This window comes from Bos mutus, chromosome 6, assembly GCF_027580195.1.
Source record: "Bos mutus isolate GX-2022 chromosome 6, NWIPB_WYAK_1.1, whole genome shotgun sequence".
In the NCBI taxonomy this organism is placed as follows: domain Eukaryota; kingdom Metazoa; phylum Chordata; class Mammalia; order Artiodactyla; family Bovidae; genus Bos; species Bos mutus.
In genome coordinates, this window is record NC_091622.1 from 15,460,648 (window position 1) to 16,037,363 (window position 576,716).

General features: G+C 40.2%; 11 protein-coding genes, 1 non-coding gene and 3 pseudogenes across 17 annotated transcripts in view; 8 read left to right on the plus strand and 7 right to left on the minus strand.

The window, feature by feature from the left end:
• The window catches only part of EGF (epidermal growth factor), a 101,468-nt gene extending 48,641 nt beyond the window's left edge, over positions 1 to 52,827 (minus strand). The window contains 10 exon segments of the mRNA XM_070372916.1: positions 485 to 610; positions 1,581 to 1,703; positions 8,208 to 8,330; positions 10,002 to 10,127; positions 20,990 to 21,192; positions 25,457 to 25,655; positions 25,658 to 25,683; positions 26,087 to 26,268; positions 28,533 to 28,732; positions 52,701 to 52,827. Of these exon segments, the coding sequence (XP_070229017.1) occupies positions 485 to 610; positions 1,581 to 1,703; positions 8,208 to 8,330; positions 10,002 to 10,127; positions 20,990 to 21,192; positions 25,457 to 25,655; positions 25,658 to 25,683; positions 26,087 to 26,268; positions 28,533 to 28,732; positions 52,701 to 52,827 (1,435 nt within the window).
• On the plus strand, positions 6,476 to 7,555 carry LOC102270106 (large ribosomal subunit protein eL30 pseudogene; annotated as a pseudogene).
• A 7,239-nt stretch (positions 52,828 to 60,066) lies between the features above and the next one.
• Positions 60,067 to 60,411, plus strand: LOC102286191 (small ribosomal subunit protein eS26-like). Its single transcript, XM_070372917.1, has one exon. It carries the CDS (start codon positions 60,067 to 60,069, stop codon positions 60,409 to 60,411), a length of 345 nt encoding a protein of 114 aa, XP_070229018.1.
• A 24,297-nt stretch (positions 60,412 to 84,708) lies between these two features.
• Positions 84,709 to 100,475, minus strand: LRIT3 (leucine rich repeat, Ig-like and transmembrane domains 3). The gene is made up of 3 exons (XM_005896226.3): positions 100,028 to 100,475; positions 88,252 to 88,557; positions 84,709 to 87,347 (listed from the first exon to the last, which is right to left on the minus strand). The coding sequence occupies exons 1-3, from the start codon at positions 100,473 to 100,475 to the stop codon at positions 86,242 to 86,244; spliced, it is 1,860 nt and encodes a 619-aa protein (XP_005896288.3). The 3' UTR covers positions 84,709 to 86,241.
• Positions 100,476 to 107,804: 7,329 nt separating this feature from the next.
• Positions 107,805 to 125,858, minus strand: RRH (retinal pigment epithelium-derived rhodopsin homolog). The gene is made up of 7 exons (XM_005896227.2): positions 123,602 to 125,858; positions 118,254 to 118,444; positions 116,377 to 116,476; positions 115,704 to 115,857; positions 114,651 to 114,819; positions 112,493 to 112,671; positions 107,805 to 111,056 (listed from the first exon to the last, which is right to left on the minus strand). The coding sequence occupies exons 1-7, from the start codon at positions 123,729 to 123,731 to the stop codon at positions 110,942 to 110,944; spliced, it is 1,038 nt and encodes a 345-aa protein (XP_005896289.2). The 5' UTR covers positions 123,732 to 125,858; the 3' UTR covers positions 107,805 to 110,941.
• Positions 125,859 to 130,249: 4,391 nt separating this feature from the next.
• Positions 130,250 to 138,538, minus strand: GAR1 (GAR1 ribonucleoprotein). 4 transcript variants are annotated; one of them, XM_014478372.2, is made up of 7 exons: positions 138,413 to 138,538; positions 137,616 to 137,826; positions 135,987 to 136,141; positions 135,473 to 135,532; positions 135,115 to 135,253; positions 131,419 to 131,484; positions 130,250 to 131,055 (listed from the first exon to the last, which is right to left on the minus strand). In XM_014478372.2, the coding sequence occupies exons 2-7, from the start codon at positions 137,812 to 137,814 to the stop codon at positions 131,042 to 131,044; spliced, it is 633 nt and encodes a 210-aa protein (XP_014333858.2). In that variant the 5' UTR covers positions 137,815 to 137,826; positions 138,413 to 138,538; the 3' UTR covers positions 130,250 to 131,041. The 4 variants fall into 4 exon arrangements, with proteins under 4 accessions (XP_014333858.2, XP_070228120.1, XP_070228119.1 ...); XM_070372019.1 differs by having other exon boundaries at positions 138,304 to 138,442; XM_070372018.1 differs by lacking the exon at positions 138,413 to 138,538 and adding an exon at positions 138,143 to 138,406 and having other exon boundaries at positions 137,616 to 137,822.
• A 9,029-nt stretch (positions 138,539 to 147,567) lies between these two features.
• On the plus strand, positions 147,568 to 197,880 carry CFI (complement factor I). The gene is made up of 16 exons (XM_070372918.1): positions 147,568 to 147,686; positions 148,026 to 148,162; positions 155,695 to 155,742; positions 161,862 to 161,921; positions 165,158 to 165,437; positions 167,264 to 167,417; positions 173,299 to 173,462; positions 174,298 to 174,411; positions 174,551 to 174,661; positions 180,256 to 180,279; positions 182,888 to 182,923; positions 184,782 to 184,885; positions 185,063 to 185,166; positions 188,636 to 188,913; positions 194,873 to 194,977; positions 197,475 to 197,880. Exons 2-16 carry the CDS (start codon positions 148,106 to 148,108, stop codon positions 197,690 to 197,692), a joined length of 1,857 nt encoding a protein of 618 aa, XP_070229019.1. The 5' UTR covers positions 147,568 to 147,686; positions 148,026 to 148,105; the 3' UTR covers positions 197,693 to 197,880.
• A 12,597-nt stretch (positions 197,881 to 210,477) lies between these two features.
• Positions 210,478 to 222,234, plus strand: PLA2G12A (phospholipase A2 group XIIA). Its single transcript, XM_005896230.3, has 4 exons — positions 210,478 to 210,893; positions 217,740 to 217,816; positions 218,975 to 219,140; positions 221,700 to 222,234. The coding sequence occupies exons 1-4, from the start codon at positions 210,698 to 210,700 to the stop codon at positions 221,816 to 221,818; spliced, it is 558 nt and encodes a 185-aa protein (XP_005896292.1). The 5' UTR covers positions 210,478 to 210,697; the 3' UTR covers positions 221,819 to 222,234.
• A 6,508-nt stretch (positions 222,235 to 228,742) lies between these two features.
• On the plus strand, positions 228,743 to 249,886 carry CASP6 (caspase 6). Its single transcript, XM_005896232.3, has 7 exons — positions 228,743 to 229,087; positions 241,977 to 242,019; positions 242,543 to 242,689; positions 243,112 to 243,188; positions 245,227 to 245,402; positions 248,395 to 248,554; positions 249,261 to 249,886. Exons 1-7 carry the CDS (start codon positions 229,048 to 229,050, stop codon positions 249,497 to 249,499), a joined length of 882 nt encoding a protein of 293 aa, XP_005896294.1. The 5' UTR covers positions 228,743 to 229,047; the 3' UTR covers positions 249,500 to 249,886.
• Positions 249,887 to 252,735: 2,849 nt separating this feature from the next.
• On the minus strand, positions 252,736 to 348,082 carry MCUB (mitochondrial calcium uniporter dominant negative subunit beta). Its single transcript, XM_070372021.1, has 8 exons — positions 347,766 to 348,082; positions 272,939 to 273,014; positions 272,252 to 272,422; positions 268,296 to 268,400; positions 260,185 to 260,345; positions 255,058 to 255,261; positions 254,345 to 254,461; positions 252,736 to 252,963 (listed from the first exon to the last, which is right to left on the minus strand). Exons 1-8 carry the CDS (start codon positions 347,859 to 347,861, stop codon positions 252,886 to 252,888), a joined length of 1,008 nt encoding a protein of 335 aa, XP_070228122.1. The 5' UTR covers positions 347,862 to 348,082; the 3' UTR covers positions 252,736 to 252,885.
• Positions 348,083 to 360,021: 11,939 nt separating this feature from the next.
• Positions 360,022 to 440,929, minus strand: SEC24B (SEC24 homolog B, COPII coat complex component). Of its 3 annotated transcripts, XM_070372022.1 has the most exons (24): positions 440,173 to 440,929; positions 424,710 to 425,453; positions 414,777 to 414,950; positions 406,127 to 406,231; positions 393,051 to 393,131; positions 390,025 to 390,242; positions 383,167 to 383,348; positions 379,501 to 379,603; positions 377,759 to 377,885; positions 376,263 to 376,372; positions 375,309 to 375,421; positions 372,418 to 372,536; positions 372,010 to 372,065; positions 371,574 to 371,780; positions 369,371 to 369,494; positions 368,782 to 368,940; positions 368,111 to 368,284; positions 367,397 to 367,507; positions 366,582 to 366,757; positions 365,846 to 365,983; positions 365,052 to 365,156; positions 364,206 to 364,298; positions 361,160 to 361,263; positions 360,022 to 360,919 (listed from the first exon to the last, which is right to left on the minus strand). In XM_070372022.1, exons 1-24 carry the CDS (start codon positions 440,912 to 440,914, stop codon positions 360,805 to 360,807), a joined length of 4,380 nt encoding a protein of 1,459 aa, XP_070228123.1. In that variant the 5' UTR covers positions 440,915 to 440,929; the 3' UTR covers positions 360,022 to 360,804. The 3 variants fall into 3 exon arrangements, 2 of the variants coding, with proteins under 2 accessions (XP_070228123.1, XP_070228124.1); XM_070372023.1 differs by lacking the exon at positions 406,127 to 406,231; XR_011464461.1 differs by lacking the exon at positions 360,022 to 360,919 and having other exon boundaries at positions 364,206 to 364,297; positions 365,050 to 365,156.
• A 5,248-nt stretch (positions 440,930 to 446,177) lies between these two features.
• LOC102264862 (elongin-C pseudogene) lies at positions 446,178 to 446,505 on the plus strand (annotated as a pseudogene).
• A 96,868-nt stretch (positions 446,506 to 543,373) lies between these two features.
• Positions 543,374 to 551,002, plus strand: COL25A1 (collagen type XXV alpha 1 chain). The gene is made up of 3 exons (XM_070372899.1): positions 543,374 to 544,299; positions 545,383 to 545,452; positions 550,983 to 551,002. Exons 1-3 carry the CDS (start codon positions 544,003 to 544,005, stop codon positions 551,000 to 551,002), a joined length of 387 nt encoding a protein of 128 aa, XP_070229000.1. The 5' UTR covers positions 543,374 to 544,002.
• A 16,932-nt stretch (positions 551,003 to 567,934) lies between these two features.
• On the minus strand, positions 567,935 to 568,400 carry LOC138988278 (small ribosomal subunit protein eS1-like; annotated as a pseudogene).
• A 658-nt stretch (positions 568,401 to 569,058) lies between these two features.
• On the plus strand, positions 569,059 to 569,130 carry TRNAS-GGA (transfer RNA serine (anticodon GGA)). The gene has a single exon. It is a non-coding gene; the product is annotated as a tRNA-Ser (tRNA).
• Positions 569,131 to 576,716: the final 7,586 nt, after the last annotated feature.

The window sequence follows — 576,716 nt, forward strand, 5'->3', positions numbered from 1 at the left end:
TATTGAAGGACATGAGGGATGTAATATTAGAAGATGAAAACATAGCTGGAGCACACAACTTTAATTTTGTCATGGAAAGGACAGAACTTGTCAAAGTATTATGATTATTACATTTACTGGAGAGATGAAAATCATATCAATCAACAAATATTTATTAAATGCCTCTTAACTATAAAGCATTTTAAGACTGTTCTTATTCTGGTTATGACTTTCATATATACTGAAATGCCATACTTGACATTATAGCAAATCTTTGCTTAATGTTAACTAACTTTAAAATGTTTCTCAAACACACAATTATTATTTATACAATGATAACTTATGTTATTTATACTTATGTGATCTGTTTTCAATTTCCAAAAAAAAAAAAAAAAATCAACTGCCTATGCAGAAGCCAAAAGCAATTTAATACTTTCTAAATTAAATGGTGTTTTTCACATAACCTTTTCCCAGAGACGCACTTTTGAATGTTCACAGCACTAGCCTGAAGATCTATGGCTCTTTTTGTCCAGTTGTAGGTCATACCCAGGAAGGCAGCCACATTTCCAGGATACGGGGCTGAGAGGGGTGCAGGGCTGGCTACATCCCCCATTATCAGGTGATGAACAGCCTACAAAAAGCAGCTCCTTGGTAATGATGCTATGCCACTCAAGAGTACACCAATTTTTCCTCAAAATATTGAGGTGAACCAAATATACATTGATTTTTAAGACCATTTCCATTGTAACTGTCATTCATACTGTTACAATCAAGTTTATTTTTCAGAGATTAGGAGGAAAATGTCACTGTACTCTATATTTCCCTATAACCTGACATCATGAATGTTAAACCTTCCCAGTGCCCCTTGCCTTCTTGATCTATCACTGAGTTTGTGAACAAGTGCTCTGGTAGCTGGCTGGAATAAGTAGCATGTTTTGATGAGTTTGACAGCTGGTCTAAATCTGGCATGTATGCTAAGTCGCTTCAGTCATGTCCAACTCTTTGAGACTATCTGGACGGTAGCCTGCCAGACTCCACTGTCCATAGGGTTCTCCAGGCAAGAATACTGATTAACATATTTTTTTCTCCCTCACATTTTCGGACTCTTGACTTCTTTTGCCCTTTTTGTTTAAAAAAAAATTACACGTAACTCATCTGCTAACTTTGAGTTATAACCTTCGCTCTACATACTAAAGTCTCTATGAAGATGAAAGTAGGGAGACAGTCATAGGTACACAGAACAGGCCAAGCGCTCCATATCCAGTATCTTGTTTAATGCTGGAGGCAGGTATCATTAACCTCTACAGAGGAGCAAGCTGAGACAAAAGAAGGCAAGTAACTAGTCCAAAACAATACTGCTAGGAACTGATACTACTACCTCAGAGCTGTCTAGCTTCAAAGCTCTGGCTTATAGCTACTACACTATGCTCTCTAAAAACAAGAAACAAACAGAAATCTTAGTTAAATTCATATGTTAATCCATCATGTAAATATATTTCAATGTATAATGTTGGGAAATCTGTTTTCCTTTGTCAGTAGTTGTGATTTTTAGGTGTCAGTTAGAAAATAAATGCTTTCAAACAATAGGTAAACAAGCTTACCACTGCATGTCTTTCCATCTGTGTCAAGCACTGAGCCTTCAGGACAGGAACATATGGGACCGTCTGATGTCAGAACACAGTCATGACTGCATTCAGACACATTGCTTGGGCAGGAAATTAACTCTAATGAATGAAAAATAAGGTCAAAATTAATGTTAAATCAGATTTATGGAAATTTGGTAAAATCGGTTGCTAACAAAAAAATGATCTCCTGAAAAGAGTAACTTAAATAAAGACTGAACATGTATGAAATGCTATGGTAATGGAGATATAAAAATAAAGAAATAATTCCAAACCTAAAGCAAATTAATGAACGACTTCTGATTTTGGAAAAATGATTCGTTTCCTCAAAGCTTCTTTTCTGTCAAATATTATTTTTAAGTTATTAGTCATCAAAATTCCAAAATATTTTAGATAGAATTTGGGCAAATGATTCTCAAGTTCACCTAGAAAACAAATTATATGGGTATGAAAAATCAAAACATCGTGTGACTATCTTTAGATGAAAGAAGAGAATGAGAGGCAGTAAATAAATATCAAAATGTATCATAAAGGTACAATAATTAAAACAGTTGGTAGTGTGTAAGAATAGATCATGAGGATAATAGAATCAGATAGAAAGTTCATTTTAGAAAAGACTCAAGTACAGATAAGAATACGGTATGTGATAAAGCTATTTTAAGTCACTGAGCATGTGGGATATCATCCAGTAAATGTAAATAAATGAGGAAAGATTTGGGGCAAAAATTAAATCCCTGTATTATACCACACATCAACATAAATTCTAAGTAAATCAAACATTAAAATGTAAAATATATACCATAGAAGTTCTAGAAGTTTGGACAATCAAGTGAGATTATATGTGTCCTGTGTAACGTATTAACATCACGCATCTAAGTACAGCTGCTCACGAGTAAACCATATGGCGTTAGAAGGGCAAGTTCCACAAACAAGCACAAAGGTGGTGGGTAATTTCCAAGAAATTCATTGCCATTCATCCTTTATTCTGTGCCTCATTTGATAAGACATATGACACTTTATCGTCTGTGAAGCAGTACTAGGCCATATATACATTTGGCCACACTGTGACTTTTAGGACCTTAGTTGCCAGCCCAGGGCCAAACCAGGCCCTGTGGCAATAGAAGCACCAAGTCCCTTACCATGGGACCACCGGGGAATTCCCACATCATTTTAAACCTTTGTTTCTACTTACCTATGTTAGTAGATTCAACAAGAAACCTATAAGAAGTTATGTGAGCATGTAGTCCTAAACTTGAATTGAGAATATCCATATAAACCCATATTCCTCTTTTTAAAAAGTGCTTTCCTAATTTTGATGCCCCAGAAGCCCTCAAAACAATAACTAACTTTGTAGAGAATTATGTTATCTAAATACAATTTGTCATTAAAAGGAAGCAGTAGCCCTGAGAGATTGCTGATTCTAGGTCTAGAACATAATACATACAAGACAAGACAGGAAAACATGTCCTGCCAGGTAGAGAAAACTATCGAAGACTGCTGGGATCTGGAATCCATTTGGAGAGCCTCCCATCAGCCAAACAGGAAACAATTTGCTCATTGGTAAGCATAACAGCTGCAATGGATTGAAACATATAAAAAATGTTAAAAATTCAGGAGTTCATAATGATACTTACAAAAAAATTCCCAAAGTCCTTCTATGAAGACACTATCACCCTGATGCCAAAACCAGACAAAGACACTACCAAAAAAGAGTTACAGGCCAGTATCTTTGATGGATATAGATGCAAAACTCTTCAAGAAAATATTAGCAAACTGAGTCCCACAACACACACAAAGGATCATGCACCATGATCAAGGTGGATTCATTTCAGGGTCACAAGGATGGTTCACTGTATGCGAATCAATTGATGTGATACACCGCATCATCAAAAGAAAGGACTAAAATCACATGATGCAGAAAAAGCATTGGATAAAATTCAGTATCCATTCATGATAAAAACTCTTGCAAAAAGTGGATATAGAAGGAACATATCTCAATAGATATGACAAACCACAGCCAGTACAGTGGTGAGAAGCTGAAAACCTTCCCATTAAAATATGGAACAAGAGGATGCTCTCTCTCACCACTTTTAGTCAACACAGTATTGAAAGTCCTAGCCACAACAATCAGACAAGAAATAAAAGGTATCTGAATTGGGAGGATAGAGGTAAAACTGTCAATATATGCAGATAGCATGATACTTTATATAGAAAACCCTAAAGACACCACACAAAAAATATTAGAATTGATAAATAAATTTGTTACAAGACTAATATACAGAAATCTCTTGCATTTGTTTATACTAATGATGAAATATCAGAAAGAGAAAGTGAAAAAAAATCAATCCCATTTATAATTACATCAGGGAAAAAAAATAGGTAGGAATAAATCTAACCAAGGAGGTGAAAGACTTATTCGCCAAGACCTATGAAACATTAATAAAGAAGATCAAAGGTGATTCAAGGAAATGGAAAGATACCCCATGATCTTAGATTGGAAGAATTTTAACAATATTGTTAAAATGGCCAATCTACTGAAAGTAATCTACAGACTTACTGTGATCTCTATCAAATTACCCATGGTGGTTTTCATAGAACTAGAACAAATAATCCTAAAATTTACTTGGCAACACAGAAGACCCAGAATTGACAAAGCAGTCTTGAAGGAAAAGAACAAAGCAGAAGGCATAATCCCTCCAGATTTTCGACAAAATGCTACAAAGCCACAGTAATCAAAACAATATGGTATTAGCACGAAAACAGACATGGATCAATGGAACAGAAATAAACCCACACACCCAAGGTCAATTAGTCTTTCACAAAGGAAACAAGAATGTACAATGGGGAAAAGACAGTTTTTTCAGCAAGTGGTGTTCACGTGTAAATCGATGAAGTTAGAACACTCCCTCACACCATACACAAAAATAAAAACAGCATAAAGACTTAAATATAAGACACGACATTATAAAACTCCTAGAAGGGAACACAGGAAAAACATTCTCTGACATAAATTGCACCAATGTTTTCTTAGGTCCATCTCCTAAGGCAAAAGAAATAAAGACAAAAATAAACAAATTGGGCCTAATTAAACTTACAAACTTTTGCACAGCAAAGGATACCATAAACAAAACAAAAAGACAACAAGCATTGGTGGGGAGGATATAAATTGATGCAGCCTGTATGGAGGTTCCTTAAGAAATTAAAGCTAGAGTTACCATGTGTGTGCTTAGTCGTTCAGTCATGTCCAACTCTTTACATGGCTCAGATGGTAGAGTTACCATATGATTCAACAACTCCACTACTTGGCATATATCCAGAAAAAACAAAAGCTCTAATTCAAAAAGATACATGCACTCCAATGTTCATAGCAGCACTATTTACAATAGCCGAGAAATGGAAGCAATCTAAGTGTCCAGCAACCGATGAATGAATAAAGATGTGAGATGTATATACAATCGAATATTACTCAACCATAAACAAGAATGAAATAATGCTATTTTTAGCAACATGGATGGACCTAGCGATTATCATACTAAGTAATTCAGACGAAGACAAACATATGATATCACTTCCTGTGGTCATGTATGGATGTGAGAGTTGGACTGTGAAGAAGGCTGAGCACAGAAGAATTGATGCTTTGAACTGTGGTGTTGGAGAAGACTCTTGAGAGTCCCTTGGACTGCAAGGAGATCCAACCAGTCCATTCTGAAGGAGATCAGCCCTGGGATTTCTTTGGAAGGAATGATGCTAAAGCTGAAACTCCAATACTTTGGCCACCTTATGCGAAGAGTTGACTCGTTGGAAAAGACTCTGATGCTGGGAGAATTGGGGGCAGGAGGAGAAGGGGATGACAGAGGATGAGATGGCTGGATGGCATCACTGACTTGATGGACGTGAGTCTGAGTGAACTCCGGGAGTTGGTGATGGACAGGGAGGCCTGGCGTGCTGCGATTCATGGGGTCGCAAAGAGTTGGACACGACTGAGCGACTGATCTGATCTGATCTGATATATGGAATCTAAAAAATAGTACAAATGATTTTATTTGAAAAACAGAAACAGACTCACAGACATAGAAAACAACTTAGGGTTACCAAAGGGGGAGGGTGGGTAGGGATAAACTGGGAACATGGGCTTAACAGATGCATACCACCATATATGAAATAGATAAACAGAAAATTTAGAGAGTTGTATTTCATATCTCAATACCCAAAAAACTATAATAGAAGAGCATTCTTAGTCACTCAGTCATATCCAACTCTTTGGGATCCCATGGACTGTAGCCCACCAGGCTCCTCTGCCCATGGGATTCTCCATGCAAGAATACTGGAGTGGGCTGCCACGCCCTCCTCCAGGGGGTTGTCCCAACTCAGGGATCGAACCCAGGTCTCCTACATTGTAAGCAGATTCTTTACTGTCTGAGCCACCAGGGAAGCCCATATACATATATAAGAGAATCACTTAGTTGAACACCTGAAACAAAATAATATTGCAAACCAACTATACTTCAATAAAAAATAAAATTAAAAAATCCATCAGGCACCTTTGAAAGGTGTTAAAGAACCAAGCCATTATTCTAAATAAAGAAAAAAAAATCCAAGATTTATACTGCCTTATCTGTAAGAATCGTAACTTGAAGTAACCAAATAGTTAATGAGAGTACATTTTCTTTATAAAAGTATTATAATTAATAATTTAAAAGAAATATAAGAACTAGATATCACCATTCAAATCCCTTGATAAAATAGTGGAACCAGGAAATGAGTGTTCACGGCTACTACAACCATTCCCTGAAAGATGACTAGGCTCTTTCTTGCTCCCAGTCATTGTGGCAGCTGCTCTTGGTTAGGGGCAGTCCCGCACCTATGGCAGAAAGATGGTGATCCAAAAGAAGACAAAAAAGTTGCTGAAGTAGATCAGTTCTAGGCTCCAACCTGTTATAACAAGTGGAAAGTCGGTGCTGCAGGTACAAGCAGACTCTGAAAATGTTCAGATAAGGTAAGAAGAAACCAGTCATCCTTACCAACAAATGCCAAATGCCCGAAACAAATGGAAATCTGAAATAGAGTACTATACCATGTTGGTCAAAACTGGTGGCCACCACTGCAGTGGCAGTGATAGTGAATTGGGAGCAGCATGTTGAAAATCCACAGCATGTATGTCACTGGCAAAGCCCACAGGGGTCCTTGGAGGTACTGGGGGAGATAAGATAGAATCTAGGTAATAAGGTCTAACCTCTTCTTTGGGTTTACCAGATGGAACAGTGGTAAAGAATCCACCTGCCAAGCAAGAGATGTGGGTTTGATCCCTGGGTTGGGAAGATCTCCTGGAGAAGGCAATGGCAACACACTCCAGTTTTCTTGCCTGGAAAATCCCATGGACAGAGGAACCTGGTGCACCACAGTCCATGGGGTTGCAAAGAGCCAGGCATGACTTAGCAACTGAGCACATACACAACCTCTTCTTTGAGCTATTTTTTTTTTCAGTTGCCCACAGAGGGCCTTGTGCATGCCTGACACTGCAGCTCCCTGGACTGCAGGGGACCTCACGCAGAAGCACTGTGTTCAGTAGCTCAATTCAACATGGTAGAGACAGGCCATGTACACAAACCCTAAGACCAGCAGAGAGAGCTGGAGTGTGAGCACTACCGCAGCCAGGAGGCCCAGTGGAAACTCTACCCCCTACCCTGCTATTGAGAACCCTATAAAGCAGCCCTGCCTATTGGGGGAGCCAGAACTACGCAGGTCAGCTCACATTTCTCCAATCTCTGATCAATAAGGCTTTCCTTTGCTGCTGAACCAAACTAGGTCTCTTTCTATTGGCATTAGTGATGCTGGGCAGGAGGACTTTGGTGGGGACTGACTGAAAAGGGTTGGCAACATGCACGCTGGCTATTATTGACCCAGGTGATTCTGATATCACTTGAAGAATGCCAGAACGGACTGGTGAAAAGTAAATCGTGCATATTTTTTCTTCAGTAAAACTGCCCACAGTTTAGAACAAATGTCAAAAAGTGAAACAACCAGATGTTATGTGTCTCCTGATGGGAGTATAAACATACCAATGAAGCATTATTGTCAAAATTTCAAAGTCTAATCTGATTAAGACTGCAGATCTGGCTACAAGTGTTCAGAAGACAGGGACATCATAGAAGTATGTTCAATAAAATCCAGAGTATGAGAAATTCTGCAGGAAAAAAAATATAGTTTCTTCAGTAAATACTTGCTAACACAACACAAGGAACCTGTTTGCATATTTAGTCAAATAAATCAACTACTTAAAAATATTTTTAAGATAACTTGAAAACAGTTTTTTAGATGTAATAGTGTACTATGATTATATTTTTATATGCTTATCTTTTAGCTATATATAATGAAATATAATAAAATAGATAAACAGTAAAATATATAAGTACATGCTTAATGGAGGTTTTGATTTAACAAGTCTTGGGTAGCGTCTAGTCACTTATGTTTTTAAAAAACAAACCAAGATAAAACTCCAAGTTAATTCTGATATATACTACTGATCAAAGGCCACCAAGCCAGACCATAGACACATTATAAACCCTGAAAATGGAGGGAATAAAGTAGTTAACACTTGTGACTTACGGTGACACCATTTCCCATCAGGAAGCAGGACATATCCCTCAGGGCATGTGCAGTAATAGGATCCAGGGATATTTTCACAGTCATCTGTGTAGCCATGATTCCGAAAAGCACACTCACTGACATCTACACCATGGCAACAGCAAAACAGTCAGAAGGTAATTTTTGGAAATAAATTGTAGTATCATTAATACATGAGCAATAAGTAGGGTATCTCACACCTCTGCCTGCTATAACTGACTGCAGCAAGACAGTTTTTGCTACTCTGACAAGGGGTGAAAGTACCCCAATGTTCATCGCAGCACTGTTTATAATAGCCAGGACATGGAAGCAACCTAGATGTCCATCAGCAGATGAATGGATAAGAAAGCTGTGGTACATATACACAATGGAGTAGTACTCAGCCATTAAAAAGAATACATTTGAATCAGTTCTAATGAGGTGGATGAAACTGGAGCCTATTATACAGAGTGAAGTAAGCCAGAAAGAAAAACACCAATACAGTATACTAACGCATATATATGGAATTTAGAAAGATGGTAACAATAACCCTGTGTACGAGACAGCAAAAGAGACACTGATGTATAGAACAGTCTTATGGACTCTATGGGAGAGGGAGAGGGTGGGAAGATTTGGGAGAATGGCATTGAAACATGTATAATATCATGTATGAAACAAGTCGCCAGTCCAGGTTCAATGCACGATACTGGATGCTTGGGGCTGGTGCACTGGGACGACCCAGAGGGATGGTATGGGGAGGGAGGAGGGAGGAGGGTTCAGGATGGGGAACACATGTATACCTGTGGTGGATTCATTTCAATATTTGGCAAAACCAATACAATATTGTAAAGTTTAAAAATAAAATTTTAAAAAAATATAGAAAGAAAAAAAAAAAAAGAAAGTTCAATTATCCCGAAAGCCATCATTTAAACTGTCACAGTTTATTCTTTCAAATATAGATTTTCATATCAAAATTACTCTTGGGATAAAGTAGCACTATTTCCCCTGAAAAGATATAGCCATTTAAGGAAAGCCCATGGAAAGTTCTTGACAAGGACAAGATATCCCACGCTCTGCTCTTCAGCCTTCTCAATGCTGACAGGGGTCCTTTACCTAAACTTGGGAACATTCCCCAGCAGTTTTACTCTGGCTGAAACCCAGCCTTCCAGATCACCGTTCTATGCAATGGCTCTCATCTACTGGTCCCATGTAAGCAGGGGGCCACAATTAACAGGAAGAACCCAGGTTTACCTAAAGTCTCATCCCAACTAATTCCACTGAATTCTTTTTGTCAGTACTTCACTGGCCCTCCCAGGAGAAGGGACACAGCATTTCTCCCTAGGTTCATTACATTGAGTCTGGAGTCTCAAAATAGGAAAAGCCTAATATAACCGGCCCTGGCACAGTCTTTCAAGATCCTGAACAAACGGTTACATGATGAGATGTGGGAATCACATACTCTTTGAGGATCTCTTAAGAGAGCTAAAAAACTTGACAATACTGACATTTTGCACACCATCAAACCAAACCCATGGAGGTCCATGGAGTCCACTCAGAGAATTCCTGCCTTATATTCATCCCTGCGTAGCCTCTGAAAGTATTTTATCTAGGAACAGAAGATATAAAGGAGAGCTGAAAGTGCTACAAAGGCTTTAAAATTGGGGGGGGGGGGAATAACATTCCTTTTCTGGGGGAAAAATATGAGGAAATTTGAATTTGGTTTCATACTGAAGTTCTTGATGACCCACTGAAGACCAGCCACTGGCTAAGCTGAGCTGAGCTTGCTCACCAGATTACCTTTACAGTTCTTTCCATCTTGGCTTAAAGTGTATCCCTCTGCACACGTGCACACTTGGGACTTAGGCTATTGCTCACATATGCTGCTGCTGCAGTTACCTTTCTTCAGTTTGCAGAGTTTCTGATCTAAAAGAGAAGACAGTTAATTTGGTGCAGAGGTGTGTTTTGACAGGGATGGTGCATGATCCCTGCCTGGTTCTTAAGAACTCCAGTCTTCCTGCGACATCAGCAGGAGTGTGGTTTCACAGTGGTGGCACTGCTCTAGGGTCAAACCATAGCCCAGATTACTCAGCATTCCAAAGCCCATTTATTTCTCTAATTGTACTCCTCCTACAGTAGCTCTCAGGATGAACAAAGTGTGTATGTTAGTAGCTCAGGCGTGTCCAGCTCTTGGCGACCCCATAGACTGTAGCCTGCCAGGCTGCTCTGTCCGTGAGATTCTCTGGGCAAGAATACTGGAGTGGGTTGCCATGCCCTTCTCGAGGGGATCTTCCTGACCCAAGGATTGAACCCGGGTATCCTGCATTGCAGACAGATTCTCTACTGTCTGAGCAAACAGAGAAGTCCTAGTTCTTAGGTTAGGACATACAATTAAATGGAAATGTCACTCCTTGGGTTATAAATACTAAGTACAACTTAATAGCTTTATCTTTTTGACCTGCTTTTATGAAAATATGTGTTTATTTTAAAAAACAAGGCACAAATGTTTGTTTTTTTTTTTCTGATGCTGTTTCTTGTTGAAAATGCTGAAAATGAAGTATGTTTAAGAAGCAAAAAAGGTACAAAATTAAGAACACAATTTCTTAAGTATAATATTTACAGGTCAGATCTATATATTTATCTATTTTTAGGGTCATTATGTAAAGAAGAGCATCTTTCAGACAATATATTCCATTGCCATATGTCGTATCCTCAAATTTCTGAGTTTATTGCTGCCAGCATTCCTTGTTTCATAAAATAGCCAGAGTGAGTAGTAAAATCTGCTCAGTGAGGTAGGTGCTTGGGTTAAATTAGCCAAATACACTGAACAACAAATGGCCAACCTGGTACCTTTGGTTATCGGAGTCCTGGGCTAAACTGGCAACACATATATCCCTATCACAATTTGCTCCTCATTTTTTTTTCTGCCAATTTTAATGACTTTATGAAATACTATGGGATAAGCCTGAGTTTGAGGGCAGCTGTCAAGGTGCATTTTGGAGGCCAGAGCTCTGGCAATGGGAGATGGCAGGGGAAGAGAGTTGGGGCCGTGGACCAAGAGTCCTGGCATAAGTGAGATCAGTGACAGCCTGAATAATGTGAGGAGCCAAGGACCTACGGAAAGGACCACTGAAAACCCAGCCTTCTGTGAAAGAAACAAGCACAAGCAACCAATCATCGAGAGCCTAAGCACGGAGTATGTGAGGGGCCTAAGCTGTCCTCCATGTAGGTTTGTTTCCCTGGCCTCTGTTCATCTATTAGTACCTAGAATGATGGCACCTAACTCTGGCTCTGCCCCTTTCCTTCTACTTCAAGTCACTAAACACATTCCTTGACCAACAAACCATCACACGTGCATACGTCACTAAGCTGTGTCCGACTCCTTGCAACCCCATGGACTGTAGCATGCCAGGCTCCTCTGTCCATGGGATTCTTCAGGCAAGAATACCGGAGTGGGTTGTCATTTCCTTCTCCAGAGGATCTTGCCAACCCATGGATGGAACTCAGGTCTCCTGCATTGACAGGCAGGTTCTTTACCCCTGAGCCACTTGAGAAGCCCAAAGCATCACTATGTTGAAAACATAGTCTTGTCCCCTTGAAAATGTTTCTAATGTACATTGAGGTCTCGTGGGGGGCATGTCAACTTCTAGAGATTCTGACCTGATAAATGAAGGGAAAGGCTCATCTTCACCAGAATCTAGAACAACTCTCATGGTAGGAGTCTTCACAGCACACTTTAAGAAACGCTGGCCTAATATGCTAAGGGAACACCCCACTTTCACCTAAGTTACCAACACCTCCTTTTAGCTAATCTGTGTTATTTCTCTGGTTATTTTAAACTTGTTTACTCAGATCTCTTGATAGAGTTACATACACAATATTTCTGATTATTTAATACTACTGCAGTACTACCAAGTCAGGTAAGATTTACACGGAATAGTTTTAGATATTGATTCCAAAATTTTTGTTTCTTGTCCAGAGTTTTTATGCCAATTACACATTTAGTTACATTGTTCATGTTCCTACATGCTTCACATATCAACATTTTAATTAAGAAAGTTAAGAACCAAATGACCCCAGTTTTTAAAGTAAGTGATTAAAGTCAGAAACTCAAAGACATATTGGAGACAAAATGTACCTACTTCAATTTCTAAAAAGGAGCATGTGATTGTCTTAACTGTACTTTTTATAATATTTACAAGTGAAAATCAACAAAAATCCAGCAAGGTCTGATTCAGCCTTTTAATAGCACCAAAGTGCTACCACTTTCTTGAGGTAACAAAAAATTGAGGGATCATGCTTCCTATAAATATCTTTTATAAAAATCTTTCCAAACCAAGCATGATAGATGACCACTGCACTTAAGAGTTGGGAAAACTGAGTTCTGTCTCAGTTCTGCTTTTATATAAAATCACTTTATCTCTTTGACTTCAGTTTCCATGAAATAAAAGTGTTGAAGTAGATAGCCCCTGAAATCTCTCACTGAAAAAAACATTATGGTTCTATACAGAATCAGATGTTTGTTGTAAATTCCTCTAAGTTTACATGTTTAAAGATTCTCAAACCTTAATTACTGCTTATAAATGTTAAGGGATATTCAAACTGATTTCTGAGGAAAACAGTGAGTGTCTAGGGTACAGGAAATTGCTCTTTCATCTATATCCGTTGTTATTTATCTCCTTTCTTCTTGTACTTTTCTATTACCTCTTACTTGCTCTTCTGTGTGTTCTTATCATTAACATTGCCATTATCATCACAGTTATATATGTATATGCATGTGCATATATGTATCTCTTTTTCATTAATCAATAAGCTTTTGAAGATATGGCATGTATCCCATTCACATTTATAGTCCAGGTAGTACCTAACCTGGTGCCTTTTTACCACACAGGGGTGCTACAAACATCTGGAAAACATGCACAAAAGTCTGTGCTAGTGAAACCTGCAACTTAACTCCGTTCCTTGGTTTTTCCTTGAATATCCAGTCAACCTCAGAGTTAGAACTCAAACAGATGGTCAGTACTCTTTTTACTATACCACAATGCTGATGGTTTTACTGATACTTATTAACAATATACAATATTATTCAATGGTGAACATACGAGAAAAGCAATCACTATTGTACTCTGAATGGTTGTGTTAATGATGTGACCTGAATTCACTCAACACCTAAAAGCCATTTTAGGAAGTGGCAAAACAGAGGATTGAGAGCTGTATTTTGCTTAATCTCCTTAATCTTCTGCTGTGCTTTAGCCTCAAATTAGGTTGAAGCCAGCACTCAGAATGCTGCTGCTGACCTCAGATAACACCCCTCCCGGAGCTCAGCAAGTGCAGCCTGATTACCTTTGAGATCAAATTAAAGCTCCTTAATCATGGAATTTAATGTCCACCCCCACCTGCGCCTTCAATAACTATCCAGCACACCCTCATGAGCTTTGCTACAGCCAAGCAAACTATAGATTTTTACCTTGGGCCGGTTTTGAAACAACACATGTGGGATTCCCGAGCCTGCTTCTTTCCACTGATCACACCTTTTTCTCAACCTCAAATTCAGTGTCAGATTCACGTCATCAACAAAGCCTTTCCAGTCTCTTCCATTTGAAACCATTCACTTGAGTCATTCTTGTAACTAAATATTTAGCAGCCCCAATGGTCACAAAATTTGACTAATGTTTTATAAAGCGTTTATATTATCACATGTATATTTTCATAACAAGCCCTTGAGCTGTGTAGAGCAATTATTGTCTTCATTTTATAGATTATGAAATAGTATCTTAAGGATCACATATAGATAATAAGGGGTAGGACTCGGACTCAAATTCCAGTCTTCAGTGATACACCCCATCTCCTTAATACAGATAACATGTGTGTATGTACATGTATGTATGTATACTTATGTGTGTATATAGAACAATGGGTTTTATAGAAAAACACATTTATACTAGTGATATTATATATTAATATATACCATCTACTGATATATATCAGTTATTAACATATTAACAGATGTTATACTATATTTTTATATAATATATAAATTATATGTACATAGTATATTTTTCTATAAATGTCCATGATTTTTGTTTTATTTATTTATTGTCTATTTCATTAGTGAGTTTCCTGAATCAATGGTTCACTCACCTTGCTCAAAAAACTTCCCAAACAGTATAATATAGGAGTTCTTTGTTAATAGAAAAGAAAGAGGAAGAAACAAGAAAAGTTAATCTGTGCTATTGCAATTCCTAATTGTAGTAGAAAATCACTTAGCCAGAATTTAGCTACTTGGTATCATTATCCATCTAAACCTAAGAATCAGAAAGTAAACAAATCAACAGCCTCTGAGCAGTTAAAAAATGAATGCCTCTCACTCACAGAAGAGCCTTAACTAAAGGCCCACTCAGTGTTTGTGTATTTTAGACCTGTTTCTGAGGAGCTTGGCCCGCCCACAACATGATAATGGTATGCAGCCCTCCACCCATCTCCTCACTGCCACCCCTCACTCCTCTCCACCCAAGGCAGGGTGGTTACCTGATTCCAGAGTTCTTTCTTGCTGAGCCCAGACACAGCCTCGGCCCAGCACTGCAGACCACTAAGGGTTAGTTACTGGTCACTTTTCCCACCACTAGATGCCTCATGTCATGACTCTTCTTGAAGAAAGATGGCATAATTTAGAGTGTGAAAATGATAACTGCAATGAATAAAAACATGTCAAATATTTTTTACATCCTTGAATTTATGAAGATGCTTTACAAAAAAAATAAAAAGTTCACCTCTGGAGGATACACTAACCCTTTATTCTGAAAACAGATAAAGTAAGGGAAAGATTAAATCAAGCATTTAATTTACCTTTTTTAATAAAAGATGCTCCTCAGGGAAATCATATACCTGATTGGAAATGTTCTTCAACTAATAAAGCAGTAATAGAATTAGAATGTCATTACTTCAAGCTTCTAATGAAAAAATGGCTCTAGACAATGATAATCAATAGCTTGTAAAGCCATTATATGAAAGGCTGAGAGGAAACTCTACAATGGACTGACCAGGCTGGTAACACCTAAATCCTTGACCTATCTTTGAGCATCACAAGGAGAATGGAGACCCAGCCGCTACATGCCCTCTGGCCCGGTCACTAGCAGCACACAGTACTACCTGCAGTACCACTTATAGAGTACTCTCGCAAAAAATCTGAATCTGATCAGGCTTCTAGGCCAAAGCCACCAGGTTATACACAATCATGTTAAATGATACCACAGGATAGAATCTGCAAAGTCTAGAATGTGGGGAATTCTAAGGGTCAAGATCTGGATTCTTCAACAAACAAATGGCAGGGAAAAGCCTCAGAGAATAAACAGAGGCCACAGCGAGGCATATGGAAACCACCAAGAAGAGACAACGGCAAGAAAGATAGAAAAATGATAGAGAGCTATTCAAAGTATTTAAAAGGCAGCTGTTTGGTGTCAAGGCAAACTTGCATTAAAAAACCCAGCTTTGCCTGAAGTCAGTCCTATTCTTGCCCCAGTGGTGTGTAATCTTTGCAAATGTGATCCTTATCATTAAGAAAATATCTATAACTATCTATAAATGTTAGGAAGCTATAGAAATCCATAATTTGCTAAGATTTCTAGAAGAAATAAGAGATCTATAACAGATCTGGGTACTCAAATTGATCATTTAGACTATATGAAAGCAGAGAATGTAAGTGTAGGCGAGGACATGGAGAAACTGGAAACCCCGCGCTCCATCAGCAGGAATGTAAAATGATGCAGCCACTGTGGAAAGCGGTGTCATGTGCCTTCAGAAAACTGAAAACAGGATTACCACGTGATCCAATAATTCACTACTGACTATAATTCATAAGAATTAAAAGCAGGGTCTCCAAAAGAAATTTGTATACCCACATTTTTAGCACCATTATTCACCATAGCTAAAAGGTGGAAGAAACCCAATTATTCATCAATGAATAAATGGGTGAGTAAAATGGAAGATATACATGCAATGGGGTATTATTCGGGCTTAAAAAGGAAAAAAATATCTAACACATGCTACAAAACAGATGCATCTTAAGGACATCGTGCTGAGTAAAATAAACTAGTCACAAAAAGAGAAATACTGCATGATTACACTTATAGGAGGTACTTAGAGTAGGAGTCAAAATCCTTGAAACAGAAAGAACAATAGAATGGTGGGATCCAGGGACTGAGGAGAGGCAGAAATGGGAGTTGTTATTTAATGGGTGGAGAGTTTCAATTTTACAAGATGATAACATTTACAGAGATGAATGGTGGTGATGGTTGCATACACACACACACACACACACACACAAACCATAAATGAACTTAATGCTACTGAACTGTACACTAAAAATGGTTAAGATGAGGGACTTCGCTTGTGACCCAGTGGTTAAGACTCTGTACTTCCACTGCAGACGGCATGGGTTCAATCCCTGGTTAGGGAACCAAGATCCTGCATGCCACACGGCACAGTAAAAAAAAAAAAAAAAACCTAAGATAATAAATTGTATATGTATTTTACCACAATTTTTAAATTTCAGAAAAACTACATGAACGAAATACTTATATATCTAGGATGATTCTTTTCTAGAAGTTTCACAAAACCCCCAAGGTTTTATAGTAGAAACCCTAGCAATCACATAATCGAAATGAATCAGTTGCACCTGGACAGCTTTAGCTACTCTAGCTACTTTCATAAACAGGTACATTTTTAGGCAGAAGCAAGTCTTCTCTCAGAATTAATGACATTCAGCAATATTTCTGTGCATGAAATGAATGCAAAGTATTTTAATAGTGTTGATGACAGATGTCCTATATTTTCTAAAGAATATGCTCTTGAAATTCTCTTATGAATTTTAAACTGGAAACAGCATTTTAAAGAATTACAGAAGAATGCAGAATTATTTGCACCTTTTACAAAAGAACATCTGTGAGCAGCAAAACTATAGTTGCAAATTCCCCGAATGTTGAACTTGAAATAATGTCATTAACATTATATACAAAGTTCCCACACTGGCTCTGAGATTCATATAAAATCTGCCTTTCATATTTGTGCATTCCACATCTGCAGATTCAACCAACCATGGATTGAAAATATTCTTTAAAAAAATTCTGTGAAGTTTCAAAAAGCAAAATTTGAATTTGCCGTGCACCTGCGATGGTTTGCATAGTATTTACATTGCATTTACAGCTATTTACACAGTATTTACTTTGTATTACATATGATAAGTAGTCTTGAGATAATTTAAAGTATAAGGATGTTAGATAATATGCAAGTACTATTCTGTTTTATATAAGGGACCATTGCAGCCTTGGATTTAACATTGGCGAGAATCCTGGAACAAATCCGCATGGGTACAGAGGGATGGTTGTAATTGTACAGCTGTCAAGGCAGCCACAAGAGCACTGTTGCCTCATGGGTTTAATCATGACAACAAAAACGTGAGATCAAGTCAGTCTCTTTTCAGAGAGCCAGAGAAGAAAGAGAGAGACTCTGTGTATGTGTGTGAGAGAGAGGGAGGGAGAGAGAGATTGATTCCTGAGTTCCTGAATAGAAAACATTTTTAAAAGAAAAAATAAGATCTGGGTCCCATTGATCTGTGCAAACTGAAGCTTTTAACCACAAGCATGCCATGGATAGACAAGAATATGCCAAATTACAGATTTTCCCAGAACAAGTTAGGCAAATCTAAGATATGAAATTATAGACAATAGCGAGGGTGAGTTGAGGCGGCAGCATGGTGTCAGTCTGCCTGGGTTCAACTCCCAGGTCTACCCCAGTGTGACCTTAAACAAGCATTTGTGACATTGCTGAACCTCAGCTTTTAACCCATAAAATGTACTAATAATCACATGATTTGTGGGGTGGTTAAGATTAAATATATTAGAGAACCATTGGAGGCAGAAAACTAGGAAGCGTTGCTTTTTAGAAATGACTATGAAAGCTTTTATCACTGCTATACTCGTAAGAGCCTAAGCTCTACACTTTTTGAAATTTTAGGGAGAGTGAGCCTATAATTTCAAGATAGCTTAAATAGCAAAATTTGAGCCACGTCTTCCAAGTGCCATTCTTCATAAATCTATTTAGAATCAAGCTTAAAAATCACAACCAGCAAATCATTTTCATAGCCTATATGGCAACTGCACACTCTTCTATTTAATTTTTCAGCACTGCTTTATTATAAGACATAGCTTGCAAAAAAATAATAAACTATTTGTATTGTAAGCTGAAAAGAATGAGACTCATAGAGTAGATCTGCAGCAGTCTCTTCTGAGGATGGCATGAAAAATAGACGTTTCAACTGTGCCTTTAGATTCACAATCAGGTTGATGGAAACAAATAGCCCCAGATCATTCAGCTTAAAACCTAGATAAAGAAACAAACAATCGGCCAACCAGAAGTATAGAATTGGTATAGAATTTAAAGACTCAAGAGACAGTTTTCTATAACAGGTTAACCTGGGGTATCCTCTAATGCACATTAATGAAGTCTCCTTTATATACAGTTGGGAAGGTCCCCTGGAGGAGGAAATGGCAACCCACTCCAGTATTTTTGCCTAGAGAATCCCATGGACAGAGGAGCCTAATAGGCTATACAGTCCATGAAGTCGCAAAGAGTCAGACACGACTGAGTGACTAAAGCACAGCACAGAGCTGAGCTGCAAAGATCTGTTGCAGGGAAAATTGATTTAAAACACTGGGATTCATTCATAATATACAAAAGGGAGCAGCCCCCTGAAGACTATCTGGTAAAGAGTTGGGGTAGGGGTTATAACATGTAAGGAAGGCAGCATGTACTCAGATATTAAATATCTTTAGAACTTGTTCCTTGTGGTATTATTTAGGGGAGAAGGTGTCAAAGGGTGTTTTTTTAATTCTTTTTTTTACCTACTACAGTTTATTAAATGTTCTCTAGGCTGCAGTCCATGGGGTCGCAAAGAGCTGGACATGACTGAGCGACTTCACTTTCACTTTTCACTTTCATGCATTGGAGAAGGAAATGGCAACCCACTCCAGTGTTCTTGCCTGGAGAATCGCAGGGACGGGAGAGCCTGGTGGGCTGCCATCTATGGGGTGGCACAGAGTTGGACACGACTGAAGTGACTTAGCAGCAGCAGCAGCAGCAGCAGGCACTGGAAATATAATGGAGAGTTGTATTCTCTGTCTTCATAGGAGGAAGCTGAGGAAGTCAGACAATTACAGCAAACCATGATAAGTGCTCTGTGATGGGAAATCTGTTATTTTCTGAAAAGAGCTACTGAGGCTCCAGTGAGCTGGTCAGGGAAGGGGTTCCTGAAAGAAGAGATTTTGGAGCTATTACTATTTCTTAGAGGATGAAGAGTAAGTCACTGCTGTGAATTAGAAAGAGTGTTCCCAGGGAGTTCCCTGGTAGTCTGAAAGAAAGTGAAATAAATTGTTCATTGCTCAGTCATGTCCAACTCTTTGTGACCCCATGGACTATAGCCTTCCAGGCTCTCTCTCCATGGGATTCCCCAGGCAAGAACACAGGAATGGGTTGCCATTTCCTACTCCAGGGGATCTTCCTGACCCAGGGATTGAACCTAGGTCTCCCACACTGCAGGCGGATTCTTTACTGTCTGAACCACCAAGGAATAGTGATTAGGATTCATGGCTTTTACTGTCTCAGCCTGGGTTCAATCTCTGGTCAAGAAATGGAGATCCTGCAAGCCATGCAGTCAAAAAAAAGGAGAAACCGTGTTCCCAATCATGCTGAAAGGCTGGAGAAGAGAGCAAGCATGCCTCCTAGGGTAAGAGAAAAATAAAAACTTTGAAGATGGCTGCAGCCCTGACGATAAATGAAACTGAGAAACAGGGGCCCTGTGAACCAGTTCAATAAAAAAGAGACTGGATTTTATTACTGGCAATTGAGTGTTTTAACCCAGGAATGACAAGATTGGGTTCTCCTTTTTGAAGGGTGATGCCCCCTGCAGCATGGCAGAAGGAGTCAGGGACACTAATGAAGTGGCCCCCAGGGATGGAGAGCTGCTGAGAGGGGCACAAGCCGGTAGGTGGTGGAATTGCTAGGCGTTGGAGAGTGATCTCACAGGGATGGATCTATGCCTAGGGATATGGAGATTAAATGCCACTCATCAAGGCCTACACCTGGAGGTCTTCAACCAGATACTGGAGGGAAAAGAGCTTGGCAAAAGGGAAGGGAAAGTAAGTGAGTCAGTCATTCCTTCTGTGCCTGAAGCACTTGCAAGAAATCCAAGTAGAAATGCTCAGAAGGCAGATAAATGTGGGCCTTGAGAGGCAAAGGGGAGCTGAGCCTGAATATGTACATCCACTGTGCCCCTTTGCTTGGCGTGTCTGAGCAACTACATGAAGCTTTGTGTTAGAGTCCAATGAGGGGAGAGGGAAAGAATGCTAAATCAAATTGGCCAAATAGTGATAGGCCTGGTTACACGTTAAATTACAATCTAACTGCAAAGGAGAGCTTTTGAAGGAATTTAAGTAGAGGAGTTAACCCATCAGATTTACCATTTATAAGCAAGAGGAGAAAATGAAAAGATTAAGTGGCTGCTCCAACAGGCCGGATAAGACAAGCCGGCTGTTTGGACTATGGTGGTGGCAGTGGAAGAGAGAAGTGGACATTTGAGATAAATTAGAATGTAAAATGGAAAGGATTTGGCAGTAGGCTGAAAATTGGGGTGAGGTAGTAGGAGAAATCAGGGATGATTCCTAAATGTCTGTCTTGAGTAAGTGGAGAAGTGGGGAGTACGTGCCGGACCTTGTTTGAGGTCAAAGATGACTCACCAGATGCCCAAGCATCACCCTCTGCCTTGGGCTATACGAGTGGACGAACCACTTTAATTCCACTGGGTGGCACGAATGACGAGTTGAGGGTGATTTTAACCATATCCTTCCCTGTGTGCTTGTTAGCTATCCAAATTGTGTTCTTTTTCCATGTTGAATAGAAGATACAGTCTCCAAAGAAGGACTCTGCAAGCAGATTGTGCCTAAAACAACAGGAGAAAAGCATAAAGAATGGCAGAATATTTCCTCCTGGATTTATTAAAGTTTCACTTCAACTTATGGTCTGAATTTTAATCACCTACATTTTTAATCGTTTCTCATTTATGGTTAGAAACAAACATTAAGTTTAAATTTGTATTTGTGTAGCCATAATCTGAATTAATAAGATACATTTTTAGCTTCAGATCCATTATCTCATTTTTCCTTTTTCTTTTTTTTTGCTACTCAGCATGTAATTGTGGTGAAAATAAAATACAGAAGAAAACAGACATAGGAAAAGAGTGGATTGCTGGTTTCGTCACTTTCACATGCCAAATTTCTGCTCTTGCTAAAGACAGCTAGATTAGTTGCTGGCAGGATAGGAAATCAAATGAAACATAGATGTTTTACAAACCACAGGACATAACAATTCAAAAAAAACTAACCAGCATGTGAAAACTATAAGCCAAATACTCTTCAGTTCAGTTCAGTTCAGTTGCTCAGTCGTGTCCAACTCTTTGTGACCCCATGAATCGCAGCACGCCAGGCCTCCCTGTCCAACACCAACTCCCAGAGTTCACCCAAACTCACATCCATCGAGTTGGTGATGCCATCCAGCCATCTCATCCTCTGTCATCCCCTTCTCCTCCTGCCCCCAATGCCTCCCAGCATCAGAGTCTTTTCCAATGAGTCCACTCTTCGCATGAGGTGGCCAAAGTACTGGAGTTTCAGCTTCAGCATCATTCCTTCCAAAGAAATCCCAGGGCTGATCTCCTTCAGAATGGACTGGTTGGATCTCCTTGCAGTCCAAGGGACTCTCAAGAGTCTTCTCCAACACCACAGTTCAAAAGCATCAATTTTTCGGTGCTCAGCCTTCTTCACAGTCCAACTCTCACATCCATACATGACCACAGGAAAAACCATAGCCTTGACTAGACGAAACTTTGTTGGCAAAGTAATGTCTCTGCTTTTGAATATGCTATCTAGGTTGGTCATAACTTTCCTTCCAAGGAGTAAGCGTCTTTTAATTTCATGGCTGCAGTCACCATCTGCAGTGATTTTGGAGCCCCCAAAAATAAAGTCTGACACTGTTTCCACTGTTTCCCCATCTATTTCCCATGAAATGATGGGACTGGATGCCATGATCTTCATTTTCTGAATGTTGAGCTTTAAGCCAACTTTTTCACTCTCCTCTTTCACTTTCATCAAGAGGCTTTTTAGTTCCTCTTCACTTTCTGCCATAAGGGTGGTGTCATCTGCATATCTGAGGTTATTGATATTTCTCCCGGCAATCTTGATTCCAGCTTGTCCTTCTTCCAGTCCAGCGTTTCTCATGATGTATTCTGCATATAAGTTAAATAAACAGGGTGACAATATACAGCCTTGACGTACTCCTTTTCCTATTTGGAACCAGTCTGTTGTTCCATGTCCAGTTCGAACTGTTGCTTCCTGACCTGCATACAGATTTCTCAAGAGGCAGATCAGGTGGTCTGGTATTCCCATCTCTTTCAGAATTTTCCACAGTTTATTGTGATCCACACAGTCAAAGGCTTTGGCATAGTTAATAAAGCAGAAATAGATGTTTTTCTGGAACTCTCTTGCTTTTTCCATGATCCAACGGATGTTGGCAATTTGATCTCTGGTTCCTCTGCCTTTTCTAAAATCAGCTTGAACATCTGGAAGTTCATGGTTCACGTCTTGCTGAAGCCTGCCTTGGAGAATTTTGAGCATTACTTTACTAGCGTGTGAGATGAGTACAATTGTGCAGTAGTTTGAGCATTCTTTGGCATTGCCTTTCTTTGGGATTGGAATGAAAACTGACCTTTTCCAGTCCTGTGGCCACTGCTGAGTTTTCCAAATTTGCTGGCATATTGCGTGCAACACTTTCACAGCATCATCTTTCAGGATTTGAAATAGCTCAACTGGAATTCCATCACCTCCACTAGCTTTGTTCATAGTGATGCTTTCTAAGGCCCACTTGACTTCACATTCCAGGATGTCTGGCTCTAGGTCAGTGATCACACCATCGTGATTATCTGGGTCATGAAGATCTTTTTTGTACAGTTACTTTTATTTATTTCTTTACTTAATCATCACAATAATCTCAAGAAATAGATGCTACTATTATTCCCACTGAAAAACTTCTGCTTCATTGACTATGGTAAAGCCTTTGACTGAATGAATCACAAAAAACTGGAAAATTCTTAAAGAGATGGGAATGCCAGACCACCTTACCTGTTTCCCGTGAAACCTGTACGTGGGTCAAGAAGCAACAGTTAGAACTAGGCATAGAACAATTGATTGGTTCAAAATTGGGAAAAAAGTACATCAAGGCTGTATATTGTCACTCTGCCTATTTAACTTATATGCAGAGTACATCATGTGAAATGCCAGGCTGGATGAATCACAAGCTAGAATCAAGATTGCTGGGAGAAATATCAACAACCTCAGATATGCAGATACTACTCTAAAGGCAGAAAATGAAGAGGAACTAAACAGTCTCTTAATAAGGGTGAAGGATGAGAGTGAAAAAGTTGGCTTGAAACTCAGCATTCAAAGAACTAAGATCATAGCTTCTGGTCTCATCACTTTGTGGCAAATAGAAGGGGAAAAAGTGAACGCAGTGACAGCCTTTATTCTATTGGGCTCCAAAATCACTGCAGATGGTGACTGCAGCCATGAAATTAAATTAAAAGTGACCCAGAGGGATAGGATGGGGAGGGAGGTGCGAGAGGGGTTCAGGATGGGAACCACATGAAGACCCATGGATGATTCATATCAATGTATGGCAAAAACCACTACAATATTGTAAAGTAATTAGCCTCCAACTAAAATAAATAAATTGAAAAAAAAAAAAGTCAATTGCTCCTTGGAAGGAAAGCTATGACAAACTTAGATAGCATTAAAGATATTACTTTGCCCACAAATGTCTGTATAGTCAAAGCCATGGTTTTCCCAGGAATCATGTGCGAATATGCGAGTTGGACCATAAAGAAGGCTGAATGCTGAAGAATTGATGCTTTTCAAACTGTGGTGCTGGAGAAGACTCTTGAGAATCCCTTGGACTGCAAGGAGATTAAACCAGTCAGTCCTAAAGGAAATCAACACTAAATATTCACTGGAAGGACTGATGCTGAAGCTTCAATACCTTGGCAACCTGATGTGAAGAGCTGACTCATTGGAGAAGACCCTGATGCTGGGAAAGAATACAGGCAAAAGGAGAAGGGGGCAGTAGAGGATAAGATGGTTAGATAGCATCACCAACTCAATGAACATGAATTTGAGCAAACTCTAGGAGATAGTGGGAACAGAGGAGCCTGGGTACTACAGTCCAGGGGTCACAAAGAGTTGGATATGACCTAGCAACTGGGCAAGAACAAATTATCCCCACTGTATGGCTGTCAGCATAATTGATAACATATCAGGACTGTATAGTTTCTCCTGTCTTTCCACTGACCCTACCCTACTCAGGACTGTACTGTGCAGCAAATAACTTCTGTTGTCAAGGGCTTTGCAATTAATTGTTGTTGTTTTTCAGTTGCTAAGTCATGTCTAACTCTTTGCAACCCCATGGGTCATAGCCCGTCAGGCTCCTCCTCCTCAGTCAATGGGATTTCCCAGGCAAGAATATTAGAGTGCGTTGCCATTTCCTTCTCCACTGCATCTTGTAATCAACAGATACGGTTTAATACTCATTAGGATCGAGTAGTCTCTATGCTCTGTTAGTCACCAAAAAGTGATGAGGACCTTCATTGTTGTATTTCCAACACCCACAAGGCTAAGTTATTCCTTCATGACTCTTGACTTAGGAATGCACTTCCTGTTTCCAAGTATGTACTCCTAGACCCTAGGTTAACTATATACTTGTCTCAGTGGCCCCTTCACAGTGTGGAGTGCAGCTACAAATGCTTTCGGATCATTGTCCACCTGATCCCACCCTGTAAGTTACCCAAAAATATACTGATCCACTGATTGTATGGAGTGGCCTGCCTTCTTTTTCAATCTCAAGATACTTTTTCAATTCAGTGGACACTTCTGTTCTCTCCATCCTCCAATACCTGCATTAAAGGAAGCAGGATGAGAGAAGTCATGCAACCTATCAAAGTCACTCGCCTAATACATAGTATATCTGGGACTTGAACTCAAGTCTTTTGGACCCCCAAATCTGTGCTAAACCACTACACCAGTTTAGCTGACAAAAATAAAATTCATTTATCACACAAACTCCAAATGGCAAGTGTTTTATTTTATACCAAAAGCAAAACTTACCGCAGGGAATATTTGCTAAAAAGGACAGAACCCCCGTCATAATCACAGGAACAAATATGAGGATCACCTCCTCCTCTATGGTACTGAATCCAAAAGAGCCGTTTATCAAGCATATCCAATGATAGAGCTGCTATTTTCTCTGATGTCTCTAACAGAAGCTTCACTTCCATACCACCAAGATCTGCTCTGTGAAGGCTGCAGCCACCTCTGAAGACCAAAACATAAAACTGAGGGCCAACATATCACAGAGACACTTCAGTGAGTGTCAGGCCACTTAAATGGTTGACTCTCTCAGTGTTTCAGTAGTCCCCAGATGTCTGCACAGGACGAGTTTGACTATTTGAATGAAAATTCAGTTCAACAAATACTTATTGCAATTCCATGTTATTTCAAGTTAGAAGGAGAATTTGCTTCTCTAGTGGGAAACCTTGGTAGTCAAGATGCTATTGGTAGAGGGAGCCTGCTTCAGTTCCAAATCCAGGCAAATGCCTATTGAAAATGGGGTTTGTGCACCGTAAAAGAGGCTGTTTGTCTCAATCAGGAGGCCCCGTTGAGTCAAAATGTTATGATTCCTTGACTTTTCATCAGATTTTGAAATATATTTCAATGTCCAAAGCCAACAGAATTTACCTTGCTACTGGATCAACTGCTATATTTGCAGGATATTTTAAGGCACTTAAGAGAACCCAGGAATTGTTTCCTTTCATATCAGTTACTATAATGATTCCTTCCTGTTGATTAGACCAAATAAGTTCTTCATTGATCCAATTTATTGCCATTCCTGAAACATTTTTATCTATATTGTATACTTCCTGTAAAACCAAAATTTTAAATTGTTATTAGTATTTCTCCATTCACAACAAAATTGTTTATTTTTATATAACTAGGTTTATTGTTTTAAGTAATTGTCATTTTTATACTTTCCCAAAATTATTTAAATGATAAACTATTCGTAGATACTGTGCCATTATTCAGATGCAGCTATATTCATTCTCCCATATGAATATTTCTGGGCATAGTATTTATATCAGTTTTGAAACGAAAATTAATTCTCTAAAATGAAAATTATCTCTCTAAATGAAAATTTATTCACAGTCAGTCAGAGTTGTGAACAATTTTAACTACAGTAATGGCAGAATTTCAATTTTATCTTACTACTACTACTACTACTACTAAGTCACTTCAGTCGTGTCCAACTCTGTGCGACCCCATAGACGACAGCCCACCAGGCCCCGCCATCCCTGGGATTCTCCAGGCAAGAACACTGGAGTGAGTTGCCATTTCCTCCTCCAATGCGTGAAAGTGAAAAGTGAAACTGAAGTCGCCCAGTCGTATCCAACTCTTAGCGACCCCATGGACTGCAGCCTACCAGGCTGCAGAATCCATGGGATTCTCCAGTTTATTCAATTCCATTTGCCAGTGGAATTTCCCAGATTCTCACCTGAATCCAATTTCAAGCTTTGCTAAATTCTAGCAAGACTGCCTTGGAGGTTGTGCATAGGGTCATGAAGTGGATTTCACGTTGGGGCCCCCACTTTTCTTCTAGCACCTCCTCCACCAGGTCCTGCTCTTTCTACAGGTCCTCACCCTTCCAGCTATGACCCCAGGATCCTCATAGCAGGGCTTTTCTTTATGCTTTCTCATGATAAAAACAACTTAACTAAACCTCTTCTAATTTCAGGCTGTGCAAGTAAACCAGTCCTTTAACAGGGTGGAGGGTGAGAGATGGGAGGAAGCCCTGGTTTGCACCACAGCAAATTTCCGTGGTGGAAATAGTCCCACAATCTGTGGTTTTCAGCTACCAATGTGAAGTCACTGAACACAGAGTTGGGCAGAAATCAGTCTCCAGAATCTGTGCTATTCCTACATCTCATACAAAGTAATCTAGCCAATCCATTTAATCAATTGCTAATATATTAATTCACGCAGGTAAACTGTTTGCTTTTTAATGGTTATCTTCTATAAGCAATGTTTTAACCCAAAGGAGGGACTGATACGAGTGGATTTTAGGCTTCAGGCCAATCTGTTCCTAATGATTTGCCACAAATTCCCAACTATCTAATGCTTTTTTCCAGTTCTCTGACAGTAAACCCTCCAGATTCTTAAACTCAAGATTTTGAAGCTAGTCTACAGATGGCTGGAGAGTAATGAGTAGCCATTTTTGTTAAAAGTGAGATTAGCAAGTATTAGAGATGTGATAAAACAAATTATCACCTAATTGAAGGCTTTAGGAGGGTGAAAATTTTGCTTAAAAACAAAAATTAAACAAAAGCACAAAAGCAAAAGTGGGTACTTTGTGTTGGGTATAAATACTGAACGTGAAGCTACCTGCTCTCTATAATTCACTTTCCAGGAGAAAACATTTCTATTAGGACTCATTTAAGGGTTTTACTAATTAAGAAGAAAGATTAAAGAAAAGTGCTTGAACCAAAATATTTTGCTATATCACCTGCTTTATTTTTTTTTTTTCCAGCATGCAAACACCTTGAGAAGAAAAAAAATTTCTTCCTAAATTTCAGGTGCAAAAACCCATGACAGATTTTAAACAGATAAAACAGGGCTTCTCAACCTCAACAGAACTGATGTTTAGGGCCTGATAATTCTCGGTTTGGGGGACTGTCCTATATATTGTAGGATGGTTGGCAGTGCCCCTGGCCTCTAACACATTCTCTCTTCTCCCCATTCTAGTTGTGACAACCAAAATGTTTCTAGACATTGCCAAAGGTCCCCTGGAGGCAAAATTGCCACCACCTGAAGACCACTAGAATAGAAAATGATGAGAAAATAAATAATCTGTCTTAATCATAAAAAGGTGATCTGGCTTATTAAACTTACATCTTTCCGAAATTACATTGACATCCTCACTTTCTCCTTTGGGGACTTCTGAATATCAATGCCACATTCATGGGCATGTTCAATAATGTGACAGCACAGATGCAGATTAAATACCTACATGTGCTGGATGCATATCTACATTGTAATAATTTTCATTTATATGAATGCTACAAATTTTGCTTTATCATTTTTGACAGTCCATTCAAAAATCCCTCAAATGACACAGGAAATGGCACTTTACCTCTTGCCTTCTCCCATTCAAATGAACTCTTTGCAAGAGTTGTCTTTGTAGATCAACCCAATAGATTCTTTCTTCATTGTAATGAAAATCCATGATCACTGAGATGCCAGCATCTGCCACCAATTGTTCATAATTCATTCCTTCCAAATCAATCCTACAGATACTATTTCCATGGGAAAAAATTAAAAAGGGCACAAGACCTGCATAGGAAAAAAACAGTGTATTTTCAATGCTTTTTTGTCCAATTTAGACAAAATACTTCCCCATGACAAATAACACAAGAAGAATTAATTTTTAAGTCCTGATTTTATACTTTAAATAAATATCATTGTTTAGAGGATAAAGAATTCCTGTAGATGTTCACAATTCCTGTAATTCTGTAAATCATTTCCACAAATTGATTGTAAGAAATGAATGTTGCCAAATTATGAAAAGAAAAACGACTGTTTGAAGAGAAAGACACTTCATGGCTTAGGAATATTATATGTTCAAAAAGAAACCACCTACTGTATTCTATTATACAGAGGGTCTGTATGAGTGTCAAATATAGTTATGTAAATTAGAAATAAAATTGCAGATATTACTGTTTGGGAATGGATCTCTCCCTCCTCTGCAAAGTCACTTCAGTCGTGTCCGACTCTGTGCGACTCCATAGATGGCAGCCCACCAGGCTCCCCCGTCCCTGGGATTCTCCAGGCAAGAACACTGGAGTGGGTTGTCATTTCCTTCTCCAATGCATGAAAGTGAAAAGTGAAGGTGAAGTCGCTCAGTCATGTCCGACTCTTAGCGACCCCATGGACTGCAGCCCACTAGGCTCCTCCATCCATTGGATTTTGCAGGCAAGAGTACTGGAGTGGGGTGCCATTGCCTTCTCCCTCCCTCCTCTAGTCTTACCTTATGAATAGAGCCTCCGGGTTACAGACAGAGAAGAAGATGGTGAAACCTAGAAGTCTTAGGTAGAAGCAGGAAAAACTGAAATGCCATCCATGAAAGCTCTGAAATAGTTTGTTCCTGTTAACATTGCCACATAAAATTTAGGACTCCCAATTAAATTCAAATTGCATATATACTGCATGGGACATCCTTTACCTTTAATAATTGTTCCCTGCTTACCTGAAATTCAAAACTCAAGTAACTGAGTAGCCTATATTTTTATTTGCCAAATCTGAGTAGTGGACCTCCCTGGACACCTTGATTTCTACAAGGCCTTGCCCTGTATCCTAACCCCATACCTGAGACCCTGTTCTGTTCTAGGTGATGACCATCTACCCATTCTGACTCCCAAGTACTCAATACCTGCTTGGGAATCTGATACCTTTCTCTGGAAATTTCAGCAGAAATTCTAGCTGACTTCACACAGAGCTTACCTGTGATGCTCTAAGACAGGGGACAATTTCAATCCCTGCAGCCAGGGTTAGAAAAGGTTGGTTTTCTTGATCTTTCCTGACTGAGGTTGGGGAGGCTTCTTCCACTCTGACTTTAGATAACAATACCAGGTAACCACAAAGATGAGTAGGGAATTAGGAAAGAATTCCAACATATTCTCACTGCCCTGCCAGGGTGACTCCATTCTGTTTTAATATTTCCACCAATAGGAACAAAGTCAAAGAAACTAGCAGACCAATCAAATTAATAAAAGCATAATCTATCCTATGGTAGTTATTTTACTAGCAATAATAATAATGAACTTTTACATCCTGATCTCCTTTGCCCTTAATATAACAACATGGGCTATATAGGCCATACACTACATTTGATGAATCAAAGAGAAAAAAAGAAATCTGAAAAACATTGAAATCCATAAAACAAACCATAGCATTAACTTTAACAGCTTTTAAAAAAATTTATAAAAATACTAAATACAACAAATATTATCTTAAGATTTTTCTCATTCATGGGTGAATTCTAGCATCCAGGGCTTCATCCTAGCTCTCAGAACTAGAAGACCTAGACATGACCTAGCTCGGTGTTTCCCAAAATCGTTCAAAAGAATCACACAGGGTGTTGTGTGATCACTTCCCTGGAGATTCCAATTCAGTAAGTTTGGGCTGAGGACTAGGAATCTGTTTTTTGAACAGATAATCCAGGTGATTCTTTTATCCTACTGAATGTGGAAATCATAGATCTAGTTCAGATGAGAAATTCGATGATGCTTCCCAAAGTCCCACCAACAGTTGGTGGCAGAGTTAGATTTAGAACTCAGGTACTATCTTCCCAATCCAGCACTCTGTCCTGCCTCGCTCTGGGCTGTCATGAGTCAAGACATCACAAGCTTCATTTTACTCAAGTAGCTGATTTTAATTCTGGTCCCCTCCAAATGCCGCTCCTATACTGTCAGCATCGTTGTGTGTAAACCAGAGCCTAGGCTGAGTATTGTACAAATGAATTATAATATGATTTAAAAGAAAGTTAAAAGATTAGTCCTGGTGAAATAGTCATTAGTCTGTACTATGCTGGAAATGATAAATACATTAGTGGTTTTTAAGACTGTGTGGTACAATCTGTGGATGTGTCAGCAGGGTGTGCATGTTTGAACAAGTAAATTCTCCCATGTCAAAGCCTACAGCGTTTATTTTGGGTGCAGTTCAGTGAGAACAAAGTGCATAGGAAATCACTTCTAAGCAACACAAACCCAAAGACAGCAAACAGGTCCCAGCAAATCAAATGGAAACTCTGACTTCTCAACCTGGGGATTAGTAGGGGATCGTCAGGAATTAGAAAGGATCCAGGATGTTTGGAGCACATCGACGATCTGGGGCTTCCATAGCACAGAGGTTAAACACAAAAAGCGGGCTTTTGATTGAAAGGGTTGGGGTGGGTGGGTGGGCAGCAATATTGCACAACCAGCACCTCTTCATCTGCTCCGAGTTTGGGAGAGTGGCCCCACCCAGGTAAATGAGAAGAGGAATCAACTGTCTACTTTGGGCCTTGGGGGCAAAAGCTCATGGGACCAAGTGAACACATCAAGGATACTGGCAAGCATACTAGCAAGACACCTTAGTCTTCTCAGGCCCACACGGTCACCTGCCCTCAACACCACAGGTTTCCTGATCTCTGGAGACAGATTGAAGAAGGCTCACAGGACAAAAGAGAAAATAGAGCTCTGGATCTGCAGGATTCAATGACACCCTGAGAAAAGAATGTAGATTTAAACTGCTGCTGCTGCTGCTAAGTCGATTCAGTTGTGTCCGACTCTGTGCCACCCCAGAGACAGCAGCCCACCAGGCTCCCCCGTCCCTGGGATTCTCCAGGCAAGAACACTGGAGTGGGTTGCCATTTCCTTCTCCAATGCATGAAAGTAAAAAGTGAAAGTGAAGTCACTCAGTCGTGTCCGACTCTTAACGACCCCATGGACTGCAACCTACCAGGCTCCTCTGTCCATGGGATTTTTCCAGGCAAGAGTACTGGAGTGGGGTGCCATTGCCTTCTCCAGTTAAACTGATGGGTCTGGTGCAAAAAAGCCTGATGCCTCCTCACCTGCTCCTGCCTAAGCTCCCGATAGGAGTGATTTGTTTCTCCCCAGCAAGGAGCTGACTTGAATATTATCTGTGTCTTATGAAGTGCAAAAGTTTTACTTCACTCTAAAAGTCTATCCTCATCTTTTTTCAATTACAGGACTTAAAAGGTATACATTTACTTTTTGGGAAATCACAGCTTACTTTTCAACTTATTCATTAGGGTCAAAACTCAGGACAGGTGAGAGAGAAGCTGGCTGACTCAGAAGTAATACATTGAATAAAAACAGCTCATACAACTCAATAACAAAAAATACCCAGACAACCCAATCAAAAAATGGGCAAAAAACCTGAATAGACATTTCTCCAAAGAAGAAATACAGATGGCCAATAGGCACAAGAAAAGATGCTCATCATCGCTAATTATTAGAGAAAAGCAAAGTAAGTAGGAAAGAAAAAGATGTCACTTCATACCGGTCAGAATGGCCATCATTAAAAAGTCTACAGATAACAAATACTGGAGAGAGTATAGAAAAAAGGGAACCCTCCTACACTGTTAGTGGGAATGTAAATTGATGCTGCCACTATGGCAAGAGTATGGAGGGCCCTCAGAAAACTAAACATAAAATTATCATATGATCCTGAAATCCCACTCTTGGGCATATACGCAGAGAAAACCATAATTCAAGAAGATTCATGTACCCATATATTCATAGCAGCAGTATTCACAATAGCCAAGATGTGGAATGTCCGTTAACAGATGAATGAATAAAGATGTGGTACACACATACAATGGGATATACTCAGCCGTAAAAAGAGTGAACTAATGCCATCTGCAGCAACACGGTGGGACCTAGAGATTAGCATAGTAAGCAAAGTAAGAAGGAGAGAAAGGTATCACTTATATGTGAAATCTAAAATCCAGTACAAATGAACATAACTACAAAACAGACCCTCAGACCCAGAGAACAGACTTGTTGCCAAGGCGAGGTGTGGAGGGAGGGGTGGAGAGGGAAGGATTGGGAGTTTAGGATTAGCAGACGCAAACTATTATATATAGGATGGATAAACAACAAGGTCAAACTACACAGCATGGGGAATTATCCTGTGATAAACCATAATGGAAGAGACTATAAATATATATGTATAATTGAATCACTGTTGTACAGCAGAAATTAACACAACACTGAAAATCAGCTGTACTTCAATAAAATTTTTTAGAAAATAATAACACATCTAGGAAGGTGAGAGATGTGAACTTAAGTTGTTACCAAACCAAACTTGGGTCTGCTCATGTGCAGTAAGGCCCAGCTGCTGATACCAGGTTGTGGTGAAGGACAGCACAGTGTTTATTGTAGGAAGCCATACAAAGCCTGGAACAGCTAGTGCTCAAAAGCCCTGTACTCCCGATGGCTTTCTGCAAAGCATTTATAATAGAAGGGGGGGGGGGCGTCCCAGACTGTGAGATAAGCTCACACACAATTCTCTGATTGGTGAGGTAACCGGGCAGTGCCCCAGGGGTTAACAATATCAGTCCTTTAGGCACCAATAGGTGTGTGTTGGGAGGGCTATGTGCTCATGGTCATCAAATAGTTAATTACTTCCATTTGGTGGGGGGGATTAATACCTGTAAAACAACTCAGGAAAAGTGCATCAAATCTGTTATGTAGGTACTTCAGAGAGGAGCTGAAGCAGTGGGTAAGGGGGAGGAGGGGTCTGTTGCAGGAAGGTCCCATTGGGTCCTGCTCAGTTACAAAACCTTAAGTCTGTAAGAAAAGCTCTGAAAAATGTGAAGATTGCCACTCTAGACCCTGAATGGTGGTAAAAATCACCTGAAGCAAAAAATAGGCCCTTCCTGACCCTCAACCACTTGCTAATTATCAGCTAAAGAGAACCCATCGCCAGGTCCTCAAGACAGTAACTGAGGCTAGTAAGTTCCACAAAATTAAATTTGTTCAACAGAGTTGCTCAGTCTTTCCTGTGCTATCATACACTTTGATTCTCCAAGAGGGTGGGTGGTGCCTATTACCATAATAGTAAGAGCCAATCTCTTGAGTGTTACCTCTGGGTAGCACATTAAGCACAGTATTTGGTTTCACTGTGTAATGTTAGGAAGTAGGTGCTCTTGGCATCTTCATTTTACAAAAGAAGAAACTGAAGTTTAGAGCCATTAACTTGCTACAAGTCACATGTCCAATCAATAACAACTGGAGATTTAAAGCCATGTCTTTCTGACCACAGAGTTTAACTTTTAAATATCATGCTTATCCTGAACTGAATTCATCAGGAATTCATTGTTGAGTGTCTTGTAGTTCGTATCTGTCCAGACACCCACTTTGGGTCACATGTTCTAGGCATCTCACCAAAAGGCTGGGACCTCTGCATCCATCTGTGTTCTAAGAACTAATTAGAAAGTGGGTCCTTTCAGTGGATTCTATATCATCTGGATATTTTTATACCTAATTCTATAATATATTGCAACCCATATATAATGTAATCCGTGCATTCATGGCCCCTTTCTCCATCTTCAATTCCACTGGCGTATCATCTTTGAATGTTTCTCTCTTTCTATCTGGAGAAGGCGATGGCACCCCACTCCAGTACTCTTGCCTGAAAAATCCCATGGACAGAGGAGCCTGGTAGGCTGCAGTCCATGGGGTTGCTAAGAGTCGGGCAAGACTGAGCGACTTCCCTTTCACTTTTCACTTCCATGCATTGGAGAAGGAAATGGCAACCCACTCCAGTGTTCTTGCCTGGAGAATCCCAGGGACGGGGGAGCTTGGTGGGCTGCTGTCCCAAGTGACTTAGCAGCAGCAGCAGCTGTTTCTATCATCTTCCTCCTCCTCTGACATTCTGGCCTCCCTCTCATAAGGATGCTGGTGAGTACATTTGGGATCCACCTAAAAGTCCAGAATAATTACCCTATCTCAAGATCACGTTTGTGACGTCCCTTTTGGGATTCACATTCACAAGTTCCAGGAATTAAAACATAGATATATTTGGGGTCCCTATTCAGCCTGAAATAATTAACAATGGTGAATATCTTTTCACGGACTTATTTATCATCCTTATATCCTTTTGGTGAATATATCTGTTTAAATCTTTTGCTCATTTTTAATTATATTATTTATTATTATTGAATTTGAAAGGTTTTTTTTTTTATATATATGTTAAATACAAGCCCTTTGTCAGATGTGTGTGTGTATGCTCAGTCACTCAGTCATGTCCAGCCCACCAGGTTCCTCTGTCCATGGAATTTTCCATGCAAGAATACTGGAGTGGGTTGCCATTTCCTGCTCCAGGGGATCTTCCTGACTAAGGAATCAAACCTGAGTTTCTTGTGTCTCCTGCATTGGCAGGCAGATTCTTTACCAAGCCACCTGGGAACCCCCCTCTGTCAGACACATGCTTTGCAACTGTTTTCTCCCAGCACATGACATGTGTTTTCATCCTCTGGACATTGCCTTTTGTAGAGCAGAAGTTTTCGTTTTGATGAGATACAATTTGACAAAATTTTTCCTTTGTATATTATGCCTTTGGTGTGTCATTTCTAAGACCTCTCAATTCCAGGACATAAAGATTTCTGTTTTCTTCTAAAAGCTTTAAACTTTTACATCTTAAATTTAGAGCTATGATCCATTTTGAGTTAACCTTTGTATAAGGTGTGCAGTTTAGGTTGAGGTTAATTATTTTGCTTGTAGATGTCTAATAAATTCAACTTTGTGTTGAAAAGACTATCCTTTTTCTGTTGAATTGCTTTGGCATCTTTGTCAAAGATCAAGTTACTATTTTTATGTAAGTCTCTCTCTGGACTTTCTAGTCTGTTCCATTATCACTCTGCTAATACCACAGCTCAGTATAACTTTTTACAAAAACTAATGATAATGCAGTTTGAGGGACTTTCCTTCTGGTCCAGTGGTTAAGACTCTGCTTGTAATGCAGGGGGTCCAGGTTCAGTCTCTGGTCAGAGAAGTTGATCCCACATGCTGCAATTAAAGACCCTATATGCCGCAGCAAAGACTGAAGATCCCATGTGCTGCAACTAAGACCTGGCAAGGCCAAATAAATAGATAAATATTTTTAAAAATAATGCCGTTTTGAAGAACAGTGAACACTGTTAGAAGGTTCTTATGCTATAGGTAATTGTTCATCTTAAGTAAGCAGGCTTATCCCTCAGCTCATCAGCATAAACTATGCTCAATTTTATTTAAAGATTGATGCTACCAGACTAAAATGCATTCCCTTAACATTAAAGCATCAGAAGTTTTTCCAGATGTTACACACACACACAGCACGACTTAGAAGTCACCACCTTGACCTGTTCTCTGAGTTTTCCCCTTATATTTTCTATTTTCTGCTGGACATTTCCAACTGGGGATGTTGCACAGTCCCAAAAGTCCTTCTGCATGTTGTAAATTGAGAGTATGCATCACTTTCTGATTCATTTGCATCTACTGAAAAAAATTAAATATGATATGTATTTAGTCACTCGGTTGTGTCCAACTCTTTGTGACTCCATGGACTGTAGCCCACCAGGCTACTCTGTCCATGGGGATTCTCCAGGCAAGAATACTGGAGTGGGCTGCCATGCCCTCCTCCAGGGTAAATATGATATAGGAATTCAAAATTTTGGTTAAAAGTTCATTGTGTTTTGCTATTTAGTCTTTGATAACTGTAATAGACAAAAAGGATATTTCACAATTATATCTATATCAAATACAAGAAAATGCTTCACTGGCTGTATTTATAAAATTGTAGAATAGGCCTTTTTAATTATATCTATCAGCTATTCACAAATTTTATTGAATTAGACTAGCAAATTTCTTCCTTCCTGTAATTTTAATCAGTAAATATAAACTAACCAGGTGTTGCATTTTATATTTTAAGCAAGTGGAATTGAAGGGAGAAAAATCCTTTATTTAGAAGTTTTTAAAAACAGTTTGGAAAATTCTGCATACAGGAGTAATTTTAAGAATGCAGACATGAGTGTCTTTAATAAATGACATATTGACATTGATTCAACAACCAAATCACATGGAAAAAAACATTTCCAACGTCAGTTTTCAAACCACTTTCTTCATCAATCAGCAAATTGCTTTTTCACCAATTAGACTGTCATCTTTAACGTGGAGGGATAAATTTCTGTTGTTTTAGTTATTTTTTGAGTAGCACACCTGTGACATCAACTTATCACAGAAAACGTACAAAAAATTTTTTTAATACTTGTCTCTTTTTTAAAGAAAAATATGCAATATTTGATTGTTGTCATAAGTGCTTTACTTCCAGATACTCTGCAGAAAGCATGTAGGGCAAATATTAACATTTTCATGGTTACTCTCTGTTCACTACAAAGTATTATAAAGAATCTAGTTTAGCCTTGTTTTTATAGGAGTAATGACATCAGTGACATCCCACTGCAGTTTGTGCAATTCCAGTTTCAGTGTTTTTGCTGCCCTGTTTCCCTGCAAAACTGTGGAGACTCTACTGTAGGGTCTGCCGGGGTCCAGCCCCGGCTGATCCAGGGAATTCGAAGCAGGGACGGCGTCGGCGAGGATCAGGAAACAACTGCTTAATTAAACGTTAATTAAGGATATAGAGTGGTTAAATAAGGATAGCTCAGTGAGGAAATTCAGTGGAGAAAAGAGGCTGAAATAAGGATAGCTCAGTGAGGAAATTCAGTGGAGAAAAGAGGCTGAATAATTCAGCCAGAAGGTGAGAGAAAGAACGACATGGGGAGACCAAGTTTCGGTGAACAAGGCCCGCACTTTATTTTCCAAAGTAGTTTTTATACCTGAAGTTATGCATAGAGGATAATGGGGGAAGGGGTAGAGTCATGCAGTAAGGCAGGCTTTCTTCCTGCAAACTTATCATATGCAAAAGTTTAGGTGATTAGCATCATCTTCTGGCCCGGAGGCCTGTTAACATTTTAAGAAACTTATTTTTCTCTAAAGGTGATTATTCTAAAGTCAGGTGCCACCCTCCAAAAGCATTAGATAAAGTTGCATTCCTATAGGGCAAAAGTATGGTGGGCTATAACAAGAATTAACTCAAGGGTCCAAGGTTACAAACATTAAAGCTACTACTTACACCAATCATATTAATCAATACACTGCCAGGGACACAGCAGGTAAAGGATATGGAGACTTAGCAGCAAACATTGGCCCAACAAGTGAAAAACCCTTCACCAATACAATTTCTAATCAATCTTTTAACAGTTCAAAGGACTCTGTATTTAGACAGTTTAGAACATCTCCTGCCTCTCACAGTTGGGAGGCTCTGAACAATCACATGTGGCCGGAAAAACCTATTCAGGCAGGCTAGAGGATTTCCAAAGGAGTTTGTAGGTTGGAACACTATCACACCCAGGAACTTTATTAACTGGAGCTGTAAGTTAAATCTTTTTTTCAGAGAGAGGTAGTGGGGGACAGCCACCCGTAAAGTCAGAGGTGTAGGTGAGAGCACAAAGCAGAAAGTAGGCAGACTCTGGTTTTGGGGGTAGATGCTCGAGAATTTCCAGGGGGACTCCTGAGGCTCGATCCCACCTTTGCGTATGCCGAGCCTCCTTCCTCATGACCTTTGTCATGGGTGGAGCTCCGGCTCCCGGCAAGGGTCCACTATTATCTCACCCAAGAATTTTTGTTGATGCTCCAGTGAATGCAGCGGCTCTACTGCCCCTGGGTACAGGTGAACTATTTTTTTCATAATATATTTGTTAATATATAAAGAAGTCAAGAAGTCCTTGACTACTGAAAACAATTTCTTCTCTGATGCGTGTTTCTTTTACTGGCTTATGAAAAGGTATCTCAGTTCTTTGTACACTTCATTGCTGAAGTAGAGAGGTGACACAAATGTGGCTAAGATCACTGGCACTGGAGACACCCATGTGGACTCGTTACTGGCTCTGCTATTAGCTATAACGGCCGTGTGACTTTCAGTTCATTGCTTAACCTCTCTGTGCATAGGTTCCTTCATCCTGGAAATGGAAATGATAATCGTATTTACTTCATTATTATGAAGACTAAATAAATTCATGCCAAGTCCTTAGAATTTTCCCCTACATATAGTGCTGCTGTTGCTGCTGCTAAGTCGCTTCAGTCGTGCCCGACTCTTAGTGACCCCATGGACTGCAGCCTACCGGCTCCTCCATCCATGGGATTCTCCAGGCAAGAGTACTGGAGTGGGGTACCATTGCCTTCTCCACCTACATGTAGTGAGTTCTCAGTAAATGCTCACTAGTAGTCCCTAGAAAACACCATAACCTGAGATATATCAGAAACACGTTTACTCTCAAACTGTATTATTTTTCTTAAAATTTTAGTAATGCTTTCTGTGAAGCTCTCAGTAGTAGTTGCTGACAAAAGAACACATTTAATCTGTTGTTATGTGGTTTTCCATGTATTATTTTAGGCATGTTTTACCGTGGTGGAAAGCAGGAAGAACAAGTACCATTTTTGCTATAAAGTCAAGAACCTCAAGGAAGCCTTGTAACATTTTATCAGTAAGTTTAGTAAATGTAGTCTTACATATTGTAATTTTGAACATAATTGTGAAAATCACAAAAAGTTAATTTTTACCTTCTGGATTCTCATTACTAAATATCTTGCTTGTCTTGATGGCTTTATTAGCTAATGTTTTGAGGCAAATTTTCACTTGTTTCAAGATTTATCACTAATAATAACGATAATAAGTGTAAATCCAAGACTTCCTTCTTGTTAGTTTCTCTTTTTTTGGTCAAATCTAAACATTGTTATCCCTTATGCAGTCAACAAGGAATAAGGGGTCAGTGCTATTCTTCCCTCATTATCCTCTTGGGTTTATTAGCATTACCTGCCATATTTACTTCCTTTGCAGGAGGGTTTTGAAGGCACTTGTCAGATTTTGTAAGAGTTAGTTTTGATAAAAGCCCTTAAGTCATGAGGTAAACTGTAGCCTACCCTGCAGCTCACCTTCTACGCTGGGAACCTCACTGTCCCCTCAGGATAGTGGGCATAGTCAGTGATGTCATCACTGTCAGTCCAAACATACAACTGATGTTTAATACATGTTTGTTGAGTTGATTTAAATTAATTCATTGGTGTATTGGTGTATTTATGAGGACATAGTCCTACTTTCCAAGTGCTTTCAATGTAGAGACCTAATAAGGGACTTTCCCTAAGCCAAATTAACACTATTAATACTTTTCAGTAGAAAGAAGTAATGAAATCATTACATTGGTGGGCTTTCAACAATCAGTTGTGGGGGGCAGCATGTTCTTGGTAAATTCTGTACAATGAGTTGAGGGTCCTGAGTTCTAGTTCTCTTAGGATCCTGATGCGTTACCTCATCTCTCTGGATTTCAACCTCTCATCTGTCACATGAGGCAGTTGAGTTAGATGATTTTGAAGATCCTTTCTAATCTAACATATCAATTCCCATCCTGCCTGTCTTATAGAACTCAATAGTTTCCCTGTTTGCCTCATTTTTGTAAAGAAGTCTAAGCTTGTGGTAAACCGTAAATAGATATTTTCCATCTTAACCCCTATTTTCTGTGAAAGGTTTCCGCTCTCTGCTTCTCTAAACTTCAAATACCAAATCAATAATGTGTCATTATGAGCTTTGATAAGGAAAATAAAATAATAACCTAAAACAAACAACCTCTCCCAAAAGACAAAAAAAAGCTCAACTCTTTTAAAGAAGTCCTCAAAATTAACTAATTGATTAAATCTGTAAAAATTTATTAAAGGTAAAAAGTTTGATATTGGTCTTATTTATAACTAACACAATTATCTTCTCCTACCTTTACAACAATATTCCCTACATCGAAAAGTTGAACAATTATTTGCCTATAGGTACTACATTCTGAGTGTTTCTAGACAGACAGAAACAAAAAGAAAATAAGTATTGGAATTTAGTTATTTCCTAAGTTAACATTTCCATTGTTCATATTCTACCAGAGAACACCCAGGATAAGATGATTGCTAGGACCTGGCTCATGCCAAGAAGCAAACTTCACATTTCTCTAAGAATTGTTGAAAATCTGAAGGAATAGGTATTAGAAAACTTACAAAGCAAAGGTGTTTCTAATATGCCTTATCTTACTGTGTTTGGTAGCATAATAGGTAATATTTAATGGGAACACACTGTGTGTCAGGCAAGATTCTAAGCACCTTACGCAAATTCATTCAGTCTTCACAACAATCCTGTGAGCTAAGTATTAGCATCTCATATCAACTACATAATTGGACCTTGTCCATTTCAGGAGTTGAGGCCTAACAGGACCTGCCAGGCAGGGTGCACTGACCAGGCATGAGAGGATTCCTTCACACAATGCAAAGCGATAAGCGAGTGGGGCACGGGAACCACCACCTGTCTGAAACAGCTCCAGGTTTTCCTGGGACAAAATCAATCCACTTGTGTAAAGCACCAACCAAAATTCACTCTGTCTAAAATATATCCTCTGTTTGAAAATGGCACTTTATCCTGTCTCTTTAGTAGCAAAAAACCTGGTCATTTCACATGTGTCAACATAATCTGCATTAAAGAGGAATATCCATGCAGAAGGTGCTTCTGTTTAGCTTTCTGTTGCAGAAGATAACACCTTAATGTTGGAAGACAATCCCCTATTATCCTTACATGAACCTTGGTGGGTGCTTTTTAAATGCGCTGAGGCTCACAATGGAAAGTTTTCTTCACATACCTTATTCTTTCCCGTCTTACATGAAATTTTTGCCATGATTCATTAGAATAGCCAAGAAATATTAAAATTTCAGAATTTGTTTCAAATGTGTTTTCCAAAACATAATGACTTTTAATCCACTTAGCGCTTTTAAAATTCTCAACAACGTTGGTTGAATCTTAAAAGACATACATTTCCACACACTGGGTAAAGCACCATTAATGATAGTAACCTTTGTAATTTCCTTGTAAACCAAGAAAAATTTAAGTTCCTATAGTAAACAGAATAATTGTAAGCTTCAGAGAGAAGGAAAGAAACACCAAAAGATCCCTAGTAGGTTCTACCTCTGGGCATGTTTTGAAACCTCATTAGGGAAGGACCCAAAATGCAGAGGATTGGTGTCAGCAGTCACATATTATGACAGCGTTGAGATTCAAGAACCTTCCATCTTTGACCTATTTATTCAAGGATAGTTTAAAGATGATCAATCAAGATGATTCTTCAAATTCTTCAAATTTTAACTAGAAAAGCATTGAAACGAATGAAATAAAATACTATTTCTCAACTGACAAGCCAGGTGCTAAAGAATAAGACAGCTGCTCTGAGGTTGTTAGGGCTGTCTGTATCCTAGCTACCAAGCGTCCACATAAAGAACCACCTCATGAATGAGATCTACTTACTACACACAAAGCTGATCCATAGCACCCTGACAGGCAGCCCTGAAGTGAGGAGGCAGGTAATGTGTTCCTCTGAAAGCCTTCATCTAGTCTACACTGGATGGGGCTTAGCAAATAAATCAGTGCACACCATGAATCACTGTCACACTCACACAAACTCCAGGGAGTATCCTGGAAAATCCAGACACTGAGTGACATTAGCATGGCTAGGCTTGGGAGAATCCAGTGAAGACAGGTGCGTACAACCAATTCAAACTCCAGACTCAGAAAGGTGATGAGAACAGACATTCCCGCCTTGTATTCAGCTAAAGAGACTGAAATTTCTACACATTAACTAATTTCCAGCATCAAAGGAAAGCTTTGAATGAAGATGTTAAGGAAAAAGATCTCCTAAAGAAAAACATACTTCTATGTTTTAGTCTACAACTGCCCGCAGAGGTTAGTAACATTGGCCATATAAAATAAAATATTTTCTGATACAGCAAGACCTTTCAAGAAATATAAAGGTCACTTCTATTTAAAGTAATTTTTTCTTCTTCTCACCTGACAAAAACATCACTCATCCTTCCAGGCCCAGATCTCAGTCATCTTCTTATCATGGATCCCAACAACTGGGACAGCTGGGGACATGCCTGGAGTGATAATATACAAAGCCAATATTTATTAACATTATTGTTAAAAAAGAATGTCTACAAAATAAATCTTCATTCCTGGTTCACCTAATATCCAGATAATACTGTCTTCATGGTGAGTAGTATTAGCATTCTGGATGAAAGTACTGACCTAGAGGCAAGAAGTAAACAGTGGGGACAATTACACTCTGATGGTCAAGGTTTTGTTGTTGCTGTTATTTTTGTTCCTGGTTCTTTCTTAAAGTTAATTTTAACATTAGAAACTACAACATAATGAAGCTCACATTTTGTTCCTTAGCTCTGCTGCTGCTGAGTCACTTCAGTCGTGTCCGACTCTCTGCGACCCCATAGACGGCAGCCCACCAGGCTCCCCTGTCCCTGTGATTCTCCAGGCAAGAACACTGGAGTGGGTTGCCATTTCCTTCTCCAATGTGTGAGAGTAAAGTCGCTCAGCCGTGTCTGACTCTTCGCAACCCCATGGACTGCAGCTTACCAGGCTCCTCCGTCCATGGGATTTTCCAGGCAAGAGTATTAGAGTGGGTTGCCATTGCCTTCTCTGGTTCCTTAGCTCTAGGATTGCTCAAATTTGGAGTTATTACTACAACTTAACACTAAGCTGTTTTATGGAATTTGAAAGTGTCTTGAAAAATATTGAGAAATTCCTTGAAGAAAAGTACATTCTTTAAAACTGGCCTGGACGTTCTGAAAAAGTTCTCTAGCTATTCAGGCTAGTTGTTGAATCTTTTTTTGTTCAGAACAAACAAAACTGCTTCATTAAAATAACTGCTGAAATAGATTAGGTAATTTACATATATTGGAAAGTTACTAATTTCTTCTCCAATTTTTCTCCACTATAATCAAAGTGACTAAAATATTAAGAATGTTGAACAGATTTTAGAAGATGTATTTTCCAGTTAAGGAATTTTTGTTTCCTTTCATCTGAGGTGTTATGTTTGATTTTTTAACTGTCTGGATTGAGAGACAATATGTAAGTTCAGTTCAGTTCAGTCGCTCAGTCGTGTCCGACTCTTTGTGACTCCATGAATCACAGCACGCCAGGCCTCCCTGTCCATCACCAACTCCCAGAGTTCACTCAAATTCACATCCATCGAGTCAGTAATGCCATCCAGCCATCTCATCTTCTGTCGTCCCTTTCTCCTCCTGCCCCCAATCCCTCCCAGCATCAGAGTCTTTTCCAATGAGTCAACTCTTCACATGAGGTGGCCAAAGTACTGGAGTTTCAGCTTTAGCATCATTCCTTCCAAAGAAATCCCAGGACTGATCCCCTTCAGAATGGACTGGTTGGATCTCCTTGCCGTCCAAGGGACTCTCAAGAGTCTTCTCCAACACCACACTTCAAAAGCATCAATTCTTTGGCGCTCAGCTTTCTTCACAGTCCAACTCTCCCATCCATACATGACCAATGGAAAAACCATAGCCTTGACTTGATGGACCTTTGTTGGCAAAGTAATGTCTCTGCTTTTGAATATGCTATCTAGGTTGGTCATAACTTTCCTTCCAAGGAGTAGTGTCTTTCTATGTAAAGTTAATCTAAGTAAATTAATACAATAGAACTTACAAGTCAATGATAAAAATAAGAGAGGAGACATAGTAATCGCTTTGTAATCCCAACTGTTTGATTCTCCTAATAGTAGACCACTGACTGGGCAATACTCTGCCTCTCTCAGCTTTACCCATTGGCACTCTCATCCATTCTCCTCCCACTCTGCCCACAACACTGTGAGGCCACAGAGCTTATGGAAGACAGTCCCTCCTACCTGCACTCATTCTCCCATTTCATCTGAAATGTGCGACTGGCCTTTTTCTTGTTTTCCTCAGTGCAAGTGAGATCAATCTCTGACTTTTAATAACCTCTTCTTTAAAAACTAGTGACTAATAGTCACTAGTCACTAATAGAAAGGGGCTCCCCTGAGGGCTCAGGGGTAAAGAATCTGCCTGCAAAGCAGGGGACTCAGGTTCGACACCTGGGTCAGGAATATCCCCTAGAGGAGGAAATGGCAATTCACTCTGGCATTCTTCCCTGGAAAATCCCATGGGTAGAGGGGCGTGGAGGGCTACAGTCCATAGAGTCACAAAGTCAGACACGACTGATCACACATGCACACTGGTTTAATAGAAAATAAGAACAAGCCACCTTAAAATGGCTGGCTAAGGCCAGACCTCTGAAGGTCTCCTCCATGGCAGTGCCCTGTCTCATTTCTGACCTGTGTCCACCAGGCCAGAGAAAGGGCTCCTCCAACCCCAGAACTCCACAGCCCCTTCCTAGCCCAAGAGTTCAGGAAAGGTCTCCTCTTCAGATGGTATTCCCAACACCTGGGTCCTGCCTCCAAGATCTCCTCTTCTGTCTCAAACTTAACCTTCTCCCATTGTGGAAAGAAAATTGTAAAGACCGGTTTAATCTGTGGCCAGAACTTCTGAAAAACATCTATTTTGTTTTTACTACAACACTTCAGTGTACTATGTAGTAATTTAAGGTTTTAAAATGATTATTTATAAACAGAGGCCTAGGATATGATTTTTTAAAAAAACAGAATTGGGGGAAGAAGATATCTACAATGTTCTACATAAGGATGTAAGTCATCTGAAATAGATGAAGGAGGCCAAGATAAGAGAAACAGATGTAGATCAAGGGTCACTGAGAGCGAAAGAGGGGTGGCTATCATGGCAGGAGGGTCACACTTAAGAGAGATAACTGGTAACTAAGTATTTTCCACATAAAACAATGACGACTTTTAAGTAGAAGAATGAAAAACATTTTGTTCTAGTTGTTTGATGTGCTGGATCAGGATGTGACCGTGACTTTGTTTTTGTTTTGCCCTTAGTTTTTAGTTAAAGTCTGTACCCTCACACCCAAAGCTCTTTTAAGAAAGGAAACAGGGTGACAGGGGCGTGAGGTGCTGGAGTGGGAAAGGGACACGAGGGAAGCAAGCCACAGAGGCATCAATGATTCAGTGGAAGGACCAAGTGGACGCAGAACCTTTCCTTGCACATCACCATCCCTGCCCAGCAATTCTCCAAGACAGAGGAGGGGAGATGGGCTGGAGATGAGACGGTTTTTATTTTAAAATTCTAAGATACTATGACCCCAGCAGGCCATAGAGCTTTGGAACTTACGAAATGCCAGTCCATTCGTAGGGATGTAGTCTGCTCTTCTGACCCTTAAGGTAGAATTTCAGTGCAACCCTACCATATGCAAGAGGGATCCTGGGGCATGAAGTTAGCCAACTGGGGAGATCAATTTTAATTGCTACAACTACACACCATGAGAAAAGGTATTCACTATAAATAACCCCCCTTTACTTGAAAAATAATTAGCAGTCCTTTTGCTTTTCTCTTCATGCTTAAGTGAAAGGAGCTGAGCTAATAAAGAAGGATGTAACATTTATTCCATCATTCTACTACTTCTCTAAAACAGTCTCTCCCAAGTAGGATGTGTACCACTTAGAGACTGTAAGATGGTTCATTATTGTGTGGAAAGAAAATGTTAGAAATGTTTTCTAACGTGTTTCATAATGTTCATAATAATAGTGTATATAACTAACGTAAGTGATAATTAAAACTGTATTGGGAGCATATGTCCACATTTTAACTTTTTTAAAGTGGAAGGGAGTTTGGAGGTTAAGGAAGGTAAAACAAACAAAAAAACTCAGCCATTTATACTATATAAGGAAATATGTTACTAGATTTTCATGAAGGCAAATTTGTAGATGATAAAGTAAGATTTTGAATTTAAAGCCAAATTACGGATCTATTTACCTTTGATGGGAAACACTTGCTCTATTCAAATAAGCAAATATTTCTCACCTTCCAACTTCTAAATTGAATGTCAAATAAAAGGGACAGCCCACGACAAGCCCCCAAATGTAAATTCACTTAAAGAACTAATTTATCATTTCTTTCTATGCCCTCAACAATTTTACAAATCTTAAAAAAGTGGTTCCAAACATAGGAAAATTCTTATGAATTCACATAAGAGATTTAAATGCATACTGGCTTGGTTTTGCTGCTGTTTAAGTGACTGCTGGCAAGAAGCCTAACAAGCAGACTTACTTTGCACTCAGTAAAATTTTTTATCAGTTGATGTCACAGAAAGACAATCGCTGGAGCCGCAGTTCCACGGGGGCACTCACTCAAACCAGTTTGATATGGTTTTGTATTTTTAATAAACTTTTCTTCTGAGCACAAAAATACAAGCTATGTATGTTGAAATTATTTTGAATACAAATTGTAATGCTATAAAACTATTAGCAAGTTTTTCAACATGGCATTTTTCCATGTGTAAAAGAAATTTAATTATTATAGAAGAAACTAAGTCATATCTATAAAAAATTGTTGTCATTGTTCAGTTGCTCAGTCATGTCTGATGCTTTGCGATCCCATGGATTGCAGCATGCCAGGCTTCCCTGTCCTTCGCTATCTCCCAGAATTTGCTAAAACTCATGTCCATTGAGTCGGTGATGTCATCCAACCATCTCATCCTCTGTCATCGCCTTTTCCTTCTGCCCTCAATCTTACCCAGCATCAGGATCTTTACCAATGAGTTGGTTCTTCATATCAGGTGGCCAAAGTATTGGAGCTTTAGAGAATACTACTACTATTACCACCAATAAAATAACGTTAACTGCAATAAAAATATTAATACAAGCTAAGATTTATGGAGGGGCTTCCTAGGTAGCACTGGTGGTAAAGAACATGCCTGCCAATGCAGGAGACCCAAGAGACACGGGTTTGATCCCTGGGTGGGGAAGATACCCTGAAGGAGGGCATGGCAACCCACTCTAGTATTCTTGCCTGGAGAATCCCATGGACAGAGGAGCCTGGTGGGCTGCAGTGCCTATGGTCGCAAAGAGTTGAACACAACTGAAGTGACTTGGCATGCATGCACACAAGACTTATTGAGAGCTCATTACATGCCAGGCTCCATTTTATGCACTTTACTCAGTTATGTGACAACTGAGCGGTCCTGAACCCAGACTGCCCATTATTCCTGTTAGAAGCACCAAGGGAGGGTAATAAAAAAAAAAAAAATGCCCAGATTCCACCACCAGAGGAGACTCTGACTCACATTGCCCAGGTGCTAACCCTATTAGTGGTTCTAACATGCAGCCAGAACTGAAAACAAATGTTTTAACACAATCCTGACAATAGTCCTGGGAAGAAAGGGTAATTATCTTTATTTTACAGTGAGGACAATGAGACACACAATTCACAAGCAGCAGAACTGGGATCTGAACTCAGGCCGGCAGACTCCAAAACTGAAGCTCTTTACCACTAAGCTCCCTGGTGGCTCAGATGGTAAAGCATCTGCCCGAAATGCAGGAGACCCGGGTTCCATCGCTGGGTTGAGAAGAGCCCCTAGAGAAGGAAATGGCACCCCACTCCAGTATTCTTTCCTGGAAAATTCCATGGACGGAGGAGCCTGGTGGGCTATAGTCCATGGGGTCGCAAAGAGTCGGACACGACTGAGTGACTTCACCACTAAGCTCTACTACCCCTCCAAAGACCGGGAACCACTGAGGACTTCAATTCAGTTCAGTCGCTCAGTCGTGTCCAACTCTTTGCGACCCCATGAATCGCAGCACGCCAGGCCTCCCTGGCCATCACCAACTCCCAGAGTTCACTCAAACTTATGTCCATCGAGTTGATGATGCCATCCAGCCATCTCATCCTCTGTCATCCCCTTCTCCTCCTGCCCCCAATCCCTCCTAGCATCAGAGTCTTTTCCAATGAGTCAACTCTTCACATGAGGTGGCCAAAGTACTGGAGTTTCAGCTTTAGCATCATTCCCTCCAAAGAACACCCAGGGCTGATCTCCTTCAGAATGGACTGGTTGGATCTCCTTGTAGTCCAAGGGACTCTCAAGAGTCTTCTCCAACACCACAGTTCAAAAGCATCAATTCTTCGGCACTCAGCTTTCTTTATACTCCAACTCTCACATCCATACATGACCACTGGAAAAACCATAGCCTTGACTAGACGGACCTTTGTTGGGAAAGTAATGTCTCTTCTTTTCAATATGCTATCTAGGTTGGTCATAACATTCCTTTCAAAGAGTAAGCATCTTTTAATTTCATGGCTGCAATCACCATCTGCAGTGATTTTGGAGCCCCCCAAAAATGAAGTCTGCCTCTGTTTCCACTGTTTCCCCATCTATTTCCCATGAAGTGCTGGGACCAGATGCCATGATCTTCATTTTCTGAATGTTGAGCTTTAAGTCAACTTTTTCACTCTCCTCTTTCACTTTCATCAAGAGGCTTTTTAGTTCCTCTTCACTTTCTGCCATAAGGACTTAGGGGATGGTTTTATTCATGTGGTATTCATAAAAGATCATTCCTGTAATTTCTGAGCAGTTAGTTTTTTTTTTTTTTTTGAAAAAGCTTTTGCATAACTCTAGCTGAAAAAATAAACCAGATTTTGATCATGGAACTACTCTGGTTTGCACGTAACAGGGAAGCTGACCAAACCCTAGCCAGTGCTGAAATCAGTGATTTCACTGTTTACTGCTAAAGGTGACCTCCCCAGATGGCTGACTAGTGCTGAGGTTTGGCCTGCGTTTCTTCGTCACTCTATTTACCAGGAAAGTGAAAGTGAAACTCAAGTCACTCAGTCGTGTCCGACTCTGCGACCCCGTGGACTGTAGCCCACCAGGCTCCTCCATCCATGGGATTCTTCAGGCAAGAATACTGGAGTGGGTTGCCATTTCCTTCTCCAGAGGATCTTCCCCACCCAGGGATCGAGCCCAGGTCTCCCGAACTGCAGGCAGACACTTTAACCTCTGAGCCAGGAAAGTTCATATAAATAATGCAGGCAGAGACATGAAACAGGAAAAGTTCCTTTTCAATTGCTATTTCTCCTCCAAGGAAAATTTTTATTTTATTTTTATTTTAATAAAATAAAATTTTATTCTCCAAGGAAAATAGGCTTGAAAGTTCAAAAGCCACTTGACAGCACTTTTTCTTATTGCTCTCCTTTTGTAGTGTAGCCCAAACAGAAGTTAACAGAATACTCAGTGATTAGAAAAAACAAAAAGAAGCAATAGCAGCAGGAGGCATGGGGGAGGGGAGAAATGAAAAGAAAACCCACGTCTCTGTTACCACTTGGTTTATCAGGCTCATAGTCACATTCAAGACAACATGGCATAAAGTTACCTGAATCAGAACCAGGAAGGATTCTTCCTCCTGGGTCAGGCTGGCCACACGTGGTCTGTCTCAATGCCAAGGGTGAGGAATAAGGCAAGTAAAATTTAATTAGAGGAAAAATAGATGATGGCACCATATCTATTTAGAAAGGAGAAATAATATCCTCTGAAATGCATGGGCATAGGGTGCGACCTGGGCAGTTATTGGCTAACGTAAGACATGGAGTGTCAAGTAGAGGCTTTAAGCCTTTGACTTGCAAGGAATGAAGGAGCAAAGAGTCAGAGTCACAAAGTGGCATCCAGACATTCCTCCCTCCATGGGGTCTGGGCCATGTCACTGCAGTGCTCAAATAAGGCATCTTGTGACATGATTTGATCAAAGAAATTTAGCCAAGATATGGAGCCAAGAGAATATTTATTAAGCACAATCTGCCAGCCTCTGTGGTAAGTGCATTTCCCATATTATCCCATGGGATCCCCACAACAATTCCGAAAGGGGGTATTATAATTTTTCAGCAATATTCCACTATGTAGTTGTGGTTTAGTCATTAAGTCATTTCTGACTGTTGCGATCCCATGGACTGCAGCCCACAGGCTCCTCTGTCCATGGGATTTTCCAGGCAGGAATACTGCAGTGGGTTGCCATTTCCTTCTCCAGGGGATCTTCCAGACCCAGGGATTGAACCTTGGTCACCTGTGCTGCAGGAGGCCTCCTGCATTGCAGATGGATCCTTTACTTGACTGAGTCACCAAGGAATTACAATATATTCCACTATAGCTCCAGTATTAACTAGGTAGCATAGATTTGAAATGAGGTATGTTTGCCTCTAAAACCTCGGTTCCTTCCATTTTGTGACACGGTCCTCCTAACTCATTGTCTCTATCCTGGGCTTCAGGTTTATTTCTTCAACCAGCCTCAGTGAAGGCACTTTTGAGCCACCAGCAGGGACTAGTGAGAAGCACGAGGTGTAGGTCCCTTGTTAGCAGCGAGTTCCTTGAGACTCTAAAGCCATGTACAGAGGTTCATTTGCATCTTATTTTTTCTCTCTGAAGTTTCTGCTTCTTGACTGGTTCCCACTCTTTTTGCATCCCATGCAGATGCCTGGCTGTAGTCACTTGCCAATTACTTTCTCCCAACCCAAAGAGGGTCCAGGCCGCTCGACAAAAACTGTGCTCAAAAGCTCTGCCTCCAACAGCTGAGTCACCAGCTCATGGGGTAATTTTTGCTTTTTGTCATTTTTTTTTTTTTGCTGCACTGCACAACATGTGGAATTTTAGTTCCCCAATGAGACTAGGGATGGAACCTGAGCCCCCTGCAGTAGAAGCTTAGAGAATAACCACTGGACCTCCAGGAAAGTCCCTGTCATTCCTTTTTTGTTTTTATTGTTTAGGACTTGCATTATCAAGTCAGGGATACTCATTCATTCAGCAAGAATTTACTGAGTATAAACCATGAATTTACTGAGTATAAACTATGACAGTTTCAGGTGCTGGGGACCCAGAGATAATTAGAACTCAGTCCTGCCTTCTAATACCCTAGGGTTCTGCTCACCCATTCCAGTGAGTGCTCCCTGGTGACAGAGACTTGACCTCCTCATCCATGTAATTTCCTTTACAGGAGAGCCAGGACAGGAGCCCAATGTCAGCAGTTTGGTTCAGAACTGTTCCCTTTATTCCCATTATTTTGTGCTAATTTCCAGAGGCTTCTCTTTCTCTTCTGGGAAATTTACTGTTTCCCTCAATCTACCTCTTCTGGGGAGCCAGACCTCTTCTCAAAAGGGTAAAATGACAAGAAAGGAATATTAAGGCAGTTTATGCCCTTTAGTGAGTGGAAATGACTGCCCTATTTCAGCAACAGGTTGGAGAGCCACCAAGGATTAAAATAAATTCTTACTCAGGATTGCTGTTTTGCATTCAGTAGAATTCCCACTTCCTCTTAATTAAGAACTCATTTAATATGAGAGGGGCTGTGGCATATTATCATTTCTTAGCAGTTCCCAAAGTTACAATGCACCTGTTACTAAAACTGGCACTGCATCAGAGCCTCAGAAACAGCTGTCGGGGAGAATGCAAGGAGGTTTAATTTGAAATTTAGCTTAACTTTCACAATGAAGGAATTACATCTGTTCCCAATTCCCTCCCCATTTTTCACTGGTTTTTAGCAACCTCTTAGTTCCTACACAAAGTTATTCAAAGGATGATGTTTTTTATTTATGGCTTAGAGACAGTTTCAAAATTTTTAAAAAGTCATCTGTTTCCCCAATTTCCCATATAAAGCTGATCAACTAAGTAATCACTCCTCACATCAGAATCAAGACAGAGGTTTATGTTCAACTAGTTAAAAATGAGACCTATTCACTCACACACAGAAGAATAGTTTGAATTATTATAGTCAGTCCTAATAGCCAATAGGATGTTTATAGTCCTAACAGCCAATAAGGAAATAAACATGCATTGAAAACAAAAAGGAAGCAAATATACACATCCAAAGACAAATTGGAAACAAATGCCAAGTATACAAGATGGAACGAACAGGTATCAGAAGGTAGTTTCTGGGAAGATGTGAACTCCTTTTGGTTAGATTACTTACCTGCACAAGTAGAATTCCCATTTCCAGAGGGAGAGCCTTCAGGACAGTTCAAGTGCGGCAGGGCTGAGAGGCTAACAAAACTAAATTTGAAAACTACCAGCAACACAATGACAAGGAAATGCAGCATGATATTAATGGGCTTGAACTCTCAATAGCAAAGAAGCTGACTTTGCTTGAGCACAGCCTGGGCAAGGTAGGCACATCTGACTCTCAGTGTGTCCACTCAGGTTGGCCTGCAGCTCTGGGGTATCTTTTCCTCTGTTGCTCTGCTGTTGCCCTCCTACTCCTTCTCCTTCAACTCAAGACAGCATCTAAATGCTGCCTGAGGGGAAACTCTAAGTTTTTGGGAAGCTGGTAAGAAATATCTGACACATTTATGACAAATTTCACAGAGTTGAACAGCCATGCACTGGAGGCCTGCCGCTGTCTTCACTGTGACAAGGCAGAGTTGTAGGGCCAAGGATAGAAAAAGGAAAATAGGGAAGAATTGGTGGAAAGTTCCAAACACAATCCTTGATGAAATAAGGACATACGATTCCTCCCCAAACATGGTTTCTGATTTTGAAAAGTAGAATGATTCCTCTTTCCTTTTTAGAGCCTCTTTGGCGTCACCCCTCTCCTTTAGTAACACTTGAGCGAGCCTCTGTTTGCAAATAATTCCATGCTCCAGGAAAGCGGTACCACTGCCAAGGAGACAGCCCGACTGTTCACCATGAGCATCTCGGGCAAAACTAGGTGAAGAGCCATGAGGGGGGCTATGGAGTTGCTTTTGGTGGCTTGGAGGTACCTGCTGAATATTGGCTATGTTTTAAACATCTGGCAGGAGGGAGACAACATTAAATCATGTCGTATAAATTAGTGGTGAATAGCACTGCTGATAATGCAAACTTAGAGCAATTGATCATTCATCTGAGCAATACTAAAGAAAATTGACCTTCAGTTCATTATGTGAGTGAATGTCAACACCAGTGCACATTCCTGGAGCTTTATCTTTCTCCCTCCCGTATATTTTATAGCGGAATTTGAAAGAGTATTCTTTCCAAATCAAAGGGAAATCCCTGATGCCAGATGAAGAGTTACAGTATGCATAGTCACCCTTTCCTGCAGCAGGACCATAATAAAACATCATGAGGGGTCAGGAGCGCAGGGAAAGGAGGGGACTGTTATAGAGCAGTGTTGGAAAAAAAACAAGCTAATAGCACTGTTCTGCTGGAAGTTTTACTTTTGTTACCTTACGGTAGGCAGAGAGGAGGATCCAGCCTCTTCAACCCAGCGCAGTACATTCTTATCCTTTCTCGGGTGGCCCAAGCTGCAAACATTCAATAACTTCTAAAAGTTTGGCCCGCTTTAATTTGGGGTCCCAGTTCTCACACAATCCAGTGGATATGCCCTATTCAGTAGCTAGCGAGCAGTAAGGCAAATCTTCCTACCTGGGAATAAAAACTTGAATAGTCTTAACCTCTTTCTTTTTAAAGCGTGGCATTTTGTTTCACAAATCCTGCTCACAGTGCCAGTTTATGTTTTGCCAAAATTCTTATTTTGTTTTAGGTTCAAAGGATTCGTTAACAAAAGAAATCACTTGTTACACCCAAATATACAATTTCAATATATAATAGAGGATTATTTGACTTAATTTCAACATACAGTCATTTAAAGAAGAGAAATAGAAACAACAGAGAAAAGTAACAGCACATTCATCACCAAATTGGGATGACGAACATCCAGACTTAGACAGCACTGGGAAGTCTCTTGTTAACAGCAATCTGGAGTTCCAGTTGGGAAAGAGTCCCAGGGTGTATCCACCCCATGGATGAGACTTCAAATTACAGTTTCAGGGACTCCCCATTTATAATTCCAAGCTGCAATCTGATATCGTTATCAGTTTGCGTACAAAAATGCAGCTCTGTTTTTTTTTTCAACTTTTATAATGCCATATATTTCACTTTGTGAATCACAAAACTTCTGAGTCCCCAGGGGTTGGCCAGACTCTTAGGGGCTCAAGAATTCCAAGATCCACTCCCTTGCTTGTTATCTAAAGTGCCGCCTGACTTGCTATGCATGTAGGCAGGCACAGAATCCAGGCAATGTCCAGGCAGGTCCAAGGCAGGTCAGAGTCCTGCTCTCCTGCCTCTGAAGCCTGAACAAGACTTCCTCCATTTTAATTTCCCTAACAGCTGGCCTTAGGATAATTTAAGCTAAATAACATAGGAATAAGGCAAAATAAAACGGGCAGTCTTCTTAATTCTGTAAGTCAAATAACAATTCCAGATAGTCAAAAGAAATAAAGCGATCAAAGAAATAAGAAATGAATTATGCAATGCAGAAAACAGTTTTTGAGCAGTAGGGCATTTAGTAAAGAAAAAATCCCACCATGAATGAGAAGTATGCTTTTGTACATCAACTTCTACATCCATTAACTTATTGGCAGCAATGGTAGTAACAACAGAATGTTCTATCAAGGTACGATTATGTTTACCTATGAAATTTTGTAACTCTTTGGTTCCTTGCAAAATCTTACATAACAGTTCTAAGAAGAAGCTAATATTAGGGACAGACAAAGTAGGGAATAATATTTGGGTCCATAATACCTAAGTTCTCATGGGGGGAAAGTAATAAATGGTCCCCCTCCAATATAAATGATCAACATATGTTAGATATGTGTTTGTGCAGCGTTGGTGGTATAGTGGTGAGCATAGCTGCCTTCCAAGCAGCTGACCCTGGTTCATTTCCTGGCCAAAGCAGTGGGCCAACCTTTGGGCTTCCCCGATAGCTCAGTTGATAAAGAATCCACCTGCAGTGCAGGAGACCCCAGTTTGATTCCTGCTCAGGAAGATCTGCAGGAGAAGGGATAGGCTACCCACTCCAGTATTCTTGGGCTTCCCTTGTGGCTCAGCTGGTAAAGAATCTGCCTGCCTGCAATATGGGACACCTGCGTTCGATCCCTGGGTTGGAAAGATCCCCTGGAGAAGGGAAAGGCTACCCACTCCAGTATTCTGGCCTGGAGAATTCCATGGACTATATAGTTCATGGGGTGACAAAGAGTCAGAAATGACTGAGCAACTTTTAAAAAAATGTGCTAGACATCTGGAAAAAGGAGTTACTAATTGATATATAGAAGTTGTGTTTGTATCATCAGTTACAATACATACTAATTGAGGGGCTATTTTAAAAAATTCTTACAGGATTTAGGGAAGATAGTTCATTCACAATGGTTGGTTGGTTTCCCCAAAGGCAAGAAGTTGGTCCACATAGCAGTTCCTCAGTAGTCTTGTCACAGTCTATCAATGGGTGGATACAACTATTAAAGTAAATCAGCACATAATATTTGTGTTCAGGGCTTGAGCTATATCTGTATCTGTGCTGTGTAATCTAGCAGACACACAAATTTTGTCCATAGAAAGTCAAAGTTAAGAAAGGACAGACCTTGTCTGCCAGGAAGGCAAAATTATCCTGAGTCTAGGTCTGGCTCATGTTTCAAAGACAGAATTGGACACAACTTAGTGACTAAACAACAACAAAACAACAACTCTTGTGACAGATTATTCTTGGAAGCCTGACTATAATGTGGATTGTCACTCACACCTCAGCCTTCAAGGATATGCTACAAGTAAAAGATAAATGTGAAGAAACCTATTTGGGACACTTCTCTTCATATTTTTCTTTTAATTGTAGCATATCTCTGAAGACTGAGGTGTGAATGACAATCCACATTATAGTCAGGCTTCCAAGAATAATCTGTTCACAAGAGTTGTTGTTGTGTTGTTTTGTATAGTCACTAAGTCATATCCAACTCTAAGTCTTTGACTCTTTGCGACCACATGGACTATATAGCCTGCCAAGCTCCTATCTCCTTGGGATTTCCTAGGCAAGAATACTGGAGTGGGTTGCCATTTCCTTCTCTAAGGGATCTTCCTGACCCAGGGATCAAACCTGAATCTCTTGTGTCTCTTGCTTGACAGGCAGATTCTTCACCACTGTGCCACCTGGGAAGCCCCATTCTTTACCCATAGGGGAAGCCAAGTGGCAAATCCATTGGCTACTCACCAAGAATCTATGTATACATATCAGTCAAATTTTCTTCTTTTAAAGCCTACTGTTGACAGGGTTTCCCAGGTGGCACTAGTGGTAAAGAACCTGCCTGCCAATGCAGGAGATGTGAGACATGGGTTCAATTCCCGGGTAGAGAGGATCTCCTGGAGAAAGGCATGGCAACCCACTCCAGTATTCTTGTTTGGAGGATCCCATGGACAGAGTAGCCTGGCAGACTACGATCCATATAGTCGCACAGAGTTGGACATGGCTGAAGTGACTTAGCACACATGCATGCATATACTGCTGACACTTTCGGATTGTGGTGCTGGAGAAGACTCTTGGGAGTCCCTTGGACAGCAAGGAGGTCAAACCAGTAAATCCCAAAGGAAATCAACCCTGAATATTCACTGGAAGGACTGATGTTGAAGCTGAAGATCCAATACTTGATATGTGAAGAGCCAACTCATTGGAAAAGACCCTGATGCTGGGAAAGATTGAGGGCGGAAGGAGAAGAGGCCAAAGAGGATGTGATGGTTGGATGGCATCATCAACTCAGTGGACATGAGTTTGAGCAAATTCAAGGAGATGGGAAGTGCAGGGAAGCCTGGCCTGCTGCAGCTCATGGGCTTGCAAAGAATCAGGCACCACTTAGCAACTGAACAACAACAGCTTACTGTGTATAATTCAACAAATTGACTACTCTTGGTATACTTCTTTCCAGCTTCTGGAAATTTCATATTCCAGAAATCCAAGGATATTCTTTTGTCTTATTTTTTCCATAAGCTCTAATTAGCACATAGTTCATTGATAGATACATGTAATTTTATAATCCCTGGGTATAGCTCATGGGGTGGTGGTGGTTTAGTCGCTAAGTTGTATCCTACTCTTGCAACCCCATGAACTGTAGCCTGCCAGGCTTCTCTGACTATGGCATTTCCCAGGCAAGAATATTGGAGTGGGTAGCCTTTTCCTTCTCCAGGGCATCTTGCCAACCCAGGGATAGAACCTGGGTCTCCTGAATTGCAGGTGGATTCTTTACCAACTGAGCCACCAGGGAAGCTAATCTCTATCCAAAGATAGATTACTGAGATGAGCTTTAGAATAATTTAATTAAACTTTTTAGTAATCAAACATAACAGAAAGGAACTATGTGGGAAGTGAGTCTTCCCAATATAGACCTCAATTAACAAAACTAGAATTTACTATTCAGTGAAACAGAAATTTTTTGTGAGGACATTAACCCTGCAGCCAGGGAAGGCTTTATCCCATCAAATAAAAAATGATGTTTGTCAGGGAACCAGGAAAAACCAAGCAGTCTTGGATTTCCTATAGCCCTGGCTGCTTGATTTACAGCTGTTGTCTACCCATTTTAAATTCCTTGATTTAGTAGTAGAGTCTTGCCATGTCCTAAGGGCATCAGGATAGCAAAAGTCTGATGATGAAGGTTAATTTTTTGTAGACACACAAGGAGCTTTATCTTGTGTGTCACAAACTTCACAGATCATTGTGAAATAATATTTATTTACCAAAAGATTTTAAAAACAAATATAAATCACTTAAAGGCAAAGAAATTCATATATACTGTTATCAAAAGCCACATGTAAGAAAAGGTTTTTTTCTCTTAACAGAGAGAGAAAACCAAATCCAGTCCAATACCAGTTTACTTTTAATAACAAAATTTGCTTATCTAGTTAATTTTAATTTAATCTTAAGAAATCCTTTCTATAAAATCTTGAAGAGGTAGTATTTTTGCAAAGGCATCAGAGTGAAACCCATAGCTCTATAATGACAAAAAAGGCTTTAAAAAGCATGTTTAAAATCTGACTACAGGGGTTTCCCCGGTGGCTCAGTGGTAAAGAATCCACCCACCAATGCAGGAGACTCAGAGTTCGATCCCTCATCCAGGAAGATCTCACACACCTTAGAGCAACTAAGAGCAAGCCCGTGTGCTGCAACTATTGAGCCTGCGCTCTAGAGCCTAGGAAGCCCAACAATTGAGCCCATGTGCCACAGCTACTGAAGCTCAGTGCCCTTGGTCGTATGCTCCACAACCGAAGAAACCACTGCAATAAGAAGCCTGTGCAACGCAAAGAAGAGTCGCCCCTACTCACTCCAACTAGAGAAAAGTCCAAGCAGCAACAAAGACCCAGTACAGCCAAAAATAAGTAAATTTTTAAAATTATTTTTTAAAAAGTCTGATTACAATGCAATTGACAAAGTAACTTGGTTACTATAGTGACATGTAACATTTTAAGATAGGAATTGGAATTATGACTGATAATGTTTTACCAGGACATGTCAGATCTTTATGAAATCTATATAATTTCTAGAATACCTATATTAATAACATATTCCATACAACATAACCTGAGAAGATTTATTGCTCATTTGACAATTTGTTACTATTCAGTCACTAAGTCATGTTCAACTCTTTTCAATTCCATGAACTGAAGCACACCAGACTCCTCTGTCCTTCACCATCTCCCCAAGATTGCTCAAATTCATGTCCATTGAATCAGTGATGCTACCCAACCATCTCATCCTCTTTGGTTCCCTTCTCTTCCTGCCTTCAATCTTTCCCAGCATCAGGGTCTTTTCCAATGAGTCAGCTCTTCACATCAGTTGGCCAAAGTATTGGAGCTTCAGCTTCAACATCAGTCTTTCCAGTGAATATTCAGGGCTGATTTCCTTTAGAATTGACTGAGCTGATCTCCTTGCAGTTCAAGGGACTCTCAAGAGTCTCCCCAGCACCACAATTTGAAAGCACTAGTTCTTTGACACTCAGCTTTCTTTATGGTCTAAACTCTCACATCTGTATATAACTACTGGAAAGACCATAGCTTAGACTATAAGCACATTTGTTGGTAAAGTAATGTCTCTGCTTTTTAATACACTATCTAGGTCTGTCATTGCTTTCCTTTCAAGGAGCATTTAACAATATTTCCCATGAACCTAACTAGTTTAATATCTCTCTTTGGGATGTCCTACAGGCTCTTTGAGGGCTTCCCTGTTGGCTCAAATGGTAAAGAATCTGCCTGCAATGCGGGAGACCTGGGTTCAATCTCTGAGTCAGGAAGATCCCTTGGAGAAGGGAATGGCAACTCACTCCAGTATTCTTGCCTGGAGAATTCCATGGGTAGAGGAGCCTGGCAGGCTACAGTCCATGGGGAAAGAATCAGACATGACTGAGCGACTAACACACACACACACACACACACACACAAGGGCTCTTTGAAGCATCCCAAAGTTAGCTAGAGGTCAAAAGGGCTTCATTAGAATTTGATTTAAGTTATGTCAATAAATATCAAAGGGTTCTTGTCTCTGCACTTCCAAGATGACCAAGAAAAGCAGGAACAATGGTGCCAAAAAGGGCCAGGGCCTCATGCAGCCTATTCGCTGCACCAGCTGTGCCTGCTGCGTGCCCAAGGATAAGGCCATTAAGAAGTTCACTATTTGGAATATGGTAGAGGCCGCAGCCATCAGGGACATTTCTGAAGCAAGTGTTTTTGATGCCCACTTGCTTCCCAAGCTGTATGTGAAACTACATTACCATGGGAGTTGTGCCATTCACAGCAAGGTAGTCAGTACTCACTCTCCGGAAGCCTGGGAAAACAGGACACCTGCACCCCGGTTTAGACCTGTGGGTGCTGCTTCACATCCTCCACCAAAGCCCATGTAAGAATCCAAGTCCTTAAAGACTGAAGAAATACTGGTTTTTCTGAAAAGACAATAAAATGAAAATTATACTTAAAAAATATATCAAAAGGGTTTAGAACACTCAAGATCAAAGGTCACAATTTGTTATCATTATCAGTTTGTGTGCAAAAATGCAGCTCTGATTTTATCTTAGCCTTTTTACAATGTTGTTTGTTTCACCCTGTGAGTCAGACTTCTTAGACCCCAGGGGTTGGCCTGACCCTCAGGGGTTTAGTACTTCCAAGACCCACTCCCTCCCTTACCTGAGGTATTTCCTGACTCGCTGTGCATGCAGGAAGGTGTCCAGGCAGGTCAGAGTCCTGCTCTCCTGCTTCTGAATCCTGAACGAGACTTCCTCCATTTTAACTTCCCAAAAAGCACACAATCTGGGAAGCATTGGGAATCCAGCATTTCTAAATGCTGTTCCTTCTCAAACAAATTTGGCTATGTTTTCACAGATTAGTGATAGAAAATAAAAGCTTCAAGTTTCCTGGACACTTTCTACTTGGAACAACAGCAGTTATTTCTTCCAGAGTGAACCCAGGACCCAGAAATATCTGGCTCAGTCAAATCATCTACAACAGATTTGATGAATAATGGAAAATTTCTGCCAATTTGCTTCAGGCTATAAAACAAGCTTTCATTTAAGTTGCCCAGAGGCAGTGTTCCAAGTGCTAGTCAATTCACAGATGAAGCAATAGCCAGAAAAATAACAGTCACAGTAGTGAACACCACTTATAGAGAATGGGAATGACTCCAAGTCTTTCTACTCATGTTTAATTATGTCCTCCTCATTTCTCACATACTAGGTCACTTTTCTGAAAGTCAGGATTCTTCTGATTTCAGCTAGCCTCCACCAGGTAGCTCTGACCTTTTATATGAGAAATAGACCCCAGGGGCAGCAGGAGTTGTGTGTGGGGGGATACATGGAATATTCCATTGCTTTCTGGACTCACAGACTCAAGACTCAGAATGAACATCCTACAAATACGCTGCATCAGAGTTACTAACCTTGATAATAAGCTTTCCATCCAGCAAACACATTGTTGTCGTCACAGGTAACAGCAGCGGTAGAAGGAACTTAGAAGACAGGGAGTGTTAGTGGAGAAGAGAGAGGAGAATAACATGAACACAAGTATAACCTAATCCATAACTACATTCTGTTTGGATTTTGAATCTCTCATATTACTTTTGATTGTAAAAAGCCTTGCTTTCCAAATTACGTGGCACTTGGGCTAGTGTTGCCATTCATGTTGAGCGTAAGCTCCTTAGGAGATAATGGAGTCAACATGGATAGAGCAGATGTGAAGGCTGGTGACTCATGTTAAAGGTCAACCCCAGCTCATCCACAGACAGCCAAGGGTTGCCCAGATGGCAAACACATAGGACAGAGCAATCCACCTAGAAAGGACATCCAGAGATATTTGATAAATCCACATTCTTCCTTCTAAGTAAAACTGAATCTCTCCTGGACAAATGAATGTCCTTTCACAGTTGCCTAGAAAGCTATACAAGCTTTATGGTTTGAGGCTGCCTAACACCTTTTAGTTTCTGCAATTGAATCAAATTAACTAATTCAGTGATCATTAAAGAGCTCTACGTGACAGGGTGCTGCATGGAACACAAGAAATGGAGGTCATATTCCCTAAGTTCAAGACTTTGCTGAGATTGATTAACCACTGCAAAAGGAAGAGTGTATGAGTAACGAGCTAATGAATGGCCAATCACTAAGTATTCTGGGGGAGTCAGGAAAGAAGGGGAACTTCACAAATTCTGTGGACCAGAACATGCAGCAAAGGTTCCTGGAGTAATTAAAAGCCTCAGACAGGCATGGAAAAGGAGGAAGGCCATGCTAACAGGACTGGGACAGGACAAGGTCAATAATGGCTTATTTACTAGATCCATACATCCTGAGGTGACACAGCTGGATAAGAGGAAACTCTGCTGGCAGGTCCTGAGAGAATCAGATGTTCATGACAAGTGGACAGTTCTGAATATTTTGAAATGTGAGTGGACATCAGTAGGTGAAAGGAGGCTATGAGAGACATGTTTACGTGTGCCGGTCATCATTCTAACTCTTCAGATGAAATTTCTCTATTGACGCTCAAAGCACTTAATTCTCCTGGAATATATATTGGCCACACACACAACTGTTATTAATCATTGCCATCACCACCCCACCAACAGACTGCTTCCAGTGTGTCAGGCATAGAGGAAGCGCAGATGCTTTATTCACATCACTTCCATTCCTCAGCACCACCTTGCAAGGTGGATGTTATTGCCCCATTTCACAAGTGAGGACACTGAAGACCAGAAAGGCTGAGAACTTTCCTTCATAAATTACACATTTATGAAGAATGTGAATTCTGAAACCATGATTCTCTCCTCATTAGAGGGTGTTTTTGATCAACATGATCAGTCTAGGACCTCATCAAAAGAAATATGTATATGACTGTCAGAACCAGAAGTGACAAGACAATGTGTTTTGTTAGGCATGACTATTAAATATCCACCCACAGAAAGAGTACACAGGCTATTTCTATTAATAAGGGTCAATTGCATCTGGACAGTTCCTACAAGATTTGAAAACATTCCCTTATTTTTCAGAAAGAAAACTGTTGACATGTGTTGCATTCTTAGCAATACATACATGCCAGAAACTGAAATAGTATTAAGGGAAAGAAATTAGGACCTCAGGCACAGGAGTTAGCTATGAAAAGTTGTTTAATCACTAAATGTCCAATTCTTGCAACCCCATGGACTGTAGCCCACCAGGCTCCTTTGTCCATGGGATCTTCTAAACAAGAATACTGGAGTGGGTTGCCATTTCCTTCTCTGGGGATCTTCTGAACCCAGGAATCAAACCCAGGTCTTCTGTATTGCAGGCGGATTCTTTACTCACTGAGCTATGTGGGGACAAATTACAATTTGTCAAGATATAAATAACAGATATAAAAATTGTGCTGAAAAAGGAGGTCAGTTGTGCTCCTGGGTTTTTACCAAAATGAGTTGAAAACTTATATTTACTACAGCTTTATTCATAATTTCCAAAATTTGGAAGATGACCTTCAATAGATGCATGGATAAAAAAAATTGTGGTACATGTATACAATGAAATATCATTCAGGAATAACATGAAATGAACATTAAGCCACTAAAGGCATGAGGGAATCATAAATGCATTTGCTAAGTGACAGAAGCCAATCTGAAAAGTCTAAATATTGTATGAATTTAACTATATGGCATTCTGGAAAAGGCAGTGCCTGAGGAAGCATTACAATGAACAAAGTTAGTGGAGGTGATGGAATTTCAGTGAGCTATTTCAAATCCTAAAAGATGATGCAGCTAAAGTGCTGCACTCAATATCCAGCAAATTTGAAAAACAGCTGTGACCACAGGACTGGAAAAGGTCAGTTTTCATTCCAATCCCAAAGAAGGGCAATGCCAAAGAAGGTTCAAACTACCATACAATTTTACTCATTTCACACACTAGCAACGTTGTGTTCAAAATCCTCAAGCTAGCCTTCAATAGTATGTGAACTGAGAATTTCCAGATATCCAAGCTAGATTTTAAAAAGACAGAGGAACCAGAGATCAAATTGCCAACATCCATTGGATCATAGGAAAAGCAAGGGAATTCCCAGAAAACATCCACTTCTACTTCACTGACTACACTATAGTCTTTGACTGTGTGGATCACGACAAACTGTGGAAAATTCTTAAAGATATGGGAATACCAGACCACTTTACCTGACTCCTGAGAAACCTGTATGCAGGTCAAGAAGTAACAGTTAGAACTGGACATGGAACAATGGATTGGTTCCAAATTGGGAAAGGAGTATATCCAAGCTGTATATTGTCACCCTGCTTATTTAACTTCTATGCAGAGTACATTATGCAAAATGCCACCCTGGATGACCTACAAGCTGGAATCAAGATTGCCAGGAGAAATATCAATAACCTGAGATATGCAGATATCACTCTAATGACAGAAAGTGAAGAGGAACTAAAAAGTCTCTAGATGAGGGTGAAAGAAGAGAGTGAAAAAGTTGGCTTAAAACTTGACTTTCAAAAAACTAAGATCATGGCATCTGGCCCCATCACTTCATGGAAACAGTGACAGACTTTATTTCTTGGGCTTTAAAATCACTGCAGACTGACTGCAGCCATGAAGAGGCTTGCTCCTTAGAAGGAAAGCTATGACAAACCTAGGCAGCATATTAAAAAACAGAGACATTACTTTGCCAACAAATGTATAGTCAAAGATATGGTATTTTCAGTAGTCATGAGTGGATGTGAGAGCTGGACCATAAAGAAGGCTAAGAACTAAAGAAATGATGCTTTCAAATTGTGGCGCTGGAGAAAACTCTTGAGAATCCCTTGAACTGCAAGAAGTTCAAGCCAGTCAATCCGAAAGGAAATCAACCCTGAATACTCATTGCAACGACTGATGCCGAAGCTGAAGCTCCAATACTTTGGCCACCTGATGCAAAGTGCCAATTCACTGGAAAAGACCCTGATGCTGGGAAAGACTGAAGGCAAAAGGAGAAGGGGTGGCAGAGGATGAGAAGGTTAGATAGCATCACTGACTCAGTGAACATGAATTTCAGCAAATTTGGGGAGATATTGAAGGACAGAGGAACATTGACTGCATGCTGCAGTCCATGGGGTCGCAAAGAGTCGGACTTGACTTAGTGATTGAACAAAAACAACATTGAGATAATAAAAGGATCAGTGGTTTCCAGGGTTTGGGATGAAGGAGAGATGAATGGGGGAGCACAAAGGATTTTTAGGGCAGTGAAACTATTCTGTATGATATGATAATATTGGATACGTGTCATTACACCTTTACTGCAACCCAGAAAATGTACAACAACAAGAGCTGTAAAGTGAGGACTTTAGTTGATAATAATAATGCATCAATATTGGCTCATTAATTGTAGCAAATGGACCACATTAATGCAAAGTATTAATAATAAGGGAAACTTGAGGGAAGAGGAGGGAAGTCAATATGTGGACATTCTCTGTACTATGCACAACTTTTTTATAAACCTTAATCTGCTTTTAAGAAAATGTCTATTAATTTTTTTTTTTAAAAAAAGAAGGGGACTCACTATCCAATTAAGTAAACCTATGCTTAATGCACAGGTTAAGTAGTTCCATGCTTCAAACAAATGAAATCAGATTTTTAAAAGTACTTGGTAAACAAGACGTAAAAGGTTAAGTCCTACCCATGTTCCGTCTTTCAGCTAAGATGCCTCCAGTCATCTAGAATGGTTCCTCTGACCAAGAGGAAGAAATGAGCCCCCAGAAACTGGGTGGTTGTTGTTGTTCAGTCGCTCACTCATATCCGACTTTTTGCAACCCCATGGACTGCAGCACTCCAGGCCTCCCTGTTCCTCATTATCTCCTGGAGTTTGCCCAAGTCTATGTTCATTGAGTACATCATGAGAAATGCTGGACTGGAAGAAGCACAAGCTGGAATCAAGATTGCCGGGAGAAATATCAATAACCTCAGATATGCAGATGACACCACCCTTATGGCAGAAAGTGAAGACGAACTAAAAAGCCTCTTGATGAAAGTGGAGAGTGAAAAAGTTGGCTTAAAGCTCAACATTCAGAAAACGAAGATCATGGCATCTGGTCCCATCACTTAATGGGAAATAGATGTGGAAACAGTGGAAACAGTGTCAGACTTTATTTTTTTGGGCTCCAAAATCACTGCAGATGGTGACTGCAGCCATGAAATTAAAAGACGCTTACTCCTTGGAAGGAAAGTTATGACCAACCTAGATAGCATATTCAAAAGCAGAGACATTACTTTGCCAACAAAGGTTCGTCTAGTCAAGGCTATGGTTTTTCCTGGGGTCATGTATGGATGTGAGGGTTGGACTGTGAAGAAGGCTGAGCGCCAAAGAATTGATGCTTTTGAACTGTGGTGTTGGAGAAGACTCTTGAGAGTCCCTTGGACTGCAAGGAGATCCAACCAGTCCATTCTGAAGGAGATCAGCCCTGGGATTTCTTTGGAAGGAATGAGGCTAAAGCTGAAACTCCAGTACTTTGGCCACCTCATGTGAAGAGTTGACTCACTGGAAAAGACTCTGATGCTGGGAGGGAATGGGGACAGGAGAAGGGGACGACAGAGGATGAGATGGCTGGATGGCATCACTGACTCGATGGACGTGAGTCTGGGTGAACTCCGGGAGTTGGTGATGGACAGGGAGGCCTGGTGTGCTGCGATTCATGGGGTTGCAGAGTCGGACACGACTGAGCAACTGAACTGAACTGAATGTTCATTGAGTCAGTGATGCTATCCAACCATGTCATCCTCTGCCACCTTGAGTTGGCTGTTCAAAACTGGGTATTTATTTTTAAAACAGCGTTAACAATCCACAATATATAATTCCTAATTCTATGAAGCTGCAACAAAATTTAAATTAAAAAAAGAAATATCCTTTTAGATTGCATAATTACATAATCTCAGAACGCTTATTGATTTGCAGCCTTGGAATTTCCCTGGGAGAAACTTGAAAACTGGCCTCTGAACACGGAGGGCAGGAAGAAGCCAAAGAAAGAGGCAGACCACTCCTAACTGGTAGGTGGCAGGTTTAATAAGGGAACTTAGTTATGAGGTTTGTCTTGGATGTCCACAAAATGAGTAAATCTTCACACCTACCCCATAGAATCTTAAAATTTTATATAGAGGCCTTAACTGAGTTCAGTCACATATTCCATCCAAATGATCTAAATAGCAGATTGTTTTCTCAAGGCTGTGTCCTTGAAACGGCTCCAGCTGTGAGAACGGTGGGCCGAACATAACATTCCAAGGGCAGGGGAGGGGTTGAAGAGCCTCTGGTCAACTGGTGGTCACAACCTCCTGATGACCTCCTTCAACAATCCCTCCTTCATTGCTCTCAGGTATTTTAACTTCTAAGAATGTCAAAGGATAATGGAAAGAACTCTTCTATCACCCACAGGTCTGCCGTCCTTAGGTATCTGAAAGGGATTGGTTCTAGGACCCCCTGAGATACCAAAAGCCAAGGATGCTCCCCAGTCCCTTATATAAAATGGCATCATATTTGCATATAACCTACACACCTTCTCCCCTATACTTTAAATCATATCTAGATTGCTTATAATACCTAATACAATGTAAACAGTTGCCTTCATGAGGCAAGTTCAAGTTTGGCTTTTTGGAACTTTCTGAAATTTTTTTCAAAATATTTTCCATGCAGGATTGGTTGAATATGCAAATGTGGAATCCACAGATATGAGGGGTCAACTGTAGAATTTTCCCCCTGACCTTCAGTTCTGCTGAATCTATAGAAAGCACCATTGCATTTGATGGCTTGACAACATTACTAGAGAAGCTATAAATTACATATAATTTCACATAATTAAAACTACTTTCTGAGAACTATTGAAAATGCAAACCATAGTTTGCGGCTCTTCCTATGTTTTTATCTATTCAGTTCAGTTCAGTTCAGTCGCTCAGTTGTGTCCAACTCTTTGTGACCCCATGGACTGCAGCAAGCCAGGCCTCCCTGTCCATCACCAACTCCCAGAGTTTACTCAAACTCATATCCGTTGAGTGGGTGATGCCATCCAACCATCTCATCCTCTGTCGTCCCCTTCTCCTCCTGCCTTCAACCTTTCCCAGCATCAGGGTCTTTTCAAATGAGTCAGCTCTTCGCATCAGGTGGCCAAAATATGACATAAATAAATATAAGTATTACATAAATAAAAATACAAATAAATATATATATGTATTATATAAATTATGTATTATATTATCTATATATAATAAATATATCTTATTATATAAATAAATATAAATTATATAATAAATATAAATGTTTATATTTATTAAAATGTGAAATAATTCTTTGATCCTTTCCTTTTTATCTTCAGACAGAAATTATTAGTACAAAAATCATCATGGTTTACAACATAAAATTGGAAAGATGTACAAAATGGATGGTGAAGAGAAAATATTTAAGTAAATGATATATTTTTAAATTTTCAGATACCAGAGAAGCAAAATAAAGTTGCTTTCATTTGGTTTACCCAGCCTGACTCCCCACAGAGATGTATTCACTTTTTATTTTTATTGAAGTAAAATTTTATAAAAAGTGAACAGATTTTAAGTATAAACTCTTATGAGTTTTGGTAAATATATATACACAGTAAACCAACACCTCAACCAAGATAAAATGTTTCCGCTACTGCCAAAATTTCCCTTGTGCTCTCTCCAGTCAATCCCACCCAGATCCACAGGCAACCATTGTTCTGATTTCTATCATCATTTTGTCTGTTCATGGACTTAGGTTTGCTTTTATGTCTGACTTCTTTTGTTCACCACAATGCTTTTGGTATTCATCCATGTTGTTGTGTGTTCATTCTTTTTTTGTTTAAATCTCCAGGAACTATTCTTTTGTATGAATAGATCAAAATTTGTTTATCCATTCTCCTGTTGATGGATATTTGGATTGTTTCCAGCTTTGGCTGAATGAATATTTTCTTTTCAGTTAATACCTAATTATTGGTTCATAGGAGAAGGCAATGGCACCCCACTCCAGTACTCTTGCCTGGAAAATCCCATGGATGGAGGAGCCTGGAAGGCTGCAGTCCATGGGGTCGCTGAGGGTCGGACATGACTAAGCGACTTCACTTTCACTTTTCACTTTCATGCATTGGAGAAGGCAATGGCAACCCACTCCAGTGTTCTTGGCTGGAGAATCCCAGGGACAGGGCATCCTGGTGGGCTGCTGTCTATGGCGTTGCACAGAGTCGGACACGACTGAAGCGACTCGGCAGCAGCAGCATTGGTTCATAGGGTAATTATACTGGGGCTTCCCAGGTGGTGCTAATGGTAAAGAACCTGCCTGCCAATGCAGGTGATGTAAGAAACTCAGGTTTAATCCCTGGATCGGGAAGATCCCCTGCAGAAGGGATTGGCAACCCACTCCAGTATTCTTGCCTGGAGAATCCAATGGACAGAGGAGCCTGGCAGGCTACAGTTCATGGGGTCGCACAGAATCGGACAGGACTGAAGTGACTGAGCACAGCACAGGTTAAGTATATGTTTAACTTCATAAGAAGCTGCCAAACATGTTTTCAAAGTGACTACTCCGTTTTATATTCTCGTAAACAATGCATGTGAGTTCCAGTTGTTCTCCAGCCTCACTCGCACTTGGTGTTGGCAGTCTTTTTAATATTAAACATTTTAGTAGGTGTAACATAGTATCACATTGCAATTTTAATTTGGCTTTCCCTGATGTTGACCAGATTTTCAGATGTCAATTGATGATCATGTATCTTCTTTTGTGAGAAGATGTGTAAATTTAAAGATATTTAAGTATCTTTAAATTTAAAGATATTTCTATTTAAATCTTTTGCCCATCGTTATTGTATTTTAAATTTCTTATTGATTTGTAGAAGTTCTTTACACATATCCTGGATGCAAATCTGATCTATGTATCACATAGATGTAAATATGTATGTCAGACCTTTGAATTACAGATATTTCCTCCCAGTCCATGTCTTATCTGTGCATTTTCTTAACAGTATCTTTTTTTTAATCTTAAAACATTCATCTTTCCATAACCCAGATCAAACACCTTCAATCATGCTTGTGTTTACATAATTACATCACTAATCTGCTAAGTCTTTTTAAAATAAGGCCCAATCACATCTCCGACTGTATTTCATAAGACTGTTACTCTGTTCAACATTATAAGCAAATAACAGCTGAAAATATAATACAATTCAGTGCAATAAAAAGAAGAATGAGGCAAATGTATCCCTGGTGATATAGAAAGTTCTCCAAAATAAGAATGAAAAGGCAATTTTAGGAGTGTGTGTTTGTGTATAGTATTGTACAGTTAAGCATCTCTCACTTTAAAAAATTTTGGAAGATTACACACCAAGCTGACAATTTGTTGTTATTCGTTGTTGTTTAGTCACTAAGTTGTGTCTGTTTTTCTTTAATTAACAGTAATTTTTCTGATGGTCTGACTATCTGGTTTTTGTTACAAGAACTAGACATCCCAACCCACTCCCGCATTCTTACCTGGAGAATCCCATGGATAGAGGAGCCTGGTGGGCTATAATCCATGGGGTCACAGAAGAGTTGGACACAACTTAGTGATTAACAGTATCTTTTGATGAGCAAAAAATTTTACTTTTGATGAAGTCCAGTTCATCATTTTTTCCTCTATGGTTATATTTTTGTCTGTGTTATCAATTATTGCCTACTCCAAGCTCTCAATATAGTCTCCTATTTTCTTCTAGGCACTTGCAGAGTTTTAGCTTTTATGTTGGGGTTTGTGATTCATTTTTATTATTGTTTGTATATTATATTAGGTTGAAGTTTATTTTTCTCTACATCTATATTCACTGCATAGATATCAACTGGGAACAGATTGACATTTTAACAATATTAAGCCTCCCAATCTAAGAATATTACATATTTCTCCATTTATTTAGGTTTTCTTTAATTTCTCTTATCAATGTTTTTGACTTTTCAATGTAATGTTTTACAAATCTTTTGTTAAATTTATTTGTATTATATGTTTTTGAATGCTTTTAAAAATGAATAGCTTTTTCATTTTATTTTCTAGTTGTTTGTTGCTCCTTTATATTTATAGAGATAAAACTGAATTTTATATATGGACTTGGTCCTATTACCATACTAAACATTTCATACATGAGTAGTTTTTCCATTGCGTCCAAACCCTAATGTTTTACTCATAATGCTGCTAAGTCACTTCAGTCATGTCCGACTCTTTGCGACCCCATAGACGCCAGCCCACCAGGCTCCCGCATCCCTGGGATTCTCCAGGCAAGAACACTGGAGTGGGTTGCCATTTCCTTCTCCAACACATGAAAGTGAAAAGTGAAAGTGAAGTCGCTCAGTCATGTCCGACTCTTAGCGACCCCATGGACTGCAGCCCACCAGGCTCCTCTGTCCATGGGATTTTCCAGGCTCTTAAGAGTACTGGAGTGGGGTGCCATTGCCTTTTCCATTTATTCATAATACTGGAGGTAAAATTTAAAATGTGAACAAAATCATGTGTTTCTTTTTTCCTTCGAACATTAGCTATGTTTACTTGCCATCAGTTAGGAGCAACCATCAGAAAGTTACCACTAGTGCCACCTGGGAAGTCTCACATGGAGATCACAGTGAGTCTTATTTTTCAAGGCTAAATAAATCTCAGCATACAGGGTACCCTGGCATAGGTGGATTCGCAAACACCACGTGGACTCAAGCCAAAAAGAGGCTTTATGCTTCCCCTCTTCTAGCCTTGGAAGCCACCCAGACAAAGAACTGGATCCACAAAGAGAATGAGCTAGAGGGAGACCACAGCTACCTCAGCAGCCACCCAGGCACCTAGAGCACAGACGAGGAGACCTGTCTTCTGTCCCAGCCTGGATATGACCACCACAGGAGACCAGATAGCATGCTTGATGTTTGGTCCCGACCAATCCACAAGGTTGGCTATACAGGAGGAAGGATGAGGGGGGCTCAGGTGGCAATGGCACCCCACTCCAGTACTCTTGCCTGGAAAATCCCATGGACAGAGGAGCCTGGTGGGCTGCAGTCCATGGGGTCGCTAAGAGTCGGACACAACTGAGCAACTTCACTTTCACTTTTCACTTTCATGCATTGGAGGAGGAAATGGCAACCCATTCCAGTGTTCTTGCCTGGAGAATCCCAGGGACCGGGGAGCCTGGTGGGCTGCCGTCTATGGGGTCGCACAGAGTCGGACACGACTGAATCGACTTAGTAGCAGCAGCAGCAGCAGGTTTGTAAAGCTGCTGCTGGAGACCAGGACCAGTTGATGTTTGACTTTCACCAGTCATATTAGCAGCCCCTCTTCCTTTGAAGAAAAGGCTTAGAGGGAAATAAAAAATACAAAGGAAAAAAGAACAAAATAACTCATTTTTATAACTCTTTGCATGAAAATATCAACACGGAAAAATATATTTTCTCCACTTGAGAGACCATTATTAACTTGTGAAGAATTTAAATCAAATAAAGTGTTTAAAATAAAATCCTTTTTAATAGAATACTACTTAAATGGCCATATTGGCTTTACAAAATGAAAGTTATTAAGAATAATTGGCTGATTTACAGAGGTCCATTATGAATTTTTAGTTTATATATTATTTTCCCCCTATAGAAGTAATACATGATTATGCTAGAAAACTTGGAAATAGAAAAAAAACAGCAAGAAGGAAAAAATTAGTTGCCTAAGGTCCTAACCATCTGGAGACAACAACTTATAGCAAATGCATTCTTTCTGAATATTTTTTTAGAGTTGTAATTGTATGATATAAATGCAAATTTTAACTTAAAAATAAAATGTATATTTTTGATGATGAAAGTAATATGTATTCATTAGAAAAAAAACTTCTTGACAAATATAGAAAATAAAAATCACTCTGCGTGTGCGCTGTATCACTTCAGTTGTGTCCGACTCTTTGCAACCCCATGTACTGTAGCCCTCCAGGCTCCTCTGTCCACAGATTCTGCGAGCAAGAATACGGAAGTGGGTTGCCATGCCCTTCTCCAGGGGATCTTCCTGACCCAGGAATGGAACCTGTGTCTGCTGTGTCTCCTGCAATGTGGATGGATTCTTTACCACTGAGCTACCAAATCAATCTAAAATCCACAATTAGCATAGTACTTTATAAAAAGGAAAATGAAAAATGACCACATCTGTGCCAAAGTTTTACTTAACAAAGTTCTCACAAATGTCTCTGATTTTGAATCTGAAAAGAAAGTAGTAGTAGAAGGTTATAGTTCTAAGACGAGCTTCTATAGTTATACTTCTAAGGTAAATTTATAGCTTCTAAATTCTCTTTTGTGGGAAATTATTCTGAAAACTTTTTAGCACATGTACATTCAAGGTTGGGAACACTGCTGAAGGTAAAAAAACATTGCACCTTTATCCCCAGTAGTGTTTAGAAATGTATAGAATGTCTTTCATCTAAATGGCAAAATATGTTGCACACTTGTCCCACGGGGTAGATTAAACAGAGATGAAGTGCATTTTTTGGTTTTCCAATTATATTTTTTCTCCTAATTTTTATTATAAATGTATTATATTTCAAACATATATAGTCTGATTCTCTTATTATAAACTTACAAGGAGTATTTTTAAAATTTCAAAACTAGTTCAGTTCAGTTCAGTCACTCAGTCGTGTCCGACTCTTTGCGACCCCATGAATCGCAGCACACCAGGCCTCCCTGTCCATCACCAACTCCCAGAGTTTACCCAAACTCATGTCCATTGAGTCGGTGATGCCATCTAACCATCTCATCCTCTGTCGTCCCCTTCTCCTCCTGCGTTCAATCTTTCCCAACATCAAGGTCTTTCAAATGAGTCAGTTCTTCGCATCAGGTGGCCAAAGTATTGGAGTTTCAGCTTCAACATCAGTCCTTCCAATGAACACCCAGGACTGATTTCCTTTAGGATGGACTGGTTGGATCTCCTTGCAGTCAAAACTAAATTAATATTAATTCACTGATAATTTGTATTATATCTGTTCTCTACTTCATATCATACATACATTAAAATTGTCTAGAAATTAAAAACTCAAAGTTGGGGGAGGAAGTAGAGGGTAGGAGGTATGGAGAGGGTAACATGGAAACCTACATTACCATATGTAAAATAGATAGCCAATGGGAGTTTGCTGTATGACTCAGGGAACACAAACTGGGGCTCTGTAACAACCAAGAGGGGTGGATGGGGAGAGTGGTGAGAGGGAGGTTAAAGAGAGGGGACATGTGTATAGCTAAGGCTGATTCACGTTGATGTTTGGCAGAAACCAACATAACACTGTAAAGCAATTATCCTTCAATTACAAATAAATAAATTTTAAAAACCTCAAAGTAAAATATAGCTATAATAAGTGCAGGAGAGCATTTTGAAAATATATATGCAATTTGGGGATGGGGGTGCTTTTTAATCACAATAATAAGGCCAGAAATTAAAAAAAAAAAAAGTATGAATGTGACTGATTTAACTATGTGACAAACCTCTGTGCAAAACACCATAAATAAAGCTAAAAGATATATATAAAAAGCCAGGTAAGAATTTTTCTGATATATATATATATATATGATATACAGTTAATATCCTTAATATTTAACTATTCTTGGGCAAATTAAAAAGGCAAAGACCACCAATCCCCAGTAGAAAAATGTAAAAGTCAAAAAATAAGCTATTCACAAAAGAAATATAGACAACCAAAATATATAGATATTCAATCTCAGTGAGGAAAAAATTACTTCAAATTGAAATTATAAAGAAATGTTTGGCCATTTACAGGACTGTAAGGAGACCTTGGTTCTCTTGGCAGGGTAATAACTCCCAAAAATGGTCTTTATTCACCTTCACCAGTTGTTAACATTTTGCCACATGTGCATCATTAACCTCTTGCTCTTCTGAAATATATATTGAAGAATAGATTGCATACATCATAATACATCACACCCCTCCACTCCTCAGTATTACATGTACATCTTCTATCATCCTTTGTAAGGATTTTGTTTACTGCCATTGAGAAAAAGATAATAATATAGCTCATACTTAGTAAATATATTAGTGGATATCAGAATCACAAAACTATTCTCCAGAAGAATTTCGCTGGTCATCATAACACTCATTAAACACCTGGCAAACGGACAGACATGGTTGTTTCCTTCTGAGAGTTTGACCTCTAAAACTTGACCACAATGAAGAAACTTGTAGCCATACATCAAGAACTTTATTTGAATTCCAAGAGAGCAGCGCAGGGCCAGTTTATCTAGGAGCAGACTGTCATGTATGCACATAAGCATGAACACACAGATGCACACGCATATTTAAAGAAGTCAAGAAGCTGGGATACACCCCTTGAGCAAGGTTTTGAACAATAAAACCCTAGGTATCCAACTTTACAAATGTGCAGATTGCTAAAGTGAAATAAGATTCTGCTAAAAGTAAAAGGATATCAGGCTTGGCAGGGCTTCACGGGAAGGGAGGTGAAGGAGTCCTAAGGAAAGAGAATTCAATGAATGTTGAATTTGTAAGTATTTCCTTGGGATAAGGAAACTACTCCATTTGTCCAGAAGAAAGAGAATCAGTTGCTGTGTTTGGACCCTAACATATGGCAAAGATCATATTAAAACAAATACCAAAAATGCCTGCCTAAAGCAGTCATATTCTAATAATATATATGCACCATTGAATTCTATCTGAAGATTCACCTAAATTGCACTAATATCAGAGTCAATTTTCACTGCTGCTGCTGCTGCTGCTAAGTCACTTCAGTCGTGTCCGACTGTGTGTGACCCCATAGACGGCAGCCCACCAGGCTTCCCCGTCTCTGGGGTTCTCCAGGCAAGAACACTGGAGTGGGTTGCCATTTCCTTCTCCAATGCATGAAAGTAAAAAGTGAAAGTGAAGTCCCTTAGTCGTGTCCGACTCTTAGCGACCCCATGAACTGCAGCCTACCAGGCTCCTGCTTCCATGGGATTTTTCAGGCAAGAGTGCTGGAGTGGGATGCCATTGCCAATTTTCACTACTTTTCCTTAAATGTTCATCTTTCCTTAAGCTTAGGAACCTGATCTAATCGCCTACGTTCACTTAAGCTCTGGTGTATTTTCTAGTTCAGATTGAACATGTGAAAAATGATAATCATAAGCTCTGTCAAGCTGAAAAAATAGTTTCATAACAGATTTCTGTCTGTAATTCAGAGGTGAAGCTTTAGCTGGGTTTCTCTTCCCTATTTCATTCTAATCTTTGATCAACTATCCTGTATTTCTTTTTTTCCTTTTTAAAAAAATAATTTTTCTTATTTTTGGAAACAATTTCAAACTCACAATAAGGTTGCAAATGAACTCCAAAAGATCCTTTATCCACACTCACCAGTTGCTGGCATTTTGCCACATTTGCTCTACCAATCTCTTGTTTCCTCCAAACATATGTTGAAGTTTGGGTTGCATAAATCATAACACAGCACACTCCTTTACTTTTCAATAGTATATATGCATCTCCTAAAAACACAAATGGGCTTCCTAGGTAGGTCAGTGGTAAAGATATGCCTGCCAATGCAGGAGACCCAAGTTCAATCCCTGGGTTGGGAAGATCCCCTAGAGAAGGTAAAGGCAATCCACTCTAGTATTCTTGCCTGGAAAATCCCATGGACAGAGGAGCCTGGTGGGCTACAGTCCATGGGGTCTCCAAAAGAGTCAGACATGACTTAGTTACTAAACAAGGAACACAAATATTGACTTTTTTCTCTTTTATAACCTTAGTATAGCTATTAAATTCAGAGAATTTAATATTAATATATTGCTTTTACCTAATCAGTCATCCTTATCCCAGTTTCATCAATTATCTCAATAATGTCCTATATACTTTTACTCTTCAGAGTCCAGGATCCAGTCCAGGATAATATATTGCATTTAGTTGTTATTCAGTCTTTGTTCTCCTTTAATCTGGAATAATTCTTATTATTTCTGAGAATGTTCTTCAATTGGGGTTTATCTGCTATTTTCTCATGATTAGATTCAGTCTATTGGATCCCCATCTAGAAACACTACATAAGTGATATTGTATCCTTCTCATGAAATGGTATATAGGGGCAGGTTATGTCTGGTGTCTCCCATCAGTGACATTCATTTTGCTATCCAGTCAAAGGATTCTGCTCATCCACTGCATAGTAACTATTTTTTCCCATTGCAGTAGTGAGCAAGCTGTGGGGAGGCATTTAGAGACCATGAAAATATCCTAATTCTCCTCAAAAATTTCCCCTGGATTTATGACCCATTGATGATTCTCACCCAAACCAATCTTTACCATAATGATTAGAAAATGGTGACTCCTGATTTATCAGTCAGCTTTCTGCTATAAGGAAGAGCTTTCACTTCCCATCTCTGTCTACCTATCTATCTATCTACCTTCTGTCTACTATAAACTATAAGTAAAGACTCATGGATTTCTATTGGTTTATAAACTATTACTGTCTTTATTTGTGTTTATGCTTAAATTTTTCCAGTTTTAGCCAGGAGAGCCTTCAAGCTTGATTTATTTTTCCTATCATTTGAGTACCTCCTTATGCAACCCACTCCAGTATCCTTGCCTGGAAAATCTCATGGACAGAGGAGCCTGGTGGGCTGCAGTCCATGGGGTCGCAAAGAGTCGGGCACGACTGAGTGACTAACACTTTTACTTATATTCCGGCACAAAAAGATGTTATCTTCCCCATCACAGTCTTGAATCAGCTATTTCTCCACGGAAACGCGGGTTTCTCTTAGTGCGGCATAATATTAGAAGACAAGAGTTTGGTGCTGGGTGTGCTCATTATTGCTGGAGTGTAATTGCTTCTAGCTGTTGCAAAGACAGTGCTAAGAGAGGAAAAACATAAGTACATAGATAGATGATATTGATAGATAGACGTGAAATAATCAGCTCATACCTCCAATTTCAAATTTCAATCCACCTCACAAGGTTGTTTCTTGCCTTTCCCTATCTTGTATTTGTATCTTCCTGCACAGAAAAAACCTTGGTTTCCAAGAATATGAATCCATTCACTCATTTACTTATTCCTACAGCTCATAAGAAATAATTTTAGAATTGCTGCTCCTATAATACTCTGAAAAGCAAATCTGAAAAGAAAAAAAAAAGAATTCAAGATTCATTTGCAGGTCATTTTCTCCCCCTAGACAGAGTATACATAAAGGGCTATATTCAAAAGATATTTGAGGGGAAATTTCACTTCTAGAAAGATAGGATAAACAGGCTTATCTTTATTTCTTCTGTTCAGTAGAATTAAAAACCCTGGACTTTATATATAAATCAAACATAAGAAAACTGAAAGGTGGAGAGAAGACCCAAGGAATAAAATGATGGTGAGTTCCATGGGTTTTCTTTTTGCCTCTGTATCCCACACTTGGAACTGAAGAAGCTGGCAATCCAGAAATTTCAATAGGCATAGATAAACACAGTAAGAACAAAAACTGACTCTCTTAGCCAAAGAACTAGAAATCATAGCCTAGCAAGACGGAAATCATTTGGATAATAAGTGCCCTCCTCCAACAAAATATCACAGAAAAACCTGGGTCCCACCCCCACCCCATGCCAGCAAAGACCAACTGGGGACCCTGGATTTTCACCCTTCCTGGGCTGAAAAGAGATATCCCCACACTTTCCCAATTACAACTACTTGTAAATCTATAATTATCTCAAAATGAGAAGGGTTTATAAATAAATGCAAAGATGATTCAATGTTAGAAAATTTATTAATACAAATATATTAATGCATTGATTGTTCTGAAAAGGCCTCTGAAAAATTTCAACATTCATTTCTAATAAAAACATTGAGGAAAATAAAAATTGGTGAACACTGCCTTTATGTACAATATTCTGATATCACAGATCACAGATTTGGACATGTCAAATACCATTGACATGACATCCCACCACACAGGAGTCTGACCACAACAGACCGTGTGCAGAGCCCTGAAACCACAGAGAAGGGAAGGGACTCAGCCTTCCATGCCTCATTCCCACCAAGGCACTGGACATGCTTGGAGAAGCCATCTTTGAAGTGTATCATCCAACCAAGCTATCCCAGCTGACACCATAGGATCAGAAATGAACCAACCAGTAGAGCTTTTTCCAAATTCCTCACCCACAAAATCATGTGCAAAATATAATGTTTTAAATCACTAAATTTTGAGTCACAAAGTTTAAACCTCTTAGGAAATAGAGAAAACAGTTTTTTATCTCTTCTAGTCTTAAAAGCCAGCATAGCTGTATAGAAGTGTTTTGGCTTTCATTTTCTCTGGTCTAAGTACTAACCAGGCTCGACCCTGCTTAGCATTTGAGATTAGATGAGATTGGGCACATTCAGGATGGTATAGTAGTAGACGGTATCTTCTTTCCTTGAATTTTCTGAAAACACAGCTCTGCTGTAGTTTGCTTTATATTTGGCTTTTTAGAAGTCCAATGGCAGCCTAATTTCCTTAACCTTATAACTAATTTGATTTTTTTTTTTTTTTTTTGCTTGGAGGCCCTGAGGATGTTTTTCATTGTCTTTAAAGAGTAATGGTTTTAATCTTTCTGCATTTGGTGGCTTGCCTGCCTTTTTTGTTTGTTTGTCTTAATTTCCCTTGTTTTTTAAGGAAGGCATGCAATTTGTTTTTGTTGCTTTAAAGAGTCTTTTTAAATACCTTTAAATCTCTGCTCCCCCCACCCCACTTAACATTTTACTATGTGATCTATAGGCTTTCCAAGTGGTGTTAGTGGTAAAGAACCCACCTGCCAATGCAGGAGACAAGAGACATTTGATCCCTGGGTCAGGAAGGTCCCCTGGAGAACCCTTCCAGTATTCTTCCTGGAGAATCCCACGCACGGCGGAGCCTGGAGGGCTACAGTCTGTAGGGTCGCAAAGAGTCAGACACAACTGAAGCAACTGAGCAAACACACATCTGATCTATAATTCTTAAAAGGTGTCCTTTGACGCTCACCTTCCTTCTCTTCCTTCTCTTGCTCTCCAGGCTTGCAGCAACGGCAAGACATCTTTGGAATTTGATGTTTATTTCTCTTACAAGCACTGCAAAGTTCATGGTATTCTCTATCTCCTATTAATGCTAAAAATGTGGTCATATGAAGGGGTTTTGAGTTTTTAGTTAAACTAATAGATTCTTTTGAGGGGCGAATGCATGAAAATAAGAGGATTCAGGTGGCTACCATTATCCTCAGATTGCTATCTTGTTTTTGAGATACTTTCTTTCAAAATTCTTCTGTACTTTTACCCTTTTTGCTTAGTTCCTAGGAATCACAGAGAATATGATAAGAAACCCAGCATCAATGCTTATCTATGTAATTACTTCAAGAATTTAACTCCTTACTATTGTCACAGTGTTAAATACTTTGGAAATTCCTTAAGATAAAAACAACTAGCGCACTTAATAAATGGTATATTAAAATAATGCCAATGATCAGAAAATTGCTGCTTTGATGTAAAGACTTAACTGTGTTTATAAATTATATCAAATTAATTCATAAAAACATTGGGCTTTTTTTCTGAATAGTTAAGGAATGAGTCATCTGTGTTATAACCTGTATCAAGGAAAAGAAAAATTACAGTGACTCTCATCCAACCACTTTGGAGAAGGCAATGGCACCCCACTCCAGTCCTCTTGCCTGGAGAATACCATGGACAGAGGAGCCTGGTGAGCTGCAGTCCATGGGGTCATGAAGAGTCGGAAATGACTGAGCGACTTCACTTTCACTTTTCACTTTCATGCATTGGAGAAGGAGATGGCAACCCACTCCAGTGTTCTTGCCTGGAGAATCCCAGGGATGGGGGAGCCTGTGGGGCAGCCCACAGGCTGCCATCTGTGGGGTTGCACAGAGTCGGACATGACTGAAGCGACTAGCTGCTGCTGCTGCTGCTGCATCCAACCACTTAGTTGAAATTAATTGCATAAAAAGAGGACAACACAAACCTACCTGATAGTTTGTAGCCTAATTTTTCCACTATTTAAACAAATTAAGACTCAGATGTTTACACATGAAATAAATTTTATTATAATTAAACAAAAGAAGCTACTTAATATAAATATTAGCATTCTCTTCCACTGAAACCAAAGGATACAATTTTATTGATATTCCTTTCTTTCTGCTACAGCCCAAATGACTGAACTTTTTAGTCCACAATGTCCTTTAGGGTATCTTTCATCATTCCTGACTTCTGGAATATCTATGAAAGTCCTGAGTAATATTATGACAATATGACTTACTCCACTGTTTTCTAATTCTGATTGTTAGAAAAAAAAAATTTGTTTTTAATGTGGAGTAGTTCTGCTTCTTTGTCATCCCAATATTGCTTCTATATCCATTGCACAAAACAGTGTTTCTCAAAGTCATTACATCACCTTCATCACTCCCCTGGGTTGAGTATCAAAGTGCAGTTTCCAAGACCCCAGGCTGCGGAATTCATATTTCTACTTGTAGAACCTAGTAGCCTCCATTTTAACAACCCAAGCAGATGGCCCTAAACATAGTCCTCCAGGGAAGAGTTAGCACCTTGTGCTGCACTAAGTTAGTCTGGTCTCCCCACAGTCTGTGCTCCAGATCCTGAACCCTTTCATGCATGATAAAGTTTCCAAATGCTTGGTGATCTTGTTGCTGCTGCTAAGTCGCTTCAGTCATGTCCAACCCTGTGCGACCCCATAGACAGCAGCCCACCAGGCTCCTCCGTCCATGGGATTCTCCAGGCAAGAACACTGGAGTGGGTGATCTTAGTTGCTTTCTAATGGACAGCCCATAGTTGTGATCAAGGTTCATAATTATTTAAATTTGGCACCCCAAATTAAACGTGATCGTGTAGAAATGTTCTATTAATGCAGAGGATAACAGACCACTTGCCTTCTTTGATCTGTTACCTACACTGCTGCTGCTACGTCGCTTCAGTCGTGTCCAACTCTGTGCAACCCCACAGACGGCAGCCCACCAGGGTCCGCCATCCCTGGGATTCTCCAGGCAAGAACACTGGAGTGGGTTGCCATTTCCTTCTCCAATGCATGAAAGTGAAAGTGAAAGTGAAGTCGCTCAGTTGTGTCTGACTCTTAGCTACCCCACGGACTGCAGCCTTCCAGGCTCCTCTATCCATGGGATTTTCCAGTCAACAGTACTGGAATGGGGTGCCATTGCCTTCTCCAGTTACCTATGCTAGAGTAACCTAATGCTAGCATTTTTAGCAGTTACCATACATAACTTGGGGAAGCCCAGGCAGTGCAGTGGTAAAGAATCCACCTGCCAGAGCAGGAGACGTGGGTTCCATCCCTGGATCAGGAAGATTCCCTGGAGCAGGAAATGCCAACCAGCTCCAGTGTTCTTGAGCTTCCCTGATAGCTCAGTTGGTAAAGAATCCACCTGCAATGCAGAAGACCCCAGTTCGATTTACAGGTCAAGAAGATACCCTGGAGAAGGGAAAGGCTACCCACTCCAGTACTCTGGGGCCTGGAGAATTCCACGAACTGTCCATGGGGTCACAAAGAGTCAGACACGACTGAGTGACTTTCACTTTCACTTTTCCAGTGTTCTTGCCTGGAAACTTCCAAGGACAGAGAAGCCTGGCAGGCCACAATCCATGGGGTCTCAAAAGAGTCACACAGGACTCACACACATATGCATACATAACTGTATCAGTTCATTGAATGATTGTAATCAACTGAAGTCATGAATTTTGCTTTTTACTTGAACATCCATATTTATGCTAATCAAAACATAAAAATTTACATTTAGCTTCAATATGCCATCTTATTAAGATACTTTTCAAGATTTGGTTTCTTCACCTGTTATATAAGTGTGTTCACAAATGCCTTCAACAGCATGAAATGGTCTCTAACAGAAAGTCACAAGTCTCTGTCCCTTAACCTTAGGGCCTTAATTTACAACATTTTTATAATAGATTTCCTAATTTCTACAGTTATCTTAGCTACTCTTTCTTCTTTATATCTTTTATACATACAGTTTGAAATTTGAGATTACTAAACAACCATTCAACTTTCCTAAGCTTTCTCTCACTTTATTAAAATTATTTCATAATTATTCAGCAGAAGTGTGTGTGGGTGGGTATGTGTGTTTGTGTTTAAAATCTCTCTTTGTTAGCCATAATCCCTTTTTGGATTCAAGTCCCTGGCTCAAAAGTTTCTTCTTTGAACTTTTTGCAAAAGTTTCCCAAGACACCTCTCTCTCTTCAGGGTTTGCTTTTCCAGACACTGTGAACAGTTTGCTTGGTGCTCTCAATGTTCTGTATGTCACAGCACATCACTGATGACAGCCTCATATGTGACACTCCCTCACCATGTATCCCGAGTTTTACAACTTCAAATATATTTTGTCTGAAAGTAACATATTGTAATCATATTTAATTACCAGATATATTACTATTTATCATTTATGACTGCTCTTCACAATGCATATATGTCAGTTGCTCAGTTGTATCTGACTTTGCAACCCCATGGGCTGTAGCCTGCCAGGCTCCTCTGTCAATGGAATTTTCCAGGCAAGAATACTGGAGTGGGCTGCCATGCTCTTCTCCAGGGGATTTTCCCGACCCAGGGCTCAAACCCTGGTCTCCTGCATTGCAGGCACTCTTTACCATCTGAGCCACCAGCATATAGTGATAGTGAAAAACGGGCTGCTGCTTGTGTGGAATTCCATGCTGCTTGCTATATCAGCCTTCCCCTCCCACTCAAGGAAGCACATACTTGTAAGAACATAAGAGCAATGATATCATCAGGATAACCCTACATTCAAACGTATGTATTTTTAGAAACTAGATGATTTACAATTTGCTCTCACTATGAGTAACAAGTTGCTTGTGACTCACCTGCTGTGCCAAGTCCAAGTTGAGGATGACCTGGGTGCTTTCTCCTGCCATTCCTATCCCCTCTCCACCACCAATTAGCTTTTCCTTGCTGGCCAAAATGAAGTCCAGGCTGCACTTGATTTTAATTATGAGAGCAGTCAGTAATTCATTTCAGCAGGATGATCCAAGTGAAGAAAGCTGAGTGCTGAAGAATCGATGCTTTTGAACTGTGGTGTTGGAGAAGACTCTTGAGAGTCCTCTGGACTGCAAGGAGATCCAACCAGTCCATCCTAAAAGAGACCAGTCCTGGGTGTTCATTGGAAGGACTGATGTTGAAGCTGAAACTCCAATACTTTGGCCACCTCATGCGAAGAGCTGACTCATTGGAAAAGACCCTGATGCTGGGACGGATTGGGGGCGGGAGGAGAAGGGGACGACAGAGGATGAGATGGTTGGATGGCATCACCGACTTGATGCACATGAGTTTGGGTGAATCCGGGAGTTGGTGATGGACAGGGAGGCCTGGCGTGCTGTGATTCATGGGGTCGCAAAGAGTCAGACATGACTGAGTGACTGAACTGAACTGATCCTTGTATCTTTTCTTGACGAATAGCCTGCCTTTGTACACTTTGGGTGTCTTTTGGCTCAACAGTCTGTAACATTCGCCCACAGCTATATTATTTCTAAGGTGGTAGTATTTTGGCAGTCTGTTTATATGAACTTTTTAAATATGGCAATGAAATTCCATGATGCTTTTAGAGTAAAGAAATGCACGTTTTTGCTATCATCAAATTTAAAATAAATCATGTAACATAAGTTGAACACAAAACTGTCTTTAAAAGGTATTTTATTTTTAAAAAAATCCAAAAAATGAATACTGAATTTAAAACTGTTAGATCATTAGACAATGCACATAGTGATGAAAGCACCAAGGTCAAACAGGTTGGAAAGGACAGAAAAGAAGATGAGAAGGCGAGGTTTGGGAGTTCTGAGCGGGACATCCATCCATGCCAATCTTCTAATACAGATAACAGTGAAACTAGATTTCTCTTTTTCTTTTTAACTAAAAGCCATTTGGAATGAGAAGGTTTTCATCCTCTGGCTGCTTTTATTATGATTTCCACAATGTGTTACATTAAAGCCTATTTGTTTCTTATGTAAAATATAATATTTTCTTAGAACTTGCTTCTCAGTATATTTCATGACACCTTTATAAATCTGCTCTATACTCCAAAATCTTCAATGTAGAGAATATAATATTTAGTAAATATGGTTAAAAAATTTCTTTAGAAAAGCTAAATTTTATCAATTCCCTTTCCTATCTAATCATGTGGCCCACTCCAATCAAATTTCCCTGATGTTTTTAACCTTGAGTTTGACTAAATCAATCCACTGAATTTGCTCTTTTAAAATCCTAAGACATCCTTTTTGGATCTAAAAGACTTTCAAAGATCATTCCTTTATCCAGGTATTCAAAATATAACATGGCAAAAGACAAACTCTTTAGCCACGGTCCTTTGGCTGCATGAATATTTTCTGACAAAGCAGAAGAAAAAAAAAAAGTGAAGGAAGTAGGGGGAGGGGAGGGAGAGAAGAAAAGAGGGAAGGGGAAAAGAAGTGTAAATATAAAACTATTAAAGAGATTGTTTTAAAATGAGTGCATTTTTTAAAAAGACCCCACACAGTCTGTTAGCAGATGTATTAGAATGCAACAGTTACTGTCTTTTCAAAATGGTCTTACTATTTGCCATGATCTTCTTTTTAACTTATTTTTGCTAGTACCCATATTTCTAAGGACAAGAGAAATTTTTTTTCATACTTTCAATACGAATACCACTATACTATATTATAATGCATAATGGTACTAAGAGCTGGAGCCCTCCCCGTCCACTGGGTTGCATTTAACCATAGCGAAAGCAAAATTATGTACTGTTCCACACTACCAGGCAATGGCAGCAAACGGGCACAGCAAATGCCATAGAGCACTTTGAACAAGAAGGAACATCAAGGCTTAACTGGTTGTACTAATCTTTCTTCACTGCCCCAAAAAGCTATCTTTTTAAAATTCAGAGTTTACTTTTTATGACTCTTTTCACATGAATTTATTTTTAAGAACTAAAGCATTATCCTAAAATATATTATTAACTGACTTAGCACTACCCTAAAAATGATTTCTATGGACATTTTCTACAGAAAAAAAATCAAAATTATTTGTCTTTTCAGTTCAGCAGTCTCATGATTTTTTTAAACACACTTAAAAGCACTCCATCTGTGATTTTTTTCATAAAGGATGTGAAAAGCGTCCAAAAGTCATCCAAACAGAGGGTCAATGATACCCCTAGATCCTTACTTTTGTGAAAGAAATTCTGTGGAGCTCACATGTGCCTGAGCTGTAAAACCTTAGCAATAATACTCTGATCCAGAACCCTCACTTTTAGTAGTCAGGAGACTCCACACTTGACCTAGAGCAAAGCGGCAGTTTCTCTGATTCGGCTCTGGGCCTTCGCGTCCACAGTTCCCCTACACTTTGAGACCTGGGGGACAGCGTCTCAAACTGGATATAAGTTTCTTTTGCCAAATCCTCTTCCCAGAGGGAGTCTGGCTTACACTGAAGTTTGCAAACTTTGTACAACAGGAAAAAAATCAACGGCAAGACAGCAACACAGGCAGCACCACTCAGCACCATCAGGAAAAACTCTTGAGAATCTCCTTCTGCAGCTCTGTCAGTAGAAAAGGTGACACACTGGTCTTTCTGGGGAGGCATTCCCTTTGGACAGACACATGCTATATACTGCCAACCAGGCAGCAAGCCGTTTATGGTGACTTGGTTCTTGCTGGAGTTCACATTAAGCAGCAGCAGGTCCTTCTCACCATATTTGGAATAAAACACGGTCACTTCCGAGTTCTGGGTGGTGTTAATGGTGTCCCATGTCAAAATCACGCTTTCTTCTGTTTCGCTGACCACCTGGAGGTTTTCTATTGTGGCATTCGCTTCCATCCACAGGGCTCGATCCAACAGTGCTAACTCTTCTCCTCTACTTGCACTAGCTGGGGGAAGCTTCCCACCACCCATCTCTGCTTTAGCACTTCTTTTCCCATCTGGGCTGAGCGACTGTCGGTTAGCCATGGTGGTGCTTGCGGATATTCTAGTGCTTGGAGTTGTAGCTGGAGAAACAGTGGGGGAGAAGAAAGGAGACAAGGAGCAGGAAGCAGTGGAGGGAGGAGATGAAGGTGAAGTAGGAGGAAAAGTGGAAGAAGACGAGGAATAAGGCCAGGGAGACGGTGACGAGCCAGGCAGAGATGCAGGGCTTCTGGATCCCGGCTGGACCTCTTGTCCAGGGTGATCCCCAGTTCTTCTTTCAGAAGTATCTGATGAGATGGCGGCTGTGACAACACCGGCCACTGTCACAGTGACCACAGCTTCTGACATCCCAGCCAAATTTTTGGCCTTACATTTGTAATCCCCAGCATCCATGTAAGAAATGCCCGTCAAGCTTATTATGGACCATCTGACTCCCTCCCCTGGAGATTCCTGAATTACTGGAATAAAGAAAAATGCATACTCTGTGAGAAAAAAAGAAAGGAAGGACTCAAGCAACATGCCAACTGAAGAGTAAACAACTTCTGGTCCTACACGTATATCTCTCACATAAGCGAAGAGAGAAGTGGCACACTGCAAGTCTCTGAAGGCAGGCGATGGTTCTGTAAATGGTTTATACGGAAATCCAGGGCATGCCAGGTGACATGAGGTTTGTATGGGAAATAGTATTTTAAAAATACATGCGGCTGAGAATTAAGAAACTTGGGCCTGAGTAAACTTTCGTCACTAGTATGTGATTCTAGACAAGCTATCAGTTTTTAGACCTCTGTTTCCACATTTTTTAAATAAGGGGATAAGACAAAGTGATCTCAGATATCCCTTCCGATTTTAACCCAATGTGATTCTATAAAATGTTTATCACAAGATATTATTTAAATACTTCTCAAAATATTTTTTCATTGTAATAAAATGCCAACCATCCACACAGTCAGAAGGCATCATGGATTGTTTTCTAGCATGGAGGAGTCATAATTTCTGTTCCTTTCTTTCACAGTATATTTCATTTAGATAACCTGGTAAACCATGAGTTTCTTTTTTTTTAATTTTCCTCTGATAGAGGAAAGTTAAAGACAGAGGCCTATGTGCAACCACCCAAATGCTGAATCATGTTGTTTTCCATCTAAGAAAAAAAAAGTCAGATTGTCTAATTTCATCTATGTAGTTAATCAGACAAACGGAGGAAAATATTGATCAGTAAAGAGTACCTTTCAAAATTTTTCCATTCAACACTCTTAGCAATATTTTACTTGAAATAGCCAGACAATCTCAAACCATACAAAAACACAAGATTAAGGTCACACATTTGTAAACACCTTATTTCAAAGGCCTGCATTAAGAAGATACCTGTATAATTGACTGGCGAGTTATCTGGTCTGGTCCACGTGAGCTGCGGGGTGGGGTAGCCAGTGGCGTCACACCGCAGCAGGACGTTGCTGCCCAGAGCTGATGTGATCTGGGTAGCCGAGGTCATCACTGATGGCTTCACACACTGCTCCAGTTCAGCCCGCTGAAACAAAATCCCTGTGAGGCGTTCCGGTTCACTACACACCATCATCGGATCGAGAAGTACTATTGCAGGGTCAGCGACTTTTGACAATGATATTATTTTGGAAATGTGGCAGTCACAGAACCATGGGTTGTCCTGCAGACCTAGACCAGAAGGGAGGAAAAGGTGGATAAAGTTTTTCCTGATGACATCCGTCTACTCACAGCCTCGTGGGATGGCATTTCTGCACTCTGGCCCTAAAAACATAAGTACTTTGAGAGGTCAGAGTTACCTGTCAGTTTTACCCTGCACTCCAGCCACCAAATTCAACGTGTCCTGTCAGTTCAGATCATCAATGATCATGTGTGTGTGCGTGTGTACTCAGTTGTGTCTGCCTCTGTGACCCCACGGACCTGTAGCCCGCCAGCTTCCTCTGTCCATTGGACTTTCCTGGCAAGAATACTGGCGTGGGTTGCCATTTCCTTCTCCAGGGGATCTTCCCAACCCAGGGATCAAACTTGGGTTTCCTGCATTGCAGGCAGACTCTTTACCATTGAGCTACCTGGGAATCCTTTAATGATCATAGCTAATAGTTATTGAACATTTATTACAGACTAGGCTCTGTTCTAAGCACTTACCTGTTATTATTTGATTTAATCCCTACAGTTCTATGAAAAGAATATTATTTCCCCCATTTTAAAAATGAAGAAGCTGAGACACAGAGAAACCAAATAACTTGACCAAGGTCATGTAGCTGATTAGTGTCAAAGTCAAGATCTGAATCCAAGTATCACAGAATGTCATAAATATGGTGACAGATTCTAGAGTGCCAGAAAGTATTTATATTATTATCAATATTATTATAGGGTGCTGAGAGGCACCTAACTCAACCTGAAATATGTCAATATTTTGTGTGACTTTGAGGTAGTACAATTTCTGTGTAACCAAATCATACAGTGAGACATAGGCAAAGTTAGGTGACAAGATTGGAAAAAAGTGGTAGAACATGGCTTGGCATGAATGTCACATGTGGTGGCCATGGAGGTACACTGCTCAAATCCCCCTTCAGGAGAGAATCAGCAGCAGGAAATACAGTTAGCTGACAGCCTCCAGTTGCAAGCGCCTTCAGGATCTGCCTTGGCTTTCAGGACTGTTAGCCAAAGTGTTGTACCCTTCAAAAGGCTGTCAGTGAAAGCTTAAAGAAAAGTGAGAAAAATATTATTGGAAAGTAGACAAAAGGGCACACCCTTGTTATGAAGCAGCAGAAAGCTTAGCAACACTATCACTGGTGGTTAACACGGAAAGTAGAAAATGTACTCAGTGAAATGAATGTTCTGGCTAAGGATATTTCCACATGGTGTTGACACTGCTGCTTGGGGTCTCCTTGCCGCTCATAGTAAAATATAAAGGAGAGACAACAGCTAAAGGAAGAATCGTTAAATGTAAAGGAGCTAAACCCAATAAAACTGCTTCTTACACCACCCTCTCCAAAATTCTCAAATTAACAAAGGGTCTCAGAGCAAAAGTCAAATTCCGGTGGGTGGTTCTATACAATTAGTTGCTGCTACTGCTGCTGTTGCTAAGTCGCTTCAGTCGTGTCCGACTCTGTGCGACCCCATAGACGGCAGCCCACCAGGCTCCCCCATCCCTGGGATTCTCCAGGCAAGAACACTGGAGTGGGTTGCCATTTCCTTCTCCAATGCATGAAAGTGGAAAGTGAAAGTGAAATCGCTCATCGTGTCCGACTCTTAGCGACCCCACGGGCTGCAGCCTACCAGGCTCCTCTGTCCATGGGATTTTCCAGGCAAGAGTGCTGGAGTGGGGTGCCATTGCCTTCTCCAATTAGTTGCTAGGATCTCAGAAAGATCTAAGATGGTGCCTTCAGATCATTCAATCAGACAGAAATCTTGAGGATTTTAAGGGTGATGTCCCATACCAGCCTTACAAAAAAAGCCCAAGGCTAGCAAAGATTTATCTCAAAGAGATTTGTGGTTGTGGAGTGGATTTGTATTGATTTTTAAGAAGAAAAAACAGAACCACAAGTTTAAAAAAGTCTAACCATTGCAGAAGACTTAACCATTCATAAATTCCAGATTTCTATCTATGCCTATTTTTATTATAACAGCACTTTGTGAGTGGTTCATATTTCTCTGCCAGTGTTGGTAAAACTTACTATTTCTACTATCTTCTATATTAGAAATTTATTTTCTTTCATGGATGAATTACCTTAACCTTCTTCTCACATTTAGTCCCATGAATCTATAATCAGTTCTCTAATACTGATTTAAATTCTACTCAGCCTGCCAATAAATATCAAATTCATTCTGTCATATAATATAATACGTGTAGAATACTCATAGTTTCAAAAGACTTTGACTTTGTATGCCAGATATTTTTCTTTATAAAATAATAACGAAAACAGACTTACAGATGTAGAGAACAGGCTTGTGGTTGTCAAGGGGGGAGTGGAGGAGGCGAGGGAAAGACTGGGAGTTTGGGCTTAGCAGGTACAAACTATCACATACAGGATGGGGAGACAACAAGGGCCTACTGTGCAGCACAGGAAGCTACGTTCAATATCCTGTGATAAAGCATATGGAAGAGAACAGATGCATGTATAACTGAGTCACTTTGCTATGCAGCCGAAATTAAACACATTGTAAGTCAATCATACTTTAATAAAAGTTAAAATAATAACACAAAACAGCAGTTGTTGGTTGCTTCCTATGAGACAAATACTGCACTTGTCAAAAATTGTAAAGCGTCTACGTTTTACCCTGCTTTAGGGTGACCTGGTAGCTCAGCTGGTAAAGAATCCACCTGCAACGCAGGAGACCCCGGTTTGATTCCTGGGTCGGGAAGATCCACTGGAGAAGGGATAGGCTACCCACTCCAGTATTCTTGAGCTTCCCTGGTGGCTCAGCTGGTAAAGAATCTGCCTGCAATGCAGGAGACCTGCGTTGGATCCCTGGGTTGGGAAAATCTCCTGGAGGAGGGTATAGCTACCCACTCCAGTATTCTGGCTTGGAGAATTCCATGGACTGTATAGTCCATGGGGTCGCAAAAAGTCAGACACAACTGAACAATTTTCACTTTCACTACCCTGATCTTAAAGCTTTCATTCTTAACAACTGTATATATGTCTTATACTGACCTCAGGAAGTAGTATGATTCTTCCAATTTCATACCAGAAGACATTAAGGCACAAAGAAATTACTGCCTTGACACAGTAAGTAGCTTAGAGTCCCAAGTCCTAGGTGTTTGAGCCTCCTAGTCTAATGCTTCTTTCACCATAACTCACTTATCTCTTTGCCACCTAAAAGCATCTAGAGTATGGGTGGCAGCTGTAAGTGCTGTCATCTACAAATAACAAGTGTTAAAACAGCAATGTCTGCAGCATAAGTGTCTATATAGGGAAAGATTAAGAGCTATAAAATTAAGAGTTTCATTTATACTTTGAAACTGTTAAAAAGTGTTAATGGTAAAACAAAATTCTTTAAAAATTAATCCAAAGGATTACATCTAAAAGTGACGTGTTTATTTTTAAATCCCTCAAAAATAAAATATTTATTCGTGCTATGAACATCTAAAGTTAAGGGTACAACTTTTAAAGCCTTAATAGTAATCTAGAGCTGAACACATTCAAGTGTTTTTTTTCTTCTGGGGACAAAGATACAAGAACTCTCTGAAAGTTAAACTATTACTTGTACTGCATTCCTTGGCAAAGCACCAACCACAACCAGCAATTTGCATTAATTAATTTTAAACTACTCTTGGATAGGGGTCAATGAACTTTGCCTTGTTCCATTTCTCAAAGGATAATGGTTTTTGTGCATCACAGTAGTCGGATATGCTATTCTTTATGAAAAGTCAGCAATAAATTCCAGTACAAAAGCTATTCTGTAGACTATAAGCTCTTGAAGGCAAAACCATGCTTTAGTCAACTTTGTGGAGGCAGTTTTACTTAACAATTCAAAATGTAAAGTAAAGCCTTTTTAACAAATGGTGCTAGAACTACTGGACATCTATTTGGGAACAAATAGACCTTAACCCTACCTCACACTACACTCAAAAACTGTTTTCAGCTGGGTCATAGTCATAAGCATAAAAGCCAAGAATATAAAGCTAAAAACTGAATATAAAAGTTAAAACTACAAAGAAAGACTATCTCTGTGACCTGTGAAAGTGAAAGTGAAGTCACTCAGTCGTGTCCGACTCTTTGTGACCCCATGGACTGTACCTGCCAGGCTCCTCTATCCATGGGATTTTCCAGGCAAGATTACTGGAGTGGGTTGCCATTTCCCTCTCCAGGGGATCTTCCCAACCCAGGGATCGAACCTGGGTCTCCTGCATTGCAAGCAGACTCTTTACCCTCTGAGCCACAAGGGGGCTTCCTGTGACCTGTAGGTATGCAAATATTTCTTAGATGGTACACAGACATCACTAACAATAAAACGAAAAACTGATAAATCAGATGTCATCAAAATTTTAAGCTTTCTTACAAAAGACATCATGAAGAAAATTAAAAAAGAAAGACATCATGAAGATAATCAATAGACAAGTCACAGACTTGAGAAAATATTCATAATACATATAATTAATTAAGACATACTCAGTAATAAAAATATGAACAACATTAAAAATTATAAATATATCAATGGTCAATAAATAAATGTATATGGTCAATACCATTACTTATCAGGGAAATGCAAACTAAAATGATAATATAATACCACTCGCCTGACATGACCACTCCCAAGAATAACAAAAATAATAAAGAAATGTCACGTGCTGCTGAGGATGTGGAACAAACAGACTGTGCTAATGGAAGTGTAGAACAGTACAACCTCTGGAAAACTGGCAGTTTCTTTCTTAAAAAGTTATATATCTAGCCACCCTATGACTTAACAATTTCAATCCTAGGAATTTATCCTGCAGAAATGAGAACATAGCCACAAAAACTTTGCACAAAAATGTTAATAGCAGCTTAATTCATAATAAAGCTAAAAACTGGAAACAGCCCATCTGTCCAACAACAGGACAAAAGATGAATAACTGGTACACTTATACAATTGAATAGACTGAGCAATAAGAAACTACCAAGATGTGCAATGACATGGTTGCATCTCAAAAAAATATATAATGTTGAGTGAAAGAAGGCAAGCACAAAAGCACCTCAAATGAAATTATAGAATAGGCAAAATTAACTTATGGTCGTAGAAATAAAAGTAGTAGTTCTCTGGGGTGGGGGAAGACTGATGAGACAGGGCACAGGGAAACTTTCTAGGGTGATGAAAATACTGTGTATCTTGATGAGGGTGTGTGTTTTGTGCAGGTATAGGTTTACCATCATTTGCTAAATTGTACACAAGATTCACGGTATGCATATGATATCTCAATTCCTCAAATTAAAAAATAGTTTAAGGAGTTCCCTGATTGCCTAGTGGTTAGGATTCCCAGCTTTCACTGCCATGACCTGAGCTCAATCGCTGGTCAGGGAACTGAGATCCCATAAGCCATACAGTGCAGCCAAAAAAAAATTTTTAATTAAATTTTTAAAAATAATTTTTTTTAAGTTTAAAAAATAAAAGTGATGTCTCTGGAGATGGACTGTGAAGTTGAAACTTGACTCTGCCTCTTTACCAGCTGGAAAAAGAAGGTGATGACAATTACAGACCCACCTCATGGGGTTGTCCTAGAGGCTGAGATACTGCCAGGCAGTCCTCAGATGAATGTCTGGCAAAGGGTAAGCCTTAATTGTATGGATTTGTCTCCTCTGTGCCAAGGAAAGAGCAGGTAAGCCAATAGAGCATCAGAAGTATTTGTAGAACTAAATTAATGCCATTTTACAGAATTCTGTGGGAATACTCAGGGCCACCACTGCCCTTTGGCAAACTCCATTCTGAATTTTTTGTTGTTTAGTTGCTAAATCGTGTCTGACTCTTTTATGACTGCATAGATTGTATCCCACCAGACTCCTCTGTCCATGGGGTTTCCCAGGCAAAAACACTGGAGTGGGTTGCCATGTCCTTCTGCAGGGGATTTTCCCAACCCAGGGATCAAAACCATCTCCTGCATTGGCAGGCGGCTTCTTTACTCCCGAGCCACCAAGGAAGCCATTCTGAATAGAAGAGCCCTTTACAACTAAGCAACTTTAGGTTCCCGTAAGAAGGACACAAAAAAGCAATTTATACTCTTCTACTACAGAGTTTTTCCTCCAAGATAAACAGTGTTAGGCCTTACAGACTTTGCCTGTGTAAATATTTGCTTATTCTTGAGAAAGAGGTCATGGAAATTTACCTGTACTGCAAATCAATCTAGTTTCATAGTTAATTTAAATGCTTATTTGCAGGACACTACTTTACATTTTTATAACTATATTAAAGGACAATTTTATTAGGTTGATATTTTTATTCACACAGAAGAGAAGTGGAGTAACTGAAAAGCCTCTCCCTAAATTCTTTTTTATTAAATAAATATTTGACTTAAATAGATCAGTAAAATAATATATATAAGGAAAATAACTCTGGTATTACTACATACCTTGCATTACAAAGCAGTGGGGAAGAGCAAGGGTTCTACAACCAAATGGTTTATATTCAAACCCTACCTCCATCACTATGGAATAAATGAATCTGGGCAAGTGTTTTAACTTGCGCCTCATTTCTTCATCTATAAAATAGGGATGAAACAGTACTTATCATGGGGTTAATGTGAGACTATAAGGAGTTATATCCATAAATTATAAGAACTAGGCTTGGACTAGCATCCATCAGTACTAGCTACTATTACTATTATAAATAGAATCTGTTAACAACAATAAACATAGGGTAATAAAAAAGAAATGAAAAGAGAACGTATCCCATTATAATAGTACAAAAGTAAATTCTACAGGGCACCTGGAAAGATATAATTGCTACAGTTAAGCACTTGAGTTCTAAATAGAGCTGCTTCTCACTACCATATTTAAACAATGAAATTGGAAGACTTAGGTACATTCTAGTTAAACTAACAAAAAAGTCAAACTAGAAAAGTCCTTCTTTTCAAGATACTCACATCTCAGTCACAATTGCTATGGATTGTTGATCTAAAATCATAGCCTCAGAAACTGTCCAATTTATTTTCTAAAGGACTGTCACATAAACTGCATTCTCATTACATTTCTATTAGCAAGATGGAGTAAATCCTGTTATCTCCATTTTCCAGATGTGAAAACTGAGTTTTCTATGTGTGATGTACACACATGAACAAGTCTTCTTTGCAGAGGGTAGCACTTCTTTCCCCATTTTGTTACACAGCAGTCATGACTTTGCTTTGGTCAGCTGCCACACGTGGCTGGACATGTTTCAAAATATCTTTTGTTGCTTATTATTATGATTATAAAAAGTACTGCATGATAATTGCAGAACATTTTGAAAATACAGAAAAGCAGAAAGATGTCAAAGAGAACAGTTAATCAATTAGTATAACTTTTAGTCTTTTTCTTTGCAAATTGTAAAATACTCATGATCATGCATTATTGCATGATCATGTAAAATTACATAAATTTAATGTTATATTAAAAGTATTCTTGTGTAAGTTTTTAAATAATCTGAACTGTTCCTCAATAAAATATTAGCAAACCAAATCCCAGAATACAGTAAAAGGATCATATACCATAATCAAGTGGGATTTACTCCAAGGATGCAAAGATGGTTTAACATCCACAATTTAATCAGTGTAATGTATCATTTAGCAAATTGAAGGATGAAACACATGATCCTCTCAATAGATACAGAAAAAGCATCTGACAAAATTCAAAATCCATTTATGATTTAAAAAAAAAAAAAAAAAAACCTCTCAACAAAATGGGTATAGAGGGAATGTACCTCAACATGGTAAAAGCCATATATGACAAACTCATAGTGAACACCATACTCAAGGATGGAAAGCTGAAAGCTTTTCCACTAAGATTAGAAACAAGATAAGGATGCTTAGTCTCACCACTTTGATTCAACACTATATTGGAAGTACTAGCCAAAGAAAAAGGAAAGAAATAAAAGGCACTTGTATCTAAAAAGGAAGAAGCAAAACTGTCACTATTTGCAGATGACATGAAACTATATATAGAAAACACTAAACCACGAGCCATTTCCCCAGAAAAAAAAAAAAAAGAAAACACTAAAAAACCACCAAAAAAAAGAACCATGAATTCAATAAACTCACATGATACTAAATCAATATACAGAAATCTGTGGCATTTCTATACACTAACAACAAGCAATCAGAAAGAAAAATTAGAAAAACAATCCCATTTATAATTACAACAAAAATAATAAAATACCTGGCAATAAATTTAACTAAGAAAATGAAAATCTGTACACTAAAAACTATAAGACACTAATGAAAGAAATTGAGGATGATGAAAATAAGTGGAATGATATACTGTGCTTATAGATTGAAAGAATTAATATTTTTAAAATAACTATATTACCCAAAGTGATCTATATATTCAATGCTATCTAATCAAAATTTCAATGGCATAGTTCACAGAACTACAACAAATAATTCTAAAATTTGTATTGGACCACAGAGGATCCCAAATAGCCAGAATAATCTTGAGAAAGAAAAAAGCTGGAGATATTATGGTTTCTTACTTCAAATTATACTACAAAGCTGTAAAAATCAAAGAGTAGAGTACTAGCACAAAAACAGGCACACAGATCAGTGGAATAGAACCGAGAGCCTAGAAACAAATCCACACAGGTGTGGACAATTTACAACAAAGGAATAAAGAACATGAAAAGGAGAAAGGGCAGTCTTCAATAAGTGGTGTGAGGAAAGCTGGACAGCCACATGAAAAAGAATGAAACTAAACCACTACCTCGGAGAAGGCAATAGCACCCCACTCCAGTACTCTTGCCTGGAAAATCTCATGGACGGAGGAGCCTGGTAGGTTGCAGTCCACAGGGTCACTAGGAGTTGGACACGACTGAACGACTTCACTTTCACTTTTCACTTTCAAGCATTGGAGAAGGAAATGGCAACCCACTCCAGTGTTCTTGCCTGGAGAATCCCAGGGACGGGGGAGCCTGGTGGGCTGGCGTCTATGGGGTCGCACAGAGTCGGACAGGACTGAAGCGACTTAGCAGCAGCAGCAGCAGCACCAGACCACTACCTTACACTATACACAAAAATTAACTCAAAATGGATTCAAGACTTGAATATAAGACTTCAAACCATAAAATTTCTAGAAGAAAATGTAGGTGATAACCTCACTGACTTTGGTCTAAGTGATGTTTTGTAGATCTGACTCCAAAGGCAAGGAAAGCAAAAAGGAAAATATTAATGTCCTATAAAATTATTTCTTCATATTAATATTAGCAACTAATCATTAGAGAGCTATTAGTAGCCATTTAGTAATTTGATTTTATTTTCTAGTCTGTATCTCCATTGAGTAATATTATTAGAATTAGGAATTGCATTCAAAGAAACTTTTAAAAATACATAGCAAAATAAAATTCCAATGTTATGGAATTTTAAGTTATGAAAATTTCTAGCCATTAGTGTTACTCATAAGAATCAAATTAGTCACTAGAATAAAGTAATTAAGTACTACAGTATGGTTTTGCATGGCTCCTATCACAGTATACTTATTAACATTTAAGGACTCCACAACTATTGCTAAATTAAACTAATTTTTTTCTCTAACCCACCCTAAAATGTTTCTCCTATTATATAAACAAAAATGTCTGAAGGATAGATAGTGGTCAAAACAGGAAACAGCTGGGCAAGAAAAATTTTGTGATTTTTTTTCTCTATTTGGTTCTTATCGAGAAAATATTTTTAGTTTCATAAGCACTAAAATGCATATACATTTCAACAAAAGTAATGCTAAAGCCATTTAAGTGCTGTCACAGTATTTCATTTTTTTTTCCCAAATAAAACACTTCTTACTGAAATGTAGTTAAGATACAATATATGATATAGGTGTACGATATAGTGATTCAAAATTTTTAAAGGTTAAACTCCATTTACAATTATTATAAAATACATAGTAATTTCCTTTCTATAAAAAATATCAAAATTATCTTTCATTTATACTTTATTTCAGAAAATATTTAGCAAGTGATATTGGTCAGTAGAAATTTCTGGCACAATTTCTTAGCATCCAGTTGCTTCTCATTCCAAAGTCTTATAAGTCGTTTCACTGACCAAACACTCAAAATTTCTTTCATTTTTCTGAGAATTACAACTTCTTCTGCAGCCATGATGAACATATCTTGTGCAATTCAAAAAAGCCTTATGGCATGAACAAAACGTGTGTCATTGCTCAGTCATGTTGGACTCTTTGTGACCCCATGGACTGTAGCCTATGAGGCTCCTCCGACCATGGGATTTTCCAGGCAAGAGTACTGGAGTGGGTTGCCATTTCCTTCTCCAGGGGATCTTCCCAACCCAGGGACTGAACCCGGGTCTCCTGCATTGCAGGCAGATGCTTTAGCAAATCAAATTACTTTGTCAAAGCTTCAGGTCTGTGTCTCATACAAAAGTGGGAAAAGGCCTCACTGCCCACAGATACTGTCGAGAAGGGTCTCAGTTCACTGACTTCAACTGGGCAGTCACGTTTACTGGGCATTCACCAGAGCAGTGTGCAAAGCACTGTAGGAAGACAAAAAGAAGAGAAGGGCTTGCTAGAAGGAGCTTACGTGTTAAGAATCCAAGATAAATATCCATAGAATCTAAACAAATTCAGGACCAAAATACACAAAATTAAACACAGCTAAACTAAGAGATTAAATCCATTAGGAGACCCATCTAGGGTCAGTAAAATAACTGGTGTTTAGACTAGTTTGTTCATTTGTTTGTTTTTTAAATTAAGAATGTATGGAGGCTACAGGGCTTTCCTGTTGGCTCAGATGGTAAAGAACCTGCCTGCAATACAGGAGACCTGGGTTCGAACCCTGGGTCAGGAAGATCCCCTGGGAAGGGAATGGATACCCACTCAGTATTCTTGCCCTGAAAATCCCATGGACAAAGCAGCCTGGTGGGCTACAGTCCATGGGGTTGCAACAATTTGGACACAACCGAGTGACTCACATATATACACACACATCTGGAAGCTATGCTTCCTAACCAACTAAACCACTGCTACTTAATAAAGATGCAGATGCCCTTCCCTCACTCCTGAAGACCCTGATAAAGGGCTGAAAAGAGACCAGAGCAAAACGTCAGTTGTGGCAGAGTATGGAGCACTGATGTGCTCATGAGAATCAGAGCAGGTTGATAGGTTTTGTCATTCTTCTCCAGGTTCTCTAAGAGCAGCATTCGTCTCTCAGTCTATGAGGCAAGTTTCCTTCCCTCCCCTCACATGCACACACAAACACCTGTTGCCCTCATTCCACAAACATGGATGCATTCATGCTCATACACTACACACATGGTGTGCACGCATACAGACACAAAAGAGTCATTATACCTTACACAGGGCAGACCGGTAAACTGACCTCGGTCAAATGATAAAGTACTACTCCATCAAAAGTGCAAGTACAGAGTAAAACACCAAATTCGAGAGATGCGAAAATACTGGACAACTGAAGAAGGTACACAGAGCAAACTGTCTGGACCTGAAAAGCCCAGAGGCTGTGAGCTTACCGAGAATAATTCTTCTTGGTGGAAGGTCCAGGCTTCTGGATGACGCTGTCACTAAGTGGGACCAGCTTTCCAGGAAATCTGGTGGCAGTGTGGTTAATCTGTTGCTTGATAAATCCAAGTAGGTGAGGTTCTTCAGATACCTGACTGCCTCCTTTGGCACACTGGTTATTCTGTTATTGTGCAAATCCAGGGTCCTCAGACGGGGCATGTCCCTCAGAGATGTCCAAGGGAAAGCCGTCAGAGAATTTCCATCCAAGCGCAACTCATGTAGATGCTTTAGGTTGTAAAAGCTGCTGACGTCAAGGCTGGCCACAGAATTGTAAGTCAGCCAGAGGTACTGGAGCTCCACCAGGTAGTAGAAGGCCTCGGCAGGGATCCTACGGACAACGGTCCTTTCTATGCGAAGCTTCACAGTGTCCATGGGAAAGTTTGTAGGTACCTCATTCATATCAAGGTCATTACATAGCACCGCCCTAGTGTCACAAAGCAACGGAAGGAAATCTGTTTCCTGAGGCTCATTTGAAAAAAGTAATACTTATTTGAACTATGCATTGAATTTTTCATTCCCTACTGGTTTGCACTAAGTATCCATTCAGGCTAGCTGAATGCTCAGTAACAATTTGTCATACTCATCATCTTCTTCTAGACTGAACCATATGAAATGGCCATTTTAAAAACCATGGCCAAGTTAAAAACCATCAAATATCATTATTTTCATGTGACCCAACCTGAGCTTTTTATGTGTCAGGCATGTGCAATATGCATCACATTCCACCCCTTTTTAATCATCACAACAGCCCAATGAACTGATATTAGGGAATAGGTAAAGGTACCAGCCCTAGAGTCAGTCTGGTCTTGGTTTGACTCTAAGCTCTATCATCGTTGTGGCCATGGAAAGCCACTTCACCAGTCTCAACTCATTTTCCCACATGGTACCCACATGAGTAATTGAAATGGATGGAAAAGTTTACACCTTCTTGGCACTCAGTAGGTGTATGCTATTATTATCATCAATCTCATTTTTATAGATAAAATAACTGAGGCCCATCAACATTAGGTAACTTCCCAGAGTCACAGAGCTAGTGGTTATACAACCATCTTTCAAAGCCACATCTGTCCAGCTCTAAAGTGGACACTCTAAACTTCTTTAGGAAATGCCCCATTTTAAAAGAATCCCCTATTGAAGTTATAAATTGATCCTTATGAAGACGAGCACAAGAGAAAGGAAGAAGGAAAGGAGGGAAGGAAGGAAAGAAATGGCAAGTATTCATATTGGATGACTAAAATTAAGCTCTGTTTTGATAATGTGACCAATGCATTACTTTCAGCCTAAGAAATAAACCAATTAACTGCAAGTTTTGTTGTGTTTTTTTTTTTTTTAAACTGCTCACAATTTAAGCGACCTTGAGCAAATGACATCATGATCTTGTTTGTGGCATGTAGAAAAACGGGCATAGGAAAACAAGTCTGCCTGTGTGTGGGTGTAAAGTATGAAAAATCAGAAAATTTAGATTTACTTAAACCTGAAAAAAAAAGACCTATTTATCTCCCATTGTATATTCAGCTCCACCAGATTGCTGAAAATGATTAATATAAAGCATCATCTGAATTATGATACATTACACATGTAGTAAACAGTCAATAAAACAGTCATTCAGTAAAACACATCACATTAAAACAATGAATTTTTAAAGCCAGGCCATGATGTAAAGAGAAGGAAGCAGCATAAGCAATGTGCTAGTTGCCTCGTCTCCTCTCTTCAGGGAAGTGCCTATGCATCACTGGAATTCTCTAGCATACCTCTTCATCTCTATTCTGAATCACAAATTTCAGTGTACTTTATACCAGAATGATCCAGCCTCTCCTCATTAAGTCAGCATTCCAGTGCACTGTATTGGAGAAAGCCTGAATAGGAAGCTAAAAGACCCAGTCTCTTTGTCAGCCAGTCACTGCAACAACTCAACACTGTGATCTCGGGCAAGCCATTTCGGCTCTATATGATTTATTCATTTAAAAAATTACAGTGGCCAAACTAGATTATTTCTGGAGTTCTTGTCAGGCATAACATGCTATGGTTTTTATAAAATGCATCAATAATGGGGCCACCATGAAGAAGGAAACACTTCTGTGACTGTTTTCTGAAAGGTAGTCTGATCTGAGTCATTAACTGCAGTATATCTTTTGCCAAGTAGGTCTTAAATTGCTACATTCTTCTCAGTGTCTGTAACCACCTTGAGTGGATATCTCAAACAGATACCAGGAGTTAGTAAATTTTATACAATAACATGAAAAATGATACAAAAATATGTTATTTATTAGTTATTTGTATAAATTTGTAAGACATAAATAGAGTGATTCTTTTAACAAGTTACTTTGAGGCTTACTGTTCACGTCAACTGAGTCACACAAAAAAATCTGACTTTGTTGTTAAAAATTCTCTCTCAAAAAAAAACGTTTACTATGTTTAGCCAATAAGAGTTCTGTTTTGTATTTAACTTCTATCTGAAAGGACTCATGCATATTATAACTAAACACTTGTTGTTCTCACTTCACAAGCATATATTAAAGAAACACAGAGGTTAAGTAACTTCTGCAAGGTCCCACAGTGTCCAACACAAAAGGCTGACCCATTTCTTTCAAACTCTAACATCTTAAAATGAAAAATTCTGATTATGAACGTCTCTAATTTCACTCATGTGATCGTCCTTCCTACTGCCTAAAGTCTATTCAGTTGGCATAAATAATCCTCTAAATGAAAGGGAAAACCCTGGAAGCAAATGATCTGGGCTTGTCACACACATTCTGATCAGCCCTGCCCACTTTTGCTTTCTATAAACAGGTTGAACTGGCCACACAAATTTCAGTGGTTTGACCTCCTGCCAGGTTCATTGTGTGAATACAAGTGCAATGAATATTTTAGTAACACAATGTGTTTGAGAGTCTCAAACAATTTGAGGGGCTTTGAAGGAGTTAAACTGCTCGAAGTGAAAACAACGGAGTAGGCAACCAGGATTAACACAGGTACCTTAAAGCTTATCTAAATTAAGCCTCCTCTCTGATTTCTGTTTTCAAAACAAAGCCATCTGGTTTGAGTCCTTTTCCTCCGAATCATTAGAACACTGAGAAGCAAGGAGAGAAGCATACCTTGATCCCAGGCCATCATTTCTGCCGTGATAATCACAGGTGCACTGAGAAGGACATAAACAGCTCACTCTCTCCAATAGGCTCAGTGCAATGCACAGACTTGCAAAGAGATGCATGGCTCCTTTTAGAGGTTATTTGGACAAAAGGTAAAAACCAAATCCTAAGCATTCAGAAACTGGTGCGCCAGGCATACAAATGGCCATTTAGTAACAGCAGATTACACAGGATTAGCTGAGATCTGTAGTTACTTAACCTTCAAGTGTAGCTTGCAGGGGATCAATCCGCCTAGACTTTGAAACTGTTTTCAGCAAAGTAACACATTCTAAGAGAAGTAAAAATCAAACAAGTGATTGGGTCGTTTATTTTTCTGGAATTGAGCTGCAGGAGTTGCTTGTATATTTTTGAGATTAGTTGTTTGTCACTTCATTTGCTATTATTTTCTCCCATTCTGAAGGCTGTCTTTTCACCTTGCTTGTAGTTTCCTTTGTTGTGCAGAAGCTTTTAATTTTAATTAGGTCCCATTTGTTTATTTTTGCTTTTATTTCCAGTATTCTGGGACGTGGGTCATAGAGGATCCTGCTGTGATGTATGTAGGACAGTGTTTTGCCTATGTTCTCCTCTAGGAGTTTTATAGTTTCTGGTCTTACGTTTAGATCTTTAATCCATTTTGAGTTTATGTTTGTGTATGGCGTTAGAAAGTGTTCTAGTTTCATTCTTTTACAAGTGGTTTTCCCAGCACCACTTATTAAAGAGATTGTCTTTAATCCATTGTATATTCTTGCCTCCTTTGTCAAAGATAGGGTGTCCATAGGTGCATGGATTTATCTCTGGGCTTCCAGAAAAATAAACGATCCAATCAAAAAATGGGCCAAAGAACTAAATAGACATTTCTCCAAAGAAGACATACAGATGGCTAACAAACACATGAAAAGATGCTCAACATCACTCATTATCAGAGAAATGAAAATCAAAACCACAATGAGATACCATTTCATGCCAGTCAGAATGGCTGTGATCCAAAAGTCTACAAGCAATAAATGCTGGAGAGGGTGTGGAGAAAAGGGAACTCTCTTACACTGTTGGTGGGAATGCAAACTAATACAGCCGCTATAGAGAACAGTGTGGAGAATCCTTAAAAAACTGGAAATAGAAGTGCCTTATGACCCAGCAATCCCACTGCTGGGCATACACACCGAGGAAACCAGAATTGAAAGAGACACGTGTACCCCAATGTTCATCACAGCACTGTCTATAATAGCCAGGACATGGAAGCAACCTAGATGTCCATCAACAGATGAATGGATAAGAAAGCTATGGTATATATACACAATGGAGTATTACTAAGCCATTGAAAAGAATACATTGAATCAGTTCTAATGAGGTGGATGAAACTGGAGCCTATTATACAGAGTGAAGTAAGCCAGAAAAAAAACACCAATACAGTATAGTAACACATATATATGGAATTTAGAAAGATGGTAACAATAACCCTGTATGTGAGACAGCAAAAGAGACACTGATGTATAGAACAGTCTTTTGGACTCTGTGGGAGAGGGAGAGGGTGGGATGATTTGGGAGAATGGCATTGAAACATGTATAATATCATATATGAAATGAATTGCCAGTCCAGGTTCAATGCAGGATACAGGATGCTTGGGGCTGGCGCACTGGGATGGCCCAAAGGGATGGTACAGGGAGGGACGTGGGAGGGGGGTTCAGGATGGGGAACACGTGTACACCCATGGCGGATTCATGTTGATGTATGGCAAAACCAATACAATATTGTAAAGTAATTAGCCTCCACTTAAAATAAATAAATTTAAATTTAAAAAAATCAAACAAGTGTCAAGAAAATTTCAATAGTTTCTCATATCTAAATTTGCCAGGAAATGCCCATCAAATCCCTTTTCCTTAGATGTATTGCTACTATATCTTGAAGAAACACATAATGTTCAAAATACTTCAGTGTCTTATCAGATGTTAGAAAACACTGTAGATTACTTGCATGTTAAACATTACAAATTTTACTTTTTGCTTTCTACCAGCATGCATAATTGGAGAAGCAATGGCACCCCACTCCAGTACTCTTGCCTGGGAAATCCCAGGGACGGGGGAGCCTGGTGGGCTGCCGTCTATGGGGTCGCACAGAGTCAGACACGACTGAAGTGACTTAGCAGTAGCATCATGCATAATATTCAGTTTTATAAAATTTAGCTTTAAAGATAGAAGTGCATGACAAAATTAATTTAATCAATATTGCCACGTTCTGCTTAGCCCCCAAAAACAAACTAAATAAAGTCCAGTACCTAGAGTGTTTTAGACAAAATGCTTGAATTCACCACAGTCACAGCAGCACTGAGACTATGGTAAGAAAGCATCCTGCGATGCTCCCAGGTCCTCACTATGCAGTGCAGGCTCATGATCAACACATTTATTTTTCAGTAAAGGTTAGTATCTTCGTTCTAGAACCTATTTTGCTCCAAGCTAACTTCCTAAGTTATGAGCAATCAAACCTTATCTGAAGCTCAATTCTCCTGTCTGCTAGCATATATTAGGCTCTGTCCAAAAATAAAAATTAAATCTTTAAAAAACTACTTCCATACACATAACATGGAATGAAATAGTCAGTCAAGGATTTAGGTAATAAATATATAAGGCACTTAATTTTCTTTTGACATGGTTCTATTCATCATCTTTTAATCAAAAAACTTTTTAAAAGAAAATTAATTTCATAAAAATAAGATTATGGAAAACACTATTTAAAATGAATAATACACATACAAAAACAGCAGCATCAAATGAATTTACTCAAAATAAAATACTGGAAAGTTGCAGAATCCTCACAATTCATTTGCTCATTCAGTATTTACTGAGCATTTAAAGAATTCAGTGCTTTGTACTATGTACGAAGCAATAAACTAAGTCCTAAGGGTAGAATTGATGCTTTTGAACTGTGGTGTTAGAGAAGATTCTTGAGAGTCCCTTGGACTGCAAGGAGATCCAACCAGTCCATCCTAAAGGATATCAGTCCTGAATATTCATTGGAAGGACTGATGCTGAACCTGAAACTCCAATACTTTGGCCACCTGATGCAAAAAACCAACTCATTTGAAAAGACCCTGATGCTGGGAAAGATTGAAAGTGAGAGGAGAAGGGGATGACAGAGGATGAGATGGTTGGATGGCATCACCGACTCAATGGACATGGGTTTGAGTAAACTCCGGGAGTTGGTGATGGAAAGGGAGGCCTGGCCTGCTGCGGTTCATGGGGTTGCAAAGAGTCAGATACAACTGAGTGACTGAACCAAACTGAGGGGTAGAAAAATGGATAAGACACGATCACTACACAAAAGGAATCACGTGATAGAGAGAGGCACAGAATACACTTGGAAGAAGCACAAGAGATCATCAGACCCAACAGTATTGGTGGGGAAAGGCTTCCTAGAGCAAGTGGTACCTGAGATGCCCCTTTGAGGCACACCAATGTATTAAGTGGAAAATCTGAAAGTGGCAAGCAGAGGGACAGCAGGAACCAAGGGAGGAAGCAAGAAAGAGCATGTGGTTCTTAGAGAAATATAAGCATTTCAGGTTGTATGTACAAAACACACATACAAGAGCAAGACAAAAAGCTGAAGAGTCCTTGTGGGACCGTGTTGAAGAGGCTCATGAGGGTCCAACTGACAGAGTTATAGTTACTTGGCAGATGATTGATTTTTTTGGTTTAAGATGTGCATTTTTTTTTAAAAAAAAGGAGAAATTACCTTTATTTCTTTGTTTCAAATATTTATTTTTTTGGCAGTGCTGGGTCTCCGCCGAAGCACTGGGACCCTCCGTCTTTGTTGTGGCGTGCAGGACCTTTCGTTGTGGCAGTGGATCTTTTTGGCTGCAGCACGAGAACTCCTAGTTGTGGCGCGTGGGATCTAGTTTCCTGACCAGGGACTAAACCCAGGCCTCCTGCCCTGGGGGCTCGGAGTCTTAGACATTGGACTACCAGGGACGTACTGACTGAAGGTTTTCTGAGCTGAAGATTTGGGGGATGGGAGTTTTATTTTTAAAAGAAGAGTATTGCAGTTATAAAGCTGATACATTGATTACAGTGGAGAAAGGCAGAGGATGGAGAAATAAATTAGCAGATTATTATAGCAGTTTACCAATACAAACATATGGACAGTTGTATATATTTGGATTAGTGCCCTGGTTTTCCTTTATTTGCAGTCAAAGGTGCTAAAGAAACAGCCTACAAAAATAAATACATAAGAAAACACAATATGCAAAGATACACAGCCTCACTAGCAGTTAAAAAAATGTGAAATGAAATGAATTTGTTAAAGTATATAGCTTTTAGTTTTAAAGAACTGATACAGCACTATTAGCAGGACTATAATGGGAAAAGTGAACTTCTTCACTGCCAGTGGCCATGTAAATTAGTTCAGTCTTTTCAGAGTGCAAGCTCACAATAATACTGTTTCTATACTTTTATCCAGTAATTCTACTCTGAGGAAACACTCAGATAGAGTAATTTCTCCTTGCCTTCCCCACACAAAAAGTATTTGTACTAAAATATTCCCAGTGGTTCATCCACAATTTGTGGATGAACCACTGGGAATATTTCAGCAATTTAAATATCCATTATTGGTCCACAATTAGTACAGAACAGACTGGGTCAGACGATCTGGGGATATACTGGGCCACACGTAATGGAAATTCTTAGCTTAAATGCTTGCTTATGACCTTATTAATGTTACTAGCTATATTATTTGTATTCAGTCTGTTTTACCAGATTATTGTTTCCTGCATTACCAGATGTATGACTGAGCCTCAGATAAAAGTAATAATGACTAGAGAACTTAAAACAATTGACCAAATATATAGTTCTATAATAAGATCAAGGATTGTAACAGTGGAAGTCTATATACAGGGATAATCAACAAGAGGGAACAGTTCTTGGACCATAACAGACTGGTAAGACAGGTAGCCCAGAGGCTTTTGGTTGCTGTTAACGGGGCCTAGTCCAGGAACAGCAAATGGAGTGGCCTATCAACAAAATCCCCACCTGACCTGGCAATGAGCATTCCTAGCACGGAGGGACACATGAGTCGCAAAATCCTTCTCTCACCTTGGCCGAAATTATTACCCAAAGGAGGGGATTATAAAATAAACAATGGTGCCGACTGTCCAGTTCAAGAATCAAGTCATTAGCCACAGTAGGCATTGACCTACAATTCAGGGAATTGTAGGAATTCAGGGTGAAGGTCAGGATGAAGCACTTTTTGCTCTGGGGAAACCGGCAGAACTGACCCTCAGATGGTTATGTATTTTAAGGAGAAAATTTTATGAACCCAGTTTCTTGCATTTTTCCATACTTAAAAGAGCACTAAAAACATTAGCTAAGATACCTGTCCCTTGAAAAAGCAGTAACTTTTTACCAAGATATGTTCTTCATTGCACATATATACCGGCCTCCCCATTCACCTTTCTGGAACAGTCCTCAGAGCTTTCTGAAAGACTGTCTCTTGGGTTATAAACATGAGGCTAGCTCGAATAAAATTTCCTATTCCTTTCTTACACTGACTATTGATTAATTTTTTCATCAACAAAACAAGATACGAAAAAGAGAACAAACATACAGAAACCCCCACTCCACTCTGATTAAACTTTATTCTCATGTCAAATATATGGAAATACATACACATAAAAATAGTACTTAAAAAAGTAGAACACATATTAATATGCACAGGTTATACTGTTACATAAAATATATATGGCATTGACTGACGTGTGATTTAAAAACAATAGTGCTTAATATTCATTTGATCATTTTTGTTAAATAGTTAAGTGAATAATTGCATTAAAATTTGAAAATTGTGAAATCCTGACAGTTTCCCATTTTAGCTAGAAATAAATTCCAACAACTTATTTCAGTAATTATTTATTAAAGACTATTAACCGTATTTGTTGTTGTGTCTTTTAGTTGATAAGTCGTCTCCAACTCTTTGGTGACCCCATGGACTATACCCTGAGGCTCCTCTGTCTGCAGAATTTCCTACAATACTGGAGTGAGTTGCCATTTCTTTTTCCAGGGGATCTTCCTGACCCAGGGATTGAACCCATAATTCCTGCATTGGCAAGCAGATTCTTTACCATTGAGCCACTAGGGAAGCCCATTAACTATTATTCAGTTCAGTTCAGTTCAGTTGCTCAGTTGTGTCCAATTCCTTGCAACCCCGTGAACCGCAGCACGCCAGGCCTCCCTGTCCATCATCAACTCCCAGAGTTTACCCAAACTCATCTCCATTGAGTCGGTGATGCCATCCAACCATATCATCCTCTGTCGTCCCCTTCTCCTCCTGCCCCCAATCCCTCCCAGCATCAGGGTCTTTTCCAGTGAGTCAGCTCTTTGTATCAGGTGGCCAAAGTATTGGAGTTCCAGCTTCAACATCAGTCCTTCCAATGAACACCCAGGACTGGTCTCCTTTAGGATGGACTGGTTGGATCTCCTTGCAGTCCAAGGGACTCTCAAAGAGTCTTCTCTAACACCACAGTTCAAAAGCATCAATTATTTGGTGCTCAACTTTCTTGATAGTCCAACTCTCACATCCATACATGACCACAGGAAAAGCCATAGCCTTGACTAGACGGACCTTTGTTGACAAAGTAATGTCTCTGCTTTTTAATATTCTGTCTAGGTTGGTCATAACTTTCCTTCCAAGGAGTAAGCATCTTTTAATTTCATGGCTTCAATCACCATCTGCAGTGATTTTGGAGCCCAAAAAAATGAAGTCAGCTACAGTTTCCCCACCTATTTGCCATGAAGTGATGGGATCAGATGCCATGATCTTCGTTTTCTGAAGTTAAGCCAACTTTTTCACTCTCCTCTTTCACTTTGATCAAGAGGGTCTTTAGTTCTTCTTCACTTTCTGCCATAAGGGTGGTGCCATCTGCATATCTGAGGTTATTGATATTTCTCCCGGCAATCTTGATTCCAGCTTGTACTTCTTCCAGACCAGCCTTTCTCATGATGTACTCTGCATATAAGTTAAATAAGCAGGGTGACAATATATAGCCTTGACGTACCCCTTTTCCTATTTGGAACCAGTCTGTTGTTCCATGTCCAATTCTAACTGTTGCTTCCTGATCTACATACAGGTTTCTCAAGAGGCAGGTCAGGTGGCCTGGTATTCCCATCTCTTTCAGAATTTTCCACAGTTTATTGTGATCCACACAGTCAAAGGCTTTGGCATAGTCAATAAAGCAGAAATAGATGTTTTTCTGGAACTCTCTTGCTTTTTCGATGATAATAACTATTATTACTATTAATTTATTCTAACATTAAAATTACAGGGAGGCCTGGCGTGCTGCAGTTCATGGGGTCGCAAAGAGTCAGAGATGACTGAATGACGGTACTGAACTGAACTGAACATTAAAATAACAGTTGCTTCTGATCTAGTGGAGGAACTAGGCAAAACACCAGATCATTGATACACTGTAATATATACCATGATAGGGAGAAAGAGAAGAGGCCTTAATCTCATGTGCCTCTTCATCAAACTAGATGAGTAGTATGTTTACATATAAGGAAATAGTGAAACATTCCCAATGGTAGCCAGTGCACAAACAGAACTATAAACTACACTGGAGAAATTTATCGTCTATTAGGACAATACTCTATGTCTCTATTTGATTGAAATGAGCTCACATTTAAAATGAAATTAAACCACTACAAAAAAAAAGTAAAGAAAATGTTTTGGTAAATGTGTGAGTTCCTCTTATTTCAGACTTTTCCAGAAGTCAGTGGGTTTTGAGGTACATCCATTGGTAAAACACTCGTCACAGGCATTGCTTGGGTAGTCTGACATTTGAACATGGCAAGCATCGCCCTTCGAAACCTATAATAAAAAGGGAAAATCTGGCATTATCCCATGATGACTTGGAATGCTTAAAGAACTTTCAAATATGACTAAGATGCCACTACTGCCAATTAGCATCGCCAAATAAATTTCCGCTTCCAACTTTAACATATCCTACTGAGACCCTTTATAAATGTATTATAAAGTATACAGTACAATTAAAGATCAATTTTGCACCACTGATTGTAAACATTGCAATAACTATGTCTAAGATGACACTATGTCTAAGATGACAATGTCAGTTGCAAGGAATCATTTACTTGAACTAAGGATGGGTATTTCAGACATTTATTCTAATGAGGAAAGGCGAGTCTAATGCCTGACCTTTCCAAAAGAACTACTAATAGACTCTAAATTTAAGATGTGTTCTTTATTCTTCTTATGTGATCTATTTGATCTTAAGTTTTTATGTTTCTTCATATACCTATTGCTAAAGTTGCTTTCCCAAACATGTGCATAAATATATAAGCTTAATAGAAGCAGCACTGGCAATCCAGGATCAAATTATCAGTACTTCACATCTACTGAGATTTTCCAGTCAAATATTTAAGCACAGTAGATTGGTTCAATCCACCTTTAAGCAGTAACAGGAAATGAAGCAGTCTAAGCTGCCCTACCCAGAGGCTCACGGGTAAAGAAACAGCCTGCAATGCAGGAGACTCAGCAGGAGCCTCAGGTTCGATCCCTGGGTCAGGAAGATCCCCTGGAGAAGGAAATGGCAACCCATTCCAGTATTCTTGCCTGGAAATCCCATGGACAGCCCATGGAGTCGCAAAAGGGTCAGACACGACTTAGCGACTAAACAACAAAAGCTGCACTGAGGAGGCAGGAAAGAAATCCTTGCTCAGAGGCTCAACAAAAGGGGAAAAGGAAGAGTCTCCATTATCCTCAGTGACTACACAGTCCTGAAGCCTGTTATGTTAACAATGAATTTTTCTCTTACATCTGAATGATATGTCTTCCTTCTAGTAAATATACAGTTATGCTACCCACATACGGAACCCAACTGGCCCTGCTTTGTCCACTTTCCAGTAACAGAATCACTCTTTTCTTTGCAAAACTGATTACAGGTTTTCTTTGCAAAACCTTCCAGGGTCATTGCTGCCAGAGGGCCATCAAAGATGAAACTTGCATTTGGGGATGCTTAGCTGGTGGAACTTGGTCTTGAAATTACCCATGATCATTTCGCCTCCATGAGGGAAGAGTCTGTCACAGAACTGGAGTCCTAGACATTTCAGGTCCTGAACGCTTCTGAAGTGCAGTTGCATGAACCAAATAACTCTTAATTTCACCTGAAGCAAGTTTATGTCATTTACCTCCCCCAAAATTTAGAATATTATCCATTGCCTTTCTAACATTCTTTCTGTATACACTTTTTTTTTTTTTAGTTGAGAAGCATTTTAGACATGACTTACTTTTTATTAGCAATCACATAAATACAAGGATTGTAGAATGTAGAAGATTTTGCAAACAGAGGAGCTATGATGGCCATTGAGGGAGGAATCTTCTTTGGGTCACCAAAAGACGCCCATAAGCACACAATGGAATAAGGGGACCACGCCACCAGAAACATGAGTATCATTATCACAGACATCTGTAAAAGAAATCAGTATTCACCAAGCCCAATAACTAAAATATCAAAATAGTATATCTAAAACTGCATGAAAAATTATCTGGATTGGAACTTGAATAAGTTTATGATGTTGAAGACATAGAGGAAACACTGAAATTTTCCCCTCATTGTACTCTGTTAATACACCTAAAGCCAGCTATGATAACTGGAGCTTGTGAAATGGATGAACTGGTTCATGAATGTAAAGAATGCCCTCTTTCTGCTGGTGAGCTGAGGAGAATACAGCTGGATTTATCTTTTTTGGGTTACTGAGCTTTCAGTGCTTGTTTAAATTTTACAACCCAGGCTTGAGCATCTCCTCAGCCAATCTCAGTCCTGGACATGGTTGAGGAAATCTCTCAGAAAGTAGAAACCAAGACAAACAAACAAAACCCCAAAGAGAGACAGTGTAGGAGAGAATATTTAAGAAAATTAAAAGATAAATCCAGGAGATTAAATATCCAAATAAAAAGAGAATAGAGAAAACAAAAAGGGAAGTGAAATTCACGAGAGAAATGATACAAGGAAGCTCCCAGAAGGGGAGATCTGAGTCTTGACATTGAAAGCACTCGCCCCGTATCCGGCTCGTGGGTGAATAAAGAGCTATATCAAGGCACGTCAGCATCACATTTCAGAGGGAAAACTGGAGACACAGAGAAAGTGACAAGCTTCCAGAGAGAACACAGACCACCAGGAAACTGTCAGTCTTCTCAGCAGCAACACCTAAAACTGAGAGACTATAGAGTAATACTTTCAAAAATCTCTGAAAATTATTTTTCTACTTTGAATTCTATGCCAAGTGAACAATCAATCAAATATAATAGGAGCATTAAGACATTTTCAGGTATGCCAAATCTTAAAAATTTGACTTCCCTATCATGTTCTCAGGACTCTGTTAGGGGATGTGTTCCACCAACTGTGAGAAAATCAACCAAAAAAAAAAAAAGGAAGACATGCAATCCAGAAAACAGGTGATCTGATCCAGGAGACAGGCCAAAGGCGTTCTCAGCTTGTGATAAAGGAGATGTGGGGATACTGACTTTCTAGGTAGTCATCTTAAAGAAGAGCCAGTGTAATCTGGAGCAGGAGATCTGGGGGTGTCAGGAGGATAGCTAAGAAAAGGATGAAGTCAATTTAGTCTCTGAGGCATATGAAAATACTAAGAGGAAACTGAAGCATCTATTTAGAGATGAATTAGGGACAGGTACATAGGACAGTCAGGCTCCCCTGGTGGCTCATACAGTAAAGAATCTGCCTGCAATGCAGGAGACCTGGGTTCGATCCCTGAGTTGGGAAGATCACCCTGGAGAAGGAAATGGTTACTGACTCCAGTATTCCTGCCTGGAGGAGCCTGGTGGGCTACAGTCCATGGGGTCACAAAGAGTTGGACACAACTGAGTGACTAAAGCTTCCACTTTCCAAAATCAGTTCATTTTCACACAGAACAGTCAGGAAACAAAGCTACAGAGAGATAGGGGGTGGAGGGGGAGGAGAGAGGGAGAGAAGAAGAGAAGGGGAGAGAGATGGACAGAAGACAAGAAAGAAAAAGAAAAGGAATGAACTGTTAACTCCAAAGGGGGAATAGTTGTATAAAAAAAAAGAAATATAAGTCATACAGCCCTACAGAGATCTTCAATAAATGAAATTTAGATAATCACAATAATGTAAAATTGACTTTTCATCTAGCCAAATATTAACATTTTATTGACAAGATGAGAGGTGTTGGTGGGGAGAAGGAAAAGATGGTGGTATAAGAGAAAGTCTTTGTTCACAGTAGGAAATCAAGAAGTAGCAGCAAACAAAAATACCTGAAACAGGAGATAAGCACATTGTTTAGAAATATGGAGGCCAACACTAAAAAAAGAGCCAGAAAATAAGAACCAGGAGTTGGGGAGAGATGACTACAGGGCCAAGGAACCATGTCCGTGTAGAAGCTTGATTAAAGGATTTTAACGCCTTACCTTTGTTACATCTACCTGATCTGACCAATCTCTGTTGAGGTACTCAGTGCAGTTATTAGTACCATGATGTTTAATGGATTGAGTGACATGGTAATAACAGTAAAACATCACTGTTAAGGGCACGATAAAATTTATCGCAACTACCATCATCGTGTAAGAAACAAAAGACCTGAAAGTAAGAAAAGGAAATAATTAAATCATGACATTAAATCACTATTCATCTAACGTATTAAATAGGGGAAGGGAAACAGAATAATTAGCAGAAGTAATACTGGCATTGTCTAGTATTAGTAAACAGCTTAGGAGGTACATTCGACTTTTAGTTCATTCAGATTAGGGGTTGGCAAACTATGACCTGTGGGCAAATCCAGCCTGTCGCCTGTTTTTGTAAATAAAATTTTATTGGAACCACAGTCATTTCCTTACTGTCTATGGCTGCTTCCACAGGCAGAGTTGAATAGTTGCAATGGAGACAACCTTGCCTGTAAAATCTAAAATATTTATTTTTTGACCCTGTACAGAAAAATGTTTAGACTTAGATTTAGTTTGAGAGAAATTTTCTGTTTACTTTTCTGAGTAATCTTTCACTTCCTTTAATGAACTAAATTACCTTCTTCTCCTTAGTAAACATAGAAGAGCATCACTGATGAGTAAGTGATCTTTGCAGCGACTGCACTTTTGCTGTGTAATTCTCAGAAGATGCTTTAGCACCAGAAAAGAAAGCCTGGGCTTTCTCCAGAACTTTCTCCAGTCCTTTTCCCCTCAGGTCCTACCTCTAAGGTGCCGCTAAAGGAGGCTCTGTATCCCCTTTGCTGCCAAAGGACAGAAAGGAGGGAGCAGAGCAGGGAGACAAAGGGATGCCCTGTCCTTGCAAATTAACATAATTCATGTTTCTCAATTCATCTCTAGTCGGAATCACATCATCTAAACCAAGGAAACCCTTTGCCACACTCTATATGAGAAACATTAGATCTGAGGTTAAATTTGAAATGGTGAAAATGTGTCTGTCTGCATTAGAAGCATTTAATTATAAACTGCATACACGTTTCTTACACATCATTTTTCCGCCAGTTTATGGTACAGGTGGCCCCAGTAGGATCTGGGGCATAACTAGCCCACCCAATGACAGGCATCAAAGCCCAAAACAGGCCATTGGTCCAGGCCCCCAGAATCATGCTGATGTAAGTGTTGGCAGTCATTCTTCTTCCTATTAACAAATACATGGAATATTAAATCATTTCCCAATGATGTGATTCATATCTTCATCTTGTTTTAACTGATTATTCAAAATTATCACCAAGAGCACTTTAGTTCACACAAAATCTATGAATTCATATTCTGGAAAAAAATAACATTTAAGCTGAAACTTGAATGATAAAATGATGAATCAGAGGATAGGCAGGGAGAAGCACTAGGGAAATAGCATTTACAAAGGCCCCAAATTGGGAAAGGGTTTCGCCAGTACCCCAAAGTGACAAGATCCCAGGCTATGCTGCAAGGTAGTCAGGGGTCAGAACACGCAGGGTCTTGGGGGCCATGTTATGAAATGTGAATTTTATTCTAGGTATAATAGAAAACCATTGAAACTTCCAATCAAGAATTATCAGAGAAAGAAGGCTGACCATGTCACAAGTCACTACACTTATTAATACATTTTGAAGTGAAGGTGTGACAAGCAGAACTTAGGCAAATGGGTTCATTGCAAAAGCTGAGAAAAGTGCTGTACCTGCATCAGGATGGCAGATGGTCAGGTATCGATCCACGGCCACGACCATGAGCAATCCAATACTTGCCATTCCAAAAAAAATATTCAACCCAGCATAAATCTGAAAATCAAAATTGGAACAATTCCACCATCCTACACACCCTCCCAAGAGACATTTATACTTTTATCCCATTGCTAAAATATATTTTAAACACATTGAACAGTAAATAAATACATTGAGTGTTTTCTATTTTGTGTGTGTGTTCAGTCGCTCAGTCATGTCCAACTCTTTGCATCCTGACTGCTCTGTCCATGGGATTTCACAGGCAAGAGAACTAGAGTGGGTTCCATTTCCTCTTCCAGGGAATCTTCATAACCTAGGGATTGCACCTGCATTTCCTGCAGTGTAGGCAGATTCTTTACCACTGAGCCACCAGGGAAGCCCCATTTTCTATTTTACTAACGTTAAAATACATTATCTATTTTCAAATTGTAAGTGGTTTAATAAAGAAAACATTCTTTATGTTATAGAAAACATTCTGGGACTTCATTAATTAAAATAAGCTTTTTTAAAAAGCTAAGATTTAAAGTAAAACTTCTATACATACTCTAAAGAAGGCAAAACCAAACCATAAATCAAGTGCAGTGCATATAACCAACAAAAGACTGGTATTCAGAAAACAGACAATTCACTAAGGGGAAAAGACAAACAGAAAAATGGGCTATTCACACAAGAGGAAACCAGAGTGCCTATGACATAAGATATACAATCACATTAAATATTGAAAGAAATGCAAATCATAAGATACGATTTTACATCCATTATAACACTACAAATTTAAAAGTCTGACAATCCCAAGCACTGGCGAAAATGTGGAGCAACAGAAGTTCTCATAATTGGCACAATCATTTTGAAGACTAATTTGGCCACACTTGATAAAGCTGACGTTGTGTTATCTACAACCAAACCATTCTTCCTCTAGTAATGTATCTAAAGAAACTCTCATATACTGCAGAAAGAGACATGTATGAGAACATTTGTGATTTAAAACAATTGGGAACAGAGAATTCCCTGGCAGTCCAGTGGTTAGAACTCTGCACTTTCATTGCCAGGGCCCTGGGTTCCATCCCTGGTTGGGGAACTAAGATCCCACAAGCCCTGAAGCACAACCAAAAACAAAAAGCAAGAAGCCCCAAACAACCTGAAGGTCATATTGCAAAACATCAAGATTTGATTAAACCTGTTGATGCATAAATGGGTATTCACTATTCTCTACCGTTTTCATTTTATTCTCTACAGCTATATAGCTTAAAACAGCAAACAGTTCTAAAAAAATTGGGGCAAAAGTCATTTCTGCAAACTATATTAATTTATTTTCTTGTCAGTAAAAATTATAGTAGATATATTTACCAGCAATTCTCACAAAGAATTTACCACAGTAAAAATTATAGTAGATATATTTAAGAGCAATTCTCACAAAGAACTTACCACAGAAAAAAATCAACAACATGTAGTTTAACTATATTACTTAGACATTATGATATGGTCATTAAATATTTTATTGTTTCAAATGAAAGCAGAGTATTTCTTTTTGAATTTGCAATATACAAGTTTTTATTTGAATATGCAAATGTTCACTTTTCTTCTCTAACTGATTTCTAATTTTTTGCTAGTTTAATTTTTTCCTTTAGGTTGGGGAAATTTTGAAAATATAATGATGGCTACTGCTTTCATTTCTCTTATTAAAGAATATATTTCCCAGTCACTCCTGAAGCTATTTTCAATGAGAGCACCATATCTATTATGCTACGTAAAACTATTTGATTTTGTAAAGAGACTTAAACTTACAAGTTCTTAATCTAGTTCATTTTGCTTTGATTCTAAGGATCTCTGATACCTGACATCCTGCATATCCAAATTTCCAGCTTCCATGCAGATCTGAAGCAGCAGACATGGGGTAGCCAATGCTACTGACCCCTATATCAGTAACAGCCAGGTTGATGATAATTGCATTTGTGGGTGTCCGAAGCTCCTTGAACTTAATGAAGATGCCTAGAACAATTATGTTGCTGAGGATACTTATCACACCTGAGAACATAAAAAAATCACACACTTCACTTAATTTGAATGTGCAAAACTAAAATAAAAATTAAATATTTAAATTCCTTCAGAAACAAAGCAAATTCACAAATTGGTTTTGGTTCATTCACTGGAAGAGCTCCAGCTATTCTTCAAACTAGTTGCAATATTGTCACAGCCCTCTTGTGAAAACAGAAATATAAAAATCAAAACACAAAGAATCTGCCACTTGTATAAACCAGCACCAAAGGCTGGCATTTAACAACATCACTATTGATCACTTTGTCCTTGAAGTGACTCCCATTGATACCAATGCTGATTTTTAGGATACATATAGTTGTGTGTGTGTGTGTGTGTGTGTATGACCATATAGTCTCCTTTGGCAGCTTTATTTCCTTTCCTCCTTCCTGAAGATGGAGGCTCTTCTTTCTCTATTGTTTCTCAGGCCTCAGCTATCATTCTATCCTAACAGCACTTCTGTCACTTTCTATTCCTGAAATACGCTCCAGTCCCTCATCCCTTTTCATACAACTCATTGCCATTAGACATTTATTAAGCATCTACAGTATGTAAGATCATATGACTGTTTCAATATTACTTAAAATTTAACATGTTCAAATCTGATTACACACACACATACACATACATCCCTAAATAAGAATGCACACAACAAGGTTTGGCTAGGTAGACAGGAAGTCAAGTTGGCTCTCAGATCCACTCAGAAACCTCACAGGCCATATCACCCTAGTGAAGTTTCCACAGTCTGGTATCTGACTCTTAGCCCTGCAGGTCCAGAGACTCAATGTTGTCAGTGCCCCAGAATTGGCTGGATTCAGGTAGACTGATGACTGAAATTCTTAATCTGAATGCCAATGTATTAATTTACAATGAGAAATACTGTTGAGTAGACTGGATGTGAATGTTAGCCTGCTTAACACCCCCATCTGAAATATAAGTTTCCCATCAGCCAGATGTAAGCCATACTAAGTCCTAACAACTGAGAGAGGGTAGAGCCATTACCAGACTCCTCGGGGCTAAAGGAGGGGTAAAGGACAAAAGGAATAGAGGGTGTTCACCATCATGAAGAGAACTCTGGTGAGCAGACCCAGCTATTGCCAGAGAGAAGGAAGGTTTCCAAGTACCAACACACAAAGGTATCAGCTAAGGAAGAACTTCTATTATATCAAAACTTCCTTTCAACATTCTGTTATACTAATCTTCCAGGTTCCTGTTCTTTTCCTCCTGCATGCTGCTGGCAGAATAAGCTTGCTACAACATAGAATTAACCAAGACTCTTCTCAGTTTACTCCCCAACGTCTGAGGGATAAAAGTTCACATGTCCCAACCTGATACCCCAGTCTCTGCTTCAAACTGTTTTTACCTTCTCTAAGCAAATGTTCACACTTGTCAAAGAAGCCCTCCATCTAGTATATATCAGACACACCAGGCGTGTGGTAAATTTCAACTCTCATTTCTCTCACTTGGAACACCCTACTCCTTTACCTATCCAAATGCTACCCACGCTTCAAAATTCTGTTCAAGCCTGATTCTGCCCTCCAAGGCTTGTCTTCCTCATAGTATCCTCTCATCACTAATAAATTTTCAAAGTACTTGTCTATATTATACTTCATCTTACGTGATGCTATATTATTTAACTCTTATATTCCTAATCTTCCTGTGTAAATTATAGGCTTCTAATGGCTTCTATGTTGAGTATGTGACATATAGCAGATTTAATAGATGACTAAAACTCATATTGCTTAATATCTATTATTCCTGTAAGCATAATTAAGATACAATGATATAAAATTTGATGATTCTTTGGCTCATTAGTTTTGCATCCAGTATTGTAGCTCCAAAAAGTTTAGTGAACTGAAGAATCTTTCTGGTTAGTTACAGATTTGTTGATTTTTTAAAAGTCAGATAAAAACACAGTGTAGTAAATTTGTTGCCTACCAAACTAGAATAAAGTAATTGTACTTATGGGGTAGTTTTAGATATAATGTGGGGAATGAGGGAAACAGTTTAGTCCTTTTATTTTCTCTGCAGCTGTCTCAAGCACTGTGCTCGATTTTCTAGCTGTGAAAGGGTTAGTCAATTGTGTCTGACTCTTTGAGACCTCATGGACTATAGCCCACCAGGCTGCTCTCTCCATGGGATTCTCCAGGCAGGAATACTGGAGTGGGTAGCCATTCCCTTCCCCAGGGGAATCTTCCTGACCCAGGAATCAAACCCATATCTCCTGCACTGCAGGCAGATTCTTTACTGACTGAGCAACCATGGAAACCCATGTTTTCTAATGAGTAGACAACAGATTATTTAGTAGTTAGGTCTAAGTTAACTTAATTTAGGGACTTCCCTGGTGGCTCAGAGGTAAAGAATCTGCCTGCAATACAGGAGACATGGGTTTGATCCCTGGGTTGGGAAGATCCCCTGGAGAAGGCCATGGCAACCCATGCCAGTATTCTTGCCTGGAGAACTCCATTGACAGAGCACCCTGGTGGGCTACAGTCCACGGGGTTGCAAACAGTCATACACGACTGAGCAATGAACACACTTTCACTTAATTTCCCTTCGGCTCCTGTGGCTCTTCTCCAATCTCTTCGGGAGATCCTTCTCAGTCTACTTCCTGGTCTTTCTTTCTTCATCTCTACCTTATTAAACATATGCATTGTCCAAGTTTCTGTCCTAGACCTCTTTCTTTTCACATTCAACATACACTCAGTGAGTTCAGAGTCAAGGCTATATGCTGATACTTTCCAGATCAATCTCATAAAATTCAAACCCATGTGTCCAGCTTTTTATGGGACTTCTCTCAAACTGAACCCAGAGATTTTCATTCCTGCCCCAAACATGTTCTTCTCCAGGTGTGAATAGCTTCACCATTTATCCAATGGCCCAAAAAAAGAAACCTACTTGTCATCTTTGATGCTCCCTCACCTTCTCCCCAAGTCTCCACATCCAACCACCATGGATTCTAAATTCTAGCTCTTTCTATCTCCATTGCCACTACTTCCTCCTCAGAAGCCTTCTTAACCTTTACCATACCTCCTACCCAGGGTGCCTCCTACCTGGTCTGTTAGCTACCATTACAGCATATATCTAAAACGCAAATTGGATCATGTCATTTAGTGGGCCCCTACTGCCTTCACAGCTAAGGTTCTTCATTAGCTGGTATGCAGTCATTGTTTCAGCCTAATATCTCTTATCCTTTAGCCTATAATGCACCCATAATGAATCTATTTCAGATCCTTAATTCACCATGCCTTCTTACCACCAGAATAAACTGGAAAAAGGGAGAGCTTAAGTTGGTAAAAGTTTGTAAGAGGTAAAATCCAAAGAGAACTATTAAATTAAAAATGAAATTTAAAATGAAAAATAGGCTTTTTGTAACAGTAGCAAATGAAATAAATGCTTTGACTAAACTTTTTTCCTCATAGTCTTGATTTAAGTGAGTTTTGTTAAAGGTGGGGTTTTGGGAGCCCAAAGAACAATAAACATTTAAACAAAAGCATAATGAGGCAAGACATGCTCCCTTCAGTTCACCTGCTAAAAATACAACACATATACATTAAAACTGATCCTTGTGATTATACATGAGGGTTCTAGAGCCAAAGAACCTGAGTTCAATACTGGTGTAGCTACTTAGTAGATGTGTGTGTGTTGGTAAAGTTACTTAAACTCTATCAGTATAAATGGAGAAAATAAAACAAATTTACTTACTGAATTAGTTTAAGGATGAATTATTCCAAACAGGTAAGTGCTTATAGCAGTGCTTGGTATATACCAAGAATTCAAACAATAACATTAGCAGTAGTGGTGGTGATGGTGGTTGTAGTCATGGCAACAGTAGTAGCAGAGTCATCATTGTCATAGTAAGACTGCTATTACTGTTATTGTTGTTACAGGAATAAGAACAAGAGAGAACATTTTCTTAACAGGAAATCTTCTTTGCGTGCTTCCTTTGTAACCAGATCAAAAAAGATAGCTTTTCTTGGTCATCCACCAAAAACTAACTAAACCAAAAGTTTGTATACAAAGTATTCCTGTGTAGCTGTGATAAGGAGATTATCTCATTAAGTAGCATATTGTTTTCTCCTTTTGTTGCAACACACACAAAAAAAGAAAACAGAACTCACCCAGGGCTTATCATACAGAGGTATTCAAATGAAAAAGTTATTAGCATGTCACTAAAATTTATGAAAATTAACTGAGGAACCATAGTTTCTAGCAGAGAAGTGATACTCTAGTTGTGAGTAATGGGGAAATTAAGCAATTATAAAGAATAAACTGGGTATAGTAGGATTTGCTATGCTTTTACTCTACTTTTGAATATACTTACAATTTTTCATAAGTCAATCCAAAAAATAATGAGTTACTTCTAAAATTCATTAGTATTTGTCCAACATACACTGTATATCATTTAGGTATATTTGTGCATTATTTTTTTTTTACTTTTCACAACAATCCCAACTGGTAGCTTATTCTTATCCCCGTTTTATAGATATGAAAATGGAAGAACAAAAGGATAAAGGAACTTGCTCACTGCTGCAAAGAGACTAAAAAATGAAAACCAAACTTCAGTTTTCCAAGACAGCATTAAAAAACAAGCTCAATCATCAAACTCTGTCCTCAATGATAATACAATCTGCTCTCTCCTTTTACAACTAATTTTCTTTCCAGGATCTTTCAGTCTGAACCAGATTCTACCACTGATGACAAAACTACAGGAAGTATGTATGAGAACAGTAAATGCCATAAAAATACATTTTTGCCACAGTGCACATTCTCCCTCAATAAAAATTCATTTGACAATATAATAACCACACATACAGATGATTATTTGTTTTCTAGAAAACTTTTCTCAGCCCCATCTCACTGCCTATCAAAATTCAAAATAACTTGTTAGACTAACCACCATTAACAATGTTTCCATTTATCCTTTGACCTATATTCTTTGACCTATATTTGATCTTTACATCCTTATTTATCACATGCGCACAACAACTGAGAAAGGATAAGTGACTTGTCAAGGTTGGCCAACAGAACAGAACTTGAAACACTATCTCTGAACCCATGCTTCTTCTACTACCTTATGCTAAAAACCACAGCTTGCCTTCACTCATTCAAAAGCAAAATAACTATTAATGGAGTAAACATCCATACCTGCAGTAATCAAGTAAGCTGCAACAATGTTGTGTTCAGTCTGTGAAAAGACAGAGCCATTTTCATTTTTACAGTCTGAACTGTTGCCTAAATTATTCCTTAGCATTTTGGAGTGAAGATATTGAGACATCCTTCATAATGAGCTTTCAATATCTACGAAATGTTTCAAAAGCCAGTGAGAGAAAAATTTCCGAACCAATCATTTCCATCTCCACTTAAAGACCTCAAAGAAGGGCCTTTTCATAGAGGCCCTCCTTTAACAACTGTAATTGGGCTACAGAAGAAAGGATTTTAATCCCCAGAAGAAGGGAAAAGCTTACTAGCAAAATAAAGAGAAATACCAAACAACACACATTTTAACCAATTTGGGCATCAGTTTGTATCCAAGGAGATTATCAAGTGCACACGTCCCATTCAAACAATAAACAAACTCAGAAAATCAGATCAGGACCTGAACTAACTGATTTCTGCTGGAAATTAAGAGTCAGCTTTAGTCCTCTAAAACTATACAGGTTAAGGTGACTGTTTCCTGTTGATCCTTTCAAGTTTTCCACTCCAGTTCCTTTTGTTTTTTCATAACAATTTAAATCATTAGAGATAAAGAAGCAATCCCCTCCAACCTTACAAATTTCACTCTCCTAATAATAATAATAGCTTCCTGTATATTCTTTTTCTTTGCTTATAGAAACATTTGTTTATAGAACTATTTAATGTTTCCTCCATTTTCCCCCCATTCTTTTCAAAAAATGGGGTTATATATATACAAAATAATTCTGCAATTTGTTTTCCCCTAAAGCTATACCATAAATTCCAGGTCAAGAAACCTAAATCTAAGTTATTAATAACTATATATTTCAAAGCACAGATATAACATGATCTACTTCATAATCCACCTAAGTTCATTTATACTACATTTTGATATGCGTCAGTTGTTATCTGGTTAATAATCATAGCATACACCAGCAAAGTATCTAGAGTGAACAATTCACCTCATAAACTACAGAGCAATTCTAATATTCTGGATTATCTTAACTCCAAAAGTGTATTACATAAATGGATAATCTAATATGAACATTTATTGTTAGAATAAGATATCCCTACCATATTTTTTCTTTGTAATTTTTTATGCCATATATTATAAAAATCTGATTCTACTCAATAGTGAAATTCCTAAAAATCGGCAATTTAAGAAAAATGATAGATGCACCAAAGTTAACAGTGTAAGTATATAACAGAACCACTAGAGGGCTATATTTACCCTCTTAATTCTATAATCTTAGCATGGCCTAGCAGGAAGGGGACACAAGGTAGTCCTTTTGCCTCAATTTTCAGCCATATACTTGAATAAACTGAAAAAGTTGAAATCAGGTGGGTTCATCTGTCCCAGATCTTACAGCTACTAGTATTCAAATTTTTATGACACATATAGTAATACTGTGAAGAGTATACTAGAAAAGTGAATGTCATTAGTATTCCAATATCAAAATATTTTCAAACAACCCTAAAGCAATTAATGTAATCCTAAAATGACCTCTCTATTTAAAAAACCATGGGTTACTAGGTTTCAAGTCTTTCTCTTTTTTGCCTTTTTTTTTTTTTGCAATCACTATTCACTCAAAACGTTTTGAGTTTGCTTTTGTTCATAGTTTCTATCTTTTCTGTAAAGGATTATGCCTAGTTAGTTGTACCACCATTTAAATTTTCCAGAAATAATTAGCTCTATTTACAAAAACTGAAGAAAAATAATTCCAAAGATGACTATTCGCTATTGATAAAAGTTTTACAGATTATGATTGTGATAGGTACATTCTAAATAATTTTTTATGCTTCCTTCATAAGTCACATGGAAAAACTATATTGTGATGAGGCTTAGAATACTAAGAAATATAACTATAAGCATGTCAAGTTAACACAGCTCATGATTCTTCGATTTTATAAACTTTAACTGGCCTAAAATAAGTCCTCCTTTCATAACTCTTCTCAAATGCTCAGGGATACCAGGTAATATTGCTTGTATTCCACTAAACCTTTTCATTGCTATGGCAACAACTACCATTTTAGCATGATGCAAGCACTCAGAAAGTTATTCAGCTAACATGTCAAAAGATTTAATATGTTAGTAACTATACGTGAACCGTGAACTTCCTGATGTTCAAGCTGGTTTTAGAAAAGGCAGAGGAACCAGAGATCAAATTGCCAACATCCGCTGGATCATGGAAAAAGCAAGAAAGTTCCAGAAAAACATCTATTTCTGCTTTATTGACTATGCCAAAGCCTTTGACTGTGTGGATCACAATAAACTGTGGAAAATTCTGAAAGAGATGGGAATACCAGATCACTTGACCTGCCTCTTGAGAAATCTGTATGCAGGTCAGGAAGCAACAGTTAGAACTGGACATGCAACAACAGACTGGTTCCAAATAGGAAAAGGAGTACGTCAAGGCTGTATATTGTCACCCTGCTTATTTAACTTATATGTAGAGTACATCATGAGAAACGCTGGACTGGAAGAAGCACAAGCTGGAATCAAGATTGCCAGGAGAAATATCAATAACCTCAGATATGCAGATGACACCACCCTTATGGCAGAAAGTGAAGAGGAACTAAAAAACCTCTTGATGAAAGTGAAAGTGGAGAGTGAAAAAGTTGGCTTAAAGCTCAACATTCAGGAGACTAAGATCTTGGCATCCGGTCCCATCACTTCATGGGAAATAGATGGGGAAAACAGTAGAAACAGTATTAGACTTTTATTTTGGGGGGGCTCCAAAATCACTGCAGATGATGACTGCAGCCATGAAATTAAAAGACGCTTACTCCTTGGAAGGAAAGTTATGACCAACCTAGATAGCATATTCAAAAGCAGAGACATTACTTTGCCAACAAAGGTCCATCTAGTCAAGGCTATGGTTTTTCCTGAGGTCATGTATGGATGTGAGAGTTGGACTGTGAAGAAGGCTGAGCGCTGAAGAATTGATGTTTTTGAAGTGTGGTGTTGGAGAAGACTCTTGAGAGTCCCTTGGACTGCAAGGAGATCCAACCAGTCCATTCTGAAGGAGATCAGCCCTGGGATTTCTTTGGAGGGAATGATCTGAAGCTGAAACTCCAGTACTTTGGCCACCTCATGCAAAGAGTTGACTCATTGGAAAAGACTGATGCTGGGAGGGATTGGGGGCAGGAGAAGAAGGGGACGACAGAGGATGAGATGGCTGGATGGCATCACTGACTCGATAGACGTGAGTCTGAGTGAACTCCGGGAGTTGGTGATGGACAGGGAGGCCTGGCGTGCTGCGATTCATGGGGTCGCAAAGAGTCGGACACAACTGAGCAACTGAACTGACTGAACTATTAAAGTATCTTTTACAATGGAGCTCAGTGATACCACAGTACAAAATGTATTAATGTTAGGTTTCCTAAACATATGAACTAGATTCAAAACCAAATGCCCTAGGGACTTCCCTAGCAGTCCAGGGGGCACAGAGTCAATACCTTGTCAGGGAACTAAGATCCCACATGCCATTCAGTGAGGCCACACACACACACAAAAACACCACTAATATACCAAAGGAAACCCAGAAGAACTACTATAATGAAAAGAAAAAAGAAAAATAGGATGTGGAAATAAAAGTTAAAAGATGGCTAATGCCTAACGCACTGGTCATAGCAAACACCCTCTTCCAACAACACAAGAGACAACTCTACATATGGACATTACCAGATGGTCAATACAGAAATCAGACTAATTATATTCTCTGCAGCCAAAGATAGAGAAGCTCTCTACAGTCAGCAAAAACAAGACCGGGAGCTGTCTGTGGCTCAGATCATGAACTCCTACTGCAAAATTCAGATTTAAATTGAAGAAAGTAGGGAAAACCACTAGATCATTCAGGCATGACCTAAATCAAATCCCTTATGATTATATAGTAGAAGTGACAAACATATTCAAGGGATTAGATCTCATAAACAAGAGTGCCTGAAGAACTATGAATGGAGGTTCCTGACATTATATAGGAGGCAGTGATCAAAACCATCCCCAAGAAAAAGAAATGCAAAAAGGTTGTCTGAGGAGGGCTTACAAATAGCTGAGAAGAGAAGCAAAAGGCTTTGGAGAAAAAGAAAGATATACCCATCTGAATGCAGAGTTCTAAAGAATAGCAAGGAGAGAGATAAGAAAGCCTTCCCGAGTGATCACTGCAGAGGAAAACAATAGAATGGGAAAAACTAGATAGCACTTCAAGAAAATTAGAGATACCAAGGGAACATTTCATGCAACGATGGGCACAATAAAGGACAGAAATGGTATGGACCTAACAGAAGCAGAAGATATTAAGAAGAGGTGGCAAGAATACACAGAACTTTTAAAAAGGTCTTAATGGTCCAGATAACTGCAATGATGTGATCACTCATCTAGAGCCAGACATCCTGGAATTCGAAGTCAAGTGGCCCTTATGAAGCATGACTATGAACAAAGCTACTGGAGATGATGGAATTCAGCTGAGCTATTTCAAATCCTGTAAGATGATGCTGTAAAAGTGCTGCACTCAATACACCAGCAAATTTGGAAAACTCAGCAGTGGACACAGGACTGGAAAAGGTCAGTTTTCATTCCAATCCCCAAAAAATGTTCAAAATACTGCACAATTGCACTCATTTCACATGCTGGCAAATGCTCAAAATTCTCCAAGCCAGGCTTCAACAGTACATGAACCGAGAACTTCCAGATGTTCAAGCTAGATTTAGAAAAGGCAGAGGAACCAGAGATCAAACTGCCAACATCCGTTGAATCACAGAAAAAGCAAGAAAATTCCAGAAAAAAATATCTACTTCTGCTTTATTGACTATGCCAAAGCCTTTGACTGTGTGGATCACAACAAACTGGAAAATTCTTCAAATGGGAATACCAGACCACCTTACCTGTCTCCTGCAAAATCTGTATGCACATCAACAGTTAGGACCGGACATGGAACAGACTGGTTCCAAATTGGGAAAGGAGTATGTCAAGGCTTTATATTGTCACCCTGCTTATTTAACTTATATGCAAAGTACATCATGCGAAACGCCGGGCTGGTTGAAGCACAAAACAGAATCAAGATCGCCGGGAGAAATATCAATAACTTCAGATATGCAGATGACACCACCCTTATGAGAGAAAGCGAGAGGAACTAAAGAACCTCTTCATGAAAGTAAAAGAGAAGTGAAAAGGCTGGCTTAAAACTTAACATTCACTTCATGGTAAATAGAAGGGGAAACAGTGGAAACAATGAGACTTTTCTTGGGCTCCTAAATCACTGCAGATGGTGACTGCAGCCATGAAATAAAAAGACGCTTGCTCCTTGGAAGAAAAGCTATGACCAATCTGCTAAGTCGTTTCGGTCGTGTCCGACTCTGTGCAACCCCATAGATGGCAGCCCACCAGGCTCCCCTGTCCCTGGGATTCTCCAGGCAAGAACACTGGAGTGGGTTGCCATTTCCTTCTCCAATGACCAATCTAGACAGCATATTAAAAAGCCGAGACGTGACTTTGCTAATAAAGGTCCGTCTAGTCAAAGCTATGGTTTTTCCAGTAGTCACATATGGATGTGAGAGTTGAACTATAAGGAAAGTTGAGCACCAAAGAATTGATGCTTTTGACCTGTGGTATTGGAGAAGACTCTTGAGAGTCCCTTGGACTGCAAGGAGATCCAACCAGTCCATCCTAAAGGAGATCAGTCCTGAATATTCATTGGAAGGACTTATGCTGAAGCTCCAATACTTTGGCCACCTGATGTGAAGAATTGATTCCTTAGAAAAGATACTGTTGCTGGAAAAGATTGAAGATGGGAGGTTAAGGGGACGAAAGAGGATGAGATGGTTGGATGGCATCACCAACTCTACAGACATGAGTTTGAGCAAGCTCCAGGAGTTGGTGATGGACAAGGAAGCCTGGTATCCAGCAGTCTTTCCAGGAGGTGGCAAGGAGCTGGAGACAACTGAGTGACTAAGATAGATATATCCAAGTTAAAAGGTGAAGAAAATCTCAAAAGTGGTTTGTCTACAACCTATACATTACTTCTACACAGCCATTTTAAAGACTTTTTTTTTTAATGTTAAAAAAAGGTGTAGGAACTGTGTATTATTTGTCCGTAGGAAAATACCATAGTCACTTTAGTGCTTGCTAAAAGAACAAGAGTAAAAACCCTGGCCCTAACTTTAACTGAGAGTTTCAACCCAAGAATTCTAAATCAAACAGATTCCTTTCCCAAGTTATAATAGAATAACTGCTTCTGTGAAAAATTTTCAACATATTTGTTCATCATACATACTTATGTTTTATACATTTATTAATCCTGCTACAATTCCATTAATCAAAAAGCATAAGGAAAACGCAAATACTGACTTAGGCAATACTATATGCTACTCAAATAAGCATTCAAGAGTTAACCAAGTGTTAGGTAAAGCATGCTAGAAAACTGAAGAAATAACACGACAACTCATTCCAAGAATGAACCATGTTGGGGAGGGAGGGCAGGTTGGAATCAATGGTAGGGGAAATTATCCTATATCACAGTATTCTAACTTGCTATCATTGTTATATCTTGATACTATAACAGCATTGAGGGCCACAATCAATTTCATTTGTAATGTCCCTATCCAAGAATATGAACACGTAGCAAGCAATCAAATATTTATTTATGGTCAGTAAAACCTTAAACCTGGAGTCCCTTAAAAAATGAAAATAAAAACATTCAGTGAAGCTTTCAACATTCCATCTATATTGAATGAAAAAGTTAAATATTTCTTCAGAAATGTCTTGAATTTCTAGTTCTCAACCTGAACAGAGTTTTTCCAACTTTAACAGATTCATAATTAACACTAAAATTTTCTAATCAATTATGAGTTACAATTAGAGAAGTTGTCTTACTTTGATTTGTGTCCTAACACACAAAAGGGAAAAAATGTGATAAAGGGTGCTGATGTTCTCATATACAAAATGCTAACATTTTAAAGGGAGTGTTAATTTATAAATAATGTGAAATACTGCTCTACTAGCCTGCTTTTTCTTTAAAGCTCAGTTAGATATGTAAACATCCTCTTTTTCTATCTTAAATCTAGTAGGCTGTCCCTTTAAACTCTGGTTTAATAAACACAGCTCTAAATTACTTAAAGAAATAAAACACTTTATTTACAAAATTCAAATATGCTCCAATTAAAAGCTGTCCCTTTATTAAACACCCACAAAGTTCCGAACATTGTACAAAATGTTAAAACACTTATTCATACTCTTCTGAGGCAAAGCTGCCTGTTCTGCCACACTCATTTTTGCATAACGTTGATATTTTAGCTCCACTGTCCTAAAAGACCAGTTCTTCAAAATGTGCTCAAGAAACAAGTTTCTGATCCACTGAAGCAGATTATGAGGTTAATGCAGAAGTCAACTGGTGAAGTTTCTGTCAACTGTTACACTTAATGTCCTCTTCCTGATTAAGAGAAAATGAAAATATTAAAAATATAGAAAAGTGAACTTTAAACAACACTATTAGCCAGAATTCAAGTTTAAAATCAGCATTAGTTCTGGTAAAGTTCAACAAACATACTTTACCAAATTTAACTATCATTTATATTACCACCTTTTTGCTTTTCAAATTAATAATACAGCAAAGTAAAGCAGAAGCAGGTGAAAAAATTCAAAGGTAAACGTGATATAAAATGAAACTGTATATTCAGCTAAAAAAAGGAATACCATGGTGTTCTACATACTTGCTGGCAAAAAGAAATAAAAGTTAGTAGACAATACCATTTCTAGAAATTCAGTTACTTCAAGTTTTTTTTTTCCCACTCACCTCTGAAACCACCACCCCCTCTTCCTCCTCTGAAACCTCCACCTCCTCTTCCACCTCTAAAACCACCTAAAAATAAAGGAAATATTAATTAAATAACTGTAACCTATCATATTTTGATAAGCCTATAAACATCAATATATTTCTTACAATTATAAAGAACAGTATTAGGTTGTTACAAAAGTTACTGCAGTTTCAGACCCTGAATTTTAAATTATAACTAGGCTCAAGCACTTCCTTATTAATCAAAATAGGAACCATTACAACCAACACACTTTTGCCAACAAGAAATAAGTTTGTTTATTCCTGTAACATAAAAACCCATGCTATGGGATTCAGTGAACTCTTGGAGAGCATTTTCTGTATCCTGCTGGTTGTGGAAGCTTCTTCCCTGCAAAAAGTTGTCAAGATGCTTGAAGAAGTTGTAGTCATTTGCCAAGAGGTCAGATGAATAAGGCTAGAGATCTGGTGAATTCAGCAAATGAGGCAAAACTTCACAGCCCAATTTGTTCAAGTTTTGAAGTGCTGGCTGTTCGACATTAGGTCAAGTGTTGTCACGGAAAAGAATGGGGCCCATTCTACTGATCTGGCTGCAAGCATTGCAAGTTTTCGGCGCATCTCATCAATTTGCTGAGGATACTTCTCAGATGTAATGGTTTCACCAGGATTCAGAAAGCTGTAGTGGATCAGAAGACTGGCAGCAGACCACCAAATGGTGACCATTACCCTTTTTTTGGTGCAAGTCTGGCTTAGGGAAGTATTTTAGAGCCTCTTCTCAATCCAACCACTGAGCTGGTCACCACTGGCATCATATAAAATCCACTTTTTGTTGCACGTCACAATTCAATCAAGAAATGCCTCGTTGTTACACAGAATAAAAGAGGATGACACACTGAAATGATTTTTTTTTTTTGCAGTCAGCTCATGAGGCACCCTCTCGTCAAGCTTTTTCACCTTTCCAATTTGCTTCAAATGTCAAACCACCATAGAATGGTCAATAAGTTCTTAGGCAACTTCTCGTGTAGTTTTAAGAGGATCGGCTTTAATGTGGCTCTCAATGGCTCGGAGTCACTTTCCAGTGGCCAGCCTCTGCACTCATCAAGGCTCTCGTTTCCTTTGCAAAACTTCTTGAACCACCACCGCACTGTACATTTGTTAGTTCCTGGGCCAAATGAGTTCTTCATATTGCAAGTTATCTCCATGCTTTATGACCCATTTTTGAACTCAAATAAGAAAACTGCTAGATTTTGCTTTTTGTCTAACATCATTTGCATAGTCTAAAATACATACAAAATAAACAGCAAGTAATATGTCATTGTTGTTGTTGTTCAATCACTACATTGTGTCTGACTCTTTCTGACCCCATGAACTGCATGCAGCATGCCAGGCTTCCCTGTCCTTCACTATCATGTTGAGTTTGCTCAAACATGTCCATTGAGTCAGTCATGCCATCCAACCATTTCATCCTGTGGTCCCTTCTCCTGCCTTGAATCGTTCCCAGCATCAGGGTCTTTTCCAATGAGTCGGCTCTTAAAATCAGGGGGCCAAAATATTGGACCTTCGACTTCAGCACCAGTCCTTCCAATGAATATTCTGGACTGATTTCCTTTAGAATTGACTGATCTGATCTCTTTGCAGTTCAAGGGACTCTCAAGAGCCTTTTGCAGCACCGCAATTTGAAAGCACCAGTTCTTTGACACTCAGCTTTCTTTATTGTCCAATTCTCACATTCACTCGTGACTACTGGAAAAACCAGAGCTTTGACTAGACGGACTTTTGTCAGCAAAGTAACGTCTCTGCTTTTTAAAACGCGGTCTAGGTTTGTCACAGCTTTCCTTCCAAGGAGCAAGCGTCTTTTAATTTCGTGGCTGCAGTCACCATCTGCAGTGATTTTGGAGCCCAAGAAAATGAAATCTGACACTGTTTCCACATTTTCCCCACGTATTTGTCATGAAGTGATAGGACCGGATGCCATGATCTTTGTATTTTTATTGCTAATGTCATTAGCAAAAAATATAAAGAAATGTGCATTAAAATGAGGTATAATATAATCATATTTATTTAAGAATGTATTCTAATATCAAAGGGCAAAGTTCAACAATGCAAAATTACAATTATTTCTGCACCAACCTAACATATATTCACTTATTTTATCTCACAGAATTTTTTAAAAGATAAAAATGGAGAAACAGTAGTAGTTTCTCAATCCAGCGGAAAGCTAAAATCCTTGGTTACAACTTTTTAAACAAGTTTTGTTTTACTACATTAGAAAAGCTTGTTACTTTAAAGTTCAATTTAGCCCTATTGTTAAATGTATCTGTACCTCAACTTTTGCTTATGGTATATACTTTTTAAACTGCACTAAGGCTTCTTAATTCTAAGAACAAAAAGTAGCAGACATGGGTGGTTTGGTTCTGGGAGTACTACCATGCCTGCTAAGTTGCTTCAGTCGTGTCCAACTCTTGTGACCTGATGGACTGTAGCCCACCAGGCCCCTCTGTCTATCGGATTCTCCAGGCAAGAATACTGGAATGGGTTGGCATGCCCTCCTCCAAGGAATTTTCCCAACCCAGGGATCGAACCCATGTCCCTTAAGTCTCCTATATTGGCAGGTGGATTCTTCCCCACTAGCACCACCTGGGAAGTACCATGGACACAACATTTAAGGTTAACTGAGCTGGAAACAGACACTGATGTCCATATGCTGAAGAGCTTTGAAATTTTAAAATTTTACATAATTTTTTTCTATTATTCAATACATTTGGCTTCCTACTGCAGTCCCTACTTTTACTTATTTTGGGGGATAGCTTTGTAAAAGAATGATGAAACATAAAAAGAGAAATTATACAGAAACAAACGTATATGTCCAAAATACAATATAAAAAGATTAAGATTTTAAGAAAATAGAGTTGTGAATTTTTTAAACTATTATATATAAGACTGAATATAAAATGGGAATGAGGGGATCTCCATTCAAATTCTTAAAGGTATACTTCCAAAGACATAAATATAAACATATCTCTTAAGAGATTATCTCCAAGTTATCTGGATCCAAAAAGGCACATTTACAGAGTGAAACATTCGTTAAATTGAGAGGCAAAAGTGAAAACAGAATTCTCTTTTCTGATACAGTAACCCACTTGGCAGCTCCTCTTCCTTACCACTTTGGCTCTGCCCATCATCCTGTCACCCACCTAGCACATCATTCCCAGATGCCGCATCCCAGCTCGTCCCCAACCTTGCTTATCACCTGGCTGCCTACACAGTAAATGTACCAAAGCTGTGGGGAAATACATAATATCAACACACTGAAATCAAAGCAATGAATTTATTGGTAATAGTCTTTGACATTACATCAGAAGATACTGGTTTTATTTCTGAGCCGCCATTTGTTTGATTAGGACAAATTAACATTTCTAAGCTTCCATTTCCTCATCCATAAAAATAAAGATATCACCCACCTTCATGAAGTTTTGTTAAATACTAATTAAAAAATTAAAATTCAATTAAGATAATCCTATACGTTATAGAAACTAAGCATTTATTACTATGGTAATCTGCCAAGATTTGAAAAGAGCCTTACTAAAAGAAATAAATAACCATAAGAAAAGTTGGCTTATATTCAAAATTAAATTGTACTCTTTAAATAGGCAGTGACTCTGAAATCTCATTAGAAATTTTCCTCCATGGGGAACTTACCACCTCTACCACCTCTGCCACCTCTGCCTCTTCCTCCTCCTTGACCTCCCCTGCCACCACCTCTTGGAGGTCCCTTTTCACCAGGAGGTCGAGGTAGAAACCTCTGCAACGGCAGCAGCTTATATGGGTCTATATAAAACTGGAAGTATAACAGAAACAATTAGTGTGATGAGCTGGGGGGTAATATAATATAATCATTAAGAACCGACACACTAGACTCAAAACTGCCTGGGTCAAATCCCAACCCTCTAACTTCACTAGTGATACACTGAGGAAGTCTCAAGTACCTTTAAGTAAAACTGTCCTAAGGTAGGTCATTCATTTAAAAACCAAGGATCTAGGTGTCAGCTTGACTCACCTTCTGTAGTTTTTTAAAGGAAGATGCTTTCATGTTCTCTGATAATTTAACTGAAAAATACTATTAATTTTATTAAGGAATAAGCAATTATAATGAAAAGTAATCTTCTGAATTCACATGTAATTTTTAAAATAACAAGGTTAGAATATACAGAAATATTCACGAAAAGTAAGAAATGAGTTTCCAAACAGAAGTGAAGTTTTTGTTTTAAAACTTCCAGTTCCACCATACTATTGCAGTAGCATCATCATAGTGAAAGCAAAGCAAGTGGCACTGATCCAAGTGACAATCATTTCTAAAACCTTCCAAAAAGGAAGGCACACTTAAGAAGCCTATCTTTTCAATTTATCTGGAAATACATTCCCCTGTCCTGGTTCTCCTTTATGGTCCAATCTTAGCAATACTGCATCCATTTCAATGAAGCACCAAGTTCAGTTTAATCAATACTTAACTCCAGAAAAAACAAATCATGACCTTTCAACAGGATTGCTACATCTTCAATTAAAAAGGATACAAAATCTCTAAGCTGTCCAAATATTTCATCCACTTTTCCAATTTGTTCTTTGTTTTCTAAATAAACTGGAGCATTGAAATAAGGTACTTTATTTTCATCTGTGGTACATTTACACACTATGTCATCTTCACAAGGGTGCAGGAACTCTCCTAACACTGAAATAGGACACGAAATTGTTAAAATATAAAACAGTTTCAAATGATATTGACCAATCTCTTCTAGAAGCTTTCCTCTTGGCTGCCTGGGATTTCACCGTATCGGTCTTAAGGCAAAAAAGCCTTCCTGGCTTAGTACCAACTCCACCAAATACTATGTGACCTGGAGTAAGGGTCTATCTAACCTTCTCTATTCTTCAGTGTCTTCATCTTTAATGTAGGGCTAACAACAAAACCCTCGCCTAACACCTAGTACTGTGAGGATTAAGAACAACAATAAGTGTCAAGTGCTTAGAAAGTGCCTGGCACATTGAGACCACTCAAACTGTAAGTTATTTTATTATAGTTACTATTATTATTTGATTAAATACTATGCTTCATTCTATTGTCTCTTCTTCCTTCTACCCATCCATAACTCTAAGACAGTCTATTGTTCTCCTGCCTGTTTTCCCTCCTTCCCCTTTTAAAACTTCCCACTATCACCTTTTCACTGACTCTTCGATCCTTATCAAGAAAGTCTGGAATTTCATATAACTACTTTTATATCTAACTTACATTCACCCCAAACTAAAATACTCACCATATTCCTATAAAACCAAATCTCAATTCCCATCACCCAGGTTCAAAATCAAGAACCTTTTATTTCTAGTATTAGTCAAGTTCTAAGTTTGTTTCCACTGAAATCTCTCTCCCATCTAACCCTTCCTTTTTTCTTCACTTTCGCAATGCTCTCAATGTGTCATGCATGGACTGTTACGGGGACAGGACCTTTGACTCTAGCCACTGACCTCTACACCATTTTGCATACTGATCCAACTTTCTCTTCATATATTAGACTCTATTTATCCTGTCTCCTCTTTGTCTACTGTCAAATTTTGTCTCACTTTCTACAACTTCCACCCTATCTCTTTGATAATTACCCCAAAACTGCTCTAATTAGGTCTTTATTATTTTTTTTACTCCCCCGTGCAGTTTCCCCTCTCAGCAAGTTGTGGTGTTTTTTTTTTTTTTTTTAACTCACTTCATTTACTTAAGAGTGGCAATTAAGAGTCAGGAAACTTGGCTTTGTATCCCAAATATATCCTTACTGATCACTCATCACCATGACCCTAGCAAAGAAACTTAACTCTGAATCAATTTTCTTATCTGTAAAATGGAAACAGTACGGGTAAGGACATAAAATACCTATTTATATCTCCCTTTTAGCCAAAACTCTAGTTCTGTTTCCATAATGTATTTTAGGTGTCCTTCAGCTTTCTTACTTTCTACAGCACGATGTGAAGTCAGTTTACCGCCTCTCCGTAGGCTTGACTCCACAACTAAGATCCAACCCCCTGAGAAAGACAGCTGCTGCATCTACCTTTCAGCACCAGACTCCTAGTCAAACTTACTAATAACACGGACCTACAACCTCCGCCCCCGACTCCATTCCACCCTCCGCGCCCAAGTAGGTCAAGCTCTGAAGCCTACATACAAACTACTTGTTCTGGAGGTCCTTGGTCTTGGCCTTTGTTAAAGCCTCCACGGCCTCCCCCTCGGCCGAATCCTCCTCTGCCGCCGCCGCCTCTGAAATTACCGCCGCCTCCACCTCGGAAGTGGTTGTTGCTGCTGCCGCCGCGACCGAAGCCGCCACCTCGATTAAATCCTCCGCGACCTCCACCTCGAAAAGACATGTTCGCTCCTACCTGGTGAGAAAAACAGTGCGTGCCGTTCATTCACTGGGGCCTCTGGGCCTCAATCAGAAACCGTAAACGCGGATAACAATGATAACAGCAACTCTGCCACCTCAACCACGGCTAGAGGGCCAGAGATTCGCCCGAAAGGTGAGTGTGACCTGCCGACAGCCCTGTGAGCGCCGACCGACCACTCATCACGAGCCCCGTCGCCCCGGGTGAATACCTCCTCCCCCAGCAGGCAGGAAGGGCCTCAGCCACATTCCCTCCCTCCCTCCGCTGGGTTCCACGTCCAAGATTCTCAGACCGCTTAGCCTCCTCCCGCTACCTACCGGCGCCACGTGCACCTCAGGCCCGGGTGCTCACACCCACCCGCCCGGTACTTCCGCCTCACACGAGCCTCTTCGGCCACCGTACCGGGACAAAACTGAAGTGGGGAGGGATTCACCTAGAAACTCGAATAACGGGTTTAGGAAAAAAACCAGGCACCTGCGAAAGCAGGTACGCTGTCGCCTGTCCGAGAGAGCCTTCAATGCTGGAAGAGTATCAGTAATATCCCAACATCAACCGTTACTTTACGACAATCAGCTTTACTTGCCTACGGCGAGCAGAGGAAGTGACACACAATATCGGCGTCCTTGGAAGCATGACGTTGCAGGAAGTTCCGCTCTGCGGCGTTGCCCTTGGCGATGACTGGCGTCAGGGTCCGCCCCTCTCCCCGCGGCCCAGCAAGTTCCGGTTGCGAGCTGAGTGGAGGTCCGTGCTGTATTGTTAGACTGCGAGGCGGTCCTCTTGCTCGACAGTTGCTTGGGGCTCCCCCAGTTGTCTACTAAGGAGATTTGAGCCACGCTCTGCCGGAAGGTGGATCTGTCCGCATCCGAACCCAATGAAAGGGCTTGTCTGAGTTCTTTCAAGTCGTTTGTTTCTGCCGGATCCTTTGAAGTACGCACGATTGTGGGCAGTACTGTGCCCATCGTTTTATCCTATGGTCACTACCCTTATGGCAGAAAGTGAAGAGGAACTAAAAAGCCTCTTGATGAGAATGAAAGAGAAGTGAAACAGTTGGCTTAAACCTCAACATTCAGAAAACGAAGATCATGGTACCTGGTCCCATCACTTCATGGGAAATAGATGGAGAAACAGTGGAAACAGTGTCAGACTTTATTTTGGGGGGCTCCAGAATCACTGCAGATGGTGACTGCAGCCATGAAATTAAAAGACGCTTACTCCTTGGAAGAAAAGTTATGACCAACCTTGATAGCATATTGAAAAGCAGAGACATTACTTTGCCAACAAAAGCCCGTCTAGTCAAGGCTATGGTTTTTCCAGTGGTCATGTATCGATGCGAGAGTTGAACTGTGAAGAAAGCTGAGCGCTGAAGAATTGATGCTTTGAACTGTGGTGTTGGAGAAGACTCTTGAGAGTCCCTTGGACTGCACGGAGATTCAACCAGTCCATTCTAAAGGAGATCAGTTCTGGGTGTTCTTTGGAAGAATGATGCTAAAGCTGAAACTCCAGTACTTTGGCCACCTCATGCAAAGAGTTGACTCATTGGAAAAGACTCTGATGCTGGGAGGGATTGGGGGCAGGAGGAGAAGGGGACGTCAGAGGATGAGATGGCTGGATGGCATCACCGACTTGATGGACGTGAGTTTGAGTGAACTCCGGGAGTTGGTGATGGACAGGGAGGCCTGGCGTGCTGCGATTCATGGGGTCACAAAGAGTCAGACACAACTGAGCAACTGAACTGAACTTCGTGTCCGACTCTGCAACTCCATGGACTGTGCAGTCTTGGTGTCTGTTTTCTCCAACTCAATGTGTTGAAACCATTGAACTCCTTTGGAACCTTCAAGATTACATGATACCCCTTTATTTTACATATAAGAAACTGACAGAAGGGAAGAAACTTCCCCAACTAACTAGAGGGACAAAGTGAAACCATGGATTCTCATACCCCATCAATCCTTTGCTGTATCACCACCTCCTTCCTCTTTTCAAGTTTTTCATCTTTCCAATTCCCTGTTTGTCTTCATGGTAGCATCATACTCTTGGTTTCTGAATCTTTGGACTCCAACATCTCAGCACTCTCCTATCATCATCCCCACCCTACCTCGGTGGCAGTCTCTTTATTCAAAGCTATCTATTTCTATTCATTCCATCTAAAGTAGATTCGTACTGTCGATACAGGCCTCCTGTTGCCGCTACCACACTCTCCTCTGTTATTCCTATCCTAAATCACCCAATATAATCTACAACAACTCAAAAGTTGAGAAATAATTGCAGTGAACTACAACATCCTCACATTCTGAGCATCTTTGTTGTCTTGAAATAAATGCCTCCACCCTTTTCTTCCCTCCATCTGTAATGCATGTGATGACATACTGAACTTAATAGAGTTTCCTCATACCATAGCCATCTTCAGGACCCTAAATAGTTTCCCATTTCTTTTAGTAACAAGTCTAAAGTAAAATTTCTCCATTGACTAGGCCTTCTGTATAATTAATTTTGTTTCCCTCCAGTGCTCTACACCATTTTTATGCCCCATCAGACCAGCATCATTGCCTTGCTTCTCTTTCTCTGCCACTGGCAATCACCTCCTTCTTGGAAGAGCTCCATTTCCCATCCATTTGATCAGCCTTTTTCTATCCTTTTACCCTTGAAAGAACCATTGAATTAATTTTTATGTCTCAGAAAACCCTGCATAAAAATTTTATATACCCAGGTGACACAGTGATGAAGAATCTGCCTACCAATGCAGGAGATGCAAGAGGTGTGGGTTCAACCCCTGGGTTGGGAAGATCCCCTAGAGAAGGAAATGGCAACCCACTCCAGTATTCTTGTCTGGTCTGGGAAATCCCACGGACAGAGAAGCCTGGCAGGCCATGCACAAAGTTGGACACAACTGAGCAACTGAGCACACAGCACAAGTCTCCATCCCAGTACATTAACATGATCAGCAGACATAAGAATCCAATAATAATGATCAATGCTCTTTTTTTCCAACTATAGTAAAATATGCATAATATAACTGTACCACATTAATCATTTTGAAGTACATAGTTAAATGGTTCACATTGTGCACCTCAGTGCTGTTTAAAGAATGGTGTTTTTCTATGAATCTGTTTATTTTTGTCCAGGACTAAAACTTATTGGCCTACTCTGTGTCATTTCCTCCTCCTCACAAAGGATCTCAATTTTTTTTTAATTTTTATCAAATTAGAGTTACTGTATAATATTATATGTTATCATTGTACAATCAGTTCAGTTCAGTCGCTCAGTCATGTCCGACTCTTTGCGACCCCATGAACTGCAGCATGCCCGCCTCCCTGTCCATCACCAACTCCCAGAGCCCACCCAAACTCATGTCCATTGAGTCGGTGATGCCATCCAACCATCTCATCCTCCCTCATCCCCTTCTCCTCCTGCCTTCAGTCTTTCCCAGCATCAGGGTCTTTTCAAATGAGTCAGTTCTGCACATCAGGTGGCCAAAGTATTGGAGTTTCAGCTTCAACATCAGTCCCTCCAATGAACACCCAGGACTGATCTCCTTTAGGATGGACTGGTTGGATCTCCTTGCAGTCCAAGGGACTCTCAAGAGTCTTCTCCAACTCTGTAGTTCAAAAGCGTCAATTCTTCAGCTTTCTTAATAGTCCAACTCTCACATCCATACCTGACTACTGGAAAAACCATAGCCTTGACTAGACGGACCTTTGTTGGCAAAGTAATGTCTCTACTTTTTAATACGCTGTCTAGGTTGGTCATAACTTTCCTTCCAAGGAGTAAGTGTCTTTTAATTTCATGGTTGCAGTCACCATCAGCAGTGATTTTGGAGCTACATCAGTTTGCAGTTAATCTCTTCCTCTCTATTGTATGTCTTCAAGTAAATCCTCACTGTGTCCTCTTGATGGATTCCCTCTTCATTTTTCAGTGCTGTAATGGAATTATTTTTATATTTATTTTCACTGAGATGTTGGGAGGTAAGAGATATAAACTATAGAAAATGTCAGTCATTGTGAGCTATTTGTTGCATTTTCTTTTTGTTAACTGCTGACAAATAGGAAATTCATTTTCTTACCTTGACTTCATATCCAGTCACTTTAACAAACTTTGACTTTAGGTCTAATAGTTTTCAATTAATTTTGTCTAAGTAGACAATCATCTCAACTACAAATTACAGCAATTTTGTTTCTTCCACTCCAACATTTATAAATTTTTCATATTTGTTGCCTCTAATTATAACAACAGTATTGAAATATAGCATCCTTGATTTTATTCCAGACTCTGAGTTTGGCTCCAGTGTTTCACTAGTATATGTGGTTGGTTTCTACATTTTATCGGGTTAATGATATTTGTTCTTTCCTAGATTACTCACTTTTTAAAAATTAAAAATTGGTGTTAAACTCATATCATATACCTTTTCCATATCTTGTGGTATAATAATACAGATTCTCTTATCTAATCTATTATTTTAATTAATTAAATATTTTAGTATAGTGAATTACACTCAGAAGAAATATCAACAACCTCAGATAGGCAGATAATACCATCCTAATGGCAGAAAGCAAAGAGAAACTAAAGAGCCTCTTGATGAAGGTGAAAAAACTGGCTTAAAACTCAACATTCAAAAAATGAAGATCATGGTATTTGATCCCATGACTTCATGGCAAATAGATGGGGAAGAAATGGAAACAGTGGCAGATTTTATTTCCTTGCTCTCCAAAATCACTGCAGACGGTGACCGCAGCCATGAAATTAAAAAACGCATGCTCCTTGGAAGAAAAGCTATGACAAACCTAGACAGCATATTAAAAAGACAGAGACATCATTTTGCCAACAAAGGCCCATATAGTGAAACCTATGGTTTTTCCAGTAGTCATGTATGGATATGAGAGTTGGACCATAAAGAAGGCTGAGCCCCAAGAATTGATTCTTTTGAACTGTGGTACTGGAGAAGACTCTTGAGAGTCCCGTGAACTGCAAGGAAATCAAACCAGTCAATCCTAAAGGAAATCAGTCCTAAATATTCATTGGAAGGACTGATGCTGAAGCTGAGGCTCCAATAATTTGGCCACCTGAATCAAAAAGCCAACTCATTGGAAAAGACCCTGGGGCTGGGAAAGGTTGAAGGCAGGAGGAAAAGGGGGGCAACAGAGGATTAAATGGTTGGATGGCATCACTGACTCAATGGACATGAGTTTGAGCAAACTCCGGGAGATATTGAAGGATATGAAATCCTGGCATGCTGCAGTTCGTGGGGTTGCAAAGAATCTGACCTGACACAGTAACTGAACAACAACACTAATAGATATCCTAATGTTGAACACCCCCATATTTTCTGAAATGGTCCACACTTGGTCATGATATGTTATTCTTTTGCTATATTGTGGTTTATGGTATATGGTTTGGTAACATTTTATTTAGGATCATTGCATGTATATTAATAATTAAGATTAGTTTATAGATTTCTTTCAAAGGCTTATCTTACCCAGTTTTGGATAAGTATGTCAGAGTATTGCTAGTAAGTCAGAGAGCTTTTTATCTTTTTTATGTTCTGAAAAAGTTTAAATAACAGGAGAATGATTTTTCTTAAAAAAGTTGGTAAAACTTAGTGCCTTTGGGAGTTTAAAATCTTTAATATTTCCATTTCATCTTAGCTATTAATTTATTTGAATTTTCTATCTCATCCCAAGTCGATTCTGATAATTGTATTTTCCTTGACATTTTTTTTCCCCGGATCTTCAGGTTATTTGATAAATTGCACGTGACTTTATCACTTAAATTTCTAAGTGACAAGCCACCAAGCCTCACTGGCTAACTTTAGTAAAAGAAAATTCAGTAGAAAATAACAGGATGTTCGCAAGTACTGACAGGTGGCTAAGAAACTAGGCTTAAGAACTAAAGATACTTAATAAGGCCTAAAGGAATCCAAGGAAGCTTATCTGTAGCTGAAACAGTCTGACCAGTATGGTCTCCTTTTGCTGCAATAAATAATTTACAACTGTTTCTTTTGTTCTCTTATCACTTAACTCAAGACCCAAACACCAGAGAGACAGAGACTCTTTGATCAGTCCCTGGGCTATAAAAAGGAATGGAAGGAGGCTGGATATGGATCTCTCAACTTCCATTTGGAAAGCAGGTGCCTGGAATTACTCTCCTACCAAAAACAACTCATAATAGAAGAAAGATAATTCCACACAGAAAATTGGGACCCTATTATGAAGGACAATGGATGTTGGCAGCCCCCTAGAAATGACCATTTCAATAGCTAAATTTTCCTCTAAAATTGTTTTACTCTCTCTTTTTAAAAATTTTTTCTCATTATGACTCATGTTACTTATCAAGTCTACTAGTTTTTTAGTTTCTGGTTTATTTACTATTGCTTATGTCTTTATTAGTTCCTTTGTACCACTTTGATTCTCTTTCGTTATTTTTTAAATAGTATCCTGAGTTATATGCTTAGTTCACTTTTCAGTGCTTTTTTGTTATAAAATGTTTAATATAATTTGGATATATAAATGTCTTTTTGTTTTCTTCTATTCTTTCTAAGCTTAGAAATTCCACTTCTGCTAGGGTTTCATATTTGTTTCAATCAAATTTCTTTTAGAGATAAGAACCTTGATTCTAGTTTCAGCAATATTATAAAGTATATCAATAAGAATGTTTTCAGGAAAACTGAAACCACTGTAAGTATTTTAAGCAGAAAAGAATATCGGAAACAGTTTGCATTCACATGGGATGAACAACAGTATACATTTATAATTTTCTAATAAGTCTTGTCTTCCAACTTCTGCCATAAGAAAGTCTGAAGAGATCTGGGTATCATTGAGATTTCTTATAGAACATTAAATTGTTTTATTACACTGATGGCTTTACCTTAATCAGAGCAGATAAGCAAGAGGTGGCCAGCATGCTGAATGCCTTGATAAGACATACATGCTCCAGAGAGCAGGTGACAAGTGGCACACGAGTAAAATTATGAGAAAACAGAGCTCAGATTGCTTCCAAGACATCTAAAGTAAAAGACAAATTATTTTGTCTTGTATTTCATTTCACAAAGAAGGAAGCATAAAATTTAGTCAGTCTTTTTGGAGATATTCCTTTTGGGAATATTTGATTTGGGGGCAAATATTTCACACTGAAGAATGCTTTGGTTCCCAGAGCAGGAGAGAGTTCTGCGGTGGTTATCCAGAAGACCCTGTGGTTTTGGAGGTATCACAGGTGGGAAAAAACAGCGCAGAGTGTTTGAGGAAGACCCAGTGGAAGAACAGCACCCTCAAGTTCTGCAGCAAGGCCATGGCATGTGCAGCAGAGAGTTATTCTTTTTGAGAAACAACCTACACCCTACTGGACACTGGTAAATGTGGAATGACTGAGAGGTCGCTGTGTGAGAAATGCGCACTACGAGCGGGGTCCTAACAGACCCATGAAGTACAAGGTTGAACAGGCCGAGCAAAAACATAAGATGAACCTGTCACATCTGGAACAAAGAGCACAGAGGAGCAAAGGGCACAAGCAAAGTACTTGAGCAGGTGGCCCAGATTTCTCTCTTTTCCCCCAAATCCAAACTGTTGCACCCGTGTCCCTCAGCCCACACCTGTGGCTCTATGGGAACCCTGGTATGAGCAGCTGAAGGAGGAGAGAAACGTTTGAGTTTGCTTCACAGATGGGTTGGCTCTGTATGTAGGTACAACCTGAAAGTGGCAGCTGAATGACAGCCATGCTTGGTAATTGTCTGAAACACAGTGGTGGAAGAAAGTCCTCCCAGTGGGCAGAGCTTCAGCTTGTACACATGGCTGTCCACTTTGCGTGGGGAAAAAAGAGGCCTAAGGTTAGACTGGATATGGAATCACAGGCAGTAGTAATTGCCTGATGGTCTTTTTCCCTATAATGAAAGATATTCAAAGATTAAGAACAAGAAGGTCTAAGTAGAAAACTTGTGGACGTATCTATAGGAGTGGGAATGAAGTATAAAAATCTTTGTAATGCATGTTAACACCACCAGAGAACATCCACTAAAGAAAAGTAATCAATCATCAACAAAATGACTCAGCTAATTGATATCCACCAGTCTCAGTCATCAAGCACCTCAGTACTAGCACAGCAGGCACAAGGATAAAATGGTTATGGTGACAGAGATGGCCAGTAACATCACAGGCCCTGAAGGTTTCTTTGGCTACTGCCACCAACAAATGTCCAATCTGACAGCAACAGAGACCAATGCTGAGCCCCCAAGATGGCACAGCTCATCAAGGATACCAGCTAGCCACTCGGTGGTAAATTGATCATTCAGTTGTTTCACTCTTAAAAAGGCCAGAGGTACATCCTCACAGGAATAGACAGAAATAAACAGACATAAAGTCAGGTACCTTTCCTACCTGCAGGGCCACAGGGTCATGAGTCAAAGGATTACAGAGTATTTAATCCTCCAACAAGGGATCCCGTGTAACATCCTACTAGATAGGGTAACCCACTTTCTAAGAAAGAAGATGTGAGCTTGGAGCTCTGGCCAAGCAATTCACTGGTCATACCATATAACTGCACCACTGTGAAGCTGACTGCCTTACGGAGCATTGGCGTAGCCTGCTGAAGGCCGAACTGAGGTGCCACTTAAGACAATACTCTGAGGACTGGGTGCTGTCCTCCAAGAAGCAGTATATGCATTGAATCGAAGGACCGTCATGCCGCACTGTGTCTGCAACAGAGAGAAAACACAGGTCTGCGACCCAAGAAGCAGAAGCAGAAATGGCCACACTTGCCATCACTTCTGATGACCAACTGGAAGCCATGTGCTTCCTGTCCCCACACTTTGCACTCTGAGGTCTGTTTCTCAAAGAAAACACACCGTTGCCCTGGGGCACAACAAGAATCCCAGTGAACTATATGCTCTGCCTTCTGCCTGGCGCACATTGAGCTACCTGGGGAGAGGAGGGGTCACCATCTTGATAGGAGTAACCTATCACTTCAGAGGAAGTCTGCTGTTACACAGCCAGGGTAGGGAGAAATGTGTGGGGAACCGTATGAGCTACTCAGGTATCTCTTGTGACAGTAGAGGGATAGGAACAGCAGCCATGGTTTGAGAAGGGAATGGTTTTCAGGGGCTCAGGCCACTCCAGGAAGAGGTTGAGGGTCATGCCACCAGGTAAGCCACTGAGGCCAGCAGAGGGGGAGACTCAGGGTGAAGGGAATCTAGAATGGACAGGAAGGAGGCAGAGGATGAGGATTAACTGCAGCCCCAAGATCAACCGCAAGGCCAGGGGCTACAGTTCCTTCCCCCACCCCAACCCCCTGCAACTTCCCTCTCCTAAATTATCTCTCAGGAAGAGGCCCACTGCAATTTTGAAGGAGCCACACTTAAAACATACATAGAAAGTAGACCTCAAAGGTGCAAATGGTAGACTCTGAAAGACCAGGAGATGAGTTTCCCAGATCCCCCTTTCAAGGAAGGTCTGGCTGTCTGGCTGTGAAGAGTGTGGTCAGCGGACACTTCTGTCTGACAGCAACTGAAGACCCACTCACCCAAGGGCGTGCATTTCCTGGGCAACTGTCACCAGGTCACGTCACTGAGAAAGGCAGGCAGGACCCAGCCATTTCTGCATGACCCAGGGCCCCTGTGACGGGCCGCTATCACTCCAGAGCCTCCCCCTGCCAAGCTGGCCAAGACTTTGTTGAACCCACATTGCAGTTTGCTTTCTCTTTCTGTTCATTCCTGCTTCTCCTCCTTTCCTTTCCCAGGAGCTGATTCCTGACAAGTATCTCCCACCCCAAACTCTGTCTCACATCTGCTTCAGGAGAATCGAACTGTGACAGCATTTCTGCTGAGAGAAAAAGAACTTATCACAGGACAGCCCATGATTGATAAAGGAAGCATTTTGGTGAGGATTTTTAGTGTTCAGCATAGCATTCAATACGATGGACGTTTTACTCCTTACCATTTCCTAGTCTTCGTCCTTAAAGAAAAATATGATTTTGTGTTTACCAAAGCATAAGAAATTTCTTTCAGTGGTGTCTGCCTACTGTAGCAAACAGAACAAGGCATTGTTCGGTATTGAGGTGGGGCATCAGTTTTCTCTGCGGGAAAACAGTCCCTCAGCTATTTGCTGAGGTCTTTTTGGTTTCATTTACGGTAAAACTCTGGATTTTTGCCAAATTCTCCACAAGTTCAAAAGTACAAAGCTCTTTAGGAGGGCTGCTCTTTTTAAATATTTTTTCAGAGGTTAAAAATTAAATTTCAAAGAATACCTGGGGTGCAGAGGAGTCCACAGTAGAGACACAGACCCTGATTGTCTCCAACATGAAGCTTGGTCATGTCATTCTCTTACTTTTGTGCTTCTGCTTAAGTTTTTGTGAGGTAAGCAATTCAATATTTATACAAACTTTTAAGTAGATAGTTCAAATATTGTAAAAATACAGAAAAAAATCTCAAGGATATTATTTTGACTTAAAGATTACATAGTTCACTTGCCAACGATGACAGTATTTAGTCAGTAACCAAGATTTTATGTTATATCTTGATGAAAGAGCTTGAAGAAATTGCTTTTTTCATATGCTAATATCTGTGCATAGAGATTGGACTGAATGAAAATTTTACTAATAGATCTATGATTTATAGTAATTATTAAATCAGTAAACATTTATTAAGCCCTATCTATGTGCAAGGTATAGAGATGGGCAAGACTGATCCTTCCTTCAACAACCTTTTGTACAGTTGTAGAAAGATGATACAAATATACCAATGAGGAAATAAGCATAATTTGAAAAATATTTGAAAACATGAGAAGGAACTGTTATAAGACATATATATTTAATTGCCAAAAAATGGCACAAATATCATCATCTGCCAAGGGACTTTAATGAGAGGAAAAGTCCCTTCCTGCTCAGAGATTGGGAAGGGTTTATGGGCCAAGTGGGATTTGAGCTATGGGGTCGCACAGAGTCGGACACGACTGAAGCGACTTAGCAGCAGCAGCATAATTCTGGATTAGATCTGATCAGTGGAGAGAAAGAGGAAATGATTTTCAGCCTGAAAAACAGCAAGTGGTATGGCCAGAAAGACAGCAAAGCACTGGGCTCCTCTCCATGAATAAACCCACTTGATCAGAGTAGAGACTTTGTAGGCAACTCAAGGAGTTAAAGCCAAAACAACAGATCGTAGCCAGTCTGGAAGGTAGCCTGTTAAGGTTAGAAATGTTTAAGACATATTAGAGACTTGCTAATGATTTGCCTACTTTTGTGATCAAAGAGTTTTGAAATAATTCCAAAAATTGTTTTGTTTTTAAGTCCGTTTATAGCAGAAAATGTTTAAAGAGAACTACCTAAGATATCAGAATTAAATACTTAAGTTTCTTATAAGTTCTAAACTATATATGCAATGTTTAGAGTATAAACCAAATGGAAATAAAGTAAGTGCTTGTTGATTAAAATAGATTAAATTATTGCACATCCAAAAATAACTATCACATTAAAATGATGCTTTTATATTTATTGAAATTAAAAAATGCCTCACTAAAATCTTATTTTTGTTAAGAAAAATACACACACACATACATACACAAATATATTAATAAATGCTTATATAAATGGCAGTTTAAAAGTTCATGGGGAGTGTATATTAAACAGATAACAGTATCTCTGAGTAATGGGATTACTCATGATTTTTATGTTTTATATATTTGCAAATTTTCAGAGTTCAAAAATTTTGTCTTATTCATTCTTCATTTTTCTTTTTTAAATACCAAATAAATGTGTGTTGCATTATAACAAGAAAATTTTGTTTTCTGAAAAAAAGGATATTTCAGCCACATTTTGGGTTCCTGGAACAAAAGCAGAATAAAAAAGAAAACTGAAAATAGTTTTCACTTCCACAAAGGAAAAGAGCCTCTTTCTTTTACTGAACAATCATCCAATCATAAAATTGTCTTCATTCCTTTAAGAAGCAGCATTTTGAAATCACAACTTCGTAAAATATTATTATTTCTTTATAAAAGGAAATGGAATGATTTTTTATGGCACCTGCTGAGAAATAATCATTTTTAAATAGAGCTTACCATAGAGATAGGGGCTTCCCTGGTGGCTCAGCAGTAAAGAATCCACCTGCCAATGCAGGAGACCTGAGTTCTTCCCTGGGTCGGGAAGATCCCCTGGAAAAGGCAATGGCAACCCACTCCAGTATTCTTGCCTGGAGAATCCCATGGACAGAGGAGCCTGGTGGGCTACAGTCCATGGGGTCACAAAGAATCAGACCTGATTTAGCGGCTGAAGAGCAACAACCATAGAGACAACATAAATATGTTCTAAGTTTTAAAATGTGTCTACATTTTCAACATGAAATAAAATATGTACAGCTGGGAGAAAGTTTTGTATTGTAAAAGCTGGGAGCAGATTTCCTTCTAGGGGATAAAAAGCCCCACCCCCTTTTTATATCAAAACATTTCGATGGACTGATTTGAAAGTGGATTATGTCAATGATGGGATGGGCTGGCAGTGAAGTTGTTCTGAACAGTGAGATGAGAATCCTGGTTTTACTGAACCTACCCAGACAGAGAGGTAAGGGGACTTAGGAAAGGGTGGGAAAGAAACTCAGAGTGCAGAGGGAGTGGCTGCTGTGTCAGTAACAAAGGGGTGGTAAGGAACAGGGATCTCGGTCCTTGGAATTCCCCAGGCAAAAATTCTGGAGTACCTAGCCATTCCCTTTGCCACAGGATCTTCCCAACCTAAGGATCAAACCGTCTCCTGCATTGCAGGCAGTTCCTTTACCATCAGAGCCACCAGGGAAGTCCCAGTAATGAATAGGGAAGTCAAATATTTTAGTCAATATGGTTAAATACTGTGGTATACTTGGCTGTGACATAATCCCTGACCAAAGCTTTTTTTTTTAACCCTAAAAGCATATTATAAAATTCGGTTTATACGGGCAGTATTTTGGAAGGAAAGAACTGGGGTAATGGTCAATAGAGTGATGAGATCTGGAAAGAGAATATGCACAGAGGCAATACACAGTGTAGAGAGTGACGTCAGCTAGCAAGGCAGAGTAGGCAAATCCAAACACTTGTCCACAAAAAAAAACTAGAAAAGTCAAGCAAGTGTTCAAAACCAACTTTGTCAGAACTCCAGTTATCAAAGTCCCACAGTACCCAAGTGAATGCTGAATGAAGGAAAAAGGCAACTTAAAAATGGCAGGAAAACTGCAGTATTTCTACTTGCCCTTACCCCACCCAGATACCAACTCAGTGGCAGTCTTGAAGATAGCAATCCAGATTCCCAGTGTGGAACTCTAGTCCCCAGTTCTAAATGGAGCAGAGCAGACTTTATTTAAAAAGAAATTGTGTTTGTCTGTTCTAACCTATCCAGGGGCTACTTGAAAGACTGAAGCAATAAATTTGTCTTTTTTTCATCTAACCTGGAACTCAGAGTGGAAAGGCAGCAGGCATTCCTCAAAAACATCATAAAGGCAAGCAAATAAACAATCTACCTCCACCTGAGACAACAGTTGAGGCCTACAATAGAGTGCAGAAGCTTGGAAGGAAAAGTTAGAGTTTCAACTGGAAATTAGGGCATTCAAAAGCCCCTGTGTATCCTGAGGAATTTAGAAAGCAACACACATGCCCAGGCAAGAAGCCCAGAAAACACCTAAGAAGACCCTAAGCCTAGACCTCCAGGCTCAGTGCAAATGTGAAGTAAAAGCTAAGACAGAATTTTCAAAACTCTGGTTAAGTACTGAGCACTGAAGTGCCCCAGCACAGAGGCAATTTGCAAGCTCGGAAGAGGTTTTTTTGTTGTTCTCAATTTCAAGGATTCCTTATTCTTTTCTTTCCTTCTTTCCTTTCTTTCATTTCCTTCTTCCTTTTTCTTTTTTCCCCTCCCTGTCCATTTCCCTTTCTTTTCCTCTCTCTCTGGTTGCTTGTGTTGAAGGAAATCTTTGTCTAAATCCTAGCTAAATGCAAGGTAAAGAAACCAAGACTTCAGAAACCACACATGACAAAAAAAAAAAAAAAAAAACCTTTATAGAAACAGTTTTGAAAAATTAATAAATAGCTATAGTCTACAGGAATCAAGGAAAGCAAACCCTGAGAAGAAGAAAGAATTTGATTTCAAAAATTACAACATTATAATATTAAAAATATCCAGTCTCCAACAAAGAATATGAAGCATGCAATGAAACAAGAAAATATGGCCCATTCACAGGAGAAATTATTTCTGAGGAAGAACAGACTTTGAACTCACCAGACAAAGACTTTAAGTCAAACATCTTAAATATATTCAAATAACCAAAAAAAAAAAAAAAAAACCGAGGAGGATGTAGGAACAAATAGAGAATATCCATGAAAGATAGAAACTTAAGGAATTAGACTGAAAAGTATAACAAAGAATTCACTAGAGGGTTTTAATAGCAGATTTGAGCAGGCAGAGGAGTAAGTGAAGCTGAAGATTGGTCAGTTAAATTATCCGAGGAGCAGAAAGAAGAATAAAAAGAGAAACCATCAGTATACACACAATTGGAATCTCAGAAGGAGAAGAGAGAGTCAGAGAATATTTGAAGAATTAATAACCAAAAACTTCTGAAATTTGATAAAAGATAATGAACCTAGAATGTCCCTGGTGATCCAGTGGCTAAGAATCCGCCTGGCAATGCAGGGGACACGGGTTCCATCCCTGGTCTGGGAAGATTCCACATGCCGTGGGGCAGCTAAGCCCGTGCACCACAACTGCTGGGCACATGCACTCTGGAGCCTGTGCTTCGCAACAAGCAAAGCCACTGCAGTGAGAAGCACCACAGCTAGGGAGGAGGCTCCACTTGCAGCACCTAGAGAGGGCCTATATGCAGCAGTGAAGACCCAGTACAGCCACAAAGTAGTTAATTAATTAAAAAAAAAAAAAAAGAAATGTGTTCAACCTCAGTAATTGGGGGAAAATGCAGATAAAACTATTCTCTGATGACATTTTTATATAGCTAATTGACAAAGATAAAAATGTTTAATGTTTTCTGTGGTCAAGAAGATGGAAAATAGGCCCTGTCATATATTGATGACCCCTGGAGAAGGGATAGGCTACCCACTCCAATATTCTGGCCTGGAGAATACAATGGACTGTATAGTCCATGGGGTTGGAGAAATATCAATAACCACAGATATGCAGATAACACCACCCTTATGACAGAAAGCTAAGAAGAACTAAAGAGCCTCTTGATGAAAGAGGAGAGTGAAAATGTGGCTTAAAACTCAACATTCAAAAAACTGGGATCATGGCATCCAGTCCCATCGCTTCATGGTAAATAGATGGGGAAACAATGGAAACAGTGACAGACTTTATTTTCTTGGGCTCCAAAATCACTGCAGATAGTGACTGCAGCCATGAAATTAAAAGACACTTGCTCCTTGGGAAAAAAGCTATGACCAACCTAGACAGTATATTAAAAAGCAGAGACATGACTTTGCCTCTCTATGATGGACAAAGGTCCATCTAGTCAAAGCTATGGTTTTTCCAGTAGTCATGTATGGATGTGATAGTTGGACCATAAAGAAAGCCGAGTGCCGAAGAACTGATAATTTTGAACTGTGTGTTGGAGAAGACCCTTGAGAGTCCCTTGGACTGCAAGGAGATCCAACCAGTCAATCCTAAAAGAAATCAGTCTGAATATTTGTTGGAAGGACTGATGCTGAAGCTGAAACTGTTTCAACAAACCTGAAACTCGAATACTTGGTCACTTGATGCAAAGAAATGACTCATTGGAAAAGATCCTATTGCTGGAAAAGATTGAAGGCAGGAGGAGAAGGGGACATCAGAGGATGAGATGATTGGATGGCATCACCAACTCGATGTACATGTCTTTGAGCAAGCTCCAGGAGTTGGTGAGAACGGGGAAGCCTGACGTGCTGCAGTTCATGAGGTTGCAAAGAGTTGGACATGACTGAGCGACTGAACTGAACTGATATATTGATGATAAGAGTTCAAATTTGAGCAATTTCTAGAGAGAGAAGGGCTTCTCAGGTGGCTCAGTGGTAAAGAATCTACCTGCCAATTCAGGAGACCCAGGTTCATCCCTGGGTGGAGAAGATCTCTTGTAGTAGGAAATGACAACTCACTCCAGTATTCTTGCCTGGAAATTTTCATGAACAGAGGAGCTTGGCGGGCTTCAGTCCATGGGTCACAAGAGTTTGCAACTGAGCATGCACACTAGAGAGAGAAATTAGCCAATGTCTTTCTAAACTAAAACTGCTCATTTCTTTGATTCAGCAGTGTTACTCCCAGGTAAGTACTGACAAATATACTTAGCATATGGGGGAAATAATGTGTATTATATGAGGAGATTTATACAACACTTTATAATAACAGAACATTGGAAACAATCTAAATTCCCTTTGTTGGCTACTGGTTGTAAATTATACTGGTGTTGGGGGTGCAGAATTAGTAAAGTATGGGTTCACATATACAGTGATGATCTCTGGAAAGGTTCACTGCTGCTGCTGCTAAGTCACGTCAGTCGTGTCTGACTCTGCGACCCCATAGATGGCAGCCCACCAGGCTCCCCTGTCCCTGGGATTCTCCAGGCAAGAACACTGGAGTGGGTTGCCATTTCCTTCTCCAATGCATGAAAGTGAAAAGTGAAAGTGAAGTCGCTCAGTCGTGTTCGACTCTTAGCGACCCCATGGACTGCAGCCCACCCGGCTCCTCCATCCATGGGATTTTCCAGGCAAGAGTATTGGAGTGGCGTGCCATTGCCTTCTCCGGAAAGGTTCACTAGGAACTATTAAGTGGTTGACTCTGCGGTAGTGCTTGAGGGAGTGAAGGGATAACAGGAGAGAAATATAATTTTTACAGGCACCCTTTTGAACATGTTTGTAATATTTCTATGTGTTTTCTATTTTAAAAAATATCAATTAAAAATGAAAAAATTTTTTCATCCATTTTACATTCATTATAACAAAACAAGACCAAGAAACTACACCATTGTTTTGTTTTGTTTTGCACTCTCTGAGGCAAAAGTGATGGAAATGACCCTGAAATAAAATTGGAGGGAAAAATTGCTAGTGAAGACCACGATGAGAAGGAACTGAGGCCGCATAGGGCCTAAAACTCTTTCAGTGGAAATGTTCTGATATGACTGTTAACTTTCAGGATATGAGCTGTTTATTCACTTCTGGAAGAAAGACAAAAGTTTATATTGCTTACTCTTTTTGAAACTTTTCCATCTTATTCCTCAGTGTTTTCCAGGGAAATCCTGATTGTACCTGTTGGCCATCCTGATCCAATCATCACAAAATCTCAGTGGCATGTAACCTGATTTAGTTTACTCGCCTACAGGTTAGCTGGAGATCATTTCATCTAAGGTGGGCTCAGCTGGAGTGATTCTTCGTTGCTGGCCCGATCATCTTCTTCCTGTAGCTATGGCAGAGAAGCAGAAGGACAGACCCAGTTGCACAAGTACCCTCCAAGCATCTCTTATGTCACATATGCTGACTTCCTGTTGTCCAAAGCAAGTCACTGGCCAGGCCCAGAATCTAGAAGAAGGAAAACGTACCTCCCCTCTCCGGAGGAAGAGAGAACATCAAAGGATAGGATAAAGAGCAGTAGAACTGGGGCCATAAGCAGTCTACCACAGTCAGCGTCACATTAGCGTCTGTGTAGGATCTTCAGTGTTTATTTGTGCCGTCCCATGTATTTTGCACTTGCTGTTCACAGTAGCTCTGTGAGGATATTCTTTTTATTTTCCACATTTCACAGAGGAAGAAACAACCATCAAGGTAAAGTCATTTACCAAAAATCACACAGCTAGTTAGCAGTAGAGGGGAATTTTCGACGTTTTTACAGCAAAAAGCAGGATGGAAAATGGTGGACTTTTGCTCTACTTGGTCATAATTGATCATTTTTTTCTTTTGTTTATAGGATAATTTTAGAAAACGAGGAAAGTCAAAGGCAGTGAAGAAATCAGAGGTAAAGCTATATGGCTGTATACCAGGGTGGGATAGTAGATTGTTGTTGTTGTTGTTGTTTTTCTTGTTTGTTGTCTAATAACCAACTGTCCATCTAAAATGGCTTCACTGGGAAATTCCCTGGAGGTCAAGTGCTTAGGCCTTTCACCGTGCTTTCACTGCCAAGGGTGCAGGATCAATCCCTGGTCGAGGAACTAAGATCCCACAATCCACGTGCCATGGCTAACAAAAAAGCTAACCTGTACTCCTGCCTAGAATAAAAAGATAACGTTTACAGCAGGATAATCATTACAGCATCACAAATACCAAAGAAATGATCCCCCCTAAAAAAAAAAAGAAACAGCAGCTAAGGGAATTGAGTCATGTTTTAGAGATAACTAGGCTATAGTAGTAATCACTAAAAATTTTTGTGCATGTTCCCAAGTATATGTGAATATATTTATTTATAAATAATATATACTCTACTGTATAAATATACTTTAAAAATAAAATTTTAAAAACAAGTACTTTAATAATAATCTTACTGTTAATCTTTAATGAAATATAATCATCAAATACACTATTTTTAAATTTTTTCATTTGATTTTAATATCATATTAATTGGAAAAGATACCTTACAAAGAGCTGCTGCTGCTGCTAAGTCAACACACACAATAAACACAGGGAAAGTTTCAATGATAATATTCGATGGAAACCTATATTTCAATTAGTCTCTTTAATATTATTGATTGGGGGAGGGTTGGCTTCTTTTCATATCTGATTAGCTTTCTATTTGACTCATGTGGATTGTGGGATCTTGAACCCCATGGTGTGGCTAGTGAACAGCTTCTGCTGTAGCTGGAAGTGTAGACTCTGCCATTTTCTTGTTTATTGATGTTGTATTTTGGCATTATTGTCAATCTGGTATCATTTCACTACATGCATCTCTAAATCACTTGTCCATCTGTGAAGATTATTTCAGCTAAAACTAGATGATATAGTCTATAATGTCCCATAATCAAGCACATGAATATGATTCTCCATCCTGACAGAGAAACCTTCTCTTGACCCCATGTTGTTGTTTAGTCACTCAGTCAGGTCCAGCTCTTTGCAACCCCATGGACTGCAGCACGCCAGACTTCCCTGACCTTCACCATCTCCTGGGGCTTGCCCAACTCATGTCCATTGAGTTGATGATGCCGTCCAACCATCTCATCCTCTGTCATCCCTTTCTCTTCCTGCCTTCAATCTTTCCCAGCATCAGGGTCTTTTCTTATGAGTCAGGTCTTCACATCAGGTGGTCAAAGTATTGGAGCTTCAGCTTCAACATCAGTTCTTCCAATGAGTATTTGGGACTGATTTGTTTAGGATTGACTGGTTTGATCTCCTTGCAGTCCAAGGGACTCTCAAGAGTCTTCTCCAACACCGCAGCTCAAAATTAACAATTCTTCAATGCTCAGCCTTCCAATTCTCACATCCATGTGTGACTACTGGAAAAACTATAGCTTTGACAAGACGGACTTTTGTTGGCATAGTAACGTCTCTGCTTTTTAATATGCTGTCTAGGTTTATCATAGGTTTTCTTCCAAAGAGCATGTCTCCTTTAACTTCATTGTTGCAGTCACCATCTGCAGTGATTTTGGAGCCCAAGAAAATAGTCTGTCACCGTTTCCATTGTTTCCCCATCTATGTGCCATAAAGTGATTAGATCAGATGCCATGATATTAGTTTTCTGAATGCTGAATTTTAAGCCAGCTTTTTCACTCTCCTCTTCTACCTTCATTAAGAGGCTCTTTAGTTCCTCTTCACTTTCTGCCATAGGGTGGTGTCATCTGCATATCTGAGGTTATTGATACTTCTCCTGGTGATCTTGATTCCAGCTTGTGCTTCATCCAGCCTGGCATTTCACATGATGTTCTCTGCACATAAGTTAAATAAGCAGGGTGACAATATACACCCTTGACGTACTCCTTTCCCAATTTTGAACTAGTCCATTGTTTCATGTCCGGTTCTAACTGTTGCTTCTTGACCTGCACACAGGTTTCACAGGAGTCAGGTAAGGTGGTCTGGTGTTCCCATCTCTTTAAGAATTTTCCAGTTTGCTGTGATCCACAGAGTCAAAGGCTTTAGTGTAGTCAATAATGCCCTCCAATTATTACCCCATTTCTCTGTGCTTCTTGACATCTAATCTTCAAAAAAGTTGCTATGCTCAATTTCTCTTTCTATTATTTCTTGGGGCTTCCCAACCCAGTCTGGCTTGAGTTCCCACATTCTACCAAAATAACCTTTGTCAAGATCCCCATCTTACTGGAGGAGTATCACACAACTGCTAATCATCCCTTCCTTCTCTCTGCCTCTGTGTCACCATTTTCTGTTTATTTGTCTTTTACTTCACTGGCCACGTCTTCTTATCTCCTTTACCAATTCTTCATTATCTGCCTACCCTCTCAACATCATTTGCTCACATCCTCCAGTGGATAAGCCAAAATCTTTCCAGTAGCCAACAAGGTCCTATGTGATCAATCACACATCCCTCCAATTCTCTGGCCTCATCTCCTCCTGTTCTCCCTTCAGCCATTCACAGCCCTCCAGCCACACCAGAGTCCTGGTCCAAGAGCACATCACATATACTTCTACCCCTCAACTTTTGCTCTGGCTGTTTCCTCTGACTGTGACACTTCTCCCCTGGATATCTGCATGGCTTACTCACTCACCTTCAGGCATCTGCTCCAAGGACTTTTCCTCAAAGTCTTCCTTGACAACCCTATATGCAAAAATAGCAATCCTTCCCCTCACTCTCCACAATCTCTCTCTTTCTCTTACTGTGTGTTTGTGTTTGTCTCCTTATGTCATACTACATATTTATTCTTTTTTAAAAAAATATTTATTTATTTGTCTGCACCGGGTCTTATTTGGAATCTTTAATTGTGACATGTGGGATGTCATGCATGTCCTGGGACTGAACCTGGGCCCCCTGCATTGGAAACACAAAGTCTTAGCCACTGGATCACCAGGGAGGTCCCTATGTTTATTCTTTATTTACTTTTTGCACTTGTGTCCCCAGGACCCAGAGCAGTGCCCAGCATATAGTAGGCTCTCAATAAATAGTGAGTGAATATGCTGTGAAGAGCCAATCCATATTCAAATATTAGAAAAGGTTCATTTCTGTCTTTCTACTTTTTCAATAAAACATACAAAGTTATTTCACCCTCTGGGTCATCTTCACATCCCTGGGGTTTATGTAATCCACTTTGAAAATTATTGCACAATAGGAGTGGCTCTCCATCCTTGGGGAGTGTAAGAATCTTTATGGAGCTTGTTTACAGTACAGATTCAAGGTCTCCCCTCAGAAATTCTAACTCAGGAGGTCGAATGCTTGGGTCCAAGAATCTGCATTTGCACAATTACACACCTCACGTGAGTGAGGCAGACAGTCCTAGGCTACAACTGGGAGTAATTTCCATGTATTTGGTACTCTTCTTTTTCAGCTTTAAATTCCAGACTCAATAACAATGGGGAAAAGGCTTCTTTAGCATACTCCATCAGCTCACACATAGCTTACACACAGAATGATTCAGTTTGTCCCAATCTCCCTAGACAAGTGGTTCTCAAGGTTTGGGATTATAAAGACTATTTCTAGATGGCTATCTGTATCAGTCAGTTTTGGCTACACTCCAATAAGAACCAATCCTCAAATCTTAGTGGCTTGACATAAGAAAAGTTAATTTTTTCTCATGCAAAGACTGTGGGTCTGGGTAACTCTCCAGTGTACACGTCCTCCATGTGTTGGGCCAACCTTCTGAGCTGGTTTGATTCTATGGTGCCTCTGAAACACATGCTCCCCTGATCACCATAGCAGAGCAGAAGTAAGTAGCATTGTTGAGCACTGGAAATTAAATGTTTCTACCTGAAACCAATACATGTTACTTCAGCTCACATTTCTGTGGGCAAAGCAAGTCACCACCACATCCAGCCACAAGAAGGAAATGCAGCCTCACCATTTGCTTGGAAATAAGAGTTACATGAGATTTTAGTAAATAGTATTATGTTTACCACAAAAACAAATCCTAAGAAAATACGTACATCCACCACTCTACCTTTCACCATCAACTATAGGCAGAATAGTAGCTGTAATTTTAGTATCTGTTATTGTAGGAAGGAAGGAAGTTACACAATCAATATAATTTCAGTGATGATTTAAATAATTTTGCTTCTTATTAATTTTAACAGCTTCCACACCCATTGGAAAGATAAACACACATGAATATATGAGGAATAGTTTATATTCTGTCTACAGCAAAGACTGGTGTAAAAATGCATGTACAAACCCCTTTAATAATGTCCTCTAAGATCATCAGCCTACTGCTTAGACATTGAGGCTCCATGGGCAACTGTGACTTACCCAGTCCCTTTAGAGTTAAAACTTTTTGCCATCAGGTTTTACACAGTGAATAAGAAAGCCTTACTTTTACTGTTTTCCGCCATCACAAATAATTTTCTAACTTTCCTTTGATTATTGCCATTGTCAGCAGCCACAGTGTTGGTATTTGCCATTACCATCAATCTTAAATTTTAAATGGTAATATTATCATAAAATTGATTCCACTTACAATAAGAAATTTTAGAAATAGAAAACTGCCTAATTCCAAAGGCAATCTTCCCCCCCCATGCTCTGGTTATACCTTCTCCCATCCGATCCTCAACCTTATTCTAACAATTTTGCCCTTTCTCTCTTAAAGCTCCCATCTTTCCCATTCCGTTGGATTACTGACCTTACCCTTTACTCATGATGAAATCTCACCTAACAACAAAAATCTCTCTTTACTGTGTCCCTTTATGGTACTGTCTTTCCATTTTTTTCCCCTTCAAAGCCTAACCTTAATGCTTTCTATACTGAAAGCATGATGACCTTCTTTTTCATTTAGCTGTTTTTTACTAAATTAATTCTATATACAATTACAAAGGCAAATAATACCACAGGGCTTAAAATCATGGTGATATTAAAATATTTAATAATTTATTTAACAATTGGTTGGGCTTAGATGGACTTCCCTGGTGGCTCAGATGGTAAAGAATCTGCCTGCAATGTAGGAGACCCAGGTTCAATCCCTGGGTCAGGAAGATCCTCTGGAGAAAGGAATAACAACCCACTGTTAGTATTCTTGCCTGGAGAATCCCATGGACAGAGGAGCCTGGAAGGCTACAGTCCTTGGGGTCAAAGGGTCACAAAGGGACATGACCGAGCGACTGCCACAGACACACATAACATTAAACACCTCTCTCACACACACCTCCTCACCCTTGACTCTCTCTAACTAGAAACAACTTTCAAATATTTGTTGTTTCTTCTGCTGTTTATATGAGATTCCTTAAAAACATATTCATACAGCCATTCTTTTAACTAATCCTTTGGTTCTTTTAGCCACTCCATCTTCTTCAGAAGTAGTAGGGGCCCCAGTTCCTAAGCTTTTCTGGGGTCCTCTGGGGGTTAATTTGCTTTATTCTTATGGACTTCCCTCATTAGGTTTGGGTTTCATTGCTCTGTCGTGTGCTAAACCTATTACCACCTGCCCATCTGCTTTCCGGCTTCCAACCTTTCAAAATTATCCCAAGTCTATAATCCTCTCCCCCATTCTCCTTGGCCTTATTGATTATGCCTTTTTTTTAAATTATATTACTCTCATTTTAATGAAACTTGGAGAGGAGGCAGAAGTTTCTGTAAAGTCTGTGTTCAGTCTCCCATGTCTGAGTACAGGACCAATCAACAGAGTTAGCCCGTGCTTCTGTTCCCATTTCTTCACTGCCCATTCTGGCCTCAGCTCACCAACGTCTGGTCTCTGCCTCTGACATTCAGCTAAAACTTCTGCCTCAAGGATCCCAGTCATCTTTGTTCATCAAATTCAGTGGCCTTTTTTTCAGCTTCCTCTTCTGAAGCTCTCTGCAAAATTAGACACATGAGCAACATCTCTCTGGCTGAAGAGCAAAATATCTTCTGCTTATTCCACATCTTCAGCTACTAAAAAGGGGAAAATTCTCCTCAGAGTGTGTGTGTGTGTGGTTTTTTTTTTTTGGTTTGTTTTTGGGGGGTCTTTTTGGTTGTTTGTGTGTTTTGTTTTTCACTGTTCATTCGATGCATTCCAGGCTCACCATGCCCCTGAAGCAAGTCTGAGCAAGGAGACAGAAGCTTCATCTGAAGTGAAGGTCAGAGTCTATATAATTACTTGCTGTTATGTTGTTGTAGCCACACATTCCGGGAAACAAACTCACTTGGAAGGACAATGCAGATAGTAGAGTGCAGTTTATTACACCAGCGGGCCCAAGGCAGAGTCTCCTCTTAGCCAAGGACCCCGACCAGTTTTTGTGAAGACCTTATATACCCTGCGATTCATGGGGTCGCAAAGAGTCGGACACGACTGAGCGAATGATCTGATCTGATCTGATGTGATCTATATACCCTAAGTGTATGTCCCCAAACCCACCTCCCCACATTCCCTGAAACTAGTCTGAACAAAGGAAAAGAAAAATACAATCAAAGTTAACCCATGATTCATAGGCCTCAAGCCTAGGTAGTTAACAGTGGACAATTATCAATAGGCCTGTGGTCATATTCCAATAAGCATAATAGAATTTATGATTCTATTCAGTTACACAGATAATTAGGGTATTCTTTTAGGCCCCAAGAGTCTAGGTACAAGCCCTGGGGCTCTTCCATGGGGTGGGGGGTGGTGGGGGGGTTCTGGTTTTCCAGTTGGTATGTCACTTCCACAGATACTGGACATAAATAACTCAAAGTCCAAAGTCCAGCCCGAGATTGAGTCCTGCTCTCAAGATGGAGCCTGTTCTGTCTGTTTCCTCCTTCAATATGTGACTCTTCATGAGACCAAGTGTCTTTTAATTTTTTGTTTTTGCTCTAAGAATGACTGAAAAGTTGATGACACTTGTCCAAGTTTCAGTCTAAAACTCAGGGGAAAATGACACCTCAGAAAGGGATAAATTTGGGGGAAAAAGAAAAATTTTCACCCAATTAAAATATTGATTTTTCAATAGAAAGGTGATTGTCCCTAAAAGGGTGACTGTCCTAGCTGTCAGGGCACTTAAATTTTATCAGTGGAAGGTACAGGAGCTAAATAATTACAAAGTTCAACTCTAATAAGTGCTACCAAAAAAGGTACATGGAACCATGGAAAGTATTAAGTAGTAGATTTTATTCTAGACCAGTGTATCAAAAATTGGTGTATTTAATGATAAATTTGTCAAATTTCCTGGTTATTTGATAAAGTTTACTAAAAATCACATCAGATAGAATGACTTTCACAGCTTTTGCAAAGTTTTATGTGGTCTTTAAGTGACTGATTTTTTTCTTCATCATAGCCCTTAAAGATTGTTTAACTTGTTTCTGCCCACTGAGCAAGAGTACAGGTTGGGGAGGGGTGGGGACTCTTATGGCCCGAGGCTGGGGAGACCAGATAAAAGGATGCCCATCCTTCAAAGGGATACCTGGAGCACAGAGAGAGAGAGAGAGCATTAACTTTCCACAACTGGCTTTTGACCCAATTGAACTATTTCCAGCCTTCACTGTATTTCTTCTGGATTCCTGGAGGTCTTTTTTTTTTTTTTAGCAGCACTGATCATATGCGGAATCTTAGTTTCCCAACCAAGGATGGAACAGGGGCCCCTGCAATGGAAGCGTGGAGTCTTAACCACTGGACTGCCAGAGAATTCCCCCACAGGTCTAATTGGCCTCCTGCCTAGCTGTCTGATCTGATCTCCAGAAAGATCTTCCTCCAATGCAAATTTAAGGAAATTCAAAAAAAGTCTCCCAGGGACTCCCTCAGGACCGGCTACCTTATCCCCCACCACCCTCTTGCTCTATCCCTCAGCCTGAAATGCACTGTTTTTACTGTTAGGGTTTCACAGTTCTGCCTGGAGTGTGTACCCACCCCACCCTGCCAGTAGACTCCTCCTGAGTGCTCTCAGAACTCAATCCAGATATCAGCTCTTCTTCGAGATGTTCCCAAGCCTCCTAGTCAGGCCAAGGACCCAGAACACAGTCCTGATGGCATCTTTGGCCCATGTCTACCAGGGAGCTTGAGCATATCTACCTTGACTCATGTCTACCAGAGATGGGCTTGCCTGTCTCCCTTCTGGCTGGTATACTCCTTAGGCAGGGTTTCCTAACCCGTGACCACCCCAGCTGAAGCACACACAAGCCTAGAGCCATCGGGTGGGACTGCTCATGATATACACCACCCTTCCTGTGTTTTGCTAGCACCAACCCTCTGCTAACACCTGACTTTCCTCGCTCTGCTTAGATGCTCCATGAGGCCTTTTAAAATACACCTGGAGGGACTTCCCTGGTGGTTCAGTGGTTAAGATTCTGCATTTCCACTGCAAGGGTCAAGAGTCTGATCCCTAGTTGGGAAACTAAGATCCCCGATGCCCCATGGAGTGGCAACAACAAAAATAAAGCCCCTGGAAAGATGTAGTCTCTCCCACTCTGGATCTCCAAGAGTACTGCATCTTGTTTGTATGACTGCTACATCACTTACCCTAGTTTTTATGTGTATTTCTATCTTACTGTCTAGATGTCAAACCCTTGAAAGACAGAGCCAATATCATGTTCATTTTACCAGGATTTTGCACAAAGTAGGAGTTTGGCAAATGGTTTTGCATTTATTAATAGAATTAATCAGCTTCATTCATCAGTCCATTCCATGAGACTATAATCAGCACCAAATTTGCTACTCCTTAAGGTGACTGGTGCAGAGAAGGCAATGGCACCCCACTCCAGAACTCTTGCCTGGAAAATCCCATGGACGGAGGAGCCTGGTAGGCTGCAGTCTATGGGGTCGCTAAGAGTCAGACACGACTGAGCGACTTCACTTTGACTTTTCACTTTCATGCATTGGAGAAGGAAATGGCAACCCACTCCAGTGTTCTTGCCTGGAGAATCCCAGGGACCGGGGAGCCCGGGGGGCTGCCATCTGTGGGGTTGCACAGAGTCGGACACAACTGAAGTGACTTAGCAGCAGCAAGGTGACTGGTGAGATACGTTGATTACTTCAAAGGCAGAATTTTATTTGGCTTTTGAATAATTACAGCTCCCACTGATTTCATGCCTAGTACCTCTCAACTATTATACACATCTTATTTCTAATCTTGGCAATAACCTTGTGAAATAGAAGGTAATACCCAATTTTACAGATGAGGAAGCTCATGTTTCATGAGGGTAGGTAACTTGCTCAAGACCAATTAAACTGTAAGTGCCCAAGCTGGGACTAGAAGCCAGAGTTGTTTGAGTCTGAAAACCACCAGACCACATCACCCTTATCTATGCTGTGGAGTAGGTGAGTCAGTTTTGTTTCTTTCCTTCAGGTTTTCATCTTTAAAAATATTTTAGTTTGTTGCTAAGTTAATGTTTATTTTATGCTTTATAGCCCACTTCAACACAAGACACATCTCAAAAAGATTTCGTGGATAAAAAGTGCTTAACTGAAAAACACACACATCTCTCCTGCAACAAAGTCTTCTGCCAACCGTGGCAGAAATGCATCGATGGGACGTGTCTTTGTAAACTTCCTTATCAGTGCCCGAAGAATGGTACCAGGGTGTGTTCAACTAATGGGAAAAGCTACTCAACTTACTGTCAGCAGAAGAGTTTTGAATGTTATCGTCCTGAGGCAAAGTTTTTAAAAAGTGGAGCATGCACAGGTGGAGGTAGGAAAAGCCTAGTTTATTATATTAAGAAGAAAATTGTCTACTATATTTTCTATTAGAAAATACTTTTCCTTTGGAATGTTATAATGACAACTCAAAATTCTTCTCTAGACCCTCAGTAGTAGTTGGGGTGATAATAAAGAAATTAGGAATCATCAGAACACAGCCAGCCATTGAATCTAGAGCATGTGACCCTGAGGCTGGTCCTTCCCACTCCCAGTGCCTATGCCACTATCTGCTGCCCAGCCCGTCAGAACCATCCCTACTCTCACTTCTACTTGGCTAAAGGGATTGTTCCCAGAGCTGTTGAGTTGCTTTAGAACCCAGGGGGAAATGCTTTACATGAGATTGGGACTGAAATAGAACTTCTTTGGACCCCCAACCCCAGTCATTTCTTCCAGTTTCCATCCCACCAATCCCTACCCCTCTCCCTAGCCCCAGCCTCATCAGCCCTGATCCGAGGTTTAGCTCAGGCCACTGCTGGCCAAGGACATACTCCACCCTAGCAAACGACACATCAGATCAGAGAGCTTGTCAAGACTTCAATCAGGTGCCTAATGTAACGAGGAGGCTGGGACCCTAATACATGAATTAGTGGAGTGATTAAGATGAAAAGACTCTTGGGCTGCCCTGGTGGCCCAGTGGTAAAGAATCAGCCTGCCAATGCAGGAGACATGGGTTCAATCCCTGGTCCAGAAAGATCCCACATTCCTTGGAGCAACTAAGCCCCTGCACCACAACTACCAAGCCTGCGCTCTAGAGCCCAGGAGCCACAACTACTGAAGCCCGTGCTCCTCAGAGCCTGTGTACCACGGCAAGAGAAGCCCCTGCAATGAGAAGCCCACGGGGGCAATGAAGACCCAGCGCAACCAAAAATCAATCAGAAGATTGAGGGTCTCACTGTCAGTCAGATTTAGTTGCAAGCCCCTCCAAGCACCCCCTCCATTATTGACAAGCTGTGCAGCCTCTCTGGACTGCAGTTTCCACATCTGTAAAATGTGAGTAACAGTAGTTCCTAACTCATAAGATTCTTGTGAAACTTAAACCATGTACATAAAGCTCTGTGGAGAGTGAACAAGAAGTGCTCGTGAAATTTGAACTATGACAGTGAGTTTCAAGCTCGTTGTCTTTGGATATGAATTATCACAGACATTTCATGAATTTACAGAATGCTTGAAACATTCTTTTTAAAGATACCATGACGTGCACCAGAACACAGTAGCCTAAATATTTTTGTGTTGCTGAGGTAAGATGCTGAGGTATTGTGGACAGGAGGAAGGAAGATCCCTGAGTCCGGCTCTTTTACCTGTTGGAGAGGAGGAAAGCAATAGTGGAGATTATTCGTCAGTGTCAGACTTCCGTTCTCTTCAGGCATGCAGTGCCTTAAATATGTGAGAATACGTAAACCTTTCTTACATTTTCTTTACTTGTTTAGCTTACTTTTAAGAGCATGGATTTTGGAGTCAGATCAATATGGCAAGTAAGATTCCTGGCTTCACACCTTGAGCAAGCAACTTAATCTCATGTATAAAACTGGATAAATGTAGGTTCCTCATGTGTAAAAATGGAAATAAATATCACCCTAGTCTTCATAAAATTGATGTGAGGATTTTATGATTTTTTTTTTTACAACTGGGTACTTCAGCCACTGATAATTAATAAACTCATAAAATAATTGCTTACCGTTATTTATTAACATCTTCACAGTTTTCAAAGTTAATTAAAAATTATTCATTTTATTTCTTTAGAGGCTTTTAATCAAGAGGAGAAAAAATGAATGCATGACTGTTGCTAATTCTTTAAAAATATATATTTTTTAATTTCAGGGCAATTTAGTGTTTCCTTGTCAAATGGAAAACAAGATTCAGAAGGAATTGTTGCTGTAAAACTTGCAGACCTAGATACAAAAATGTTTGTGTGTGGAGACAGCTGGAGCATTACTGAGGCCAACGTGGCCTGCATTGACCGTGGATTTCAACTGTGAGTGCATGCTCATTGAATTTTCCCAATTCAGTTCAGTTCAGTCGCTCAGTCGTGTCCGACTCTTTGCGACCCCATGAATCGCAGCACGCCAGGCCTCCCTGTCCATCACCAACTCCCGGAGTTCACTCAGACTCATGTCCATCGAGTCAGTGATGCCATCCAGCCATCTCATCCTCTGTCGTCCCCTTCTCCTCCTGCCCCCAATCCCTCCCAGCATCAGAGTCTTTTCCAATGAGTCAACTCTTCACATGAGGTGGCCAAAGTACTGGAGTTTCAGCTTTAGCATCATTCCTTCCAAAGAAATCCCAGGGCTGATCTCCTTCAGAATGGACTGGTTGGATCTCCTTGCAGTCCAAGGGACTCTCAAGAGTCTTCTCCAACACCACAGTTCAAAAGCATCAATTCTTTGGCGCTCAGCTTTCTTCACAGTCCAACTCTCACATCCATACATGACCCCTGGAAAAACCATAGCCTTGACTAGACAGACCTCTGTTGGCAAAGTAATGTCTCTGCTTTTGAATATGCTGTCTAGGTTGGACATAACTTTCCTTCCAAGGAGTAAGCGTCTTTTAATTTCATAGCTGCAGTCACCATCTGCAGCGATTTTGGAGCCCAAAGAAATAAAGTCTGACACCGTTTCCACTGTTTCCCCATCTATTTCCCATGAAGTGATGGGACCGGATGCCATGATCTTCATTTTCTGAATGTTGAGCTTTAAGCCAACTTTTTCACTCTCCTCTTTCACTTTTATCAAGAGGCTCTTTAGATCCTCTTAACTTTCTGCCATAAGGGTGGTGTCATCTGCATATCTGAGGTTATTGATATTTCTCCCGGCAATCTTGATTCCAGCTTGTGTTTCTTCCAGCCCAGGGTTTCTCATGATGTACTCTGCATATAAGTTAAATAAGCAGGGTGACAATATACAGCCTTGACATACTCCTTTTCCTATTTGGAACCAGTCTGTTGTTCCATGTCCAATTCTAACTGTTGCTTCCTGACCTGCATACAGATTTCTCAAGAGGCAGGTCAGGTGGTCTGGTATTCCCATCTCTTTCAGAATTTTCCACAGTTTATTGTGATCCACACAGTCAAAGGCTTTGGCATGGTCAATAAAGCAGAAATAGATGTTTTTCTGGAACTCTCTTGCTTTTTCCATGATCCAGCGGATGTTGGCAATTTGATCTCTGGTTCCTCTGCCCTTTCTAAAACCAGCTTGAACATCAGGAAGTTCAAGTTCACATATTGCTGAAGCCTGGCTTGGAGAATTTTGAGTATTACTTTACTAGCATGTGAGATGAGTGCAATTGTGCGGTAGTTTGAGCATTCTTTGGCATTGCCTTTCTTTGGGATCAGAATGAAAACTGACCTTTTCCAGTCCTGTGGCCACTGTTGAGTTTTCTAAATTTGCTGGCATATTGAGTGCAGCACTTTCACAGCATCATCTTTCAGGATTTGAAATAGCTCAACTGGAATTCCATCACCTCCACTAGCTTTGTTTGTAGTGATGCTTCCTAAGGCCCACTTGACTTCACATTTCAGGATGTCTGGCTCTAGGTCAGTGATCACACCATCGTGATTATCTTGGTCATGAAGATCTTTTTGTACAGTTCTGTGTATTCTTGCCACCTCTTCTTAATATCTTCTTCTTCGGTTAGGTCCATACCATTTCTGTCCTTTATCGAGCCCATTTTTGCATGAAATGTTCCCTTGGTATATCTAATTTTCCTTAAGAGATCTCTAGTCTTTCCCATTCTGTTTTTTTCCTCTATTTCTTTGCATTGATCACTGAAGAAGGCTTTCTTATCTCTTCTTGCTATTCTTTGGAACTCTGCATTCAGATGCTTATATCTTTCCTTTTCTCCTTTGCTTTTCACTTCTCTTCTTTTCACAGCTATTTGTAAGGCCTCCCCAGACAGCCATTTTGCTTTTTTCCATTTCTTTTCCATGGGGATGGTCTTGATCCCTGTCTCCTGTTCAATGTCATGAACCTCATTCCATAGTTCATCAGGCACTCTATCTATCAGATCTAGTCCCTTAAATCTATTTCTCACTTCCACTGTATAATCATAAGGGATTTGATTTAGGTCATACCTGAATGGTTTAGTGGTTTTCCCTACTTTCTTCAATTTAAGTCTAAATTTGGTAATAAGGAGTTCATGATCTGAGCCACAGTCAGCTCCTGGTCTTGTTTTTGCTGACTGTTAGAGCTTCTCCATCTTTGGCTGCAAAGAATATAATCAAGCTGATTTCGGTGTTGACCATCTGGTGATGTCCATGTGTAGAGTCTTCTCTTGTGTTGTTGGAAGAGGGTGTTTGCTATGACCAGTGCATTTTCTTGGCAAAACTCTATTAGCCTTTGCCCTGCTTCGTTCTGTACTCCAAGGCCAAATTTGCCTGTTACTCCAGGTGTTTCTTGACTTCCTACTTTTGCATTCTAGTCCCCTATAATGAAAAGGACATGTTTTTTGGGTGTTAGTTCTAGAAGGTCTTGTAGGTCTTCATAGAACTGTTCAACTTCAGCTTCTTCAGCGTTACTGGTTGGGGCATAGACTTGGATTACTATGATATTGAATGGTTTGCCTTGGAAACGAACAGAGATCATTCTGTCGTTTTTGAGATTGCATCCAAGTGCTGCTTTTGGACTCTTTTGTTGACCATGATGGCTACTCCATTTCTTCTGAGGGATTCCTGCCCGCAGTAGTAGATATAATGGTTTTTCTCAGGGCTGATTTTATTCTTCCAACTATTCGTCTTTTGATTACCCTGTCTTTCCATGCCTCAACTTCCTCAAATGTAACCTGAGAATACTGCCTGCCTCACAGTGTAGTCATGAGGATGAAATGTGTTTATGCTTGACTAGTACTTAGAACACTGCTGAGTGCACAAACTGTAGGTTTGCTCAGGTCTCTGGGTGCAAATCCTTTGCTGATCCGTAGAGTTGCATACTCTACATTTGCATCCGTACAGTTGCATGCATAACTGTCTCTATTCATCTATGATTATGTCCATTCCTTTGTACCTAATGTTGTTTGTATACTCTTTCTTTCTCATTTTTTCTCATCAACCTTGCAAAGATTCGTCTATTGGATTAATGTCTTTCGCTTTTATATTTGTAAATCTTGTTTCTTTGTTTTCATTAATGTTTGCTGTTATCTTTGGCTCTCTCTCTCTCTCTCTGCTTTTCCCTATTGTATTCTTTCTAATTCTGTGAGTTAAATCCTTAGCTTGTCAATTTTCAGTTTTTCTTCCTTTCTAATATAAGCATTTAAGGTACAAATTTCCCTCTAGTTAATGCTTCATCTGCATGCCTTTACTAGTGAGTATTCTATTTATTGTTCAGTTCAAAATATTTCTAATTTTCAGTATAATTCCCCCTTGACTCAAACATAATTTAGAAGTTTCTTTTTTTACTTTCCTAATGAATGTATTAGTTTGCTTTTGGTTAACTTTTTGTTATAAATTTCCTATTTAATTGTATTGTGGAGAGAGAATTTCTCCGCATGAGGACAATTGTTTAAACATTTTTTGAGACTTCCTTTGTACTGAGTATATTTCAAATGCTTCATATGCAGGGTTCTACATAATAGATGTGTTAGAATAAAAATTTTTATTCCATTAGAATAAAAAATCATGTCAATTGCTTTATTCAAATATTTTCCCATTTATTTATTTGTAAGTTTTCAAGGTCTTTATCTTTTGAGTGTGTCCCTTATAAACAGCATATATCTCATTTTTTTTTAAAATACAATATGATGATAGCTGAAGAGTTTAGTCCATTTACATTATTGTGATTATTTATGTTGTTGATTTTCCTGTCTTATTTGGGGCTTATTATTTGCCCTTTTCATATCCTCTTGTTTCTTCCTTTTAAAAATTCTGTTGGGTTAATAAAGCTGTTGTTGTTTTCTTAATCTTCTTTTTCTTCCTCTACTTGGTTTGAAAATCATATATATCCTATTTCTATTCCATTAATGGTTATCTTCACGTTTATACCATGAATCCTTAAATTATGAAGGTCTTGCCCTCTTCAGAAATAATACAAAGAATGTTGTTTCCATATCATCTTTTCAGTATTTTGTTCCACCTTATTTGTATATATTCCTGAAGTTAATTGCTATCATTATGTAATAAGCAATTATCAAGGAATGATGCTAAAGCTGAAACTCCAGTACTTTGGCCACCGCATGCGAAGAGTTGACTCATTGGAAAAGACTCTGATGCTGGGAGGGATTGGGGGCAGGAGAAGGGGACGACAGAGGATGAGATGGCTGGATGGCATCACCGACTCGATGGACGTGAATCTGGGTGAACTCCGGGAGTTGGTGATGGACAGGGAGGCCTGGCGTGCTGCGATTCATGGGGTGGCAAAGAGTCGGACACGACTGAGCGACTGATCTGATCTGATCTGAGTACTGTTGTTCAGTCAGTGGTTATTCAGATGGACTTCATATTTGCCAACTTCTTGGTTTGTTGTTGCTTCTTGCATCTCACTTCTTCATTTTTCATTCAATTTTCTTTTTTCTAAACCACATCTGCTAGTAGTTCATTAGTGAGAGTCTCTTATCATTAAATTGAGTCATTAGGTAGTTCTCATTTTTGACAGTTTGTGACCTACAACCTATGATTCAACCTAATGGCAAACTCTCTCACTCTTTGATCTCCCAGTATTTTGTTCTTATCATACTTTGTATAAGCTCATGAACAGACTTCTCTGATTTAGCCAGTGGGTATTTCCCTTAATTCCTTAAGAGCTCATTGAGGGCATTTATCTAGTACTTTCAGATAGTCATATGTTGAGAGATTTCTCAACTTATTCACCTGTCAGACTGCCCCAAATGACTCCCATTTGTTCTCATATTTCGACTCAGTTTGGCACAGTTTCATGAGTGCTATATCTTCATTATGGATCTTTGTTCCCTTTAATTGCTCTCTTTTTCCCTTTCATTATAATTTATCAGATATTTACATTGCCATTACTGCTTAATTTTGTGCTTACATTTGCCTCCTGCATCTTTGCTGAACCTTTTATTTTTAACCCATTTCCCTCATTAACTTCTACAGAAAAGCAGAGAGCAATTGAATGTTCTGGAAGCTCACTGTAACTCACCATCTCTAGGATACTGGGTCACTGAGGTAGCCTCTTAGCTACACAAATTCTGAACAAACTGAGAAGTCCAAGCAATGGCATATAGATGTCAAAATACCACTTGACACTGTCAAGACTGAATTGAGGTCATAGCTTAGCATAAAAGTAGAGAATTAAGGCAACTGTTAGAATTAAACTAACTCAACCTCCCTGATCCCAGGTAACCATGGGGCCAACCAGGTAAGACTCAGCATGGAGCAGGGGGAGAATGGAAGAGCAGGGTTGACCTGGCCTGCTTTTTATTTCCAAGATTTCCTGATCAAATTAATCTTCTCCCTTTTCTGGAGAAAAGAGGAGTTAACCGGTGGAGAGGCCAAGGATGACACATCTCAGGTTGGAAAGAAATCAGGAATGTTTGATCAAAGAGGCATTTCTTCTTAACAAGAAACAGAGGAGGAGAAACCAATTTAGATCAGGATCTCTTCTATAAGTATCAAGAGCACCCCTGCAAATCAAACAGGTTGCTTTTGCTTTTTGGTTGCTTGTTGTATTTTGAACTTTTCCAGTCAATTTAAATTGACTGTTTTTGTTCATCTTTACAAAACTCAGTGAGGGAGTTATATTCCTTGTTACTGGGGAAGATATGGAAGCTCAGAGAATGTAAGCATCTTGCCTAACCTATCACCCATACATAGAAAATAAAAGGAAATTAGTCCCTCACCTCCTCCAGTAGAATTAGAAACACAAAGCACTAACTATTCTACTTTAACGTTTCATTTGTTTGATTTGCAGGGGTGCTCTTGATACTTATAGAAGAGATCCTGATCCAAATTCTGCTGAATGTCTGCATGTGCGTTGTCGAGGATTAGAGACCAGTTTGGCTGAATGTACTTTCACTAAGGGAGTATACAATTCGGAGGGGTTGGCTGGTGTGGTGTGTTACACAGAGAGTGCAGGTTAGTGGAGTACTTGCCCAATATTTTCCCTTCCTTAGAGACTGTTTATTTCACACCAAGTCTGTACTAAACAAACAAATTACGGATATCCTGTTGCCAGTCACACACAATGACAAAATCACATTTTGGGTTTTAGAGCCCAAATCGGCGCTTTTCCCCTATTGTACTTTTTTTCCATTCAAATATCCTTCTATCCTTTACTTCCTACATGGGAAGTAAAGTTGTTTGATTCCCCTTTGATTCTTTGAACATATGGATTAAAATTGATGTAGCAAACACAAGTAAATATTAGAAGAAACTCAGCATCTCCTTTGAGGAGTCCAGCTGATTACATATTCCTTTAAAATGGTTAAGTGATCGCATCTATGCTTGAGACAATCACTGCTGCTTTTCTCCTTCATCCTGACATTGGAATATTTTAGCTATATATACAGTGTTAAAGATCATATCCTTTTTGGTGCTAAAAAAAAGAGCCATCAAAATGTAAATGGCACCGCCCAAGTAAGCCTCGGGGTGGGGCTGGGTCAGCATGAAAGGAGTGCGTGAGCACCAGTGTTTGCAAGGGCTCCGGATTCCCGGATCCCCTTTCCCAGTCTCAGAAGAAGCCTCCACAATAAATGCTGGCTTTCAGAGATTAGCAAAGGGCCTCCATAAGCCAGGTTTGGCATTTATTTTCCCTATTAATATATTATGGTAATGCTACCACTTGTGCATTTTATATCACTTTTTATCTGTGCCTGAATTTATCTTCATGCCCCCATTATTCCAAACATGTGATAAAGATGTCATCCACAACTTGCTAAATAAATTTCACACAGACAATTCTACTTTACAGCTCCTCCAAAAAAGGACTCCTTTCAATGTGTGAATGGGAAACGCATTCCTCAGAAGAAGGCCTGTGATGGTGTCAATGACTGTGTAGACAAGAGTGATGAGCTGTGCTGTAAAGGTAGAGATGAACCCAGCCTTTAAACTCCCAAGTGCTTTCTTCTAAGAAAACAGAAGCAGCTTTCCCATTGACTTAAGATCCCATCTTATTGCATCTTAAGAATGAAAAAAAATCCCCTCTTCTATTTGTGTTTGCACAGACTGCCGAGGTGAAGGTTTTCTCTGTAAATCGGGTGTTTGTATTCCAAAGCAGTATAAGTGCAATGGTGAGCTGGACTGTATCACGGGAGAAGATGAAGTTGGTTGTGAAGGTAATTTAAAGTTTTGTGGTTATGTTTTATTATTATTATTTGACCCAGGGGTTTTAGCAGACTTTGTAATTATTGCCTAGATCCAATTTGTCAGTAGGGCCTGTAAAATGGCAATTTCTTTTTCTAAAGTTTTTACTGAAGTATAATCAACTTACAATATTGTGTTAGTTTTAGGTGTAGGCTTCTCTGGTAGCTCCAGTGATAAAGAATTGAAACTGCAATGTTTGATCCCTGGGTTGGGAAGATCTGCGGGCAAGGGAACAGCTACCCACTCCAGTATTCTGGCCTGGAGAATTCCATGGACAGAGGAGCCTGGCGGGCTATAATCTATGGGGTTGCAAAGAGTTGGACATGACTGAGGGACAAACACTTCACTTCACTTCATAGTGATATCCATATATATATATATGTTCTTTTCCAGATTCTTTGCCCTTAGAGGTTATTACAATATATTGAATATATTTTCCTGTGCTATACAGTAGATCTTTGTTAGTTATCCATTGTGTGTTGGGAGGTGTGTGTGTGTGTCTGTGTTTATTAATCCCAAACTCCTAATTTATCCCTCCTTTCTTCTTTAAAATAATGACAATTTCTAATTCAACATTCCTTCTGCATTTATTAACTGGAATCTTGTAGAGAAGAACTATTTTGTTTCCATGAAATGCAGTTCATTATTGAAAGGCAAAGTGTTATTTAATTCCTTCCTTTTGCTTACTAAATTTCAAAGCAGTGAGCAGGTGCTCTTTGTTTTTTAGTGCTCACTGGAAAACCTCCAAAGGTAGGGAATATTTACTAGGTACCTAATGCATGCTGCAGTCCATGGGGTCACAAAGAGTTGGACATGACTGAGCGACTGAACTGAACGGAACTTAATGCATCCCACCTAGACTGACCTCATTCTCCCATTAATGTATTCTGGAGGAAAAATCTTCCTAAGTTAATATATTTATTCATCTACTCAATGGATATTCATTGAGTTCTTACTGTGTGTGCTGGATCCTATTCTAAGACGCTGGGGTTACCACTGTGAATAACACTTCAAAATACCTGTGCCTTCATAGATCTTATATTCTAGAGGAGGAAGAGAAACAATAAAGAAAAATAAGTAAAAATATCTAGTAAAATAATAAGTACTTTTTTTATAAAAGCAGGAAAAGAAGATATAAAGGGGGGGATAAATTCTGGAAGTGTAGATAAGGTGGCTTGGGAAGGCTCGCTCACTTTTGTTTTTAGGTAAAGAACTGAAGGAAATGATGATCCAGCCATGCAGAAGTCTGCAGAAGAGTGTTCTAGGCAGAGGCAACAACCAGTGTGGTTCTGCTAAGATAGGAACATTCCAGTATGGGACAGTCAGCAAGGAGGCTTATGTGGCAGGAGTTCCACCTGTGCATAGTGAGAGATTAAGAGACAAGCAGGAGGGGACTTCCCTGGGGGTCCAGTGGCTAAGACTCCACAGTCCCAATGCAAGGGTCCCAGGTTCAATTCCTGGCCGGGGAACTAGACCCCACATGCCCCAACTAAGAGTTCACATGCCACAACTAAAAGTTCCCTTGTGCTGCAGCTGAGACCCAGGGCAGCCAAATAAAAAAAAAAAAAAAAAAAAAAAAAAAAACAGGCAATAGGAGAGGTTGGAGAGGTGCTTGGTTGGGGTGATCAGGGAAGATCTAGGGACGTCTGTTAAGGAATGAAATGGGGACTCTAAGCAGAGGAATAGCATGATCTGAGTTACATTTTTAAATCAAGATTACTCTGGCTGCTGCGTGGGGAATAGGCTGTATGAGGGTGAGGGGAGAAGCAGGGAGACCAGGGATGAAGCTACTGAGTAATCCAGGGAAGATGACAGTGACTAGGATAAGCTGGTAGGAATGGAAATGATGAGAAGCAGTCAGATTCTGGATATATTTTAAAACTAGAGTCAGAATGATTTGCTTATGAATTGGATGGGGGTGTGAGAACAAATGAGCAGTCAAGGATGACTCCAGGGATTTTGGCTTGAGAACGGAAAGGATGGAGCTCCCTTCCTCAAAGATAGGGAAGGCTGCTGGAGGAGTGTGTGCAGGTCCTTGCATCCACCTGACGTACACGGAGTGAATCTGGTGGTGTGCTAGTAAATGTTTAACAGTGGGCTTTGAAGAGGGAGAGGAACTCCCTAATTTGCAGCTTTTGCTAATTTCTATGGTGTAAATTATTCCCACCATGGATGATTTCAAGCCACTGACGTGATGTCACTTTACACAACCTGGGAAGTGACACAACAGCCTCTTGTATAGTGGTTGTGTCTGTGTCAGGACATCACTGCATTACTGTTAATAGTTTATTGTAGTGTTTTATACCTGTCTTACCTTCCCTTTTCAACAGTACATGCCTTTAAAACAGAGGCTAACTATTTTTACATTCCAAACGCCCCTGGTAAAGTGCCTTCTTTAAAGTGTATAGAAACCTGGATCTTAGGTCCATGAATCAAGGCAAATTGGAAGTGGTCAAACAGGAGATGGCAAGAGTGAACATTGACATTCTAGGAATCAGTGAACTAAGATGGACCAGAATGGGCAAATTTAACTCAGATGACCATTATATCTACTACTGTGGGCAGGAATCCCTTAGAAGAAATGGAGTAGCCACCATACTCAACAAAAGACTCCAAAATGCAGTACTTGGATGCAGTCTCAAAAAATGACAGAATGATCTCTGTTCATTTCCAAGGCAAACCATTCAATATCATAGTAATCCAAGTCTATGCCCCAACCAGTAACGCTGAAGAAGCTGAAGTTGAACAGTTCTATGAAGACCTACAAGACCTTCTAGAACTAACACCCAAAAAACATGTCCTTTTCATTATAGGGGACTAGAATGCAAAAGTAGGAAGTCAAAAAACACCGGGAGTAACAGGCAAATTTGGCCTTGGAGTACAGAACGAAGCAGGGCAAAGGCTAATAGAGTTCTGCCAAGAGAACACACTGGTCATAGCAAACACCCTCTTCCAACAACACAAGAGAAGACTCTACACATGGACATCACCAGATGGTCAACACCGAAATCAGCTTGATTATATTCTTTGCAGCCAAAGATGGAGAAGCTCTAACAGTCAGCAAAAACAAGACCAGGAGCTGACTGTGGCTTGGATCATGAACCCCTTATTGCCAAATTCAGACTGAAATTGAAGAAAGTGGAGAAAGCCACTAGACCATTCAGGTATGACCTAAATCAAATCCCTTATGATTGTACGGTGGAAGTGAGAAATAGATTTAAGGGACTAGATCTGATAGATAGAGTGCCCGATGAACTATGGATGAAGGTTCGTGACATTGTACAGGAGACAGGGATCAAGACCATCCCCATGGAAAAGAAATGCAAAAAAGCAAAATGGCTGTCTGGGGAGGCCTTACAAATAGCTGTGAAAAGAAGGGAAGGAAAAGCAAAGGAGAAAAGGAAAGATATACCCATTTGAATACAGAGTTCCAAAGAATAGCAAGGAGGGATAAGAAAGCCTTCCTCAGAGATCAATGCAAAGAAATAGAGGAAAACAATAGAATGGGAAAGACTAGAGATTTCTTAAGGAAAATTAGAGATACCAAGGGAACATTTCATGCAAAGATGGGCTCGATAAAGGACAGAAATGGTATGGACCTAACAGAAGTAGAAGATATAAAGAAGAGGTGTCAAGAATACACAGAAAAAGTGTACAAAAAAGATCTTCATGACCCAGATCATCACGATGGTGTGATCACTGACCTAGAGCCAGATCCTGGAATGTGAAGTCAAGTGGGCCTTAGGAAGCATCACTACAAACAAAGCTAGTGGAGGTGATGGAATTCCAGTTGAGCTATTTCAAATCTTGAAAGATGATGCTGTGAAAGTGCTGCACTCAATATGCCAGCAAATTTGGAAAACTCAGCAGTGGCCACAGGACTGGAAAAGGTCAGTTTTCATTCCAATCCCAAAGAAAGGCAATGCCAAAGAATGCTCAAGTTCAGTTCAGTTCAGTTCAGTTGCTCAGTCATGTCCAACTCTTTGCAACCCCATGAACCACAACACGCCAGGCCTCCCTGTGCATCAGCAACTCCTGGAGTCCACCCAAACCCATATCCATTGAGTCGATGATGCCATCCAACTGTATCATCCTCTGTTGTCCTCTTCTCCTCCTGCCCTCAATCTTTCCCAGCATCAGGGTCTTTTCCAATGAGTCAGCTCTTTGCATCAGGTGGCCAAAGTATTGGAGTTTCCAGCTTCAACATCAGTCCTTCCAATGAACACCCAGGACTGATCTCCTTTAGGATGGACTGGTTGGATCTCCTTGCAGTCCAAGGGACTATCAAGAGTCTTCTCCAACACTGCAGTCAAAAGCATCAAATCTTCGGTGCTCAGCTTTCTTCACAGTCCAACTCTCATACCCATACATGACCCCTGGAAAAACCATAGCCTTGACTAGACGGACCTTTGTTGGCAAAGTAATGTCTCTGCTTTTGAATATGCTGTCTAGGTTGGTCATACTTTTCTTCCAAGGAGTAAGTGTCTTTTAATAATCATGGCTGCAGTCACCATCTACAGTGATTTTGAAGCCCCAAAAAATAAAGTCAGCCACTGTTTCCACTGTTTGCCCATCTATCTGCCATGAAGTGATGGGACCAGATGCCATGATCTTCGTTTTCTGAATGTTGAGCTTTAAGCCAACTTTTTCACTCTCCTCTTTCACTTTCAACAAGAGGCTTTTTAGTTCCTCGTCACTTTCTGCCATAAGGGTGGTGTCATCTGCATGTCTGAGGTTATTGATATTTCTCCCGGCAATCTTGATTCCAGCTTGTGCTTCTTCCAGTCCAGCGTTTCTCATGATGTACTCTACATATAAGTTAAATAAGCAGGGTGACAATATACAGCCTTGACGTACTCCTTTTCCTATTTGGAACCATTCTGTTGTTCCATGTCCAGTTCTAACTGTTGCTTCCTGACCTGCATACAGGTTTCTCAAAGGCAGGTCAGGTGGTCTGGTATGCCCATCTCTTTCAGAATTTTCCACAGTTTATTGTGATCCACACAGTCAAAGGCTTTGGCATAGTCAATAAAGCAGAGATAGATGTTTTTCTGGAACTCTCTTGCTTTTTCGATGATCCAGCAGATGGCAATTTGATCTCTGGTTCCTCTGCTTTTTCTAAAACCAACTTGAACATCTGGAATGCTCAAACTATCGCACAATTGCACTCACATGCTAGTAAAGTAATGCTTAACATTCTCCAAGCCAGGCTTCAGCAATACGTGAACTGTGAACTTCCAGACAAACTTTTTGTCTAACTATATAATAAATCTGCTGTTAGGTATGTATTCAAATATATCTAACATATGAATCTCTTTTAAACTCAAGTGAAAATGATTTCCTTGCTGTGGTAAAGTTGGTGTGTGTTTAAATGTAAGAGGAAACATTTGTTAGGCACTATTAAAAATCAAAGTATTTGCTACAAAAAGTGACATAGTGTGCGCCCCTTTTATCTTTTTATAAATGTTAAGTTGTTATTCTGTACTGAAAATTGATGATTAGTGTACATTTAATTTAAGTGAAAATGATCTCTTTGCTACAGTGAGTTTTTTTCTTTTGTTTTTAGAAACTGGACACCCTGAAATTAAAGGTAAAGATACTTTTATCATAGAAAATTTATATTGTAGAACTGAAAAGAAGAATAAAGGGTCCTAGCTTGAAATGGTGTGTATTTTTCTTTTCATGTAAAAATGATGCTTTCCTGTGGTAAATTTTTTGGGTTTTTTTTCATGCCCTTTACTTGTAGCTCAAAGTAAAAATTTTATTAAAGTCTTGGGATGTTGCAGAATTGAAACAAAACACAAGCACTGCTTATATTTATATTGTTATATTTGAAGGTAACCATTAACCGAGGATGATGTATATGACCAGTTTCACCATTTGCTTGGGCACAGAGGCCTTGTCCCACAGTGGGGTATATCCCTTCTCACACTCCCCGCTCACAGCCTGCCAAGCGCCTTCTCTGCACATTGCACCTCTGCCAGATAGCCTTCTCTTCCTTTCCTTTCTCCTCAAAACCAAGGCAACTGCTGAAGAAACTGTCTTCAGAGGAAAGGTAACATCTTTTCACCTTAGATATTTTCTTATTTACTTTTGTAACAGACATCCCCAAATCTTCCAGCTCTTTAGAGTCATCCTTTTCTTCGTTATTCATCTAAAATGACCGCCAGAGGCTTTTGGTCCTCCTGAGGGTTTCTCAGGATTCCTGAGTGACTTTTATATAGCCAAGATCACCCCTGTTCTAAATGGCTAATTTCCACTGTTTCTTTGTATTCCCTCCCTCTTGTCATTTTGCCCTCCAAGGCTGCTGCTGTCCTTTTTCTTTCATTTTGATACTTGTTTGTTTCCTCTTCTTAATTCCTTTCCCCCTTCCCTCCCTCTTGCACTTCCTTCCTTCCTTTCTAGTTTCAGACTTCAGGTGCAAAGTGATGAGTTAGTGACACTCCTCAGCCCAGTGACAACTCCTCACCAGAGATGAGCAGCACACAGTCATCTCTGGTTCAGGAAGGCCCCTCTCTTGCTTCATTGATTCTCCATTACTCCTGTACCTTAGACTCGCTCATTCCCCATAGCAACCACTGTAATGTGATTTAACATGTGTGTCTTTTTGTTCATATACATTCCTATCCAGTGTCGGTTGTTCTCTTGTGAGGGTACGTTTGTAATTCACAGGGTATGGTGTTGTGTATCCTCTGTTTCCTTTTTATCTTTTCACAAAGCATTGCATTTTTAAGACCTGTCCATGTTGTGATGTTTCTGTCTAATCTGTTGCTTCTAACTGCCACATAATGAAACGCTATGTGGTGTTCACCTTTCACAGGTTACTCTCTACCTGCTCAGTACTGGACTCTCAGCCCACACTCACATGCAGCGATGAATATACTCTCCTTAAGGACGTGTAGGAGATTTCTCTGAGGCATCGAGCTGGGCCAGAAATTGTTAGAGTCATTTGACAAACTGGTGCCTGCATATTCTGTGGCAAAGCTGCTCACCTCCACCAATACCACCCCCCAAGGGCTAGCCTCCGCTCCACTAACATTTAGTACTATCCAGCTTTCTGATTTTCCTGGTCTCATACTCTCAAGTGATAGGGCATTGCTTATTTATTTGAACTTTTGGCATAACCAATGATTCTGGGTATCTTTTCACATGCATGCTAGCCTTTTGAGTTCCTCTTCCTTTTCGTCTATCCTTTTGCCAATTCCCGTCTTTTGCCTCGTTTCATATTGGGGCCGCAGTCTTCTTTTTTCTAGCATTCTAGATATTAATCCATTTTCTGTTTTAGACATGCAAATACCTTCTTCCATTCTGTCACCCACCTATTAATTTTGGCCATCGTGAGCTTTGTTGAATACAAGTCTTTAATCTTTAAAGTTTAAAATCTTTATTTAATCAAAGTCATTGATTGTTTTTCTTATGATCTGTGCTTTGGAGCTTTCTGCTTGTCTTGTAATATCCAGTATATGTCAGCTATACTGGACTTTCCCCATCGCCCTTTGTTGAGCATTTAATATGAAGTCTTCTCTTTGGTTTATCTTACTGCTTTTGTGAAAGCTCTGAGCAGAAAATAACCTAGATGTGTAGTGTAACAGATACATGTAAGTCTTCCCCTCCCCAAAACGTGGGAAATACAGTAATAATGCCCAGGACAGCTGCAACAAAGTAACATTGCCTCTCTGGGCTGCAGCCTCATCCAAGACAGAGCAACCTTTTGTGGGAATTCACTTTTGGATGCTCAGGTCAAAGAAATCATGATTCTGTTCACAACTGAAATGTTTCAGGACAGCAGAGTGAAGATGGAATCATCCTGTATAACTTCAAGCCGAAGTCTAAGAAAGAAAAAGAGCAAATCTGTTCTTGTTTTTGTTTAACTTGTGGCTTCTGCATCCCAGATGACTAATAATAACCCTGCTGGATACTGAAACTGATGAATTATTGCATGACCCCTGTTAAGAGATACCTTATTATATACAAAATGCGAAGACCCTTTTTAATGTCAGCTCAGGACTCTTTTGGTCACTGTCTTGAGCCTTCACAATTACCTATCTACAGAAAGGAAATAAGATTATTTTGTATTGTCCTTTTTAAAGGTAGGACAGAGTTCATATGGAAAATTATTATCAAAGTTTAAATGTTTTTAATGATTTAATTTTTACTATAAACATAACTTAAACATTAGAACTTTTGTTTGATTATAGAAGCAGCAGAAATGTTGACTGCTGATATGGATGCAGGTAAGTTAACATTATTCTCTTTTACTAGTGCTTCACTGGTCAAATTTGCATTTTAATGTCATGTGTGTGTATGTGAGTATATATGCATATATGCAATATAATTGATTCAAGAACTAATTTCCTTTGATTTCAATTTAAACAACAACAAAAAAAACCATTACTACTTTTCTTACCATTTTTAAGAAAAACAAGCTTAAATACTTCTTGAGAACTACTTTTAAAATGGGTTAATATATATGGCTTATTTTGAAATGGAAAAAAATAGTCTAGTTCTACATATACAGTTTTTCTATTTGCTATGAGCTTTGTCAGATCAGTTTTGTCAAAGCCAACCAGATTTGTGATCCAGGACATACATTTTAAGTGCAAAAATAATAGATTCTTTTGCAATATTTTAAACCATGATAACAGGAAATCTGTGAAGATCTGTTTTTTGGCCAAGTCTACACTGAGAGCCAAATTTAAACAAAGTATTAAGTTCCTGGGAAGACAGTAACTGATAGGAATTTTTGAGTCAAACTTACATATTAATTCCTGACTTAGTTATTTGTTAGCTGTGTGACCTTAGGTTAGTAACAAGCTCAAATACAAATTGGGAGTGAAATATCTCCCTATTTTAGGAGGATTGAAAACTGAAGCCCATGTAAGACTCCCTTCTGATTGCCAGGCCCCAGAGTTCATCAGCAATTTTTTAAAAATCAGGCAATGAGTGGAAGATTTAGATCTCAAAGCTGCAGATATCAGTCAGAGGGATTTCCAACAAAGGCCCTTTATTTTCTACTCAGGGTAATAAATTAATTTTCAGGTTCAATCCAAGCTGATTTGACAGTCCTCAATAGATGGGGGTCTCCTTCTTAAAGGTACAAGCAGAAATTTAAAATTTATCATCACACTCTTCCCCTAACCCAGTTCTTAGGCTGGATGGGACTCCTCCAAAATCTTTTATCCATATTCGTTCACAACTTCTCTCCCTTGAGGACCTACCTGTTTCTTATGTGCTCAAAGTAATTGACAGTGATATTAATTTTCCTTTCTCATTTGGGACTAAGAAGCAAGTTTACAAAAATTTTCATGACATGATAAAATAGAGCAAGATAGTAAGAAGAGCATCTTATACTTTTACTGTCTTCCTTTGTCATGAATTCCCTTGCAAATTCATGTCTTAAGCCTGACTCTAGCATGCCTCCCAGTGACATGTGCTATGTCTGAGTGCTCACTGAGGAAGGAAACACCATCACATGTTAAGTGGCTAAAAACACAGCCCCCTCCCAGCCTCCTGATCCTGGATTGTCCAGGGATTCCTGGCATGTTACCTCTCAGTGTTAATATGATGATTAAGTGATACAAACTATATACAAAGTATTTAGTATGGGATCTGACACATAGAAAGAACTCAACATTAACATTATTAATGTTAATATTAATATTAGTGAAGAGTCCCACATAAACAGTCTCTAGAAAGTAAGAACTATGAAAGTAGACTGTGGAGTTCTGCTTGTGAACCTCATCCAGAGGTGTCACCCCATCTTGAACTGTCACAGTAGTAATGTCTGGGCGTGTGGCTTCTCTTATCTGCTAGAGGCTGGTCAGTGTGTAACCCCTCAGGCAGCCTCCTTTGGCCACGAGTCCACCTGTCGGTAGAACTTCAGAGAATCAAGCCAATTTTAAGCTTAATTTTTAATATGAAGCCAGAATTTTTAAACAAGGTGAATAGCATCCAAAATAACTTACTAATGAATCTGGGCTGCTTCATATTAGTTGTGACTCTGCTGTTTTTGTGGCATAGATAATCAAGAAGTTTGCCCAGAAGGTAGTGGTTTCAAAAATCATAATGATACAATCTCTTCTTTTCTTAAAGAAAGAAAATTTACAAAGTCATTTTTGCCTAAACTATCTTGTGGAGTTAAAAACAACATGCACATTCGAAGGAAACGAGTCGTAGGAGGCAAGCCAGCAAAAATGGTAAACCGGCACAAAAAGTTATAATGTCATTTCCCAGGAGCCGCCCAAGTTTGGGGAGGGGGAGCGGGGAAAGTGAGGGGGAGGGATGGTAATTATTAGAGACTAAGAACCTTGCGATGGAAATCTTCAAGCCACCTGTCTGGCAGAATGGCAGTGACCACATGAGTGTCTTTACAGGGAGAATTCCCGTGGCAGATGGCAATCAAGGAAGGAGACAAAATCCACTGTGGGGGAATTTACATCGGTGGCTGTTGGATTCTGACTGCTGCCCATTGTGTCAGGTAAAAAAAAAAAAAAAACAAAAAAAAAACCCTCTCCAATAGATTCCTGATTTCTGAAACAATGAAATTAGATAATAGAGGTTATGATAAAGTTGAATGATAAAACCTATGTAAGAAAAATCAGTAAGTTCCACTCTGTTGTCTGCTAAACACCTCTCTGATGTTCATGATCAGGAGTCCAGAGGCCAGTTGCTCAGAACCCAGTATGTTGCCCACAGACCAAGTTGTTGACTTCAGCTGGCAAGGGCAGATGGAGCCTGTAGGCACTGAGTTGTTTCACTTGGCTCATTTGCATGGGTCAAGGACAGAGTTCTGAATTCTGGCTTCAGTTCTGACCTTTAGAATGAATGAAACACCATGTATGGAGTACCTCTTACAGACCCGATACTGTGCCCAGAGCTTTCATAGATGTTATTTTTGTTTTAACATTCTTAACATTCTCGAGAGGCAAATATTATTCCTCCCATTTTCTAGATAGGCGGACTGAAACTAGAAGTTGCATAACTTGGCCAAAACAACACTACAGGTCTGCAGCAGAGCTTGGGTGTGTGCTAAGTTGCTTCAGTCCTGTCCAGCTCTCTTCGACACCATAACTGTAGCCACCTGACCGTAGCCCACCAGGCTCCTCTGACCATGGGGTTCTCCAGGCAAGAATACTGGAATGGGTTACCATTTCCTACTCTATGGGATCTTCCTGGCTCAGGGATCGAATCTGCGGGTCTTGTATCTCCTGCCTTGGCAGGCAGATTCTTCTCCACAGTGCCACCTGGGAAGCCCAGTCTGTAGCAGAGCCAGGGTAAAACCAAGGTCAGCATATGTGACAGTAACTTAGATGAAGGCCTGTTTAGAAAATCTGCAGGTGACCCAAACTTTAGAGGGACAGGAAATCTGTTGAATGACACCCATAAAAATCCTCATGGATTGGAGCAAAGCACCAAATCTTGTTTCTTCCTTCTGAACGACCCTTTTCCCTTGGCTTCTGTAACGCAACGCTCTTCTGGTTTTCTACCTACCTCTCTGGCCACACCTTCTCTGCCTTCTTTGCAGCTTCCTCCTCCAGTGACTGAGCATTATGGCTCAAGTGAAATACTGAAGTTCCTCAATGTATATCCTGGCTTCGTCTTCTCTTCTTACTTCTTCTTTCTAAAGTTATCTGCACTTTAAAATACCGCCATATGCTGACACAGTGATATCTCCAGTCTAGCCCTCTCCAACCCTGACCCTACAGTACACTATCTTGGCTGTATAGAAGTAATAGTACATAAAATTCAAAAGGTCTAAGACTGAGCTCCAGACTTCCCTAGTGATCCAGTGGTTAAGACTCCGTACTTCGAATGCAAGGGGATACTAGTTTGATCCCTGGTCGGGGAACTAAGATCCCACCTGCCCCACACTGCGGCCAAGAAATTAAATATAAAAAATAATAAGACTGAACTCATGATTTGCCCCTTCCCCCAAATATTGTCCTGACCTACTGTTTCCTATCCCAGCAGATGGCAACACCATTCATCTAGCTATACAAGGCAGAAATTTAGAAATGATCGCATTTCATTCCCTCAACCCTACCACACAGCTCAGCTATATATCACCAACTCCAGATGGCATTTAAAAATTTTTTTTAATTTTTAATTGGAGGATAATTGCTTTACAATGTTTTGTTGGTTTCTGCCATACATCAGCATGAGTCAACCATAGGTTCACATATGCCCCCTCCCTCTTGAGCTTCCCTCCCACCCCATCCCACCCTTCTGGGTTGGCACAGAGCACCAGGATGAGTTCCCGGCACCATATTGCAGCTTCCCACTGGCTGTCTGTTTTACACACGCTAGTGTATATATTTCAATGCTACTCTTTCGATCCGTCCCACCCTCTCCTCCCCTCGTGGTGTCTGTAAGTCTGTTCTCTATGTGTGAGTCTCTATTCCCGCCCTGCAAATAAGTTCATCAGTAGCATTTTTCTAGATTCCATATGTATGTGTTCATATACAATATTTGTTTTTCTCTTTCTGACTTCGTTCACTCTGTGTAACAGGCTCTAGGTTCATCCACCTCACTAGAACTGACTCAAATGTGTTTCTTTTTATGGCTAAGTAACATTCCATTGTGTATATGTACTACAATTTCTTCCAGATGGTGTTTTTAATTGCCAGTTATTTAATTCTCAAAGTCTCTTTTTATCTCCACTATTACCATGCTCCCACCTCTTTTCTGGATTATACCATCTGCTTCCTAATTGGCTTACCCACATTCACTCGGCATATTAAATATTTATTAAGTAAATTGAATGGATGAACAGTTAACCTTTGAACAATATTCAGGACCTCCGATCCTGAAATATAACCAAAATTAATATGAAGCACAGCATTCTTAGAACACTGAGTGTAAATAAAAACATCCTAAACACCTCATTAGCTCCTAGGACACCACTGTTTAACAGTAAGGTGTTTCCCTGAGAAGGTGATGTAAGCTGTGCTGTGCTTAGTTGTTGAGTCATGTCTGACTCTTTGAGGCCCATGGACTGTGGCCCACCAGGCTCCTCTGTCCATAGCGATTCTCCAGGCAAGAATACTAGAGTGGCCATGCCCTCCTCCAGGGGCTCTTCCCAACCCAGGGATCAAACCCTGGTCTCCCGCATTGTAGGTGGATTCTTTACTGTCTGAGCCACCAGGGAACCCCAAGAATACTGGAGTGGGTAGCCTATCCATTCTCCAGGCGAGCTTCCCGACAGGAATCAAACCAGGGTCTCCTGCATTGCAGGCAGATTCTTTTCCAGCTGAGCTACCTGGGAAGCCCAAGAAAGTGATAGTAGATGCCAAATTTGCTGGAAACCACAAAATGAAAATTGGTAAGAAAATGGAGGGAGGCGTGAGGACAGGCAATATTTAACCCATTCACCATTTCAACCAAATTTTGAAACAGCTACTGTGTTCCAGATACAGTACTCAACTCAGGTATCTTTCTGTAGATGAATAAGACCCAGTAAAGGTTCTTGAGCAAATAATACAACGCAAAGTTAGGATGAAGTCAGTTTTAAAGGTTACAGTGATGATCCCAGGTCTTCACCCCAGGAACCTCTAGGATCCTGTGCTCTGACTCCCCACTTCCTCAAGCACATTCCTGGCTAGATGCTCTCTGGTTTCTGCTTAAATATCCTCAATTCCCACACTCTTACTTCGGAGGTAGCCAACTCATTCTACTGTTGGCATCTCTGGTAAGTAGTGAGACCTTTATGTCCCTAATATTTAGCAGGTAGATGAACTATTCCTTTCTACACTTATCCACTGACTTTAATTCTGTCCTAAGACAATTTCATTGCAGTGCTTCATGGCAGCAAGGATTTAAAAAATCTGGGAAAATGAAAAAGCTCCTTAAAAGGGGAGAATTTAAAGATGAAGCATCAGAAGTCCAATTTATACTTGCTTCCCCCTATCCCAACTCAATATATTTTCCGCCTTTCCTATCTGTTACAGAATCAGCAGAATGCATCGTTACCAAATATGGACATCATTTACAGACTGGTTAAGACCTGGCTTTCAGACGGTTGTTCACTCAGTGAATCGAATTATTATCCATGAAAACTACAATGGAACTACCTACCAAAACGACATAGCTTTGATTGAAATGAAAAAACGCCCAAACGAAAAAGAATGTGTATTGAGTAAATCCATCCCTGCCTGTGTCCCCTGGTCTCCGTACCTATTTCAACCTAATGATAAGTGCATCGTTTCTGGCTGGGGGCGAGAAAAAGGTATGTTTTACAGTTTGTTCGTCAGAATGCAGGGGTTGAAAAATGAATAGGAAGAGAAAGGCATAGGAGCTAATCTCCCAGGGTTCAGAGAGAAACAGTGCATCAAATCCAGAAAAGTGAGTGTCCAGCCAGGGCCCCCTCCCAGGCAGAGGACCTGTGTGGGGACCCAGCACCCCAAGCTCTGGGCACCGAAGGGCCTTGTGCTTGCTGTACTACTCTGCTGTCACCATCATGAGATTCTCAGTCATTTTTGCAGTGGCCTCACCTCACATTTTTAATTTTTAAAATTAAATTTAATTTGGCTCTGTGAATTATGTAACTGATCCTGACCCAGAGTTTCAAGGATACCTATACTCTGCGATAGTGAAACATCCATTGAGGGGTAACCATTCACCAAGAAAAAAGCAGAGTGACAGGGGACATCTAACATGAACTTTGGGGATTGGTTGGAATGACATGAATGAAAGATAAAATGTTTTTCAAAGGTATTGTCACAGTATGTGCCGAGTCAGTGATCCTATAGTCTTCCCCTCTCTTCTCTGCCCTCCCCCATTCTCTGTGCCTCACACCCCAACATCCCACAAAGAGAAAGATAACATAAAGAATTTATCCTTTGAGCTTCTAAGATGACTTGAGGTGAACATTCATATGAATAAGAGATTTACTTTGCTTAGGGGCAAATTATTAGAAGAGACTTCCCTGGTGGCTCAGACGGTAAAGCATCTGCCTACAATGCAGGAGACCTGGGTTCAATCCCTGGGTCGGGAAGATGCTCTGGAGAAGGAAATGGCAACCCACTCTAGTACTCTTGCTTGGAAAATCCCATGGATGGAAGAGCCTGGTAGGCTACAGTCTGTGGGGTCGCAAAAAGTCGGACACGACTGAGCGACTTCACCTTATTAGAAAGACCTACTAAATTAGAGACAGATTAGAATTAATTTAGACAGTACTTGTCCCCTCATCTTGAAGTCAGCCTAGAAATTTAGCTTCCTTTCGATCTCTTAAACTTTCTTTGTAAATAGCTTCACTGCATTTGCCTAACAGACTCCTATTGCAACACACTCTTTATAACTGCCACATGGAAAAGTATAAAGTGAAAGTTACTCAGCTGTGTTCGAGTCTTTGCGACCACATGGACTATTCAGTCCGTGGAATTCTCCAGGCCAGAATACTGGAATGGATAGCTATTCCTTTCTCCAGGGGGTCTTCCCAACCCAGGGATTGAGCCCAGGTCTCCCACATTGCAGGCAGATTCTTTACCAGCTGAGCCATGAGAAAAGTGTAAAATATGCATACAAATGAACCTGAATTTATAGTATGTTTGAATACCCAAGACTTACAAAATGCTAAAATTTTATTAGTAATTAATTTATCCAGAAAGTATTATGTTCTTTTATTTGTTCTTTTTTAAAATACCAACATTTTATTTTATTTTGGCTGCACTGCATGGCTCACCAGATCTTAGTGTCCCGAACAGGGGTTGAATCTGGGCCCTCGGCAGTGAGAGTCCTAATGACTGGACCACAAAGGAATTCCCTGTTTTCTTTTTAAAAAACTTATTATGTACATTTATATGTGATCACAAAAGTAGAGATAAAAGTATAATAAACCTGATTTTCACCATGCAGTTTTCAGTTACCAACATTCCCCATTCTTGTTTTAGCTCCCTGAATCAATCACAAGCACAATAGGATAATAGGAAAGTTTATTTATAAAGGAGTTAATAACAAAGTGAGTGAGAGGTTGGGGAACCGCAAGGGCTGTGCAGGAATCCAGGTCAAACAGTCCCAGAACTGAGTCCTTTCCTAGATCTGAAGGTATAAGGTGAAGAAGTTACCAGAAGGAGAGTCTTGGGCACAGCAAGCTACCTTGCGAGAAGCAATGACCTCGGGTTGAAGGCTATAGCCAGCCCCAGTCTCATTATCCTCTCTCCTTCCCTGCTTCTCCTTTTGCTGAGTCCTTTGTCGGAAAGCAGCTGGAAACCAGGGCCGAATTCACTCTTCCTTGAGGCAGTCCCTCCAGCCCTCGGGATAGGGGGCGGAGCATTGAAGGGTGGAGAAAGGATTTGAATGACAGTAGGAGCTTATCAACTTATTCCCCTACGGTGAATTTATTTTTTTCCCCCTGGAGGATATCAAATCAAATCTCAGACACCATGTAATCTCACCCACAAATATGCAGTCTTTACCAGGTGAAAACTTAAAAAAACAAAACCAACCCTTCATCAGTTCAGTTCAATTTAGTCGCTCAGTCATGTCTGACTCTTTGCGACCCCATGGACTGCAGCATGCCAGGCCTCCCTGTCCATCACCAACTCCTGGAGTTTGCCCAAACTCGTGTCCATTGAGTCGGTGATGCCATCCAACCATCTCATCCTCTGTCGTCCCCTTCTCCTTCCACCTTCAATCTTTCCCAGGATCAGGGTCTTTTCAAATAAGTCAGCTCTTCACTTCAGATGGCCAAAGTATTGGAGTTTCAGCTTCAACATCAGTACTTCAAATGAACATTCAGGACTGATTTCCTCTAGCATGGACTGACTGGATCTCCTTACAGTCCAAGAGACTCTCAAGAGTCTTCTCCAAGACCACAGTTCAAAAGCATCAATTCTTTGGTGCTCAGGTTTCTTCACAGTCCAACTCTCACATCCATACATGACTACTGGAAAAACCATAGCCTTGACTAGACAAACCTTTGTTGGCAAAGTAATGTCTCTGCTTTTGAATATGCTGTCTAGGTTGGTCATAACTTTCCTTCCAAGGAGTAAGCGTCTTTTAATTTCATGGCTGCAGTCACCATCTACAGTGATTTTGGAGCCCCCCCAAAATAAAGTCTGACACTGTTTCCACTGTTTCTCCACCTATTTGCCATGAAGTGATGGGACCGGATGCCATGATCTTAGTTTCCTGAATGTTGAGCTTTAAGCCAACTTTTTCACTCTCCACTTTCACTTTCATCAAGAGGCTCTTTAGTTCTTCACTTTCTGCCATAAGGGTGGTGTCATCTGCATATCTGAGGTTATTGATATTCTCCCGGCAATCTTGATTCCCACTTGTGCTTCATCCAGCCCAGCGTTTCTCATGATGTACTCTGCATATAATTTAAATAAGCCGGGTGACAATATACAGCCTTGATGTACTCCTTTTCCTATTTGGAACCAGTCTGTTGTTCCATGTCCAGTTCTAACTGTTCCTTCCTGATTTGCATACAGATTTCTTAAGAAGCAGGTCAGGTGGTCTGGTATTCCCATCTCTTTCAGAATTTTCCACAGTTTATTGTGATCCACACAGTCAAAGACTTTGGGATAGTCAATAAAACATAAGTAGATGTTTTTCTGGAACTCTCTTGCTTTTTCCATGATCCAGCGGATGTTGGCAATTTGATCTCTGGTTCTTCTGCCTTTTCTAAAACCAGCTTGAACATCTGGAAGTTCACGGTTCACATACCGTTGAAGCCTGGCTTGGAGAATTTTGAGCATTATTTTGCTAGCGTGTGAGATGAGTGCAATTGTGTGGTAGTTTGAGCATTCTTTGGCATTGCCTAATAAAAACAATTCCATAATATCATCCAATAACCAGTTGTGTTGAACATGCCTTAATCATTTACAAAACATTTTTACAGATTATTTCCACTGGGATCCAAAGTCTACATGTTGCATTCAGCGGCTATTTTTCTTAAACCTTTTAAATCTAGAACAGTTACGTCTTTATTTAAAATGTATTTCTTTTAAATAAATCTGGGTCATTCTTATTTTAGAATTCCCACACCTTGAAATTTGCTGATTGTATTCATGACGCAGCATTTAACATGTGCTCCTATTTCACGTATTTTCTATAAGCTAGTAGATTTGTTTTTATACGTTGGCTTATTTATTAATCATCACGTTTATTGAGCCCTAACTGTGAGTGCAAGATAGTAATGCTAAAGTGCTAGAATCTCACTGATGAAAACCATGGACATAGCCAACAAACAAGAGGTGCTAAGGCTACAAAGTGGAATGACCAAGGTCAGCTCTCCAGGGACTGACAGTGCAGAGGCGCCATCAGACAGAAGCGCCACCACCAGGCAGCGGACTGTGAGGGAGGCTTCAAGGAGCGTCAAAACAAGAGTTCAGGGGAGGAAACAGCGTCTGGAGGCTCAAAAATCACTCGTGTGTTACAAGAGCTCCCAGTTTTGGAAGGCTTATCCTGAGTTAGGGGAAATAATAACTTGCTAATTTTTGGAAAGCTCTTATCCTAAAGAAGGCAGTCATCTTAAGATTAACTTGAGGGACTGCCCTGGTGGTCTAGTAGCTGAGATTCTGAGCTCCCAATACAGAGAGCCTGGGTTTGATCCCTGGTCAGGGAATTAGAACTCACATGCCACAATTAAGTCCCAGTGCAGCCAAATAAAGGAGTTTTAGTTGCTAAGCCATGCCCAACTCTGTGACCCCCATGGGCTGTAGCCTCCAGACTCCTCTGTCCATGGGATTTCCCAGGCAAGAATACTGGAGTGGCTTGCCATTTCCTTCTCCAGAGGATCTTCCCAACCCAGGGTTCAAACCCAGGTCTCCTGCACTGCAGGTAGATTCTTTATCACTGAACCACCAGGGAGGGCCAGCCAAATAAATAAATAAAAATAAATATTAAAAGAAAAAAAAAAGACTAATGTTAAGTATGACTTGAAGGAGAAAAAAGAAACTCTTTCCTGATTTGCCATATTTGTTGGAGGAATGTGTTAGAAAGCATTCGTTTCTCCCTCTGTTTCCCAGAAGAGAAGAATATTAGCCCACAACAACTTGGGTAGGATCTGTGGGGGTGTTCTTTCAGGGTAAACCAGAGGTCTCTGTCCCCAGGTAGAGACAGAGATTTGTAGATTAATTGAGGAGCCAAGTCATTTGGCATAAAATTTTTATTGTATAATGGAATTACTGAGTTCATGCATTAATTACATAAATATTTATTAAGTAACTACTTGGTACCAGCATGAGGCTAGGTGCAGCAGTGAATGAATCAGGTCAGGCCCAGCCCCTGCCCTCCTGGAGCACATACAAATTGCTGTAGGGTGGGAAAAAGGAAGAGGGGAGATGGGACAAAAATTCACTTCTTATACCTGAGGTGTATGAATCTGTGTTCTTAGCTTTCTCATCTTCCCTGGACTGTCAATCAGCAACAGCTCCTGGTCATTCTCTTTCCTTGGACCAAGTTCAAGTCCCAAATCTGTGACTTAAAGGGAAATACTAAATCTTCTTTCAGTCACTTTCAAATCATTTAGGAGATGCAGTTCCTCACAGACACAAAAACTCATAGATACCAATTCCTTCATGTGTATTGTCATTTTAAGTTTTTGTATTTAAAAGTTGTTTTCACTCTAACAAGGACTTTCAAGCAAATAAGGGACTATAAGAAGACTGGAACTATTTATGTGAGAAGACCCTGATCACAGATTTCTAGCCACCCCCCAGCCGCACCCCACCTCACCACTAGACTCAGTGACCAGAAGGAGGCTATCCCATTCATTTCACAGTGTACTGTCCTAGTCACTCAGTCATGTCCAACTCTTTGTGACCCCACGGACCATATAGCCCTCCAAACTCCTCTGTCCATGGGATTCTCCAGGCAAGAATACTGGAGTGGGTTGCCATTTCCTTCTCCAAGGGATCTTCCCAACTCAGGGAGTGAACCCTGGTCTCCTGCATTGCAGGCAGATTCTTTACTGACTGAGCCACCAGGAAAGCCCATCTCACAGTACCCAGGCGAGATATTCCATAAGGCTTCTTGACTATTTTTAGAAAGACAATTATAGAAATGGGATACGAGCAATGTATGACTAAATTTGCTAGTGAGTTCTCCTCAAAAGTTTACATTTGTATTAAAGAATATATATATTCTTTATGTTCCTAATGGTTTACTAAATTATGAAAGTAAATACTTAGATTCCTCATTTGTAACTTCTAAATGCCTCTTTGTTTCACTTTGTTTAGATAACCAAAAAGTATATTCACTTAGGTGGGGTGAAGTTCATCTAATAAACAACTGCTCAGAGTTCTACCCAGGTCGCTACTTTGAAAAAGAGATGCAGTGTGCAGGTAAGCACGAGGTGGCTTCTGGGAGATGTCTCCATGGTCCCTGCCAAACACCTTTGTCCTCCCCACTGAGTCACCACCTTGTTCTGGGCCTCCAAGCTTTTCCTTTGGCCTCTGGATATAAAGATCCCCTGGAGAAGGAAATGGCAACCCACTCCAGCATTCTTGCCTGAAAAATTCTTTGGACAGAGGAGCCTGGCAGGCTACAGTCCATGGGGTCGCCAAGAGTCAGACACCACTTAGCAACTAAACCACCTCTTTTAAGTTTTTGTATTTAAAAGTTACCTTAAGGTACCTTAAGGTAAAAAGGCTGTTACCTTATCAGACTCTTTCAGTCCCTTTCCCTTAGCTCAAGTTCCTGCAATCTAATACCCAGAGGAAAAATCTTCTCTAAGCCATTATACAGCAGTCCAACAAGGTGATTAAGAGCACAGACTCTGGAACCAGACTGCCTGGGTTTACATTCCAGTTCTTACCAATTATTACTTTGTGACCTTGAGCAAGTTTCCTCACCTGCAACATTGGTGATCTTAAGAGATGAGAAAAGTGAGATGCAGAGCAGTTATGCAAGTTGCCCCAAGTCTTATAGGGGCTTCCCTGGTGGCTTAGTGGTAAAGAATCCACCTGCAATGCAGGAGACGCAGGAGATGCGCATTTGATCCCTGGGTCAGGAAGATCCCCTAGAGAAGGAAATGACAACCTGTCCCAGTATTCTTGCTTGGGAAATCCCATGCACAGAGGAGCCTGCCTGGCTACAGTCCGTGGGGGGTCACAAAGAGTCAGACACAACTTAGCGACTAAAATCAACACGACAAAGTCTTATAGACAAGCAATGGTATATTCAGGCTCAAAGCCTAAACTTTTAAGTAAAAGTCCAGAGGATCTCATTTCAAATGCGTCCAGTTGGAAGTCAGCTCTCCCCCCTTAGAAATCCCTTTGGCTTCTCAGGACCCCTGCCCCTCCCTCCTTCAATATCCCAGGGACGCTAGTGCCACCACCTAACACAACTACATCAGTTCCTGCTTCTGGTGGTGACCCGAAGGCAGGGTGCCAGCCAGGGCAGGGCATTTAGCACACTTTATTGAAGTCACTTACAAACAGTAGGTTATAGAAAAAGGCAGACTTATGGACATCCTGTAACTTCCTGGATGCGTCTGTGTGCTCAGTTGCATCCAACTCTTTGTGACATTTTGGACCATAGCCTGCCAGGCTCCTCTGTCCATGGAATTCTCCAGACAAGAATACTGGAGTGGGTTGCCGTGCCCTCCTCCAGGGGATCTTCCCAACCCAGGGATCAGACCTGAGTCTCCTGCATCTCCTGCACTGCAAGCAGATGCTTTATTGCTGAGCCATCAGGGAAGCCCCAACTTCTTGGATACAGCGTTTAAAATCTTGGAAAGTCACAAGAGTGAGAAGAAAGTAAACAGACCATTCCCTGTGCTCCCCCCACCCCACCATCTTAAAAGGGAGCTAAGGATTTCAGAGCACAAAAGGAGAGAACAGCACACAATCTACCCAGGCATGATTGCACAGTTAAGAGGATAAGCTCAGAAGTCTGGCTACCTGGGTTCAAGTTCAGGCTCTGCCACTTATTAGCTGTGTGACCCTAGACAGGTTCATTAATGTCTCTGGGCCCTTATCTCATATTAAAATAGGTATACTAATGATCCTTCCCTCATAGGGTTGTGATGGGGATTAAAACAGTGAACAATTAATACATCTTAAGCACTCAGTGAGTACTGCTGCTACTGCTGCTAAGTCGCTTCAGTCATGTCCGACTCTGTGCGACCCCATAGACGGCAGCCCACCAGGCTCCCCCGTCCCTGGGATTCTCCAGGCAAGAACACTGGAGTGGGTTGCCATTTCCTTCTCCAATGCATGAAAGGGAAAAGTGAAAGTGAAGTCACTCAGTCGTGTCTGACTCTTCGCCACCCCATGGTCTGCAGCCTGCCAGGCTCCTCCATCCATGGGATTTTCCAGGCAAGAGTACTGGAGTGGGGTGCCATTGCCTTCTCCATCAGTGAGTACTAGGTACCCCTATTATTTTTCCACTCAGCCACTGATGCTACTTTGAGATTGCCATCTCATTATGAAATATGCTTCCACAAAGTAGAGGAAGCAGGAGAGTACTTGCTAAACTTGGAGAATGAGTATTAATAAAAGACTCAGTATTTTCCAACCTGCATTTCCACAACTCTTTGGGCCTGCTCTGTAAGGGAGCCCATTGTTATTGCCTGTTAGGAAAATGTAAGAAAGTCAGTGTTTGGGACTTTGCTGGAGGTCCAGTTGTTAAGACTGCACGCTTCCAATGCAGGGGGTGGGAGTTCAATCCCTGGTCAGGGAACTAAGATCCCACATGCCACACAGCACGTTCAAAAACTACAAACAAAAAACTTGAAAAAAATAAAAAGAAAGTCCGTGTCAGTACAGGCATTGGTGGAAGAACAGCCTTGACAATGGAAGTAAATGTGTGATTTTCTTTGTCCCTTGTCTTCCTCAGGTACAGATGATGGCTCTATTGATGCGTGTAAAGGGGACTCTGGAGGCCCCTTAGTCTGTCAGGATGTCAACAACGTGACTTACGTTTGGGGTGTTGTGAGTTGGGGTGAAAACTGCGGAAAATCAGAGTTCCCAGGCGTTTACACCAAAGTGGCCAATTATTTTGACTGGATTAGTCAACATGTAGGAAGGTCTCTTATTTCTCAGCACAACATATAAAACTATGACCTCTCTTCTCTCTACTCTTTTTCTCTCAGGAGCTCCATTTTAATTGAAATGATACTGAATAATTAGTACTTCTTCAAGGAAAAAAATACAGGCGGTTTGATGGGACATTTTTTAAAGGTCTCTACAAAGTTTATGCCATTTTGCAATTTTGCTGTATAATTCTCAAATAAATATTTCAGTCAAGCATATATATTTTATTTTATTTATAAGAGACCTGGATAATCTGTTCATTCAGGAGTGCTGTATGTTTTTTTTTAAGACTTGTGTATTTCTTTTTTGACTGTGGGTCTTTGTTGCTTGCTGCATGTGGACTTTCTCTGGTCGCCACGAGTGGGGGCTACTCTTCATGGCGGTGCCCTGGATCCTCATCACGGTAGCTTCTCATCTTGTTGCGGAGCACATGCTCTAGGCGCAAGGGCTTCAGCAGGTGCAGCACTGTGGGCTCAGTAGTTGTGGCCCACAGGCTTAGTTGCTCCAAAGCGTGTGGGATCTGCCTGGACTAGGGATTGAACCCGTGTCCCTTGCATTGCAAGGTGGATTCTTAACCCCTGGACACCAGGGAAGCCTGGGAGTGTTGTATTGACTGTACCAAGGTTTAGCAAGTGGAAGGACATTGGATTCCCATAAGCCCGGTTCAAACCCCAACTCTAACACCTGCTCATGGCTTGGCCCTGGGCAATTTACTATCTTTTTTGTGCCTCATTTCCCACTTTTAAAAAGGAAACTGGAATTTTGAGAAAATGAAGCTACATGTTACAGAAAAACCGTTGCCATAATACTTGTCACAGGACTATAATGGACCGCACAGCTCTTGTCCCACTTTTCTGTTTCTTTAAGTATTCAAACTTTCTGTTCCCTATTTCACAAGTCCTCCTTAAATCCCACCACAGTCCAGCACCACACAAATCCGTATTTCCAGCCCTGGCCTTTCCTAAAGTCCGGACTGTGCATCTCACCGAGCACTTAACATGTCTCCTGGGTGCCTGATAGCATTTTCAAAGAAAGGCCAACCCCAAACTCTACCCCTATTCTTCAACCCATCCTTCCCACCTTAGTAAATCCCCTGTGGCCTCAGCGTACACTGGGCATGCAGTTGCTCTCTATCACGTGAGCCTCCTTTAATCTCACCACAGCGCTTGTCATCACCCAACACATTCTGTTTTCAGTTATCTACCCCCTCCCCAAACACCCACCACCCACCACCCCACAGCCCCCACTACACTGCAAGACACAGGAGACTTTGTCTTCTTATCAGCATCCCTAGCACTTTGTCCATGAACAGTGCTCGCTGCTTTTACTATTATTTTCTTTTTAAGGGCAGCTATCAACATCCTGAAGACAGAGGTGTATTTTTTTCACATAAATATTACCTTTAAAACCTGAGAGCCAGAACCAGTTCTGGATAGCTTCCAGTTGTATTAATAATAATAATATGAATGTCCATTTCTACATTTATTCCAAAATCAGTTATTGCCCAGATTTTTTTTCCTTTTAAAACTTTTAGTAAAATAAAGTTTTTTGTTTGTTTGTTTTTACCATTTTAACCATTTTGAACTGTGCAGTTCAGTGGCATTAAGCATATTCACATTTTTTATGCAGCCATCTCCAGAAATCTTTTGCCTTCCCAAACTGAAACTGCCCCATGAAGCAGTAATTCCTCCTTCCCTCCCATGCTGCTCATTTTTAATTCCTTTTGTCATTGAATGCAAGAGAGCATCTGGTTACTTACAGCTGTGAAAGAAAGGCCCCCAAAGCAGTGATTACCTAACAATTGTTTATGATTTTGCTCCTGCATCCTGGGGTTGACCGGACTGGCTAGGAAGCTCCTCCATCCTCTCATACAGCTGCCATCACACGGGGCTGGGACAAGGATAATCTCGAAGCCTTCTTCACTCATGGCTGGTATTGGGTGGCTGGGCGGGGAGACTCAGCAGTTGGGGTTCTCAGGCATCTCTCTCTATGTGGTCTTTCCATATGAGCTCTCAACCAGGTGACTTGGGGTCACCAGACTTCTTACATAGCAGTTGACAAGTGTCTCAAGAGAACCTGCAGAACCTGCACTGGCTTTCTAAACCTAGCCTAGAAAGCTTAGCTTAGATTAGCTTCCATCACAAAGACCCGACCAGGTCAAGGTGAAGAAACATAACCCATCTCTTGACAGGAGGGGTGTCAAAGAATTTGTGGCGTGTTTTAAAACCACCATTTTGTGGATCAGAAGGTGAAGCCCTCACGCACATACCATTCCATATATCAATCAATAGTACAGATCCCAACAGGAAGAGGGTACTTTGCATTTCCAGCAGGAAGTGACACCAGTACTTTACTACCACCAGCAGAGGGAAGAAAGATTTTCTCCCTTCCTGACAACAGCTCAGCCAACTTGGAGCACATACCCCTTTAGCAGGTATCTGTTTATGAGCAAAAAGAGAAGAGTACTAAGGGCTACAAGCTGGGAAACTCCACATACGGGTACCCTCAGCTGACCCAGGAAGGAGCAGCACCGTGGCAACTCGATGGACCAGTCCTCACAGTGACCGGAGACCGCACACAAGAGTGGACCAGAGTGGGGCAAGGAGAGGAGCCACCTTCTCCATAGTGACCCCATGTGGTAGAGACTGGGAACAGCAGTAGTGGGATAACCTGATTTGACGGCTCTCCCAGTTTGAAGGTTCTTGCCTGGAGAATCCCGGGAACGGGGAAGCCTGGTGGGCTGCCTTCTATGGGGTCGCACAGAGTCGGACATGACTGAAGCGACTTAGCAGCAGCAGCAGCCAGTTTGAAGGTTTGTGTGAGGGCTCCTGGTTGCACACCACAGAAGCCAATCAGTTTAGTTCAGTTAAGTCGCTCAGTCGTGTCCGACTCTTCGCTACCCCATGAACCGCAGCACGCCAGGCCTCCCTGTCCATCACCAACTCCCGGAGTTCACTCAGACTCACGTCCATCGAGTCAGTGATGCCATCCAGCCATCTCATCCTCCGTCATTCCCTGCTCCTCCTGCCCCCAATCCCTCCCAGCATCAGAGTCTTTTCCAATGAGTCAACTCTTCGCATGAGGTGGCCAAAGTATTGCAGTCTCAGCTTTAGCATCATTCCTTCCAAAGAAATCCCAGGGCTGATCTCCTTCAGAATGGACTGGTTGGATCTCCTTGCAGTCCAAGGGACTCTCAAGAATCTTCTACAACACCACAGTTCAAAAGCATCAATTCTTTGGCACTCAGCCTTCTTCACAGTCCAACTCTCACATCCATACATGACCACAGGAAAAACCATAGCCTTGACTAGACGGACCTTTGTTGGCAAAGTAATGTCTCTGCTTTTGAATATGCTATCTAGGTTGGTCATAACTTTCCTTCCAAGGAGTAAGCGTCTTTTAATTTCATGGCTGCAGTCACCATCTGCAGTGATTTTGGAGCCCAGAAAAATAAAGTCTGACACTGTTTCCACTGTTTCCCCATCTATTTCCCATGAAGTGATGGGACCAGATGCCATGATCTTCGTTTTCTGAATGTTGAGCTTTAAGCCAACTTTTTCACTCTCCTCTTTCACTTACATCAAGAGGCTTTTTAGTTCCTCTTCACTTTCTGCCATAAGGGTGGTGTCATCTGCATATCTGAGGTTATTGAAATTTCTCCCGGCAATCTTGATTCCAGCTTGTGCTTCTTCCAGTCCAGCGTTTCTCATGATGTACTGTGCATAGAAGTTAAATAAGCAGGGTGACAATATACAGCCTTGACGTACTCCTTTTCCTATTTGGAACCAGTCTGTTGTTCCATGTCCACTTCTAACTGTTGCTTCCTGACCTGCATACAGATTTCTCAAGAGGCAGGTCAGGTGGTCTGGTATTCCCATCTCTTTCAGAATTTTCCACAGTTTATTGTGATCCACACAGTCAAAGGCTTTGGCATTGTCAATAAAGCAAAAATAGATGTTTTTCTGGAATTCTCTTGCTTTTTCCATGATCCAGCGGATGTTGGCAATTTGATCTCTGGTTCCTCTGCCTTTTCTAAAACCAGCCTGAACATCAGGAAGTTCACGGTTCGTGTATTGCTGAAGCCTGGCTTGGAGAATTTTGAGCATTACTTTACTAGCATGTGAGATGAGTGCAATTGTGCGGTAGTTTGAGCATTCTTTGGCATTGCCTTTCTTTGGGATTGGAATGAAAACTGACCTTTTCCAGTCCGTGGCCACTGCTGAGTTTTCCAAATTTGCTGGCATATCAAGTGCAGCACTTTCACAGCATCATCTTTCAGGATTTGGAACAGCTCAACTGGAATTCCATCACCTCCACTAGCTTTGTTCGTAGTGATGCTTTCTAAGGCCCACTTGACTTCACATTCCAGGATATCTGGCTCTAGGTCAGTGATCACACCATCGTGATTATCTGGGTCGTGAAGATCTCTTTTGTACAGTTCTTCTGTGTATTCTTGCTACCTCTTCTTAATATCTTCTGCTTCTGTTAGGTCCATACCATTTCTGTCCTTTATCGAGCCCATCTTTGCATGAAATGTTCCCTTGGTATCTCTAATTTTCTTGAAGAGATCTCTAGTCTTTCTCATTCTGTTGTTTTCCTCTATTTCTTTGCATTGATCGCTGAAGAAGGCTTTCTTATCTCTTCTTGCTATTCTTTGGAACTCTGCATTCAGATGCTTATATCTTTCCTTTGCTCCTTTGCTTTTCGCTTCTCTTCTTTTCACAGCTATTTGTAAGGCCTCCCCAGACAACCATTTTGCTTTTTTGCATTTGTTTTCCATGGGGATGGTCTTGATCCCTGTCTCCTGTTCAATGTCACGAACCTCATTCCATAGTTCATCAGGCACTCTATCTATCAGATCTAGGCCCTTAAATCTGTTTCTCACTTCCACTGTATAATCATAAGGGATTTGATTTAGGTGATACCTGAATGGTCTAGTGGTTTTCCCTACTTTCTTCAATTTAAGTCTGAATTTGGTAATAAGGAGTTCATGATCTGAGCCACAGTCAGCTCCCGGTCTTGTTTTTGTTGACTGTATAGAGCTTCTCCATCTTTGGCTGCAAAGAACATAATCAATTGCTTAAATGAAAAAAAAAAAAAAAGATTTATTCAAATATATTGTGCAGTTCACAGAATCTCCAAAAAAGCCAGAAAGTTGGAGGCAACAAAGACCATTGTAGGACTGCTCATCAGAGATTCCCACTGCCGCTAGCTTGAGTCCCAGGCTCTACGCCTAGCTCCTACTGCAGAGGCTGGGCATTGGACGCTACTGATTGACCCTTTGCCATCACTGCTTCTGGGAGTTAGCATGATCTTCCCTGAAGGTGGTCAACAAACAGAGGTCACAAGATGTGGAACTCTGCTGTCACCACATTTAACCCTGAGGAGCCTGGTGGGCTGCCGTCTATGGGGTCGCACAGAGTCGGACACGACTTAGCAGCAGCAGAACTCACCAGCTTATAACGCAGATGGGAAAATAAATTACAAAGCTGCACTTGACTGGTACAATGGTAAGAAACCTCATCGGAGAATCATAAATCAGCTTTAAGAGTCCAAGAAGACTTCCCCAGAGATGAGTTTAATCTGAATTATGGAAAAACTTTCCAGGCAGATATGAACACAAAAGCCCTGTGACTTGAGGAACCAAACTCAACACCAAAGGGATGGAGAGCAGTTCAGCATGACTGGAGCCCAGGGTGCAGCTGAGGAGCTGGAGACAAAGAAAAGGTCACATCAGGGAGGGCCTGTGTCAAAGAGTTGGCACCAATGAAAGACTTTGGAAAGTTCATGCTGGAGGCATTGCGGAAGATATATTGGAGGGAGTGAGATGAGATAGGGAAGAGAGTTAAGAGATCACTGGAATAATCCAAATGAAAAATGATGAATGGAGAAACCAAAGCAGGGCCCCTATAAAGAGAATGGAACTAATTCTAGATATGTTAAGGAGCAAAACAGATGATATATGGGGACAGAAGACATATGGCACTAGGGAGAGGGATAGGAGTCTAGGGTAATTCCCAGGTTTTCTCTTGGATAATGAGGTGATCGGTGTTGACAATGATTGCAGAAATAAAGGGAAGAGAGGAATAGAAGTAGGTTTAGTCAGGAATATCTGGAAGCTGTGCTGTCTATGGGAGTCTGGCAAAGATAAATAGTAGGAAAATATAAAGTAGGAAATAAAAAATTCAAAATCAATCAGAGGTTTGAAAGTAGTCAGAAACCCTACTGAGAGAAATCACACACCTGAATTTATCCTGATGGTCTAAAACCTGCAATTTCACTTAAGTGGATTTCTTTCCATCTTCTCCAGTGCTTCCTCTTTGTGTGCCAAGTAATCTTACATTCTAGCCACAAAGGTCACTTGAAAATCTCTCTCCCTGATTACTATGGTCTGAAAATTTGTGCTCCACTGTGAAAATTAATAAAGGGAAACCTCACTAAAATGCAGTTGGGTGATCAGAAAGGGAAGCTCTCATGCATATGCCCTCTATATATCAATCAGTGGTACAGATCCCAACAGGAAGAAACTACTTTGCATTTTCAGGAGGAAGTGACACTACTACCACCAGCAAAAGGAAAAAAGATTTTCTTCTTGTCTGGTAACAGCTCAGCCAATGAGAGAGTGTCACAAATTGGCCAGTGAAAAGCCAGTATACATCAAGCTCAGAGTTTTCTCCAATGGCCTTTTCATTTATAACAGGCCCCTCCCAGCTTCCCGATATCCTCTATAAAAGACTTTCCTTTCCTTTGTTTGCAATGTGGACTTGGATGTGGTTCAGGACAATGGCATGTCTTGAATTGTAATTCTTTGCTGCTCCAGAATAAACCTGTTTTATTGGGAAAATAACTGGCTGTTTTATTGTTTTACATTGACCCTCCATACTTATATGTTGAAATTCTAATACCCGGTGTGATGGTATCAGTTCAGTACAGTCACTCAGTCCTTTCTGACTCTTTGCGACTGCATGAACCACAGCACACCAGGCTTCCCTGTCCATCACCAACTGCCAGAGTCTACCCAAATTCATGTCCATTGAGTCCATTGGATGGTGGTGATGCCATCCAACCATCTCATCCTCTGTTGTCCCCTTCTCCTGCCCTCAATTTTTCCCAGCATCAGGGTCTTTTCAAATGAGTCAGTTCCTCACATCAGGTGGCCAAAGTATTGGAGTTTCAGCCTCAGCATCAGTCCTTCCAATGAACACTCAGGACTGATCTCCTTTAGGATGGACTGGTTGGATCTCCTTGCAATCCAAGGGACTCTCACGAGTCTTCTCCAACACTACAGTTCAAAAGCATCAATTCTTTGGTGCTCAGCTTTCTTTTTAGTTCAACTCTCACATCCATACATGACCACTGGAAAAACCATAGCCTTGACTAGATGAACCTTTGTTGGCAAAGTAATGTCTCTTCTTTTGAATATGCTATCTAGGTTGATCATAACTTTCCTTCCAAGGAGTAAGCATCTTTTAATTTCATGGCTGCAATCACCATCTGCAGTGATTTTGGAGCTCAGAAAAATAAAGTCAGCCACTGTTTCTACTGTTTGCCCATCTATTTTCCATGAAGTGATGGGACCAGATGCCATGATCTTCGTTTTCTGAATGTTGAGCTTTAAGCCAACTTTTTCACTCTCCACTTTCACTTTTATCAAGAGGCTCTTCAGTTCTTCTTCACTTTTTACCATAAGGGTGGTGTCATCTGCATATCTGAGGTTATTGATATTTCTCCCGGCAATCTTGATTCCAGCTTGTGCTTCTTCCAGCCCAGCGTTTCTCATGATGTACTCTGCATATAAGTTAAATAATGGTATCAGGAAGTGGGATCTTTCAGAGGTGTCTAGGTCATAAGGTTGGAACCCTCTCGAATGAGATTAGTATCCTTATAAAAGAGACCCCAGAGGTCCCACACCTCTTCCACCATGTGAGGACATGGTGGAAAGCCAGCAGTCCACAACCCTGAAAAGGGCTTTCTCCAGAACCCCACCATTCTGGCACCCTGATCTTGAACTTCCAGCCTCCACAACTATGAGAAATAAACTTTTGTTGTTTGTAAGTCACCTAGTCTATGGTATTTTGGTACAGAAGCCCAAAGGTCTGATGGTAGACCTTCCCAAGCAAAGAGTCATTACCTTCAACATATTAAGATTATGGAAGCAGACCTTGTTCACTGATGCAGCCATTTCTTGTCCTTCACTTCATTTCCAGCTTGAAAGCTATCAAACCATTAATTTTTTTTAAGGCAGAGGCTAGAACCTAGCACTTGAAAGAGAAAGTGTTAGTCGCTCTGCTGCTGCTGCTAAGTCGCTTCAGTCTCGTCCAACTCTGTGTGACCCCATAAATGGCAGCCCACCAGGCTCCCCCGTCCCTGGGATTCTCCAGGCAAGAACAACTGGAGTGGGTTGCCATTTCCTTCTCCAATGCATGAAAGTGAAAAGTGAAAGTGAAGTCCCTCAGTCATGTCCGACTCTTAGCGACCCCATGGACTGCAGCCCACCAGGCTGCTCCGTCCATGGGATTTTCCAGGCTAGAGTCCTGGAGTGGGGTGCCATTGCCTAGTCGCTCAGTCGTGTCTATTTCTTTGCAACCCCATTAACTGTAGCCCTCCAGGTTCCTCTGTCCATGGGATTCTCCAGGCAAGAGTACTGAAGTGGGTTGCCATTCTCTTCTCAAGGGGATCTTACTGACCCAGGGATCAAACCCAGGTCTTTTGTATTGCGGGCAGATTCTTTACCATCGAGCCATCAGGGAAGCCCCACCTAGCACTTATTCCCCCTTAATTTGAGCCTCTTTTAGAAACTAACCTTCCAGCCTTTGCATTGGGTCAAAATTGATCATTATGGCTGGAATTGTTTCACTACATGGCATTTATCTTTATCATGATAACACTGCTGAAGCCATTTAATGAGACACTGGGAAAGACTAAAAACAGAAACTTCCCATGATTATTAGCATTTCATTCATTTTTTTTTTTAATTTCACACAAGTCAAAGGATTGCATAATATTCTAGTTTCCAAGCATTCTGAGTTAATATGTTACATTAAACCCAATACATTTTGCATTCTTACTTCATTAATACCATCATGTACCATGATGTCCATGTCCAGTGAAGAGACCATAAGGGGTTTTTAGAAGGGTATCTGACTGATCTTACTTATAACTGTACTGGGAAGTTCTCTCTGAAAAATGACGTAGTTGCAGCTGCCCAGAAGTTCCCATTCCAAGGCATTTAATCATTCAGACAAGAATCAGCACAAAAATAGAATATTCTATATTTTCAGAATTAGCTTTGATAGTTTTCACCATAATTGGTTTCCCTAGTCCCTCTTCCTATCTTTTCTTCCTTGGACTACAACTGTATTTTGACCCTAGTACCCTACAGAGGTACTCATAAAATTCACCAGTAACTTCCATGTTATTAAATCCCATGATCAGTATTCTGTCTTCATCTTCCTCCACACCAGTTGAACCGATGCTTCTGTCTTTTTTAGATACACTGGAATGTAGCACTCTCCTGCTGCATTTGGCTGTTTCTTCCTGGTCTCTTCTACTAATTCTTAGTTACTTGATCTCCAACATCTTAGACCCTGTTCTGCTTCTCTTTATGCATTCACTTTTTAGAGGATCTCATCTAGTTCCATGGCTTTAAAAGCTATTTCTATGCTGACATTTTCCAAATTTAGTTCCAGCTCTTACTCCATTCTGAACTGTGAATTCAGAATACTCTTCTCAAACATGGTATGTCTGAAAATAATTTTCTAATTTTTCCCTGAAATCTTTTATTTCTGGGATCCTCTCCATTTTAGTTAGTAAGAACTCTCTATCCTTCCAATTGTTTAAGTCAAAACTTTATTGTCATCCTTGAGTTTTCTCTTTCCCTTTTTACTATAGTCAATCCATCAATAAATCCTGTTGGCTCTACCATCAACTTATATCTAGAATGTGACCACTTTTCATACTTCCACTTCTTCTCCCTTGGGCCAAGCCATAATAATATCTTACCTAGTTTACTGTCTTAACTGGCTTCCTGGCTTCAGCTCCTGCCCAATCCACAGGCAAAGTGTATATAGATAAAACTAGCCATTTGCTAGCAGGAAAGATCTGGAAGCCATGGGCTTCCAACCAATAGTATCTGTCACAATAAATACAGGCTTTCCTGATTAGATGAAAGTGTCCTGTAAAGGACGCTCTTTTTAAACATTCTAAGCTAACTATGGGGTCGCAAAGAGTCGGACACGATTGAGCGACTGAACTGAAGCTAACTAGTTAGAAGAAAAGATGGAAGTGGGTCATCTAAGAGTTATATGATATTATCAATCAGGCCTGGCTTCATGAGCAAGCATCCTGTGCATTTGCACAAGGCCCTGGACTCAGAAGGGTTCCAGACTATATCTCCCATTAACACCCTGAAATTCTTAATAATTTTTGAACAAGGAGACCTGGATTTTTATATTGTGCTAAGCCCTGCATGATCAGCCCTGATTATGTAGCTGATCAGGTGATCAATGCCATACCGTCGTATATGACAGCAGGAATTGAGAGGAAAAAGTAAATCTTGGAATCACTACAGCAGAACAAGTATCTAATGATTGACTATGAAGACAAGGTGAAAATAAAACTTAAAATCTTATTTTCTGGGAAAATAGAGTGATTTCCATGAAGAACATAGTAGAAAAGAAGATTTGTTTGAGGAAAAAAGAGATCTCTATCAGCCAGAGGAAATGGAGTTTGAGGATTAAACCCCTAAGGAAAGCTGAGACAAAGAGGACAAAATCTGAATTTGCAGAGCTGGGGCTGTATTTGTTATGGTTTAGTTGCCAAGTCGTGTCTTTTGCAATCTCATGGACTATAGCCCACCAGGTTTCTCCATCCACGGGATTTTCCAGGCAAGAATACCTTGCCATTTCCTTCTCCAAGGGATCGTCCTAACTCAGGGACTGAACCCATGTCTCCTGCGTTGGTAGGTGAATTTTTTTACCACTGAGCCCCCTGGGAAACCTGAGGCTGCATTTAGAGTATAAGAAATTAGGTGAGATTACCAGGAATACATATACAGAAAAGGTATAAGGAGAAACTTGGGGCATCTATAACAGGGCTGGAACCAGGTAACATTGCTATATTTTGTCTTTTCTTTAAAAGACTTGGTCCCATACCACTGAGTTTCTCTGAAAGAACCAAGCCTGGTCAAGGGAGCTAGGTGGGACCTCAGAGGTACTGTAGGACAACATCCACTTTAGAGATGAGAAACCCAAAGCTCCAGAAAGCAGACCAAAAAAAGAACTCTGCGTTTCCTTTTCCCAGCTGTTGAAATGTGCTATCCAAAATTAAGAAAAAAAAAATCTTTGGCATCTTGTGATGGCAGAAAGAGGTCTTGGGAAATTGCTGGAGGTCCAGTGGTTAGGACTGTTTGCTCTCATTCCGCAACTGGTGAGAAAGAGGCCTTGATTTGACTGGATCCTATCACATGACTTCTCTGTAGGCACTTCAACTCCCCTAATGTACAAAGGTTAATACCCCTCGAGCACGTTTCTCCTCTTCCTCCACTGTGGTTCGAGTTGATCACAGCCCTGAGGTTCCTTGCTGAACATCTGAAGGCAGACTTAAGCCTGGCTGCTCCCCAGTAACCTAGCCTGGGGGTAGGCTCATAGGTCAGCCGGGGAGGGACGCTCTTTTCTGGTTCTAATTTGTCCAAAGGCTGTATTCCTGAAAAGCGTTGAGTGTAAGAGAGCAAGTCTGTGAAATGCCTGGCACAGAGTAAGCTCTAAATAAAGACACAAAATTCTTATGAGCTCTGCATTGCACATTTATTATAAACTCACGAAGCTTAACAAACACAAAACGCCAAACTAGAATTATTGGTGTAATTCTTATAGAAAGGTCACATCCATTTTCAACACTTGGAGTATTACCCTGGATCTTATTGTAAAGTTCTTGGAAACTGCCAGGATACTAAAATAACTAGGTATTTATAGCTCTGGTAAAAACTACTGCAATTGTTATTTCAGGATTCTGCACTACGCTGGGATTAAAAATACAGGGAAACGTCACTGGAGCCATGAAGCTACAACATATCATCTTCAGTAGGAAAATTGTGTGTATGCGTGTGTTTTTAATGCTTTGAAGTTTATAGTATGGCTTCTTCCCTATTACAGAAGAAAACTCATGGTTTTTATTATCAAACCATTTTCTTCTAAAATTTCTCAACCAGCATCTACATTTGTCAGCCAGGCACCACAGGGCCTGGGTTAACATGTTCCAGTCCCCATCCGCCAACCGCGGCCACCGCAGTCCAAGAAGACCGGTGAGGACCCAAGACCTGGAGTTGCGAATCTGAACTCTCATCCCATGAATCACGCAGAATCACGGTTTCAAACCCCAGATTCAGCTGGTTCCCTCCCAACGCTCTCTGCAAGGGACCACGGGGGGCTTGTTTCTCCGACGTTTTCTACACGTTGAATAGCTTGTCTCTCGGTTCGCGATAGCTGGGCCGCACGCCCCCAAGTCAGAGGAGGTCACGGGGGTTCACCACCTCGCTAACACCCTTCAATTTGAAGAGCTTTCAAAATATAACAATGCCCACTGACGCCGGGATGAACTTAATCAGCCTGTCTGGGATATAGGGCCCGGCACGGTATTTAGTTAGTACAACCAACCCCTAAGGTAGTACTAACGAGCACCAGGTGGTACTGCCTCCCCGGCCAATCGGGAGCACCACACAGGCGAGCGGGCAGGGACCCTGGGCCCCTCTGCGTTCCCACCTGCCCCGCGCCTCTGACGCACTACGCTCCGCGCAGGCGCACAGCGCAGCGGCCGGCCCGGGTCCGCGCGTGCGCATCGCCCGGCGTTTCTGCCGCGGCAAGTCTCCCGGCGGGAGGGCTCGTTGCGCGCGGCGAGCTCCGCCTTCCAGCCGGGCGGGGGGCGTGGGCATGGAGCCGGCCGCCGTTGCCTAGTCCCGGACCCGCGCCGCTGCTTGCGGCGCCCCGAGGTCTCCGTCGGGTGGACCGGGCGCGGCCTGGCGCTGCGCGGATGGCCCTGCTCGCAGTCCTCCTGGTCCTCTTCCTGACCGCCGGTGGGAGGTGCCAGGAGCAAGCCCAGACCACCGACTGGAGGGCCACCCTGAAGACCATCCGGAACGGCGTTCACAAGATTGACATGTATCTGAACGCCGCCTTGGACCTCCTGGGAGGCGAGGACGGGCTCTGCCAGTATAAGTGCAGTGACGGTGAGGGGGACTCCAGGCCCTGCGGGGCCCATGCCTTCTGGGCTGTTGGGGGGACTGGGGTCGTGGAGGTGTGAGATGCCCAGCGAACCTTGTCGATGTCTTTCTGGCCCTGGTTTGGAAAAACCTAAGCACCGCTGGGATCTTGCCGTTCTTGTGATTGAGCAACCTGCTGATAAGTTCACACCATTGCTTTTAGAATGTGAGAGGTCTCCTGAGAGTACTCTCCATTCTGTTTCATTGCATCTGAAATATATATATATATATATATATTTTTTGCAATTGCATGATGACGATTGCCTAAGAACTTAGTGACATACGCTTCATGGGGATGGAGTGAAACAGACTGATTTTAGAGCCTTTAAATTAGCTGACTATGCAAAACATACGGAGAATTTTCAAGTCATGCTGTTTTATGATAACTTTTTCAAGAATTGGTTTAAGTTTTAAAGCTACAGAAAATAAATTGCGACCTTTGTACAGACTTTGGTGTACTTTATTATTGAGAAAGAGTTCCGATTGACTCTTCTAGAACGATTCTATCAATACTTGACGGGAATTTTCTTTCCTTAGATGTCAGTGACCTGCCTTCTCATTGTTGGTTGCTATTAATATTATTCTTTTGATTTACTTTTTCATATTTTTAAGCTTGAATTCTGTTTGAATCTGAGGACTTGTTTGGTGTCATTGTTGGTGATACCTTGGTATTTCAGGCAGAGATCTTTCTTTTGAAGCCCTTGACTTTTTTGAATGCCTAAATGCTATAAGAGTTCAGATGAGGTACTTGGGCTTCTTTTTTGAAATTCAGAATGCTAAGAGTAATTGGGAGACCATGTTTCCCATATATGTGGACAAGCGTGGGGCCTAGTTAATATCATGTTTGGCAGCTCAAAGTAAAAGGCAACTCGGTGACTTTAGTGGTAAAACTGAACATAGGTGAATTTAAAGGGACTGTCATGTGAAAGCATGATGTAACATGCAGTCATAATTTCTGCTTTTCTGTTAATGCAGGTAAAGAATGAATTATATGTTGTAAGCGATGAACTGTTAAATATTCCTTCTTAAATGGATGCCTGAATGCTACTACCAGTATTCGATCAGGAAAGGTGTTTTTGTCCTTTTAGAGCTTGTTAGGAGGAATGAGAGAGTAGCTTGAAGATCAAATGGTTGCTTTTCTGGAGACAGACGTCACCGTTTTACTTAGTCATCCCCATTCATTAAACAAATATTTGAGTGCCTGGTTTATGGCAGGTGTTCCACCAACTGGAGATTTGGCAGTGAACAAAACCGACAGAAAAATGGGGAAATGGGAAATAAAACCTACAGAATCCGTGTCCATGGCGCTTACATTCTGGTTCAGAGAGACAGTAAACTGAAGACTAAGTAAAATCAGCCAGGTCTGCAGTGTGGGGGGGTCTGAAGTGTGCCAGCACTTCCAGAATAGTGCAGCAAGGAGCCAACGGTGGTGGTGCTGGGAGGCGGTTAGTTTACTCTTTTAAAGGGGTTCATGGAAGGCCTCACTAATGAGATACTACTTTAGAAGAAGTCTGAAATGGTGAAGGTGACACCGTGATGAGCTAGGGAAAGGACAATCCAGGCAGAGGCAACAACCAGCATAAAGCACCAGAATTGAAGGGCCAGGCAAGGATGACTCTGTAGGTTTTGGCCTGAGCCAAAGGAAGGATGTAGCTGCCATTTACTGAGGGAGGAAAAGTTGGAAGGATCAGTCTTCATAAACTGATTATGAGTAAGGGTTCTAGAGTTTATTTTATTACATTTAAAATGTCTCTGAAGTTAAACGGATGCTATTCTTTTTCTTTTAACTTGTTGTGTATTGAGTATAGCTGATTAACAATGTTGCCATAGATTGAGGTGGACAGTAAAGGGACTCAGCCATACATGTACATGTATCCATTCTCCCCCAAACTCCCCTCCCATCCTGGCTGCCACATAACACTGAGCAGAGTTCCCTACGCTGTATAGCAGGACCTTGTTGGTTAGACATTTTAAACATAGCGATGTGTATATGACTATCCCAAACTCCCTAACTATTCCTTCACCCTGCCCTTTCCCTCAGCAACCATATATTGTTCTCTAAGTCTGTGAATCCATTTCTGTTTTGTAAATAAGTTCATTTGTATAATTTCTTTTTAGATTTCACATATAAGGGGTGTCTGATTCTCCTTATCTGTCTGACTTCACTCAGTGTGACAATCTCTAGGATCCATGGATACTATTCTTATTAAAAATATTGTTTTAATCTTCCCTTTTACTTACACCTCTTCCACAGCCTCACTAAATTTACCCTTTAGAGCAAAGTTTCCAGCATAAAAAACACAAATGAACTTGAGAATTTAGGAAATGGTATGTTTCAGTGAAAATCTTTTTGTGTCTTAGTAAGTACTGTCTGCTCATATAGGACTCATAGGTTCCAAATCACCAAATTAATAATTTTGACATAATGAAAATTGTTCTTTAATTGCTGTTACTTGAGAAGTCTCCCTGGAACAGTGTTTCAACCTTTCCTATATTTTGAAGTGTTGAGTGACCTTATCAGAACCAAATAGAAACAGACAAATCTCAAAACTGGAGGAGCATGGTAATTAAGGGATGTAGCAATAAAGGACATGGCAGCCCACTGCAGCGTTCTTGCCTGAAGAATCCCGTGGACAGAGGAGCCTGGTGGGCTGCTGTCCATGGGGTCGCACAGAGTCGGACTGAAGCGATTTAGCAGCAGCAGCAGCAATAAAGAACTCAAGGGAGCCTTTAAAAAAAAAAAAAAAAACAACTTAATGACAGAAGAGGTGTTGAATTAAAGGGCACAGATTTGTTGCATTCATCTATCTTTGCTCTGTGGAAGGAGAAGCTGTATGAAGACTTTCTCCCCCTGGCCATCCTCCCTGGGGTGGGAACAAGGCTTTATTGAGAGTGAAATAAAGTAACTTAGGGGAGAAAACTTAATGGCCACTATTTTTTTTTAACTTTTTTCTCCTTGACAGCAGAGAGGATTGAGGGGAAAAAAAATTTCCAATTTCCTTTGAAATATAGAAAATAAAAATTGGCTTGTAAAGTGTTTTTAATTATGAGTAAGCCATTACTTTATTCAGTGATTGATGTCTTAACAGGATCCCTTTGGCTGTTGTACTGAGAATAAAAAGAATCAAGGGAAATGGAGGGCAGGGAGCAAGAATGGAGATAGAGTGGCAAGTGCAGGAATTCAGACCAAAATGGTGGTCCTTTTGTTCTGGTTGGTAGGAATAAAAGTGGTGAGAAGTGGTTGGATTTTGGATATATTTTGAAGGAAGAGCTTAAAAGGTTTACTAATAGCTTAGAAGGAGGGTGTGAGTAGAGTAAAAAAGGATTCCAGAGTTGTTAGTCTTGAGTAATTGTGAGGATGGAGTTGATGTTAACTGAAAGGGGGGATATCATGGAAAAGATAGTTTTGTGATTCATTAGGAAAATAATAGCATATTTGTATGCTTTTGAGAATGACTAGTAGAGAGTAAAAACACTAATGAGGAAAAGAGAAAAGAGAATTACTGGAGTTACAGCCTTTGGTAAATGAGAGGAGTGAGTTCTAGTACATAAATTGATTGGCCAGGAGCAGTGATGGCGTTTCTCTGTTAATTGCAGCAAAGGTGTAGGATACGTGCGCACATGCCGGTTGGGGTAATGTGCACGTTCTCTTCTCATTCCTTGGTTTTCTCAGTGAAGTAGGAATAGAGGTGATGTGCTGAGTGAGAAGGTGGGAATGAAAATGTTGGTTGTTGTTGTTTAGTCGGTCAGTGATGTCCGATTTCTTTTTCAACCCCGTGGACTGTAGGCCACCAGGCTCCTCTGTCCATAGGGGTTTCCTAGGAAGAATACTGCAGTGGGTTGCCATTTCCCCAGGAAGTATTGGAGACTGAGGAAAATAGGAGAGTGAGTATACTAGGGGGAAAAAGTGGCATTAGGGCTTTTTGGAGATTAATAATCAGAAATTTAAATTCTCAAGTGTTTGAGAAAACAGGTTGGAGTTCTGTACTGTGCTTCCTGCAAAATGCAGTAGTAAGAGCTTTCTGAGACCCAGTAGCCTTCCCCTTATGCCTCTCATCTGCTTCAGTGTCTTTCAGGTGAAAGACATTGGTCTGTTGAAAATATTTAAACCAAATTAAGAAACATATGTAGAAAAGAACTATCTTTGTCTTAGTCCAGGTGGATCTTTAGATTTCAGCTGCCCATGCAGATGATAAAATGGAAAGCATTAAGATAAGAGCAGTTGTTGAGTTAAAAAATGAGGTCAGTGAATAGTATTTGCGTGTAGTTGTGCGAAGTGGGTTTGGTTTGTTTTTAAAACTCTTATTCATAGCCCATTTTCCCTTTAGCTTTCTGTACACAAATGCTGAGAAATTATACTTTGTAATTTCTGCTTGTGTATTTTAGGAGACAGTGACCACAACACACTATGCATTTTTGGTTTGACTCATGTTGTTTCTTCTGCTGTTGAGTTTTTACTTGCGCTGTGTATTAGTCTACTCAAGTTGATGTAATGAAATACCACAGACTGGGTGATGTAAACCACAGGAGATTATTTCTTACAGTTCTGAAGGCTAAAAAGTCCGAGATCAAGGTTGAGCCAACCCTTCTCTATGGTGAGGGCCCTCTTCCTGGCTTGCAGACCTCGGCCTTCATGCATGGTGGGGGCGGGGAGTGCAGGAAAGTAAGTTCTCTGGGCCTCTTCTTAAAAGGGTACCAATCCCGTCAGGAGGCCCCTACCCTTGTGACCTCATCTAAACATAATTACCTCCCAAAGAACCTATCACCAAATGCATTGATAGGGCTGCAGCATATAAATTTGGGTGTGGGGAAACACAGTTTAATTCCTAGCACTTAGTAAAAACTGGCACCCAGTAGAAGTGCTAAGTACTTTTAATGTTCAGCAGCTTCTAATACCATTTATAACAACATTTAAAATAGTATTAATACAGTTGTAATCTTGGTATCCATATCGAATTAACCTTTTTTTCTTTTTCTTAAACTCTTCTCTATTTATTTAAAATTTTAAAAATTTTGTATTTGCGTATAGTTGCTTTACAGTGTTGTGTTAGTTTCAGGTATATAGCAGAGCTATTTAGTTATTGTTGTTCAGTCGCTAAGTCGTGTCTGGCTCTTTGCCACCGCATGAACTGCAGCCTGCAGGCTTCTCTGTCCATCACTGTCTCCCTGAGATTCCCCGAACTCATGTGCATTGAGTCAGTCAGGGTCTTTTCCAGTGAGTCAGCTCTTTGCATCAGGTGACCAAAGTATTGGAGCTTCAGCTTCAGCACCAGTCCTTCCAATGAATATTCAGGGTTGATTTCCTTTAGAACTGACTGGATCTCCTTGCAGTCCAAGGGACTCTCAAGTCTTCTCTAGCACCACAGTTTGAAAGTGTCAGTTCTTCGGTGCTCAGCCTTTATGGTCCAACTCTCACATCCATGTTTAGTTATACAGGTACATATATCTATTCTTTTTCAGATTCTTTTCCCATATAGATTATTACACAGTATTGAGTGGAGTTCCCTGTGTTGTACCATAGGTGTGGGTTGATTATTTTATATAGTAGTATGTATATGTAAATCCCAACCACCTAGTGTATCCCTCCCCCTACACCTTTTCCATTTGGTAACCATAAGTGTGTTTTCTAAGTCTGTAAGTATTTCTGTTTTGGAATAGGTTGATTTGTACCATTCTTTTAGATTTCAGATATAAGTGATATCGGAGAAGACAATGGCACCCCACTCCAGTACTCTTGCCTGGAAAATCCCATGGATGGAGGAGCCTGGAAGGCTGCAGTCCATGGGATCGCTGAGGGTCAGATACAACTGAGTGACTTCACTTTCACTTTTCACTTTCATGCATTGGAGAAGGAAATGGCAACCCACTCCAGTGTTCTTGCCTGGAGAATCCCAGGGACTGGGGAGCCTGGTGGGCTGCCGTCTATGGGGTCGTACAGAGTCGGACACGACTGAAGCGACTTAGCAGCAGCAGCAGCAGCAGCAGAAGTGATATGTCTTTCTCTATCTTACTTCACTTAGTATGATAGTCTCTAGGGCCATCCATGTTGCTGCAAATGGCATTATTTCATCCTTTTTTATGGCTGTGGAAAATGCCATTGTATTTACGTACCACATCTTTATCCATTCATCTGTTGATAGACATTCAGGTTGTTTCTCAATGGTAAAGAATAGGCCTGCAATTCAGGAGATGCCAGTTCTGTCCCTGGGTTGGGAAGATCCCCTGGAGGAGGAAATGGCAACCCACTCCAGTATTCTTGCCTGGGAAATCCCATGGACAGAGGAGCCTGACAGACTACAGTCTCTGGGGTCTCAAAGAATCCCAGACGACTGAGCAACTAACACACACACAGTAGTTTTGGAGGTTTGTGTGCAATGGAGCAGTGACTGAGGTTCGTAAGATACAGTTCTTGCCCTGTAGATTTTAACCTAAAAATATAAGCATTAGAACGTGCAGGAAAATAGGTTGGATTTATGTTTCATACATATGGACCCAGTCTAGCCTGTAAGCTCTGGAATAGAAGTCCAGAATAAGGATTTCTATGTGTGTATGGTGTAGAATTACAAATAAACTGTCAGAACACTTTATGAACTGCCATCTATGTGTACATCTGTACATTTGTACATATTTTGCTTGAGAAGTAAAAATAATTTGGTAGACAAATCAGCATTTTTAAGGCTCATCCAATTTAACACATATTCACTTATGTCAGCATCAAACAGTAAATATTTCCAAGGCTAGTCCAGCATATTGTAAACTGTGTATTTTCTAACATATTTGAGAATTAATTTTTATAACATTTGTATTTTATAGGATCTAAGCCTTTCCCACGTTATGGATATAAACCCTCCCCACCGAATGGATGTGGCTCCCCACTGTTTGGTGTTCATGTAAATATTATTCTTTATTTTTAAGTTTTTATGATTGGTAGTCTTTGTAACACTTGATAAACCATCAGTGTGTTCTCAGGTTCAGAAATAATTTTCTTTGTTATAATAGTGATCTTCTATAGATAAAACACAGTAAGTTCTAGTGAAACTAAATAATGTAAAAGTCATGTTTTGTTTTTTCTAATCCTGTAGATGTTAATACCATTTAAATGATATTTCCTTTATGTCACAAATATGATTGAAAAGTTTGGAGTATAGAAGTAACACTACTTAGGATGAAAAAGTATAGGAAAGCATAGGATTGTCTGGGTTGAAACCAGACTGAGTGGGATAGCTGTGTGTTTGTTATAAGGGAGGCTGAATCTGAGCCAATGTTATGGGAAGAAAATGTTTTATGAAAGTGATTCCTGGACACAAAGGTTTTGCATATAAAATTACTTTAAATAAAAGGAATAATAATATCTTTAGGGAATTGGCGAACACTTAAAGATTAAACATAAAAACCAAAAAAAAAAAATTCAGTTGTAGGAGCTTAGACGTTATCAGTGACATTTCATAAAAAGGACATTGTATTGAGAATCTGCCTGCAAGGCAGGAGACCCAGGTTCAATCTCTGGGTCAGAAGATCCCCTGGAGGAGGGCATGGCTATCCACTCTAGTATTCTTGCCTGGAGAACCTCATGGACAGTGGAGCCTGACGGGCTACAGTCCATGGGGTCACAAAGAGTAGGATACGCCTGAGTAACACTAACACTGTATTAAGGGAGGAGGTACAAAATACTTTGGAATGGCCAAAAGTCATACTTATGTAGCCCCTGAAAAAAATCTTCTAAAGTTCCTATCTTTATCTTTTTGTTTTTAAAATTATGTTTTATGTCTTGGAAATTGTTTGCTATCAGCAGATGACTGCAGATACTCTAAGATGGCAAAATAGGGAGCTTTGGGGCACAGTTTCGAGGGAGAGGATGCAGTAACCTGGGGGGTGCAAGTGAGAGTAATGGAGAGAGATTTAACCTGAAGAACATTTGGAGGCAGAAACAAATTTTGAAAATTATCTATACAACAGTATTGTCTTTGATTTCTAAGTCTCTTTGAATGTACTACTTCAGAGAAAGGTTGAATTTCATCAACAATAATCCATCCAAATATCGCTTTCAGCTTAACATCGGCATCCCTTCCCTGACAAAGTGCTGCAACCAACATGACCGGTGCTATGAGACCTGCGGCAAAAGCAAAAACGACTGTGATGAGGCGTTTCAGTCTTGCCTGTCCAAGATTTGCAGAGATGTGCAGAAAACACTGGGGCTGGCTCAGCACGTGCAGGGTAAGGCTGATTTCATGCCATGGGGGTGAGCATGTGTTAGTATCAGATTCAGAGAAGGCAGTAGCACCCCACTCCAGTACTCTTGCCTGGAAAACCCCATGGACGGAGGAGCCTGGTGGGCTGCAGTCCATGGGGTCACGAAGAGTCGGACATGACTGAGCGACTTCCCTTTCACTTTTCACTTTCATGCATTGGAGAAGGAAATGGCAACCCACTCCAGTGTTCTTGCCTGGAGAATCCCAGGGACGGGGGAGCCTGGTGGGCTGCCGTCTATGGGGTCGTACAGAGTCGGACACGACTGAAGCGACTTAGCGGCAGCAGCAGTATCAGATTTACTGACAGAAATCTCTCACTCTGTATTACCTTATCTGTTGTGACACAGTCCTATCAATTTCCCGAGATGATTTTTTCATCTAAAATGATTTACAGTCACGAAGCAAAAAGTGGTAGGGAACCTTGGGAGCAGGGTGTGTGAGGCGGTGAAGAATTCATCCAAGATCTTGTGCCCTGTAGTACAGTCCTAATTATCCAGAGTCTGAAGTTCGAAACTCTGGATCCAGTGAAGTTCCCAGTATAGCACAGTGGATTTGGAGTAGGAAGTTCCAAAGATTTGCATCTTAACTCTGTCTCTGTGTTGGGAAGGTTCTCAAAACCCACCCCCAGGCTCAGTGATTTGCTAAGTGGACTCATGGGGCTCAGCATGGAGTCCTATTCATGGTGATGGTTATTGCAGAGTCAGCAAAGATGACTGGGTGTTTCAGTATCCTCATTTATAGAATGAGAATGATAATACCCATCTTGTAGAGTTATCATAAGGGTAAAATGAGCTATTTGTAGAAATACACATTGCTGTACAAATACCAGTAGTTAACAAGATTTTTTTTTCCCCTATTGACAAGCCAAAGAATATACCATACACTGAAATAACAAGAGGAAGGGCAATAAGAGGCAGGAAAGGAAATTGCCATTTTTAAGCACTTTCCATAAGATACTGTGCTAGATACTTGAGACATGTTTTCATTGATGTTCACAGAAACCCAAAGTACTAGTTGGCATTATGCCCCTTTCTAAAGGAAGGAAACTGAGGTTCAGAAAGAAGTAACTTGTCCCAAGTTACATACATCTGTCTACTCCAGTATTCCCCAAGTCTCACAGGTGTCTTGGATTTTGAAATCCTATTATTAGTAATAACTAGAAAGTAATAAGAAGGAGGAAATCTCTGTTCCAAGTGAAGCTTGAACTCACTCTCTCTGGATCCCTTTAAATGCTTTTGGCTAAGGTAAACTAGTTGTCCAGCTGAAGCACAGATACATGTCATTTCTGCTTTCTGACCAAAGGATATACTAATGTTAAATGATGAAACCGATTTCCTTGTAATTTCCTATTTAATAATCATAACCTTTACACTTCTGCAGTTAGTTGTATTCCTTAATGGCACAGTCTTTTGGAAACTTTGAAAATGCCAAGAATTTGTAATGAAAAGTTTCTTTCTTAACCTGAATGTTGGAAACTAGAAGTATTTGAATAACTAAAAATCACTCTGTGCCACGTCTCTGTAAGTATATTAAGATAATCTTGGACTTCCCTGGTGGTGCGGTGGATAAGAATCCGCCTGCCAATCCAGGAGACACAGGTTCGGTCCCTGGTCTGGGAAGATCCCACATGCCATGGAGCAATGGAGCCCACGTGCCACAGCTAGAGCCTGTGTTCTAGAGCCCGCGAGCCACGACTGCTGAAACCCGCTTGCCCTAGAGCCCATTCTGGGCTACAAGAGAAGTCACTGCAGTGAGCAAAGGCCATGCACCACCACAAAGCGTAGCCCCCACTCCCTGAGACTCAAGAAAGCCGGTGAACAAAAATGAAGACCCAGGGCAGCCAAGAAAATTTTTTAAAAAATGTTAAAAAATAGATCATCTTACCTGGGTGTTCTAGGTTTCTTAGCATAAGAAAAGTTAAATCTATTGTCTTTTCTTACAGTCTTTCAAAAAATTAAGAATTCCCACCAGAGGAAAAACACCTTCGATTCCTGTGTCTCCCCTCCCTAGCCACATTTGGATATTGGTCCAAGAGAGAGACTGAGGTCCATTTACTTTAAGCCTCTTAAATGTGTGACCATTAAAAGCTATTGGCTTATAATTAAATGTTTTGAGGTTTCTCCATTTTTAACCTTCACTTTTTTCTGCACCTAAAAGTCACTCCTTAAAGAGCAAACTGAAGAGTGTCATCAGGCTTCTCTGTTAATGGTATTTTTCAGATACCAGGGAAACTAACAGAGATGAGCTTATCAGTGCTACTGAGAGAGACTCATTGTCTGGTACAAAAAGTTGGGTTGAATAGTTGCATGCAAAGAAAACATACCGGTGAAGAGGCTGAAATGAAAAGTCTTTGTATGTACGTTTATGTGACTAGTTTGCGAGCGCTTGGGAAGATGTTCACCTAAAATAGATTTAAGCGCCCACCAAGGCTGTGCCTGACACTGGGCTGAAACGTGTAATATATGTGACGAGTGAGTGATGCTTTGCAGTTGCCCAATAGTGATGGCACTTTCTTACTTTGCAGCCTGTGAAACCACCGTGGAGCTCTTGTTTGACAGCGTCATACACTTAGGCTGTAAGCCGTACTTGGACAGCCAACGAGCCGCATGTAGGTGTGGCTACGAAGAAAAAACCGATCTTTGAAGAAGATGCTGACAAGTGGTGACAGCAGATGAGGACAGAAGAACATAACCCTTGACAAAGAGCTAATGTCTTTACAGCCTGAAGTTGCCTTATTTTTGTGACAGGATTATTTTAAGACCTTACTTTGACATTAAAGCTTCAAGCTACAGAGACAAATGCAGGTTATCTTCCCAGACGCTGCTGCCTTAGTGTGCCGCATTGCCGTGACAGGTCACAGAACGCGGCCCGTGGTAAGGGGGGGATTTTTTAAAGAAAGAGTATGACTCAGTTTTCACAACTGTATTTACCAAAAAATAAGGTCAAACGTGAAATTCATGATAAGGTATGTTCAACATCATCTTATTTGGAAATAGGTGAAGTCTTCACTTAGAAGTATGTTTGTTTTCTGTAAAATTTAAAATATACATAGATGCCCAGAAGGATCTGACTTTTATTTTTGCTCTTTCAATTAACACATACTATACAGTTTTTCCATAGCCCACTGAAACATAATGAATAAGCCACATTTCCATGAATGATGGGACTAGTCACAAGGACAAGGGCATGTCTGTTTCTCTTGTAAAATTGGAACCATCTGCTGGGACCTCTTAGGAAGCAAAACTAGTATATCTAGGTATTAATATAATGTGCCTACAAGATGACATGAACAAAATTCAGAAGCGTAGCCATTCCCATGTTATGAACCACTCATGACAAATGCCGTATTTTGCTATAATTTGCCTATTGGAAAAAAGATGGATTCAGTAAGACAAAATGACGAGTTGTTTAATACACATCAGAGCAATATAACCTATTATGCTTTGGTATTTACTCCTTAGTACTTGCTTTTCATAATAGATTTGGGGATATTTTTTAAAATACTGTAAACCTTTTACTAATACTGGCCTTAACAAAATTGTTCTTGATATTGTTGGGTTTTTTTTTTTTAAGTCTTTAACTTTGGAATCAAAAGAGATGGAAAACAAGATACAAAAAACTGTCTTTTATAGAGCTCAATTTGTGCTGAAAATTATTAATGCATATTTAAGAGCAAATCCCAGAACTTTAGCTGCCTCTGAAAAATCTCTTCAGCCCCTTGGGAACTTCAGCTGTGTCTCTCTACCATTCTTTGCTTACCACTGGCTGTTGACTTTCCCTAGCGCAAGCTGTGTATGTCTTCTGGGTAACCTATGGCCAAAGTTATTAAGATAAACCGCTTGGAAAGTCAGAGAAAGACAATACCAGGGGAAATGGTTCTTTTTAAATCACTAAATCTTTTTAAATCATTGAGAAGAACTAAAATATGTTTTGGAAAAAGACCACATTTCCTAACTTGGAATATATGTCATTGCTAAGAACTTGATACTCCCCCAACTGAGATGATGGCGCTCTTCTGCTAACAGATGTCCTCTGTTAAACAAAGCAAGTGTGTGCCTCAGGGCTAAGTAAGCAAACTAGACTCCAGTCAGCAATATTTGACCGGGTAGCTTTAAACTTAAAATAGATTCATGGATTTTCTTGGCAACCTTGGCTTTCTCAAGAGGACAAAGTCAGAATGTCTTTGTAAAATATTTATTCATTATCATAAATGTACAGATATCAGTAGAAGCAGCTTTTATGTTCAGATTTTTAAAAACTTGTCTAGGAATAATTTTAGGTTTACCAAAAAGTTGCAAAGATAGTATAGAGGCTTCTCATATACACTTTATCCCTGATGTTAACTAAGGCGCCAACATTGGTTGGTTCTATTAATGCAACTCTAGACTTTATTTGAAGAAGGCAATGGCATCCCACTCCAGTACTCTTGCCTGGAAAATCCCATGGATGGAGGAGCCTGGAAGGCTGCAGTCCATGAGGTCGCTGAGGGTTGGACACAACTGAGTGACTTCACTTTCACTTTTCACTTTTCTGCATTGGAGACGGAAATGGCAACCCACTCCAGTGTTCTTGCCTGGAGAATCCCAGGGACAGGGAGCCCGATGGGCTGCCGTCTATGGGGTCGCGCAGAGTCGGACACGACTGAAGTGACGTAGCAGCAGCAGACTTTATTTGACTTGCACTAGTTTTTCCACTAATGGCATTTTTCTTTTCCAGGATCCACTCTAGGACACCACACCGCGGTTAGTCATCATGTCTAATTAGCCTCTAGTCTGTGATGGTTCCTCTGTCTTTCCTTGTTTTCCTTGACAGTTTTGAGAAGTACCAGTCGGGTGTCCTGTAGAATGTCCCTCAATTTGGGTTAGTCTTTCCTTGTGTTTGGACTAGGGTTATAGATTTTTAGGAAGAAAACCAAGAGTTGACCAGTTCTTCTCATCAAATCATACTGGTAGTTGATTGTTACCAGCTCGTTAGGTTAACTCTAGACATTTGGTTAAGGTAGTAGTTGTTAGTTTTCTCCACTCTGAAGTTACTATTTTTCCCTTCCTATGCTTCTGTTCTTTGGAAACCAGTCACCAAGTCCTGGCTGTGGTAGGTGGGGGATGGGCAAGATTACATTCCACATTTTGATAGGGGATTATATCTAGATATACTACTTGAAATTCTTGTTAATCTCCCCCTCACCCACTTATTATTCAATTATTTGTATTAGTATGGATTCATGCTTATTTCTTTTGTATTCTGGGTAATAGATACAAATCCTTTCAGCTTGGCTGTTGGGAATTAGGTCAGGTTGACTCTGTATGTGTTTGACCTGCACCCTCCTTTTAACTTTTGAGCATCTCCATACTTTCTAGCCAGAAAGTAGGAAAGTTGCTTCAGGCTCATCTTCTATATTCCCCGCCCCAGCCCTAGAATCAGCATCTTTTCAAAGGTTACTTTGATTGAAGAATGGTTTCCAGTGGCATGTAGAAACCGAGATCTGGACAGTGGATAGCTTGTTTCTACTAGGGTGTCACTGCTTCGAGACCCTCCCACCAAACAGAGCTAGGAAATATATGTATACTAACCAATGTACATATCTGTAATTACTTATGTGTATATATATTAAGCTGTCTTCACTTGAATTCTGTACAACAGGGCATATATTTAAGTTTTAAGGATGGTATTTTCCTTATCTACAGAACACATTAATGAAAAAACAAAATCACATGCCAAAAACCTAGCTTTTAGCAGGTCTTTGCATGACATATATTGATATTTTAAAATAATAAAACTATATTGCCTTCAAACAATGCCTGTCTTTTTAAAGTCTTTTGACTCACCTCTTCCAGGGACAGATATGGCTGTACTCATTTCATAGTTGGAGAAACCGAGGTACAAAGAAGTTGCAATGAAGACAATTAAAAGACGAGGGCAAAAGCAAATTAAACCCATCTTCTTGAGCAGGCTTTCTTCAGTGACCCCCCAGAATAGTCTAGACTAGTAGGACTAATTAAAAGGTTGTTTTGTTAGCTTATAACTACTTCTCCCTAAAGTAAAAATGTGCTATTTCTGTCAGTATGGATAGAAGCACAAGATTGTCAGGTCAAAATGATCATTATTTTATGTACAAAACAGGAATAACATCTAACAAAGTGAAGATAATGGAGTCTTTCTGTAAAAACAACTCTCTTTTGTAGACTGGCTTTATTAACTTTAGGGAGTAGAATGAGACCGATTAGGTAAGGACCCTTCCACACAGATAACGTTGCATTGGCCGCAGTTCACAGACACTACCTGCAGTGCATCCAAGTCTTGCAGAACACCTGGCTCTGATGCTTGAAACAGCCCCCTTAGTTTGCTGTTTTTCCTCAGAGTGTTGGTTCAACCAGTATATGAAACAGAACTAAATGAAGAGTTACCAATCAAAATACCTGAAACTAGACCAACAGTGTCATCTTTGCATTCAGGCTGCAGTGATGTTATGCTTGGTTTGGTCTCAGGCTTAATTTGGTTTCCGAAACATCCTTCAGTCTCCTTGCTGACTGCTTAACAATGCTTGTCTTTGTTGGCTCTCAAATGTTGGAATCAGAATTATAAAAATTCGATATAGGAAAAAACAAGGTTTAGTGGGGATAAACACTGAAAAAAGAAAGGCCACGTTTTAAGTTTTAGAATTCTCTCTGAATTTAACTTTAGCCCATATATTTCATTCCTTGGATAGGTAACAGTTGACTAAGAGCTTCAGTTTCAGTAAATTCCATAAAAGTGACTATTATAATGGCAAGAATCAAGCCATCCTGTCAGGTAACTTTTGGTCTTTAGTATATCTTAATTATTTTAATAGTATGGATATGCTATGAGTTCTTTTTTTTCATTCTTTGAGAAGGACCAGATTGCTCAGTAGAATTCTAATCCGTCTATGTCTCAAATGAGAGCATGCTGCAGAGTCACTGGAGGGCTTGTTAAAATATACTCCTGGACCCCACCTGCAGTTTCTCATCCATAATGTCTATACAGGTCCCAAGAGTTTGCATTTCTAGTACGTTCCCAGATGATGTGGACACTGCTGGTTCGGAGGCCATAGTTTGAGAACTGTCTAGATAATCTTCAGCAGCTAAAAATAACACCGACCAAAAGCTTATTGTGGGCTGGGTACTATTCTAGGAGTTTGGCAGTTTCTGTCTTAACTATTGAATTAATTTGGTCCCCATTTTAAAGAGAAGAATGTGAAGCTGCGAGTGGTTAAACTGCCTTAATTGTCCAAAGCCTCACAGCCAATAAACTGATGGAGCAAGGATTAGAACCTTGGCAGCCTATTTCCCAATCACAGACACCCTTTTTCACGGGTTTAGGGTGAGGGGATAGCTATTGCTTTAAAAGGCTAAAATTTAGCACTTACAATTATGAAATGGCTATCCTAATACTTTATACTTACATTTCCTAAGGTAAATCTTTAAAATATATCACCCCATATGCTCTAAAGGCAATACAGTATTCTGAGATAACAAACATCTGGGGGGAAAATTTAATTCCTTTCAGGTAAATGGAAGGTTAGCCAATTGGAGTTCCATTTCTGTATAAGGAGTATTTTTAGGGCTCAAGTAGAGGAGACCATGAAAAGTAGGCTGAAGAACAGGAAGCTCTGGTGGTCAGATAACTCATTCAAATTGGGTAAAGTCCGGAGCACAAATGCTGAAATTATGAATCTCATTCAATGGGTAAATATTTATTGAGTACCTCCTACATCCTAAGCAACTTCCTGGTAATAGTCAAACCAAAAGAAGGCCAAGTCTGCTTTCAATATGCTTAAGATGGTGGCAATAAAAATTTACTGAGCTTTTCACAAGCCAGGCACTGTTCTGAATACAGTAATTTAACTCAATTGTCTCAACCAGCTTATGAGGGACATACTGATACTCCATGTCTTCACTGCACTAGGAACAAAGTGATTTCAGAAATATTTTATACCTACAATAAAACGAACAGTAAATGGCATGGAAGGAAAGTTATGACCAACCTAGACAGCATATTAAAAAGCAGAGACATTACTTTGCCAACAAAGGTCCGCCTAGTCAAGGCTATGGTTTTTCCAGTGGTCATGTATGGATGTGAGAGTTGGACTGTGAAGAAAGCTGAGTGCTGAAGAATTGATGCTTTCGAACTGTGGTGTTGGAGAAGACTCTTGAGAATCCCTTGGACTGCAAGGAGATCCAACCAGTCCATCATAAAGGAGATCAGTCCTGAGTGTTCATTGGAAGGACTGATGTTGAAGCTGAAACTCCCAATACTTGGCCACGTGATGCAAAGAGCTGATTCATTGGGAAAGACCCTGATGCTGGGAAAGATTGAGGGCAGGAGGAGAAGGGGACCACAGAGCATGAGATGGTTGGATGGCATCACCGACTCTATGGACGTGGGTTTGGGTGGACTCCGGGAGTTGGTGATGGACAGGGAGACCTGGCGTGCTGCGGTTCATGGGGTTGCAAAGAGTCGGACACGACTGAGTGACTGAACTGAACTGAAATGGCATGGGGTCAGTAAAATCCTTTGATTTCATATTCTGTGTGCTTTTTGGAACCACAGCACATGTAGGAAGTTAGATTTTATTTTTCTCTCATATAAAAGGGTGATATTTATAGAAGCGTGAATGCTAAGTTGCTTCAGTCATGTCTGACTTTTTGCGACCCTATGAACCATAGCCTGCCAGGCTCCTCTGGCCATGGGATTATCCAGGCAGGAATACTGGAGCTCCTCCAGGGGATCTTCCTGACCCAGGGATTGAACCTTGTCTCTGGCATCTCCAGCATTGGCAGGCCAGTTCTTTACCACTAGCGCCTCCTGTGGTGATGGTTTAGTCACTAAGTCGTGTCAGACTCTTGAGAGCCCATGGACTGTAGCCTGCCAAGCTCCTCTGTCCATGGGATTTTCCAGGCAAGAATACTAAAGTGGGTTGCCATTTCCTTCTCCAGGGGTTCTTCCCCATCCAGGGATCGAACCCAGGTTTCCTGCATTGCAGGCAGATTCTTTACCGACTGAGCGCCACCTGGGAAATCCCATTTCTAGAAATCGGATCTCAGGCTAATATATTGGAAGTTGTGTCTTACACATTTCCCCCCGTCTGCCACTGGTTACTTTTTAAATGACGAGACCATGAGAAGTTGGAAATGATGAGGCCACATTTTCTTCAGGCTCAGGAGTTACTCGTTGAAGCAAATTTACAGAATAACCAGCCACCCGAAGAGGAGCTCAATTAAATGCAGCAAACATGCTCTAGCTCAGTAAAAATCATAATCTACAGAGCCCAAAGTTGGGTCTCTGAATTTCTGCATGATTCCTCGCCATAATTAACACTACATATGAAAGTCAGACTTGAAAATTCTGGAGTTGCCTCTAGTTTACTTTGTCCCGAATCCGCTATACAAACAAAGAGCGTTTTAAAATCCTCCTAACAAGTCACCGGCACTGGGAAAACGACTACTAGGGAAAAGGAAAACACTGCAGCGCACACCTTTAAGACGCTGGGGTAGCAGAGACGGGGGGCGGAGCTCGAGCGACACGGGGCTCGCCGCAGGTGATCTGTAATTGCCTGCAGCTTCCCACCCCAGTACCGCGGGTTGTCTTCGGAATCATTGCTGACATCTCCCGGGGGCCGGCTTCGGCTCCCCAGGCGCCAGGCGGGCGAGACCTCATCCTCTGCCTTGCCCGGGCGCTCCGGCCCCGGCGATCTCGGAGCGAAGGAAAGGGCACCAGCGGACCCCCCCAAACCCCGCCTCCACCGCTGGAAGGCAGGGAGCCGGGGCGGCGGGGGCGGAGGAAGGGGCGGGGGCAGCGGCCAGGCTTCAGGAAGCGGAGGCCGCCCGGGCGTCGGCGCTAAGCTCTCCGCTACGATGAGCTCGGAGCCTCCGCCTCGCCGGGCTCGCGGTCCAGGTAGGTGGCGGGTGCTGAGAGGGGCGCGCGGGCGCGAGTGGGGACGCGGATTCCCCCCGCTTTGCTCGGTGGCCAGGAGAAGTTGAGGGTCTTGGAGGGAAGCGCTCGGGTCGGGTGGGCGCAGCTAGGCTTCTGGGCTCAGGAGAAACAACTCCGGGACCTAGCCGCCGCCTCCTTGCGGTCCCTGGTGGCGGCGCCCGGCGCTGGGGAGTTCCCCGGCCGCTTTTGTCCTCCGGGCGCTGATCTCTGTCTAGCTGTCGTGGTTATTTGAACTTTAACTGCGCCTGGTCATAAGAAAAGTTAACTTTTGGGTCTTGTTGGGCCTTATTTTTTTCACTTCTACTTAAAAATAAGTGGTTGGCTATAGTAACAGTGGAGCGTGAGCAGCCCGCGGGGGCGCCGGGACAGAGAGAAGCCCCGGGCTTGCCCGCACGGAAACTGGAGTTGAAAGTCAGGCCTTGGGAGCTGCACAGCCCCCATGGTTCTCCTGCATCCGGGAAACCTGCAGTTATTTGTGAGCTTAACTTAAAGCCACGGTAACTTTTCTCGGGGGGTTTCCCTGATGGCTCAGATGGTAAAGAATCCGCCTGCTAAAGCAGGAGACTTGAGTCGGATCCCTGGATCGGGCAGATCCCCTGGAGGGGGGCACAGCCACCCACCCCAGTATTCTTGCCTGGAGAATCCCACGGACAGAGGAGCCTGGCAGGCTGAGGTCCATGGGGGTCTCAAAGAGTCGGACACAGCGACTAAAACAGCAAACAACTTTTCTCTACAAAATAATCAGCTTCTAAACACATGCTTTAGGACGTTCTTCCCTGTCACTTATATTACTGATAAGGTTTAGAAACTCTGAGCCTGGCCATAGTTTTTAAAAAGGGCGGGGCGGGGTCAGGGGAGGAAGGTGGAGAGTGATTTGACTCGCCGGCGGTCATTCCACATAGAGTGCCTTCATTTCAGAGCTTTCTGTTCTTTGCTACATCCCCCACCATTCTTGTAATGGTTTCCTTCCTTTTCCTACTTGCTCCCCTTTCTTTGTCCACATTACTCTTTTTCCTGTGTATTCCAGGCCTGACACGAGTCACTGAAGGTAGGATCATTAAACCAGTCTTTGGCTTCCCTGGTGGCTCAGAGATTAAAGCTTCTGCCTGCAATGTGGGAGACCTGGGTTCGATCCCTGGTCGGGAAGATCCCCTGGAGAAGGAAATGGCACCCCACTCCAGTATTCTTGCCTGGAGAATCCCATGGGCAGAGGAGCCTGGTAGGCTATAGTCCACGGGGTCGCAAAGTGTCAGACACGACTGAGTGACAACTAACTTTGATAAGGAATATGGGTAGATTGTCACAGATACTGCAGTGAATGAAGATGACAACAGTAGATACTGAAGAAGTTTGGAGAAGTGAGCACTTGGTTTAGAAAGGTTTCTGGTCTCTCCCTGGTGGGAGTGGTTTTACCATGTTAACAGCTAGCATATGGACTTTGGAATCTGCAGGCAGAATCGGGCCTTTCAGTACCAATTCCAAGGCACCAACCTTAGATAAGCCCCTTGCACTTTCTCTGTCTCAAAGGGCCTATGGAGCAGAGTGAGATAAAGTTATCTCATGTGCCAAGCCATCAACAAATGGTAGCTGGAGGCATTCTCAGGTTAAGGTGTGGAGGAAAAAGAATGATTGATTGGCTTTGTAAAAAGTGAGTTTGGGCAAAGAGATGGTTACATTATGATGGAGAGGAAAATTGCATAAATTAGAGACAAGGAGAAGGGAGGAGAGGTGAAGAGTCTGGTTGACCCATTTCTGAGAATAATTGCAGATGAAAAGGAATTTATAAATCTTATACAGAGTATCTCCCTCACTAAGATTTATTTTCTCCATGTCAACAAAACCAGTTTATTTGTATTCATGCAGTATGTCATTCAGTCGCTAAGTTGTGTCTGACTCTTTGCAACCCCATGGACTGCAGCATGCCAGGCTTCCCTGTCCTTCACCATCCCTGGAGCTTGCTCAAATTCATGTCTATTGAGTCAGTGATGCCATGCAACCATCTCATCCTCTGTCTTCTCCTTCTCCTGCGCTCAGTCTTTCCCAGCATCAGGGTCTTTTCCAGTGAGTCGGCTCTTCGCATTATGCAGTATAGTGATACAGTGCACCCTTCTTGAAAGTTGGCCTGTTGGGCACATACAGTTTAAAATGACTGTGACAGAATCATAATGATCTCGCAGTGGCAGCAGTGAGCTTTGGCATGAAGCAAGATTGTAATTCCCTGCCCAGGAGTTGAATCTGGGTAGCCTCGATAAAAACCAGGAATCCCAGCTTCCAGACCAGTAAGGGCTAGAGGCTAGAACCTGTTTTCCCCTGACTCTTGCCCCCAGTGAAAAATGCATTTTCTACAGAGGCAAAAGCTGTAAATGCAGGTACAAAGTTTATGATTAGAGACATAGCACAATGACAAATGGCAGCGAACCCAGAGAGACTAAAGCCAGAGACGCACACCTGCAGAGAAAGGGTGCGGGTGTGTCTTCTCTAATGAGGAGCACAGGAAAAAGAAGTTTCAGTTCAGTCTCTCAGTTGTGGCTGACTCTTTGCGAGATGGTTAAGTCATTTATATAGGACAGTGCTGGTGGCTAAGACGGTAAAGAAGCTACCTGCAATGAGGGTTTGATCCCTGGGTTGGGAAGATCCCCTGGACAAGGGCATGGTAACCCACTCCAGTATTGTTGCCTGGAGAATCCCATGGACAGAGGAGCCTGGTGGGCTACAGTCCATGGGGTTGCAGAGTCAGACACGACTGAGCGACTCCTGGCCTTTGTTTACCTTTGGCCAGTTGTCTTGTTTTGACACCTCTGTATCTCCTACTCTCCACCCCGCAGTCAGTTTGTCTCAGGACCCTCCCCTGGGTGTGCATGCACCCCTCAGTCAAGATGGATTTCATTGCAGAGGCATATGGTGGGGGGAATAGCAAGACTTACCATGGTCTGACATTGCCTGCCTCTTTTGGCCCCTTGAAGCCTTTTGGACATGTGTAGTGTCTCCTTTGCCCTAAGAATGGGAAATGTATGACCTCTTGATCTTCTAAGAGAGTTTAGCCCCTCTTTGTTCCTGCCAGAAGGTACCCAGTGGATAACCCATAAGGTCTGGTTATCCACTGTATTCCTGTTTTTTTATATCTAAGAGCAGATCTTGAAATGTAGACCGCAGTCTGGTCATAAATACAAAGCCCAAAGCCCTCAGGAAATGTCAGCAGAGGGCTGGTAGTGTCTGGCCTGGAGCCTATCTTTTCTGCCCCCAGGAATTGTGATCAAAGGTCTGTAAATGTCTGTTGTAAATGTCTGTTCTAGAGCCCAACTGTCTCCTGCCTCAATAATGTCTGTTCTCTGAAGCTGGGTAAAATTGATCAGCTCCGAGGAAGTTTCGGAACTTCCGTTCTAATGTCTGTCTCCATAGCTTTCTATTCCGATTCAGCAAACTGCTAGAACAGACTGGCAGCTGGACCAGGTCAGTGTTGATATTGTAGGTTATAGCAGAGTGAAGGTTAGAGCCTGTGAGGTTCAGAATTAAGTTTTCAGAGCCCAGTTTCTTTCTACGTCTATTGTGTTAACAGTGACAACAACAACAAAAAACTTTAAAAAAATACCTCAGTGAGACTGTCCTGTTAACTTTGAAACTGAATGTCATTTTAAACAAATTAATCGTGAACTACTTAATACTAGCTGTCTTCCCTAAATCTGTAAGCTGATGGCAATATTTGAGATGACTCAAACGCACAGCTTAAATTACATCAGCCCAGGAGAACTGTGATGCTCCTTCCTGAGACTATGAAAAAGAAGCCTTAGAGACCCAATAGCGTGTACATCTCCAGTGCTTTCACTCTCAAGGACTGGAGTTAGTTTGGTGACCAGCCACTTGGCATAACCTCTGCTGGGGACACTTCAGGCTGCCTTAGGCTCACTACCAACAAGGTGCAGAAGCTGGGGGAGGGGAGCTGCTGGGTCTGCCGCTCCTCTGGGATTCTCAGAAGAGACTCTGTGCTTTGCAACCCATGCACATTCTTGGAGGGGGAAGGAAGTGATTGGCTTTCAGATACAGATTTTTTTTTTAATTGGAGTGTAATTCCTTTACAATGTGTGTTAGTTTCTGCTGTTCAAAGATGTGAATCAGCTACATGTATACATATAGACCCTCCCTCACGGGCCTCCTTCCCACCGCCCACTGCTCTGTGCCATCTATCTGGGTCATTACAAAGCCCTGAGCTGGTTCTCCGTGCTGTCATGGTAGGTTCCCACTACGCTATCGTTTCACATGTGGTAGTGTATATATGTCAATCATGATTTTCCAGTTCATCCTACCCTCGCCTTCTCCCTCTGTGTCCAGATGTCCATTCTCTACAGCTGCCTCTCTTTCCTGTCCTGGAACTAGGTTCATTTACCATTTTTCTAGATTTCCACATACATCCAGTAATATACGATATTTGTTTTTCTCTTTCTGACTTACTTGACTGTAGGAAAGACTATGGGTCCATCCAAGTCTCTACAGATGACCTCATTTCATTCCTTCTTATGTCTGAGTAATATGCCATCATTGTATGTTTGTGCCACATCATCTTTGTCCACTCATCTGTCAGTGGACACTTAGGCTGTTTGCATGTCCTGTCTTTTGTAAATAGCCCTGCAGTGAACATTGGGGCACATGTGTCTTTTTCAATTCTGGTTTCCTCAGGGTATATGCCCAGTAGTGGGAGTTGCTGGATCATGTGGTAGTTTTATTCCTACCTTTTTAAAGGAATCTCCATACCATTCTCCATAATAGCTGTAGCAATTTACATTCCCAACCGTGCAAGTGGGTTCCCTTTTCTCCACATCCTCTCCAGCATTTATCGTTTGTAGATTTTTTGATGATGTCCATTCTGACTGGCGGAGAAGGCAATGGCACCCCACTCCAGTACTCTTGCCTGGAAAATCCATGGACAGAGGAGCCTGGTAGGCTGCAGTCCATGGGGTCGCTAAGAGTCGGACACGACTGAGCGACTTCACTTTCACTTTTCTCTTTCATGCATTGGAGAAGGAAACAGCAACCCACTCCAGTGTTCTTGCCTGGAGAATCCCAGGGACGGCGGAGCCTGGTGGGCTGCCGTCTATGGGGTCGCACGGAGTCGGACACGACTGAAGTGACTTAGCATTAGCATTAGCATTCTGACTGGTGTGCAGTGATACCTCATAGTTTTAATTTGCTTTTCTATAATAATTAGCAATTTCGAGTATCTTTTCATGGGTTTGTTGGCCATCTGTATGTCTTCTTTGGAGCAATGTCTATTTAGGTCTTCCTCCCCTTTTTTGATAGGGTTATTTGTATTTTTTAACATTTATTTATTTGTTTGGCTGGGCTGGGTCTTGGTTGCAGCACAGGGGATCTTTGATCTGTGTTGCAGCATGTAGGATATTTAGTTGTGCCCTTGAATTCTTAGTTGTGGCTTGTGGGATCTAGTTCCCTAACCAGGGATTGTACCCTGGCCTCCTGCATTGGGAGCTTGGAGTCTTAGCCCCTGGACCGCCAGCAAAGTCCCTGTTTTTTATTTTTTATATTGAGCTGCATGAGCTGTTTGTATATTTTGGAGATGAAGCCTTTATCCGTTGCTTCCTTTGCAGTCATTGTCTCCCATTCTGAGAGTTGTCTCTTCATCTTGTTTATGGTTTCCTTTGCTGTGCAAAAGCTTTTGAGTTTAATTAGGCCCCATTTGTTTATTTTTGGTTTTCATTACTCTTAAGAAGTGGGTCAAAAGATCTTGCTGTGTTTTATGTCAGTGAATGTTTTTCTTATGTTTTCCTCTAGGAGTTTTATAGTGCCCTGTCTTAAATTAGGTCTTTGATCCATTTTTAGTTTATTTTTTTGTACGGTGTTAAGTACTGTTCTAATTTCATTCTTTTCCGTGTAGCTGTCCAGTTTTCCCAGCACCACTTCTTGAAGAGACTTTTTCTCCATTGTATATTCTAGCTTCCTTTGTCATAGATTAGGTGACCATAGGTGAGTGGATATATCTCTGGGCTTTCTGTCCTGTACCACTGATCCATATTTCTGTTTTTATGTCAATACCATACTGTTTTGATTACTGCAGCTTTGTAGTATAGTCTGAAGTTGAGGCGCCCGATTCCTCCAGCTTCATTTTTCCTGTTCACAATTGCTTTGACTATTTGCTTTCAGCAATTTGACAGTTGCTTTCAGGATCTTTTGTATTTCCATACAAATTGTAAAATTTTTTGTTTTAATTCTGTGAAAAATGTCACTGATAATTTGATAGAGATTGCATTGCATCTGTAGATTGCTTTGGGTAATAAAGTCATATTGACCCATCCAAGAATATGGTGTATTTCTCCACCTGTTTGTGTCATCTTTATGTCTTTGATTAGTGTTTTATAGTTTTCTGAGTACAGGTCTTTTGCCTCTTTGGGTAGGTTTATTCCTAGGTGTTTTATTATTTTGGTTATGGTGGTAAATGGGATTGTTTCCTTGATTTCTCTTTCTGATCTTTCATTGTCAGTGTATAGAAAGGCAGTAGACTTCTGTGCATTAATTTTGTGTCGTGCAACTTTATCAAATTCATTGATGAGCTCCAGTAGTTTTCTGGTAGCATCTTTAGGATTTTCTATGCATAGTATCATGTCATCTGCAAACAGGGACAGTTTTACTTCTGCTTTTACAATTGTATTCCTTTTATTTCTTTTTCTTCTCTGATTGCCATGGCTAGGACTTCCAAGTGAAAGTGTTAATCACTTAGTCATGTCCAACTCTTTGCAGCCCTGTGGATTGTATAATTGTCCACGGAATTTTCCAGGCAAGAATACTGGAGTGGGTAGCCATTCCCTTCTCCAGGAGAATCTTCCCAACCCAGGGGTTGAATTCAGGTCTCCTGAATTGCAGGCAGATTCTTTACTGTCTGAGCCACCAACTTCCAAAGCCATGCTGAATAATAATAGTGAGAGTGAACATCTTTGTCTCATTCCTGATCTTAGAGGAAATGCTTTCAGTTTTTCACCATTAAGAATGATGTTTGCTGTGGGCCTATTGTATATGGCTATTATTATATTGAGGTAGATCCCCTCTATGCCCACTTTCTGAAGAGTTTCTATCATACATGGGTGTTAAATTTTGTCAAAAACGTTTTCTGCATCTATTGAGATGATAATATGGTTTTTATTTAATATGGTGTATCATATTTATTTGAATATATTGAAGAATCCTTACACCCCTGGGATAAATCCCACTTTATCACGGTGTATGGGCCTTTTAATGTGTTGCTGGACTCTTTTTGCTAGTATTTTGTTGAGGATTTTGTGTCTTTGTTCATCAGTGGTATTGATCTTTAATTTTTTTTTTTGGTAATTTATTTGTCTGATTTTGGTATCAGGGTGACAGTGGCCTTGTAGAATGAGTTTGGGAATGTTCCTTCCTCTGCAATTTTTGGGAAGAGTTTAAGAAAGATAGGTGTTATCTCTTCTCTAAATGTGTGACAGAATTTGCCTGTGAAGCCGTCTGGTCCTGGCCTTTTGTTTGTTGAAAGATTTTTCATTATAATTTCAATTTCCTTACTTGTGATTGGTCTGTTTGTATTTTCTAATTCTTCTTGGTCCAGTCTTGAAAAGTTGTACCTTTCCAAGAATTTGTCCATTTCTTCCAGGTTGTCTATTTTATTATCATATAGTTGCTTATAATAGTCTCTTATGATGCTTTGTATTTCTGCATTATTAGTTGTTAATTTCTCCTTTTTCATTTCTAAATTTGTTGATTTGAATCCTCTCCTTTTTTCCTTAATGATTCTGGCTAAAGGCCTATCAATTTTGTTTATCTTCTTAAAGAACCAACTTTTAGTTTTATTGATTTTTGCTATTGTTTTCTTCATTTCTATTTCATTTATTTCTGCTATCATTCATTCCTTCTACTAAACTTTGGTGGTGGTGGTGGTGTTATTGATGTTCTTTCTCTAGTTGCTTTAGGTGTAAGGTCAGATGGAGATTTTTCTTGTTTCTTGAGATGAGATTGAATTTTAGATATAGATTTAATGTGTTTAGTTTGAATGATTCTATTTCTTTCTTATGTGATTGTTTTAATGATAAGGAAGTAAGGCAATGCCAAAGAATGCTCCAACTACCACACAATTGCACTCATCTCACACGCTAGTAAAGTACTGCTCAAAATTCTCCAAGCCAGGCTTCAGCAATACGTGAACCGTGAACTTCCTGATGTTCAAGCTGGTTTTAGAAAAAGCAGAGGAACCAGAGATCAAATTGCCAACATCCGCTGGATCATGGAAAAAGCGAGAGAGTTCCAGAAAAACATCTATTTCTGCTTTATGGACTATGTCAAAGCCTTTGACTGTGTGGATCACAATAAACTGTGGAAAATTCTGAAAGAGATGGGAATACCAGACCACCTGACCTGCCTCTTGAGAAATCTGTATGCAGGTCAGGAAGCAACAGTTAGAACTGGACATGGAACAACAGACTGGTTCCAAATAGGAAAAGGAGTACGTCAAGGTTGTATATTGTCACCTGCTTATTTAACTTATATGCAGAGTACCTCATGAGAAACACTGGACTAGAAGAAACACAAGCTGGAATCAAGATTGCCGGGAGAAATATCAATAACCTCAGATATGCAGATGACACCACCCTTATGGCAGAAAGTGAAGAGGAACTCAAAAGCCTCTTGATGAAAGTGAAAGTGGAGAGTGAAAAAGTTGGCTTAAAGCTCAACGTTAAGAAAACGAAGATCATGGCATCCGGTCCCATCACTTCATGGGAAATAGATGGGGGAAACAGTGGAAACAGTGTCAGACTTTATTTGTTTGGGCTCCAAAATCACTGCAGATGGTGACTGCAGCCATGAAATTAAAAGACGCTTACTCCTTGGAAGGAAAGTTATGACCAACCTAGATAGCATATTCAAAAGTAGAGACATTACTTTGCCAACAAAGGTCTGCCTAGTCAAGGCTATGGTTTTTCCTGTGGTCATGTATGGATGTGAGAGTTGGACTGTGAAGAAGGCTGAGCGCTGAGGAGTTGATGCTTTTGAACTGTGGTGTTGGAGAAGACTCTTGAAGAGTCCCTTGGACTGCAAGGACATCAAACCAGTCCTTTCTGAAGGAGATCAGCCCTGGGATTTCTTTGGAAGGAATGATGCTAAAGCTGAAACTCCAGTACTTTGGCCACCTCATGCGAAGAGTTGACTCATTGGGAAAGACTCTGATGCTGGGAGGGATTAGGGACAGGAGGAGAAGGGGACAACAGAGGATGAGATGGCTGGATGGCATCACTGACTCGATGGACGTGAGTCTGAGTGAACTCCGGGAGTTGGTGATGGACAGGGAGGCCTGGCATGCTGCGATTCATGGGGTCGCAAAGAGTCGGACATGACTGAGCGACTGAACTGAACTGAACTGAAGGGTATTAAAAGGAGGTAGGGAAAAAAAAGTAGATCATGGAATGATTTTGAAAATGGAAGGAGAGGAAACCCTGCATATTGCTTAGTAGAGCGGTGTGGGGAGCAGGAAGGAACCCCAGTAGACAGTGTGTAGAATAAGAGGTCTTCTGGGAGGGCAATCCGTGGGGTAGAAGGAATCCCAGTTAGAACAGTGTGTGACTAGGAAGTAGCCCCAGTAGAGCACTGTGTGGAGTGGAAAGTGTCCCCGGGAGCAGTGTGTGGACGAGAAAGTATCCTCTTGTATCATTGTGTTGTAGGGACTATTCTGGGTGGAGGAGTTTACGGGCTCGGAGGGATGTTGGGTAGCTTGGTATGTAGAGTGGGAAGTCAGCCTAGAAGAGTTGTGTGTTCAGAAGGGCAGCATCCCTGAGCAGAGGGGAGTCTTGGTAGGAAATGCAGCCCGTGGAGCAGTGTGGAGCAGGAAGTTCTCCCTGGCACAGCAGCGTGTGCAGCGGGATGTATTCTGGATGTGGCGGTGTGTGGCGTGGGAAGAGCAGGACGTACATTCAGTGGGGCAGTGTCTGGGGTAGGGAGTATCCGCGCTGAGCGCAGCAGGGAAGGGTGCCCTGTATAGCGCTGTTGAGGAGAAGATCTCTAGATAAAGAGGCCTAAGGAACAGTGAAGGAACTACCCTTGGTGGAGCACTGTGGTGGTAGAGGACATATGTCACATAGAGCTGTGTGTGGAGTAGGTAACCACGGAGAACACGGTGGAGTAGGGAGATCCCAGGTGTAGAGCAGAGCGTGGAGTCGGAGACATCTCTTGTGGAGTGTGTGTGGAGTCGGACATCTCTGGCAGCTTGTGGCATAAGAAGGGAGGATGTCTCCTCGGGTGAACGCTGAGTGGAGTAGGAAGTCACTGGTGCAAAGTGTGCAGAGAAGGAAATAACCGTCCACAGAGCAGTGTGTGGAGCAGAGAGGATTCTGGGCAAAGTATTTGTAGAGGAAGGAGAGGTTGTATCCAGAGTACAGCAGTGTGATGGGTCGTACCCTGGCAAAGTAGTGTGTGGAGTAGGGTGTGTCCCGGATACAGCAGGGTATATATAGGTGGTACCTTGGTAGGTCAGTGTGTGGAGGACGAAGTCCCCAGGCTAGACCGCGTGTGGATTCACAGTTCCTGTTGTAGAGCAGGGTGTGGCGCTGGCTGCGTTCCCTTCAGCAGTGTGTGAGCTGCGAAGTATGCCAGCACATCATCGTGTGGACTAGGAAGTATTCCGGGTACAGCAGATTGTAAGTGTCCCGGGGAGAACAGCGTGTGGTGTCGGAAGTAATCCTGGTAGGAGGAGGTGTGCTGCGCCCAGCCGAGGGTGGAACCGGAAGTGCCCCCTCGAGCTGTGTGTTCACTGGGTCAGCACCCCGAGTGCAGTGCATCTGATTAGGAAGCATCGGCTGTTCGGCAGTGTGTGGAGTAGGGAGCGTCCTGGCAGGAGCGCAGTGTGTGACGGAGGGAGTATTCTGGATAGAGGAGTTTGGGAGGAGGACGTGTCCCCAGTATCCAGTGCACAGGGCAGGAAGAGTTCTAGTAGAAGTGTGTGGAATGTCTCTGGTGGGACAGTGTCCAGCAGGAAGTATTAATAATCCCCAGGGTCAGTGTGTGGAGAAGTCTCCTGGTGGGACAGGGTATGAGGTACCACGTGACCGTAGTAGAGCAGTGTGTGGAGTGGTTGGGACCCCTTCTAGAACATTGTGTGGGGGTAGGGCGTGTCTTCAGTAGAGCATTGTGTGAAATAGGAGATCCCCCAGTAAGCAGCTGCATGGTAGGGAGGTCCCCTGATAGAGGAGAGCTTGGTAGGAAGTGTCTGCAGTACAAGGTGTAGAATTTGCAGGATCCGCCGTACAGCAGGATGAGGGTAGCACGGAAGCCTTGGGAGAGTGGCGAGGATGCATTAGAGAGGCTGCTTCTGACTCCTAATCTTTGGTGCGAGTGAAAATCACCTTGGCACATCTCCCAGGATTCTGATTCTGTAAATCTAGGTTAGGGACCAGGAATCTGCATTTTATCACCCAGGCCAGGGATTGATGCGGAAGGTTAAGGAAAACTGATTGGGGTCTATTGGACAGGGGAAGGGTGATGCCTCTCTGGGGTCTTGGCTGGTTTGAATGCTGGATGCAGTCCAGGAGGAGCAGGCTGAGAGTGACTGGTAAAGGGCCCTGGAGTTGAATTCTCCCTCTCCTCATCCTCTCTGCCTAGGTGGATTTTTGTCAGTGAGGAGACATGAGGTTAGAACCATCAGATGCGTGTGTGGGGTTGGGGGGGGTCGGGGGGAGACTCCAAGGAGTGAGGGGAACACTACCCTTTTGGTGGGGAGATGATGGGTAGGAGTTTAGCCTTAGGGTCCGTCCATCTTCTTTCAGAGACCTCAACTGAAAGGGGCATCTTGCTACATTATTAGTATTTGTGTAGTCGTCACCTTCTGTCCCCTCTCAAGCTGTTTATCAGGTAAAAGCAGATTCATGAACATATGGACTCTTCTGATAGAAGATGTTAGACTCACTATTGCTGTCCAGTAGAGAAGCCACTGGCCACATGTTATATAAATTTAAATTAGTTGAAGTTAATTAAAAATTGAGTTCCTCAGTTGCACTAGGCAAAGTTCAAGGGCTCAAAAGCACATGTGGTCATTGGCTGCCCCAGAGACAGCTCAGGTATAGGGCATTCTGTCACTGCAGAAGGCTCTGTTGCATAGCACTGTTCCTGGGAGGAGAGGGATTCAATGAGAGGTTGTCTTGTGGGTGGGAAAGTCTAATTTGGGGTTAGGAGAAGAGGGTCCCCATTATAGAATCATAACAAGCGCATGTGTCATGCAGGAGATCAGAATCTGAGTCTTTGCCCTTTCCTTCCTCCACCAAAACATCTGCCGCTTCCAGGCAGTAGGGTAATCCAGTGTCAACCACACTGTGTTCAGTTCTCTTGCTTGACTTCACTCCTCCGTTTGAGAGAATATTTGCAAAAAACATTTGCTGCAAAATAAACCAATTTCATATTTCATTTGAGCTTCATAATCACAGAGCTACATTTGTTACTTTTGGCATAGTGTGCAGCAAATGAATGTGAGTAGTAGTTTTCCATTTCTGTTTATGATCTTTTTTTATTTTGCATGTAAGAGTTGGAGGTGAGAAAGAACTGAGCCGTGCATTTACGGTTCGTTTATTTATTTTGGCTGCGCTGGGTCTTCCTTGAAGTGCGTGGGCTTTCTGTAGTTGTGGTGTGCAGGCTTCTCTAGTTGTGGCACGTACAGTTCATTTATTATTAACAGCACTTTCCCTTCCTTCTCCCTTACCCCCTTCTCACATCTTTTGACTTTTAAACCAACCAAGACAGAAGGAGCTTAGCGGATAGGTATCAAGGTAGCTGGGAGTTCCTAATGTGTTTTATGACCATAAATCAAAAAGTATATTAACAAAACCCTACTTTCTTTTAATAGGTGAAGAACAAAACATGACCGAAATAGATGCCTTCCCTAGGAGGTAATAATGTTCTGTTTACTCACTAAGGTCTTTTCATTTAGTGGCCATCATTGGCCTACAGAAATCAAAGTAAGAAAGGGACATGGGCGCTGAAAAGCAGAGAATGTCAGGTTTAGCATCTGGAGGGCTGGCTTGTAGGTGTGCGGGTTGGTTGCTGCCCCTGGTTCTGAAGGGACCTAGACTGAGGCTCAAGATGTTGAACAACTGGGATGGCCTGGGCCAGACCACTGTCTTTGGTCCCGGTCTCTGGAGCCCTGGGGGAAAGACACCCAAGCAGAGGAATTGGGGGCGTGGGAGGGGTTTGCTCAGGATGGCTGCCGTTTGCCAGTCGGTACAGAGATGTTTCAGGACTTCCCTGACCAGTGCGGCTGGGAGGCCTGCCCCAGGCACAGCAGTGGCCTGTCAGCCTGGTGGAGGAGGACGCAGCAGGCCTCTGTCTGTTCTGTGGGTTGACCTCGGGCTTGGAGGAGCTTATTATTTAATATGACCTAGAGTGATTGTTTTTTAAACTTTTCCTAAACAGAGAAATATTTGATCCAACTGAAAAGTACAAAATGGACCACAAGAGGAGAGGAATTGCATTAATCTTCAATCATGAGAGGTTCTTCTGGCACTTAACCCTGCCGAACAGGCCTGGCACCAGTGCTGACAGAGACAATCTGAGGCGCAGGTGGTACTGTTTTATTTAACACCCAGGTGGTCAGATATTTAAGCGATAACTACTTGTCCGCACTGTAGAAATAACAGAGCCAAGAGTATTTGAGGATGAACCTCACTTGGGCTCAGCCTCCCCTAAGAACTTGCCTGAATTTTCCCCCTAATCCTGTTCTATTAAATGTTAACAGTCTTTGCATTCTTATAAATATATCTGCATAGTAGATGGCAGTATTCTAACTTAAATCAGTTACCATGAATAAATCCCTTTCTGCCATGGGTAATCGAGGAAAACCATCACTGTCATATTTGATTTTTCTTTCTCCCTAAAGAAAAGTCAATTTATATGTCATAAAAATGTGTATAAATTCCTCAAATAATCAGGAGTATATGACAGTTTTGAATAGCTCATAAGCTAGTATCCAATTTAATCTCCAGGTTTTCAGATCTAGGATTTGAAGTAAAATGTTTTGATGATCTTAGAGCAGAAGAACTATTGCTCAAAATTCATGAGGGTAAGTAGTTTTCCTATTCATCTTCCTTTGATGCAACTGAGTAGTTTTTAATTATCCTTGTATGGAGACAGGTCCAAATAATTAACTGTTGTGAAAAAGTCTTGTCAATTAATTTAGCATGGGTTACAGGTTTTGGTTGTGCCTCTCTGATTATACATTACTCAGCAGATTTAGAGACCTTTGCAAAGTCTCTAAATGCCTACCAAGTTATAGACCACTCTGGAAATGAATGTAATGATCTTTTCATTTGGCAATTAAAAGCCTAAGATGCACATACTACAGATGCTGGGCAGTCATTTTTTAACTGACTCCTTCCATACCCGTTTTTTACTGACTTCAAAATACTGCTGATTTACATACATTATCTCATAATTTCTACATCACTATGCAGTAGGTTAGAGAAGGAAATGGCAACCCACTCCAGTACTCTTGCCTAGAGAATCCGACAGAGGAGCCGGGAGGGCTGCTGTCCATAGGGTCGCAGAGTCGGACATGGCTGAAGCGACTTAACATGCATGTGTGCACTGGAGAAGGAAATGGCAATCCACTCCAGTGTTCTTGCCTGGAGAATCCCAGGGATGGAGGAGCCTGGTGGGCTGCCATCTATGGGGTCGCACAGAGTCGGACGTGACTTAGCAGCAGCAGCAGCAGCAGCAGCATGCAGTAGGTAAATTAACAACTTAATGTGTATAATAATCACCACATGCCATAGGTTTTTAAGTAATTTGTCAATGGACTATTAGAACAATTGCATCATTAAACTTTCTTCAGAACTTTTTTTTTAAATTGAGGTATAATTGACATACAGAGAAGCCTGGTGTGCTGCAGGCCATGGGGCCGCATTTGTGTACATTGGGGAATGATTGCCATCCTAAGTCTAGTTACCGTCTGTCACCATTCATAGTTACAAACTCTTTTCTCGTGACTTTTAAGATTTATTCTCTTAGCAGCTTTCAAATATGCAGTACAGTACTGCTAACTGTAGTCACCATGCTGTATATTAACATCCCCAGGACTTACGTATTTTGTAACTGCAAGTTGATACCTTTTGACCCCTTCACCATTTTGCCTCACACGTCTCCTTTCCCCTGCCCCAGCTGCCACCAGTCTGCTCCCTGCAACTTTGAACTTGGTTTTGCTTGCTGGCTTGCTGGGTTTTTAGTTCCCACATATAGTGACGTGATCACGTCCTTCTCTGACTTGGGTCACTTAGCATAATGCCCTCAGGGTTCATCCGTGTTGTTGCAAATTGCACATTTTCCTTTTCTTAATGACTGAATGCTCATCCACTGTATATGCACAGACCACACTTTGTCCATTCATCCGTTAGTGGACATGTAGGTTGTTTCTGTATCTTGGCTGTTGCAATAATGCTGCAGAGAATACAAGGGCTCGTATATCTTTACAAGTTAGCGTTTTCGCTGTCTTTGGATATATACCCAGAAGTGGAAATGTAGGATATGGTAGCTCTGTTTTCAATTTTTTGAGGACCCTCATACCAGGGTTCTTCTGTAAATAATTTCACCTGGCTGCTCACCAGCTTTCCTACTTTGCTCGCTCCTCATGTTGGAGGGCATCCGCCTCGTGCCTTCACTCTTGGGGAGGCCCTAGCACTGTAGACAGAGCAGTGGCGGCGCTGCTTCGCTCCGAGGTGCAGCGACACGGAGGGCAGTGTTACGGGGGAGTTCCTGTGCCTTTCCAGTCTGCCCTAAGAAGGTCGCTGCTGATTCAGAGAAACTTCTTAGGGGTTCCCCATAATAATCCTTTTAGGTTTTCCATGTCATTATTCTGTTTTAAAAAAGCTAACAAAAACCTGTTCAAACTCTTATTTCTTTGAACTGTAATAATTTGGATGTTTAAAAGTCAGATACTGTATTGTATAAATCGTTGCTTAATTAAATAAGTTGTTTCATTAGACATAGTAAAATTTTCCCTCAATTATCTGAAACTTTATTCTAATATTAGTAAATTAAAATTTTATATGTAGATAATAAGTACCTTATTTTCATTTCTAAATAACTTTTGGGGTCCTTTTTAGCATCAACTGCTAGCCACGTAGATGCAGATTGCTTTTTGTGTGTTTTCCTGAGTCACGGTGAAGGCAACCACATCTATGCATATGATGCCAAAATTGAAATTCAGACGTTAACAGGCTTGTTCAAAGGAGACAAGTGTCAGAGCCTGGTTGGAAAACCCAAGATATTTATCATTCAGGTAAGACTGATTATGTTATAATCTTAATTATAAAGGCCATGGTTCTGTACATGTGATTAGAAAGAACTAAAGCTGATTTTGGAAGTTAACTTTCTCCAGTAATCAGAAAAGGCCCTTTTTGAATCCTAGCCAATCAGAGTTGCAGCTTCAGCTTTAGTGGTAGTTCTTTAACATAAAGATGCTCAGAATCTTTATTACTTGGAAATGACTCAAAATAACAAATATTACTTGGAAATGACTCCCTGGCCCAGCCCGGTGTCAAGGTAGGGCCTCTGAAGGTGTCTGCTGATGGACCAGTGCAGTGGGGCGCCGCCTGTTCAGACCAGGTGTAGTCTGGGGGCTAGAGAACGTGCCAGCCAGTGAGGAGAAGGAGGGCATGAAGACTTCTAGTTCCAGCTAGACTTCTAGTCCTTTCACATTTTCCCGTAAGCCAAGATGTGGCTAGCCGCTGCCCAACTTGTAGTAAGAATAAAAATATTTGTGGAGGTGGGGGGGGCTGAATAACATCCCCTTTGTTACCCCAGTAAGGATTTCTGGGGAAAAATGAGAATTCTTGATGTTGCCAGGCTTCATGAAGGACACGGCCACCTTTCACATCCCACCATTCTTTGAGAGAGGGAGTAGGGGGCTACTTAAAAAAAAGAAGTCGAGGATACTCCCTGGTTTCTCGTTTGGACTGCAGCACTGGGGCATCTGTGAGACGTGTTGGAAATGCAGGTCGAAACTTGAGACAGGCGGCCCGGGTTAGAGAAGTACATTGGGGCAGTAATGAGCGGATAGATGGCTCTGGGAGGCATGGAGTAGATGAGCTTCTCCGTGTCAAGGATCCCCTGAAGAAGGCATATAGAGAGGGAATTCCTGTGTGGTCCATTGACAGCACTCAGTGCTATCACTGCCAGGGCCCCGGCTTCAGTCCCTGTTGGAAAACTAAGACCCCACGAGCTGCGTGGTGCTACCAAAAGCAAGTGGAGAACAGAACTGAGGGATACTGATGAGGAATGGGCAGAGAGAAGACAACGAGGAGGATGACTCAGAAGAATAGGAGAAAAATCACAAGAATGATAGGTGATTGTTCATGAAAAAGAGGGTAGCCAGCACTGTCAAGGCACTAAATCAAGGAAAGTGTTTTGCCAAGTTATTTTATTTCTCTATGCCTCAGATTCTTCATTACAGGCGCACTGCCTCATAGGGTGATTGAGAGGATAAGATGATGTGGCTAAGATGAAAAACGCTTTGAACAGTGCCTAGGAAGTGGCACACCCCAGCCAGTAAAGGCCGGCTCTTACGCTTACTGCAGTTGATTTGACAAGTGATGGCACTGAGTTCCACATGTTCTACATTCCATTTAGGAAGACAGTAGAAAATGTCTGAAAATAAGCCTGATAATACAAAATAAGATTAAAATCTTCCTGTAAAAATAGGGTATTAGGAATCTTCTGTTTATCTTGTAACTCTGAAATCCATCAGAATGTTTCTTTTAAAGCTTATAATTCTTCAGCCATTTCAGAATTGATGGATGCATTTATAATACTACAGCAGAATCTTGTTAGAGCACTGTGCTGAGTTTATGAGGGCTGCCAGAACAGCATACAGGCATACCTCGCTTTTTTAAAACAAACTGAAGGTCTGTGGCAACCCTGTGTTGATGCCATTGTTCCAACAGCATTTGCTCCCTTTGTGTCTTTGTGTCCCATTTGGGTAACTTATATTTCACACTTTTTAAATTGTCATGATTTGTGATTTTGACATTACTATTGTAAAAAGATTATGGCTAGCTGAAGATTCAGGTGATAGCATTTTTTTAGCAATAGAGTATTTAATTAAGGTCTGTACTTTTTTTTAGAATTAATGCTACTGCACACTTTAATAGGCTACAGTATAGTATAAACATAACTTTTATATGCACTAGGAAACAAAAAAATTCATGTGACTCACTCTGTAGCAACATTCGCGATGTTGTAGCAGTGGTCTGGCACTGAAGCTGCAGTATCTCCGAGGTCTGCCTGTACAAAGACTGGGTGGCTTAGACAACGGACGTTTATTTTCTTGCAGTTAGAAGCCTGAGATCAAGGTGTCAGCAGGGTTGATTGCCTCTGAGGCCTCTCTCCTTGGATGGGAGGTTGATTCTTGTCTCTTTTGTCTTCACATGGGCTTTTCTGTGTGCTGTCTGTGCCCTGGCCTCTTTTTATAAGGACACCAGTCATAGGGGGTTAGGGCCCACCAATAGTCCTCATTTTACTTTAATTACCTCTTTAAAGACCATATCACCATATACAGTTACATTTGAAATACTGGAGGTTATATGTTTTATATTGAAGCCTTCAGTATATAAATGGGGGTGGGACCTACTGACTGAAAGAAGACCAAACTCCCAGGGAGAAGGACCCCACCAAAAAATAAATAAATAAACGGAGTGGGGACAAAAAGCCCAGAATAGTCATTTAATGTTAGCCTTAGTATGAGTCAGAATTAGTAAGAATTTGAGCCCTCACTTTAAAGTAGGAGCAGAAGGCAGGAGGCACATTGATAAAGACTCTCAGGTCAGGTGGTATCATTTTGACCCTTAAAAGCAGCTTGGCAAGGAAAACCCAAGCTGGGAATATATTACCTGATCACACAGAAACACTTAGGGACGAACTGTAATTTTCTAAAAGAAGGGGTGGCTCTTGGTGCTGTGGTGTGCGTAATGCGTAAGAAACTTTAAAACCACAGATGCTTTCCCCACTACAGTATACCTTTCAATCAACGTAATTTGGTGTCTAGTTGAGGATGCCAGTTTTTTAAATCATCAACTATGAGAAAACTTAAGTAGGAAAAAAAGAACTGTCAGCTTTGGCCTGCTCTAAACCTGAATGCACTGTTTGTGAAATGCCTGTGAAGTGGATTCTGTTGATGTGGCTGTAAAGGCGTACTGAACGACGCATTGACTGTGAGCGTGAAGCACGGGTGAGAACCGGTAACTGAGGAGGGGATTTTCCTCCGTGTCCCGCAGGCGTGTCGGGGCAGCCAGCATGACGTGCCGGTCATCCCTCTGGATGTAGTCGATCACAGGACAGACACGCCAGATGCCAACCTAACCCAGGTGGACGCGGCCTCGGTTTATACACTTCCTGCTGGAGCCGACTTCCTCATGTGCTACTCTGTGGCAGAAGGTATGTGGGTGTTTAATACAAATGTATAATTGGCTTTCTTGGCTAAGTTTCTGTACGTTTCATCTCAGCTTGATTTAGGTGAGGTCTTTCTAATGGGACATGAGATCTGGTTGTGAAGCTCACAAGCTTAATGGACATCTTGGGCCATGTGATCATAGTGACATTTAAAACTATAAAGTATCTTATAGAAAAATCCTTCCTGAAAACTACTATATGTTAAATAAAGCTCTAAGGCTTAATTATATTGAATATCTTAGCAGCAGAATGTGTCAGTGATGGCGATACCATTTTTATGGTTAACACTTGTGGAAAACATTGTTGAAAAAAATTTTTTTAAGTGTGGCATCTAAACCACTGGACCATCAGGGAAGTCCCTGAAAAATATTTTGATGACAGTTCTCTATTGTAGTAATTTTATGTTTTTCTTTTTTCTCATCACTGGTCTCAAAAATCATTGCCTAGTTCACTGCTAGGGAATTTTTAGGAAGTGGAGAAAATTACATAGCATCAACACCATTTTTATAGAACTGTGTGGAATTAATCTTTTTTTTCCACATGAGAAGAGTCAGCAGAGAAAACATTTTAAACTATATCATGGACACATGTTAGTCTCGCCCAATGATTTTTGAGAACTCGGACTTGAAAAGTGATTTTCTGTCACAGTAGGTAACAAGGAAACTTCAGTGGCTTCTCTTGTCTTTTTCAGGTTATTATTCTCATCGGGAAACTGTGAATGGTTCATGGTATATTCAAGATTTGTGTGAGATGCTGGGGAAATTCGGCTCCTCTTTGGAGTTCACAGAGCTCCTCACCCTGGTGAACAGGAAGGTTTCTCAGCGCCGAGTTGACTTCTGCAGAGACCCAAATGCGATTGGAAAGAAGCAGGTTCCCTGCTTTGCCTCAATGCTAACTAAAAAGCTGCACTTCTCTCCAAAATCTAAATGATAGGTGCTATTTTGTTTTATGTATTCAAAATAGATTCTCTCTTTTCATATAAAGGAGTATCACTTGGTTGAAGCAATTTAAATGGTGTAGCAATTTTAAATGTTTTAAGCTGTAATAACTTAAAATAGTTCATATTGGACATGGTGAAGGGGTTTTGATATATGGAGAAATGAAATCCTCAGGGAATTCCTATAGAGAAAAATCCACAAGCATTTGTAATACTAGACTTTTGTAGTAAATTGCAAGTTTACTCAATCTCTGGCTGATTTAACTTGTATTTTGCGACTTTTTTATAAAACTTCATAATGTTTTTAAGGGCTTTTGAAATCTAAGAACTTGTTTTCCTTTAATATTTGAAATTTTTTAATTAAAATTTTCTAATTTCCATTCTTACTTGAATAATTTATAGATGGCTTGTTTTACTTGGTCATAAAAATTAATCTACATATGAATTACCACTTTTTTGTATAAGACTGTTTTAAAAAAAAGCCTTCAAGAACTATTATATGGCATTTTGAAGAAGAAATAGAAAGCAGTTAATTCCTAGTCAGTAGAGGCCACAGACTTGTAAAGTGTGATTCTGTCAGTGTCTTGCATGGTGAGTTCCTATGCCCTGTCTGGTAGTCCCATTCACAGACCGTCATCGTATTTATGGAATAACAGATGTGACTTTTTTTTTTTTTTTTTTGGCAGTGCTGTGCGGGATCTTAGTTCCCAGATGAGGGACTGAACCCATGCCCCCTGCATGGAAGTGCAGAGTCTTAACAACTGGACTGCCTGGGGAGTCCCAGATGTTATTTTTAAGATTCAGCTCTTACTAATATGATATGTAAAATTTGAGTAATATGCTTTGTTAATCATCTGCCAGAGGCTGAAGATGGTTAACAGTCTGGGTTTTGATAACAAACTTGGGACCTGCTGGTTCAGCAGTAGTTTGTGCTGTTTCAGGTATAGTTCAAAACATGTGCCAACTACATGCCAAGGTCAGTGGGGCATTTATCCCCTTTCCTGTGGTCATGGCAGGGCTTTCACTGTCAGTTGAACAGTTTAACTTCTGACCTGCAGGTGCTGCTGTCTCCATGGCTCTCCTTGCAAGGGTGAATGACTACAGAAACTCTCCTCAGCTCATCCAGTGAGCACAGGCCAGCCCTCTAGGCAAAGATTATATAGCTCTGGTTACCTAAGAGAAGTTAGCTGATGTTATTGAAAAGCTCAACCGCTGCCACCCACCACATGCATACACACACTTTTTTTTTTCCTTCAGTGATCAGTCAGAGGGTTTATTTGAATAAAATCCTCTTGTTCAGATGCAGTGGCACTGGTACCAATGTATCTGGGCACCAAAATGCCATCAAATCTGAGCTGTAGAAACAATAAGGACACAGCTGAATTTTGTTTATAACAGTTGTCTCAGGATAAGACAACCCTTTCGTAATAAAATTAACATGCAATTTCTTTGGAATCCTTTAGTTTTGGTTTCAGTCTGTTTAACTTGGAACTTGAGTAGAAAGATCATACTCTGTGTGTGTTAATAAATGATCTCTCATCAAGAACGTTTTAACATACATGACATCTCCCATTTGAGAAACTACAGTTTAAGGACCAAAAAAGGGCAGAACGTCCTGCCTCTGATCACTGAGCTGTCATCCCCGGTGCTCAGATATCAGTTTCACCTGTCAGAAAAAAGTACAGTGTGACCTATGTGCAGCTCCTTCTTTGAAGAATTAAACTCTATTTTAAAAGTAAAGACTATTTTACTTTGTAAAGTGGAATGACACTAATCAAAGGGAGCTAGCTTTACTAAGAATTCATTCATTTTTCACATGACAAATTTTCTGAAGCTCTAAAGACACAGAAGTATTCTTTGATAATTGTTTTTCACATCCTTTTTCAGAGGTCAGTAAAATTTTTCTGTACAGAGCCAGAGATGAACTGTGTTTGGCTTTGCAGGCCACACTGTCTGCTGCAATCAAACCTTGATGCCATATTGTGAGACTAGCCATAGACGGTGCATCAGCGTTCATACTTGTGTTCCAATAAAATTTTGTTTACAAAAACAAGTAAAGGTATTAGTTTGCCAACCCCTGCTCTAGTCTACACCTCTTCCCAGGTTTTCCTTTAGACTGTTTGAGAATTCAGAAGCCATCCTTTCTCTTTCCTGGTCCCAGCTTTCTCCTAGCTCTAAACCTGAAAATGCCAGACACCTGTCTCTCTCGGGTATGTCACAGGGGCCAGGCATTCTTCTTGATGCTGGGGATGGAAGCATCAGTGAATTCAGTACAGCAAACGGCACTCCCAAGAGGTAAGGCCCACCTTGCCCAACTGGTTTCTCTTAACTTTCATTGTATTGATGGTCTTGGCCCTTCCTGGGAACAGGGTTCCTCAAAGGCAGAACATGTCCTAAGTGCTTGTCATAAGTGCATATTCTTAGCTTGTTAATAAAACACTTAACATACTGCTAATCCAGACTCTGCAGGTTTCAGAGATACTGATACAGACTAGCACCCTGATCACTGGGTGTTGCTCTAATTAAGGTGTTTGAAGTTTGAATCTGATTTGACTGAAAGGTATACCCTTAAAACAGTGTTCTTTTTCTTAAAGCAAATCTCAGTATCAGGGTATCATCATTACCCTTTCTGTCCCGTAGTCAATCACTGAAAAGGTGACATCCTAGGTAATGGATTGAACACCATGAGTTGTACATTTATAAAGATTTATCATCTACTCTGAGTAGGTGCTTAAATCTTTTCTGGCTATGTACACCTGGGCAAATTAACCATGCTAAAGCTTAGTTTCCTTATTGGGATTAAAAACAGCAACCTCATAGGATTATAGGATTACAAATAATTATATGTAAAGTGTCTAGAACAATACTTGACAACAAATGATAAAGAGTAACTTGAGTAAATATTAAGATGAAACATTTCAAATGATATTTTATAATAATTTTAACTATCAAATGATAAAAATTTTCCAACTACTGTGAATTAAAAAGAAATTAATGACCAGATGATTTTAAATGAAGCCTAAGAAAGGGAACCCAGGCACACTGACCGTTTCACGTCCGCACGGGAAGGAACACGGGACAGGCTGACAGAGCTGCTTAAATGATGACCTGTAACAGCAGCAGCGTTGATTTTGATGGGTGCAGCCCAGATCCTTCCAGCAGTAAACCTCAACAAGCCGTGAAAATCCACAAACCGAAAATCTCAAATGAGAGCATCATAGAATACCTGTGTTTTGCAAGCATTGTTTTTTAATTAACAAGAGATTGAAACAGTCAAATGCAAATGAACTGTGGGATTCAAAAAGTTCCAGTTGCAAAATAAACACATCATGGAAAAATTCACTGACATTAAAAATGTAAGATTAATAAAAATGTAAGATTACTTCCTTTCATCGAGTTCCTCTACTTGCATCCGCAAATAGAGAGAGCGGCGCACATGTCTCAGGGCTTCAGTGGCCTGTCCAAGGGAAGAGGAGGGGCACTGATCAGAGAGGACCACTGCTGCAAGGAAGTTCATAACTCTAACATCTCCTGAGGCCAACACACAGACCGAAACGACAAGTGGCAACTGCCCACCATATTTCAATTTATGTGGATGCTTTTGTAAAAGAGTTTTATAGTATGAGTTTATAGTATATGCTTTATATACTATATATATATACACTATACTATATTATATATAGTAAATAAACTATGAGTTTATAGTACTTCCTTATAGTTCTTATTATGTTCATTTTCCCCTCTATAGTGGTTTTTCTAGCTCATGAAAAACAATAGCAGCAACAAAACAACAACAACAAAAACTCCATTAATCTGACCTATTAGCTTCCCCTTTTTCTCAACTTTATTACCTTAAAGATCTAAATCTTCAATGCCCAGTGCTGGAAACTAGTTAGGAGAACATTCTTCAGCCTTCTTGGATTGGATCATTTAAATGTAAGTATCCCAAAAAGCATCATTACATTTTTCCTAAGGAATGATTATATGGAATGTAAATGTATTTTTAAAGCCTCTTTATCTCCAATTTTTGGACTATAAATTCCTGTTATATCTTTCCTTTTTTAAAAATTTGAGGGATGGGTAGTTTAGAAGATACAGGTAACAAAAGATATGATTGATCACTGGCTATTAAATGATTATGTATTGAACAGTAGAAGACATTTTTTTCTAAAACTTTGTTATAAAATTGCTAAGAAAAATTAAAAAACTAATGGGTCTGCTGAGAGGCCAGAGATAACAGCTGCCTAGGAATCAGATTATATGGAAGTGCTCCAGAGTACCGCTCCAGAGCCAAACTTTTGGCTTCATACCCTGGTTTCCCCACTTTGCAACAGGGTATACACCTCTGTTTTCTCATCTGAAAGAAGGAAAAGATGAAAGGAGGAATGCCATATGGCTTCTGTTTTTAAGAAGAAGAAACCTGGAAAGTATTTAGAGTTTAAAATTGTGTTATCAGAGTGCTCACCTTCCTAAAAGTCTTATGTTCTTAATGGGTTCAAAATTTGCAACTGAGCTTGATATTGGACTTCTTTCTTTAAAAACACATCTTCACTTAGAAATAGATTTCTATTGAAAACTGTTATTATCTCAGAGTCATTTAAGACTTTTCCTATTTACATTTAAAGCTATCCCCATGTAGAATACAGATGACCAAAAAACTGTAGGAAATTAGTATCAGGACATGTCAGCTGTTTCACTGAACAAACCAAAATTCAGAGAAGCCTATATAGGACCAAGATTTAACCTGTGTGAGTGAGCCACTGAGGATGCTTCCCTGACCCTAAATTCTGGCTCCCAAATAAGACTGGCTGTAAGATGTCATATTTGCAATGAGGTACCTTAGCAAGGTCATCTTTTAGCTTGTTGTACTGTTCCACATCAAAATGCTGTTGCTTTGATCTCTTATGGAAGAAGTGAAGAAACTGCCTACTCTTTACAGCTGAGTAAGTATAATCCTAAAAAAAGGCAAAGCAAAACAGAACATGCTTTAAATGAACATAATACCTCAGCAAGAAAGACACTTGTCTTAGCAACAACAAAGCAGAGGAAGGCACATCAGTACAATATTTGCCATCATATTTGTAGCCATCAGAGCCAGCATAAGGCAACGCAAGTGAAACATTTAGTCTCACTCGAGATCAGCTGTTCCTTTCAAAAGCAAGCAAGCAGAGAAGAGAAATCACACATGCAGGGATAGAAGAGAGGAAATGGAAAATGGATACTTTTGGCAAAACAATCACAAGACAAAGCTAAAGTTTCTGGGTGGTTTGAAATATAAATTCATTTATAAACAGGACGCAGAGTACACAAATTTGATGTGTGTATCTCAAAGGAGGAGTTTAACTTGCACTATATTTTCACTATTAGAGGTTATACACACTTTCTCTATGCTAATATAAATCTCCATCTGGAAAAACAAAATTTAACAGCTGAAAAGAACCCAGGTAGCAGTAATTCAATAAGTAAGAAGGATTTTTTTGCTCATTACTTGAGTGAGGAATTATTTACAAAAGACGTTATAACTTAACCATTTTCTAAACACTCTACTTACCTGTCGAGTGACTATAAAGTACGCAAAAAAGACCATGGAATTTGCAAATGTGATGAAGTATGTAACTGGTTCCATGATATCCCAGGAGTACACCCACCAGGTGAGCCAGGCCATTGCTCCGCCCTGAACAGACAGCATCGCTAATCCAGCCCACAGGAGTCCACTGATTTTGGCTTCTGAGCGAGCTTCGATTCTAGCTTTCATCTGAGGGAAAAACAAATGACTGTTAGTTGTTTCAGTTCCGTTGCTCAGTCGTGTCCGACTCTGTGGCCCCATGAATCGCAGCACGCCAGGCCTTCCTGTCCATCACCAACTCCCAGAGTTCACTCAGACTCACGTCCATCGAGTCAGTGATGCCATCCAGCCATCTCATCCTCTGTCGTCCCCTTCTCCTCCTGCCCCCAATCCCCCCAGCAACAGAGTCTTTTCCAATGAGTCAACTCTTCGCATGAGGTGGCCAAAGTACTGGAGTTTCAGCTTTAGCATCATTCCTTCCAAAGAACACGAGGACTGATCTCCTTCAGAATGGACTGGTTGGATATCCTTGCAGTCCCAGGGACTCTCAAGAGTCTTCTCAATACCACAGTTCAAAAGCATCAATTCTTCAGCGCTCAGCCTTCTTCACAGTCCACATCCATACATGACCACTGGAAAAACCATAGCCTTGACTAGATGGACCTTTGTTGGCAAAGTAATGTCTCTGCTTTTGAATAGGCTATCTAGGTTGGTCATAACTTTCCTTCCAAGGAGTAAGCATCTTTTAATTTCATGGCTGCAGTCACCATCTGCAGTGATTTTGGAGCCCCAAAAAATAAAGTCTGACACTGTTTCCACTGTTTCTCCATCTATTTCCCATGAAGTGATGGGACCGAATGCCATGATCTTCGTTTTCTGAATGTTGAGCTTTAAGCCAACTTTTTCACTCTCCACTTTCACTTTCATCAAGAGGCTTTTTAGCTCCTCTTCACTTTCTGCCGTGGTGTCATCTGCATATCTGAGGTTATTGATATTTCTCCCAGCAATCTCGATTCCAGCTTGTGTTTCTTCCAGTCCAGCGTTTCTCATGATGTACTCTGCACATAAGTTAAATAAGCAGGGTGACAAGATACAGCCTTGATGTACTCCTTTTCCTATCTGGAACCAGTCTGTTGTTCCATGTCCAGTTCTAACTGTTGCTTCCTGACCTGCATACAGATTTCTCAAGAGGCAGGTCAGGTGGTCTGGTATTCCCATCTCTTTCAGAATTTTCCACAGTTTATTGTGATCCACACAGTCAAAGGCTTTGGCATTGTCAATAAAACAGAAATAGATGTTTTTCTGGAACTCTCTTGCTTTTTCCATGATCCGCTGGATGTTGGCAATTTGATCTCTGGTTCCTCTGCTTTTTCTAAAACCAGCTTGAACATCAGGAAGTTCACGGTTCACATACTGCTGAAGCCTGGCTTGGAGAATTTTGAGCATTACTTTACTAGCGTGTCAGATGAGTGCAATTGTGCGGTAGTTTGAACACTCTTTGGCATTGCCTTTCTTTGGAATTGGAATGAAAACTGACCTTTTCCAGTCCTGTGGCCACTGCTGAGTTTTCTAAATTTGCTGGCATATTGAGTGCAGCACTTTCACAGCATCATCTTTCAGGATTTGAAATAGCTCAACTGGAATTCCATCACCTCCACTAGCTTTGTTCCTAGTGATGCTTTCTAAGGCCCACTTGACTTCACATTCCAGGATGTCTGGCTCTAGGTCAGTGATCACACCATCATGATTATCTGGGTCATGAAGATCTTTTTTGTACAGTTCTTCTGTGTATTATTGCCACCTCTTCTTAATATCTTCTGCTTCTGTTAGGTCCATACCATTTCTGTCCTTTATCGAGCCCATTTTTGCATGAAATGTTCCCTTGGTATCTCTGATTTTCTTGAAGAGATCTCTAGTCTTTCCCATTCTGATGTTTTCCTCTATTTCTTTGCATTGATCGCTGAAGAAGGCTTTCTTATCTCTTCTTGCTATTCTTTGGAACTCTGCATACAGATGCTTGTATCTTTCCTTTTCTCCTTTGCTTTTCGCTTCTCTTCTTTTCACAGCTATTTGGAAGGCCTCCCCAGACAGCCATTTTGATTTTTTGCATTTCTTTTCCATGGGGATGGTCTTGATCCCTGTCTCCTGTACAATGTCACAAACCTCATTCCATAGCTCATCAGGCACTCTATCTATCAGATCTAGGCCCTTAAATCTGTTTCTCACTTCCACTGTATAATCATAAGGGATTTGATTTAGGTCATACCTGAATGGTCTAGTGGTTTTCCCTACTTTCTTCAATTTAAGTCTGAATTTGGCAATAAGGAGTTCATGGTCTGAGCCACAGTCAGCTCCTGGTCTCGTTTTTGTTGACTGTATAGAGCTTCTCCATCTTTGGCTGCAAAGAATATCATCAATCTGATTTTGGTGTTGACCATCTGGTGACGTCCATGTATAGAGTCTTCTCTTGTGTTGTTGGAAGAGGGTGTTTGTTATGACCAGTGCATTTTCTTGGCAAAACTCTATTAGTCTTTGCCCTGCTTCATTCCGTACTCCAAGGCCAAACTTGCCTGTTACTCCAGGTGTTTCTTGACTTCCTACTTTTGCATTCCAGTCCCCTATAGTGAAAAGGAGATCTTTTTTGGCTGTTAGTTCTAAAAGGTCTTGTAGGTCTTCATAGAACCGTTCAACTTTAGCTTCTTCAGTGTTACTGGTTGGGGCATAGACTTGGATTACTGTGATATTGAATGGTTTGCCTGAGAAACAAACACAGATCATTCTGTCGTTTTTGAGATTGCATCCAAGTACTGCATTTCGGACTCTCTTGTTGACCATGATGGCTACTCCATTTCTTCTGAGGGATTCTTGCCCACAGTAGTAGATATAATGGTCATCTGAGTTAAATTCACCCATTCCAGTCCGTTTTAGTTCGCTGATTTGTAGAATATTGACAATCACTCTTGACATCTCTTTTTTGACCACTTCCAATTTGACTTGATTCATGGACCTGACATTCCAGGTTCCTATGCAATAATGCTCTTTACAGCATCGGACCTTGCTTCTCTCACCAGTCACGTCCACAGCTGGGTATTCTTTTTGCTTTGGCTCCATCCCTTCATTCTTTCTGGAGTTATTTCTCCACTGATCTCCAGTAGCATATTGGGCACTTACTGACCTGGGGAGTTCCTCTTTCAGTGTCCTATCATTTTGCCTTTTCATACTGTTCATGGGGTTCTCAAGGCAAGAATACTGAAGTGGTTTGCCATTCCCTTCTCCGGTGGACCACATTCTGTCAGACCTCTCCACCATGACCCGCCCATCTTGGGTTGCCCCACGGGCATGGCTTAGTCTCATTGAGTTAGACAAGGCTGTGGTCCTAGTGTGATTAGATTGACTAGTTTTCTGTGAGTATGGTTTCAGTGTTAGTTGTTTACAGTGCACCAATTTAAAAAAAAAAAAGCAAAGGAATGAAAGTAATACACATCTGCATTAAAGAGGTAAGATTTGTGAAAAACCAGAATTTATAAAACATGTACGTTCATGAGTGATCACTTATTTCCAAATCAATTCATTAGTCAACCATTTTTTAAATTATAATGGTAATACCTGGTCATGGAAAAAATAAACAGAAGGGTATACAATGAAAAGCCCAGAAGTCACCTTCTAAACCTAGCTAAAATTATGTCTACTTTCTTTGACCCAGCAATTTCACTTCTGTGTATCCTACAGGTAATACTTGCACACACATGATTCGTTATAGGTTCATTCTTAAGCGTAAAAAAACAAAAACTATCTAGGTACAATGTGGAGATCTTTCCTGGATATACCATCAGTGAAAAAAGGTGAGAGTAGTGTACAACAGCATATACTCTTTACTGGAAAAGGGAACAAAATCATGTATTTGTACACAGATAAAGTCTGAAATGATTCACAGTTCAGGGATATGGTGCTGAGAGGACAGTAGAAGGAAAGCTTTCTATTAGCCATTTTTTTAGATTTTTTAATCTTAACACAAGTGCAATGTATTATCAACTTTAAGTAAAGAAAAAATGAAAATGTGGGTGTGCTTAGCTGCTCAGTCGTGTCCGACTCTGTGACCCCATGGACTGTGGCCTGCCAGGCTCCTCTGTCCATGGGGATTCTCCAGGCAAGAATACTGGAGTAGGTTGCCGTACCCTACCCTCCAGGGGATCTTCCCAACCCAGGGACTGAACCCAGGTCTCCTGCATTGCAGGTGGATTCTTTACCAGCTGAGCCACAAGGAAAGCCCAAGAATACTGGAGTGGGTAGCCTGTCCCTTCATAGCTCTATATCCTATGACAAACTATAATAGAAAAGAATGTAAAAAAGAATGTGTGAATCACTTTGCTGTACAAGAGAATATAATACTGTAAATCACCTATACTTCAATAAAACAATATTTTTTCTATCTCTAGAAACTCTTTATTCATACACAAAGATACACATATACCTACCCATTTTTAAAAATCACAAATAGGAACACGAGGTTTAAAAAAATGCATTTTTCCCTTAAAACAGACTCCTGCCCCTCCTCCCTAGAAAAGTTTGTGGTTTTGTTTTCCTTCCACCACTGATTAACTTCAGATGTTAGGAAGCCACTGCTAACTTTCCAATTGCAATTCAGTTGAGCAGAGTGGGAGTGGAGGGCCCATTGTCTTAAAAAAAAAATGGTAGTGCTCCAGCTAGTGTATCGCAGTTGATCTTATACACACTCACTGAGACACTGGCCCATCCACAGACAGAACGCACAGCACAGAGTCTAAGATGGCAGCAGAGTCAGACTGCCAGAGCTCAAGTTCTCTTCCAAATAGTAGCTATGTACCTTTGCTGTCTGAGTTTCCTCATGCAAAGAATGAGGCTGATAATACCGAATTCACAGGTTCGCTGCGAGGATTAAAGGAGAAAATAAACCTATGTGAAGCATTCAGAAAAACGCTCAGATGGAGCAGTTATACCAATACTGAGTATTAAAATCTCATGGGCAGAGGTGCCTGGCAGCCTACAGTCTATTGGGTCGCTGAAGAGTCAGACACGACTTTGTGACCAAACGATGATTATTTACAAACAGACTCAACTGAGATGCTTCCAAACCTGTTCGAGGGGCTGCAGCTGTCCCTTCAGGTGGTCGATTTTCTCCAGCAGATGGTGCTCTCTCTTCTTCTGAAACTCTTCTAAATGCAAGGCGGTGAACAGTCTGTAAACCAAAGATTTCATGTTTTCCATCTCAGTAGCCTGCTCGCTGCTCAGGTTTTCTGAGAAAAGAAGACACAGAGGAAACGTGAGGCAGCCACCACATCTTTTCCTCAGGGAACCAAATCTGCGCCCCCATGGCTGCCTGTCTGGGTGCTCCCCACTCCCTGAGGGGCATTTGATATCGGCCTTTATTTCTGTCTCAGGTGATGACATTCATCTCTTTCTGGAATAATAATAACCAGACAGTAGGTTTAAAATACATTATGTTTTTGTCTTTTTTTCTTTTGTAATATGACCAGCACTGTTTCTTTTTAAAAAAAAAAAGAAAAGGAAGAGTAATACAGGAAAAAGGAGTATCCATGTACCAGAACCCAGGTAAATACCTCACCTGAGTTTGTCACACATCAGTTTACAGGTTCACTTTTATACCTGAGTTAACCTAAGATCCTTCTTAACCCTCAGCTCTCTATCCAAAATCATTTTAGGGTCCACTGGGGAGGGAAGCTGGTGTACAAACATGTAAACCACAGTACAGTATACATTTGAAAAGCAATTCAAGTGTAAGTTATTTTCAATAAGATATAGATCTGAGGGGAACCGCAGTTTCTGATTTTTTTAATTATTTACATTTTTTCTTTTTTACATTTTTAGAAATATTTTTCTTGGAGGTATCTTCAGCGAAAAGGCTGGTATCAGTGCTGGAGTACAAGATCAGCCTGAATCATCTAGTTACATGAGAAAGAAAGAAAATGTTTAAAATAAAAAGGGGCAGGCAAGTCACAAGCATGGGAGCCAAGGATGTTCAAATTGTACCAGATATGGTTAGTGGGAGACCCTCCAGCTGGCTCCTGTGTCCTTATGACTTACTCCCATTTTTGTCAGCATTTCCTCTTTTTTTTTTTTTTACCGCCATATATATATAGTTGACATAATATTATATTAGTTTCAGGTGTACAGCATAGTGATTCTGTATTTTTACATATTACACTCCATTAAGTTATTAGAAAATAATGGCTGTAATTTTCTGTGCTGTATTCTTGCTTATTTTATACATAGTAGTTTGTATTTCTTAATCCCCTACCCCTGTCTTGCCTCCCCCGCCTTTATTTCTCCCCACTGGTTCCCACTAGTTTGTTTTCTATATCTGTGAGTCTGCTTCTGTTTTGCTATATAATTTGCTTTATTTTTTAGATTTCACATATAAATGATATCATATAGTATGTGTCTTTGTCTGACTAAGCATAATACTCTCTAGGTCCATTCATGGTGCAGCAGATGGCAGAATTTCATTCTTTTTTTTTTTATGGCTGAGCAATATTCATTCATTTTTATGGCTGAGCAGACATTCCAAAATGTCTACTGAGGTCTGAGTATATACAGCAGTATTCCAATACACACACACACATCTGTTGGTGGACACTTGGGCTGCTTCCATATCTTGGCTACTGTAACCAGCACTGCTATGAACACTGGGGCGCATGTATCTTCTCCAGTTCACGCTTTCATTTTTTCCATATACATACCCGGCGTGGAATCGCTGGGGCACATGCTAGTGCTAGTCCTATTTTTAGCTTTTTGAGGGACCTCCACACTGTTTCCCAAATGCCTGCACTGATTTACATTCCTACCTACAGTGCACAAGGGTTCCCTTTTCTCTGCGTCCTGGCCAGCATTTGTTATTTGTAGACTTTTTGACGACAGTCACTCTTAGCAGGTGTGAAGCAATACTGCATTGTCTGGACCTGCATTTCTCTGATAACTAGTGATGCTGAGCGTCTGTTCATGTGCCTGCTGCCACCTGTATGTCCTCTTTGGAGAAATGGCTACTGAGGTCTTTCACTCATTTTCCATTTGCATGAAACACCTTTTCCATCCCTTACTTTCAGTCTCTATGTGTCTTTAGCTCTCAAGTGAGTCTCTTGTTGGCCACATACAAAAAGTTCTTGTCTTTTTTAATCCAAACAGCTGCCCTATGTCTTTCGATTGGCGTAGTCAGTCCATTGACATTTAAAGTAATTATTGATAAGTATGTACTTATTGCCATTTTATTACTTGTTTTCCAATTGTTTTTGTAGTTCTTCACTGTTTTTTATTTTATCTAAATCACCTCCTCCCACTCCTCTCAATCCCCTTGGCATCTGTTGATGATTCTTGCCTGAATTTGGCTGCAATATAATGGTTTTTCAACTACAGCAGCCCTCCCATATTTACCAGTCAGAACCTGGCATTCTAATTATAAACATGGGCCCTCCCTTACATGTTGATTTACTTGTCTCATCATCTGTTTATTAAGGCACAGACTCACTATTCACCCTACCCTCAGCAGTCCACAATCACAGTTAACTAAGAGCAGAATCCTCTGGAGCCAATACAGGTAGGAACACTAAACTACAACTGTTGAAATGCTGGAGGCTCAGTGCTGACTAGTTTGAGAAATAAACACACTCACATTGATGAGTTTTATCTCCAGCAGTCCCATCAGCTTCTCACAGTGAAGGTCAGAGATCTGCTTCCAGCAGAGACAGTAGAAAATTAACCATTCTGAAATAGACCTGAGCATTACTTTCTCTATACCTAGGAAATAACCAGTTGACCCTCAAATAACGTTGGGGTTAGGAGCACCGACTCCCCACGTAGTCAAAAATCCACATGTAACTTCATAGCTGGCCCTCTGTGTCCATGATTCTATGGACTCAACCAACTGTGGACCACGTGGTACTGCAGTGCTCACTCAAACAGACCTGCATGTCAGTGGACCCACACAGTTCTAACCTGTGCTGTTCAAGGATGCACTGTGCTATGCTGCTGCTAAGTCGCTTCAGTCGTGTCCGACTCTGTGCGAGCCCATAGACAGAAGCCCACCAGGCTCCCCCGTCCCTGGGATTCTCCAGGCAAGAACACTGGAGTGGGTTGCCATTGCCTTCTCCAATGCATGAAAGTGAAAAGTGAAAGTGAAGTCGCTCAGTCGTGTCCGACTCTTAGCAACCCCATTGACTGCAACCTACCAGGCTCCTCCGTCCATGGGATTTTCCAGGCAAGAGTACTGGAGTGGGGTGCCATTGCCTTCTCCATCACTGTGCTCTACCAGAGCCTAATCTGGCCTGGAGGAAGGGCAATTAGCCAACTCCAGGCCCCTCTAACCTTCCTGTCTCATATTGGAAAGAGAAAAAAAAAGATAAACTCTTCTGAAGGTCACAGCACAGTAATCCTGGCCCAGTAAAAACCCTGAGACTTAATCATAAGATTACACACTGCTTCTCCTCCCCAATACCTTAACATTACATCAATAGGGCTCCAGTTCTGTGCAAGACACAGACTCTATTCAAGTAAGAATTTCTGGAGAAACTTGAACATAACAGGGGAGAGAAAACAGGGTCACTAGAAGAAACTGAAGCCTCTGATACCTACAGCTATAGCAAACAGCTGAACTCCTGGTCAGACTCACGTAGTACCTCACAATAGAGACCTACTTGCTTCAGCTTCTATTTTCAATAGTATCATGTCCAGCTTTCAACAAAAAATTACAAAGCAGGTAAAAGGCAAGAAAAAAACCATCTAAAGAAACAAGGCAGTGGAGAAGGCAATGGCACCCCACTCCAGTACTCTTGCCTGGAAAATCCCATGGGCGGAGGAGCCTGGTGGGCCGCAGTCCATGGTGTCGCTAAGAGTCGGACACGACTGAGCGACCTGACTTTCACTTTTCACTTTCATGCATTGGAGAAGGAAATGGCAACCCACTCCAGTGTTCTCGCCTGGAGAATCCCAGGGACGGCGGAGCCTGGTGGGCTGCCGTCTATGGGGTCACACCGAGTCGGGCATGACTGAAGCGACTTAGCAGCAGCAGCAGCAATGACCCAGTGGCTCAGAGAGTAAAGAATCAGCCTGCAATGTAGGAGACCTGGGTTTGATCCCTGGATTGGAAAGATCCCCTGGAGAATGGAAGAGCTGGTGGCTCAATGGTAAAGAATCTGCCTACAGTGCAGGAGACATAAGACACGTGGGTTTGATCCCTGGGTCAGGAAGATCTTCTGGAGGAGAGTATGACAACCCATTCCAATATTCTTGGGCTTCCCTTGTGGCTCAGCTGGTAAAGAATCCTCCTGCAATGAGAGAGACGTGGGTTCGATCCCTGGATTGGAAAGATCCCCTGGAGAAGGGAATGGCTACCCACTCCAGTATTCTGGCCTGGAGAATCCCTTGGACTGTATAGTCCATGGGGTCACAAAGAGCCGGACATGACTGAGAACTTTCACTTCACTTCACCCACTCCAATATTCTTGCCTGGAGAATTCCATGGACAGAGGAACCTGACAGGCTATAGTCCATGGGGTCACAAAGAGTCGGACACAGCTGAGCGACTTTTACACACAGTGAATATAAAATACACTTTTCAAAAAGTCAAAACCAATTGAGTATTAAAACAGGAACAATTCACTGTAAGGGAATCAAGGACGCAGAGCTTTACTCTGCAAGTGGGTGCTCAGATAATTGGTAAAATAAACGTAAAGTTGACAACAAGAGACTGGTAATAAATAATTTCAATATATATTTTAAGAACTTTAATGAGAGCTCAAAGCTCCTTTCAACTTTCTGCTTGTGTGATATTTTAAATTTCCTGTGTACATCTTGTTAATATCATAACTCAGTCCATTTAATTATGAACTTTAAAGTCTTTAGAAACTACTATTTCTGAAGAATTTTATTTTTCTCAAACTCCCACTAAGCTATTTACTTTCAATTTGTGAGTGATAAATTAGAAATTTTGTCTGAACTGTTAAACTGATGCATGAGCAATTAAATGAAAATAAGAAGCTTTAAATTTAATACTTAGAAAAATGTAATAGATCACTGAATAGATATCACTGTACTCATTTATCCAACTGCAACTGTGACACTTTATGAAGTCCCCCCAAAAGCTATTGAGAGTAATATTGAATAGATGAATCTGTAATTATCTCAAGTAAACATTCATATTAAAAAAAAAAACTTTTTTGTTTAATAATGAAGGTTACTTTTCATTAAAATGTAAGGATATAGAAGAACATTTTATAATTCTAAAGCAATTGTTCACTGTAATTGATTGGATTATTATATTCCTTAGATTTTAGATGGTTTAAGAATAAATTTGATGTTTTTCCTTCTGGCTTACTTCACTCTGTATAATAGGCTCCAGTTTCATCCACCTCATTAGAACTGATTCAAATGCATTCTTTTTAATGGCTTTTTAAACACCAATACAGTATACTAACGCATATATATGGAATTTAGAAAGATGGTAACGATAACCCTGTATACGAGACAGCAAAAGAGACACTGATGTATAGAACAGTCTTATGGACTCTGTGGGAGAGGGAGAGGGTGGGAAGATTTGGGAAAAAAAAAAAAAATTATTATGTCATACAGATTTTTCTTAAAAGTACTTTACCTGACTGAGGAAATTCCCTTCTATTGTTAGTTTCCTGAGAGTTTTTGTCATGAATTGGTATTACATTTTGTCTAAACCACTTTTTGAATCTCTTGTGATGATCATGTTTTTCCCCCTTTGTTTTGTTAATGTGGAGAATTACATTGCCTGATTTCAAATATTAAATTAATATTACATTAAAAATATAAAAAAATAAAAATAAAAATAACCTATTGGCAAAGGTGAAAAAAAAAAAAAGAATTCTTGAACATGTGGACATTTGAATCTCTAGAGATTTTTGTCCTGCTCCAGACCCATCAGCCTAACTGATGACAAAGAAGTATTTCTCAACCTGAGAAAATCCTAGAGCTGGATGGAAAATGACCAAGTACTAAGGGTGAGCAACCTGACAGCCCAACATGCAAATTGTTGAAAAACTTTTGTGATTTGTAATCCTTAAGTTTGGCTTTCGTTTGGGGAAGAACTGCTGCCAATAAAATTACACTGACTAAAAAAAAAAAAAAAAGAATAAATTTGATTTTTAAGAAAAAAAAAAAAAAGAAACAAGGCAAACATCAGAATCTGATATGGTAGGGATTTTGGAATTATCAGACCAGGAAATCAAAACAGATGTGATTAATATGGTAAGGCCCATGATGGGAAAAGTAGGCAACATGCAAGAACAGGTTTGGCCATGACTTTTTAGATACAACAGCCAAAGCACAGTCCACAAAAGAGATAACTGATAAACTCAGATTCATTAAAACAAAACCCCTTCTCTGCAAAAGACCGTGACAACCAAATGAAAAACAGTGGGAGAAATACCTGCACAATAGAGATCTGATAATGAATTGTTACCCAAAATATACAAAGAAACCTTAAAAATTAACAACATGCTTAAAAAGCCGGTCAAAGGCTTGAAGAGACACCACACGAAACAAGATATATAGATAGTAAGTAAACATGTGAAATAGTTACCAGGCAAGTGCAGACTGAAACAAGGAAATGCTGCTACTTCACACCTTAAGAAAGGCCAAAATCCAAGACACTGGCAACACTAAATGCTGGCAAAGATGTAGAGCAACAGTAACTCTCATTCACTGCTGATGGGAATACAAAATGGTGCAGCTTGTTTGGAAGAGTTTCTTACACAACGAAATATATGCATTATACGGGCAATCATGCCCCTTGGCATTTACCCAAAAAAACTGAAAAATTATGTCCACATAAAAACCTACATACACATTTGTAGCCATTTTATTTGTAATGGTCAAGACTTGGAAACCTCCAAGATGTCCCTCAGTAGGTGGACAGATACATAACCTATGATACATCCAGACAATGGAATAATAGCGCTCACAAGAAATGAACTGTAAAGCCATGAAAAGACGAGAAAACGTAAATGCATACTACTCAGTGAAAGAAGCCAGTCTGAAAAAAAGCTACATATTGTACCATTTCAACTATACAACATTCTGGAAAGGCAAAACTATGGAGACAGGAAAAAGATTAGCGGCTGCCAGAAGTTAGGGGTTAGGTAGAGATGAAGGAGGAGAGCACAGAGGATTTTGGGGGCAGTGGAACTATTCTGTGTGAAATGACAATGGAATGGTGAATCCATGTCATTATACATTTATCAAAACCCATAAAACAAGCCAGAGATAAATTGGAAATCTGGAATTGACATATACATACTACTACATACAAAATAAACACTATCTGCCAGGATTTGCTCAAATGTGTGTCCACTGAGTGAGTGATGCCATCCAGCCATCTCATCCTATGTGTGAGATAGTGGCGGTCAGGGAAGCCTGGCATGCTGCAGTTCATGGGGTCTCAAAGAGATGGACACAACTTAGGGACTGGAAAACAACAATAAAGCAACAGGGAACTACATTCAGTATCTTGTAATAATCTATAACGGACAAGAATCTCAGTCATATACACACACATACACACACACACACACAACTGAATCACTGTGTGGAACTCTGAAACACTGTAAAGCAACTACAGTTCAGTAATAAAATATAGCCTTAAAACCCCATAAAACATACAACACCAAGAGCAAACCATAATGTAAAGTATGGACTTGGACTGATAACGATGTTTCGATGTAGGTTCATGACAAAAAGAAATGTTCCATTCTGGTGTTTACAGTAGGGGAGTCTGCGGGGAATGGGTACATTAGTATACAGGACCTCTGTACTATCTGCTCAATCTTGCTATGAACTTGAAACTGCCCTTTAAAAAATAAAGCCTACTTAAAAAAAAAAAAAAAGAGCTAAAAACTGTACAACAGTATACACCCGAGTTCCTGATTTTCAGGTCCACTTCTTCTTAACCCAATAATGTCAGATTAAGCATTCAAGATCCTAGAACAAAGTCTTAAAAGTCTAAGAAGAGTATGTGAGACTACATTAAGCCCTGACACCCAACTTCTACCGATCATTTCTACCCTCGCTAGAAAAGCTTAAATACTGGTTCTCCAAAGCCTTCTTGGTCATTTGGTTAATTAAAAAGATTCTCAGGATAAGCCTGCTCCCTGAAAAAAGGCCCACAGCAACAGGGAAATGTGAAGATAGTTCACAGCTGTGCTTCTTACCTTTCTTAGGGCACTGTACATCATATGTTATTTTATCAATAACAAGTTTAAAATCATTCTTTAGCAAAATTTCCATCAAGGTTGAAGCTGCAATTTCAGTGCCATCTGAAAATGCAAAAATATGTCCTTGTTTTAGAATAATAAGAACCATTTTTCAACAGGTCTTTATAATACAGCAGTGGACATTTGCCTTTTTGGGTGGGCAGAAGCTCCCCAATACCCAAGACTGTTCCCACTGGGAGTAATGCTCCCAATACTGCCCGTTACCCTGGACCAAGACGAACAAGCAGACCCCCCATCACCCCCTCTCTGTCAGCAGGGCTGGGGTCCAGACTGACGCTCCTGGTGAGACTGGACAGTTCCTACAGACAGTCATGCACAGATTCCGGGGAGGGAGGCAGGGACTCATCGCAGCAAGGCCATTGGAGGCAGAGGTGGAGGCTGGGGGATGGGGTGCCAGCAGCAAAGCCCGCCAACCATTCCCAGGCTAACTTCTTCACCCACGGCCTTCTGTGGCTCCTGCCGTCTTCTGAGCCTGGTTTTCTGTCAGTTCCAATTAGAAAGCCTGCTGACACTCTCCTCAGCTCAGCCAGTGTCCATCTCTGTGGCTTATGGCCAAGCCCCTGACTTCGTGGTGGAGGAACACAGGTAGTTAACATTTTAAAAAAGCCCACCTTTCTCTTATTTTTTTCGAACTTCCTTTGTGGCTCAACTGGTAAAGAATCCACCTGCAATGTGGAAGACCTGGGTTCGATCCCTGGGTTGGGAAGACCCCTGGGAGAAGGGAAACGCTACCCACTCCAGTATTCTGGCCTGGAGAATTCCACGGACTATACAGGCCATGGAGTCACAAGAGTCAGACACAACTGAGTAACTTTTGCTTTCCCTGGTGGCTTAGACAGTAAAGAATCTGCCTGCAGAGAGGGAGACACAGGTTCAATTCCTGGGTCGGGAAGATCCCCTGGAGAAGGAAACACAACACATTCCAGTATTCTTGCCTGGAGAATGCCACGGACGGAGAAGCCTGGTGGGCTACAGTCCACGGGGTCGCAAAGAGTCAGATGCGACTGAGTGACTAACACTTTTATTTTTAATTACTAAAGGTGAGTGAGTTGTATTGTTTAAACCACCTCAAACCACGACCACACAGGGCTGCCTCCCTTTCTAGCTTAGGAAAGATGAAAAGAGGCAAAACTGTGGCAGGAGCAAGCATGCACCTGTGTGGCATGTTTAAAGGCTGGAGAGAGGCAGGAGAGATTCTAACAGTGATTTCAAATATCCTAGGAACATTTCAGAAAAAAAATTCTCTAGGAAAATTTCAACGTCAGTGTGCTTTGCACAGCTTCCTATCTAGCCTAGCTGTTCTTATATTTTTGAAGTTTAATGTAACCCAGGGGTTAAGATTCAAACTCATTGAATAATAAGCAAAAAAAAAGTGCTGGGAGGGGTTTCTCTATCATTATTCTTTCAGAATAGTCTATACATGATTACCTGATATAAAGTCCAAGACGTATATTCTCGCCTGGCCTGGTATCTGCTTGGCTGCATTCAACCAGAGAGGTTTCAGCTACACTAATACGCATGATAAGAGTAACACTGCTAGTAAAATCAGGAAGAACCCGGATGCCTGCCTCCTGTCTGGTTCTCAGCAGTTCTTTTGTTCCAGAAGGCAGCAAGTCAAGTCTGCACCTGGGTCTGTTCCTAGAATATGGCTGTTTGGGTTCCTGTTCATCAGCTGGGGTGAGATCATCTTCCCAGGAATTGCCAAATAACTCCACCCACGTTATGGGCAAAACTGTGACAAGCTTAGAACACTCTTTTCAAGCCCAAATTAAATGCCGGCAAATTCCACCCACAGAGCCTCTTAAAAAAAAAAAAAAAGATCAGCAACACACCAAATCCATTTTATCTGATTTGCAAGTGTCATTTAAAAATTTACATTTAAATGACTTCAAACCTGCTCCTTAAAATAGTATAATAAAAAGAAATCAGCCGAGTATGATTTCTCAGTTGAAGTACTACATTCTCCTTTATACTAATACAGGATCAGCTAGAGACGGATATGAAACACTTTTAAGGAGCTCATGATACAGTGATGAATTTTTCACCTATTCTTGGGCAAGTACTGACATGAACCCCAAGAAAGTGTTTTCACTCAGTCCAAAGAGCACCTGTACTCTAAGAATGCTGGTGCTTTTCTGGCGCACACTCCATGTGAGCACTGTGTTTGGTGCCCTTCTGAATTCTGCCTCTTCTGAGGAAGGCAGGCCTTGCCCCATAGGGAAGGCCCCGGGGATTCGGTGTTCCTGCGACTGGCAGGAATACGTCCAGTCAAGGATGAAGTATTAGGCCATTGTGGCCACAGGGCTAAATCCTCATTTCTCTGACCTTGGTTTTACCAGGAAGAAACTCCCCTTCCAGTTGAATCCAAAGTCCTTCCAACAACCTACAATGGAGGTTTTCCCTAGTCTGCCCTACCCCTCCTACCTGTATCCAGCTCCCTCCCTTTACGGCTGAGGGTGGAGTTGGCTCCCACCTGAGGGTCTCTGTCTGGAAAGCTCTTCTCCCATCCCTGTCATATCTCTTCCAGGTCTTCACTCAAATGTGACCTTAGTGAGTACCTCCCCCAAACGCACACACTCCCACCTCCCCATGACTCTGCCTTTTCACTGGAACACTTATTATCTAATATACAAATTTAAAGTTTATATAATTTATAAATTATTTATTTTGTTTCTTTCTCCTTGTAAAATGTTAGTTCCATAAGAACAGGAGTTTAATCTCTATTGTTCTTTGCTGTCTCTAGCATCTAGAACAAGGCCTGGCATATAGGATTAATACACAGGAACTTCAATTAAATAGAGTCTGGAGACCAGAAGGGGGAGCTCTCACACCCTGTGGGCACTGCCCAGCAGGAAGAGGGCGCCTCCTCTTTACCAAGGACCCAGCCAGTGAAAAGCCAGGGACCCTCTGTTTGCTGCTGTCCTCCCCGCTTCCTTTCCTTCTTCAGAAGCGTCCTCCTTCCCTCGTCTTGCAAATCCTCACACGTGACTCGTGTGAGTGGCTGCAGACACTGAACTGCAGTTCTCCACTCTCTGCAATAAAGCCATCTTTGCTGGAGAAATATCTGGCAGTCTATTTGTTTCAGGTCACATCTGTTAGCTGCTCAATGCTTGTTAAGTAAATTAGTTGTTAATCTCTACTCTTCCAACTTTTATATCTATCCCTTAATTGGTTCTGAACTTGGACAGAACCAAGTTAATTTCCTTTCCAAAACTGTCATAGTAATCATTAACTTTTAAATAAGCTTATTCTAAGAATGTAAATACTACAATAAAATAACAGTGCAAATTTATTCATTTGTTTATATTTATAGTAGCCTGGTATATCGGGCTGGGGTAAGAATTCTTTATTCTCTTTTAGGGGCCGTAGGGCCTGCTTTTATGTCCTTAGATCATACAAATATAAAAGCTATATGCTACATTTATTTAAAAGTCTATCTGATTAACTACCTCTGCTGGTATCATACTAGTTTCCTGAGAATTAATTCTGCCTATTAATTCTGTCAAAAAACACTCTAAAACTGCTTTATAACAAAGATCAATGAACTATTTGTGTATTATTCACTGTCTATTTCAATCATGGAGCCTGCATTTCATTTTCTAATTATTCACATTTCTTACAGAAAACTAGATGATAATTACTATGTCATTAAAATTTTCTCAGAGAAAAATCTGGGGGCTAAGTTTATGAAATAAATAACCAAAACATGAATTAAACTTCCATTTCTTTTTTATCCATTAGAGTTCATTTTTTTTACATCACTCATGTTCAAAAATGAAGGACTCAGTAAAGACCAACCATTTATTATATAATAATTTTGTAGAAAGTAAAGAAACAAAACAAAGGTTCAAAAGAAGAAAAAAAGACAAAGCTGGAAATATATATATATATACCTGCTGTGAAGATGGCAGCTGTTCTGATACCTTTGTCTTCATTTTGTAGGTCCTGAAGGAATGAACCCACGGTTGATAACATTGGCTTGACTACAAATTGACAGCGCTCTTTTCTGGACGGCAGAGTAAGTGTTATCAAGGGAAGGCCATGTTTATAACTAACTGTGATTTCTGTTAGGAAAAAAAAAGTTGATAATAGAGGATGGATAAAATGTACTTTTTAAAATAACTTTAAAATTATTACTAACCATTATGAACAAAAACTCTAGAAGGTATACTTAAATATGGAATTCATAACCCTCTGAATTCCTGTAATAATTTGTATCACTCTTATAGTGCTTTCATTATACTAGTTAACATATTCCCCCCACCATTCTATTAACATTTTATTAAGTGTGTACCACACTTTGTTATAATTATCTGCTTAGAGTCTTGCCAGGTAAAAATGTACTGAGGGCAGAAACTACTTCCAAGTCATCTCTAACTCCTTTGATTACTGGGATGGGAGTTTGCCAAAAGACATCAGATCTTATGGGAGCAGAGAAGGCAGAAACTGAACTCTGATGGGGAAGAGTGGAAGGGGCAACACAAGAAAAGTCTGTTTTGCTCAAAACTCACATTTCTCACTTAATTTAGAAAGATGAAAAATTAGCCTGGGGAAATCACAGAAGTGATAAGAAAGCTTACCATCAGATGGCACCAGTGTACTATAAAGATTTGATTGATAGAATTTCAGGTTTCCACACAGTTTCACACACAAAACCTGTAATGATATAAATGATTATCCATGTATAAGAGTATAATATAAAAGGTAGGGGAAGGTAGCAACTACCCTCCTATAAAATGTTTTTTAAATGTAGGTGGTAAAAGTTAAAGCCCCTCCCTTTACTTCTCCACAGTCCCCCAACTTTCCCCAAAGATAATCACAGTAGAGATGACGAAGACTCGCTCCTGGACAAACTTGAGTTGGGATCCTCTGAGCCTGACTAAATCCCAACCTGCGCATGTCCTCTGGGAGTTAAGCAAGAACATTGTCAAGTTAGCTTAGCCACCCCCTTCCCCCCCAACACAGCCCTCAGTATCTGATCAAATTCCTCGTCCTCCACCGTTCCCCAGGTATTATCTGATCACCCCAGTCTGTCTTCAACAAGAATCCTGCCAGGTCAAGTTAGCAAAAAATTACCCTATCCTCTTAGTAATTTCCCATCTACCACCTCCCCGCAACGTGTGCCCAACTTTGCTCCTTGGACACAAATCCCCACTTTTCCCATGGCAGTCCCCCTGAATAAAGTCTACCCCACATTCCTTAACAAGTGTCATGAATAACTTCCTCTTTCACAGTTTTGGTGTATAGCCTCCCAAATGTTTTTCCATATGCTGCCACCTTCACGTGCAAGTTAAATTTTATGCTAGAGTTAAACTTAATGCTAAAGACAGTTTATAAGTCAGCTTCCTAGATGCCAATGATGATACATTGCTCATAAAGTACTTATTGTTTAATGTGCTGATGAAGTTTCTGTACTACTATTGAAGAAATCATTTTAGAGGCAGTCATTAGACAACCAGGAAATGCTGAAAGCAGGTAAAGTGCCCAGGGGAAAATATCAAAGCTTTCTCAAGCTTCTGCATACCTAATAATCATCTGGGCACCATAATATTGTCCATTGCTAAATAAACAGGGCTTGTTAAAAGCACAGCTTCCTGGACTCCACTCCCAGAGATTTTTGATCTAGTTAAGTCTGAGGTAGGGGTATGAGATTTTGCATTTTTTTAATATAAATTTATTTAACTGGAGACTAATTACTTTACAATATTGCATTGGTTTTGCCATACATTGAAATGAATCCACCATGGGTGTACATGTGTTCCCCATCCTGAACCCCCCTCCCACTTCCCTCCCCATTCCATCCCTCTGGGTCATCCCAGTGCACCAGCCCTGAGCACCCTGTCTCATGCATTGAACCTGAACCGTTTCACATATGATAATACACATGTTTCAATGCCATTCTCCCAAATCATCCCACCCTCACCCTCTCCCACAGAGTCCAAAAGACTGTTCTATACATCTGTGTCTCTTTTGCTGTCTCGCATACAGGGTTATCATTACCATCTTTCTAGATTCCATATATATGTGTTAGTATACTGTATTGGTGTTTTTCTTTCTGGCTTACTTCACTCTGTACAATAGGCTCCAGTCTCATTCACCTCATTAGAACTGATTCAAATGTATTCTTTTTAATGGCTGAGTACTATTCCACTGTGTATATGTACCAAAGCTTTCTTATCCATTTGTCTGCTGATAGACATTGAGGTTGCTTCCATGTCCTGGCTATTATAAACAGTGCTGCGATGAACATTGGGGTACACGTGTCTCTTTCATTTCTGGTTTCCTTGGTGTGTATGCCCAGCAGTGGGATTGCTGGGTCATAAGGCAGTTCTATTTCCAGCTTTTTAAGGAATCTCCACACTGTTCTCCATAGTGGCTGTACTAGTTTGCATTCCCACCAACAGTGTAAGAGGGTTCCCTTTTCTCCACACCCTCTCCAGCACTGACTGACTGTAGACTTTTGGATCGCAGCCATTCCGACCAGAGTGAGATGGTACCTCATTGTGCTTTTGATCTGCATTTCTCTGATAATGAGTGATGTTGAGAATCTTTTCATGTGTTTGTCAGCCATCCGTATGTCTTCTTTGGAGAAATGTCTATTTAGTTCTTTGGCCCATTTTTTGATTGGGTCATTTATTTTTCTGGAATTCAGCTGTAGGAGTTGCTTGTATATTTTTGAGATTAGTTGTTTGTCAGTTGCTTCATTTGCTATTATTTTCTCCCATTCTGAAGGCTGTCTTTTCACCTTGCTTTTAGTTTCCTTTGTTGTGCAAAAGCTTTTAAGTTTAATTAGGTCCCATTTGTTTATTTTTGCTTTTATTTCCAATATTCTTGGAGGTGGGTCATAGTGGATCCTGCTGTGATTTATGTTGGAGAGTGTTCTGCCTATGTTCTCCTCTAGGAGTTTTATAGTTTCTGGTCTTACGTTTAGATCTTTAATCCACCTTGAGTTTATTTTTGTGTATGGTGTTAGAAAGTGTTCTAGTTTCATTCTTTTACAAGTGGTTGACCAGTTTTCCCAGCACCACTTGTTAAAGAGATTGTCTTTTCTCCATCGTATATCTTGCCTCCTTTGTCAAAGATAAGGTGTCCATAGGTGTGTGGATGAGAAATTGCATTTTTAATAAGCCCAGGATTATACTCAAGTTATAGGCGCGAAGACCATACTTCAGAGTAGCTGGGTTCTAGAAGACCCTCTGTGGCTTTCAGGTCACTACTTCTAAATTTCAGCATAGAATCATTTTGAAATCCCAATTTTAGTGCTGGACAAGGGCTACTGCCTTCAAATGATATTCAGTATCAGGTCAAAAGAAGACTCAGGCTTCTCTTTCATCGCATCTTTTTCCTAAATACAATCCTAACCACTTCACTTAAAACCCTGAAGACTTCAATAGCTTATATAAAGTACTGATAGAAAGCACAGTGACCCATAGTTGAAAAGACTGGTATTCTCTGATGGCAGGAGATTACAGATAAGTCATAGGACTGTGCTTTTGTTCTCTGAAGCCTTAGGTGGGGATACCCATATCTTGTGGGTCTTGTGGAGTCAATATAAAGATTAAACAACACAAAGTATCGAGCAAGGGTCAGTACAGTCTGTGAGCCTCACCTGAGCAGTACAGGCCCCCTCCCCTCTACAGCTCCATCGCTTATTATTCTCTTTCAGCAGGAACTTGGGCCCCAGCCAGATAAGCTGTGTGCCACTGACATATTGAAATGCCTTCTTTATTCCCTTCTGCCTAACAGACCCTGTCTTTCCCTCCATGCCCAGTTCTAAGTCCTTCTGCAGGGTCATGATGGTTGAGTGTGATGGCTTTGCCATCAGAACCAAGTTGGAATCCCAGCTTCAAGATACACTAACTGCCATGATCTCTGACATGCAGAGGAAGTTTCAGGAAGAAATGGGTTGTGAGAGAAAGAAAAGGGTAAGTTTGCTAGTAGAAAAAAAGAAGAGAAAAAGAGCCAGGGCTTTAGTAAGAAAAGGAAAACAGCACTAACATGAGAAAGATCTGTTTGAGTTTCAAAGTAAAAGGGAGGCAGGTGTTAGTGGAAAGGAAATGTATTATGATCACATGTTGGGCCAATTAACAAGATCAGATTGCTTTGAGAGTTTTAACATATTTTAGATTATGTATCTTTATTATTAAGTAAAACAAGATGTACTTCCCACTCAAGACAGTATAAATACTTAAGCAACACCTCTGCTCCATGTTCAAAAAGAATACACATTCCCCTTGTAGCAACACCAAGAGCAAAACAATGTGATAAGCAAGACTCAAGCAAGTAGGGAGTCCACTAAGGTTCTCTATTCATAGGAAAAGGGTTTCAATGGAAAATGATGCACTGTTTATACCACACTTTCCTTGGGGAAGGGAGTATTAATGATTTTAGTTTCTTTTTTCAATCAATATATTTTTATTGAAGTGCAGTTGATTTACAATGTGTTAATTTCTGTTGTACAGCAAAGTGATTCAGTTATATATATATGCACATAAGATATATATTATATATTCTTTATCATACTCTTTTCCATTGTGGTTTATCACAGGATATTGAATATTGTTCTCCATGCTATCCAGTAGGACCTTGTTTATCCATCCTGTATATAAAAGCTTACATCTGCTAACCCCAGCCCCCAACTCCATTCCCCCCACCCCTCTCCCCCCGACTGGCAACCACCGGTCTGTCCTCTATGTCTGTGAGTCTGTTTCATGGGCTAAGTTGCTTCAGTCATGTATGACTCTTTGGGACCCTACAGACTATAGCCTGCCAGGCTTCTCTGCCCATAGGATCTTCCAGGCAAGAATACTGAAGTGGGTTGCTGTTTCCTCCTCCAGGGGGTCTTCCTGACCCAGGGATTGAACCCACATCTCTTACATCTCCTGCAATTAGCAGGCGGGTTCTTTACCACTAGCGCGACCTGGGGACTTTGTTTCGTAGATGGGTTCATTGTGTCATATTTTAGATTCCACATATGATATCATATGGTATTTGTCTTTCTCCTTCTGGCTTGCTTATGCTTAGTATGGTAATCTCTAGTTGCAGCCATGCTGCTGCAAATGGCATTATTTTGTTCCTTTTGTGGCTGAGAATTTTCCAGTATATATTTGTGCCACGTCTTCTTTATCCATTCATTGATTGATGGGCATCTAGGTCGTTTCTGTGTCTTGGCTGTTGTGAATACTGCTGCTGTGGACACAGGGTGCATGTACCATTTTGAACTATAGTTTTGTCTGGATATATTCCCAGAAGTGGGAATGCTGGCTCATATGGTAATTCTATTTTTAGTCTTCTGAGTAACCTCCATACCGTTCTCCATAGTGGATGCACCAACTTACATTCCCACCAACACTGTAGGAGTGACTTTTCTACATCCTCTCCAGCATTTACTGTTTGCAGCTTTTTTGATGGTGGCCATTCTGACTAGTAATAGGTGGTATCTCATTGTAGTTTTGATTTGCATTTCTCTAATAATTGGCAATGTTGAGCACTTTTCATGTGCCTCTTGGCCATCTGTATGTCTTCTCTGGAATGGCTGAGTAGTGCTCCATTGCATATACGTACCACATCTTTATCCATTTGTCTTTCAGTGGACATTTAGGTTGTTTGGTTGTTTCCATGCCTTGGCTATTGTGAAGAATGTACGGCCCGCTTTTTCAAGTTATCACATTCCAACCCTGTTTGCTGGTTTGAAGCCATTTTGGAACTATTTGTAAACTGTAGGTAATTGGTAGGTATACAAATTTTGTCCAATCTGGTAGTAATCTATGAGTTCCCCACCCCAACCCAAACACCAGTTTTATCTCTACCTGCAGTTCACCTTAACATTCTTTCCTCCATATAAATTTGTGATGGTTTGACTTTTCCTTTTAACTGGATAAAACATGTGCCTGGTTCCTTCATATCATAAGAGTAGAATAAATTTTTTAATGCATATTCATTCTTATAACTGTATGAGAGTCATATTTTTATCTTTTCCCCAAAATTGTGTTTTAATAGTCCAGAATAGGAGTAACTGAGAACTTGACTCTTTGGGGGTAGGAAAGACTAAAGTAGCCCATGACAAGATTGAGTCAAGATTCCCAGTGATCTGATGACCTAATCTGTGATACATCCAATATCACTGTAACCTGGTCAGGGACCTTTAGGTGGCAATTTAAGAACCATTTCTGAGCTCTGGCTACAAAAGCCTAGTTGGAGGCAATATAAAATTACTAGTCAGAAAGGGGTGAGGTCAGAATGAAAAATAAACTTCTACTTAGAGTCTGTACCCAGAATTTTACTATATGAGAAATTAAATGCTAAGAAGGAACCAAGTTTACTAAGAAGATTAATTCCATTTAGAGAAAGTAAAGAGAGTCATCCAAAACTGACTTTAATACAAATCATAGAGTCTTCAAAGAGATAAACAGGAGAATTAGCTTCCAGAAAACTAATAAGAAACTATGGATATTAAACTTGTAGAAATAAAACAAATATTAGTAAGTTGGATCAACTAAGATTTCTAAACGGAAAAAAATCTATATACATGTAAAAAACCCAGTTTAATGAACTAGATAAATTCTAGACTAGATAAAGTCAACAGAATAGAGAATTAGTGAATTAGACAATACTTCACTCAGGTACAAAACAGAACGATATAGAAACTTTAAAACTCTAAAAAGCAATCAATCTCATACATTGAACGTAAAATGGTACAGTTCAATTCAGTTGCTCAGTCGTGTCCAGCTCTTTGTGACCCTATGGACTGTACCACACCAGGCTTCCCTATCCATCACCAACTCCTGGAGTTTACTAAAACTCATGTCCATTGAGTCGGTGATGCCATCCAACCATCTCATCCTCTGTCATCCCCTTCAGTACAACCATTCTGGAAAACTTTCAGCAGTTTCATATAAGATTAAACACACACTTCCACGTGACCCAGGCATTCCCACTCCTCCCAGTTTACCCAAGAGAAATGAAAACGTATGTTCACACAACTGCACAAATGCTTTTTCCTCCCTCTAGAGCTGAATACTCCCTGGTTCACTAGTGTATTCCCAGCACCTGTACAGTACCTGACACAGTACAGGGACTCAATAAATACATGATACATGGATGTATACAGATTCTCATGGTGCTAAGGGAAAATAACGATCAACCTAAAACATTATATTTAGGAACGCTACTTAAGGTTGAAGGAAGTGAAGAGATTTTCAGATGTACAGAGATGTACATAGTCTCTTTCCCACACATCTTTGCTAAAGAACTTCCTAGAGAGAAGGGAACTTAAACCCAGGCAGGAGAATACAGTTATGGGCTGAAACGTGTCCTCCCTTCCCCACCAAACTCATATGTTGACGTCTTAACCCCCAGGACCTCAGAGTAGGACTGTATTTGAAAGAGATAATTAAGTTAAAATGAGGTCATGAGTGTGGACCCTGATCCAGCATCACTGGCGTCTTTACAAGGAGAGCTCTGGACACAGACACGCACACGCAGAGGAAGACCCTATGGGGACACGAACAGAAGGTGGCCGTTTGCAAGCCAAGGAGGAAAGCCTCAGAAGAAACCAACCCTGCAGACACTTTTACCCTGGAATCCTGGCTTTCAGAATCGTGAGAAAATGAATCTGTTGTTTAAAATCTGAGGAACTCTGTTATGGAAGCCCTAAGAAACTAATACAGAACCAAAGCTGTAAAAAACGTTAATAAACAAACTACTTACGGTAAGAAATTTTAAACCATTTTTTTTTGTGTGTTAAAATGAGTGGAAAGCTAAACAAGATGTGGCATGCTATCTTTTGTGGATTCTTACAACAGGTAAAGATCCTCATCACATCAGAAGAAGGGCAAAAATAGTGAGAAATCAAGACTTTGTTAGGAAACTTATAACTGAGTATGTTAAACACTTAAAGGAAACCATTCATACACAATCTGTAGTTTCTACAGTGGTAGAAAAGGAAAAAATAACAAACTTTCTCAAGAAAAGCAGAAGAAAGAAGCAAAAAGCCCTACAGAAACCAGAAAATTAAAAAAAAAAAAGATGAAAAGAAATATAATAAAAATCACTGTGGAAACTTGGAAATAGAGAAAATGAGCACCCACAATCCCACCACCCCTAGCCTATGCCAGCCTTTCCAGAGATATATATCTTCATATAATCATAGAGCTGATCATTAGTGTTTTATAAGTATTTTCTTCATTAAATACTTTTCATAAACAAAATAAATAGCTCCATAACTACATATCCTATAGGTATAGCAGAATTTACTATTTACCTATTGTTGGACATTTTATACATTTCTACAAATTTTTTTCCATGTCAGAGAGTATAATGCATGCTCATTTTAGAAAATCTATAAATCACAAACTCTCAAAAAGAAGAAAATAAAAGTCACCAATAAGGTCATTATCTAGAGTCTCACTTTTCCGGTGGCACTAGTGATAAAGAACCTGCTTGCCAATGCCGGAAACATAAGAGACGTAGGTTTGATCCCTGAGTCAGGAAGATCCCCTGGAGGAGGAAATGGCAACCCACTCCAGTATTCTTGCCTGGAGAATCCCATGGACAGAGGAGCCTGGTGGGCTACAGTCCATAGGGTCACAAAGAGTCAGACACGACTGAAGCAACTTAGCATGCACACACCACAGTTATATACCTTCTAGTTTATTTTCTAAGTATACTGTTTGTTCTCACCATTACAACTAAACTGATTCAAAACATCTTTGCACGTAAATCTTTGTTAGGATTTTTTCCTTTAGGGTAGACAGCAGAATGACTGAATCATAAAGTAGTAATAGTTTTAGGATCCTGATATCATATTATCAAACTTTGGGAGTAATATTTTATTTTTTTCATGTTGTTTTACTCAGTATAACCATGAAATAATTAATCTGAATCCAAACAAGCAAACTTGCATAAAGTTCAGAATCAAACAATAACAGACCCAGTTGGGCATCCCTGGAAGGAGAAGTTTCCCTCTGGAGGTGCATCCCCAGACAGGCTCACCAGACATATTCACCAAGACAGCCCACGGGTTCCACAAGCTCAGCAGCTCCTCAACTGAGCTCTCTCTCCTTCCTCCATGGACCCAGTTTTTCTCCTTGATGGACTCACCACTAATTACCAGTCATTAGAACTAGAGGCCTGAGTGTTACTCAAACAGTTGATATTCCATAAAGTCAGCTGGTAGACCAGCAGCTCCGCTTCTTCGTGGCGCCCCCGCTCCACCCTCCCCTCCCCCCTCCACTGCCCCAGTTCAGATCCTCACTGTCTCCCCAGGTCACCGTGATGGCTTCCTAACCAGTCTCTCCCACCAATCCATTCCAGGTGAAGATCGCTACTTTTCTAAAATTACATAAAGTCAAACTAGCTCAAGATTTAAAAACCTCTATTTGTTCTCTGCTGCAAAGGGAAACCATTCCAAAGTACACTTTCCATGAGCTGATTCTCATCAGCTTCTCCCACCTCCCCTTACCAACACCAGCTCTGCCCATCCCAACCCTCTACTTCAGACATGCCAAGGGTGTTTCTCAAGTAAGGAACGCTGTTCATGCTTCCTGGTCTGCGCACTCATTCCCCTCCTGCCTAGGAAGCCCTGCCTGGTGTACCCGCCTTGCACGTCAGCTCTCATGTTCCCTCTATAAAGCCTACAGAACTTCATCTGAGCCCCCCACTGCACCCGTCCCTCCTACTGAAGTCAGGGGATCACCCCTTACAAAGGCCAGTCCCTCCTCAGATACTCTTCATCTTACACATCGCAAAGCTTTAACCCCCCCTTAATCACTGCCTCTCACACTCACTCCTTCCTCCCTAGCCCCTGGCCGCCAAAGATCCTTTTACTGTCTCCATAGTTTTGCCTTTTTCAGAATGTCATGTAGTTGGAATTATATAGTATGTAGCCTTTTCAGATTGGCTTCTTTCACTTAGTAATACGCACTTAAGATGGTTCAATGTCCTTTCATAGCTTGATAGCTCATTTCTTCGTTCTTTTAAATTTTTATTGAAATATGTTTCACATATAACATTCTGTAAATTTAAGGTGTTCAGATGTTGATTTGATGCATTTATATATTGTAATATAACTGCCACTGTCATGACAGTTGGCAGCGCTATCATATCTCATAATTATTTCTTTTTTGTGGTAGGACTAACTAAGATCTAGTTTCTTATAATCATGGAACTTGCTAACACAATATTACTGTCTGTATTGCTCATTTCTTTTTAGTGCTTTAATATTGCTTTGTCTGGATGTATCACAGTTTATTGATTAACTTAGTTGAATGCTTCAAGTTATGGCAATTAAGAATAAGGCTGCTATAAACATCCATGTGCAGGTTACTTCTCAGATTTTAATTATCAGAGTATTGGAACACAAGGAGATTAAGTAATCTGTCTGAAGTCACACAGCTAATGAGTGAGCACAGAAAAGCTATCAGGAGCCCCCCACCCCCACCCCGCCCTCCTTTTTAAATTGCTTCACTGCACTGTCATCCTGTGGGAAAAGGGATCCTGGCTCAGGTTATCACCTGCTGTGCCCACATCTGTGTGGAGCAGTGGGTTCTGTCTTCAGATGAAGACTAAAGAAGGGGGTCCTGGGAGGACAGAAACAACAGTTAATGCCGGCTCCACACTATTGAAACCCTTGTACAGAAGGCTCCCAGGTGTAAGTGAACTGAACCAGAGGAATAAAATATTTGCTACTTCTATTACAAACCTTAATTGCATTCACACAATAATGTTGAAACCAATTTATTACTTGTAATTTATTTTTCCACCAATATAGTCTAATGTTTCGATATGTTTTGCAACAGACTAGAGTGGGACAAGCAAATTAGTCTAGTATTTCTTCTCTCTCTGTTGTAATCCTTCTTTAGAATTTTGCTCTCAAAAGCCATTTCCTTGTTAAAGGAAGAAAGAAGGAAAGAAGGAGAGAAAGGAAGGAAAGGAGGAGAGGAAGGAAAGGAGAAGAAGGGAAGCAGGGAGAGAGGAAGAAACACACACAAAGACACACACAAAAATATAATTTCAGGGGTCCTGCTGAGGTCAGTCCAGGGAACAAAGGATGACTGGCTTAAACGCCAAGTGTTTACAGGGATGTAAACGGGCCTGGCTGAGACTCTACAGTCAATAGGTGAAAGTTATTATTGGTTACGAATAAAGTACTGTATGCATTATGCCTGTATCTTTTCTGTTTCAATCTTGCTATGTATTAACTACGCTTCTTAGTCTGCCCAGATCAAAAAGAAAAATTAATTTTAACAGTGATTATTCATGTAGCATGTGAAAGAGACTGGAACATTAATTAAGATGAATGCCTAGTGTGTGCAACAAAATGTAATTTTTGTTGGGCAGATTTAAAATATAAATCTAGAGACAAGTCAGAAGAGTTCATCAAAAGAAAGTTGCTATACAGCAGTTTGATTTTTGCTTTTGTCCAGGGAAGCAAAAAAGAAATCATGAAAGCCTGGAACTCAGTGTGAGGTTCTGCAGAAAATCATGATGCACCACAGGTAGAAAACTAACGAACCCAAGGATGAGCTTCAAAGCAAAACAGTTATATAACCGCGGAGTTCATCTGCTTGCTTCACACATTCCACAAAACTGCACCGTAGGTGGTACGTAAAATATGGTTTAAAATTATTGAGTTCCATTCTTTCCGATGCTTGTCTTTTACCCATTTCCTCGTTCAACATTTCTTCTGCATCCTTATTCCTTTCATGTTAAATTTTGCTCACTAGAGCTTTGGTCAGTGCTTTCACTGAGAGCCTATGTAGAGTAGTAAACCCTTCGTCTATGTTATAAATTCAACTTCTGTCATTCTCCTGTTGAATTTAATCTGTTTATATTTGTTGCTATATCAGGTAAATTTGGATATCTGTCATCTTATTTTGTGCTTTCTGCTTACAGTGATTGTCTTTTGCTTCCTTCTTTTTTATCTTCTAATAATCTGTTCCTTTAGACTCCGTTATCTTTCTCTGTTGGTTTGAAGTATTCGAGTTTTTTTTCTCTGTGTCCTTTTAGTGTTTGTCCTTTACATTCTCAGATATGCTTACTTGGCTTAGAGTGTAAATTTCTCTATCCTATGGCTGAACAACAGGATCTTAGTACCAATCACAATTAAGAACAAATTATTTTGACCTTATTTTTTAGAACCCTCCCCCAAATAGACCTGGGTTCAGTCCCTGGGCTGGGAAGATCCCCTGGAGAAGGGAAAGGCTACCCATCCAGTATTCTGGCCTCGAGAACTCATGGACTATATAGTCCATGGGGTCACAAAGAGTCGGACACAACTCTCTTTCACTGACTAAACGGCGTCTGACGTTGTTTTACACAGTGGCTGTTTCTTGGAGTCACCTGTAAGTTATCCAACTATTTTGCTCTCCATTTCTTCTTACATCCTGTTCACTTATGTGTTCAATTTCATGCTTCCTGAGAACTTTCAATAAGAATCTTTTAATCTCTCAAACTTAATGCTGTTGAAAAGTATAGTCTACTGGATATAAAATTCCAGATGGTTACTTCCTCTCAGAACTTTGAAGCTATTCCTTTGCCTTCTGACCTCTATAAACACATCTTCTATAAATTTAAGAGTTTCTGAAAGATTTTCTTTCATCTTTCTGCTTCTGGGATTCCACAGTTTCCCCGAAGTGTGTCAGACAGAGGTCTAATTTCATTTTTATGCTTGGGACTCATTTAAAGATTATTTCTGAGAAGGGTTCTCATGGGGAGAGGAGGGGCCTGAGGTGAGGTTGGGAGTCTGAATCCAAGTGTGGCTGGAGGGCATGCACACAGAGGGGCAGCTGGCATGGGGGTATCGGAGCCTAAGCATGGTGAGGAGGGTGTCCACACCGTGAAAAGGGGGTTAGTGTGGAGTAGCAGAGCCTGAATGGGGTGAAGAGGGCATCTGCATGGGAAGAAGGCTCAGAACAAGATGCTGGAGCCCATCGGGTGAGGAAGGCATCCATGCAAGGAAAGGCTGTCACATACCAGAAAACTGACCAAATGAGGAAATATATTAGTATCAAGAATAACGGAAGTCAGATTTATTCTGTCAAAGAAGGGAGCTACACCATGGAAAGGGAGAAAACTGGAATAAACCCTATAGTACTGGAATGAATTTGGAAGTACTGGTATGAATTCATGGTTTTTAACATCTAAAAATATAAATAAAACCAACAAAATACATATAAAACTTCTGAATGTGTATGTATATATAAATGTAAAAGATTTAAGTTTTATATATTCTTCTATAAATAAAAATACATACAATATTTTTTGAAAGGGACAGTACCACTCTCAATAATGAAAACATGCCATCAAGATCTTGGCTTTTAAATACCATTCTTATCCAAAAGGAACCAGAGCTCCTTGGAGAAATGGCTAATTCCAGGGCTGGGGCATGAAAAGGACAAGATGAGCTTGGAAAGCAAGGAAATGCTCAATGAATGATGGGCAACATATTAAAAGGATGCATCAGTTCAGTTCAGTTCAGTCGCTCAGTTGTGTCCGACTCTTTGCAACCCCATGAATCACAGCACGCCAGGCCTCCCTGTCCATCACCAATTCCCAGAGTTCACTCAGACTCACATCCATCAAGTCAGTGATGCCATCCAGCCATCTCATCCTCTGTCGTCCCCTTCTCCTCCTGCCCCCAATCCCTCCCAGCATCAGAGTCTTTCCCAATGAGTCAACTCTTCGCATGAGGTGGCCAAAGTACTGGAGTTTCAGCTTTAGCATCATTCCTTCCAAAGAACACCTAGGACTGATCTCCTTTAGAATGGACTGGTTGGATCTCCTTGCAGAACAAGGGACTCTCAGGAGTCTTCTCCAACACCACAGTTCAAAAGCATCAATTCTTTGGTGCTTAGCTTTCTTCACAGTACAACTCTCGCATCCACACATGACCACTGGGAAAACCATAGCCTTGACTAGATGGACCTCTGTTGGCAAAGTAATGTCCTTGCTTTTGAATATGCTATCTAGGTTGGTCATAACTTTTCTTCCAAGGAGTAAGCATCTTTTAATTTCATGGCTGCAGTCACCATCTGCAGTGATTTTGGAGCCCCCAAAAATAAAGACTGACATTGTTTCCACTGTTTCCCCATCTATTTCCCATGAAGTGATGGGACCGGATGCCATGATCTTCATTTTCTGAATGTTAAGCTTTAAGCCAACTTTTCCACTCTCCTCTTTCATTCTCATCAAGAGGCTTTTTAGTTCCTCTTCACTTTCTGCCATAAGGGTGGTGTCATCTGCATATCTGAGGTTATTGAAATTTCTCCCGGCAATCTTGATTCCAGCTTGTGCTTCTTCCAGTCCAGCGTTTCTCATGATGTACTCTGCACAGAAGTTAAATAAGCAGGGTGACAATATACAGCCTTGATGTACTCCTTTTCCTATTTGGAACCAGTCTGTTGTTCCATGTCCAGTTCGAATTGTTGCTTCCTGACCTGCATATAGGTTTCTCAAGAGGCAGGTCAGGTGGTTGGTATTCCCATCTCTTTCAGAATTTTCCACAGTTTATTCTGATGCACACAGTCAAAGGCTTTGGCATAGTCAATAAAGCAGAAATAGATGTTTTTCTGGAACTCTCTTGCTTTTTCCATGATCCAGCAGATGTTGGCAATTTGATCTCTGGTTCCTCTGCCTTTTCTAAAACCAGCTTGAACATCTGGAAGTTCACGGTTCATGTACTGCTGAAGCCTGGCTTGGAGAATTTTGAGCATTACTTTACTAGTGTGTGAGATGAGTGCAATTGTGCGGTAGTTTGAGCATTCTTTGGCATTGCCTTTCTTTGGGATTGGAATGAAAACTGACCTTTTCCAGTCCTGTGGCCACTGCTGAGTTTTCCAGATTTGCTGGCATATTGAGTGCAGCAATTTCACAGAATCATCTTTCAGGATTTGAAAGAGCTCAACTGGAATTCCATCACCTCCACTAGCTTTGTTCGTAGTGATGCTATCTAAGGCCCACTTGACTTCACATTCCAGGATGTCTGGCTCTAGGTCAGTGATCACACCATCGTGATTATCTTGGTTGTGAAGATCTTTTTTGTACAGTTCTTCTGTGTATTCTTGCCATCTCTTCTTAATATCTTCTGCTTCTGTTAGGTCCATACCATTTCTGTCCTTTATCGAGCCCATCTTTGCATGAAATGTTCCCTTGGTATCTCTTATTTTCTGGAAGAGATCTCTAGTCTTTCCCATTCTGTTGTTTTCCTCTATTTCTTTGCATTGATCACTGAGGAAGGCTTTCTTATCTCTTCTTGCTATTCTTTGGACTCTGCATTCAGATGCTTATATCTTTCCTTTTCTCCTTTGCTTTTCACTTCTCTTCTTTTCACAGCTATGTGTAAGGCCTCCCCAGACAGCCATTTTGCTTTTTTGCATTTCTTTTCCATGGGGATGGTCTTGATCCCTGTCTCCTGTACAATGTCACGAACCTCAGTCCATAGTTCATCAGACACTCTATCAGATCTAGGCCCTTAAATCTATTTCTCAGTTCCACTGTATAATCATAAGGGATTTGATTTAGGTGATACCTGAATGGTCTAGTGGTTTTCCCTACTTTCTTTGCATCAGTCAGCTTAAAAGGAGTCTCAATGATCAAATCTGGAATGATCTGGGCATTAAATGATTGTAAAAGATTATAATCCATTGAATAGGAAACTATGAGCCCACTCTGATATACTGAAGTAAACAAATGATAAAGAACAAGATATTTACATAGTTTTAATATGCCTCCAAACAAAGGCATTAATACCAAAGGGAAAATAGTGACTGCAAAAAAGAGAAGTCTGACCTCAATTAAGCGATCAAAATGCACATTATCAGTCACAGGGCAAACTGATGTCATGCAGTGAGAGAGAACACATGTAATACTTCTGTGATATTCCTGACAAAGCTGTATAATCTGAGTCAAACCAGACGGAAACAACAGACATGCCCAAAGAGAGACACTCTACAGAACAACTGTAATCTTCAGAAGAGTCAAAACCATCACGAGTCAAGGGAAAAAATGTGATACTGTTTCATACTGGAGATAACTAAACTCAACTGTGATTCTGAACTTTTCACAACAGAAAACATTACTGGGAAAACTGGCAAAATTTGCATGGGGTTTAAGAATTAGATAGTGCTTTTGTCTATGGGGTCGCACAGAGTCGGACACGACTGAAACGACTTAGCAGCAGCAAGGTTAATTTTGTGATTTTGATGGTCATTTATCGTTAAGTTGGAGAATGTTCTTGAGTTTGAGAGGAAATGGCATTATGTCAACAACTTATTCTCAATTAGTTCAGATACAAAGTGTTTGTACAACTTTTCTACAGTTGGCGATTGTTTCAAAGTAAAACAATGCTAAGAGTAATAGGCTTAGTGAAACACCAAGATTGCCAGTTATGTAGAGAAGTGACCTATTAACAAGAAGTCAAACATTAAAAAAAACTTTTTTGCACATCACTGGGAAACTATGGTTACTTAAAGAATTAAAAAATTTTTAATTACAAAATTTTTTTAAAAAGCACAAAAACTCGTACTCTTTACAAGTTCTTACTTAGGAACTCGAACACTACCATTATTCTTCTGACATATGTTAGTAAAGCTTAAAAGAGAAACTATCGTATTTATCGTATGACAACCGTTTCTTAGCAGGATATTATTTAAGATCATTCTGAAAATCTTACACAAGCCCACCACACACGCAGAGTTTAATTATTTGAAGATTGATTAACACAAAATCAGCTGCTTCTTTCAATTTACATCCCATCTATGACCCATCTTGAGGAGTCTGTCAGTTACTAACCAGTCAGGGCCTCACGTTTCCAGGACAGCATCAGCTATTTGTAAAATAAACTGACCTATACAGTCAAATTTGAATACTATTGCTTTTCTTGAATGTTAACAAATGGCCAAGTATTTTCAGTATTAAAGTCTAGTAGAGTGTGTATATCACAATAACTCCACTACATGGCATTTCACTAAAAATAAGTCAGAGTGTGACTGAAGGAAAAAAAATTAAGTTTTAAAAAAATTCACTGTTTTCATCCCTTTAAAGTAGCAGTAGCAGTTTTTTGTGCTCCAACCTTATATTCTAAATATATTAAGAAAATGACAAGTATCAAGAAAGTAGAAAATACGGCCTAAAAAGAAGTCTAGCTCATTTGCAAAGGAAACAACTTTTCCACGTGAGGTGAAGAAGAGATACTGGTGTATAATGGTCAGTAGCAGGAACTAGCCTGGTTTGTATAACGAATATAAATCAGAGAGCAGCAGTTTATTCAAATTTCTGAGCTGAAAGGCGACAGTGATACACTGAAAAAATAAAATCCGAGTACTTCCAAATAGAAGCCTTTTTAGGAGGACTTTAATTACGCCGCTACAAAAGCACTCCATGCGACACTAGTCTCAGCAGCAGGCTTTCAGCATCAGTGTGGTCCTACCTCTGCCCTTCCCACAGCCACACGTGTAAACTCCATTATTACTGCTTCTTTCAGGGACTGCGTGAGTGTATCCCACAGATATCATTAGATCGTGTAATTTACTGTGAAAAGATTTAAGACAGAAGCTGGATAAGAAAAAGCAACAGACTTGGTTCCTAACATTTGGCTGTTCAAAACTATAAAGTGGTGAGTTCTTACCACCTTTACAAGATATTCAAAATAACATGGCCAAAAAACAACTCCAAAAATGCAGTCATAATATTTTACCAAGTCAATGTAATTATTATGTAATTTTCCCAAACTAAAGATATTTCTTTAGATGCTGTTTGGTCTGGTCTAGTATGTCTTATACATATATGTATATATTTATGTATATTTATATGTATTTATTGGAGAAGGAAATGGCAACACACTCCAGTGTTCTTGCCTGGAGAATCCCAGGGACGGGGCAGCCTGGTTGGCTGCCGTCTATGGGGTTGCACAGAGTCGGACACGACTGAAGCGACTTAGCAGCAGCAGCAGCAGCAGGGTGTTGATAATATTGTTTATTTATCTGGGTTTTAATAACATAGGTATGTTCACTCTGAAAATGCATTAAACTTAGGCACAGGGCATTTTCTATATGCATGTTATTCTCCAAGATTATCAGCTAAATCTGAACTAGACTCTCAAAATGACATTTGTAATTCCTTACAATAATAGATTTAATACAGGGATAATGAGAGGGAGTATAACAGAGAGAACAAATAAAGTATAATAGAGCCCAGACAAAGAAATCATTTAGGAAGAAAAAATTTCTATGGGAGGTGCCTTTCAGATAAGAACATTTACCAATTGTTTGCTCCTTATCTAAGCTAATTATTATCCAGAATTATCTCAAAGGAAGAGAATCAAGATATGAAAGGCCTGACCAGATGGAGCTAATCAAGTTGTCTTCCTGGTTTTGATGCCTGGATGTCTGGGATGATAGAAGGCTGAGGGCCCCCGGGGGTAGCACAGTTGGCAACTCCACTCAAGTTCTGCAAACTAACACACAAAACGCTTTCAATCTATCCCACTGCAGGCATACTTAGAGGTTTTTTTTTTTAAATTTCTCGTAAAATATCATGTTCTATTTTAATAAAAGCAAAACAAAAGACATCAGCTTAAAACCAGGATGCCTTAAACTTTAAAAGGCATGTCTTCACGTCTGTCATTTATAATGTTATGAATCTGTAATTATATATCTCATTTTGGATTCCTTCCTAAAACACAATGGATATATTTCTATCTTCTGTCCGCCTCTTAAAGCTCGACTACTTTCTAACCTCACATCCTACTGCCTCCATCACAGTCTCACAGTCATCAGTTTGTAGTCTCAGCCTCAGGGCCTGACATTCACTTGGCCACCACACCCTGACACCTATCAAGATGGTGCTGAAACAGAAACTGGCAATGACAGAAGACTCAAAGGGAATAAAAAATAAAAACCAACTAAAAATACTATCACCACGCAGTAAGTCACCCCTGGAAATAACTATATGGCAGAACAAATCTAATGGCAAGATGCTCTTTTAGGTCTACTGGCATCCAGCAATTTATTTTAGGAAAGAAAGAAAACTCAAAGGAAACTGACACAAAGGTCAAATTAAATATAGCTCAGTTCAGTTCAGTCGCTCAGTCGTGTCCGACTCTTTGTGACCCCATGGACCACAGCATGCCAGGCCTCCCTGTCTATCACCAACTCCCGGAGTTCACCCAAACTCATCTCCATTGGGTCAGTGTGATGCCAACCATATCATCCTCTGTCGTTCCCTTCTCCTCCTGCCTTCAGTCTTTCTCAGCATCAGGGATTTCCAAATGAGTCAGTTCTTCGCATCAGGTGGCCAAAGTATTAGAGTTTCAGCTTCAACATCACTCCTTCCAGTGAACACCCAGGACTGATCTCCTTTAGGATGGACTGGTTGGATCTCCTTGCAGTCCAAGGGACTTTCAAGAGTCTTCTCCAACATCACAGTTCAAAAGCATCAATTCTTCGGTGCTCAGCTTTCTTCACCATCCAACTCTCACATCCATACATAACTACTGGAAACGTGACTAGATGGACCTTTGTTGGCAAAGTAATGTCTCTGCTTTTTAATATCCTGTCTAGGTTGGTCATAACTTTTTTTCCAAGGAGTAAGCGTCTTAATTTCATGGCTGCAGTCACCATCTGCAGTGATTTTGGAGCCCAAAATAATAAAGACAGCCACTGTTTCCCCATCTATTTGCCATGAAGTGATGGGACCAGATGCCATGATCTTAGTTTTCTGAATGTTGAGCGTTAAGCCAACTTTTTCACTCTCCTCTTTCACTTTCATCAACAGGCTCTTTAGTTTTTCTTCACTTTCTGCCATGAGGGTGGTGTCATCTGCATATCTGAGGTTATTGATATTTCTCCCGGCAATCTTGATTCCAACTTGTGCTTCATCCAGCCCAGCGTTTCTCATGATGTACTCTGCATAGAAGTTAAATAAGCAGGGTGACAATATACAGCCTTGACGTACTCCTTTTCTTATTTGGAACCAGTCTGTTGTTCCATGTCCAGTTCGAACTGTTGCTTCCTGACCTGCATACAATTTCTCAGGAGGCAGGTAAGATGCTCTGATATTCCCATCTTTTTCAGAATTTTCCACAGTTTATTGTGATCCACACAGTCAAAGGCTTTGGCATAGTCAATAAAGCAGAAATAGATGTTTTTCTGGAACTCTCTTGCTTTTTCCATGATCCAGCAGATGTTAGCAATTTGATATCTGGTTCCTCTGCCTTTTCGAAAACCAGCTTGAACATCTGGAAGTTCACGGTTCATGTATTGCTGAAGCCTGGCTTGGAGAATTTTGAGCATTACTTTACTAGCATGTGAGATGAGTGTAATTGTGCGGTAGATTGAGCATTCTTTGACATTGCCTTTCTTTGGGATTGGAATGAAAACTGACCTTTTCCAGTCCTGTGGCCACTGCTGAGTTTTCCAAATTTGCTGGCATATTGAGTGCAGCACTTTCACAGCATCATCTTTTAGGATTTAAAATAGCTCAACTGGAATTCCATCACCTCACTGGAGAAAGGAATGGCAAACCACTTCAGTATTCTTGCCTTGAGAACCCAATGAACAGTATGAAAAGGCAAAAAGATAGGACACTGAAAGATGAACTCCCCAGGTCGGTAGGTGCCCATTATGCTACTGGAGATCAGTGAAGAAATAACTCCAGAAAGAATGAAGAGATGGAGCCAAAGCAAAAACAACACCCAGTTGTGGATGTGACTGGTGATGGAAGAAAGGTCTGATGCTGTAAAGAGCAATAGTGCATAGGAACCTGGAATGTTAGGTCCACGAATCAAGAAAAATAGGAAGTAGTCAAATAGGACATCAACATTTTAGGAATCAGCAAACTGAAATGGACTGGAATGGGTGAATTTAACTCAGATGGCCATTATATCTACGACAGTGGGCAAGAATTCTTTAGAAGAAATAGAGTAGTCATCATAGTCAACAAGAGAGTCTGAAACACAGTACTTGGGTGCAATCCTAAATACAACAGAATGATCTCTGTTCATTTCAAAGGCAAACCTTCAATATCACAGTAATTCAAGTCTATGCCCAGACCTGTAATGCTGAAGAAGCTGAAGTTGAATGGTTCTATGAAGACCTACAAGATCTTTTAGAATTAACACCCAAAAAAGATCCTTTTCATTATAGGGGACTAGAATACAAAAGTAGGAAGTCAAGAAACACCTGGAGTAACAGGCAAATTTGGCCTTGAAGTACAGAATGAAGCAGGGAAAAGGCTAATAGAGTTTTACCAAGAGAATGCACTGGTCACAGCAAACACCCTCTTCCAACAATACAAGAGAAGACTCTACACATGGACATCATCAGATGGCCAACACCAAAATATTGATTATATCCTTTGCAGCCAAAGATGGAGAAGCTCTATACAGTCAGCAAAAACAAGACCAGGAGCTGATGGTGGCTCAGATCATGAACTCCTTGTTGCCAAATTCAGACTTAAATTGAAGAAAGTAGGGAAAACCATTTAGGTATGATCTAAATCAAATCCCTTATGATTATACAGTGGAAGTAACAAATAGATTTAAGGAACTAGATCTGATAGACAGAGTGCTTGATGAATGATAGATGGAGGTTTGTGGCACTGTACTGGAGGCAGGGAGCAAGACCATCCCCAAGAAAAAGAAATGCAAAAAAGCAAAATGGCTGTCTGCAGAGGCCTTACAATTACGTGTAAAAAGAAGAGAAGCGAAAAGCAAAGGAGAAAAGGAAAGATATCCATCTGAATGCAGAGTTTCAAAGAATAGCAAGGAGAGATAAGAAAGCCTTCCTCAGTGATCAGTGCAAAGAAATAGAGGAAAACAACAGAATGGGAAAGACTAGAGATCTCTTCAAGAAAATTAGAGATACCAAGGGAACATTTCATGCCAAGATGGGCTCGATAAAGGACAGAAATGGTATGGACCTAACAGAAGCATAAGATATTAAGAGGAGGTGGCAAGAATACACAGAAGAACTGCACAAAAAAGATCTTCAGGACACAGATAATCGTGATGGTGTGATCACTCACCTAGAGCCAGACGTCCTGGAATGTGAAGTCAAGTGGGCCTTAGGAAGCGTCACTACGAACAAAGCTAGTGGAGGTGATAGAATTCCAGTTGAGCTCTTTCAAATTAAATATAGAAAAGATGCTTATTTTTAAGGGGATTCAGTGAAACCATTATATGTAAACCAACAGACAATTAGCCCAACACATAAAGACAGAATGTATATGAGTCTAGGACCACAGTAGGGACTGAACACTTCACCCTCAAGCAAGCAGCCCTCTGGCTGTGAAGACAACCGAACCTTGGGAAAAAAAGCAGGTAATTGGTTGTTAAGGGGCATGGGGCAGATTACTAGTGCAAGACAGGCAGACGTGTAAAGAAGAAAGGCCCAGGGGAAAGTACTTAGTGGAGGGTCAGCAGAGCCAAGAGATGAGAAGCAGGCACTCGCACAGTGAGGAATGGAGAGCAGAGAACTAGTGGGTTTGATGCCGGAAAAGATGAAATAAAGTGTTTAATACATAGACTCCAGTTTAGTGTTGCTCTATGATAGGTCAAAACAGCATCATTTTTAACAACAGCAAGTTGTTATTTCAGTATAATAGTAAAAGCTCGTTAGACTTCTATTTGTTGAATTTTGAATTTCCCAAGAGGCAGTTAGAGTTTATGTACATACAATATAAGGTTAAAAGACTTGTAAAGGAAAGAATGGAAAATAAAAAGAATTCTCTCAGAAATTAATGTATCAAGGAGACAGAGCATGGTGAAACAGGAAATTCATGTAGAGGCGTCAGCTCCCTAGGGCTTTTTTCCTGTTGGTTCTCTCACTGACTCACTCTACCTATGTTCCCTTGGGCAAATCCCACACCTTCTTCCAGGACCTGTTCAAGGGTATAATTAATACGTAGACAAGTCATTTCAAATATTTCTTTTTAATTGTGAAACCCTTATACATCCAAATCCATTCCTACACAGGAGGAATGTATAAAATAGACACATGAGGAAGGAAGCCCACAGCCCAGGGACTGGACCACCCTGGAACTCTCCTGTAGGAGACAGCACTTTTACTGTGCTTAATTCCATCTAAATTAAGTATTTTAGAAGCTGCTGTTTATATGTAATTGTGTGTTAATTATACATTATTTCATCAATTGAATTTCTAGATAAAGAGCTGGGTTTGCAAGACTGTCTTCTTGTCAACACTTAGTAACCATCACTGAGTACACTTAAAAACAATTACACGTAGAGAGTTCCCTGGCTATCCAGTGGTTAGGACCCCGCACTTCCACTGGCAGGGAACTGGCATCAGGTTGGCTCATCAGTTACCAGGGAAACCAGCAGTGGGGCGTCTACCACCCCTTTGATAAGACGGGTCGCTCGCTGGGGCCTGCGGCAAGTATGTAAGAAGACCAGTCGTGCAAGCAGGGTGTAGGTGAGGCAGGCAATGGTGGGGCTTGAGATGCACAGAGAGCAAGAGGACAGCCCGCTGAGTGCCACGATCATACAGCTCGCAGCGTCTCTCTAGTCCCTCTGCCGACAACGCACCAGCTGGCAAGAGGGCAAGGTTTACAGGTCCAATCCCAAGATCACACAGCAAAGAAGTGGAGGCTGGAAGTGGGTGGATAATAAACTATTAACTGCTACCGAGTGTCAGCAGCTTCTCAAATGGCTCAGTGGTGAAGAACCTGCCTGCCAACGCAGGAGACACAGGAGGTGTAGGTTCCATCCCTGGCTCAGGAAGATCCCCTGGAGGAGGAAATGGTAACCCCCTCCAGTATTCTTGCCTGGAGAATCCAATGGACAGAGGAGCCTGGTGGGCTACAGACCACAGGGTCACAGAGACTGAGCATGCATGCACCACTGCCATCGTACTTTCTCTTTTTTCTCATCCACTTTGCCCCACCCCCTTTTTTAAAGGAAAAGCATAAGCATATGTTGTGAGATTCAATATTTACCACTATAGTTAGTAAACAAGCCAAAGGCTCTCAAATTCATTCTATTTGAAACTTATTTTCAGAGTTAGAAAGACTTCAAGTGAATTGAAGGAGTACCGCATTCCCTATCTAGCTATCCAGTGTTGGGAGAGCGGGGAGAGGAAGTGTGATAGCTGAAAAACAAATTCCTAAGTCCTAAAGCATAAGAGACGGAGTAATCCTCATAAATCAGAAATACGCTCTTTATCATCAGAAAGTCGCAGGTCAACCGTCTGTGTATGGTGTGGTGGTAAATGCTACACTAAACAGAATGACAGAGGCTGGATGCGGACTCAGTCGTTTCCTGAGCAGAAATTATTTATTGCTTGCTTCCTCTGAAAGAATTTCCTGTATGGCAAAATACGCTAGCTTGGTCACATCTGCGATGCCACCTACCTCACCCAGAGATTGAATATTTAGGCACAGAAGATGAAGGGAGAGAGCAAACTACTGCATAAAGAATTAAAAGGAATTCTAAATGCTTCAAAATCTGTGAAATGAAGAAGCTCAGGAACCATACAAATAACAAGTTAGCTCATATAACAGAAGAGTCCAAGGAAGGCAGTTCATATAATTCAGGGGGAAAAGAGGACAACTTGTGTAGCTAAAAATAACCCCTCAGAAGAAAACCTTTAGAGGGTTCTTTTTTAATCTGATAAAAGAAAAAAGAAAGAAAAAAAAAAAGCCATGTTTCTCAGAGGTTAAAAGCATCTGCCTGCAATGCGGGAGACCCCGGTTCGATCCCTGGGTCGGGAAGAACCCCTGGAGAAGGAAATGGCAACCCAGTCCAGTATTCTTGCCTGGAGAACCCCATGGAGGAAGGAGCCTGGTAGGCTACAGTCCATGGGGTCGCAAAGAGTCAGACACGACTGAGCTACTTCACTTTCCCAAATCAAATTTCGAGTAAACCATCCAGCCTGGACAAATACTCTAGATTCAGGTCTTAAAAGTTCTCAAGAGGATGGACTAGATTTTAATTGAGGGAGATTAAGAAGGAAATTAGATCTAGGTTTCTCTGAGACCCTAACCAACCAGGACCCACGAAGAACTCTTCTCCAGTGACAAATCCCAAATTGCTGCTCCAAGGCTTCACACTTTGTGGCCCACAGTTCCCTAGCCCTAAGTGCCCTCCCCTCCTTGACTCCATCCTTAAAATTCTAGCCATGAAGCCAAACAAGGGTGTAAAGATAGGAGCAGGGCTGTTTGAATTCGACTCCTGGTCCTGTCCACAGGACCCAAGCTCAGGGTCTTAACCTTCTAGTCCTCATCGTCTCCCTCAAGAAAACCCCAATTTAGGAGAAGGGGATAAATGATTCTCTCTCCCACATCAGCCCCTGCTGACTCTTCCCATCTCAGTAAATCTACTACCATCCACTCAGCTATTCAAAATTAAAGAAGTCGTCTTCACTGCCCTTTCTTTTCATACATACAATCCCTCACCAAGTGCTATCTGCTCTAGTTCCAAAACAAACCCCAAAATTGATCGAATTCTTCCCTTTTTCCACTGTTGTCAACATTTTCCAAGCCACCAGCACATCTCTATGGCTACTCCTGCCCTCTTCAATCTGTTATCTATACAAGAGCCAAAATGATCTTCTAAAAGTATAAATTAAATCTTGTCACACCCTTGCTAAGAGCTCAGTAGACCACCCATTGCACTTAGAATAAAATCTGACGTCTTCCCATGCCTGGCCTCTGTCTCCCTTTCTGACTTCTCTTTGCTCTAGGCTCTCTAGGCATACAGGCTTCCTCCTGAAATTCATCCATTTCGTTCTTGCCCCGGGACTTTGCACACACTACTTACTCTGCCTGGAACAGCCCTCCATCTAGTCTGTGCATCGCTGACATGCGTCATTCAGCTCTCACTCAAACGCTGCCTCCTCAAGTGGACTTCCCATCATGCTGTTCAAGGCTATTCCTTGCGCAGGACTCCTTGTCTCTCATCTTTCCTTGTTTTAATTCCTTCCCAGTTCTTCTCTTGACCTGCAATTAAATCAGTTAGGGATTCACTTTTCACTGGCCTATCCCCACTAAAAGTTCAAGAGAACAGGGACCTTGACTCTTGTGTTCTCTTGTCAAGAAGTCATATTTTGGGGTCATGCGTCCCGAACCTCATCAAAAGCTATTCACTTCCTAAATTACTTAATGGATTCCATTTGAAGAGGCAAAACCTGAGCCCTTTGATTCTCCTAAATCATGCAGCACATCAACTTATACTCAAATAATTACTGAGATTAATTTAATTCTTCCTCAATACCTATAGATGTTTTTGGTTACACTAAATATTTCAATAAAAAATTAAACTTCTTTTGTTATTTCTTCCAAAATGCTTCCAGATACATGCCAGTAAACATAGGTCATCTTCCAATGGTCACAGAAAAACTGGAAGGATTAAGATCTACTTGGGGATAGAACTAGTATCTTTTGAGGAAATTTTTTTAAATTTCAAAAGCCTAATTCTCCAAGCCAGGCTTCAGCAATACATGAACTGTGAATGCCCAGATGTTCAAGCTGGTTTTCGAAAAGGCAGAGGAACCAGAGATCAAATTGCCAACATCTGCTGGATCATGGAAAAAGCAAGAGAGTTCCAGAAAAACATCTATTTCTGCTTTATTGACTATGCCAAAGCTTTTGACTGTGTGGATCACAATAAACTGTGGAAAATTCTGAAAGAGATGGGAATACCAACCACCTGACCTGCCTCTTGAGAAACCTATATGCAGGTCAGGAAGCAACAATTCGAACTGGACATGGAACAACAGACTGGTTCCAAATAGGAAAAGGAGTACATCAAGGCTGTATATTGTCGCCCTGCTTATTTAACTTCTGTGCAGAGTACATCATGAGAAACACTGGGCTGGAAGAAGCACAAGCTAGAATCAAGATTGCCGGGAGAAATATCAATAACCTCAGATATGCAGAAGACACCACCCTTATGGCAGAAAGTTAAGACGAACTAAAAAGCCTGTTGATGAAAGTGAAAGTGGAGAGTGAAAAAGTTGGCTTAACGCTCAACATTCAGAAAACTAAGATCATGGCATCTGGTCCCATCACTTCATGGAAAATAGATGAGGAAACAGTGGAAACAGTGTCAGACTTTGTGTTTTTGGGCTCCAAAATCACTGTAGATGGTGACTGCAGCCATGAAATTAAAAGACGCTTACTCCTTGGAAGGAAAGTTATGACCAACCTAGATAACACATTCAAAAGCAGAGACATTACTTTGCCAACAGAGGTCCATCTAGTCAAGGCTATGATTTTTCCAGTGGTCATGTATGGATGTGAGAGTTGGACTGTGAAGAAAGCTGAGCACTGAAGAATTGATGCTTTTGAACTGTGGTTTTGGAGAAGACTCTTGAGAGTCCCTTGGACTGCAAGGAGACCCAACCAGTCCATTCTAAAGGAGATCAGTCCTAGGTGTTCTTTGGAAGGACTGATGCTGAAGCTGAAACTCCAAAACTTTGGCCACCTCATGTGAAGAGCTGACTCATTGCAAAAGACTCTGATGCTGGGAAGGATGGGGGGCAGGAGCAGAAGGGGACGACAGGATGAGATGGCTGGATGGCATCACCAACTCTATGGACATGAGTCTGAGTGAACTCCAGGAGTTGGTGATGGACAGGGAGGCCTGGCATGCTGCAATTCATGGGGCCACAAAGAGTTGGACACAACTGAGCAACTGAACTGAACTGAACTTTAGAAACAATGATAATAATGGTCAGAAGAATTGAAAGCTGTGGTGCATCTTGAGCTATGTTAATTTTATTAGAAATTAAACAACAACAACAAAAACTGATATCCCTAGCAAAAGTGTATAATGGAATCATTTATCCATTACTCTAACATGTAATACCAATGTTGTTTTTTACATATTAATCCCCACGATTCTTCCTTTTCTCATCTCTATGCTTCAGTGTTTAACAAATATCCACAACTTGTTGTGTGATGGTTGAAAAAACGAGCCTGTTTTAATCATAATATAATAAAACACAGCAAATATACCTCAACTTATTCAGTTCAGTCCTGCAAGTATGACTGCTATCCAGGCATCCTCAAAATAGAATTCTTCTTAGAAACACAAATAATTAACAGTGAATTCCTAACATTTCTGCCAGCTCCCATTTAACTTCATCTTAAAACCTAGCTGTAACTTCCAAAAGCTGTAGAAAACAGCATCCACCCTTTTAGAATTTCAGCTGTTTCTTTGAAACCCAAACCCGAGCCTACAAAATGAAAACAAATTAGGCAAAGCACTCAAACACTACCTTGAAAGCATAATGAAGTCCAAATAGCTGAACTGGTAACTATGCACTTGATTGATAAGTAACATACGTCACTTATACATTATAGTCATGATTTCTTAAAGAAAAGATAAGATATTAAGATCAAAGTTTGTACAAGTTTAAAAAAGGTGAGCATTTAATAATAATAGGTAGATGTGCTGCTGCTGCTGCTAAGTCGCTTCAGTCGTGTCCAACTCTGTGCGACCACATAGACAGCAGCCCACCAGGCTCTTCTGTCCCTGGGATTCTCCAGTCAAAAATACTGGAGTGGGTTGCCATTTCCTTTTCCAATGCATGCATGCATGCTAAGTCGATGCAGTTGTGTCCGACTCTGTGCGACCCTATGGACAGCAGCCCACCAGGCTCCTCCGTCCAAGGATTCTCTAGGCAAGAATACTGGAGTGGGTTGCCATTTCCTTCTCCAAACAGGCAGGTATAGTATAAGCATTTTCCCAGAGAAATTCAGCATCTGCTATACCTTCCTATTTCAAAAGTCTCTCATTTCTGTCCCACATATCTTTATCCCAAACTATTTGAACATTTTCATACATGGAGGAAATATTGGATTTCTGAAATGGATTGAAATGAGTAACAACAGCTAGAGCACCAATCCTGACTGTGGGACAAAATGAATGACTTTGACAAGCACCTAACCACTTGGGGCCACAATTTATTCATCTGAAAAAGATGGGATGGGACAAGATGATTTCTATATTACCATCATCTTTGACATTCTGTCCTTGTGAAAATCATAAATAATTACAACAATTAATACTACAAATAAATTCAGAAAACACGAATGTCAATAAATAAAACCATCATTTCCTAAGAAAAGAGATGCAGTGTTTTCACAAGGAAACTGAAACTGCTGGATGGTAGGGGGAAGTGAAGAACAGATTATATTGGGTGCCTACTGGTGATCAAATTTCAAAGTTACTCTGATTATGTCTCTGAAGTAAACTGCAAAACAGTCAGACTGCCGGTAAGCGTATGTCTTAGGCTGCTGCTGCTGCTGCTGCTGCTAAGTTGCTTCAGTCATGTCTGATTCTGTGCGACCCCATGGACTGCAGCCCACCAGGCTCCTCCGTCCATAGGATCTGCCAGGCAAGAGTACTGGAGTGGGGTGCCATTGCCTTCTCCGATGTCTTAGGAGAAATAAATCCTTCATCATTTGTTAAATCAGGCACAGGGACTGGCTCAGGGTAAGTACACACAGAAGTTTGTTAAATGAATAAATGAGTAGACAAATACGTACACAGTTTGGCTTCTTACCTCAAGAGCTTACATTTTACAAATTAAAATGGAAAAAATTCAAAAATACTTCAAATGTTACATAGAGGAGACACAGTTAGGCAGCTGTCCTGTCTAGAGTGATTCCCAGTGGCCAGACTCTCTCTGGCTTTCTTGGCTGAGCAGGGCTGTAAGACCTGAGTCGGGCCTCCACCTTCTCCTGGGAATGTGAAAATCTGAACAGGCAGGAAGTGACAGAGGTGGCTGAAACATCTCATGGGGGAGCCCTGGAGAGACAGATGACTCCCTGCTGCAAAGTTCAAGGACTTGCTCTGGTTCCCCTCCCTCCAGAAGACAGGTATCTATCCAGCTATTCCTTCCAGAAGCTACTAAAATGTTCTTTCAATAGATTTCTTCATTGAAGAAAGAGTTGGATTCTGTTTTTTCCACCAAGATTAATCATGATTAATACAGGAAAGGTATCAGTTCAGTTCAGTCGCTCAGTTGTGTCCAACTCCTTGCGACCCCATGAATCACAGCACGCCAGGCCTCCCTGTCCATCACCAACTCCCGGAGTTCACTCAGACTCATGTCCATTGAGTCGGTGATGCCATCCAGCCATCTCATCCTCTGTCGCCCCCTTCTCCTCCTGCCCCCAATTCCTCCCAGCGTCAGGGTCTTTTCCAATGAGTCAACTCTTCGCATGAGGTGGCCAAAGTTTTGGAGTTTCAGCTTTAGCATCAGTCCTTCCAAAGAACACCCAGGACTTATCTCCTTTAAAATGGACTGGTTGATCTCCTTGCAGTCCAAGTATGAACAATACAAATATGCTGTACTGCTCTAACATTACTGTTGAGAAAGGAGCTACCATGTGCTGAAAATCTATATATTAATAGCAGCACTTGTCTGTGTTAGCATGATTCAGTATTCAACTAAATCTCATAAGGTAGGTGTTCTTCCTGTTTCCCTAATAGGACTCCAAGGATTAAGTAGCTTGCAGGGCCCAAGTCATAAGGTCCAAGTTCATTCACATGCAGGCTCGTCTGACTTCAAGGTCACCAGGCCACAGTGTCTTTAATATTATTACTTTCAAAACTTGCTGGATTTAAAAGGACTTATCATAAATCTGAGTATTCAGAATTATAATTATTCATGTGGCAACTGATATGATATCACTTATGTACTAGAGCCATGATTCTGAATATTAAATTTTTGAATGTTAACTAAATCTCTTCTTTAAAAAGCCTTTGTACTCTTCTTCAACATAGCTTCTTTTTAAAAGGATAAGAAAACTGTGATAAAAATTTTTGCTTGTAAATTTTCTCTGCTAGAAAAATCTTAAATTTTTATATATTTCCTGTAAGAAATTTCTAGAAGACATTTGGGATAGGGGAGAATTGTAGAATTAGTGAAGTAGGAAGGATCCAGTGCTAAGAGGAATCAGGGCCGATGAGGCAGTATTGGCAGAGTCTCAGACATCTATCTATACTACATTTGGGGTGCTACCTCAGAAGGTAGGACACAGGCTAACATGAACCCTAATCTAGGACACGCATTTGTAATTGAAATGACAACAGAAGAGAAAAAGACTGAATCCCTTCTGAGCTGTAACACTGAGGACCAATGCATTCTGAAAAGACCACGAAGGAAATGACTAGGCCAGATAATCTATGTGAAGCTATTTCTGACTACTCCCACTGGAAAAACTGTATTCTATTCAGAACGACGAGGTGCTTTTATCCTGCATCCTCCTTCCCCTTCATCCCAAACCATTTAATGAGTGATTATATTTGCTATATAAGGTTACCAGACCCTGGAAATACACTGGTAAGCAAAATATAATCCCTATACTGTGAGACAGATGAGTAAATTAACAGTTGTAATGCTGCGTGATAAAGTCTGATAGGTCAGAGTGCTCTGAGTTCATCCACAGAGACACATACGTGGCAAAATCTTCAAGTAATTAGAGCATGCTTTAATAAAATGAAATAATTGGTGTTTTAAATGCCTCAGATGGTCCTCACTCTTAAATCATACTGACATTTCTGTTAAAAATAAAACAGCCCTGAAGTCACACAATTACTTTCTAGAATCCTAAAGTTCCTTTAAGATCTTTCCTAGTAGGTTTTAACTTTTTTAGTTTCCATCCATTGAAATATTTTGCCAATAAATAACTTCATTATTTTACACATTTCATCTCAAGTTTCAAAAACACTAGCTTTTATATTCCTTATCCCACCTTAAAATAAACAAACATTTATTATTATTTGTTGCCACTGGGTGTGGGAAGGAAGAGGGAACATGGAGAATGATTTTTTAAGTTGTTTACAATAAGCACATATTCCTTTTGTAATTCAGAAACATATACATCTATTAATAGTGCCACAAAATCCACACACTATGTTCATATTTTCTATGGATCAACTACAGAGATGCAAGTACACCAGAATCATTTCACTGTGATTTAATTATTGTTGGGTAATAATTCTGGTGGTGATATTGTAATTTTGTGACTTGGCATTAAGCAGAAACAAGCACAAAATGAACCTGCTCCATTTTATGTACTCTGTCCCTTATTTTATTAGAGTATTTTCTATAAACTCTTGATGGATAAAATTTGCTTCATTTCTTCTGTGTGCAGCTACCGTAGAATACTGTGTTCCTTTCTCTCAGGGTATTCTAATTCAATACTCAGAATAACATACTCTGTCTTCTAAGCATTTCACAGTGTTAAGAAAGCCTTCATTTCATCTCTGGTGCAACATTTCTGCAGGGCATGTTAGAAATAACTGGAGTAATCACTAACTTCTCTCAAACATGTAGGATAAAGATGATGCAGTATACAATCTCTTTGTACCACCCAGACTCCAAGCCTTTGATTGTATAATTCAGAATCAACACTCTTTCTAGTCTCAATCTTTCCTCTTCAACACATTCTTTCTTTTCAACCAATCCAGTCTTAATAGTTATGGAAAATCAAAGAAAAAATTCAACCAAACTGGTGAGGTTTACTCTTTCAGCTAGAAGATGTCAACACTGTGGCTTCTTAGGCAAGTTATCTAGTCCCTCTTAGCCTCAGTCTCACCACCTGTAAGTGGGGATCAAGTTGCCTCTTTACCACCTGGAGGTGCTTAAAAGCACAGAGGAAGAGGGTCTGTGAATTCATCAAGCATCATAAATACATGTTATTAATATAATTGATGGTGTGATCACTCACACTAGAGCCAGACACCTGGAATGTGAAGTCAAGTGGGCCTTAGGAAGCATCACTATGAACAAAGCTAGTGGAGGTGATGGAATTCCAGTTGAGCTATTTCAAATCCGAAAAGATAATGCTGTGAAAGTGCTGCACTCAATATGCCAGCAAATTTGGAAAACTCAGCAGTGGCCACAGGATTGGAAAAGGGCAGTTTTCATTCCAATTCCAAAGAAAGGCAATGCCAAAGAAATGTTCAAACTATGACACAATTGCACTCATCTCACACGCTAGCAAAGTAATGCTCAAAATTCTCCAAGCGAGGCTCCAACAGTACGTGAACTGAGAACTTCCAGATATTCAAGCTGGATTTAGAAAAGGCAGAGGAATCAGAGATCAAATTGCCAACATCCACTGGATCATGGAAAAAGCAAGAGAGTTCCAGAAAAACATCTACTTCTGCTTTACTGACTACGCCAAAATGTTTGACTGCAGAAAATTCTTAAAGAGATGGGAATATCAGACCAACTTACCTGCCTCCTGAGAAATCTGTATGCAGGTCAAGAAGCAATAGTTAGAACCAGACATGGGACAACAAACTGGTTCCAAATTGGGGAAGCAGTATGTCAAGGTTGTATATTGTCATTCTGCTTATTTAACATATGTGCAGAGTACATCATGTGAAATGCTGGGCTGGATGAAGCACAAGCTGGAATCAAGATTGCTGGGAGAACTATCAATAACCTCAGATATGCAGATGACACCACCCTTATGGCAGAAAGTGAAGAACTAAACAGCCTCTTGATGAAAGTGAAAGAGGAGAGTGAAAAAGCTGGCTTAAAACTTAACATTCAAAAAATGAAGATCACAGCATCTGATCCCATCACTTCATAGCAAATAGATGGGGAAACAATGGACAGTGACAGACTTTATTTTCTTGGGCTCCAAAATCACTGCAGATGGTGACTGCAACCATGACATTAAAAGACACTTGCTCCTTGAAAGAAAAGTTATGACTAACCTAGACAGCATATTAAAAAGCAGAGACATTACCTTGCTGACAAAGGTCCATCTATGGTTTTTCCAATAGTCATGTATGGATGTGAGAGTTGGACTATATAAAGAGCTGAGCACCGAAGAATTGATGCTTTTGAACTGTGGTGTTGGAGAAGACTCTTGAGATTCCCTTGGATTGCAAGGAGATCCAACCAGTCCATTGTGAAGGAAATCAGTCTTGAGTGTTCATTGGAAGGACTAATGCTGAAGCTGAAACACCATTACTTGGGCTACCTGATGTGAAGAACTGATTCACTGGAAAAACCCTAATGCTCGGAAAAATTGAAGGCATGAGAAGAAGAGGACACAGAGGATGAGGTGGTTGGATGGCATCACCAACTTGATGGACATGAGTTTGAGAAACTACAGGAGTTGGTGATGGACAGAGAGGCCTGCCATGCTGTAGGCCATGGGGATGCAGAGTCAGACATGACTGAGCGACTGAACTGATTAATATAAGAAATGTTCTTTACTTTGTTTGTTTAAAAATATTTATTATATCACCATACAATGTGAATTATGGTTTTCTGTTTATATGAAAAGTATCCCATACTAAGGTAAAATTTTGAAACCAATTTTAAAAGCATATCTAGTTCAAACATGACCAAAAATACTCTAATGAACATTGTTATTACAATCAAATAGAAGAAATAAGCTAAACTTACTATGCTATGCACCTGTCCAAAGGCCTGATTTTTGGTTAATTGCTCTTTATTCTTACTCAACTCCCTATCTCTTTATCAATAATAAACAGAAAAAACACAGGTATTGCCATCAAATCACTGGTGCACAGAATCAGTTACAATAAAAACAGAACATTAATGTGAGCATGTGTGAGATTACAATACCTGGCATTTGAGGAAGCTCTCAACAAACATTCCTTTTTCTTAACCTCATTCTCTTTTACATCGAATAAGTTATTTGGAGTTTCTTCGTAAGTAGCCCTTTAGGGCATGGGTACAATAAATTATATCAGTGAATAGGACCAACTAAAATCCCCCTATGATATAACCTTGAATAACAAGGTTAGAAGGAAGGTAATTGTGATGCAATAGCTTATAATTAGTACTTCCAGTGATGAACTATTTCCTGCCCACAATGTGTGATAAGACAGAAATCAGTAAGAGATAAGGGCAGGCCTCACTCCTATCCTGTCACTGAGGCTGGTGAGCCGGAAGGAGTCACTGTAAACCCCTGCTATGGCGTTCCAGAATTCAAGCTGACCTTAGGGTTAGAGGCTGTCAAGGCATCTGCCTGGCATTTGCAGGGCCTGTGCACAAAAAGTGGAGGAGGCGGTGCCTGTAACACTGTCCTCGGGGACATCATGTCAGTCTCCAAAGGCCTCAGACACTATCTGATGAGAAAGGATGACGTATTTAAAGGAAGAGCTAAGACAGGCAGACGGGGATGAGCATCTAACCTGTCACTCAGTAGCTCTGTGATCTGGGTGCATTAACTTCTCTGAATCTCAAGTGTGCTCACCTACACAATGGGACCACGGTGCTACCTCTTGGGGTTTGCATAAGCATTAAAGCTGAGCAGGTGTGTAAAGTACCTGAGCACTCAGTCAGTCCAACATCATCACCATGACCCGTTATTACGATTGTAAGCTCTCAGGCAGAAGCAACATGACCCCAAAACACAATTATGGGCAAACTCCACTGATAACCTAAAAGCCCTTGTTAATTTCAGGAAGAAGAGCACAACACAGAAAGAGATCAATAATGGACTTGAAACCAACCGGGATGGCTGGCATATCAGACACCGGTTTAGGGAGGGTAGTAAGCACATCCTTTAAGAAACTTATTCAGTTGATAATTTTCTTTGCTGCATGCAACTCATAAGCAAGAAAGAGCGCATGGAAAAAAATTAAGTACATTTTAGACAATGTAACTATTTAAAGACTAACGACATTTACTAGAAAAATCATACCCTCAGTCAGGCCATATGATTATTTTACTTCTACCATTCCTACTTGACTCTGGCCTAGTGTTTCTGTATCTTTGCTAATTTTAATTTGTTGCTAGGCTGTTTCCTCAGTTGCCATTTGGTTAGGTAAAAATGCAATAATTTAATAAACATAATAACCAAAAAAGTCAATTATTCTATGAGAATTTGTTTGGGTTTCTCTGAAGCAGAGCCTATGACAAGGATGTGGATGTATTCATTTATTTTGGAGGGGATCCTATGAAGCAGGAGTCAGAGAGCGGAGGTATGAGACAGGGAAGGAAGAAAAGCTGAAACTATGAGCATTACTGAACTCACTGCTAGAGACAATAGGGGATGGATTCTGCCAGGACCCATGAGAAGCATTTTAAATATCTCCCAGGATTCTCCATCTGGAACACAGGAGGTTGCAGCATTGACTTAAGTCTGGTTGAGGGTTGCCTTTCCTGCCATAGCCTAAAGATAAGCTTTCTGGAATGACTATCAGTTGGAGTTCAACCAAAGAAGCAAACCACTGTGTGTGTGTGTGTGAGTGTCTGTGTGTGTGTGTGTGTGTGTGTGTGTGTGTGTGTGTGTGTGTGTTTGTGTGTGTGGCTCAGCTGCTACAGAATCTGCCTGCAATGTGGGAGACCTGGGTTTGATCCCTGGGTTGGGAAGATACCCTGGAGAAGGGAAAGGCTACCCACTCCAGTATTAAGATCCACAGAGCAAGCAGGCAGTCAAGGAAGATGGAGGCAAGTTGGAGAGAGAAAAGCTAAAAACCACAGCACAACCTGGAGCCTGTGAAATCTGTATCATTCTCAACACCTGTATCATTTCCTGCTGCTCTGACCTTGGTGACAAGGGTTCTCTGCAGAAGCCGGAGCCCTCCCTCAGAGGGGGAAACACACACGACTGGCCTGGGAGCCAGAGACACTAAGGAGCACCCAGGGGGAGATGGAGCAGGTCCAGGTCCAGCTGCTGCCTCACACCAGCGAGGTGTCATCGGCTCAGCAACAAAAGTTGGGGCCAACAACCTGTCTCTTTAGCTTCATGGGTCTGCGGAGGGAGAGGCACTGTGCTCATGGAGCTGTTCTTAAAGGCCTGGCCTGACCCAGACCACACGATCCTGGACTCTGAACTGATGCTGGGACGGGATGACACTTTTGGGGCCTTGGCTGGAGGTGAAGTTATGTTTGCACGTTGGAAGGATGTGAATCATCAGGTGGACAGTGGTACACGGTTTTCAATATGGTCCTCCAACATGAGGAATCCCACCCTGAGGGGGAGAATGTACAAACCTCCACGTGAAACAAAACCATACAAACTTGTATGGAACTAAACACACAAATGAGGACAAGGAAAACGGGGAAATGTGAATAAGACTGGTAGATTGTATCACTGTTAAGATATAACAAGACTTGAGAGTCCCTTGGACTGCAAGGAGATCAAACCAGTCAATCCTGAAGGAAATCAGTCCTGAATATTCATTGGAAGGACTGATGCTCCAATACTTTGGCCACCTGATGCAAAGAGCTGACTCATGGGAAAAGACCCTGGTGCTGGGAAAGATTGAAGGCAGGAGAAGGGGACGACAGAGGATGAGATGGTTGGATGGCATCACCAACTCAATGGGCATGAGTTTGAGCAAGTTCTGGGAGTTGGTGAAGGACAGAGAAGGCTGGCGTGCTGCAGTCCATGGGGTTGCAAAGAGTCGGACACGGACACAAGTGACGACTGAACAACAGTAACGACATCCTGGCTGTGCTATTATACTACTTTTACAAAATGACACCTTCGGGGAGACGGGGTGCAGCGCACACCAGATCTCTCTGTATGATTTCTTAACAACTCCCTGTGAATCTGCAAATATCTCAATAAATATTTCAATTAAAAAGACAAAGACAACCGTCTGAGATCCCATTCCTGGGCATCCCCAGCCCTGCATATTTCCTTCCTCTTGAGTGTGAGAGGGACCCAGTGATGTGCTTCTAATGAATGCAACACAGCAAAAGTGGTGGTGGTTTAGTCACTAAGTCATGTTCAACTCTTGTGACCCCATGGACTGGGAACCTACCAGGCTCCTCTGTCCATGGGATTCTGCAGGCAAGAAGACTGGAGTGGGTTGCCATTTCCTTCTCCAGGGGATCTTCCCAACCCAGGAATAAAACCCGGGTCTCCTGCATTGTAGGCAGATTCTTTACTGACTGAGCTAGTTACTTCTATGATTAGGTTTCAAAAGACTGACTCTGTCTACTGCACAGTCCCTTAGCTTGCACACTTTTATGAAGGTCCCTGAGAGAGGCCACAGGGCAAGGAAATGAGGGTGACCTCTGGCCAAGAGACAGCGAGACATGAAGCCTGCAGCCCATTCCCCTGTGAGGAACTGAACTCTGCCAACAGCCAGGGAGTAAGCTTGGAAGCCCCAAGGTGACTCAGCTCCAGCAGACACCCAACTTCACCCTGAGAGACCCTGAAACGTGCCTGGACTCCTGACCCACAGAAAAAAGTGTGTACCTTTAAGCCACTAACTTTTGACATATTTTGCTATATAATGACAGATAACTAATACAGCCTTCTTATTTTTTTAATTCCTCTTTCTGGCTCCAGTATTTTGTTGCTTCATTTCTTTATCCTTGTGGGTTTGTATCTTTTATTCCCGTATTCTTCCTTTCTTAGTGTTACAGGAAGGAAACCATTATGTATTTGTTGAACCTGCCATTTTTTACTGCAAGTCACTCTCAAATCTTGTTAAAAACTAATTGTGTTCCCCTGCTCCCAGATTCGTATGTTGAGGCCCTAACCCTAAAGGTGGTGGTACTTTGGGAAGCAATTAGATTTAGATGATTCTCCCTGATGGCTCAGACGGTAAAAGCATCTGCCTACAATGCGGGAGACCCAGGTTCCATCCCTGAGTCGGGAAGATCCCCTGGAGAAGGAAATGGCAACCCAGTCCAGTATTCTTGCCTGGAAAATCCCATGGACAGGGGAGCTGGTAGGCTACAATCCATAGGGTCGCGAAGAGTCGGACACAACTGAGCGACTTCATTTTCTTTCTTTTCTTTAGGTTTAGATGAAATCTTGAGGGTGGAGCCCCCATGATGGGACCAGTGCCCTTAGAAGAGGAAGAGACACTAGAACTTTCTCTGCCATGTAAGAAGGCAGCCGTTGGCTAGCCAAGAAGAGGATTCTCACCCGGAACCAAATCTTTCAGCACCTTAATCTTGGACTTCCAGTCTCAAGGACTCTGAGAAATAAACGACTGTTGTTCAGACCGCACAGTCAGTGGTATTTTGTCATGGAGGCCTGGAATGCTAAGATACCATGAGACCGACAAAATTAATGAGACAAATTAACAAGCAGTCTCTTTTACATGACAGTCATTTTATTCTAAAATTTTCACATCGTAAGTCTAGTACGGAAGATGAGAATTCTGTTACAAAATGAGTTTTTTCATTTTAATCATTTGATCAATGTAGCATAATCAGAGGGCTTTATGTCCTTATAGTTTTAGCCAGCAGTGGAATTTAAAATGCCCCAGTTTGCCATCTGCTTCATTTTCTCCAGCAAGAGCAAAACCAGTAAAAAGAAATAGTCTTCAAACATCTGCCCTTTTTCCAGAGAAAAAGAAATACATGCCTAGACTATGGATTCTATTTGAATCACAGTGAGATTTGGCCCTAATTTCCAGAAATCTCCACTCATATGATACAGAAGCAATTGAATTACTCCTTTTACTTCTCTTTTAAGTTTCTATTTAAAAAGCAAAAAAGGAATGCCAGAATCATGTAAGCATCATCAGTGGATGTGGGGAAATAATATATCCCTGGATTTCTTAGTGCTCCTGTAAAAGGCCCCAGCTCCCTGAGACACAGAAATACACACAATATAAAGATAACGAACGCTTGCTCTCCTTAGAACCATTTTACTTTTCACATACCCTGAGGATTCGATCTATAGCAATCAGTCTAGTTAATTGCTCTCTTCTGAAAGGGATGATAAAACTTATTTTATCTCCACAAGAAGCCAAATGGTGACATTCCAGACTAGGTCCACTGGCTGAGCTCCCGAACTGCCAGGAAGACTGGAGAGCTATCTCCAGACAGCTATCCCTATCTCTCTAGGTTCTTACAGAAGCCGAGGACTTTGAGACATCTCCTGGTCATAAGAATGTGCAGACAGGAATGCTTAACCTGCCCTCACAAAGACGCATTTACATTCTATTAATAGAAGTTTAGAGTCAGAACCCAGGACCCTTTCATCTATCTCAAAGGAGCAAAGGTCTTCCTCTCTCTTTTAGGGGGAGGAGGGGAGGGGAGGAACTGCCTCTAAATGAAGAAAATAGTGTTCTCTGTCTCAAATCAGTGGGGTGAAACCTTCCACCTACTTAGAGAAATTCCATGAGCTCTCATGTGCTGCCTGTGGGTCTAGTTATGGGGGACCAGCAGAGCAATGGTACTCTGATTGTGGATCTGGTTGTGTCAATAAAGAACTCTTTTTCCTGACCCAGATGCCCCATCTTCACACACACACACACACACACACACGCGCGCGCGCGCGTCACATAACTACACCAGTAAGCTAGTGTCTCAAACCTTTTATAGTTCTTAACAGTCCAGGTTAACAAACCTAAGAGCAAGCAAGCAAGTTAGAAAAGGAATACCCACTAGGAAGCAAAAGAGATTCCCTCAATATATTTTAGATTAAATCTCCCAGAAAAAGCCTCCTCAAAGGTAAGAGTGTCATATAGGATCATGGAATTAAACAATATATTAAAAATATGTCTCAACCCCTCCAAGATTCCCCATGGAAGGGCCATGGGTCTCAATTCTACCCCATTCTAAGTAGTCCTTGTTCTCCAAGCTAAGTTCAGGAACCAGGATTTTTCCAATCCCCTCTCAGATCTACTCTAACCACTAGCTGGGAGGGCCCCAGGGAAGTCTAAGCAACTAGTGCAGTGTTTCAGACCCAAAGAGCTGATCGCTCTGAAGTCACTGTGGGCTTCCCCAAGCATCAGATGGATGACTGTGCTGGACTGATCTTTAAAACAGCTTTTAATCTATGAGTCAACCATTTTATTACCATAAGCACCAAAAGAGCAGAAGGAGGGAAATGTAGGCTACTCTTGGCATCTGGATGAGAGTTGGAATTTATTACAAGCATCAAGCTCTTATTAGAGGCAAGGCAAATGCTGCGTCTGAACTGTGAAGGCTCAGACTCCAGCCATCTGAATTCCATCCCTTCTTTTTCAGACAAGGGCATTAGGACCCCAAAAGGTAACAGGACTGCTAAAATCATACAGGTGGGCTTCCCTGGTGGCTCAGTGGTAAAGAACCCACCTGCCAAGGAAGAAGATGCAGGATTGATCCCTGGGTCAGGAAGATCCCCTGAAATACGAAATGGCAGCTTACTCCGATATTCTTCCCTGGAGAGCCCATGGACAGAGAAGTCTGGCAGGCTACAGTTCGTGGGGTCACAATGAGTCAGACACAACTGAGAATGCACATGCCAAAGGTCATAAAGGTAGTGGCAAAATTACAACTAGAACCCAGGTCTTTTTTCTTGTTTCCCCTTCAGCTAAGGCAACAAGAGATGATTTATCATACATGTGCTACATACAGCTGCAACTGAGACCTAGTCCAGAATGTCACAGGTCCAGGGCAAAGGACCAAATGGAACCATTTTGAAAGAGCAAGGTGGGTCTCTCAAAGGTGGCTGAGGTGATCACAATGGCCACAGATGTCCTAGATCCACTGAGACAAATTCTAAACAGCAGGAATATAGTCCAACAATTTGTATCAGTGTCCCTGGCCTCTGGCTCCCCTTGTTTCTGCTCCTGTGGCTTCCATGGGTGCACAAGTTTACTTGGGCCTCTTCTTTCTTCTTTTGATCTTCAGCTTGCACATTCACTTCTTTCTCCACTTCCCTCTCAAGGTGCAGAAGTTTCTCAGAAGATGGTGCTAAGGCCGAGAGGAACCCAGGGCTCTTGAATCACAATAAAGTACATTTGCTATTTAATCATTAAAAAGGTGCATTTCCTATAGTGGAAATGAATTGTTCATCACAACCTGGACAATACAGCCCTTAAGCCTTTGTCCAAAGAGCAACCTCTTGATTGGCTGGTACCTCCAAGGTACCTCAATACTACACTGTCGCACATCTGACATACAGCATTTCTAACTACCAAGTCATGTTCCATGGCTTTAATAAGAGGTCAGTACAGCTCACTTCTTACTGGAACTGGACCAGCCCAGGGAACAGATAAAACCAAGGTTTTTGACAACTTGAGACCTCTCATAGGATCCTGTAGAGAAGAACAGTCTAAGGCAGAGTCACCTCCAAGGACCTTCTAGACAGTCTTTGCTCAATTTGTTGTTCAGTCACTAAGTCATGTCTGACTCTCTGTGACACTACGGACTGCAGCATGCCAGGCTTCCCTGTCCTTCACTACTTCTCGGAGTTTGCTCAAACTCATATCCATTGAATTGGTGATGCCATCCAACCATCTCATCCTCTTTCACCCCCTTCTCCTCTTGGCCTTAAAATCTTTCCCAGCACGGGGGTCTTTTCCAAGGAGTTGGCTCTTCCCATCAGGTGGCCAAAATAGTGGAGCTTCAGCTTCAGCAATAGTCCTTCCAATGAATATTCAGGGTTGATTTCCTTTAGGATTCATTGGTTTGATTTCCTTGAAGTCCAAGGGACTCTGAAGAATCTTCTCCAACACCACAGTTCAAAAGCATCAATTCTTTGGCACTCAGTCTTCTTCATGGTTCAACTTGTACAACCATACATGACTAGTGGCAAAACTATAGCTTGGACTGTATGAACCTTTGTTGGCAAAGCAAGTGATATCTCTGCTTTCAGTACACTGTCTAGGTTTGCTATAGCTATTCTTCCAGCGACCAAGTGTCTTTTAATTCCTGTGGTTGCAGTCACCATCTGCATTGATTTTGAAGCCCAAGAAAATGAAATCTGACACTGTTTCCACTTTTTCCCCATCTATTTGCCATGAAGTGATGGGACTGGATTCCATGATCTTCGTTTTTTCAATGCTGAGTTGTAAGTCAGCTTTTTCACTCTCCTCTTTCACCTTCATCAAGAGGCTCTTTAGTTTCTCTTCACTTTCTGCCATTAAAATGGTGTCTATCATCTGCCTATCTGGGGTTGTTGATATTTCCCCAGAAATCTTGCTTCCAGCTTGTGCTTCATCCAGCCCAGCATTTTCTATGATGTACTCTGCATATAAGTTAAACAAGCAGGGTGACAATATACACACTTAATGTATTCCTTTCCCAATTTTGAATTATTCCATTGTTCCATGTCCAGTTCTAACTGTTGTTTCTTGTCCTGCATACAGATTTCTTAGGAGGCAGGTAAGGTGGTCTGGTATTTCCATCTCTTGAAGAATATTCCACAGTTTGTTGTGATCCACACAGTCAAAGGCTTTAGCATAGTCAATGAAGCAGAAGTAGATTTTTTCTGGAATTCCCTTGTTTTTTTCAATGATCCAGCATATGTTGGCAATTTGATCTCTGGTTCTTCTGCCTTTTCAAAATCCAGCTTGTACATCTGGAAGCTCTCAGTTCACATACTGCTGAAGCCTGTCTTGATGGATTTTGAGCATAATCTTGCTAGCATGTGTGCAGTTATACAGTAGTTTGAACATTCTTTGGCATTGCCTTTCTTTGGAATTAGAATGAAAACTGACCTTTTCCGATCCTGTGGCCACTGCTGAGTTTTCCAAATTTGTTGGCATAATAAGTGCAACACGTTAACAGCATCACCTTTTAGGATTTGAAATAGCTCAGCTGGAATTCCATCACCTCCACTAGCTTTGTTGGTAGTAATGCGTCCTAAGGCCCACTTGACTTCACACTTCAGGATGTCTGGTTCTAGGTGAGTGACCCACCACTGTGGTTATCTGGGTCATTAAGAGCTTTTTTGTACAGTTCTGTGCCACCTTTTCTTAACCTATTCTGCTTCTGTTAGGTCCTTGCCATTTTTGTCCTTTATTGTGCCTATCTTTGCATGAAATGTTCCCTTGTTATCTCAAATTTTCTTAAAAGAGATCTATAGTCTTTTCCATTCTATTGTTTTCCTACATTTCTTTGCATTATTCACTTAAGGGTTTCTTATCCCTCCTTGCTATTCTCTGTAACTCTGCATTCAGTTGGGTATCTTTCCCTTTTCCCTTCTCCTTTGCCTCAACAGTGCTGTAAAGACTTCAGATACTCTAAACACAGACTTTGGGGCTAAAAATATTTAAGATCAAAAAAGGAAGTAAAAACTGAAAAGTTGTTTCCAGTAGTTCTGGTGTTGGCCATAGCTTCTGAGACTGTCTCTCTCATACAAGATATACAGTGAGGTCCATGAGAATCACACAACTCTGGGAGGGGTGGAAGGGAGTCCTCAGTGAAAATGATGTATTACAGGTTTCACTTGACTTGACATTCAATCCCAGTAAAGCTCAGTACTTAATTAAGTAAGGCTTCGAATTCTACTGTAAGCCATGATATCCAATTCTATTCTTCCACTTTCACTTTTCTGCAAATGAAGTACCCAAGGATCTCCCGCATTGCAGGCAGATTCTTTACCGTCTGAGCCACCAGAGAAGCCCTATTAAGAATACCTTCTACCTTCTCCACTTTCACCTTTTTTTCTCCAAATGAAGTGACAGCCGATTGGATTTTTTTTTAATATATTAAATGTCATGGATATTCAATCCTTTTTATCCAAAAGTTAAAATTTAAGCACTGTTCAGAGATGATAAATGTCCACCCTATTTATTCTGACACAACATTTGGCTAACATAGAATCGCTGACTGACTATATTCTGAATAGCTGGACATAAATTGGCATATTGAAATACATTCACAATTTATTTCTTTTGATGCCAATTTAGAGAACAAAACAACATTCACCATTTGACTATGGAAAGACAACTGCATATATGTACTTTAAAAGGAGTTAAATGAAAGAAGTCTTAGCTTTAAGTTCTCAAATTCTTTTCTTTTTAATCAAGCCTCACTGCCAATATGAAAAATCAAGGCCCCAGACTGTAAGTAAAAGAGAAGCTGGCCCAGTGTTCCCAAGTTTAAGCTCACCTGGAAGACCCTAGCTCACAGGTCCTCCCCAGTGTTTCTCTGTCCCAGCCTGGGACACTTCTGGTCGCCCCTTCCATCCCCACTGCAGGCTGAGCTGCCATGTTTTTGTAAGGCATTCTCTCCAGGGACTAGCGAGACAGCTGCCTTTCCCTCCCTCTCTTTAATGCCAGAGTCTAGTAACCTGATATATGCCCCATGGTGCCCCTCACGGTGCTCCCAGAAAGCTGAGAAATCTCAGGCAAATAGGCCGGCAGGTAAACTGCTGTGGCCTTCCTGAAGCACACACACAAACTGGTCCCCACTGTAACCCTCACAACAGAACCATACTCACACAACCTGCAGAGAATCCATGAAGTGATTTTTAGGCAGATATTTACTGAGTGTCCAAAATTCATACAGGCTGCACGCCATGTTAAGTGCCCTGTTGCAGAAATTCTCAACAATCTGCTGAATTTAGAAGTGGCAGCAGGCGTCATCAAATGAAAATGGAAGAGGGCTACATCTCTTCCCTCAGGCTTTTTCTCCTCCAGTGAGACAAGCAACACTTGGCCAGTAACTGCATCTTGGGATAAGTTGACAAGTACTTCCGGAGGGCTGACATCACCCCTGCACTGACTACACTGTTCAAAAGGCAGACAGGCAATGCCAGGGAAGATTAGGCAGACTTAAGTTCTGCCTCCCTAACTGCATCTCTCTGGTAAAATGCCAGGGAATAACTGGACTAAATGATCCAGAAAATATATTTACTGAAAATGACAAATTACAGAAAAATTTAAAATGGCTAAAACTGCTACTGTGGTATCACTAGCTCACTTTATGACCAGATGCAAAGTAGGAGATTTAAGTGTATAGTACACTAACAATCTGAACCAAGGTCTCTCAATTACAGGGTCTGTTCACCAGAAGTCTTTTCCATCATTCTGAATAAGAAGATTCACCTTGGTGTTCTAAATAAATTCTACTAAAAACTATCATTTCATACTTTGGACACTTTACCTGATTATTATTACACGAGAACACAGAAAGGAATGGGACACACTTCCCAGAAAGCCCAGGGAAAGGGAAAGTGAAGTGGCTCAGTCATGTCCGACTCTTGGCAACCCCACGGACTGTACCTGCCAGGCTCCTCCGTCCATGGGATCTTCCAGGCAAGCTTATTGGAGAGGGTTGCCATCAGAAGTGACCCTAGATAATCATTCAGCCTCTGCCTTACATGTACTTGAAAGGCAAGAGGGCTGCAGCAGATGACTCTTCAAGTTCCAACAGCTGCTTTACCCAACTTCATGAGAAAACTGGAAATTAAGAGAGTTTGGTACTTTTCTCAAGTCTTTTTCAACAAAAGGCTGGATTTGAGTGTGTCATATAACTCTAGTGATTCCCTGCACACTGCCCCAATCTTTAGGGAAAGCACCTATTTTTCTTAACTATGTAGGAAAATGCTGATATGAATTTTTGGTATGAAATTTTTCATACTGAATTTTCAATATGAAATAAGATGTGTGTATTTATACTTGCACACATATACAGAGCCACATGCTCTGGCACTGAAGCGAGACTGACACGTTTCAGCATTGAAGGAAACATTAGTCTGCTGTCTGCAAATAATAAAGCAAACATTAAATAATGAGTGGAATCTCCCAAGTAAGTGTCTAAAACAGACTGAATGTGTAACACAGAACATACCTTAATGTTTTTTCTGGCTCTCTTACTTCCAGTATCTCCATGTGGACATTACTGCTTTTATATTCTTCTCATGACTAATGGAGGAAAAAGCCTAAGGGAACTTTCAGCTGTGACGAAAATATTCTCAGCTTTATAGAGGGACAGGTTACACAGATCTGTGTCCTGTCAAAACTCATAAGTTGTGCACAGAGGATGTGTGTATTTTACTGGATGTATATTTTACCTAAAAAAGAACTATAAACAGATACTGAACTCTAGGGATTAGATTTTCTAAGCAGTGGCACAGAATGCTTATTTTAGAACTTCTATTTTTATGTGTATTCAAGGCTTGAACAAATGATTAAATAAACTGAAATGAGGCAGAAAGTTTCCTCACTGTTAAATATGCAACTTCTGGTGTTAGACTGCAATTGTTGGTATCAAATATGAACTTACGGTATGTGTGTGTGTGTGTGTGTGTGTGTGTTGTGTGTTATATAAAATACTTATAAAATATACAGGAATAATATACATACACTCACTTATTATTTTTCTTACTAGCTTGGTCTTCAATTGGCAGGAAGGAAGACACATAGCCACCAGATCTTGGTGTTTAAATTACCATTAGCCACCAAAGGACATGGAACAACAAACTGGTTCCAAATAGGAAAAGGAGTATGTCAAGGCTGTATACTGTCACCCTGCTTATTTAACTCAATATGCAGAGTACATCATGAGAAACGCTGGGCTGAATGAAGCACAAGTTGGAATCAAGATTGCCGGGAGAAATATTAATAACCTCAGATATGCAGATGACACCACCCTTATGGCAGAAAGTGAAGGGGAACTAAAAAGCCTCTTGATGAAAGTGAAAGAGGAGAGTGAAAAAGCTGGCTTACAGGTCAACATTCAGAAAACTAAGATCATGGCATCTGGTCCCATCACTTCATGGTAAATAGATGGGGAAACAATGGCTGACTTTATTTTGGGGGGCTCCAAAATCACTGCAGATGGTGACTGCAGCCATGAAATTAAAAGACGCTTACTCCTTGGAAGGAAAGTTATGACCAACCTACACAGCATATTCAAAAGCAGAGACATTACTTTGCAAACAAACGTCCATCTAGTCAAGGGTATGGTTTTTCCAGTGGTCATGTATGGATGTAAGAGTTGGACTGCATAAAAGCTGAGTGCCAAAGAATTGATGCTTTTGAACTGTGGTGTTGGAGAAGACTCTTGAGAGTCCCTTGGACTGCAAGGAGATCCAACCAGTCCATCCTGAAGCAGATCAGTCCTGGGTGTTCATTGGAAGGACTGATGTTGAAGCTGAAGCTCCAACACTTTGGCCACCTGATGCAAAGAGCTGACTCATTTGAAAAGACCCTGATGCTGGGAAAGATTGAGGGCAGGAGGAGAAGGGAACAACAAAGGATGAGATGGTTGGATGGCATCACTGACTCAATGGACATGAGTTTGGGTAGATTCCAGGAGTTGCTGATGCACAGGGAGGCCTGGCATGCTGCAGTCCATGGGGTCGCAAAGAGAGACACAACTGAGCGACTGAACTGAACTGAACCGAAAGAAACCCGGATTCTTTGGAGAAAAAGCTAGGTCCAAGGTTATGGCAACAAAAATACAACCTAGAACACCCTAGAACATCTTTCTACACTACAAGCTGAAGCAGCACCCAGAATCTGAGAACCTACCAATTAAAAAACTCCCTGAGCTCAAGGATACAATTTCCAGATTCAAAGGGCCTAACAATTGATGCTTTTTGGAAAAGACTTTTTCTTTGGTTTTTTTTTTTTTTAATTTTTATGCCTCCCAGCATGTGGGATCCTAGTTCCCTAACCAGGGATCAAACCTACACCCCCTGCATTGGAAGCACAGAGTCTCAACCATTGGACCACCAGGGAATTCCCCTGGAGAAGACTCTTGAGAGTCCCTTGGGCTGCAAGGAGATCAAATCAGTCAATCCTAAAGGAAATCAGTCCTGAATATTCATTGGAAGGACTGAAGCTGAAGCTCCAATACTCTGGCCACCTGAGGGAAAGAACTGACTCATTAGAAAAGACCCTAATGCTGGGAAAGATTGAAGGAAGGAGGAAAAGGGGATGACAGAGGATGAGATGGTTGGCTGGCATCACCGACTCAACATGAGTCTGAGCAAACTCTCGGAGTTGGTGATGGACAGGGAAGTCTTGGGTGCTGCAGTCCATGGGATCGTAAAGAATCGGACATGACTGAGCAGCTGAACTGAAGGGAAATGAACAGTTGACAGCACAATGATGAAGCTATCCGCCACAGGCCCATCTTTATGAAATTTCTGAACGTGAAATTTCTTTTAGGGCAAAGAAAAGGCCCCATAAGTTTCCAAAGGTTAAAAAAAAAAAAAAAGATTGCATACTAAGAACCAAGAAGCAGAATGACAGTAGATTTAACACACTGGAAGCTAAAATATAATGGAGAAATGCCTCCAAAATTTCAAGGAAAGTGCTCTGGATCCAGAGTTTAACATATAGCCAATGCAAGCAAACTACTCAATGTAAAGTCTTTAACACATTCATCATTCACATATGTACAAATCCACTGGAAGAGCTGCTCTACCAAATTGACTGAACAAACCAAGAAAGCTCTCCAACATGCAAGAGGAAGACAGCAAGGGACGATCAGGAGGGCAGCTGCAGGCAGAAGTCTCAGAAAGAGCTCCGCAGGAAGGTACAACTGGAAGCACCTCTAATGAGCATCCACACAATGAGAGGAGATTCACCCAACCAAAGGGAGGTCTGAGACTGAATTACTCAGGAGTAGGAAGAAAATTCAGCACAAGTGTGTGTGCACACATGCATTTAGACCAGCAATTGGTAACTTCAGACAAGACAAATCCTGGACAGAAAAGGAAAAGTAAGCCCTGAACACTGAGCCACGTATAACTGTGGACAGCTGAATTCTCATCTTCCACAGAAGTCAACAGGAAATGCCTCAAACTGAAATATCCAAGGAGAGCAATACAAGCATTTGTGAATGATTTCACAGCCATGATGGTAAATGAAACTTATGAGTTAAAAAGTCTAAGTGTCTGCTTTTAGGAAGTAATGTTTTTCACAGCAACTTGTATAACTATCTGACTTCTAATGACTGCACATACAAACACAATAAAAATAAAAACTAAGTTTTAAAAATTGGGTTTTTTTGTTTACCCTTTTTTTTTTAAACAGCCTTTCCAAGAAATTCAATTTTAAAATCTCATAGAACAGATAGATAAGATGAGACCACATTAGATGTACTTTTCACTATTCTGATCAAACAATATTTAAAAACTAGATTAGAAAGGATGCAAACTATAAGCAAACAAAAGCAAAAGGAAGTCAGGTACAGACCAATGACAACATTGCAAGCACCTTTCTGTTAGCAGAATACTTCCAAACATACCTGTATTCACAGACATACCCAAAGATGGAGAAACTGGGGATCAGAAAGTTACTAACTTACCCTAAGAACTAAGAGAAAGCAGACTTATGATATTACTCTTAGCATAATTCTAGCAGCCTTCTAGTAGAAAAAAATTTAAGAATGTTCCTTCCTCGAACCCTCCTACCCTGTTGGTGGGAAGGTAAGTTGGTGCAGCCACTATGGGAAACAGCATGGAGGTTCCGCAGAAAACTAAAAACAGAGCTACCATATGATCCAGCAATCCCCTCGTGGGATTATACCTGGACAGAACTATGGTTCAAAAATATACACGCACCCCTATGCTCATAGTAGCACTATTCACAATAGCCAAGACATGGAGACAACCGAGATGTCCATCAGCAGATGAATGCAGCAAGTGGTGCATGCATACAGTGGCATGTTCCTCAGCCATAAGAAAGAATGAAATAATGCCATTTGCAGCAAAATGGATGCAAATAGAGATTATCATACGAAGTGAAGTAAACCAGAAAGAGAAAAAAATACCATATGCTATCACTTTTATATGGAATCTAAAATATGGCGCAAATGAACCTGTCCACAAAACAGAAACAGACCCATAAACATAGAGAACAGATTTGTGGTTGCCAAGGGGGATGTGGGGAGGGAGAGGGATGGACTGGGAATCTGAGGTTGGTAGGTGCAAATTATTACTACATTTAGAATGGATAAACAAAAAGGTCATCATGTATAGCACAGAGAACTATGTTCAATATCCTATGATTAAACCATAATGGAAAAGAATATAAAAAATAATGTATATATGGGGACTGATGCTGAAGCTGAAACTCCAACGCTTTGGCCACCTCATGTGAAGAGTTGACTCATTGGGAAAGACTCTGATGCTGGGAGGGATTGGGGGCAGGAGGAGAAGGGGACGACAGAGGATGAGATGGCTGGATGGCATCACTGACTCGATGGACAGGAGTCTGAGTGAACTCCGGGAGTTGGTGATGGACAGGGAGGCCTGGCGTGCTGCGATTCATGGGGTCGCAAAGAGTCGGACACGACTGAGCGACTGAACTGAATTGAACTGAACTGACTCTATTTGCTGTATAGCAGAGACTGGCACAATAATGTAAATCAACTATACTTCAATTTAAAAACCTGTTACAAAAAAGGATATTCCCTCCTTGCTAAATGACAAAAACAAAAAGATAACTGATGAAAATTTGTCTCTTGAGGTGAACGTCTTCCTAGTTAAAAAAAAAAAAAAGAAAAGAAACAATGTAGGGAGCTTACTACCAGATAAATCGTCAATGGTAATTTTTTTGCACCCGTATCAACTAGAGTGAAGAAACACAAAATAGTCCTATGATAACGCAGCTCTGTGTCTAAGAAATAGTAGGATTCCTACATGATTAGGCAGATAGACAAAAGTCAGACAGCAAAGTAACATATTGTTGCTGTTATTCAGTTGCTAAGTCATATCTGACTCTGTGACCTCACAGACTGTGGCTCAGCAGGCTCCTCTATCCTCCACTATCTCCCAGAGTTTGTTCAAATTCATGTCTATTGAGTCTGCGATGCTATCCAACCATCTCTTCTTCTGCCGCCCCCTTCTTTTGCCTTCAATCTTTCCCAGCCTTGGGCTTTTCCAATGAGTCGGCTCTTCCCATCAGGTGGCCAAAGAATTGGAGCTTCAGCTTCAGCATCAGTCTTATCAAGGAACATTCAGGGTTGATTCCCTTTAGGATTGACTAGTTTGTTCTCCTTGCAGTCCAAGGGACTCTCAAGAGTCTTCTCCAGCACCACAGCTTGAAAGCATCAATTCTTCAGCACTCAGCCTTCTCTACGGTCCAATTTTCACATCCATACATGACTATTGGAAAAAACATAGCCTTGACTATATGGACCTTTGTTGGCAAAGTGATGTCTCTGCTTTTTAATACACTGACTAGGTTTGTCATAGCTTTCCTTCCAAGGGATAAGCATCTTTTCATTTCATGGCTGCAGTCATCATCTGCAGTGATTTTAGAGCCCAAGAAAGGAAAATCTGTCACTGCTTGTGTGTTTTTCCCCTTCTATTTGCCATGAAATGATGGGACCAAATGACATAATTTTAGTTTTTTTGAATGTTGAGTTTCAAGCTAGCTTTTTCACTCTCATCAAGACAGTCTTTAGTTCCTTTTCACTGTCAGCCATTAGAGTGGTATCATCTGTATATTTGAGGTTGTTGATATTTCTCCCAGCAATCTTGACTCCAGCTTGTGATTCATCCAGTCTGGGATTTCATATGATGTACTCTGCATAGAAGTTAAATAAGCAGGGTGACAATATACAGCCTTGACGTACTCCTTTCCCAATTTGGAACCAGTCAGTTGTTCCATGTCTTGTTCTAACTGTTGATTCTTGACCCGCATACAGGTTTCTTAGGAGACAGGTAAGGTGGTCTCTTAAAGAACATTGCACAGTTTGTTGTGATCCACACAGACAAAGGCTTTAGCATAGTCAATGAAGCAGAAGTAGATGTTTTTCTGAAATGTCCTTGCTTTCTCTATGATCCAACGAATGTTGGTAATTTGATCTCTAGTTCCTCTGCCTCTTTGAAACCCAGCTTGTACATCTGGAAGTTCTCAGTTCACATACTGCTGAAGCCTAGCTTGAAGGATTTTGAGCATAACCTTGCTAGCATGCGGAAAAAGTGCCAAGGGCACTGCACACCTGTAATGTGCTAGGTACTACTCCAGGCCCTGGGGATACGAAATGAACATGATCCCTGATCAGCAGAACTGAAAGAAAGAAAAATACCATGAGAAAAGTGATTAACATTCACCCAGGGATTAATCTTAAGACCACTGAAAAGACAATTCCATAAAAGAAAGTCTGTCTACATCTCAATTTCCATATTCCTATAGGAATGAAGGTGACTGAAATGAAGGTTATTTGTATAACTTTGCCCAAGACGCCTAACTGAAGGGTTCTCTTTACTGCTTTCACCTAAAGCAAATGCAGGGTGGGGGTGAAACCTAAGCTATCCAGCATGGCATCCATGTTTGCAGCAGGAAGGAAGACACTTATTGAAGCTCCAGGTACTTGAAAGTTCTATGCCTATGAGAAACAGGTGATATATTCTGTAAGATGTATTCTTGCCAGTTCAGTCACAATTCTACCTGGCCCTTCAGCTGGGACATTAAGGTGAAAGTTGTGGTTTGGCTTCTATGAATATAAACTGAAGATTACTGATTAAAAAAAAAAAAAAAACTAACTTCTTACGTGACAAACAAATGAACCTTTTAATATCTGTCCCTTAGGTACTGGATGTAGCTCTTTCAAGTTTCTGATTTTTAGATATCATAGCTATTAACCATTTAGGATTTTGCTTCTAATTATTTCAAATATATCAACTGAAATAGTTAACAAGTTTTCAATTCTACTGTGATAATTTTTCCAGTACAACAAAGGCAGCAAAATTACTACTTAAAATGTCTGAGAAAAGAAATAAATACTTTGGAAATTAATTCATTTATAAAGCTTCCAGCATAGGCTTCTGTGTGTTTTCATATGTGCCCAGGTCTTAGAAAGGGGTTTCCCTGGTGGCTCAGTGGCAAACAATCTGACTGCAATGTAGGAGACTCGGGTTTGATACCTGGCTTGGGAAGATCCCCTGGATAAGGAAATGGCTACCCACTCAGTATTCTTGCCTGGGAAATCCCATGGACAGGGGATCCTTGTAGGCTATAGTCCTTGGGGTCACAAAAGAGTAGGACACAACTTAATGACTAACCAACAATAACAAGGTCTTCAAAAAATGTTATGATCTCAATAATGATGGAACACTTAAAATATGATTTTATAACTAGTCATTTAGTCACTGTTTCTTATTAAAACCTAGAACTCTTTTAAGAGAATACTCTGAGTTCCATAAACTTTTGTTTCAAGGTTGTTGTAAAAGTAATTTTCCAAAAGTTTTTTGTTCTGTTACAGGGATTTGGTTATTTCTCCTTCCATCTAATTGTCATTTTCAGTCAGACTTCAAATATTTTTGTTTTGACTCAACCTCTGGATGAATTTAAAGTTGAATATAATACATAGAAAAGACCCTGATGCTGGGAAAGATTGAAGGCAGGAGGAGTAGAAGGGGACGACAGAGGATGAGATGGTTGGATGGCTTTACCGACTCTATGGAGATGAGTTTGAGCAAGCTCTGGGAGATGGTGAAGGCCAGGGAAGCCTGGCGTGCTGCAGTCCGTGGGGTTGCAAAGAGTCAGACACGACTGAGTGACTGAATAACAACAATACATAAATCTCTTCTATGTGGCAGTGGTGAGAAGTTCTGCACTGACCCATAGTTACCTATGAATTAATTTAAAACTCTCTTCCCCTTGCTCAGATACATTTATGACCATTTATCAGAAAAGCATCATAACTGACATCACAATGTCTATGATAAAATGTCACCACTCAGACGTGTTCCCTTGAATAATACAGAGCCTACATAACTCTACATGGTAGCCCCGCTTTTATTTAAATGTGAGGTTTATTTAAATGTGAGGTTTAATCAATCCAACAAATAAAATATGCTATTGAAGAGAACCAGAAATCAACCCCCACACTGTGAATTTCTAAGCACCTAAGTTGCTACCTTCGATGATGAATGGTGGGTAATCTGGGCACCATCCCATAGGACTTCAAGGAACGTCTGTGAGTTAAGGCAGGGAGAGAGCCGACACCAGCGCCCTGCCCTGCCCTGAGCCAGTGTCACGTACAGTATGCATCGAACGAAAGTAGTGCTGACTTCCACTGCCACTAGTGTCAAAGAGGGAAAACGATACCTAGAGGCTTGACTTAGAAGGAAAGTGTTAGTCACTCAGTCCTGTCTGACTCTTTGCAACCCCATGGACTTATAGATTGCCAGGCTCCTCTGTCCATGGAATTCTCCAGGCAAGAACACTGGAGTGGGTTGCCATGCCCTTCTCCAGGGGATCTCCCCAATCCAAGGATCAAAATGGGTCTCCTGCATTGCATCTTTACCATCTAAACCACCAGGGAAGCCAGCTTCTTCATTAAAAATGAGTTAATAAAACACAGTAAGTCTTAAGCTGGACCAGTAACATTGAGAATTTTGCAATTTCAGCTTTAATGAATGTTAATACTTAAAGGTCCAATAAGAAAATAATTTCTGAGTGACTATCTGGCTGGGCCCTTCAATTCAGGGCCACCTCACCCCAACCTCCACCACCACCATCCCAGGATTACTGCACCAGCCCTCGTGGTTCCCCTGTACCCCAAATGCTGTGAACAGCCCTCTATGTATAAATCCTCCTCTAATTAGCCTTATCTAACTGAGCCATCTGTTTCCTGTTGGGACTAAATTATACAATCACTGCACACACTAACAGTACAGAAGAGTTCCAGCATCATGACATGTTTTACGCTTTGAGTATCTGTTTTTCTCTGCTATTTCTTGTTTTTGTATTTTTTGACTATCATTTTTTGGGGCTTCTCTGGAAGCTTAAATGGTAAAGAATGTGCTTGCAACACAGGAGACCTGGGTTCAATCCCTGGGTCTGGAAAATGCCCTGCAGAAGGGAATGGCAAACCACTCCAGTATTCTTGCCTGGAGAATTCCATGTACAGAGGAGCCTGGTGGGCTACAATCTATGGGGTTCCAAAGAGTTGGACACAAGTGAGTGACTAACACTTCTACATTTACTGTTTTTCATACATTTATTCAGTTCACTCACCCAGTCACGTCCGACTCTTTGCAACCCGATGAACTGCAGCACACCAGGCTTCCCTGTCTATCACCAACTCCCCGAAGCTTGCTCAAACTCATGTCCATTGAGTCGGTAATACAATCCAACCATCTCACCCTCTCTCATCCCCTCCTCCTCCTGCATCAGGGTCTTTTCCAATGAGTCAGTTCTTTGAGTCAGGTGGCCAAAGTATTGGAGTTTCAGCGTCAGCATGAGTCCTTCCAGTGAATTCAGGACTGACTTCCTTTAGGATAGACTGGTTGGATCTCCTTGCAGTCCAAGGGACTCTCAAGAGTCTTCTCCAACACCACAGTTTAAAATCAACAATTCTTCGATGCTCAGCCATCTTTATGGTCCAACTCTCACATCCATGCATGACTACTGGAAATACCATAGCTTTGACTAGACAGACCTTTGTTGGCAAAGTAATGTCTCTGCTTTTTAGCATTCTGTTTAGGTTGGTCATAGCTTTTCTTAAATTAAGTCTTTTAATTTCATGGCTGCAGTCTCTCATGTGGCCTAAATTAAGGATTCAGCCGAGCCTTGGGAATGGACTAGAACTAGGGACTGGAGTGTCACACTGAGATTAGGAAGTCCTCTTGATCCATGTTTCATTCCTCCTTTTCTCTGCATGTCAGTGTCATTCTGCTTTATCACTACAAAATGCTCTGCACTGCTTCCAGGTACACATGATAGAAAACGATCATTACCGAGCAGCTCCAAGTGTGTAACTCCATATTCAAAGGAGCAGCAGCAGAGATGGTAATCCTGCACGCAAGCCACTTTCCTCAGTCAGGTGACCAACTAAGTGAAAGCCTTGTTCTACTAAGATGACCAATTCTGTTATAACCATGTATTTAAGAGCAAGGAAATTTCCAGAGAAAGCAAGCTGACTAGCTGAGACCACAAAAGCGGTTCCTAAAATTTCAAAACCAAGACCATTACTATGCTAAAATATAATACTGGTAGTTTTAACAATCACTGCTGTGCCTATGAAACCTTTTCTAAGATCTAACAGCTTTCAGTAAGCAGGATAATTAAAAATAATAACATATTTCATCCTAATTCTGTTCCAAAGATACATTCAGGTGATATAATTACTCTGCAAGAGAGGTTACACTTGGATGTTTCCACATAACTGCAAGGCATCAAAACAACTGTTGATTACAAAGCTTAGTCACTGCCACAAATTCAGACTTCGCTAATTAAATGGAGGCACAATCCCACTAAGTAGAATAACTAATTAAATGAAACTGCCTAGATTCATTATAAAGTGAATTTTGCATGTGAAAAACTGTTACAGCCTGTTAGAAGAGCATCCCCGCCTAAAGCTTCAGTGGACACCAGTTGTCAACAGCACACCCGGGTCACTTCCAGCAAAACCTCACAGCAAACATAAACCCAAGCCTTCACAGAAAGATTAATATCATTTACATAAAAAGTCAAAACACAAACCACCTCAGCTAAGTAGTTAATACACTATCAGCAATCCGAAGCTTCTTGGTGGGGAAGGCCGATGGCAGGGGTGGTCAGCAAGGGATATACAGCACTGGACCAATATTTAGCTAAATGTTTGGGTTTATCAACCCTCAGGCTACAGTAGTTTCTGACTCTGTGACGAGTATCAGAGGCTGTGGACCTGAGAGACACAGAATAATAGATATGAAAGGAACCTCAGAGTTCACCTCAGCTGACCTCCCATTTTGACCTGGACCCCACTCAGGTTTTAACCACCCCCACTTCAGCCTACTTCTAGGTTTCTCCACCGTTCACCCCTTGCCGTCCTATCTACTCAGTCTAACTGCCCCCTGCACTTACACGTCTCATACTTTTTTTTTTAATCTCTCTCTGCCTTACCTGCTCCCATTTGGATCGCACTCTCTGTTCCTAAAACAGTTAAGTTCCCCGATTCCTGGTCTAGGTGATCGCACTGTAATCAAAGCGACCACTGCTTTACCCGCGCCAACCGCAGCCTGGCCTGTCTCCCAGCGCACCTTGGCCTGCCCGACGACTGCGGCCGCACTGCAAGCACTGCAAGCACTGCACAGGCGTTGCCTTGCCCCGCCTGTGATGGCCAGACGCTCACGCCTATAAGCTCCAGATTCACCCTCTTTCACTGCTCTGTGAACATGAACCTGAGTTCTTTCACTGTTTTTCCTTTGATGGTTGGCCCTCAAGTTCTGTGAGCGGGAGGTGCTGAAGAGGCACTGTCGGAGGAAAAGGAGTTTTGCTTCCTGTTCCCGGTGTTCGCACTGAGCAGGCTCCTGCAGCACCAGAGGCTCCTCCAGTGCTCTCTAGCTTCCGCTTGAGGTTTGTCTGATAATTCAAAGAGCAGTCTACCCAGTCTCTTCAATAGGAGATGCTGAGAAAACAGGCACGTGTAAAACAAGGAAATTAGAACATTTTCTCACTCCATAAACAAAAATAACCTCAAAATGGATTAAAGGTCTAAGACCAGAAACCACAAAAATCCCAGAAGAAAACATATACAGTACATTCTTTGACATAAGTCCCAGCAATATTTTTTGACTTTGTCTCCTTGGGAAAGGAAAACAAAAACAAAAATGAACAAGTGGGATCTAATCAGACATCACGCATCAACGGAAACAAAAAGACATCCTACTGCGAGAGAATATATTTGAAAATGATGTTTGATTAGGCACTAATATCCCAACTATACAAAGAGCTCCTACAACTCAATATTAAAAAAAGCAATCTGATTTAAAAATGGACAGAAGACCCGAATGGACATATTTCCAGGGAAGACATACAAATGGCCAACAGGCACATGAAAAGATGCTCAACAACATCACTAATCACGGAAACGAAAATCAAAACCACAATGAGCTGTATCATCTTGCCCCTGTCAGAATGACTATTATCAAAAAGACAACAAAAATAAATGCAGGTGAGAATATGGAAAAAGGGAACCCTAGTACACTGTTGGTAGAAATGTAAATTGGAATAGCCACTATGGAGAACAGTATGGAGGATCTCAAAAAAAGTTAAAAGCAGAACTATTACATAATCTAGCAATTCCACTTCCTGGTATAAATCAGAAGAAAATGAAAACACTAGTTTGAAAACATATGCACTCCAATGCTCACAGCAGCATTATTTATAGTTGCTAAGATACGGAAGCAACCTCAGAGTGTATCAACAGATGAATGGGTGAAGAAGATGCAGCACATAAATATATAATGGACCATTACTCAGCCATAAAAAAGAAAGAAAACTTTCCATTTGTAACAAAATGGATGGACCTGGAGAGTATTATGTTTAGCGAAATGAGTCAGAGAAAAACAAATACTGTCTTTTCATTTATATGTGGAATCCAAAAAATAAAACAATGAATATAACAAAAACAGGCTCACAGATACAGAAAACAGACTAGTGGTTACCAGTGAGGAGAGGGGTTAGGGGAGGGGCAAGGTAAGTGAAGGGGACTGAGAGGTATAAGCTAATAGGTCTAAAATAAGATATAAAGATGTACAGTACAGGGAATATATTTTATATTCCCAACATTTTATAATAACTCTGAATGGAGTACATAAAAATACCAAATCATCTCAAACATAAGATTGTAAATCAACTACACTTCAATTAAAAGCAGTGAACAGGCAGAATATATGTGATTTCTTAAACTAAGCTGAACGCTGCCCACCATTTCTGCCCAATCTTAGGAGTGATTTCCTTGCTCTGAAGCAACACAGAATGACAAATCTTTCACATACCTTCTCCAATGTTTGAAAACAAAGATTTTGCTTCTGCTTTACCTTCTTTTCACCAGATTAAGCACATCTAGTCCCTTTAATCATCTCTGATATAAATCCTTATCATCTTAACCACCTTCTGGATGCACCTCCCTCCCACCAGCTTGGCAGCATCCCTTCCAAAGCCCTGCCCCAGTAACAAAACATAATTTCTCCTATGGTCTGACAGCCTGGTGCAGTGTAACAGGACTATTGCTTGTGATTAACACTCTGCATCTCCCTTCAATGAGTTAGGAGCCACACTAGCATTCTGGAAATTCAGTGCTCAAAGGTGGCTTGCGGGTCAACTGAAACGCCCAGATCTTTGCACACAACTATCAAGTAGGATTTACTGATCGTATGCTTCCTTCTCCCCCATCAACAGAGAGACTGCTTTCTTCTAGCACTGCTAAATTGTTTTTTTCCCCTACTATTCTTAAAGCAATGTGCTGTGTGCTATGCTTAGTTGTTCAGTCATGTCTGACTCTTTGCAACCCCATGGACTGCAGCATATCAGGCTTCCCTGACCATCACCATCTCCAGGAGCTTGCTCAAACTCATGTCCATCTAGTTGGTGATATCATCCAACCATCTCATCCTCTGTCATCCCCTTCTCCTCCTGCCTTCAAGCTTTCCAGGGTCTTTCCATCAGGGTCTTTTCCAATAGTGGCCAAAGTACTGGAGCTTCAGCTTTATCATCAGTCCTTCCGATGAAAATTCAGGGTTGACTTCCTTTAGGATTGACTGGTTTGATCTCCTTGCAGTCCAAGGGACTCTCTCGAGTCTTCTCCAACACCAGAGTTCAAAGGCATAAATTCTCTGGCTCCCAAAATAGCCCTTTGAACAACTCTTTCATTAAAGTCTCATTTACTGTTTCATGGACAATATATTGTCCAAGTTCAAGGAATGTATAGGAATCTATGAAAATCTTGTCCTTCATTATATAAATAACTGTGTTGAAATGCATGAAAAGCAATGAGAAAGTAAAACATTTCTAATATTCCAAAGTCAAAGTTTTGCATTTAAGGTTGATCAATAGTGCTATTGGGCTTCGCTGGTGCTCAGATGGTAAAGAAACTGCATGCCACTGCAGAAGACCCAGGTTCGATCCCTAGGTCAGGAAGATCCCCTGGAGAAGGAAATGTGAACCCATTCCAGCATTCTTGCCTGGAGAATTCCATGAACAGAGGAGCCCCGAGGGCTACAGTCCATGGGGTCTCAAAGAGCCAGACACGACTAAGCAACTAACACTTTACTTTCCACAGTGGTATCACTGGGCAATGGCATCCCACTCCAGCACTCTTGCCTGGAGAATCCCATGGATGGAAGAGCCTGGTGGGCTGCAGTCCATGGAGTTGCTAAGAGTCGGACACGACTGAGCGACTTCCCTTTCACTTTTCACTTTCATGCATTGGAGAAGGAAATGGCAACCCACTCCAGTGTTCTTGCCTGGAGAATCCCGGGGACGGGGGAGCCTGGTGGGCTGCCGTCTCTGGGGTCGCACAGAGTCGGACACAACTGAAGTGACTTAGCAGTGGTATCACTAAACCTGACAAATTAAAATTTAAAAGTCTGTGATTACAAAGATGTGATTCAGTAAATAATGTGGTGAGGAGACATTATACAAGGTCCTATGAATAACTCTTTTTGAATATGTCCTGACCTATGGTAGATTAGTCTCAGTATTATGTTATATTGTTGTTGTTGTTTAGTCGCTAAGTTATGTCCGACTCTGTGACCCCATGGACTGCAGTCCCTCCAGGCTCCTCTGTCCCTAGGATTCTCCGGGCAATAATACTGGAGTGGGTTGCCATGCCCTCCTCTAGGGAATCTTCCTGACCCAGGGATCGAACCTCCATCTCCAACTTGGCAGGCCAATTCTTTACTACTGAGCCACCTGGGAAGCCATTATGTTATATACTAAGATACATTTTACTCTAAGACTCAGTTGCCATCTTTCAACCATCCTAAGCATCTATTTCCCTGGTGGCTCAGTCAGTAAAGAGTCTGCCCCCAATGCTGGAGACCCAGGTTCAATCCCTGGGTTGGGAAGATCCCCTGGAGAAGGAAATGGCAACCCACTCCAGTATTCCTGCCTGGAGAATTCCATGGACAGAGGAGCCTAGTGGCTTATAGTCCATGAGGTCACAAAGAGTCGGACATGACTGATTAACACACACACGCATCTATTTAAGATTTCCCTGTTTTAGACCATATTTATAATAGGTTAGCCTACAAAGTGCCACTAAACTCAAATATTAGATATGCAGGATACTTCATAACTTTCACTACAGCTCCTTTATCTATTAATGACCATAATTCCTCTACAGTAAGTCCTTCCCCGAGACTTACATTGTCAGCATCGTCACCTCTTTTCCTCATCAGGTGTCACTGCACAAACTTGGCTTCAAATCCTAATTGAACCATTAGAATTTACTTTTCTCTTTTCCTTAGTTTAACAAGTATAAGTGAGACCACACCCTTTCCTATTGACTTGCAGCCCTGAGGGCAGCTTATATGAAGCCGACCAGGTGTCAAATGTTCCTGCTCTAACCCAAATTAAAAATGCTCCATTTCCAGCATTTCCTTTTTAAGTTTTCCAGGGGGAAATAAAGTTTCTCTGAAAATCTCTGCTGCTGAAGAATACCATACAAACAAGGCAGAATAGAGCCTTCACAATTCAGTGCCCACAAAAAGCAAAACTGTCCTGTTTCTGGCCAAGGGGGACTGCAGCCAAAAAGCTAAACGTCCACTAAAATTCGATCTCCCTTTTTCCACGCTTTTCATGTGTTCGCTGGAATGTGGTTCCCACCCAGCACATCTCTCAGCCCCCCTGGCAGCTCAGGGTGGCATCTGACCATTCAATGAAATATTCAATGGAACATGAGCACCAGCATTATGTGGCATTGCCAGGCCCAGCCTGTAACGCCTTGAAAAAACCCTTCCACGCTCTTTTGAGTTTGGAAGCCACATTCTGAAGACGGCAGAGGGACTGGTCAGGTTAGGGTCCCTGAGCAACTACATGGAGCAGTTACTGCTGACCTGCAAAGCTTACTGCAGATGCATTTCCTGAGAGAGGGAAGAGTGACTTAAAGCATACAGAAGTTCATGGACTGTTGGGTCTTTTGTTTCAGCAGAACAGCTTAGGTAACAGAAAATTCCTTTTTTTTTTGTAATTTGTTGGGTTTTTTAAAATATAAATTTATTTATTTTAATTGGAGGCTAATTACTGTACAATATTGTATTGGTTTTGCCATACATCAACATGAATCCGCCACGGGTGTACACGTGCTCCCCATCCTGAACCTCCCTCCCACCTCCCTCCCCGTACCATCCCTCTGTGTCATCCCAGCGCACCAGCCCCAAGCTTCCTGTATCCTGCATCAAACCTTCTGCGAAAGGAAAAGTGAGGAGAAACATACATAATGACTGCAAACTCTAACACTGGGTTCAGACAAAAAATAAGTGGCGTCCATGGTTTAATAATCCCAAAGGGAAATAACCTACTGGAATAAACCCTGAGCCAGGGCACTGCCTCTTGAACATCACTCAGCCACATCTTCACCTTCTCACCCATCTGCCACATCTCCCACAGGAATGAGAACTCACCCCAGAACTGTGATTATTCCTTTGGCTTCAGATGGCAGCTCATCATCTTAGTCCCAGCCATGGATTCTTTCCCTGCTCTCAAGTGCCAGACACATGGCTTCATGGTTAGGTACCAGCCTAATCACGGAAAACTGCTGGAATTCCTACATGTTTCCATATTCTTCCTCTTGTTTGTCCGTTCTACCAGTTCCTGTTATTTTAGCTCCATGTACAGTGACCAGGACTTTGTGGTTGTTCCTTACTAATGAAGTCACTGGTCTCATCCCATTATACATATACTGGGTTGCTAAATCCAGATTCATCGCCTAGAATAGCATATCTATGACTACTGCCAAAAATGGGGGCTACCGATTAGGGACTGGCAAATTATGGTCTATGGGCCAAATCTGGCCTATTGCCATTTTTGTAAATAAAGTTTATTGGAACATGGCCATGCCCTATTACACAGCTTTTGTACTGCAATGGCAACACTGAGTAGCTGTGACATCACAGGCTGCAAAGACTAAAATACTTACCATCTGGACCTTTACAAGTTTACCAACAGCTGGTACAGGCCAACATCATTTCTCATAAAGACAATGGCAGTTATCTTCTTATGCCTCATTCATTTAGCACCATTACAAGCACCCGAACTAGCAGAATAAGAAAACCAAAGATAAACAAACATATATATGTATATACATGTTACCAAGGATATAAAAGATATGCTACTTACTCTTCAGGAGTTATTAGTGTACATAGAAAATGAGTACTCATGCTGGTAAGATATATACACAAAAAGCCCTAATGAGTAGTAAAATGAGTCAACTAGGCAGACACAGGAAGGAAAGATAGGGAAAAAATGGGCAGAGGATCTGAATATACATTTTCCCAAAGAAGATATACAGATGGCTAATATGGACATGAAAAGGTGCTCAACATCACTAATCATTAGAGAAATGGAAATCAAAACTACAACAAAGAATCACCTCAACCTGTTAGAATGGTGCCTGCATGCATGCATGCTCAATCATGTTCAACTCTTGGCAATCCCATGGGCTATAGCCCACCAGGCTCCTCTGTCCCTAGAATTTTTTAGGCAAGAATACTGGAATGGGTTGCCATTTCCTACACCAGAGGATCTTCCCAACCCAGGGATTGAACCCGGATCTCTTGAGTCTCCTGCATTGGTAGGGGGATTCTTTATCACTGTGCCACCAGGGAAGCCTCGCCTATTAGAATGACTCCATTCAAAAAGACAAGAAATAAGTATTGGAGAGGATGTAAGGAAAAGGGAACCCTTGTGCACTGTCAGTGGGCACATAAATTGGTGCGGTCAATACAGAAAACAGTATGGTGGGCCCTCAAAAAATTAAAAATAGAACTACCCTATGATCCAGCAATTTGAAAACACCAATTAGAAAAGTTATCTACACCTCTATGCTCACTGCAGCATTATTTACAGTAGCCAAGACATGGAAATAAGCTTACTGTCCATCAGTGGATGAATGGATAATGACACTGCAATGGAATATTATTTGGCCATAACAAGAAGGAAGTACTGCTCTTTGAGGGGTGGGTAAAATGAATGAAGGAGACCAAAAGGTACAAACTTCTAGCTATATAATAAATAAGTCCTGGGCATGTGATGCACAGCATGGTGACTACAGTTAATAATGCTGCATTGTGTATTTGAAAGTTGTTAACAGTAAGTCCTAAAAATTCTCATTATGTGAAGAAACACTTGTAACTATGCATGGTGATGGATGTTAACTGGACTTACTGTGATGATCTTTTCGTAATACATACAAATATCATATTATGTTATACACCTAAAACTAATGTAATGTTATAGATCAAATATATCTCAATTTCAAAAAAAGGAGGAAAGGTGATTTCCATCTAGTAATCACGACAGGTTTTATGAAAATGATGAAGCCAAAGGAAGACTTTTAACCAGGAATGGAGCCGCTGCATAGCGGATGAAGGCAGCACAAGGTAAACTGTTACAGTCTATAAAACATATTCCATCCGTATATTGTTTTTCAACTTCAGGTTTCACTGGCAACGATGCTTTGGGCATCTGGAGTACTGCTTTCTGAGAGCCTCCAACAGCATCCGCCTCATAACTTCTCTGGCTCGTCTCCCCATTTGTCTCTCTCTTCTGCTTTAATCTCTCCATTCAGAGACTTCCAGCCGGGCTGCCCTTCCACTGGACAAGATAAGGCACAAGCTAAGCTATTGTAACAAAGAGACTGAAAAGCACATGGGGCTCCAGAAATGTTTCCTTTTCTGGTAGGTAGGCAGTGGAGGCAAAGAGGACATTAATGCCTTCCAGGGATCCAGGTTCCTTCTATCTAGTTGTTCCACCATCACCTAGAGGGTGATGTGCCTCCACAGGGTCCAGCTGGCCCATCCCTTCCACATCCACATTCCAGCCCATGGGAGGGAGAAAAACGTAGAACAAAGAACAGAAATCAGTCTCCCAATTAAGGATGTAGACCAGAAATTACACATTTATGCCATGTGGGCTATCCAGAACTTAGTCATGTGCTGGCTGCAAAGAAGGCTGAAGAACATCACATTTCAGAATGGTCCAATACACTAGAGCCAGAGTGCCAAGACAGTGATGCCAGAGGAAGCAGGCTAGGACCTAGGAGGATTTCACCTGTTTTTTCCAACATATTCCATCCCCAATCTAATTTTTTAGTGCAGTGTTCCCCAAATTGTGTCCTACAGACCACTCTTCTGAGAGAAGCTATTAGGAATGCTATGGAGTAACAGAGGGCTGTGATCAACTTCCTTCCCACTCTCAGATTGTTCTGATGCCCAACAGCAAAGGTGTGTAGCGAAGGAACACGTCTAACTTGGTATGGCTTAGCCCAGAATTCTTCAGACTTAAAAGAGCAGGCAATTTGTTTCTTCTATATCATCTATTAACACCTTAGGAATCAATGTCCAACTACAGGATATCAGTTTGTGATACACTTTAATTTAATAAACATAATTTCTACAAGGTTTTAACATAGGCATCTAAAACTCTAGTCCAAGTCAAATCAAGGACCATACTTCACAGAGAAAGCTTCCTGCCACCTGATCAGAGGGCCTACTAGACCCCCAGTTCCTCTGAGAGTCCAACTCTCTGTGCTTATACCCCTTCTTCCTACTCTAGATGTGTCTGCTAACCTCTTCCTCACCCCCTGCTCTCAGAGCTTAGTTGAAATCTCACCTCTTTTCATCTCTTCAATTTCTAATGCTGTTTCTTCTCTGAATTCTTCCAGTATTTACTGTCTCTGATATTTGACTCTCGTAAGCCAAATGGTGAATAAACATGTATCTCTTTTATGTATAGCTACGTTGTCTTCCATGTAATTTTTAAGGATCTTTTTTGCAAGCTTTCAGACCTAGCACGAACCACAACTCCCACTTCATAATGGATTTTAAGGGGATTATCATTTTAAATTATTGAAGTTTTAATGATTAAGTTTTTAGTGCTGATGTGCTCAGTCGTGGCTGACTCTTTGCAACCCCGTGGACTGTAGCCCTCCAGGTTCCTCTGTCCATGGAATTTTCCAGGCAAGAATACTAGAGTGGGTTGCCATTTTCTTCTCCAAAGCTTTTAGTATCAACACTAATAATTTTGGGCAATCACAAAATAGCATGTCACAAAACAAAAACCAATATGATTTAATGCGCTAAGAATTCCATTTACGAACATCCTCATCAGTAGAGAAAAGCGCTGCCTTCCCTAATGTAAGGAATCACCCAAAATCACCACCACACTTACAGAACAGCCAAGAAAACACACGCCAGGCTATCCTGACAAAATTTATGTTTCATTAAAGCATGTTGACTTTCCTTTAAAAAGCCTAACATGAAAGCATATCTGAAACAAAACAATGAACCAAAATCTACTTGAAAACCACAGCTTTAATATAAATATGATATATGAAGATTATTTTGATTAACCTTAAAACAATCTTCAACATTCAAGGGTCAAATCTCAAGAGGTAGGTAAGAATACTTTAGGTGTCTCCCTGGCTGGAGTCAGTGGGGAAGAGGAAATTGAGAAGGTCAGATCTGGAGAGAATGTACCATGAAGGTAACCTACATAATATTGAGTTCTTTATCATTCAGCCCTTCATTCCTCTACCCAATAAGCATTTATTATGTACCTACTGTGACAGGGCAGAAGCCAGAGATCAGGAGAAACAGTTCTGACCACAAAGGGCTGAGAGAATCCACATGGGAAAATCATATGAACCCAACTAATGCTAATGCAGGTTAGAGTGAAGTCTTTTCATACTGTTCATGGGGTTCTCAAGGCAAGAACACTGAAGTGGTTTGCCATTCCCTTCTCCAGTACAGCAGGTACTATGGGAGTGAAAAGGAAGTGTAATTAATTCTGCTGGCAGAGACCTACAGAGACTGCATAAAGACTGGGGTAGGGTGGCGGGTACTGGAACTCAGCCTTGGAGGATGAGACTTCAAAAAGGTGAAAGAGAGAGTGATCAGGGGCAACGTTGCCAGAGGAACGTCATAAAGGCCACAGGGACAAGCGACAAGAAGAGGTAGGAGTCCCTTGTGGCTGATGTGGGCCTTGCAGAGCGTGCAGTAGAAACTGGGACTGGAAAGATGAAAACACATGATTTCTGGGTCAACTGTAGCTGATGTTCAAAGCTTGCTTACCTTGGTTTCACTAACAGCAAACCCACAAAAGCGTATTTACATAGTAAATACATATTACATACTACATAGTAAATAAATATTACAAAGTAAACCATACATTCGCCTGAAAAAATGAAAACTGATACATGGTACATTCTCTGAAACATTCCCAAAGCAGAGTTACAGAAATGAGTCATCAGACTGTAAAACGCCATGACAAACATCCTCAAGCAAGGGCTTAGACAGCCAGCACTAGGCTGTTCTGTTTGCACACAGTTTCTAAAACAAAATTTCAGGTTTATGGTCACATTACTGTCAGTCTCTCTAATAAAAATGCACACTTGTATTTCAGCTACATTACTGGCTGAAAAAGCAGTTTTCATCAACAGCTTTTAAAAATCCCCTCTTCAAATATCCCATTCATCTACTAGTGTTCAAGCTGGATTTCGAAAAGGTAGAGGAGCCATTGATCAAATTGCCAACATCCATTGGATCATCGAAAAAGCAAGAGAGTTCCAGAAAAACATCTACTTCTGCTTTATTGACTATGCGAAAGCCTTTGACTGTGTGAATCACAACAAACTGTAGAAAATTCTTAAAGAGATGAGAATACCAGACCACCTTACTTTCCTCCTGAGAAATCTGTATGCAGGTCAGGAAGCAACAGTTAGAACTGGACATGAAACAACAGACTGGTTCCAAATCGGGAAAGGAGTATGTTAAGGCTGTATATTGTCACCCTGCTTGTGTAACTTATATGCAAAATACATCATAAGAAATGCTGGGCTGGATGAAGCACAAGCTGGAATCAAGACTGCTGGGAAAAATATCAATAACCTCAGATATGCAGATGATTGCAGATTTTCTACAGATTCCCTTATGGCAGAAAGCAAAGAAGAACTAAAGAGCCTCTTGGTGAAAGTGAAAGGAGAGTGAAAAAGTTGGCTTAAAACTCAACATTCAGAAAACTAAGATCATGGCATCTGATCCCATCACTTCATGGCAAATAGATGGGGAAACAGTGGAAACAGTGGCTGTCTTTATTTTGGGGGGGCTCCAAAATCACTGCAGATGGTGACTGCAGCCATGAAATTAAAAGACACCTGCTCCTTGGAAGAAAAGTTATATCCAACCTAGACAGCATATTAAAAAGCAGAGACATTTCTTTGCCAACAAAAGTCCATCTAGTCAAAGCTATGGTTTTTCCAGTACTCATGTATGGATGTGAGAGTTGGACTATAAAGAAAGCTGAGTGCCAAAGAATTGATGCTTTTGAACTGTGCTGTTGGAGAAGACTCTTGAGAGTCCCCTGGACTACAAGGAGATCCAATCAGTCCATCCTAAAGAAAATCAGTCCTGAATATTCACTGGAAGGACTGATGCTGAAGCTGAAACTCCAATACTTTGGCCTCCATTGGAAAAGACTCTGATGCTAGGAAAGATTGAAGGCAGGAGGAGAAGTGAACGACAGAGGATGAGATGGTTGGATGGCATCACCAACTCAATGGACATAAATCTGAGTAAACTCCAGGAGTTGGTGATAGACAGGGAGGCCTGGCGTGTTGCAGTCCATAGGGTCGCAGAGAGTCAAACGTGACTAAGCAACTGAACTGAGCTACCAGTGAAACTCATACCAAAACAAACAAAATATCTGACACAAAGAGACAGCCACACATGAACACACACACACAAATAAACATGCAGTCAGAAAAATAACAAGGATTTGTCAAGAAAATGTATAACTTCTTTCCTCCAATCAGGCTAAGGGCATTTATTTTTACTGTCATACCTAAGGGCTTTAAGATAAGAGAATTCATCCTTTAGTCTCAGAAATGTAATTTAAGCAGCACATTCAGTATAAAAACACTCCTACAACAACAAAATAACTGAGAGTTCCCAGTGGAGTTAAATATACTAAAATTACCACCTGTGTCCACAGCAGTTTTATACACCAAACCACCTTACTCAATCAGGTAATAAGAACCTAGGGTAGAAAAGCCAGACTCATTGTGACCCTGGTCAATCTTGAAGACTTTTTCTGCCCTTAAGTTTGCCACAATAAACTGTGCATCTGTCAGTTTCCTGATATGAGGTTCAATGTTTCATGCCACTTCTTGATTCTGCGCACAGGCTATTGCGATTTCAACTCTTGCTCCATTTCTTGCCTCTCTTTCCACTGTTCCCTATTTCCTGCCCTCAAATCTATTTAGAGAAGTCTCTTCAATGGACTCTGTTGACAGTGCAGGTTTCACACATCACTTCCCATCAGCATCGAGCTGATGAATCCTAGATAGAGCTCTAATTGTCCCCCAAAAAGCTGCTGAACAAATGCCTGGACTGCACGCTTTCTGTTCCTGTAAACGAAGGTAAAAACGATGTAAAATCAAATGGCACCATTTATGAGTTAAAAAGGAAACTCAGAATAAAGAGTTGACCCAAACTCTATTTTTTACCCAGGTGAGGCTTACCCAGTGGAGGTAAGAAGGAGCTAGGAAGATTTAGGACAGGTAAGGGCAGTAAGAAGCAAAAAGGTGAGACGAGAGTCAACAACCTCAGTACCATTGCCTTTAAGAGACAATCACACTTGTCAATTATGTTTCAAAACAAAAAAGAGAACCATGGCATCAAAAGTAGATCCTTAAGGCAACTCAATACAATACAATCAATATGTGTGGTGCACTTTCTATGGGTGAAGCACCAAGGAGACTGCACAGCAGACTGATCTGCCATGCTTCTGTCATCAACGGTGCTGTGCTCAGTCGCTCAGTCGGGTCTGACTCTTGGCAACCCTTTGGACTGTAGCCCACCAGGCTTCTCAGTCCATGAGATTTTCCAGGCAAGAATACTGAGTGGATTGCCATTTTCTCCCCCAGGGGAATCTTCCCATCCTAGGGATCAAACCTGTGGGGTCAAATCCAGGGACTGTCTACGTCTCCTGCAATGCAGGTGGATTCTTCACCCACTGAGCCATCAGCGAAGCCTTTGAACATATTTGTTTAAAACACCAAACAGCTGATTTTTAAAATTTAATAAAGCCTTCTTTATGTACCACTTTTCCCCATTAAAAGTTAATTATAGAAAAATGGGTTAAGATATGAATGGAAGGAAAAATGAAGGCAGAGATGATGAAACCTCTCTGAGTATAGTAAATGAGTATGGTAAATACATAAAAGGCAGGCACGTCATAAGATCTTTAACATCTGTTAGAAGGTGGATTGGAGAAGGCAATGGCACCCCACTCCAGTACTCTTGCTTGGAAAATCCCATGGACGGAGGAGCCTGGTAGGCTGCAGTCCATGGGGTCGATAAGAGTCGGACACAACTGAGTGACTTCACTTTCACTTTTCACTGTCATGCGTTGGAGAAGGAAATGGCAACCCACTCCAGTGTTCTTGCCTGGAGAATCCCAGGGACGGGGGAGCCTGGTGGGCTGCAATCTATGGGGTTGCACAGAGTCGGATACGACTGAAGCGACTTAGCAACAGCAGCCGCAGAAGGTGGATTGAAAATCTGACTCAAGGCTTTCTGGCAGCCAGAGCATAGCGTGAACACCCCTGGCTATATACTTCACTGAGTGCATAATAAACCCCAAATCAGCTCAGGGGAAACCCAATTCTAAGACTAAGGCTAGACAGTAGGATCTTCCCTAGGTCCTTGGAAAAGGCGCCTCTTAACTGACCACCACATTTTACAGTGCTGTTTCTTAAAAGGTATGCCAGTGAAGAAAGTTGAGTAAAATATTTGGGTGGTGGATCCCACACCATGCAGTCTAAGCACGTAGTTCAGAAAAAACAGCTGGCATTTGTTTTAAAAACCAGGAAAATTAATACCGTGGTAAGTTAAATGGGATCAAAAATCAAATACTTCTCGAATACAGCACAGATAATGCTATTTTATTATTAATATCTATTGGTTTATAGCCTGTAGGTTAGGCCAAGATGTCTATTATATAATGGGCTTACGGTTCTAAAGCTAGATTCTCTTGAAAAACAACATTTCACAGATGAAATCACTAGCAATGACAGAATTAAGTATTAGAACACGACAAATCATAATTCCTAATACTACTATGCCATGCTCACTCCGTGTCAAATAAATTCCAGTTTCTTTTTAAAGGGGAAAACAGTTATTAAAATCATTAGTTAAAACTGCCACTTTACTGACTGCCTAAGATCATAAAAGAGGATTTGCAACCACTAAGACATTCTGACACTGACAATATTTTACTCAACAGTGTATTTACAACCCGCGGTAAAAATAATAAAATGGCAATTTGAGAGATGAAAAAGGCTTTTGAGACCACTTAGACAAATCTTGTTTTGAAAAGGGAGTGAAACAGGCTCATGTAGGCTGAATGACTTGGCTAAGGTCAGGAGCTAAGTGGCGGCAGGGCCGGGTTGACCGTCAAATGCTCCAACTGCTTAACACCAACGAAATTAGCTGCTCATTTTTATTCTATGAAGTAAACACATTTCGTTGACACAGCTACTGATCAACCAATATTTAGCCTCTGGTTTTCTACTGCAGTTTCATAAGGACCGCATTCAACAAATATTGAATATTTATCTGTCAAGCTACAAAATGATTTTTCAACTTAGAACTTGCTGTAAAACAGAATCCTGTTACCTTGCAATAAACAGTAAAATTAAAAAAATAATAAAACCCAGCACTAATACCTAAGCGTGGGGAAAATAGCAATGTTTAACATTTAATAGGCAAATTGGTCTAGAATTACTTTGAGACCAAAGCATCCATGTCTTTTCCACAGTGTAAGTACAGTCACCAGGAGACAGCTCTGAAATCAGGATTATACACTATAACTTGCCAATTACAAACACGTGACAGAGAATCAGAGGAAAGTATCAAAAGAATGACACGTTTATTAAAGATGAAAACAACTTCTAAATTGACATTTGCTGGTGGCATTAAAGGCTTCCCTGGTGCCTCAGATGGTAAAGAATCTGCCTGTAATACTGCAGACCAGGGTTTGATCCCTGGATCGGGAAGATTCCCTGGAGAAGGGAATGGCTATCCACTCCAGTATTCTTGCCTTGAGAATTCCATGGACAGAGGAGCCTAGTGGGCTACAATCCATGGGGTCTACAAAGAGTTGGACACAACTGAGTTGAAACATGTTTATGCTTTGTTTCTAGGGGTGGGGGGGGGGAAGCATAGGCAATACTTAACTCCTCTGCAAAGTACACTTGATTTTTAAAATTTTAAACGTAGCTTATGTAGAGACCCACATACAGTGCTGGTGGCTTGAAATCACATCAGGGAATCTCTTCAGCTAAGTAACAGAAGACCCAAATTAAGGAAGGCACAATAAGGCAGGCACTTTCTGTTTAGTGATTAATTCATTAGGCAGCATGATCACTCGAAGCTGTGTCCTCGAAGAAAACAGAAAGGCCAGCAGGAGCCGTGGGCTGCCCCGACAACCACTCGGCCAGCGCAGGAGACAAGCAGAGATGTGGGACACCCTCCCATTCCCCCCAACCCCCGGAACATGACTGTGGATGCTAGGCCATGCCCAGCCAAAGGCAACACGGCATGCTCTGGCTCTCTTATGCCTCAGACTAAATGTGTCCTTTAAAAAGCAATTCAGCTATACTAAACATACTCATGTTGACAAACTTTCTTTCTACCCCCCAAATACTTGCAATTACTCACCTACCATGTGAAACATATAAACTATTTTTCTAGTCACCAAATGCTCCTGTAAGGCACATTCATACTTTCAGAAAAGGCCAAATATAATTGGGAATGCTTACTTGAGATACTATTAATGACAAGTCCTTGCAAGCTAGGATTTTATGAGCTGTCAGGTCACATACATCACTTTTTTTTTTTCCTGCTGCTTTCAGAGGCTCTAGGGATCTGAATGTTTACAACAAGATATAAAGAGAAATAATGCTTGTCTTTAGTCACAGGACTTTTCATATCAAATGGGGCAATCACAAATCAGTGAGATCTTAGAATGAAATATGTCCTTCACAATCAGTTAATTTGATTTACAGAAAATGGTTTAGTAGCCCTAACTAAAACTCCAGGAAGCCAAGATATTTCTGTCAGTTTCTTCAAGGTAACATTTCGAAGAGCATATAAAGAAGTACACCCAAAACTTCTCTTTATTCTTTGGGGGTCTTCAATTAGACAAGTAAAACGATGGAAGCATTTCCATTTCTAAAGTTCAGCAAATTGACTTAACAGCACAGTGAAGACTTAAAAATCTGCAAATTAGAAACAAACATAAGGCTTCTTCAGATGATTACACAGAGGCAAAGTGCTAACCAGAGTTCTCCTATAATTAAGCCAAGTAAGCCCCACGGTATCATTTTCGACCTCTTTAAAAGAACACCCAATTCCTGCTGGGGAATGCAATGGCACTCCTTGGATAGCATCAGGTGGGAAACATGGAGAAAAACGCTTAGAGTTGACAATCTGAGAGACAGCAGCCAGTCTGAGGACCCATAAACATTCTACTCAAAATGTTAAATGGATTTAACAGAAAACTGACTCAGTTATTTAAATTTAAATGGTATATAATGAAGGGGGGGCGGTCCTTGTACTGGGTTGCTTTACTATTTGGTATATTTTTGACTGTAAAGTACAACATTTATACTAAGACACAAATTTCACAAAATGAAAAAAAGCCTCTCTCCAATCAAGACTACCATTTCACATCTTAAGAAGTTTGCCCCTTTCCTAGTTATAAGGAACAAAATGTCCTTCCTCATTCTCTTTCAAACTTTCAGGGAAGGCATTTAAAAATGCATTTAAAGATTTTTTTTTTTCATCATTCTAAGCCCTGAGAGACTTGGAGAGGAAAAGAAAAAAGAAAAAAATGAACAGGAAGTGAAAGTGACAAGAAAATGGTTACGGCATCACTTTTCGCTTTTCTTTTACAGTGCACAACCGAAGGGAAAAAACACATCTTTTTCTCGTTAACAATCTGAAACTGATTTATGAGGTGGGGAGGCGCTGTTAGGATCTCAAACTCAAACCACGCGCTCCCCAACCGCACACACCTGGAAGGCTCGATTTAAAAAGTCTGTCTTTCCTCATGAGGCTCGGAGTTAGGGCACCTGAGCTCCTATCCGCTCCGCCGCAATCCCAGTTACTACCAGCACTGTCTCCCCGTCTTCCTTGCCTCTTTTAGGGCACATCCATTCGCCCCTCCTCCTCCAAGCGACGGTTCCACACAGACCATATACAACCGTGTCAGGCCAACTGTTACTCACCAGCACACACTCATGATTCACCCGTCTCTCGAGTCTCGGAACAAAACGCGAGTCTTTCTTTCCTCTTCGAAAGGGAGGTGCTGCTGGTTTTCAGGATGGACATTTCGCTTTCCTACCACAGTGCTCACTCGGGGCAGTACTCCAGCTCGCCCTACCGTTTCCTTAGCTCCCTTCGGCACCGATGATCCAGCCGACAGCAGAACGGCTCTGAAAACTTATTCCAGACAGCAGTCTAGACGCGGACAAACTGCCTCCCGGGGTATCTGTGCTGCCCCCCACCCCCGGGCCGCAGCCTCACGGTCCCTGCATCCCAACTTAACCGAGGTGATGCGCCGGCGCACGTCCCCGCCGCCCTGGGCTCCCGGGGGTGACTCCGGTTGTGGACACCCGGCCCGCGTCCGCAGCCCGGGCGACCACTTGCCGGGGGGTCCTCCCGCGCGCGGAGCCGGGTGGAGGGGCCAGCAAAACGCAGGGAATGTCCCTCCGCCGGGCTTTCGCGCCCGCCGAACTTGCCCCACGCAAAGTTTTTCGGTCGCCTGCCTCGCCCCGGGCTTGGGCTTACCTGGGGCATCGGCGGCCGCGGGTGCGCACGGCCTTGGGTTCCGGGGGTCGGCAGCAGCCGCGCGCGCCAGGGCCAGGGGCCCCTCCGAAGCATCATCCCGCCGGGCGCAGCACTCCCGCTCCAGTCAACGGGCCATCGTCGGCGCCGTGCCGCTGGGAGCCGACGTTATCCGTCGGCGCAGCCTCGCCAGGCCCCCGCCTCCTGGCGCCGCGCAGCGCGGGGAGGGCTGACCGGAGGGTGTGTCCGTCTCCCCTCGCCTCGTCTTCGCGCGCACCCCGGCGCGAGGCTGTTTTCTCTCCTCCGACCAAAATTTGAAAAGCTGGTGAGGGAGGGGTGGAAATGAAGCGCGAGGGAGCCGCCCTCCGCATCTCGGGTTTCGAGGGGGAGCGCGGATGCTGGGCCGGCCTCCTTGCCGCGTAAGCCCTTTCTGGAATGAAGGCGGCCGGCCCCCTTGCACCTTGCGGGCTGATTTCAAAACTCGCGAGTAAATCTGGGTCCTCGGTGCCCTAGGGGCCGTCTGCTCCATTCCAGCCCGCGAGGCGGGGTGAGCGGAGAAGAGCCACGGCCATCTGGGGAGAGGCGGGGGCTCTGTGGAAGTTTCCCTCGTGGACTGAGCAGAGAGGAGGAAGACAAGCAGGGCCACCGAGGCGCCACCTCTCAGTTGGCTTAAGGCGTTGGGCTGCGGTCGTCCCAGGCCCCAGAGGTTTGCGGTTCACTAAAATGGTGACCCACCCAGAGCTCTTTGGGACAGTCTTTCCTACAGCCCAAGTGGCTTCTTCTTTGAAGCACGGGTTTAACTGAAGGAGGTGAAAGTTCTTAGTCTTCCCTGTGATTGGGAGATCTCATGTTTGCCTTGGAGACATTTTGTTTGTAAAAACAAACACAAACCATCTAAAAGGAGCCTAGTCCAACTTTCAAAACACAGGATGCCCAGTTAAATATGATTCTCCGATACACAACATAATTTTTTTTAGTATAGTGAAATTCGCTCAGTGGTGTCCGACTCTTTGCGACCCTATGGACTATACACTCCATGCAGTTCTCTAGGCCAGTTTACTGGAGTGGGTAGCCTTTTCCTTCTCTAGGGGCTTTTCCCAAACCAGGGATCGAACCCAGGTTTACTGCATTGCAGGCGGATTCTTTACCAGCTGAACCACAGAGAAGCCCAAGAATACTGGAGTGGGTAGTCTATCCCTTCTCCAGTGGATCTTCCCCACCCAGGAATCAAATCCAGGTTTCGTGCATTGTAGGCGGATTCTTTACCAATCGAGCTATGAGGAAGCCCTTTTTTAGTATAAACATGGCCCAAGTATTGCATGGGTCACACATTCTTTTTTCCTAGAATATTTGGGACGTACTTATACTAAATTATTTATTACTTTTCTGTAATTCAGATTTAACTGGGCATGCCCCATTTTTATGTGCTAAATCTGCAAGAGGCTTGAATAATGAATTAGTTGGCAAACAATCCAACAAGTGGCAAATCTCACCTGATGACTATCTCCTTTCTTTACTGAAAAAAAAGGTAAGTTTCTATGATAGCAAAAACTGTCATCAGTCAAGGCTTATTCATATGTGTTAATGAGCATCTGCATTTCAAAATACCATTGCTCTTCACTGAGAGTGACACATTAAACAATAAGTCCGCATGGGAAGTAATTTACTTTACCTGAGTCCTAGAAGGAAATTTGCTAGTATTTGCTAGTACTCCCAATGAGAGATTTAGCTTGTCTACTGTGAATAATGTTGCAATAAATGAGCAAGTGCAGATATGTTTTTGAGATACTTATTTCATTTCTTTTGGATATTTATCTAGTAATGGGATTGCTGGATCTGTGGTAATTCTATTTTAATTTTTTGAGGAAACTCATACTGATTTCCATAATGGCTGTACCGATTTACATTCCCACCAGCAGTGTACAAGGGTTCCCTTTTCTCCAGTAGCCTAGATATGGAAACAATTCAACAGGTCCAAGGGATGACCAAAGAAAATTATATATAGATGACATACATATATTCATAATGGGATATAAGTCACCTATAAAATAGAAGGAAATTCTGCCATATGGACAATATAGATAAACGGAGAGAACATTATGCTAAATGAAATGTCAGAGAAAGACAAATACTATATGATCTCACTAATATATGGAACCTAAAAAAGTTAAATCCACAGAACCAGAGTAGAACAGTAGTTTCCAGAGACTGGGAGATGGGGAAAGTGGGGAGATGTTGGTCAAAACTTACTTTCAGTTATAATATGAATAAGTTCTGATGATCTAATGTACAGTGCGGTGACTATAGTTAGTAGTACTTGAAATTTTGCTAAGAGTAGCTCTTAACTCGGAGAAGGCAATGGCGCCCCACTCCAGTACTCTTGCCTGGAAAATCCCATGGATGGAGGAACCTGGTAGGCTGCAGTCCATGGGGTCTCAAAGAGTCAGACACGACTGAGCGACTTCACTTTCACTTTTCACTTTCATGCATTGGAGAAGGAACTGGCAACCCACTCCAGTGTTCTTGCCTGGAGAATTCCAGGGACGGGGGAGTCTGGTGAGCTGCCATCTATGCGGTCGCACAGAGTCGGACACGACTGAAGTGACTTAGCAGTTCTTAACTGGACTTCCTTGCTTGCTGTTGCTGTGTCTCTTCAGTCGTGTCTGACTCTTAGCGACCCCATGGACTGCAGCCTACCAAGCTCTTGCGTCCATGGGATTTTCCAGGCAAGAGTACTGGAGTGAGTTGCCATTGCCTTCTCCCTAACTGGACTAACCACACCAAAAAAAAAACAACTTTATGAGGTGATGAATGTGTTAATCAATTTGATTGTGGTTATTATTCACAATGTATACAGATATCAAACCATCACTTTGTTCAAGTTAATATATACACTTTTTATTTGTCAGTTAATTATACCTCAGTAGAGCTGGGGATGGGGAGAAAAAAAGAATTTTATTTGGAGGGAAATGGAGAAGAGGAGAAAATGTTCATTTTGAGCACAGACTGTGCTGCTATATCACTGTAATACTCTTTTTTCTACAGGTTTTTTGGGGCTACATTCCCTTCAGTTGCCTTTTTATGGGACAACAATTTTGTAATATTTTCTCTGGAGAAAATAGAAAAGATAATCGTCTTCTCTCTAGCACATTAATTTGTTTTTACATATCATTAATAGTTTAGAAAAGTCTTTAAGCATTACAATTCACTATTGGTAATGTCATGAAAGTTCTTATGATTGTTTTTTAATTTGGAAAAGTTTCTATCCAGTGTTTTTCATACCTGAGCTATTAACAGTTGGAAGCATAGTTCGCAGACTAGCTTCTGAGTCCACTGTTTCCAAAGCATCATTTCTTTTTTACTAGCCACACACACTGGTCACGTGGCACTGCAGGGAACGTTCATAATTCAGTGCACTCTCTGGTCCTGCACTTCTGTCACAACAGTAGGGGACAGTATTCTTGGAAGTCATGCCTACAAGGGCATGGCTCATGATATTTAATAATATTTGGAAATGATGGTGAGCCACATACAACTATCCCACTAAACCCAAACTAAATGTATTTTCAACTCAGTTTTTGTTGGATTTTGAAAATGGCCATGGCCACTCAGCCACCTGGCACAAGGGAACATACGACAGAAGGGTGATTGGATAGGAAAGTGACAGTGGTCTTTTTCCAGTTAAAATATTTTACAAATATTAAGAAACACATCACCAAGTGAATGCATCACTAGGGCTTGCCCCCCACAGGGGACTTGGGAAGGGTTTATGCAAGTGAAGACCCCTGAAGTTTAAGCTAAATCAAGTTTGCTGACACCTAAGTCCTCAAAAGGGATCCCCTGGTGGCTCAGTGGCAAAGAAATCTGCCTGCAATGCAGGAGACACAAGAGACCCAAGAGATGTGGGTTCAGTCCCTGGGTTGAGAAGATCCCCTGGAGAAGGCAATGGCTACCCACTCCAGTATTCTTGCCTGGAGAATTCCATGGATAGAGGAGCTTGGCGGGCTACAGTCCATGGTCTTGCAAAGAGTTAGACATGACTGACTGACTGACTTTTAAGTCCTCAAAACATGTTATTACTCCAAATCATTCCATAGCACTTAGCGCCTGCATAGTTTATAGAACTTGTCACACTATTTAGTTACACTCATAGTTAACTATGAGTTAACTCTCCAGCTAGATTAGAAATGCAGGGGGCAGGTGCTGCAGAGAAGGCGATGGCACCCCACTCCAGTACTCTTGCCTGGAAAGTCCCATGGATGGAGGAGCCTGGTGGGCTGCAGTCCATGGGGTCACGAAGAGTCGGACACGACTGAGCGACTTCCCTTTCACTTTTCACTTTCATGCATTGGAGAAGGAAATGGCAACCCACTCCAGTGTTCTTGCCTGGAGAATCCCAGGGATGGGGGAGCCTGGTGGGCTGCCGTCTATGGGGTCGCACAGAGTCGGACACGACTGAAGCGACTTAGCAGCAGCAGCAGCAGCAGGGCAGGTGCTGCGTCAGAGTGCCTAGCACAAGACTTGCTTTAAATTAGACACTCAATCAGTGAGGAACAGATGAAACTGCTAAAGGGCAGGAAGATAAATTGCAAGAACTTAAGACAGATGCCACGGAGGAAAGGTTTGGGTGCTATGGATAACAATATTCAGAGAAGGAAGTGCCCTGCAAGTGCTGGAGGGTGAGGACCAGAGACCTCAGAACTAACGAAGGGTAAGACAGGTACAGGAAGGACCTTTAAAGCCACAAGGTGATTCTATTTATATAAGATGTCCAGAAGGGGAAAATTCATGGAGATGCAAAGTAGATTAGTAGTTGCCTGGAGCTGAAGGTAGAATTGGGAGTGAGGCAAATAAATGAGCATGAGGAATATTTTGGGGGTGCTGGAAATGACCTAAGTTGGATTGTGGTTATTGTTGTTTAAGTCTTTAAATATTTGCTAATAATCATCTGTACACTTTTGAGTGAAATTTATGATATATAAATGATAGCAATACAGGTTTTTTTTTTTTTTTTCTGAAAAGGGAAAACTAAGATTCAAGTGCGAAGAGGTTGTAATGTGTCAGTAGTGTTAATGAACTAGCTGTGAGTAATCGTTCAGTCTCACCCAGATTCCCGCACATGGTGGGGAAGTGTGTTGTGCACATGAGCCATTGTGTGGACAGGGCAGCCCTGGAGCCTGTCTATCTGCAGCGTCCAGAGCTCTCTCACTTTGCCGGCTCCCCAAGTTACTAGTTACTGTGTGGCCAGTAAAAAGAAGCAACATGCGACATGAATGCCCAGACACCGGCCTGTGGAATATTCTTCAAATATTACAGCTCACATATGAAAAACACTTCAAGAATTGACATGACATTATCAGTGCTGAGTTATAAAGTTCAGACACTTTTCTAAACTAAAATGATGAGAAAACAACATGCTAGAGAAGATGATCTTTTCTATTCTCTCTATAGAAAACATTATAAAATTGCTGCCCTAGGAAAAGGCAATTATAGGAAACATAACCAAAAAACTGTCATGGGAAAAAAGGGTGTTACAGTAATGTGAGCGGCAACTAATTTTTAAAAAATTATTGTGGCGGGGGTTGTGCTTTTAAAAAGTTTGTTATTTATCTTATACACTCTTAAGTATTCATTACACTTAAGCATTCATACACTCTTAAGTATTCATTACCATGCCAACTTTGCATTGCTAATTTTTTAGTATTTTTCTTAAAAGAAGTTCTCCCAAATTATATAACCTCAGGCTCCACAAAACTTGGATCTGCCTCTGTGGGTCAGGCATAAGCATTTTGTGTTATCTTGTTTAGTCATTATAAAAGCCTTATGGGATACCTGTTATTAGATCCCTATTACAGGCGAAGAAAGTAGCTAATAGGTTAAGTAACTTATTTAAAGTCATACAGTCAGAATTCAGGCTTCCCTTGTGGCTCAGCTGGTAAAGAATCCGCCTACAGTGCAGGAGACCTGGTTTCGATCTCTGGTTTGGGAAGATCCCCTCGAGAATGGCTTGGCAACCCACTCCAGTATTCTTGCCTGGAGAATCCCCATGGACAGAGAAGCCTGGCAGGCTACAGTCCATACGGTCACAAAGGGTTGGACACAACTGAGTGACTAAGCACACACAGAGTCAGAATTCAAGCCTAGAACCATGTAGCTATGACACCATGTTTTCCACTCCAAGACCCCAAGATAACCTTGACCTTACATTGCCTGTCTCTTCTGACATCACTTAACCACTGACCTTCTCATAGATATAGCTGGGGTCAGCGTGTGAGGTGAATCAGCTGCAGAGTCAAATCCTTTCTTTCTTTAACATTTGATACTCTGTTCATGGATTTTTTCCATTAATTGTGATTTAAAAAATATTACATTAAAATGTTATCTCAATGGCTGAATTTTGTGATGTATTTGGTGCCCTGGACATGTCCTACTTTTAGCCTGGTATGACACGCTGAATGAAGATGTGAACATCCACTTCATGCTTTAACTTCTAATGAAGGCAGGACCCAAATTTCACCCACTGACTTTCATACCATCTGTCTTTGCAGTTTATTCACTTACGTCCTCAAACTACTGTTTGAGAACTCAGTTCTTCACAGATAAGTTGACCAATAATAATATTGGATTATCTATTGATGGGACCGCTTGCCAGCCACTGGCAAAGGAGTTAGCTTCGGTCAAGGTGGAAGGAAAGTTAATTTCCACAGAAAGTTTTGTATTTATGTCACCTGGTCTTGTAAAATCCTCTGAACGGAGCAGCTTCACCACATCCTCTGCAGATGCTCACAGCACTGGCTTGCAGAGCAGACTGGCAGATCCCTGAGACTAGGTCCCCTCAAGTACGTCATTTGGAGGCCTCCACACTGATGGAATTCTAGTAGTGACCTGAGAATACTCCTCTTCCCTATTCTGCCTCCAGGCCCAAGGCTTTGGCTTTCAACAATTAAGAGTCACAAAGGACTTTGTGCCCAATAAGAATACATATTATTTTCAAGCTCATATGGAAGAGTCACAATGTAATGACCATAATTGAGGCCTCAGAGTAAATCTCAAAAAAAACTTTTTTTAACTTGCAAACATATAAGCTCTGTTTATGAAATTAGAAATTAACAAAAAGAGAAAGCATCATTACCACTGTAATTTGAATAACAAACTTATAAATATTCATAGATTAAGTGGAAAATAAGTAGAAGTTGAGAGCTATTTTTAAACTACACAGCAATGAAAGCACTTGACATTAAGATCTTCACTATTCAGGAAAATGTATAGTCTTAAATGCATTTATTAGAAAACAGGGAAGTCTGAAAGTAAGCTTACAATCTAAGAAGCTATAAAAAGAGCAGCAAAAATAAACCTAGAGGATGTAGTGGGAAGAAAACGATAAAGGTAAAATCAGAAAACGAATCAAACTTCCTGTCTGTTCCAAAGCAACCTCTCTCAGAAATAGTGAGTCAATAAAACCAAAAGTAGGTTCTTTTTTTAAAGGCACCAAGACCGACAAACCTGAAACAAGAATGATTAAGAGAAAGAAGGAATACATAAACGTAACAGAAAGGATATAAAAACTAGCCCCAGATACTTGCTTGTATCAATCAAGTTAAAACTATAAAAACTAACCTTGGCTCAACAAAGAGAACCTGAAGAGATCAACGGTCACAGATTGTAACAGTGGTTAATAATACACCTGGAAAAATGCCCCAAGCCCAGAGATTACTGAGCAATTTCAACCAAAAGTTCCAGAATAAATAATACCTATCTTACATACCTAGACTTTAGCTAACTTCTTTACAAACTGTTCCAAAACCTCAAAACAGATGGGAAGCTATCCAATTCATTTAACAAAACTAGCATAAATGCGGATATCAAAACTAAAGTACACACTGTAAAAGCAAGTCACAGACCAGTCTTCTAAAGTAAATAAAAGATCCTAAATGAAGTATTAGCAAATGGAACCCAGCAGTGTAACAAAAGAATGATCAAGTAAAAATTCATCCAAGCTGCCAAGGTCAATCTCCAAATTTCACGTTCTCTTAATCCAAACACACCCCATCTAAACCAGGTTTGGGGGCTGTTTGTTCACCGTGTCCACCCTTCCCTTCTTCAGCCTCCGATGGTAGGCTGGCTAGATGTCACCTTTTGGGGTCAGATCACATCACCCCTCTGTTCAATGCCCTTTGACGGCTTTAAGCTTTGATCTTTCTTGCTTAAACATCGAATTCTTTCATCTTTCTGTCTCCCTGTTATTCTTAACTCTAAAAATTACTTATCAGTTTCCGATAATAGGAGGTACCTTTCATTCTAGTAGAATTACTCAGGTTTCAATAGGAAGCACATACTAACAGGCCTTTCCTATTGTTACTATGCAAATCATAAAACATTAAGTCCCAAAGGAGCAGAATTTGAAATTGAAATACAGAAAATATTTCTGTAAAATTTTCATTAACATTTCCAAACTGGTACTTTCTAAACTGGTACCAGCTTTCCAAACTGGTACAATGTTTCACAGCTTTTCCAAGGGTCATTCTGAAATTCCCCATTGTAAGAAAGGTTAATATGTTAGTTGGGAGTACTAAAAAGACTAAATAATACCCTGATTTAAAGTAAATTTCTATGTAATAAAGAACTGAGAGAAACTGATAATTGTTTATTATTTATTTCTAAAGAGAACATGAGTTAATATTATAAAGTCATTGCCTACTACCTTTAAAAGAACCCAGTAATTATTTTGCACTTACCTTAATTCTATTTACAAATTACTTAAATTCGTACATATGTACCAGCTACATCATCAGTACAGTTTACAAGCAAGGCAGAAGTGCAGGTTACATATATTTCTGTTTTAACAATGACAGTATAATCATTTTATGTCTACCCAAAATGCATTTTAAAATCTAGTTTTAGAAAATTATAGTGTAAATCTAAGCATATGCGTCACTACACACTAATCCAATAATCAACAAATTAGTTGGCTAATAAGCTAAAATATGTACCTGAAAAGCAAAAACAGCAGTAAAAACCATGAACATCTCTGAGCAGTGATGATGCAGTCATGAAAAACCGGTCCGTCACTGAGTATAGGGTAGTTTCTGTCAATTGTCTGACAGGCCATTGACCCAAAAGCTGGAAACTCTCACACCCACTCACTCCCAAGTCCTTGGATCCTGCTTGCCTGCCCTACTGCCAGAAGCTGTTCCAAGGATCTAGCCTTGAAATAGAAGTGTGGTCTTGAGGACTGGATGCATGACTACGGCCACCCAAGACAAGCCGTGTTTTTGTTTATGAAAACTGCCACCCACCCATCTGGAGCAGCCTCTTCCTTCCGCCTCTTCTTGTCCTCTGCACATGTGAGGGTGTGTTCCAGATTCTACCCAAGAAGCTTCTAAGGAGGCTGCAACCCAGAATCTGCATATGTGCACTTTGGGGAGTTTTTGCAAAATGACAAACTTGCACAGGAACCAGGTTTCTTAGGAGTAATCTCTAATAAAAACTGATTTTCACTTGACTACAAACTTAGCAATCTTCAGCAAACTCATTTCGTGGGTTGTTGGTAAGCAATGCTTTTCAGCCCCAAAATTGAAATGAAAATCTACAAAACTGTGCCTTGTTAACTAATGGGAACTAAAGAAAGGGCTTTCATTTTTGGCTCAACTCAAGATGCATGAGAAGGCAATGGGTTAAAAGCCTCTGTGTCCCCTAATCATGGCTCACTTCTCTGCCTCTCGGAGGGATCCTAAGAAGGCAGAGGAGGAGGATGCCCAGTTATCTGTTTGACACAGATCCCATCTCTGAATTTAGAGATAAAAGGTGAGTGATTCATGAAGTATCTATCATTTTTATTTTTCAGGAGGTCTTTGTTTCATGTGCCAAAGATTTGTTTTTTGTTTTTTAAATTTTAAACTGTCTTCAGTAATTATTCCACCATGTCTTCAGTAGAGATTCCACCTAAATAATACCTGCAGTGCTGCTTTCAGTCTCGTTAATTTTCATCTTTTTTGGCCTTTAAAAGTATTTTCAGTGTCTTCAAAAGTTACTTTGAACAGAGGAGTCATGGTTTTCTTTAACACTTTGCTATTAATAATATATGCATTTCATAGCCTCACAGGTTGACTACAACAGATTCCTATCTATAAACAGATTTCAAATAGTTTTTAGCACACAAATATACATTAATGTATAAATGAAAAATAGAATTCTTTTTCCATCAATGCACTCAATTTGTGCTAGGATATATTCCTTAAGAGTAGTGTGTAAACTATAAATCAAATTGTATGTTCCTATGAATCAATGGTTTGAATAGCAGATTAGCAGACGTTCACATCACCTGGGATACCCCTAAACTGTTAACTTTAATGACAGTTTCAATTTGGTGAAACGGGGCTCAGAGAACTCCTGGTGAGCATGCCCCTTTCTCTCATCACTCCCCTCCTCAGAAAACAAATGGCCAGAGACTTGTCCAATAGGAGGGAGTGAGGATGATAGATAATCTGTCTACAGCCCATTAGGATCAACCTCCTCACCTCCTCACCTATGTTCCCACTGATGTCAATCTTCATTCTCTGACTGAAGTCTGGCTGCCTTTAGAGGACAAGGCTTTTCAAGGTGGCTCTTTTTGATCTCAAACCCCAGGTAGGCATCTCTCCGCGCATTTGTAGACATCTAGATTAAACTTCCCCAAACCTCAATTTCAAGCATCCCATATCCTGACCGCCACTTCCTGTCTTTCCAGTTCATTCCCTCTGGTCTCCACCCTCGGACAGCTCTCTGACCTCAACAGGACCTTCACACTACTAAGCCCTTCTCTATCTACTGCCACTACCGAGCTCTTATCTATCACTCGCTTTGCATCCCTTTCACCTCAATGACAGAGGAGCTTCCTTGTATACATCCACAGTTCCCCTACTCTTCTGTTCTAACTTAAATCCAACTTTCCACCAAGCAGTAAATGTGGCTAGAAGGAAAAGGCATGCTAACTGGCTGAAGTTCATGCTGCCTGACAACCCTACTACAAGCCACTGGTCAACCCATCTCTTACTCTTCCTAGGCGACTATTTCTTGGATTCTAACACTCTTTACCCTTTCTCAACTGATGACTCCAAGTGCTTCTTTAATAGGGAAAACCACAGTGACCAAAGGCTAACTTCCACATTTACCTACCATAAAGATTCACCCCCTGGATGCCTCTCCTTCCAGACAGCCACATGGCTCTCTTCAATGGTCACCTTTTCAGAAGGGCCTCCCTAGTTGCTGTCAAAACCAGCATTCTTGATACTTTTTCTGCCTTATTTTCCCCATTGCATTTCCCACACCTGACATACAAATGTGCTCTTTTCCCCAGTCCACACACTCACTCTGGAGTGTAAGCACTGTGAAATCAGGATTTTCTGTGTTTTGAGCATAAACCAATATCTAGCAAGTATTAAGTGCTAATAAATACCTATTAAATGAGGAACAAACTAGCCAAAGACAAAAATATTTAGAAACACAATACTCCGTATTGTGTAATTACAGTATATAGCTGCCCTTGGAACACTGCAGTTTCTCCTGATTCAGTAGGATTCTCTCCTGCTGGAGGCCGCAGGGCACGGGGACACATACAGCGCTAGGGGTGGGCTGGGCTCGGAGTAGGTGGTGGGTGGGTAGAACATCTGACTTCTACTATCAGCTCTGTCACTAATTAGTAATGTCATTTAGGGTGAGTCATTTAACCTCTCATTTCCAGCAGGGAATGGGAGAGAGTACTTTTATTTTTATCCAAAGAAAAGAGACCCAACAAGCACAAAACCACTCATCACACACATCAAGAGTCTTTTCCCTTCCAAAGTTCATCAGTAGGACTTTTACAGTGTTTATAATAAAATTTTATTCTACAACCTAATGGATCATTAACAGTTTTATAGTAAATAAATGTTAGTAAACAAGATTTTTTAAAAAATCGCTCTCAAAGTTCCAGATGGTAATCTTAAAAGTCAATTAAATAGGATAGTCACATGTTATAAAAATTTTGCTATGAATGTGCAAGGAAAAAGAATGCCTAATTTAACCAAGAAAGACAAATTAAAGTTTTGATTAGTTAACAGTCATATATATTTTGAAAGTAGGGTTTGTTTTCGAATACAAACAGAGTAAGTACTTGGTAATGTCCACAAAATTAATGAAACAGTATCATTGCATTTCCTTGAGCAATAAATCCAATACATCATAGATGTAAGAATACCACCAATTCTCCCCCAACCATAAACACACAAAACACAAAGCCATATTGTCAAGCAAAATATTTTTAATTAGTAGGCTGATCATAAATAAATCCACATAAAAGATTTAACAGAATTACAAAGAGTTTTGTGTTTCTTTTGTGGACTCAATTCATAATATGCATTAGTCAACCTCATTCTCTAACTGCGACAAAAAGAGTTGTCATCCAACAATGCAGCACAGTTTAAGCAATTCATATTCTGTAGTTACATTTTTACATTTTCTTTACAAATGTAACATTTATATACATTATATATATATTTTTTTCTATAGTTCATGTACTGAAATTCTATTGTTTTTACAGGGAAAATATTGAATTCATTTAATGAATATGAATCATTCCTTGTTAAAAAGTAATTCATATAAACAAATAACACGGTACCACTGCCTTTTGGCATCTCCTGTCAAAGTTCAAGTCCAGAAGTGTTATATTAATTATAAGAAAAAAGAATTTATCTAATTTTTCATTGACATACCATCCCACATAGCTACAGAAGTTTGCCAGCGTGCAATGAACAGAGAACTGTACTGCTGCACTCTGGAAATGTGTGGAAACCAACTCAGAATATACTTGGTGAAACAGCATCATCAGCGTCAAACTTAGGGTGAAGAAAATCTGTCAAGTTCCTTCTTCCTCTTTACCTTTTGCCAAAGCCTCAGACAAGGCGCTACGCTACGTACTGCCTCTTGTAACAAGTGCCTTCGTTTCAAATTTCCTAAGTGCTTCTCTGACAGATTATGCTTTACCTAGGTTATAGATCTCTTTCTTCTTATTCAACTTTATTTCACTTCACTTACAAATCTGCTGCTGAACATGAAGCAAAAATTCATAGTAAGAGAAGGCAGCTTCTGTCCGGTCTTCAATCAAATGTTGAAAAAATTCGGTTTTGGCAGGACTCTCATCTCTGAAAACGAAAAAGGAATATTTATCTAAAAATGCATATTATTAAAAAGAATACTTATACATTAGAAAAAATATGTGGGGACTTTTACGAAAAAGGATAGGGGATGTTAATCAAGTAACAGCCTTCTACCACTACAATGTGTTCTGATATTATTATTTAAAATTTGATTTGAAGACAAACAATTTCACATGGATTGGACAGGATAAGACAATTTCATAATTAAGTTACAGAAGTACTTACTTTACCACATGAAGAACTGGGCTTAATGGTCTGCTGTCTCTAAGCCAGGTTATAAAGGATCTGGCTCTCTCTGATGAAAGTGTGTCTAGCTCTGGAAGATGTGTCTGGCAAAAAATGCAATTAGGAAGTCATTTTCTTTCTCACAGACTTAGGCAGTATTAGAACTCAATCACAATCACCACCACCACCAAACGCCAGCACTCGATTCCAGCCCCAACAGCAGCAACCAAACACAAGAAATTTTTTACATTGTTGATAAATCTGTTTTTCTGACTAATAAGACATATTTAATGATAAGCATGCCACTGACATTTTACCTGAATATTATAGTTTTTCCAGACAAGTCAATAAAACACACACAATTAGTATGTTACTCATATTGTGTTATACTTTTTGTTTCTTCCAAAGGAAATATTCAGATCAGGGGGGCTATCATTAAGCTTCAATTTCACTTATAAACAATTATAAACATTATTCTAATAACAGACATTCTTACAGAATTTTATGTTTCCTTTGTCCTTAATATTGAAGGGCAAGAAATTTAAAAGAATAGTGTGAATGTTTAGTTATATTTAAAAACCATAGCAAGACTATTTTTTAAAGGACCTAAAAAATCTATTCTTTTATATATATGTGTGCGTGTATGTATATCTGAGGGCTTCCCTGGTGGCTCAGACAGTAAAGAATCCACCTGCAGTGAAGAAAAAGTATATTCTTCTATGTGTGCAATGAGTTTTTTCCAAAGTACATAGTATACAAAAATTTAAACAGAAAAGTTTGGGTTAATTATATTTAAATTTATATCAGCATTTAAAAAGTACAAGAAAAACATGTTTTTATGTACATTCTTTCATATATTTTCTAAATATATATAATATGCTGCTAAGTCGCTTCAGTCGTGTCTGACTCTGTGTGACCCCATAGACGGCAGCCCACCAGGCTCCCCCATCCCTGGGATTCTCCAGGCAAGAACACTGGAGTGGGTTGCCATTTCCTTCTCCAATGAAACAAGTGAAAAGTGAAAGTGAAGTCGCTCAGTTGTGTCCGACTCTTAGCGACCCCATGGACTGCAGCCCACCAGGCTCCTCCATCCGTGGGATTTTCCAGGCAAGAGTACTGGAGTGGGGTGCCATTGCCTTCTCTGATATATACTATAGCCACTATTATATATAGAAACACATTTTGAAAATACAAATGGATATTATGCACATTGTTTTCTTTTTCAGATTGTATTCTTCTTAATAGATTCAGAGATTTAATTGGGGCTTCCCTGGTGGCTCAGTGATAAAGAATCCACCAGCCATGTAAGAGCCGCAGGAGATGCGGGTTCAGTCCCCGGGTCGGAAAGATCCCCCTGAAGGAGGGCATGGCAACGCTCTCCTGTATTCTTGCCTGAATAATCCCATGGACAGAGAAGCTTGGGCTACAGTCCAAAGGTCGCAAAGAGTTGGACATGACTGAAGAGACTTGGCATACAAGCACGATATCCTCTTAAGTATATGTGTACATATGAATACTTCCATGAGTATATCTACAGGATACATTCTTAGGAGTAAATAATTTACTGTGTCATACACTGGTGTGATTTTAATTTCAACAGATATTGTCAAATGGCCCTCCTAAAGACTGTGTAAATGTATACAGTCCAATCAATAGGCCTGCTGACCTATCCCCTCTGCATTATTGCCTATAATCAGATTTAAAAAAATTTTTACCAGGGAGCAAAATCTGATAAATGAAAGAAATACTATGCTGTTATTAATAGTTTATTTTGTTTTCTTAATTATAAATGAAGCTGAACATTGATCCATATGGCCACTACTATAATTTCTACCTATGAATTACCTGTTCAAATCATTTTCTCATTTTTCTTCTTTGTTGAGTCTTAGAAATAAACTCTGGATTAATGTGGCAAATTTTAAAAAATAAATAGCAAACGTGGTTAAGAATTACATTGACTTATATTAATTTTAGGAGAAAGGGCATATTTACAACATCCAAGAATAAGGTAAGCCTTTTCCATTAAGTAGCATAGAGAACTGCTTTCGGAATCATATTTCTTTGGTATCAACATACATACAGTACAGGCTTACTGAAAAAATTATGTTTATTATCAGCAAAATAATTTAAATTAGACAAATTAAAGTTGTTGGAAAATAGTTTGCTATGCTATGCCAAGTCACTTTAGTCATGTCCGACTCTGTGCGACCCCTTAGACGGCAGCCCACCAGGCTCCCCCGTCCCTGGGATTCTCCAGGCAAGAACACTGGAGTGGGTTGCCATTTCCTTCTCCAATGCGTGAAAGTGAAAAGTGAAAGTGAAATCGCTCAGTCGCATCCGACCCTTAGCAACCCCATGGACTGCAGCCTACCAGGCTCCTCCATCCATGGGATTTTCCAGGCAAGAGTACTGGAGTGGGTTGCCATTGCCTTCTCCAGGAAAATAGTTTGGAGTTGCGTAAAAAGTTTACCGTATGACCCAGCAATTCTACTTCTAGTTACATATCTAGGAGAACTTGAAAACATGTTCACACAAACATTTGTACACAAACTGCTCATGGAAGCACTTCTCACAATAGCACCAGAGTAGAGATAACCTAAATGTCCAAGAAGAGATGACTGGATAAACAAAATGTGATATATTCATACAATGGACTATTATTTAGTCATAAAAAAGGAGGAAGTACTGATACACATTACAACATGGATGTTGAAATCATGGTGAGAAGAAGCCAAACTCAAAAGGCCTTGCACTGTGTGATTCCATATATACGAATTGTCCAGAACAGGCAAATTCACACAGATAGAGTAGGTTAGTGGCTGCCCAGGGAAAACAGAAAGGTTGGGAGATACAGGTTTCTTTCTGAGGTGATGTAAATGCTCTGAAATTATATACTGGAAATGGTTGTAAACATTGTGAATATAATAAAAACAAATGCATTGTACATTTTAAAATGATTAAAATGGTGACTCTTATGTGCATTATATCTCAAAAAAGAAAAATTAAACAAGTACACAAAAAGTTAAAACTATATGAATCCACTGACCATTTTCTGTGGTATTGATGCAAAATCAGGATACCCAAGCACATCCTCTATAAAGTTATTGTCACAGCTCTTTCCAATCCAAATGTAAAAAACCTAAAAACAAAACAAACCACAGTAACACTCCCTAATTGGAAACTCATTACAGCTAATCTTCTCAAAATCATCAAGCATACAAGAGGCACAGTACACTAGCTCAAATCGAGTAGGAACAAACATGAAAGTAAACAGGAAACCTGGAACCTGCATGTTTGGAACCTGCATTCAGGAATCCAGAGTGGCTCATATCTTTTCTGCTTCAATTTCAAGCTTCTCATAAAATACATTTACCATTTTCCTTACTCTTCCCCCAATGCTTCAACCAAGGTATATGACTTACTGTATTTCCTACCCACTGTTTCCATTATTTCAATCACTGTCTCTGTACTAATGTCCCCTGCCCCCTACCACTGCCCCACCCCGTACTGTGGCTACTGGACTTCTTTTCCTGGTCACAAGGTGTCATTCATGAAGCCACCCTGCCTATTCTGACACCCTTCACCACCACCCTGTCCAATGACATCTCATGAAATCCTCATTATTAATGGCATTTCAGACAATAGATCAAGTTGAACTAGAAAAATTCTTGAGGTCCCTTAAAATTTTATGATTCTAGACGAAAAATTCCTTGAAGTAAGGAATTTATCTCTTTACTTCTCTTAAATAAATTGATCTCCTGAGCCAGTTCCAATTTATTGTCCCTGAGTTCCCAATCCACCTTTCATGGCCTGATCTGTGGTAACAGAGCTGGATCCTGTGTTTCTCCTTTTGCCAGCTGCAAAAGGAGCTTTGTCACTAAAGGGTACTTACAGAGCCACAGTCCATAAGGAAAGCACCTTCTCGTGTCAGTTTTTCTGCAGACAATTTTTGAAGAGGTGGCTGAGGTACAACCCTGTCATTAACGTGTATTGCCCCCTGAAAAGAAAAAAGACAGAATGTGAATGACCTTCCATTACTATTACCCCAGGCTGGAAGCTAAGGGCCACTAGCTCTGATACTGAAAAATACTTGATAATTTTGTAATATGTAAAAACTACAGTTGACCTTTGAACAAAGGTATTCAAATTTAAAAGATAAAAACTTGACTAGGTAAAAAGATCTGCCCATTTCCTTCCCTTCTGGGGTCAGGATATATTACAAGTACAACTACGATATCTGCTACAAAGGACTTTTTGATTCCAAAGAGTAGGAAAAAAGACATTACATATTTGCATACTAAAAATACTGTTGCATACCAGATTATTTTACAATAATATAGTCAAAGTTCCACTCTGATCACATCAGAAACTGTCAGTATCTTCAAAATACAAATGGAAATACCCTTCTATAATGCAGTTTTGTAGTAAATGTAACCAAATTCATGAAGTGAATCACTTCCCATATGAAACTATTTTTGAAAATGCCATAACCATGATACTATCTAATAGTCCTGTTGTCTAATCAAATCCGTAGTTAACATCTGTATTTAATGTATTATTGTCACAGGGGGAAAACAGATGGAAGAAATTGTTAACAATACATTACTATCTTAGATGCAGAATCAAGACACCCAAATAAATTTAAATTACAAAATTTCAAACACAATGGAAAAAAAAAAACCATACCTCATCTGTCAATCTGTCTATCCTGTACAGGTTGGGATGAATCATTTTCATTAGATGAACAAGTGGCTGACACTTTATCTGACACATGGCGTATACACGATCATCCAGGCGTGTGCTTGTGCCGGTTCTAAATGCTTTCTACATGGAGAAACAATATACATTTTTCAGTAAAACATAAATATGGTGGACAAATATTAAAACAGATATATACCATCAGCCATGGGAAAAGCACAGCCTTCACACCAGATAGGCCTGGATTCAGTTTTCAGCTCAGAATTGGTAGATACGTGAGCAAGTTACTTAGCTTCTCAAAGGTATACTGACATCGTAAGAAAAAAGGGGAAAATAATACCTCTAGGCAGCTGTAAGGATTAAATACGATGATATGTATATAACACGTATTGCGGTGCCTGAGGCTTGGGAAGATGCTCAGTGAACAGCAGGCCCTTTCCTTAGAGTCTCTTTCCAGGAGCACACACTAGGAGTGTGCTATATGCACACCATTATTCACACTGCTCCCACACGCTAGAGTGAGAGCATACAGTTTCACGAGGGTCATCATGTATTTGCATACCTTCATTTTCCATTCATCTCTTCCTGCTTATGACTCGTCCAATGCTGCAACTGTCTAATCAAGTATTTAATCCCCTACCACCCACCAGAAAAACTAGGTTTGGAAACCTATATATTGAAAATTTCAAAAGACTATTAAATCTAACAATGTATAGAGAGCTACCTGTTTGAGAAGGGCCAAAACATAGAGAGGAAATAACTTGAGGGAGCTGGGTGCTATCAACCCCGAGTGCTGTACATTTGAGACAGTTGAGCCATACGCAGATAAGGAATCCACCACAGCATTCACTAAGGCATCTCTTGCATCCGATAGACTTGAGGAAATTGATCGATCCACAGCTATAAAGCAACCAAAATGATAAAGTTTTTAACCATTAGATGCCAGTGAATACTGTGAGAGAGAAAATTTACATGCAGTACTTAAGAAACAGAAAGTTCATTTTTAGATTAGAAATATACATTTCAGTTGTTCCCTTGAGTGTGGCTGCCCCTTTGTAGTAAAAATCCTCCTCCTGCCACCAACCCTGATCATCAGTGAGCTATTCTTCTTTCTTATAATTTTCACTTTTCCAGAATGTTGAATGAATGAATCCTTTGTATGTAGCGTTTTGAGTTTAGCTTCTTTCACTTAGCATAACGCCTTTGAGAGTCATCCACGTCTGTTCACATATCAACAGTTCATTCCTTTTTATTGCTGAGTTGTATTCCATCATATGGATGTACCACAGTTTGTTCATGAAGTCCCCATTTGAAAAACACTTGAGATGCTACCAGTTATTAATGATTATGAATCCCACACATGATTTTTAAACTAAAGAATTCGTAAGAATGAGAACAGCCCAATTCGCACTGTTGTAAATGAAAATGTAAAATATAAATACTTTTTAAATGAGGAATTTCTAGGGTAAAACAACGCCCAGGCTTCAGATTTTAGTACAGAAAAACATATTTCACCCGTTGCTTCACTTTTTTACTTACCCATGTTTGCCAGGAGGCAGATGGCAGCTTGTACATCCACTCCCGCGTATACATCTGCTAACGAACTGACCACTGGCAAGCAAAGAGTGTGCACTCTGATTCTCCGCTCACCTAGTCAAAGGATGAATCCACATCATTGCAAAATACATTAGGCCAAGAAATAAAGAAGCAAATAGGTCAAAATATTATTCAAGTTATTGTTTGATGGTATGAAATTACCAACAGAATTTTGAAATGGCAAAACCAAAGTTTTACAACGAACATGTTTTAAAGAAAATTAAACATTCTCTAAACCTGAACATAGACTATGAACACACACTATATTTTGAACACTAGGTTCTGGTTTTTATCTTAGCATTACTCATTCTAAATTATATGTTACAAGGTATGATGTCAGAAAACAGACCATGTAGACCTTAAGTGCCATGGAGAATTTCTCATGTTATGGATAAAGAAATAACGCTCAGGATAACCCAGACAGATTTAGTTTGAGTTATTATGCTAATATGATTTTGGGAGTACAAGTCTTCCACAAGTCAAAAAAGGTACTCTCTGAAGATTCAAAAATGAGTATTAAAAAAAAGAACGGAACGTATATTTGATGAACACAAATTCCATTATTTCCCATTGGTGTTCACTATCCCCAGTCTCCCGGTAGGTGAAAAGAGGGGAGAATTACTGGGGCAGGTTACATTTCAGTTCTGTTAACATTACCTTTGCTAGATGTATATAATAGGGCTGTTTGAAAGCACACTAAGGAAGTATCTGTCAAACTTTCTTCAATAGAGAGTTGTACTGCAAATCCAGCATCGGGATTGATGTTGGCGAGGGATAACAAATCAGTGGAACGGACAAAGAAATTTCCATGAAAAGTGTGCATGGAAAGACCTAGGGAAAAGAAAACTTGTTATAAAAGATGAGGTAGCACTAGTGTCTTTACCTCAGGTTAAAGCTACTTTTTAAATAAAAAATATCTCTGATTTTGAATCAAAAGGATAACTGGGGAGCAATACTTTTCACATAAAACAGAGATAACCTAAACTGAAGGCTGTTTGATGAGGAAGGCAAAGGTCATTCATTAATTTGACAATTCTCACTTAAGATCCTCCCTATTCCTCAAATTCATCTGAAATCACCTCCAATATGGGCTTTCTCTTGACTTCCTCCTAATAAGGCAAAGCATTTCCTCTACCTACTTATTCAAATTACTTAAAAAATTGAACAATAAATATTTAATAATATTATTTAAAACAGTACAGCTAGTTGGATCAAGTAGAAAATCTTTTTTATGATAATGAAAGGTGGTCACAGGTTGTCAATATGTGAATGCTTTTTAATTTTGAAAAAAGTATATAATATAAAGCATAATTTTTGTAATTTCATACCTTTAGTACACCTTATTCTCATAACAGCTTCAAATCCAATTTTTCTTGTGAGATACCGTTTTAGATCTTTTTGTAACTTTTCTGCTTGCGAGGGATTGTGAGTATAGTGGAAAGATGGGTAATAATAGATGCACCCTGCAGAATACTTGGACATGCAAGCTTTAGAGAGAAAAAGGAAAAGTATTAGCTACTGAAACGATAACATTTATTTGTCCAACAGCAGTACAGATTCTGTATTATGAAGAAGTCTAAGTTATAATGAAAAAAAACATACAGTGGTCAAAAATGGGGATAATATATAAATCTGAGAAAGATATATTTATAAAACATAATATATATTAAGTTTACTGTTGAGCAGAATGGTAAAAGAATTGTATTTAAATAAAAACAACAACCCAGATTGACATTTTACATTTGTATAGGGTTAGGGTTTTTTTTTTTTTAAAGTTTAGTGGTAATTTTCATAGACATTATCTAATTCACAGGTCTTCCTCCCAAACAACTGAGAACTCTTAGTAAAGAATTTACATTTAATTATATGCTAAAAATGTTTATGTAAAAACAGATAAATACAATGTTATGTCCTTACCTAGAGAAGCGAGATCAGAATACTGGGAACTTAAAAGGAACAGATCCACGGCAGTCTGCTGCCCTGAGCAATCTAAAGCGAGTTTCTTATAAAAATCAGTTGCAGGGCCAAGATGTTGTACAACCTAAGTCAACAGGTCATAAAGTAAGAGCTAGAAAATCTTGAATTATCATATATTTCTGTCTGTTACAATCAGGAAGAGAATATTGTCTGTCCCCCTATCAAACTATGGATTTTTTTTTTTTTTATGTCTAGGTAGTTGGCATAGATTTCCTATGAGAATAATCACTAACATTTATAAAAGCACATATAGGGCAGCATTGGAGAAGGAAATGGCAACCCACTCCAGTGTTCTTGCCTGGAGAATCCCAGGGATGGGGGAGCCTGATGGGCTGCCGTCTATGGGGTCACACAGAGTCAGACATGACTGAAGCGACTCAGCAGCAGCAGGGCAGCATAGATGTCTTATATAATTAAATTATTTAATCCTCATAATAATATATATTTCACAGAGTTAACAACATTTTACAGATGAGGAAACTGAGGCAAACAAATGACTAATTACATAGTTATTGAGTGGTAGATGCTGGAATATCCAGGCAGTCTGGCTCCAGAATGAGTGCTGTTACCAATTATTATATATATATTGTTACACAATAACAGGAGAGACTAACAGATTAAGCAAAATCCTTCCAGTTGGTATCAGGACACTTAAGCTGAGGAGATGGCACTAGAGAAGAGTTAAGAATGCAAGAGCCGGGCTCCAAGTTCTTAATTATTTCACTACATTGCACAACAAAATGTTTCAATTATAGTGTATGATTATTATATTAGAGTTTAAAACAGAACAGACACTTAAATTCTTGAGTCTCAGGCAGATAGACAATACTTCTAAAAGTTACATGAGAACAAAAAACCCAAAACTGTATCAAAGAAATCAGTAAACACTTTGCTTTTGTTCAGTGTTCCATAATGGATTACGATGGATCAACGCAGTGGATAAAGCTAGCTGTACTTGTTGATGAGTTAAAAAATATACTTGTCCCCAGTTTATTTTAAAATTAGCTTCTTTCTCAAAAGCAATTTAAAAACATAATTTCATAAAAAGTAAAATACGGTGCTATTCAAAAGTAAAACACAGTGCTATTCTTCTTTAGCAAATTGGTAAAGAATAAAAAAGTAGCAATCCTTAATGGTGCCCAGAAGATCAGAGTCCTTAAGAGTACAGGTTGATTAAAAATCCCAGTAAGTAAAATAAAATAATAATTTTAAATACAGTTTATACTCATCGATCCAATAATTTCACTTCTAGGAATTTATCTTAGGGAAAAACTGAATATGTGGCTAAAGATTTACAACACTATTAAAACTTTAATTCATACTCATAACTAGTTGCAATGGACATTTTCATATATATAAGTTGAGGTCAGACAAAACTTATTTACAGAACAAAAACGAGTATTTGAAATTGGGGTTAAAATACCCTGACCAAGTCTTCACTGTAAAACCTTAGGAACATTCAGCCTCATTTCACTCTTAAACAGCAAGAAAACAATTAACGAAATCATGTTTTTCTCATTTACTAAAAAACCTTTTTTAAGTAGAATTTTTAGGGACCTCCAAAAATGCTCACTATGAGTGAATGCTCACTTCAGTGAAAAAAGTCAACAAAAAAATATAGTATACATGTATGATGCCCAACTGCGCTTACTTGTATTTATTTAACTACTATTATCTTGACAGTAAGATAACCGATCATCTATATGTTTCCATGTTCCAAGTTTTATACAGTGATTTGTATTACCTTCATTAAAAGTTTATTAATATGTGCATATTAAATTATATCTCAGATTTAGTAAGTTTTATCAATTGTGAAATAGAAAAGAACACTAGAGTCAGAAAATCCAAGTCACATCTTTACCATTAAATATTTATTTAACTTTTGGCAAGACTGTTGAATCTGTTTCCTCATCTGTAAAAAAAGGCTTATAGTAGATAATTTCTAAATTTCTATGACTCATAAACAAAGTATTAAAAAGAACACACTGCAACACAACAACAAAATGGTAATTTGAATTAAACTCTCTTACCAGTTGTTTTTTTTTTTCACTATCAAAGAATTAGAAAAATAGACTCAAATAATTAAGTCAATAGAGGTAGAAGCCATGATCTTGAATATGAGAGAGGAACTAATATAAAATACCTTTGTGCTTGATCTCTGATTAGGATCTTCTCTGGACTGCAGAAGCCCTGCCCCCAAGGAAGGTAACTGTGTCTGAAATAGAGACACACGGCCCCCTGTTGGAGACATTAATTTAAAGGCAGCCTGGAGAGCAGGACCCAGAGCACTGTGTGTTTCTCTTGTATTGGTGAACATATTGGGTAACGCATTCAATAAGTCTTTTATAAGCTGGGGAAACAAAGATTGAAAGCTGAATTACTGAGAAGGAAGGGCAATATTCCAGAGTACAGTATATGCCACTACATTTTGGAGGACTGTAAAGTGAGTAGTCAACAGATATGCTACCTACATTGTTTACTGCAATGTTAATATATACCAAGGAAACACATGTTCAACATTACAATCAGATGAAGTAACAGAAATACTTTAATACTTAAAAAAAAAAATTCAATCTCACCTCTTTACTTTCATATAGATTCACAAGTAAGCTATCCGGAGTAGGTAGAAAAACATCTATAGGGAAAACATATATTTTAACCAAAATATAAATAAACTCAAAAGAATTTCGAATTTAAAAATTCTTAGTTTTCTAAGTCCAAACATGTAAAGGGTATGCACAATACTGCTTTAATATATATCCTCTGTACATATCATACATGTGTGTGTGTGAGCATGTGTAAGTACACATACGTAGGTGTAAAAAACTTTGACTCAAGTACTTTCCAGGAAAGCAATTATTTTAAAACAAATATCTAATGAGCTAAATTATCTGTACAGCATTATGACAAGATATGTTGTAAAATAAAGTACCCTGAATTCCAAAATTCTGTTTTATTAATAGAGTTTTGTTTTATTCACTGCTTACCATCTATATCAGATACAATCAACATTTGAGGCTGTGATAATCCTTCTTGCAAATTGTAGAAATGAATAGTGCTATCAAAGGTCACGAATCCTATTCTTGTTCGTGAATCTCCAGGGAGCCTAAAGATAAAAATAATCATTTTAAATTCAAACTGCTAAGGGACATATTCTTTTTAAAAATACTAAGAATAATTGTTTATGTTTTTATATAGAGGACAGAATAGTTACCCCTATCTAAACCAACGCATATCAGAAAAGAGTAAATATAAAGCATTCCATTTTAAGATGAAACCAGACATGTTCAGAGTTCATGCCTCTGATAACAGAACTATCTTCAAATAATAAATCAAAACTTAAAATGATATGCTTAAAAAACAAAGATTTCTTGATAACTTTCCTCTGAAACAAACTCCTTTAAGTAAAAATTGCTCATATTTTCAGTTTCAATATTACAAAAATCATGTATGTTGTTTCAGTATTTTAAGAACAGATTGACAAAATGAGTACTATTCAAGAAAAGATTTTAACATGTAAAATTTTAAATAAAAACCACATTCAGAAACATCAAGACATTTTATCTATGACCACTCTTTTAAAAATATTCTGTGAGTATTCAAGTATTCAAATTTTCTGTCAGTATTCAAGTCAATAATACAGCAAAGAATAAATAACCATTTAAAGTCTGTCAAAAAAAAAGCCTGGCAAGCTATCCTTATTAATAAGATAGATGCCATGTCTTACAAAAGTATCAGTATATTTCTAAGTACCATCATGTTAACTGCTATAATTTTTAAATGTAATTTATTACGATTTTTTATGTAATTTATTGTTTTAGCAATGTCTTTAAAGATATTTTTTAATATTACAGGATGCCGAAACAGTGTGCATCAAAGCAAGCAGCACTATTATTATTATGAAGGATCAATCAGGCTACTCAGAGGCTGATTCATGACACTGTAAAGCAGAAACTAACACAACACTGTAAAGCAATTATATTCCAATTTTTTAAAAAGGCATTTCAGAGAACAGAAAACAACAAATTATGTAGGTGTTTAGCTTAGTAATACTGGTCAAGGTTTATCTTGTTTCTACAGACTAATTTCTTCACTTCTTTGAGATTTCTAGGGTCACTGATTATTAGAGTCATTTGTTATCAGTCGCAATGGAGACTACGTACCTCTAGGCCAAAATACAAAGCTGAGCTAGAACCGCTCCAGCATCAAATTTCCTTTCTCAAAGTTACATACACAGCCCTTTCCAGAAGCATGATAATATCTTATTGCTAGCCTATCACCTTTACTTTTTTACTTTTCTGATACTTTTAATTTCCACTTTAATCAAACATATACATTTTAAAAACTGTTTTTCATTCCCAATATTATCTTTTTGGCTTTCCATAGACCATTTAATTTGCAAATAATCACTTATCTCTGCTGAAAGTAAAAAGTGAATGTGTTTGTCTCAGTCGTGTCTGACCGTTTGCAACTCCATGGACTGTATGTAGTTCACCAGGCTCCTCTGTCCATAGAATTCTCCAGGCAAGAATACTGGAGTAGGTTGCCACTTCCTTCTGCAGGGGATCTTCCCAACCTGGGGATTGAGCCCTCGTCTCTTGCATTGCACTGGCTCCTATTTCTAGTGCTATATCATCAAATACCTTCCCAGCAAGCTAACTCTTCAGTCTTAACAGCTATTTCTTTGCAGAGCGTCTTCCTTTGCTACTCACTGCTAAAGTCATGTCTGAATTAAGCACTTGTGACTTAAAAAGGGCAAATGCTTCAATCAAGGACAAAAATATGAAATCACTAAGTTACTAACAGAAACTTAAAGCAAATCATTTAATATCTCTGGATGTTTTTAATCTTGAATATTTCAATGTTATCAGTTTATTCACAGGCCAAGATCAGTGATATGCAATTATAGCGACTACAGCTAGCACTCAACAGAAGAAGGACTCTCAAACTCAAACTCAAACGGAAAAGGGGAGACAAGAACCTTTTGGAATTACCAAGTACTTCTGACAAAATATTCATGTATTTTGAATACTGAAATATATTTCAATATATATTGAATACATATATTATATATACACAATATATATAATATATTCAATATATACACTATATATAGAATATATATTCAATATATATTCACCCCTACACCTCTACACAAGTCCAGAACCCCTGCAGTAGGAAGCTACTATTACAAACAACCTGAAGTCATACTTCTCATGGGTGTTGGAGTAGAAAAAGAGAGGTACAAACAACTTTGTTTCCCAGAGACCTGGAACATCCACTTTTTAAGTTAGTTAAGGGTCTCCTTCGTGACTAATACTGGTAGATAGACTAATAAGTTTAATCACCTTATCCTATACTTTGTTTCCCCTTTCACCATAAAGCTTCTTACTAATATGCCAGTTCAGTTTCTGGCTTCTTAAAATATTCAGCACACTATCAATTCCCTCTTTCCCTTTATCTGGCTCATTTTCTCATTAGCACATCTGAAACTATCTTATGAAAAACTTCTTGCTCAGGCATAAATTACAGCTCGATTTCTCTCATCCAGATCCTTGATACCCTGGCTAGGTTGAGTTGTCTGGATCTAAGTGCACAGACTTGCTAAGTCAGAGGGATAGTTAGAGATAAAATCTAAATTCCTAAGTATTAAAACTATTATGGTTTTAAGATTCAGATACAAAGTTATAAATCCAAATAATATACGTAGATCTTTATTCTAAAGTAGATAGGATGTACTCTTTTAGTGATAAATGAAATCAAACTTAATAAAAGCCAACCCCATAAACTGCTAATAAACACACTTCACATTTTATACATTTATACACACACACACACACACACACACACACACACAATGAGTAAAAAAAATTCTTACTTGTCTAGATTTTCTAACAGTGACTGGCACAAAATTGTCAAATATCCAGCTTCTACTGCATTATGAGACACATCTAAAACAAACAAGTAAACTGCAGGTTGAGGTGGACGGAGCTGAAAGGAATAGAAATAATGTAACATATTTAGTAGGTATAAGTCATTCTTTTTATATCACAACTAGTACTGGATATTTACTGATTGTAATATATATATATATGTATCTACACAAATAGAATCAATGTTTTATAAGATCTTAGGTAATGAAAATGGCATTCCTTTGATTTTTATCTTTTAAATTTGTTCATGGATTAAACATGATTTGGCAGTAATTACACAGTAATGGTTAAGCAGATGGGCTAAATGTCTTCCTGATAGAGTAATAGCCGAGATATCTTTCCAAGGAAAAGTAAACATATTTATTATTAAATATTAACCTTTAAACCCTCTCCCTACTCCTAAAAATATTTTACTTTAAACATTTATATTTTTAAACCTGACAATCATTAGTACCATTGGGTCACCTGATGGCAGTTGAATCCCAGGGGTTAAGTGCTAGGTGTAAAGCAAGTTCTTAAAAGCAATTTTTGACAAAAACATGAGTTTTTCTGTTGAAGGATCTTAAATACTAAATGGTAAAAAGAATATTTATATTCATTACAAGCAAGTAATGAAATCAAAATGGCAACAAATTGTAGATAAGTAGGAAACATATTTATTAGGAAACATTTATTAGGAAACATTTCTTAGTGATGTAACTGCGTTCTTTTAGGAGATCAAGCAATCTTTACAAAGATACAAAGAGTTATCTATTTGTTAAGTACAAGGTTTCAGCACTATTTCAAAAAAATCATACAATGGACAATTTAAAAATTTAGACAAGAATTCACTTAAGAGTAAACTACCAAATGACCAATACAACTGCACTGCAGGACTAATTTTAACACTGAATAGTTACCATATAATCTGAAGAAGCAATGAACTCCACTGTTGAATTCTGAACTTCTGGCCGTTTATGAGGCTCTCCATAGGATCGGGTAAGGGGATTATACATAAATTCTTCAGGAACTAGAAAAGATTAGGAATCCAGTACAAAGTTAGTAGCACAATTTCTAAACACATATATATGCCTAGAAATAAACACCTCTATCATTAATATTTATGAAGTTTATAAAAGCTTTGTGAAGATCTAATGGTTGCCAACAAAGGTCCGTCTAGTTAAGGCTATGGTTTTTCCTGTGGTCATGTATGGATGTGAGAGTTGGACTGTGAAGAAAGCTGAGCGCCGAAGAATTGATGCTTTTGAACTGTGGTGTTGGAGAAGACTCTTGAGAGTCCCTTGGACTACAAGGAGATCCAACCAGTCCATTCTGAAGGAGATCAGCCCTGGGATGTCTTTGGAAGGAATGATGCTAAAGCTGAAACTCCAGTACTTTGGCCACCTCATGCGAAGAGTTGACTCATTGGAAAAGACTCTGATGCTGGGAGGGATTGGGGGCAGGAGGAGAAGGGGATGACAGAGGTGGTTGGATGGCATCACCGACTCAATGGACGTGAGTCTGAGTGAACTCCAGGAGTTGGTGATGGACAGGGAGGCCTGGTGTGCTGCAATTCATGGGGTCGCAAACAGCTGGACACGACTGAGTAACTGAACTGAACTGAACTGAATGGTAAAAACTAATCCCCTAAACCTTCTTTAAAAAAACAAATCAGGAGGACAAGAAAACTTATCTTCTGAAATTAGATGAGAAAACCAGGACACAAGTAGCCTTGCTTCTTAGGCTTATGTCCTATTTATTATGTCACATGACATGGCAAAGAAATCAGAAACACAGATTTGAAAGCAATCATCGTAAGAGGATCTAAGACATGTCCCTGAAGGGGACAGCAGATGCACATGCACACGTGTGTCCACACACACCAGCAGAGATCTACACTGAGCTGAATGGACCACATGTACAGAAAGAAGACAACCTAAACTTGTCAGGGTCAAGCATGATTAGTGCGCATGCTCTCATCTATCGGAGCTGCACTGCTGCACTTCACTTCTTCAAAAATAATCTATGAATTCTTTTTACCTTCTCCCCTCCCTGTCGCAGTCCGCATTATCCCCTTGGCCAGCCAAAAATGAAGTGTCCCTAGCCTGCATTCTATTCATTAAAAGTGTCATGAAAGTTTATAAACAGTGAGGAGACACCAGATAATAGCAACAATGTCAAAATGTCTAAAATAATATAAGACACGTTATTTTAAGAATCTGAGGGACTTCCCTGATAGTCCAATGGCTAAGACTCTGCTCCCAATGTAGGTGGCCCAGCTTTGATCCCTAGTCTGAGATCTAGAGCTCACCTGCTGTTAACTAAAGATTCCACATGCCACAACTATACATCCTCAACTAAGACCTGGAACAGACAAATAAATGAAACAAATATTAAAAAAGAATATGAAACTCACCATCATTAACTCTATAGCACAAATTGCATTTCCATCTACGTTGATCAATGAAGGATACAAAAGGGTTGATATATGTTCGACAAGATCGGCACCTCACAATGGTATTGGATGTTATCACTGGCAATTGCTAGGAAAAAGAATAAAGATGTTGTAGCAGAAAAAACACCCCAGAGGAAAAATGGACCACATACTGCTCTGCTCCCTATGCAGAACAGAAAACACATTTGTGTTTTGAAACTGAAGTATTTTAATAAATTCCAGTGGTGCACTGAGCAACATAAGCAGCTATCAAGTTTCTCCCTCTTCTAACACAAACTGTAAAATAACAGTAAAATAAAGCCAAATCAAATGTAATGAAAGTTACTGGCAGAGAAGCAAGTCTGGTTGGCCAAGATAATATAATAACCTCAGCTTATCAGCTACACTGATAAGAAGCAAGTGTGAGAAACTCGCAGTGTATAAAATGTCTGTCTTTGCCGCCTGACTGCACCTGGTACCAGACTCCAAGGCCCTGCTCGTTAGGCAGCCATACAGCCTGGATGGGGACCACGGGTCAGCAGAAACCAAGGACAATGTGCCTTAAAGACAGTACATCTCTCAAGGCTTAGTGTGGGACAGGAACTTTATACATAAGTAACTACATGTTATTTGTGAAAATATCAGGAAATATATTTAACTGAAAATGAGAAAATTAAAAATTACCCAGAATTCTACATTCCCAAGGAAGTCACTGCTGCCAATTTAGTGTATACACTTCCAGAATCTGGGAAATTACCTATGTTGGTTTAGAAATAAAGGCTGCAATTTTATTACAGCTGGTCAAATAGTACTTACTGAATGAATATAATGAAGGTACTTATCATATATTATAATTATTTTATTTTCTATTCACTTGAGGAAAGAAAACTCCACAAGGAAGCTTAATGACCTTTGTATCCTCAGCACTCAGCGTGACAGGTAATCAAAAAATATTTTTTGGTTGAATGAGAGCAAAAGAAACTCATTAGCAATAGAGGGTAAAAAAACCGTAGTTATAAAGAAGTATGAGGGTGAAACACAACTTATAAAGTATAAATAAAATGTATCTGATTAAATGTTTTTTCTGAAGTTTAGGAATTTTAGTTTAAATACAATATGCTTGCATGAAATACCAGAATATGTATAAAAAATCCAGCATGCTAGGTATTATATCAAATAGACTATGGAAACTTTAAAAAATAACATTTTAATTCAATAGGCTTCAAGAATTTAGACTTTATTATTACAAAGGTTACTTGATTAATACAGTTGGGAACAACTGTATGGTTTTCCTCCCTAACTGTGCGCCGCTGGTGGTGTTTCCTTTATGTTTAAAAATAACTGCTGAAGTTTGTCACCTATGGCCATTCCACAGTACCACTAAAACTACTACTCTTTCCAAACCCAGCTCAGATCTCATTGTTGTAGAAAACACCCGCTACTGTACCCAGAGGAAACCCCTCCAGTACTGTGCTCGTTACTTAACTACGTCACAGATGCTGATTAGTTACAGGTATTAGTCATCCTGCACCGCAATTATCTGCCTCTACGTTTTTGCTCCTATCAGCAGGTGATAGAAAATGTTTGTTGTATCGAAACTGAAATAATTAATTCTACTTTCAATAAAACAAAATAAATATTCTAAGAAAATATACAATCCAAACATCTTGCACATTAAGTACAGAGGTCAACACCCACAAATACCTTAAAATATGTTACTTTACCGTTAGGTCTCTGAAGGGATGTAACAACAATCCTAAAGGAAGCTTAGCTTTATTCAGTAACGCCTGTGTCTGTGGAATATTTGTTAAAGTACACCGAAATGAACTGTAAAGACAGAAACAACAGGGACTATGTTAGCTATCAGGAAAAATACTAATACTGATGTGGATACTTGCAGACAGCTAGACAGTCAAGAGGATACGTGAAAATCACTGGACATACTACAGAACTATGAGGGTCCTGATGACTTAACAGGTATATATGTAATTTATATGTCAAAAGATCCAAATTAAGGACTCAACATTTTCATGGTGAAAAAGTATAACACACTCAGGAAAACACAGTAACTCTAGTATGACCATCAGGGCATGAACAGCAGGGGGCAGAAAACATGACTGAAAAGGTACCTTTGCATCTTAAGGATGCGGCTCCTGATCTACTGTGCGTCCTTCACCTGTTGAACGCCTCCTTTTTCTAAGCCTCATCAGAGTTCTAGCTTCCTGTGAAACCACCCTCACCCTGCTCACAAGTCAGAAGGAAAGACTTCTTCCTCTGTGCTCTGAGGTCTACTTATGCCTCTATGGCATCAGGTAGTCTGACCTGCTTTAGCTGTGCACTTTATCTTCTCTATCAGCGACCTTTTGTTCACTGTGTCACCCTAGCACTATTCCTCTCACAGACTAGTGCTCACAACTTGAGATCAGCAGACACAGAACCAATAAAGGAGCAACCAGAGATACAAAGCAGAGGTGCTGGAAATGGTGACAGGAATTTTAAGAAGAGTGGTTGACAGTATGTTGAGATAATCCAGATATGGGTTGACTCCACACTGGTGAGTTCCCCGAACACACCAAGCTGGTTTCTGCTTCAGGACCACTGCATTTGCTGTTCATGCAGCTTGGCGCCCTCTTTCCAGAGTCACATTTTGCTCTCTCATTTCATTCAGATCTCTATTCAAATGTTAACTCCTTGGGAAAACCTATCCTGACTCCTCAATTAAAAATAATCAACCTCAATCCTTACTATTCCCTACTTCAGAGTTATTCTGAGATTACGTTGCGTACCCATTGGTTTGATTATTCACAGTGTGTCTTCCCTAATAGGATACAGGCTGCATGAGACTGAGAACTTTGGTTTACCGCTTCATTCCCAGCACCTAAAAACAGTGTCTGGCACCTAATTTAGAAAGCATTCAGTCCCAGTGGTCATGTATGGATGTGAGAGTTGGACTATAAAGAAAGCTGAGTGCTGAAGAATTGATGCTTTTGAACTGTGGTGTTAGAGAAGACTCTTGTAGAGTCCCTTGGACTGCAAGGAGATCCAACCAGTCCATCCTAAAGGAGATCAGTCCTGGGTGTTCATTGGAAGGACTGAAGCTGAAGCTTCAATACTTTGGCCACCTGATGCGAAGAACTGACTCCCTGGAAAAGTCCCTGATGCTGGGAAAGACTGAAGGCGGGAGGAGAAGGAACGACAGAGGGAAAGACGGTTGGATGGCATCACTCACATGATGGACATGAGTTTGAGCAAGCTCCAGGAGTTGGTGATGGACAGGAAAGCCTGTCATGCTGCAGTCCATGGGGTCACAAAGAGTCGGACATGACTGAGTGACCGAACTGAACTGACTGAAATGCTGAATGACTCATCTTAATATGCAGACACAATTACTATTTCTGTTATACAGTTGACAACACAGATTTGAGACACAGAGTATTGGCACAGCTTCATGGATACTTATCAGTGGAACCACAATAAGTATCTAGGTCTGTCAAACTCTAAATCTATGCTCTAAAGTCTGCTGCTGCTACTGCTAAGTCGCTTCAGTCGTGTCCGACTCTGTGTGACCCCATAGACGGCAGCCCACCAGGCTCCCCCGTCCCTGGGATTCTCCAGGCAAGAACACGAGTGGGTTGCCATTTCCTTCTCCAATGCATGAAAGTGAAAAGTGAAAGTGAAGTCGCTCAGTCGTGTCCGACTCTTAGCGACCCCATGGGCTGCAGCCTACCAGGCTCCTCCGTCCATGGGATTTTCCAGGCAGGAGTACTGGAGTGGGGTGCCATTGCCTTCTCCAATGCTCTAAAGCCTAATACTCTGCTATTTAGGTACAAGGTATTTTATGTATTTTACACATAATTGAGTAGAAACATAGAACTATTCCCTATCTATGTGATCTCTTACACATAAACATATACTGTATTTACCTACTTGGAGGGGGTGCCTAACCATTCATAGTACAGGGCCATAATTCACATACTTATTGACCTGATAGCAACTTACACATAGTTTGGGCAGCTAACTTTCAATCTGGAATCAATGGTTTTACGTTTTTTAGGAAATGGTCTTGGCACTGCCTTAGGCACTGATTGGGGGCTGGTGTAGGGGATGGTGGAAGAGGTGGAACCCTCAAAGCACCCCCATATTCTGTTTCCTCTATTAGAAATCTATATAAGACTTTGGTTAAAAAGAGAGGAACTTGTTAGCTTTTTTTTTTTAAGCTAGAAAACTAGGGCCTTAAAAATACATATAGCTTTTTTATTTTTTAAGCTGGAAAACTATTGCCTTAAAAATACATATATATATGTTGCCTCTGCTGCTGCTGCTGCTAAGTCGCTTCAGTCGTGTCCGACTCTGTGCGACCCCATAGACGGCAGCCCACCAGGCTCCCCCATTCCTGGGATTCTCCAGGCAAGAACACTGGAGTGGGTTGCCATTTCCTTCTCCAATGCATGGAAATGAAAACTGAAAGTGAAGTCGCTCGGTCATGTCCAACTCTTAGCAACCTCACGGACTGCAGCCCATCAGGCTCCTCCGTCCATGGGATTTTCCAGGCGAGAGTACTGGAGTGGGGTGCACTGCCTTCTCCGGTGTTGCCTCTAAAGAACACTATTCTAATGCAAGGAAGACAGTGTTGTCTGTGAAGCAGAGTTTATAAGGAGAGATTCCAGAAGCAGGACGATGTCTGGGTAGAGAGAAACATTCTAGACTTAGGAGACAGAAAAACAGAAAGCAGACACTAACAGAGGACTTTTGGTTTGGGGGGCACTGCAAGTGAGTAACAGAGCTTATACACCACTGGCTTGTGGCCATCAGATGGAGGCTGCCAACTTCTCTGTGAGGTGAGGAAATACTCAATAAAGAAAATCCAAATCAATATTCAGGCTAAATAAATGGATAAATACACATTGGGGCAAGGGTCTTCTCATTCAACACTAAGTGGGAAAAGAAAATTTAGAAATAAAACTACTTATCTAATCTGTATCCTTTTCAAGCAGAGATTAAAATTGCATTAAATTAAGATTTCACCTAATTTAAAAGGAAGATTACTTTAAAAGAAGTTACTACTGGTAAAAAGTGAGGAGAAAGAAATTTAAGAAAAATATGGTTAGATTTGGGTTTCTAAAACCCTTCACTAAAACAGAAAAAACTTTCCCTAGCATTAGATAATAGGGAATGAGACAAGGAATGAGACTCGACAGCAACAAAGAGGACAGGAACCGATGACTTAAACTAAATTTTACATCTAGAATTTCTACACAAACTAAATTACAAGAGTTCACATTAACAAAACTTCCAATCAAGGAATTAATACCATAATATTTTTACTATGTTTGAAAGTCATGCAATGTTTTTGACAAGGTTTTTACTTACTAAAGATTATAAATACTTACTCTGGGCTACAGTTTAATTTCTTGAGGTCTAAATTCAAGTTGGGTACAGGAGCCCAAACAGGAGTCATGGGTAAAATATTCCTCTCCTGAGTAAGGTTGACAGGTCTCAAGCTTTCTGGCTGTGAAGAACTCTGAAGACTCAATCCTCCCAGACTGGAGGACAGCTGGTTCATACCAGGATACTGCAGAAAGGGCAATTTGCAACAACACAGAAGAACAATGTATCAAACAAGAATACAATTTATTATACTATGTGTAGGAAATTAACATACAGGAAAGCAAAAAGATAAAATTTGAATCTAGCTTTGTAAAGTAGAAAAACCTAATTGGGCAGCTCAGTTTAAAGCACTCTTTAAAAAACTCAAAGCAAAAATACTGAAAAAATTTAAACCTTATGTGAATGGTTAAACTTAACAACAATATTTCGACAATGCTTTTCAACATCAAGAATTTGGTTTCTCTGAATACCTTGCATACTGGAAAGGCAGGATAAATGCTTAAAGTTTTTCAATTTTCAGAATGTGTTGCTGCCATAGGAATGATAATGATGTTCCATGAGTTCTGCTTGCTTAGTTTTTGTTTCTTTTATATTTTTAGTATTATTATGATGTCATGGCTCTTATTAACTCAGTGTGACTTAATGAACTGTAGTTACTATTCACTCTGAAGCCCACACTACCCAGTCTTCTGTCAGTGACAGCCCCTGCAGCTGATTTCAGTGTCCTTTTGATATGAACCCGTTGTCTCTGTTAGTTTCCTTGTTTTCTGGCATGACATTCTGTATCACTTCTTCAGAACTGAAATTAGCCATTTATCCAACAAAGATTCCTGGTTCCTTTTAAATTGGGATGGTATCTAGAGACCATAATCTAGATAACATTGTTATTGTGTTGTTATTACTTCCAGACTTCTACAATAGAGATAGAAATCATAGAAGAAAAAAAAAATAATGAGTTCACACTGACATTTCCAATTCAAATTTAGGTAATGGCATTTTAATTTTTTTGATTTTATGCCTTTATCGCTCTTCTCTTTTGCTGAAAATCTTGTATTCTAATGGTAACAGCATTATGCATATGTGCTCAGTCAAGTCCAACTCTGCACCTGCCAGGCTCCTGTCCTGGAATATTCCAGGCAAGAATACCGGAGTGAGTTGCCATTTCCTCCTCCAAGGGAGATTGCCAACCCAGGGATCGAACTCTGTCTTCTGTGTCGGCAGGTGGGTTCTTTATCACTGAGCCACCTGGGAAGCTCTGATAACAGCCTTACTTATTTGTTTTATCCTACAACATCCTAAGATAGTTCCAATATAACAACACTAATATTATTATAAGTGCAAGGTTATTTAAAGATTTCTTTGTAGTTCTTTTGTCCTTAGATTATTTTCTATTCAGAACATACAAAATACTGAGTTTTAAGATTTGTTAAAACAATACTTTTTTCTATATCAGAATGTATTCAACTTGATAAACTGGTTCACTTCTTTTTGATTTTAATTTTCAAGGATTGCTTTCTATCTTTCATTCATTTTATGCTTTTTTGAGTAAAATTTACATAGTTTTAATGTCAAAACTTTACAATAATTCAGAAATATCTTGTTTCACTCCTGATCCCTCTCCCTAAGCTAACTATTAGCTTTTGGTCTTACCTTCCATTGTCTCTTCTTAATAATACAATATAAACTAATATATACACTGCTCTAAATGTGACCTTTTCACCTAAAAAAAAGTGCTAGCAGTAACTCTACATCTGTATATAGAGATTCTCCACATTCTTTTGTACAGTTATCAAACACTCCATTATGTGAACATACTGAGGAATTCCAGCTAATCAGTACAGAATGATAAAGTCAGGAAAATCACTATTTTATAACCCATATGGGAATAAATGATACAGGTAATGGTCATCTGGAATAGATGACAAACAGATACCAAGAGATGAGTGAAAGCTTAACGAGGAACTTCACAATGAAAGGACAAGGCTGTCACCAAAGGAACCCACTAATCTATCTTAGCACCACTAAAGTGAGACAATCATGTATTATTATGTTGTACACAGAATCAGAATATATATTTTGGCTTACAAAATAAATAAATGAAGTAATATACTGAATTTAATCAAGCCATTGGATCTAATTTCTAGTCCACAGAAAATGAAACAGAGGAACAAGTCAAATGATACCACAAGAAGCAATTAGTCAAATTCAGAATGTGGGACAGTCTATAGATCAAGAGACTTAGTTTTTTCCAAAAGATCAAAGGCACAAAAAATAGGGGCAGAGTTGTGTGTTAGAGTTAACAAGAGAATTAAGAGACATAACGCTAATACAATTAGTGAGTCTTGATTTGAACAAACCAACTACAGAATAGCAATCTGGAAACTACCAGGCAACTCTGAAAGCTGACTCAATTTTAAACAACATTTAGAAATTATTGTTAATTTTGTTGGCTCTAATAGTGGTATTACAGTTTGCAAGAAATTATCTTTTTCATCTCCCTACTTTGCCCTGCCCAGGGTTAGCTTTAAGACCCTGTGCAAGAAAAGGGTGTGTGTGTGTGTGTGTGTGTGTGTACGTGTGCATGTGTGTGCATGTGCATGAGTACATGTGTGCTGAGGATAGGTAAAACAAGTAGAGCAAATTGTTGATAGTAACTGAAGCTGCTGAAGCTAAGCAAAAGGAAAAAAGCCCTGCATAATAAAAGGGATTCACTGAGTTTACATCAGAGCTGTAAAGGAGGGGAGAAAAATGATTATATGAATTAGTAACAGTGTATAATAGAAAACCCCAAACAGACCCAAGTTTAGGATAAGAATTTAGAATTTAAATTTAAGAATTTAGGATATAAAATAAAGGTAGAATATTTAATCAATAAGAAAGAACAGATTATTTAATATCAGTGAAATTAGAACTATTTTGGAGAGAATGAGATTTATATTTATATACCAGAATAAAACCTTAAAAGATGCAAAAGTAAAGTCACCAAAGAACTAAAAAAAACACAGAGGGAATTTTTCCTATCTTGATATTGAAAGACTTTTAAAGGATACAAAGGTAAAAACAAAAAAAAAATTATAATATGACTATATAAACATTTCTCTAATGTATTAAAAAAAACATTAAAATTGAAAACAAATGTCAAGCTGGGGGAAAAAATTATAATATAAATTAGACAAAAAAAGGTTAATGTACTTATTACAGACAGCTTTTACAAACCAGAAGGACCTGAACAGAATAATGGTGAAAGAATATGAACAAGGATTTCAGTAAAGAAACACAACTAATAATTATGAAAATAGTAAAACAGTTTTGCTTATAAAAAAATAATTCTTGGCATACTGAGAAGTGCAGTCATAGACACTTTTGCTAGGAATATTAATTGGTCCATTATTTCTTCATATCTGAGCACCAAAAACTACCGTCTGCTAGATATCTCCACTTGGATGTCTACTGGGCATTTTAAATTAATCTGGAAAACTTGATTCCCATTTCCAGAACTATTCCTCTGTCTTCCATCTAAATAAATACACTACCCTCTATCCAGCTGTCCTGCCAAAAACCTAAGAGTTATCCTTAATGCTTCCTTTCTCTCACCCACCACATCAGTCAAAAGACATCCCTTATCCATCCACTTTTTACTCCCTCTGCCAATACCACCTTAGAACAAAGCAGAATCATCTATTTCTGGGATAATGCAAAGCTTCCATCTGTCTCCCTGTTTCCATTTTTATATTTTCAAATACTCCCATCCCTAATCCGTTCTTCACTTAGTAGCCAAATGATTCTCTAAATACATAAACCAGATTTCATTCCATTCCATAAAATCTCCTATGTCTTTCCTCTGCACTGGTGTAAAACTCAAGTTTCTGACTATGGTCTTTCCCAAACTCTGTGATATCATTACTATTATTCTTCCCTTTGCCATCTGAGCTAGAGCCACACTGGGACTTCAGTTCTGAAATACGTCAAAGTTGCCTCTGCCTCGCTGCTAAGTCACTTCAGTGTGTCCGACTCTGTGCAACCCCATAGACGGGAGCCCACCAGGCTTCCCCATCCCTGGGATTCTCCAGGCCTCTGCCTTACGTTTCTGTATATATGTTTCTGCAGCCTGAAATTCTCTACCCTCATATTTATCCTTGTCTGGCTTTTCCTGTCATTCAGATATTAACTAAACTTAACTTCTACAGTGAGGGCTTTCCTGTTTATATACCCAAGCCCTGCAATTTCTTCAATTCATCTTGTTTCACAGCATTTGTCATTGTTTGAAATCAGCTTGTTAATGTATGGATTTACTTATTGTCCTATTGGTCCGGCCTTCCCACCAAGTTTCTTGAGAGAAGGAACTCGGTTTTGTTCACTTGGCTTCCTCAAGTAGCCTCAGTGCCTAGAGTAGGGCTGTCACATAGAAGAAACTCAGTTTTCACTGAATGAATAAGCAGGGAGAAATTCTAGGTATTAGCAGCTGTGATTGGCTAATCTTACCTGAAGAAATTTCATCTAAGGAAATAATGAGACAAACGCACAACGGTCTGTGCACACTTGTACACGTTGATTTTGATGCTCAGTTATGACCAATAGCAGTAGGCTGGGCGATTATAAAACATTACGCAGCTATTAGATGAAAGGTATGAAATAATGTGGACAGGTTCCCTCTCATGCTGTTCAAGGATTTTTTTAAAAAATGTAAAATGATGCTCATATTTATCAACTTGTCTGTGTAAATAAGTCATTTAGATGCCCAGCTCCTTTACTGGCTTTCTCCCGTAGATGCATATAGCAAGAAACCTGGAAGGACAAACTGCAAGTGTTACTGTTTATATCTTGATGGTGGGAATACTGGCTGGTATTTATTTTCTTCGTTTCTGTTTATCTGCATTATCCTACAACTGCTCATGCACCGCTTTTTAATTAAAAAAAAAAAAAAAAGCCATACAGTATCTGTATCTGGGTTTTTTTTTTAAATATTCACTAAAATATATATTTTTAAAGATTTAAAAAAATGTTTTGGCTGTGGTGGGTCTTTGCTGCTGCACACAGGCTTTCTCTAGTTGTGGTGAGCGGTGGCTACTCTCCAGTGGTGGTATAAGGGCTTCTCACTGCGGGGGCTTCTCCTGTTTTGGAGCACAGGCTCTCAGCACCCAGGTTCAGCAGCTGTAACATACGGGCTTAGTTGCTCCTTGGCATATGGGATATTCCTGGACAAGGGACTGAACTGGCGTCCCTTGCATTGCAAGGCAGATTCTCAACCACAGAGCCACCAGGGAAGCCCTAAAATCTTTTTCTAATTTTTCTTTTACAATTAATTTATTTTTTAATTTTTAGGGTTTTTTTTGGGGCCATACCACGTGGCTTGTGGGATCTTATTTCCCCAACCAGTGACTGAACCTGAACCCAAGGCAGTGAAAGCACCAAGTCTTAAACACTGGACTGAGGGGATTCCCTTCTTTTTAAAACATCAACTTTTTCTGTTTTTCAACTCTGAAAAACTAATTTTAAGTTTTTTTCGTCCTCAAAGGGCAACCACTGGGGTTTCCCTCTACTTAGTATAGGTCATCTCAAATAAATGAATACCAAGAAAGCCCTTAAGATTCAGGGCCCTCCCACTGGGTTGTACTAAATGCAAATATTTAGAGTCATTTCAATTTTACTCCTTGTGGCTCAGCTGGTAAAGAATCTGCCTGCCATGTGGGAGACCTGGGTTCGATCCCTGGGTTTGGAAGACCCCCTTGGAGAAGGAAAAGGCTACCCACTCCAGTATTCTGGCCTGGAGAATTCCATGGAATGTATAGACCATGGGGTCGCAAAGAGTCGGACATGACTGAGTGACTTTCACTTTCACTTTTCAATTTTACTACAGAAAGCTATTTAAAGTAAAATACTCTTATTCTAAATAGGACTTGAAAAATAAATGGCTTCTTTTAAAATTACCTTGTTAATGTTAATATTAGATTAAAATCTATAATCTTTTTTTAAGTAGACAGATAAGAATTTAAATGCACATCCTTGCTATGTACTTAAATCATTATTGTTCACTTATCCTGAAATGGAATTCCATTTGGACCAATACAGCCCTAAAGAAAATCTAACAAAATGGAAGGCAGGGAAACCTGAACTAACCAACCATATTTCTCCAGTGCCTTTCCCAGTTTCCTTCTTCCTTCAGTACTTTAATTCTAAAATTAAATTCCAGGAAGAAATGGTTTTTTTTTCTTCTCTAATTTTCATCAGTTCACCATAAGATGAAATCTCTGTAAAGTTAGTCTACTGAGAGCAGTTTTTTATTATAAGTAGAATGCTTTTGTCATTTAAACTGTTTCCTTATATTTTACTTTCTCTCAACAAGTATAAATGCAAAACACTTATTGTTCTTTTAATAAACTGCTATGGTACTTAAGAGGTAACTCCATGAAAGGTCAAGTCAAAAATAATGAACAAATGTATTAATGAGCCATTTGTTGAAGCTTTTACCAATTTTAGTTATATGTCACAGAGACTTCTTCAAGTTAAGTGCTGAAACCAAAATCCCAAACTACATTTATATCATGTCAGTTTTGGAGAAAGCCAGCTTAGTAATACAAAATTTAAAATAAGATTTAATTTCCTGATCATAGAATGAATATCTGCATATTACAGAGGCTCTGAAAAATAAAAGTACAAGGCAAAAAAGAAAAATCAGTTTTATCTTCTTCTCTGTATACATACACACATAAACACGCACATACAAACTGGAATCAAAGTCTGTGCATGTTTAATCTAGGCTTATCTATATTAGCACTTATGATCCATTAGAATCACCAGGGACTTGTCAGAATTGCTAAGTTCCACAATTTTTATATAACTTTATATGACTAAATACATACTTGAGCATACTGCTGGAATCCAGAATACACTGGGCTACTGGGTGGTCCTCCAGAATTAAGTGGTGCTGTGGCATTCTGATACCCAGGCTGAAGAGTCGGATAACCATACCCAAATGGCTTAGGCATTTTTGAAGGCTGAGGAGCAGCTGGAGCTGGCGCTGGAGCAGGGTCAGGAGCGGGGTCAGGAGCAGGACTACTTGCTGATGAGGAAAGCACATCTAACAAAGGAAAAAGCATGGTGTTCACTGAAAAGCAGCACTCCACAAAGACGCCTGGGTGAGCCACTACTTTGACACTTTCTTTTATTAAAACTTTTTATTATGAGAAATTGTGACTGTATACAAGAATGGAACAAAATAATAAACCCATATATCCATTACTTAGCTTTAAATATTTTGCTAATCTTGTTTCACATGTTCCTACTCCATCTTTATTTTTTTTAACAAATATATTACAGGGAAACTCCATCTTGTATCATTTCACTGACACATACTGCAGTTGATATTCCTAACAGATAACATATTAAATGTATATAATAAATACAATATAGAATATGTTATAATATAAATATATATTTATATATATCTGAAAAGTTATTTTTTTCCCTTTATTCTCTCAGCAGAAATGGGGCTAAGAAGCAGAAAACAAAGCAAAGCAATAAAAAGAGTGTCAATTACTCTCTTCTCCAACTTGCTTTTTTATCTGACCTTGACATTTATTTAAAAAAAAAAAAAAAGACCCATGGAAGAAGTGGCCTATCTCCACAGTCCCCCGGAAGTCTGCTTTATTTTCAGAGGTGAAACTGTGAAACTATGAAAGACAATGTCTAGAATAGTGTGTGGCTCCTAAAACAATGTCTAGTATATAACAGAGGCCAAATGAGATTTAATGAATGAATGCTTTTCCTTCATTTAAATTTAAAACAGAAACTAAAACTTGATGAAAACTGTAGGGGAAAAATAACTGTAGAAAATTTAATTATCATATATAAGAGTAACATCAACTGCACAAAACCATTATTAACATTTTGTTATACTATTAGTCTTATTTTTAAAGTTAAATCTAAAATATATGTGTATTTTACACTGCTATATTTAAAAGGACCTACTGAACAGCACATGGAACTCTGTTTAATGTTATGTGACAGCCTGGACAAGAGGGGAGTTAGGGGGAGAATGCGTACCTGTATATATATGGCTGAGTCCCTTCCCTGTCCGCCTGAAACTATCACAACATTGTTAATCAGCTATACTCCAAAACTAAATGAAAAGTTTTATTAAAAAATAAAATATATGTATTTTAATCTATATTTCATATAAAAATTATATTCTTCACTAGCAATCAGATTCTGCAAAAAAATTCTTAAAAGCATCTGACTTTAATAAATTTATTTTTTCAAAGTTTACTGAGGAATCCCATCCTTCTACTGACTCTATTAGCTCTCATTTTTGAAGAGACCTTCCTGGACATTCTTAAAAGGACAAAAGCATCAACGTCATGTCATTTCCTTAGATTTCCTGCTTGTCTCTCCTGACGGTGATAGGAACAGAAGTATTAATAGAAGGATCTCTTAACATAGCAAGAGTCATCAGCTTAAGAAATGAAGAACTGGAGTCCTAAATATGAGAGTCCAATGCTTTTCACCTTATTTAGGAAAGGGACAATGTTTCATACATCTCTACAGTCCCTAAGACCTATCTAGTACCTGACATACAGACTTATTTCACTTAATCTTACTCTGACAGATTCTTTCCTTAATTTTGGTGTAGTACACATAGCTAGGAAACTTGCCCAGGGTCATTCACTTACTGCCAAGGCACAGTCCATAAAAAGATTAAGATGTGCTGATTACATGAATACAGACAAACACAGCAAGGTCTAACTCTAAGGCCACCATCTTTTAACTCCACTACATTGGATGTTTTACTTCGGGTTAACCTGATGCTCATGAAATACTATAGTTATAGTTTTCATCTTTTAGTGAATGAAGTGACTCTTCTAGAATATTCTGATAATGGGGATTGCTTCTGGAATGGTCCACAACTTCTCACCCATACACATACACACAGATCCACAGATTCCCAGGAGAAAAAGCCCTTAACCACAAAGACTGAGTAGCTCATTTAAGTATTCTTGAAATATTAAAAGGGAACTCTATATTAAGCTGAGAAAATTGAAGTTTTCTACTGATTCATACGACAGTGATAGCAAGACAGTGTGTGAAGTCCAGCACATTCCAATTTCAATTAAGCTTCATCCTGGATAATTACCAATGTGCTAAGAAAGAGAAGAGCACAAAAAGTTGTTTTGTTAGTCCTAAATTTGGAATCATTAAAAAGATAAGGCAGACGGTCAGGTGTGGTTGTCAGGCTGTTGGTGTTAGGAGACAGGCACATTAGGAAAATAACAGTACAAGACGCTAGAATGAAAGAACTATCCATTATAGAAGTCAAATTTTAGATTTTTTAACACTATCCACCACTCCTGCTCCTACATGATGACCTACATTATTTCCTACATTATCTCCTACATTATTTCCAGACATGGTTAAAAGTAATGCCTCCAAAACCTACCCTCAAATTGGTTAATCTATTTACTGGTGGAGGCAGGCAGGAGCCATAGCGGGAGGAAAGAGTCAAAGACTTTATACTCAGAGGCTAGTTGGAAGAAATTCAAGGACCTAGGCATGAGAACAGAAATATAAATTTAAAGGAGTTACTAGCATAAAAAAGAAGGGAAAGAAGAGAAAAATTATTCAGTATTAAGTCTTCTAGGAAGAGGAAAAAGATAAAGAGCATGGTAACAAAAATCAAATACTAAATTTCCTTAGGCCTCCCAGAGACAGCATCCATAGTTGTTACATGACAATTACACCATGAAATTAAGGCTGAAAATAACAGGAAAATGTTTCCTTTCTCTGTTAAAAATATAGCCTGCTAATTATGTACAGTAAGTGTTCATGTTTGAAAGTAATTGATGGTCAGTAACTTTTCAAATAAACTTCAACTACGCACAAAACAACTTACCTGGATAGCTGCCTCCTTCTAGGGCATCGTAACTGTTGGGCATTGGAGAAGCACTGCTTGTCGTAGAAGAGCTGTCAACACCTGAAAGGAGAAGCAAAATATCTGCTAAGTTTAAAATGACCATGTATCTCAAAGCTTTGGCAATTTTGAAAAAAGATGTTTTGCTGATCTAGGAAAATTCCTGATCTAAACAGCATGAGATGACTGATGTTTAATGACATTTAAAAAACCATATATAAATTTCTGATAAGAACAGAGGATCAAAGTAGGAAGAATATGGAGCTCATGAGTAGAATAAAATTTAATCAGACACACATGAAGGCATCTTAACAATATATAACTTTAGAAGTAGTAAAACACAAATATCAATTTAGAATGATAGAAATGTTAATATAATCACACCTCAAAGATAGGCTCTACCAAATCGCAAGCTATTAAATACATCTTATCAATATCAGGTTATTTTAAGATAATTAAATTTTAATGACTTTTATAACTCAGTACAGCTGTATGAAACCCACATAAGAGGAATCTCTGGCTTGGGTTGCCACCTAGCATGTTACTAAGCTTTTCTATGTCTTGGCTTATTCATCTGCTCAATAAAGATTAAATAATATCTGTGATTTTAATAAGATAACAAAAATAAGTGGTACTCTATTAAATATGTGTTAGACTATGAAAACTTTTATTACTGTGTTCATTCAAAACTTGTAAGATTAATTGGAATGTTCAGTGGCAATATATGATAATATTTAGTAATGTCACACAGATAGTAGAATACAATATAAATCCTCTCAGTTATTCACTCAACAAATACTTTATTGAAAGCCTATAGTTAACATAGATACACTAAAGTATATACTACTGAATAAAACTGAAAATGCATATGGCCCCTCTCGTGTTGGCTTTTTTTCACCAGAAAACAAAATCCTGAGTTACAGAGATGATCCCTAGCTCTTAATACCAATATTATAACTGGGGTTAAAACTATATTTTAGGTTAATTTTCAATTGTGATATAAAAAGAATAAGTATGCACAATATCTTTCATTGAATAATTTAGGTTAACGGCAAGAATTCAGTGTACTGACTCAGAGCATAATAGCTAAAATTCTTTGTGTAGGAACATTTTGTTATTAGTAAATAACATGATTTAGAGGCAAAAGATTATAGTTACATTAGACTTTGCCACTTAAGTGCTACACAACTTTGGGTAAGTGACAACCATCAGTAATACTCTCTCCTGAAAAACAAGAATAATTTTTTAAATGCCCTATGTGTGCTTGTTAATGTTCTTGTGATGCTTAAATGAGGCAGTGGATATTAAGCAACTTACAAAACATGAAGCCTATAAAATAAATAACAGGCAAAAGACACTAATACAAAGTGCTTTCTTGTGGTAATTAGAAAATTGTTGCATATTTTTGTCATTACTCTTAATTAAGAGTGGGAAGTATAGGCTCTTCCTTTTTGTTCCTTGTATTTGTGAATTTATATCTAAAGCAGCATGCTGATATGTAAGGTCAAAAGTCTTGAAGTAACAGGATTAAAAAACAATAAACCAAAACCCAAATATTCACCAGGAGATGAATGGATAAACAAAATGGACTATATGCAGTGTATCTATACAATGGGATATTATTCAGCAATAGAAAGGAATTAAGTACAGATACAGGCCACAATATGAATGACCCTTGAAAACATGTTAAATGAAAGAAGCCAGACACAAAAGGTCACATGTATGATTTATATGAAATACCCAGAAGAGTAAATCCACAGAGATAGAAAGTAGATTGGTGGTTGCCAAGGGCTGAGAGGAGGAGGAGATGAAGAAATGAAGACAGAGTTTAGATCCCTTTCTTACACCTTACATTAAAATTAACTATCACAGACCTAACTGCTAAAACTCTTAAAATATGGGAGTAAATCTTCACGACCTTGGATTAAGCAATAGATTTTTAGATATGACATCAAAGGCACAAGCAACAGAAGAAAGAAAATAGATATAATGGACTTCATGAAGTTAAAAACTTGTGTTCCAATGATATTATCAAGCAAGTTAAGAGATAACCCCAGAATGAGATAATATCAAATCATATATCTGATTAATAAAGATCTAATATCCAAACTTGGGCTTCCCTGGTAGCTCAGCTGGTAAAGAACCCTCCTGCAATGCAGGAGACCCCAGTTCAATTCCTGGGTCAGGAAGATCCCCTAGAAAAGGGATAGGCTACCCATTCCAGTATTCTTGGGCTTCCCTGGTGGCTCAGATGGTAAAGAATACACCATGCAATGCGGGAGACCTGGGTTTGATCCCTGGGTTGGGAAGATCCCCTGGAGAAGGAAACTGCTACCCACTCCAGTATGCTGGCCTGGAGAGTTCCATGGACAGAGGAACAAAGCAGGCTACAGTCCATGGGGTCACAGACTCAGACACAACTGAGTGACTCACTAATATCCAAAATATTTACAGAACTCTTACATAAAGTTCTGTAAATAAAATATTTACAGAACTGTTAAATAAGCTCTTAAATAAAAAAACTCAACAATAAAAAGACAATCAAATTAAAATGAGCAAAGGATCTAAACAGACATTTATTACAAAAAAAAATAAACAAATGGCCAATAAGCACATGAAAAGATGCTCAACATTACTAATTAGAAAAATGCCAATCAAAACTACGAGGTATCACCACACACTGATCAGAATGGCCATCATCAGAAACTCTACCAATAAGAAATGCTATGGAGGGTGTGGAGAGAGAACCTTCATTCACTGTAGATGGGAATGTAAACTGGTACAACCACTATGGACACCAGTATGGGGGTTCCTTAAAAAAGTACTAACAAAGCTATCACATGATCCAGCAATCCTACTGCTGGGGGTATACACCCAGAGAAAAACAAAAACTCTAATTAGAAAAGATACGTGCACCCCAGTGTTCATAGCAGTACTATTTACAACAGCCAAGACATGAAGACAACCCAAGTGCCCATCAACAGACAATTGGCTTAAGGAGGTGTGATATATAAATATATGTTAGAGTACTAAGCAGCCATTAAAAACAGAATGAAGTATCACCATTTGCAACAACATGGATGGACCTAGGGAAAATTGTAGTTAGTGAAGTCAGACAAACACTGTATGGTATCACTTATGCAGAGAATCTAAAAAATAATACAAATGAATTTACACACAAAATACAGACTCACAGCCATAGAAAGCGAACTTACGGCTGCTAAAGGAAAAGGGGCTGGGACAAATTCCTGCACTTTCCAAGCTGTACTGTAAGCATACACTGTACTGCAGAGTAATCACAGTATGCTGCCCTATCATACTGCGAGTACACAGAGGCAGCCACGCTACTATATTGATATTTGGAACCATGATACCAAGTAAAATACTGCTTTCTGCATCCAAACTAGTTTTAGCTGAATGAGAAGTTCTGGCACTTGTAGCCACTCTTAAACGTTACATCAAGTCTGCCTCAGTGACTTCACAGTACAGCTACTGATAATAAATATTCTGAGATCCAATGGATGTAACACTCAGGGAACATTTTTCCTCATTCTTTTACTGGCTCTATGTCACGGGTTGAGAGAAGACAAGAAGCTGAAAAAGAGCAGGAGCTGAATCAGAAGTAAGGTCAAGTAAATAGCTCAGAATCTGTGAAGTTGGGGGAAAACAAACCACGGTACACTAAAGCCTTCTAAAAAAGACTTAAGCCACTCTCTCTGCTTGGGTCAACAAAGTCAAATGCACTTATTAATATTTTTCAACTTGAAATGAACGAGGCAATTTGAAATTGCATTTCCTCATAACATGTATAAAACACAGAAAAAGTGTAAGCCAAATCCCACCTCTGCCACTTAGCAGGTGAGAGAAAACGGGCGGTGGAGTTTAGTTGCTCAGGCGTGTCCGGCTCTCACGACCCCGTGGACTGCAGCCCACCAGCCTCCTCTGTCCATGGGAGTCTCCAGGCAAGAATACTGGAGTAGGTTGCCATTTCCTTCTCCAGAGGATCTTCCCACCCCAGGAATCGAACCCAGGTCTCCCACACTGCAGGCAGATTCTTTACCAACTGAGCTATAAGTGAAGCCTGAGAGAAAATAGACAAGACTCCTAACATTTCTGAGTGATTTATTATTTGTAACAACAGATTTTATAACTCCACAGGGGTAATGTTAAGATTAAAGAGCTATAACAGATATAAACTAAATAGTTACTAGCCAAAGACTGAGAAAACATTCTTCATCTTTTCTCTTCCCTCTTCCTATCCTAAAACCGCTACAAAAGAGAGGAAAAGAAAGAACAAGACAAAACCTCCTGATTGATAAAGCCAAGCATTTATTCTCAAGCCTCAACCCAAACTTCACATTTATCACTGCTAACCAAGTTTCTTTTGATTTGTAAAAATGGTTCCCTTCTTTCGGGAATACTCTGCTAATATGCTTCCCTCCTCCAAATTTCTGCTACCTTAGTCTTATTTCTCACTAGCTTATTCCTTATTTCAAAAAGCCTCTAGCGCTAATCAATTTCTTCTGTTAATGAAAATCAACTTGCATTTCTAAAATACAAATTGGTTACGTTATTTTCCCATGTAAATTCCTTCACCTCTACCTTAAAGATAAAACTCAAACTACTTACGAGGAAATGTGAGGTTATTAAAGATCTTATCCAGCCTACTCACCTTCATTCCAAATCTTCTTACCACTTCCCCTCTGCAAACAATAGGTCCAAACTCGCTAAAGTTCCCCAAATATGCCACTATCTCTCATGCTTCTTGCTTTGTTTCAAAAAAGTGTCTCTGCCTCTCCCGAGGTCCCTCACTTGCTCAATTCCAAGTTCTTTCAGATTCAGTTCAGGTTTCCCTGTCTGCCCTCCAGAACCCTCTCAGTCATCTCCACCCTACCTTTGGTTCTAGATTCTCCTATGTAATCCTATAAAGCACCACGATTAACACAGGACTGACTGTAATTCCATTCTATATTCCAAATCAGACTGTGAGCTTCTTGGGTTTTCCATCAAGCTCACATATGGAGCATTGTTAATCTGTTTATAATTTGGTTGTTCAGAACTCAAAACATTTTTCAGAGAAACAATAAAATAACTGGTTTTATTATCCCAGTTCAGTCAAGACCAAAATCAGATTGATTATATTCTTTGCAGCCAAAGATGGAGAAGCTCTATACAGTCAGCAAAAACAAGACCAGGAGCTGACTGTGGCTCAGACCATGAACTCCTTATTGCAAAATTCAGACTTAAATTGAAAAAAGTAGGGAAAACCACTAGACCATTCAGGTATGACCTAAATCAAATCCCTTACAATTATATATACAGTGGAAGTGAGAAATAGATTCAAGGGATTAGATCTGACAGACAAAGTCCCTGAAGAACTTTGGACAGAGGCTCGTGACATTGTACAGGAGGCAGTGATCAACACCATCCCCAAGAAAAAGAAATGCAAAAAGGCAAGTGACTGGTGAGGCCTTGCAAATAGCTGAGAAAAGAAGAGAAGCTAAAGGCAAAGGAGAAGAGGAAAGATATACCCATTTGAATGCAGAGTTCCAAAGAATAGCAAGGAGAGATAAGAAAGCCTTCCTCAGTGATCAATGCAAAGAAATAGAGGAAAACAATAGAATGGGAAAGACTAGAGATCTCTTCAAGAAAATTAGAGACAGCAAGGGAATATTTCATGTAAAAATGGACACAATAAAGGACAGAAATAGTATCAACCTAACAGAAGGAGAAGATATTAAGAAGAGGTGGCAAAAATACAGAGTAACTATACAAAAAGATCTTCATGACCCAGATAACCATGATGATATGATCACCCACCTAGAGTCAGACATCCCAGAATGAGAAGTCAAATGGTCCTTGGGAAGCATCACTACAAACAAAGCTAGTGGAAGTGACTGAATTTCAGTTGAGCTATTTCAAATCCTAAAAGATGATGCTGTTAAAGTGCTGCACTCAATATGCCAGCAAACTTGGAAAACTCAGCAGTGGCTACAGGACTGGAAAAGGTCAATTTTCATTCCAGTTCCAAACAAAGGCAATGCCAAAGAATGTTCAAACTACTACACAATTTCACTAAACTCACACACTAGCAAAGTAATACTCAAAATTCTCCAAGCCAGGCTTCAATAGTACAACAGTACATGTACTGAAAATTTCCAGATGTTCAAGCTGGATTTAGAAAAGGCAGAGGAACTAGAGATCAAATTGCCAACATCCACTGGATCATCGAAAAAGCAAGGAGTTTCAGCAAAACATCTACTTCTGCTTTATTGACTACACCAAAGCCTTTGACTGTGTGGATGACAGCAAACTGGGGACTATTCTTCAAGAGATGGGAATACCAGACCATCTTACCTGCCTCCTGAGAAACCTGCATGCAGATCAGGAAGCAACAGTTAGAACTGGACATGGAACAACAGACTGGTTCCAAATAGGAAAAGGAGTACGTCAAAGCTCAATATTGTCACCCTACTAATTTAACTTATATGCAGAGTACATTATGCGAAATGCCAGGCTGGATGAAGCACAAGCTAGAATCAAGATTGCCAAGAGAAATATCAATAACCTCAGATATGCGGATGACACCACCCTTACGGCAGAAAACAAAGAAGAAATAAAAAGCCTCTTAATGAAAGTGAAAGAGGAGAGTGAAAAAGTTGGCTTAAAACTCAGTATTCAGAAAACTTAAGATTATGGCATCTGGTCCCATCACTTCATGGCAAATAGATGGGAAAACAATGGAAACTGACAGACTTTATTTTGGGGGGCTCCAAAATCACTGCAGATGGAGACTGTAGACATGAAATTAAAAGACGATTGCTCCTTGGAAGAAAAGCTATGACTAACCTAGACAGCAACCTAGACAACCTAGAAAGCAGACAATACTTTGGCAACAAAGGTTCATCTAGTCAAAGCTATGGTTTTTCCAGGAGTCGTGCATGGATGTGAGCTGGACTATAAAGAAAACTGAGGACTGAAGAACTGATGCTTTTGACCTGTGGTTTTAGAGAAGACTCTTAAGAGTCCCTTGGACTGCAAGAAGATCAAACCAGTCAATCCTAAAGGAAATCAGTACAGAATATTCATTGGAAGGACTGAAGCTGAAGCTGAAACTCCAATACTTTGGCTACCTGATGTGAAGAACTGACTCCTTGGAAAAGACCCTGATGCTGGCAAGGCTGAAGGCAAGAGTAGAAGGGGACGACAGAAGATGAGATGGTTGGATGGCATCACCAACTCAATGGACATGAGTCTGAACAAGCTCTGGGAGTTGGTGATGGACAGGGAAGCCTTGCATGTTGCAGTCCATGGGGTCACAAAGAGTCAGACATGACTGTCAACTGAACTGACTGATTTCAATGAATACTGAAGACCCTCAAACTAATACTGTTCTTAGTGGCATTGGTATCATTTTACTTCCTTCACAGACCCAGTATATGTACTCAATTTCTAAAATTTTAAAAATATACTAAATATGTACTGAATTTAGTTGGAAGATATTTACTTTTTAAAATAATCAAATAGTAGTACATCAGTTAGTGAGAAAGATAGATTGGGGCTTCCCTCAGTGGTAAAAGAATCAGCCTGCCAATGCAAGAGAGATGGATTCAACCCCTGGTCTGGGAAGATCCCGCATACTGAAGAACAACTAAGCCCACATGCCACATCTACTGAGCCCGTGCTCTGGAGCTCATGAGTAGCAGCTACCAAGCCCTGTGCTGCAACTGCTGAGCCCGTGATCCACAAAAAGAGGAGCCACCGCAACAAGCCTGTACACTGCAACTGGAGAGCAGACCTCCTCTCTGCAACTAGAGAAAAAGCCTGTGCAGCAGTGAAGACCCAGCACAGCCAAAAACAAATAAAATTATCAAAAAGACAGAAAGTCAGATTGAACTCTTTTAGAGATTTTCTTTGGCAAGGGGTGTTAGGATGGTGGAGGAAAAGGGAAGATGTTGATCAAAGAAGAAAATCTTCCAGTTATAAAACTTCTAGGGACCTGGGAATCTAATGTATAGCACATAATGATTATAGTTAGTAATACTGCATGATACACTTGAACTATTAAAAAAAAAAAAAGGAATTTTCTTTGGAAGTTAGAAATAAGGCCAATACTGTCCTGTTCTTTATGAGTTGACTTAACTTGTTCTATGTCAAAATGCAGCATTACCTTTTAAAATAACCAAGCCAACCAAAAACATATTCTCTCTGAGGTCGTGCCTGGCACTGAATAATTAGTCTGTGTGAAAGTCAAGTAAAAACTGACCAGCACCTTAAAACTCATCATGAAAAAAAAAAAGTTTTTTTCTTCTAACATTATTTACAAAATAAAGCATCAAGCTGTCACATTATGGGAGAGAACTTCCTCTTGTCCTCCGGCCTCTTCCCAACCTGAAAATTCCCTAGAGGAAAGGTGACGGGGCATATGGGGAGCAGGTGACAGAATGTTAGACAGTGTCTTCCAGGGACTAGGGCTGGCACTGGGCTTTGGCTTTTTACCCTCCGCCTCCTTTTCACTTTATCTCACTTCTCAATTTCAGTTCACTGCTTGTTACTTTTCACTCCCATTTTCAAGTTAGTATCCCTTACTAGTACAGGTATGACGGTATTTGTCCACCAAAGGTCCACTCTAGCACTAACAACTGAAGGAGAGAATATCTGGACCTGAATAAACTTAGTGAGGAATTTAAGATATAACCATTATGAGCAGCTTGCTATCTGCTTTCTTTAAATTTAAGTTTATTCTCTAACAATTCTGAACTTTCACAAGCTTCCAACAAAACATAAGACTGTCTCCAGTACAAAATCCTATTTCAGTTTCCAAGTATGCATTTAACAAGGAAACTTGAAAAAGGAAGCCTATTTGTAGCATGTAATTTTAAAGATATAATTAGATGGTTTAATGTAAAATCAGAACTGAAATTAAAATTTTCTTTTAAATCTGAAAGCTTTGGGAAAAGAAATGAAAGCTTTAAAGAAATACCCCCGTACTTGACTCCTAGACAGACACACTGTCAAGCAAACCATAAGCTTTAATAAATGAAAAGCTAAAATAAATGGAGAGTCACTTTAACTGTAACTATAAAGAATATACACAGGCTTCCCTGGTAGCTCAGACAGTAAAAAATCTGCCTCCAGTGCGGGAGACCTGAGTTGGATCCCTGGGTTGGAAGATCCCCTGGAGGAGGGCATGGCAACCCCTCCTGTATTGTTGCCTGGAGAATCCCACGGACGGAGGAGCCTGGCGGGCTACTGTCAACGTGGTCGCAAAGAGCTGGACATGACTGAGTGACTAAGCACACACAGCACAGCATAAAGAATATTAATATTATGATTTCCAAACCTGTTAGTTGATATTTTACTACTGCTTAACAAATTTTTCCAAAATTGGAGCATAATTTCACATGAACTAAACACACAAGAATCTAATGATTATAGGAAAAAAACACTACTGAAACACTTAACAAATAGAACACTCCAAATTCTCTACTTCTTAGAGCTACTTATATGTAACCTCCACACCAATTTGAGGCACTTTCTTTTACCATTTTACATATGGAAAAATACTGTAACTGACCAGGACTTTTAAAAAATCATTTTAAAGCTAAATTTCCTTTCTATTTTTTCTTTCCCCTCACTCAGAATGTCCCTTTAATTTGAAACCAACAAAAACAGGATTTTTATTTACAAACCATAAGGAGATAACACCAGCATCCTAGGAAAAATGTCCATAATACAGTCTTATTTTATTTTAGTATGAACAGTGAAAGTCACTCAGTCGTGTTGACTCTTTGCGACCCCATGGATTATATACAGTTCATGGAATTCTCCAGGCCAGAGTACTGGAGTGGGTAGCCTTTCCATTCTGCAGGGGATCTTCCCAACCCAGGGATCGAACCCAGGTCTCCTGCATTACAGGCGGATTCTTTACCAGCTGAGCCACAAGGGAAGCCCTTATTATCCTGCTACACGATAAAAAGGCAAAGGAGGAAGACAATACTTAAGCAACACCACGGTGAGCACTGCATGTGCTCTTTAGTCCCCTCTACTTCAGGGCTTCATGTTCTCATGAGGAGATGAAGACTACGCTGTTCATACCTCTCAGCAGACAGAGAGACCTAGTTTGAGGCAAATGCGTTGTTTACATCTCAATCAACTCATCTGCAAAATGGAGCCAATTATCTCTGCATTGCAGGATTGTAGGGAAGAATAAAACTAAGAACATGCTCTCAACATTATTAATGACAATTAATTTTTAGAGAGATTTTAGCATTTGCCAGACACTGTTCTAAGCTCTTGACAGAGAACACCTTCAATCCTCAAAATAACCATGTGTAACTGTTACTATTATTCTCCACTGACAAGATGAGTAAATTGAGACTCAATGAGTTTAAGACTTGTCTAAGTTTAAAACTTGTCTAAGGTCACAAAGCTAGTAAGTGACAAAATGGGGGTTTGAATCTAGAAGAAATGATACAAAAAGCCACAGCTTTAGTTAAATAATGTAAGGTGACAGGAGAAAAGCCATAAATGCTAAATCTTTTTGATTTTCTGATTTTTTTCCATCGAAGGAAACAGGATTTCCAACCAACGCACCTAATTGTTCAGCAGAACAAAAACAGGGCAATTTAGGCTGACAACATTACACAAAGTAACACATTTTTGAACTGTGTAAAATTAGGATCATAAGATTAAAAACTGAGACAGTTGTAGGATCTGAATAACACATGCATTAAATAATTAGAATATCAGGGCCTGGGAGCAGTGGCCTATCAGCAGCAAGGGCCATCAATTACACTAAGATCTTGGTTCCTAAAATGCCCTTCTCCACTACAGGTACCAGGACTGAAGGAAATGCAGCCGCTCAAACACAAGATGAGCTAGGAACATCTTAATGAGGACTTAACGGACTTAAAATAAGTGCTTAAAGATTCATGGGAACATTTTTAAAAGACAGCTTGAAGGAACTGCTGCTGGCCAGGTTGAGGACAAAACGCTATTAGAATAACTAATGACAGTAATGGATTATTATCTACTGAATAAAACAAGAATCCATGAGTCATTATAAACCCAAAGAAATCAGTAAGGGAGAAGAGAAAGCTCTTCTTCACAGTGAAACCTGAACTCATAAACAAAGAAGGAATGTTAGAACTGGAAAATCTCCGAAGAATGTTCAAACTAATGTATGCTAGTTTAATAAAGAACAGGATATTTATAATAGTATCAAAGAACTTCCCCACAAATTACTTACTAATTTCAAGGCAAAAGAGAAGTACCTTTACAGTTGAGAAATCTGGCAGCTGCTGCTGCTGCTGCTGCTAAGTCGCTTCAGTCGTGTCCGACTCTGTGCGACCCCATAGACGGCAGCCCACCAGGCTTCCCCGTCCCTGGGATTCTCCAGGCAAGAACACTGGAGTGGGTTGCCATTTCCTTCTCCAATGCATGAAAGTGAAAAGTGAAAGTGAAGTCGCTCAGTCATGTCCGACTTTTAGTGACTCCATGGACTGCAGCCCACCAGGCTCCTCCGTCCATGGAATTTTCCAGGCAAGAGTACTGGAGTGGGGTGCCATTGCCTTCTCCGAGAAATCTGGCAGACACCATCTTAATCAAGTCATCAAAGTTAATATCATCAATATGAGAACAAATCAGCGCCTCTTGACAGGAGGCACTGAGAACACACTGCTTCAGTGGTAATCTTGCCAAAAATGTGTGATTTCAATTTAATCAAAAGTCAGAAAAATAAAGGAAGGTTAAGGGACTGTTGTAGGTTGAAGAAGTCTAAATAAATGGCAACTAAATTCAACACCATGACCCTGGATTGGATCCTAGGCCATGGAAACGGCTATAAAAGATCTTATTAAGACAACTGTTAAGATCTGACTACGGACTGTATAACAGATATTAAGGTAACAGTGACTGGTTTCCTGATAACTATATTATGTTTGTGTTACATAAGACACTGTCCTTACAGTCAGTAAATACAAATTGAAATATGTAGAGGTAAAGGTTCATGGTATCTCCACCTTACACTCAAATGACACAGGAAAAAATGTATATAGCGAGGATGAGGCAAAAATGGTTTATCTTGGTAAAGTATATATGGTAGTTTCTTCCACTCTTCGGTAAGACTGAAATTATGTAAAATAAAAAGCTACCAAAAATTCATAAAGATAAATGGGTATCTGGATTTTTAAGGGAAGAAAAAATTACCATCCTTCTGGAACCCTTAACTTTCACCCTGCCCCCACAAATCATGCATAAGGATTTGAATGTTTAAAAAATGCAAAGGAAACAGAAAGCTCTATTTAAACAGACTGTTTACAGAGCAAATCCTTCCACTCAGTTATAAAGATAACAGAGAATCATGGTCATGTATAACTTGAAAGATCATCACTTATTGATTCAGTCTTAAAATATTAGAATTAACAGAGCAACTGAACTACTTAAAATTTAGCAGTTATACTTATCAAAGGTAGAAAAAGATATTAAACAGGCTGCAACACATCATCGCATGCACAATTCCTTCCACTAGCAAGATGTGAACTTCTGCTTCATGAAGTAGGAAAACAACTACAAATATGGGGTCTTCAAAATATATGACAAGACGGGCCACAAAAAAAAGACCTCAGAGAAACGCTCTCCAACTTTTATATCAGTTTTATAAAACCCACATGATTCATTTTGATTATCCCAAAGTAGCATGCAAAGCAGAAAATAAAACATTCCTAAAAGGGTGCTACAGCAATCATCAGCCAAAAGCATCAGTCAGGACTCATTCTTTAGCATGTGGCATGAGAGAAAATAAACTTCTGAAAGAAGAAAGCACTCTGTCATCATGAAAAATGCATTGTTACTTACAAAATGGTAAAGATGTCCAAAAGAGGAAACACAAAACAAATAAGCAAAACACCTCCAGTGACCCCCACCTTCTATAACCCAAACCAATCTATTGAGCTAAATCTGCAGACACATTGTTTTAAGGACGAGTAAGACTATGGACATAAAAAGAAAACTTGAGTAGGAAAAAGTTCAAGAACTGGGGTAAAGCTAAAGCAGACCTGCTTCCTCATCCTCCTCCTCCTCTTCCTCATCATCGGAAGTTGATGACAAGGGAGTTGGTGCGGAGCTAGCTTGATTATTAACATATTCACCATACTGCATGCCTGTAAAGTGGAAAGCACAAACACAAGAGTCAAACCAACAGGAAAGATGAGAAATAAAATTTTGACATTGCATCAAAAGTGAGAAAGAACTCTGACATTCCAAAGAACACCTCAGCATGCATATTAATATTAGCTAATTTATAATCAAAACTGAAACTGTTAGAAATCTCTGCGAAGCAGTTTAGTAAAAGCAGCTTTAATATGAACTAGTTTAAGTGTAAAAAAAAAACAAAACAAAACACCATGTCTGACATCAATAATATTTAGGAAACTCCACCGATATTCTCTGAACATTTTACTGAGCTCTACACATGTTTACCTCCTTTGACCTTGGGGCCCTTGTAGTATACTTCCTTTGGGACCATGTATTCTTGGTGAGCAGTGATCATTTCTACTGAAATGAATTTATACAGCATACAACACACATACAAATCCTCAGTACCTTCCTTCTGCTAATGCCACCCTGATGGTAACTCAGTTCTCATAACGGAAAAAGAATGACAGTTAAAGAAAAGAACTGTATCTAGCATAGTTCTCTGCTCAGAGGAGATGCTCAAAAGAAAAAAAAAAAGGGGGGGTGCTTATTAACTGTGGTCCTACAAGTGAGACAATTAAAGTGAATTTTCAGAGACAGCAAATCATCTCAGTATCAGCCTACTGCCTATATGTGAGACTGAATTAAGTGAAGGAGACTGGTCTGCAGTGGGAGATACAGCAAGAGAAGGCAGCCTATGGAAAAGGCACAGCTGGTAACTGTACAATACCTCCCTTTCAAACAAAAAAGCTGGCTGCGTATGTTCATTATTGAATTATTCTAGCAAAATCAGGACAAAAACTAAGATCCACAAAATTTTTAAGAGGGAAAATTTTAAAAACATGTATATATATATACACTTAAAAATACATACTCTTCATAAATAAGAATAAACATCCTTACAAAGAAAAATCTTAGAGCTCAATTTCAAAAAGAAAAAAAATAACCCAGAAACATAAAGTGGATTTTCAAGAACATGTCACAATATTCGAAGTACAATGAAGCCCTGCCTCACTAAAAAATCATGTGGTAGTCCTCTCATGCTCGTTTTTTTTTTTTTTTTTTCCAGGTGACCTTCCTAATTAGCATGGAGAAACATAACTCATGTGTATAGTAAGAAAGTTAAACTGTATATGAGTAAAGCTTTGATCCTCATGACTAAAGACGTCACTGACAAATCTGCTAGCTTTGCTGAAATATGTTTTAAATACAGATAAAATGGCAGTTATAACAAATTCACCTGAAAAAGTAAATATCAGTGCAAAGTAAGTTCAGGCAACACAAAAAATAAACTTGATACCTTGAAAGACCCAATTCAGAGTGGCAAGTTCCTCTAATAAAAGCCTAGTTAAAATGAAAATTTGACTAATATTAGACTTTAGGTTAAATAGACTAAGAAGTTTATATTTAGACATGCTAACAGTAAAAATATTTTATAGAAAAATTCTTCAATTTAAGGACTTTTTTAAACATGAAATACTTTCTCAAAACCCCAATTAGCACTGCACTTTAAAAAGTACAAGTATGTGTATGTATATAATAAGAAACAAGAGAAAGAAGAAAACAAGAAATTTCTATCTACTGTGCTAAGGTAAGGCCAAAAAACAGGAAGAAAATCCATTTTTTTCATGACTGTGTAGACTGCTGATTTTGTATCTAATCAGAGGAGTCAAAGCATAGGGCAAAACTATATGTGTTATAAGACAAATATTTTCCTCTTTTTCCAGATTTACTGAATAAAAACAGGTTTCACGTATTACTGGGAAAATATCCAATGCTGAATTGGAAGCAAAAAAAAAAAATTTTATAGAGCAACTACTTAATGCACGGAACAAACCTAAAAATAAGATGGAACAGTAATATTATTTATTATAATATCATTTTAGATCAGTCAATGGTTGTCAACATATTATATTAACTGAATGTCACACAACATATTTAATTTTACTGTCCTAAAAAGAGGCAATCTCTTTTGAGAAGTTCTAGAGATGAATGTATCAATATTTAAGCTCTTTCCCAATTATGACTCAATCTACTCTGAATTTAACCTTTCTTTGCTCGTTTAACTAAACTTTGTAAAAAGTTTAGGAATACTAATGGTACAAGAATATAACATTCTATTTAATCCACAGAAGAATGGTAAGAAAAACAATCAGTCCAGAAAACTGGAAACGGAAAACAACCAGAAGAGCAATCACTCCATACTGAATGCCCTGCTCTAGACTGCACACAGTACACTGTAGAAGTGCACATGGCCCTCCCGCCTCAACCACCACCACCACCACCACCACCACCACCACCACCACCACCACACAAGGAAGCAAAGCCGCATTCCTATTTCACTGTCAGAGCTTTCAAGGTATAAATCTAGAAAACCAAGAGGGAGAACACTATTTCACAGACTGAATGACATGATAAAGAACCTGTTACTAACAGGTCCCCAATATCTTTAAAAAAGACATTCTCTTTAAACTACCTGTCATTAAAGTATTCTCTTCAGAGAGTTGGAGTTGCTTAATAAAGGGCATCTCTACTGTTCCCTAGATACAGTTACACTGGGAATAAATAAAACCAGTCTAAAGAGAAAATAAATCCCTTGGGGAGGCTAGCTTTTTTAAATTCAAGAGCTCAGACTTTTGAGCGACTGTTACCTTTCCTAACCTAGTCTTCTAAGCACATACACTAGAGAACTTTGCAAGGGTTCTCACGAAAGAATGGTTTTTACGGGAATCACTTTCCACAGTACTTACTTTCCTGTACTTTATCCATCTAAGAAAGCACCTGTGTTAAGAACAGGCTTTTTCTCAACTTATAAAGGAAACACATTCCCTTATCCTAAATCTTAATATAAGAAAGTTTCCTCCTTCTTTAAATGATTAATCAAGGCACCTTAAATCTACAGACTTTCTTTTACCTTTCCATACATGCTTCAGTTAAAAATTAAACATATTAGCAACAGGGTTGGCTTTATTAATTCAGAAATATTGAAAAGTAGGGTAGTGGGAATAATGATTTATTTAATGATTCTGCACGTATGCAGGACCCAATCACTACTATCAAAGAAGCCACTGCTTTTCAGAGTTCGATGAGAACAAAGTAAAAACAGTAAGAAATATTAAACAGACAAAGCAGCAGGACATTATGGATAAAATGGGGTCTCTGAGTTCAATTCCAGGAAATACCACTTACTAGCCGTGTGTCTTTGGGCAAATTACTAACCTCTCTGTTCCTCATTTATATCGTCTGTAAGACAGGGCAATGACTATCTCAAATGGTTGCTGGGAGGATTAAATGAATTAATATATTTTAAACCTTAGAATGGAACCTGAAATACAGTAAATACTACACAAGTATTCGCTACAATCACTATTGAACTTCAAAACATGTTTTTGTGTATATTTAAATGAAAACAATTATTTTCAACTATTCTTAATACTTATCCCTAGGGCAAGTCATTAGAAAAAGAACCTTCCACCAATCTGAGCAATATTTTGAGTAATGCCAGTTCCTTTAAAAACAAGTAGAATATTTTCTAGGACTACCAGTCTTTTTCAAGATACACTGGATTCCTCTCAAAGTCTATGAGATATTCAATAAAGTACTTTACAACACATTTTATCATAAAATATTTATAATAATTATAACCATTTCATATCTCCTTCTATTTTATACAATATTTACTTCCTTCTACCTTCTTTTAAAACCAACAACAAAAAAATTTATTAGCGGGTAAACCTATTAACTGGGCTTTCCAGGTGGCTCAGTGGTAAAGAATCTGCCCACCAATGCAGGAGACATGGATTCTATCCCTGGGTCAGGAAGAACCCCTGGAGGAGGAAATGGCAACCCACTCCAGTATTCTTCCCTCGGAAATCCCAGGGACAGAGGAGACTGGCGAGCTACAGGTTCATGGTGTCACAAAACAGTCATACACACCTTAGCAACTAAACAACAATAAATCTATTAGTACTTAATAGTATATATATGTATATATATTTTATAAAATACATATACATACTACATATATATTTGTACATGTACAAATTTTTACTATGTCTGATGAAATTAATGGAATTATTTTTAACTTTTATGCATGATTCCTATTTAAATACTAAAAAAATGTCAAATAACAGAGTTTGATAAACACTAGACATATATTTGGGGCTTCCCTGGTGGCTCAGAAGATAAAGAATCTGCCTGCAAATACCCTGGAGAAGGGAATGGCAACCTGCTCCAGTATTCTTGGCTGAAGAATTCCATGGACAGAGGAGCCTGGCAGGCTACAGCGTGGGGTCGAGAGCTGGACGTGACTGGAGAGACTGACACTATGCATGTATTTTACCACAGGAATACAATGTTTTTTAAGACAAGCCTGGCTTCACAAATAGCCTAATATTAGGTACATATTACAATGCTTTGTTTCAAATTTGGCAATGAGTAACAGCATATTGATTCACTGTCTAGTTTTTATGCTGCTGCTGCTGCTGCTAAGTCTCTTCAGTCGCGTCCGACTCTGTGCGACCCCATAGACAGCAGCCCACCAGGCTCCGCCGTCCCTGGGATTCTCCAGGCAAGAACACTGGAGTGGGTTGCCATTTCCTTCTCCAATGCATGAAAGTGAACAGTGAAAGTGAAGTCGTTCAGTCATCTCCAACTCTTGGCGACCCCATGGACTGCAGCCTACCAGGCTCCTCCGCCCATGGGATTCTTCAGGCAAGAACACTTGGAGTGGGGTGCCATTGCCTTCTGCAGGCTAGTTTTTATAACTTACTATAAAAAAGAATAACTTTGACATTTAAACTTGACAGCTTTTAGTAATTTTGGCTTATGAGACAGAAGATGAAATTTATTTCTCAGTGGAATTATGATACCTCCTGAAACTTTAGGAACACATTTCATTGGATTAAAAATTAAATCAGACTATTTGACAAAGAATAAAATGTGCCTCACTGGTTTGAAAATGAGGACTGCCTTTGCCAATTAGGTTATGCAGAGACACTACCTGTGAGATAAAAGCATGCGATATTATACTGCTGCTGAGTCGCTTCAGTATAATGAAATTTACAGTATTTTGAATAACTGCTAACTCAGTAAAACAAACATCTCTCTAAACCTCAACTTCTCTCTTCTATAGAAGAAATATATGGTATGTCTGCTTCACATGATGATCAAGTGAGACAATAAAACCTAAAGGTATTTTTAAACTGTAAACTGCTACATGAAATAATGTTACCAGCTATCTACAACCGGGAAAATAAGCTCAGAAGGTTAAAAAACCTAAAAGAACAATATTACTTTAATAAAACCCTTCCAATACCATTCCTATCTACCTTACATGAACAAAATTTTCTCAGTAATCATCTGTACAAAAATAAACAACTATAAATGACATTTTTCTAAAATTTATCTTATTTTAATAATGAACCATATGCAATCCAGGTACAGAAAGCTATGGTGGGGAGGAGGGAAAGACATTAACTTCAATGAAAGATGTATTTCCAATGAAAAGGTACTTTCCATTTAAAAAACACCAAAATTCATAATGTTTATTATCTTCACCAACTAGAAACTCAAAATAACTGTATTGATAGAATAATCAAGAAGAAAAAGTGTTAACGCTGAGACACCTGTGGTTATAGACAATAACACAAATTTTAGAACTTCATATGCATATATATTCACATATGCATATATATATAGTAGCAGAGAAGCATGATGGGAGCGTTAAAAAGTTTCTAGCTTAAGTATATATTTTTACTACATTCAAGAGAGGAGATATGATATTAAGAAGAAAAAGGAAAAATGTAAACTTTCTAATTGTTAAAGAAGGGCTAATTTCACTATTTTTTTTAAAGGATGACAGACTTCATCCCAGTGGATACAACGAAAAACACAACATCTTTGTTTTAAAAGTCAATATATGCAGTACACTGAAAATTATATAACTGCAAGTATTTAAACTTCTGGTGAAAAATTTTAGATGTCGATCTAAAAATGTTCAAGTAGTTCTAGTTTCCTTCAAAAAAATTTTAGGAGGTACGCAAGCAAAAAAGTCTCTCCTCTAAAAACCAGTAAAAATTGCTGAGAGAATAACTAAGAAAGGCTATCTCTGAAATACTGGGAAAAAAGCACAACCTAAAGCTTGAGAACTATGTTTTATCTGGCTGGCTTTCTGAGGACTTCAAGCCTGGAGGCCAGGTATCTCAGACAGCTCTGAGGGGCTGTTCTGAAGGGGTAAGGGAGGAGCCAGGATATACAGAGGTTTTGGAGACAAAGACCAGGCAGGTGGAACATCAAAAGATCACCATTAATTAAAGAAAACCAGTTAATGGATGTAGCTCTTTTCTACATACGGGAAGATGCACTGAAATCACTCCTTTGATATGCACCGCCTCTATGGAGGCCAACGTCCAGTTCTTTCCCTTTCCGAGCTCCCTCAGGCACACCGCTGCAGCGGTTTAGGGTTAGGTGGTTTAGGGCAAGGCAGCAGGCGGCCCCACTGCCTGTCTTGAATTCCCTCAGGGCTGACTGCTGGCGGGCAGCTACAGTGCCTTGGTGGCTGCCCCATTCTTTGTTATACAGCAGGCAACATTGTTCATTCACAAGAGAAAAAGACTAATCTCTTTCAAGTATCAATATTCAAGAAGTCGTATCAGACCCAGAGCATACCGTACACAGCTGTGGCTACACAACTGCCACAAGTATCAGGCCCACAAACCACTATGTGCACAGCACGCCTGGTGCCAGAGCTCACACAGACCTGGGTGTGTTCCAAACCTATCCAAAGGCAGAGACCTCTCAGTAGCCAACCTTCTACTTCAGAAAACAGAACAATAAAAGCTGCAATTCAAATGTCTCCAGTATTATCTTTTCTGTTACTTATTCAAGGAGCGTTATCTTGAGTAAGATAAGAGCGTAACAGCTGACAAAAACAATAATTCAGCCTCATAGAGACAACACAAGATAGGAAGGTGAGTGTTAAAGATCTTTCATTCTACTATTCCCTAATTTATAATCTTGAGCAAGTTACCTAATTGCTGTGAATGTCACTTTTCTCATCTGTAAAACCAGGATGTCTACCTAGTAGAATTGATAAAGGGATTAAAATAAATTAGTGGGGGCAATGTAAAGGGCCCAAACAAGCAAGATATGTAATATCTGGAAGGTGGTCACCAATGGTTAGGAAACACACCACTCATTTAGTTAGGGCTCCTGCTACTGCTACTGCTTAGTCACTACAGTCGTGTCCGACTCTGTGCAACCCCATAGACGGAAGCCCACCAGGCTTCCCCGTCCCTGGGATTCTCCAGGCAAGAACACTGGAGTGGGTTGCCATTTCCTTAAGTTTCTTCTACTCATGATAAGTAAAACTCTCCCAATAGTCCCTCACTTTGAAGGTAAATGCTGTAATAACTAGATTCTATTCCTTATTGGGAAACAATGGACACACCCTTTGGTGCTGCAGTTGGCTTTTCTTAAAAAAAAAAAAAAGAGTAAGAAAATCTATAATGTACAATCCAATCAAATGATAGTTAAGCCTCTGCTGACCACAGGAACACTTAGCAGGTAAGAGCAGTGAGACAAGTCGAAGGATTTATGTTGCTTTTCCCAAGTTTCAAAACAAAAAAGGGTTCTTCAGACTCAAGGTGACGGGTTGTCATCACACAGTGATACAGTGCCTAAAACATTACTAATGATTATGATGGGAACACAAGGCACACATCCCCCAAAACAGTTCTCTCTCATCAAATGAGAAGTACAGTATATTAACCTGAAACATCAACAGATCTCCAATTTTAGCCAGACAGAAAACAATCAAGAATACTGCCAAAAGAAAAGCCAGTGTGGGGAGACAGGGTTAAAAGAACACCTGTCACTTAACACATGCAGACTATTAAACAAGCAAACAAATAAACCACATTGTTTGTCAACAAGGCAAGAGTGTGGCTTACAATTTCATTTTCATCCTCTCATTCTCAAAACTGGGTCAAAAGTTACTTTATATTAATTATAAAGACAAGCAAAGAAGTCATCAAAGAGGATATGTAAATTCACTAAATAAGGAAATCTTGGGTGTTTTATCCTAGAAGAAACAACAATAATCTATAAAAAAAAAAAAAAAGAAATGAAATGGTCCATAATAGAGGGATGATTAGTAAATTGTAATACACTGACACAATGAATTAGTCATCACGATTACAAAACTATACGACATATATGGAGAACTGCATAATTTAACACATGTAAAAGCAAAATACAAAATATTATGTAAACTGATTACAATTATATAAAATACATGACAGATTTAACAAAATTCTACAATATATAAAATCAAACAGAGGCTGGAATATATTAAAACATAATCATCTGAATAGAAACTATAAATTAGTTTTTTCATATTTTCTATAAATTATGGTTATTCAGTTTGATTTTTTAAAATGACCTATTTGAATTAGCATGTACACATACGTATGTATGTACTATACCTAGTATAACGTATTTCTCAAATACCTTTCTGCTGTAATAGCTCTGATGGCTGTGTAACAGAGGCCACAGGCTCCACTGGACGATTTGCAGCAGGAGGCATTCTAGTCGACGAGGCTCCTGACACAACAGTGGACACTACTGGGCTGGACTTGGGAGGCTGAACATTTTGCATTACAGAACAGGACAAGGAATCTGCAACTGAAGACAAGAAACTGTTTCACCCACGGCAATAAGCTTGAAATACATTAAAATATCAACAAAACACAGTTTATCTGAAGTTCTTGTAGAAACTTCCGCAGCATCACATTTATCTGGTATGTCTCTATCTAGGAAATAACAGGTCCAAAGAAATGATTTCCCAAAAAACGAAAAACTTAACTCACTAAATGTTTTAATAACGTTTAACGGCAATTTTCCTAAAACATGCCACAAGCTTCCAAACCTTCTTAAACAAAATGAACCCCAACGATCTTTACTAAAGATCACTATTATTAATACGGACTATCGCACTGTGCAGCAGTGTACCTCAGATGATAGAGGTGGTTTGCGTCAACAGTAATGTGATTTGTGAATCATACAGATGTTTCCAGTACTAGCTCTGATCCCATTTTGTACTGTAAACTGCCACGTCTCATTTGCTGTCTCTAGTCAGATGCCCTGTCTCACAGGTAGCTACGTAAGGTTCTGAGATTAACATTAGGTTGGACTTCTGGAGCAAAGCGCATGTGATTCATAGTCGGTCTCTGACAGCTCCAATTGCCTGACCTGCAAGATCATCTTCAGCCAACCAAGAGATAATGGACAAACCTACAATGACAACCTAGGTGTTCACTGGCGGGTGAATGGACTTTACAAATGTGGTGGATCTGGATATATACACATGGAGATATGTGTGTGCATATATACGTGTATGTGTATATACACACACATACAGTGCATGAATGGATACAGAACATGTGGAAATAAAGAAAATACACACACATACACTGGAATATCATTCAATCAGAAATTGCAGGAAATGCTGCCATGTGACAACGGGAATGGACCCTGAGGCCATTATGCTAATTGAGGTTAAGTCAGAAAAATAGTGTATGGTCTAATTTATATATGAAATCTTAAAATGCCAAACTCACAGAAAGTTTTGGTTACCAGAAGCAGGGAGGTAAGGAAAATAGGGAGATACTGGTCAAAGGGTACAAACTCTCAGTTAGGAGTAGGTTCTGGAGCTAATGTACAATAATGGTGACTATACTTAAAAACACTGTTATAATATACTTGAAAGTTATTAAGACAGTCTGTCTTAAATGTCCTCACCAAATACACAAAAAAGGCAATTAGGAGAGGTGACTAACCCTACTATGGTAGTCATTTTGCAATAAATTTGTATATCATTATGCGGCACATCTTAAACTTATACAACAGTATACACACACGTACAGACAGGTACATATGTGTATTATACACACGATGTGTGTATGTGTATATGCTGCTGCTAAGTCGCTTCAGTCGTGTCCGACTCTGTGCGACCCCATAGACGGCAGCCCACCAGGCTCCCCCGTCCCTGGGATTCTCCAGGCAAGAACACTGGAGTGGGTTGCCATTTCCTTCTCCAGTATGTGTATATGTACATGAACAAACTCAGGTCCAAGACTGAAACAAGTGTAACAATATATATAGTAACAGAACAAAATGTGATATATTTCCCAAGAGTGTACAAATGATACAAATATGAGGAATGGGGAAAGAAGGCGGACTGTGGTCTAAATGCACTGACTGCCACATTATTTTTAGTAAGGACAAACGTCACTGTGAGAGACACAGTCAGCAATATTTTTCAGTTCCTCTCATTAAGAAGTGGGAACCTATTTTCCCACTCCCTGAACTGAGGTTAAACTTTCGACTGGCTTTCACCAGCAGAATGTGGCAAACGTAATGGTGTACAAGCTCAAGACCTCAGGTTTTGAGAGGCACTGAAGCTTATACCTTTCTGCTCTTGAAATGCTGCCCTGACCCCGTCATGTAAGGAAGCGGATCTGGTCAATGTGGAGAAAAACCTAAGTACTCGCGTGAACAGTGGGCAGCAACGGCCAGACATGTGAGGGAAGCCTAGGATCTTTCAGCCCAGCCAACTGTCAAGCTAAATGAAGTCACAGAAGTCTAGGAAAACAAGCAGAGGAACTGCCCAACCAACCTACAGAACTGTGAAAAATAATAAATAATTCTGGTTTTCAACTAGCATTAGATAACAGATAAAATCATTCAAAATGTCAAAGTACCAAGAGTGATGAGTATATTTAACAGTACAAGGCAAAAATTAAGAAAGATATAATCACTTAAAATCGAGTGACAGAGAAAAGGGGTATAGAAAACAGTAAATATACTAATTTTACCTTTGCTCATATGAGAAACTAAAAGACACTGTATAAAAATACAGAAAATATTTCTGCCTCTGGTAATGGTGATGTAGGTAATTATGACTAAACCTTCTAAGGAAGATAACTTTAAAAACTATATTTAAAAAGATTTTCTTAAAATCACCAAAAATCTAACATGACATAAACTAATCTCCGGGGGAAAATCTGTAAGAAATTGAAAACTCAAGAGAAATAAGCCCAACACTCAGAGCTGCTTTCACCCTGGGGATATCTGTCGTAAACCAGATGTGCCGTTCTTGGTGGCCCTGCAGAGTGTGGAAAATAAGACGTCTCCCAAAGCACACCCAAGATAGGGCGCCTGCTACGGCAGCCCGTACCTTCACGTTTAGGATAGTACCTGAAGGGTTATAACCTCAGGACCAGGATAAACCAGGAAGCCAAGCCTTACAAAAGCCAGCAGCTTTGATTCAGAACATCTACACAGTCCACTACACTAGGGCCTTAGACTGGGATGAATGTGATCGCAAGCTGGCAGTTCTTGGAGGAAACTGGCAGAAGGAAATATAAATCCTCTCCGGAGAATTATTCCATCACCCTGGGCCTCTAGATGGTCCCACAAGTAATTTTTCAGGAACAAAATCCCAAGCACCAAGTCGAAGAGAAGTAGTTCAGGTGTGTACAGGGCCCTCTGTGTTCTCCAGGCTCCAGCTTGATACATGGCATCATCCTGCTTACAGTCCTTCAATATTCTGCCAGTGCTCGAGGGTGAAGACAAAACATCTTATCCTGAAAAACTTAATGCGGTCAACCAGGCCCTGAATGATCCCAGCCTCCTCCTGGTCCATGGTCCTCCTCTAGCTTCATAGTCTTTGAGTCCCTTGAACTTGCTGTGCTCTCTTCCATTAAAGGGAATTACACGTAAGCCTCTTTAGATGTAACAGACTTTTCGCTTTAATAAAATAATTGATACAAATAAGTCTATGCCTTACATATGTGTATATAGTTATAAAATCATAATAAAAGGAATACCCATGAACTCAGCATCCAACTGTGAAAAGAAAGCGTTTCCAATATTGCTGACGCTCTTGGTGCACTCCTCACAGAAGGCATTCCCTTGCCTCCCTCCTGACTGTGTTCACTAACCCCTTGCTTTTGTTATTCAATAGTTTACCACACAGATAAGTATCTCTAAATATTATTTCTGCTTGCTTTTTAACTTTATCACAATAGCATATTACATATATTCTTCCATGAATCCTGCATTTCCAGGATTCATTTGTGTTAATGAGTGCAGCTCTATTCAGCAGTCCATTGGAAGGATATACACGATTTATCCATTCAACTACAAACGGACATCAGGGTTCTGATGTTTTCATTTTCACATGCAGTACTACAGGAACACTCACAGACCTGTCCCTGGTGCACACGTGTGGTTTCTCTGGGGTGGAGCTTCTCAATGCCTGCGCCACAACTCCCAAGTGTGCAGCTACGCAGCAAGGAATGAGAACTCCCTTGGCCCCAGGGGCAGCCTGTGGGAAGTGAGCTCTTTGGTCAAGGGAACAGACTATAGTCTTTTTAGCTCAGAATCCCCAAAATGTCATTTCCTACTAGAACTGCTGCTGCTGCTGCTAAGTCGCTTCAGTCGTGTCTGACTCTGTGCGACCCCATAGATGGCAGCCCATCAGGCTCCCCCATCCCTGGGATTCTCCAGGCAAGAATACTGGAGTGGGTTGCCATTTCCTTCTCCAATGCATGAAAGTGAAAAGTGAAAGTGAAGTCGCTCAGTCGTGTCCAACTCTTAGCGACCCCACAGACTGCAGCCCACCAGGCTCCTGCATCCATGGGATTTTCCAGGCAAGAGTACTGGAGTGGGGTGCCATTGCCTTCTCCATCCTACTAGCACTACACATCTAAAACAGGAAGTGGTGTTTTGCTGCTGCTGCTGCTGCTAAGTCACTTCAGTCGTGTCTGACTCTGTGTGACCCCACAGACGGCAGCCCACCAGGCTCCCCCGTCCCTGGGATTCTCCAGGCAAGAACACTGGAGTGGGTTGCCGTTTCCTTCTCCAATGCATGAAAGTGAAAAGTGAAAGGGAAGTCGCTCAGTCGTGCTCTAGGGCCTCCTTATTCAAACTGTACTCTATAGGGTACCAACACCTTAGTCAGAAACTTGACAAAATCTTTAGGCAGGGCCACACTAGCCCTGGTGAATCAAGACCTGCATTTTAACAGGACCCTGGGTAACTCATACACACAAAGTGTGAGAAGAACACTTCTCTAGAGGACACAGAAGTAGGGTAGCTGTGTTCTAGAGTATGGTCACCTTCAATTCCACTAATGCCGAATGTCCCTAAAATATTGAACCAATAGATCCTCTGACAAACAGTGTCTAAGATTTTTTTTATTCCACATCCTTGCCATGACCTGGTGTGCTCAGTCTTTCAAGGTTTCCTCATCCTGACACCAGGTATAAGTAGTTTTCCCATTCTAAGCTGCTTTTCCCTGATTGTTAATGAGACCGAGTATGTTTTCGTTTGTGAAATGCCTGTTTGTGTTTTTTTCTTGGTTGTGTATTTTTCTTTTTCTTATTGATCTTATGTGTTATTTGTGTAATTTTGGATAAAATACTATAAATTTTTTTCTCCCAGTTAATGGCAAGTAAAGTTCTTAATTAGAAATTAGTAAAACTCATCATGCTTATTCTTTATGGCTAGATAACATTATATGTAGTGTCCTTCAGAAATTCTTCCCTACTTGAAGGTTCTTCCACATTTTCTCTGAAAAGTTTTGAAGTTTTGCCTTTTTGCATTTAGACACTTGTTTTATCTGTAATCTATCTTATACATGGAAAATTCATTCTTCAGATTGCAGCTCACATATCAAATATCAAGGAAAACTTTGCTAAGCTCCACGACTAACAGGCCAGATGTACCTAGAATACTCTTCACCAAGCACCATAAATCTTTGCCTCATGATACTTAAATGACAATAGCAATTTTACATTTATTTGCATTTATTTGGATAATGTTTGCCTTCCTAAGAAGATTACAACTTCATGAGGTATGGCATCAAGTCTTTTTATTTGCTATTTTATCTCCCAGCACTAAAATAAATGCCTGTCACATAGTTGGCTTTCAAATATCTGTCAAATAAATGAAGACAAGTTCCACAAATATTAAAGACCACCAAAAAAAAAAAAAAAGCCAGAAAAAAAAAACAAGAAAACTACCCCTTTCATAAAGAGAATGTGACAGATGAAATATGGTATATGTAGCGACAGAACACAATTCAAAAATAAACCGTTTATCTATTTATTTGTTGGCATTAAGGTAGTTCCCTTGTTAGTTCTTAGCAGCTTCTCAGTAAGTGTACATACAACTCTGTTGGAACTAGGGAGAGTAAATTCTCAACTAATAACACCACTACCCATTCAAGCTGTTCAAACTAGAAAATTTTAAGTCAACTTCTATTATTCCTTTTCCTTCATAAACCCTATCAACCACTTCTTGAAATCATCTCTTGCCACCTGTCTTCTGTCTAAACGAATCCCAACCTGTGTTAGCATCCTTCATCTAGATAGTTGTAGCTAACTCCTTCCTAGTTAGTCTTGTCTCCAAGTTCTTCCTCTTCCAGTTCACCTACCGCACTGCTCACGGGAAGACCTAAATCACAAACCTGATAGTCACCACCGCGCTTAAAAACTTCTGATGGCTGCTGATTACAGACAGAACCAAGCTTATGTTTTTCCTTCGCCTCGTCCTTTCCTCTCATCTTCCCAATGCCACAGCCCAGCAGAAACTGGGAAACTGAGACACCAGAAAAGGAATAACCGATAAAACCAAGTTTTGAAGGAAGTGGTCATAAAGATGCATGTTTCATCTTCTGAGCTTAAGGGAGTAAGTATCGAAAATCTTCAGGCAGGAGGTACAAAGGTAAGAAAAGACAAGGTTCAAGAGTGCCTGTGAAAAACTGGAGGCGTGTGAGGGGCACAATCGTTATATCCCACAACTCTGCAGGCTCAACACACGTCCCCGAAGAGGAAATAATCTCTTAACTGTACTGTTTGTACCTCCAATGCAGTTTTCTAACATTTCCAACTTGATTTCTTTATCCAGAGAGTCACCTCCTAGTATCTACTTTGCTCTTCCTCAGGCACATCATCACCTCAAGATGACAGACATATATTAACATATCAGTGATTACACCTTAGTATCATGTAAGTTGTAGATTTTTACACAAGGATTTTATCAAGGTCTATTATTATTTTTGAGTAGATTTGTAAAAGTTTCTTTTTTTAAAAAATAAAATTATACTTGGTAAAATAGCATTAATCAGATACTACTATTTTACAATATTCCAGCAAGATGTGATCCTTGTTGAGCTTGTATTATTCAACCAACTTCACCTCAAACTAGGAAAGAGCTTCTGAACCTTGAGAAATTTACCTATAGAGACAGTTAAAAAAATATTTAATGGCCTAATGATACCTTTTAAACACTAGCCAAAATTTCACCCTAAATTAACATAGCACTCAAAACATATATCACCATGTTTTTAACAAAAATAATCTGAAATTCTAGTGCTAAATTATATTAATGTGCTTTTCTAAAATAAAGAGGCAAATGAGATAATGTTTAAATGTCTCTTTTATTCCACATTTCTGAATATGAACTCAACTGCCTAAAAGTAACAGCCTGTATCAATCACTGTGTTTTTGATAATCACTTAACTCAGGTGGTGCAGATGGTAAAGCATCCGCCTACAATGCAGGAGACCAGGGTTCGATCCCTGGGTTGGGAAGATCCCTTGGAGAAGGAAATGGCAACCCACTCCAGTACTCTTGCCTGAAAAATCCCATGGACAGAGGAACATGGTAGGCTACAGTCCATGGGGTCGCAAAGAGTCGGACACGACTGAGTGACTTCACTTAACTCAGGTTATGCTTTTGGATCTCAACCCTTCATGAATTGCTGAAGTTTAACTATATTACCTGAAAATGAAGCTAATATAATCAAGTAATAAATGCAATCATTCTTATCAATTACTCAAAGATTAGTTTTCATACAAAACCATGCTTAATATATAAGATTCCTACTTTGACAATATAATTTAAGTGTCCAAAGCAATTAAACTGCTTGTCTTTCTAGAAAGTTACAATCAATATACCTATGGTTCCCAAACCTTGTACTTAGGTACCCAAGTTGCCCTTGCGACAAACTTGCAGTTCCAAGGGATGTTTTAAATTCTCCAAGAGAAATCAGTAACATCTGTCAGAAAACCTTAAGAACTATTACTATGATATAGTGTGGGGCACTGGAAAAAAGTACAGAAACATCAACTGAGGAAGTTTAGGAACTTCTGTAATACCGAATTTTAAAGTAAGTTTTAAAAGTAATCTCTTTCTTTTAACATGATGACAAGCAATAGGCCATATTAACCTGAGATATATCTAATTTGTCAACTTCTGAACTACAATTAAAGTCACTTACCAATCTAAGGGGGGGAAAACCCACTTCTTTACACATTAACTTCTAAAATTATATTTATTATGGCTTTCATAATATAGTATTACAATTAAAACAATGGAAATACACTCCCTTCTCTTTGCCTAATGGACTAATTACTAGTCATTCAAATAGAAGGTAATTTTGTAATTCTCCTTACTATTTATTCAATATTTTTTTCAATAGTAGGCCCTTGCCAATAGGTATTCTACTCATAAGCCAAGTGGCCCCACTTTTTTCAATCCTACATCTTAATATAAATTCATCCTATCTGGTCCTATTCCCATCTCAGAAATAAGATAGGAATTACCTGACTTTCTTCTTTTTTTTGGTCACAAAAGTCATAAAATCCTTAGGTCAGAGGGATCTTAGATAAGCTGATCTGTAAAAGGATTGCTGAAAGGAAAAAGAAAACAGGGTTTCTATGGGACAGAAAGCCCTGGTTCCGAGATGGGCAGACTGAGAGTCAGAAGCAACTGAGCTTCTTCCAGTACTCAGGACCACAGGCTTCCCTAGTTTGTAAAGCAAAGGGACAGCACTAGAATTTGGATCTGTTACCAGACATCACTCAAGAGCCAGTCAGAAATTCAGATTCCCAAGACTACCCTGGAGATTATTCTATTCTAGCTCAGTCAGTTGGGTTTGAGGGATTCTATGCAAGGGATTCTGGTGCAGAGCCAGATTTGGGAATTGTGACGGATGCTTCAAGCTGACTTACCTAAGACCCAGTCAATGCTAACCCCTTTTTTCATGCCTGTCTCTACCATGGAAGCTCCAAAGCGAATTATTCATTTTCTGGCCTTCCCTTAAATTAGACATGGTCTTTTAAAACAGCAATGGCAAATGACACAGAAAATGAAGCCTGTCAGTGCCACGAACCCATTGTCTTTCCTCTCCCTTCTTTCTGCTTTTAATTTTGACAGGTACATAAGTTATCTTGTTTCTATAAACCAACATACTAAGGATGGCAGAGAAGACAAAGAGGACATCTGGATCAGCATCTGCCTAGACTTGTTGACTCCTTGTTATGTGAGGAAAAAAACACCTTTTCTGTTTAAACCACTATTAGTTGCTTGTAACCCAAGGTGTTTCTAAATAACAGCACTGAAAGAACAGGTGATCTCAAATGTACAGCTCAGATCTAAGATTCTAAAGGCCTAACTTTAAATAATCTAACTGTCTAGGGAAGGATACTTTTCTACAACATCCTTGACATGTGGCTATCTAGACTCTGATAAACCATCTAGAGACATTATTCAGAAAACTATCACAGATTTCCAGTACTCATTCTTTTCATACTGTTTCATTCAGTTCAAGAGCAGATTTTGTTAAGGTCCAAGTGACAAGATGAATTAAAGTGAGTATATTTTATGCAAAACCCACACTAAATAAACTACATATATAGCTTGTGTACATAACTTTTTTAAACAAATAAATTTAATCATATCTTAGTCTAGGAAGGTGAGAAAGACTAATTACAAGAGTATTCTTCATGCATCTTTCTCCATCTTCACTGTCCTTCATTCTAACTTATCTATCTGGGGCTGAGAAAGCATCAGCTTTAATGTATAGGAAACATATCTTCTGTGAAAGTTGCAAATAAGGGTTCACCTCACCAGTTTGGTATTTCAGGCCATAATTTTTTCTACAGAGAACTGGGGCTATGGCTGGAAGAATAACTGTCCCAAAGCCAAACTAATATAAAAAAGAAAGTAGCAGCTAACAAAACATATCCTCAAATGGACTTTTCCACTGTGCCCTATTCCTAACTCACATTAAAGACTACTATAGCAGAGGCAAGAAAACGTATCAGTAAACACCAACTGAGATCCTCCTCGGGGCAAGGAACCACGCTATACAAGGCAGACGGTCAGGTGGCTAGCTGTGAACAAATGAAGGGGAAGTGTTCAAGGAGATGCTGCAAAATTTTACAGTAAATAAAAGCAAATAAATAGCAAAAGGAAGCTAATTTCTGATTTTTCTAATGGGCAATATCATCTTTAACTGTCATGCAATAAAAACGGATTGGAAATGCACTGACTTTCAACCATGCTTTGGTGGACTTTTTATTCAACCTACCGGTATTTGTTGGGTTGCTGGCTGTAGCCAGGGAGGTGTGGTTTCGAATCAGATTGTCTTGGGTTGATGGAAGGCCTGGGGCTGACCACGAAAAAGTACTGTATCCTGAAAGACTCTGCTGCTGGTGGTACTGTCGTGATGGTGGAGGTGGAAGCGGGGACGGATGGCTGACAGCGGTGTTTTGACCAGAAAATGAATTATCTCTAATTGGCCTGACAGCTGGAGCATTCTGTGAGGTAAACATTTGTTGCCCATATGGATCACCAGCAGGTAGAGAGGGATATGAAATACTAGGATACGCAGCATTAGAAACAGTTGACAAAGCATAGTGACCACAAGTAGAGGGAAATCCCTGAGAAGCAACAGAGGAACTGGCAGAGTACGTGGCTGGACTGTTGTAATGATTCACAAAAGAGGAGTACGGCTGGGAGGCACTCGTATGCAAATGCGATGCGGAGGACGAGGCACCTTGGAAAGATCCCGGAGTGGATCCCACAGCGTGAGGGGCGGGAGGAGCCCTGCCATACATCTGCTGTGCTCCTGCTTGCTGGCTGGCTGTGTTAGGAGTCGCCACGTTCTGGGTTGGTACCGTATAGAGACCAGAGTAGTAATCACCACTCTGGCTTTGCAATGGCAATGAGGTCATTTTCCCAGGTCCTTGAGAGTAATGTCCTGAGGGAACAATATAGTTTTGAGGAGGCAATCCATACTCAGATGGAACCTGCATTTGATTCTGTGCCGGACCTGAAAAAGAAAAGCACGTATTGACAGGGATTAGTAAGAAGGCAACTAATGTTTAAGCACAGTTCCCATCTAAATGTTGCCCTAATTTACTTCTTCATAATCCCAAACTGTTACGAGAGACTGTACTCTAACAGACCCGCCGTGGTAGTCAGCCTCCACGATGGTGCCCAGTTACCTCTATGCTCTGGTACTCATACCCTCCCACGATATGCCCATATTGGACTGTGACCAGCAGCATACAGCAGAGGCAATGCTATCACTCCTAAGACTTGTCCTGTCTCAGGTACTGGCACTCTTAGATCTCTCAGTGCGGAAGATCAAAGTTGCCAAGCTGTGAAGAGCTCTCTGGAAAAACCCATACAGTGAGGAATCGCATTCTCATGACCAACAGCCAGAGAGAAACTGAGGTCTGCCCACAACCTCAAGAGTGAGTCTGGAAGCAGACTCTTCACACCAAGTAATAGAGTCTTAAAGATAACCAGGGCCCCAGCTGACAGCTGACTACAATCTCATGCTTGAGACCCTAATCCAGAATCTCCCAGCTAGACTGCTTCATGTCCCAAAGAAACTATGAGATTAGTACTTTTTGTTTTAAATTGGTAAGTTTTAGGCTATTTTATCATGATAACAATATACCTACCAAAGTCGAAGTTCAAACCTTTCTTACTGCCCCCCCTTTTTTTAAAAATTATAAAACAATATATCTACTATTTAAAAAATTCAAACAATGAAGAACATAAAGTGAAAAGTACAAGTCCCCTTCTTTCCCTGGTAGCTGAAATCCTACTTCCCAGATGTAGTTTAGTTAATGGTTTCTTGTGTATTCTTTGGATACCTATATGTACAATATATGTAATATATACATACACACATATATATATATATACTTAACCACAAAGACCATACTACAGTTCGGCAAGGATATCCATCTGTGTTAGCACATATAAATGTTTATTATTCTTCTAAAAGAATCTAATAATATTTCATTGTAGAAACATAACATTATTTACTAAATCCCCATGATGAATATTTATTCCAGGGAGTGAACTAATTTATGAGGTCTACCTTTGTGATGAATCTGCAGGATAAGTTCCTAGAATTGAAACTGGAGGTTCAAAGGGTTTAGGGGCAATTAAAATTGGAAGGAAAGTTATGACCAACCTAGATAGCATATTGAAAAGCAGAGACATTACTTTGCCAACAAAGGTCCATCTAGTCAAGGCTATGGTTTTTCCAGTGGTCCTGTATGGATGTGAGAGTTGGACTGTGAAGAAAGCTGAGCGCCGAAGAATTTTTGCTTTTGAACTATGGTGTTGGAGAAGACTCTTGAGTCCCTTGGACTGCAAGGAGATCCAACCAGTCCATCCTAAAGGAGATCAGTCCTGGGTGTTCATCGGAAGGACTGATGCTAAAAGCTGAAACTCCAATACTTTGGCCACCTCATGTGAAGAGCTGACTCATTGGAAAAGACCCTGATGCTGGGAGGGATCGGAGGCAGGAGGAAAAGGGGACGACAGGAGATGGCTGGATGGCATCACCGACTCGATGCACATGAGTTTGAGTAAACTCCGGGTGTTGGTGATGGACAGGGAGGCCTGGCGTGCTGCGATTCATGGGGTCGCAAAGAGTTGGACACGACTTAGCGACTGAACTGAACTGAAAATTGACCATTATTGCCAAATACCTCCAAAAATGTCTATCAATTTGTACCTCTCATCAATGATGCTTCAGAATGCCTCATCTTCCCAACACTGAGTACCATTTTAATCTCTGCCAATCTAATAAGAGAGAAACATTTTATCTTGCAGTACTAAACTTTGAGTGATGCTGAGAATCCTTACAAATGTTTCTTAGCCACTTGGGTATCTTTGTTATCTACCCTCTCCCCAAAGGATTGTGTGTCCCTTAATAATTTATAAATGTTCATATACATTAAGCAATTTAACCATATGTTACTATTATGTGCTGCCTGTATTTCCTTCAGATTACTTAACTTTGTTCACCTTGTCTCCTGCTATAGTGTCTCAATTATCATGTAGTAAAATCTTTCATGCTTGATAAAATTTTAATTCATACTTCATAAAGCCTCCCCCACTCCAATATTATAAAACTACCCATGTTTTCCTCTAGTGCTTTTAATACTTTCATTTTTACATATTTATCTTTGTTCCCTATAGAATGTATTTATTTTATCTGTATCATTAAAGTTATCATAACTTAATTTTATTAATAGTCTAAACATTATACTTTGTGCCACTCACTGTTCTAATGTTTTACATATATTCACTCCTTTATTCCTCCTCATAACAACCTGAAATAAAGAGTATCATAACTACTTTATAATAAGATAAATGAAACAAAATTTAAGTTAATAAAGTCACATACTTAGAAAGTAATAGGGCTGGGATTTGATTTAGATAATCTGGCTCAAGTCCATGCTTTTAAACAGTGATCTGCTGGCCCTCGCTACACTAAAATCCTACTAGCTTTCTTCAGCCCAGAAGGTCAATTATCTCAAATAATGGAGTTCTAGTTTTGGTTCCAAGGGCAAACTTGAATTATCCTGGAATCTAATTTGCTTGTCTTTTGGAATGAAATAGGTATCTGTGAAGTGAAGTGAAGTAGCTCAGTCGTGTCCAACTCTTTGCGACCCCGTGGACTGTAGCCTACCCGGCTCCTCCCTCCATGGGATTCTCCAGGCAAAAATACTGGAGTGGATTGCCATTTCCTTGTCAGGGGATCTTCCCGATCTAGGGATTGAACCCAGGTCTCCCACATTGCAGGCAGATGCTTTAACCCCTGAGCCACCAGGGAAGCCTCTGAAATGAAAAGTGAAAGTAAAAGTCGCTTGGTCATGTCCGACTCTTTGCGACCCTGTGGACTGTAGCCTGCCAGGCTTCTCTCTCCATGGAATTCTCCAGACAAGGATACTGGAGTGGGTAGCTGTTCCCTTCTCCAGGGGATCTTCAGAACCCAGGGTTCAAACCCAGGTCTCTCACATTGCAGGTGGATTTTTTACTGTCTGAGCAACCAGGGAAGCCCAAATGAAAGGATAATCAAATACACACACACACACATATACACATACACACACACACAAAGATATACGTATATAAATTTCAAGCTGTTTCAAGTTCACTGACACAGAAGAAGGTGTCACTGTATTCCTTGCCATAATAATGTATAAAATAGATAATACGTACTCATAAAAGATACACGAATAATTTCCTTATTCTATTTTCAATTCCTACTAAATAATCTTTAGCATTTAGTCATTTAAATACATTCTCCAAAGATAACTCACACAATCAAGCTGTAAACAAAAAATAAAGTCCAAACTTCTGTAATTCCAAGTATACAAGGAACCAAAACTCAGGTAACACTATTTTACTAGGTATATAATTTACTTTTCTTATAGGATATTTCACATGATCATAGTTCACTTACAAGAATTTACTTAAAAGGAAACAAGTCTTAATATAAATCTTTCATTAACATGCCTTAAAAAAAAAAGTGTAAAATGTTCTTCTCCTCTTACTAAAACAGATCTTAAAAAATGGTTTTGCCACTCTTCATTATAGCCTGAGAAAACCCAACAATGTACACATTTACTAATCAAGAGATCAGATAAATCTGTTTAAATATCTACTCACTCTATGATTTGATTTGGCTTATCTATGCTAAATGATCTCTGAAAACAGGACAATAACCATGATCTTGTCCAAGCTACTCAAATGCCATTCTTCTAAAAATAACAGGAATGTTGGAACTGGTAACATTTATCAGAAGTAAATTACCCACCAAAAAAGTCTATTTACTTTTCCATCCATCAAGGAAAAGGAAGGTACTTACTTTGGAAAGAGGGTGCGAAGGTAAGAATAGCTAATTATATGTCAATGCATACCATTCCTTACCAAAATCTAAATGATCCAAGAGTACCCCCCAAAAAAATTCTAGTATAATTTAACTAAAATAATATCTGAATTAACTCCTTTCAAAGTAAAATAATTTTTTGAATATTTAAAATCAATTTTTTTAAACTTGCACTAAAAAAAAATAAAGATCAGTTTAAATTTAAAGACAATGCTAGGACAAGAAAATAATTTTTAAAAATTTTGTCTTACTGTGACCTAACAAGTTGTGCATTTTCTTCAACTTTAAAATGTATTAGATAATTCTTAACTTTTTCTTAGGGTATATTAATAATGAATGCTTAGTTGCTCAGTCGTGTCTGACTCTTTGAGACCCCATGGACTGTAGCCCACCAGGCTCCTCTGTCCATGGGATTCTCCAGGGAGGAATACTGGAGGGGACTGTCATTTCCTACTCCAGGGGATCATCCCAACCCAGGGATCAAACTTGGGTTTCCTACATGGCAGGCAGATTTTTTACCTTCTGAGCCAGTGAATATTAAAGTTATATTTCTTCTGTATAAACTAAAAAATAAGCCTGGCAAAGATCACAAATGCACCCATTCTCTTTAAAAAAGAAAAAAAAAAAAAAGACACTCTGTAAATTATGGGAATTTCACTAGTATTAGCATTTTCACTTACTTATATTCCCGATAATTGCCTCAGTAACCGTGGCAGTTTTAAAGCATGGTCACCAAACTCTTTTGACACTCTGCTGATTGAAGGCTAGGATGTGTCTACTCCTCCTGAATTTGAGCAGGCTTGTAACAGCTTCCACCAATAAAGAATGGCAGAAGCAAAGCTGTATAAATTCCCAGACTCAGTCATAGATAATTGAGCACCTGTATCGTTTGATGGGATTATTTGCATGTGGATCCCTAAGCAACTCCATAAGAAGCCCATTTACTCCACAGCTGCCATGGTCTAAGGATGCCAAAAACATACAGAGTGGTCACTGCTAGGCACTCTGGTTTGAAGTACAAGTCTGATATATTCTAGTCTAAGTGCCAGATGTGTGAATAAATGAGCCTTCAAGGTCATCCTAATCTCCAGCCATCAAAATAACCTTTGCAGATGCTCTGGCCCTAGACGTCCTAGAGCAGAGAAAAGCCATCTTTGCTGTGCCCTGTTCAAATTCTTAGCTCAACACAAGCTGTGAGAATAATGGTTGTTTAACCCCTAAGTTCTGTTGTAATTTATTATGTAGTAATAGCAACCAGAATAGCAATCGCTATTTTAAAAAATTCAGGATTCAGATTCTAAAGCCAAAATGCTATTTACAACAGCTCACACAAAAAGTAGTACTGAAAATACAAATTTAATGAAATATGTGAAGAATCTATATGTAGAAAACTACAAAACACTGACAAAAGAAATTCAGGACTTAAATAAATGGAATGATATATCATCTTTGTGGACAGGAAGGCTTGACATTAAGATGTAAGTTATCTTAATTTTGATCTTCAGATTCAATACAATCCCAAAAACACATGAAGGCTTTTTTTTTTTTTTTCAAATAAATACCAACAAGAAGATTCTAAAATTTCTAAGGAAAGGCAAGGTACTAAAATAGCGGGGGGACTTTGAAAAGAATAGCAGATTGTTAGTTCCTTGCTTAAAGCTTTCTAATGGTTTCTCTTGCCATCAAGAATAAATTCAAATTCTCTAATATGGCCTGTAAGATAGTGGGAGACAGGATAATCCCTCCCTCACCCCACATTCGTGTCCTAATCCCTAGAACCAGTGAAAATGCTAGGTTACATGGGTGGTAACATTACAGATAGCATTAGGGCTGTTAAGTCAGTGGACTTTCAAAGAGGGAATATATAATCCAGGTAAGCGCCACATAATCATGAGAGTCCTTATAAGTGGAAAAGGGAGGCAGAAGAGAGTCAGAAGGAGATGTGATCACAGAAGACTCCTCTGAGAAAGGCAATGTTGCTGGCTCTGAAGATGGAAAGAGTGGCCAAGAGCCAAGGAATGTGCACAGCCTCTGGAAGCTGGAAAAGGAAAAGAAATGGGTTCTCTCCTAGAGCCTCTGGAAGTGAATGCAGCCCTAATGACACCTGGATTTTAGCCCAGTTAGACTTCTAACCTACAGAAGATGAATTCATGTTGTTTTAAGCCACCAGTTTGTGGTTATTTGTTTCAGGAGCAAAGATAAAACCAATGCAAAGACTTTTTATGATCTGACCCCTGCCCTGCTGTGTGTGTGCTTGTGCTCAGTTGCCAAGTTATGTCCGACTCTGTGACCCCATGGTCTACAGCATGCCAGGCTCCTCTGTTTTGGGGATTTCCCAGGTAAGAATACTGGAGGGGGTTGCCATTTCCTTCCCCAACCAGGGATTGAACCCGTGTCTCCTGCATCGGCAAGCAGATTGTTTACCACTGAGCCACTGGGGAAACCTCTGCCACTCACAGCTCACTACTCCTCCTTTTCACAATGATTTCCTAAAGGTATACCTTAATATACTGCAAGTCCTCACCTGAGTTTGCCCAACTCGGATCAATAAAATGTATCAAAAGCTCTGCTACAACTAGAAATGCCTAGTGTTATGATGAAGTGACACAGAATGCTGAGCTGGTAAAGAAGTATAACTTGCCGCAAGAAAAGCAAAGGAGCCACAGCACAACATCAGGTAAGGCTGCATGCTACAGCTTTGTGTCAAAAGGCCAGCAAAGAGGTTGACTAGGGCAGAATATTAAGTTGCTTTATAAAGACCTCTGAAGAGGATTATGTTAATATATTTTTCCTGGAACTTGCTGTTTTAAAATACATGTGTTCTAAGTTTAACTCCTTCAAGAATGTCACCAAAAACTTTAGCACTAAAGCAGCCATGAGTGAAAAGGCTGAAAATCTCTATTCCACATACACCCTCTCTTAGCACAGAGTTCTCAAGTCATGCTTGTTCACTTCTGACTGTTCACACAGGCTCCTCCTTCTACCTGGAACCTTCGAGGTTCCCTTCTACCCACTTCACCTGACCAACTCGTACTCATCCTTCAGCTCTCAGCTCTTCCTCTAGAAAACATTCTGTAATTCTACAAGTCGCTGCCCGCTTGATGTTGTACTGCAGTATATTGGACCTCTGCGACAGTGCTTTCCACGTGGGACTGTTACTAAGTGTACACTCTGTGAGTCAAAAACCTGGGCCTACTTTGCTCTCCGCTTTATCATATCCTTAAGGCTTAGGATAGTGACTGGCTCATGGATTCCACTGCTGTGTTTTGAAGAAAAAACAAATAAGCCCAGTAAATAATCATCCATATTTCTGTATCAGGCACTTATCTCATCACAATTATCCACAACTACATGATATTTAAGGGCTTCCCTGTTGGTCCCCTGGAGAAGGAAATGGCAACCCACTCTAGTATTCTTGCCTGGGAAATCTCAAGGACAGAGGAGGCTGGTGGGCTATGGCCCATGAGGTCCCAAAGAGTCAGACAGACTGAGCGACAGTATGCATGCATGTGCATGATATATAAAGAAAAAGAATTCAAAACTTAATACTTATACTCTACTACCAGAACAAATTACAAGTCTGAATATTTTTTCTCTGCCATTCTACACTTTTTATTCTTTAGTAGTTCAAGTATAAGAACACTCGAAACAAAAGGAAAGTAAAAATCTACTGCATTTCACTGCATCTAAAGCGTTTTGACACTGCCGCTTTTTTTCCTTCTCATTAGATGTATGAGTTTCCTAGTACAGTGTAATAAATTACTACAAATTTAGTGGCTTAAAATAGTACAAATTTATTACTTTACAGTTTGGAAGTCAGAAGTCCAAAATCAGTTTCACTGAGCTAATGCCAAGGTGTCATGGGCAAAGCTGGTTCTTTCTGAAGCCTGAGGAAAGAATCCATTTCCTTACCTTGTTCAGCTTCTAATGGTCACCTGCATTCCTTGGCTTGTGGCCCCTTCCCTCCATCTTCAAAGTACATCATTCTAACCTCTGCTCCTGTGGTCTTGTTACTACTTTCTCTGTAGGCTGACTCCTCCAGTTTCCAATAAGGATGGTTGCAAGTGTATCAGGCCCACCCAGATCCAAGATAATCTCCCTAGCTCTAATCACAGCTGCAAAGGTTTTAGATGATCAGCCTGACTGATATTATTATACACAAGCGAGATACAGCCTCTGATTTTCTATAAGCACCCTTGCTATCCTTATTGAGAGAAAATTATCATAAAATCTACCCAAAGGATAGATCTGCCTCAGTGACATAATTTCCTTCCTGAGATCAGATTCTCACCAAAGGAAAACTGATTCTATTCCTGCTTTATGCAAACTCGATATGAAAATCAAAATTTACACAGCAAGTATTTTATGGAACATCTAGTCACTATACCAAAAAAATCATAGGCTCTTAAATGTTTCCTCATTCCCCTCATTCCATAGAGAAGCAACATTTTGAATATAAAAATGTTTGCTTCATTAATCTTTTCCTGAATTGAAAAGACTGAATTAATTGAATTAATTGAATTCCTGAATCAAATTCCTGAAATTTAAAAAATTTTAACATTTTTAAAAATTTTATTCTTATTTTTTGGTCATGCCACACAACATGCAGGATCTTAGTTTCCCAACCAGGGATGGAACCTGCGTCCCCTGCAGAGGAAGTGCACAGTACTAACCATGGGACTGCCAGGAATTTCAGAATTTCAACTTTTTTAAGAAGGCAGATTAAAAAGTTTTCATTATCTTCAAAAGAACATCAAGGTCAGCAAACTACAAGCTCCTCTGTCCTACTGAAATACAATTCATACTAATATGGAAAAATAATTAATTACTAAAAATGTATTTCATTCCTCACTGAACTACCAAGAAATAATTCAATACTCAGCCTGTATGTACTTTAACAATCATCTTTCTTAAAACACTGCTGAGCCAGCTGGTGAACGTCACAGTCCTGCCCCTGCTTCCCTGTTACATCCCACCACGCTGGTCCCTCGCCCCAGACCCACTGACGATCCAGCAACTAAAGGAGTAATGCCAGGCACGTTACAGTCTGACACAATTCTGCTCCAGTGTCAAGGCTGGGTGGTCAGTATGTTAAGTACTAATTACTAAATATTTTGAATATAAAGTATCAATAATATTGCTAAAATACATTTTTAATGAGCATAAAATGTATACAGACACATACACCTCTAAAAAGTCTGCAATTAAAACCCTAGTGATTTAAAAAATGGGGAGTCTGGATCACATCTGATTACCCTGGATTATTCTTCCCGATGGAAGGCTAACAGCAGTCACGGCTGGCAGACAGCGTCTGGAGCCATTCAGATGAGCTCTCACTGCACCTAGTGCAGACTATTCCTGCCACTCCCTCAGGTGTCCTCTTGGATGCCATCACAATGACTGCTAACAGTGAAGGCGCCAAAAGAAAACCAATCCTGGCTGAAAACCTGCTACCTGCAAGGTTCTCTGCTTTTCTATCCATGATCTTATATAATTCTCACAAAACCCTGTAAGTATCACTACCCTCACTTTACAAACAAACAAGGACGTGAAAGGTTATTAATTCATACCATTTCACACAGTTCGGAAGCAGTGAAGATGAGAGTCAGTGAAGGTTCCAAACCCATTTCACAATACCTATTTCTCAGAAACACTAGGAAAAACAGTGAGTTAGGACTTGGCTATGGTCTAGGCAAGGCATTTTACTACTCCCTCTTGCCTCCCTATTTCATCTCCCTTTTCCTCAATTCCTTTTCCTGGCAGCTTTCAGCACGCAGTCATATAAAACTTAAAACCCCTCTTCCCATAAAGCAGCTAGCTGAAGTAGTGGCCTATCGGTGGAAAACTTCCAAAAGCAGATTCTTTGCAGGGAGGGCTGGACAGTGTAAGAAAGTTAGTAGCCAAGTTCACGTACTCCATTGAGTGCCCATCGCATGCTGCTGCTGGAAATACGATGAGGAAAACTCACATGGTCTCTGCTGCCTGAAGAATTTATATCCTGGAGTTTTGAAGGAAATGAAATGAAGGAACCCCTCAATTGCAAAGCATCTCATTTTACTAAACACCAGGTACTTTAAAAAACAGCACCTCATTTAATGTAATCTTCTCAACAACCCTAAGAGGAAGGTATTATTATTCCCTGAAGCTCAGAGATGTTAAGTAATTTTCTCCACAAAACCCTGGGCTGTAACAGAGCCTACACCTTTTTCACTAGCCTACATTTTCTGGCAAGTCTGAGTATGCTTAACCTACTGGAAATAATAGTGGCTTCCCCAGGGCTGAATATAACAAGATCTGCTCTAACACACAGTGTTAACTCTGAAGATGCTCTCATTTCTAGGAAAAGTCCATTGAAGATTGGCTCAAAATCCCTTCTATTTCAACGTCTTTAGCATCTAATTCTTCAGGGTTTACAGACGAATCAAAAAGATGGAAGTTAGCTGAAATACCGGGATCAGTGGCAATGAACATGATCCACAAAAATTATTACACATATTATCTCAGAAATTGAGGGGGAGGTGTGGGGTGGGAATGAAAATACAATGAAAGTAACTAAAGCAACACAACAACAAAAAAGTAAAAACAATCCAGATACCAGACACTTGTGTATGTATTTTAGAAGATCCTTGAAACATCTATTAATCAGTTTAGGAGGAAATTATGTATGCAGAAAGTTCTGTTATAGCATGGCACTGTCTTCATGAGAGGACCAGATGCTTCTGGTTGGCTATAAAGAAAGACTAGAAACTTGAGACAAAGACACTGCTCTGATCAAAAAGAACTCACTTCAGATACACTGGTATCTGTATGTACACTTGTATCATTTTAAATTTTGCATGTGCTCTCAAAGTTGAAGAGTTTCCTATAATCCACCAAACAGTATTCCTGAGTGAAAGGTATGTTTATGTAATGCTGCTGCTGCTAAGTCGCTTCAGTCGTGTCCGACTCTGTGCGACCCCATAGACGGCAGCCCACCAGGCTCCTCTGTCCCTGGGATTCTCCAGGCAAGAACACTGGAGTGGGTTGCCATTTCCTTCTCCAATGCATGAAAGTGAAAAGTGAAAGTAAAGTCACTCCATCATGTCTGACTGCGCAACCCCACGGACTGTAGCCCACCAGGCTCCTCTGTCCATTGGATTCTCTAGGCAAGAGTACTGGAGTAGGGTGCCATCACCTTCTCCAGTTTATGTAAAGAAGTCTAATAATAAAGTAATGAAGTCTGATAATTCCCATTACTATCTCATCTTTCTTGCATTATGGACAATGAAATGACAAAACTGCCGATAGTATCATTCTTGGGAAAGGCACAAGGTAGGAAGAAAACACATTTTCATTTGAAAACGAGCACCATTTGCTTCCTAAAAGAATCAGAAAGCAGTTTTATTGATAAATCTGAGTGACCCCCACCAAAACAAACAAACGAAAAAAAAAACCACTTATAAAATACCTCTTTCAATTTAAGTCAACGGGGAGAAATTATGGAGTTATGCCAGGTTCCCTGGTGGCTCAAGGTAAAGAATCCGCCTGCCAATGCAGGAGATGTGGGTGCGATCCCTGGGTTGGGAAGAGTCCCTGGAGAAGGAAATGGCAACCCACTCCAGTATTCTTGCCTTCAGAATCCCATGGATGGAGGAGCTTGGCAGGCTACAGTCCACAGACCCAAAAAAGAATTAGACATGACTTAGCAACTAAACAACAACAACGGAGTTATGCTGCAATTACCAGGATATTATTCACTCAGTCTTTCTTTGTTTGAGGACTCTGTTTTGGAAGGACTCTCAAAAGGCAAAGTGTAAGCTGAAAAATATTCAACTAATACTTTCTATGAAAATACAATGATTCTAAACTGCCCATATGCTGCTCAGTGAAAAACTGAAGTACAGAAATGTAACTCCAAGGAAGGAAGTTCAAAAAGAAATATGTCACAAACTCAAAGAAATCAAACTGTATCTTCAAATAAGTGTATGTGGGGTGGAGGGAGGAATAAATGGCGAAAAGTATGTTAACAGTTAAACACAGAAAACAAGGAAAAATATTAATGAAGTCTGGGCTTCTGCCTCCTAACCCTTTCGAAAGTCAAAGTGTCTAGTAAGAGACTTCTTAGAGTCTGTTAATAGAAAGAGATCTGGACTTAAAACTAGAAAGACTGTATTAGACTTCATTTAACAAATGAAACTATAACTTGTTCTAGGCCTCGAAAATACTGAATAATATAGCAATGAAAGGAGACAGGCAGCTACCCTCAAGAAGTTTATATAGGCACTGGTGAATAACACCCACCCAAACCTTTCTGGATCTTGATTTCATCTGTTTAATTAGAGAATCGAACTAGGTGTCTTACAGACTGTACTCCAAAAACACCTGGACCTCCACCTCAATTTTAACCACAATAGCTCTGCTTTTTTCGGATGTCTGTAGCAGGGCTCTACAAACTCCTCTTGGAAAAGAAATCTGTTTTTAAAAATGTTTGATAAACACTAAAGTCAGTGATTGCTAGGTACCAATCCAGTTTTACAACTCTGTCTTCTGTGATGTTTCAAACTCATACTTCTGATCTATTTCTTTTTCACCATGTCTGGAATTCCACAGAGATATAAAAAGGCAAACTAGTTTATACAGGACTGAAGAATCAATCACAAACCCAAACGATTGCTTAACCATTATCTTCGGATTCCAAAAACAAAAGTTACTTTTCTCTGAGATGAACAAGCAAAACAAAAACAGATTTGATCTTGTTATTTATCTACTTAAGCCACTTATTTTCACAAAAACAAACAAAAATTAACTCTAGTCCTTTATCTTCATTTCCAAATTCCTTAACACTCAAGACCTTTCTGTAATCTGGCCCCTTTTAAGTATCCTCTTCAGCTTTAATCGCTTGGGTTTTCCCTCTCACCTAGCACACTTTTTGCCTCTTGGTTCCTAAATTTTTCAACTTTGGTTCATGCTCCTGCAACAGCCCTCCCTCCCCTCCTACCTGTATCTGTCAAATCCCTCAAGGTCATAACCAACTTGAATGTCACCAAAATACATGTCAATTTAGGAGAAAGGCAGGGATTTTGTTTTATCTTTTAGGCTAATCTCAAGTCCTCAACTGCAAGCATGCAACAAATGCTGAAATGAATTATATCAAAGGAAAGCAATGATTACCAACAGCAGAAATCAAGCATCAGATATCTACATCTGGCTTCTAAATATATTAACTGATCTTTTACATATTTAACATCTTGATTACAACTGATATCCTGCCACTCTTTTGAGTATTCACAAAATTTTAAGACTAAGGCAAATATCTGCCACCTTAAAAATTGTACACTACGACAATAATGCATACTCAGGAAATCAAGAAAAGACACAATCCTCGGGTCACTATTAAACATGGATTTACAATATTCTAAAAGACTGGGGATCTCTTCTTTCAGTTCTTCCACACACAAAGCTATTTCAAAAACTAAACAAAAACAAGAATTTATGTTTAAGTTTACAAGAACGAAAACTGCTCACAAATAATATCTTCATGTTGGTTCAGGGCAGAAGAACAAAACGTACTACACTGTTCACATTCAAAACCCATACAGTAAACAATGACCAGAGAAAGTAGTGCATGTAACACTGACAATTATGGCTGATCCAAAGGATTATGAAGACTAAGCCATCACGTCTGACTTACAAAAAAAAAATTCAACTTCTGGTTCTCAGGATAAACGATAAACTGCGAGCATGAACAGCATCAGCTGTAAAAATTAAATGTTCGCTGAACTGATTTATAAAGTCCAGTAAGTTTTCACTAGCAGACTGGGTAAAATAGGTCAGTCCAACAATCATTTGAAGAGCACCACCAGACTTTGTTCTCTTAGACAAACAGAGAACCAGACATATTCTTCTAAAGTATTCAGTCAATTAGTTTCGAGAGTTCTCATCTGAAACATTATCGTTTATACAGAGAGGGCCCCTCTCCCCGGGCCCCATCCACTAACTGAGGGAATGGATATCCTGCAAGCATCATTTTCAGCGGAGACTGTTACATCCCCAAAGCCCACGACCTTAGTGTGAAAGCGGCCTTCACGTTGCATTGCCTGCTGCCGGTATGAAGGCCTTCCCTCAAACGGGGCCAACTCTGGCACATTTTGTGTTTCTGAAAGTGAAGCTGGGGGGCGGGGGGGAACACCCAGATCTAAAAGTATTCGTTTAAATCCATTTGACACCGGCTCCTTTTCAAACACGACCAGCCAGCTCCAGACGCTCGAGTAGCAGCCGCAGCAGCAATGACAGATCTCGAGGCCGAACTGGGTCAGGGTTACGGTTACACTTGTGTTGCCTATTTACACCCTTTGTCTACAAACTTGAGCTCTAACTTAAGTTTCCTTCCAGGCAGCGTGCTCGCCGGGCCTCAAAAATCAGAGCAATTTTCCCCGAGACAGGAAGGGCACAACCCTCCCCAGCTCCATGGCTACAAGCAGCCTTCCCCGGACCACGCACTCTGCGGCCCCGGGTCTCTCCGCGACAGGGGTCGCTCGGGGCATCTCGCCCGCGCCCGGGGCGGGATAACCGGGATTCACGTGGTCTCTGGGCTGCCCCTTTTCTACGCCCCAACTCGCCCCGGAGGTTTAGGGCCCGGGGCCACACTCCAGAAGCAGCCCGAGTCCCCGATGCCCCGGGTCGGCCCCGCACCGGGGCGTCCGTCCCCCCTCGCCCCGTCCCCAGTCAGGCTCTCGCCGTGCGCCCCCCGCCCCCAGCCCGGCAGCCCCCAACTCCCACCGCCCGCCCTACCTCCCCGCCCGATCGCGCCGCGCAGGCTGCCCCGCCGGCACTAGGCCCCGCGCTCCGCCCGGGCCGCCCTCCTCACCGTTCTGCTGGTGCGGCCCCGGGCCCGGGCCTGCCGGCGCGGCGGCTCCTGAGGCGGCGGCTCCGCCAAGCTTGGGCGGTATGCGAGCGCTGGCGGCCGGATGAGGGGACCCGGCGGGGGCCGACATGACGGCGCTGCTGGCGGCGGCGGCGGCGGTGGCTCGGCTTCGGTGGGGTGGGCGGAGGAAAAGGGAAGGCGGGGCCGGAGAGGCGAGAGGAAGAGGAAAGAACGCGGCCGGCGTCACCGAGGGAGTCACCCGGGACCGCGGCTGGAATGCTCGCGCTCCACCCCGCAGCCCTGCTGGGCCGCCGTGGGCACCGGGACCCCGCCCGGCCCCTGCCCTGCCGCCGTCCCAAGCCCGGAACCGCGGGACTCCCACCCCGGGTCGCTCCCCGCAGGCACGGGCTGCGCTCGCCGCAGCGCCCCCTGCAGGCGGATCCTGGCGCACCCAGGCCGGAGGCGGGGCTCGGGGAGGCGGCCTCCCCGGGCGAGAGTGGTGGACCTGGATCGAAGGCGCGCGGGGGCGGCTCCCGCGCGGGACTGCGGTGGGGAGGGAGTTCGAGCGCTGCGTGCGGGGTGACATCCGGAGCCCAGGGCTACGTCTGGCCGGACTGACCCCACTCACCCTTCCTACGAAGAGGAACCCGGGGTTTGTCTTTGTTTTTCTAATCTTGAGGTGTTTCTCCCCCTTAATATTAAATTCTAAAGGAAATAGGCATTCAAGCTCCCAGTCCTTCGGCATTTATAATCCAAGGCAAAGGAAAAAGAAACATTTGTCTATGATAAACACAGAATCTCAGTCAGAACGGAGAACTTTTCTCACGGACTTACATACCGGGAAGAGCAAAGGGGAAGATGGAGTAAGAGAAACTGAAAGACAAACTTAACCTCCTCAAGATTTTTGCCAAGAGTTGGCTCATCCTGTTCGTATTCAGAAGAGAAGCTGTAGCACCCAAAGCAAGAACTCAGCTTCGTGTATCTTCGTGAGGGAAATCTCTGAATCTCTGGCATGTCCCAGCGTGCTAACTGGCAAGCAAGCCCTGGACTACATCACCCAAGTCGTTTTGCCATCTTATTCTGGCCACAGTTACTCTGTGTTAGAAATGAAAGTGTTCAAAAACATCGAATTCGGAATGGAATCCAGCAAGATGATATTTCTAATTACTGAATGATTATGCCGACCATAAAGTGAGTTGTAGGCCTGGAATAATGCAAAGTTCCCCTTTTAATTGTTGCCATGAATTAATGATACTTGGTGCTTTAATGCACCAGATGAATTACAATAGGGTTTCAGTAGTTGGATTTGTAGTTTTTATTTTTGAAATTTATTCTCATTTCCACAATTCTGGCAAATTTTTCCTTTCCATTTTATACATTTACACTAATAAAGGACCCAAACAGTACCAAATGCTAAAATATACTCGTTCCTGCATGTGGAAGATACATTGTCAGATTCTTAGGTTTAAAACCTATGATTTTGTTAAATGTAAATTTTCAGAATCTTTAGAGAAAATTACACATATAAGACAATCCTGTCCTAGAAAACAGTATCATATTGATAAAAACTACTTGAATTTTTAACATTTTAGGTAGATAATGAAATACAATGTAAGAGAAAATAGTATAATGGGCTATCATATACCCATCAACTAGTCAACATTTGTCAATTCGGGATAATCTTGTTTCATCTATACTGGCACCAACCTCTACTCTCCTGAGATTATTTTGAAACAAATCTCAGATGTACTATTTTATAGGTAAGCATTAAACATGTATCTTTAAATGCATAACATAATCACAATACTGTTATACCTAAAATCATTAAAAATAATGTATATCATCAAATATACAATTAACAGTTGTTTGTAATAGTTTGTACTTCTGAGTTTTAGGATTTTCAACAATACATTATATTTCATCTACACAAAATGAGCAAGTGCTTTTCCACAGCATTGGCAGCTTTTCCACAAAAACCTAAGCCTCTGTGTGAGCAAAAGGTCACACCTTGCTTCATCAAGAAGATTGTACAATAACAGTTTTCAACACTTCCTAGGAGTCCTTTGAAAAGTGGCTCAGAAAAAAAAAAAAAAGCCACTTAAGGGAATAATTAGGCAGTTGGCTTTCTGCCCCTGGAATGTATCCTCTGGGGTGTAAGAAGCCCATTTTAATCACAGGTGTAGGGGATGAAGTTGAACTTTGTCTCTTTAGGGGAGACTCTTCTAAGAGGAGGATTAGAATGCTGTTTTAACACTTCTCCCCCACAATCTTTTTTTTCTTCTTTTGGCCAGCCATGGGGAATCTCACTCAGTTCCCCGACTAGGAATCAAACCCATGCCCCCTGCTTTGGGAGCACAGAGTCTTAACCACTGGACCTCCCTGCGATCTTTATCACCTAAGCTGCTTACACTTGTCCACTAATTCATCGTAATATTTTCTAGCATTTTTATGAGTCTTTTTGCATGACAGATTCTACAGTCTTTATGAAAATATATTATTTCACTCTACTGCTTCAAGACCCACGACTGCTGTCAGCCAAGAAGAGGAAAAGGATGAAGGATGGAATGAATGCTTACTAGGTACCAGGCACTGTGCTAGTCTCTTTAGATATATTTCCCCCGTTTAGTCCTCACAGTAACTCTATGGGATATTTTTCCTATCCCCATTTTACCAGAGGAAACTAAGGCTTATATAAAGTTTAAGTAATCTTGGTAAAAATCATGAATCTGTAAATAGCAGAACCAGAGCTTAAACCAGAGTCTATTTAGCATCAAAATCTTTGCTCTATTCACTACAAGCTATAGTTGGTTAATTTACATTTTTCTTCATAAAGCTATGCTAATTACAACGTACTATTTTGCTTGTCAAAAGATTTTCAGTTTTACATATTTAGAATTTGTTCCAGTATTCTTTTGAATAGTGAATCTTAAAGTGTTTGAAATGCAAATTCTCAGGTCCCACCCCAGACCTACTGAACTCTGGAGATGGGAGCCAAGAGCAAGCTCTCCTGGTAATTCTGATGTACAGGAAAATTTGAGAACCACTGCTTTGAATAGCAAAATGAAGCTGAATTGGTCCATTCTTTTTTTACATTGGGGGATAATAGTTCTTTTCTTCAGCACTTTTCTCCAGTTTTTTACCAATCATTGAAAGTGGTATTTTGTAGGTGTGTGACTACAGTGCCAGAGTCCCCAGTATGGGAGTGTCAATCCTGCTTGTTTTGATGGGCAATACTGAGACCAGGTCTGTGTCCAAAAGGAAAAAATGCTGTTTTGAAAGTGAGCTCTGCCACAGGTGCAGGAGGGACATTTTTGCTGAATGTCAAATTCTGACACGTGCCACTATTTGTCATCCCCAATTTGGGACTCATGCTCTGTAACAGAAGTTGTGGGAGCCTTGAACAACTGAACATCTATTTTTATATATATAAAAAAATGCTGATCCAGTTCCTTCTCTGTTGTCTCTGGCTTCCATCTTCCACCTTTTTTTTACCGCCTCTGGTTTTTAAATCACATTTGACCTTTGTAGAACACCCTTCCTCTTTTAGTAGCATTCCCTATTAGGAGTCCCTCTACCAATATGAAGACACAGTTTTCTTTTTTCTTCTCCTTATTCTGATCTGTTTACAGATTTATTGCATTTTTAATAGGCCAGGTATTGGGGATACAAAGATTAATAGGATGTAACCTGTCCCCATATGTATATGTATACATATATATCTTTTACATATATCACTACTGACTTTCTTATATATGGATTTCTTTGATTTTTCTTTTTCTTAAAACTTACTTTTATTTTTTTTCATGTTCCCTGTGTATCTTCATTTCTTCTTTTTATTAGGGCATCCTAAGTTGAGTTCCAAGACTCATATTATGAAAGGAACAAATAATTTCACTGTTGTTCATATCATTTGATCACCTATGTTGATGTCATTTAACTAGCATTTAAGTCTGAAGTGTCTAAGACAACTAAGATTCTAAAAGATTAAAAAAAAAAAAAAAGTGGGACTATTAGGCAAATAATTACCACATAGCCTATGTGCAAAAGTGCACTTATAGAAAATCCTCTCAAGTTCTCACTTAGAATATGTGGCTGTTATTTTAGCTATACGGTAATTTCTGTGGCTATCCACTCACCCAGCCCACAACAGGTTAGAAAGAATGAATCATGAGGCCGAGGAAGGAAACGCTGTGGATATAGGCACAATGGCAGCAGCAACACCAGTAGTTGGTAGAATAGATACAGGAGAGGCAAGAAAATCGAGAAGGTAGAAGTGAAAACGCATAGCAGCCTGAGGCAATTAGCTCAATTGAACAACCTTATATATTCCACTGAGAATATTATAAACATAGCCCACAGATCTCTACCATCTGAGACTTTCTAAGCTGGTATTCTGAAGGGAATTGAATAGAGCGGACACTCATTTACTGAGCATCTACTATATAACTTGAAAACTCTTTAGAATATCACTCTTTTATATACAGATATTCATAGCTTTGCCTCTCAACTACTAAGAAATCTATGCTCTACACGCTGTTTCAGAAAACAAGGATACACAACCCATTTTTAGAATCTTAGAACTTTCACATATGAACAGGTTAGGTTCCCAAAGCTCCTTTCTTCAAAAGTCTCAATACTCACAAATCCAGGGTGAACTCTCTTAGGTCACAAATGTATTTCCACCAAACAGAAAAGTGAGTTTCTTTGAAGCTTTAGAACCAAGCTTACTCATCTCTTTTCTGTTGATATAAGATGTAAAGTGGTGCATCTCAAACTACAATGTGCCTATGAATCATTTGAAGATCTTGTTAAAATGCAACTTCTGATTTGGTAGACTTGGGAAGCGCTGAGGTTCTGAGTTTCTGGCCAGCTCCCAGGAGATACTGATGCTTGTGGTCCACAACCACTCTTTGTGCAGCAAGTTTCCAAAGGCATCTTTTCATTTACATTTCAAAGTGCACTGAGGAAAGGAATGCCCTCCGAAGGGAGCCCTTTAGCAGCTACTGTGTATTCCCACCCACTCATGTGGATGAAAGAAGACAGTGAAAAAGCTAGCTTCAAACTCAACATTCAAAACTGAAGATCATAGCAGCTAGCCACATCACTTCATGGCAAATAGATGGGGAAACAATGGAAACCATGACACACTTTATTTTCTAGGGCTCCAAAATCACTGCAGATGGTGACTGCAGCCATGAAATTAAAAGATGCTTGCTCCTTGGAAGAAAAGCTATGACAAACCTAGACAGCATATTAAAAAACATAAGCATTACTTTGCCGACAAAGATCCATTTGGTCAAAGCTACGGTTTTACCAGTAGTCATGTATGAATGTGAGAGTTGGACCATAAAGAAGGCTGAGTGCTGAAGAATTGATGCTTTTGAATTGCAGTGTTGGAGAAGACACTTGAGAGTCCTTTGGACTGCAAGGAGATCAAACCAGTCAATCCTAAAGGAAATCAATCCTGAATATTCACTGAAAAGACTGATGCTGAAGCTGAAGCTCTAATACTTTGGCCACCTGATGCAAAGAGCTGACTCATTGGAAAAGACCCTGATGCTGGGAAAGAGTGAAGGCAAGAGGAGAAGGGGATGACAGAGGATGAGATGGTTGGATGGCATCACCGACTTGATGGACATGAGTTTGAGCAAGCTCTGGGAGATGGTGAAGAACAGGGAAGCCTGGCATGCTGTAGTCCATGGGGTCACAAAGAGTCAGAGACGACTGAGCAACTGAACAACAATAACATGTTGAAGTATAGATTTAAATAGGTCTGGCACATCCGTGGCTTTCTACACAAGTAGTACTTTTTAAAGATACTGACCCACCGGTGACCCAGCAGAAATGATTCCTCCAACTTCCCTAGAACCCTTGGTGGCAGGCAGTTGGGGGTAGGTGGGGAGCCGTGGCGTAGATCTGGGGACCAGGTGTGGTGACTGCGGACTGTGGGAATGGCAAGCAACTACTAACGTTCTTCCGGATGCAAAGTAGAATTTCATAAGAATCTAATGGATGGCAAAGAGAAAACCTATGGTGGTCGTGTGGGCCCTGATGCCATGTATGTCAAATTAGTATCTTCCGATGGTCATGAATTTATTGTAAAAAAAGAACATGATCTAACATCAGGAACAATTAAAGCCATGTTGAGTGGTCCAGGTCAATTTGCTGAGAACAAAACTAATGTAGTCAATTTTAGAGAAATCTCTTCACATGTGCTACCAAAAAGTATGCATGTATTTCACCTACAAGTTTCATTCCATGGAGATTCTTAAATTCCCAATTACACCTGAAATTGCCCTGGAACTACTGATAGCTAGGAACTTCCTAGATTGTTAAATAAAATAAATTATAATAAACTGTTAACTTTTTTCAGTATTTAATACCTATAGTTCAGTTAGTAATTTTTTTTAATCTATAGAATGTTGCCTGTGTGCAATTGAACTTTGAATTCATTGCAAAGCAGATTATCTTCTGTTCTTTGCCTAGCAGAGTTGAAATTTGTTTGATACATCAACAAATTAAGACATGAACAAATATGCCATGCTTAGGTGGTTTTGCCTTACCCTTAGATGTGATTTTTTTAAATTAGAGCTGTGGTGATACAGTAAATGCTGAAATTTAGGTATAAATTGAACATGTTCTATAGGTAATTAATGGGGTTATATATTTTTATGTTTTTAGTATTTTTCAAAAACCCATTCTGATCTTATAGCAGTTGTTAGCATTATTAGAGTTATACAGTTGCATATCATTGCAAATAATTGCATTATAAACATATTTATAATTTAGCCAAAATATTGATTTTTATAACTGTCAGACTTGAGAGTTGAAATTTCTTAAGCATCTTTTGATAAATATCAGTATTGTTTAAGTGTATCTTATCTTTTTGTTTATTGCTACAATTTAAGAACTTTATTTAAAATTTTAGAAGATTACTAAGTATAGCTTTAGAAGCAGGGACTTTTTGAACAGTAACCACACGGTCAACAAGTAAACTACATGACTTTTGTTTTGCATGCATTGTGCATTTTGGTCAATCCAAAGTACTGTGTTTTCATTGACTCTAAAGTTTCCTTTGCAATGTTAAAAAAAAAAAGATAGTGAACCGCCTCCTAATGGGTTACTATGCTTGATGTTGACATTGATCATCTTGCCACCCATTCAACGATGTTTCTATTTTGCCAATTACTTTTCCTCTGGCTGGGTATTGTTTGTCCTAGAAAAATACTGTATTAGCACAGGCTGCCATGGCATCCCACTCCAGCACTCTTGCCTGGAAAGTCCCATGGATGGAGGAGCCTGGTGGGCTGCAGTCCATGGGGTCGCTAAGAGTCGGATACGACTGAGTGACTTCACTTTCACTTTTCACTTTCATGCATTAGAGAAGGAGATGGCAACCCACTCCAGTGTTCTTGCCTGGAGAATCCCAGGGATGGGATGCCTGGTTGGCTGCCGTCTATGGGGTCGCACAGAGTCGGACACGACTGAAGCGACTTAGCAGCAGCAGCTGCAGCCATAACAAAATACCATAGCCTGACTGGCTTAAACAACAGAAATTTCTTGTCTCACAGCTCTGGCAGCTGGAAGTCTGAAATCAGAGTTCTAGTGAGAGCTGTCTTCCTAGCTTGCAGGGCTCCACCCTCTCACTGTGTTTTCTCATGTCTGTGGGGAGAGCTCTCTCTCTTGTGTCTCTTCTTATAAGGGCACCAGTTCTATCAGATCAGGGTTCCAAACTTCTGACCTCATTTAGCCTTAATCACCTCTTCAAAGGCCCTATTTCCAATACAATCACATGAGGGGTGGTGGTGGCTACGGCTTCAACATGTGAATGTAGAAGCAACAAATCAGAATCAGAGGGGCCTTTAGGTGATCCAACTGCTAGTCTCCTTTGGGTGCAAAACCCTTGTTTACTTATTAAGTGAAAATACTCTTATTTTCCAGCTCTGCTCTGACATGAAGGAGCTGGAAAGCTCTACCCCAGAAGAAAATTTCTTTGTACAATCTTTAGTACCATCTGCTGGAAGCAGGCAAAATTGATATACTGTTGCTCCAGAAAGCTGATTTTTTTTTTTTTTTTTTTAATGAAACTGATGCTGGGAGGGATTGGGGGCAGGAGGAGAAGGGGACAACAGAGGATGAGATGGCTGGATGGCATCACTGACTCGATGGACGTGAGTCTGAGTGAACTCCGGGAGTTGGTGATGGACAGGGAGGCCTGGCGGGCTTCGATTCATGGGGTCGCAAAGAGTTGGACACGACTGAGTGACTGATCTGATCTGAAGTTAAAATATAAGGAGTGTCTTTATTACAGAAAATTAGTTTAAAAATTTTAAACCACTTTAAAGGATAAACTTCAGTTAGCTGAAAAAGAATCAGTTGTGTGAGACAATTCACTATTCAGAAAATGCCAGATTGAAAAAAATTCAAATTGGTATGAAATTTCAAAAATTTCATCTCAATTCATTTAGAGAGGACATACTTTAAAAAACAACTATGATGGCAAGATGTCTAAAAATCTTGCCTTATTAAAAATGTCCAAGAATTTGCAGGGTTGAAGGTATCCCCACATTGGGACAAAAGTTCAGCAACTTGCACCCAATTCCAGATTCCACAGTCTGTCATTCTATTTGTCATTTGGATTTCGTTTAGTTTCATATTTTCAATAATTATAAAACTTTTATTAATATCCTTGAAGTCTTCAAAGTCATATCCAAGTCTAATTTCAGTAAAATTTAAACCTGTTATGAGCTGAATTGTGTTCCCTCATAATTCAAAAAGGGCTTCCCTGATAGCTCAACTGGTAAAGAATCCACCTCCACTCTGGGAGACCTGGCTTGAGTCCTTGGGTTGGGAAGATCCCCTGGAGAAAGGAAAGGCTACCCACTCCAGTATCCTGGCCTGGAGAATTCTATGGACTATATAGTCCCTGAGGTTGCAAAGAGTCGGACATGACTGAGTGACTTTCAGTTTTCATAATTCAAATGTTGAAGTTCCAACCCCTAATAACTCAGAATGTGACTGTATTTGGAGATAGGACCTTTAAAGAGGTAATTAAGGCAAAGTGAGGTCATATGCTGCTGCTGCTAAGTCGCTTCAGTCATGTCCAACTCTGTGCAACCCCATAGACGGAAGCCCACCAGGCTCCCCCGACCCTGGGATTCTCCAGGCAAGAACACTGGAGTGGGTTGCCATTGCCTTCTCCAATGCATGTAAATGAAAAGTGAAAGGGAAGTCGCTCAGTCGTGTCCAACCCTCAGTGACCCCATGGACTGCAGCCCACCAGGCTCCTCTGTCCATGGGATTGTCCATAGACGGGTCCTAATCCATTATGGCTGGTGTCCTTATGAGAAGAGGAAGGACCCTGTTAGGACACAGAGAGAAGGCACCATCTGCAAGCCAATGAACCCTGCTGAAACACTGACCATGGACAGTTAGCCCTCAGGCACCATCTGCAAGCCAGTGAACCCTGCTGAAACACTGACTGCTAGCCCCCAGGACTATGAGAAAATAAATTCTTATTGTTTTAAGTCAACCAGTCTGTGGTATTTTGTTATGGCAACTCTAACAGACTAAACAATGTCCTTCCTGTGGGGGTCCTTCCTTTTCTCTAAACTATATTGAAGGAGAGTTTCTTTACTTCCTTGGTTCACCATCTCTTTCAAAAAGTTTTTTTTTTTTCTTATAACAGCCTTCTTCTTCGCTAATGAAAAGTAGAAATCAAGGAGATTCCTAAAGACAGTTGCTATGTAATAGACTCAAATAGTCCTTATTACACTCTAGCAAACATATGATGTTATAGGGTTCAAGTTACAGGAAACTTGGTATAAGTAAGGGTCATTTTAAACAAGAACTTCTCCCAGGAGATTTTCTCCTTTTAACTATAACAAAGTAGGGAATGTAGACAAACATTCAGGAAAAAAAGATTGCATATTCTAAGGGATGCCACATGCTTTAAGAGAATAGCGAAAGGCCTCCAGTCATCTCCTTGGTGTGACTGGAGCCCAGGTACACCTCACCCCATGGCTTCTCACTTTTACACCACGTAGGGAAAACGTCGGAAAAGGTAGTGAACAAAGCAGAAGCAAAACTCCGAGGGACTCGGGGATTGAAAGAGCAGGAGGACGGACTTCCGTGGTGGTCCAGTGGCTGAGATTCCGCAGTCCCAGTGTAGAGGGCCTGGGTTCCATCCCCAGTCAGGGAGTTAGATCCCACATGCCCACAGCTAAGACCTGCACAGTCAAATAAAAGAATAAAAAACAAACATTAAAAAAAAAGAGCAGGAGGAGGTTTTAGCTGTCATGAGTAAGGAGCTTGTAAGAAGCTTCAGAGAGAGAAGAGATTATGTTGTAGGAGGGTTTCCTATTTGCTTTTCCAGTGAAAGGCCTCGTTATTAATACATCTCTATGGTGATGGTTTAGTCGCTAAGTTGTGTCGACTCTTGCGACTGCCCTTCCTCAACGCCCCAAGGACTGTAGCCTGCCAGGCTCCTCTGACCATGGGGTTTCCCAGGCAGGAATACTGGAGTGGGTTGCCATTTCCTTCTCCAGGGGATTTTCCTGACCCAGGCATCGAACCCAGGTCTCCCGCATTGCAGGCGGTTTCTTTACTGACTGAGCTAGGAGGGAAGCCACCATACACCTCTAAAGAAACTTCTAAATCCTTTTTTGGATTAAGTTTGTTCAGTCTACACTGGGTACCATGTGATCCAGTGTCTGTGAGGCATCTCATTCAAAGATAATGGGACTAATTTTGTAAATAAGTTTCTTTTAAGGACACTTTTAATACTAAAGATCTTTATTATTTACAAAATTAGTCCCATTATCTTTGAATAAGATGCCTCACAGACACCGGATCACATGGTACCCAGTTGTAGACTGAACAAACAATCCAAAAAGAATTTCTAGTCCCCATTGTTCTTATTTCCTGGATCTGGGGGTGGGGTTTGATATATGAGTAAAGCGGGCCTTTCCTGCCTACTTTCCAAGACAAGAAAAAAAAAAGTTCTTTGTTTTCCATGAAACTGTAGTGGAGCTCTAAGTTGCATAGCTGAAGCATATAATCTAATCCATATACTTTCTCCATAACTACTAGTGGGAAAATTTGCAGTCCTGATGTCTATTAGTTTCTCCCCCTTCAACTAAAGTTTGGAAAATATGTGCTTTGAGACACACTCTGGGCTGAGTTAACATTTCTTCTCTGTGTTTTATTTTTATTTTTTGTAAATTAATTAATTTGTTTTAATTGGAGGCTAATTACTTTACAATATTGTATTGGTTTTGCCATACACTGACGTGAATCCGCCACGAGTGTACATGTGTCCCCAATCCTGAACGCCCCCTCCCTCTTCCATCCCCATCCCATCCCTCTGGGTCATCCCAGTGCACCAGCTCTGAGTGCCCTGTCTCATGCATGGAACCTGGACTGGTGATCCATTTCACATATGGTAATATACATGTTTCAATGCTGTCTCTCAAATCATCCCACTCTCGCCCTCTCCCAGAGTCCAAAAGACTGTTCTATACATGTGTGTCTCTTTTGCTGTCTCACATATAGGGTCATTGTTACCATCTTTCTAAATTCCATATATATATGCTTTAATATACTGTATTGGCGTTTTTCTTTCTGATTTACTTCACTTTGTATAATAGGCTCCAGTTTTATCCACCTCATTAGAACTGATTCAAATGCTTTCTTTTTAATAGCTGAATAATATTCCATTGTGTATATCTACCCCAACTTTCTTATCCATTCGTCTGCCAATGGACATCTAGGTTGCTTCCATGTCCTGCCTTTTGTAAACAGTGCTGTTGAATGTTGGGGTCAGGTGTCTCTTTCAATTCTGGTTTCCTCGGAGTGTATGCCCAGCAGTGGGATTGCTAGGTCGTATGGCAGTTCTATTTCCAGTTGTTTGAGGAATCTCAACACTGTTCTCCATAATGGCTGTACTAGTTTGCTTTCCTGCCAACAGTGTAAGAGGGTTCCCTTTTCTCTGCACCCTCTCCAGCATTTATTGTTTATAGACTTTTTGATAGCAGCCATTCTGACCGGGGTGAGATGGTACCTCATTGTGGTTTTGATTTGCATTTCTCTGATAATGAGTGATGTTGAGCATCTTTTCATGTGTTTGTTAGCTATCTGTATGTCTTCTTGGAGAAATGTCTGTTTAGTTCTTTGGCCCATTTTTTGATTGGGTCGTTTATTTTTCTGGAATTGAGCTGCATGAGCTGCTTGTATATTTTTGAGATTAATTCTGTCAGTTGCTTCATTTGCTATTATTTTCTCCCATTCTGAAGGCTGTCTTTTCACCTTGCTTGTAGTTTCCTTTGTTGTGCAAAAGCTTTTAAGTTTAATTATATCCCATTTGTTTATTTTTGCTTTTATTTCCATTACTCTGGGAGGTGGGTCATAGAGGATCTTGCTGTGATTTATGTCAGAGAGTGTTTTGCCTATGTTCTCCTCTAGGAGTTTTATAGTTTCTGGTCTTACATTTCAATCTTTAATCCATTTTGAGTTTATTGTTGTGTATGGTGTTAGAAAGTGTTCTAGCTTCATTCTTTTACAAGTGGTTGACCATTTTTTCCCAGCACCACTTGTTAAAGAGATTTTCTTTTCTCCATTGTATATTCTTGCCTCCTTTGTCAAAAATAAGGTGTCCATAAGTGCATGGATTTATCTCTGGGCTTTCTGTTTTGTTCCATTGATCTATATTTCTGTCTTAGTGCCAGTTCTGTTGGAGAAGGCAATGGCACCCCACTCCAGTACTCTTGCCTGGAAAATCCTATGGATGGAGGAGCCTGGTGGGCTGCAGTCCATGGGGTCGCTAGGAGTCTGACATGACTGAGCGACTTCACTTTCACTTCTCACTTTCATGAATTGGAGAAGGAAATGGCAACCCATTCCAGTGTTCTTGCCTGGAGATTCCCAGGGACAGGGGAGCCTGGTGGGCTACCGTCTATGGGGTCACACAGAGTTGGACACGACTGAAATGACTTAGCAGCAGCAGCAGCAGCAGCAGCGGCGGCAGCAGACAGTTCTGTCTTGGTGACTGTAGCTTTGTAGTATACAGCCTGAAGTCAGGCAGGTTGATTCCTCCAGTTCCATTCTTCTTTCTTAAGATTGCTTTGGCTATTCGAGGTTTTTTTGTATTTCCATACAAATTGTGAAATTATTTGTTCTAGTTCTCTGAAAAATACCATTGGTAGCTTGATAGGGATTGCATTGAATCTATAGATTGCTTTGGGTAATATACACATTTTCACCATATTGATTCTTCCGACCCATGAACATGGTATATTTCTCCATCTATTTGTGTCATCTTTGATTTTTTATCAGTGTTTTATAGTTTTATATATATAAGTATTTTGTCCCTTTAGGTAGATTTATTCCTAAGTATTTTATTCTTTTCTCTGCAATGGTGAATGAAATTGTTTCCTTAATTTCTCTTTCTGTTTTCTCATTGTTAGTGTATAGGAATGCAAGGGATTTCTGTGTGTGTTAATTTTATGTCCTGCAACTTTACTATATTCATTGATTAGTTCTAGTAATTTTCTGGTGGAGTCTTTAGGGTTTTCTATGTAGAGGATCATGTCATCTGCAAACAGTGAGAGTTTTACTTCTTCTTTTCCAATCTGGATTCCTTTTATCCCTTTTTTCTTCTTTGAACGCTGTGGCTAAAACTTCCAAAACTATGTTGAATAGCAGTGGTGAGAGTGGGCACCCTTGTCTTGTTCCTGACTTTAGGGGAAATGCTTTCAATTTTTCACCGTTGAGGATAATGTTTAACGTTTGCTGTGGGTTTATCATATATGGCTTTTATTATGTTGAGGTATGTTCCTTCTATGCCTGCTTTCTGGAGGGTTTTTATTATAAATGGATGCTGAATTTTGTCAAAGGCTTTCTCTGCATCTATTGAGATAATCATATGGTTTTTATCTTTAAATTTGTTAATGTGGTGTATCACATTGATTGATTTGTGAATATTGAAGAATCCTTGCATCCCTGGGATAAAGCCCAACTTGGTCATGATGTTTGATCTTTTTAATATGTTGTTGGATTCTGTTTGCCAGAATTTTGTTGAGGATTTTTGCATCTATGTTCATCAGTGATATTGGCCTGCAGTTTTCTTTTTTTGTGGCATCTTTGTCTGGTTTTCGTTTTAGGGTGATGGTGGCCTCATAGAATGAGTTTGGAAGTTTACCTTCCTCTGCAATTTTCTGGAAGAGTTTGAGTAGCATAGGTGTTGAAAGGAAGTGAAAGTGAAGTCATTCAGTCGTGTCTGACTCTTTGTGACCCCACGGACTGTAGCCTACAGGCTCCTCCGTCCATGGGGTTTTCCAGGCAAGAATGCTGGAGTTGCCATTTAGATCTTCTCTAAATTTTTGGTAGAATTCACCTGTGAAGCCATCTGGTCCTGGGCTTTGTTTGTTGGAAGATTTTTTATTACAGTTTCGATTTCTGTGCTTGTGATGGGTCTGTTAAGATTTTCTATTTCTTTCTGGTTCAGTTTTGGAAGGTTATACTTTTCTACGGAGAAGGCAATGGCACCCCACTCCAGTACTCTTGCCTAGAAAATCCCATGGACGGAGGAGCCTGGAAGGCTGCAGTCCATGGGGTCGCTAAGAGTTGGACACGACAGAGCGACTTCACTTTCACTTTTCACTTTCATGCATTGGAGAAAGAAATGGCAACCCACTCCAGTGTTCTTGCCTGGAGAGGGAGGGGGGAGCCTGGTGGACTGCTGTCTATGGGGTTGCACAGAGTCGGACACGACTGAAGCGACTTAGCAGCAGCAGCAGCATACTTTTCTAAGAATTTGTCCATTTCTTCCAAGTTGTCCATTTTATTGGCATATAGTTGCTGAGAGTAGTCTCTTATGATCCTTTGTATTTCTGTGTTGTCTATTGTGATTTCTCCATTTTCATTTCTAATTTTGTTGATTTGATTCTTCTCCCTGTCTTTCTTGATGAGTCTGGCTAATGGTTTGTCTATTTTATTTATCTTCTCAAAGAACCAGCTTTTAGTTTTGTTGATTTTTGCTATAGTCTTCTTTGTTTCTTTTTCATTTATTTCTGCTGTAATTTTTATGTCTTTATTTCTACTAACTCTGGGGTTCTTGATTTCTTCTTTTTCTAGTTGCTTTAGGTGTAAAGTTATGTTATTTATTTGACTTTTCTCTTGTTTCTTGAGGTAAGCTTGTATTACTATGAACCTTCCCCTTAGCACTGCTTTTACTGAATCCCGTAGGCTTTGGGTTGTTGTGTTTTCCTTTTCATTCATTTCTATGCATATGTTGATTTCTTCTGTGATTTGTTGGTTATTCAGAAGTGTGTTGTTTAGCCTCCATATGTTTGTATTTTTAATAGTTTTTTTTCCCTGTAGGTGACATCTAATCTTACCACATTGTGGTCAGAAAAGATGCTTGAAATGATTTTAATTTTTTTGAATTTACCAAGGCTAGATTTATGGCCCAGGATGTGATCTATCCTGGAGAATGTTCCGTGTGCACTTGAGAAAAAGGTGAAATTCATTGTTTTTGGGTGAAGTGTCTTACAGATACCAATTAGGTCTAACTGGTCCATTGCATCATTTAAAGTTTATGTTTCTTGCTAATTTTCTGTTTAGTTGATCTATCCATAGGTGTGGGTGGGGTATTAAAGTCTCCCACATTATTGTGTTATTGTTAATTTCCCCTTTCATACTTAGCATTTGCCTTATGTATTGCAGTGCTCCTATGTTGGTGCATATATATTTATAATTGTTATATCTTCTTCTTGGATTGATCCTTTGATCATTATGTAGTGTCTTTCTTTGTCTCTTTTCACAGCCTTTATTTCAAAGTCTATTTTACCCAATATGAGTATTGCTACTCCTGCTTTCTTTTGGTCTCCATTTGCATGAAATTTCTTTTTTCAGCCCTTCACCTTCAGTCTGTATGTGTCCCTTGTTTTGAGGTGGGTCTCTTGTAGACAGCATATATAGGGGTCTTGTTTTTCCATCCATTCAACCAGTCTTTGTCTTTTGGTTGGGGCATTCAACCCATTTACATTTAAGGTAATTATTGATAAGTGTGATCCTGTTGCCATGTACTTTGTTGCTTTGGGTTCAAGTTTATAAACCTTTTCTGTGTTTCCTGTCTAGAGAAGACCCTTTAGCATTTGTTGAAGAACTGGTTTGGTGGTGCTGAATTCTGTCAGCTTTTGTTTGTCTGTAAAGCATTTGATTTCTCCTTCATATATGAATGAGATCCTTGCTGGATATAGTAATCTGCGTTGTAGGTTTTTCTCTTTCATCACTTTAAGTATGTCTTGCCACTCTCTTCTGGTCTGAAGAGTTTCTATTTAAAGATCAACTGTTATCCTTATGGGAATCCCCTTGTGTGTTATTTGTTGCTTTTCCTTTGATGCTTTTAACATTTGTGCTTTGTGTTTTATTAATATGTGTCGTGGGGTGTTTTGTGTTGGGGTGTTCTACCTCAGAGGTTTATCCTGTTTGGGACTCTCTGGGTTTCTTGGACTTGGGTGGCTATTTCCTTCCCCATTTTAGGGAAGTTTTCAACTATTATCTCCTCAAGTATTTTCTCATGGCCTTTCTTTTTGTCTTCTTTTTCTGGGATGATTCTTCTTCTCCTACGATTTGAGTGTTGGGGTGTTTAACATTGTTCCAGAGGTCTCTGAGGTTGTCCTCATTTTTTAAAATTCTTTTTTCTTTTTCCCTCTCTGCTTCATTTATTTCCACCATTCTATCTTCCACCTCACTTATCCTATCTTCTGCCTCAGTTATTCTACTGTTGGTTCCCTCCAGAGTGCTTTTGATCTCAGTTATTGCATTATTCATTATTGATTGACTATTTTTTATTTCTTCTAGGTCTTTTTTAAACATTTCTTGCATCTTCTCAATCCTCGTCTCTAGGCTCTTTCTCTGTAACTCCATTTTGTTTTCAAGATGTTGGATTGTCTTTACTATCATTATTCTGAATTCTTTTTCAGGTAAACTCCCTATCTCCTCCTCTTTTGTTTGGTTTGGTGGGCATTTATCATGTTCCTTTACCTGCTGAATATTCCTCTGCCTTTTCATTTTGTTTAGGTTGCTGTGTTTGGGGTGGCCTTTCTGTATGCTAGAAGACTGTGGTTCCTCTTTATTGTGGAGCCTGCTCCCTGTGGGTGGGGTTGGACGAGTGGCTTGTCAAGGGTTCCTGGTTAAGGAAGTTTGCATCAGTGAACTGGTAGGTGGAGCTGGATCTCTTCTCTCTGGAGTGAGGAAATGTCCAGTAGTGTGTTTTGAGGTGCCTGTGGGTTTGGTGTGACTTTGAGCAGGCTGTATTTTAATGCTCAGGGCTATGTTCCTGTGTTGCTGGAGAATTAGCATGGTGTGTCTTGCTCTGGAACTTGTTGGCTCTGGGGGGAGCTTGGTTTCAGTGTAGGTATGGAGGCTTTTGGATGAGCCCTTGATCAATGTTCCCTGGAGTCAGGAGTTTTCTGGTGCTTTCAAGTTTTGGATTTAAGCCTCCTGCCTCTGGCTTTCAGTCTAATTCTTACAGTAGCCTCAAGACTTCTCCATCCATACAGCACAGATGATAAAACATCTAAGTTAATGGTGAAAAGATTCTCCACAGTCTGGAACACCCAAAGAGGTTCACGGAGTTACATAGAGAAGAGAAGAGGGAGGAAGGGGATAGAGGTGACCAAGAGGAGAAGAGGGGGAGTCAAAAGGGGAGAGACCAATCTAGCCAGTGATCAGTTCCCTAAGTGTTCTGCACAGCCCAGAACACCCAGATAGATTCACAGAGTTTAGAGAAGAGAGGGGGAGGGAGGAGATAGCGGTGACCTGGGGGAGAAAAGGGAGAGTCAAAAGGGGAGAGAGCAATCAACCTAGTAATCACACCCCAAGCAAACATGGGTACTGAGGATCAGATTCTTAAAAGCACAAAATTGATAACAAATACTAAAAAGCAAAGATTAAAAATCTAGAATAGAGGTTAGACTCTGAAAAATACAATATTATAAATACAAAACAAAATCAATCACAAAAATTATAAAAAATATACGTGAAATTTGCTTTAAAAATAGGGTCTTTTTTTGGAAGGTAATAATAGATTATAAAAATTAAAATTAAAGTAGTCATAAAGAACTTAAACATAAAAAATTTAAAAAATGATAATAGTAAAAATATTGAATGGTTTGCCTTGGAAATGAACAGAGATCATTCTGTCGTTTTTGAGATTGCATCCAAGTATTGCATTTCAGACTCTTTTGTTGACCATGATGGCTACTCCATTTCTTCTAAGGGATTCCTGCCCACAGTAGTAGATATAATGGTCATCTGAGTTAAATTCACCCATTCCAGTCCATTTTAGTTCGCTGATTCCTAGAATGTCAACATTCACTCTTGCCATCTCCTGTTTGACCACTTCCAATTTGCCTTGATTCATGGACCTGACATTCCAGGTTCCTATGCAATATTGCTCTTTACAGCATCGGACATTGCTTCTATCACAAGTCACATCCACAACTGGGTATTGTTTTTGCTTTGGCTTCATCCCTTCATTCTTTCTGGAGTTATTTCTCCACTGATCTCCAGTAGCATATTGGACACCTACTGACCTGGGGCGTTCTTCTTTCAGTATCCTATCATTTTGCCTTTTCATACTGTTCATGGGGTTCTCAAGGCAAGAATACTGAAGTGGTTTGCCATTCCCTTCTCCAGTGGACAACATTCTGTCAGACCTCACCACCATGACCCGCCCGCTTGGGTGGCCCCACAGGCATGGCTTAGTTTCATTGAGTTAGATAAGGTTGTGGTCCTGGTGTGATTAGATTGACTAGTTTTCTGTGATTATGGTTTCAGTGTGTCTGCCCTCTGATGCCCTCTTGCAACACTTACCGTCTTACTTGGGTTTCTCTTACCTTGGACGTGGGGTAGCTCCTCCTGGCCGCTGCCCCTGGCCTTCAATATCACAGTAATCCAAGTATATGCCCCAACCAGTAATGCTGAAGAAGCTGAAGTTGAATGGTTCTATAAATACCTCCAAGACCGTTTAGAACTAACACCCAAAAAAGATGTCCTTTTCATTATAGGGGACTAGAATGCGAAAGTAGGAAGTCAAGAAACACCTGAAGTAACAGGCAAATTGGGCCTTGGAATACGGAATGAAGAAGGGCAAACTAATACAGTTTTGCCAAGAAAATGCACTGGTCATAGCAAACACCCTCTTCCAACAACACAAGAGAAGACTCTCCACATGGACATCACCAGATGGTCAACACTGAAATCAGATTGATTATATTCTTCGCAGCCAAAGATGGAGAAGCTCTATACAGGTAACAAAAACAAGACCAGGAGGAACTGACTGTGACTCAGATCATGAACTCCTTATTGCCAAATTCAGACTTAAATTGAAGAAAGTAGGGAAAACCACTAGACAATTCAAGTATCACCTAAATCAAATCCCTTATGATTATACAGTGGAAGTGAGAAATAGATTTAAGGGCCTAGATCTGATAAGAGTGCCTGATGAACTATGGAATGAAGTTTGTGACATTGTACAGGAGACAGGGATCAAGACCATCCCCATGGAAAAGAAATACAAAAAAGCAAAATGGCTGTCTGGGGAGCCCTTACAAATAGCTGTGAAAAGAAGAGAAGCAAAAAGCAAAGGAGAAAAGGAAAGATATAAGCATCTGAATGCAGAGTTCCAAAGAATAGCAAGAAGAGATAAGAAAGTCTTCCTCAGTGATCAGTGCAAAGAAATAGAAGCAAACAATAGAATGGGAAAGCCTAGAGATCTCTTCAAGAAAATTAGAGATACCAAGGGAAGATTTCAGAAAATATTAAGAAGAGGTGGCAGGAATACACAGAAGAGTTATACAAAAAAGATCTTCACAATCCAGATAATCACGATGGTGTGATCACTGACCTAGAGCCAGACATCCTGGATTGTGAAGTCAAGTGGGCCTTAGAAAGCATCACTATGAACAAAACTAGTGGAGGTGATGGAATTCCAGTTGAGCTCTTTCAAATCCTGAAGGTTGATGCTGTGAAAGTGCTGCACTCAATGTGCCAGCAAATTTGGAAAACTCAGCAGTGGCCACAGGACTGGAAAAGGTCAGTTTTCATTCCAATCCCAAAGAAAGGCAATGCCAAAGAATGCTCAAACTACCACACAACTGCACTCATCTCACACACTACTAAAGTAATGCTCAAAATTCTCCAAGCCAGGCTTCAACAATACATGAACCGTGAATTTCCATGTGTTCAAGCCGGTTTTAGGAAAGACAGAGGAACCAGAGATCAAATTGCCAACATCTGCTGGATCATGGAAAAAGGAAGAGAGTTCCAGAAAAACATCTATTTCTGCTTTATTGACCATGCCAAAGCCTTTGACTGTGTGGATCACAATAAACTGTGGAAAATTCTGAAAGAGATGGGAATACCAGAGCACCTGACCTGCCTCTTGAGAAATCTGTATGCAGGTCAGGAAGCAAGAGTTAGAACTGGACATAGAACAACAGACTGGTTCCAAATAGGAAAAGACGTATGTCAAGGCTATATATTGTCACCCTGCTTATTTAACTTCTATGCAGAGTACATCATGAGAAACGCTGGACTGGAAGAAGCACAAGCTGGAATCAAGATTGCCGGGAGAAATATCAATAACCTCAGATATGCAGATAACACCACTCTTATGGCAGAAAGTGAAGAGGAACTAAAAAGCCTCTTGATGAGAGTGAAAGAGGAGAGTGAAAAAGTTGGCATAAAACTCAACATTCAGAAAACAAAGATTATGGCATCCGGTCCCATCACTTCATGGGAAATAGATGGAGAAACAGTGGAAACAGTGTCAGACTTTATTTGTTTGGGCTCCAAAATCACTGCAGATGGTGATTGCAGCCATGAAATAAAAAGACACTTCCTCCTTGGAAGAAAAGTTATGACCAACCTAGATAGCATATTGAAAAGCAGAGACATTACTTTGCCAACAAAGGTCCGTCTAGTCAAGGCTATGGTTTTCCTATGGTCATGTATGGATGTGAGGGTTGGACTGTGAAGACAGCTGAGTGCTGAAGAATTGATGCTTTTGAACTGTGGTGTTGGAGAAGACTCTTGAGAGTCCCTTGGACTGCAAGGAGATCCAACCAGTCCATTCTAAAGGAGATCAGTCCTGGGTGTTCTTTGGAAGGAATGATGCTAAAGCTGAAACTCCAATACTTTGGCCACCTCATGCGAAGAGTTGACTCATTGGAAAAGACTCTGATGCTGGGAAGGATTGGGGGCAGGAGGAAAAGGGAACGACAAAGGATGAGATGGCTGGATGGCATCACTGACTCGATGGACGTGAGCCTGAGTGAACTCTGGGAGTTGATGATGGACAGGGAGGCCTGGCATCCTGCAATTCATGGGGTTGCAAAGAGTCGGACACGACTGAGTGACTGAACTGAACTGAACTGAACTGAATAGTAAAAACATATCTAGGAATTTCTCTGGTGCTGTTGAACGCAGTGTGGGGTCAGTTCAGTTTCAGATAATTCCTTGTTCCAGCTTATACTTCTTCTCAAGGTCTATAGGCCCCTTCCAATTCTTAGTCAATGCTAACTACTGTTTAATCTGTTGCACCTGTCATTCCAGAGTGGTTCCCTCTTCTTTGTTTATTTTGGCTTCCTCTGTTTGCAAGTCTCTTCAGTGTCTAATTTCCACCCTGACACAAGCGGGCAAAGGTAGTCACTTATTTAGCCTCACTTGTTCAGTTGTGCTGTGGGGAGGGAGGGACACTGCAAACAAATACAGCTAGTGCATTTGGGGAGTGCTCACAGTATATGAACCACATGGGGTTTGCCCCAGCTCACGGCATGTGTGCTTTCCCAGTGTTGCTCTGCAGGGAAACTGTCCAAAGTGGACCCTGAGTTTTGTGCACTTCCCAGGTCTAAGCTGCTCAGGTTCAGGTTCTTGGGTACTCCACAAAGGCACAGACTCAGTTGGGCATGCGTTTGGTGCCCTTCCCAGGTCCGAGCAGCTCAGGTGACCAGGTACTTGGCAAGCACACTGTCCCAGGTGGGCTGTGTGTCTTAATCACCTCCCCAGCCCCAGCTGCTGGGTTTTCTGGGTGTGCCATGAGAGCACCATCTCAGATGTGCTGTGTGTCTCCTCTGGGGAGCTGATCTCTGGCTGCGGCCCTCTTGGCAAATGTCAACTGTCCACGATCCCAGGAAGACTTGGTTAGCAAGTGGGAGCCTGCTCACAGTTTGGTGGAGGATGCTGTCTCTGGGGCTGAGATTACCCCTTGCCTTCCAGTTCTGGCTGTAGCCCACCTGCCTCTCTGCCTCCAGAGGTGGGATGGGCAGGTCCTCGGCTGGCTAGCTCTCCTTTGGTATTCACTCAGTCCTTCGTTCTATGAGCTGGTCAGGCTGTGCCTCAGGTTAGAGCTTTTCGTGGGAATGTTCTCTCTATCTCTCACTCTGTTTTTTTTTTCCTCTCTCTGGCGATCCCACTGTTTTGGTTGCTATCTCACTGTTAGCAAGACTCAGACTGTCCTCAGGGCTTTCAGGCCCAGTTCTTACCCTAAGCAATGCAGCGCACACCTCCCTATTCAGCCCACACTTGCTGGTGGTGGATGCAAGCGTCTGGGCTACTTCTCTCCTGGGAGTTGCGGTTAGGTGCATATTCTGTGGGTTTTTTTTTTTTTTCCCTCCCAGTTATGTTGCCCTCTGAGATTACAAAACTCCCCACAGACCCACAGGTGAGAGGGTTTCCTGGTGTTTGGAAACTTTTTCTCCTTCACAACTCCCTCCGTGGGACAGGTCTCCATCCCTAACTTTTGTCTCTCTTTTTTTCTTTTATATTTTGTCCTACCTCCTTTTGAAGAGAATGGGCTGCCTTTCTGGGTGTCTGGTGTCTTCTGTCAGTGTTCAGAAGTTGTTTTGTGAAAGTTGCTCAACATTCAAATGAACTTTTGATGAATTGTGGGGGAGAAAGTGGTCTCCCCATCCTATTCCTCGGCCATCTTAGTACCACCCCTCTGTGTGTGTTTTATGTTGTAATCAGCCTATGAGGCTAAAGAAAAGAACATTTTAATGGCTGCAAATACACGAATTCTTGTATTCTTTGCTAACATGTAATGTGTAAATTTTGATGGTTCGTCTGCACACATAAACTATAGACAAAGTCATAATTCTGTTGCAAGATCATGAGGCACAAGTGATAAGAACTAGATGCAAATCACTTGACTTTCATAAGTCACAGGTTCACTTTCGAAATAAAGTAGAAGTTGGAGGCAAAAATAATGAACGTTGCTATTTCTTGAACAACTATGAAGCACCAGGCATTCTTCTAGGTTCATTAAAATGTTATTTCCACAAAATAGTAGACTTTTAAAACATAATTCTAAGGAGGAGAACTCTGAAAGTCAAAATGCTTAAGAAACTCCCCTCAAGCTCACAATTATGCCAGTAATTCAGTGAGTGGGATGAGAAATGAGGACCGTCACAGAGGAAGAAGGGATGGTTGCTTGGAAGACTCCAGGATTCCCGTGCAAAGTTAGTTGACCCAGTTTCCAGTAGCTGGTGATGTCCATTAAGAGGATTTTCTCGTCTGTGCCTTAGTTGAGTGAGGAAAAGTATGAGAGATTACAAGCATATAGAGAAAAAAAAACATTTTCTACTCCTCCCCAAGCCTAGACACTTCAATGAGCAGATTACTGAGAACTTAAAAAGTATATATCTTAGCAAATTTTACCCAGGCAGTGATGATGTTCAGTACCATTTTGTTTCATTTTTAAAAATTACCAGAAAACGTAATCTAGTTGTTGTTGCTGTTCAGTAGCTAAGTCTTGTCCAACTCTTTGTGACCCCATGAGCTGCAGCATGCCAGGCTTCCCTAAACTTCACCGTCTCCAGGAGGTTTGCTCAAACCCGTGGTCCATTGAGTCAGTGATGCCATCCAGCCATCTAATCCTCTAGTCAGATTACTAAAAATACTTTGTCACTAAAGAATCTTTCAAAAAGTTCTCTTTTATAGTTGCACTTTTTAAAAAACCCAGTATCTGAGGCACTAAAATGCAACATCCTTCCTCTATTTAAGTTTTTAAAAAGATTTAAAAAGCAGCGTCCCCACAGCCGCTTGTCTTGATTTTCTTCCGCTATGGTGTAAACTGACGGTGGGCTTCCATCGCCATCTGGTGGACTATGTGTAGATGTGTTGCAAGACCCTAGAGAGGAGTGGGGAGAAGGCAATGGCACCCCACTCCAGTACTCTTGCCTGGAAAATCCCATGGATGGAGGAGCCTGGAAGGCTGCAGTCCATGGGATCGCTGAGGGTCGGAAACGACTGAGCGACTTCACTTTCACTTTTCACTTCCATGCATTGGAGAAGGAGATGGCAACCCACTTCAGTGTTCTTGCCTGGAGAATCCCAGGGACGGGGGAGCCTGGTGGGCTGCCATCTATGGGGTTGCAGAGAGTCGGACACGACTGAAGCGACTTAGCAGCAGCAGCAGAGTTGAGTGGACCACTTGAGTAGGCAACTTGGCAAACCAGTTAAATCACAGTTCCTGCACTCTGGGTGGAGCTGGATAAAATACTCTCAGTTTGGAACCTCTCTTGAAAGAAGGAGCTATACGTGTTTGAGCTCTAGGAGGCCATTGACAACCTTAGGGAATGCTTTTTAACAGCTTTTCCTCCCTTGCCTGTGATTCCATCATGGTTATCAGGGAAGGAAAGAAAGGAGGAAAAGGATGAAAGGCAACTGTGAGCAGGCGGACTGAAGCAGAAGACATGCCGAGAGGAGGAACAGAGAACACTCCTGCCCGCTGGGGACAGGTGACAAAGGACCTGATTACAGCTCGTTTCAGTTTCCACTGCAGTTCTGCTCCTTATAGGAACAATCTCCCCTCCTTTCCATTTAAGATACTTTGTTTCTTGTAGTCAAATGAGTTTAAACTGACACCCCCCTCCCAGGTTCTTGCATGACTCTGGATAAAATTATTAAAGGAAATGTCTTCAGACCCAGTTCAAAAGTCAATCCCCCCGTATCACTATTACAGTTTAGTCACCTTGTATGGGCTTGGAATTGTTTCATACAGTAAATATTTCAAAAGTGCTTGCTCTGTGCAATGCACAGTGCTTGTCAGTCCTAGGAATGCAAAGACTAGTAGGAGATAATAGTTTCTTAGTGGGTTTCCCTGGTGGCTCTGTCGGTAAAGAATCCACCTACAATGAGGGAGACCTGGGTTCAATCCCTGGATTGGGAAGGTCCCCTGAAGGAGGGCATGGCAACCCACTCCAATACTCTTGCCTGCAGAATCCCCATGGACAGAGGAGCCTGGTAGGCTTCAGTCCAGGGGGTCGAAAAGAGTCGGACATGACTGAACGACTAAACACAATAGTTTCTTGGGGAGAGGAAATAACATACAAAGATAATAATAGGTAACCAGTTCCATGACAGAAGTATAAGAAAAGTGATCTGTGACAAAGAAAAGTGCAATTTATTCAGATTAAAAAGATTTACCAATGCTGAAATGCTAACAACGTTGCTACCATCTGAAGATATGGTGCAGAATAAAATATAATCTTATAGTTTAAGGAGCTTAAGTTTTATCACAAAGATAAATGTAAATGTATTTGGCAGCCAAAGGAGCACCAAACCATGTGTTTAAGGGGCAGATCTGAGAAGGCACCCAGAGAGGAGATATCTAAATAGGATTAGATGAAGATGGGTTAGAAGAAAAGATTTCACAGAGGAAACTTGCAAATACAAAATGCTGGTATTGAAACAGTTCTCTCAGCAACATTAGATATTAACTTTCAGATTCTGTTACTTTCCACTTTTCTGTTTTTCTTCTTACCTGTCTGGCTCCTTCTTTTTTATTAAGTGTAATTTTTTTTGAGCTATGGTTGATGCACAGTATCACAGAAGTTCTAAGCATAGAACATAGTGATTCACAATTAGTAAAGGCTATACTCGGTTTATAGTTTTTTAAATAAAATATTGGCTGTATTCTCTGTGTCTATTCTATTGTTTACAAATAAAATATTATTTATTTTGTAAACAATAGTTTGTACTTTTAATCCCTACCCCTATTATGCCCCTCCCTTCTCCCCCATCTCCCTTGGTAACCACTAGTTTGTTCTCTATATCCATGAAGTGAATCTGTTTCCTAGTTGTTATATTCATGAGTTTGTTGTATTTTTTTTTTTAGATTCCATGTACAAGTGGTATCATAGAGTAGTTGTCTTTCTCTAACTTATTTCACTTAGCATAATACCCTCTGTAATATCTTTTCCTTTTACCTGTCAGACTTCTTCTCAGTATTCTTGGTCCTGAGTTTCTTTCCCTTCTCTTTCCTCACTCTGTTGTTAGGAGTGTTTTAACTAGCAAGTCCATCTCCTGAGACCTGAGCTGTGATTAGTGATCACTGCGGATCAGCTCATGTCTGTGCCCTCCATCACGTTCTCCGTCACCTGGAGGGGGCTGCTGTGGCTCATGCCCTCTAACAGTTCCATTGCCACCAGGATTCCTGCGGCAGCCACATGTCTCCTTGAGGGACGCCTCCAAGCCTAGGGTACGGAGGCCTCTAAATTTTGAAATTTCCTTCCTTGCTCACTTTCCATTGATTTTAAACATGGTAGCTGCTATCTGCAGTTGCTATTTCTGTGTCCTTAGAATCCTCTTATATCTCCATTTGTGTGTATGTGTGTGTGTGTGTGTTAGTTGCTCAGTCTGACTATTCACAACCCCATGCATTATAGCTGACCAGGCTCCTTTGTCCATGGAATTCTCCAGGCAAGAATTCTGGAATGAGTTGCCATGCCCTTCTCCAGTGGATCTTCCCAACCCAGGGATTGAACCCGGGTCTCCTGCATTGCAGGCAGATGCGTTGCTGTCTGAGCCACCAGAGAGGGCCATCTCCCTTAGTAGATCCCTACATTTTACTACTTAACTTTTATATTAAACTTTTCTGGTTAAATAACTGACACAGTTTTTGTCTCCTGATTGGAACTTGGGTGATGGAATGAGGCTGAGAGAGGAGTTGGGAATGATTGCAAAGAGCACAAACCACAACAAAAGAGAATTAAGTGGTTTGACTTCATAAAAGTTAAGGACTTCTCTGATAGACGTTGTTAAGACAATGAAAAAACTAAACAACAAGTCCTACTGTACTGCCCAGAGAACTATATTCAATATTCTGTAATAAACCATAATGGAAAAGAGTATTTAAAGAGTGTATATCCTGAAATATGATGGCATCACTGACTCGATGGACATGCGTTTGAACAAGCTCCAGGAGTTGATGATGGACAGGGAAGCCTGGAATGAAGCAGTCCACGGGGTTGCAGAGAGTTGGACTCGACTGAGTGACTAAACTGAACTGAATTTTTCCCACCCCACCCACAGTTTGAAGCTTTCCTCAAATATACTGAAGAATCTTAACAATTAATCACTGAATGATTGCAAAGTTGACCAGGGTTTAGGTTTAAATTCCAAAGAACTGCTGATTTGAAGGAGTGCCTAAGAAGCTTTGCAAATAAACACATTGTCTGAAATGTTCCCTCCCTTTCCCTTTGTCTTGCAAGTTTACATAAGTCTGTTTCAATATCTCAGTAGCAGAATGAATAGGATCCTCTATTCATTTGAGGTGAGGCAGTTGAAGGGTACATATTTATCTTGCGTTCACGTGTTTATCAGCTTCTCTTTCTTCACATCTACTCACCTAAGGGCCCTTGCTTTTCTGTCTGCCACTGATACAGTACTTGCTGATATCCCCTCTGCCTTGTCAATATTCTTTTTAAAAAAATTATTTATTTATCTATTTATTTTTGCTGCACTGGGTATTTGTTGCTTTGCACAGGCTTTTCTCTAGTTATGGCTAGCGGGGGCTACTCTTCATTGAGGTGCAAGAGCTTCTCTTTGTGGTGGTTTCTCTTGTTGCAGAGAATGGGCTCTGGGCCCCCAGGCTTCAGGAATTACAGCTCGTAGGCTCTAGAGCACAGGCTCAGTGGCTGTGCGCGGGCTTAGTTGCCCCTTGACGTGTGGAATCTTCCCAGGCCAGAGATCCAGCCTGTGTCCCCTGCATTGGCAGGCAGCTTCTTATCCACTGTGCCACCACGCCTCTTTTTCTTTTTCTTTTTTTTTGTTAGGCCATGAATCATGTGGGATCTTCGTTCCTTGACCAGGGATCAAACCTGTGCCCCTGCATAGGGAGTGCAGAGTCTTAACCAACGAACCACCAGGGAAGGCCTTCCTTTTCTTTTTTGACCAGTCTCACAACGTTTCCCACATCTGTTATGCTTTAGAGGGGACCCTTGTCTGAAAATAGAAGTTCTTTCAGGCCATGAGATGAATTTCTAGTAAAAGCAAATGAATGAAAATATAGCAAGAAATGACATTTCACAAGGAAGCTGCCCTGAAAGTGGGCTGTTGTAGTAAAAAGAGGCCAATGCCCGGCCCTTAGTCCCCACGGCCTGATCACTTCCACCCCTCAGGACTCCATCACATCATGTGGTCGGCTGCTTGATCCTCAGCAGACTGTGGGGATTACACTATGAACATTGGCACTTTTTACACGGCAAGTGCAAACAGCTGGGTTTTTTGCTGTTCATCCACTGCCAAGATATTACTCCTCATAAGGCCTTTTAACTGCTTTTGCAGTTAGTAACATCAGCGACTGGGAAATCAAACATTTTATCTAGTGGTTTGTTAACGCAATGCTATTTTCCAGATGTTTTCTAGAGCTGTTCCTCAGATGTTGATTTGTGATGGTGTTGATATTTTCTTTCTATAGCCTTTTATTATTTTTAAGCAGTGATATTTAATTTCGTTAGGTGAAATGTCCTTTCCAAACTCTTTGTTTCTGATGACATACAGTTATTTTGTGCCTCGTGTTAATCCCACAAACTATGGGACTTGGCCCAGTTGCAGACAGGACCAGACAATAGAGGCTTTAGAGGAAATGCTGCACCAGACTTTGGCTTCTATCGAGGCTACCAGATACATAATGGATTGTAGGCCCAGGAAATTTTAGGCCCAGGGAGATTATTTACTCAGATCTTCCCTTTATTCACAAAACATAGCTAGAAGTTGTAGATGCTAAATTATCTTTATTCTGGGCCACACAACTAGTTGTCAATAAAATGAGAACTAGAACCCAAATCCCCCAGATACATGTGTGTGTGTGCTAAGTCACTTCAATTGTGTTCAACTCTTTGTGACCCTAAGGACTGTACCCCACCAGGTTCCTCTGTCCATGGGCATTCTCCAGGAAAGAATACTGGAGTGGGTTGCCATGCCCTTCTCCAGGGATCTTCCCCACCCAGGAATCGAACCTGAGTCTCCTGCATTGCAGGCCGATTCTTTACCACTGAGACATGGGGCAAGATCTCTCCTAGGTACAGGGGAGAGGAAATCTTTTTTTTTAATTCTTTCCACCTGAAGGCATATGTGTAAATTTGTTTGTCCCTTTCAGTGGTCCAAGGCACATTCACTGACAAAGAAGTCTCTTGGCAGCATTTTGAAAAGGGAGGACAAACTCTTGCTGCCCCGGTCTACAGGAACCGTCACTCTTCCCCAGCGAGCCGCCCTGAGTGTCTCTACCACCTGCCCACTCTTCTTATAGGCTGGCACCAAGATATCACACAGATGGACCGATTCCCGTGCAAAGCTGTTTTGCCAAGAATGGTTCCTGTTTCTCTACTCTCCCAAAACCTCCTTTCTCCCCACAAGCTCTCTCCTAGATCATGCAAACCTACCAAGTTTCCCTGAAAGTGTTGTGATCATCTATTTCTCCATCCCTCGTGAGAGAGAGAGAAGAAGGAATCAAGATCAGGATGCTAAGAGGCAGAAATGTTTTAAAAGTTTGACAGCAGTTTATAAATAACACGGGGTGGATGCAGCCCACAGTAGGAAGTATATATACGGGAAACACCATCATCAAAAAACGTCTTCCTTTAAAAGGAAGGATGACAGTATACAGCCCCAAATCCCTGAAAGCTTAACAAAAATTCTCATAAAACTGTAGGTAGGCTTACATTCTATGACATAAGTTTTAAACTCTGGTTCTGGACCGAAAACATCAACCTACTTTAGGTCTTCCCATAGACACTTCAGAGCTACAGAAAAATGCAGTTGATCAGCAAAACACTTTAAGATTCAGCTGTAACTATAAACTGTCAACTTGAGGGTAACTGGTAAAGTAATTTGTGGTCTTTTTGGGTCTGATTTAATTCATGATATTTCTCTGCAGCTAGCTTTACAGGAGAACCTGAAGCACAGCTGCTGCATTGTAAACCCACAAAGTGAAATAAGCAGTGTCCAGGAGAAGGCAATGGCACCCCACTCCAGTACTCTTGCCTAGACAATCCCATGGGCAGAGGAGCCTGGTAGGCTGCAGTCCATGGGGTTGCAAAAAGTCAGACACGACTGAGTGACTTCACTTTCACTTCTCACTTTCATGCATTGGAGAAGGAAATGGCAACCCACTCCAGTGTTCTTGCCTGGAGAATCCCAGGGACGGTGGAGCCTAGTGGGCTGCCATCTATGGGGTTGCACAGAGTCGGGCACCACTGAAGTGACTTAGCAGCAGCAGCGGCAACAGCAGCAGCTGACACAGGGCTTCTGAAAACCTCATAATCTTCTGGTGTTGGAAGTGTCTTTTGTTCTAGTGAGGTGATTCTCTCTCTTTTTAATAAATAAATTACTTATTTTTTTAACTGTGCCCTACTGCATGTTCCTCGACCAGGGATCAAACTAGTGCCCTCTCCACTGGGAGCACAGTCTTAACCACTGGACAGCCAGAGAAGTCCTTCTAAAGAGAGGATTCTAGGTGGATTCCTGGATGATTCTTGGAAGGGGACTGGTCACCAGAAAGACCAAGCCATGATAAGAATCTTAGAATGTTCAGCTCACAACCTCTCCTTCTTCTTCAGAGAGAGATGAGAGGGGCTAGACACAGAATTAATATTTGGTCATGCCTAGATGAGGAAACCTCCACAAAATCCCAATCATATGGGGTTAAGATTGCTTTCAGAATGGTGAACAGATCCACACACTGGGAGGGTGACCCACTTCAACTGCAAGGAAACAGAAGCTTCTAAGCTCAGGACCCTCCCAGACTCCGCCTCAGTTCAGTTCAGTTCAGTTCAGTCGCTCAGTCGTGTCCGACTCTTTGCAACCCCATGAATCACAGCACGCCAGGCCTCCCTGTCCATCACCATCTCCCAGAGTTTACTCAGACTCACATCCATTGAGTCAGTGTTGCCATTCAGCCATCTCATCCTCTGTTGTCCCCTTCTCCTCCTGCCCCAATCCCTCCCAGCATCAGAGTCTTTTCCAATGAGTCAACTCTTCGCATGAGGTGGCCAAAGTACTGGAGTTTCAGCTTTAGCATCATTCCTTCCAAAGAACACCCAGGGCTGATGTCCTCTAGAATGGACTGGTTGGATCTCCTTGTAGTCCAAGGGACTCTCAAGAGTCTTCTCCAACACCACAGTTCAAAAGCATCAATTCTTCGGTGCTCAGCTTTCTTCACAGTCCAACTCTCCCATCCATACACGACCACTGGAAAAACCATAGCCTTGACTAGATGGACCTTTGTTGACAAAGTAATGTCTCTGCTTTTGAATATGCTATCTAGGTTGGTCATAACTTTTCTTCCAAGGAGTAAGCGTCTTTTAATTTCATGGCTGCAGTCACCATCTGCAGTGATTTTGGAGCCCAAAAAGATAAAGTCTGACACTGTTTCCACTGTTTCCCCATCTATTTCCCATCCTTTATCATATCCTTCAATACTGGTAAATGTTTCCTGAGTTGTATGATCCACTCTAGGAAAGTAAAAAACCTCCAGGAGAGGGTTATGAGAACCCCTGACTTATCAACAACTTGGACAGAAGTTCTGGGTAACTTGGAGTCCATCTGAAGGGAGGGACAGTCACATGGGAGTGAGCCCTTAATCTGTGGAATGAGATGCTGTCTCCAAGTAGCAGTGTCAGAATTGAGTTAAATTGTAAGACAATTGGCTGGTGTCAATGAATTGCCTGGTTGGGGGAAAACAGCCATATCTGGTATCAGAAGTGCTATGAGTCTGGTAGAAGCATGAGAGTGAAGGAGACGCACAGGAGGGGGAAAAATGAGTTTTTCCCAATACATATTTTCTATTTCAAATAACTTTGAAAATGCAAAATTCATCTCTAGCTCACAGGTTGTGCAAAAACAGGCTTCACACTGGCTTTAGCTTGCAGACCCCTCCTATCCAGTCCATAGTACCCAGATCAGTGCTTTGTGGATATAGACTTTAACCAAGAAATATCTGATTAATTTCATGAGTGATTACATGATGAGTGCTCGAGGGATGCCGCTGTTCTTTGCCTCTTGCAAAGGACTCCGTTTTGTGCCCTCACACTCTGCACCAGAATCTAAGTCCAGAATCTCTCCAGTGTGTCTGATTCTAGGAACAAGCTGCATGAAGTCCCCAGAGCGTAGAGCCAGAAATGAGGTGCTTCCTCCACACAACTAGGCTTTGATCCAAACTAGCAGGGGAGCTGTGTGCAGTTAGGTTCAATTATTCTGGGGAGAAAAGTGGTGAGAGTATTAGAACAATATTATTATTATTGCATTTGGATGGCAGGTATTCATGTTTCTCCATGAATGTGTAAAATCCTCCCTTCCATGCTGATTTTAATTGAATTCTGACAAATCCAACTTTCCTGAGGCAAGAGAAAATGAGAATGTTGGTATTAGCATAGCTTTCCCCCTTGTTAACTGTATTTACATATCAACTCCTGGGACAGCATACATTATTTTCTCCTTTGTGCCTAGGTTTTATCACAGCAGCACCAATTAGCTCTGTTAAGCATCTTTCTACAGATACACAGGAATGTGAGAGATTTTTACTACCAACAATTCAGGCATTGGCTCTGCTTCTCCTATAAAGTCAGTTTTAGGAAATAATTAATATGACATTAAATTTGAAGCACAGACTATATGTGTACCTTTACACATTTCACATACTTCTCTCTTCTCTTTAAATACTCAAAGATTGTGAGGTTGATTATCATTGTTTATTTCAGGTGAACTCTATACATTCACACATTTACTCACTACAGCAATGTTGGGATATAAAATCATCAGTAGTATCCATATAAATTGCATTCCTTAGCCGATTTCTTACTCTGAAAGGTAGAGATGTTTCTTAGCTGAAAAGTACAAAAATGTCCAGTAGGTGTTGCTGTTGTACACTGAATTAGCCAGGAGAGCTTGCTGCTGCTAAGTCACTTCAGTCGTGTCCGACTCTGTGTGACCCCAAAGATGGCAGCCCCCAGACTCCCCCGTCCCTGGGATTCTCCAGGCAAGAACACTGGAGTGGGTTGCCATTTCCTTCTCCAATGCATGAAAATTGAAAAGTGAAAGTGAAGTCGTTCAGTCGTGTCCAACTTGTAGCGACCCCATGGACTGCAGCCTACCAGGCTCCTCCATCCATGGGATTTTCCAGGCAAGAGTACTGGAGTGAGGTGCCATTGCCTTCTCCAGCCAGGAGAGCTTAAAGAAGTACAAATAATAATTCCACCCACAAGTTGGTTATCGTGATTGTTTAAGTAAGTACTATTGGGAAGACAAGAGAATAAATGGTACGTAACTTATTTTTATGTAATTTTGAAGACATTGTAATTTGAAACATTTGTTTCATATACAGAAAGTAGTGAGAAGAATAGCTAAAAAAGAAAATTTTTATTTTCTTAATTTAAATAACCTTAATTTTCACTTTTATTAAAATAACTAAAAGGAATCTATAAAATAGAAATTATAGGGAATGCAAAAAATCATAAATAAGGAACATGCATAGACTATAGACAACACTACTTTTAACAATGTTGAAAAAAATTTTGTTAATATAATGATTCTTAGTCTGAAAATCTGGTAAAATTCTGTGGCAGTCAAACTAAGTCTGGAAAGAAAGAAAACCTCAATTCTGATTCTGGTTCAAAACTCAAGATGTAATCATTTTATCTGTAGGCTTATAGAGTAGTAACAGTTGCCAAAACCTCAAGTGTAAACTGTACCTTTAATGACCTGCACTTCCATTTACCTCTTATGATGAACTGTTGGAAGTTGTATGATGTGGCTCGTTCTATAGATACATAATTTGTGTACTTGTTTTGGCTGTGCTGTGTCTTCGTTGCTGAGTGGGCTTTGCTCTAGTTGCGGTGCGTGAGGCTTCCTCGCTACTTGTGGAGCCCTGGCTTCTCACCGTGGTGGCTTCTCTTATTGCAGAGCACAGGCTCTAGGGTGCTGTGGCTTGCAGCACACAGGCTCAGTGGTTGTGGCTTGTGGGCTTTCTTTCGTTGCTCTGCTGCATGTGTAATCTTCACTGACTAGGGAGCAAACCTGTGTCCTCCTGCATTGGCACACGGATTTTTATCCACTGTACCACCAGGGAAGTCCTATGGTGTGGCTAGTTATGACAACACTCCAGACAAGTTGAAGAAGGCTAAGAGGCAATAAGATCTTCCATCTATTAAATATTAGTATGCATGCGTGCTCAGTTGCTCAGTCACGTCCGACTCTGTGCAACCCTATTGACTGTAGCTTGCCAGGTTCCTCTGTCCATGAGATTCTCCAGGCAAGAATACCGGAGTGGGCTGCTATGCTCTTATTAGTATAGTCACTACAGTTGTTATAGAAAGGAAAGTTTGAAACTACTTGAATTATTTTTCTTTTCACAGTAGTTTCCATGTTATGGGGAAGGAGAGTTAATCAAGCTGTGGACCCTGCACCTTTTCGCTCCTGAGCAGGGACGCCACAATGAGAGTATTGCTGCTGCTCTGGTACTTCCCGCTCATGGAACAAGTTTGCAAGGTCTGGGCAGTGATTCATAGTTCAGGAAAGACACACCTTCCAGAGGTAATGATGAAGAAAGAAGGATATTATATGTTTAGTCTCTGCTATTTTTATCCTTCTGGTTTTCAGTTAAATTGTGACTTACAATTGTTTGTTTATGGTGACCCATTAATTCATCAAACAGAAGCTCCATTTGAGTCAAAGACTTTTTTCCAAACTTAGAAAATGAGTCTATATGTTCTTATACTTTCCTTGTAGTATACCCTTTCATTTTAATAGTATTCAAAGTCTATCCAATAGGCCTGGACTCAACTTGAATAAAAATATATAGAGTTTCACATGAATAGGTAAATAGTATTTTCATTAAAAATGAGCACATATAAAGACCCAATTTTTTTCCTCCCCATCCCGGCCCTTGATAATATGCACTAAAAATTACTATCGTACTTAGGAATATTTTTAAAGATTGAAGCTGGCCTGATTGGTATTGAAATATTTGAACATTCTGGTTGTGTCATATGGCAGGAGCCATGTGCCATGTAAAAATATCATTTGTATATTTAATTGTGCATAATTTCTTTAGCATCTGCCTCTCCCTCCAGGCTGCAAACACCCAAGAACTCTTTTATAAAAAGTGTCTGTACAAGTGGATACTTAAACATTTTTGTAGATTGGACTAGCAAAAGAATCAGTAAAGATAAACGCTGCTGTATTAAACATATGCAATATTAGGCAAGGTTAAATACAATCTTAGTTTAAAAATAATTTTTGACACGTTAATCAATCAGAATATTCTGAAAAGTAAGTGCTGCCATCCATTCATAGGAGAATTTAAGATGCAAAAGAACTTACAGTCTTGGTTGTTTCTTATTTTCCAGCTCCTTCACACCTCTTTCAGAATACAGATTTCAGCACCTTGTTTCTTGTCTATGCTGTTTCATAATGATAAACCCAACACTTGGATAACAGACAGTTGCAGAATACTTTCTGTTTTAATCTTTAGCCTCCAGTCAATGGCACCCCACTCCAGTACTCTTGCCTAGAAAATCCCATGGACAGAGGAACCTGGAAGGCTGCAGTCCACGGGGTCTCTGAGGGTTGGACACGACTGAGTGACTTCACTTTCACTTTTCACTTTCATGCATTGGAGAAGGAAATGGCAACCCACTCCAGTGTTCTTGCCTGGAGAATCCCAGGGATGGGGGAGCCTGGTAGGCTGCTGTCTATGGGGTTGCACAGAGTTGGACACAACTGAAGTGACTTAGCTGCACACTAGATATGCCAAGACCATGAAAATACCAAGTGGTTTACTTGATGCCACGAAGTATGTAGTGCATACTTTCTTGTGCTTGATGTACTATATTCTATACATACTATGATGTTTTATTCCTCTGTGCCTTTGTTAATGACAATCTTTCTAGTTTGAATGCTTTTCCCTTCCTTCTTCTCTGGGTAACCACTATTCATTCCTTAAGACATCACCTACCCTATAAAGCTTTACCTGAGCCAAAAGGCTGGGGTCCCATAAGACTGTACATAGCTGTGTAATAGAACTTAGCCATTTTATTTTAGTACATATAAACACTATCTGTTTATGTATCCAAATGTCCCACTGGACTATGAACTCCTCAAAGTAAAGCAATCAGAAGAAAACTGGCCCTTATTTCCATTATCAAATATACCAGCCTACCTGAGTGTACACCTAAATATTCGGTCTTACTTCCTAGCAGAATGAGTGGACTGCCATTGATTCATTAAGGCCAATCCACCTATTCGGACACTTTTGCACTTGATTTATAGTTTGTTTAGTTACAGAATCCTAGTTTGGAAATAATTTTCATTAGACTTTTTGAGGGCATTGCTTCATTTCTTTTTGTTTCCAGTACTGCTGAGAAATCCAAATTTTCCCTACCATTCCTTTAAAAAAAAAACAAACTCCACATTACAGAAAATGTTAATATCTACAATGAGCACAAATGAATCCTTACCTGCTATCTTTCTGCTCCCAAAGTTATCAATTCACAGCTGATTATGTTGGATCTAGTTCTTCTCTCCTCCACAGTTGCCTTTTTTTTTCTCTTTACTTTTTTTCTGACTGTTCCTTGTGGCATGTGGGATCTTTTCCCCACCTGGGATTGAACTTGGGCTCCCTGCATTGGGAAGGTGAAGTCTTCACCACTGGACAACCAGGGAAGTCACTCTTTATTTATGTTGATTTCCATTTTCTGTGGCAGAGACTTTCTTCTTTGAGCTTGTCATCTCTTGGCTCTCTGCTCATAATCAAGAAGTGTTAGTCACTCAGTCGTGTCTAACTCTTTGCGACCCCACGGACTGTAGCCCACTAGGCTCCTATGTCCATGGAGTTCTCCAGGCAAGAATACTGGAGTGGGTTGCCACTTCCTTCTCCAGGGCATAATCAAGAAAGTGTGAGACTAAAAATGGATTCACACTGAGCGTGTGGGAAGGATGTTTCAACTGTGAATCTCATTGAATAGGTATCTGGGTGGGTCGTTTATCGGGGAAACTCTGAGGTCAGTGCCTTTAGGTCTTGATCTTAGGTCAGAGTCTGTGGAAAGGAGTTTCAGTTTCTTTTCTGCAGGGTAAATATCTGGCTGCCAGCATGGTGGGAGTTGTGTCGGGGAAGAAGGCTAGAGGTGTCTGCATTCAGTGATTCACTAGCCATCTGCTCTCATGGCACCCCTGCTCTTTTTCCTGGGCTGGAGTACGTGATCTGAGATTTTTACTGTTTCTCAAACAGCTTTTACCTCCACCTCCTTTTTTAGGAATGCTCCTTCACATTCTGTTTCAGATTTTTCCTAACATTGCTAATTTCTGATCTTTTTGAGGCTGTGGTGCAAATTATGTTGATTTTGAACTTTCGAAACTTGCAGCCAACTTGGGATTTGAGTCTCTTGGAGGTGCTAACTCAGTTATCACATCCATCTGCTTTCTAACTCTCAAAATTTTGTTGCTGTTTTTTTCCTCTACTGCTTTCCCCACACGTGTATGTTTAGAACAAAACTCATTTATCATACTTCCAAGGCCTTTTGGGAGGGAGAAATTTAGATGTGTGTATTTACATCACCTTCACCTGGAAAAGCCACCCCCCACCCACTGCTTTCTTTAAACCTTAAAAATCTCACAACCTTTGTTTAATATAAAGGTGAACTCTCTTCCTGGTGGTTGGTTTCTCCCTGAGACTTCTGGTAGCTGGGAATTTCCTGGTCCAGTGGTTGGGACTCTGTGCTTCCAGTGCAGGGAACATGGGTATGATCCCTGGTGGGGGAGATAAGATCCTGCATGCGGAGTGGCACAGCCAAAAAAGAAAAAAAGAAAAGATAAAGACTTCTGGTAGCCACTGTGTGTACCGAGGCCTCTGAACTTTTTGGGTTTGCAGAGATGGGGTCAGCTACTAGCGGACCGTGTATGGTCCTGCCAGATGAGTATGTCTTTGATTTCCTCCTTCAAGACCCATCCATGTATTTCTAGTAATACACCACCAGGGTTTTGGAGATGGGCTAGCCCCTGGCATAAATGTGGGCCACCCTTCACGGGGGGATGGATGTCCATGCAGGGGAAATGCTCTTTGCCCGGGAACAGATTGGGCTCCAGGAGCATGTATACATAGCGCAGAGCAAGCGGCCCAGTCACCTACAGGGACCACTGTTCAGTTGTACAAACAGTCGGCTCTTCGTGCTGTACTGAGGCTGTGGTCACCTACTTGCTTCCCAAGACTTGCACAGACTGCAGTGGACCCTTGGGAAGCAGGGCGGCCGGCAGAGACAAGGATGCCTCCACAAGGAGCGCCACAGCTGGAAAGTCCTCTTCATGAAAACCTGCCTTTCTCACCGGAATTCTGGGGTACTGCATTGGCATGTCTTTGTTTTTTCCTTACCTCAATGGCCACCCAATCAAAAGCAATACTTTGGAGTGTTTGGAGTTTTTTTAAAGTATTTTCCAAATGGCAGGCACTGTTTAAGATAATAGCAAATAGTTAAGGAACAAAACAGACAGCTTTCTGTCCTCACAGAGCGTGTATTTCCCTGTTTCTTTGTTGAGCTCTTACCTTTTTTCTCATGTTTAAATTATGTAGGGCCCCAAGCTTCGGTCCTTAGATAATTTTTGTCCTTCCTAAGTTATGCCATTCAGCTCCATGGCTTTAAAAACATCTATAAAATGATGACTCCAAATCTCATATTACTCACTGCTTACTCAACACTATCACTTGATAATTGTAGGGGGCTGAATGGTAGCCGCACCAAAGATATGTTTATTTTTTATCCTCAGAATCTATGACTGATACTTTATTTGGAAAAAGATTTTGTAGACTTAAAGATGTGATGAGGAGATCGTTCTGGATTAGCCATATAGAACCTAAATCAAATGGCATGTGTCCTTATAAAAGACACACAGAGGAGAAGACAGACACAGAGGAAAGAGAAATGTGAAGATGGAGCCAGAGGCTAGAAGGACGTGGCTACATGGTGAGGAATGCCAAGAGTTACCAGAAATTGCAGGAGGCAAGGAACATGTTTAAGTGTAAGTATGTAATTATAATTAAATTACTATACTTAAATAAATAATTGATTTCAGAATATAAGATCAACACACAGAAATCAATTGTATTTCTATATCCTAGGAAATATTTTGAAAACCTATATCCCTACATTCTACCAACATGTTTTCTAAGTTAACTTACTCTATTTTAGCCCTTTATTCTTCCATAAAAACTTAAAATAATTTCCTTAAGTCTCTCAAATAAATACAACCAGAATTTCAGAATGACATATTCACAAATTAATTTTTGTAATTAATTTTTATTAATTTATAGCAATGTCATTTCTCATTATTTAAATCTTTAGGCTTTTGGGGATTTTTAATATTTTCCATATCAGTTAGATATTCTTAGCAAATTCTAATTATTTTTATCAATGCTTATATTAATGGTGTCTTTATCATAATCTCTTGTTTGTTACTGCTATGGTATGGAAATACAATCAGTTTTTGTGAATAATCTTGTATATGGTGACCATGAACTGTGTTATTTATAACTGATTAAATTAGACCATCAGATTGTAAACATTTTCCACAGTAAATCTATTTTTTTTGTAATTTGAAATAAAGTATAAAAAAGTAAAAAAAAAAAATGATACTAAGGAAATAGTTCCAATTATGATAGCAGGAAAAAGAATAAAATCCTTAGATACACTTTTAACGGAAGAAGGGCAAGTCATGTATACTGAAAATTACTAAATGTTGTTGAGAGAAAGAAGATTTAAGTAAATGGAAACACATCCTATGTTCATGAATTGGAAGACAACATTTTCAAGATGGCATTATTTCCAAAATTGTTCTTAAATTCACACAGATTTATGACAATTCCTGTGAGACTCCTAGCTTTTTTTTTGCAAAAGTTGACAAGCTGATTCTCATGTGGAAAGGAAACCTGAATACCCAAGGCAATCTGGAAAAGAGAAACAGTGTTGGAGAACTCATATTTCTGATTTCAAAACTTATCATGAAGTGATAATAATAAAGATGGTATGGTTCTGACCTAAGGGTAGACATATATATTAGTGAAATAGAACTGAGGGTCCAGAAATAAGCCCTTACATTCATGGTCATGGGATTTTTGCCAAGGTTACCAAGACCGTTCAGTGGAAAAAGAACCAAGACCATTCAGTGGGAAAAGAACAGTATTTTCGACAAATGTTGTTAGAGCAACTAGATATATCTGCATGGAAAAGAATAAAAATTGGACTTTTGTCTCTCACCATCAATAAAAATACAAGGTAACTAAGAATGGAATACTGAAACGTAAGAGCTAAAATGATGAAACTTTTAGAAGAAAACATAGGAATAAATTTTCATGGCCTTAGGTCAAACAGCACACAAACAACAAAAGAAACTGTAGGTAAATTTAACTTTATTAAAATTTAAAACTTTTGTGATTCAAAGGACACCATCAAGAAAGTGGAAAGATAACCATGGAATAGTAGAAAATATATGCAAAACATGTATGTGATAAGAGATTTGTATTCAGAATGTATTATAACATTACATAATATATAATATAAAGAACAAAACTCAATAATAAAAAAACAAATAACAATTTTAAAATGAGCAGTGAGTAGACACTGCTGGGCAAAATGATGACCCTCCCAAATATGCCCTTTTTCTAATCCTTGGAGCCTGTGAAAGTGCAAAGACCTAACCACTGGACCTCCAGGGAATTCCCTAAAAAATGTTGAATTGTACACTTTAAAAGGGTAAATTATACAGTGTGTGAATTTGATCTCAATAAAGCTTTTTTTTCCTTTTTAAAAAATGATTCAATGAACTCCTGTCTATTCTTTGCCCAGTTTCATCAATTATTTACATTTTGCTCCATTTACTTTTTCATATTCTTTCTTTTTTTTTTTTTTTTTTGCAGTCTCGTACACAGGGTTATTGTTACCATCTTTCTAAATTCCATATATATGCGTTAGTATACTGTATTTATGTTTTTCCTTCTGGCTTACTTCACTCTGTATAATAGGTTCCAGTTTCATCCATCTCATTAGAACTGATTCAAATGTATTCTTTTTAATGGCTGAGTAATACTCCATTGTGTATATGTACCACTGCTTTCTTATCCATTCATCTGCTGATGGGCATCTAGGTTGCTTCCATGTCCTGGCTATTATAAACAGTGCTGCGATGAACATTGGGGTACACATGTCCCTTTCCCTTCTGGTTTCCTCTGTGTGTATGCCCAGCAGTGGGATTGCTGGATCATAAGGCAGTTCTATTTCCAGTTTTTTAAGGGATCTCCACACTGTTCTCCATAGTGGCTGTACTAGTTTGCATTCCCACCAACAGTGTAAGAGAGTTCCCTTTTCTCCACACCCTCTCCAGCATTTATTGCTTGTAGACTTTTGGATCGCAGCCATTCTGACTGGCGTGAAATGGTACCTTATAGTGGTTTTGATTTGCATTTCTCTGATAATGAGTGCTGTTGAGCATCTTTTCATGTGTTTGTTAGCCATCTGTATGTCTTCTTTGGAGAAATGTCTATTTAGTTCTTTGGCCCATTTTTTGATTGGGTCGTTTATTTTTCTGGAGTTGAGCTGTAGGAGTTGCTTGTATATTTTTGAGATTAGTTGTTTGTCCGTTGCTTCATTTGCTATTATTTTCTCCCATTCTGAAGGCTGCCTTTTCACCTTGCTAATAGTTTCCTTTGTTGTGCAGAAGCTTTTAAGTTTAATTAGGTCCCATTTGTTTATTTTTGCTTTTATTTCCAATATTCTGGGAGGTGGGTCATAGAGGATCCTGCTGTGATATATGTCGGAGAGTGTTTTGCCTATGTTCTCCTCTAGGAGTTTTATAGTTTCTGGTCTTACATTGAGATCTTTAATCCATTTTGAGTTTATTTTGGTGTATGGTGTTAGAAAGTGTTCTAGTTTCATTCTTTTACAAGTGGTTGACCAGTTTTCCCAGCACCACTTGTTAAAGAGTTTGTCTTTAATCCATTGTATATTCTTGCCTCCTTTGTCAAAGATAAGGTGTCCATAGGTGCGTGGATTTATCTCTGGGCTTTCTATTTTGTTCCATTGATCAATATTTCTGTCTTTGTGCCAGTACCATACTGTCTTGATAACTGTGGCTTTGTAGTAGAGCCTGAAGTCAGGTAGGTTGATTCCTCCAGTTCCATTCTTCTTTCTCAAGATAGCTTTGGCTATTCGAGGTTTTTTGTATTTCCATACAAATGGTGAAATTATTTGTTCTAGCTCTGTGAAGAATACCGTTGGTAGCTTGATAGGGATTGCATTGAATCTATAAATTGCTTTGGGTAGTATACTCATTTTCACTATATTGATTCTTCCAATCCATGAACATGGTATATTTCTCCATCTATTAGTGTCCTCTTTGATTTCTTTCACCAGTGTTTTATAGTTTTCTGTATATAGGTCTTTAGTTTCTTTAGGTAGAGATATTCCTAAGTATTTTATTCTTTCTGTTGCAATGGTGAATGGAATTGTTTCCTTAATTTCTCTTTCAGTTTTCTCATTATTAGTGTATAGGAATGCAAGGGATTTCTGTGTGTTGATTTTATATCCTGCAACTTTACCATAATCATTGATTAGTTCTAGTAATTTTCTGGTGGAGTCTTTAGGGTTTTCTATGTAAAGGATCATGTCATCTGCAAACAGTGAGAGTTTTACTTCTTCTTTTCCAATTTGGATTCCTTTTATTTCTTTTTCTGCTCTGATTGCTGTGGCCAAAACTTCCAAAACTATGTTGAATAGTAATGGTGAAAGTGGGCACCCTTGTCTTGTTCCTGACTTTAGAGGAAATGCTTTCAATTTTTCACCATTGAGGATAATGTTTGCTGTGGGTTTGTCATATATAGCTTTTTTCATATTCTTTCTATGCATCTTTTCTGAAACCATTTGTAAATCATCTGGGGTGATTTGGGGATGATTGTGAAATACTACTCAGCAATAAAAAAATTATCTATTGACATGAATGACACAGATGAATCTCATGCAGAATGAAAGAAGCTAGGCAAGAAAAAGACTATATACTGGATGTTACCGTTTACATAAAACTATGGAGAATGTAAACCTATCCACATGGGCAGAGAGCAGATCTGCTGTCTGAGGGATAGAATGGGAGGCTGAGAGGAACAAGAGAGAGGGGATTATAGACCATTGTCTTGATTGCGGTGATGATTTCCTAAGTGTATGGTGGTGGTTTGTGCATGCTCAGTCATGTCTCTTTGTGACCCCACCATAACCCACCAGGCTCCTCTGTCCATGGGATTCTCCAGGCAAGAATACTGGAGTGGATTGCCATTTATTTCCACAGGAGATCTTCCCAACCCAGGGACAGAAACTTCATCTCCTGCATTCAAAGGCAGATTCTTTACTGCTGAAAATAGGTAAAATTTTATTAAACTGTACACTTTAATGTGTATACTTTGTTACATGTCAACTGTAGCTCAATAAATGTGTTCAAAACTTTTCAAGTTGTACACTTTGTTTTTTTAGGTTTGTATTTTTTTGGCCACACAGCATATGCAATCTTAGTTCCCTGACCAGGGATCAAACCCATGCCCCCTGCATTGGAAGAGCAGAATCTTAACCACTGGACCACCAGGGAAGTTCCAAGTAGTACACTTTAAATATAAGCAGTTTATTGTAAGTCAATTCTATCTCAAGAAAGTTGTTAAAAGAATCAGAAGGCAAATGAAAATTAAAAGAATACTTTAAAATCGTAAGCAAAGGGCTAATTTCCTTAAGATAAAATCTGCACAAAATCACTTAGAAAACAAGAAAACACAGCTGAAAAGTGAATAAATTATATGAGCAGTTCATGAAAAAGAAAATATAATTGGACCTTAAACAGAGACAATACTCAACCTCACTGAGAAAAATTCAAATTAAAGCACCACTGACACTGTTTTTGCATTCCTAATGGGGCGGATAGCCACAAATTTCATACAACACTATGTTGGCATGAGTTTGGGGAAGCTGGTAGTCTTCCACACAGACAGTAAGTGTACAGACTGCTGTAACATGTAAGAAGGATACTTTGATAATATGTATTTAACTGCTGTTTCCTTCCCTGTAGTTATTCCACTTGGAATTTTTCCTACAGATATACTTGTGTAAGTGCAAAATGACCTACCTTCAATGTTATTAATTAAAGTTTTATTTGTTGTTGTTAAAGACTGGTAAAAGTCTAAATGTCTGTGCATAGGAGATTGGTTACATAATTATAGTTCAGCTGTTGAATGGAGTACTGTGTATTGGTAAACAAAGAATGAGAAAGCTCTTTATATGTTGAAATGAGAAAATCTTATCTGAAGTGAGTGTTATAGTGTGCTGCCATATGGATTAAAAATCAGTCTACAAATACCTTTTGTCACAATATACATAAGTCTTTACAAGTGCAGATTTGCTTCTGGGGAGTGGTTTGAAGAAAGGTTTGGGAATAAGTCTTATCCCTATGTCTCTTTTATAAGACTTGAAATTTGGATTATTTGAATACATTTCCTACACTACAAAACCCCCTCTTTTGTTGATATTAATAAACCCCTCTGGGGCTGCCAAAATTTTAGCTCATAAACATATTTATTTTGTTTCCCCCTCCAACATTTAAAAAAATAAGTTCATTTTTAATCCAACATTTCTTGGTGTTTTGCAGTAAAAGCTTATTTCATATTTTCAGTTTACATAGTCATGATGGTTCTAGATATTGATCTCCTCATTATTTCTTATTGTATTCTGGAGGTAAAAGGTGGGTGAAAAAGGTCTGAACATTTTTTTTCAACACTTTGGAAGAATATTGTCAAATTGCCCTTTGAATGATTATACCAGTTTACATTCTCACCTGCAGTGAATGGATAAGCCCCTTTCTTGAACTCTCACTGGCACTTGTGCAATCGTTTTCTAAATTCCAATTTTATGGGTTACATTCGTATCTCATTATTTTAATTTTTCATGTTCTAAATTGAAATGAGTTTGAAGACTATTTCAAAGTTTTATTAATCATTTAAGCTCTTAAAAAATCTTTTTCTGCTTTTTTAACTATGTAATACATTGATTTCATTTTCACAGTATATGATTCAAACTGTATGGAAAAATGCAAATATAGGTTAGTATATGGTGTTAGGTAAAGAATCTAATTATATTTCCCCATTAAGTTGCCATTCATTAAAAAGCTACTTGTTCTGTACTGAGCACCTAAGTGCTTCACTAATTCTAAATTCTTGGATGTATCACAGAATTTAGGGTCTGTTTCATTAAACTGTCTGTCTAGTATCAGGCTGGAAACATATCATCTAGTTATTTTTGCCTAAGAGTTTTAAATCCATTCTTTATTCTTTTGCTGCATAGTTCTGGACATGTACATTTAAATCTAATTACATTAAATTTATAAATGAAATATAGGAGATCTGAGATTTTGCAACATTAATTTTTCTCACCTGAGAACAGGTTTTACTCCATTCATTTACCACTACTTTCATATTCCCCAGTAAAATTTTGTGTGTGTCTGTATGCCGGCAAGCATATTTCTTGTTAAGCTCACTCCAAGGTACTGGAAATTTATGCCCCTTCCCTGGTGATTAGATTACTTTATGGTGCTCTTTCGACTTTGTGTCCTTTTATATCACTCAGCATCCCTCAGGTCCCCTGCTGTCAGAGCAGTTGACGGGAGGTTCACATGCCATCAGTCTAATGGATATTATTTATTCTCTTTGGGCTTGTGCTGACCACCTCTTAGTCTCCTTTTATGGCCTGTAGAGAGTTTGCAGTGACCCTCTGCTGGAGCGAGGACCAGGAGCTGTAGTAGCTCGCCTTCATTTACATAAACAGCTAACTGGTTGGCTGCCAGCCTTTAGTGCCCCTCCACAGAGGGCTCACCACTTGTGCTTCTGATCCCTGCTTGGATATCTGATTCCAGGCACTTCCTTCCTCACCGAGCTTGTCCCCACCCAGGGCTCCCCCACCCCCAACTACCCTAGAAGAAAGTCAATTGCTTGTTTCCATTTGACCCCAGAGAATTGTTCCTATATTGACTAACAATTCAGGATTGCAGAACATACAAATGAGCCTGGTCTTCAATCAGAAAATTTTAAAAGTAGGAAAATAAACTCTTTATACCACACACTTTTCAAGTGTTTTTTTTTAAGGTAAAATAAAATCTTACATTAAAAATTTTTTTCTTTTCTATTTTTTTTCCAGCAAAGAATTGTGGTGAAATACATATAACAAAATTTACCATCATAAATTTTTTAAGTGTATGGTTCAAAAGTGCTAAGCTCAGGCACGTTGTTGTGCAACCGACCCCTAGAACTTTTTCATCTTACAAAACTGAAACTCTATACCCATTAAATAATAGCCACCCACTAATCCCTCCCTCCAACCCCTGGCGACAATCATTCTACTTTGTTTCTCTGAGTCTGAGGACTCTTGATACCTCAGAGAGTGAAATCAGACAGTGTCTTTTTGGAACTGGTTTATTTCACTTAGCAGAATGTCCTCAAGATTCTTTCCTTCATGGTAGCATAAGTGAGAATCTACTTCTTTTTTTTTTTTCGCCATGCTGCAGTCCGGTGAGATCTTACTTCCCCAACCAGAGATGCAACCTGTGTTCTCTGCAGTGGTGGAAGCTTGGAGTCCTAACCACCAGACCACCAGGGAAGTCCTTCTCCTCTCCTTCCTTTTTAAGACTGAATAATATACCACTCCATGTATATATCATATTTTATTTACCCATTCTTCCATTCATAGACATTTGGAATGCTTCTACATTTTTGGCTCTTGTGAACAGTGCTGCTATGAACATGCGTGTACAACTTTCTCTATGAGACATGTGATTTCAATTACTTTCTTTAAAAAAAATTTTATTGATGTATAGTTGATTTACAGTGTTGTGTTAATTTCTACTGTATAGCAAAGTGACTCACTCATATATATATATAATCTTTTTCATATCTTTTCCATTATGGTTTATTGCAGGATATTGAATATAGTTCTCTGTTCTCTGTGCTGTGCAGTAAGACTTCGTTATTTATCTGTTCTATATTCAATTACTTTCTAAGTGTTTCACTAAGTTTATCTCATTTAATCCTTATCACAGCTTTATCAATCAGGTATTATTAATATTCAAGCTTTATTAATGTGAAAACTGAGGGCAGAGAGGCTAAGTAGTTGTGCACGTGTGTGTGTGCAGTCACGTCCAACTCTTTGCGGCCTCATAGACTGTAGCCTGCCAGCTTCCGGTCCATGGAACTTTCCAGACAAGAATACTGGGCTGGATTGCCATTTCCTTCTCCAGAGGAACTTCTTGACCCAAGGACTGAACCTGTGCCTTCCGTGTCTCCTGCATTACCACTGAGTCACCGGAGCAGCTCCTTTTAAGGTATATCTTATACTAAAATATCCTGTATAATGACTTGAAATATTACTCCAGGAAGGAAAAATGAGCCTGAGCACGAGAGTTTTCATAGTTAAATAGACAATGTGGGGTTTGGAAAAACTGGTGATGGAGTCACCCCATGACCTGCATTCCTATATCATTGATTTGATGACGTCCTAACTCACATATATTCCCTTTATGCTTTTGCAGTATAAATTCCAAAACCTCATGAGAAATGTGAAAATGTGTTCTGGGGAGTTTTTTTTAAGTCAGTTGTCTATAAAATGTATTATATATTGATCATAATGTATATATCAATATCATATATATTGGTTTTTTCTTTTTCTTTTTTTTCAACTTAGCTACACATTAAATTCCCCATCTTCTTTAAGGATCAAAACACTGCTGAATTTTCAGGATTGAGAAACAACTGTCTTTATTTCCTGCCCTCCAAAATAAATCATTTGGGTTGTTTTTCCAAGCTAAATTGTATTTAACTTCCTTTTAATTTTTTTTTTTTTTTTACCACCAGACTTTTTAAAGTTAGTATAAAATCTATACCTAGCAAACACATTTCTTTAAAAAAAAAAGTAAAGTCCTTTCTAGAGATAGAAATCATTGAATACTTTTTTCATAAAATTATTCACAAAATAGATGGAGAATGCTTTACTAAGTCCAATGAGTTTTAGTTTTTCAATGATATATGCTGCAGTGGATAAATAAAGAAAATATTTGAGGAAATTTAAAAAGTAGCCTCAATTTAAAAATAAGTAAAGCAATATCCTACTATGGAGGGAAATACAGACAATATTTGTTACTCTACGTTGAAAATTTTATTTATTTATTTATTTCTGGCTGTGTTGGGTCTGAATTGCTGCGTGGGCTTTTATCTAGTTGCTGTGAGCCTTGGATGCTCTGCTGGTGCCCGGGTTCTCATTGTGCTGCCTTCTCTGTGCAGAACACAGGCTCTAGAGCAGCCTGGCTTCAGTGGTTGCAGCATGCAGGCTTAGTAGTCCTGGCTCCCAGACTCTAGCGCACAGGCTCAGCAGCTGTGGCACATGGGCGGAGTTGCTCTGTGGCATGTGGGATCCTCCCTGACCAGGGATTGAACCCATCTCTCCTGCATTGGCAGGCGGGTTCTTTACCACTGAGCCACCAGGGAAGCTCTACTCTACCTTTTTTTTTTTTTAATTATAGGACATTAATTCCCTGCTTTGAAAGATTATTATTTTATTTCTTTATTTGGCCTCTCGGCATGCAAAATCCTAGTTCCCCAAACAGGAATCAAAACTACACCCCCTCCATTAGAAGCATGGAGTCTCAACCACTGGATGGCCAGGGAAGTCCAACTGTTCTGTTACTCTACTTTGATCACATTTACATGATAGGATTTTAGGGCAAAAATATTGGTATCTTATCATAGGGATGGAGGTGATAATATCATAATAAGGTTAATAAGCTTCTCTGGCTATGTAACAGAACCCCAACTCAGATTTGTTTTGTGATTTTAATTGCTCGTGGAATCCTTGACAGGGTTGACAGATATCACTCACTGAAGACAGGATATGTGTTGGATGATGCCTTGGTTTGGTACATGAAATAATAGGTCTTTACTCATAAAGTGGTTAAGAACATGTTTTATAAAATGTTTGTTCTGAGCATTTTTTGGGGGGTGGGTAACTTTGTTTTAAAATAATTTCCAATTTAGAGAAAAGTTACAAGAATAGTATGAGGAACTATCAAATGCCTATTGTTCAGATTTACCAGTGGTTTACATTTTGTCCCATTTATTTAAAACTTTCTCTCTTCTTTTTTAATTGAAGTATAATTGATATACAACATTCTATTCATTTTCAGAATGATTTGCTATTTGTATATGCTCCACTTAAAAATTAATATTATCTTAAAGATTATTTATTTATTTTTGGCTGTGCTGGGTCTTGAGGGCAACAACTAGAGAAAGCAATAAGACCCAGCACAGCCAAAAATAAATAAATAAATAAAATTTTAAGTGAGATTAATTATTTTATTTTTTGGATGGTTCAGACAGTAAAGAATCTACCTACAATACAGAAGACCAGTGTTTGATCCCTGGATTGGGAAAGTTCCCTGGAGAAGAGAATGGCAACCCATTCCTGTATTTCTTGCCTGGAAAATCTCATGGACAGAGGAGCCTGGTGGGTTACAGTCCATGGGGTTGCAAAGAGGTGGAAACAACTGAAGGACTAACACTTTCCTCTCTAGTTGTGGTGTGTGGGCTTCTCACTGCAGTGGCTTATCTTGTTGCAGAGCATGACTCTAGAATGTGAGGCCCTTAGAAGTTGCATGAGCAGGCTTTGTAATTGCACAGGGGCTCAGTTGCCCCTTGGTATTTGAGATCTTTCCAGAGTAGGGATCAAACCCTTGTTCCCTGCACTGATAGGTGGACTCTTAACCACTGGACCACCAGGGAAGTCTCCCATTTGTTTTTATACGATTCTCTATACCTACAGACATATGTACATATAACACATATATGTCTTCATAGATACATATGTCTGTATAGATATATGCACTCTATATATGATATTTGTGTAAAAATATATTCATATTTTTTCTCTGAACCATTTGAGAGTGTGTTAGAGGTATTATGCCTTTTTATCCTTAAATACTTGAGTGTGTTTTGCTAAGCACAAAGAATTTTCTTACATAATTGAAATTGCAGTCACAAACTCAGAAAATTTATTATTGATTTTATACTATTATCTAATCTATAGTCCCTGTTCAAATTTTAGCAGTTAAATCGATAGTATCCTTTCTTTTTCCCTAGTCTAGGATCCAATCAGGGTGCATATACTGTATTTAATTGTCAAATCTCTTTACTTTCCTTTAATGTGCAACAGTTTCATCAACCTTTTTTTTTCATCAGTCTTGTTACTTTTGGAGAATAGAAGTCAGGTGTTTTATAGAATGTTCTTCAATTAAACTGGTGAGTATGTGGGGAATGGAGAGAGAGAGCAGTGACAGGGGCTTCACAGATAGTCTTGACAGTCCGCTCATTATCTCTGAAGTGGTTTCCATTCTACCTTATAGGTAGCTCTCAAGAGACTACACATGAGAGCAAATGCTCATCGATTTAACTCAGGCAATGCAGTATTATTGGAAAATGTTGGAACATGTGGATGTAATCAAAGTATCAGTGATGAATCCTTCAAATCATTTTTTTAAAAATAATACTGTTCAGAGGTGGTCTCTAACCAAAACTTCTAAATAGCGAGTGACTATGTTGAATATATCATAGAAATTTATAGCTCAGTGGAGCTAGATATTATTTAGTGCATTTTATAGAACAAGAACTTCAGATTCACTGAGCTTAAGAAATTTGACTATGGTAGTCAGTGGAAAGCCAAGATCAGATCCCACATCATCCTCATTCCTTGCCCAGTGCTCTTTTTCATTCTGCCCCAAGTGATCAAAATTATGCTTCACTGTAATTGTCATCTTGAATGCCATTTGTGATTTGGTGGTAATCCAATTTTCAGTGTATGCATCTCTTTATTAAACAAATGAAGCTTTACCAGGAAATTTCTCATTTTAAGGGCTACCACTTGAACAGCATTACTAAAATTGGCAGCTATTTTGTGTCTCAAGACATTCATTCTGCCAGTAGAAATGTTTCTACAGCCAAATGAACAACTGTTTTGATACGTTCATTTCTGATGTGTAAACTTTTATATTTTAGTTATTGGTCTTAAGAAAACAGAGTTTCTCCATTAATTGTTCTAATTTAAGAACAATGTACTCCAGAGGAATGCAGATCCATTGCTCTTGTTAGTGACAAAAATTGTATACAGAGCTTTCCCTTCAACAGGGAGACATGGTTGAAAGTCAGACTAGCGCAGTGGGAGGAGTGTGCATGTGTGCTCAATTGTGGCTGTCTCTTTTCAACCCCATGGACTGTAACCCGCCGGGCTCCTCTGTCCATGGGATTTCCCAGGCAAGAATACTGGAGTAGGTTGCCATTTTCTCCGCCAGAGGATCTCCCCAACCCAGGGGTTGCACCTGAGTCTCCTGCGGCTCCTGCGTTGTAGGCGGATTCTTTATCACTGAGCCACCCGGGGAAGCCCTTAGTGGGAAGAGCGTGAACTCTGATTAGCCAAATGGAGTTTCAAAGTCTGTAGCAGAGACTCCTAGCAGTATGAGCTTCATTCCTCATCTGTGTAATGGAAGAGATAATACTGAGTATCTGACTCTGGTGCTCTAAGTACTTACTCTTAAGGATGACAGAAATGTTATCTCATGGTAGAAGTTCTCAACTGTGATTATTTTCAGTTGGGTAATTGCCCAAGTGCTGTGCCCTGAGAAGGTATTAAGGAGCATCATTAGAGGGTGTGGAAGCTGATCCTACCAGCTGGTGCTAAAAATAATTTAAGACAGTCATAAACAGTCCATACAATTATTCTTTAAACTTGCTTTGCTCCAGGTTTGGGGTTAGCAGTTAGCAACAGTATTACACTCCTCCATTAAAAAACCCCCACAACTTCTTTCATTCTTCAAAGCTACTCCAGATTTTAATTCTCACCAGGTTTCCCCAGCATAAAAATGTTTTGGGGGTCCGTTATGCTAGGAGTTTTTCTGTTTCCTTTGGGTGACCATTGCTGCGTTTATGAATTCCTTTAAAAAATATTTTATTTATTTATTTTTAATTAAATTAATTGATTTATTTTACTTTACAATATTGTATTGGTTTTGCCATACATTGACTTGAATCTGCCACGGGTGTACACGTGTTCCCCATCCTGAACTCCCCTCCCCCCCTCCCCATACCATCCCTCTGGGTTATCCCAGTGCACCAGCCCCAAGCACCCTGTATCATGCATCAAACCTGGACTGCTGATTCGTTTCACATATGATATTTTACATGTTTCAATGCCGTTCTCCCATATCATCCTGCCCTCGCCCTCTCTTACAGAGTCCAAAAGACTGTTCAATACATCAGTGTCTCTTTTGCTGTCTCATATACAGGGTTAGTGTTACCATCTTTCTAAATTCCATATATATGCATTACTATACTGTATTGGTGTTTTTCTTTCTGGCTTACTTCACTCTGTATAATAGGCTCCAGTTTCACCCACCTCATTAGAACTGATTCAAATGTATTCTTTTTAATGGCCGAGTAATACTCCATTGTGTATATGTACCACAGCTTTCTTATCCATTTATCTGCTGATGGACATCTAGGTTGCTTCCATGTCCTGGCTATTATAAACAGTGCTGCGATGAACATTGGGGTACACGTGTCTCTTTCAATTCTGGTTTCCTCGGTGTGTATTCCCAGCAGTGGGATTGCTGGGTCATAAGGCAGTTCTATTTCCAGTTTTTTAAGGGATCTCCACACTGCTCTCCATAGTGCCTGTACTAGTTTGCATTCCCACCAATAGTGTAAGAGGGTTCCCTTTTCTCCACCTGAATTCCTTATTTAATTGAAAAGGTGACCCAGGAATTCAGACCATACAGTGATTCAGACTGGACACTTTCACTACCTCGACCCAGAGTTCAATCCCTGGTGGGGAGCTAATATCATGAGGGTTGGTGAAAAAAAAAAAAAAAAGACCCAAGAGTCCATAGTAAGTTAAAGAAACTAGACACAGAAAAGAGATTTCTTGAAATTTTAAAGTACTTCTATGCTTTTTGTTTTTCTATTAGTTTTCTCATCTCTAAAGCAAATTGGTAAAGTAAATGTCATAGTTTTTCATATGAATATTTCCTTCCTGTTTAAGTTGGTAATGTCGTTAGGTGTGAATTACAAAGGTCTGAAATCGGGACCTTTAATGGAAATGGCAACTCAATGATACAATGACGGTATTGCAAATTTGAAGCTGACACAGACTCACTCGCCTGCTGAATGGATTTCTCTCCTTTCTGCCCTGGAGCTGCTGCTCCCTACTCTTATCTTTCTGTTTGAACAGAAAAGACACCGAGTATTACCAATTATCTGTATGAATCAGTACTTTTGAATTTGACAGTTTTCTCGGAAAAACATTTTAAAAGCCATTTGCCTAGCATGTGAAGATTATAAAATGGCTAATTTGGAAGGAACAAGGGAGACAGCAGGTCCAGGCATTCCCTCTACAGTCTGACAGTCGGCCAACCAGGCCCTTTATCATTCAAAATGATAAAATAAGCCATTCTAACGAAAGAGGTGAATTTTTGTAGTTTTAGTTTCACAATCCTTTCCACTTCATTTTTATCATTGTCTTCCAGGCACAGAATACAAAAATAAAAGTAAACTAGGATACTGTGTTAAAAAATCTATATCTATAGAAAGAAAGGCAATCTTTTATTTCATAAATTTAAAATGATTCATTAATTTTTGGCTGCTGCGGGTCTTCACTGCTGCATGTGGGCTTTCTCTAGTTGCAGTGAGTTGTGGCTACGCTTTGTCGTGGTGTGTGGTCTTCTTATTGCAGTGGTGTCTCTTGTGGAGCATAGACTCTAGACTTCAGTCATTGTAGCACAAAGGCTCTGTAGTTGGCGTTACTTGGGCTTCAGTAGCTGTGGCGTGGCATGTGGAATCTTCTCAGACCAGAGATCAAACCTGTGCCCCCTGCATGGGCATTACTTTTTATTCTTTATTCTAATGGTGCATGAACATATATACACAGGCTACTAAAGAATATATAACATAAGAACACACATGTATTTGTGTACTTTATTTCAGGCCACCTCAATTTATTTTTGTAAACAATGCTTAAAATATTCAATAAAAATGTGGTGAGGAGAAGGCTGAACTTGATACCGGGGATTGGACAGTTTGCAGGTGGCAGGCCCGTGCTGGACACAACAGCGTCTCAGTCCCCAGGTCTGATTTTTGTGCTGGTGCAGGCAGCTGTCAATCCTGAGCTGCACTGAGCGTCCCTCTCCTGGCATCTCTGTTTCAAAAAGAGCCCTGCAGGTGAAGGGAAAGCTGTAACAGCTGAAACTAGAACTAAATATGATAAAAAGCACTAGTAGAGTTTTGGTGGCATATAGTAAGCTTTTTGGAGAAGGGAACAGCAAGCCACTCCAGTATTCTTTCCTGGAGAATTCTATGCATAGGGGAGCCTGGCAAGGTCGCAAACAGTTGGACGCGACTGAGCAACTAACACTTTAATAGTAAGCTTTCTTTCTTGATAGTCTAACAGACTAGCAAATTTTCTTTTCTGCCTGCTTTTTTTTAATCTGTCCCTTGGGAGAACCTCTGATGATCAGCCCTGGTCTGATATTGATTTCCTTTCAAAGACCACTGCTCACGTTGGGCGGCCGTTTCCGGAAGTGCCTCCTGTCACATGGGGCTGCGGCTCTAGGTGGAAGAATGAGGGGAGAGCTGGGAGGGAACAGCTGTCTGTCACATAGTAAACAGTGACGGCCGCCCATCAGGGCCCAGCTGGAACACATGGCAGGCTGCAGGGACCAAACAGAGCCGCTGAAAATTGGATCCTTCCACCTAGCTCCTGACCCTATGGAATCACAGAGCGGGAGTTATATAGTTGAAGTTCCTAATTTTTATTGTGCTCTACACACCGCTTTTGATTTTACTCAAAGGAACCAAAAGAAGGCCTGAGAAGCAAAGAGAGTGGTATTTCAGGAACTCGAGTGCAAAAACCTCACTTAGATGTTAACAAAAATCAGTTATATTTTCCAGCTTGATGCCTACCTTGAGAATGAATACTCTTATGTCATCTGTTGGTTACTGTTGATTGTATACCAGTGGGCCATAAAAATGAAAGATTAACGTCACAATATGTTTAGTACTGGCTTTCAGAGATGACTTTAAAAACAAACAAACTCAGTGGCTGCAGAAATGAAATGTTTAGTCATTTCTGAGCACAGATGTGGTCAAAGCAGCCTGTTTTAGACATTGACTACTTTCAGGTCTCAAGAAACTCTAGCTATTAATGCTTGCTTAGGGTTGTTCCACCTACTTACAGGGCAATTCAATCCATCAGTCACGGTTTGTTAATGTTTCTTTATGTGCACTCTACAAAAGAAGCAGAAGACACACATTAAGTCATCAGTTCTTGGGGAGTTTAGGATTTAATGAGAACCAGAGAGAACACAAACAAATAGAGAACTGTAAACATAAAAGACAAAACAAAAAAAAAGCTCTCTTCCTTATAGGGTACTCGCTGCCTTTAGTAACAGAGGTGTTACTCCTGTGCCAAGGACACTCGTAGTGTTACTAGTGGGTGTTCAGGAAATAAAAGTCTTTTTAGTATTTTTCCTCTCTTCAAAAAGTGGTCAATGTAGCACCATAGTTTCATAGCTCCTAATTCATAAAGTATGCAACACAGCTTTGATAGAGAAGTAGCAGTGTTCTCAAGTATCAGAAATGATGACTGAATTGGGCAAAGTAGTCTGTTCCAATCATGCAGTGAACATGCTGTTTTGGAACTAAAGGGCAAGAATAGTGTGTGGAGGATTCTGAGGCTAAACGTTGTGATTCCATGGATCTAAACTAAGCTTGTCAATTTAGTTAATTCATTGAAGGAACATTTGAGTGCCAACTACCTGCCCAGTACACTTTTAGGGGATTTAAGAATGAGGAACAAAGAGGCCTTTCTTTTAATAAGCTTATGGTGTATGAGGATGAGGGTGGGGGAGTTTGGGTGGAGAGCAAGTCAGCAGAAAATTGCATTAGTGTGTGGCAATTACTATAATGACTTTATTTTCTATTTTTGGATTTAGTAGTAAAGTATGGATAGTTGGTAGCTATACTTCTATAGTTTCTGGTGGAAGGGGATTGTGAATTATGGAACCGTTGCTGGATATAGCTGTTAAGGGTTAGAGAATTAAAGAACAAAAGAGAATTATGCTTACTGATGGAATTCTGGTATTCTGAGGGCAGTGAAATTCTCAGTCATGACTGTAAGGTGGGAGAGAGTCTGTAACGACCACTGTCACTGGCTGGCTCATTTCTTCTCTGCCTTATCACTATAGTAACTCCAGTGGCTGAACTCCAATGGCCTGAAGGATTTCTGTGGTCATGTTGGTGGGCTGGATATTCTAGAGAATTGATACCTCCTTCTCCCCCACCCCCAAATCCCATCAATAACTGATGGAAGTAAGTGCATAAATATCCCAATTTTGCTCACAGTGGGATAACTCTGAGATTTGGCCCACAGAGTTCTACAGAGTGATTAATTGGTGGAAGCATTTAGGTGATCCTAGAAAATTGGGAAGGGTAATTATATTAACTGCTGGCAATCCCCCAATACCCCTTAACCAATCCAATTTTTCTTTCCTTTGCCGGAGCCAGACAGGGTAAGGAACTTCCATAGGTCAATGTACAGAAATGAATAGTCATGTTTTGAGGGCCAGTCCACTGACTTCTGCTGAGAAAAGCAGATTTTCAGCTTTTTTACACATAATTGGTCATGTTTTATACCATGCAACCTCCTTGGCTACAAATATAGATAGATTAGCAGTGGGCCAGTCTGTGAATTGGCCTAAATTAAGTTGCCATTCATTCATTCACTCATTCATTAAAAAAATATTTATTGAAACTCTACAATGTGCCAACTACTACTCTCGGCATTGTGTAAAGCTGTGAACAAAGCAGATATAAATTCAATCCTTTATTAGTCTCTGAAAGTAATGCTTATAGAGATGGCAAGCAGGAAATGGTGGCCAAAGCTAGGGGGTACACGATGGGTATTGTCACACAGAAATGCAAAAGCCACAGAAGGGAGAGAGTCACGCCCATGTGACAGTGGAAGACGAAGTTAAGATAGAGTTAAGCAGAGACAGAGATGGGCAATGTCGTGGTAATGCTGGGACTCTAGAATGGACATACCGCAAACCTGCTGATGAGATGGTGGCAAGGTAACTGACTTATAAAAGCTGCATTGGATTCTAAAGGACCACCTGGCTTCCAGACTCCACTTGTCTCTGAAAGCTGGCTTTGCTGTTCGGTTCAGTCGCTCAGTTGTGCTTGACTCTTTGCAACCCCATGGACTGCAGCATGCCAGGCTTCCCTGTCCATCACCAACTCCTGGAGCTTACTCAAACTCATGTCCATCAAATTGGTGATGCCATCCAACCATCTCATCCTCTGTTGTCCCCTTCTCCTCCTGCCTTCAATCTTTCCCAGAATCAGGGTCTTTTCCAATGAGTCAATTCTTTGCATCAGATGGCCAAAGTACTGGAGTTTCAGCTTCAGCATCAGTCCTTCCAATGAATATTCAGGAGAATTTTAAGCATTTCTTTGCTAGCATGTGATAAGAGTGTAATTGTGTGGTAGTTTGAGCATTCTTTGGCATTGCTTTTCTTTGGGATTGGGATGAAAACTAAGGTGACCTTTTCCAGTCCTGGGCCACTGCTGAGTTCTCCAAATTTGCTGGTATACTGAGTGCAGCACTTTCACAGCATCATCTTTTAGGATTTGAAATAAATCAGCTGGAATTCCGTCACCTCCACTCGCTTTGTTCATAGTGATGTTTCCTAAGGCCCACTTGACTTTGCAATCCAGGATGTCTGGCTCTAGGTGAATTATCACACCATCGTGATTATCTGGGTCATGAAATCTTTTTTGTACAGTTCTTCTGTGTATTCTTGCCACCTCTTCTTAATATCTTCTGTTTCTGTTGGGTCCATACCATTTCTGTCCTTTATCGTGCCCATCTTTGCATGAAATGTTCCCTTGGAATCTCTGATTTTCTTGAAGAGATCTCTAGTCTTCCCCATTCTATTGTTTTCCTCTATTTCTTTGCAATGATCACTGAGGAAGGCTTTCTTATCTCTCCTTGCTATTCTTTGGAACTCTGCATTCAGATGGGTATATCTTTCAATTTCTCTTTTGCCTTTAGCTTCTCTTCTTTTCCTCAGTTACTTGTAAGGTCTTCTCAGACAACCATTTTGCCTTTTTGCATTTCTTTTTCTTGGGGATGGTCTTGATCACTTCCTCCTGTACAATGTCATGAACCTCTGTCCATAGTTCTTTAGGCACTCTGTCTATCAGATCTAATCCCTTGAATCTATTTGTCACTTCCACCATATGATCATAAGGGATTTGATTTAGATTATATCTGAATGGTCTAGTGGTTTTCCCTACTTTCTTCAATTTAAGTCTGAATTTGGCAATAAGGAGTTCATGATCTGAGCCACAGTCAGCTCCCAGTGTTGGTTTTACTGCATGTATAGAGCTTCTCCATCTTCAGCTTCAAAAAATATAATCAACTTGCTTTGCTCTAGGCCCTGTTTGTCCATATCTTTGGGGAACAAGATCCTGTTTTCTTATTTCCCGTTGTATTGTTACGATTGTGATTTTACAACAGTCCTTCACTCATTGAGGAAACTTGTGATGAATTCTTTTTCATTTTAAAGCTGATTAACACAGAAATTTGAACATGGAATTAAATTTTCAGTTTTAACTGGTAAGGAAATTGAGTCCCAGTGAAACAAAGTGATCTTCTGGTACGGAGAAAACCCTGACTCCAAATACAACATTTTAGGTCTATCAAGAACAAATGCTAATAACCTCAATCACTGTGAGCAGGCCTAGAAAAAAGGACACATCTTGGGTATTCAGCATCCTGAACTGGCTTTCTTCATAGTTTCCAAACACATTATCCTCATTATGTATGTTTTACTAAATTTGCACTGGTCCAAGCCATAGTTATCAGTGCCATTCTCTAATCTTCCTGTTTTTTAACCCAATAGCATCAACATCACTTGGGAACTTGTTAAAAATGTAAATTACAGGGTCCATCCCAGAGCTACTGAATCAGAATCTTAGGAGTTGACACTCAGCGATTTCTCATAAGCCCTCTGGTTGATTTTGATGGCATGTCAGTGTTTGGACGTTATTGCTATAGGTTAAGAAACCATCTGGATCCACTTGCAGCAAGTATTCAGAGTGTTCCTACGGATACCTCCGGAAAAGTTTTTAAAAGAAGAGACACTATAGCCTTTGAAAAATTAATCTCTATGTTTGGTGCTTATTAGGCCTGTTTTCGGAGAAGGCAATGGCACCCCACTCCAGTACTTTTGCCTAGAAAATCCCATGGACAGAGGAGCCTGGTAGGCTGCAGTCCATGGGGTCGCTAGAGTCGGACACGACTGAGCGACTTCACTTTCACTTTTCACTTTCATGCATTGGAGAAGGAAATGGCAACCCACTCCAGTGTTCTTGCCTGGAGAATCCCAGGGATGGGATGCCTGGTTGGTTGCCGTCTATGGGGTCGCACAGAGTCGGACACGACTGAAGCGATGCAGCAGCAGCAGCAGCAGCAGGCCTGTTTTGGTGGTGGTGTTGACGACAATGATGTGTATTTGTATCAGTGTGTGCTTCAGTTCTAAGTACATCAATTCCAGTGGTGTGCTAGGAAATGTTTAACAACTGGCTCTCTGGAAAAAGAAAAGGAAAGACATCAATTACAGGATTTACTAATTTCTGTCTTCTAAATACTCCCACTATGGCCAATTTTGAGGTGTCAACATGACGTCTCTGAAAATGGAGCCGAGAAGAGATGTGGAGTGGGGAAGAGATCAGCATAGTCAACTCTCAAAAGTACTGCCTCTACCCACTGATTTTTTAAAAAATTGGAGCATAGTTGTTATACAATGTTGTGTTAGTTTCAGATGTACAGCAAAGTGATTCAATTATACATCTACCGATCTGTTCTTTTTGAGATTTTTTTTTCCCTTATAGGTTATTTCAAAATTTTGAGTGTAGCTCCTTGTGCTACACAGTAGGTCCCTGTTGTCCATCTATTTTATATACAGTAGTGTGTATATGTTAATACACACTATTAGGATCCCCAAATCCTAATTTATCCCTTCCCTGCTTTCCCGTTTGGTAACCACAGGTTTGTTTTCTCTGTCTATCATTAATTTTAATTCTACACATTTAAGTATATAATTTAAGACATAGCTGTACCCGTATGTTTGGTGAACAAAATCTGAGAGAAGAAAATAAAGCTATAGGGCTGGAATTTTATCTTTTGGGTAGGAAAAAAAAATAGTGTGATTAAAGCTTTTAATTAGCATTTAAAACCATTCTTCCTTGATTTTAATGACTTTCAGAAAAGTAACCAACAGAAAGAAAACTGAGATTAAGCATGTATTTATTTAAAATGTATTTTAAAAATAGCTCTCTTTATCACCCACTGCAACAAATCAGGCTATTTAAATACAGGGCATTTTCAACATAGCACTTTATGGCAATAAAACACTTTGCAAATCAATTTTATTGTTCCTCTCTGCAACCTCGAGAGGCAATAGATATGTGCTCCCTATTTTTACAGATGGAGAAAGTAAGACACAAAGAGATCCTCAGACTTTCACATAGTGTGTTAATACAAAGACTGGGATTAGGACTCAAGCCCTGGAATTTCCAGCCGTAGTTTATTAGGTTGTTATTTTCGAAATTTGAATAATTAAAAATGAGATTTTAATTGTATTTGGCCTGCAGACGTGACTGAGATTTCTGAACAAGATCAAAGGTTCACCCTGTTGCTGCCATCCCAGACTTCCCATACTCCTTGCCAAGAAGCATCTTTGAGGGCCAGTATCCTGCATATTCCTAAACCGATCCACCCTCCAAACCACAGCTGGCTGGGTTGGAGCCGGACAACAGACCCGCAGGTGGCCAGTCAGTAGCTTGGCCTGTGGCCTAAACAAAACAAGACAATCTCTTTCTTTCCAGAACTTGGAATCATGAAGGATAAGAATATTAGCATGGGAACTGAAAGCTGAAGCTTATGATATAAAGATGTGCTGGAAAGGTCATGGTGGATTGTAGGTAAACTGAAGTTATGAGATTGTAGAAATGACTGGTGAGTAGCAGGTTTGGCTTAGAGAATAGACACAGTGATTAGACAAGGAAGCAAGTAGTTAGAGCAAATAATATAAATAAATAAATGTTCACCAGAAAAAAAAAAAAATACATGAGAAACAGACCACGTAGCAATTGGAAAGGGGGAGAGATGGAGAGAGTAGTGGGTTCCTAGGGCTGCTGCGGTGGCTGGCAGCTTGCCAGGTTCTATCCACGTATTTGTGTATAAGTTCTGCTGCACAGAACAGGAAGTCTGCATTAGTGACAGCCCAAAGAGGGTTTGTGGTCTTCAGGTAGCAAGAAGTCTGGAGGCAGGCATTCAGGGCTGGAGTCGCAGCTCCACACTACGACATACCAGGCTCCTCCAGCTTTGCTCTTTACCCTCCTTGACATGTGGCTTTTCTCCTGATAGTCATCTCATGGCCTCCGGCATCACATCCATTTGCATGCCTGAAGAAGTGATGAAGAGAAACGTGTTTTCCTTACATAAATATCAGGGATTCAAAACTTCTGCTTTATCTTATTGGCCTGAACAGTAGCATGGACACCTAGCCACAAAAATGGTAGAAAATAGAGTCTTTCCCTCTCCTCCTTCTCTCTTTTCCCCTCCCTTCCTTCCTCCTTTCCCCCCCCTTTTTTTTTCCAGGGAATGTGTCGTTCCATTGTGCTCTGGAGTAACGGTAAGTGTTAAAATTTGAAGCACTTACTATATGCTTTATATACACGATTATACCTCCTATTCACAGCAGCGTGATAAAGTATGACCCTGTTTTGTCAATGAAAAATAAAAAGGGACATAGAAAGGTTAAGCCAGTTGCCCCATTCACACAGTTAAGAGCTGGTAGAACCAGGATTCAAATTCAAGCAATTGACTTCAGAATCCATATTTTTAACCACTCATTAGAGCCAGAATGTATCTACAGCAGAGTGACTGCATTCCAGAAACCATGCCACTGGACAGAAGGCTGAAGGGCCTAGTATTTTCTTCAGAAAAGAGAACAGTTCTGAGGACCTGACTTTTTCCAGTGTGTGAAGGGATGCGGTGGAAGGGTGAAATCTTTATGTTGCTGTAGAAGGACAGAACTAAAACTTGCCATGGAAACAATACAGAAGAGCAGATTTTAGCCTAATGTTAAGGAAGACCTTTTTAACCACTGGAGCTGTACTGAGTTAATATATTCTACTGCTCAAAGTGAGTCTTTCTTTATCACGAAAGTTTATGCAGACTTCGATGACCAACTCTCTGGAATAAGGTTCTTTAGGTAAAGAGGTTGCTTTTCTAACTTGTGAATTTTGTGATTCCCCTGCCCTTTACCTGGTGGCTTCCTTAGGCACCCAAGGCAGTGTCAGGGTGGGACAGCGTGGGACAGCTTCACCAGCATAGGAAAGAGAAGCAACCTCTCTGCTGAAGGCGCCTTGGAGATGGATAGGAGGAAGCACTCTTATTTCCTAAATGTAAAATTGTGTTCCCAATATGAACGCAGTGGGATTAAACTCACACCCCATGGTTCTTTGCCCTTATTTGTAATCAGGCCCATGTTAATCAGACTTACAGGAAAACTCATCATTGCTCAGGCAGGAAGGAGCTTGATGAAACAAATCATCTAGCTTAATTTGAGAGGGACTCAAGGAGACATTTCTGAGTACATGTGTCAAAAGAGGACATCTCTGGAGGGTGAATGGGTAAGAGAGGGGTAGAAGGATGCTGTTTAAGCAAGAATGGGAAGCTTAGAGAACCAACTGCAAATTTTCCTACTTCACAAATCCAGAGACCTGGACCTGCTCTCTTCCTTATTCTTAGTCCTGCCTGGCATGGGTTCTGGTCAGAGCTGAGTTCTAATCCTGACTGTTCCCCTTAGTAGTTGTGAGATGGACCTTAGACATTTCAATAGCTCCTGAGTCTCTGCTTCAGCTTGTGGATCACCACCCACCTCAAAGGGTTGTTGTCAGGATCAAAAAGCACTAGACAAAGCTAAATATGGCTTTGTTGCTCAAAAATATCTACCCTGCCCTCTTCTGCATCCAGGGAAGGAAATCTTCTAGAATTGTGCTATACAAAGGGTAATTTCAAGACTGTCACTCATCCATGAACTGTTTGTTACTGGTGAGAGGTGAGATTAGCAGCTTGATCTAGTCCATAAATTAGGTGCACTGTTTCTTCCATCCAGGAAACCGACTGAAAGAAAACAAAACAAAACAAAAAATCATCTGAACTGGACAGTGTCTAGTGACCTAGTCCTTACGCTCTATACAAGTGCCTCATCTCATCGTGGTTCAGTGACAAATATTCCATGGACCAGCACTTGAGTAGCTCTGTTTCCTGGAAGCTTAGAATAAAGATTAAAGACATAGTAAAAAGGACCCAGAAGTCTTTGAACTGCCTAGGTTCAAATCCTGATTCCACTGTTCAGCAATTCTAGGTGAGTTACTTAACTTGTTGTATTTCAGTAATCTCATTTGTCAAGTGGACATATTAATTGTATCTGTGAGTTCATTTATGTGTAAACTTTAGAACAAAGCCTGGCATCAAGTAAGTACCATGTAAGATTTTGCTCTTACTATTGGGGAAACTTAAAAAGTAAATTTTGGTCTTATAGGAACTAAGGTGATTTGCTTCCACTCTCTTATAGATTACTTGTCCAGTGGACAACATTTTGTCAGAACTCTCCACCATGACCTGTCTGTCTTGGGTGGCCCTACATGGCATGGGCTCATAGTTTGATTGAGTTGGACAAGGCTGTGGTCCATGTGATTAGACTGGTTAGACTGTGATCAGTATTCCTTCCTTGAGAACCCCATGAACAGTACGAAAGGGCAAAAAGATGGGACACTGAAAGATGAACTCCCCAGGTCAGTAGTTGCCCAGTATGCTACTGGAGATCAGTGGAGAAATAACTCCAGAAAGAATGAAGAGATGGAGCCAAAGCAAAAACAACACCCAGTTGTGGATGTGACTGGTGATGAAAGCAAGGTCTGATGCTGTAAAGAGCAATATTGCATAGGAACCTGGAATGTTAGGTCTATGAATCAAGGCAAATTGGAAGTGATCAAACAGGAGATGGCAAGAGTGAATGTCGACATTTTAGGAAACAGTAGTAAAATGGACTGGAATGGGTGAATTTAACTCAGATGACATTATATCTACAACTGTGGGCACAAATCCCTTAGAAGAAATAGAGTAACCGTCATTGTCAACAAAAGAGTCCAAAATGCAGTACTTGAATGTAGTCTCAAAAATGACAGAATGATCTCTGTTCGTTTCAAAGGCAAACCATTCAGTATCACAGTAATCCAAGTCTATGCCCAGACCAGAAATGCTGAAGAGGCTGAAGTTGAATGGTTCTATGAAGACCTACAAGACCTTTTAGAATAAACACCCAAAAAGATGTCCTTTTCATTATAGGGGGCTGGAATGCAAAAGTAGGAAGTCAAGAAACACCTGGAGTAACAGGCAAATTTGGCCTTGGAGTACAGAATGAAGCAGGGCAAAGGCTAATAGAGTTTTGCCAAGAGAATGCACTGGTCATAGCAAACACCCTCTTCCAACAACACAAGAGAAGACTCTACACATGGACATCACCAGATGGTCAACACTGAAATCAGGTTGATTATATTCTTTGCAGCCAAAGATGGAGAAGTTCTATACAGTCAGCAAAAACAAGACCAGGAGCTGACTGTGGTTCAAATCGTGAACTCCCTATTGCCAAGTTCAGACTTAAATTGAAGAAAGTAGGGAAAACCACTAGACCATTTAGGTATGACCTAAACCAAATCCCTTATGATTATACAGTGGAAGTGAGAAATAGATTTAAGGGGCTAGATCTGATAAACAGACTGCCTGATGAACTATCGACAGAGGTTTGTGACACTGTACGGGACACAGGGAACAAGATCATCCCCAAGATAAAGAAATGCAAAAAAGCAAAATGGCTGTCTGAGGAGGCCTTATCAATACCTGTGAAAAGAAGAGGAGTGAAAAGCAAAGGAGAAAAGGAAAGATATACCCATTTGTATGCAGAGTTCCAAAGAATAGCAAGGAGAGATAAGAAAGCCTTCCTCAGTGATCACTGCAAAGAAATAGAGGAAAACAACAGAATGGGAAAGATTAGAGATCTCTTTAAAAAAATTAGAGATACCAAGGGAATATTTCATGCAAAAATGGGCTTAATAAAGGACAGATATGGTATGGACCTAACAGAAGCAGAAGATATTAAGAAGAGGTGGCAAGAATACACAGAAGAACTGTACAAAATAGATCTTCACGACTCACATAATCACGATGGTGTGATAATTCACCTAGACCCAGACATCCTGGAATGTGAAGTCAAGTGGGCCTTAGGAAGCATCACTAAGAACAAAGCTAGTGGAAGAGATGGAATTCCAGTTGAACTATTTCAAATCCTAAAAGATGATGCTGTTAAAGTGCTGCATTCAATATGCCAGCAAATTTGAGAACTCAGCAGTCACCACAGGACTGGAAAAGGTCAGTTTTCATTCCAATCCCAAAGAAAGGCAATGCCAAAGAATGCTCAAACTACCGCACAATTGCACTCATCTCACACACTAGTAAAGTAATGCTCAAAATTCTCCAAGCCAGGCTTCAGCAATGCATGAACCATGAACTTCCAGATGTTCAACCTGGTTTTCGAAAAGGCAGAGGAACCAGAGAACAAATTGCCAACATCTGCTGGATCATGGAAAAAGCAAGAGAGTTCCAGAAAAACATCTATTTCTGCTTTATTGACTATGCCAAAGCCTTTGACTGTGTGGATCACAATAAACTGGAAAATTCTGAAAGAGATGGGAATACCAGGCCACCTGACCTGCCTCTTAAGAAATCTGCATGCAGGTCAGGAAGCAGCAGTTAGAACTGGAGATGGAACAACAGACTGGTTCCAAATAGGAAAAGGAGTACGTCAAGGCTGTATATTGTCACCCTGTTTATTTAACTTCTATGCAGAGTACATCATGAGGAACACTGGGCTGGAAGAAGCACAAGTTGGAATCAAGATTGTTGGGAGAAGTGTCAATAACAAGATTGCTGGGAGAAATGTCAATAACCTCAGATATGTAGATGATACCACCCTTATGGCAGAAAGTGAAGACGAGCTAAGGACCCTCTTGATGAAAGTGAAAGAGGAGAGTGAAAAGTTGGCTTAAAGCTCAACATTCAGAAAACAAAGATCATGGCATCCGATCCCATCACTTCACGGAAAATAGATGGAGAAACAGTGGAAACAGTGGCAGATTTTATTTTGGGGGGCTCTAAAATCATTGCAGATGGTGACTGCAGCCATGAAATAAAAAGATGCTTACTCCTTGGAAAAGTTATGACCAACCTAGATAGCATATTCAAAAGCAGAGACATTACTTTGCCAACAAAGGTCTGTCTAGTCAAGTCTATGGTTTTTCCAGTGGTCATGTATGGGTGTGAGAGTTGGACTATAAAGAAAGCTGAGTGCTGAAAGAATTGTTGCTTTTGAACTGTGGTGTTGGAGAAGACTCTTGAGAGTCCCTTGGACTGCAAGGAGATCCAACCAGTCCATCCTAAAGGAGATCGGTCCTGAATGGTCATTGGAAGGACTAATGGCCACCTGAGGAGAAGAGCTGATTCATTTAAAAAGACCCTGATGTTGGGAAAGATTGAAAGCAGGAGAAGAAGGGGACAACAGAGAAGGGGATGGCATCACCGACTCAATGGACATGAGTTTGAGTGAACTCGAGGAGTTGGTGATGGACAGGGAGGCCTGGAGTGCTGTGGTCCATGGGTTTGCAAAGAGTCGGACATGACTGAGCCATTTAATTGAACTGAACTGATAGATTACTTACCATTTTGTAGATTTTTATTTTTTGTTCTTTTTCTTCTTTCCTCCCTCCCATCTTCCTTCCTTCCTTCTGTCCTCTTCCTTCCTTCCATCTCCTTTCTCCCTTTTCCTTTCCCTCTTTTCCTCTCCCCACTCCTCTTTCTCCTGTTGAAATAGATGATATCATGACCTTTTCTGCTAGCACTAGTTATGAGCCTTTGGTGAATTCACTCATCGTTGTTAATAATATTTAGGAAGCTTGGCTTATAGTAGGTTGTGACTTAAAGTACTCATCCTGGGAAAGATGATCTTTACATCATTTTTTTTTCCAGGGAAGAGATAGAGGTTTTGTGGTTTCCCTGAGGAAAGCAGATTTACTGACCTCTTTCCTCCTTGTTGATTAGGATGGTGATTTCTGTTCTTTTGACGCTGCTCCTCTGACACCAGCTCTTCTTTATCTACGTAAAAGCCATCAGAGACAATCTTCTGTGAGTTGGTTCCAACTAGTACATTTTGACATTTGTAACATAAGAACAAAGAGTTAACCGCTTTTGCTAAAAAGTAAAGCACTTCTGTGGTGTTCTAGGGCAATCAGAGTGCATAGCCTCGTGTAGCTGTGTGCATTTCCGCTAGATAGTTCAACTTGTGAATTCCGTCATATTCTTCATGGTCAGCTGTGAATAATATCCATCTTTGCCCATTTAGTCAGTGTCTCAGAGAATCTATTTTTATATATTGCCATTTTGGAGCAAGACTTCAATCACTTGACTTGGCTTGTTTTTCCTGTGTGTGTCATTTGGATGACATTGTCCTAAATTTTAATTCTTTCTTGTTTTCATTCTGTAAGTGATGAAAGAATCAGTATTGCATTATTTGGGGGAAATTATTTGTAGAATAAGAAAAAGCATTCACCAGATGTCCCACTCCACCTGTATCCTTCCCTATCATGTAAGCAGAGATTTGAACTCTATCCTAGGGAACTCTCACACAGAAGCTGATTCTTATAATGACACCACTGGAATAGGCAGCAGACATCATTGAGCCATCTTAACAATGACTTTGTGTATATTTTGGGAAAGATGGAGTTATCAATGTCACTCTTTCACTTTATTTTCTCCACTCCCACATCTGACCTATAGGAACCTCTACCTACAGTCAGAAGGAATGGCACTTTATCCTGTTGATAAGTGTGCTCTGTGGGGTTATTTCCAGTCTTTCCCTTAACAATCCCTTACTGGTCTTAAGGGCTAATTTTCAAGTTTTAGAAGCTTACAAAAAGTTATTGGGATAGATTTTTGCTGGTTTTTGAAATGAGTTCTGTTGGTTTCTCACCAGCTTTAGCTTTTATGATACTGTAAGCATGATCACTAAGCAACTAAATACTTTTTAAGAGTCTGCTTGTTGGATTCTCAAAACCACTTATTTCTGTGATTCCTGACAATAATTTAAAATAACATTGGAATATAAAGTACCTGAGAAGATAACAAGACAATTTTAATGATGAGATATAATGTTAGAAAAATACACTCCCTTGGAAGTTTTATCTTAATTTCTATTCATGCCCTCACAAAAAGCTTCCGATGAGTCTAAGGAGAGTAGAAATCATCATTTTTTATAAAATATGTTTTTTCTTCATGAGTGGAATGAAGATAGCACTTGCTAATCAATTAAAAAATGCTTTGAGTCTTGCTCATTGTAGGGACCTAGGAGTATCTGTCTTCCAAATGGAAAACAAAGACAGTTGAGGCACAACATTAAAGAAACCATTGGCTGTGTTCTGTGTGGAGTATCTGGTTTGACTCTTTAGCACAGTTACACCCGTTAGACAATTGTTGAGACCTTGATTCCTCTCTCCCCTACAGGTCTCCCCTACAGGTCTCCCCTACCTTCCCACAGTTCAATTTGTTCCCAGGTCTTGATGAAACTAACACATCAATTTTTTGAATACATTCCCCTTGCTCCTCTCCACTTTTGCACCTTAGTCCAGATCATCTTTATCTCCAACCTATGTACTTGCAGTGGCTTCTAAATAATCCCTCAATCTCTAAACTTTGCTCCATACCGAGGCAAGAGTATCTCTGCTGCTGCTGCTGCTGCTGCTGCTAAGTCGCTTCAGTCGTGTCCGACTCTATGCGACCACATAGACGGCAGCCCACCAGGCTCCCCCGTCCCTGGGATTCTCCAGGCAAGAACACTGGAGTGGGTTGCCATTTCCTTCTCCAATGCAGGAAAGTGAAAAGTGAAAGTGAAGTTGCTCAGTCGTGTCTGACTCTCAATGACCCCATGGACTGCAGCCTTCCAGGCTCCTCCGTCCATGGGATTTTCCAGGCAAGAGTACTGGAGTGGGGTGCCATTGCCTTCTCTGAGAGTATCTTTAGGAAACGCAAATTTGATTGTGTCACCAATCTGTTTAAAGTTTCTAGACTCCTTCCCATTGCCTTCAGGGGAAAGTTCAGATGTCTCAGTTTGCTTTAAAAAACCCTTCCTCCAATATCATCAGTTACCTCTCTCCTTCCTTTTGAGTTCTTTTTTCTTCCTCATATACTCTTTCCTCTGACAGGACCATTCTGCCCCCACTTTTCATCTGTTGAACTGTACTTCAGGTCTCAGCGGAAAGGCTACTTTATCATGGAGGCAGATCCTCTCTTAGATACCTTGCTATGAGGTTTTCCTTAGATGCCCGTCTTCTCTGCTGAACTATAAGCTTCATGAGGATTAGGACTTTGTCTGTTGACTTCCCACCTAGTTAGTACCTAAACCAAGTACCAGACACATCAGAAGTGGTCAACAAATACTTGTTAAATAAAAGAAGTAAGTGATTCCCACATTGCTGGCATGTAGTAAGCATTTGATGAATGGCAGCTCTTTGCATCTACGTCTAGGTCACTATCAATGTACACATGCATACACATGTGGCATGGTCAATATTAATAAAATAGTCTTGTTGTACATAATAGACTCACACTGAAGACTATGATAGGAAGGATACAGTCTGTTTATTTATTGAAATGATTGCAAGTGTGTAAATTGGCTCTCCACCCAAACTGGAAAATACTCTTATAAATAAACATGTTCCAGTGCTGCTGAGACTTAAATTTGAATGAGCTTTCTGTGTAGGAGAGGTGGTAGAAGAGTACACGTGTGGTGAAATTTTAGTAGCCAGTGATATTTGAACATACACAGAGGTTATGGTGAGCAAATGTTGAAGTTATTACTATTTAACATGCTCAGTACTAAGAGCTCACACTGAAGCTGGGTACAATTGATCATTTAAAAGGCTATGTCCTTGCCAGATGGAGTAACATGTTCTGATTTAGGAAGGGATTGAAGAGATTTGAGGTTTTGTTAAACCTTAGCTTTACTACAAAGCTCTTCCTGGCTCCCTGGTGTATGTTGGAACTTCATGGCATTAAAGGTGAAGACGATGGTAAAGTGAGAGGCAAGGAGGAGTGTGAAGTAAGTGAACGGGCTGAGCGGACCAACCCTCAGCAGCTGGCTTCCAGTTGCTACTTGCTTTCCAAAGGCAACAGTGGTATGCACAAGGAAAAACAAATCAGGGAGTTAGAAAAATGTGATTGTGACATTTATGTCACTTTCCCTGATTGAAATATTGAGAGCTGAGAAGTGACTTTCCAAGCCAATTTCTCACTGATAAGCTCTGTTCCAGGAATAGCTGAGCCACATGGAGTCAATGACTGCAATCCCTTTCCTTTATTACTTTATGATCTCAGTGTCAGCAGAACAAAAAGTGTATGTTCAGAGGTTCTGTAAGTACCCAGTTATGTTTTCTCAGAGATATACCCACTTTTAACCTCTCAAATCAAGAAATACATGTTTTCTCTTTGAAAAATTAGAATTAAGAAAGAATTTCAAAGATCAATGTATATCCAAATTGGATCAATATCATTTTTCAGTCATTCTCTTGAGCTCACCCCAAATCTCTCAATTGGATGCCATCTTTAAAGATTTGACTCTGAAGGAGAGAATGAGTGACTGTGCTCTAAGTATCTGCTCTCCATGACTCTACCATAGTAATTCTGTGTTGGTAGATATAATATATCTTGCTCTAGTCTGCCTACTGGGGGCTTCCCAGGTGACTCAGTAGTATAGCATCCACCTGCCAATGCAGGAGACAAAGGTTCAATCCCTGGGTCAGGAAGAACTCCTGGTGAAAGAAATGGAAACTGTAGTATTCTTGCTGGGAAATTCCATGGACGGAGGAGCCTGGAAGGCCACAGCTCATAGGGTCACGAAAGAGTTGGACATAACTGAGTGACTAAACAACAATAACAGTCTACTAGCTCTTTTTCTCCTGTATTTTTTATTTTTATTTTTTGGCCATGCCATGCAGCTTGTGGGATCTTTGTTCCCCAACCAGGAATTGAACCCATGCCTTCCAGGTCCCTACACAATAAAAACATGGAGTATTAACCACTGGATCGCCAGGGAATTCCCTCTCTTGCATTTTAATTATTCCAATGGTCTTAGTATATGTGGCTTGAGCACTGTTAAGAGATGTGAAAAAGATGTCCATTTGGAAATCCATATCTGTAGAATCAAAATGAATAAACTTAGCATACACAACACCTAACTCATGACCCCTTCTGGTTCCAAAGTAACAGCTACGTAGTGCTGAGAGGTGTAGAAGTCAACTTTCTCTCCTCTTCTTGAATTCTTCATTGAAAAGGTTGAGCAGATCACAGGTTTGGCAAAGCTGTTTTAAAACACACACATTTTTGGCAACAGGGACAATCATGAAACAAGGGAATTATTTTAGGATGTATGAATACTTGCTCACTGTCCCCCAGTAGTGACCTGATGGAGCTCATATCACCCTGTTCTGATCTACTGCACAGGGTCCTTGCATGTGGATCTACAGCTGGGGCCTGGGCGATTCTCCACTCACCAGTGACACTTTTTAGACCCTGAAAAAACTTTGCCTCTGATTTTAGACAAGAGTTTTGAGATTACGTAAAATATCTTTATATACTACTTTTCTTCCATATAGTTTATTTTTAAATGTCATGTCATAACCATTTCCATTTATGAATGATCTGATGAAAAGATAAACATGTTTTAAAATATAATTTAAACATTGAAGCAAAATCCCCTAAGGCTTCATATATTTTCAAAATATATGAGATATTAAAACAATAGTATGTTAAATTAAAAATTGAAAAGAACCACAAAAATAGTGTGTTAATATGCCTATTATATAAAAGTGGGCTTCCCTGGTGGCTCAGAATATAATCTGCCTGCAATGTAGGAGACCCGGGTTCAATCCCTGGGTTGGGAAGATCCCCTGGAGAAAGGAATGGCTATCCAATCCAGTATTCTTGCCTGGAAAATTTCATGGACAGAAGAAACTGGTGGGCTACAGTCCATGTAGTCACAAAGAGTTGGACATGACTGATCGAATAACACTATACAAAAATACTTTCATGCTACAGGGGAAAAACATGCTCATGACATATATAATTATATATTTAATTTTTATGAGAAGTAGACTTAATTTACTGATAGCATGTTTATATAAATTATAATTGTGAATATCTCTCTTCTTTCATCATTCTTTTGGGGGATTTCACTTAAAAAAATTACACCCCAAACTAACAAAAAGTACAAAACAACAACAAAAAATGAATTTTAAAATGGATAAAGAAATTCTTTAAAAACTAGAGAAAAATAGCATCCACAACCAAAGATTTAAATAAGAAAACAATTCCTACAAAATACGTGTAATAGCTGTTCATAGTCCTGCACAACTGTTATTTTACTTAAATATCACAGTTTTAAAGAGACACCGTCATCCTGGGATATACGATGGGATATACGATGCATGCAGCATGTGTGTTGCTGCTCTAGAAAGAGTCAAGGCAAATCCCATTTTTATGGCTCCAGTTTTTAAATCCCAGGAAGACTTTGCAGAATGAGACTGACAAGAGGGACAGGTGGATATTGGCTCCAACTTGGTGACAAGTTTTCAACCTCAGCTGCATTCTTACAACAGGGGAGTGAAGAGCAGCTGGCAGCCTGGGAGCCACTGTTCTACAGATGGAATTCTTGCGGCAGAGAGAAGAATGTTCTATCTGGCTCCCCAAGCTTTATGAACAAAGAGCATAACTTAAGAGATTGAACCTACTGTTTGATCTAAATGGTGGAGCTTTATTCCCTGGACCCTCTCTCCCATCTTTTGTATTACAGTCTTAGTGATTTGTGTTTAGAAAAGGATATAAAGTTTGCCAATTTATCATTAGCCAATGATTTCTCTGAAGTCAATATGCTCTTCTAAAAACCCATCTCTCACATTTGTGAGGTTTGGGGTAAGAAAATAAATAAGGCCCACCTATCCTATATCCACAAATTTATCAGTTATAAATCAAGCTAGCAAACTGTTAAATGGGAGGTGTTCTGTCTCCTAACCTGGACTTGCCTACCAGAGCAGGGACGTGTGGAGGAAGTCAGTCCTATTCTTCTGCCATTACTGACTCTGTTCCATACACCTGGGGCTCCATGTGCACACGTGTGCTTAGTCGCTCAGTCGTGACCGACTCTTTGTGATCCCATGGACTGTAGCCCACCAGGCTCCTCTCCCCATGGAACTTTCCAGGCAATAATACTGGCATAGGTTGCCACACCCTCCTCCAAGAGATCTTTCTGACCCGGGATCACACTCGCATCTCATGTGTCTCCTGCATTGGCAGGAAGATCCTTTACCACTAGCACCATCTGGGAAGCCCATGTGCACATGTATTAATGCCCCAACTCACATGTCTAGGCTCCGTCTGCTTGCCTATAGCTACCCCTTGGTCACCTTCAAACTAGGAATTTTGGAAGCAGGTTGGGGACTATTTAAGCTGGGAGTTCTATGGTCCTAGAACTCAGAAAGCGGTCCAGAGGGAAAGCTCAGGCTCTGAGGGGCACATCCCCCTCCCCTGCAGCAGGGGGAAGGGTAGGGCTGGAGGGGAGCTAGAGAGGAGAGCTCATAAGCGCGAAGCTCGAGACAAGAGCCCCTTTACCTGGGTCTAGGACAATGCTTTTCTTTCAAACCTCGAAGTCTATAATATTGTTCCCTCCATGTCCAGGCAGGGAGGAAGACATTGTGGTTAACTTCTAAATTCTCCATTTAATTAAGTATGGTTAAAGCCAGTAATTATTTACCTGGTGTTTATGGCCCATCTGCTCTCAAACTGGGAACGATTTCAGTAAAGACAGGGTAGACTCTTTACTGCTGCACATAAAATATGAAACCTGGTGGTTCCACGTGGAGATCATGCCTCCCTTGCATTTTCTATAGCCTTTGGAAGGGTGACTGCAAATGCAGACTCATCTCCTCCCAGTTAATTATATTTGACAGAACTTTGGTCTGAAAGGTAAATGGTATCCATTATTCTAATCCTATAAATAAGAGAAGCTGGAAAAGCCTTTCACTTTATGGTTACTTCAAATACACAATAAAGTAGGAAAGGAGCCAGTAGCAGAAGCAAAAATCTACTGGTTCTTAGAAATCAGTGAAATACAGGTTGTGATAGAATACAGAACTAAAAAGACCTGACCCATATTGCCTCATAATATAGTGAACAGAAATTTAAAAGAAAGAACAGAGAGAGGAATCCCCATTTGCGTTACTCATAGAATCACCCATAAATTAGTGACGTGATGTAGGCGAGAAACCCCGCACAGTGTTGGCAGGAAAGTTAATGTTACATAGATTTTTACTGTAAGGTCCAGGGGAGCCCAGCCAAGTGGAAAAAATAGCTGAGTTATGGTGGAAACCAGTCACCTTGTTAAAACTGAACAACCAGGTGTGTAGGGAAAGAATAGCACGAGAGACTGGTTTCTTTCCTGCTGAACACAAGCATTCACTGTGAACAGAGAAAAGGAATCTTTTTGACAAGCATAGAGGAAGACAAAAAATGGCGAATTTGTTTTTTTTAATAATAGTGTATTGATATTAGCTGTCCTGGGTCTTTGTTGCTGCACGGGCTTTTCTCTAGCTGCAGCAAGCAGTGGCTATTTTCTGGTTGAGATGTGTGGGCTTCTCACTGCAGTGGCTTCTCTTGCTGTGGGGTACGGGCTCTGGGGTATGCCGGCTTCAGCAGCTGCGGCACGTGGGCTCAGAAGTTGTGGCTCCTGGCTGTAGAGCGCAGGTTCCATAGCTGTGGCGGAAGGGCTTAGTTTCTTCGTGGCATGTGGGATCTCCCGGATCAGGGATGGAACGCGTGTCTCCTGCACTGGCGGGTGGATTCTTTACCACCGAGCCAAGAGAAGCCACCACAATGAGAAGCCCACAATTGGTGGGTCTGAATGCTTACAAACTAACCTATGACACGAGTCCATTCTGGGTTTCACAATATAGTCCAGGAGAGCTACATGTCGAGCTACAATTACACTCTATTTCTTGGAACAACCTTAGTTGAAGTGTTTGTTTTAGCACAGAGTCTATAGCAATACAAACTGGGATAAGTTCACATAGATGGAGGATACATTTATTTTTCCCATGATTTTTTTTCCTCCTAAAGAATAGTGAATTAGACAAACAGAATGGATGTAGATCACTCTCATCCCAAAATGAAAACCTTTGGTGAATGTTGTGCAGTGAATAAGAACGGTTCAGAGTAAAAGATCATAGGTCTTGGCTTTAAAAGAATGCGTTTGTGTTAATCAGTTATGTCTGACTCTTTGCAGCCCCCTGGACTGTAGCACACCAGGCTCCTCTGTCCATGGAATTCTCCAGACAAGAATTCTGGAGTGGGTAGTCATTCCCTTCTCCAGGAGATCTTGCTATCCCAGGAATCAAACCCGGGTCTCCTGCATTGTAGGCAGTTTCCTTACTATCTGAGCCACCAGGGAAGCCCTGGTAAAAGAATGCTGCTGTTGCTAAGTCACTTCAGTCGTGTCTGACTCTGTGCCACCCCAGAGATGGCAGCCTACCAGGCTCCCCCGTCCCTGGGATTCTCCAGGCAAGAACACTGGAGTGGGTTGCCATTTCCTTCTCCAATGCAGGAAAGTGAAAAGTGAAAGTCAAGTCACTCAGTCATGTCTGACTCTTAGCGACCCCATGGACTGCAGCCCACCAGGCTCCTCCGTCCATGGGATTTTCCAGGCAAGAGTACTGGAGTGGGGTGCCATTGCCTTCTCCTGGTAAAAGAATAGTATTTACCAAAAACAATAATAAAATTTGATCTAAAAATATAAAGAGTATTTACATTCATAAACATGACACAGGGCTTCCCTGGTGGCTTAGTGGTAAAGAATTTGTCTGCCAATGGAGGAGACGCGGGTTTGATCCCTGGTCTGGGAAGATCCCACATGCTGAGGAGCAACGAAGCCTGTGTGCCACAGCTATTGAGCCCATGCTCTAAAGCCCGGGAATTACAACTACTGAGCCCACACGCCTCAACTACTGAAGCCCTTACGTTCCAGAGCCTGTGTTCCACGACGAGAGGCCTCCACAATGAGAAGTCCAAGCACTGCAACTAGGGAGTAGCCTCTGCTTGCAGCAGCTAGAGGAAAGCCCGCTCAGCAGCAAAGGTCCAGCACAGCCTGAAATAAATAAATGAATAAATAAAACTATTTAAAAAAATGAAATAAATACTCATGCAAGACTTCCTGTTGCTTTGCAGATAAAAACCGTGTATGACCAGACCCCTCCCTGCCTGTCTAGCCTTATCTCCCGAATCTCTCTGCTCTGCACTGATCTGCATTGTTACTTAACTTCTCCTTCCCCCTCCAACACCACGTGCTTTTCTCTCTCACTCACAGTGTCTGATTTTCTTTCTTCTCTTGCTAAATCCATTCCCTTTCTAGTCTCAACTTTAATGTTACCTTCCCAGGGAACTTTCTCCATTTTAAAACCAGGCCAGTTAGGGCTCCTATTGAACACTTCCATGAAACAACTGTAGCTTTCCTTCTGTGTAGAAATAAAAATTTCGATCACAGGGTGATCCTGGCCTTTTCCATTTCAGCTGCTAAAGAGTGTGTTAGTTTGTTTCTTCCACTTTCACAACTTCCAGGGAAATTTTTATATAAGGTGGGGGGAAAGGGGAAGTGGAGAAGACACCAGGGAGGTGAGAAATGGGGAACAAAGTAGAAATAAAGGGCCGCCGTGGCCTCAGGCTGGGGGCTGAAATGTTTTGTGACTTCAAGGAATGAGTCAAGTGACAAGGAGAGGGAATTTGTGGAAGTGTTGCTGAGGATAAGTATTTCTTCCCTGTTGGAATTACCTGTTAGTTCCTGGACTACATTCTTTGCAACCGCGCTGAGACTGAATCGCACGTCCTGGTGTGAGCAACACTTCTTGCAGTGTAGAGTTGTTTGTGTAATTATGCTTTTCTTTTCCTCCCCACCCCGTAGACTGCAGCGCAGGACTCATTCCTGTGTTCTTCAGAGCTCAGTTCCCAGTGCCTAAGACAGGGTTTGGCCCATAGTAAATACTCAGTAAATACTAACTGAATGGACAAGTGAGTACACATACGTGTCAATCCATTCTATTTTAGATTTCTAATCACTAAATAGCACCCTAGGCCTCAGTGACAAAATTATGCTCCTTGGCCAGAGTTCTGTAAAAGATGTTCTGAGCTGGTTTTCAGATACCTGCTATTAGAAACTTTTAAAATAAACTTTTTTTTTTTCCTTCTCACCACATTCTGATGATACTAAAAGGTGCAAGGATTGAATCTTAATATGATTCTTATAATTGAAATGAAACTTACCCAATACTTATACACTTTTCAAAGTATTAAAATACTTCCTGAAAGAATTCTGTCTTGGTACACTTGTTAGCTAACAGTTTCTGTCTATTGAAGAGCAAAGAGAGTGTATATAATGCTGCTACTTACTGGGAATTTACCGTAGGCTTGGCAGTACAGTATTTACTATATACAGGCTACATCATTTGAACACATAACTAATACTTTGATGTAGGTATTAGTTCCTGATTTTTACCAGTAACGAAACTAAGGTTGAATGGTTTTGCCCAGGTCTCCTAAGTTAGAAAAGGGTGGAGCTGAAGTTCAAACCTAGGCCTGCTGATTCTGAAGTTTAATGCTGGTGAGAGGCAACATTCATTTTTTAATTTTGAAGAATAAAGTACCTAATTGATTAAGAGTTTGGTTAACTTTTGGTTATCAGAGTTTGATTAGCTTGCAATTATAACAGCAAGTCGGGGTCCACAGTCTTGCTCCACCTTCTTTTTTCCAGAGATCACGTCCACTCATCGTGCCTCTAATCCACACTGTCCATTATGGAACTTTTCTAATATTTAATAGTATTGACTAGGTAAAGACGACGCATAGTTATTGTACTTCACAAGAAGCCTTATGTCAGTTGAGTAACTTGACAGAAGCCCAAAACAGTATGAAAACCCACTTTCAGCCACTGTAGTCTACCAGCTACTTCTCTGGATTAATTACCTGTTGACCTTTATTTTCATAAAAATCCACGTTGGCTTTTGCAATTTCATCTTCTGGATTATTAACCCTCTGTGTTCATCTAGATCATCTAGAAATTTTTCTCCCCTTCAAAAGGATTACCTCATCCTCTTTTTAAAGACTTAATGGAACAAAATACATGCATTGAAGGCAGCCAAAACTTGATTCTGGGAAAAAGTACTCAATGAGTTGACTAGAAAGTAGATTATATCTTTTTTTTAAAGTTTATTTGAAAACAAAACAGAACTGAGGCCCAGATGGGGTTAAGTAACTTACTAAGACAAAATGGTTCCATAGGCCAGGCCAAGAACAGGAAACCCTAGATCTTCCTCATAATTATTGTGTGGCTAAGGGTAGACCCTGATGTTATCTGTGCTTCATTTCCTTTTCCTCCTTGTGGTGTAAAAGACTGAGAAACATACATTGAAAAGTTCTAGAGATCCATTAAAAACAACTTTGCATAAAATATTAGTAACGTAATTTTCTAGTCCTTTGGCTTAAGTCAAGACTCCATTGAGGCTTAGTTTTCTTTCTGGTGTGTGTGTGTGTGTTCAGTCATGTCTGACTCTTTGCAACCGTATGGACTGTAGCCCCCCAGGTTCCTCTCTCCATGGAATTTTCCAGGCAATAATAGTGGAGCGGGCTGCAATTTCATGCTCCAGAGGATCTTCCAAACCCAGGGACTGAACCTGTGTCTCCTGCATTGGCAGGCGGATTCTTTACCACTGTTCCACCTATCCGAGGCAAAAACAGTGAGAAAGGCAGGAGGTGACCTGGGAGAGGGTGATGTGGAGAAGGAGAGTTGGCTGGAACCAAGTCTTCCATGTGCTCAGACGAGCCTCACACTCTTCTATGATAAGACTCTCTATTCCTTCTAATGCCCAAACTCTTCTGGTAGAGTGATCAACCATTCCTGTTGTCCGAGACTGTCTGGGGGGAATGGGTCCCAGAATGTGGGACTTTTAGTGCTAAAACCAGGGAAGGCCTGAGCAAATCAGGATGAGCTAGTCAACCTTCTTGTGTTCCCTCTCTTTTCTTAAAATTAATTTTTATTGGAGTATAGTTGCTTTACAATGTTGTATTAGTTTCTACTGTATAGCAGAATGAATCGGCCACATATAATATGTATGTCCCCTCCCCTTCAAACTTCCTTTCTATTTAGGTGCATTAAGTTGAGTTCCCTGTGTAATACAGTGTGTTCTCATTTGTTATCTATTTTATATATAGTATCAATAGTGTACATGTATCAATCCCAGTCAGAAAAACAAATATCGCATATTAATACATATATGTGGAGTCTAGAAAAATGGTATATATAGATGATCTTATTTGCAAAGCGGAAATAGAGACACAGACATAGAAAATAAATATATGGATTTTTTTTTTTTTTTTTGATAGCATCACACTCAACGGACACGAATTTGAGCAAACTCCAGGAGATAGTGGAGGACAGAGGAGCCTGGTGTGCTGTAGTCCTTGGGATCGCAAAGAGTCAGACAGGACTTAGTGTCTGAACAACAGCAACAACTCTTTTTTAAAACACAAGTTGCTGCTGCTGCTGCTAAGCCGCTTCAGTCGTGTCCGACTCTGCGCGACCCCAGAGACGGCAGCCCACCAGGCTCCCCCGTCCCTGGGATTCTCCAGGCAAGAACACTGGAGTGGGTTGCCATTTCCTTCTCCAATGCATGAAAGTGAAAAGTGAAAGTGAAGTCGCTCAGTTGTGTCCAACTCTTAGTGACCCCATGGACTGCAGCCTACCAGGCTCCTCCGCATTTTTAGAAAAGATCAGTGTTTCTTCATTAAGAACCATATTCAATAGTTGACATATTTAGGGGGCCATTGTATGAAAAAGATATATCTTAGATCATAGACACATGCTCAGTAAGGTGAGGTGCTCATAGTAAAAGAGAGTGTCAGGAACAGAATATGTCCCAAGGAATAGCAGATCTTATTGTAGCTCAAGCTTACACAGGGTTATACATTCATTGAGAGGAACAGCCATAGAACTGCAAGCATTGTTTAAATTATTTATATTCTCAGGATCCCCACCCTTTACTCCACAAGCACATATAATTAAATTCACATAATTTAAATCCCTCTACTGAAAGAGACATCTGGATGTAGGAGAAGACTGATACAGCAGTCAAAGACCTCAGAGAATGTGGAGAGTGGCTTGGAGGTGAGCAGTTGTTAAAAACAAGTGTGACGCGTATAAGATAGAGAACTTCCAATCACAGTTTGGGCTGAACCTCCAAAGACTGAGAATAAAACAGGACATGCCCGGTCACAGTCATGCATAGAGGTAGGTCCTGAATTCTGCCTTCAGGACAGGCTACATAAGGGAGGTCAAAGAAGCTCTAAGAAAAAGATCTGGGGGAGAGAACTGTGGTATGAGTAGCCTGTTCTCCCATGGGAGAAGGGAGTGGGTATGTTTGGGTTGTACACATTCGCACTGTAAGCTATGTGAGAGAGGCTTCAAGGAGCCCTTCTGGAAACCTGGCACATGTCTGCTGGGGTTGACAATGCATATGTGCTGATACTGACACACCACTGGGAAGGCTAAAAGGGAGAGCTGTGTACTGTCACCAACTGCAAGGAAAGGATACACGAATTTTCCTTTGGAGCAAGTAAAACCATCAGGATTGGGGACAGAGGAATAGACTCAGCCTAGAGCCAACTTAAAAGTCATCTTGCCAAGCGGGCTGCCTGGAGGGTTATGGAATCCCAACAGAGAGAATCTGGAGTGTACTGCCAAATGCTCTGGAGATTAGAGTTGGGGTTATTAGTGACCAGCAGAGAAAAAGGCCCCTTCCTTTAAAAAATGTAGACTTCTGAGGAAACTTCAAAACCACTCTGCTGGAGAAAGTTCCAGCTCTAATCAACAGCCAGGCTCAGAGTGTTCCAGTGTTAGATCACAGTGGCAGCAGCTACCATAATAACCATCACTGCAGGCTTTCCCATAATACCCTTTTCCCTGGTGCAGACCATGGAAAGGTCAAGGATGCTGACAGGATGCTGGAGTAGAAGGAGGTGAAATTAGGAGGGAGAATAAAAGATGACACATACCATTCTCTCCCACTCTGTCCACCACACAAAGCCTTCCAGGTCGAAAGGGGTTTGAGCTGATAGAGGAAAATCTCTATAGTAGACAAAAGTTAGAGATGATGATTTCACATAACTGGATATCTTAATCATTCAAATATAATCTCTTGGGGAAGACAGAGATTGGAGTCATGAAGAAAATGATGGAAAAGTTATAGGATCAGTTCACTATTTCATTCAAAGTATAGGAAGAAACGAGTTCTTAGATTGGATTTAAAGGGACTGTGTGTGTGTGTGTTTGTATATGTATATGAGCGTGACAGAGGAAGAGTGAGAGAGAGAGACCCAACTGAGTTCAGCCTGTTTAACAACAGCTGGCATTTATACTGTACTTATTATGTGCCTGGCACTGTTCTTTTTCATGTGATAAATCACTTAATACTCATAGCAACTCTATGAGACAGGTACTATTATTTCTCACATTTTGCAGATGAGGAACTTGAGAGCCAAAGAAGTAAAAGTAATTTGACAAGATCACACACCCAATAAGTGGAGAAGTTGGGGTTAAAACTCAGATATAACCTAGGAGTTCATACTCCTAATCGCAATTCACACGTGGTGCTAGTGGTAAAGAACATGTCTGCCAATGCAGGAGACACAAGGGATGCAGGTTCGATCCCTGGGTTGGAAAGATCCCCTGGAGAAGGAAATGCAACCCACTCCAGTATTCTTGCCTGGAGAATTCCATGGACAGAGGAGCCATGGGGTCACAAAGAGTCGGACATGACCGAAGCGATTTACTATACTTAGCACAATCGCAATATGCTTTGCTTGTTCTAAGAAAATGGTTACAAAAAGATGCTGAGGGACTCACAGAAAAATGGTCTTTGATTGAGCAGGTTAGAGCAATGGTCTGGAAGCACCTCTTATGTAGGAGGAGGCTGCCAATGGCCGGCACCTAGGAACTCCAGCTGGAATTTGAGTGCATTGTAGTCTTGGGGTTGCTGTAGGTTTTCACCCCCAGAGGACTCTCAGCAGACCTGGGGCGGGGGTTGCCACTTTTCACCAACAGAGAGACTTTCTTAGACATGGGTCCATTGAGGGTTTTTCTTTTTGAATACTACCTATTTTATTTCTCCCCTTTTGAATTATTTTGCTTCTGATCTGGTCCCCACTTCTGGGCTCCTTTTTGTCTTGAGTCATCAGGGTGCTAATGTGAAATGCCATTATTTCATTGTGTCCCTCCTTCAACTTCAAGACTAACTTAAAATCTTTCCTGATTAAGTAAGTACTAAGTACCATACATCATGCATAATGCTCACTTTCGTATGCAAGGATTCTAGACATCACAGCTTCAGAATGTGCCCCAAATTATTTGATTTGATTAATTATTGGAGAAAAGATATATTTCCATAATAAATTAGACATAATGGAGAATATAGTAATGAAAAATTTTGTAGATATGTTTTTGCAGAGTTAAAATTCTCCAACCTTGAAAGTCAGTGAGTACAAAGTCATAGTTTTCATGAATTTTATTACTCTCTTACACTTTTTATATCATTGTAATATAGTGAAAATTATTTTATTGCATTCATGCAAAATTTAATGTCAAAATAATGAGGCTGCACTGAGGCTTACAGCAGGAAAACTTAGGCACTTAAATGCTATTTTTCTTATTCCATTCTGGCAATACTACCTAAAGTGCCAGTCAACTGTGAGAAGAAAGTGGATGGAAATTAGTGAGGAATCAGATAAAGGAAGGAATATTGGGAGGTCAAACTAAGATCACTTAGAAGAGGGGTGGGTTCTCCTTTTCTACTCTAACTTCTCATCTTCCAACTTGGACTTCTTAAAAGAGTAAATCTTGGATAGGTTCAATATGAAATTAAAGTTTTTCTAAATTATTTTTTAATATATGCATGCATGTACGCATGCCCAGGTGCTCAGTCATGTCCGGCTCTTTGTGACTCCCGAGACTGTAGGTTGCCAGGTTTGCTCTGCCCATGCAATTTCCCAGGCAAGAACACTGGAGAGGGTTGCCATTTCCTTCTCCAACATTTTTACCACCTTAGAGTAATTACTCTGTATTTTTAATTTTTGGAAGTAGAATAAAGATTAAGTTCTAGACTTGAAAGAAAATTCATTCGTTCATTCACTCTTTTTTAAACAAATGTTTTCATTAGATATTTTCTAACACTTACTCAACTATGTTTGATCTACCAAAATGACAATTTCATGTGAGTCACATAAATGCTGTATGTCTGGGACTCTGTTAAGTGCTTAGTTAGAATGGTCTTATCCAGTCCATCACTTTACAAATGAGAAAGGAAAATAAAGCTAGCTTGTAAAGTCTGTTGATAAAACTATTATAAGAACAATAAAGAATAATACATTTCTAAGAGCTAAACAAAAATATGCTTGTTAGTATATGCATTGGAGGTGTAGTTTTGCTTCCTGTGGATTTACAGCTCCTGTGGCACCATTCATTTTCCTGATACTTTACTGTTGTACATTTTGAACATGTTGATGAAGTCCTATGTCATAGGTACTTAAAAAAGAAAATGAAAAGAAACTTTCTAAAGTGTAAACAAATAAAAACATTATAAAGTGGGAAAGTCTGAAAACATGCCTGTTTATTTTTCATGTTAAGGTGGAAAACTCTTTAGCCTCCTGGGTAAATATTCATTATCTTAATTGACTTCTGGCTAGTTAAGTCTTTGGGAGGATAAAAAATAGTCTGCGGGTAAAATACTTTTGCTGGAAACTATAGGAGTGGAATGAAAGCAACATCTGAATTTCACTCTGAAACCAGAAAATCTAATACAGTAATAATGATTTCGTCATGCTGCTTTTTCCAGGCGTGATCAATAAAAGAGGGGAAGTCAAGTCTTACTTTGAACACTGGAGTTCAATAAAGAACCAAGTAAAAGAGCTGAAAAAGAAATCAGAACTACATTAATTTGGAAGCACGCACTGGTAAGAAAAAGTCCAAACAGAGGAGTGTGAAGAGAAATGGAAAGAAACAAAACTGTTCCATTAAAAAGGTGTTTAAAGGGCTTATTCTCCCTCAGCGTGCATACATATAAATTCCGTTAGTGTTAATAGACCTAACTGCATGACTCACGCAGAGAATAGAGTGACTTGTGTATATGTAGTTAAATGAAGTCTAGGAAAAGTCAGTTAAAAACCACAGATGATAGTTCAGGACTCTAATAGACTTATAGATATCTGCAAGAAAGGTGTTTAATTTTAATCAATGGAATAATGTGTTTTTCTTTCACTTAAGACAGAAGTTATAAAAATGGCAAATGGAAATAAGCCTAAATTTAGCTCTTAAAATTATTGCTTAAATGTAAGCGATATATTTTGTGCTCTAAATGGTAAAATTGATCCCTTGTGAAAGATTTATAATTTGTATTCAAATTAGAAGTCATATAAGGAATTCAAACTACTGTCTATTTTTCCTAGCTTTCATAGTCAGAAAGAAGAGAGAGAAAGAAAGAGAGAGAGAGACAGAGAGAGTCAGAGATAGATTCATTTACACAGAGACAAAACTCTGCTCTTTGGTTATTTATAAAACGGAGCATAATCGAACCAAATTTTCAAGAAAAGGCATGCTGCTGCTGCTAAGTCGCTTCAGTCGTGTCCGACTCTGTGCGACCCCATAGACAGCAGCCCACCAGGCTCCCCCATCCCTAGGATTCTCCAGGCAAGAACACTGGAGTGGGTTGCCATTTCCTTCTCCAATGCATGAAAGTGAAAAGGGAAAGTGAAGTCGCTCAGTCGTGTCCAACTCTTCACGACCCCATGGAGCAGCCTACCAGGCTCCTCTGTCCATGGGATTTTCCAGGCAAGAGTACTGGAGTGGGGTGCCATTGCCTTCTCTGAAGAAAATGCATAATGGTACACAAACTAGCAGATGGAAATCTCATAATCAAGGGAGAAATTGTTTCTGGAAGAAACCTTGTGATTACTTTGCAGTAGTTCAAGTGAACAATAAAGTTCTTTATCCAGAAGAGATAGAAAGCTAAGGATGTTTTTCTTCATGGAAAAAAATTAATGGTTACAAATAAAAGTTTTCTTTATGAGTATTTACTACTTATGTCTTATAAGCCATGCATTATTTGAAACCAGGCATGTTGTAATCCTTTACCTTAGTCCTCACGATTCTATGTGTATTAAATAGGTTCTCAAATATTTAAGTAAAGATGAATAAATGAAGATGAAAGTGGATTTGGAAATAAAAAATGTCTTGCTTGAAGTGTTTTCTTTGAAGTGTCTTATCTTTCCTCTGCTTTTGGAAAAAGTTGGGTTTAGCACTGAGAAATGCTTTAGACAGAAGTTGAATGCGTCAGTACTGACGTGATCTTTTTTTCTAGCAAAAGGAACTACATTTAGGAAGAAGAATGTGAGAGAGTTCTCTTTTGGTTTAGTTTAATAAGAAGCAGATCTTAGAGGGACTTGATATCATGCATTTGCATTAAGCTTTAATCCTTTACTCTATATCTCTAGTATTATGGTACTGAAGTCATACTTATTATAAAGCAGTAAGTCTCTAATATTGCTATCTCCTTCCAATCCACTTTAATTTTTAATCATTTTAAAGGATCCTATAGATTTTAAGACCTAATACAGCAATATTTTTGAAACAAAAGGTTTATAAAATTTGCCTATTCAACTGCACTAGCATCAGATGTACATATTGTGTACTGTTTAAACAACCAGCTCTAAGTTAGTAAAATTATTAAAAACTAGGGAAGCCTAAGAAGACTATATGATGTGCAATGTCATTTCTTCACTGATAGTGCATACACAGTAGTACCAGAACTAGAAGGGTGAATTTAGTTTTAATGTGAATACTAATTACTATAGTGATGCTGCTAAGATGAGGCTACTGGGAGGGCTGGCATAGAGGGTGGGATGGGAAACTGAAAATTGCACATATTCAAAAGAATTAAAAAGGGCTCTGCAGGACTTCCCTGGTGGACCAGTGGCTAAGACTCCATTCTCCCAATGCAGTGAGCCTGGGTTCCACCCGTAGTCAGGGAACCAGATCCCACATGCAGCAGCTAGAGTTTGCATACTGATAAAGATTCCTTATACCACGACTAAGACCCAGTGCAGCCAAATAAATAAAATAAATATTTCTAACAAGGGGCTTTGTAGTACCAAGTATTGGGGCGTGTGTAGAGCACCTGGAGCTCTCATACATAGCTGGTGGGAGTATCAATTGTGCCTACTTTGAAAAATGGTGTGGCGGTATTTCTTAGTGCTGAGCATTTGCAAAATGTATGAACCAATCATCTTCTAGGTACACACACAATGGGAATGCATAGATACTTACCTAAAGACTCAAGCAAGTTATAGAACACTATTTGTAATAGCCAAAGATTGCATCCAACCTAAATATCCATCAACTGTAATATGGATAAATAAATTGTGTTATAGTCAAGCATAGAAATATTGGGTTGGCCAAAAAGTTAGTTTGAGTTTTTCCATAAGATATAACTCGAATTTTGGGCAACCCAATGGATACAGTAACAGGAATAAATATGGATACTACATGGAATCTCAGAAACATAGCATTGAGCAAAGAAGTCAGGGAAAGAGAAGTCTGTTCTGTTTGAATCCATTTATAGAAAGTTAACAAGAAGCAGGCTTCAGTTCTTTATGGAATGGCAGAGCGAGTCATGCCTGTTTCTTAATCTGGGCATAGGTTACCCAGCAGGGTTCACTTTGTGAGCATTTATGGAGCCGGACACTTTTGATTTGTGCAGTTTTCTATTTTTGGATGCATGTTAACTTTCAACAAAAAATTTACTTTCATCCTCAATAAGTATAGGCCTCATGGAAGCTTGGGAACTCAAGCCCTAAGGGAAGAACTTCCCTTTTCTTCAAAAGGGAAGAAAAATTGGGAGAGTACTGTGGTCAGTGCCTTCAGTCTATGATCACTTAAGGGAATACAATGAGTATTTTGATAAAACCTGAGGTCATGATAAATAATAATATAGACTCACCATTAATATTCAGAAAATCTGAGGAGACTCAAGCTTAAGTCAGAATAGTCACAGATATGGTTTTCAAAAGAACAGGGACAAATAAGACTAGAAGACAAGATGAAATGCCAGAGTTGAAAAAGCAAACTGTTGATATATAAACAGAGTATCCCATAGTAGTTTGGAATGAAGGGCCTGCAAATCCATGAGTAGGCTTAAAGTTCTCTTGCCCATGCGTGAGGCCCGGGCAACTATGTAAGGTTTATATAGAAGGCTGGAAAACAAAATGACAGGACTTCATGACTTACCATTTTATTTATAAATCAGTTATCACATAGTCATGCCCTATACTTGTAAATTTCCTTCTGTTTTTCAAACTATGCTCTGACTTCTACATGTAAAACATGGTGTAACAAGCAAATCAGACATTTAAAAATTAATTAATTAGGCTGCATCAGGTCTTAGTTTGGAGAAGGCAATGGCACCCTACTCCAGTACTCTTGCCTGGAAAATCCCCATGGATGGAGGAGCCTGGTGGGCTGCAGTCCATGGGGTCGCTAAGAGTCGGACACAACTGAGCGACTTCACTTTCACTTTTCACTTTCATGCATTGGAGAAGGAAATGGCAACCCACTCCAGTGTTCTTGTCTGGAGAATCCCAGGGATGGGGGAGCCTGGTGAGCTGCCATCTATGGGGTCGCACAGAGTTGGACACGACTGAAGCGACTTAGCAGCAGCAGCAGCAGCCTAAGACATATGTTTAGCGGCAGTCTGATCGTTTCGCAGTTTACTTCAGAGACAAAATCAGAGTACCTTTGAAATTTGATCACCAGTAGGCAAGAATGGAGAAGGCAATGGCACCCCACTCCAGTACTCTTGCCTGGAGAATCCCAGGGACGGGGGAGCCTGGTGGGATGCCATCTATGGGGTTGCACAGAGTTGGACACGACTGAAGTGACTTAGCAGCAGCAGCAACAGTTACTGAGTACTTGGTGTATATGAGACACTGTCCTTAACATTTTACATCTACACTGTCTTGTTTAATTCTCACAATTATCCTGCGACTTAGAGGAAAAGGTGTACAGTGATGAGGGGCAGAGCCAGGGTTCAAGGCCAGGTTAGTCTGACTGCAAACTGTATTCAGTTTTATCCTGTCAACTATATTTAGCCATCAGACATAAAAATGCTTTGAAATCTCAGTGAATATACCTGTAAGTCTTCCTTAACTCAGCTCTTACCAAAAAGAGAAGGCCATCCTCACCACCCCACTAGGTTCCTTTTTTTCATCCATGACAGCTGGATCACATCCACAGGAAGCCATCAGCAGGTGAGGGAGGTGGTGGGAGATCTCTCTCAGTAAAGGGTGGCTCATCCTTGGCAAAGACGCAGCACAATAAGGCTCCTGTGCACTTGAATAGAGCTCCTTAGGGTGACCCTCCCTCTCTCTGTGAGGCCGGCCTTCAACTCTCCCCACCCTCACACGCAGCCTCTGCTTCCCTTTGATCATCCTTTAGTGTGAGCTGCCATCTCTTCTTTCCTTCCCCAGTCGTCTATGACAAAGAGAGCCTGGTATCTTTCTCTTAAGGGGAGAACAAGGAATGGTGGATCTTGAAATACGCCCTTTCTTCATCTCTGTGGGTACAGGATCAATACACAGAGATCATAAACTCATACATCTACAGAAGGGACATTTATTTAAATGACTGACAGCAGAGGTGGTGAGGCCTTCTTGTCTAGATTTTTCATAGAGAAAAAATAGGGTTAAAATGTGTGTGCATGTATGTGTGTAGGGGGTGTGGATTTGAGGGTCTAAAATTCACTGATGGCAAGGAGAAGGGCAGAAAGCTGCATTTATAGGACGTTTTTCATTAGATTGAGAAAGTGAACGTGCAGGGTGTGAAGGGTGATGGTGGGGGACTGATGGGAAATGTGGCCAGCAGGAAAAATTAATCTTTCTCCAGGGACGCAGCGTCTACTTAGCCCCAGCTGATGGCTGCCAGTTGGCAATGAAAACAGTTGCCAGATCTTCTGAGTTTTCAGAAGATGGAAATCCAGATTTTTTTTTAAATGGGAAATCTCCTATTTTTAAAATGCCGTGAGGGCCAAACCAAACATGATTATGGGCTGCATTCAGCCTGTGGCCTACCATTCTGAGACCTTTGATTTATAGCCCTCGCGGAACAGGACGTTTCGGTTCCAGTTTGTAATCCCGAGGCTTGCTCCTTCCAGACTCAGTTGGTTCTCTGTACTTCGCCTTCCTCCTTCACTCTTTTATTATTTACACACATGTCTGATGTCCCCTCAAGATGATACATTCTTTAGATGGCACGACTTGCATCTTGTTCGGTTTCCTACCTTCTCTGTGGTTTTCTATGGAGCTTTAAATAGAGCAACACTCAGTCAGTGCTGGCTTGACAAGTGTTTGTTAATGCAAGCGCAAAGCTAGTCCAGGGAAATCATAAACTCTACGTGGGGCCCATTTGCTGAAACATAATTTGCCAAAAAACAAGTATCTGAAAGCCATTTTGGGATTTCCACTTTCAGTGATAGTTGATGATAATTCATTCCAAATTTTTTTGTAAAATAAATATAGAAAACATCTTATTAAGAACATCATGGGGCTTCCCCTAGAGCTCAGCGGTAAAGAATCTGCCTGCCAATGCAGGAGACATGGATTTGATTCCTCTGTCAGGAAGATCCCATGGAGGAGGAAATGGCAACTCACTCCAGTATTCTTGCCTGGAGAATCTCATGGACAAAGCAGCCTAGTGGGCTATGGTCCATAGGGTCACAAAGAGTCAGACGTGACTGAGCAGCTATGCATGTAAGAACATCAAAAGCTGAACAAAATAATGGGGAATTGCTCTGAGAACACAGAGGGAGTGTAAGAGTGCACACTGGTGAACAGATACATCTTTTATTCTTCACGGGGGCCTTCAGACTGAGTAGAAGGAGACAGAGGGAAGGAGGAAGAGACCCATAGGTGGGATAGAATTGGAAAAAAGATGGAGACCTTGGAGACTTACATATCAATAATTATCAAAATATGGGGCTTGAGTTCTTTAGCCACTTGAATCAGATTTACTTTTGTAAATGATGCTTTTCTAATTGTTCTCTAGACAAGTTTTGTATGCATTGTATTTTAACTTGCAATTTGTATAAATTCACCATCTGCTATCATTACAAAAGTGTTTGAAAAAAAGGTTACTTAGTTGAGAAAAAGGTTACTGAAAAGAAACAGTCAATCGTTGTAGGAACTTTGTGAAGCTGAGATTGTATAAGGTTCCCTGAATTGGACTTGTTGCTATGATAACATGACGAGCTGCCAACTTGTTGATAAAATTGTATTTCACATCAGTCTTGGTGTAAGACCAGTCAGAGAAATTTGCTATTCAGGTGTGAGATGTGTAATAGATGACTATGTAATGAGTGGTCTGAAAAACATAATGAGGTGATTAAAATACATAACGTACCTGGATTTTTGCCTATAGCCTACTGCCAGACCTCTCCTGATGCCACACTCTACCCATTTGCAATGATTTTCATCTAATACTAACTTCTAGGAATTTATGTGAACACATGTCTATCAGACACATTAGTGACAAGAGTAAGAACATGTCTATCATATTAGCAGTGAGCTACATATCCCTTGCTCCTTATAGTAAATGACATCTCAAAAAGTGAGACCTCAAATATTCTTTGCAATGTCAACATGCTTAAGGAAAATGATTGCTTTTCACAAACAAGCACTTTTAGTTTTAATGATTATTTAGGGGTGTTGAAACAACATGTCAGACATGTCCTGTTGGGAGAATTGAATAAAATCTGTTAATTTTTTTTTCTTTTTAGCTATAAATTCTAACTGTAATATTGTCTTTCAATTTTTATACATGTCTGTGGTAGATAGGTATATGAATGAGATGCTAAATCTTGATTTTAATGTTTGTATTTTGTTGAATACTTAGTTTAATGGAAAGTGGTTTAATAACCAAGTTTTTTTCTGTTTTTAAAAACTGATGTGCAATTAGCCATTTAAAAGTATACAATTCAGGGTCATTTAGTTTATTCACACTGTTGTGTAAACACCACCACTTCCTAGTTCTAAGACTATTTCATCACCCTGGAGGAAAACCTCTATGCCTATGAGTGATCACTGCCCATTCTCCCCTCCCCCTCACCTCCTGGTTACTATTAATCTGCTTTTGGCCTTTATGGACTTGCCTAATCTGGACGTATCATACAGAAGGAGTCATACAATATGTGACCTTTGGTGTTAGGTTTCTTTCACTTAGCCTAATGTTTTTGAGGTTCATCCAAGTTATAGCATCTACGTACTTTGTTTCTTTTCATGGCTGAATAATATTTTATGGTACATTATGCATACATCATGTATACATAATGACTTATCCTTTCATCAGTTAATGAACAATTGGGTTGCTTCTCCTTTTTGCTATTATAACTATGTAGTAAACATTCATGTACAAGTTTCTGTGTGGCTAGATGTTTTCATTTTTCTTCGGTATATACTTAAGAGTAGAATTACTGTGTTACATGATAGTTCTATAACTTTTTAAGAAACTGCCAAACCATAACCAAGTTTTAAATACTCAGACTGCCTTTGAATTTGAAACAATATATGGCATCTTTTCTTTTGATGGCTTAATTCATTAAAAAAATTTTTTTTAACTTAAAAATTTTTTTTTTTTAGCTGTGGCGTGTGAACTCTTAGCTGTGTCACGTGGGATATAGTTCTAGTTCCATACACGTTTTTCTGTAGACATATGCTTTCATTTCTTCTGCAGATATACCTAAGGGTAGAATTGCTGGCTTATATGGTGACTCTATGTTAACCTTTTTGAAGAACTGCCAGATGCTTCCAAAATCTGTACTATTTTGCATTTCCACTAGCAGTGAATGAAGGTTCCAACTTCTCCACATCTTTGGTAACACTTGTTACTATTGGTCTTTTTATTATAGCTATCCTAGTGAGTGTGAAGTGATAATCTTGGTGCAGTTTTAATTCATGTTTCCCTGATGGTTAATGATGTTGTATGTTTTCATGTAACATACTTATTGCCTATTAGGGTGTCCTCTTGGAAAAAATGTCTATTCAGGCTTTTTTTTTTTTTTTTTTTTTTGCCTGTTTAAAAATCGGGTTGTCTTTTTATTATTGAGGTGTAAGAGTTTTTGTATTTTCTAAATTCAAGTCCCTCATCAGATATACGATTTGCAAGTATTTTCTACCATTTTGTGGATTGACTTTGCACATTTTGATCATTGAGACACAAAAGTTTTAAATTTTGATGAAGCCCAATTTGCCTGTTGTTTCTTTTGTTGTTTGTGCAATTGCTTAGTGTGTCTAAGAAATCACTATCCAAACCAAAATCATGACGGTTTATTCCTCTGGTTCTTCCAAGGACTTTATAGATGTAAGTCTTTCATTATTTTGGGCTAATTTTTATAATACAGTATGAAGGAGGATCCAGTTTTATTCTTTTGCATATGAATTTTCAATTGTTTAAGTGATACTATATATTATTTTTCTAAGACTGTAAACTTTTTATGTATTAATAAATTTGAGGGGGCATATTTCCCCACTTATGTCAGTGTTAACATCCATTTTCCACAAAATGGAAATGAAGAGTTTTTCATTTTCTTTCCTTGAATATTTTAGCCCTCAGCTCACCACTCTCTATCACTATTCCTTTCAAATAAAAAAAAAAAAATGATTTCAAGGCCCATGCAGATGATTGTTCAAATATCTTGGTGTCTCTGTATTTTATTTAACCTAATAATCTTGTTGTACAGCTTACCTCAGCCATTTGCCTCCAAGGTCATATTCTAGATCAGTAGTCCTCAATTAGAATCAGAATTAGCTCTTAATTAGAACTGGTTGGGGAGTTTTTAAATGATATCAGTGATAGTCCTTCTCCAGCATAATTACATCAAAGCCTCCTGGGATATGACCTGAGCATCATCATTTCCAATGTGACACCAGGGTTGAGAAATGCGGCCCAGACACTGCCATCACCAATCACTTTATAACATGCCTCATATCAAATACTCCACTCCTCAGGTGCCACCTGCTAATTTTCCATCTCACTGGTTTGAGTAAACTAATTCCAGTAAACCTTCCATTGGAACTTATAATCCACTCATCTCAGCATCTTTTCATTGTCCCTCATATCTCTAGCGTCTATACTTTCCTTATGTGGTTATATTGACAGCCCCCAGTGAATCCTGCCTCCAGTATTCATGCCCTTGTGTAGTCCCCCCTCACCCCCAAACCCCACTAGAAATAATGCTAGCTATGTGACTTGCTTTAACCCCTAAAATGTGGTCGAAAGGACACTGCTGTTTGAGAAGAAGCCTAGCTACCCTGCTGGAGAGAGCATGTGAAAGGACCACTTTTGTTGGTTAGTCCCTAAGACATGCCCAGCTCTTTTGTGACCCCATGGACTGCAGCCCACCCAGCTCCTCTGTCCATAGGATTTCCCAGGCAAGAATTCTGGGTGGGTTGCCATTTCCTTCTCCAGGGGATCTTCACGATTCAAGGACTGAGCCTGTGTCTCTTGCATTGGCAGGCGGATTCTTTACTACTGAGCCACCAGGGAAGCACAGAAAGACTATACAAAGAAGCTAAGTGAAGAGGAAGAGGCCCTGAGGGAACAGGTACTAGAGCCGAGAAATGCAAACGACAGTAAGGCTCCAGGCTCCAGACAGTCCAGGTGATTTCAGCGTGCAATGCTGAGACCCACTCAACTTTGAAAATTGAGAACCATACCAAAAGCATGCTCTATAGAGGCATACTAAACTGATGAGAAAACTGAGGCACAGAAAAGTTAAGCAATTTACCCCAAATTACATAGCTATCAAATGGTACAGCTGGATTATGGGTTTAGGCCATCTGGCCTTGAAGTCTGGACTTGTAACTGTGATCTGAGTCAATGCTACAAACATGTTTTGTCTACTTAGCATTATAACAAAAAGTCGGTCGATTTGGTAAGTTCAATGAAATGCTGCTTATTAGAATTAGCAATATAATTGGCAAATTTTGGAGAAAATCCATTAAGTGAGATTATGCATGCATGCATGCATGCCAAATTGCTTCAGTCATGTCCGACTCTGTGCAACCCCATGTACGGCAACCCCACCAGGTTCCTCTGTCCACAGGATTCTCTAGGCAAGAATACTGGAGTGGGCTGCCATTTCCTTCTCCAAAGTGAGATTATACTACTACTAAGTCACTTCAGTCATGTCCGACTCTGTGCGACCCCATGGACTGCAGCCTACCAGGCTTCTCCGTCCATGGGATTCTCCAGGCAAGAACACTGGAGTGGGTTGCCATTTCCTTCTCTAATGCATGAAAGTGGAAAGTGAAAGTGAAGTTGCTCAGTCTTGTCTGACTCTTAGCGACCCCATGGACTGCAGCCTACCAGGCTCCTCCATACATGGGATTTTCCGGGCAACAGTACTGGAGTGGGGTGCCATTGCCTTCTCCAAAAGTGAGATTATAATCCCACATAATTTAAGGTTTAAGAAAAAATTTACCTCCTCTCTAAAGACAAACAAAACAAAAACAAAATAGGAAACCACATAAAACTGACTCTGCAGAGAGAAATGGGATTTTGGAGGACAAGTTAACCTCAAAAATTAATAGTGCTAAAAAAAGATATTTTCTAAAGAAACTGAAATATTTTTCTCTCGTGTAATAATATCTAAAAATAACATAACATGATTATTCAATGCCTTATTTTGGTCAGAGAATCTTTCTAAATACAAGTAAGACATCAAAATTTGGAGTGTGTGTTAATTCACCTCTCTGCTATATATCCACTATTGATAAACCTCTTAGAAGCCTATGGGAATGGATTATGTCCTCCCCTGCCTTTTTAAAAAAATGAACACATATAACTACATTAAAATATTTTCCTTCTATCTTCAATTTTCCTCTTTATCTTGTTTTTCTTACATTCATCTTTTTTTCTTACTTTAACTTCTTACCGTGTCTCTCTGTCAGAAGTCTTTGTTTATTTCTTTTTTCTGGGGCCTCAACATTGGTAACAGGAATTGTAGCAAAAATGCTGTCTCCTGGGTCAGGATGCTGGCTAGGCTAGCATTAGAAGGAGGAGAGATGAGAGTGATTGAATAGCTTGACTAGTTGATTCTTTTTGAGTCGCACCAATGGGAGGCATCAAAGAAACAGAACATATTTTACTGCTTAATATGCCTTAATAGAGGGCATCCTAATTTTGCATGAGATGGAAGACATATCTTTCCAATTTTTCCTGTTGGGTGTGTCAGTAAAACAAGAATGCATCTAAAGAGATTGTTATTGTGGGGCCTGCTTGGCATTCTGCTGTTTACGATACCACTTACGAAGCTGTCACAGATAAAGACTGATTTCTTGTGACTCTGAATCTGTTAGTTTCTAACAGATTATCTGTTGTAACCACAATTATGATTACCACGAACAGTGAATTAAACAATACAAACATTAATTATATTTCTGATAATAAAAAGTCCTAAAATCAAAGAACTGGCAAAGCCATTTCCTTCTGGACACTCTAGGGGAGAATTTCTTTCTTGACTTCTTCATTTTCTAGAAACTGCCCATAGACTTTGGCTTTGAGTTCCAATTTCAAAGCTAGTATTCACATCACTCTGACCCCTGCATCTCCTCCTACTCTGAAATCTTGTTTCTCTCTTATAAGGACCCTTGAACTTACATTGGGCCCACCCACAGAATCAAAGAAAATCTCCCCATCTCAAGATCCTTAACTTCTCACACCTGCAATCCATTTTGTCAAGTAAGGTAACATTCCTCATTACAGGTTTTGGAAGACCTGTAGACATCTTTGGAATGTAGACATCTTTGGAAATCCATTATTTTTCCAATCACCAACCAGCTGCCACTGCTATTATCCAAGAGATAAATTGGGGTCAGGTAGACTCCACCATTTTTAGTGCTATTTTTACTTTTTTGAATCCTTATTCATACAGGAGCCAAAACAAACAGAGCAACAGGGGTTCAAATGCCCAGAGTATTCTTGATCCACACATTCTCTGTGCTCGATGCAGAGAAATCAAGGTTTAGAAATCCTAGCGCTAATGACTGGTACATTTCTGGTATACCATGCCCATCAAAGAAATAAAGGAAAACTGATGCTCTGGATAAAGATTCCAAATCCACAGAATTCCAGCTCTCCCTTTCCACTGAGATCTGGCAGTTCTGAGAGCCTGTGAGAATTCTTTTTTCAACTTTTTATTTTATATTAGAATATAGCTGATTAACAAAGTTGTAGGAGTTTCAAGTGGACAGCAATTGGACTCAGCAACACATGTACGTGTATCCATGTTCCTCTAAGCTTCCCTCCCATCTAGGCTGCCACATAACACTGAGCAGAGTTCCTTGTGCTATACAATAGGTCCTTGTTGGTTCATTTAAGAATTGTTAATATACCTTCTCAGGGCCAATTTCCACAAAGGATAGTATAAGAACATTACATCACCCTAATTAAATGTGTGACCTACTGTCAGCCTCCATCAGCACAGAAAATGGCTTTTCTGTTTAAGTGTTAACAGCATGGTGCCTTGCCCCAAAGAAAAGTTCCTCATACTCTTTGTTTCTGTACCTTCATTAGAGAAACTGGCATGGAGGGTGTGAGGGGAAAGATGAACAAAGAGGAAGGTGAGATGACAGACATCAGGTGTTGATGTATAAGACAGGGTTTCCACCCTTGGGACAATAGAAAGTATTGAAGGAATTTAAGTGGATAGGGAGAGGAGGACATGGGAGAAGTCAAGGGTTATTTACTGCGTATTTTGGCTTGGGGATGCTGGATGAATGGCGGCTCCATTCACTGAATAAAGGAGGAAGAGCAGGGTTTGGAGGGAAGATGCAGGTCAAGTTGTAATTGCTTAGGACATCCAAGTGGAAATGGTTATATGGCTCAGGAGAAAGGTTTGGGCATATTACAAATACGGGTTTATCACTCATCAGTGCAAATGCAGTAACAGAGAGCAAGACTGGAGACAGTGTACAAAGTTAGAAGAGAAGATGGCACAAGACAGAGTTGCGAGGAGCACTGACATTTAGAGAATAGGGAGAGGAAAGCCTGAAAAGAAGCTTAAGGAATGGTAAAACAGGTAACTGGGAAATCTGCAAGAGTTGACATGCTAAAAAATTTGTACTCATGCCCTGGGAGCTATTATTGGAAATATGTTTCAGTTCAGTTCAGTTCAGTCGCTTAGTCGTGTCCGACTCTTTGTGACCCCATGGACTGCAGCACAACAGGCTTCCCTGTGCATCACCAACTCCCAGAGTTCACTCAAACTCATGTCCATTGAGTCGGTGATACCATCCAACCATCTCATCCTGTGTTGTCTCCTTCTCCCCTGGCCTTCAATCTTTCCCAGCATCAGGGTCTTTTCAAACGAGTCATTTCTTCACATCAGGTGGCCAAAGAATTGGACTTTCAGCTTCAGCATCAGTCCTTCCAATGAATATTCAGGACTGATCTCCTCTCCTTTAGGATGAACTGGTTGGATCTCCTTGCAGTCCAAGGGACTCTCAGGAGTCTTCTCCAACACCACAGTTTAAAAGCATCAATTCTTCTGTGCTCAGTTTTCTTTATAGTCCAACTCTCACACCCATACATGACCACTGGAAAAACCATAGCTTTGACTAGATGGACCTTTGTTGGCAAAGTAATGTCTTTGGTTTTTAATATGCTTTCTAAGTTGATCATAACTTTTCTTCCAAGGAGTAAGTGTCTTTTAATTTCATGGCTGCAGTCCCCAAAATCTGCAGTGATTTTGGAGACCAAGGAAATAAAGTCTCTCACTGTTTCCATTGTTTCCCCATCTATTTGCCATGAAGTGATGGGACCAGATGCCATGATCTTAGTTTTCTGAATGTTGAGCTTTAAGCCAACTTTTTCACTCTCCTCTTTAACTTTCATGAAGAGGCTCTCTAGTTCTTCTTTTCTTTCTGCCATAAGGGTGGTGTTATCTGCATATCTGAAGTTATTGATATTTCTCCCTGCAATCTTGATTTCAGCTTGTGCTTCATCCAGTCCAGAATTTCTCATGATGTACTCTGCATATAAGTTAAATAAACAGGTGACAATATACAGCCTTGACATACTCCTTTTCCTATTTGGAACCAGTCTGTTGTTCCATGTCCAGTTCTAACTGTTGCTTCTGGATCTACATACAGATTTCTTAAGAGGCAAGTCAGGTGGTGGTCTGGTCCTCCCATCTCTTGAAGGATTTTCCAGTTTGTGGTGATCCACACAGTCAAAGGCTTTGGCATAGTCAAAAAAGCAGAAGTAGATGTTTTCTGGAACTCTCTCGCTTTTTTATTGATCCAGTGGATGTTGGCAATTTGATCTCTGGTTCCTCTGCCTTTTCTAAAACCAGCTTGAATATCTGGAAGTTTTCAGTTCATGTACTGTTGAAGCCTGTCTTGGAGAATTTTGAGCATTACTTTGCTAGTGTGTGAGATGAGTGCAATTGTGCAGTAGTTTGAGCACTCTTTGGCATTGCCTTTCTTTGGAATTAGAATGAAAACTGACCTTTTTCAGTCCTGTGGCCACTGCTGAGTTCTCCAAATTTGCTGGCATATTGGGTGTAGCACTTTCACAGCATCAACTTTTAGTTGATTTGAAATAGTTCAACTGGAATTCCATCACCTCCACTAGCTTTGTTCATAGTGATGCTTCCTAAGGCCCACTTGACTCATATTCCAGGATGTCTGACTCTAGGCGAATGATCACACCATCATGGTTATCTGGGTCATGAAGATCTTTTTTGTATAGTTCTTTTGTGTATTCTTGCCACCTCTTCTAAATATCTTCTGCTTCTGTTAGGTTCATACCATTTCTGTCCTTTATTGTGCCCATCTTGCATGAAATATACTCTTGGTTTCTCTAATTTTCTTGAAGAGATCTCTAGTCTTTCCCATTCTATTGTTTTCCTCTCTTTCTTTTCATTGATCATTGAGGAAGGCTTTCTTATCTCTCCTTGTATTTGGAATTCTGCATTCAAATGGGTATATCTTTCCCTTTCTCCTTTGCCTTTCACTTCTGTTCTTTTCAGATCTATTTGTAAGGCCTCTTCAGACAACCATTTTGCCTTTTTGGATTTCTTTATCTTGGGGATGGTTTTGATCACTGCCTCCTGTACAATGTCAGGAACCTCCGTCCGTAGTTCTTCAGGCACTCTGTCTATCAGATCTAATCCTTTGAATCTATTTGTCACTTCCACTGTATAATCATAAGGGATTTGGTTTAGGTCATACATGAATGGTCTGGTGGTTTTCCCTACTTTCTTCAATTTAAGTCTGTAAATGTCAATAAGGAGTTTATGATCTGAGCTACATTCAGCTCCTGGTCTTGTTTTTGCTGACTGTATAGAGTTCTCCATCTTTGGCTGCAAAGAATATAATCTGATTTCGGTGTTGACCATCTGGTGATGTTCATGTGCAGAGTCTTCTCTTGTGTTGTTTGAAAAGGGTGTTTGCTATGACCAGTGCATTCTCTTGGCAAAACTCTATTAGCCTTTGCCCTGCTTTGTTCTGTACTTCAAAGCCAAATTTGCTGGTTACTCCAGGTGTTTCTTGACTTCCTACTTTTGCATTCCAGTCCCCTATTATGAAAAAGACATATTTTTGGGTGTTAGTTCTAGGAGGTCTTATAGGTCTTCATAGAACCATTCATCTTCAGCTTCTTCAGCATTACTGGTTGGGACATAGACTTCGATTACTGTGATATTGAATGGTTTGCTTTGGAAATAAACAGAGATCATTCTGTTGTTTTTGAGATTGCATCCAAGTACTGCATTTTGGACTCTTTTGTTGACTATGATGGCTACTCCATTTCTTCTAAGGGATTATTGCCCACAATAGTATATATAATGGTCATCTGAGTTAAATTCACCCATTCCAGTCCATTTTACTTCTCTGATTCCTAAAATGTCAGTGTTCACTCTTGCCATCTCCTGTTTGACCACTTCTAATTTGCCTTGATTCATGGACCTGACATTCCAGGTTCCTATGCAATATTGCTCTTTACATCATCAGACTTTACTTCCATCACCAGTCACATCCACAACTGGGTGCTGTTTTTGCTTGGCTCCATATCTTCATTCTTTCTGGAGTTATTTCTCTACTGATCTCTAGTAGCATATTGGGCACCTACCGACTTGGGGAGTTCATCTTTCAGTGTTCCATCTTTTTGCCTTTTCATACTGTTCATGGGGTTCTAAGGGAAGAATACTGAAGCATGTTTAATCACAGCTAAATGTGCCTTGCAAATTGTTTCCTTATATCCAAAATGGAGCCAGTAATTTCTTTCTTGCATCACATGATTATGTGTTTTAAATGAAAAAGTATATTTGAAAATATTTTGCAAAGTGTTACTCCAGTGGTCTCAAATTTTAGTGTGCCTCAAAATCATTAGGAAGATGTGTTAAAACACAGATTGCAGTGTTTCTGATTATTAGTAATAGTAGTAGTTTCTGAGTCAGTAGATGTGGGTGCATGGTAAGTCGATTCAGGTGTGTTAGACTCTTTGAGACCCCATGGACTGTAGCCCGCCAAGCTCCTCCTGTCCATGGGATTCTCTCAGCAAGAATACTGGAGTGGATTGCCATTTTCTCCTCCAGGGGATCTTCCCCATCCAGGGATGGAACCCATATCTCTTAGATCTCCTGCATTGCAGGCAGGTTCTTTACCACTAGCACCACCTGAGAGGCTCTAGGTGGTGGGTGAAGACCTAGAATCTGAATTTTGCATAAGATCTCAGAAGATACTGATGTTTCAGTCTGGAGCCCCTCTATGAGAACTACTGTGTAATCCATTGTGTAATGCAAATGTAAGGAATAAGGCTTTTGATTTTATAGCAGAATTCACTGTTTTCCTCTGATTTGGGTTTTATACCCTAATTTTTTCAAAGTTGTGTCCTCCATCAGCAAGGTTGTTGAAATATCTCTACCCCGCTTCACGCCTAGTAATGCTGTTGTTCATTCAGTCCTGTCCAACTCTTTGCAATCTCATGGACTGTAACCCACTAGGCTCCTCTGTCCATGGGATTTCCCAGGCAAGAATACTGGAGTGTGTTGCCATTTCCTTTTCCAAGGGATCTTCCCCACCCAAGGATGGAACCTTCGACTCCCATTGGCAGGCAGATTCTCTCCCACTGAGCCCTCTGGGAAGCCGTTGCACCTAGCAATACCTGTTTACATTTATGACATAGCAGTTTACTATTTTGTTGATTGTTTACAAGAGTGAGCAACAACTTGCCGATTAATCTTGATTAAGAAGGATATGAAAAACGATGTTATATTTCTCTTGGGGAGAAGGAGCTAAGAAGGAACTCTGGAGTAAAAGGTAGAAATGTTTTTTTCTTTGAAGTCGATTAGATACAGAATGCTACTTGTTACCTACTTTCAAAAAGCCCCCTGGAAACTTGTAATTTGATCCAGAGGGCTCAGCAGGAGGAGAGACAGGTAAAAGGAAAAGTTGACCTCATTCTTCAGTCCTTTCAGAAATTCTGAGAAATGTGTGTACCTCAACACTCCGTTCTTTAGTCCCACAAAACAGGGAATCAGGAAAATGCATTAGCACCCTAGTACAGATTAGGAGCACGGGGCGGAGAGGAGGCTCAACCCCAGCAAGCCAGAAGGAAACTGGGGGAGGGGAGAGAGAACCTCCCGAGTCGGAGACGGCAGTGCGGCCGTGGGAAGACAAGGGAAGTGGGGAAATGTACTTCAGGCGTCAGCCAGACACTCGGCCTCCAGGCATGTGGGAAGGCGAGGGAGGAGGGAAGAAGGCTCTGCACCAAGTCGGGATCGCCGGAGCTCCTGCCACTGCTTCCGAGGGAAGACATAGAGAGCTAGAGCTTTCTGCTTCCCCCTCTTCTCTCCTGGAGGCCATTTCTCCACATTTAACCGGGATAAAATGGGGGCACCGCGCCGAGTCAGAGCAAGCCAGGATCGCCAGCCCCCAACTGCCGACCCTGCTTCGGCCCCCGGCCCAGGCGGGGCGAACTGGCCTTAGGGGACGCTGAAGTTACTCGGAGAAAGAGGGAGGGTTCGCCAAGCTGCTCTCCAATCGCCTTGGCAGCTCCAGTTATTTGCATCTATTATGCTAATGAAAGACCTCCGGCTCCGCTCCCACCCGAGCGGCCCGCCCCTCCCGGGCTCTCCCCGGTCCCGCCCACGGGCTGGGCGAAGGTGAATATATTATGCTAATAAGGCGGGCCTCTGCCAGCCTCGGGAAGGGGGGCGCACTGCCACGGGAGCCGCGGGCTGGAGGCGGCTCGCCGAGAGTGGGTCGGGGGAGGGACGCCGCTCGTCGGAGCGCGCGCGCGCTCATACACGAGCATCCCGAAGGGTATTTAAGGCTCGTACACGCCGGGCTGCGGAGATACTTCGGGCGGCCGCGACTCGGGCCTCGCGACTCGCGTTTTCTCCTTGGGTATTTCTTTCTCCTCTCTGCTCTTCCCCACTTGGCCACCCTTTTTGCACTGCGCTCTCGCGGTCTGTGTCAGCCTTTTTGCCTGGAACTGAATCTAGGTGGGAAACGGAGATAAAACACCGAATAGGTAGAAATAAGGGAAACTAACAGAGGCGCAACAGGTCCGGTGCTCTGTGGCAAGGGTCAGCGGCGGCCCCTCGCAGCGCCTCTGCCGCTGTCCCCTGGACCCCGCGCGGCCGCCCTCTTCAGAGGAGGTCCCCGTCCTCGGAGGGGCCAGGAGGGACACCGGAGGGTGGGTTTCATTCTGGATTTTACCTTATCGCCACCGGTCCGCGGACTGAGGGTGCTTTTCCCTCGCAGCTGGGAGGGGAGAAGAAAGCGGAGGATGGTCCAGGTCTGCGGTTCTCGGCGCTGATCCATCCTTGCGCTCCGGCTCCGACTCCTCCAACTAGTTGTGCAGCTATCGGGACGAACTTTGCAGGAATCATCCTTTTTCTTTTAAGATTATTGGAAGTGCTAGAGGGTGGGAGGCGAAGCCGAGACAGCCGACCCCGCCACAATGCTGGTGAAGAAGCAAGCAGGGAAAGGAGGGGGGCGGGAGCCGGGCTCAGAGGACCGGAGCCCAGCCGGGCAGCGTTGTGCCCGCCCCGTGTCGCCGTGCGCGGCCCTGGCGACCCTCCTGTCCGTGGTGGCCGTAATGTCTTGTCTGTACCTGGGGGTGAAAACCAACGACCTCCAGGCGAGGATCGCTGCCCTCGAGTCTGCCAAAGGAGACCCTTCCGTCCGTCTGCTGCCTGATTGTGTCGATCAGCTCAAAGCAATGGTGCAAGAGAAAGTGGAGCGACTTCTGGCTCAGGTGTGAAAGGCTGGGTGTGTTTTGTACGTGGATAACATCTTACAGTCGCGAGTCTGTGTGCATGACCAACCTCTGCCTTACTATATGCAGATGTAGTATGGCTTGTGCACACATATGTGTTAGGCCACCATCTCTGCTTACTGTAGCATATATTTGTATATGCACATCATCTCTTACCACCCTCTCTGTATCATCTTCCCTTACTCTTCTTAATGTTTGCATGCTAAACATATATGGAAGTCTAAAAGGGGGAAAGGTGGCTAGAATGGCACCTAGGTTGGCATTTAAGCTCTTTTTAGTTTCTGAAGCTGTGTGTGGATCTTTCCCAATATTGTGGAGAATATTTCTTGCAGAGATAACGTCTGTTAAATCCTTCATACAGTGTAGGAAGGTTAGGGTCATTTGTGTCATTAACATAGCGATAGGATTGGAAATCACTCCTAAAAGTGAAATAACTACATGTGATTTTATTACTTCACACATTGAATATTTTCATGTTAAATGTTTAAAAGAAAAAAATAGTCGCCCTGTTTATTTATTTTTGGTAAAGGATGCAGTGCCACGGGTGTTTGTGAATGCAGAGCCATTGGAGTTGAGAGTTGAAAGGAATCTGTGTTATGTTCATCAAAACCAGGAGTGCTTTAGAGTCCAGTTAGGGGATTTTCTGGGACTTGCTCTTCCAACAGAGAGGTTGGTTGGCAGTAGTGGCAGCACAGCATGATAAGTAGTTGACATTTATGGGTAAAATATTGGTTGTTTTAAAACTCTTAGCTTACCTAAAACTGCAGCGTGTTAATACTGATTCTGTACAATGACTGCATATGCCTGAGCTGAGAGGGAGGGTGATGGTAGTTGAAGAATGAAGAAAGATGTTATGCAAGTCCCACAGCCTTGATACCATCTCAATGGTCGTTTTCTTTTTTTTAGGGCCTGGGTACTGTTACCTTTTGACTAGAGTCCAAGTACATATGTAAACGTTAGTTATGCAGGCTGGTAAATCAGGCATATAGCCAGAGAGTCCCTAAAGAATCCATTTCTCCGCAATGCTACTGATGATTGTTAATACCTCTTCTTTTCCTCCAGAAGTCCTATGAACATATGGCTAAAATAAGAATCGCGAGAGAAGCACCTTCAGAATGCAATTGCCCGGCAGGTAAAATGGAACTTATTTCATAAGGTTTCCTCCATAGCAGAGCATTTTAAAACAAAGGTCCTATGTCTGTCAAGTCTACCTGTAATAATAGTAAAGAAAGAATGCAGACCCAACTTACTTTAATAAAATCAACATGTCTGGGTAAAAGAATGGCAGATAAAGCCACAAATATTGTTTTAAGCAGCATACCAAGGTCTGCTAAGGGCAAGCAAAGAAGATAGAGATCTTCATCAAAGAAAATACCTGCAAGATGATGTCCAAAAACAAAGTTCTTAGTTTCACAGATTGAAAATTATTCTTTGGTTTTACTTGCTTTTGTTATCTATAGTGAGAAGGATTGCAGGACACATTAAACTTGAACTCCTTAGTGGCTGATACTGCATTAGTACAGATTTCTGTTTGCTCCCCTTGATGGACGATCATGTTAGCAAACCACCCTCACTTCTTTGCCTGCTTTTATTTTCTATAAGAAAGGTTCTCTCTCCTATCCTATAGCAATGAGGACTGAAAAGAAATTAGTTGTTTATCTTGAGCTTCTCATTACCAACTACTGTGTTCTCAATGACTTCTCAGAAAAGGCTGTTACATTTTTACCATTTTTCTGTGTGGCTTTAGGAAACTATATTAATGACCTCCTTCTATATTCGTAGAAGAAGGGAGGAGAAAGACATCAATGAATCAAAATCTCTGGGTAATCATTAAATCTTCCTTCACAGACCTCTGAGGCTTGGTGGTCAGTCTTCTGTAGACCTACAATTTAGAAGCCTTTGGAATATGTCCATTGGAAAGTATCTAGTGGCTTTAGCTGAGAGAAGTCATGAAAAACTCCCATGAGTCTTGAGATTTTTGTTTCAGATAAATGTTGTTAATGTATTTCTGAACAAATTAGTTTCACTTATCATCATGTATAGGAAAGTAAGTCTCTTACATTTTCTTTCATGTTCAGGAATATGATACTTAGTTACTTACACTGTATGGAAAGACTGGTTCCTATATTTTTTTCACATTCTGAGGTTTTTGCCTCATGACAATTTGTTTTGACACAGCTAAACCAGGTACCATGTTTAGAAATTTCAAATGTCAGCTCCTGATTATATGTCATAAAAATGTCACTGTTTATATTTTGCTATATTATCGACCATAATGAAGCTGTATTTTTGGAAAATGAAGACCTTTCAATTGAGAAGGCATGTAAATTAGGTAACAGGAAAACAAAGAATTAATGTTTATATTGTAGGTTTCATTCTTCGTTGTTTAAAGTTGGGAAAGATCTCAGAAGTCAGAAATTCAAGGAAGGCACTTTTCTAGTGCAGGAATTAGCCCACAACAACCTCATCAGCCTGTAGGGATTATTTAAATTCCCAAGACAGTTGGTACAGGACTTCACTGATCATACCACTCAGAATGCAGCATTTTCTGTATAGAATATTCTCTCTAGCGGTGTGAAAATGCTTAGTATTTAATTAATGGGATTCTTAGTGAACTTGGTAAAAAGTAGAAAAGTGACAACCACAGCCCCGAGTTCTGTGTTTTTAGGGGTTTTAACTGCTTCATGATGTTTGATGTGAGTTGGTTGTTGAGGTCTAATTTGCAATCTGGAAGAAAGTCATTACATTTAGAGTTTACCTGAGATAATCTTGGATGATCATTTGGAACCGTTTTTCTTCTAAACATAATTTAACAATAAACGGCCATTTCACCATAATAACAATTAAGTAAGTGATTCCCTTGGCATTTCTGTTGGCTCTTAGGATAGCTGCTTTACTTTCTTGCCACCACTAGAGCTCCACATTACACCAGTTTTCACCAGGTTACTTCAGAGGTAAACTTTTGAAGGTGCATAGTCCAATACACAGAATTAGACAGTTTTCTTGCTGACAAATCGCTGTTATAGAAAACCCTGTCTTCTGCTTGTGGAAGAATTAGACATCATCAAAATAAAGGCAATATGTTGAAAATAGTATCCTGGGGGAAAACCAGCTATTTTGAGTTATGGTCAGCAAGATATTGTTTTAGGGAATGGGCTAGCCAAGAGGATTAGAAAGGAGATACAGCACTTCCCACCTGGTTTGGCTTTCCTCTTTGTTTGCAGTGACTAAGAGTTGTCACCCAGACATCTGTTTGCAGGGCAGAGTGAGACAAGTCTGTGACCTCAGCTCAGTTCCTGTGGAGAGATGCCCACCCCTTGAAGTTGACACTCTTGTTGACAGCCTCCATCACAGAGCCAAGGACTGATAGCAGAGGGCTGCTGTGTTATTTGTGTTCACTTTTTGATAGAATTCAATACCAGTGAGGTTTATCTAGGTAGGCTACAAACAATCATAGAATTGAAAGCTTTTTTTTTTTCCTTTAAATTGAGTATAATTGCTTTACAATGTGTGTTAGTTTCTGCTGTACAACGTGAACCAGCTCTATGTATACATACAGACCCTCCTTCTGAGCCTTTTCCCCACCAGCTCCCCCATCCCACCCTCTAGGTCATCACAGAGCACCAAGCTGAGCTCCCTGTGCTATGCAGCGGCTGCCTACTAGCTGTCTGCTTTGTACGGGGTAGTGGATATATGTCAGTGCTCCTCTCACTATTCACCCCCCCTTCTCCTCCCAAACTCCCCCCGCATTCCCCGCCCTGTGTCCACAAGTCCCTTCTCTATGTCTGCACGTCTATTGAAAGCTTTTTTTTTTTTAACAAAAGAAGGAAATTTTGTGGGAGAGTTTATTTGATAACAAACTATTGTCAAACCGTTTTTCATTGTAGGGGAAGCAATCTTGCATTTAATCTTCACAACAGCCCCAAGAGTTAAATATTAGTAATCTCATTTTACAGGTGGAGAAACTGGGACTCAGAGAAGATGACTAACTTAACATGGTAAAGGCAAGGGCAGGATTCATGCCCACATCTGACTGAGTCAAACACAAAGTCTGATGAGGAATTGAAGATGCGTATAGGTTTTGGAGCTCAACAGCTCTGGATTGGAATCCTAGGTCTGCTACTAAATAACTGTATTACCTTGGTCAGACTAATGAACCTCCCTATGTTCCAGTTTCCATCTGTAAAAAAAGGGACTAATATTATTTTCCTTATAAGTTGATAATTTACCTAAATTCTGGCATATTAGTGGCTATTCATTAGATGATATCAGTTACTATTCTTTTTAATATATTGTGTGTTACTTGATCTGGTCCATGGGGACATGTGATATAGGTGGGAAAACTAAGACCTGAAGATGTGTAACTTACTCAAAACCCCATGGCTAGTTAATGACAGGTTTTGGATGAGAACGCTGTGCTTAATTAAGCAAACATATCTGTAGGCCATTTATGCAGATAATCAAAGGAGTCAGTATCTCTTGGTGCTACATCAGTGAAGATGTTACAGATACTATATTAGTCTACTAAATTATTTTTACCAAAATTCTAGGAAAAGGTTTTGACCTTGTAGGTAAATCATGATTGTAGTGGATAGAACCATGGCTTAAAAGAGTATGGGAATAAAGAATGTCTTGGCAGTTTTGATACCAGATGTTTACAAAAAGAAGTACTTTGACTAATTTTCATGCTTATTTTTTAACAGCTTTATTGAAGTGTATTTTATAGTATTTAAGAATATGATTAAAAAAATTAAAAACAATTTATGGAGCTGGGAAGCCATCACCACAACCCAATTTTAGATCACTTCATCATTCCCCAAAATTCACATTTACTTTTTTCAGGTGCTCAGGAGAAGGTCTATTTTTTGAATATTTGCTTTAAAGAAACCTCAAAATAAAAAGTTAAAAACCATACAAGTTAGAGTTCTGTTTAGCAGAATATTTGATTTAGCAGTAGCTGAACCATGGAAATTCAGGTGACTTCTGTGGCTTGGCCTCTGTAAAGCTTGACCCTCATAGGAGAGAATAAATCGGCTCTTTCCGATGGCTGTAGAATTCCATTTGGGGTTCTGTTTTTAGAGTCCTACATAAGGTATGTACAGATTAGGCATATTTATGGGAAGGCTTCTATGTTCCAGTTATGAAGACCACTGGGAACCAGACAGATAAACAAATGGTGTTTAGATAACAAAGGTTTCTGTACCTTACTCATCAGCTGTGCCTGCCCAGAGTCTTAGAGAAAAGAACCTCTGTGGCGAAATGGGCAGAGAAGGTGAATGGGCAATAAAGAATCCAAAGGTCTAATTGTGATGATTGGTAGTGACCTTTCTTCCATGACAGCATTTCTGGAGGAGCAATCAGGATCTACCAGTAGGATTGTTTTAATGATAGACCCTGGTATATTCAGATAGAGAGCCTGTCCTGATCAAGGGGTTGCTTATTTGTCATTGGGGTCATGGACTATAGATCTGTAAATTAGTTCAACAAAAAATCCTGAAGCTATTTTGTCTGGCAAGTGAGAGAACTTTGGGGGAGTCCCAAAGAGTTGTTCAGTTGCTCAGTCATGTCCGACTCTCTGTGACCCCATGGACTACAGCACATGAGGCTTCCCTGTCCTTCACCATCTCCCACAACTTGCTCAAACTCATGTCCATTGAGTCGGTGATGCCATCCAATCATCTTGTCCTCTATCATCCCCTTCTCCTCCTGCGTTATCTCTTTCCCACCACCAGTCTTTTCTAGAGTCAGCTCTTTGCATCAGGTGGCCAAAGTATTGGACCTTCAGCTTCAGCATCAATCATTCCAATGAATATTCAGGGTTGATTTCCTTTAGGATTGAGTATATATAGATTATTCTTAAATCTTATTTTTGAATAAGGTATATTAATTCTCTTATAACAAAATTTTGATAAAAATATAGTGGAAAAAAAAAAAAAGAACCCTGAGTTCTAACCCTGGTTTTGCCATTCATGTGTTATACAATCTCAGGGAAATCACTTTCAAGAATGACTTTTACAGACTCTATTTTCGTATCTCCCAGATAGCGGTGTTGGACTAGAATGATTTCGAAGGGCATTTGTCAATTCTCCAGGTATGAAGAGCCTGTTGTGTGCTAAATATCTTGACACAGGGAAAAGGCTGATGAACAAGGCAGACTTGATATCTGCCCTCGTGGCACTTACATTTCAATGAGGATGGCAGATATTTGAAATGACTTGAATTCACCAGCCTGACAAGTACAACCCAGAGAAAGTACAGTGTGCTTTGGAGCACGTGACCAAAATTTCATCCATACTGTTAATACTATGGATTTTCTTTCCTTTTCGTGCGGGAAGAGACTTTCATAGTAGGAGAAACTCATAACATGAGAAAATCTGGCTTCTGATTACAAATAAGAACTTTGGCAATGGATAAAAATGCACCTGGCTTTTGTCTTTCCAAGAATTTATGGCCAGATGAAGGTACACTGATAGCTGTTTACACTGCTATCCAACTGAAACAAAAAGTGCCTTTAGTATATAAAAGGCTGTGGTAGAGAGCATGTTGATCTGTTTTTCTACATTTCTTGGGAAAACAGTGAGATTTGGGCTGAATGAGAGTTGAAACTTCCTACTTGGTGGTACTGAAAAGTTCCACTGAATCTGGCTCTGCTGCATTCACAGGTTATGATGAAGTAGTGTAGCGCATCTAGTCATCTACTCAGTGAGTCTAGCCAGAAATAAAAAAGGTTTATCCCATAATTTCTGAGGTCCTTCCACACCCTTCAAGTGCGTGAAAATGGTTGGAGACAAGGTCATATTAAATGTCGGTAAGTAGAAATACCTCTGATTCAGAAATATGAATGCCACAATCTCTGGTGACTCCTCTTGTGGCAACTTCTCGATTTGGCGTGGAAAATGTTAGCTGTAACTTTAAGATTGTGCGTCCTTTCCCATCACATGAAAAGACCTTTAAATTACCTTGCTAACATAAATCTGCTTTATCATATAAAACTGTATTTCCTACTAACATGGTTTTTCACTTACGCTGTACATTTTTCTTTACCGGCTACAAAATGAATGGAAAGAGTGAATCAAGTCAGGGCATAATAATGTATAGATTTTCAATTATGTTAGGCAAAGAATAGTCAGAAGCGGTTTGCAGAAAGAAAGCAAATTAAAATGCCATAAATGTTATTTAAATGAGACTAGCAGGCATTCCCCTCCTCTACTCAAGCCAAACAATGCAATGTGGCATCTGAGTGCCTCCAAGCCTTCCCGTTAAATGGTTTCAGTCCTAATGAGTACGGCCGTCTGGGTGTAACACTTTTAGTTGGTCCAGCAGTGAGAGCTGACAAAATGCCCTCTCACCTGAAGAGCGGAGGACAAATTGCTTGTTGAAGCAGGTTCTCTTCTTTTTCAGCTTCTCTTCTGTTTCTCTTGTCTGAAAGTCATTGAGAAGCAAATCCTTCAAATACTCTTTTCTCCTTCTTACTTTAGTAATTCTGTTTTTCTTTCCTCAAGCTGGGAGTTATGTAAGAGAAGGGTATACATTCTGTGCAGGGGTTTGTTGTTTCCAGCTCAGCTGAAGAATGTATAGGTCACACATAGCCTCTCAGGACCTGTGCTTCTGATGGTTTGTAAGTGTTCAAAGCCAACTGCCTGGCATGTTTGAATGTCAAGATTAGGTTTAGGGATGGAGAAGGAGGGCATTGCTTCATTGACAAGATTAGGTGAATGGAGGGCTAGTGGGGAACACGCCAGAATCAGGACTCTTACAGTTCAAGGGGACACTGTTTTCTGCAGGGGGAGCCTCACTAGACACTCATCAAAATGACATCAATCTATGTTATCTTGAGTGGATACCATCTAAAACCTATTATGAAAAAGTGTTTTTAGTTCCTCCTTCCATTTAATGGAGGAGGAAATGGCACCCCACTGCAGTATTCTTGCCTGGAAGATTCCATGGACAGAGGAGCCTGGCAGGCTACAATCCGTAGGGTCGCAGAATTGGACATGGCGGAGCAACTGAGGATGAACTACTTCATAAAGGCTACTTGGTGGTTTGCTGGGAGCTGAGAATATGAAAACCATGTTATGAGTCAGTCTGGGTTGATGCAGTAGCCCAGCTAAACCCAGAATCATTCCCGTCCTCCCTGGTTTGCCAATACATGTCAAGTTCCATGCAGTGATTTAATGCACCATGATACTTAACACCTTTTTAAAGAATTTGTGTTAAAAATGATTGCGGCACACCCAGATAAGCTTTAGACATGCATTGTTACTGTTTCATTTGGATTGTGTTCGGCAACCTTGCAACTTAAAAATGTTTTATGGTCAACTTTTAAAAAGGAGGAGATGCTTTAAGTGGGAAGCAAAAGTAATTGGAAATTCACTTATGACTTAAAATTGAGCACTTTTCACTGGTATCATGTATTTCTTCATAGGAATATTCCGTGTTTAAGTAACAGGATTCCTTGAAGAAATGCCACCAGAGGGCAGGCACCTTCCCTTTGTGACCACTAGGAGGAGAAACTGAGCTGAACCAGTGGCACTGTCACCTGCTTCTCACTTAAATTCCTAGTAGACTTCTACCTCTCAAATTGTTTACTATGGAAAAGTTTAATGGACTCAGTATAATTATTAATAATGATGAAGTTTAAATCTATCACTTTGTTGTTTTTCTATTTATCCCATTAGATCTTTGTTTCCTTTTCCCATTTTTCTGCCAATAACCCATGGATTTTTAAATAAATGCTTTGTCTAATTTCAAAAAAAAAAAAAAGAAAAAAGTTTAATGGAAGGAACAAGTAACCTCTTCCATCTGTATTTGAAGACTAGGCTGTCTTATCAGCTTTAAGATATTTAAAATAATCTAGTAAATTGCACTTTTGTATTAGTCGAAAATTTAGTTATTTAGTAGATAAATTCACATATATGAACTTGAGGCTGGTATTCCAATAACTAGAATAAATGAACTAAATGTAATTGAGCTTATCAGTTGAAGATTTTGTGCTTCTATTTTGTACTTTCTCAGAATCAAGAATTGTTTGGAATTGCTATCATGCTTTTGACATAATTTCGTTTGGAGGCTCCATTTCAACTTCAGTCATCACATAATACGTTAGTTGGAATGTGTTCTTAATTTTTGTCATACTGTGCCTCTTAGTCTGATTGGTTTGTCTGATTTTCCAGAAATGCCAAAAACTATGTGTTCATTTGGATAATCATAATTTTGATTTTGGGCTTCTTCCCAGGTGACTGAGTGGTAAAGAATCTGCCTGCCAATGCAGGAGTTGAGGGTTCGATTCCTGGGTCAGGAAGATCCCTGGAGAAGGAAGTGGCATCCCACTCCAGTATTCTTGCCTGGGAATTCCTACAGATAAAGGAGCCTGGCGGGCTACAGTTCATGGAGTTGCAGAAGAGTTGGACAGTACTTAGTGTCTAAACAACAATAACAATTTTGATTTTAGGAGCTCTAGGCTTCTGGATTATGTACACAAAGTTTTTATTTTTATATTTTAAATGTAATCAGCACATATTTAAATATTGTTTTCACATTTAGGCTAAGTGAATGAATTATAGCCCGCCCTAGCTTGTGCAGTATGATAATATAGTCAGAATATGTCACTTCCACTCCAGTATTCTTACCTGGAGAATCCCAGGGAGAGAGGAGCCTGGAAGGCTGCTGTCTATGGGGTCACACACAGTTGGACATGACTGAAGCGACTTAGCAGCAGCAACAGCAGAAATAGGTCTGGTTGTGGCAAAGGTAAAATGTATTCTTCTTTCCTCAAATATTTCAGATGTAAGGAGAGTGAGAAGGGAGAAAAAAGCCACCTATATCCTGTAATCTCTTGAAATCATATCTCTTTACCATCATATAGCAAGCTTGGTACTTTAGAGTTCCTATTATAAATCTGGACAATGGTTAAGAGAGTAAGAGCAATTCTCTCTGTCTCCAACATCCTCTTTTACTCTTGCAGCAGCTAATGGGAGAGAAAAATCTTGTAGGAGTCTCTCCATCCAGTCAATTACAGAGCCAGAATGGTGGTATTATTTTTGATCCTTTATATACTAAAGTCAAATGTGCCTGGAACTTTGACACAGTTCTTTCTCAATATTCCTGTATCTTTAGGTCAGTTCTGACAGTTATTAAATGTAAGTTGTTTGTATTACCTTTCTAGGAATTGTGAAACTCCAATTTATGTCTTCAGTTCAGTTTAGTTGCCCAGTCGTGTCCAATTCTTTGCGACCCTATGGACTGCAGCACACCAGGCCTCCCTGTCCATCACCAACTCCCGGAGTCCACCCAAACTCATGTCCATTGAGTCAGTGCTGCCGTCCAACCATCTCATCCTCTGTCGTCCCCTTCTCCGCCTGCCCTCAATCTTGCCCAGCAGCAGGGTCTTTTCAAATGAGTCAGCTCGTCGCATCAGATGGTCAAAGTATTGGAGTTTCAGCTTCAACATCAGTCCTTCCAGTGAACACCCAGGATTGATTTGTGTCTTAAGGGCTCCAAAATCCAGCTGGCATTTTAAAAATGTGCACGACATGATCATAAGATAACACATTCCCATAAACCACTGAAAAAAAAACAACCTTTTGACCTGAAAGTCATATAGAATTGCTGGCAAATTCTAGGGCTTTGCCAGTGAACTTTGGAATACTAAAAATCATCTTTCTACTGAAAAAAGTAGGGCTCGATGTCAGAGCAGACAAAGTTTGAATGGACACAAGGATCTTAAATAGATGCCTTTCTGAGGATGGTTATCAACCTGGTTGGATGTCAGATGAGTTAAGTGTGTCAAGGGCCATGTGTCTCTTGTGGGCAGATCCTAATGCTAATTACTGCGTGGTTTCACAGAGTAATTGCAGTCGACTTCCTGAGGGAGTGGGTTGGGAGTCCATTTCTACCAATCTCATTTATAAGCTCCATGGCTGGGGTTCTGGTTTGTATCTGTGTATCTCTAGGGCTTATTGTAGAGTTCTCTACAGAAAGTTAGCTACAAAAATTCATAATGATCATAATGAAGATCTGTCAACTTGATTTGGTTGAGAACTTTTTTTGTGGTTTATCTCTACATACACTAATTATCCTTATCCCTATGCTTTTTAAACATTTTCTCTGAGGATTTTCGGGGCCAAAGCATATTAAAGTTAATACAAATCTTAGAGGTCAAGTGGTTCAGGGGTTTTCCAGCATTTCTCAAAGAGCCTGAAACTTTAGAAAAAAATGAAATCTTATGAGGAAATCCAGTATATAAAGTTGTATATAATGTTAGCCACACATACAGTGATTAACCTTGGAGGTCAGAGGAGACAGAGACCAAAACCTTATTTGATCTTTTTTTCCGTTGCTCACCTCACTCCCCCATAGTGGCCCCTGAAGAACTCCAGAGAAGTTTAGAAATCCTTTGGTTACTGTTAATAGTTTACTCAAAGTCCAAGCCCCAGTGTGATCCCAGCTCCTGTGTTTATACACACCATGTGTTTGTCGATACATAAACCCTCTCCAAAATTCTGTAACTAGAAACTTTACAAGGAAGGATGGAAACAAAACTGTATATTAAAAGGAATGGAATCCAGAAAGGACTATTAATAAAATATTGTCCTGTAATAGTTTTAGTAGTCTAGCAAAGGAGATGTAATAATAGAATTAGCGCTGGAAAGCTGTCAAAGTGCATTGTGTAACTGAGCGTGGGACTGTGTGTCAGGAAATCATCTCATCCCTTTTCTTAAAGTCGCTTATTTTTTAAGCTTCCAAGTCGCAGTATTGTTGTTTTTCTATGCCAGTTTTGTGTGTGTGTGTTTTCATATTTTTCCCTATGTATTTTTACTTATTCTGTAATTTTGGATATGTCTATGAAGCTTCCTCACCAAGTTAGAACAATCCATTGCCTATTTTATATATGTATTTAAAGCAACTGATTTTCTAAACTAATAGTGAATACTTGGTTTGCAAAGTAGTATACAAAAGATGGTGATGGACAGGGAGGCCTGGCGTGCTGTGATTCATGGGGTCGCAAAGAGTCGGACACGACTGAGCGACTGAACTGAACTGATAAAAAAGATAACTATCCCCAAATTACATTATTTATAGAAAATTTATATTGTGGAAAAGTTGTCATTAAAGATACTTGTAAGATCTTTGAGACTGTCTTTTTGATCTGATTCTTATTGTGTTACACTGATGTTTATGTATTAAAATTTAGATTGACAGGGTAATGTGAATATGTGAATTGCACATCTGTGTTTAAATAATAATAGGAATTAAAAACATTGTAGCCAACGCTGAAGGGATATGTGTAATACTTTTCAGGAAGAAAGTGTAAATCTAGGTACAAGCATTCTGTAGCAAATACTGCAAAAATAAGTTTGAAAGACTGAACTCTTCCTCCCATTGAAATGAACATGCAGTATCATCTGCGGTGCTGTTAGCTGTACTGAGTAGCTAGTCGTGGACAGTAGTTTGGTCAAGTGCAACACCTTGAGTGTCTTACTGGGCAGATAACAGAATGACAACTGTACATGTTACTGAACTTTGGTGAGCAGTTTATTTTCTCCTTAATACCCTATGGGCTTTCAGGAAGTCTGGAAGAGAAAAATGACTTTTCTTTTTTAAATGACTTTGTAGTTACTTTGCCTTTTGAGAGAAGACAGAGCAGCAAAGATAGGCTGACCTGGTACTAATGACTGGAAAGACCATTTATGCCAGCCAAAGCTACCATGAGCTGTAAAAAGTCTAATCAAACTGTATTCCCTGAATTTACTGTCAAAATGGTAGAGACATACTGACAACCTCCCAGGTGTTTAAGCAGTGAGCTTGACAGCGTGGCTTAGTATTACTATACATGTTATGCATCTGAAAGTTTTTAATAAAAGAACTCTAGCATGGAGAAATTACACACGTAAAGGAGCGAGGGCCTTTATGTTCTTTATATATATATATATATATATGTATAGTTTCCTTCTGTGCATAGTTATTTAATGTTCTAGATTTCCACTATTTCTGAGGATACAGTCCTGAATATTGCTTTGGTTCTGCAATCAAGTTCTGTGTAAGGAATGCTATGTGTTGGTAGTAAAAATTTATGTTATTAATGCCAGTTTTAGAATGCTAAAAAGTTAATTTTAGAAAAACTTAAAAAATTTTAAATCTATTTATGGCTGTGCTGGGTCTTTGTTGCTGCATTGGCTTTTCTCTAGTTTTGGTGGGCGGGGATTACTCTCTACTTGTGGTGAATGGGCTTCTCATCGCAGTGGCTTCTTTTGCTGTGGAGCAGAGGCTCAATAGTTGTGGCATACGGGTTTAGTTGCCCCATAGAGTGTGGGATCTTCACAGATTAGGGATCAAATTCGTGTCTCCTGAATTGGCAGGCAGATTCTTTACCACTAAGCTACCAGGGAAGCCCCCAAAAGTTAAGGCAGAAAGTATCCTTGAGTTGAGACGTCTGAGGTATACTTTCTGGTTTTTGAAGTCTCCATTTTTGTTTAACTGTAATGCTATACCACTAGCATTTTGAATGTTCACACTGCTTTTGCAGTTATAGGATGTGGTGAGATTAATAATGTTCATTGAACTCCTAAAAGCCAAGAATGAACGCAGCAAACACACCCAGAGACATGTGATTCTCTATCAGGCTATATCCATGAACAAGCATTGCCCTAAAGTGAGCTGTTGTTGGCAAATAGAATGGACAAGGTTATCTTTGGGGTGGAGCCATGTATCTGTGAAACTGCAAAAATAGAGGATCTTCTATGTTCTCAAATAAAAGCTCCCATTCTAGTCAAACCTCTCTTCTCTCCATCCTCTCTTCTTCTCTAGCATGAATATAACTCTATTTTGCCTCTATTCTATAGATGACACTTTACCTGGCTTATAGTCTGCCTCTAAATTGACCATTCAGAAGCTTTGTTATCCTTAGGTCCCCAAACCTCTAGGCGTTTCCTGGGCAATATTATACTTGTGATTAAATCCAGCAACATAACTGAGAAAACATCAATGGCAAATGTCAGTATTCTATCAAATTTCAGAAAGTAACTGCTTCCCCAAAATTACTGTTAAAAGATAAATTTCCAAAAAAGGTAAAATCAATAAACATGTGTTAAGGATTTTACTTGAATCAATAAAGAAGTAACTGGTAAGATGTGATAACCAGTTCAAAGTAGAATTTAAAGACAGATACATTTATAGATCTAGAATATTGAAACTAATATATAAATGGAGGGAGAACTGGACTTTTTCCTCAGTAAGGGAGATAAATCAGTTGCATGCAGAATTTGCATGTCTATAGACAACAGTTAATTTTTTTAATGCACTAAGTTTTTTAAATTGGAGTTTAGTTGTTTTACAGTGTGGTGTTAGTTTCTGCTGCACAGCTAAGTGAATCAGTTATATGTATACATAAATTCCCCTCTTTTTTGGGTTTCCTTTCCATTTAGCACAGAGCATTGAGTAGAATCCCCTAAGCTGCACAATAGGTTCTCATTAATTATTTCATACATAGTAGTGTATATGTCAATCCTAATCTTCCATCTCACCCACCCCTCCTTCCCTTCCTTCAGTTCAGTTCAATCAGTCGCCCAGTCATGTCCGACTCTTTGCGACCCCATGAATCGCAGCACGCCAGGCCTTCCTGTCCATCACCAACTCCCAGAGTTCACTCAGACTCATGTCCATTGAGTCAGTGATGCCATCCAGCCATCTCATCCTCTGTCGTCCCCTTCTCCTCCTGCCCCCAATCCCTCCCAGCATCAGAGTCTTTTCCAATGAGTCACCTCTTCTCATGAGGTGGCCAAAGTACTGGAGTTTCAGCTTCAGCATCATTCCTTCCAAAGAAATCCCAGGGCTGATCTCCTTCAGAATGGACTGGTTGGATCTCCTTCCTTAGTGTCCGTTTATTTGTTCTCTGTGTCTGTACATCTGTACCATTTTTCTAGATTCCACATATATGCTTTAATATATGATATCTGTTTTTCTTTTTCTGAATTTACTTTACTCCGTATGACAGTCTCTAGGTTCACCCATGTGTCTAATTATGTGAGTTTGTTATTAGTTATCTACAACTTACAGCATTTTACAATAGCTTCCAAAGAATCGGATAAGTGGGACAGGTGTGCTCTAGATTATGCAGAAAACTAGATTACTAGTTTTCTGTTGGAGCATATGTTTTCCTCCACGTTACATGAGAGCAACTTCACAGGAAAAAATTCTTTTAGGTTAAAAAAAAAATGGTTTTTTACACTTCAGTGTAGTAATGGTTGTTTATTTTCTGTCTTTATCCTTGTTCTTATCTTATGGGTTGTGTGGTACTCAGTTTTCTTATTGTTTCTAAAATTATGTAAAGAACAGTTCCTTTCAGTTTGACTTTAAATGCTTCATTTACTAGACCCTTGGTGGCAGTGTTGATTGCTATGCCTGTATTACTAGTATCCTGGACATAAGTGGCCTTTAAAATGGTAATGCTGAAAATTTGTTTAAGGGAGAAACCACTTTGGAAGACTCAGCGTCCTGTGTTTGGGTATCAGTGAGTAGTTCTTCTAATGTAAAAGGAGGAATTGCTGACCTTGCTCTTGTGTTTTGGGATACGATGCCCAGGCATTATTTCTACAGAGACCACATTTGCTTGGTGTGAGCATGTGGCTGGCTCTGGGGTTCTGTGCTGCTATTTTGGACGTCCTGGCTTTGACTTCAGTTATCTTATTTACTAGTTTGGCTTTTCACTGGGCACTCCAACCAATTCCCTTCATATTCATTCATGTGTTTCCAGTTCAGATAGTTGTCTTTAGTCCATACTGGGCTTCCTTGGTGGCTCAGATGGTATAAGAATCTGCCTGCAATGCAAGAGACCTGGGTTCGATCCCTGGGTTGGGAAGATGCCCTGGAGTAAGAAATGACAGCATTCTTGCCTGGGAAATTCCATGGGCAGAGGAACCTGGTGGGCAACAGTCCATGGGGTCGCCAAGAGTCAGATATGACTGAGAGACTAACACTTTCACTTTCTGAGATTTATTTCCTGTTCTTGGCCAGTTACCTCTCCTGTTGTCTCTGTTTTGTTTGATCTTCTTCCCTTCTCCTGATACCTATGGACACTGTTCACTTACCATCTCAAAGAGCTCAGCCCTCAGCTGCCCAGGGGTATAGACACTCTTCTTTGCTCAAGCCTCTTTCAATTGCTTCCACCTTTTGACTAAGCCCACTGAACTTTTGGCAGAAGAAGGACTGAAGCTATATAATGGCCCTCCCATATGTTCTTGGAAGAAAGTGTGTTAGAATAGGGGCTGGGTGGGTGGTGACACATTGAACTACATGGTGATTGGCCAGCTTTTTTGGTAGGGAAATATTTACCTTCTTCAGAAGCAGTTTATGTTCTGAGAGTCTCCTATTACTAGATGGAGGAGTGAGTTAATTATAAATATTAAATATTCTGTATATTAGTATGTAAAATTTCTATTTTATAGGTAGTAACTGACCTCTGGTATTACCTAACTCCAACCAACTCTGACAAAGACTAAGGGATCGTGTGTACAGTAGTCTTTAAATGTCTTTTTATTCAACTAATAAAATATATATTGCCATTTACTATGAATGACACCCTGTGCCATATGCCTTACTATTTAAAGAAATAAGTAGGCTGCTGAACTCTTACAAAGGAACAGTGGTGTTGAAACGGCAGACTGGACTACAAGGGAAGTAAAAGCTAGAAAAATATAGCCTGTAGCCAACTGTATCTAATTTTAATGGGTTTAAAACTACAATGATAATTGGTATTTGAACTCATAATTCTAGTTCATTTACTTTTCGTGAATTCAAAAATAGCAACATGTTATTAAAGAAGTTACTTGGATTTTTTAAAAAACTTCTTCTAGAAAATGGAAAAGTTCTCTAATGAATGTTGTGATACTTTGGAGAAATGCTGGCTACATGCCAATTAGGTGATTTTTCTCAGGATAAATTATCTCTGTGAGTTAGTTGTGAGGTCAAGTGTAATGTTTTTAACCCTTCGGCAGGTTGCTTTCCATTGGCAGTTATTTTTACGGAGACTTGCAGGCTTTCGTAAAAGTCAGTTCAGATTCTATGGCCATGTTTTCTAGTGAGGACAGAATCTCTGGGACTTGGCTAGACTCTTGGCTTTTAAAGAACAGAGTCCATTCAGGTGGCCTTAAGGAAACAGGAGTGCAGGGATTCTGAGCTTTGTCACTGTTTACACTGTGGGCTGGATAATTCTTTGTTGTGGGCTGGTCCTGTGCACTGTGGAATGTTTAGCTGCGTCCCTGGGCTCTCCTCACTGGATGCTAGTTGCACTCCCTTTCTAGAATACACAAAATGGTTCAACATTGCCAGATGTTCCCCAGGGGTCAAAATCACTGCCAGTGATTGCAGGATGCAATTGTGTGCTCAGACGTGTCCGATTCTGTGCAACTCCATGGACTGTAGCCCGCCAGGCTCCTCTGTTCATGGGATTCTCCAGGCAAGACTACTGGAGTGGGTTGGTTTTTCCTCCTCCAGGGGATCTTCCTGACCCAGGGATCAAACCCGCAGCTCCTGCGACTCATGCGTTGCAGGCGGATTCTTTACCACTGAGCCATCTGGATACCCAGTGAGTAAGGAAGGCAGGAATATCAGCTCCACAGCAGGCTCCTCTAGAAGAATAGGAGATGGAAGGTGATCAGAACACTCAGGACGTATTAACAGTATCATCCCCTCATCTGGAGGCGGCCAGTGTAGGACCCTCTGAGCTTTAAGCATTCTATCTCTGCTTCTACTGCTTTTGTCAAGGTTGCTCTCTTCTCTCCTCCTTGTGGTAAAAGAGAGAAAGTATTGCCCCAGGTCGACCTCCTTCTTTGTGTTTGATTATAGCGTTGTTATTATTATTAAAATCATACATACATATGACACGACAACAAACAAACATTTGTATGGCACACAATGCCTCCCCCAGAGGAGTCTGCTGTTACTAGTTTGTTGTGTATCTTCCCAATACAAACTGATTTACATCATTCTTTTTCAAGGCTATAGAGTAATCTGTTGTATAGACATACCACAATGTATACAATAAGAAGACAGATCACTTAAAAAAGTTTAGACATTGCTTCCTAGTTCTTTTCCTATTTCCTGAAGGAAGATTGCTTTGATTTGTACTTTTATTCTACACAGCCTGATGCTGTACATGTGGCAGCTTAATAAATACTCATGGATGAAAGGTATTCAGTTCAGTTCAGTCACTCAGTCGTGTCTGAGTCTTTGCGACCCCATGAACCGCAGCACACCAGGCCTCCCTGTCCATCACCACCTCCTGGAGTCCACCCAAACTCATGTCCATTGAGTCAGTGATGCCATCCAGCCATCTCATCCTCTGTTGTCCCCTTCTCCTCCTGCCTTCAATCTTTCCCAGCATCAGGGTCTTTTCAAATGAATCAGCTCTTTGCGTCAGGTGGCCAAAGTATTGGAGTTTCAGCTTCAACATCAGTCCTTCCAGTGAACACCCAGGACTGATCTCCTTTAGGATGGACTGGTTGGATCTCCTTGCAGTCCAAGGGACTCTCAAGAGTCTTCTCCAACACCACAGTTCAAAAGCATCAATTCTTCTGTGCTCAGCTTTCTTTATAGTCCAACTCTCACAACCATACGTGACTACTGGAAAAACCATAGCCTTGACTAGATGGACCTTTGTTGGCAAAGTAATGTCTCTGCTTTTTAATATGCTTTCTAGGTTGGTCATAACTTTCCTTCCAAAGAGTAAGCGTCTTTTAATTTCATGGCTGCAGTCACAATCTGCAGTGATTTTGGAGCCCCCCAAAATAAAGTCTGACACTGTTTCCACTGTTTCCCCATCTATTTGCCATGAAGTGAATGTTGAGCTTTAAGCCAACTTTTTCACTCTCCTCTTTCACTTTCATCAAGAGGCTCTTTAGTTCTTCACTTTCTGCCATAAGGGTGGTGTCATCTGCATATCTGAGGTTATTGATATTTCTCCCGACAATCTTGATTCCAGCTTGTGCTTCCTCCAGCCCAGCGTTTCTCATGATGTACTCTGCATATAAATTAAATAAGCAGGGTGACAATATACAGCCTTGATGTACTCCTTTTCCTATTTGGAACCAGTCTGGTGTTCCATGTCCATTTCTAACTGTTGCTTTCTGACCTGCATACAGGTTTCTCAAGAGGCAGGTCAGGTGGTCTGGTATTCCCATCTCTTTCAGAATTTTCCACAGTTTATTGTGATCCACGCAGTCAAAGGCTTTGGCATAGTCAATAAAGCAGAAATAAATGTTTTTCTGGAACTCTCTTGCTTTTCAGTGATCCAGCGGCAATTGTTGGCAATTTGATCTCTGGTTTCTCTGCCTTTTCTAAAACCAGCTTGAACATCTGGAAGTTCACGGTTCACGTATTGCTGAAGCCTGGCTTGGAGAAATTTGAACATTAATTTACTAGCATGTGAGATGAGTGCAATTGTGCAGTAGTTTGAGCATTCTTTGGCATTGCCTTTCTTTGGGATTAGAATGAAAACTGACCTTTTCCAGTCCTGTGGCCACTGCTGAGTTTTCCAGTGATATGCTGATGACAAATATTTAACAACTGCTCTAAAAAAAGAAGCCCCAAGTTATAGCATTTGTAGATTTCCAAGATGTGAATATCCCACCAGAGTCACTTGAAAGCTAAGAAAGTGACATTAGGAAGCGTTAAGTTTGGGTGTTGACTAGTTTTGTTTTTCATATAATTTATCTCATTGTAAGGTTATATAGTTTAAATTTTAATAATGACTGTTTTAACAATAAACTTCCCAAATCCTGAAAAGTGAAAATTGGATTTCCGGAGTCAGTATCCAGTACCCATTGGCACGGGTATCCCTGATTCCATATAGAATGTATTATGTGGTTCTTGATAATGTCTCCAAACGGTAATGCTGTCTTTGATAGTATTTTAGAATCTCAGTGTTGTGAAGATCTTTAAAGGCTATCCAGACTTAACATTGTACCTGATACTTGAATTCCCTCAGTGACATTTTGACTAAATGATCATAACTCATTATTATTTCTTGAATAGACCATTCAGTCTTTGGACCAGTTTATTACAAAGCTTCTTCTGTTTGTTAGGTTAAAATTCATCTTTTGGGCATTCACCATTTGATTCTGTATACCATCCCGCCCTGCATCATAAAAAAGAATTCAAATACCTCTGTCTTGTGACAACTCATCAAATATGTGAAATCATCTATTCTAATTTCTTATTGAGAGTTTTGTTCTAAAATGCCATTGACTTATTGAGACATTTCAGGGTGTCTGCTTCTTCCTTAAAATGTTGCACATTGATTTGAATAAAGCCTCAGATGCCTGGTGGTCATCTGTGAGGAGGAAAGAGAAGAAAACTTCCTTAGTTTTATATACTCTACTGTAAATGCAGCCTAGTATGACAGTACTTTTCTTTCTGGTTCCATAATTCTATTAACTGACACTGAGTTTAATATTGATGAAAACCCCTAAGTATTTTTCACATATGCTTCTGTTAAGGCCTGTCTTTCTCACTCTTGATTTTGCAGTTTTGGTTTTTTTGGGAGTGGGGAGGCAAATCAAAACTTTCTATTGTATTCACTAGATTTTCATCTATTTTTATAGACCCAAATCCCAGCCTTTCAGGACTTGCTGGGATTGTGATTCTTTCAATACATTTCCAACTTTTCTTGGCTTCATATGATCTGGAAATTTGATGAGCTGACCAACATGGTTTTCTTCTGATTCTGTGATGAAATGCCCAAGCTTAAGAGAGCTCAGGAGAGAACCAAATGGCTTTCTAGTAGTCTTTCCCTTTTGCTTACCATTCATCTATTTATGAGCAGCTTAGGAATTGTCTTTATAACAATGATCCATGTACTCTTGTCTTTTGTTTATCTCAATGTGTCCAGCTGTGTTCCCTAGAACACCATTTCTTCTTCATGTTAGCAAACAAGTTTCAAGACAAATTAGAGATGCACTGAGTAAGCAGATTTATTTACTGTAGGATATGTGTATTGTGATCTCCAAAATGGGGAATATAATGTATCATGTTTTAAACATTTATGGTCATGAAACACTTTTCTGTTTAGATAAAATTATATGCCTAAGAGCCACCTGTTCATGGGTGGATAAATGCTTTCATTAAACTAGCGTGTTCTGTCTTCAGATTGGAGTGTGAGAGCCACCTAACAGCATTCAGATAACTTAAAACATTCTTCTTTCCAAGTATAGCCCTGGTGGCCCAGGTAGGTCTCCTGCCTGCAATGCAGGAGACCTGGGTTCAGTCCCTGCAGTTGGGAAGATGCCCTGGAGGAGGGCATGGCAACCCACTCCAGTGTTCTTGCCTAGAGAATCCCATGGATTGAGGAGCCTGGCAGGCTTCAGTCCATGGGGTTGCAAAGAGTTGGACACGACTGAGCAACTTACTGATCTACTACATAGTATTTATGGGTTACAGGTGTACAGTATAGTGAGTCACAATTTTTAAAATTATAGTCCATTTGTGGTGGTTATAAAATATTGGCTATATTCTCCATGTTGTATAATATATTCTTGTAGCTTATTTTACACCTAGTAATTTGTATCTCTTATTCCCTTACCTTTATGTTGCTCCCTTTCCCCATTAACAATTTTTCTCTTTTTATGCCTTTCGATTATTTTTAAGTTATAAAAAATAACTTCACAGTGAATAATCTTATATCTTTATGCCTTTGTGTGGATTGCCTATATTACCTATAAGTAGAATCGGTAATTCAAATATTATGAATTACATAGAAAATGAATAAAAGTGTTGCTCTCTTGGTGCCCTCTCTAGCATGGTAGGGAACTCTTGAAGTGGGGTGGTAATACAACCATAGTAAAAGGAATTAGGAAATGGTATTTTAAAATATTTAAAAATTCTTCTTGATTCTATTCTTAAGTGAAATCTCCTCATAATTCCTTCCAAAGTCTGTTCATTTTTTCACCCTTTAGCTTAAGTTTAGTTTTTGTGCTATAAATGGGAAAATACTGTAGTTTTGTAAGTACAAAAGAGTGAGTGCATGCTAAGTCACTTCGGTCATCTCTGATTCAGGAATCCTATGGACTGTAGCCTGCCAGGCTCCTCTGTCCATCGGATTCTTCAGGCATGAATACTGGAGTGGGTTGCCATCACCTCCTCTAGGGGATCTTCCCCACCCAGGGATCGAACCCATGTCTCTTATGTCTCCTGCATTGGCAGGCGAGTTCTTTACCACTGAGCCACCAGGGAAGCCAGTAATCTGATTATAATAATCATTTCTGAAGCACTTGACTGTTCTTGAAGTTTTGTCCTGAGGCTTTGCAGAAACTTTGATTTCTGTTGCTTTTATTCATTGGAAAGATGGATTTAAAATGCAGCCAGAAGCCTATCAACATTCTACTGTATTTTTGAATATTTGAAGAATTGCTTAGTATGAACTTTATTCTTCATATAAAAACAGGATTTCATGGAGAGGTGAACTAGTTTCAAAAATATATTTGAAGCAAAAACATAATTTAACAGTGTGACTCATCAGTTTCCCATTAGGTTGGTTTTCTGTTGCCTGCAAGATGGCATATTGACATGTTCTGGAAACTCAGTGAGAATACATGATTATATTAATGGAATTGCATTTGACTGTAACTTAGAAAGAACGGTCCCTGTTCTAGAGGTTTTCAGAGAAGAGAAGTGTTTTTAAGGAAGAAAGTTACTAGAGTGACTAGGAAATGGACTTATATTACTACAAAATTGAGCTATAGTCTTAAAACAAAACACCTTCTATTAATCTCTTTACTTTAGTTGTTTTTGTTTAGTCCCTAAATTGTTTCCAACTCTTTTGCGATCCCATGGACTGTAGCCCACCAGGCTCCTCTGTCCATGGGATTTTCCAAGCAAGAATACTGGAGTGGGTTGCCATTTCCTTCTCCAGAGGATCTTCCCACCCCTGGGATCTAACCCATGTCTCCTGAGTCTCTAACACTGGCAGGCGGATTCTTTACCACTGAGCCACCAGGGAAGCCCCTTTACTTTAGTGTCGTTCCTTATTAACTAGCTGGGCATAATCTGTTAATCCAGTATTTGGGGGGAAAACAGATTAATAACCATTAAGAACTTGGAAGTGGCCTTTCCCATTGAAAGCTATTGTACTTCATGCATATAAAAATATGCTTTGAGTAGATTATTAGTTGTGACCATTACGGGACCAAGTTGCCCCTTTAGGGCACAGTCAGCTCAGATCCATGCGCCTTCCAGAGTGGACACTCAGGCCAATTAAACATCCCAAAGGTGGATTGAGATATGGAGTGCTAGTCCGTCCTTGCAAAGTTAGAATTTCTACTGTTTGATTAAAAAGCAATCTAAAAATGTCAAAATAACTGTTCTTCCCACACTTCCAACTTTAAAAAATACCTCATTTATTTGGAACCTAGGTTTTCTTTCCTGTTTTTGGAAAAGAGAAAAATTCTAAAAATATAGCAAGCTGATGTCAGGGATTTGTTCAAGACAGCAATTTTCAGGTCGTGACATAAAGTCAATTCATAGCAATCTCATAATCTATAGTTGCTGGGTTTCATTCTTAATCACAAAAGAAAAATTAAACAATGTCTTAAAAAGTCGTAGGTTTTTTCAGTAGGTCTTTCTACTAGTGTTTGGTGTAAGAGGTCTTCTGACTCTGATTATTGAGATTTTTAGTAAAGCCAACACAGAACAAATGAAGAAAATAACCGACACTAGCCTTGACATCAACATGCGCTTCAATCATGGTCTGCCGTTTTTTTTGATCATAGAGTACATTTTTTATAAGTAAGATCCATACCACAGAAGTTAGTCATGCAGTTTTTTTCCTCTGAACATCCTCAGTAATTCTCTTGGATTTTCTGAATGCAATTATCATCCTGCAGATCAGCAAGGCTTGTTTCAAAAACATGACCCTTGAGGCCATCAGGTCAATTTTGGTTTCTTGAGTTCTTGTGACTAGTGTTTTCCATAGTTCTCATAGCTCGTGCTTTCATGTCCTACCAATCCTTTTTAGAAAATAGATCAACCATTTTCTTCTTGGCTCCGTTTTTTCTGCCTTCCGTAAGGCTTTTGTTCTTGCCAGCCGCCATGGTGCTGCTCGCAGAGCCAAAAGGGTGTGTTTCCTTTAAAATTGATAAGATTCAGGTTAAGCATTTTTGGCAAGAATATTTTACAGGCAATATTGTCTCATTCTTTGTTGCTTTAACAGCTAAATACAATTCCACTGAATGGATGTATAATTGAAACAAGACTGTCAATGGATAAACATTTGGGTTGTTTTTCACCTTAAAATATCTTTAAGTAGAGTAATGCACTTTGGTAAAGAGAGGAGAATACTTAAAATTTGCTCATATTTTCATCTTCTTTGTTCAGGCCTGTTGAAGTGTTTAATATCTGTGTGTTTTCTTCGGTCCTAAAGCAGACCCAGAGAGTGAGCGTTCACTTGTGTGAAAGACAACAGTTTAAGGTCAATGAAAATGTTTGAATCTCAGTGTGATTATTTAGGCTGTTAAAAGGATCATCACCAAAGAAGAAAGTGTTTTTGCATTGGCTCTGTTCTGAAGGCTTCTGTGAGAATATGCTTGCTCTGAAGCAGGGGGGTGTAGGTCAGTTTGTGGAAGACCTCTATGAAAAGTTTTCTTCATAAGATGATGTAGACCCTTTGCTAGCTGCTAGACCCTGGCACATCTTTCAGTACCCTTAGAATCATTAGATTGGGATTTCTTTATTAGATCTGACTAAGGGGCTTCCTTGGTGGCTCAGAGGTTAAAGTGTCTGCCTGGAAAGCAGGAGACCCAGGTTCAATCCCTGGGTTGGGAAGATTCCCTGGAGAAGGAAATGGCAACCCACTCCAGTACTCTAGCCTGGAGAATCCCATGGAGGGAGGAGCCTGGTAGGCTACAGTACACAGACTCGCAAAGAGTTGGACACGACTGAGCAACTTCATGACACAACAGTGATTCATGTTTGAACCCTTAATTGTAGGATTTTTTTTCATAAGTGGTCTCTTTTTTAGAAAACATATTTTTTTAAAATATCTTTTATATTAGATTATTTGCTTTTTATACACTTTTTTTAACTTTTCAAGAACTCATAGTTTGCTTTTAATTATGAGAGAGGTATATATATATATATATATATTTTAAAAAATCACAAAATTTACCTTCTTAATGGATAAACACTAAATCAGTTGCATTCCTTGGTCCTTGACTATGAAAATCTCATAACTACAGTTTAAAAAGATTTTAAACTTAAACATTAAACCAGTTGTAACAAATTGGAGGATTAGTTTACTTTCTTAAAAAAAAATCAATTGTTGAGAGTTCTTCAAGGGAGGTGAACCCCTTGTCCAAGTCACCAAATTCTTCATGAACAGAATTGAAACTGAAAGGTAGTCCTTGGGGGAAATATTCTTATTTTAACTACCTCATTAAGAGAAGGCTGTTTCTCATAATTAGCCAGACCTAAGGACTCAGTATAGCATATTGTAAATTTTCATAAGAAATGGATTTCTTACATGTATGATAGTATATTTAGTTCTTTAGAATTCTGTAAGAACTGATAAATGGCCATTCAGATTTATAAAATAGCTTTCATAGGAAGAACATAAAAAACATTTCTCAAGAAACTATAGGACTAAATTTAAAAAAATATATAGTTTAAGGCATCTAGCCTTTTTCTTTGATGAAGCTGCCAAATATTTATTTCAGTATACCATTTAAAAATATATGAAATATGAATGCTAGACAGAAGATATAATCATTGTACATTTATAAAGTTCCATAGTTGCATGCTGTCTGACTAGTAGACTATAATGGGTTTGAAAATGAATAGATCAAGTTCTATTATTGTGTTTGCAGAGAGGTGGCCTGGATTGATGTGCTGATTCAACTCAAGTTCATTAAAATAACAGCACATATTGAGTTTAGAAAATACTCACATGCAAGTCATGGTGTAACATAATGATAATAAGATATATTAATTGGGCCAGAAAAACTAATATTGAACTGCAAGAAGTAGAATTGTTGCAGGAAAGGGGACCCCTTCCAGGGCCCTAAACTGGGCTCTTGTCTAACACTTGGAAATGAATTGTCCGAGGAGACACATGTGCTGACAAAGCAAGAGATTTTATTGGGAAACAGCACCCGGGTGGAGAGCAGTAGGGTAAGGGAACCCAGGAGAACTGATCTGCCATGTGGCTCGCAGTCTCGGGTTTTATGGTGATGGGATTAGTTTCTGGGTTGTCTTTGGCCAATCATTCTAATTTAGAGTCTTTCCTGGTGGCGCACGCATCGCCCAGCCAAGATGGATGCTAGCGAGAGGGATTCTGGAAAGTGGACGGACACGCGGTGTCTCCTTTTGACCTTTCCCGAACTCTTCCGGCTGGTGGTGGCTTATTAGTTCCGTATTCCTTACCAGGATCTCATGTCATAAAACAACTCACGCGAATGGTTACTAAAGGGCTTGGCCAGGGTGGGCGGTTTAAGTCAGTGTGCTTCCCCTAACAGAATCAGATACATGGAAATGATCTCAGTTCTATGAAAGACTTCCAAGGCATTGATATTTACTACTAAGTGAACTTTCTCTGTGAACTATGTGTTAATATTTTCAATAAAGACTCTTATTTGTTATTGAAGTGTAGGAAGCCAGATTTTCTTGGGACATTGTTCTGATATTTATTACAGGAAAAATCCAAATTAGTTGCTACAAACTTTGAGAAGAAATTCTCTTTCAAAACTGGAGAAATCAGTAAGATTTTCCTTCCTCCCTCTCTTGCCCCACTCCTGCCTCTTGTCTTTCAATCAGGCTAATTACTCGAAGCAACTGCTTATTTGAGGCTTTTTAGAAATTAGTATAAACGTGTGAATGATGACGGACTTTACACAGGGGTTTCCTGTCTGGTTGGTAAAATATATTTTCATGGAGAAAACAGAGGTGCTAATCCCACTGAAGTTTTCAATCATCCCTTTCAGAAGCACAGGCGGAAGGAGAAGGTGAAGAGGAACATACAAGGCTGCATTTGTAACTTGTGCCTGGGACAAGTAGGTAGCAGTTTCCCTGTGTGATGCACAGACAGAACCATGCATGTAGTATTTTGTTTAGTTTTGAAGGAAATACTGACAAATGAGAGCAGTTCTAGAGAGATGAAAGGCAATGAGGATGAAAGACATCAAAAAAATATATTTTTTAACATCTGAAATTTATCTTAAAGGAATAACAGCAGAAGAAAATAGGAACACTTAGCTTGAAAAAGACAAGAGCTAGAGATGGTAGTGATGTTAAGGAAGCAGGGTGGCTATTGTCAGATGTGTGGTGGACCATGTCTGCTTAGAACTGCAGAGCAGAACTTGGATCTGGGAAGAAGTTAACAGGGATAAATCTTGGTACCTACTCCACTCCCAACAACGTTCTTGTTTAAAAATGGCTTCCTTTCTAACACAACACTGTAAATTAACTACATTTCAGTTTTTAAAAAGTGGCTTCCTTTTGCTGTGGTGGGCTGTCTATCATGGGGACACTTCAAGAATGACAGTGAAAATAGTTATTAATTGCCTACTATGTGTCAAGCACTGTCTTAGGTATATACAATAATATGACATAATCTTTATCTTTGTAAAGTGAAGGTGAAATTTGCTCAGTCATGTCCGACTCTTTGGGACCTCAGGGTCTATACAGTCCATGGATTTCTCCAGGCCAGAATATTGGAGTGAGTAGCTTTTCTCTTCTTCAGGGGATCTTCCCAACCCAGGGATTGAACCCAGGTCTCTTGCACTGCAGGTGGATTCTTTATCAGCTGAGCCACCAGGGAAGCCCAAGAATACTGGAGTGGGTAGCTTATCCCTTCTCCAGGGGATCTTCCTGACCCAGGAATTGAACCTGGGTCTCCTGCTTTGTAGGAGGATTCTTTACCAGCTGAGCTACCAGGGAAGCCCCTTTATCCTTGAGGGCTTATCGTCTAGTAAAAAGAGACACGTGTAATAAGCATAGTTAAATGTTATCAGTTCTGTGAGAGCAGTGTAAGCAGAGAAGAGTGAGCCAGGGAAGACTAGAGAAGATATTGTCTTTGAGGTTAACACTGGACAGTGTATGGGCATTTGCCCAGAGGAGGGAGGCTGAGAGAGGACCCTCACATGGCTTCCTGTCAGAGGTTTTGTAGGAAGGTGTTTACCGCTTTGGCAGCAGGGTGGTGTGTAGACAAACCCCAGGGCCTGTTATAATTCTATAGCTCTACCAATGATTGCCTTCTAAAATAAAACTTTACAGAGAGAAACCTAACATTGCACTCTATTCTTCATTTTGCCTGAGGTTGAATGAAATTGTCATTTCTGGTAATATTTCTTATATAAAGAGACAGAATTATTACAACTCTTCGGGAAAATGCCTGTTGGCAGTAAAGAGCACTTGTTTCCAAGGGAAGACAGAGTCCCTTTCCAAATCCTCTTTTCTTCTCCCTCGGGCGCTTCTGCATATTCTGTAGTTGACTACATCCACTGTTTTCTATTCTGTGTGGCAGGATGTTACAAAGAGGGTCCCTCATATCTCTATCTTGCTTTATGTCCAGACACACTAATCTTTTTGTTAGGTCGTGGTTGGTCACTTCAGCCTAAAACCCCATGAAACCTCTGGGGAAAAGTGGTCAGTGATGAACTTTTGTGACAGACAGACATCAGTTCAAAGCCTGTGCAGTGTTAGGGTTGACGGAAGCTGTAATGGCCCATGAGAAGAGGCTCACAGGGGGTCCTTTTTCAGGGCAAAAGGACAGATGGTTTTCTCTACTCGAGATCATACACAATGCACAATAGCTCCAGTACTTGCTCCTAACCATGTTACATGCCCGCCTTCTTCATGACGGGAACGGACACTTTTTATAGACCCAGCAGGGGGACATTTACTCGTTGCTGCTGTTCTTTTCAGCTGTTTTGTCGGTAGGCTAAGCCTGCCCTTTTGTAGAGGGACAAAAAGGGATTTAGTAAAACACTGGCTCCATAAAGAGGGTCATTGTGTATACATGTACCTTCCATGTAAAAACTAATGTATTTTAAACACAGTCAAAGGAAAGTTCAACAATCAATAACTCTGGGTCTCAATTATTTGTGGTAAAATATAGTCAATGGTTTTTATTGTGTTAATGCATGCTGAAAATTTTCATAGAGAAAGTTAATCATCTGTGTATTATATAAGATACACAGTATATTATTTCTAGACAATTTTAAGTATCATAACCACATGTACTATACCAAGCTACTTAAATATCTATTATACCAGTTTTAATTGTTGAATTTAGTCATAATTTTTCAGTTATACATAGAATATGGTTTTCCATTTATACTTTCAAGTGTCCTAAATACTTAATTTAGCTTTACAAAGAAAGAGATAGCTTTGTATATTTCTTTGAATTCTTAGATTATTTGTTTTAATAGACATTAATTGGAAAGATAATTTCTAGCATTTTTATGCGATTGCTTCTGTCCCTTAGGACTTGGCATATTTCCTACATATTCAACAATATTAATGTAAAATATTAGATGAAAGAATTTTATATAAATTCACTAAATGATTAATTAATTTATTAATTAATTTCCAATTAATCTGTGGAAATGACTTCTCCCTCTGTAAACCAGTCTAAAGCTAAAAAGAATAATATCGGTTTAATTTATTAGAATCTTATTAAATTGTGTATTTTTCTTTTCATCTCTTTCTGTTATATCCAAAATTGGAAATTTGAGATGAAAATAATCTTTACACAGAAAATTAAGGTGTTTTTAAATTAAAGAACCAGAAAAGCAGATTTTGAATTGAGTTTTGATTGTCAACTTTTTTTCAAATTGAAAAAATAAAACATCTGATTGATAGGAAAATAAAATATACTTTGACAGATTGGAGATTGTGTAATATAAATACAAAGGAGCATCGCATGATACATGACTGATTTCTAAGGTGAGTGGTACTGATTGTATGTGCTATCAGGAGGAAAGAGGATTTGCGTCTGTGTGTCCGGTAATCCTGTGTTTCACCGTGTAAAGGAGAAATGTCCTTTAAAAATTCTTTGTTTTTACACTCATTTGATCTCTACAGCAACCTGGACAGCAGGTATGACAGGCATTATTATCACAATTTGCACAGAAGAAAACCAAGACCCACAGGTAATGCCACACTTGTCCAAGTTGGAGGTATCAACCTTTTCTTTTTCTGATTGCTAGGATGGGTCTTCTGCTTAAGCACAGAGTAATAATTTCCTTAAAATAGGATTGCTGACACACCGAGACAGGTGGCCATTAGTACCTTTGATGCTATTAGAAACCATTGGGTCAAACATAATTGCTTTCAATCAACTAATTACATCTATTCAGAAGTAATAATCATATGAAAACACATTATTTTGAGAACTTGGTGTATTATTATCTTCTGGCAAGTAAGAAATGCAAAAGTTACATTCATTTTCTGTATATTAATGATTTTTAAGCAGCCCAATTTGCTGATGTAGTTCAGTGCCAATTTGGTTCTTCCATAAGACTATATAAGATTCTATGTGGTACTTGGCAAATTTGAGGTAAATTTGAAATTTCAATTATTAGCATTTAGTTCAATAAAAATCTGGGGATATATTTCTTACACAATCAACTCATGCTTTTTAAAAATCTCATTACTTTTTGTTGGAAGACTTAGTCTTCCAATTTGGTGACTTAGTGACTTCCAAAGTACTGACTTAGTAATTCAGACAATTATAATAATCTTTCTTTTTGTATTAATTGAGACTCTGGTGAGATTGGAGTATTTTGCTGAGCTGGGTGGGGTTACAAAGGAAGCAATCCAATGTGTGGCATCTAATGTCTCTTGATCTTCTCTGTCTGGAACTTAGTTCAGATATTACCCAATCCCTTACATCTCTACCTCTGGTGGTTCTTCAAAAGGCCGTGTGAGGACATTTCTAAAATGCAAGTCTTATGTCATGCTTAAATATCTCCATTCACTCACCATGCTTTTAAAATAATTTTACTTTATTTATTTTTGGTTGTGCTAGGCCTTCGTTGCTGCTCTGATATTTTTCTCTAGTTTCAGTGAGTGGGAAGGCCACGCTCTTTTTTTGGAGCACAGGCTCTTGGGCGCATGGACTTCAGTAGCTGCCACTCCCAGAGCACTCTGTGCTCTATTGAGCACAGACTCAATAGCTGTGGCACACGGTCTTAGTTGCTCCAAGGCCTTGGGATCTTCTCAGGTCAGGGATTGCACCCGTGTCTCCAGCACTGGCACATGGACTCTTTACCACTGAGCCACCAGGAGAGCCCTCCCCATTGCTTTTAGGATGAAGCCCACTTGACACCGTGCTTATAGTCTTCATTCCCTCAGATATGCTGGTTTCTACTTTGTGTCTTTGCTTTCTTATTTTTGCCTGCAGTGTTCTCTATTAATCTCTGCCTGCTTATGCTTCAAAACCTGCTCAAATGTCAATCCAGGTGACATGCCTCCCCCCAAGTCTTCCAGGCATAGTTAGAACCTCTATTGAGGATTTCGATAGATTGCTCTCATAGGAATACTTCTTCACATCTCAGTTATTTATTTGGGGGCCTGTCTACCCTACACAGTGCATCTCTCATAGTGTATACTCAGTGAGCATTTGCTGGAGAATCTCTGCTTTCAAAGAGCTTTATGAAGAGTTGGGTAACACAACTATCAATGAACTCAGGTTACAAAAAAGATTTTTTGGCTAATCGTAGATAATGCTGTCATGATTACCTTAGTTTCTATATCCTTTAAATTATGGAGTTGGATTAAATTATTTCCAAAGTATATACTTGCTTAAAATTTGGCCATTTAAGGAGAGGAAACTCCAGTACTTTGGCTACCTCATGCAGTTGACTCATTGGAAAAGACTCTGATGCTGGGAGGGATTGGGGGCAGGAGGAGAAGGGGACGACAGAGGATGAGATGGCTGGATGGCATCACTGACTCGATGGACGTGAGTCTGAGTGAACTCCAGGAGTTGGTGACGGACAGGGAGGCCTGGCATGCTGCAATTCATGGGGTTGCAAAGAATTGGACACGACTGAGCCACTGAACTGAACTGAACTGAAGGAGAGTAACAATGTGATATATTTTAATAATGACATGTAGGAAGTGGTGTTTCATTTGCACACTGTTCCACACATTAAAGAAAAACTTCAGCCCCCTCCATGATTTCACTGTGATACAATTGGAAAGAGGCTTCTTGATTCTTAACCCAACTTTTCAAAAATTTACAAAAATGCCCTGCATGCTAAGTGAAGACTTTCAGAGAAAAAGTCTTTACAATGAAAACATTGGTGGAATTTTGGAAGGATTTAGTTTCCCTCCCCCTACCCCTGCTGATTCTTTGAAAAAGTTTAGCATGAACACTATAAAAATTATATGCTTTCTCCCCAGGTTCT

Excerpts from the sequence above, each read along its gene's own strand:
- LOC102286191 (XM_070372917.1), top strand. The coding sequence starts at position 60,067 with ATGACCAAGAAAAGCAGGAACAATGGTGCCAAAAAGGGCCAGGGCCTC.
- LRIT3 (XM_005896226.3), bottom strand. The coding sequence starts at position 100,475 with ATGAATGAGGTACCTACAAACTTTCCCATGGACACTGTGAAGCTTCGC. Across the intron at positions 88,558-100,027 it reads ACCAAGAAGAATTATTCTCG|GTCTGCAGGACAACCCATGG; the intron begins GTAAGCTCACAG and ends CTTCTGGTCTAG. Across the intron at positions 87,348-88,251 it reads CTCGCCAGTCAATTATACAG|TAATTCAGGAATCTCCAGGG; the intron begins GTATCTTCTTAA and ends TCTTTATTCCAG.
- RRH (XM_005896227.2), bottom strand. The coding sequence starts at position 123,731 with ATGTCTCAATATCTTCACTCCAAAATGCTAAGGAATAATTTAGGCAAC. Across the intron at positions 115,858-116,376 it reads CATCTGCCATCCTGATGCAG|GAAGAAGAATGACTGCCAAC; the intron begins GTACAGCACTTT and ends ATTTGTTAATAG. Across the intron at positions 111,057-112,492 it reads TATGTGATTGCTAATAAAAA|GTTTCGAAGGGCGATGCTTG; the intron begins GTAAGTCATGTC and ends TTTTTATTATAG.
- GAR1 (XM_014478372.2), bottom strand. The coding sequence starts at position 137,814 with ATGTCTTTTCGAGGTGGAGGTCGCGGAGGATTTAATCGAGGTGGCGGC. Across the intron at positions 135,533-135,986 it reads TTGGACAGCTTAGAGATTTT|TATTTTTCAGTTAAATTATC; the intron begins GTATCCTTTTTA and ends TAAAATTAATAG. Across the intron at positions 135,254-135,472 it reads CCTTTAAAAAACTACAGAAG|TTTTATATAGACCCATATAA; the intron begins GTGAGTCAAGCT and ends TTATACTTCCAG.
- CFI (XM_070372918.1), top strand. The coding sequence starts at position 148,106 with ATGAAGCTTGGTCATGTCATTCTCTTACTTTTGTGCTTCTGCTTAAGT. Across the intron at positions 155,743-161,861 it reads AGGCAGTGAAGAAATCAGAG|GCTCACCATGCCCCTGAAGC; the intron begins GTAAAGCTATAT and ends GATGCATTCCAG. Across the intron at positions 174,662-180,255 it reads AGATGAAGTTGGTTGTGAAG|AAACTGGACACCCTGAAATT; the intron begins GTAATTTAAAGT and ends TTTTGTTTTTAG.
- PLA2G12A (XM_005896230.3), top strand. The coding sequence starts at position 210,698 with ATGGCCCTGCTCGCAGTCCTCCTGGTCCTCTTCCTGACCGCCGGTGGG. Across the intron at positions 210,894-217,739 it reads CCAGTATAAGTGCAGTGACG|GATCTAAGCCTTTCCCACGT; the intron begins GTGAGGGGGACT and ends TGTATTTTATAG. Across the intron at positions 217,817-218,974 it reads CCCCACTGTTTGGTGTTCAT|CTTAACATCGGCATCCCTTC; the intron begins GTAAATATTATT and ends TATCGCTTTCAG.
- CASP6 (XM_005896232.3), top strand. The coding sequence starts at position 229,048 with ATGAGCTCGGAGCCTCCGCCTCGCCGGGCTCGCGGTCCAG. Across the intron at positions 229,088-241,976 it reads TCGCCGGGCTCGCGGTCCAG|GTGAAGAACAAAACATGACC; the intron begins GTAGGTGGCGGG and ends TTCTTTTAATAG. Across the intron at positions 242,690-243,111 it reads AGAGACAATCTGAGGCGCAG|GTTTTCAGATCTAGGATTTG; the intron begins GTGGTACTGTTT and ends TTTAATCTCCAG.
- MCUB (XM_070372021.1), bottom strand. The coding sequence starts at position 347,861 with ATGATGCTTCGGAGGGGCCCCTGGCCCTGGCGCGCGCGGCTGCTGCCG. Across the intron at positions 273,015-347,765 it reads CGCGGCCGCCGATGCCCCAG|GTTTTGTGTGTGAAACTGTG; the intron begins GTAAGCCCAAGC and ends ATATCATTACAG. Across the intron at positions 260,346-268,295 it reads TGTACAGTGCCCTAAGAAAG|AAAACCTGAGCAGCGAGCAG; the intron begins GTAAGAAGCACA and ends TTCTTTTCTCAG.
- SEC24B (XM_070372022.1), bottom strand. The coding sequence starts at position 440,914 with ATGCCGAAGGACTGGGAGCTTGAATGCCTATTTCCTTTAGAATTTAAT. Across the intron at positions 425,454-440,172 it reads GGGGCCGCACCAGCAGAACG|GTCCGGCACAGAATCAAATG; the intron begins GTGAGGAGGGCG and ends TTTCTTTTTCAG. Across the intron at positions 379,604-383,166 it reads AAATTAAACTGTAGCCCAGA|TTCATTTCGGTGTACTTTAA; the intron begins GTAAGTATTTAT and ends CTGTCTTTACAG.
- COL25A1 (XM_070372899.1), top strand. The coding sequence starts at position 544,003 with ATGCTGGTGAAGAAGCAAGCAGGGAAAGGAGGGGGGCGGGAGCCGGGC. Across the intron at positions 544,300-545,382 it reads TGGAGCGACTTCTGGCTCAG|AAGTCCTATGAACATATGGC; the intron begins GTGTGAAAGGCT and ends CTTTTCCTCCAG. Across the intron at positions 545,453-550,982 it reads AGAATGCAATTGCCCGGCAG|GTTATGATGAAGTAGTGTAG; the intron begins GTAAAATGGAAC and ends CTGCATTCACAG.